This window comes from Orcinus orca, chromosome 12 (genome assembly GCF_937001465.1).
Source record: "Orcinus orca chromosome 12, mOrcOrc1.1, whole genome shotgun sequence".
Taxonomy (NCBI): Eukaryota; Metazoa; Chordata; class Mammalia; order Artiodactyla; family Delphinidae; genus Orcinus; species Orcinus orca.
This window is the reverse complement of record NC_064570.1, coordinates 72418260-72994975: the sequence shown is the minus strand read 5'-3', so window position 1 is coordinate 72994975 and position 576716 is coordinate 72418260. Positions and strand designations below refer to the sequence as shown.

General features: G+C 39.0%; 1 protein-coding gene and 2 long non-coding RNA genes across 3 annotated transcripts; 1 reads left to right on the top strand and 2 right to left on the bottom strand.

The window, feature by feature from the left end:
• Positions 1-5336: 5336 nt before the first annotated feature.
• On the bottom strand, positions 5337-15053 carry LOC125960657 (uncharacterized). Its single transcript, XR_007470545.1, has 3 exons — positions 15011-15053; positions 11835-12020; positions 5337-5475 (listed from the first exon to the last, which is right to left on the bottom strand). It is a non-coding gene; the product is annotated as an uncharacterized LOC125960657 (long non-coding RNA).
• A 215800-nt stretch (positions 15054-230853) lies between these two features.
• Positions 230854-237810, bottom strand: TENT5A (terminal nucleotidyltransferase 5A). Its single transcript, XM_033428563.2, has 3 exons — positions 237476-237810; positions 236731-237286; positions 230854-235620 (listed from the first exon to the last, which is right to left on the bottom strand). Exons 1-3 carry the CDS (start codon positions 237493-237495, stop codon positions 234844-234846), a joined length of 1353 nt encoding a protein of 450 aa, XP_033284454.1. The 5' UTR covers positions 237496-237810; the 3' UTR covers positions 230854-234843.
• LOC117201427 (uncharacterized) lies at positions 237246-531639 on the top strand. The gene is made up of 10 exons (XR_004483441.2): positions 237246-237353; positions 245124-245208; positions 375585-377177; positions 386697-386838; positions 408638-408751; positions 450539-450617; positions 520185-520539; positions 523452-523554; positions 526152-526213; positions 530301-531639. It is a non-coding gene; the product is annotated as an uncharacterized LOC117201427 (long non-coding RNA).
• The last annotated feature ends 45077 nt before the right edge of the window (positions 531640-576716 follow it).

Genomic DNA, 576716 nt, shown 5'->3' with positions numbered 1-576716 from the left:
AACCCATATTCCCAGTAGACATGCTTCATGCCTTCCTCCCCTTCTTCTCATGCTTCATGTTCTATCAATCAGCACATCCTACCAGTTCTCTGTCCAAAATATATCTCACATCTGTTCTTATTTACTTCTCTATTATATTATCTTCATCCAAGCCATTATCACATTTTGAGTGGACTCTTTTCTCAGCCTACTAAATGTGATCCCTGCTATCTTTGTTTCTGTTTTTACCTTGCTTCCTTCAGTTCATTTCTCACACAGCAGTTCCATAAAGTGAAAGCACATCTGATCTCTCTCTCCAACTTAAAATTATTGGACTGGTTTCCAGACTCCTTGTCTTGTCCTACAAGTCCTCCATCATTTTACCTTGTGGCCCACCTACTCTCTCTACTCCAATCAAATCCGCCTCCTTTCAGTTCTTGAAATTATCTAAGCTCTTCCATGATTGAATTATTTTGCTTATGCTATTCCTTCTGTCCAGAATGCTCTTTACCTCTTTACCTATTTGTTTGCATGGCTGAATCTTCCTTTAGGTGTCAGTTTGTTACCTCAGAGAAATATTCACTGATACTGTCAGCAGTTTCCCCCCTCCCAGAGAATTTATTATTATTGTTATTGGTTTACTTATTTAGTTTTTCTACATGCTCACTAATCCATATCTCACTGATCTATATACTCCATATGGGAAGGCAGTCTTTCTCTTTCACTCGCTTCTGTCTGAATACCTTACACAATGCCTGGCAGGTGGTTAGCAAAACAACTATTTTCCAAATAAATATATTTTAAATGAATAAATGAATTACATACAGCTATAAAGAATTTAAATTGATTTTCTAATTTATGGGCCGGTTATCTTTTCAACTCTGACGAAAGTCGTTATTATTTAACACTGAATGATAGAAACAAGAATTGGATAGACTTAGCATTTAGGTCAATGAAAACAAAAAGACAGAGAAGCCAACCATGAAATATTTGTTATACCTGAAGCATCAGCCTATGAGATAGCTTGTTTTTATTTATGTGGCTTCCTTATCACTTAATTAAAATTCAGAAGTAAATACAACATTTTATGGGAATTTGCTTTTCCAGTATCCAGGATATCATTTGGCATATATCCAATTTTTGTAGTTTGTGGAAGATTTAGGTTTTCATGGGATTATGGTTTAGAAAGTTTCTTTAAAGATCATGATAGCATGGTTAAATAGGCTAAATGATAACGATTTCTGATGGCAGAATTCATACATTTTGCTTTTATATTCTGTAGTCTAGCTGGAAATCCCTTCCACCAAAACTATGAATCATTTATTACACCATAGACTCAGATTTATTACAGCAAAGACTCAAATGCAGCTAAACATGGGTTAGTGTCTTACTTCAGTTTAGGTTATAATGTTAACATTTTTTAGCATGAAGTAGGATACCTGAAAGACAGCAAAACAAAATAAACTATTTAGGTAATTCCCTTAAGCCAATCTCCAAACCCAACCTTATCTCAATTGAGTATCAGGGGATGATATTAAGGTTGTACGAATTGCTGCTTGTTTAAAATGGAGCCCACTGAAAGCACCCGAATGCAACACTGGACACCAAGGATGCATAATCAACTACAGAATGTTTTTCCTTATTTCACGTCCATAGCTTAAGGACTGTAATTGCATAAGACCCTGGTTGACCCTTTGTTTCCAGTGGGTGCTCATAAAATAGTTGTGATGGCCAAAACTAATTGAGTAGGTGAACAGAATTTGAAAATATTAACATCTCTTCTTCCAAAGATGATATTATTTTTCAAAAACACCATCCCACGCCCCAGAATATATCTGTTTTAAACATTAAATGCAACTATCTGTTTTTAGCATTAAAATTTAGCTCGTGAATATCTTAAAACATTTGAGAGTAGCTTACTTGATTTTGCCCTTCAAAAAACTTTTTTTCCAATCAATATTTGGCTAGCTTTGAGAAATCTGGCAATCATGTATTATTTGGTAATGATGATGACTGTCCCACTTACTTTCCCTCTGCCTTTGAAACCAAATCTGGAGGATATTTCTATTCAATAATCTTTTCCTTCTGAAAACATCTGGCTACTTCATTTTTACCTCACTTCTCAATTAGGTTCAAAATTGGTATAACCTATGATTATCTGGTAACCATGTTCATGGAATAAACCAATGCATTTATTCTAAGTATCAGCTCACTTGTGGGACAGAAGAATAAAACAGTTGAAACATAAACTGAATCAGAGAATCTAGGATATGTGATTGCTGTTAATTCTTTGTTTTTCTAAAGACTTCATCATTGTTTACTTGTTGAATAAAGTGCTCAAAAAGATAATAACTGGTTTCTTTTACAAATATGTCCCAGTAGCAGAGATGTTCATAAGCTATGGCTGATAGATGCCAGAAGTTTTGCCTTATGGTGACAGAGCAGAGAATACAAGATACTGGACCTCAGAGTGATGGAAGCTGGGGCATTGACATGAGTGAAAGTGGTCATAAGGTGTACAGAAATTACAGGACAGATTAGAAAAAAATTCCCAAACTTCTATAGATAGCTGGGTATCCCCAATGTCCTAGATGTCTGGGAAAGAATTCATTTCAGGCGGGAAATCAGCCACCCAGCATAGAGGACAGTGGAGTTCAGGGACACACAAGAGATCCCACCCAGGGAGACAGAGAGATATCATCATGAGAAGGAAAGAAAATCAGCCAGTATTCGAGTCGAGCAGATCACTCAGTAATGGAGGAGGCAGGATGTGCCAGCAGAGACCTCTTAGATGTCAACATGGAAACACATGCACACACACACCCACACCCACACACACCCCAGGGAATTGTGAGTGAGGTTGGGAAGCACAGCTATGAGTCTCCACATTGGACTTTGTGAGGTGGAGGCATGGTGGAATATGCCTTATCTTAAGTAGAGTGTTTATTGCTATATTTTTAAAACTTTTTTTCTGTATATATTTAATCTCCAGACTCATTCAATTGCTACATAGTCTTTGCCACACATTTTACAGTTATTTATTGAGTTTCTAGTATGTACCAAGCTCTGTGTTAGAGGAGTTCAGACACACTGATGGATTTGATGGATTGATTCCAAAAGCTTAGAGTACAGTGGGCATCCAAAGGCTTGAAGACTTTATTTTTTTTATTTTTTAAATTTATTTATTCTTTTTGGTTGTGTTGGGTCTTCGTTGGTGTATGCGGGATTTCTCTAGTTGCAGCAAGTGGGGGCTGCTCTTCGTTGCGGCGTACAGGATTCTCATTGCGGTGGCTTCTCTTGTTGCAGAGTACAGGATCTAGGTGTGTGGGCTTCAGTAGTTGTGACACACAGGTTCAGCAGTTGCGGTGCATGGGCTTAGCTGCCCACAGCATGTGGGATCTTCCCGGACCAGGGCTTGAACGCTTGTCCCCTGCATTGGCATGTGGATTCTTAACCACTGCACCACCAGGGACGTCTCGAAGACTTTATTTTTTAAGAGCAGTTTCAGGTTCATAGCAAAATTGAGAGGAAGGTGCAGAGATTTCCTGCCCCCACACATGCACAGTCTCCCCCATTATCAACATCCCTGACCAGAGTGGTACATTTGTTAGAATTAATGAACCTATGTTGACACATCATAATCACCCAAAGTCCATAGTCTACCTTAGGGTTCACTCTTGGTGTTGTACATTCTATGGGTTTGGAAATTTGTTGCTACTTTTAGGTTGTAGCCACATATTCTTCTGATAGAGTTCTTATAAATGGAAATAGCTTGTTTCTGTGAGTAAATTTCCCAGTTATCTTGACAGGGATTTGAGTCAACAAAATAGTGTAAGAAGAAAAAAATAAAAACATAAGGTATCCCAAGGTATCATTTCTAAGAGTATCCCAGTATGAGTTACATCAAATTAGATCACTATCGAGGTAGCACATAGAATTTATCCTTTCATCTAGACTGTCAGTTATTTATGTACCATGTTTTGAGCATCTTCCATATGAACATCCTGGAACCAGGGACAGATGATGTGTCCCAAATGAACACACCACGCTGCTGAACTCTCAAGAAACTTAAAGATAGACAAAGAGGTCATTCCACTGAGATATATGAAAATAGAAGGTGCTACAATGACAGACAATTGCCAGGTGATTGGCAGTTGTTCCAGACTGGAGTGGGGACCATAGAAAGGAGGATGGCAGAAGATGCTTCATAGATGGCATGCCCCCTGGGGTAAGACATGAAGTAACTGATGATAAGAATGCAAGACAGTCATCTGAGTTACCCTTCAAATGAGATAAGAATTATCTCAGTTGCCAAATGCATCATTACTACAGTTACAATTGTATTGACCAAACATGACAGTGATAGATAATACAGCAACGTTGGAGGGAAAAGGAATCATAAAACTGAGAAATTAACTAGACCTGACCCTCTGATCTTCTCTCACATGATTTTTAGTCCAACAAACATGGTACTCTAAGCCTAGTGGTAAATCATGGACTTTTTAATCAAATTCAAGTACTGCAATGGTAACTCCACAAAATAATTTGTATGCTAAGACTGGAATTCTACATTCTTTTGCTTTCATGGACTTGTGAATGGACATGTTCTCAATTGAAGGCCTTCTCTGTACCCCTATATAATTGTTTTTCTAGGAGATGTAGCAGGGCTTCTTTTTCTTTAGTCCATCTGTCTCTTCAGTCACAGATTAATGGCTCTACCCTTGGAAATTTTCAGACTTTTTGGAAAAATAGCAAATGACATAAATCCAGAATATGTCAGTAGGGAGAAGATTTATGCTCTGCTTCCTTTACTTTGGCATATTTGGATAAAACATCAAGACACTGTAAAGTCTAGGAAAATGGAAATCTTGATTTAGAATAAGTGTCCACTCTTTCCCCATTCTCTGTTTCTGTGTACTTCTAGCCAGTCTCCCATAACCACATTCATATACATTTTATGTGTTTCCGAACTTGGAAACCATACCATTGATCTATCTATAAACACACACACGCACACACACACACACACACTTTTTCATCGTTTTTCCTACAACACATGTTTCAATGGATTGGGTGCTGAGATCAAACAAATAAGCCATGGTCCCTGCTTCCCTAGAAGTTCTAGTATAAATTAGACAATAGGAACACAAATAAACATACAAGCATTCAGGCAGCTGTGCAAACACTTACACTAATGAATAATGTATATCCGTTTTAAAAATGTTAGTAAATATGGGCTATGTGGGAGAAAATGAAAAGTGAGCTGAAAAACCTTCTGACCCTTAGAGCTGAAAGAGGACTTTGAGACCATCAAGGTCAGCAGCCTCATTGCACAGGAGGGAAATCTGCCAGCACAGTTTCAGAGGTGGTTGTAGGGGAACGAAATCATAACATTACCTCCCATTGGTGGAGCGAGGCTCTTTGTAGGTCAGATTTCTGAATCTCTGAGCAGAAGGGATTGAGCTCTCTGTCCAAATGATTAGATACCTTATCAACCTGAAAACAACAAGGTTTTTTCAAATGGTAACACTGAAAAAGCCTTCTAAATTCCTGTTTGGGTTCCAAACACTTCTCTTGTACCTTTAAGTAATCCCTTTTCTCAGAATCAGATGCCTTATGTAAATCTTTTCTTGCCATCTCAAACAAGACTCCCTGCTTTTTGCCAAAGACACAGAAAACAGCCTCCGGGAAAGCTTTCAAGGTTTCCTGATGGCCAGACTACTACAGTTAGATTTCAAAAAAAATATTCTTGATTTCTGGGATAAAGGATGAAGCTACAAAGCACCTTTGCCCCCAAACACCAGATTTTCTTTCTTTTTCGAATGGTCATAAACCAACAAAGCAAAAGACCATGAAAGTCAATTTTAACAAGTCCAACTCTATATCTGTGTGCAGAGGGTCTCCAAATGTCCTATTTTATTCTAAATCCTATGTGGAGAAAAACAGATAGTAATATAACATTAATGTTTATTTTTTTCTGACCCCAAGGTCAACTGCATTATTAAAATATAAACCCTAATTTCCAAATATTGTAATAATTTGAAAAGAACATATAACATGAAAATGTTAAAACAGGCTTGGCTTTATTTTGGAAACTCACTGTCACCAATTTATTCCCAAAGGGAGTCATCAGCATTAATATTGACAATGCTTTCCCTAAAATAGCCGCTGTCGAGTTCTGCGTACACGGTGTACTCAGTAAAGCTTGCTCATCAATTTACTGACTCACTAAGACTGCCGCTGCTTTGTGTCATCAATTTAAAACATCTTTATCTGAAAATAATTTATGGAAATCCATGGTCCTTGAAAATGAAAAAAACACACCATATTGTTTTCAGATTTCACCATCCTATTTTCCATTTTCTAATAAACATTCAAATGACAAGGTAGGCTACCAGAGAATGGTCATTGCAGCCTCCTTTAATCCTTTTCACACAAGATGTCCCTTCTTTATCTTTCTCTCTCCTGTTCTGGCATAAATAGAAAGCCCTATATTTAAATATTTAATCTAGAGAAGATTTCATTCCTTGTTGAAGAGCCTTGGTTGATCAATGCGTCCAGTAATAATATTATCTCATCTAAGTCATTAAATCATCAAACCTATGTATTAAAGTCTCTGCCACAAGAGTGAGCATGCCTTCCCATGAAAACTTAAAAATCATGTGTGATTTTTATTTAGTTCCCTGAAAAATATAAAACTTTCAACCTACTTGCATTTTATAGTTAAGAAACTAAATATTTTTATTTATTTAAGCTATGTGATCTGCTTACTACAAGAAGTTTAAAGTAGCTTAGAGTGAGAAAAGATAATGTAAACATGGTAATGAGAATGAAATGGAAAAGAAAACTTGGATATCAAATCAAAAGACAAGAAGATTCCCAGTCAGGAAAGTAAGCAGTTTATTGTATTTGTTTCTGATTTTCTGACATTTAAGGTGAACTCCTACTATGCTTCAAGACCCAGGTCAGACAGCATCCTCTCTGTGAAGCCTCTTCTGAGTACCTAAAGGCCAGAACTCTAGTGGTGTTTTATACTTATGCTAATACAAGTACTTAACTGATTTTGTTGCAATAATTTGCTTAGAAATCTTCCTTTGCTCATATGGCCAACTCATAACTCCTCAAAGTCAGGAATCATTGCCTTTCTTTAGTTCCTATTGTTAAATCAGCATTTAGCATCATTCAGTACCCTGTCTTTTCTATTCTCCGGAAACTTCTGCAACTTTCTCTTTATCCCTTGAGTTCTAAAATATCATGTGTAGGTGAGTCTTTCATTCTGAAAACTTGCACTACCTTTCTTTGACTCGAACAAAATTTTTTCTAATGTTAAATCATCTCTACATTTTTATTTTCCCCAGACCCTTTTTCTAAAACTCCTAGAAAAAATATCAGAGCCCCTGAACTAATTTCCAGTGACTCATCCTTATTCTACTCATACTTTTCATTTTCTTTGTGCGATGTCTTGTGAGTTTATCAACTTTATCTTTCAGAATAGATCATTATTTTGGTATGTTTGATTTCCTTTATAAATGTTCAGAAAATATGTTTTTAGTTCCAATAAGTTTTGCTTATTTTTAATAGTAGTCTGATTTTCCTTTCTTTCTTTTCTTCCTTTTTAAAATATATTTAATATCCAAACAAATCTTTCTGAGAATGTAAACAGACTATTTTTCAAGTTCTCTTATGTCCATTGAACTATTTCTTTTTCCTCTATAGTCATTTGTTCTGTTTCTTTCGCTTGTTTCTTTTCATTTAGGTTGTTGGTTTTCTTAAACTCTCTGATGATCTTAAGTTGGTGATTCATATTTATGAATAAAGGACTTGACTGATGAATTAAGGTAGCTGTCACACAGTCTCTGTAAAGGTCTGGATCTATTTCCCAAAAAGGGCTTTCCCTGGAAATGACCAGGCTGCTTTCCTGTCTATGTAAATAGGTGAGGATGTGTCAATTGGTAGGAATCATTTTAGGATATGTGGCCAGAAGGTAAGCAGGCAGGCTACCTAAATGCCAAAATAACAAGAATGTTACTCTGAGAATGGAGCATTGCAGTATATTTTTCTCCTGGTTTGAGAGGGCTTTCCTCTTACATTCTCTCTGTATGGTTGCACAGCTTGATGTGCCTAAAAGTCAGCTGTGCCTCGTGTCAAGAGAAAATATCACACTGAATTGCTAGCCTGTCCTATGCAGTTTCTTTAGGAAGAAGTTCTCTGGCTTAAGCTAGGGAAGAAATGCCTCTGCTGTCAGAGGCATTTTCCACTCTGTGGGGAAGTGGAGAAAAGCCACATGAGTCTTGTTAGCCTACAGATTATTAAATACTTACCCTGATGACGGTTTCACTGCTCTCCCCCATCCCCGTGCCTTCTAACTGAACTTGGAGCTTTTCCCAACATATCCAAGACGTCTCCTTTGAGTGTGTTGGACCCCCTGTATGCTTTCTCCTAGTCTGGATTATTTATTTATAAGACCTTATTCTCCGGAAATCATTCACAATTTCAATGTTGCTGTCAGTATCACTTCCTATTTGCCATGCAGCTATGGATTTATTTTCCCCGTGAAACAACTTTGTTGTTTCAATGGAACTGGGAAGGGAAAAAGATAAACCTACTTCCTAGGTTTACCGTTGTTGAACTAGGGGCTCCATGAGGTTGAATTGCCAGGTGGTGTTTAGATTTAGCGCTTCATTTGGACTCTGAACTTCCAAAGGTAAGCATTTGTTATCTACTGTACTTTTAAATGTTCATTTAACTGGTTTGCCATTCTTTAGAATGCGTCCTATGTCTAATTATTAATCTTTAGAAAGGTTCTAGTTTTATTCCAAAATTTATAAAAGCCAGACTCATAGAAATTATCTTTGGGTCTATAATAGCCTTCAAAAATGTGAAGGTCAGCTGAATTCAGGCTCAGGGTTGAATCTGACACCTGAGTCACAGGTGTCAATATAGCTGTGAATATTAAAGGGATAAAAATGCCCTTGAGACATATCTTTTAATAACAACAAGAAGTAGACTGGTGAAGTGGTGTTTTAAATCTTCTAATCAGTTTCAAAAACTATATCTAAAGTCCAAGAAAAATCTAAATAATTGAGAGCATATATATGATATAACCTAATATAATACATAATCACTATATATTATACATAATTATATTATGCATGTATATATATATATATATATTTATATACCAACTTTCCTAAATAAAAAGCAAAAGTAGCTCTCGGTTTCTTCATCACCTTGGATAAAAATTATCTTCTAAGAATTCTATCTAATTCTCTTCTGGAAAGTCACTGGCCATATGTTCATTTAATCCCACAATTAGAGGCAGTCTTCTATTACTTTGCAGTCAGTGAGAATGAGAGCCCCTGACCTTCTCAAATTGCTCTGAAATCATAAGAAGTGCACTTCGAAAAGACAGTAGCTCTAGCTTCTCTCTTGTCAGTTATTTAGGCTCAATATTTTTTTAGCAATTCCAAAGATAAATTACATTTTCAATTTCCTTTGTGTTTCTCCATGTCAAGTCAGAGTAGAACATGGGTGTTTGTCTTTTGTTTCCTAGTGAAATTTATTTCACTAAAGTTTTTTTTATAATATGGCAAAGCTTATATTATTTTTCCCATATTTTTCTTTCTGTTTCAAATATCCATTAAGCCTCCTTTCACATGCCTCAAAACATGCTTTCAATCTTGCCTAAGTATAAATTCTCTGTGAAATTAAATATAATCTCCTATAACCAACTAGTAAAAAAGAAAATTCACTGTTTTGTTAATCATTTTTAATTCTACTAGTGAAAAAGGCAATATATATCAGATCAGATGATATAAAAATTTATTTCACTAGTAATCCATTTCACTGAATAAATGAAGTCAAATGCAAATGAATGCGATGAATAATACTACATATGAAAGTGTTTGCAAGTGAAATGTGGACATAAGGGTTTAGGTGGATTAATGTGGGCTGAAATACACTTCACATCAACATTGAAGTAGGGACATAATAGCTACTGAATAAATGGTTGCTGAATTAATAAATCAGTTAAATAATTAAGCAATGCTGTTATCACAATAGCTTGATGCATTCATTTCAACTATAGGATTGTCCTTCATAAAGAAATTCAATATATATTAATACTAGTTATTTACATGGTTTCTTCTCCAAGTAACCTGTGGGATCCCTGAGCGCAGGGACTGTGTCTTATTTATTTTTATATCACCAGTGCCCAGTAGAGTGCCTGGTGTTATTAGATACTTAGTAATTTTTCTAATTGACTTGAAATAAAATATTTGTATCAGCTAAACAAAATAGCCTCTTCCATTTAAGAAATTTAGAAAAATTCCTAGCTCCAATGGACATGAGCTTTTAAAGATGGGATTTACTGGGAAAACTGCTTAGATATGCTAGCTTCATGAAACTCCCCATTCTCAGAAAATTACACTTATCAGAACACAAGTCACATCTGTCTTCTGCACATATGCCTGGTCTTATGCCTATTAGATCTGGTCAAATTCTCTATAATTTTACAAGTTGTATTTTTATCCTCCTTAAAAATTCTCACTCAGTTCCTTACCTGTTCTTGCCTTGTTTCCACTGCAAATGTGACATTGGCATTGCATCTCTGAGGACCATCATCCAGCGGCTGGAAACTCTTGCTACCTCATCTGTACTCCTGTCCCAGAATATCTATCTAACCCAGGGTCCTAATATTAACTGTATGTGCTCAACCAGCACCAACGTGACTCTCAGTCTTCATTCGAAAGAGTGGTTTAAGAAATTCTCCAGCAGCTCTCTGCTACCCCAGTTTATGGTATCTTCAGGGACCTTGGCAGTAAAATTAGTAGTAAAAATAGCTAACATGCATTGAGCACTTGTACCTCTATTATAATATGTACAGAAATTTATTCTTTCCTGTTTATATGCCTATCTCTCCAACAAAAATCCATGTAAAATGCCTCAATCAATATTTGATAAATTATTCATTAAATTAATGAGTACTTTGATCAAATACTACACCAATCAATGGATTAAGAAAGCTGTATGCACTTGGCGGAGCTGCTCACCTGGACAAAACTGCCTTGTTTTCTATACCCTGTTCCCCAGCACCAGGGCAGTGAACCTCTTGCCTTTTCTTTTTCTAGATTTCAGGCAACTCCCTCCCTCTGTTCTGACATATTTAATGAACTGACAAACTTGCTATAGTAGGCATCCCACTGACATTGGAGAAAGCACCTATTTTCCCTGGAAACACTTTTATAACTCTGTTTGAGGGATTTCTTCTGTTTTTTGTTTTTGTTTTTTTTTTGATAGTAACATCACAAAGGACTTTTGCCTTTGGCATGACCACCAAAACAAGCTGAATAAGCTACTGCACTGTTGGTGTTTTTAATCCACTAGAGTGCTGAGGAGACAAAGGACCCTAGTTGAACTCAACTCCAAAATATAACAAGCCCTTCATAGGAGAGAAGAGACACATACCTGCTCTCATTTCTGGTGGAGTGGAAGGAGAAGAAATCTCTCGTTAACAGATAACATATACACACTACTATAGTACTATAAAACAGATAACTAATAAGGACCTACTGTATAGCACAGGGAACTCTACTCAATACTCTGTAATGATCTATATAGGAAAAGAATCTAAAAAAGAATGGATATATGTATATGTATAACTGATTCACTTTGCTATACGGTAGAAACTAACACAATATTGTAAATCAACTATATCCCAATAAAAATTCTTAATAAAAGGATATAAGGAGGAAGAAACAAGCCAAAACTTTAATCAACTTTTAATGACCATGGGCAGGCTGGCCTGGCAGATAAAATTCCAAGAAGACCCAGTCAGAGAGCAAATCTGCACTCACCCAAAGACTCTTTCCCACAGGTCTCCACGTGTACTACACTGAAAGGCTGACAGCAGGGCTGAGGATCCTCCTGAGAGATCTTCCAGTGTGTGGGCCACTGAAACTAAGGCAGGCACCCTCAGAAGGCTGGAGGTAAGAGGCGCAGAGAGAAATCCTTCCAAGGCAGCTTGCAGCAACCCCCGCAAACTAAAGGCAGAGTGGGAGGGCAGAGAGATTATCTATAATGCAAAAAGAGCTGGCAGCTGCACTATAAACTAGAGACAAAATCCCCATGGTTCAGAAAGATAGTGACTTTACTCTAAAAACACAAAGATATCTCTGATTCATGCCAGTATGCAGATGTTAGAATTATCAAAGAGGGATTATAAAATAATTACAATAAAAATACTAAAACATCTAGTGGGAAAGAGGGACCACATGTGTGAAGAGATGAGGAATTTTATTGGAGGAATGTAAACTCTGAAGAAAAACTAATAGAATGGATAGAAATGTAAAATGTTATTGGAAATGAAGAATTCATGGCTTAACAATTGGGCACAGAGGAAAAGATCAGTTCATTGGAAGCTGGGAGAACAGAAAATATCTAAACTGAAATATAAAGAGAAAAATAAAAAAGGACATTCACTCTCTGTAATGCTCTCTGTAAAATGCTTTAAAAAAAAAAAAAAAAGACAGAAAGGAAATAATAGATGAAACCCTGGATCTACAGGAAGGAATGATGAGCATGAGAAACATAAATACCTTTCTTAAGCTATATATACCCTTATATCTTTAAAACCTTTTCACTGTCTAAAAGAAAAATAATAATATTTGGTATTTATAACATATGTAAAATAAAATATAATGTAATTAGAGCACAAAAACTGAGATTATAGTGTTTAAGATTCATGAAAAAGTATACAATTATTTGAAGGTAGACTGTGATAAATTAAAGATACTTATTTATATTATAGAGTAATTACTAAGCACACACACACACACACACACACACAAAGAGGTATACACAAAAAGCTAAAAGAAGGTAAAATTCAATATGAAAAATATTTGATTCACCAAAAGAAAGGTAAGAAAGGAGGAACAAATTAAATAATGGATAAGTAGAAAACAAATAGTTTTATATACTTAAACACTACAATATCAATATTTGTCAGACTAGATGAAAAAGTAAAGCCCAATAAATGCTATTTACAAGAAACACATGATAATTATAAAGACAGACTAAACAGTTGAAAGTAAAGGTGTAGAAAAAGCTGTACATGTAAACATTAAACATAATAAATCCGGTATGGCTTTATTGCTGTTAGTCAAAGAAGACTTAAAGACAAAGAAAAGATAAGCAAAGATAAAGATAAAGAGGAGTATTCCAAAATGATAAAAGAACTAACCCATCAAGAAGACATAACAATTCTAAAGGTCCATGCACTTAATAGAAGATTTGAACAACACTAAACACCAACTTGAACTACATGATGCTTATAGAACATTACACTCAATACACATTATTTTTAGGTGCACATGGAATATTAATACTATATCGTATGCTGGGCCATAAAATAAAGCTCAAATATAAAAAGGTTGAAATTATACAGAGTATATTCTTCAGCCACAGTAACATTAAGTTAGAAATAAATAACAAGTCATCTTGATTTGGAAAATCTCCAAAATATTTTAAAATTAAGCCATATACATTAAACAATCTATGTATCAAAGAAACATAAAATTAGAAAATTCTTTGAACTAACACACAATACTTGAACTAAAAGAATGGAAACAAAACATATAAAATATGTCAGATTCAGTTAAAGTAGTGCTTAGAGGGCAATTTATAGCTTTATAAAATAGTCATTAAAGAAAAGAAAAATGTGTGAGGTCAGCAAAATAAGTTTCCAATTATGAATTTAGGAAAAGAGGGGCAAATTAAGCCTAAGGTAGGTAGAAGAAAGGAAATAACAAAAACATGAAAAGAAAGTAATGAAATAGAAAACATATAAATAACAGAGGAAATTAACAAAAACAAAGGTTACTTTATTGAAAAGGCTAATATAATTAACTAATCTCTAGACTGACCAAGAAAAATAGTACAGGCAACACAAACTGTCGATCTCAAGAAATCAAGGATTACTGCTACAGATTCTAGTAGATACATTTGACATCTTAGATATCATTTGACATCTTAGATAAAATATACAAATTCCTTTAAAGATACAAATTATCACACCTAATACAAAATTTTTTTTAACTTAAAGAAACCTATAACTGCTAAAGGGATTAAATGTATAATTAAAAACTTTCCCACAATGCACACTCTAGGCCCAGAAGTATTCACTGATAAATTTTATCACACATTTAAGAAAGAAATAATACAAATCCTACTTAAACTCCTCCACAAAAAAAGAATAGAAAGGAATACTTCCCAATTCATTTTAGAACATTAGTATTACTCTGATACCAAAAGTCACCAGAAGAAGAACTACAGACTAATTCCTCATAAACAAATGCAAAATTCTAACAAAATATTAGCACATCAAATCCAGCAACAAATAAAAAGAACAATACTTCTTGATCAAGTGAGGTATATCACATGAATGCAAGACTGGTCTAACAATGAAAATTCAATCAGTATAAATTACTACTTTACACAGAATAAAAGAGAATATAGAACTATCTTAGTAGATAACAGATAGATGATAAGATTATCTTAATAGATGCAGAAAAATATATGACAAAATTCAACACTCAGCTCTGATAAAAACTTTTAACAAACTAGGAAGAGAATGGAACTTCAATCAGACACATGTTATCTATAAAAAGCCTTACAGCTAACGTCATATTCAATGCAATGGTGAAGCAGTAAATAGTTTTCCTCTAAAATTGAGACAAGATAAGGATTCTCCATTCTTGTCCGTGAAAAATAAATAAATGGAAGGAAAATCTATGACATGGGAAGAAGTTAAACTCACTATTCACTGATGACATTATTATATGTGTAGAGAAATCAGTGTAACTACTAAAGTATGACTAATTGAAATGTACTTTTACATGCTAACAACAAACAAATGGAAATGAAGTTTTTAAAATACTACTTATTATAGTATCAAAACCCTCAAATGTCTAAGAATAAATCTAATGAAATATGTATAATACTTCTACATTAAAAACTGTAAAACAAAACCCACATGTGTTTGGTCAGTTGATTTTCAACCAAGATGCCAAGTAAATTCAATGGGAAAAAATCTTCTTTTTTCCAGCTTCATTGAAATATAATTGACAAATAAAATTGTAAGATGTTCAAAGTGTACAATGTGATGATTTAGTATATGTATACATTGTGAAAGGATTCCCCCATTTAGTTAATTAATACATCCATTACCTTGCATATTTACCTTTTTTTTCTTGTTGAGAACATTTAAGTTCTGCTCTCTTAGTAAATTTCAATTATACAATAGAGTGTTAACAACTACAGTCACCATGTGATACACTGGATACTCAGACCTTATTCATCTAATAACTGAAAGATCTGTAACCTTTTATCAACCTCCCCCATCATCTCCACTCTCCAACTCATGACAACTACTTTTCTACTTTCTACTTCTATGAGTGTGGCTATAAAAATTTTTTTCAGTTTCCACATATAAGTGAAACCATGCAGTATTTTACTTTCTAACAAATGGTGCTGGAACAACAGGATTATCTATAGAACAAGAAAATGAATCTCAACCTCTACTTCATTCCAAACAAAAATTCGAAATGGATCATTACTGGCAGCTGACTGAAAACTGGTGCAAACCAGGGGAATCCAACTGTTGAACTCAAAGAAAACAAGACTCCCACTTCTGACCAACATAAAGAGGGGTTGGATTTACCCTCCTAACTGAATCAACCAAAAAACAATCAAAATATAGGACATAACAATTCTGAACACATTAAGCATGAGGCAGTGAAGAATAGTGATCCCTGAGGGAAGGAAACAGAAGCAGGTGAGGCATAGGGTTGCCCCACATAGGGTCTTGGAAGAGTGTCCAGGGTGCAACACAAAGTGGGGGAACATCTTTAGTACCATACAGACTCCCTGAGCTGAGGAGACCAAGGAGGCTACAGTTCACAGGACGGACTACAGGAATATAGGAATTGTAGGAAGTGATGAAAGTTATAAAACATCTACCACAACTCGGTTTTTCCCTCATTCAACAGATCCTGTTGATGTTCTTTCCTCCATAAGAGTTGTTGACCAAACCTTTGGTATTTATTACTCTTCCTTGAAATTTTAGTAAGGCTCAAACTTGGTTGGCTAAAGATGGTTGATGTGGGTAATTTAGTGTAAATCACTTTTACTTTAGGATAGTAAATGAGTAAAAGTGCATTAGTCATCACAAATACTTGTGCTAGTTCATGTTCAAGTATTGGGCCTTCCCTGCATCACAGCAGAGGCCCTTCACCATGCTGTATCCTCAACCACTGAGTAAGCAGTTACATGGTATTAACAGCTGCTTTTTTTCACCCTCGAACTGACTGAATTTTAGCAAGGGATGAAATAATTTTTACTGACAAAAATGTAGAAGGTTTACATAGTCCCTTACAACTTGGGCTGGAAACTTTAAAAGGAATATGATAAACACCCACCCACTCCTTCCAAGCTACTTGTAGATTAAACAATGTCACATCTGTTTGTGAGTTAAAAGACTTACTCTATGGCTTTTGCATTTTATCTTCATGTTTCCTACTCTTATAAAAAATGTACACATGACCACAGCTAAATTGTATGTTCATCGAGATTATTACATCCATACCATTATATCTTTTTATAACACAAACACTATATTGTTTACATAATCTCCTTAGATCATATGTGATAAGCATTCACTGTATATGATATGAGAAGTTACTGCTTTTTACAACACATTAATGACTCATAGAAACCATGACTTCAACTATGCAAAGTATACTTTTATCTAGTGGACATTTTATGATCCAATGGAGAATAGAGACCACTAGGTTCACCCTCTTCAAACATATTCCATTAGTTTTAAAGGCATTGTTAAAGGATCTGTGATTCAAGAATTAGGAAACACCCCAAAACTAGAAGACAAGGTGAAGTGCAACAGATAACGGAATTTATCAAGTGCAGGTCAGAGTTTAGCTACAAGAATGCGGAGCCATCAGGAGAGGCTTAGGGAGCTGAATCTCGGACAAAGTGTTCAAGAAGAGACCACTGGTCATGCTGGGGTCTGAGCTACAAGATGGGGGTTTCAGTGGGACTCTTAATACCTCCCAATGAGAGAGTAGTCTAAAGATTAGTCTTGTTCTCTTCAAACTATATTTCTCTGAAACTTGTGCCTACCCTCCTTCACAAAGCAGGGCTTCCAACAGACCTTTGTGTTTAAGCCTACAGTGTCTGAAAGGGATTTTGGTTTACAGCCTCCAGCTGCATCTCCAGGACATGAGTGTGTGCTTATTTTAGTCCTTTGAAGCTTTGAAACAAGGCACACTCTTCTCCTTCTGCTGATAGCATCTTTGGCCATAGTTTTTTCTCAAAATAAGCTATTGCATCCATACGAAAATCTGCTGATGCGGGTAATGCCTCTCTTGATGAAGTATATAGCAAGTCTCTTCCTCAGCAGCTAGTAGGCACCACCACATAATTTGATGATATATAGAAAAGACAACTGGCTTTGAGCTTGTGAATCATTCTATTTTTCCAGAAAAAAAAATTCATCATCAGCTCTTTCATCTCTACCTTCTCAAAGTCTTATCCTCTCTTGAGATAGTATCAGGTCAATAGGCATTCCATATTGATGCTGATCTTTCTAACCACAGTGAATATTTTTAAATGAATACTTTTTTTATTTCACCTGTAACCATTCCTTATCTTTTTTCTTGAGATAAGGAATTATTGACTGCATAGATAAATGCATCACTTATTCAATGATGTTTTTTTGTTTGTCCTTCTGAATTTTTCCTATACTCAAATAACTTTGCACTTCCAATGAGCTCATTTTTGTTTCCATTGCCATCATAATGCCTCTTCTTAAAACTCTCCTTGCTTTTGTACCTGTTGACCATAACAGAATTAATAATGGCCAACATCTCAACATGAAAGGCAAACCTGAAAAAAATCATAGTACTTGCTATGGTCTAAATGTCTGTGTCTCCCCCAAATTCATATGTTGGAATTCTCATGTGCAAGGTGAAGGTGTTAGTAGGCGGGGCCTTTGGGGGTGATTAGGTCATGAAGGTGGAGCCCTCATGAATGGGATTAGTGCCTTTATAGAAAAGGTTCCAGAGAGATCGCATGCCCCTTAACCATGTGAGGACACAGCAAGAAGTCAGCGGTCTGCAACCAGAAAGATGGCCTTCACCAGAAACCTACCATGTTAGCACCTTGATGTTGGCCTTCCAGCCTCCCAAACTGTGCAAAATAAATTTCTGTTGTCCTGTTGTAAGCTACCCAGTTTGTGATATACCCAGGATATATTTTGTTATAGCCACCCAAATTGACTAAGACAGTAATCTAGCCAAAATGTGGTGACAGGGACTAAAATGTTCATACTTCCCTGCTCATGCCAACTGTCAGGGTAGGCAGACCTGAGTCACTATTCTTTTGAACCATAAGTTGAAAGATGCTATACATAAAGCACAAAACTGTAGGTAAGTTGCTTTCTTTCTGTTCCGTCCATCAGTCTGTGAGTTAGATGAGTGCAGAATCTATGTTCAGTGTCTCCAGTACATCCCATCACAATTGTTCCATAATAATAACACCCAGGGTGTATTTTCTGAATTCAAGAAAACAAATTCATAAAAATCTCTGATTTTAGAGGAAACAGAAAATTCCTTTAGAGCCATATTCATCTACTTGAGATTGAACAGCAAGATTATCTGGGAAGATTTGTTCAAGGTCACATACCCACCTTCTCCACACTGAATATGTATCATTAAAGAAAGTTTCCAGAAGATTCTTATATGTGAGTCTGACTTAGAAATCATAGTAATAAAAGATTCAGTTTGATTTTTTTGGTTAATTTTAATGTGTTACAATCACAAAGGCAATGAAGAAATAAATATATGTATATGCATACACTTACTTGCATACTATACATGTATACATATACATGTATATTTATAGATAGATAAATATGTATGTACATATTTATATTTGTATATATTTATAGATTGATAAATAAATAGGTAGATGACATATAAATAGTACTGAGACATTTTATCTGGCCTTAAACCCAAGAGTTAGAAATGTGAAATACAGAATAAGAAATAATATCAAAAATTTTTGAATGTGTACAAAAATGATTTAATCATAATAGAGAAAACAGAAAGAACAGGCATTTTTCAAAGTATCACATGAGCTGCTGTGCCAATTAATGTGTTAATCTGGTTTTCTTATAAATGGAGATACTTATGTGTTGTCCTTTGATATTTTTAAATGAATATAAGGCAGGTGACTTACTAAATTTTTCAAGAAAAAGTTTTAGGTATAAAACATGTTTTCATCTCATCAAAACATTAGATTCCACATATAAGTGGTATCCTATGATATTTGTCTTTCTCTGTCTGACTTACTTCACTTAGTATGATAATCTCTAGGTCCAATGAACTTATTTACAAAACAGAGAGACTCACAGACATAGAAAACAAACTTATGGTTACCAAAAGGGAAACTGGGAAGAGGGATAAGTTAGGAATTTGGGAGTGACATATACACAGTACTATACATAAAATAGATAGGCAACAAGGATCTACTATATAGCACAGGGAACTCTACTCAGTATTTTGTAATAACCTATAATGGAAAATAATCTGAAAAAGAATATATATATATATATATATATATATATATATATATATATATATATACACACACACACACACATATATAACAGAATCACTCTGCTGTACACCTGAAACTAACATGACATTGTTAATCAACTATACTTCAATAAAAAATAAATTAAAAAAATATAACAGACATTTATTATCTCACAGTTTCAGCAGATCAGAAATTCAGGAATAGCTTAGCTAGACAGCTATGGCTCAAGCTTTCTCATGGCCTGCAGTCACAACTAAGTTGGGTATGGAGGTATTGAAGAAGAACCCCTTTCAAATTCACTCATGTCATTGTTGCAGGCCTTGGGCCCTCACCAGGTGGGTCTTTCCATAGGGCTACCTCATGACTTCAGGTGACTTTCCCCCAGCTCTGAGTGATTCCAATGAGAATGAGAGAACTCAAGCACCCGCAAGATGAAAACCACAATCTTTTAAACCCAATCTTGGAAGTGACAGCCCCTCACTTCTGCTGTATTCTATTCACTGGAAGCAAGTCACTAAATCAAGCCTACACTAATTGCCTGGGTATCACACAGAAGGATTATATGAAGATCATTAGATGCCATCTCAGAAGCTTTCTACATCAACCTGAAAAAGAACGTTGCAAGCAATTTTGTTATTATACTAATTCACAACTCTGATCATCCCAGCAATTACACTAGGTAGAGTGGTAAAAAGGATAATCAAAATCCCCAACAAAGATGCAGACATTGAGTTCTACAAGTCAGGATAGAAAAATTTCCACAATCTCTGACCATTTAATAGGATTTTGGTATAGAAACTGCCCTCTGACTGCCGTCTCAAAATTTCACTGAGAAAAATGTTTTTCCCACGCAATATCTCACATGCCCCTTGGAATTGTGGGAGATGTCTAGTAGGCTCCAAGGTGTGGTTGAAAGAATTAGAGCCCAGGACTCAGAAGGACTGTACTCTGGTTCCAGGTCTGATAATAAATTTTCTAGGTATCAGCACCTCTATGTATAAATGTAATGCTTTTAAGAGTTCCTTATGTCCTGCCAGTATTCAATAAATAACACTTGGAAGAAAAACTAAGTAATATTACTTTCATGAGTCATTACCATTGTTTTTCTGCATATATAAGGTAAAAAAAAGTCTCATTTGGACTGCTTAAATTTTTAATGCAGCTAAAATCTCAGAGCCTAGACTTAAAACACCAAGCCTAGGTTTAAATATCAAGAAACTAGTAAAATACTATTTTGTGTGTCCATGAAAAAAAGGGTACTATTGCTGTAATTAGTCTTTCTTACTCTTTTTAAAATTGTAATTAACTCTTGATTGTGGGGTGTGTATATATGTGTGTGTTTAATAAATGTTTTATTTGGGGATAATTTTGGATTTACAGAAACGCTGCAAAGACAGTACAGAGAGTTTCCATATACCCTTGACATAGTTTTCCCTAAGGTTATCATCTTACATAAGAATAATACATTTGTCAAAACTAAGAATAACATTGGTACATTACTTTTGACTCAACTTCAGATTTCATTCAGGTTCTACCAGTTTTTCCATGAATGTCCTTTTTCTGTTCCAGGATCCGATCCAGAATGCCACAATGCATTGTCATCTGGTCTCCTAGTCTCCTCCAATCTGTCCTCCTTTGTTTTTCATGACCGTAGCAATTTTGAGGAGTAGTGGTTATTCTGTAGAATATCCTTCAATTTAGGCTGTGTGATGTTTTTCTCATGATTAGGCTAAGAATACAAGATGAGCCGACTTCTCATCACATCATATCAAGGGGTACATGATATCAGCATGAATTACTACTGATGGTGTTAACCTTTATTATTTGCTTAAAGTGGTGTCTGCTAGATTTCTGCACTGTAAAGTCTCTTTTTTTTTTTCCTTTCCTATACTCTATTGATAAATGCAAGTCACTATACCCAGCCCACACTCAAGTGCATCCAGGGCACATTTTATTATGAACATTTTACCCAGTGGCAAAATTCATTTTGGAAATTTCAATATAAATATGCCTTCTCTTTAAATTTAAATCTCTATGACTCTTCATAAAAATTTATTTCCCAATAAATGCTTCTTTACTCCATACTTCTCTCTCTTTAGGCCCACCTCTGGAAACATTTTAAACACGAGAGAGAAGTAAAAACATTTAATCATCATTAAAGGACAAAGCAGAATAGAAACTACTGTCAAAATTGCATTAAATGACATTAGTTGTTAATCCTCAAGTCAGTATGTGATGGTTCTGATTATGTTATATATGAGGAAACAAACAAAAACAAAAAACCTGAATTTTGTAGAACTGCAAAAATCCCATATCTATAGTTTATGGCACAGCACTTTAAAATATTCTGATTTTTTACTGACAGCTATTTAGACTAAAGATTTGAAAGCCAAACTTTACAGAGTTATCTGTCCTTGCTAGGATTCTAGCTCAAAGATCTCTCGGGTTTTAATCTTCCTAATTAGACTGCATGAACCCTGTCCACAGCTCTGAAGGTGATCTTTATACAACTCGAAGGGCTGCAAAGTAGTTGTATGCCCAACAGAGCCTCCTCTTCCCCGAAAATTTAAAATAACAACATTCCTCTTCATTTCCTTCATTATTTAAGAAGTTTGGGTGTGATTCTCCAAGTAATGATTTGTGTTGCAGAATTTCAAGACTGGCAGAAAAAAATCTCTCGAAGAAGAGGTCCTACAGCTGTGAAACGTTCTCTTGCTGACACAGTTTCAGTCTGGAGGCATTTAGAGTATGAAGTAAGACTTCACTTTTATTGGCTATGTGTGGGTTGTCTGGTTTCTTGGCAAGCATGTTTTGCACGTTGAATATTTCCCATGAATACTTTCTTTTCGTTTCGTGTTTGGGCTCCATTGGTTCTAGTAGGTAACCAATAAATTAAGCAAAACAAATTAAATATCCCTTTTTTCATGCTTTGGTTATACACATTTCAGAGGAAAGTGTTTGGGACCTAAATTTTCTATTTAATTGATTAAATTTTAGATTTTTGTTTTGCTTGTTATAAACTCTCAACAAGTTTGTAATTTCCTTTGAGGGTAGGGATTATCTCTGTTTATTTTTTTCTGCAGGGCCCCATACAGCGCTGAGCATAACACATGGCTTCAAAGGAAAAAGGACAAAACAAAAACAAAAACAAAACCTACAAAAGTGACCCTTTACTTTAGATTTTACTCACTCTTGAAAATTTTATAAAATGTTTGTTAACAAATTAATACTGTACTATTAAATCAGGAGATGGCTTAAATACATAGTGACCAAAAGATACACCAGTGTTTTAGTAATATTTTTATACTACTCTTATGTTAAATATCAGTGGTTCTGATTTATTTGTACTGTAGTCTTCTGCATATTTACTTTTCACTTCTCTACTGAATTCCTCACATTGACTTTTAAGAAAAATCTAAAACTCTTTGTTCTTTCTATTCCTTCAGTTGTCCGTTGTGTAATGCCTAGAAACCAGGCTGATAAGATGAATGATAACAGCTCATGTATATTCATATGCAATCTTATATCACACATTATCTCATTGCATCTTCTTTCCTATTCTACTACCCAGGCTCAGATCCTCATCACCATTGCAGTAACCACATACTATAGCCAGTCCCCCTTCTTTTTTTCATTGTTCAAATTGTTACTATATTTATCCTTATAAATCATATCCTGATCTTATCTCTTTCTTACTAAAATAAATCCAATAGTTTTCTATGTCCTATAAAATGAAGTAAAAAAAAAAAAAAGGCTCCTAACAAATATTTCAAGAAAAATATAACACAGAACAAACCAAGTGCTCATGGAAAAGAACATACAAGATGAAACTAGAAAGATTAGATACATAGAGAGCTAATAGAATAGATATGAAGGTTATTTCTCTATAATTTAAGGAGCTTTATTCCCTGTTTGGCAATGAGGAGTAACTGCAAAACTTTTAATAAGAAAGTAATATACTATTTGTATTTTAGGGGCAGCATTCAGACTATAGTGCACATAAAAGGGATAATAGAAAGGAACTGATGGAAAATTTGGACAGAAGCCTATCTCAGTTAAGTCCAAGTGAGAGATAAAAAGGAGGTAGAGAAAAGGAGGTGTAATCAAGGGAAGAGTTGAAGGTACTTGATGACTGATTAGAGAATAGGATGAGGAAGCTGACAGGACAGAGAAAGACTTGAGGTTTCTAGTTTGGATGGTTTTTATCAATAACAAATATAGGAGATATTAGTGGAAGAATAGATTTGGTTGCAGGTGGAAGAGCTGGGTGGTTAGTGAGGCAAATGTGATACGAAGACCATGCTGAGCTTAGTTTTGTATATACTGAGGTTGAAGATCTTGTGGAACACCACAGAAGGCATTTAATATGAAAGAATTTAGGCAAGATCCTGTGTGTAACTTTCCTTTTATTTCCTGTAGTGTTCAGCACAGAGCCTTTAGTTTCAATAACACTTACTTGAATGAGAATTATGATTGAGGGAATGCATAAGTGAATGATTGCATTCAGGTTCCCAAATAGCAGAGAGGTGTTCATAATTTTACTCTACACCATCCTCTAGGTTGGCTCATGAGCACCTCAAGTAGAGAAAGGCCCTAGCAGAGCTCTTTGAAGGAGGAGATCCTGTACTACCAATGTTATCAAGTACCAGTGGGCCACGCCCCATTTACCTGGTCCATAGAAAGAACTAGCAAAAATGAAGTGTCCACTGATCAACCTCCCAATGTTCATCTGTGCACAAAAATATGCTAGCAAAGGCAAGGAAGGGTTTTTTGTGAGCTGTCCCTAACGTTCTATTTGCTTGGAACCCTAGCTTTACTTTGTTTCTTCTTTACTCCCACTTCCCCTTTTTAAAAAATTTCTTTTGTTTCCTAGGAAATTTTCTCTTCCTTCTGCCTTTGTTCTCCTGCTTATTAACTTTACTTATTCTTCCTCTGATTCTTCTCATAAATATCATTTAACATATTTTAGAAATTGAGAAAAACTACAGAGAGATTGCAGAAAATTCGAAAGCTGGAGTAGAAAAACTCAAAGACAATTTAATTACATCTCAATGGAAAAAGGGACTTTTAATGTAGCTTATGGTTAGAAGACATTCAAGTAAAATATGTTGTAACATTAGTATTATCAAAAATCCAGAAACTGTAAAAATTAAAACCAGATAAGTAAAATAGTGTTAGTAAGAGTTTATTAGGCACATAAGAACAGTTCACAAACTGGTAACCTTCAAACCAACAGTGGAATGACGCTCAGAGACATGACACTGCAGGATGGCTTATAAAGTGAAAATAAGGTCATTGTTTAACCCTTACAGTGATTCGTTATTACAATGAGGCTTTCCAGATGGTAGGGGATTGGTTAAAAGTGCAGATCTTATATCATTTTAGAAAGATGAGTTAGGTTTCTTTTATGATTATGAGATGAATATGTATCCAAGAAATAAAAAAAGTGAAGTTTTGCTTATGTTCATGAAGTAAGCTAGATTTAGTTTTGTTTATGTGGCTTAAACGATTTTACCTTCTTGGGGGATTTTCGAGCCTGGTCTCCATTTTATTTTATTTTATCAACTCCTCCCTTTTGGTCACTCTCTCTTAAAGCTGACTATATGACCAACTAGTATAGTGTTACTCTCAGATACCACTATCGGCATAGCCATTGAGACGAATGGTCATGTAGCCACTGTTACCAACAGATACATCATCATCACAGATACATGTGGTTGGTTCAGTGAGTCCTTTGACTTGTCTAATCCTGATGAATACCATTTGAGATGTGCGTGGCTGCTGAAAGGCATTTAAAAGCCTTGAGAGGATACAATGCACTAGGGAGGTTGTTAATACGATGACTATGAGGAGGATAATAGCCAAGGATTTAAAATAACCCAGAGCACATTCCCAGGAGCCAAGATTTAAATAAATCAAATGAGTTATAATCTTATTAAGGTTTCACATTTCTAAGTTAACCTACATTTGGGGGATAACATGCAATTGGGTTTCCATTTTTTTCTGAGTTATTTACATAGCACAACATGTATTAGCAATCACATATCCTCATGATTACTTAGGGAAGGATGACATGAGGATGTTTTATTTCAGGAGGTGGTGTTGCAGGTGGGCTTCCACCTAAATTAGGCTTCTATATGATTTGAGCCATCAGGTAATTTACTAAGAAGAATTTCTATGGAAACCAAAGAAAAACAAAGGTTAATAGTTGGAGCAAAATATAAACTCAGTGTCTGAGTTTGGAGAAGTGCCAATTGAGAAAATGTCTGGATTTGAGTTCAAAGCATTTTAGATGGTGAAATGCGGTGGCAGTTTCAATCTGAAGGAGCTTCTAGATTTGCAGTTTGACTGTCTTTGATGGTGTCATTGGATGTTCTGTGAACTCTCTTGAGTGTCCCATACAGCAGCAAGCATGAAGGCTGTCCATATATGATCTGTTATGATGATTTCTCTGAAGTTGACAGGTAGATAACAATACCTCAAAGACAATTAATAGGACTGGAATCTGATAACAGGTATACTGTAGTTTTCTATTAAAACAATTTTTGTCTATATTTATATATTTTTGTCTACATTTTGTAAAGGTATTTTTATCAAAGATAATTACAGTGAGAATAATTTGTTTATAAAATAAGTCTAGCTGCATTAAATACGGCCTGGTTATTTACATGAATGTAGCAATAACAGTGATGATCTGTATATTCTCGAATATAATACTCCAATCAAAGCTTTGGTAGTATCCAAGGATGTTTGTTAACTCCACAAAGCTAACCTTCAGTATTTAAAATTCTCAAGTAATAATAAATCTCAGATGAGAACTTTAAAAGTCTCTTTAGGCAGAGGAGCCAAGTTAAGGACTCGCCCAATTGTGTCCTGTTATAGGGAGAACAGATTATTTATGAACTTATGTAAATACCTATATTGTCATGAAAATAAGAATATTTAATAATTGTTTCTGAATTCTAGAGGAAACAGGGAGAAAAAGATAAATGTTTCAATCTTTAGTTGTATAGGTATATTTTACCAAATTGCTGTAAGTTATAGACAGCTTAAAAGAAAGGAGAAAAGGAGTTTCTTTAAATCTAGAAAACAAAACAAAGTACCAGCAATGTTTCAAACAAAGTCATAAAAATTATAAACATCTTTATCAGTTCATTCAGTTTTATGTAAATAATTCTTGTTTTTCTTGATCTGGGATTAACAGTTATATGAATCAATCAATTTTTCCATTAGAATTCTAAAAATTCTTACTGAATTCAGCATTTTGAGCTAAAGTTAATAGAAACCTGTATTTTAGAGTAATTGTCAGGGACTTTTCCATGAATCTGCTTGAAGGTGAAACATTTTTGCCTGTAGTTGATTGTAAACACTTTCAGAGGAGAATCAAGTGTAAAACAATAATTGTCTGTGAATGATAAAAGACTTAGAAATAGCCATGGTAAACCAGACAAGGGGCCAGTCATACCTATCACAATGCTCACAATAGTCAGCCTGCCAAAATAGAAGGACCCATGCCACCCACATAGGGAGTACCCTTAGAACATATAGCAATGGTGACCAGAGGGGAGTATGCTGCTGGGACACATAGGACATCTCCTAAGAGAGGCCACTTCTCCAAGATCACGAAACATAACCAAACCTACCAGATACATAGAAATAAAAACACCAAATTATGGAAAAAGAGGTGACAGAAGAACATGTTCCAAAAAAAGGAACATGATAAAATGCCAGAAGAACTAAGTGAAAAGGAGATAGGCAATCTACCCAATAAAGAGTTCAAGGTAATGATTGTAAAGATGAACAAAAAACTCAAGAGAAGAATGGATGATTATAGTGATAAGTTTATCAAATAGTGTGAAGATAAGAAGAAGCAGACAGAGCTGAAAAATAAAAAAACTGAAATACAAAATACAGTAGAAGGAATAAACAGTTGATGGAAGATAAAGAAGAACAGATTGGTGAGCTGGAAGACATAGTAATGGAAACTGAACAGAAAAAAAGAAAAGAAAAGAAATGAGGATAGTTTAGGGGACCTCTGAGACATCAAGCATACTAACATTTGCATTATAGGGATCCCAGAAGGAGAAGAGAGAGAGAAGGGGCAGAAAACATATTTGGAGAAATCAAGATTGAAAAATTCCCTGACCTGGGAAAGGAAATAGACATTACATAATGACTAAAAGATCAAGAAGAAGATATAACAGTTGTAACTAGGTATGCACCTAACACAGGAGCACCTAAATACATAAAGCAAATATTAACAGACATAAAGGGAGAAATTGACAGTAACACAACAACAATAGGGGACTTTAACACCACTCTTACATCAATGGACACATCATCCAGACAGAAAATCTATAAGGACATACCTTAAATGATACATTCAACCAAATGGACTTAATAGATATAAATAGAACATTCCATCCAAAAGCAGCAGAATACACATTCTTTTTAAATGTATCTCCAGGATAGATCACATGCTGGCCACAAAACAAGTCTCATAAATTTAATAAAACTCAAATAATATCAAATAACTTTTCCAACCACAACATTATGAAATAAGAAATCAGAAAAAAATGCATAAAACAGAAACATGTGGAGGCTAAACAATATGTTACTAAACAACCAATGGATCACTGAATAAATAAAAGAAGAAATAAAAATATACCTGGAGACAAATGAAAACAAAAAGAAATCATAATGGTCAGAAAAGAAATAAATGAAATAGAGACAAAAAAAATAGAAAAGATCAATGAAATTATGATCTAGTTCTTTGGAAAGATAAACAAAATTAATGCACCTTTAGCCAGACTTATCAAAGAGAAAGAGAGAGAGAGAACCCAAATCAATAAAATCAGGAATTAAAAAAGAGAAGTTAAAATCAACACCACAGAAATACAAAGAATCATAAGAGACTACTATGAACCACTATTTGCCAATAAAATCAACAACCAAGAAGAAATGGACAAATTTCTAACAATGTACCAACTCCCCAGACTGAACCAGGAAGAAATAGAAAATACAAATAGATTAGCTACCAGTAATTAAATTGAATCAGGAATAAAACTAGAAAACAAAAACAAACAAAAACATCCCAACAAACAAAAGTTCAGGACCAGATGGCTTCACGGGTGAATTCTACCTGACATTTAGAGAAGAGTTAAAACCTATCCTTCTGAAACTCTTCCAAAAAATTGCAGAGGAAGTAACACTTCTGAACTTATTCTACACGGCCAGCCTCACCCTGAAACCAAAACCAGACAAAAAATACAGGCCAATATCACTGATGAACAGAGATGCAAAAATCCTCAACAAAATACTAGCAAACTGAATCCAACAATACATTAAAAGGATCATACACCGTAATCAAGTGGGATTTATCCCAGGGATACAAGGATTCTTCAATATATGCAAATCAATCAGTCTAATACACCACATCAACAAACTGAAGAATAAAAACCATATGATTATCTCAACAGATGCAGAAAAACTTTTGACATAATTCAACACCCATTTACGATAGAAACTCTCCAGAAAGTGGGCATAGAGGGAACCTACCTCAACATAATAAAGGTCATACTTGACAAACCCACAGCTAACATCATACTCAATGATGAAAAGCTTAAAGCATTTCCTGTAAGATCAGGAAAAAGGCAAAGATATCCACTCTCACCACTTTTATTCAACATAGGTTTGGAAGTCCTAGCCACAGCAATTAGAAAAGAAAAAAGAAATAAAAGGCATCCAAATCAGAAGGGAAAAATAAATTTTCTTCATTTGCACATGATACAATCATATATATCTATATATCTACAATCATATCTATATCTATGTATCTATATATGGATATAAATATTAATCCCCAAAACCAGAAATACTGAGTTCTCTCTTATGAACAGAAGGATGACTTACTAAGAAGCTTCAACAAATAAAACTCAGATATGCACCATAAAGTCAGAAGTTCAAATCACACAAAAAAAGCAGAGTTTTTTTTTTTAATCCAATGGAAACTTATCCTAGGACGCTGAGATTGGTGAGAAAGCAGTGAGTGCAATGGACTCTGCGGGTACCAGCACATGGTGGCACATAAGTCTCAGTGTCACTGAGGGAGGTTTCCTTTGGTTCCCATTTCTGACCCCAGAAACTATCAAAAATTCAGAAACAGTAGAAATTAAAACCAGATAAGTAAAATGGTATTAGTAGGAGTTTATTGTGCTCATAAGAACAGTTCATGAACTAGGAGTCTTCAGACTAAAACTGTAATTAAGTTCAGAGGCATGACATTGCAGGATGGCTTATAAAGTGAAAATGAGGAAGTTGTTTAACCCTTACAATAATTGGCTATTACAATGGGGATTTGCAGATGGCAGAGGACTGGTTAAAAGTGATTTATCTTACAACATTTTAGGAAAATGAGTTAAGTTTCTTTTGTGATTATCAGAGGAAAACATTTATAAGAAATGGCCTAAGTTTCACTTATGTTCATGAAATAAGTTAGATTTAGTTTTGCTAACATGGCTTAAATGGTTTCGTCTTGAGGGATTTGCAAGCCTGGTCTCTGTTTTATTTTATTTTAACACTATTATGGAATCTAAGTGTTTTGCTAAGTTTCAAAATATTTCAACAATGCTGGTTTAAAATACTTTCTCCTAACAACTAGGAATCCCGGTCTTTAAAAAGATCTTTTTCAAAGAGAAGTATGTTACTTCAGATTCAAACTCAAGCCTGAAAGAAGAAACAGAATGTAAATATTAAAGATTTCTAATAGGCCCAACATTCTAACATTGACAAAAGATGAATCATTGTCTTTTATTTCTGCTTGGGAAATAAGTATTATCTTCCCAAACAGGTCTCCACATAACTAAAATGGAAAAATACTTGAAGAACTTAGAAAAAAAAAAGGAATCACTTGGTACATAACTCTCATCAGTAAATATTTGTTGAATTAGATTTATCATCAGAGTATAAATGTGTATGGCTGCTTTGCTTAAATTAGTACAAATTCTATTAGGCAGATTCAGAATTAGTATAATTCTTCTTTCTTAAGGTGATATAGCAAAGTGGAGAAGAACACACACTTTGAAGGATAAAAGTCTTTGATTCAATTACTCCTCCAATTCTTATTAGCTGCATGATGATAACTTGTTTAATCTAATTACACCTCAGTTTCTGTTCCTGAAAAATGAAGATTAAAGCACCTCTCTCTTTGGATGAGGTCAAATATGACTGTGAAACATTTAACACATTAGTGGCTATGTAGTACTTGGTAACTATTGCTATGTTCCCCAACCGTTCTTAATGGTATTCATATAAACAAAATAAAATGAAAATTTATCACAATATCAAACTACTGTTAAACAGTAACAGAGGAAGTTCAAGCTTTCTTGACAAAGAATGAAGGATGCAGAATGATGTTGCCTTTTCTATTACTAACAAATCAAATTTGGTTTGCTTTATATATACTGAATTTCAGGGCTCTTTCTAGGGCACTTGGGGTCAGCATCATGTGCCTGAATTGTTCAGGTGAGTTTAAGTCAGGTAAGAAGATCCTTGCTCAGAGGCAGGGCAGGTCTAGTGATCTCTAGGATGTAGAAAGCACCAAGTGGAATTAATTTTACAGATGCTATTGATGAGCATGGACAGCTAGAAAGTCCTTGAACAGGGGTGGGCAACATGAACCATTATTTTCAGTGAGTGACCTTTCTTGCAAAGGTGGACAACAGGTGTGATACTCATGGAAATGACAACAGAAGGATGACTCACTGCATTTCAATTTACATTACTTTTAGTGGGTAGGAATGTTCCCATTGAGGAGAGAGACAAAAGCCTCTATTATTTCTTTGGCAGCTCTTTTTGTTTGTTTTTGACCCTGCTTATCTCCCAAATTAGATAAAGTAACAGAAATAGAGGTAAGGTTCATAGAGAGACTAAGATAAGAGAAAAGCCTGTGAAAATTCTGCCAGAGTAGGTTAGGAGAACTGCCCTGACTGAAAGCAGTGTGATCCAGCTGTCACAAACTGAACAGAAGAAGAACCAGGACATATAATAGCTATTTTCTTTTTATTTCAGAAAGGTATGGCTACATATAGTTTTTTTCCTTTTCAACTTAAAGACTAGTAATGTAGGCATTTTTCAAAATATTTGAGATTTTTCTATCACCTAGAAATTCTACTGAGACTTTCAGTCTCTTCCTAGGCAAGTAAGACTTGAGACATTATTTTTCCCCTTTCAACTTATCTTACTTTTATTAAAGAATCTTAAAGACTTTATTAGCTAAAAATAAGGAAGGATCTGAATGGTGACAGATAATGGTGAGTAATAATGTGGCAATATACAGAAAGATTGTATTATTTTGGAAACAGAATGAAACTGTACTGCATTGCTATGTGACAGAACAAGCACAGATCAGGCTAACATCAGTAACTAAACAGCCGAGGGTCACTCTTTCCTTGACCAAAAGTATAAATATATATTTTGTGCTTTTAATCAACTCACATAATTGAGTCTTACCAATTTCCTTGGAAATCTGTGACAAAAAGGAGCTCTTTCCCGGTTTTTGTAACCAAACATTTTAGGAGAAAGAAATACATTAGCTTCCCCGCCCATGCCCCCCACCCAGCCAAGAGATCAAAGAAAGCATTGTTCAAATACATACATATATACATACATACATACTTGGCTTCGTTATGACTGTTTAGTTCTCCCTGATATGCATTCCCTCCCAGAAGCCTCGTAATCAGCTACAACTAAAATAATTTGAAATGGTTTTTTCTCATTGTCACCATTTGACCCTTGTTTCTGAACTCAGTCCAGCATTTTTCTTATCATTGCACGAAGCATCATAAATTATACTTCCAGGAACCCTTCACTGACCTGCTCGTACAGACAGGTTAAGGGGAGTGAGTGTGGGGTTTTGGCACCAGCAACTTGCTGTCTTATGACTCACTATGTGGGAATTACAAAAGACAGCTTCTTTCCCTATGGTTTTAAGGGGAGCTCAAAGCCCATGTTAGATACCTTCCTGCTGCCTACAAGTGGAGAGATTCCCAAAATGCAGGGAAAAAACACATAGACTTACAAATAAAAGTTGGTTTCAAATTTCTAGAATATGGATTTTTCTTATTATTTGAGTAAATACTGCAATGCAGTTTCCCTCAAACTAGACACCACATAAAATATATTTCCAAAAGTTTTCTGAGAATAGAATTCAAGAAGAAAGTCATCCCAACGTAAAGTTACCAGCTCATGCTTTCTTCCAGTTTCTATGCTATATTCATCAAATATCCATTTCTAAGATAGCAACCCATGCCTACCTCCCAGGACACCAGGGGACATGAATATATGAAAAGACATAAAACATGATTTATAATGATAGATCATGTTAGCTGCATATACATTTAACTGATTTTAACTTGTGAAAATGCTTAAACAATTTTTGGAATTAATCACGTGGTTTAAGGATTCTAAATCTGATAAATTCTACTCACAGTCCTGATAAATTTTTTGTCAGCTTTTAAGTCCCAGGTGAAAGAGAATATTGAGTGGAGTGAAACCTAACCTGGTCAATTCAGGAATAAGACAGCCAAATAAAGGAAAAGACTCTAATTAGAACATAGACAACTCCATCCTCTTTCATCCTTCAACTTTTGTTGACTGGTTTAATAGTTCACAGGGGAAAAGTCTGTGTTAAAATATACCACCCAAGACTGAAATAAATGTTCAACAAATGTCAGCCAATCACAGAGGGAAGACTGATACTAGAACTGGGTCATAACAGATAGTTCACAAGATCACTGCACTCCTCTCCATCCCAGGCAACCAGAAGGTGAATAAAGCAAAAATAAATATGCTTAGAAGTATTTTTGTGAATGAGGCTTGGAAGTGGAAGCTTTAGTTTTATCCCATTCCAATACCTATAACTTAATCACATGGCCACACTTAACTGCAAGGAAGGCTGCTTATACACACAAGGTGTGTGCCCAGGAAGTTGAAGAGAATATGAATTTTAGTGAATATATAATAATTCCTGCCAGATAGCTAATCCTCAAACTATTCTAAATTTTACTTTTGGATAAATTCAGATAATCTTTTTAAAATATATGAATCAAAGTCAATAAGGTTCAGAAGATCAACATTCTAGGAAAGGGACAGTAGAAATGGTTTCCTATAGGTACATCATGAGAACCTCCAGGTCACCTCTGGGGAGAAAAAGAAACAAAATTGATAGCCTGGAGTATTTTAGGTTGGTTACATGGGAAATTGTGTCAACATGAAAATTGCAATGATTTACCAAAGATCCATGAACATTCTTCCTCTTGGAGTCTTTAATTACTAGCACAAGTGTTTAGGGGTTTGAGACTATTAAACAACCTTATTTTGTAATTATTTGAAAACTAAAATCCCATCTGTAGTCAAGAGTTCCCATGGTTCTTTTTAAGTTTGTTCTGCATAAATTACACTCTAATTTCAGTTTTTTACTATCCCAAAGTGGATTGCCATTCAAATAAAAATTGGCCCAATCCTAAAAATTAAAACATATGATACTTTTTCCTCTTTAAGCATGTCTTTGTTAACATAAGATTAAAACATTAGTGATATATTGTTTGAAGAATAATTAAATATATGTTTAAAAATGATTTTTTTCTTGTTTTTTTCAATAGGAAATTAAATGTTCTTCACCCAGCATGTTTATTAATTTATCTAATTCTTTAAATATATGACTGAGAGAATTGGAACATTTTGCCAAATTCTGAATGAAAATGACAATGAGCCATTTCCCCAGTTTCCTGTGAATATTTGGAGGGAATTGATGGCAATTAAATCTAATAAAACTTTTGTTGTCATTTTTAATTGAACTTTTTATTTTGAGATAATTGTAGATTCACTTCTAGTTGTGAGAAGTAATACAAGGAGATGCTTTAAATCCTTTACCCAATTTTCAGCAAATCTTGCAAAGCTGTATAATATCACCACTAGGATATTGACATTCATGTAATCCACTGGTCTTACTCATATTTCCCCAGTTTTACTTGCACTAATTTGTGTGTGTGTGTGTATTAGCTCTGTGCAATTTACCACATGTCCAAGTCTGTATATCTACCACCACAGTCAAGATACAGGAAGTTCCATCAGAACAAAGATTCCTGGTTGTGTCCTTTTATTATCAAGCCCACCTCCCAACCCTTCACTACCCTCCACCCTCCCTAACTCCTGGCAATCACTAATCTGTTCTCCATTTCTATAATGTTGTCATTTCTAGAATGTTATATAAATAGAATCATACAGTATGTGTGAGAATGACTTTTTTTTGCTCTATATAATTCTTCTGAGACGCATTCAAGTTGTGTATACTAGTAATACATTTTAAAACATTAATAAGACAAATATAATCTTAAACTAGCTTTAGAATCACTAACTGATTTTTTTTTTCTTTTAATGGTCTAATTTAGTGCTTCTCAGTCACCTAGAGGCTTGTTAAATTAAAACATAGCTTGCTGGACCTGCCCCTAGAGTTCTGACAAAGTAGTCTGAAGAGGGCCTGAGAATGCACGTGTCTGAAAACACTTCGTAAGGATGATGCTGCCGGCTCCACTTTGAATAGCGCTGTTTAAATTTATAATTAAGATCTCATCCTAATTCTTATTTAAAATATTGTTCAAAAGAATTCATTCTCACTTGTCTATACCCAAAACTTGTGGGCCTAAGAGAGAACGTAACACATTCTCAGGCTTCTTAAGGAATACTCCACTAGTCTCAGGAGGAAAACAGACTTTCTAAATCAGATACCAAATAAAAAAATAGAACCCAGGCAGTTTACAAAGGTGGAAATATAAATAGTCATAAACATATGAAAATGCTTCTAAGCAGTAATCAATGAAATGCAAATTAAATCAATGAGTTCATAACACCTTTAAATCTTTCAAAAATTTGGTAACATGACATGTTGGTAAATAGAGAAACATGCAGCCATAATAGATAATGGGCAGAACTACTTTATTGGGTAATTTTTCATAGTTTATTAACATTAAATATGCCTTATGATCCAGTTACGGCAGTACCAGAGAGAAAGAGAGAAAAATACATGCCCAAGACAGCATATTATATGGGAATTTGTTGCAGATTTTTGAAAAAAGTAAATGTACATAAATGTCCATAAATAAAGGGAAAACTAATTAATATTTCTCAGCAGTTTTAAGAAAATGAAATCACTCTCCATGCACAAAGATGGAAAGGCTTCTAATTTAGCACATATCTAGGGTCTGACTGCCATCCTACCTGGTGACCAGGGAAGCCAGTGGATATTTCCTCTGCCTTCTTCCTCTGGACCACTATAAATCACCAGTATCTCCCTGGAAGGTGCTTGTACATATGTCTGCACTCAAGGCTAGGTGGCTGTCATGTGAAAGTCAGGCTCCTGGATTGCCTGGCTCTAATATCCAACAGGGATTGAATTCACAACTCCCACAGCACTGCAGCAAACAAAGAAACAGTTCTCAACTGGCTATCTTCCCAAGCTCAGAACAGAGGGGACAAACAGAAACACTCATCTCCGAGTCTGTCTCTGAAAGCGGTCTATTTGCATACTTTGAAAGCTGCTGCCTGAGCATCAGATTTCTAATTTAGCACACACCTTATGGACTGAATGACATCCTTCCTGGAGACCAGGAAGCTTGTGGAACCCCTTCTGCTCACTCCCTCTAGCCTACTTCAAGATGCCAGTGTTTCTCTGGAAGAAGCTTGTACATACATTTGGCTCCCCAGCTTTTCTAGCCACAGGCCAAGGATGCACACCTGGATTACTTGGCTCTGAGAACCAACAGGGCTTGCATTCTCAAATGCCACAGGACTGCAGCAAAGAAGCATTTTTAATGGGTATAGAAGCACCTCTGCACACACAGCTTTACACCTGGACCAAGCACAGGGGGAGCAGGCAAAATGCCAACCTTCTGGTTTCTTCCTGGGTGTGGCCTAACTACATACTTTCCAAGCTGCTGTCTGAGACTCCAGTTTCTAATCAATTGGCATCTAAGTGCTGGCTGTGTTTCTCCCCTTTGGGACACTGATGGGTCTTGGCACATCCTCAAATACTGAGAGGCATCAGGAACAAAGAAGGTGGCTTTGTATTTACAAAAATTTAAGAGACAAACAAGACTTCAGGCTGGACTGATTGATGGAGTTCATCTCCCACATGAGACCATTCTGTCAAGACTGCGAGAGGTGGCTGCTTTATCTATGTGCAGAAACCAATACAGAGAGTAAGAAAAATGAAGGAAGAGAATATATCCCAAAGAACAAAATAAAACCCCAGAAACAGATAATAATGAAATAGAGATGAATAATTTACCTATTAGAGAGTTCAAAATAACAGTTATAAAGATGTTCACTGAGGACATGAACAAAGTAAGAATATTAAAGTAGAGATAGAAAATATTAGAAAGTACCAAGCAAATCACAGAGCTAAAGAATATAATAAGTAAACTAAAAAATTCAATGGAGGGGTTCAACAGCAGACTAGATGAGCAGCAGAAAGGATCAGTGAACTTGAAGACAGGATGGTGAAATTCATCTAATCTGAGAAGCAAAAAGAGAAAAAGAATGAAAAACAGTGAAGATAACATAAGAGACTTTTGGTACACCATCAAAAGGAACAATATATATGCATTATAGGGGTCCCAGAAGGACAAGAGAAAGACAAGGGACAGAAAGCTTATTCAAAGAAAAAAAATGGTGAAAATTTCCCTAACCTGGAGAAAGAAACAGACTTCCAAATCCAGGAAGCTCAGAGTTCCAAATAAGATTAATCTAAAGAGACCCACAACAAGACATATTATAATTAAATTGTCAATAGTTATGGAAAAAATCTTAAACGCAGCAAGTACAAAACAACTTGTTACACACACGGGAGTCCCCATAAGATTACAAATGGATTTTCAGCAGAAACTTTGCAGGTCAGAAGGGAGTGGCATGATACAGTCAAAGTGCTGAAAGAAAAGACTGCCAACCAAGGATATTGTACTATACCTGGCAAAGTTGTCCTTCAGAACTGAAGGAGAGATAAAGAATTTTCCAGACAAACAAAAGGTGAAGGAGTTTATCACCACTAGACTGGCCTTACAAGGAATGTTAAAGTTAGTATTTCAAGCTGAAGTGAAAAGACACTAGTTAGTAGCAGGAAAACATATGAAAGTATAAAACTCATGAGTAAAGGTAAATATATATTTAAATTCAAAATACTCTAATGTAATGGTTTTGGGTAAATCATTTATAACTCTAGTATAAAGGTCAAAAGACAAAAGTAATAAAATTAACTATAACAACTTGCAAAGGGATACACAATGTAAAAAAATGTAAGTTGTGATATCAGAAACATAAAATGTGGGAGGGAGTGGACAAATGTAGAGCATGTAAAGTTAAGCTGTTATCAGATTAAAACAGGCTGTTATAAGATGTTTTATGTAATCTTCACAGTAACCACAATGCAAAAGCTTATAACAGAAATACAAAAGATAAAGAAAAAAGAATCAAAGCCTACCACTACAGAAAATCACCAAATCAAAGAGAGAGGGGGAGAGAGAGAGAGAGAGAGGAATAAGAGAGAAAGAAAGGAACACAGGAATTATAAAACAACCAGAAAGCAATTAACAAAATGGAAATAGGAAGTCCACACCTATCAAAAATTACTTTAAATGCAAATGGACTAAATTCACCAATGAAAAGAGCTAAGGTGGCTAAATTGATTTTTTTTAAAAAAACAAGAAAACCTATATTCTGTCTACAAGAGACTGTCTTCAGACATAAAGACACACACAGACTACAAGTGAAGTAATGGAAAAATATATCCCATGCAAAGAGAAGCCAAAAGAAAGTTGGAATAGATATACTTATATAAGATAAAATAGACTTTAAGCCAATGACTGGAACAACAGACAAAGAAGACCATTATATAATGACAGAAGGGTCAATTAATCAAGAAGATATCATATTTGTAAATATTCATGCATGCAGCCTAGGAGCATTTAATACATAAAGCAAATATTAACTGACCTAAAGGAAGAACTAGACAGCAATACAATAATAGCAGGGGACTTCAATACTCCCCTTTCAACAATGTATAGATTACCCAGACAGCAGTAAGAAAACATTTGACTTAAACTACACATTAACCATATGGGCTTAACAGACATTTACAGAACATTCTATCCAATAGCAGCAGAATACACATTCTTTTTAAAAAAATATTATTCTTTATTTACCAGTTTTCAAAATAATGAGTTGGCACTTTCAAAGGTGGCCAGAATGTTTTTTTAGGTATTATAAACACATGCATTTAAATATATTATATGTGTTTAAATCCATTAAAGTAACTGTCCTTACTGATGTTCTCAAGTGCAAGTGGAACATTCTCCAGAACAGATCACATGTTAGAGAACAAAACAAGTATTAATATATTTAAGAAGACTGAAATCATATCAAGAATCTTTTCCAAACACAATGGTGTGAAACTAGAAATCAACTACAAGAAGAGAACTGGAAATTTCACAAATATGTGGAGATTAAACAACATGTTCTTGAACAACCAAGGATCAAAGATAAATCAAAAACATATCTTGAGACAAATGAAAATGGAAACACATATATCAAAGCTTATGGAATTCAGCAAAAGTAGTTCTACAGTGGAAGTTTGTAGTATTAATCACCTAAATTAAGGAAAAAAGGATATTAAATAAAAAAACTAACTTTACACCTCAAGAAACTAGAAAAAGAAGAAAAATCTAAGCCCTAAATTAGCAGAAGGAAGAAAATAACAAAGATCAGAGCGGAAATAAATAAAATAGAGACTAAAACACAATAGAAAAGTTCAAAGAATCTAAGAGCTGTTTTTTTGAAAAGATAAACAAAGTAGACAAACTTTTAGCTAGACTCACCAAGAAAACAGGAGACAGGACTCAAACATTAAAACTTATAAATGAGAGAGGAACCATTACAACTGATACTACACAAATACAAGGGATTGTAAGAGACTACTGTGAACAATTATAAAACAACTAATTGTACAACATAGGAAAAAATAGATAATTTCCTAGAAATTTACAACCTATCAAGATTGAATCATGAAGAAATAGAGAATCTGAATAGACCAATTACTAGTATGGAGATTTTACTAATAAAAAATTTCCCAACAAAGAAAAAGTCCAGAACCAGATGCTTTCACTGGTGAATTCTACTAAACATTTAAATAATAATTTATACCAACCCGCCTCAAACTCTTCCAAAAAACAGAAGAGAAAGGAACACTTTCCAAACTCATTTTATGAAGCCAGTATTACCAAAACCAGACAAGGATGCAACAACAACAACAAAATTACAGTCCAATATCCCTGACGAACATAGGTGCAAAAATCCTCAAAAAAATATTAGCAAACCAAATTTAAGAGTACATTAAAAGGATCATACACTATAATTAAGTGGAGTTTACTCCGGGGATGCAAGGATGGTTCAGCATCCATGGATCAATTGGTGTGATATGCCACATTAACAAAATGAAAGATAAAAATCGTATGATCATCTCAATAGCTTCAGAGAAAGCATTTGACAAAATTCAACACCTATTCTGGATAAAAACTCTCAACAAACTGTGTATGGAGGAATCATACCTCAACATAATAAAGGCCATGTATGAAAAGCCCACAGCTAACATCATACTAAACAGTGAAAAGTTGAAAGCTTTTTCTCTAAGACCAGGAACAAAATAAGAATGTCCACACTTGCCACTTTTATTCAACATAGTACCAGAATTCCTAGTGAAAAAAATTAAGCATGAAAAAGAAATAAAAGGCATCCAAATTAGAATGGAAGAAGTAAAACTGCCACTATTTGCAGATGACATGGTGCTATACATAGAAAACCCTGAAGACCCCACCAAGAAAATGTTAGAACTAATAAATTCAGTAAAGTTGCAGGGTACGAAATCAATATATAAAATCAGTTGCATTTCTGAACATTAACAACAAACTATAAGAATAAGAAATTAAGAAAATAACCTCATTTACAGTAGCATCAAAAAGAATACAATACTTCAGAATACAATTAATAAAGTGAAATATCTGTATACTGTAAACTATAAGGCACTGATGAAATAAATTGAAGAAGACAGAAATAAATGGAAAGATATTCTATGCTCATAGATTACAAGAATTAATATTGTTAAATTCCATACAACCTAAAGTTATAGATTCAATGCAATTCCTATCAACATTCCAATGGCCTTTTTCAAGAAATAGAGAAAAAAATCCTAAAATTTGTATGGCACCACAAATGAGATCAAATAGTCAAAGCAATATTGAAAAAAGAAAAACAAAGCTGGAAGAATCACAATTCCTGATTTCAAACTATATAACAAAGCTATAGTAATCAAAACAGTAAAATATTGGCATAAAAACAGATATATAGATCAATGGAATAGAATAGAGAGCCCAGAATAAACCCATGTATATATGTCAATTAATTTTTTACAAAGGAGACAAGAATATGTAGGGGGGAAAGGACAGTCTTTTCAATAAAAGGTGTTGGGAAAATTAGATAGCCACATGCAAAAGAATGAAACTGTACCCTTATCTTACACTGTACACAAAATCTATTCAAAATGGCTTAAAGATTTGAATGAAAATATAGGGGTAATCTCCTTGACATCCATCTTGGCAATGATTTTTTTTTTTCTTTGACAACAAAAGCAAAGGCAACAAAAGCAAAGATCAACAAGTGGGACTACATCAAAATAAAGGCTTCTGCATAGCAAAAGAAACCATCAGCATAATGAAAAGGCAATCTACAGAATGGGAGAAAATATTTGTAAATCATACATCTGATAAGGGGTTAATATACAAAATATGTAAAGTATTCATACAACTCAACAGCAAAACAAACAAACAAAAAATCCAAACACTCTGATTACAAATGGGCAGAGGAACTGAATACACATTTTTCCAAAGAAGACACACAAATAGTCAACAAGTACATGAAAAAGTACTCAACATTACTAATCATCAAGGAAATGCATACCAAAAACACAATGAGATCTCATCTCACACCTGTTAGAATGGCTATCATCAAAAAGACAAGAGATAACAAGTGTTGGCCAGGTAGCAGAGCAAAGGGGACCCTTACACACTGTTGGTGGGAATGTAAATTGGGGCAGCCACAATGGAAAGCAATATGGAGGATCCTCAAAAAATTAAAAATAGAGCTATCATATGATCCAGCAATCCTCCTTCCGGGTATATATTCATAGAACTCAAAGAGACACCTGCAGTCCTATGTTCATCGCAGCATTATTCACAATAGTCAAGATATGGAAACTATCTAAGTGTCCATCAATGGATTAACAGATAAAGAAGATGCGGTAAATATATACAACAACATATTACTCAGCCATGAGAAAGGACATCCTCCTGTTTGCAACAGCAAGGATGGCCCTTGAGGGCATTATGCTAAGTGAAATAAGTAAGATAAAGAAAGACAAATGCTATATGATCTCGCTTATATGTGGAATCTAAAAAAGCCAAACTCTCAGACCAGAACAGTGGTTATCAGGGGATAGAGGATGGAAGAAACGAGGAGATACTAGTCAAAGAGTACAAATTTCCAGTTATTTGATGAATAACTTCTGGGGATCTACTGTACAGAATGGTGAATATAGTTAACAAAATTGTATTACACACTTGAAAGTTTCTAAGAGAGTAGATTTTAAATGTTATCACCACCAAAAAAATGGTAATTATGTGATGTGATCCAGGTGTTAGCTAAGGCTATGCTGGTAATCATTTTGCAATATATATACGTGTTGTACACTTTAAACTTACCAATGTCATGTCAATTATATGTCAATGAAGCTGGAAAAAATCACTAAAAATAACTAATATTACTAAATAACATATATGCTAGGTATTATTCAAAGTAATAATAATAATAGCTAATACTTATTGAATGCTTACTATGTCTCAGGCACTGGTGCATGCACACTATACAGCCCTATAAGGTAGGTATTATTTATCTTTTGTCTATTTCACAGGTTCCTAGGAAGTACTTAATAACCTGACACAGGAAAAAAAGATATCCTGGTAAAGCTAAGGGTGTTAGCAGTGATTCAAAAGGTTTCTCTCTAGGGCCCAGTCATTAATTGACTCCACTCTAGTAACAAGGAAAGTTTTTCTCCCCTATCAAAGGACAAATTACCAGAAGACAGGCTTAGTTAACTCAGCTTGGGGAAAGTACCTACTCTATGGATCAATGAGCTTTGCCCAGAGTGGCAGAATCACCAGTTCAGACATAGTCAGTGGAGGCCCATCTGCATGTTTTGACTGATCTCTGAGATGGGTGAAGTTGGTGGAAGTGGGCGGGAACAAAGTTATAAGTCAGAAAGTTCACTCCAACTCTTGTCCCCCTTACTCTGTGAAGCCCCTGGTATAGGCAAACAATGAGTGGGAGAAACTGATTCAACTAATACTTACAGAATGTTTTAGGAGTACCTCAGCTGTGCCTGGTACTTTAACAATTTGCCTTTATAAAATGTGTTATGGTTGACAAAGATCTTTTACATAGACCTTTCTTCTATTATTCCCCAAACCACCATGGGAATGTAAGTAGTGCAGATAGCACACTCCCCCATTTCTACAGATGAAGAACATCAAGCTGACAAGTAGCTTGCCCAAAAGTCACATGTTTGGACAGAGGGGATGGAAATGGGACTCTGACCCATAAGTTTTTAATCCCCAGCCAGTCCTCTTCCCATTAATATTTGATGTGAGCATTTAGTACTGACTTGGGGGAAAAAGTACTAAGAACAGCTTATTTCATTGAGAAGGAGGAACTTAAATTCCAAGGAGGTGAGTAATAGGGTCCGGATGAAAGATGTGACTGGCAATAAAATGAAAATGATAGCAGAGAGAATTTATTCACAAAGAGGCAGCAAATTTATTGATGGGATTTATCTAGTAAATGACAGTGAGGAATAAAATAGAGTTTGTTATTCTAATTTTGGAAAGAATCACTCTATGTGGAATAAATAGAGCAATTTTCTCTGATGATACAGAAATACTCCACACTTATATCAAGATGATAAGCAATGTTGTCAGGACAGCATTAACTTGGGGAAGAAAATCAGTGGTGAAAAATCTCAGGCTTAATTTTAACATTCTTAGAGAAGATACCCCTATAGGATTACTAAAGATTTGCTTCATGGAAAATACTCTTCTTTGCATCATCTCTGTCAGATAAGGGTTGAATTGGAATTACAGAGCAAATGAAATTGTTAGGTCAATGTCACAGGCTCCTCCCCAGCCAAGTTAATTCCTTATTAGGAAATAGTCCCATGAGGGCAAGGCACAGAAATAACGAGAATAAGAAAGTGGCTAAGTATCTTTTGCTACAAAGAAAATAACTATTTTATCTTGCTTTCCAGATTTTTTTCAGGTAATTTCATTATCTTACCTCTAAGCATGTCTGATAGAGAATGAAGAGATAATTGTAGCAAAACAGAATAGTGTCACCCTTATGGTTTATTGTTGCCACAAGATGAGGGATGTTATTTTACCTCTGCAGTCATCAAATCTAAATATTGAGACCTTCAAGTTCAATGTGCTTTTCACCAAATTTGTCCTGCAGATGGGTTCCAAAAGCTTTGTGTCAGCTAGCTGAACTGCCAGTGGTGTTGTCATTGTCATTCTCTGTGATAAATGTTGGGTTGGGTTGATTTAATTACATTCGCTCACTCTCTCTGGTTATTGAAAGAAAAACGTTTCTGTTTATGTGGCGTTAAAGGTTCTTTCATACCTCCAAGATATGGAAAGAGAAAAAAGTCAGTTGCAGAACAATGTTTCACATTCAGTGGCGTGCACTCGGTGCCCAACACAGAGCACTGGACGGAGGAGCTCCAAACAGTTGAGAATTGCTGCATCTGGGGAAAGGAGGGGAAAGCAGCAGGAGCCCTGGATGGGAGAAGGGGCACATTCATGTTTTTTTCTAAATATTTCTGTGTGGTTTGAATCTTTTACAACAATAACATATTCATGTATGACTTGTGTGATTTTGAAAGGACAATAAAATAAAAGATGCATTCAGTCAATGAGAAATGGGGCTTTTACTTGCAATGCTGCTTAAAGGTTAATTTTTGTGAAGTCAACTACTGGTGGTAGGTTCTAAGGCCAATTACTGCTTGGGTTTGTTACCCAGGAGATCACCTCTCTAGGAGATTTTCATTGTTTTTAAATTATTTACTTGAAAAGATTAAAGGTATCAAAATATGTTAAATGTACTTAGAGTTTTAGCTTTGGGCAGCATTACCAAGAACCTGCCCAGAAATGAGAATACACTACCAAAAATGTAAAGCTAGACTCTTACAACTTTTCTTCTAATACTTTTTCCAGAGTGAAGATATTTTAAAAATTGTTTTAAAGTTCTAAGTTACTTATGAGATATCACCCTTCTCCACAGCCATTTACCAAACTCTACAAGTAGCTTAAACCCTGGCTTTGGGTCCCTAAACCACTTCTTTGTTGTTCTTGTTTCCTCAGTGGTTTAATAATTATCATTAGAGGGTTATACAAGTGTACACTTGTTGAGAGGCACAGGGGAAGAAGAAAGGAAGACTCTCAGGCTGTCCTTCTTGGTCACTTTGACAAGCTCAGTGTCTTCAATTTACATTAGCTCCAATGTTGCAGATCCTAGGTGCTTGTTCTTGGTCTTCCATTCTTCTTAAACTTTCTGTGGGTGATCTTGCCTTTATCCAAGTCTCAAGTAATCACATGGGAACCATATTCTCAAATTTGTAATACAGCCCAGATCTTTCAGGTATGCTCCAGTTACCTCCCTCCAGTTACATATTTAACGTCCTCAATCAGATGTCCCACAACCATGACAAACTTAAAAGGTACAAAAGTGGACTCATCTCTCTCTACCCCAAACCTACTCTACTTCCTATGAACCCAGTAGTGCCCAACCAGTGGTGATCTTGGCCCCCAGGGATATTTGGCAAGATCTAGAGACAACTGTGGTAGAGGAATACTGGGCATATGATGGGTAGATCCCGAGATGTTACTAAACATCCTAAAATTTACAAGACCCTCTCTCCTACCACATGGCAAAGAATTTTCTGGCCCAAAATGTCAATAGGGCCAAGTTTGAGAAAAGATTAATTTCCAAAATGATTGAGAAATGGTTAATTTAATGGTTAATTCATGGATAATGGGTTAATATCTCAGAGAAGAAGAACACCATCATTCATCCTTGAAGTTATCCCCATTTTCTTCCTCTCTCTCACTTTTCACATCTAGATGTTCACCAGTCCCATGGATTCCAGACACAATTGATCTCCACACCGCTACAGCCACAGTCACGACTTTAATTCATAGCATCTCCTGGGCTACATCACTTTTTTAAAAAATTAATCTCCCCTCTTCCCATTTCCCTCCACAATCTATTTACTGCTGCTTGAGGGATCCTTTCAAAACACATTCATATTCATGTCACTCTCATGTAAAAAATCATCATATCATTTTCATTGCCTATGGATAAAGTTTGAGCTGCAGATCCTGTTCTGGTCTGATTCCTTTAGATCTCTTTAGTGCCTTGTTTTTCAAATCCCCCATCTTGGCCACCAGCTCCCCAAATCCTCCACACATATTAATGACTTGAAGATCTAGAGGATTTATTGCTATCTTTCAGCCTCTGTGCCTTTGTATGTCAGCATGGAATGGCATCCCCTTACTCTATCTTTTCTGTTCATTCATAGGTATTATTCAAGATGCAGCTCATATGTAAATCTGTCTGAGAATACTTTTTTCCCTAACCAACCCAACTCTACAGAGATGCCCATACTTGTCAAATTCATGGTTGAAAATAACAGAATGAGATTCTGGATAATTTAAGTTAAAAAAGAAATTGATTAAAAAGGGTATTAATAGCTGTACTGGGTTGAATAGTGTCTTCCAAAAATTTTTGTCTTACCCAGAGCCTGTAAATGTGACCTCGTTTGGAAATAAGGTCTTTGCAGATATAACCAAGTTAGGATGAAGTCATACTTAGTTAGGGTGTACCCTAAATCCTATATGACTGGTATCCTTAGAAGAAAAAGGAAATTTGGACATAGATATACATAACTACAGGAGAGAAGGTCATGTGCATGTAATGACAGAGGGAGAGACTGAAGTGATGTACCTCCTAAGGAACATGCCAAGGAACTCCAGGGGTTCTTGACAACCAATGGAAACCAAGGAGAGAGGTATGGAACAAATTCTCCTTTGGAGCCTCCAGAAGGAACCAATGCTAAAACACCTGGATTTCAGACTTCTGGCCTCCAGAACTGGGAAATAATACATTTCTACTGTTTAAGCCACCCAGTTTGTGGGTATTTGCTATGGCAGCCTTAGGAGACTACTACAGTAGGCCAGATAATCAGTAGGAAGAATAAAAATGTTAGTTAGTCAAGGTGGAGTTAAAATCCTTCTCCAGAATGATTTCCTGAGAAAGCTGTCTCTTGACACCTGCTATTACCAACAGCCCTGCCAGCCCTCCACGTACACTTCTGGTGCTTCTGGGCTCCACCACCTCTGAACGTTTCCTGTTGCATCCTGAATCTCCAGCTCATTCCCAGGCACCATCAGCCCTTTCCAGCTCCCCAAGTGACTCTGCTTCACTCTCTCAAGTTGGGTGAAAAGTGCTCTTAGCAGGGACCAGCTGTACAATTTGTGGAGCTCGGTACAAAATGAAAATGTGAGGTCCCTCATCCAAAAATTATTAAGAATTTTAAGACAGTGACAGAAGAGCATTAAACCAAATGCTGTACCCTTCTAGGCACAGGTCACACACCTATGATGCTAGCTCTGGCTTTTAGTCATACTTGGGTGACATACCCATACTCTTCACTGAGAGGATTCAGAGGAATATTGTCTATTCTTTTCAATCTTTATGAAGAATAGGGCCCGCTTTTCCACTTATGTTTGCATTCCTCTAAAATAGGAAAGTGATCTGATATTTGGCAACAAAAAAGATAAATGTTCCAAGGTAGAGCTTATATATATTTTATAGCACTGCATTGCAATTGACTACTTTCATGTATGTCTCCTTTGCTAAACTGTTAGAAGACAAATGCTTAGTTGGACACGTACAATCTTTTTCCATCATGAACACTTTAAATCAGGGATGACTCACACGTATGTTATGCAAAATTTTCATTTTCTTGATGTTTTTCCTCCGTGTGTAGATAACTTTATTCTAATCATATGAAATATGTGTAGGAAATTGTGATGCTTTGTGCTTATTTCATATATACTAAATTGCCATGGAGCACATTTTTTTCAGTATCCGTTATAACGAAGATGTGTTACATGTATTAAAATGCAAACTATTGTCTAGGTTCTGTCTTGTAAAATATCAACCATGTGTAGGCAAATCAATTTCCATGTGTCCTCTTTCTTTCCTACCAAGTAGTAAAGGACTCTCTTTTCTGACAGCCCCCAAATGACTTCATGTGCTCATCCAGTTTCTGTTCCAACTTTACTAGGCAGTCCAACCTCCGGAAAGATTGGATCTCAAGACTGAATGAACTCTCCACGTTCTCTTTTGAAAGATAAACATGCACTCTATAAACTTCATCGACCTAAACAACAGAAACATCTGTTCAGGCTCATGTGTAGCTTTTTGGCTGAGTTCAGCAACAGGGAGGCTTAGGAAGTGTGTTCATCAGCTATGTTCTGCAGCACCCAAACATCATCGCTGGTCAGAATGATGCACTGTAGAGATTACTAAGCCAGGGAATAACTAAACTGGATAGCCATTCATAAACAATCCTGGTAATGCTATTATACTGTCCTCGTATCCCACGGTTTTGTCTTCCATCAGAAATGATTTTAGGATATAAATAAGCATGAAACATAAAAGATTGCTTAAGTAGATAGGGTCATCAGATCATTTAAGTGGACATAAATATTGAGTTATAGAACAAAGCCCAGAAGAGCTTCCGGAAGATTATTTACTCTACCCACCAATGCTTGTAGTCAATCATTCTCACCAGATTAAAAGCCCCAAATATTCTTCTTTCTAGGTTACAAGTAACATCAGAAATGTTATCCTTAGGATTCTAGACCTGTGGGTTCAGTGACTCAATAGGGAGTGGAGAAATATTAAGTACCTACTACACGACAGCCTTTATGTGAAAAATCATACAGATCGTTAATGGTCATCATAGCACTCCAAGGTACGTTTCATTATCTTCATTTGATGAAAGAAAGACCTAAAGCTCAGAGAGTTTAAGTGACAAATTCAAAAAGATAACAAATGAAAAGATCAAACTGTAAACATAGAATTCTTGAATCTATGTTCCTTTATTGTTGATGTTTTTCTTTTCTACTATGCACTATAAACCCCATTTAATGTCAAATGTGTCAGGCAGTTTGCATTTGATCTTTCTAAGTCATCTGTAATTTAGTAGGAATTCAGCTACCATATAATTTCTAACATCATGGTTAGTAAAGAGCAGGCTTTGAGGGAATAGGTATAGAAGAGACTTCCTGGAAAGTGTTAGGAGTTGATAACAAAGAGCAGTTAACAGGGATGTATGAGAGAGTTGAAGAAAATCCATCCATTTCACATTTTTAACAGGCACAGTCCTGTTTTTGTGTATCTTTGTTGGAAAAAAAAGGGAAAGACTATGTACCCAACTTTATGCAAACATTTATGAAGGCATTTTATGACTCTACTTGATTTTACTGGTTTTTATAAGATATATATATTCCACCCAAGAGGCACATTGCTTATCTTAGAAATAACTTTTTAAATATGATATGTGTATATGTAAGATTATTTACATATGTCTCTGTGTGTATATGTTTGTGTTTATGTGTGTATTGCAATTTTGTTTCATAAATCTGTAGAGAATCTCTGAATGGCTCTTAAGATTCTGGCAACAAAAACAAGCATTCAAAACCTGAATTCACTACGTTTCTACATGAGCCATGGTTCTGTCATTCAGATTTAAACTGAAATACAACTGACTGAATATAAAGGTTGAAATGGAATCATCAGGTCCTTTGACCTCAAGCAAAAACATAAAAGAAATGCAGACTGTTTAAACAAATAGTTTCCAGACTTTATTTTCCAGAAATGTTACTCATATTGAATGACAAGCAGTGAGCCCTGGGAAGCTAAAAATCAGAGGTTCAATCCCTAATTCAGCAAGAAAAAAACCCAATTCTGAAATTAGGGGTCCTTCTGTGTTGCTCTGAGCCAAGACTCTCATCAAAGCTCTTTTATAGAACAGTACAATGGGCCTTTAAAGATATTGTTACAATTAAAAAGTTACTGCATGCTTATTAATAAAAAATTTAAATACAGAAAAGTATACACTTCCTTTAATCCCAATATTCATAACCATCTTTAATGTGTGTGGTAACCACCCAGTCTTTTAGATAAAGTGATAGAAAAAATAAAATTGGCATCCTAGTAAAAGAGTATAGTGCCTTTTTTTAGTTTAATAAATTATTTATTAAAAAATAAACTCATCATGGAAAACTTAATGAATACAGAAAAATAGAGGGAAAAAATCACCATACCCACCACCCTTCTAAAGGTATTATTTTACATTAGTTATTTTTGTGCCATTTTGCTGTGCACGTTGCTGAAGACACTGTAGGTACAGATTTTGGGGCAAATATTCACAGATAGAAGAGATGGGATAATATAAAGAGAGTCTTGATGACAGATAATATCTACCGTGCCTGGTTTATTAATCTTTTCCAATTTAAAATACAGCCCCCAAAGACTCAGGTCTTTCAATAAGAGCTTTAAAGATCCAGAAAAACATGACTGAAATTCCTTGGCACTAAAAAGACTTCTCTTTGTGCAGTTCTGCTTTTGTGGATAGAAGCAAAAGCACTATATCCAACTGCCCAATTTTGTAAATAGTTTAGACATTGTTAGCAAGGGCACGTAGAGGAGGATGGTCACTGGGGTTTTAAGTGCCTTGCATCTATATTGTGGGATAAACAGAGATAAAGACTTTTCCTATTATTATCAAAGGAGCAGAAGTAGAAACAAAATAACTGAAGGAAACATACAGGTCCAAATTCCACCCTGAGCTACAGAATTCACCTGACCAAATGTGATCCAACTGGATCCCTGGGATTGAGATTTCAGTTAGTTAACAGATAACCCATAAATAATCCATAAATCCTTTATACCAACACTTTTCCTTTCTTGAGATTTTCATTTCAACTTATCATATGTTTGACCAAGTTTAGTCTTTAAGTAAATTTTTTTTATAACAGATGACATTTTCTAAGTCCTTGCTTATTTACAATGTGTTGCATAGAAGAAAGAAAATGAGATAGGAGTTACTATGTTCTCCTTTTGAAATTCTATTATGGAATTTCCTTTGTTGACTAGCATTTTGTTTTGCAAAAGCCAACCTGATTTTTATTGTTGATGACTAGGTTAGTCTGCTATGGCAGATACAGATATACTCAAAACCTACTGCAGCCTTCTTTTAGTGCCCCTTCCTCTACTGCAAAGGATAGAAATCACAAATTGTATTTCCCTAACTCCTCTGCAGCTGGGAATCTGCATTTCAGTTACATCGTACCACTTAGATGCACTCACATGATATCTAGATCGTGGAAGTAAGGAGAAGGCCTTCATCCTTCCATTTTAATTATTGCTATGGCCAAGCACGTTAACAATAGATGCACTGGGTTTCCTTGTAGCAACATTCAAGGATTCAGTCGCCAGCTACATGAGTATTTAGCAGCAATTGTGGCAGCTTTCTGATCCCTACATTGTAACTACAGCAATATATATATATATATATATATATATATTTTTTTTTTTTTAATTGAAATGTAGTTGACTTACATGTTAGTTTTAGGTGTACTACATAGTGATCTGACATTTATATGCATTATGAAATGATCACTGTGGTAAGCCTAGTAACCATCTGTCTTCATGCAAAGCTATTACAATATCATTGACCATATTCTTTATGCTGTATATTAGATCCCTGTGGCTTCTTTATTTCTATAATTTATTTGTACCTCTTAATCCCCTTCACCTATTTTGCTTAATCCTCCACCCATCTCCCCTCTGTCAACCACTCATTTGTTCTATGTATCTATGAGTATTATCTATGAGTATTATCATTTAATTTATTTTTAATAAAAAGTCTAGAATACTTCAAGTGGAGACCAACTGATTCTTCCCCTTCCTAATTAGGATACGGGTACTAGCTCCCACTGTGGCCAGTTCAGTGATGTTGTTCAGGGAGTTTTTACCTAAAAGGCTAACCTAGAGACTCCTCTTCAAGATCTTCTAACAATAATTCTTTTATTACATTCTTTTTTACTTAATACAGCCATGGTGTTTTCAGTTTCCTGCAACTGGATCCTGACTGATATACTTTCTTACGTGCTTCTAGAAGTTTGTTTTGTTGTTGTTATTCTTTTAACTTTGTGTGACCTGTGAATAGATTTTATTAGCTTATGTTTACAGTTGTGGTCCTATTAACACTATCTCAACGGACAGCACCAAGCTCAAAATATTTGATCACAATTGTTACAGTCTTTCACAAGATTCCTGTCCCCCAAGTATTTCCAGAATTTTTTAGTGTGCTTATGTATCCATGAATCATCCTTAGTGTTTCCCACTGGATTAGCTGAGTTAGAAATTCTCAGCTCTAGGACTCCTTGGCACCACAGGGATGTCATTTAGAGCTCGAACCCTGTTCATCAGTGCTCAAGCCACCCAGTTGCCATTGCCCAGGTGCCGAGGAAAATTAACAACAACCACAACAAATCTTTTTGCCTTGTTGCCTTTAAGCTAAAACTTTGTCACTTTAAAGTGCTGGAAATCTACCGAAACTTGATGCCATGAATTTGGAGTCCCACAATACCATGAACAGTAGAGCTGGAACTCAGCTATGTCTTAATGTCAGAAATCCATGTCTTGATTCTTACAAAGGAAAGTATGCTAAAATGGAGATGGATGGGCTCGAACTGAAGTGTTAGAGAATTCTACGATAAGGCTCTTATAACTCTTTGCAGGGCATACGCATAACTCCTGGGTGACTAGCTCGGATGATTTTGAGCAGTGGCCTCCACAGGAGACTGGGACACATGCTCCAACGTTGTAAAGAGTGCAGTTAGTCATGCACGACTTTCATTGCCTTCTTCTATACCTGTTTTGTCCAATAACCATCTGATCCTATTTACAGAAAAGATTATAGTATCTCCTTATCTTCACAAACCCTTGGAAGTGCCTTAACCATGCAAATAAATGTTCAAAAACAGACATAAATGGGGAAGCACATAGCCTATCTTAGCCAACCGGGAGTTTTTAAGTTTCACCTTCAGTCTAATTAGAACACATTGTTCCAACTTTAGTTTAAAAAAATATTGCCAGTTCTCTTCTAGAACCAGTTTCTTTACAGTGACTTTACTTGGAACACAGATCCAAAGTCTTTTATATCTGATTTTGCTTCTGTTCTATTTTTATTTCTGCTTCAGAAATGAAAGTTACTCAAAAGTTAGATAATTATTATGTTTCCTGTATTCAGTACCTTCCGCCATTATTTATATATCATTTCTCTTACTTTTTACTTCTGAGAACATTTTAAAAATCTGTTCTCCTTCTCACTCATTTCTTTTTCCACACAGTTTTGTTCTTTACTTTAATTCCTGAGCAAATTTTAGTAAAGTTCTTTACTTTAATCCAGTGTGAACTTGAATTCTACCATTATAATTTTAGTTACCTACCATGGATTATCTCAGTTAACTACTTTTTATTTCATCCAGTTCTCATTTAAAGCATTATGCTTCTTTTGTTAAAAACTAAGACTTTGTCTAATAATGCTTCATGCCTTAAGTATGATTGTCTACATTAGTAGCTTTCTTTTGATTAGTGTTTGCCTATTTCTTTTTCCATTTTTTATTTTCTATCATTCTGTGACCTCATATTTAAGTTGTCTATATTATAAGTGCCATATAACTATCACTTATACTCTTACTTAGAGTATTCAGTTTTTATTTAATGTTATTACTGAATTATTTGAGATTTGTAATATTACTATTTTTTTAATGTCCTCCCTAATCTATGGTAACTTTTCTCTCCCTCTCTGTTTTCAAGTACCTTCTATTATGCCACATTTTGTCCCCTATTATCCTGTTATTTATAATATTATATATTATATATGCATATATATTATGTATATGTTAATGTATTATGTATATGTATAACACAGATTCATAGATTCTAATGTATGAACAACAAGAACATAGGGAACAAACAGTTTATTTTCCTTGTCCTTTAAAGTATCATGCATCTCTTTGAGAGTAACTAAGATTTCTCTTATGCTACTGAGCATGTTCTCCTGTCTCATAAAAGGGGTTTACAAGGCCATCTTGGTACTTTATTCTAGTTTAAGAAAAAATTAAGTTAAATGTTCTAAAATCATTAGATTATTCGAGAAGTGGTAAAGGTACTAATTTATACTAAACTCTTCTCTTGCTGGTTATACTAAAGATTATAGCACGCAGAAAGGGCAGACAGCAGAAGTAAGAAGAACTACAATCCTGCAGCCTGTGGAATGAAAACCACATTCACAGAAATGAAGACAAAATGAAAAGGCAGAGGACTATGTACCAGATGAAGGAACAAGATAAAACCCCAGAAAAACAACAAAGTGAAGAGAAGATAGGCAACCTTCCAGAAAAAGAATTCAGAATAATGATAGGGAAGATGATCCAGGACCTCAAAAAAACAATGGAGGCAAAGATTGAGAAGATGCAAGAAATGTTTAACAAAGACCTAGAAGAATTAAATAACAAACAAACAGAGATGAATGATACAATAGCTGAAATGAAAAATACACTAGAAGTAATCAATAGCAGAATAACTAAGACAGAAGAATGGATAAGTGGCCTGGAAGACAGAATGGTGGAATTCACTGCCACAGAACAGAATGAAGAAAAAAGAATGAAAAGAAATGAAGACAGCCTAAGAGACCACTGGGACAACATTAAACACAACAACATTTGCATTATTGGGGTCCCAGAAGGAGAAAGACAGAGACAAAGGACCTGAGAAAATATTTGAAGAGATTATAGTCAAAAACTTCCCTAACATGGGAAAGGGAATAGCCACCCAAGTCCAGGAAGTGTAGACACTCACAGGCAGGATAAACCCAAGGAGAAACAGGCCAAGACACATAGTAATCAAACTGACAAAAATTAAAGGCAAAGAAAAATTATTAAAAGCAACAAGGGAAAAATGACAAATAATACACAAGGGAACTCCCATAAGGTTAACAGCTGATTTCTCAGCAGAAAGTCTAAAAGCCAGAAGGGAGTGGCACGATGTATTTATAGTAATGAAAGGGAAGAATCTACAACCAAGATTACTCTACCTGGCAAGGATCTCATTCAGATTCGACAGAGAAATCAAAAGCTTTACAGACAAGCAAAAGCTAAGAGAATGCAGCACCACCAAACGAGCTGTACAACAAATGCTAAAGGAACTTCTCTAAGTGGGAAACACAAGAGAAGAAAAGAACCTACAAAAACAAACGCAAAACAATTAAGAAAATGGTAATAGGAACATACATATCAAAAATTGCCTTAGGGCTTCCCTGATGGTGCAGTGGTTGAGAGTCCACCTGCCAATGCAGGGGATGCGGGTTCGTGCCCCAGTCCAGGAAGATCCCGCATGCCGCAGACGGCTGGGCCCGTGAGCCATGGCCGCTGGGCCTGCGCGTCTGGAGCCTGTGCTCTGCAAAGGGAGAGGCCACAACAGTAAGAGGCCCCCGTACCGCAAAAAAAAAAAAGTTAAAAGACACAAGGAAGGACACTACATTATGATCAAGGGATCAATCCAAGAAGAAGATGTAACAATTATAAATATTTATGCACCCAACATAGGAGTACCTCAATACATAAGGCAAATGCTAACAGCTCTAAAAGAGGAAATTGATGGTAACACAATAGTAGGGGGAGCCTTTAACACCTCACTTACACCAATGGACAGAACATCCAGACAGAAAGTTAACAAGGAAACAGAAGCTTTAAATGACACAATAGACCAGATGCACTTCATTGATATTTATAGGACTTTCCATCTGAAAACAGCAGATACACTTTCTTTCAAGTGCCCCGGAAAACTTGCCAGGATAGATCACATCGTGGGTCACAAATCAGGCCTCGGTAAATTTACGAAAATTGAAATCATATCAAACATCTTTTCCAAACACAACACTATGAGTTTAGAAATCAATCACAGGGAAATAAATGAAAAAAACCACAAATATATGGAGGCTAAAAACTACGTTACTAAATAACCAAGATCACTGAAGAAATCAAAGAGGAAATCAAAAAATACCTAGAGACAAATGACAATGAAAACATGACGATCCAAAATCTATGGGATGCAGCAAAAGCAGTTCTAAGAGGGAAGTTTATAGCAATAAAATCCAACCTCAAGAAACAAGAAAAATCTCAAATAAAGAATCTAGCCTTACAACTAAAGCAACTACATAAAGAAGAACAGACAAAACCTAAAGTTAACGGAAGGAAAGAAATCCTAAAGATCAGAGCAGAAATAAATGAAGTAGAAACAAAGAAAACAAGAGCAGAGATTAATAAAACTAAAAGCTGGTTCTTTGAGAAGATAAGCAAAATTGATAAACCTTTAGCCAGACTCATCAAGAAAAAGAGGGAGAGGACAAATCAATAAAATTAGAAATGAAAAAGGACATGTGACAACAGACACCACAGAAAAACAAAATATCATAAGAGACTACTACAAGCAACTCTATGCCAATAAAATGGGCAATCTGAAAGAAATGGACAAATTCTTAGAAAGATATAACCTCCAAGACTGAACCAAGAAGAAATAGAAAATATGAATAGACCAATCACAAGTAATGAAATTGAAGCTGTGATTAAAAATCTTCCAACAAACAAAAGTCCAGGACCAGATGGCTTCACAGGTGAATTCTATCAAACATTTAGCGAAGAGCTAAAACCCATCTTTCACAAACTCTTCCAAAGAATTGCAGAGGAAGAAACACCCCCAAACTCATTCTATGAGGTCACCATCACCCTGATACCAAAACCAGAAAAAGATACTACAAAAAAAGAAAATTACAGACCAATATCACTGGTGAATATAGATGCAAAATTCCTCAACAAAGTACTAGCAAACAGAATTCAACAACATATTAAAACCATCATACACCATGATCAAGTGGGATTTATCCCAGGGATGCAAGGATTCTTCAATATACACAAAGCAATCAATGTGATACACCATATTAACAAACTGAAGAATAAAAACTATGTGATCATCTCAATAGATGTCGAAAGAGCTTTTGACAAAATTCAACACCGATTTATGATAAAAAACTCTCCAGAAGGTGGGCATAGAGGGAATCTACCTCAGCATAATAAAGGCCATATATGACAAACCCACAGCAAACATCATTCTCAATGGTGAAAAACTGAAAGCATTTCCTCTAAGATCAGGAAAAAGACAAGGATGTCCACTCTCACCACTATTATTCAACATAGTTTTGGAAGTCCTAGCCACAGCAATCAGAGAAAAAAAAGAAGTAAAAGGAATACAAATTGGAAAAGAAGAAGTAAAACTGTCACTGTTTGCAGATGACATGATACTATACATAGAGAATCCTAAAGATGTCACCAGAAAACTACTAGAGCTAATCAATGAATTTGGTAAAGTAGCAGGATACAAAATTAAGGCACAGAAATCTCTGGCATTCCAAACACCAACAACAAATGATCAGAAAGAGAAATTAAGGAATTACAAAGAGAGACTTCCGGGAAGATGGCGGAAGAGTAAGGCGCGGAGATCACCTTCCTCCCCACAGGTACACCAGAAATACATCTACGCGTGGAACAACTCCTACGGAGCACCTACTGAACGCTGGCAGAAGACCTCAGACCTCCCAAAAGGCAAGGAACCCCCCACGTACCTGGTTAGGGCAAAAGAAAAAACTAAACAGAGACAAAAGGATAGGGACGGGTCCTGCACCAGCGGGAGAGAGCTGTGAAGGAGGAAAAGTGTCCACACACTAGGAAGCCCCTTCGCGGGTGGAGACTTCGGGAGGCGGAGTGGGGGAGCTTGGGAGCCGCGGAGGAGAGCACAGCAACAGGGGTGCGGAGGGCAAAGCGGAGAGATTCCAGCGCAGAGGATCGGGCCGACCGGAACTCACCAGCCGAGAGGCTTGTCTGCTCGCCCGCCAGGGCGGGCGGGACTAGGAGCTGAGGCTCCGGCTTTTGTCGGAGCACCGGGAGAGGACTGAGGTTGGCGGCGTGAACACAGCCTGCAGGGCGTTAGTGCACTGCGGCTAGCCGGGAGAGAGTCCGGGGAAAAGTCTGGACCTGCCGAAGAGGCAAGAGACTTTTACGTCCCTCTTTGTTTCCTGGTACACGAGGAGAGGGGATTAAGAACGCTGCTTGAGAGAGCTCCAGGGACGGGCGCGAGCCGCGGCTAAAAGTGCGGAGCCCAGAGACAGACATGAGACGCTAAGGCCTCTGCTGCTGCCACCAGGAGGCCTGTGTGCGAACACAGGTCACTAGCCACACGCCCTTCCGGGGAGCCTGTGCAGCCCGCCACTGCCAGGGTCCCGGGATCCAGGGACAACTCGCCCGGGAGATCGCACGGCGCGCCTCAGGCTGCAACGTCACGCCGGCCTCTGCCGCTGCAGGCCCGCCCCACACTCCGTGACCCTCCCTACCCCCCGGCCTGAGTGAGCCAGAGCCTCCGAATCAGCGGCTCCTTTAACCCCGTCCTGTCTGAGCAAAGAACAGACGCCCTCCGGCGACCTACACGCACAGGCGGGGCCAAATCCAAAGCTGAGCCCCTGGGAGCTGTGAGAACAAAGAAGAGAAAGGGAAATCTCTCCCAGCAGCCTCAGAAGCAGCGGATTAAAGCTCCACAATCAACTTGATATACCCTGCATCTGTGGAATACCTGAATAGTCAACGAATCATCCCAAATTAAGGAGCCCTGTGGATGAAAGGCTCTTGGTGCTGCAGCCAGGAGTCAGTGCTGTGCCTCTGAGGTGGGAGAGCCAACTTCAGGACACTGGTCCACAAGAGACCTCCCAGCTCCACATAATATCAAACAGCAAAAATCTCCGAGAGATCTCCATCTCAACGCCAGCACCCAGCTTCACTCAACGACCAGCAAGCTACAGTGCTGGACATCCTATGCCAAACAACTAGCAAGACAGGAACACAACCCCACCCATTAGCAGAGAGGCTGCCCAAAATCATAATAAGTCTACAGACACCCCAAAACACACCACCAGACGTGGACCTGCCCACCACAAAGACAAGATCCAGCCTCATCCACCAGAACACAGGCACTAGTACCCTCCACCAGGAAGCCGACACAACCCACTGAACCAACCTTAGCCACTGGGGACAGACACAAAAAACAACAGGAACTACGAACCTTCAGCCTGCAAAAAAGGAGACCACAAACACAGTAAGATAAGCAAAATGAAAAGACAGAAAAACACACAGCAGATGAAGGAGCAAGATAAAAACCCACCAGACCTAACAAATGAAGAGGAAATAGGCAGTCTACCGGAAAAAGAATTCAGAATAATGATAGTAAGGTTGATCCGAAATCTTGGAGATAGAATGGACAATAGAATGGACAAAATGCAAGAATCAGTTAACAAGGACCTAGAAGAACTAAAGATGAAACAAGCAACGATAAACAACACAATAAATGAAATTAAAAGTACTCTAGATGGGATCAATAGCAGAATAACTGAGGCAGAAGAACGGATAAGTGACCTGGAAGATAAAATAGTGGAAATAACTACTGCAGAGCAGAATAAAGAAAAAAGAATGAAAAGAACTGAGGACAGTCTCAGAGACCTCTGGGACAACATTAAACGCACCAACATTCGAATTATAGGGGTTCCAGAAGAAGAAGAGAAAAAGAAAGGGACTGAGAAAATATTTGAAGAGATTATAGTTGAAAACTTCCCTAATATGGGAAAGGAAATAGTTAATCAAGTCCAGGAAGCACAGAGAGTCCCATACAGGATAAATCCAAGGAGAAATACGCCAAGACACATATTAATCAAACTGTCAAAAATTAAATACAAAGAAAACATATTAAAAGCAGCAAGGGAAAAACAACAAATAACACACAAGGGAATCCCCATAAGGTTAACAGCTGATCTTTCAGCAGAAACTCTGCAAGCCAGAAGGGAGTGGCAGGACATATTGAAAGTGTTGAAGGAGAAAAACCTGCAACCAAGAATACTCTACCCAGCAAGGATCTCATTCAGATTTGATGGAGAAATTAAAACCTTTACAGACAAGCAAAAGCTGAGAGAGTTCAGCACCACCAAACCAGCTCTACAACAACTGCTAAAGGAACTTCTCTAGGCAAGAAACACAAAAGAAGGAAAAGACCTACAATAACAAACCCCAAACAATTAAGAAAATGGGAATGGGAACACACATATCGATAATTACCTTAAATGTAAATGGACTAAATGCTCCCACCAAAAGACACAGATTGGCTGAATGGATACAAAAACAAGACCCATATATTTGCTGTCTACAAGAGACCCACTTCAGACCTAGAGACACATACAGACTGAAAGTAAGGGGATGGAAAAAGGTATTTCATGCAAATGGAAACCAAAAGAAAGCTGGAGTAGCAATTCTCATATAAATTATATATATATATATATATATATATATATGTAGTTTGCTTGAGTGCAGTGTTTTTTGTTTTCTGTACTGAATTCATTAGCATGGGTCGGTATAAAATTTAGCATAGGTCAATATGTAATTTGTAAACTAATAAGGTCTTAAAAGTGAGGAATTAAGTCTTTTAAATTTAATTATTTATTGCAAAGAGCAGAATAGCATACATAAACAGGTGCCTAAGGAAAACTTGTATTCTAATATGGAACTCTCATGAACACCTTTTTTTTTTCTTCTAACGGTATGATAGTAGGCCATTTGATTATTTTTATGGCTTTAACTTTACAACAATGAAATATTCGTAAATTTTAAAAAGTATTTTTCTTTATTTGATGCGGGTGGGATACTGGAGAAATGAAAGGTCAAACATCTATTGAGGAATCCATACTTGTCTATATATTGTGTACTTTTATTTCAAGAACTGATTTAAAATTCCTAAAAGGATGCTATAATAAGTTATTATGCCATTTTACAGACTGAATTAAGTGAATTTCAGGGAGGTATGAAACTTGCCTAAGGCTATCCAGCTACCAAGCGGTAGAAGTGAGAATTAAATCCAGGTATACCTATAAAAAAAAAAATAAAAAATAAAAAAAAAAAAAAGAAGGCGAGGGCAGCACCAGGGTATGGGGTTGTTAGTTTTATAGGGGTGAGTAATTTCATACGCTGATGAGTGGGAGGAGTATTCCAGCTATTTTGGGGAAGGGGTGGGGATTTCTAGGAATTGAGCCACCGCCCACTTTTTGACCTTTATGGTCATCCTTGGAACTGTCGTGGCACCTGTGGGTGTGTCGCTTAGCTTGCTGATGTGTTACAATGAGTGTATACTGAGGCTCAAGGTCTAGTGGAAGTAGACTCGTCCGCCATCTTGGACCTATTTTGTTCTAATCAGTTTATGTTGTGTCCTCGGGCTATGTAATTCTTTTAAAGGTTGTGCCCTGCCCCCTTTCCTCCTGTTTCATATTGAATATATAATATTTACCAGAGTATGTTTTAATAATTAATACATGATATATTGTATAATTAATTTATATATCATATATATAATGATATCTATAGGTATTTGTTCTAATAAGTCATTAAAAATAAATGAATATTCTTTTTCTTTCATAAAAAAATATATAAACAGTTTTCTATGTCAATAAATATCCCCCTCCATAAAAAAAAAAAAAAAAAAAAAAAGAGAAATTAAGGAAACAATCCCATTCACCATTGCAACAAAAAAGAATAAAATACCTAGGTATGAACCTACCTAAGGACGTAAAAGACCTGTACTCAGAAAACTATATGACCCTGATGAAAGAAATCAAAGATGACATACACAGATGGAGAAATATACCATGTTCTTGGATTGGAAGAATCAATATTGTGAAAATGACTATACTACCCAAAGCAATCTACAGATTCTTTGCAATCCCTATCAAATTACCAATGGGATTTTTTACAGAACTAGAACAAAAAATCTTAAAATTTGTATGGACATACAAGGACCCCGAATAGACAAAGCAAACTTGAGGGCAAAAAACGGAGCTGGAGGAATCAGGCTCCTGACTTCAGACTATACTGCAAAGCTACAGTAATCAAGACAATACAGTACTGGCACAAAAACAGAAATGTAGATCAATGGAACAGGATAGAAAGCCCAGAGATAAACCCATACACCTGTGGTCAACTAATCTAAGATAAAGGAATCTATTGAGAAAAAAACAGTCTCTGCAATAAGCTGTGCTTGGAAAACTGGACAGCTACATGTAAAAGAATGAAATTAGAACACTCCCTAACACCATACACAAAAATAAATTCAAAGTGGATTAAAGACCTAAATGTAAGACCGGACAGTATAACACTCTTAGAGGAAAGCATAGGAAGAACACTTTTTGACATAAATCACAGCAAGATCTTTTTTGACCCACCGCATAGAGAAATGGAAATAAAAACTAAAATAAAGAAATGGGACCTAATGAAACTTAAAAGCTTTTGCACATCAAAGGAAACTATAAACAAGACAAAGACAATTTTCAGAATGGGAGAAAATATTTGCAAATGATTCAACTGACAAAAGATTAATTTCCAAAATATACAAACAGCTCATGGAGCTCAATATCAAAAAAACAAACAATCCAGTTTAAAAATGGTTGGAAGACCTAAACAGACATTTCACCAAGGAAGACATATAGATGGACAAGAGGCACATTAAAAGAGGCTCAACATCACTAATTACTAGAGAAATGCAAATCAAAACTACAATGAAGTATCACCTCACAGCAGTTAGAATGGGCATCACCAGAAAATCTAAAAACAACAAATGCTGGAGAGGGTGTGGAGAAAAGGGAACCCTCTTGCACTGTTGGTGGGAATGTAAATTGATACAGCCACTATTGAGAATAGTATGGAGGTTCCTTAAAAAACTAAAAATAGAACTATCATATGACCCAGCAATCCCACTACTGGGTATATACCCAGAGAAAACCATAATTCAAAAAGACACATGCACCCCAATGTTCACTGCAGCACTATTTACAATAGCCAGGTCATGGAAGCAACCTAAGTCCCCATCAACAGATGAATGGATAAATACAGTGTGGTACATATATACAATGGTATATTACTCAGCCATAAAAAAGAACAAAATGGGGTCATTTGTAGAGATGTGGATAAATCTAGAGTCTGTCACACAGAGTTCAGTAGGTCAGAAAGAGAAAAACAAATATTGTAAATTAACGCATATATGTGGAATCTATAAAACTGGTACAGATGGACCAGTTTGCAAGGCAGAAATAGAGTCACAGATATAGAGAATAAATGTATGGACACCAAGAGGGAAAAGCGTGGGCAGGGGTATGATGGTGGTCAGATGAATTGGGAGATTGGTATTGACATATATACACTAATATGTATAAAATAGATAAGTAATAAGAACCTGCTATATAAAAAACATATAAATAAAATTCAGAATAAAAGATAAAACAAACAAAAGATTATAAAAGCATGCTGCATTGTGTTATTAAAGAAAGCCATTTATAATGATAAAAGGACTTGAGAGACAGAATATAATTCTACATACGTATGCATCTTATAACAGAGGCTCGAAATATGTTTTAAAAGAACCAAAAAAGATATGTTAAACTACACTAAATTTAATAATTTCAATTCATTATTAAACTTCTCTTTCATTTCTAATAACTTTCTTTAGTTATTAGTCATATGATTATGACTCATAGTCATATGATTTTGAAGAATTGACATTCTTTTAAAATATAAACAGAAATCTAAATGGTATGTCTTCTTTAAAATTGTCTATATTATTTTTAAATTATGTGTATCAAAAACAGTGTAGAAAGAAAGAGAATTGTATTAACTCTGAAAACATATTTAACACAAGTTGAATCATGCCTCTAGACTCAGCAAACATTATTTATTCCTATTGTATCAACATAGACATGAGGCAAAGGCCAAATAAGTAAATTACCTAATTTATGCAGTGATCTGTTGTCTGAATCAAAATTAAAATCCCTTAATTTTGGACTCACTAGCCTTGTAGGGCCAAAATTTGTGAATTATAGATAAACACAGAAAAACCAGCTTGGCTTACTCCATGTGAAATCTACTTTCCCTTGAACAATTTCTTGAGTCTGCAACATAAAGACTGTCTTCATAGTGGCATAGTGGCAACTTCCACCCAACTCCAGAAGGTAGATATCCCTTGGTAATTTTAATGGTTTCTGTTCTTTTGTTTTGCTTTTGTTTTGCAAGTAAAAGAAAACCAGCTTCTCCAACTAACTAAAGCAAGAATAGAGTTTATGTAATTGTAGCCAAAGGAGCTTCTTATCTCTTGTCTCTGTCATTTTCTGCTTGTTGATTTCATTCTCTGAGACTGATTTCTTCCACGAGTCTGGAAACAGGTGTCAACATGTCCCATGTTTCAGATGCCTTTTATCACCAAGAGAAGTGGAATCTTTTTCACAGATCCAGTGCTTTTTTTTTTTTTTTGCTTTGTTGTTTTGTTTTGTTTTAAGCCTAAGAAAGGACTCTGAAAGGTGTAGATTAAGTTGCATTCCAACCTCTGGGACAACTAACTTTAACTGAGTACTGAGTACTCAGCACCAATACTGAGGCTCGATGCAAACACTAGAACTAGATAAATGAAATAGGTAAAGAGCACTTTTTCCACAACAAGGAAGTTGCTGTTCCCAGATAAAAAAGGGAAGGGTGCTGTTATGGATTGAATTGTGTCTCCCATTCCCCCCCAGAAAGATATGTTGAAGTTCTAACATCCAGTACCTCAGAATGTGACCTTACTTGGAAATAGGTTGTTATAGATACAACTAGTTAAGATGAGGTCATACAGCAGTAGCCAGGCCCCTAAGCCAATATGACTAGTGTCCTTATACAAAGATGACCATGTGAGTACAGAGAGACACACAAGGAAAACACCATGTGATGACAAAGGCAGAGATTAGAGTTATGCAGCTCCAAGCTAAGGAACGCCAAAGATCTCCAGTAATCCACCAAAAGCTAGGAAAAGGCAAGGAAGCATTCTCCCTTATGGGTTTGAAGGGAGCATGGACCTACCAACAACTTGATTTCAGACTTGTAGCCTCCGGAACTGAGACAATAAATTTCTGCTGCGTTAAGCCATCCAGTGTATGGTACTTTGTTGTAGTGGTTTTAGGAAACATATACAGATGCTAAATATCTTGTTTCACTGATATCTTGGGAATAGGGTTGGATGGGGGGAGCACAGAAAGACAAGTGAATCCAGCTCATCATTTACAAATAGTGCATCACGTGGGAGTAATGTGTTGAATGTGCTCAGAGGCCTGCACAATGGCCAGAAACCACTTAGAGGATTAGGGAAACAAGAGGAATGATCAGGGAATGTTAATGGAATACATTTAATTAAAACATAATGCCAAGTTGTACAAGGCGATTCTTAATATTTTTTTGCTTCAAAAATTGACTTCAATTTCAGTTTTTACTTCCAGGACCTGCCTTTATTATAAATGGAATAGAAAATGATTTAAACATTTATATAGCATTTTTATGTTCATGATTCACTTCTACATTAAAAAACAATTCCTTTTTAAAGCTTAGCACACAACCTATAAAATGCTGGGAAAGTCTGTTCACTCCTTGCAGACCATATCTTCCTTAACAACTTTCTCTAATTTCAGAAAGGATCATTACTACTTCTTTGCTGTACTAAAGGAGCAGTAAAGCCATTTTTTAAAGGGCAGATGTTGTCTGACTGATTGCATATTTGACCAACTTTGTCATTAAAGCATATTCTAGTAAGTAAAATAACCACCATTACTTGCTCCTTTGGGTCATGGCATTAGAAACACAACTTTTTTAAAGGCTGTGTTTTCTGGAAGAGTAACATGTCAGGCAAGATAGCCATTAAAATTTCCAGTTTCAATCAAAAGAAGTATCTGGTTTATTTGTGTGCTTATTTAAATTTCTTTATTACAGAAGAGTTTTTAAATGGTTGAGTAGTATCCAGTCCATTTCTCCACTGACTAGCTATATGAATTTTGGTTTTATTGTGGATTCCCCATCTTCAAATTGGGGAAAATAAGCCCTTAGCAGATAACTGTCTTTGAAGATTAAAAGGAAAATTTTATGTCGACGTTCACTGTAAACAGTAAGGGCTACCTGAATGCTCTTCGTTGTTATCTGTTTTCCTAGCTGAGATCAGAGATATAAAGAGATGAGACCTGCATGTGCTTTTGGAAAGGAGCTGGGGTGGGGTTCTGGGTACTAATCAGCTTCGTGAAGGTCACATAGAGAGCCCTGGTCACCTAGGAAATATATGAAAGGATGAGAAGAGACAGAGAGATGACCAAAGAGGAAGTTTACAGAAGAACTTAAAATGATACAGCCACTTTGAAAGACAATTTGTTACATCTTACAAAGCTAAACGCAGTCTTACCATACATACTCCAGCAGTTGTGCTCCCAATAAACAAATGAGTATCAATATTAGATGATGGCTACTAACTAAACTTACTGTGGTAATCATTTCACAATACTATATGTAAGTCAAGTCATTATGCTGTATCCCTTAAACTTATACAGTGCTATATGTCAATTATATCTCAGTAAAACTAAAGAAAAAAAGGCAACATGTTCACACAAAAACCTGCACGTGGATGTTTATAAGAGCTTTACTGATAATTGCCAAAACTTGGAAGCAATCAAGATATCCTTCAGCAGATGAATGGATAAATAACCTGTGGTACACCCAGACAATGGAATATTATTCAGTGATAAAAAGAAATGAGCTATCAAGCCACGAAAAGACCTGGAAGAAACTTAAATGCATATTGCCATGTGAAAGAAGCCCATCTGAAAAGACTACATACTGTATGATCCCAACTATATGACATTCTAGAAAAAAACAAAACTATAGAGTTAATAGAAAGATCAACAGTTGCCAGGGAACCAGGGGAAGGAGGGCAGGTTGCATAGGTACAGCATAAGGGATTTTTAGAGGAGTAAAACTGTTTTGTATACTATGGTAATGATGCATACATGACATTATCAAAACCTATAAAACTGTAAAACACAAAGAGTGAATCCTGATGTAAACTATGGATTTTCATTAAGGATAATATATCAATACTGGTTCATCAGTTGTAACAAATATGTCCCTAATAATGCAAGATGTTAATCATGGAGAAAACCGTGGGTAGAGTAGAGGGATTCTCTGTACTTTCTGCTCAATTTTTTTCTCTAAGTAGAGTCTATTAATCTAAAACAAAACAAAGTTGCTGACCTCACAAATAGATCATGCTATACCCTAGATGCCACTTGATGTTGCCTTTGAGACTTTCCATAGAATCACAGTATAATATATGTAGCAGCACTTTTGTTTATTAAATTATTTTCTAATCTTGTCCCAAACAGGATTTAAATAAGCTGGATAAAAAGGCCTGGGGGGTTTCCTTGGTGGCGCAGTGGTTGAGAGTCCGCCTGCCGATGCAGGGGACATGGGTTCGTGCCCCGGTCCAGGAAGATCCCACGTGCCACGGAGCGGCTGGGCCCGTGAGCCATGGCTGCTAAGCCTGCGCGTCCGGAGCCTGTGCTCCGCAACGGGAGAGGCCACAACAGTGAGAGGCCCGCGTACCGCAAAAAAAAAAAAAAAAAAGCCTGGGGACCATGCTGTGGTGGTTAAGTACGTGTGAAGGCTCTTAAAGCCAGGGATGGACTGTCATGCTGCTGGTCTGCTGGTCCATGTGGTCTCTGGGGCAATGACACTGGGGTCACTGCACAGTGCCACTTTGTTTGCTCCGTGTTTTGCAGACTGGCTGCCTGAAGGCCTCCAGGTATTTAATACACAAATAATCTCACCTCAGAAATGTGTCAAGGGTTTCATCCCCATACTTCAAGCCTAAAGAAACATCTTCTTGAGGAAATATCACTTTCATCACTACAGTCACGCAGGGTATTTGTGACCAGCTTTAGATATTTCTGTTCAGATAGAAGGCCTCATTCTTTCCTACTTCAGAATATTTACTCCTTCATATGCTTCATCTTAAACTCTATTTGGTTTAGTTCACTTGATTTCTCTCTAATAATAACATCATCTGGTCTTCCATTCTTATAAAATTGCCAATCTAAGGAATATAGTCCAATAAATACAGTACTCTAAAGAGAACCGCTGTTCCCCTCAGACTCAAGGAGAGTGTTCAGGAGGGAGCTGAAAGCTCTTGTCACAGTCTCCACATTCCTCCTTTCCTTAAGAAAGCAGTGAGTTAACCTCCAAAGAAACTCTGCAAAGCCTAGAACACCAAGATTGTCAGGAAACCACCAACAGCTAGGAAGAGGCAAGGAAGGATTCTCCGTACAGGTTTGAAGGAAGCATGAACCTGCCAACAGACTTGCCATGTGGGTTCTGAATCATTGAGTCTCTATCTTAAAAAAAAAAAAAAAGAAAAGAAAAGAAAGAAAAAGAAAGAAAAGATAAAAGAAAAAAAAGGAAAAGAAGAAAAAAGTGTGGCCTGATTTATGTACATTTCTGTCACTGGCAAAATCTACCTTTTCCTTTGGAAAAGTAACTATGTGATAAACCATACCTAGGGAAGACCCAGAGTCTAATCCTCTAACAGGATTAATTAGCTAAACTAGTATTTACCAAAACATAATGTGTATACTGCTATTGGTATGAAAAGATTTGATGTGATACATGAATAATGGTAGTACATGACAGTTATGCATTTGTTTTATTGTGCATTATAAAAGTATAACTAGCACATTAAATCTATGGTTTTATGGAATTATTGCTTGGGAACAGGGAAAAAAGAGTACTGTTACAGAAAAATAGTATAGCCGATACATGGCTAAGGCAAAATCATAGAGAGGCAAATCCAGATGATAAAGTTTGGGAAACACAGCTTTCAACAAACAAAACGGGCACATTAAATTCCCCTGATAAATTACAGTCATAACTGACTCTTTGACTTTTAAAAAATAAATCTAACCAAGGAAAATGAAAGTCAAGGAGCATCTGAAAAGTGTTGGGATTAAGTCCAGTAAATTCTTAAAGCTTGTTGATTGAGTCAGTATTTTTAATCAAACCTTCCTTCAAAGTCAGGTCATGGCTTTAAGTGTAAAATTCTTTGTTAAGACCTCAATTCTTATGGTCTTTGGAAGACCTCAGCCTTCCAAAAATGAATGCAAGTCCATGTGGATGTCTCATAACATTTCCCACTTAATATTGCCAAGACAAGCTTAAGTCTTGACTCCCAGATCTACTTTTTGTATTTTTTGCCCCAGTTAATGGTTATCTCTAGCCAACCAAGTAGAAAATCTTTCATAGAAAATCTTTCCTATTCAGTCACCATGGCCATTACTTCTACCTCTTTAATAACTTCCAAATAAATTCACTTCTACTCACTGATATTGCAGTTTTCTAGGCCATTATTATCTCTTCTCTCTTTGGGATCCAATTTCCACATCACTTTCTCTGGGGAACTTTCCCTTACACTGGGTGTGTTCAAATGGTTCCCTAGAGCACACATTTCTTGTCACACCCAATTACAATTTTTTGTCAATTTGTCCCATTGCTTCTGTTACACAAAAGAACTGCTGAACCTTGTACCTTGTTAGCCTTAATCATTGCTGTATCCCCATCAATTGGTAATATAGATGCTTAATAAATATTATTGAATGAATAAATAAAATAAAATAATTAGTTAATGGATTATTTCAACAGCCTTCTAACCGGTTTATCTCCATACTTGACACCCCTTCCATCCCTTATCTGTAGCTAGAGTGCTTGTAAAATACAACCTAAAAACCATGGTGTTATTTTAGGCTTTTTGGCTGAAGATTACAGAAAATGAACTTAAGCTCACTGAAAAAATTTAAAAGGGGACTTAACTTCAAGGATTGTAGCAATAGTGTCAGTTCTCTGCCCACATGTCCTTGGACCAGTATCCACTGTCCACCAAGTGGGTCCTGGTGTACCCCTACTCTCCACAGCCAGAACAGGAATCAGAGTTCAAGAGCTTCTCTCACATGTAGGCACAGAAAACTGGAATTCTCTTAACATTGGGGTCTTCCCAGGGGCAGTTCTTAACTAATGGCTGACAGGGGCGGGGGTAGAAATACCTGGGGTTCCCTGCACACCTGACTGTGAAAACCCCAAGGGTGTGAACAACACTGCCTCAAGGATTGCCCTGAGGTGTTGAGCCAGAGTCCCCTCCATTAGGTTTGTCTTCACACTGCACCCTCCATTGCTCCCTGATCCCATTTACTCTACTTCCTTATTTTTCTGGGAATGCTTCTAAAATAAATACTTTTTTCATGAATCTACGTCTTAAAGTCTGCATCTAGGAATCCAAACTAAAATAAGAATGCATGGTGTCTACAGGACCCAAGGCTAGGAAAGCGTTCAGGTCTTGGTAGGAGCTAAGACTAGAAATACGAAAGAAGACAAGAATAATTTCAGGAAAGGTGTCTCACTTTGTCTCCAGCCTCTGCTTTTCTCTTGATAGTTGTTCCATATTTAACTCTCTGCTTCCAAACCTTCTAGACAGAATACATAATTCCATGACTCTCAAGTAAAGATTCCCATCTCTACTTTTGGGTGGTCCTCAGATCCGACTCAAAAGACACAGCATCTGATTGGGCTAATCTATCTGAAGTTTAACCACCAATCCACAGCCAAAGAGATAAGGTCCTACAGTACACACACACCAGATGGATTAAGCAGAGAGTTTCCAGAGCAAGAAAGCATAATTGTTGGCTGACTAGGGTACATATAAAAGTGTAAAGTAACACAATGATTCCCCACTTAAAATCCTTAAGTGGTCCCTAATAATTTTTAGAATAAATTCCAAAAACCCTCCCAAGACATGTAGGGTCTTTATTATGTAGCTTCATTCTTGCCTCTGCCTGCCTCAAAACCCATTATGAACTGTTTATAACGTATGTGCTCTCTCTTATCTCTGATGCTTAGAATTTGCTCTTCCATCTTACTGAAGCATTGTGCATCTTTCATGCACACATCTTTCATCTGACCAACTCCCATTAGTACTTCCAAATTAACTCAAGCATCATACTCTCTGCAAAACCTCCACTAATACCCCGAGTCTGTGTTAGGGACCCCTCTACTGTGAGTCTCGATATTACCCCACACTGTAAGTTTTTGTCTACTCAGCTGCCTCACAGATAGAATAGAAAATCCTAAAGGGCAAACAAGCACTATTTCTTATTATATTTTATTGCCTCAATACTCAACAAAGTGCTTTATATCATATAGATATACAGTAGAATTTTTTTTTTTTTATGAAGGAAAAAAGGAAGGGAAGAAAGAAAGAAACTTGAAATAACCACCGGGCAGACCAGAAGTTGACATGATCAGATTTGCATTTTTAAAAGATTACTCTGACAGCATTGTAGAGAATAAATTGGCAAAAGGAATGTATTTTTAAAAACTTTGTTTAACATTGGAGGGCTTAGCTGCTGGAACAGATAATTACATACTCCTCCCTATCTTAATCCAGTTTTCTGATAAGACCCACCTGGCATGTGTCTGAGGGGTGACATAACAGAAATCCACCCCTTCTGTATCTTCTAAAACTATACTCCAAGATACCATCTACCAGATAATACAGTGCCCCTTGTAGAGCATTCATGTGATAAATTTCTCTCAAAATCTAAGGTAAGGAAAGTCCTACTCCTACACTATAGGTGTACACCTATACTCACAGTCTGATACTGTATAATACACAATCTGGAATTTTTCTAGAGCTGTTTCTAGAGTATTGACTTTATCCCAATTAGCGTGTAACTCCCCTAGCACCAGGAACCATGGCTTTTAATTCTCTTGTATCCATAGTAACGCCTAACAGAATGCTAAAGTACACACAGTCCATTACATATAATTGTAAATTGAAAAACATATAATCAGCTAATATGCAAGCAAATCTAGAACTATGAAATAAATCAACTTGGCTATTTGAACCGAGATGAAAAACAATAGTCATGCTAGAAAAGAAGGATTAATTCAAATTCTTCATGCTACTAATCCTGGTCTCTGGAGACTAAACTCATCTTTTGGCAGCACATATAAGCTGAAAAACTTGTAACGAACAGATCCATATATCTTGTTAATTAATTACAGATGCATAAGCTCTTACTGGTCCAGCCACCTCTTGTTTGATTTTCCGGCAGACCCCTGCAGTACAGAAAAATGATGCTTTACCTAAAAATGCGTTTCTTTGAGGTAATTACTGTGGTTCTCATTTTACAAACAAGAATTAGGCCTAGAGTTACCAAGTGTCCTCCTCAAAATCCCACAGGTGGTTAAATAGGGGGGGGCAGGGAATTGATACCAGGTTTATCTGGCTCCAAAACCCAAATTCTTCCCACTGTACCTTCCTGTCTTTCTAAAATGGTATTTAAAACAAGGGGTGGATATTCAGGGAAACCTGACCCATGCTGTTGCTATAATTCATTGGGCACAAAGACTTCACTAAAGAAATAAGAGCTACATGAAGCCCAAAGAGAAGAAAGCAATTCCTTGGTTGCTATAGGTTTTTGAAGAGTTTAATGTATTCACATGAAAGCTTTTGTAATATTTTGTAACACTCCAACATCTCTGAGAAGAACATAGGAGCAGACATTTTTCTCATCCGAGCCTGTACCTCCTTTCCAGGAGCCAAGTTTGGCAGAGAGGTCCACAAACCAGGTAAAGGGGGACCCTAAGCAAGAGAAGGTCCAAAGCATCAGGTTCAAGACAACAGATAGAAGACAACTATCAGATTGAAGCTGAGGGGCCTCTGGATCTCAGTTTCCTTATTTATAAAATTGGGATGATAAGAGATTTAGTGATTAAAGGGAAGGCTACATGTAAAACACTTAAAATAAAGCCCTGATCAATAATTCTTAGCTATTATGTCGACCACAGAACAGGCAAGATTGACGAAATGGGATCCAGAAGTTGAAGCTGGAAAGATTCCCAGAAACAAGATTTGTATATAGACAAGAGCCCGAAGCAACAAAAGGCAGTTCGGGTGATGCGGGCGGGGGGTGGGGGGGGGGAAGAAGGAAAGAAAAGAGTGTATTATTTCACAAAGTCAGCACAAAGATGAGAACAGTCTTCCCTCCCTGCCCTTCTGACTTCTCCTCTCCCCATGCATCTCAGAGTGATTCTCAACCATGGTAAAATTTTAGAATACTGACCTAGTCTGTCCTCACTGCTAGAAACTACCTAGTAGGAAAGGAAAGATCAATCATCCCAGGCTTACCTATGAGAAAACTGTAGCCCAAAGAGGTAACTAGACCAAAAATCATACAATGAGTAAGTGGCAGAACCTAAATGTGGGTGTAGAAATCTGGATTCAAATGCCAGGCTCTTAACCATTCTGCTGTCTCCACTGTCTATCGTCTAGTAACTGACTTCATTAGAAATTCTAACCTGAAAAGGTTAAAAGACTTCTTCATAGAAAAGTTTTAAAACTTTGTATTTTATTACTACAAATATTTAGATTCACTTTGTCTAAAAAATAATGGCATCTACAAAGTGATAACAGAGAGAGGCCCTTTGATACCTGCTTTAAGAAAGAAATAATTATGGTTTGTAAAATCAGTGAGTTGAGGTTTGTGGGCAAGTAAATTTCCAAAGGGCTTACAAAGATTTTACTAAGGTTAGATATTGCTCTGGCAGTTTTGCTTGCCTCACATTTTTGAGGTGACCTTAAAGCTGTGTTTCCTTGGAATTATTGCCCCAAGGTCCTCCAGGAGCTGGCTAAACCTATAGCCATGAGGTGAATTAGAATTAGTCCACAGCAAAGAGGCCGATATGGATAGAGAGGTGTGAGTGAGGGTAGAGAGCTGTAGGAGATGAGGTCAGAGATATAACAAGAGTCAGATTGTATAGGTATGGGATCTCACAGTCTATTGTAAAATTCTCAATTTTTACTCTGATGGAGTGTTAATAGGTGTTCCATGAAAAAAAGATTCTGTGATCAGAAAACTGTGGATTAAGTGAAGTTAAATCAGTTTCTTTACTCTAGAATTTTTCATAGCTGTTACATTGCTAATGAGTCCTGTCTTTGTTCAAGAAGTTGGAAAACTGTGTGTCTGTGTTATTGAGTGGATAGTGAAACTGTTGACCATAGTTAAGAATATAGAAGGCACATTAGGTGTGACCAGATGGGAAAGAACAAATTGAGTTAACACGTAAAATTTGAAGTGCCTATGGGAATATCCAGGTAGAACTACCCAAAAGAGAGTTGAGTTCAGATCTCAGGTAAAACTTCAGAAATAAATATATAAATTTGAGAATTAAATCTAAATATGTATGAAGTCTATGGTTATGCTGCTCCTGTGAAGAAAAGAGTGAGGGATCACCCACTCCATCTACAGAAGGAGGATCAGGGTCTGAACTTCCTATTTGAGTTATTTCCTATTTGAGTTGCATTATGTAGATTTCTTGAAGAATTGCTCAGCTCTCTAGATCACTCAGTCATGCAGCTTGGTTCCAACATTTATTTCTCAACCTATTTTCTTTTATATCATGCAGTAACTTCATATTTGGACTTACTGAAGTTCACCAACAAATGCAAGAAAGGGGAATAGGAATGGAAGGAGGGAGGGAAGGAAAGAAGGAAGGGAGGGAGGGAGGAAGGAGAAGAAAGAAAGAAAGAAAGGAAGGAAGGAAGGAAGGAAGAAAGAAAGGTAGGTAGGTAGAAAGAAAGAAGGAAAGAAAGAAAGAAAGAAGAAAAGAAGGAAGGAAGGAAGGAAGAAAAGGAGAAAAGAAAAGGAAGAATCTATTCACTTAATTTTCTTCTTTGAGGATCACTGTGCTTCTGTTTTATGTCATCATTGTTTTTTTCCAGACCAACTAATGTGACAAAAGCAATATATCCAAGAGATGACTCACCTTTCCAAAATATTGAGAGATAAATTTAACTCACATCTCAAGAATCACCTTCCTTTTTCCTTGCCTTTTTTTTTTTTAATCTGGAAACAAAAAACTGGATATTTTGGTAACTGAGTAACTTGGATCTTTGCTTAGTTTAATGGCAAATTTGAGTTAATGTACTAAACTAGCAAAATGAATCATAGTGAACATTCCCTATCCAGGCTTATTAAATTTCTACTATGCAGTCACTCGAAGTCTCTTTCATGGAAATGTGTCCACCTTCCAAAGGCCACATGCTATGCTCTTAACAGTACTTTAATTTTAATGAGGAGTGATTTATCCATTGAACTTGATTGTCAAATTAAACCATATCTAATTCTAGGGCACTGATTGTAAATGTGAATACTTGAACTTGATTCAGAACTATCAAGCATGCTTAGAACTTCAGTCAGTTAATCCTGCTGGAATCTTAGTCTCTAAAGACCAAAGTCACGGAAGTATGTTTTGGCTTTAACATGCAGACATTCTTCCATTGCCGTAGTCCTTTTGTTTTAAAATCATTTCCTTGAGAACGAAGCAGGTTTCCTTTTAAGCTAGCAAGCTGATTTTTAGAAAGCACTAGTTTTATTTTCCTGGTTATAGAAAAATTTGTGTTTTCCTAGTTATAGAAAAATGTTTATGCTACAAAACCTAAGTGAATTAGTTATTCACTGGGATCTTTATTAAAAAGAAAATAATAACAAGTTAATATTCATTAAGTGCTTACTTATGTGCCCAACACTCTGTCACAAAAATCCATGAGTTAAATACTTCTTAAATCTCCATTTTTATTCCCAACACAAGTGAGAAAATTAAAACACAACAAGATGAATTAAGTTGTCAGTGGTCACAAATAGTAGAACCAAGATTTGAACCAAGGCAGTTAGAATCCAGCATGTGTGCTCTTAATCCCTACATTATACTACCTCTCAAACAAAAGGAAATAAAAAACAAAAAGGAAGAGAAGTCAATCCATATAGAATGAGCTAAACAGAATATGCTTATAGTAATAGGCCAAGGAACAAGGGAAATAAAGTCAGAATATGTAAAAGGTGAGGTCCATAGTTGGGCGACTTTTTGAAGTGTATCTGACAAAACTGTAAGATATTTAAGGTGTACAATGTAATGATTTGATAAATGTATATACTGTGAAAAGACTCATTAATTTAATTAACATATTCATCGCCTCACATATTTATATTTCTGTGTGTGAGAGAATATTTAAATTCTACTCTCTTAGCAAATTTCAATTATACAATACAGTGATATCAATTATTGTCTAATAAGTCACCTAAAATTAGAGCATGGAACACTGGCTTTCTCACTGTTGAAATTTAAGTTGATTCAGAATAATCTATGATATTCTTTCAGGTTAAAGTGTTTTTGGTTTTTTCTTTTGGTATCAGTCAAAATTGTAAATAACAAAAGTTCAAAGAAAGTCAAATGAACACTAGGATAGCATTGTATCTGTTACCAGGAATGTGCTTTGTAACAGAAGTGACAAAAAAGCCTGGTTCACCAGGAAGAGTCCTGCTTACCCTCCTGTTATCCCAGCTCATTTTCAATTATTCCTCCTTTCATTTTAATGCATCCCTGTTAGATGATAAATTTTATGGTCACCTAGATATAACCATGCTCTCACCTCCTCCAAAAAAGCTAAAATAAATGCTATAAAATGCAATTTTCATTTTTCTAAGTTTCTCATCATTGCAAACTGATGATTCCCATGAAATGGTCTGTATTCAGGGTAGTCAAAAAATTCTCATATCTAAAGCACTATTGTTCAATAAGTAAGTATAACTCTTTTAAGAATTATATTTTAGTTTTCCAAAAAGCCTATACCATAAGCACTGTGGAATTAAACTAAAGTCTCCAATATCTTCTGGCTCAAGTTGAAAAGAATTCCTGTTCTCAAGGATAGTAGCAGTAAGAGCAAGAAGACAGCTTGACATATTGAAACTCTTAATGTTAATGAAATGAGGTTGAATCAACAGTCATTTTAGGTTCTTTGTAAAACAAAACTATTTCAAAAAATAATCAGCTTTCAACATGCACTCATGTGATCATATTTTCATCCCAATATTTTTTCTTTACAGAGTTTGATAAACACACAACAGATGATTTAACTTGGTATTTTTCTTGTGATCTATTTTCTAATTTATTAGATGACCTGCATTACTCTCTGATTTGTTTTATTTACATTATTTTAACTCCAAGTTGGGGCCATGAGAATACCTCAGAGAATGCTCTAAAGATAGTGCATTCGTTTCTTATTGCTGTATAACAAGTTACCACAAACTTAAAACATTATCTGACAGATTGGGGTCAGAAGTCCAGGCACAGCTTAACTGTGTTTTCTGTTCAGTCTTACAAAACTACAGTCAAGGTGTGGGCCAGACTGTGTTCCTTTCTGGAACGTGAGGGTCCTCTGCCAAACTCATGTGGTTGTTGGCAGAATTCAGTTCCTAGTGGTTGTAGGATTGAGGTTACCATTTTTTTGCTGTCAATCATAGGCCACCCTTGGCTCTTTGGGGCAAATCACATTTCCTTGCCATGTGGCCTCTCACAGGTCTTCTTGTGACAGGAACTTACTTCTTCAAAGCCACTGAGGAAGAGTCTCACAAAATAGTAGAGTCCATCTTTTAAGGGCTTTCATCTGATATATATCAGGCCCACCCAGGATAATCTCCATTGTGATTAACACAAAATCTACTGTACCTGTATCTGAAAAACCCCTTCACATTTGCCATACATATAATCTAATCAAGGGAATCATGTCCCATCACCTTTGCCATATGCTGTTGGCTAGAAGCAAGTAAGTCACCAATTCTGGTTGCGATTAAGGGGAGGAATTTATACAAGGACGTGATTCATTGAAGGTGTGTTCATCACAGTTAGTGACAGTATCTTTCATTGTCTTTGAAGCTCCCTAAAGTACTTGACAAACAAAAGATGATTAATAAATATTTGTGGATTTGAAAACTTAAAAAGAGAAGTGGCCATTTGGATGGTTCCAAAAGGTATCCTCAAATAGAAGAGTGTTGATCTGGAGAAGTGGTATGGCATCAAGAGGTGGGTGTAGGTCTGAAAAGCTCACCAAATTTCAGGACTAATTTAGAGATTCAATGAAGATCTGTCTTTCCATCAGAAAAAAAAAAATCTTCCAAATAATCTTCCATATAAAATCTTCCCTGTTCTCTACCTGTTTTGAAGAAAAATGCATCACCCAGGTGGTAAAACTTTCTGAGCACAGGGGTGGGGAAGAAAGTAGATATAGAATTGGAATTTTGTGTCTAGTGTAGATATTCATAGTGACCAGCTGGAAGAGCACTACTTAATTAGTTTAAGCCAGTCATCAGAAGACCTGAAGTGCCTCATTTATCACAGATGAACATTTCAGTGAAGTACTCTTCTTAAGACATTTGTTTTTCTCTAGCCAGCAGTTATATTATGAAAATAAACTAATGTTTTGGGTTGTCTAGAGAGATACTAGAAAGATTTGTGTAGCCATATCATTTCATAATATTTTTGTAATTTAGATTATTAATTCTACTTAGTAACATGTAAAAATAATAAATGCATTAACAAAGATCTTCAAACATAAAACAGATGTTCAAAGGACCATGGAAGGAATAAATTATGGGCAAGGAAAGAAGCAATCATGCAATCATACTTTCACCTGCCCATGTGCTTCACATGTGTAGCTCACCGGCAAAACATTTGCTCAAGAGCTTTCGGTCATAAACCAAAACCATGTCAGTCTGTTTTCACTGATGTTACCAAAAAACTCTTGATCTGCCAACATAGTTGCAATGTCATAAACTCAACTGAGGCAAACTGCTTGTTACTCAGCAGGAAATAGAATTATGTTTCATCTGGGCCTTTATTTGTTCCCTCTGTGATGAGCATTTTGCAAAATAAACACTTGCAACTGAGTATTCTACATCTATGGAATCTCTCAACAATATAAAGAAAATAAATCCCCTTTCAAGATAGTGGATAATTTTCCTTGTGGATACAATTAACAATAGACCATAGATAATATATGAATATTAGATTGCTTTCTGTGTCTTTGAAATTTTCTAAAAATGTCTAAAACATCTCAAGGTGTTGCATCAAATTAACTGCTACAGGACTATTTGTGAAAGCTACTACTATTTAAGGGGAAACCTTACCATATCCGAGTTTATGTTAAGTCTTACCAAATCCCTGGAAAAGAAAATCCAGAGAAATGATGATCAAGGCTATAACTGTAGCTAATCTCAAGAAACCTTGGGCCAGAACATAACGTCACAATGGCTAAGGAGTTATGAAAAAAAAGAAATAAAGACACTGATTTTACAAGTTAAAAGAAGAGAAAATGGGTCATATTTACTATTAGTTGAATCCCTGTCACATTGAATTTAAATAAATATTTATTGAGTAATTTATTTCCCATCATACTTAATGGGTGAATTTTGAAAGCAAGACTTCAAAACCTAGCCTATAACTTCCCTCTCATGTAAATTTTTAAAAAGTTTTATTGGAGTATAGTTGTAAATTGATACAACCACTATGGAAAACAGTATGAAGATTCCTTAAAAAACTAAAAATAGAACTACCATATGACCTAGCAATCCCACTACTGGGCATATACCCTGTGAAAACCATAATTCAAAAAGAGACATGTACCACAATGTTCACTGCAGCACTATTTACAATAGCCAGGACATGGAACCAACCTAAATGTCCATCAACAAATGAATGGATAAAGAAGATGTGGTACCTATATACAATGGAATATTACTCAGCCATAAAAAGAAACGAAATTGAGTTATTTGTAGTGAGGTGGATGGACCTAGAGTCTGTCATACTCTAGTGAAGTAAGTCAGAAAGAGAAAAACAAATACTGTATGCTAACACATATACATGGAATCTAAAAAAGAAAAAAAAATGGTACTGATGAACCTAGTTGCAATGCAGGAATAAAGAGATAGACATAGCGAATGGACTTGAGGACATGGGGTAGGAGGGCGAAGTGAGAGTAGCATCGACATTTATACACTACCGAATGTAGAATGGATGGCTGGTGGGAAGCAGCTGCATAGCACAGGGAGATCAGCTCGCTGCTTTGTGAAGACCTAGAGGGGTGGGATAGGGAGGGTGGGAGGGAGGCTCAAGAGGGAGGTGATATGGGGACATATTGATGCATATGACTGTTTCGCTTTGTTGTGCAACAGAAACTAACACAGTATTGTGAAGTAATTATACTCCAATAACAATCTAGTTTTAAAAATTATCTATTTTATATACAGTAGTGTGTATATGTGAATCTGAATCTCCCAATTTCTGCTCCCCCCATATCCCCTGGTAACCATGTTTGTTTTCTACATCTGTGACTCTATTTCTGTTTTATAAATAAGTTCATTTGTACCCTTTTTTTTTTTTAGATTCCACATACAAGCAATACCATATGATATTTGTCTTTCTGTGTCTCTCACCCTTTCCTCTAGCAACCCATATTCGTATCTTTGAGGCAATTGGTATACCAGTTATTGTGTATACTTTCGCAAATATTTTAGGAATGTGCAAGCAAATATATATTTATTTCTGGTTTAACCTCATAAATATTTGAATGTTACATTTTTGAATCTACTTCTGATAATAAGCAGGGTTCCTTTTAACTGCTCATCTGCTCTGGCCAAGCTTCTAGGTGTTTGGCATTAAAGCTCTTAATTAGCACCATGTTCCTCCATATCTCTTTATATATCCGGGAGAAAAAGAAATGAGAAAAGAAAAAAACAAAACAAAGCAAAAATCTTGCAAACATTTTTCTTGTAATATATTGGTAATTTTCATTTTTAAAAATCTGAACATTTTACTTGACCCCAAATTTAACGAGTCTAAGATATGTGCTAAAAAAGCTAATGTATTCCTATTGCCTTAATAATAGTATATATCTAGATAAAATTAGGTTAGAATTGGAATTTTGTGTCTAGTTCTAGGCACCATCATTTAAAGGAATATTGGCCAAGTCATACAACCAGAAGAGGTTTATCTGAGTAAGGATCTTCTGGGAAAATTATTTATATGAAGATTGCTTTTGGAGTAGATGAGCTGGGAGAAAACATGCAAATGGGTTCCAAAAATTTGAAGACTCTCATGCTGAAGAATTACTGTGTGGATTCTGAGTTGCTTCAGAAGGGCTGGCTGACAGGGAGTAGTCTATCTCAGGAAGTGACTGTCCTCAGAAGCTGAAATTGCTAACCACAATTACATAAAATTTCCCCCAGAAACAAACAAGAAATACCCAACTTTTCCTCGGACAGGAAAGAAGAGGGCAGAAAGAGAGGGGAGATTATAACAGCATGGGTCTTCAGAAAACTCTGCATTCAGGTAATGTGGATGGGAAAAGGTTCAAAAGAAGGCTGGGACCAGAGGTTGTCGACCTAATAGGTTACCCTATCCCTTCCCCTATCCCTTCCCCGACACCACCACCACACCCCTTTCTCAAGATCTGACTTAAGCTTTCATCTTTTTCCCTGCTGTGTTTGAGAACATGACCGACTTTTCATTGCCTATTGTTTTCCTAATTGGAAACTCAATTATTAGTGAGAGTGTTGATGGGTGCCAATGTGAGGTTTGATTACCTAAATTCCCCACTACAATTTGCTTTTAGAAGGAATCCAGGTTGATATTTCATGGCATCTAGACTTCCCAATGCTGCAAAATGATTTTGACTTCATTATGGCATAGCAATGGATCTATCTATCATACAAGCAAACAAGGTGATAATAGTCTTTAATGTGCTAGGAAAATGTTTATGGCACTTTGAAAATTGGAAAGGCTGCATTTAAAAGTATTCAAGCACAAGAGGAAATGAAGGCATGTGCTAGGATTATGTGAAGGTGGGTTTTATCTCAGAGGGAAAGCCTTTATGAGAAAAGTCTGCTCACCACAGCTGGGTCTCCTTGGAAGGCAGGGAGAGATGGGAAGAGTGGAAAGTCAACAATCATACCATGAGGTTAGGGATCTCTAGGGTTGAATTAGGAGGTAAAACGGGAAGCGTTTATGTACAAAAGGAAGTTTTGTAAATGGTTTTGACATTGATCATGGGCTTTCAATAAGTTCAATTTTACTGGATCATAAATTGTGCACAAGTAGAAAGAAATTCATAAACGAGGCAGCTCTGTGGTCAGTGACTGTACTAATACCTTAAATGTTAAATCTGTGAATTATGTTTTATAGGTTAAAATCTTCAGCTTTAGAAGATTGTTATTTTTGTTCCTTATAGGTTTCAACAATATACAGCTCCAACGGTCAGAATATAGCTTTTTTAAAAGAGATTGCATATTCTTTTTCAAATTTCTGGAATCACTTCATTATTTAAGAGATCTTATTTTAAATTATTGGGTAATATGTAACTCAGTCAATCTTGTTAGAAAATTACATTAAATCGAGTGCAAATTGAAGGCACAGTATAACTTAAAATAAGAAAATAATATAAGACATTAGCATCTGCTTAGGGTTCTGCCACATGAGTCAGAACAGCACAGTTGAGTACATGCACCTCAGTGGTTTTTCAGCTAGTAAACCAGATGTTTGGCCTACATGACATCAAACATCCAATCTGTCTAAATACAATTATTTGCCTTACTAAAATGATTACTTTCTTCAAGACAGCTGCACTCCGATCATTTAGTTAATTTTTGTGTCACTTACAACATCTATATAGATAAAAATAAGTTTTTCTACATAGAAATTTATTGGGAGATTTTGAATTATTTGACTATTTTAGTGCATACATGAATTCTGCATTTTACTTTATTCTGTCGATCTAATCTCTATTTCCTTCATTATATACAACAGAGAGGATGTTTACTAAGCACTAAAGAGATGTGGTATGCTAATTACCATAAAATGTACTTCTCACATGAAATATCAGGTAAAAATGAACATCTCTAATTCTCTTTTCATCAGGTCATTTCCTCTGGCTTTGATGACTTCTATCAAACACTTAAGCAGTTTGTTTCACGTTCATCAACAGTTAGCCACTGTCTAAAATTCCTGACAAAAATGTATCAGTAGCCTTATTAAATAATTATTAATAAAATGTCAGTAGGCTTAATCTTCACTGAAACTGAGTTTTGCTCTTTGTCATCATTCCCAATCTAATTTGACTTTTGCTTTAATGAGTTCCCTTCCTCTCGGGCACAAACCAGCATTCATTTCCTTTCTGCAGGATTCTCTATCAATGTTACTCTTAGCTAAAATATAACCAGAGCAGCCAGTTTGTACTTCATCAGTGAAAGAAGTTGTTTATTCATTTTATAAAAATGATTTATTGGTGAGAACTTTAAGTACACAGAGAGCAAGGTGAAAAGAAGAGAATAACGGTTCTGACCATGAATGCAGGTGTTGTTTAAAACTCCAGTGCTTTGTACATAAAGGAAACTTTTGCATGTTGTAAGAGATTTCACGTGTTTTGCTAAGTGGGTTTAGATGATGCCTTGAAGAATACTGTTCCTTGGGTCCAAATTCCTGATAAATATCTACGCTCATTTGGAGGATAAAGCAAAAAAAGGAGGTTCTTCATTTTATAGCACAAATGGTGCTTAAAGCGTCTGTAGCTGTCAGCTTGAAATTAAAACAAGAAATCTGTTTGCATGTGACAAGCTTAAATCAACTCCAAATGATGTCCAAATTGGACAGAGTTCGGATTTTGTCACCATAGTCCCGACATTTCAGTTTAGATTAAGAACAGACTCATTTTCTACTGTGTCTCTGGAAAGGATAGCTCCCCTTCCAGCCGCTCAGAAAGGAGGCCTCACTCACATTAATTACTGTCACACAATACTACAACACACAGCTACCTTAAGCACAGAAAGATATTTTCCTAATTCTTAAAAAGATAAGTAATATGCATATTTGTTTTCTTAAATCCATATTAATATGTATCAATTAAACATAATATAATGTGTTAAACTTTTCACCTTTATCGTTTGTATTGTACTGAATAGGACTTAGAAAATAACTGGAAAACTTTTATCTAGATGAATGTTTTCTTTTATGTATAAAAATATTACTCCTATTACTTAATTACTATTATAGTTTGTCTTAAATTATCACAGTATATCTGTCAACAAATTTTATTGTAGATTAATACTGCTTTGGATTTTAAAAAAGAGAGAGAGAGAGAAAGAAAAGTCAATTTGATCACTGCCCAAGGACAAAAGTCTAGATTTAACATATTATAACTTTTTTAATGTTTATTTTATATGGGGGTAGAGTTGATTAACTGTAAAATTATTGTAAAAGATGATCAATACCTGAAGGAAAAGAAAAACTCTTTTTATTTAAAAGAGAAAGACATAAACGGTATAAACCTGAGGCAATAATCTGAAAATGGTCTCAAAGTCTTGGAACTCTTTGTTTAGGAATATTAGGACCACAAGACATTCACCAGCCCACCCATCCTTGAGTGGAGGCAGCAGGTCCATTGTGACCTGACTGCCATGTGTTTCCTCTTCTACTTAATCATATTTAGAGAAGACAAGTAAGTTATCATTTGAGACACCTGGAGTAGTGGAAAGTATAGGTTTTATATGTGTCCTTGTGTCAATTATTCACTTCAAGGAGCTAAAAGAATTTGAAATATCATGTAAAATTCTAGCAAATACTAAGGACTCAAAAAATGCCTACTTAACCTCCTGCAGATCACCCCCGCCCTTTATTCATTCATTCACTCATTTCTTAATGATTAGATAACATGCAATTCAGAAGAACGACAACGTATTGGTGGATGTGATGCTGTAATAAAAAATAGACCCTAACATTTCAGTCACTTAACAATACAGACTTGTACTTTTTGCTTAAGCTACAGTCCTGTTCATTCAGATAGCTGAGGCAACTCCTGTATACCATCTTTCAGGACCCCTGACTGTCATCTTCAAATGGAGCTATGAAGATCACCTGGACAGCTGTCATCCCAGTTCACTGGGAAGGGAAAAGAGAACAGAGAAGCACATGGGAGCTTTTGATAGGCCAGCTCTGGAATCCAGATTCCGTTCACTAGAACTCAGTCACATGGCCACAGCTGATGCAAGGGAGGCTAGGGAAGAGAGTCAGCTGTGTGTCCAAAGGAAGAGAAATCAAGTTTGGGTGTATAGTGGTCTCTGCTACATCAAGTTTAGAGGGGAAAATTTTTAAAAACAACTATAAATCTGTTTGAACTTAAGTTCCAAACCTTGGGTTATTTCTTAATAAGAAGACACATTTTTGCTGCAATGATACTAATAATTATTATCAATAAGACTGGTAAACATAAATGTGCAGACTAAATGTGTGTGAGGCATGTGCTCAAGAGTCTGTAAGAGACAGTGAAGACAAGAGTTAGAAATGCAAACTCCATCAGACATCTGGATTCTGCAATTTCTCAGTCTGTGACCTTGAGTGAATTACCCAACCTCTCCTAGTCTGAGTTTTCTTCATGTTTAAGAAAAGAATAATAATGTAACCTCCTCCATTAGGATGCAGTGAGGATTAAATGTCACACACAAAGCAATTAGAACATGTCTTAGCAACACAGTAAGTGTTGAACAAGCTCATGCTGTTATTATAATAAATATGACAGTTTTGCTCATTGAGTCTCTTTTAATTCCTTGCTAGAAGCATTTTCACTTCGTTTAAGCCCAGGGAATTGTAAATGAAATGTAAAGAGATTTCGATTCCAATTCCATTAGTCAGTGGGGTCAGTGATTTGTTCAAGTCCCTCTTCATTTATGAGGTGGATTGAGAACCCCTACGATGAGTGGAGACCATTAGAAGCATAGCACATTCAACCCGGCCACTTGCATAACATGGTTCCTGACTCTGCTCCGCCCCCATCCCCACTGGGAAGGAAATGTTAGACTGAAAGCAGAGCTGAAGAAGGAAACTGTATGGCTAAGAAGAGATTTTATGGCCGAATGGAAGTGGCCGGATGTGGTCATGGGATGAGGGAGCCAGGGATGGAAGTGTAAGAGTGACAAGCATGCTGACGATGGGTGAAAGTCTGTGATCACTGACAGGATGTAGAACAGGTCCAAGAACCAAAGCTCCTAAACAGCAGGAACAGGGATTGATGTTTCCCAGCACTACTGGAGCCACTTACATTAGCAGCCAGTTACATCTGTTTCAATCACTGGTAATCATATAAACCCAGTCTGGACTCTCTAACCCTCTACCCCACTATATTTTTTGTTGTTCTTTTTTTTTTTTTTTTTTTTTTTAATTTGTCCACGCAGCACGGCTTGTGGGATCTTAGTTCCCTGACCAGGGATTAAACCCAGGCCATTGGCAGTGAAAGCGCAGAGTCCTAACCACTGGACCGCCAGGGATTTCCCTGTTGTTGCCCTCTTTAACAGCTCTATTGAGATATATTTCACCTACCATTAAATTCACCTTTAAATGTTTACAATTCAGGGTTTTAATATATTCACATAATTGTGCAACCACGATTCCAGAAAGGTTCATCACTCAAAAAGAAACCCCGGGCCTCCCTGGTGGCGCAGTGGTTGAGAGTCCGCCTGCCAATGCAGGGGACACGGGTTCGTGCCCGGGTCCGGGAAGATCCCGCATGCCACGGAGCGGCTAGGCCCGTGAGCCATGGCCACTGAGCCTGCGCGTCCAGAGCCTGTGCTCCACAATGGGAGAGGCCACAACAGTGAGAGGCCTGCATATCGCTAAAAAAAAAAAAAGAAACCCCACACTTGTTAGCAGGTATTCCCCATTCTACCCTCCCCCTAGCCCCCAGCAACCTTTGACCTACTGTCTGTCTCTATGGATTTGCCTATTCTGGGCTTTCATATAAATGGAATCATATATGTGGGCTTTTGTGACTGGCTTCTTTTGCTTAGCATTATGTTTTCAAGGTTCATTTATGTTGTAGCATGTATAAGCAATTCATTCCTTTTTATGGCTGAATAATATTCTATCGAATGGATACATCACATTTTATTTATCTGATCATCAGTTGGTGGATATTTGGGTTGTTTCCCCTAACTGGCTATTATGAATAATGTTGCTATAAACATTCAGGTACAAGTTTTTCTGTGGACGTAAGTTTTTGTTTCTCGTGTACATACCTAGGATTGGGATTGCCTGGTCATATGATAACTTTATGATTAATTTTTGAGGCATTTCCAAACTGTCTTCCAAAGCATCATTTACATTCCCACCAGCAATGTATGAGAATTCCAATTTTTCCACAGTTTTGCCAACACTTGTTATTGTCCTATTTTGTTATAGCCACCCTAGTAGATGTGACATGGTCTCTTATTGTGGTTTTGATTTGCATTTCCCCAATGACAATGATTTTGAGTATCTCTTCATGTGCTAACTGGCCATTAGTATGTCTTCTTTTCAGAAGTGTCTATACAACTCCTTTACCCATTTTTCAATTTGGCTATTTTTCCTTTTACTGTTAAGTTGTAAGTTCTTTATATATAATCTAGATACAAATCCCTTACCAGATGTATGATTTGCAAACGTTTCCTCCTATTCTGTAGGTGCTCTTTTCACTTTCTTGTTGGTGTCTTTTGAAATATAAGTGTTTAAATTTCATGATCTCCAATTTATCAATTTTTTGTTTTACTGCTTATGCTTTCATTTCATATCTAAGAAATCATTGCTTAATCTTGGATCAAGAAGATTTTACTCCTATGTTTTCCTGTAAGAGTATTATAGTTTTAACACTTACATTTAGGTCTCTGATCCATTTTGAGTTAGCTTCTGTATATGGCGTGAGATAGGTATCCAACTATTCTTTTTCATGTGGATGTCCAGTTTTTCCTGCACCATTTGTTGAAAAGAATGTTCTTTCCATATTCAATAGTCTTGGCACTCTTGTCAAAAATAAATTGACCAGAACTATAAAGGTTTCTTTCTGGACTCTACCCCTTGATCTTGCTTCAGTTGCAAACACAGAATATTGCAAAAAGAGAAAATGAATCCAGACCATGGAAATTCTCCATGTGAGTAGCATAACTGATCAGTTTTGCCTTGGCTACCTCCCAGTCTCTGGAGAATTTGGTGGGTTTTCCATTGACAGGCATCTGCTAATGGAAATGAACACCTGAATGTCACCAATGGCCCCCATAGGTCAAATTAAATTGTCGTGCTTTCAGGACAATTCCCTAACTTTTAACATTACTATCCACCTCTCCTTGAAACTTGGCTTCATTCTTCCCCTACCCATCTGGTTGTTTTTCAGTTTACTTCACAGACTTACTTTTTACTCTACTCATCTACCCATTAAAAATTGATATAGGGATCCATGTTCAGCCCTCCTTTTTAACTTAAAGGCTTCCAGTTGCCATTCAATATCCATTCATATCCTTTTTACTAATAACAGAACCTCAATTTTAGCTGGACATGTTGCTTCAAAGCTTAGTTACATTCCCTAACTTACCTTGCAGTTATGTGACTAAATTCTGGACAGCAATATGTAAGCAAAAGTGTTTTGTGAGTCTGGGAAATTCCTTAAAAAGTTAGGGTGTGCATCCTTAATTTGTTCTTCCTTTTATTGGTAACCCTGAATGCTGTTGGGATGGCTGGAGCCCCAGCTGCCATCTTGGACTGTAAGGATAAAGGCCACACCTTACAAATGGCAGAGTAGAGAACATGAAGGGAATTGGATGTTGATGACATTATGGAACTGTCATAACAATTCTAGACATACCCCCAGGTAATCCGTCCTAGTCCTTCCTCTGGACTTCTGTTTTGTAAGAGAAGCCATAAAAAGCTTTTAAAACTTTTTAAGTCACAATAATTTGGGGCTTTTAAAAGTCTTTTAAAAACAACAACAACATGCTGTATATTACATCCCCAGAACTTATTTATCTTATAACTGGAAATTTGCACTTTTTGATCCCCTTCACCTATTTCACCCACCCCCTACCCCCACCTTTGGCAACCACCAATCTGTTCTCCGTATCTATGAGTTTAGTTTTCTATTTTTGTTTTGTTTTGTTTTTAGACTCCACATATAAGAGATATTATACAGTATTTAACTTTCTCTAGCATATTTCATTTAACATAATGCCTTCAAGTTCCATCCATGCTATAATAAATGGCAGGATTTCTTTCTTTTTATGGCTGAATAATATTCCATTGTGTGTGTGTGTGTGTGTGTGTGTGTATATATATATATATATATATATATATATATATACAATACCACATCTTTTTTATCCAATCATCTGCTGATGGACACTTAGGTTGTTTCCATGTCTTGACTATTGTAAATTATGCTGCAATGAACATGAGGATGCAGATATCTTTTCAAGATAGTGATTTTGTTTCCTTCAGATAAATACCCATAAGTGGAATTGCTAGATCATATGCAGTTCTGGGTTTTGGGGGTTTTTTTTTGGAGTTTCATGAAATTTATTATTTTTTCTTTCAGTTTTATTGAAATGTAATTGACATAGAGCACTGTATAGGTTTAAGGTGTACAGCATAATGATTTGACTTACATACATCTTGAAATGATTATCACAATAAGTTTAGTGAACATCCATCATCTCATATAGATACAAAATTAAGGAAATAGAAAAAAAAATTTCCTTGTGATGAGAAATCTTAGAATATACTTTTAACAACTTTCATATATAACCTACAGCAGTGGTAATTATAATTTTTTTATGAATTTATTATTTATTTATTTTTGGCTGCGTTGGTTCTTTATTGCTGTGCACAGGCTTTCTCTAGTTGCAGTGAGCAGGAGCTACTCTTTGTTGCAGTGTGTGGGCTTCTCATTGCGGTGGCTTCTCTTGTTGCGGAGCACAGGCTCTAGGCATGTGGGCTTCAGTAGTTGTGGCACGTGGACTCAGTAGTTGTGGCTCGCGGGCTCTAGAGCACAGGCTCAGTAGTTGTGGCGAACGGGCTTAGTAGCTCCGCAGCATGTGGGATCTTCCCGGACCAGGGCTCGAACCCGTGTCCCCTGCATTGGCAGGAGGATTCTTAACCACTGCACCACCAGGGAAGTCCCCAGCAGTGGTAATTATATTTATCATGTTGTACATGACATCCCTAGTACTTATTTATCTTATAACCGGAAGCTTGTAACTTTTGACTGCCTGCATCCAATTTCCCCTCCCCCCCCCCACCTTGCCTCTGGTAACCACAAATCTGATCTCTTTTTCTATGGGTATGTTTTTCTGTTTGTTTTTGAAGTATAATTGACCTATAGCACTATTTTAGTTCCTGTTATACAACATAGTGATTTGATATTTCTATACATTTCAAAGTGACCACCATGATAAGTCTAGTTACAGTATGTTACCATATGAAGATATTACATAGTCATTGACTATATTCCCTACGCTGTACATTTCACACCCTGACTTATTTATTTTGCAACTGGAAGTTCCTACCTCTAAATCTCCCTCACCTATTTCTTTCCTCCCCCTACCCCCTTCCCTCTGGCAATCACCTGTTTCTTCTCTGTATCTATAACCCTGTTTTTGTTTTGTTATGTTTGTTCATTTGTTTTGTTTTTTGGATTCCACATATAAGTGAAACCATACACTATTTGTCTTTCTCTGTCTGACTTATTTCACTTAGCATAATACCCTCTATCTATATCCATCCATGTTGTCACAAATGGCAAAATTTCATTCTTTGTTATGGCTGAGTAATAATCTATTGTGTGCATGTGTGTGTGTGTGTGTGTGTGTGTGTGTGTGTGTATCTCACATCTTCTTTATCCATTCATCTATTTATGGGCACTTAGGTTGCTTCTGTATCTTGGTTATTGTAAATAATGCTGCAATGAACATAGGTGTGCATATATCTTTTCTAGTTAGTGTTTTCATTCTCTTCAGATAAATACCCAGGAGCTGAATTACTGGATTATTTGGTAGTTCTAATTTTTTGAGGAATCTCCATACTGTTTTCCATAACAGTTGCATCAATTTACATTCCCACTGACAATGCACGAGGGTTGCCTTTTCTCCGCATCCTTGCCAATACTTGTTGTCTTTTTGATAATACCCATTCTGATAGGTGTGAGGTGAGATCCCATTATGGTTTTGAATTGCATTTCCCAGATGATTAGTGAATGATGTTGAGCACCTTCTCATATACCTGTTGGCTACCTGTATGTCTTTTTTGGAGAAATGTTGATTCAGATACTGTGCCCATTTTTACATCAGATTGTTTTGTTGTTGTTGAGAAGCATGAGTTCTTTATATACATATATAGTTTGCAAATATTTTCTCCATTAGTTAGGTTGCCTTTTCATTTTGTTGATTGTTTCCTTTGCTGTAAGGAGCTTTTTAGTTTGATGTAGCCCAGCTTGCTTATTTTTTTTCTTTTGTTGCCTTTGCTTTTGACGTCAAATCCAAAAAAATTATTTCCAAGAGCAATGTCAGCAGTTAAACCCCTGTGTTTTATTCTAGGAGTTTTATAGTTTCAGGTCTTAGATTCTAGTATTTATCCATTTTGAGTTGATTTTTGTTTATGGTATAAGATAGTAGTCCAGTTTCATTCTTTTGCATGTGGCTGTCCAGTTTTCCCAACACTATTTATTGAAGAAACTATGCTTTCTCCATTATATATTCTTGGCTCCTGTGTTGTAAATTAATTGGCCATATACATGTGGGTTTATTTTTGGGCTCTCTCTTCTGTTCCATTGATCTGTCTGCTTTTATGCCAATACCATACTGTTTTGATTGCTATGGTTTTGAATATAGTTTGAAATTGGGAAGTATGATGCTTCCAACTTTGTTCTTCTTTCTCAAGGTTACTTTGGCTATTAGGCATCTTTTGTGGTTCCAGTACAAATTTTAGGATCATTTGTTCTAGTTCTGTGAAAAATGTCATTGGAATTTTGATAGGGATTGCACTGAATCTATACATTCCTTTGCATAGTATTGACATTTTAAGAGTATTGATTCTTCTAATTCATGAGCACAGAATATATTTCCATTTATTTGTGTCTTTAATTTATTTCATCAGTTCCTTATAGTTTTCAGTGTATAGATCTTTTACCTTCTTGTTTAAATTTATTCCTAGGTATTTTTTTTGATGCAACCGTAAATGGAATTGTTTGCTTAATTTCTCTTTCTGATAGTTCCTTATTAGTGTATAGTAATGCAACTTATTTTTGTGTATTGATTTTGTTTCCTGTAAACTTACTACATTTATTTTTTCTAACAGTTATTTGGTAGACTCTTTAGGGTTTTCTATATATAATATGTCATCTGCAAATAGAGATTTTTTACTTCTTCCATTCCAATTTGGTTGCCTTTCATTTCTTTTTCTTGCCCAGCTGATCTGGCTAGGGCTTCCAATATTATGTTGAATAAAAGCAGTAAGAGTCGGCATCCTTGTCTTGTTCCTGACCTTAAAGGAAAAGTTTTAAGTGTTTCACTGTTGGGTATGATGTTAGTTGTGGGCTTCTCATATATGGCCTTTATTATGCTGAGGTATATTCCCTCTAAACCCCCTCTGTTGAGAGCTCTTTATCATAAGTGGATGTTGATTTTTGTCAAATGCTTTTTCTGAATCTATTGAGATGCTCATATGGTTTTTATTCTTCATCTTGTTTATATAGTGCATCATAGTGATTGATTTGTGGATGTTGAACCATCCTTGAATCCCTGGAATGAATCCCACTTGATCATGGTGTATGATGCTTTTAATATATTGTTCAATTCAGTTTGCTAATATTTCGTTGAGAATTTTTGCATCTATGTTTATCAGGGATATTGACCTATATATATTTTTTTCTATAGTGTCCTTGTCTGGCTTTGGTAATACTGACCTGGTAAAATGAGTTTGGAAGTGTTCCTTCCTCTTCTATTTTTTGGAAGAGTTTGAGAAGGATTGGCATTAATTATTCTTTAAAAGTTTGGTAGAAATCACCAGTGAAGCCATCTGGTCATGGACTTCTGTCTGTTGGGAGGGTTTTGATTACTGATCCAATCTCTTCATTAGTAATTGGTCTGTTTAGATTTTCTATTTCTTCATGATTCAGTCTCAGTAGGTTGTATGTTTCCAGGAATGTATTTATTTTCTCTAGGTTGTCCAATTTGTTGGTGTATTTTTTGAATTCTATGTAGTGGACCTAAATTTAATCAATAAACCTTCTAAAGGTTATACATTCATCAATCACTGAACAAATGTTTGGTGAGTATCTACTACCCTTCACATACTGTGCCAGGTGTTATGGTGATATAGTATCTGTCCTCATGAAGTCCTCAGCTCAACTGGGCAGACATAATACATATAATCATGTAATACTCCAAAAATTAATTCCTATAATAAGATTATTATAGAAGATGTGCAATGTGTCAGGCCAATATGGGGGGTAAAACAATTAATTCTCTCAAAAGTCTTAAGAAGTTTCATAGAGAAAGCAATGTTTGTTGAGACGTGACAGAGTTTGTGAATAAGAGGAAAATCATCCTTAAAGATGTGGGATTCACAAATGTGAAGATGTAAAAGTTTGTGATTAGTTTAAAAAATGAGTTATTAGGTGTGGCTAGAGAGTAGGCTGGTGTGTTTGTATGTGGGTGCACGTGTGTGTGTGTGTGTGTGTGTGTGTGTGAGAGAGAGAGAGACAGAGAGAGAGAGAGAGAGCAAAAGTGAGAGAGAGAGAGAGAGAGAGGGCAAAGCCTGGGAATCAGAAAGGAGGATGATGTTGCAGGGAAATAGAAGTTTGGGGTCTTGTCAAATTGAGAATTTTTTTTTTTTTTATGAATCAGAGATAGAAAACACTTTCCAATCTTTATGTCAACTTTAGTTCAGCTGCTTAAACTACTATGTTGAGAAGAATCCTGAATCTACACCTGAGGTCATCAGGAAAAGTGACATGAAGTATTAGAAATACGCACATGAACTTGGGAGGTGTGATGATTAATTTTATGTGTCAACTTGGCTGGGCTATGATGCCCAGATACGTGATCAAACAGTATTCTGGATATTTCTATGAGGTTGTTTTGGATGAGATTAACATTTGAAAGAAAACTTTTTAAAATTCCTCACAAAGCTAATACTCTCTCCTCCTGTATTAGTCAGGGTTCTCCAGAGAAACAGAATCAATAGGATGTGTATATATGGATTTATTTTACAGAGGCTGTGGAGACTGGTTGTGAAGGTCTGGCAAGTCCAAAATCTGCTGAGTGGACCAGTAGGCTGGAGACTCAGGGATGACCCAAAGCTGCAGTTCAAGTCCAAAGACCATCAGCTGCAGAATTCCCTCTTGCTCAGGGGAGGTCAGTCTTTTATTCCATTCAGGCTTTTAACTGACTGGATGAGGCCCACCCACATTATGGAGGGCAATCTGCTTTACCCAAAGTCTACAGATTTAAAGTGTCACATAAATAGCCACTGCCGCAAATCTTCTGGAAAAAGTAAGTTTGGGTGGGAAGAGAAATTCTAAAAAATCATGTTGGCTCTACCTTGAAAATATATGCAACTTCCAACCACTTCTCAGCCTTTTTGCAGGTACACTCTGGGGTAGATCGTCATCCTCTCTCCTCTGGATACTGCAGTAGTCCCCTACTCATCCCTCTTCTTCTTGCCTTGCTCCTCTACTGACTATTCTCAAAACTGCAACAGGAAACACTTCGGAAACAAATAAGATCAATTTGCTATTCTGCTCAAAATCTTCAAAGGCTCCCAACCTGAGCAGAAGCCAACATCACCACAGTGGTCTACAAGACTGTACAGGGTCTGCCCCTATCCCATTTACTCTCTGACTTTATGTACTTGCTCTAATCACACTGGCCTCTACCATTCTACAGGCCCACCTGGCACAAATTAGGACTTTTCACACTAATTTCAGGCAGAGGGAGGGCCACTCCCTCTGCCTGAAATACTCTGCCCAGAGAATCATAGGGCTCACTCCCTCAACCCTTGCAAGTCTTGAAGTAAATGCCACCTTCTCAATGAGGACTACCTTACGCACCCTATTGAAAACGGCACCCCTTCACTCCCCACTTACCTATTTTATTTTCTTTCTGTTTCAACAGCAGTTAAGAATGTTATAGGTGCTCATTTACTATTTGCTGAATGAATACACACTACACCTTTAACTTGACCGTTTTCCAAAGGCTTGAATCCACTGCCTGGTCAAGGACCCTTAAGGGACCACAGTCTTACCACCAGCTAAGACTTCAGTTTTGTCACTACTGCTTAAGTTTGGACACAGGTGCAATTGAGTTTTTCACCCCCGTAAGGGTGCAAATTATGAGGTTCTCAGTCAAGACAATTTGGAGCCATAGGTAGGGAAGTTCTCCTTTAGCAAAGAAGAAAATCTTCTGCATGTCTATTTCTGCTTGATGAGTCTCTAAGTTCAGTTTCAATGTCTCTCTCTATTTTAAGACTTCTCTGAAAGTATCACGTAGCTGACAACACTTTCTCACATTCTGAATTTGCTATACTTTTCCCCTTACGTCTGGCTTCAGTCCATAGGTGGTATGCCTTCCAAGGGGATAGCCTGTCTATGTTTTGCTATTACATTACAGTGATCACTGTCTGTCTAGACTACAGAATCTGCCCCACCTATTACCCAACTGCCTCTGCTATGCCACTGCCACATTTTAGTTTTTATTATTGTAGCATTCCATTACCAGTACCAAATCCTACCACATAGTTAGGAATATTTGGCTGCATAGATAAAAAAAAAACTGGCTTAAACAAAATACAAGTTTATTCATCTCTCATGCAACAAAAGACATAAGAGATGGAGACATCTTTCAGCACTCAGCTCCAACAACTGAAAGTATCGACTTCATTCTTATGGTTCAAGCAATATGCTAAAGCTCCAACAATATCCTCCTTTTTCCAGGTAGTGGATAAAGGAAAGGGGCATGAAAAAAGCAATCCTATCTTTAACAAGATTTCTAGGAATTCACAGGCAACACCTATGCTTACTTTTCATTGTCTAAATAGGTCACCTGGCCATTCCCAGATTCGAGGAAACCTGTGAGAAGGAGTCTTTTATTTTGGAGGAAATAGGTTTCACTAAAAATCAGGATTCTCGCTTCTAACAAAGAAGGATAGAATGGATATTGGGACAACTAGCAAGCTCTGCCATGAAAATTAACCCATTAACCTTCCAAGAGAGGAAGCTAGACTATAAAGACTTGAATCTCGAAGGCTCTCCAAGCATTACTGCATATCATCCTATAACTTTGAGAATTATCTATCCTACAGTATACACTTAGCCTCAGAGCATGCTGCAAAAAGACCAAAATCCAAATGAGACCCGACATCCAGCTGGACCTACCTCTCCCATCCATCACAGGGCATACTATTATTGTTCCTGCCAAACAAAGTGTTCAGACAGATTAGCAAAGCTCTTGTTCACCTGAACTAAAATGTGAGGAATATGACATATAGTGTTAAAACACCATTCTTGACACAGTTCCCCACTTTCCATTCCAACTTAGGAAAAAATGCTAAGCATCATGTTCTTTGCCTTTGGTTAAATATCATACCCTCCTGAAATATTGAAAGGAATGAGTATAAACAAACATTAAACCAAAAAAATAAAATTAAGATCTCTAAAGTGTTTACAGTTTCAAAATATGAACTAAACACATTATTTGAAAAACTATGCTGTGGAATTAAGGAGAATTGGCAGAAATGTTTTAATTAGCTCTTTTGTTACATTTCATGAAGCTAAACCCAACTTGTATTTAAGAATCAAAAGTAATTGCATGGAAAAAAAGAAAAAAACCAAGAGAAAGAAAAGAAATTCCAAGAGTCAAATAATTTATTTACAGAGAATCCTATCAATCAGAATGGACCACCTTTCTGACAGCTGTTAAATGCAAAGCTGTGATGCTGGGCCACAGTCTACGTGCCCTCAGTTGGCTTTCCTTAGGCTAAGCAGAGTGTTGCTTAAGGCTGAGGTTCCCTTGCCAGTGGTCATGTTCCAGCTGAATATTCATTATAGTTTAAGGGCAACCCACTTGGAGGAAATGAGATGGGCTCCACAAATGCAGGCAAGCCTTATAGGGATAAATGAGTCCAAACTTTGTAGCTTTCACTTATTATTTCAACTCAAGAAGACAAACAAACCTACAGCTTTCTGCCCAGGAGCATTTGTAAACTGCCAAGGAGAAAACTAGTACCATAAGCTCAGTGGAAAAGAAGCTGTAATAACCAATGAAATTTTTAAAAAAGAAGGAAAAAAAATTCTAGGAACAGACTATCACCCCCTTTGAAACATGACACTGGACAAAATCTGAAAACTGTGAGAGATTAATTTGGAGTAAAAATAATTCAACTCCCATTGTGACAAATTTCAGTAATGAAAGGCAGAAACTTCCAATGTGTATACCATACTAGAGGAGGGCTAAATTTTTTTCATGGTCAAAAATATACTCTTGAGCACAGAGGATTTTTAGGGCAGTATTTATGTTACCATGTTCCTTTTATGAAGAAAATGTTTTTGAAACAGAAAACCCAAACCTATAAAGGGGAAAACACTGACACACTTAGTACATATTTATGTTACGGCAAATGTTTACAAATGACAGACTGGAAAAATACATGCCATATAACTGACAGACAGACAAAAGGTTAATATGTCTAATGTAATAAAATATCCTAGAAATTATTAAGAAACAATAAGCCCAGGAATAAGCAGAAAATATGAACAAACCCATCAGAGAAGAGGAATTCAACTCATCTGTAAACATGAGTATGGACTCTGTCCTACTCCCCTCCCACATAGGTCCAACCCTTTGGAGAAAAGGTGAAATTCAACCGCAGCCTAGCCAGGAAAAATTATATATGGCATCAGGAGAGTTAGTTTCTGTCTTTTCCCAATCCATGGTTCCTCTGAGGTAGCAAAGTCTATAAAAAGTACGTGGATATCCTATGGTATTTATCACCTACACTGCCCAGACGAGAGTTATCAAGAAAAACAACAGACCAGTAGCTCTAAGAAATCTTCTCTCAAGAGTGTGGGCTAAATTTAATCCTTTAATATAGATTCAAATTCTATTTTCCCCACTTGTGTGAGGTAAAGTCCCACTAAATTTCTCCTGAGCTCTCACCCCAACCAAAGTAGAACTAGTAAACCACATATGACCCCACCTGCACTTTGGACCCAGTTCTCTGCAAAAATATATCTACTTCCAGACAACCAAGACAATACCACATGTGATATCCCATAATACTGCCAAGTGTCAATTCCATCTTTTAAAATGATTATAGGTTTATTTCAATTTTCTATTTATTCTTGAGTCTATTTTGACACATTTTAGAAAATGATCTAAGTTTTCAAATTTTTTCTACATTAAAGTTTTTGTTGCATATTATGTAACATCTCCAGTATATTTAGTTATTTCCTATTTTAATTCCAAACGTTTTTAATTGTGTTTGCCCTGATCAACGTTGCCAGAGTTCTTTAACTGGTGTAATTAGTCTTTTCAATAAACTGATGTTTGCTTTGTTGATCCTTTTTAGTGTATATTTTCATCTACTTCATAAATGCCTGAGTCTTATTAAGTCCTTCTTTCTACTTTGTGTATTTTAAATATTTTTTACCTTTTCTGTATTTATGATGGCTTAGCCAATTCTTAAATATAGGCAAGAACCCAAGAAGGAGCATGCCCTTGATATGCAGACTAACCAGCCCAGAGCCACGCCTCCTCCATCTGGCTCTTACACCCCGGAGGCAATATTCCTCTGCCTTTATCATCCAGGGCCAGAAACCACTCAACCAGGGACTGCTCCTAAAGCCCAAAGCCCTTCCAAAATTGTTCAAATAGCTCATCCTTAACTGTTCACTCTGTCTTACTGCCTTTTCCATGGAAACCCCGATAAAGTCAGTGGCCTAAATCTTCCCCTGGCTTTTGCCTCCTGATCATCTTGGTATCTTTCCCACGTGGTCCTGCATGTGCAGTGCCTCCTCTCTAGAATCTGTGAGTAAAATAAACTCGTTTTCTCTTAAACCTCTCCTCTTGTAGCCACACCTGACTATCTCATAAAAGACTACAAAATGATTTAGGTTCATTTTAATTTTTCCAAATTATTGAGAGATACCCTTAGCTTTTCAAGATTTAGATTTTATCATCTTGTCATGTAAGCATCTAAAGCTATATGTTTCCCTCTAACCAAGAGTTCAATTGCATTCCACAAGTTTTTATATGTAATAATTTATTTATCATTTACTTCTTAGTATTCTCTAGTTTTTATTATTAAGTTTTCTTTAATCCATTAATCATTTAGAATTGGATTTTTTTGTTTGTTTCAAATATACAAGACTATGATTTCGAGGCTGTATAATATTGGGACATTCGTATTTGTTCTTTGACAGACTTACTTTATAATCTAATATATGGTTAATTTTCATAACTGTTGTATGTATACATAAGAAGAAATTATGGTCTAACTGATGCGTGCAGAGTTCTATAAATGCTCTTTAAAGAAAGCACATTATTATTCAAATCTGTATTCTTTCCAATACCTGGTCTTCCTGATCTATCAATTACTTAGAGAGATGTGTTAAAATCTACCACTATGACAGTGGATTTGTCAAACATCTCTTTTTATTTCCAGTTTTGTTAATTTTCACTTTAGAGGAGAGAGGGAAGATGGCAGAAGAGTAACACATGGAGATCACCTTCCTCCCCACAGATACACCAGAAATACATCTACACGTGGAACAACTCCTACAGAACACCTACTGAACAATGGCGGAAGACCTCAGACCCCCCAAAAGGCAAGAAACTCCCCACGTACCTGGGTAGGGCAAAAGAAAAAAGAATAAATAGAGACAAAAGAATAGGGACAGGACCTGCACCAGTGGGAGGGAGCTGTGAAGGACGAAAGTTTCCACACACTAGGAAGCCCCTTCGCAGGCGGAGACTGCGGGTGGCGGAGGGGGGAAGCTTCGAAGCCGCGGAGGAGAGCGCAGCCACAGGAGTGCGGAAGGCAAAGCGGGGAGATTCCCGCACAGAGGATCGATGCCGACCGGCACTCACGAGCCTGAGAGGCTTGTCTGCTCACCCGCCGGGGCGGGCGGGGCCGGGAGCTGGGGCTCCAGCTTCGGTTGGAGCGCCGGGAGAGGACTGGGGTTGGCGGCGTGAACACAGCCTGCAGGGGTTTAGTGCACCACGGCTAGTCAGGAGGGAGCCCGGGAAAAAGTCTGGACCTGCCAAAGACGCAAGAGACGTTTTCTTCCCTCTTTGTTGCCTAGTGAGCGAGGGGAGGGGATTAAGAGCGCTGCTTAAAGGAGCTCCAGAGACAGGCGCGAGCCACGGTTATCAGCGCGGACCCCAGAGACGGGCACGAGACGCTAAGGCTGCTGCTGCCGCCACCAAGAAGCCTGTGTGCAAGCACAGGTCACTGTCCACACCCCCCTTCCGGGGAGCCTGTGCAGCCCGCCACTGCCAGGGTCCCATCATCCCGGGACAACTTACCTGGGAGAACGCACGGCGCGCCTCAGGCTGGTGCAACGTCATGCCGGCCTCTGCCGCCACAGGCCCGCCCCTCACGCCGTGCCTCTCCCCACCCCCCGCCCCCCGCCCCCGGCCTGAGTGAGCCAGAGCCACCGAATCAGCTGCTCCTTCAACCCCGTCCTGTCTGAGCGAAGAACAGACGCCCTCAGGCGACCTACACGCAGAGGCAGGGCCAAATCCAAAGTGGAGCCCCGGGAGCTGTGCGAACAAAGAAGAGAAAGGGAAATCTCTCCCAGCAGCCTCAGGAGCAGCGGATTAAAGCTCCACAATCAACTTTATGTACCTGCATCTGTGGAATACCTGAAGAGACAATGAATCATCCCAAATTGAGGAGGTGGACTTTGAGAGCAAGATTTATGATTTTTTCCCCTTTTCCTCTTTTTCTGAGTGTGTAGGTGTATGCTTCTGTGTGAGATTTTCTCTGTACAGCTTTGCTTCCACCATTTGTCCTAGGGTTCTATCTGTCCGTTTTTCTTTTTTTCTTTAAAAAAATTTTTTTTCTTAATAATTATTTTTTATTTTAATAACTTTATTTTATTTTATCTTCTTTCTTTCTTTCTTTCCTTCCTTCCCTCCCTCCCTCCCTCCATCTTTCTTTCTTTCTTTCCTTCCTTCCCTCCCTCCCTCCCTCCGTCTTTCTTTCTTTCTCTCTCTCTCTCTTTCTTTCTTTCTTTCTTTCCTTCTTTCCTTTTTCTCCCATTTATTCTGAGCCGTGTGGATGAAAGGCTCTTGGTGCTGCAGCCAGGAGTCAGTGCTGTGCCTCTGATGTGGGAGAGCCAATTTCAGGACACTGGTCCACAAGAGACCTCCCAGCTCCACATAATATCAAATGGCGAAAATCTCCCAGAGATCTCCATCTCAACACCAACACCCGGCTTCACTCAACGACCAGCAAGCTACAGTGCTGGACACCATATGCCAAACAACTAGCAAGAAAGGAACACAACCCCACCCATTAGCAGAGTCCACAGACACCCCAAAACACAACAGCAGACGTGGACCTGCCCACCAGAAAGACAAGATCCAGCCTCATCCACGAGAACACAGGCACTAGTCCCCTCCATCAGGAAGCCTACACAACCCACTGAAACAACTTTAGCCACTGGGGACAGACACCAAAAACAACAGGAACTAAGAACCTGCAGCCTGCAAAAAGGAGACCCCAAACACAGTAAGATAAGCAAAATGAGAATACAGAAAAACACACAGCACATGAAGGAGTAAGATAAAAACCCACCAGACCTAACAAATGAAGAGGAAATAGGCAGTCTACCTGAAAAAGAATTCAGAATAATGATAGTAAAGATGATCCAAAATCTTGGAAATAGAATAGACAAAATGCAAGAAACATTTAACAAGGACCTAGAAGAACTAAAGATGAAACAAGCAACGATGAACAACACAATAAATGAAATTAAAAGTACTCTAGATGGGATCAATAGGAGAATAACTGAGGCAGAAGAACGGATAAGTGACCTGGAAGATAAAATAGTGGAAATAACTACGTGCAGAGCAGAATAAAGAAAAAAGAATGAAAACAACTGAGGACAGTCTCAGAGACCTCTGGGACAACATTAAATGGACCAACATTCGAATTATAGGGGTTCCAGAAGAAGAAGAGAAAAAGAAAGGGACTGAGAAAATATTTGAAGAGATTATAGTTGAAAACTTCCCTAATATGGGAAAGGAAATTGTTAATTAAGTCCAGGAAGCACAGAGAGTCTCATTCAGGATAAATCCAAGGAGAAATATGCCAAGACAGATATTAATCAAACTGTCAAAAATTAAATACAAAGAAAACATATTAAAAGCAGCAAGGGAAAAACAACAAATAACACACAAGGGAATCCCCATAAGGTTAACACCTGAACTTTCAGCAGAAACTCTGCAAGCCAGAAGGGAGTGGCAGGACATATTTAAAGTGATGAAGGAGAAAAACCTACAACCAAGATTACTCTACCCAGCAAGGATCTCATTCAGATTTGATGGAGAAATTGAAAGCTTTACAGACAAGGAAAAGCTGAGAGAGTTCAGCACCACCAAACCAGCTTTACAACAAATGCTAAAGGAACTTCTCTAGGCAAGAAACACAAGAGAAGGAAAAGGCCTACAATAACAAACCCAAAACAATTAAGAAAATGGGAATAGGACATACGTATCGATAATTACCTTAAATGTAAATGGATTAAATGCTCCCACCAAAAGATACAGATTGGCTGAATGGATACAAAAACAAGACCCATATATATGCTGTGTACAAGAGACCCACTTCAGACCTAGGAACACATACAGACTGAAAGTAGGGGATGGAAAAAGATATTCCATGCAAATGGAAATCAAAAGAAAGCTGGAGGGGCTTCCCTGGTGGCACAGTGGTTGAGAGTCCACTTGCCAATGCAGGGGACACGGGTTCGTGCCCCAGTCTGGGAAGATCCCACAGGCCGTGGAGTGGCTGGGCCCGTGAGCCATGGCCTCTGAGCCTGCACGTCCGGAGCCTGTGCTCTGCAACAGGAGAGGCCACAACAGTAAGGGTCCTGCGTACCACAAAAAGAAAAAAAAAAAAAAGAAAGCTGGAGTAGCAATTCTCATATCAGACAAAATAGACTTTAAAATAAAGATTATTACAAGAGATAAAGAAGGACACTACATAATGATCAAGGGATCGATCCAAGAAGAAGATATAGCAATTGTAAATATTTATGCACCCAACATAGGAGCACCTCAATACATAAGGCAAATACTAACAGCCATAAAAGGGGAAATCGACAGTAACACATTCATAGTAGGGGACTTTAACACCCCACTTTCACCAATGGACAGATCATCCAAAATGAAAATAAATAAGGAAACACAAGCTTTAAATGATACATTAAACAAGATGGACTTAATTGATATTTATAGGACATTCCACCCAAAAACAACAGAATACACATTTTTCTCAAGTGCTCATGGAACATTCTCCAGGATAGATCATATCTTGGGTCACAAATCAAGCCTTGGTAAATTTAAGAAAATTGAAATTGTATCAAGTATGTTTTCCGACCACAACGCTATGAGACTAGATATCAATTACAGGAAAAGATCTGTAAAAAATAGAAACACATGGGGGCTAAACAATACACGACTTAATAACAAAGTGATCACTGAAGAAATCAAAGAGGAAATCAAAAAATACCTAGAAACAAATTACAATGGAGATACGACAACCCAAAACCTATAGGATGCAGCAAAAGCAGTTCTAAGAGGGAAGTTTTTAGCAATAAAATCCTACCTTAAGAAACATGAAACATCTCAAATAAACAACCTAATCTTGCACCTAAAGCAATTAGAGAAAGAAGAACAAAAAAAACCCAAAGTTAGCAGAAGGAAAGAAATCATAAAGATCAGATCAGAAATAAATGAAAAATAAATGAAGGAAACGATAGCAAAGATCAATAAAACTAAAAGCTGGTTCTTTGAGAAGATAAACAAAATTGATAAAATATTAGCCAGACTCATCAAGAAAAAATAGGGAGAAGACTCAAATTAATAGAATTAGAAATGAAAAAGGAGAAGTCACAACTGTCACTGCAGAAATACAAAAGATCATGAGAGATTACTACAAGCAGCTATATGCCAATAAAATGGACAGCCTGGAAGAAATTGACAAATTCTTAGAAATGCACAACCTTCTGAGATTGAACCAGGAAGGAATAGAAAATATGAACAGACCAATCACAAGCACTGAAATTGAAACTGTGATTAAAAATCTTCCAACAAACAAAAGCCCAGGACCAGATGGCTTCACGGGCAAATTCTATCAAACATCTAGAGAAGAGCTAACACCTGTCCTTCTCAAACTTCTTCCAAAATATAGCAGAGAGAGGAACACTCCCAAACTCATTCTACGAGGCCACCATCACCCTGATACCAAAACCAGACAAAGATGTCACAAAGAAAGAAAACTACAGGCCAATATCACTGATGAACATAGATGCAAAAATCCTCAACAAAATACTAGCAAACAGAATCCAACGCACATTAAAAGGATCATACACCATGATCAAGTGGGGTTTATTCCAGGAATGCAAGGATTCTTCAATATACGCAATCAACGTGATACACCATATTAACAAATTGAAGGAGAAAAACCATATGATCATCGCAATAGATGCAGAGAAAGCTTTCGACAAAATTCAACACCCATTTATGATAAAAACCCTGCAGAAAGTAGGCATAGAGGGAACTTTCTTCAACATAATAAAGGCCATATATGACAAACCCACAGCCAAGATCATCCTCAATGGTGAAAAACTGAAACCATTTCCACTAAGATCAGGAACAAGAGAAGGTTGTCCACTCTCACCACTCTTATTCAACATAGTTTTGGAAGTTTTAGCCACAGCAATTGGAGAAGAAAAGGAAATAAAAGGAATCCAAATCGGAAAAGAAGCAGTAAAGCTGTCACTGTTTGCAGATCACATGATACTATACATAGAGAATCCTAAAGATGCTACCAGAAAACTACTAGAGCTAATCAATGAATTTGGTAAAGTATCAGGATACAAAATTAATGCACAGAAATCTCTGGCATTCCTTTACAATAATGATGAAAAATCTGAAAGTGAAATTAAGAAAACACTCCCATTTACCATTGCAACAAAAAGAATAAAGTATCTAGGAATAAACCTACCTAAGGATGTATGCAGAAAATTATAAGACACTGATGAAAGAAATTAAAGATGATACAAACAGATGGAGAGATATACCATGTTATTGGATTGGAAGAATCAACATTGTGAAAATGACTGTACTACCCAAAGCAATCTACAGATTCAATGCAATCCCTATGCAACTACCACTGGAATTTTTTCACAGAACTAGAACAAAAAATTTCACAATTTGTATGGAAACACAAAAGACCCCGAATAGCCAAAGCAATTTTGAGAAGAAAAATGGAGCTGTAGGAATCATGCTCCCTGACTTCAGACAATACTACAAAGCTACAGTAATCAAGACAGTATGGTACTGGCACAAAAACAAATATAGATCAATAGAACAGGATAGAAAGCCCAGAGATAAACCCAGGCACATATGGTCACCTTATCTTTGATAAAGGAGGCAGGAATGTACAGTGGAGAAAGGACAGCCTCTTCAATAAGTGGTGCTGGGAAAACTGGACAGGTACATGTAAAAGTATGAGATTAGAACACTCCCAGCACCATACACAAAAATAAGCTCAAAATGGATTAAAGACCTAAATGTAAAGCCAGAAACTATCAAACTCTTAGAGGAAAACATAGGCAGCACACTCTATGACATAAATCACAGCAAGATCCTTTTTGACCCACCTCCTAGAGAAATGGAAATAAAAATAAAAATGAACAAATGGGACCTAATGAAACTTAAAAGCTTTTGCACAGCAAAGGAAACCATAAACAAGACCAAAAGACAACCCTCAGAATGGGAGAAAATATTTGCAAATGAAACAACAGACAAAGGATTAATCTCCAAAATTTACAAGCAGCTCATACAGCTCAATAACAAAAAAACAAACAACCCAATCCAAAAATGGGCAGAAGACCTAAATAGACATTTCTCCAAAGAAGATATACAGATTTTCAACAAACACATGGAAGAATCCTCTACATCATTAATCATTAGAGAAATGCAAATCAAAACTACAATGAGATATCATCTCACACCAGTCAGAATGGCCATCATCAAAAAATCTAGAAACAATAAATGCTGGAGAGGGTGTGGAGAAAAGGGAAGACTCTTGTACTGCTGGTGGGAATGTGAATTGGTACAGCCACTATGGAGAACAGTATGGAGGTTCCTTAGAAAACTACAAATCGAACTACCATATGACTCAGCAATCCCACGACTGGGCATATACCCTGAGAAAACCATAATTCAAAAAGAGTCATGTACAAAAATGTTCATTGCAGCTCTATTTACAATAGCCAGGACATGGAACCAACCTAAGTGTCCATCATCGGATGAATGGATAAAGAAGATGTGGCAAATATATACAATGGAATATTACTCAGCCATAAAAAGAAACGAAACTGAGTTATTTGTAGTGAGGTGGATGGACCTAGAGTCTGTCATACAGAGTGAAGTAAGTCAGAAAGAGAAAGACAAATACCGTATGCTAACACATATATATGGAATCTAAGAAAAAAAAATGTCATGAAGAACCTAGGGGTAGACGGGAATGAAGACACAGACCTACTGGAGAATGGACTTGAGGATACGGGGAGGGGGAAGGGTAAGCTGGGACAAAGTGAGAGAGTGGCATGGACATATATACACTACCAAACGTAAAATAGATAGCTAGTGGGAAGCAGCCGCATAGCACAGGGAGATCAGCTTGGTGCCCTGTGACCACCTAGAGGGGTGTGATGGTGAAGTTGGGAGGGAGGGAGACACAAGAGGGAAGAGATATGGGAACATATGTATATGTATAACTGATTCACTTTGTTATAAAGCAGAAACTAACACACTATTGTAAAGCAATTATACTCCAATAAAGATCTTCCTGATAAATTAAAACACTTGTAAATTTTGTAGCTCTAATAATGCTTTTGTTTTCCTGATTATTTTGTTTAATATTAAAGGATCCATATGAGCTTCTTTGGTGAGTATATGACTGCTATATATTTTTCTATTCTTTATAGCCAATATTTCTATATCCCATGTTTTATTTACAATCCCATGTTTTACTTGCAAATAATGAATAGCAGAAATATACTTTTGTTGAATCTGAAAAATCTCCAAATTTAATTGGTAAGTTTAATTTATTTACATTTTTGAGATTGTTAATATTCTTGTATTAGACTGATTCTTAGAATTAGGATTGTATTTTACACTGGACTATTTCATTTATGCTTCTTTCTTTCTTCTTTTTTGCCCTCCTCTAAAGTTTCCTCTAATAAGTAGGAAAGATACACTCTATATTATTCTATTAAATATTCTATTTCTATTCTTTTGGTACTTAGTTTTAATATTTAAGATAAATTAAAACAAACTGTGATGTTTATCTATATATCTACCCTCTTCTTAAACAATACATGGTCTTTAAAATGTTTAAATTTTGTTGTCATCCTCCCAATTTACGTTATCCCTGCCCAGCATTTTAATTATATAATAACTATTTTATTACCCATATGAGACATTTTCATTGTTTTTATATGTATGTATAAGCATATATATGTAAACATATACAATTTAGTTTATTAATTTAGAGTTACACATTTAATTAGATTTTCCCATTTGTCTATCATTTCTGCTTGAGTCTCATACCTTCCTTTTAGATAACTTTCTTCCCTCCTCTTGAGTTGCGGTCGAACCTGATATATAAATCAGGTTTGACATTTATTTCCTCTCACCACTTTTACAATATTATTTTAATGTCTTCTGTCTTTATTGGTGTTTTTGAGAAATTTGATATGACACTAATTATCTTTCCCTTAAAATTAATTTTTTTTCTTAGTGCTTTTAAGATCTTCTCTTTGCCTTTGTTATTTGGCAGTTTCCTCAGATGATCTGTAATTTTGGATCATGAGTTCATGTTTAGCTGTGCTCTATCTGTGGGAACCTTGCAAGACCTGGTTTGTGTATCCAACAAGGGAAGATTTGTTTTTGCTTCTGTCAAGATATCCAGGACACTAGAAACCCAGAGGATAGTTTTAGGTTAGTTTCTTAGACTGAGTTTCCTAAACCATGAAGGAAATATAAATTCAATCACTGAAACTGTATCAGCATAGACCACTGGTTACTATTTCTAAAGGGAGACTTTTTTCATCAGTGCTCAGGCTTAGATTATTAAATTCCTTTGCCATCTCTTTTTTAATAGGAATTTTTTTTCCTGCTCCTCTAACCTCTCACTGAGTATGTGTCTCATTTCCATTGCCCACCTTTCCCACAGGACTAACTCCTTGTTGGCTACCCTAATGTGGCTAATAAAACACAAGCTGCTAAAAGGCCAGTGCCCTAAGATCAGCTGCAGATTCAGCATCAGCTACCACCTTCATAAAAGATCCCATAGAGAGAGAGAGGGTACATAATCCACACTTGGCAATTGAGAGTTCTTGTATAGGTTTTTCTTTTTTACTTAGAACTGAGGAAGTTCCTGCACTAGTGGTAGGAACAGTAAACCAGGAAGCTTTGAAGCAATTGACATCCATGCTCTGCATCATGTAGATTAGGCTGGTCTTTCTGTTTCATGTAGAGGAGCCTGGTATTTCTGCTTCATGTAGATGAGGCTGGTCTTTCAAAGGAGAGAACAAGACTAAGGTGCAGAGTGATGCAGAGACAAGAAGTTGTAACAGATATCCTGAGAAGTGAAGTTCCTGCTTCTAATTGCTCTTGACTCTCAGATGATCCAGTTGTGTCTCTACCTGTCTCACAATTCATTAATTCTCTTCCTTTAATTGTTTCTTTCAATTGCTAAAGAACCAAGTACGATTCTAATAAACTTTTCTTTGGTGTAAACTAGTTCAGGTTATGTTTCTGACATTCGCAATCAAAGGAGTCATGACTAATCCACAATTATTTTGTTTTACATATCTTTTCTTTTTCATATCCTACAAAGCCGGCCTACTGCATGACAACAATGAATTAAAATTCACATTAGATGGGCACATTAGCTCCACCCAGACCTGAAAATTTAACTCTTGGTTTGGTACCATACTACCTTCAGTTGATGCTGCTAATATGTTCCAACTATCAGGATCAAAAGGAACAAAGCAACTCAAGAACTGATTCAGGGGGGGTCTGATTCTGAGGGGTCAAGATTCAAGGGGTCAAGATTCAAGAACTGATTCTGAGGGGTCTCAACCCCTCAGTGGACCAAAAATTATGCTCCCTTCCACCACAAAATTCACATGCTTCCTTAAGAGCCCTGAGAATCAACCTGGATATGATACAGATGTTCAAGTACTAATCTGAACCGTCTGAATATCCAAAATTTTTCCTGAAGTCTCTGGAGAGGAAAGATCTCATAGTTACAGGAAGAAAAGAGAACACATAGTTAAATCGATGACTAAGTGCACACAAACAAAGAAGAGTGAAAGTCTGAGGCAATTGATCAGGTAATTTATGCTCAAATTTGATATTGTATAAAAATACCTTTGGGCCCCAAATTAGCCATGTTGCCTGTCATTAATGATCAAATCTTTGGCATTGCTTTTCCCCTCTTGGATGCGCAGAATCAATGCACTGGGCCACTGGTTAGAATGGAGCTAGGGGTATAAAAATTAAATCTTCATGCTATCTTGGAAGTTGGCTCTCATATAGTGAACATACAATAATAAAGGCCTTATTCTCATCACTTCTTTCCATGCTTAAACTCTAATTTATACAAATGCATCCTTGTCTAGTAGTCCTCTATGGACTTATTCTCACTCTAAATATTAAGAGCAAGGTTTGTGTCATATAAATATATTACTTCACTAAATTTTGAAAAGCAAAGAAGCAATCAATATGAAAGCCAAAATGCATCATTTTAAAAAATCGTTTTAAGCTTTCATATGCTAACATTTTCATTTAAATCCCAGATTATGTATTTCAAGATAAAGTGTACCCATTCTCAACCCATTATCCTTTCACCTCCTTTCTTAAACTTCAGAATTTATCTATTTGGATAGATAAATTGGAAAACACAGATTTGTGTTTTCTTTTGGAAAACACAAATCTTCCAGGAGATCCACTCACTGGCTATTTTTGTCCTTTGTCTTTGAGAAATGGGCTCCTTCCCAGTGGAAGCTTCTAAAGGGATCTTTCTGAAGGAACCACACCACAATGGAGTGACTGTCCAGGCAATTATTCTAGGAAAACTATCCCGGCAAGTTGGCCAGACAAGATGAAATTGGATAATTTTCTTTAAACCCTAAAGAGAAGAATAAGGCACTTGGGAATAAAAAGGGATGAGGTGCCAAAAAGAAAATCCCACCACAGAGGAAAGAGTGTTTGAGGACCAAAGCAGAAGACAAAGAACGATGCCTCCACTGGACCAGGAGCTTTGTTCCGTTTTCTCTGTGGTCCTCCTTGCAGTTGAAACCTTGTTTTTCGGTGTAAATTAAAAATAACCCAAATGAATAAATAAATAAATACCCTTCACAGATGATGCTGTGCCCAACAGTCAAGCATTAAAAGTCCACTTTTACGGTGATATATTTGACCCACTGAAAATAAAACACCACTGGAACTAGTGAAGTCTACTTTTGTAATCAGCAAAACTTCTTGGTTTAGTCCTTCAATATTTTATCAGCAAGCTCAGAAATATTTCCTTTAACTGGAATCCTCACCATGATGGGTTTTTTAAATTTGGAAAATAACTTTAATTCCCATGAGGAATTATCATTGAGAATTATAACTGTTATTAGCGCTGAGAGAGGCTGCAAAACCCCTTCTCATTTTGCAAGTAAGGAAACTAAGATCTAAAAGGTGTTCAGATTCATTCAGCTGGTTAGTGGCAGGGTCACAGCCAGACATAAGTGTTCATGATTCATAGCCCACTGTTCTAACCAACCGATCACTAACCAGTATTCTGGTTAGTGTTAAGTCGGATATAAATATAATAATGATGCATGCAGATACAAATGTAAGTTATTTCTGTAAGGAAAACAGAGTTAAATTCATGAATTGCAAATTTTGTCATCCTTTCTCCATGGAAAGTGTTGATAAATTTGGCTTACCTTAAATTTTACCAATTCAGTGCTTTCACTATATTTTATTTTTTCTATTCAAACATTACAGTCAAAATATCTGATAATAATAAATAAAGAAATTAATTCCACTTTTACATTGTCCACAGGCATACTACAGTCATTCTAACAGCTATGAAGAGTAGATAGTAAACTAATTCCCAAAGTTAATCTTAATAAATTCAGGTTGACAATGAAACAGATCACAGAGCATAATATTATGTACTGCAACCCTACAATATATTCCTAACTCACCCCTCAACTTGTGAAGTAGGTTTTTATTGCTACTGTTTTTCCTAAATTAATATCACTTCTAAGAAGATCTAAATGGGAAGAAATTTCAGGTTAGCCTCCATATAAAATATATGTCTGAATTCCGTGGTTGAACAAGGAGAAATAATACTGATGTTAATCTAAGTGACATAAAATAACAAGAAAATCAGAGTTGATTGAAATGGCATATTTGGGTGTTTTTCACAGTTACTAATGAAAAACATACTGTATTTGTGTAAACAATATACTCAAAAAGGTGGCCTTAAACTTTAGACATGTAGCAAATGAGAAATTTCCCTGGAAATGGTAAACATTTGAATAACAGCTCAAAAGCTGCTAAGTGTAAAATGTGAAACTGAAAATAAAGCAGGCAATGAGGAAATCTGAGTGTGAGGCCAGAGGGACGGCAAAATTGAAACCACAGCCTTTGCACTCAAGCTGCCTCATGTCTAGTTAGCAGGCACAAATGTAAATGTAACCCACATGTTGGCTGGGGTTATTCCATCCTTTTAGAGTTCCCATAAAATGGGACTAATTCCCTGGGGTTTGTATTCTGAGGCGAATTTCTGATTCTGGTACTTTCTTGCAGAACTTTCTATCTCACCACCATTCTTCTGCCCTGCACCACCTAGATGGTCAGTAGAGTCCCCTGTGCTTGATTTCACCTGAAACATCACTCACACCAAGGCATCTTCGAAGGTGGCAGACTTCACTGAAGGTTTGTGGCAATGAGTGTTAGACCACAAAATCCAACAGCAAAGAACTTGATCGTAGAATTGAAGTGATTCCTGTGCTCAGAAGTCCTTCGGCCACTTTTCTCTGTTCACTGTTCTCCATTTCCCCACTTGCCCATCATTCTCTGTCTCCCCTTCCCTCTCTTCTCTCTCCTGCTTACTCTTTAGGCCCTAATTCTCCTTAACCCCTTTAAGTTGTTTTTCTTTCTTTCACTGGCTTCTAGAGTATGCTTTCATATCTTCCCCTAAAGCAATGTTAGTAGCATGTTTTCCTAAATAGAGACAGCTGCCTCTCTAAGAGGAACTCTAGAATCGGGTGTGAAAATAGGAAAGTTCTCGTAGCAATATAAATGATATGGTATAATAATTCCTATAAAACTCAGGCAGTACAAGCATCAACAGATACAGAGTAAGAAAGCAATGGGGACCCTGGTTTTATTAACTGTATTAGTAAAAGTTATCAGTTAGTTCTTTTCTCATGCAGTTACTGTGAGGATCAATCAGTTGTAAGTGCGAACTCTGAGCTATATTCCGATGACATATATATTATTCAATACCTAGCCATGTCTGGTCCACAACAGGCCTCCAACTAATTTGGCAAGCACTCTTCTAGACCTCCCGCAGAGCAGGGGATGACTGAGAATGTTTCAGGAACAACAACGACAAGAAAAGCATCAATGATGACCCTTTTAAAACATTTAGCTTTGAAACAGACCACCATGGGGGTATTCTAGGAAGAGGAACAAACGGGCAAAGACAGAGAGGAAAGAAAACACACCACAAGTTCATACTGGGGAGTAGTGGTGGATAAAATAATACAGCTAGGTAGGGCAGGGCCTTGAAGTCAGGATGATGATTTTGGATTTAATTCAATAAATCGAAAAGGAAAATCACTGCTGTCATGTGTGATGTGATTGACAAATGCCTTTGATTGCATCATCTCATCAGAGCTCCCAGAGGGAGAGATGTCAGGGTCCGTGTCCTCTGCTCTGGTCAAGCAAATCCTATGGAGTTGTTTGCAGCTGAGGGGCCCGCCCTTTGAAGAACTTTGATAAACTCCAACTCATTCAAAAGAGAGGAATAGCAAGGAAGCCTAGCATGGAGACACATGAGGGATGACCAAAGGAACAAGAGGTGATACCCTATAGAGTAGAAACTCCAAAAGGCTGTAACAGATCAAAGACTGGGGCATTCTTGGAAACATGGTTTGGTATTTTTGACCTTTGCATTCTCAGTGCCTGCATATGGCTGCAACTCAATAAAGGTCTGTTGAATGAGTGAATGAATAATTGAATGGCTGGCTGTCATAGAGAACAGGCATTGAATTTGTTCTTTGTCTCCCCAAAGGGCAGAGGGTGATGGAAGTTGCATAGATAGAGATAGAGATGGCGCTTGACATAAAGAAGACTTTTAACATATAAATCCTCAACAGTGAAAGGAGCTGTGGCCACAGCTGGTACGGTTTCCACTCCCAGGCTGGGGAGGGCAAGCTCATGTTTGAAAGCGGATGACTTAAGCACCCCTGGCACTCTGTGACTCTTCAGTTCAATCAGAAATTATTTGCATGATACAGACCTCTTATAATGACTGGTTAGCATTTTGTTAATGTCACCTGTGTATGCAGTAGCAAACTGCCCTGCCAAATACACTTCTTAGACTTAGTGTTTGAATTTTATTTTGCTGTATTTCATGGGTCACAAATTGGTGCAAAGAGACCATACACATGAACACACACAGACAGCCCCCGCTGCTGCCACAGACACACATTAGGTGAAGTTTCCAATGCATTCAGCTGAAGATGATAAGTCTTATCAGAAGTCGGCTGGTCTCACCACCAAGGCAGATGTAGCGTATCTGAACACACTTTCTTTTGCCCCTATTGCTCCTGAAGAGGGCATGTAATCATTACTTATATTTGCAAGCGAGGAAGTGCCATGCCTGGCCTTTTCCTCTTTGTATTTACACCTTCATCTTGGAAGAACTTCCGCATTCACGGTTACATTATTTTGTGTACTGCAACCAGTTCCCCTGCCTCATTCTTGAACTAAGTTCTATGCCAAAAAAGAAAAACTTCATCTTGGGGAGAAAACAGAGTCACTACTCAGGTGTGGCTGAATAGTACCTCAGCCCAGGCTGACCACAATCCCCCACAACCCAGTACTGTGCTTGTTATAAAAGTAACTTAATTCATATGGGTTTTTTTTCCTAAGGAATTAAATGATCTTCACTGAACACATTGTCTAGTAATTTCTTACTTCAGCCATTCTCTCTAATAGTTCCTGGGAAGTACAGACAAAATAAATCTTAGCACTTACATAATTATGAGAGGAGATAAAGAAACCCTAAGAAGGTAAGGACAAGGTAAAGAATCCCAAGAAAACATGAAGAAATGTGAGAGAGTTTTGTCTTTGATAACAAAACCAAACATCTTGCTATGGACTGAAGGTTTATATACCCCCCAAATTCATATATTGAATCCTAACCCCAAATGAGATGGTATTAGGAGGTGGGGCTTTGGGGTGATGAGATCATGAGGGTGGAGTCTTGTGGGATTAGTGGCTTCATTTCTCTTTCCACCATGTGAGGTTACAATGAGAAGACAGTGGTCTATGATGCAGGAAGCTGACCCTCACACAACACCAAATCTGCTGGAGCCTTGATCTTGGACTTCCCAGCCTCCAGAACTGTGAGAAATCAATCTTTGTTGTTTAAGAGATCTAGTCTATGGTATTTTTTTTTTATAGCAGCCTGAATGACCTAAGACAATACCTTGACATCTGTGCAAATGTAATAGTAATTTAAATCTGCTTAATGACAACCATCCTTCCAAAAATTGTCAGAACAAAATTCTGACCCTTTTTTAAAGAGATAAAAAGCATAATAATTTAATTGACTACCTTTGGACACTCTTAATAGTAACAACCGAATCTAAAAGAACCCAAGCCCAGTTCTAAAATAGATGAAAAACTGGGGTATTAGAGAACTTTTTAAGCATATTTATGTCAGTTGTGGTTTTAGGACATATGACCCTACCTTATGGCACCGAAGTTCATTTATTTATTGAATATGTATTGAATACCTACTCTGCACCAGATACTGTCATGATTTTGCTGTATTCAAATAAAAATAGGATAAGATCCTTGTCCTATAGAGTTCCTTAAAAATTATACTATTTCATTGTTCCCTTTTATTATATTTTAACCCTAGCAATTCCTGCCTTGAGACATGATTAGATCCTACATAAAAGTGAACAAATTTTGAAAAAGTTTTTAAATAGTATCACAAGGAAAAATAAGTTTTAAAGAAAATATTACTACTCTATAAATCATTGTTGTTTTCACACTTGATGCTTAAAATTCTAACAAAAATAAACCTATTTAACATAATTTAGACTAAAAGTCATCGTCTCCCAAAGTGTTCCCCCAAAATTCTATACAGATTATTCCCTCTCTCCCTCTTTTTTCTCCCTTTTTCTCCCTCTTTCTCCCTCTTTCTTTCTCCCTCTCTCTCTTCTTCCCTTTCTCTCTCTTTTTTCTCCAGCTTTCTCCCTCCCTTCCTCCCCCCCTTCCCTCTCTCTTTATCAGATTTTCTTTTTTTCCCACACTCGGTAGAAATGCTGACTTTTATAACGAGCAGCAGACTGATCTGTGATGAGAGAAGGAGGAAATAGGTTTCATAGCAGAGGAAAACCAACCCGTCACAGTCGTAAATGAATAGAGAAGATAACAATGAATAACACCCAACGGTGAAAGCAGAAAAGAAGGTAATGTTGTCTGGAAAGCAAAATTTTACCAAACTCACATTTTATCTTAAGCAGCATGAGCAGGACTCTAGTGCACAGAGTCAAAGTATGTGTCCCAAAGAACATTAGGGCTGCAGAATGTAAGCAGTTGCTAAGCACAAACATCAAACAAACAAACACAATGCTAGTCATGGAGGGATGATTTCCACCATGATATGTAAGTTAATGAAACACTGTTTATACCAGACTGCTCAAGATCTTTAATTTTCTAGTTAAAGTTACATATTATAACTTTCCACGAGGAATATGTAATTTCTACATTTATGAAATGTGCTTGACTATGGAAAATTGTCTTGAAGAAACACCTTCCCAAAGTTTCCAGGAAACCCAGATTCAGGTATTGGGAGGCTACAGGAAATGACGTATGTCAAGCACCCATTGCAGCGCCTGGCACAGAGCTGGTGCTTGCTGAAAGGGGCTGGTGATGGTGGCTGTAATGGAGGTACTGTCTGTTCTATCACTGGGCAAAGAGAGTCATAGATTTTATATGAAACACATATAAAGTGTTTTTGAAAACAGGAGAAGTCAGGGAGAGGGGGAAACTAGCAGCTTTTTCATACCACGACATGCTAAGTAAGCATGCCAACACATTATCGTTTAATCATTACACCCATGCTATGAAGTCCATTATCTATTATGTCCATTCTATAGCTGAAGAAACTGAGGTTCATAAGTATGCTAACTATTCCACAGTGAGTAACTGATAGGCCTCTCTGAACTCGGAACTATTTTTCCTTTGTCAAATCACATGAATTCCTTAAATACACTTTTTTTTTTACAACTTTATTAGATTATAATTGCTTTACAGTATTGTGTTAGTTTTTGCTGTACAACAAGGTGAATCAGCTATACGTATACTTATATCCCCATATTTCCTCCCTCTTGAGACTCCCTCCCACCCTCCCTATCCCACCCCTCTAGGTGGTCACAAAGCACCAAGCGGATCTCCCTGTGCTATGTGGCTGCTTCCCACTAGCTGTCTATTTTACACACGTCAATGCTGCTCTCTCAGTTTGTCCCACCCTCCCCTTCCACCCCTGTGTCCACAAGTCTGTTCTTCACATCTGCATCTCTATTCCTGCCCTGCCACTAGGTTCATCAATACCATTTTTCTATATTCCATATATATGCATTAATATACAATATTTGTTTTTCTTTTTCTGACTCACTTCACTCTGTATGACAGACTCTAGGTGTATCCACCTCACTACAAATAACTCAGTTTCATTTCTCTTTATGGCTGAGTAATATTCCATTGTATATATGTGCTACTTCTTTATCCATTCATCTGTCGATGAACACTTAGGTTGCTCCCATGACCTGGCTATTGTAAATAGTGCTGCAATGAACATTGTAGTACATGTCTCTTTTTGAATTATGGTTTTCTCAGGGTATATGCCCAGTAGTGGGATTGCTGGGTCGTATGGTAGTTCTATTTGTAGTTTTTTAAGGAACCTCCATACTGTTCTCCATAGTGGCTGTATCAATTTACATTCCCACCAACAGTGCAGGAGAGTTCCCTTTTCTCTAAATACACTCTTGATTTTATATAGGACAGAGGTTTTTTTGGTATTTGCCTTGTATTACACCAAATGGAGTAGTGCAAAGAGGAGAGCTCTAGGGAATAAAGCAGAGCTGAGGGTGAATCTCATTTCTGCTATTTACTTAGTGTTACATTGGGCCTCAATTCTTTATCATAAAATAGAAATCTTCCCTCTTCCCTCCCTCCCTCCTTCCCTTCCTCCCTCCCTCCCTCCTTCCCTCCCTTCCACATAATACCAGTGATATTTGAACAAGTGAAGGGAAGAGTGGGAAGAAGTAAGGCTGAGGGGCTAAGCAAGGTGAGGCAAGATAGTCTAGGTCATGGGAGGAAGGCTGAATTTTATGTTAAACATAAGGAGAGCCATTGTAGGATTTTAAAAGCAAGGGAAGGGCGTTATCAGATTATCATTGAGAATTTCCCCTTTGCTGCTGCCTGAGGAGTGGTGGGGGCAGCCATGGGGGGAGAAGGTGAGGCACAAGAGTGAAAGTGGAGAAACCAGTTAGAGGCTGATGTGTTCACGGAGGTGAGAGACACTGGGAGCCTGGACTCAGAGGGTGGCCGTGGACATGAAGTAAAGAAGAGAGTTTCAGATATATTTTCAAAGTAGCATCCATAAGGGTTACTAATATATGTGATCTCTAGTTTATCAGAAAGGAAGGACTCCTAGATTTTGGCTTGACTAATTTGCTAAAGTGCAGTGCTTTTTACATGAAAGGAGAAGAACAGGGGTTTGAGAAGGTAGACATGGAAGGAGGAAAATCCAGAATTCCATCTGGGATCTGTTAAGTTGCAGAATCGAAGACACATCCAAAGGGAGATGTCAGGAGACATGGAAACATGAAAGTAAGGCGCTCAAGGGAGAGATGTGGACTCCAGTGAAAATGTGGGAGTCATCAGCACAGGAGAACTCACATTCCTGGGAACCGATGAGATCACTCGGGGACAAAGGTTAGAGATGGAAAAGATGAGCCTGAGACAAATCTTGAGTTCCTCCAAATGAGGCAGATGGAGAAGGAGGCAGCCAAGATACCAAAACAAGAATGGGCTGAGGCAAGAAGGAAAGCAGGAGAGCGAGTGTTTCAAAACCAAGAGAGTGAAGTCCTGGTAAGTGACAGGCATGAGAGATAAAAAGTGGTGAATCACTGAAGGTGTTAAATGGAGGATGTTTTGAAGTAGTATCTCTTTCTTCCCCCAGGGTGGGATGGAGAGTCCAGGTGATGCTGTGACCAATGGGAGGAAGGGACACTTCCTCAATGATAGATGGATGCAAGTATGGGTTTGTTTGTTTGTTTATTTATTTATTTATTTATTTATTTATTTATTTTGCGGTACACGGGCCTCTCACTGTTGTGGCCTCTCCCGTTGCGAAGCACACGCTCCGGACGCGCAGGCTCAGCGGCCATGGCTCACAGGCCCACCCGCTCCGCGGCATGTGGGATCTTCCCGGACCGGGGCACGAACCCACATCCCCTGCATCGGCAGGTGAACTCTCCACCACTGTGCCACCAGGGAGGCCCTATGGGTTGGTTTAGACATGAGAAGATGAGAAAGTTTATTTCTGATGGTGACAATTTTCCCAGTGAAGTATGAAGCTTTTAAATCAGATCAAATCTCAGATACATGGAAACAAGGGCCAACTTTCAATATGCACAAGTCTCTGTAATAAGGTACCCTGCAAAATAAGGACTGTCTATATAGACATATAAATGAGTACAGAGCCAACAGAGATTGTAAAATTTCAAAATATACTACACTATAAGGACAAATGAGCTTACTGTCAAAGCTGAGCCTGTTCAGTACATGACTGGACAAAAGAATGGACTGTTAGCTGCTTGCAGGGTAGCCTTTCTGCAAGGGGCCAATGGCCCAGAGGAAAGAAGGAGTGTTGACATGGACTAAATGAGAGCTTTCCTTCCCTGTTCCTCTTTCTTTCCACTGTAACATTTACTTTGCTCAAGGCCATTACCACACTCACAGTGGAAGGACAGCCTAGGGATTTTGCACCTCAGGATAATTAGCAGAGACAGAGAGGGGCACATAGTTTGATTTTATAGACTGGCCCTGACCTTAGTTTCTTAATCTGATTACACCTGGTGACTGGAATGGTATAGCAAGAGTTCAGCTGAGATGCCTATTGATAAAATCGACCTGCAAGGTGAGGGAACACATAGTTTGAGATCCTGGTGAGCAAAGGACCACTGGTCATGCAACTATAAAACTGTGGAGAGCTGATGCATGCTTTGCAAATACCAACTCTAACCTAATATGCACATCAGGTTTCACAGACACAGTAAAGTCACACATTGCTTTACTGAGCTGAGGGAATGAGTGTATTTATAAAGTATCCACAGTTTCTTCCAGTTTTCCCATCACTTGGAATTGACCTTCCCTTTAGGTCCCTGGGCTCTAGACTGTGTTTTAGGAAAAACTCAGCAAGCCCAGGGGTACCTTCTAGACCAAGACTGCCTACTGCTCCACCTCCAACATCATAGTCAGTCCCCCTTCTCTAGTCTCAGTTGCTCCTGGTGGCTGGATCCCATGCTTGTCTCCCACGTTGAAGAGGTAGCTCTCAAAATTGGATGGGAAAAAAAAAAAAAAAAACAGGAAAATACCATTACATACCTATTAGAATGGTGAAAACCCAAAACACTAACAGCACCAAATGCTGACATGAATGTGGAGCAACAGGAACTCCCATTCACTGCTGATAGGAGTGTAAAATGGTACAGCCACTTTGGAAGACAGTTTGGCATTTTTTTTTAACGAGATTAAACAGACTCATTGTATGACCGAGCAACGTGCTTCTTGGTATTTACCCAGATGAGTTGAAAATTTATGTCCGCATAAAAACCTTCACATGGATGTTTTATAGCAGCTTCATTCAGAATTGCCAAAACTTGGAAGCGAATAAGATGCCCTTCATCAGGTGAATGGATAAACTGGTACATCCAGACAACAGAATTCACAGCTAAAAAGAAATGAGCCACCAAACCAAGAAAATAAATGGAACTATATGAAATGCATATTACTAAGTGAAAGATGCTAATCTGAAAAGATTACATACTGTATGAGTCCGACTATAAGACACTCTAGAAAAGGAAAAACTATGGAGGCAGTAAAAAAGATCAGCAGTTACTGGGGGTTAAAGGGGAAGAAGAAATGAATAGGCAGGTACAGGGGATTTTTAGGGCAGTGAAACATTCTGTATGATACTACAAAGGTAGATACATGTCATTATACATTTGTCAAAACCCATAGAATATACGACACCAAGAGTGAACCCTAATGTAAATTATGGACTCTCAGTGACGATGATGTGTCAGTGTAGGTTCGTTGATTGTGGCAAATGCACCACTCTGGTGGGAGAAGTTGAGAGCGGTGTAAGCTTGCACATGTGTCGGGGTAGGAGGTACGTGAGAATTCTGTGTAGTTTCTGCTCAATTTTTCTGGGAACCTAAATCTGCTCTAAAAATACAGCTTATTAAAAAGAAATGAATGGAAAGCTATCCTTTCAATAAGTATTCATCAGATTAGCTGAAAAACCCTAGAGCACTCTTATATATAGGGCTTGCTATGGCCAATCTAGAACATCTTATTTAGTTCTCTCTTTAGCTAAGTAATAGGAAGAATCTTTAAACCTTATTCTTTAGTGACACTGACTCCCCCTGGAGGCTCTATGATTCTCTCCCCACCACCCCACCCCATACAGTCGCAGTTCCAATAGGTTATACACATTCATACATACTTCTAGAATAACCCATGTTCTGGAAGGAACAGCAATTGTAATTCATTGTTTTTATATTTTTATAATCTCTAAATTAAAAAAAAAATTACAGATGAAGAGAAAAATGCCAAGAAGTCCTAGTTTAGGATGACTTTTTAAAGTTTATTATTTGTCTGTCTTTATTTTGAGAAAGTGACTTCAACAGGTCATGGTGGGCCTGAATTCAGACAGAACGAGCTCAAATTCCATCCCTCCCTGCCATGCTAAACAGGAAGGAACGCATAAAACTGTCAGGCCATTTCACTGAAAGGTCTGTATTGGAGTTAAAAAAAAAAAAAGAAGAAACATTTCCAGTGGTCGTCTGGAAGGTTTTATTTCATTTGTTTGCCTTATAAAGTCGTGCTTGGTCATCTTATTAAAACACAACCTTGCTACAGAAAACACAAGACTGCTCCCTGAAATTATGCATCAGCAAATATTGATCTGCACCAGGTTGGACCCTGGTTTCAGGAAGGCAAAGGTCTAGCCCAAAGAGTCCCATTGATTCAGGATAGAAGAACTGTGTCTTCTGTCTGTTTTGACTCTCCAGGATTTCCCTAACTTCTCCCTCATCAAAAATATATCAGTCTGCAGACTGAGGTGCTGAATGAATGTGCCAGGAGGGGTGAAGCGCTGGGCAGGAACGGAGGGCTCTCTGCACTGCCCAGCGAAGTCCTGCCTGCCCAGCCGCTGGCAACCTGGCCTTGTTTTCCTCTCTAGCCACGGCTCTGGCTTCAGGCTAACTTCTTGACTAAGCTTTCACTCAAAGGCCATTTTACCCAATACCAGAATAAGACAGATCTGCTCTTGTATCCTCACAAATATGGCAGAATCAAGATAGATATTGCCCAGTTCGGGAAGGCAGTAGAGGGTGTGTTGAACTTGTTACCTATCTGCAGCAGAGCTTGATGAAACACGGTTGACCCCTCTGGCTATACTCTTCATCTTTTTGCCTTGAGGCAGATCAACAGTCAGGCACACTGTAGGGAGTTAGTACTATGACAAGGGAATGCCACAAGGCACCATGGAACAAGTTCACTCAAAAGATTCTTGGGGGCTGAGACAGGCAGTCAGGGAAGGCTTTCTTGAGAAGCAATGACTAAACTAAGACTTGAAAGATGGGAAGCCTCTAACACATGTAAGAGTAAAATGGGTAAGGTAGAAGATGGAAAAGGATGGAAGGTATCTTACTGTCCCCATTCATCATCTCAGGAGACTCAGAAAGACGAAGTCACTTTCTCAGGATCACATAGTTGTTAACTAGCAGAACTGGGATTCAAACTGTCCCCAGAGGGGACAGCAAGACCTAGGTTCAAATCTTAATACAAGTCACTTCACTCCGTAAGCCTTGTTCCCCTCATTTGCCAAGTGGTGATGAATTAGATGCTTACTGCAGTGACTGTAAACTGAGAATCAAGCAATGGATAGTATTAATTCTATCATCACTGACTACATCACTGGACTGTAAGCTCTGAATCTGCAGGCAGTATGTCCACCTTGCTCACTGATGTATCTGAGGGCTTTAATCGATGCCTGGCATAGGAGAGAGGATTCTTACGTATGAAGAAATTATTGAGAGAATGAAATGAAAGAACATATACAAAGTTCAGGGACAATTCCAGTAGTTTCTCAGTAAATGTTAGCTCTCCTTACCCACCACCATGTTAATAAGACAACCCCTTGTAGCCAGAAAATTCTATCTGGAATATGTTTGAGTACCTCCAAGTGTCATTTGGTATTGGCATCTAGGTACGATACTGCACTTAATGGCTAATTGTTGTCCAATCTATACCTATTGGCGATAGGTCAGGCATGATCCACTGCTACAGGCAGTAGCACCACCTCCAATTACCGATAATAAGAAGGAGGATTGGTGTATCCAAGATAAAATGTAACCTTACCAATGCCCAGGACCTCTGAGTTGTCCTCAGGAGAAAATAGCTATAAACAAATATTAAAACTCATTTTGAGATTCTCACATCTTAAGATGCTTTTATAGAAATGTGCATTCCTATGACTTTCTGTTGATATTTTAAGTCTTTATGAGGCATAGATTTCAGTCTTTCAATGGCTGTCTGATTGCGTTGGGAGCAGAGAAACCCTGGAAGGCTCTTTGGCTCCTCTGGCCATCATTCAAGAGATCCTGCGCAGTGGGTGGCAAAGTGAATGCATTTCTCACCAGGTGCCTGCTGAGATGGTCGCAGCCATCATATCAGAGAGCAATTCTGGCCACTCTTACAGAGAAGTGGTTGGTTGGTATTTGCTAAATGTCCCCTCTAACGCTTGCCATCACTCCCCATGATAATGACTGGAGGCTTAGCCTGACCCTGAGTGATGATGCAGCCATCAGCTTCAAGAAGAGGACCATGGAGAGTAAAATACAGGAAACTCTACTCAACACCCTGTAATGGCCTACATGGGAAAATAATCTTAAAAAAACAACAAAAAAACAGAAGTAGAGTCACAGATGTAGAAAACAAACTTATGGTTACCAGGGGATAAGGACGGGAAGAATAAATTGGGAGACTGGGATTGACATACACACTACTATATATAAAATAGATAGCTAATAAGGACCTACTGTATAGCACAGGAAACTCTACTCAATACTCTGTAATGGCCTATATGGGAAAAGAATCTACAAAAAGAGTGGGTATATGTATATGTATAACTGATTCACTTTTCTGTACACCTGAAACTAACACAACATTGTAAATCAGCTATACTCCAATAAAAAATTTTTTTAAAAAGTGAGAAAAGGGAACCCTCCTACACTGTCGGTGGGAATGTAAGTTGGTGCAGCCACTATGTAGAACAGTATGGAGGTTCCTTAAAAAACTAAAACTAGAGTTACCATATGATCCAGTGATCCCACTCCTAGGCATACATCTGGAGAAAACTCTAATTCGAAAAGATACATGCACCCAATGTTCATTGCAACACTATTTACAACAGCCAAGACATGGAAGCAACCTAAATGTTCATCAACAGAGGAATGGATAAAGAAGATTGTACATATATACAATGGAATATTACTCAGCGATAAAAGAGAAAGAAATAATGCCATTTGCAGCAACATGGTTGCACCTAGAGATTATCATACTAAGTGAAGAAAGTCAGACAGAGAAAGACAAATATCATATGATATCACTTATATGTGGAATCTAAATATGACACAAATAAACTTATCTACAAAACAGAAATAGACTCACAGACATAGAAAATAAACTTATGGTTACCAAAGGGGAAAGAGAGGGAGGGATAAATTTGGAGAATGGGATTAACATATACACACTACTATATATAAAACAGATAATCAACAAGGACCCACTGTATAGCACAGGGGACTATACTTAATATTTTGTAATAACCTACAGTGGAGAAGAATCTAAAAAAGAGTATGTATATATCATATATACATGTATATATAATGTATGTATGTATACCTGAATCACTTTGCTATACACCCGAAACTAACACACCATTGTAACTCAACTATAGTTCAATAAAAATTGTTTTAAAATGTGAATCAAGTATCACTTTCACTCACCTTTCTCTTAATAATAAGAAACATGTGTTGGGGAGCTTAAAAGAGACACAGCAAACAAAGTAACTTATGCCGATGAAATTTCTGAGTGTAATTCTCATTATCATTCTCGAGGACCCACATGATCTGATTCCAACACAGGCTACCTGGTGTTGCATTCCGTGACAATCTATTTTAATAATGAAAACACTACTTCATTGTAACTCTATTCTGTGCCCTGCCTCCAATTTACTTCCTGTAGGCAAAGGTCTACCACAACTGGAAGTGCAATATAAGTACAAAATCCCTGGTAACCATCATTTTTTAAGAATATGCTCATTAAACAGAAAGCAAAAATGTCTGGAAACCCCCTGCTTCCCAGGCAGCGCCGCTTGTACTGAAGAGCGGTGCTCCCCTGGCACTTGGTTTCCAGGGATGCAGAGTGAATGCCCGCACAGGTTAGGACCTTTGAGCCTGAGGCTTTCCACGAAATGCAACAATCTGTTGTTTGTTTCCTGTAGGTGTCCCCTACATTTCAGTAGCACATTCAAGTACAGGATAATCGTAAACCAGAAATGTGTGCTCAATATGGGAAAATGTAGACTGAAGAGTCAGCAGATGCCTAGAGGGCTCAGTTGGACAGAACAAGTTGCATTTAAGAGGTTGATTGGATTTCTTTTTTCACTTTTGCAAATAAGGTGATTTAAATGAATCTGTCATAGGAAGTTTGCAGGTTTGCCAATTAATGCATGGCTCTTTTTTTCACAGATTACCTGCACATCATCGTAAATACCTGGATGAGCAATAAGAGACAAGTGTGCTCTCCTGAATAAGTCACATATCAGAGCCGCTTAAAATAGAGGTGACTTCACTTAAATGAAAGTTGATAGACACCGTTTCTCCTGTCCAAAGCCTAACCTTCTGCATGTACTGGAGATTCCAGTCACTCCTGCCTGTTAAGGATTTGGCTCCTGCAGGCATCCCCTTTCTCTCCTGCACCAGGAGCTTCTCCTTCTCTCCTGGATCACTGCCATCAGCATTCTAATCCCCTGTATCAGCTATAGAATGCCGCATATTAAAAGCCCCCCCATTCTAAGTCCATATCCAGCCTCACTGCTCTGCTCCTCACAGCAAAATTTCTGTAAGGAGTTATCTATACGCTCTTTCTGCTATTTGCCACCATTCTCTCCTGAACCCACCCCCAAGCTGGCTTTTCTTCCCCTAGCTCAGCTCCAGTGAAAGCAACCTGGTTAAATCCAGCACTCAGTTCCTGGGACCTCTCAACCCCATTTACACAATTGATCACTCCCTCCTTGCAAACACTGCAGCACTTGACTCCCCAGTTATCACTCCCACCTGGCTCTCTCCCCCTTTGCTGTTGGTCTTGATGAGTTTTCTTGCTTGCTTCCTTTTTCTTCCTTCCCTTCCCTTCCCTTCCCTGATGACATCCCAATTCATTTCTTTGGTTCTGATATTTGCTGAGTTCCTGACCCACAGGGTAGGTACTTGACCTCTCTACTTGGATGGCCAGTTGAAACTCTGCCCGGGCTCTTCCTTTTCCCAGTAAAGGTGCCACCACACAGTCCCTCAGCCTGACACCCAGGGGTCTCTCTTACCACCTCGCCATCCCCTGCCACACACATCCAATCCAGCTGCGATTCCTGCCTGCTCTATGCAGGATCTGATCACTGCTCACCACCCTATTGCTGCAACTCTGGCCCAAGCTGCCAGTGTCTCTTATCTGGATTTGAGCTAAAGACCCCTAGCTGCTTTCTCTTTTCTACCCAGAAGACACACATTATATCATGTTGATTCCCTGTTCTAGACCCTCCAATGGCTTGGAATAAAACCCAAACTAACTCCTTTTTGTAACACATAGGAAACCACAAAAGACCTGGTCCCATTTATCTGTCTAGCCCTCTCACACCAATAACTCTGTCCAGGTACCCTCCACTCCAGCCACTTAAGCAGCAATGCCATACATTGGGCGTAACACCCTGGGTCCTTCCTGGGGGTCCTTGCATCTGCCATTCTCTCTGCCCAGCAACTGCTTCCTCCAGATTCCCCCAGGCCCCTCACTGGCTCCATGGGCTCAGATACCAGCTCCTCAGAAAGAACCTACTCAGCCATCCTTTATAAAATAACCCTTGCTCACTGTCTAGCCCTTTACGCTGCTTTATTTTTCTTCACAGCACTTATTACCTGAAATTATGGCCTATATGTATTTATTAACCCATTTATTATAATTCTTCCCAACTTAAATGTAATTTGATGGGGCAGAAACATAATTGTCTTATTCAAGTTTGCATCCCTAGTGACCAAAACAGTGACTGGCACATAAGAGACATTCAATAAACAATATTTTGAATGAAGTAAAAGACAATAAATGTGGCTAGGAAAAGTATTAGGTATATGTTTTTATCATACTCTTAAGTCATTATCAAATCAATTGTAAATTAACTTAGATGAGAAGAGGAAATATTGTGGGAACGAACAAAGAGGGAGAAAATGCTCTGAAGATACTTGCTCTAAAAAATACTAAATACATTTTAAAGCCACAGTAATTAATAATGCGTTACCACTAAAAATATATCACAGAGGTAAACAGAATAGCTGCAATATCTATAAAGGAAGCCCTGGCATGTATAAAACTTATGAAGTAAACATCACAAGCCAATAAATAAAGGACAAATAATTTTTTAAAAGGTATTGGGCAAATCAGGGATTTGAGAAAACTCTAGATAGGTCCTAATCCAGCATGATACAACAAGAATGACAACAAAATGCTGGACCAACCAAAAAAATTGTAACTCTGATGGTCACTGTTCCTTTCCTCTTCCCCCACAAAAGGAAAAAAAGCTGGATTGGATTTTTTTTTCCTGGTCACTTGAGCACATCTAGATCACCCATTAGATTTTCTCTGGGACCTGCAGTTTGATTTAGGATTGATCAATCAAAATTCCAGTGGCATTAGAAGTAAATTATTAAAAGGTATGACAAAAATAGAAGTAAATATTTAATGGATCTTGGGGGAAGAAAGGCCTTCCAAAGCATAATGTTTGCAGAAAAAAAATTCAATAATAGTGACCACATTAAACAAATAAAAAAACACAAAAATAATTTGAATGTTAAGAAACATAAACAAATGGAAAAGGCAATTCTTAAACTAGAAATAATCCAGAAAATATTTCTCAGACTAATAAACTTAATATTTTTAGGAAATACATCAATCACTCCTATAAATCAGTTACCTCATGAAGAAAATAAGGAAAATAATGTTTGCTTTGTGGCGGTTGGTAACTGACAAGCACTTGGTAGATATTCAGCAAGTCATACTTAATAATAAATTTAAAAGAAAAACACCAATCTTTTAAAAGAAAAAATAAAACAACAAAAACAAGAGGTTAGCAAGTAGTCAAATTAAACAAATAAATGTAGATTAAAATCCTGGCTTATCATTTTTACTGGGCAATTTAAAAAATACTCAATATTCAAAACCTGTTTTCAGGGCTTCCCTGGTGGCGCAGTGGTTGAGAATCTGCCTGCTAATGCAGGGGACACGGGTTCGAGCCCTGGTCTGGGAGGATCCCACGTGCTGTGGAGCAACTAGGCCTGTGAGCCACAACTACTGAGCCTGCGCGTCTGGAGCCTGTGCTCCTCAACAAGAGAGGCCGCGATAGTGAGAGGCCCGCGCACAGCAATGAAGAGTGGCCCCCGCTCGCCACAACTAGAGAAAACCCTCGCACAGAAACGAAGACCTAACACAGCAAAAATAAATATAAATAAATTAATAATCTCCTACCCCCAACATCTTGAAAAAACAACAAAAAAAACCTGTTTTCAAATTATTGATAATAATGTAAATTGATAGAACTCTTCTTGAAGATATTTAGTCCATACTACCCAAAGCACTCTACAGACTTAATACAATTCATATCAAAATTCCAGTGGCATTTTTTTACAGAAATAGAAAAAGCAATCATAAAATTCATATGGAACTACAAAAAAACCCAGAGTAGCAAAAGAAGAAGAGCAAGAAGAACAAAACTGGAGGCATCTCACTTCCTGATTTCAAATTATATTACAAAGCTATAGTGATTGAAACAGTATGGTACTAACATGAAAACAGACATATAGACCAATGGAACAGATTAGATCTCCGATATAAAACCACCCATATACAGTCAACTAAATCTTCAACAATGGTACCAAGAACACAAAAATGGTAAATGATAGTCTCTTTAATAAATGGTCCTGGGAAAACTGGATATTCACATGCAAAGAATGAATATACACAAAAATCAACTCAAAATGTATAAAGATTTAAACGTAAGACCTGAAACCATAAAACTTCTGGAAGAAAACATTGGGAAAAAGCTTCTTTACATTCGTCTTGGCAATGAATTTTTGGATATGACACCAAAGCACAGGCCACAAAAGCAAAAATAAACAAGTGGGACAACATCAAATTCAAAACCTACACAGCAAAGGAAACAATCAACAAAACAACAAGGCAACCTGCTGAATGGGAGAAAATATTTGCAAACCATTTACCTGATAAAAAGGTAATGTGCAAAATATATAAAAAACTTATACAACTCAATAGTAAAAAAAAAAAATCTGATTTTAAAGTGGGCAAAGCTTAAACAGTGATGTATGTCAATTATTTCTCAATAAAACTACATTTTTAAAAATGTGCAAAGAACCTGAATAAACATTTTTCTAAAGAAGACCTACAAATTGCCAACAGGTATATGAAAAGGTGCTCAGCTTTACTAATTAACAGGGAAATACAAATTAAAAACCACAATGAGATATCGCCTCACACCTATTAGGATGACTGTTATTAATAAAACAGAAGATAACAAGTGTTGGCAAGGATGTAGAGAAACGGGAACCCTGGTACACTATTGGTGGGAATATAAATTGGTACACCCATTATGGAAAACAATATGGAGGTTCCTCAAGAAGTTAAAAATGGAACTACCATATATTCCAGGAATCCCACTTCTGGATATTTATGCAAATAAGTTTAAATCAGGGTCCCAAAGAGAAACCTGCATTCCCATGTTCATTGCAGCATTATTCACAAAAGCCAAAGTATAAAAACAACCTAAATGTCCATCAACAGATGAACAGATAAAGAAAATGTGGTATGTAGATATAATATTATTCAACCTTAAAGAAGGAAATCCTGCTATTTGCGACAATACGGATGGACCTAAAGGATATTATGCTGTGTGGAAAAAAACTGGACAAGGAAAGACAAATACAGTAGGAACTCATTTATATGTGTAATCTAAAATAGTTGAACTCATACAAATAGAGAATAGAATGGTGGTTGCCAGGGACTAGGTGGAGGGGAAAATGGGGAGGTGATAGTCAAATGGTACAAAGTAGCATTTATGCAAGATAAATAAGTTCTGAAAATTCACTATATAGCATGGTGCCTATAACTGAAAATGTGGTATTATAAAATTAAAATTTGCTAAGGTAGATCTCATGCTGTGTTCTTACTACACATACATACACACAAAATAATAATAATAAAGGAGGCAGGAGGAAACTTTGGGAGGTGATGGATATGTTTATGGCCTGATGGGGTGATGGTTTCACAGGTATATACTTACCTCCAAACTCATCGAGTTGTATACATTAAGTATGTACAGCTTTTTACATGTCAATCATATCTAAATAAAGCTTTTTTAAAAAAAAGCAATATAGTGTATTTCATCTTATCTGAGTGTAAGGTACAGCACAATTTTAAGTATCACTAAAAAAAAGAACAAATAAACAAAAACAAGCTAACAACATGATATGCCATCATCTGTAAAATGCATGTGAATTGCAGAGATGAAAAAAAAGTAAAAAGGTGGGCAATTTAGAACAATGAGATACGTTATTGCAAGAATCTTAATATAGAAAGAAAATCAAACTCATTCACCCATTGATTTTCAATAATAGTTGGCACAGGGTTGAATGGCAGCCCCCCAAAATATATGCTCACATCCTAATTCCCCAGAACCTGTGAATATGACTTTCTTTTGGGGAAAGGATTTTACAGATGTAATTAAGCTTAAGATCTCTAGATGAGATCACCTTGGACTATCTGGGTGGCCCTAATTCAATGACCAGTGTCCTTATAAGAGACATGCAGAGGAGAGACACACAGGGAGAAGAGGAGGGGGCCACGTGAAAATGCAGGCAGAGACTGGATTGATGCAGCCACAAGATAAAGGAGGCCAGGAGCCACCAGAAACTGGGAGAGGCAACAAAGGATTGTCCTCTAGAGCCCCACAGGAGGCGCAGGCCTGCCAAAACCTGGATTCCAGACTTCTGGCCTCCAGCACCGTCAGAAAAGAAACTTCTATTGTTTGAAGCCACCAAGTTTGCAATAAGTTACTACTGCAGCCTTAGGAAACTCACTCAGGGATATGGTCAAACATTTTCTTAAACAGTGAGGAAAGATAAATGAATAAATGAAGAATGAATGAAAATGTGAGAAAGAAGTTTGAAAGCACATGTACCAAAATGTTGATACTGATTATATTTGAGTGAAATGATCGTAGGAGATACATGTTTTCTATAATGTTCTTCTCCATATTTTCCAAATTTTCCACTGTAAGCATAAAAATCAGGAAAACATAATAAACAGTATCAAAACACAATACTAAAAGAGGTAACTTTTAACAATGAAATTGTTCAACTGTAATCCTACCACCACTATAGCTTAACTATACCTTTTCCTCATGGTGCCTTCTAAACTTTGTCTTTATAAGTAAGCAAGATATATATTGCCAGTCAAATGCAAAGAAGAGACCTTCCTTAAAATTTCTCTAATATGAAACTTTGGAAGGATTTACTTCTGTATGTTTTCTCTCTTTAAAATGTGTTCACTTCTTAATGCGTCCCTATAATTCTCCTTGAGCCCCTTTTTTTCATCTCCTACCAAAATATTCCTTATAAATACATTATTAGTGATAAGGCTTAGGCATATCCTATCAAGACCAAAGGTTTACCACTAATAAGAGTGCAAGTTGTCCTGACCCATGCATTTGAATAGTTCGGCTTCTTCATAGCTTTTTATTTTATAGCAAATGTTATTATAATAGTTTAATTAACAGACTTTATTTTTAGAGTAGTCTTAGATTTACAGAAAAATAAGCAGAAAATACAGAGTTCCCATATATCCCCTATCACTCCAGCAGGTTCCCCCTCTTATTAACATCTTGCATTAGTGTGGTACATTGTTACAAATGATGAGCCAATATTAATACTGATACATTAAGTCCATAGTTTACATTAGGATTCTGATATTGTATACTCTATGAGTTTTGAAAAAACGTGACTTGTATCCACCATGAGAGCATTAAGCAGAATATTTTTACCTCCCTGAAAATCCTCTATACATCCCTCCTACCTCTAAAAACACTGGCAACCACTGATCTTTTCACTGTTTTCAGTTTTGCCGTTTCCAGAATGTCAGAGAGTTGGAATCATAAGTATGTAGGCTTGTCAGATTGGTTTCTTTCACTTAGCAATATGCGTTTAAGGTTCATTTCATGGCTGGATAGCTCATTTCTATTTATTGCTAAATATTTCATTGTACTTCATAGATTCTTAAAGAAAGATTCAGAGAAAACTTAAATGGCTTTCTCCATTGCTACGTATGACATTTCCTGACCTCAACATGTTTACATCAGTGTCTATTTCACTAGTCAACAGACACTTTGACCAAGAATGCAAACTCACTGTAGTCCTGAGGGGAAAGTTTGGCCATAGCAGTGATGTCTAACTAAATTAGTCTCACCTAGATTGTTAAATCATCCCTGTCTGGTCATTGAAGACCAGTTTTCTCTTCATTCATTCCATTAGGGGGAAAAAAATAAAGACCTCAAAGAATCCTTCTGAGGGACTCCTTGCTAACGTGGAAAAATTAGGGTAGATAAAAGCTTTATTTCTTGAGATTCAGAGACTAACCTTTTCTCTTATTATATTGTCGTTTGTTAGTAGTCCACTTCAAGAGTTTTGGCATATGCTACAATTTCCCATGCTTCCTTTAGCAGAGTAAATTTTTCCTAGAAGGATTTATCAATACTTTTCACACAGTGAGAAGTGTAGGGTTTTAAAAATATATATAACTGATTTGTTGAAATATACTATTATCTTTTTTTTAACACCTTTATTGGAGTATTATTGCTTTACAATGGTCTGTTAGTTTCTGCTTTATAACAGTGAATCAGCTATACATATACATATATCCCCATATCCCCTCCCTCTTGCGTCTCCCTCCCACCCTCCCTATCCCACCCCTCCAGGTGGTCACAAAGCACCGAGCTGATCTCCCTGTGCTATGCGGCTGCTTCCCACTAGCTATTTTACATTTGGTAGTGTATATGTGTCCATGCCACTCTCTCACTTCGTCCCAGCTTACCCTTCCCCCTCCCCGTGTCCTCAAGTCCATTCTCTACGTCTGCATCTTTATTCCTGTCTTGCCCCTAGGTTCTTCATAACCATTTTTTTATTATTATTATCATTGTGCTATAAAATCCTCTTGGGCTTTGCTTTTAGTGTCTTATTTAATTTAACTTTTCTCAAATGACATGGTTCTATCTAATGTTAATTTCCCCACTTGTTCTTTAGTAATTCTTTTTTCCTCCTGTGGTTTTTCATGTTTCTATGTTGGTTCCTTAAACCTTACAGGTAACTGTAATGATTCATGCGGTAAAGAATTATCAGTGCTGAGCAAAGATAAACACAGAATCTGTAATGCAAGAAAGGGGCAGAGAAGCATACCAGGCCCTTACTCTTTTTTGCATCCATTCCTACCCCACCTCTCACTTCCCAATTAAGATTTAATTTTTAGATCATTCTTCCTGAAGCATCGGAATACAACTTCATATCACTTAACTGCATTCCTTCACAAGTGCAGAAATGTAAAAGTTCTACAATGCTCTTTCATGGGGCATCTCAAAAAATAGGCAGGAAACACACTTAAGAGAAAGCTGATTTCAAGCAATCAGGCCAACTGGGGTATGCTAATTTGAACATATTACACGATTGAACCTCATTTTGTAGTCATAGATGGTTGAGATTTCAGAAATTTAGGCTATATATTCTTATTTCAATTCAAAGTGCTACATTATTTGAGTCTATGAATCTTTTCATTCACAGATTATGTAACATACGGAAGCATACATGAGAAAACCTCTAGTGCAGTTTTATTCTACTAATCTTGTGCTTTCTACCAATGCCTCCTGTCATTCTTGTCAGGTATTTATGGACAGCTAAACAAACACTTTAAAAGTATAGGCACTCCAGTGATCATTCATGATACTAAATGACACTGGAACTCCAGTTATTAGGGCCTGAACCATTTGAATGCCTAATTCATTGGGGTTGGTAAACAGATCAGGAATGGCTGCAAATAGGAAGCAAAACTAGATGATGGAGAAGTGAAATCAGGTGAAAGTGCAAGATGAAAATCAAATTAAGCTAAAATCCTGAGTATCAAAGACATCTGGCAATAAGAAAAACAAGAAAGAATACAAAAGACCAAACTAAAGCTTGCAGGAAAAATGAACAGGGAAAACAGGAAAGGCCAGCTGTTAAACTGCTGTGTTTATGTGGAAGGAAGTGAGTGGATGGAGATGTTAATGGTGATGAGACATGAATCCATGGGGTTATGTATATTACAAACTACCCAATTCAGCCTAGGATACATCTGAAATATACGAAACACCAAGTTATCAGGATCCTCTTGTCAGTGGTGGTTCTAGATCTTAGTTATAGGAAAGAGTTAGGGGTAGCAATTTGGTTGGAAGAGAAAACCAAGGGATTTATCATTTAATTATGTTATATAAGTGGCATTATTTTCCTTAAATGTAAATTAGAGAAAAATAAATATAACACACTTTACTAAAGAGGCTCTATTCACAGTTTACATAATATTTTTAAATACTTATAGTTCATATTAAAATATTTTATTATTATGAGATGGCAGCACCCAGGGATACTTCTGGCTGCAGGTTGCAGAACATTTGGCTAAATTTTTAATTATCTTAAAAATTAAGAAGCCAGAAGACATGCAATTCTAAATTTGGTGCAGCGACTCAACAGTTGCTGCACCACACTGAGTTGCTGTCTGTTCCACCGTCATCAGAGCATTGTAGTTTTGTCCCTGGGTATATCATCATGATGTCAAGACGTCTCCTGAAGCTGAAGCATCACACCCTCCCCAGCAGCATTCAAGAAAAGAAGGAGAGAACCGTCTTTAAGGCTCTGCTTTTTTTTTTTTAACATAGGAGAAAACCTGTCCCAGGACCCTTTCTTTACATCCCAGTAACCAGAACTCAGTCGTATCTACCCTTAAACCAAACAGAAGCAAAGAGGAATAGGACTGCCAAGACTGGCTTGTACTGATCACTAATCATGCCCCTGGAGGCTGAGGAGCCTACCTTGCCTAACAAAACACAGCTGTGATGTCACCGACAGGGAAGAGTCACAGGCTGCCACACAGCTGCAAGGGGCTTATGCAGACGTGCAAGAATCAGCTCATGTTTTCAGAACTTTTTAAATATCAAACTCAGTCTCTAAGCTTTTAGCATTATATACAATATCGGTTACTTATTAGTGGTTTGGGAAGGCCAATTTAAAATTTTCTGATCTTACTGTATTGAAATTCACGGCCCTAATGTTTTCCACATTGACTATATGAATGATGAAGAAAATCCAATAATGTATTTCATTTCCAACTGGACAGAAAACAAAATTTTAAAAAGTGAAAAATAAAAAAAGAATTAAAGCTACTCACCAGCACATCCCCGGGTACCATCATTCTCTCATTGTATCAGTGATGATGGATCCTCGCTCCAGCCATAGCTTTCTGCATTTTTAGTCAACCTGCGAGAATAAGAAGAATGTAAAAATTAGTCTGGTCTCTAGGCATTCAAAGGTGGCAATGTATTTCATATACATTGAGAATTGCTGCTGAAGAAGTAGTTGATAAGTAATTCAAAGTTACACCTGGACTCAGGTATGGGCCTTTAGTCATGACCAGGCAAAACCTCTTTCCTGATTTTTCCTCAGGAAAATGATTATTCCACGGTATGGTTTCAGAGGTGACAGCAAGGTTCACCTCTGTCCTCCTATGCCTAGAATTCCTTGTATCTGGAATCATACCTTTAGAGGTCTATTTCTTAGACTAGGAAACTCACTCATGTTAAAATGGAATTTCTGGAGGATGGATAATTATTTAAACTCTACATTATTACACAGCAGTGTGAACTAATTTTGTGTTGTTTCTGAGAACTAGTTTTGGTAAGCAGAAGAGAGAGGTAGGATTATAATGAAGATTCCAAGATGTTAAGTTGGAACTAAATTGGTAGAGAACAGGAGAGACACATTAAAGGCATCAAAGGCCCACTCCAAAAGAACAAAAACTAATTTCAATTTCAAACTCTCAATCTTTCAGTGTTTGTGCATTTTTATTAGAAAATGAGAAATGGATTGTCCTATACTGAAAAGAAAATTACTTTTGTTCTTTTTGAGATTTTCTGTTTTCTCTTATTCTTGATAAGTAGTGACAGTTTTCTGGAGGGTTTTTCCCTTGTTTTTTTTTTTTTTTTAATAACTTTTCCTAAAATTGTTCTAGAATCTAGGTATGGCTCAAAACCTGGCAAAAAGTGGACTCTAGCTGTAAATTACACAGTAATAGTATAATACGATGGGCCCAGGCATTGAGATGGCCATTTCTGGGATGCAGAAGGACGTGGAATGGAATCCAATTATAAAATCTTAAAATTATCTTCTGGTTAGGTCTCGAACCACTGAAACCTACAATTTTCTCTCTAATTTTGAAAAAAGACTAATAACTTCTTTTTTTTAACATCTTTATTGGAGTATAATTGCTTTACAATGGTGTGTTAGTTTCTGCTTTATAACAAAGTGAATCAGTTATACATATGTTCCCATTAATAACTTCTTATACCTACTCTGATACAAGCTTTAAACAATATAAAACCTAGAAATTTAAGTTGAAAATAAAATCCACAGTCACTTCATTTAGGAGCAACTAAGTAAAAATAGTTATTTAAAATTTTAATGAATTTATCAGAAGATAGATTCGTGTAACTGATATTAACACAGTTCCCTCTCACCCTTATATGTAAGGTGACCAACTTGTTTTGGTTTGTCAAGGACCTTCCTAGTTTTAGCACTGACAGTCTTATATCCCAGGAAACTGGGATGGTTGATCATACCACCTGTATGGAACACATCAATACTGGGAAAAGAAAATATTGCTGTAATTTCATTGATTAGCTAACATTTACAACAGCATGTTGGATAATACAGAGTATGTTTCGATTCACAGTACTCATTAGAACCCAACAACTTCTTTTTAAGCCACTGAATCAACATAATCATATTTTTCTATTCTGCAACATGTAAGAAAATCGTGATGATTCATGGAATAGCACATGCACAGATTTCTTAGAGCACCTGGAGGTGAGGTGCTGTATTTAGTGCCCAAGACAAAAAACTATTGTTGTCATTTGAATTTTCTAAGACCCTGAAAGAAACTTATGCTCAGGTTTGTGAAGCCAAAAGGAAATATGTAATTGTGTAGCGATTTCATGAGTCTGGGTAACCGTGACCAGCCATCCTGGTAAAGTAAGCAAAGCTCACTTTGGGGCAGCTGAAAAATTTTCTTTGTCCATACAACTTGCTTGAAATTCAAAACATAACCTTCATAAGAGCCCTGCAAGTCATGCCTTATCATCCCTGGAGGCTCAGTGAAGGGTAACTTGACCAAATTCATGCAGCTAATCCACAGTACAGCTAGGCTTGGACACAGATCTGTCCGTCCCTACAGTTCATGGTCCTCCCATTCCACCACCTCTTTCTGCCCAGCACAGCCTAAGGATCTTCTGAGGAAAAAGACACCATTTAAAATAAATAATACAAATCTATAATATATGTATGAACATGATGACAGCTCCCTCCATTTGAAAACTCATGAGTTGAGCAGTGATGGCATATGAATAGATCTACATTTTTAGTATGAGTGTTTCACTGCTGTGACTGTTCTTGTTCTTATTGTTTAGGTGTGCAGAGCAAGACAGTTTCTCTGTGGAAACTACTCAGTGAAGAGAAACGTGCAAGAGCTAACTGCTAGAACAGCAGCCACAGATCCACACTTTTCTTGCTCCTGAATCTGCACTGTCAGATTATTTCTCGTATTTTCCTGGGAAAAGAAGAACGTATTCTGCTATTGGGCATGAAGCACATACAAAAATCATTCCAGTCTCAGAAGCAGTGGTGGCCCCTTGCCCATTGTGTAGAGGCACAAATGTTTCCTCTTCTTTCCGTGACTTAGGGAATTAGTGAGGGATGCCACGTGGTTCTCAGTAGAGCACAGTGATTAAGGGAGTGGTTTCTGGAGCCACATTACCATCTGGACCACTTGGTCAAGTTACTTCAGCTCTGGGCCTCAGTTTCCTCACCTGTAAAATGGTGATGATCAATTGCCCTCAATGTCGTTGTGCAATTACTTACACAACATACTTACAATGTAGACAGGCATACAGTAAGTGCTCCATAAGTTTTAGCTATTGCTATTTTCCAGCCAAGGGCACACAACATTCATAAAAAGCCATTTACTGAGTCCCAGAGTCCAGAGTACATAGTACGAGGCACCAGAGATACAACGGTTTAAGATGTGATCTTGGTATTTAAGAATATTACAAACCAACTAAGAAGACAAGAAATGTAAATAAAAAAGACAAACAACAATCAAAGTAGGACCAGCAATTATCAAATTTGATTGCTGACAGACACTACTAGACAGATACTATTATTTACTCTTCACAGATAAAAAAAAAAAAACAACTAGGGCTTCCCTGGTGGTGCAGTGGTTGAGAGTCCGCCTGCTGATGCAGGGGATGTAGGTGTGTGCCCTGGTCCAGGAAGATCCCACATGCCGCGGAGCGGCTGGGCCCGTGAGCCATGGCCGCTGAGCCTGCGGGTCCGGAGCCTGTGCTCTGCAACGGGAGAGGCCACAGCAGTGAGGGGCCCGCGTACCACAAAAAAAACCCAAAAAAAACCTAAAGCTCACAGAGGTCACCCCTGCTTTTCTCTGCATCCTGCCTCATTACATACAAAGGATTGTGACCTCTGTCTCTCCATATCAACATGCCGTGAAGTCAAAAGAGCAAGTAGGAAAATCTTGGTGATCTTATCCAAGAAGGGAAGCATCTGAGAAAGCCAAGATCAGCCTGGGGAAGCTGACTAAAGGATGCTGTATGCCAAGATCACACAGGCATTTCCATTGTTAGTGCTGGCCAGTCTCAAGCTCTGGTTCATCTCCATCGTCATCCTTCTTTCTTCCATGGTACAGACTTCAGGGATCCAGTGAGCTCTCCTTCAGTGCTGCCATTCACTCACCCAGTTCTTGCACAATTGTCTCCATCTCCTTCAAACTGCCGAGCAGTTGGATGATTTCCCCCACTTTTACCATTCCTTCCCCAATCTCTCCCAGTCTCGCAGCTTCTGGAGGCCAGCTCGTCAAGCCTATGTCTTTAAGCTGTTAAATGCCACTTGGTTTGGGATAACAAGAACTAACAAATAATGAACAGGAGAAAGAAAACAAGTTTGGGAATCTTACAAAGTTCTTACAGTCCTGGTAGCTGGCTGATAGTTCCTCACGTCCTTTCAAGAAATTAACAAGGAAGACTGTGTGTTTGATCCTCTGCTTTAGATCCACAGAATAGAGTTGATCTCTGTTCTCCCTTCTTTCTGTGTTCGATCCTCTGCTTTAGATCCACAGAATAGAGTTGATCTCTGTTCTCCCTTCTTTCTTCCTCACTTTCCGAGACATAAAGATTCTTTTGAATGAATGAACCAACCAGCAAATACACTATATTGTTGGTGGTCGAAAACAGAACAAATCAACTCAATCTGAAATGAAAGTAGACTCATACTGAAGGCTTTGAAAGAGTTGGAAAAGTTATTCTCCATCACAAAAGTCCTCCATGGATAAACTGAGGCAACAAATCAAATACTTTACAAATAAAAAAGCAGGCGATAGAACCCTGGAAGAGCTGAATGTTGGGAAATTGCATATATCTAACATGGTCTTCAAATCTGAAGCAGAAAGCATCAATATTAATTTTGATAATCCATAGGGACACTGAAACCACTGGGAAAAAATTAAAAGTATTACTCAGCTTGAATCTGTCCAGCTGATTGTCTCTACAGGCTGAATTTTTTGGATAGCTTCACTTTCATATTCAATTTGAATACTTTCTTTATTTATACTCACTTGTGTTTCAAACAGGATTAAGGAAGTTCAAATCGCATAGATGGATGGAGACCAAAAACAAAATCTGATAATAATTGTTAACGTGTCAAGCTTAGGAGGCAGAGGGAGAGAAGAATGGCTCCTCAGACCTGAAGCAATCATATTTCTGAGAAGGATCCCTATCAACACTTAGAAAGATGTGATTTGGTGGGAAATCGAATAATAAACAGTTTCATCTTCATTAGAAGTAAAATCTCAAACCATCTCTATTAAAAAGAAAAAAACTGTACTTAAAATGACATGTATTTTATTTTACTAAAGTATAGGACATTAAGCAAAGGTTTGGTTGCCTTGGTTACAAATTGTTGTCATAGAAGATGCACATCTCACAAAAAAGGAGATATAGAATGCTTTCAATATACTCTGCGCATTATAGAGTAATGGAGAAATTTAAAAATAAACTGGACCAAGCATTCATTTTTGTACTGTTAAGAGATATGTCCAGGCTTGAGCAAAGGATACCTTATGCTACTTTGCATATTCTTGAGCTCCTACGAGCCTTCCTAAAATGTCTCGCAATGTACTGCCAACCACAAAGGTTTTAAGGAAAGTTTTTAAATTTGAGTGATTTTCTATATGTGTTTTTTCTTAGTTCAGTGCCCCACAGTTGTACTCCTAATTGCCCAAATGACTAATAAGAACCTAGCTAAATATTATCAACGCGTCTATTACATGTTAAAGACACTAATCTAGTATATGAAGAAAGTAAATGTTTTTTTCTTTTACATTCTGTCAGAGTCCATTTAATCAAAAGGGGGTTTAGAAAGCCAATCTCCCAAAATGTAGTCTTCTTAGTCAATTGATAAACAGCTCACTAAAGGAAAAAGGTAAACTTTGAGGATCCCATAAGAGAAACAGTAAATTGGTTCATAATTCACATTAGAATTATTACCATAGACTAGGAGAGGGCTGTTCAAAAAATAAGAAACTTCACTGAGTAGGACAGTCAAGGAAAAGATCAAGGGCAAATACACAGGTGAGAATCCCGTCTCTACCTCAAAATTTGTCTCTTTATTATTAATAATTTGGGTTATTTAAAATAATAAAAATTTTGAATTGAATTTTAAAATGTCACCTAGAGAAAAGTGCCATCAATATTCTGATGTATTTCCTTTCCAATTTATTTTTATGAATTTTTTACATACTTAATAAGTGTTTCCTAATAGTATAACACACTCATCCTAAACACCTTTAAAAGCTATAAAACTTGCTCAACATGTTGAAGGTATCATAATTTGCTTTTACATTCCTGTACTTTAGAACATTTATGTCTTTAATAAATGTTGTTTACTACATGAACCCTCTATTGATGTCTTTGCAATGTAGAAAGAGGAAAAAAGAAAGGGTCAGGGAGACAGCAACTCTTAAAAGAAGAAATACCACACTAAAGACAACCCCAGCACGTAATGTATGATATGTACATTAAGATCTCATTTATATGTTGTAATATATATTTTGTTTATATATGGTTATATTACATATATAAAATTAGGAAGAAATAGAGTTTAATTTACATATGCTGATTTGTAAGGGTGTCAAGCTATACAACAGGGCTGGTAACCGGTGTCAGGAGTGGAAGATGATTGACTCCTATGTAGCTTAACTTGTTAAAATTAGTAAGTCTACTTTTTGTATTTTCAAAAGGGTCAAGTAAAAATATTTTATAATAACCTTTAAGAATACGTATATAAAAAGGTTAACCAGAAAAAAACTTGGATGTAGGCATATATGCAATTTGACTGAAATTACTTTTTAAAAATCCAAATATTTAAAACAACTGAACAGAAGAATGATTATCTCTGGATGTTGGAGAAATAGGTAATTTTTCCTCATGTTCTTATTCTTTACTTTTTCTAATATCTTATAATACATATGAATTCATTTTGTAGTGGAGAAAAACACAGTCTACACTTTATTAAAATAAAAAGCATACCTGGCTCTGATTCTAGTCTGTTGTTCTTTAGCTGTGAACTGGACAAATCACTTGACCTCCCTAATCCTCATTTTCATCATCTGTAAAGACAATTAGCAACGTCTGCTCTGCCTACCTGATGCATTTTTGTAAGAATTAAATAAAAATGCTTGTGAAAGTACTATATATATCACAATATTCTGTACAAATATAAAATATCGTTATTGATTTAACTAGACCAATGATTTAACTAGATGGCTAAGTAAAGAGAAGAAAGGAAAGATAAATTTTCTTCTACTGCTTAGCAGCTACCCAAGTATAATTCAGCAAGCTACACTTAAAGGATGCTGCGAAGAAGGGGAAGAAGAATGGGGGTGAAGTGGGGAAGAAGGAACTGCAGAAATAAAAGAAAAAACTGCTTACAGACTTTTCTTTTGTAAATATTGCCAAAGCCAGAAGTGAAATTCCTTCACTGCTGTGTCATACACCCCTAAGGACATTATGATCAGATGCTAAGAGCACCCCAGACTGCCAGCTGTTCCTCCTACCTGATTATATGATGAAAAAAGACAATTGTTAAGTAGTTTCTCAGTTTAGCCCTATCCTTCTTTCCTATATTGCCTTGTTATATACTACACCCAAATAAGTACTTTACCAAAACTGCTCATGTGCTGTCAATGGTATAATCCATTCTATTTCAAAATAAACTAGATATTAAAAATCATTTGACTCTCCTGACTAAATACTTCTCCATAAATAAAAACAAAACGGATAAGAATTAGTGTTACATCAATACAATCTGGAAACATGAATCACTTTTTATTTTTTCAAAAAGTAATCTCAACTAGATCACTTAGCACATTTAAACGTGTTGAACTATTTTGATTATTTCAAAAATCAGATTTTATGCAAGACACCAAAAGTCCACTAGTTTTTCCAGTGATTAAAAAATACTTTTCTGAACTAAGAAGCTGGGTCAAATCCCATTATCAAAAACCATCCTTCATTTTAATAGAATTTTAAAACTCCTGTTTTGATTTGGCTTCTGTAATGCATTTCTTTTTTCAGAAACGATTCTACCTTGATATTACAGACTATCGCTTGATTTTACCAAAGTTTCTGTAGCCTGCAGGGTAAGCCTTCTCTAGTCTGACTGCTATGCCCAGGCCTAAAGGACAGGTGAATAGATTTCAGCAACAAAAGTAAAGAATACATGGAGGCGCCCATGGTCTCACAGTGGGTGATAATTAACTTCTCTGGGGCTTAGTTTCCTAATCTGCAGACAAATATTTGAATAGATTAGTGTATTCTGAGGCATACTGGCCCCACATGATGGTCCATGAAAGATGGGCGGGGGTGGAGTGGGATAAGGGGGATGGTTAAACACAGTGAACTTGAGCAATCCTGTACCCTGTGTTCCCTGTTAGAGAGGCAGTGTGGGTTAGCCAAGCGGATACTTAGAAGAAACCTTTGTAATTCATCCTAAATCGCTGTTTCCACAGTTCACTTAAGCATGCAAACATTTTGTTGTCCTTTTACAGAGAAGGTGGAGACAGTGAGAACCTTGAACACTGGAATACACTTTGAGGAACTAGATTTTATAATTATTAGCATCCCGTCTAGCCCTGGAATTTTCTGATGCTATGTTGGTCTATTAAAAAGTAGTGAGATGTGTCCTGATTATAAGACAATTATGTCAGCAAACTTTACAATATAAGTTATGTCAGAAAATTTACAATATGGTGAAAAATAAAAGACTAATAAAATTCCTACTGAAAGTGATTCATGCCAAATACTCCCATTTCCTGATATTCCACACCACAAAGAGCTGTCAAACAGCAACATAAATCAAGGGAAAAATGGAATAGATATAAGATTATTAAGCATTAAAGGTTACTGCTTTCACATCTCAAATAAGGAGCCTTATACAGTAGTATCCTTTTTCTTGTGCAGAGAACATCTTTATCATTTGCCAAATACATAAAATGAGGAGTCAGAAAAAGTATCTTTAAATAGATGCTTCCATTTTATAGATACCTGTGGTTGTAAGGTTGCTGTATATCCAGTATATGGGTGGACAGTGCAAAGCAAATTACAGAGAAAAAGAACGAATCAAAAGGAACCCAAGGGCTTCCCTGGTGGCACAGTGGTTGAGAGTCCGCCTGCCGAGGTAGGGGACACGGGTTCGATCCCACATGCCGCAGAGCGGCTAGGGCCGTGAGCCATGGCCGCTGAGCCTGCGCGTCCAGAGCCTGTGCTCCGCAACGGGAGAAGCCCGCGTACCGGGGAAAAAAAAAAAAGGAACCCAAAGCATATTCGTTCCCCAGCACTTAGAGAAGCTGGAGTGAGATACGGTGCGGAGTCACCTTGGAGACCAGGGTCAAGGGAAATCATAACAAAATTACTTTTTAGTGACATTCTAATGGCTTGCTAACAGGACCGGAGGAAAGGAAAAGGCAGTGCCGAGATCCTGGGTTTCATTTTTCCCTCAAATATTTTTTTTTTCTAAAATTAACCTTAACGTTTGCCTTCAGCTAGATAAATCTAGGTCCAATCCTGGCTCTGTCATTTCATGGCTGTAGTAGCTTGCGCAAATCCTTTGATGTCTCTGAGCCTATTTTTCGTGTATGTAAAATTGAGATGATAGTATGTAATTTTCACACAATGTAAAAACTAGAGAGAGTGTAAGTTAAAGTGCCTGACACACAGAAAATGCTCAATAGATGAAAAATGGTCATTACACTCTTACACTCTATATGCAGGTCTGAACAAGGCACAGTGGAACAATGCGTGGATTCTGTGGTCCGTTGTACTCCCCCACCATTCTACTTAAGGATACCTCCTCTCATGAAGCTGGCCAGGAGTCTCACATCCATCAGGCTAAGCAATTACCCCCCCCCACCCCTGTCCCACCACGGTGTGTTATAGTGAAAACTAGCAAATGCCATGAGCTTTGACTGTGCTCTGATATGGTGTTCAGCCTATCACAGGCATAATCTCGCTGACTTTCCACAGCAGCTGTTACAAACGATGAACCTGTAGAATGAAGATGGTGATGGTGTCACCCAAGGTCACCCTGGCATCAGAGCTGGCACTAAACCAAAAGCCTGTCTGACTTTAAAGCTCACGCCCTTCCTCTTCACACTGTACCAGTACTTGTATCCAGATCTATCCGATGAAGTGGTTTTGCTCTAGGCAAGCAGTTCCCAGCCTTTTCCTGAATAGGTTCTCTTTAAACATAAAAACTGTGCAGACCTCTATCATATCCCTCCTCAATGATACTTGGGCTTTTTCATTTCTTTCTGGATGACGCACAAAGATAAACAGTACCCTGATTGCAGATACGCTTTCATACAGACAGGCATGTTATTAGGCATGACAGTAGCCATATACATTACAAAAATAGATTTACTATTCTGTGGGAGATAAACCGTTTACCTAAATCTGTAGCCTAATCATTGGGATTCACTATCTAGCTCTTTCTTGATCCCGCCAAAACTTACATTTGACTTAGAAGGTCTTCTTTTAGATGTGTGGGTTAATCTGTATTTTGTATTATTGTACATTTTAACAGAAAGATCCATTCTCATAAAAATGAAAATTTTAGATATTCTTTTATTTATTCTGCATATTCATATATAAATTCATAATGCATGTACTATTTGCTGGGTGCCAACGTCTGCCCTCATAGACTTGTAGTCTATAAGGATGCACGGATAAAGAAGCCAACCAGCAATTAAAATGTATTCTGGAAATTACTATGAAGGGCAGTACAAAGTGCCTTAGGAGGCTGGAAGGCGATGACTAATTCAGGGTATGAAGAAAAGCCTCCAGGAGGGAGTGATATCTAAGTTATGGCAAGAAGAATGGTAGGAAACAGTCAAATGAAAGTACCTATGAGGAAGGAGTAGGGTATGGATGAGAGAAGGGATGGTGGATTTAGGGAATCAAAGAAGCTTGGTATATGATAAAGATAAAATGTGAGGAATACAGTGTCCTTAAATGAGGCTGGAGACCGTGGCACAAGTCTTAAAGGTCCCTGTAAAGGAGTCCAGATATCATGCGGTCTGACTGACATGAAGAGAAAAATACTATACTTCTTTAAATTGCCCAACACAGATGCCAACTTCACCTTGTGCAGATCCAACTCTGTGCCAGAGCTCTTATAAATCCAAATCCTGGTGCTTCACCTCTACCAACCCACTTTTACCAATCTGCTGCATCTACCCATGCCCCAGCTGCAGTGAGTGTTGGTGGCTACCAGCTCATAGATGTTGCCCTCCTCCAGAAAACTGCCCTGAGCTAGTGGAAGCCACTTCACCCAGGAGGGATATGCGCCACCTGACAAAGGCTCTCTCCCTTAACTGAGCTTTCACCAGGCTCCTCTGAATCCTCTGCTCCACTAGCTGGACCTTGGGCCTCCCAGTCTGTCTGTGTAGAATCCAGTTCAAGCAAGAATCTGGCTTAGTCCATTTGGCAAAAATCCTCCAGCCTTGGTATCTGACCACCCCCTCTATCTGATGACATTTCTCATCCCCTACCCTTGATATTATCTTATCACCCTGGCCTCCCTGCAGCAAGAATTCTGTTGAGTCAGTTTAGCAAAAAAAAAAAAAACAAAAAACACAACAAAAACAAAAAAACCCTTATTCCTTAGTAATTTTTCACCCACTGACCCTGCTCCTTGGTTATAAATTTCCACTTGTCCTTGTTGGAGTCAGAATTGAGTCCGATCTCTTTTCCCTACTACAAAACCCCATTGTAGTAATCTTCCATGAACAAAGTCTGCCTTATCATCTTTAACAAGTGTCATAGATAATTTTTTCTTTAGCACACCCATGGCTGAGTGATTATGGTACAAGGATGCACTCTTCAGTGCAGTGAAGAGTCCAAGGCTTCCCCCACGCATCAGACCAAGACTGGACTTGACCTGAAACCACATCTTCACTTGCCTCTTTCTCCTTCCTTACTCGGCCTCACTCCCTCCTAGAGAGGTTTTTCTGAAGACCACCCCCTACATAAATCAAGGGCACCTGAACTCCTGGTCAGGCTCTGTTTCAAAGGGATCCATGGAAGACATGCCATAAAAATTAAAGAAAACCTTTATGAGGTGAAATACTCAGGAAGGATACTAAACTAAGTAAAGTTATCTTTGAATAGATGACTCAGTAAGTGGTTATTCACTATTCACGTGATGCAGCTTCTTGGCATGGCATGACAGTTTAGAAAATCCTGTCCAGAAGACAAAAAACTCTTTCATAATTACTCATAATTTTCATATGCAATCTAGTAAATATCAAACAGGGACTCTATAGACCACAATAACGCTCCATGAAGTTCTTCTCCCTCCAATCCACTTTCCTCACACCAAAGGGGCTTCCTAATGTTTCTCCTTAAAGATTCCCTAGCTCTTCTACTTCGATCCCATTCTTTCCTCCCCATTTCTTCCCGATTGTACATCATGAGAGCATAAAATACTCTCACACCTCATACCCTCTGAGGTTAAGTAGAAGCAGATGGTACGTGAGGAAGGAAAAAATGCTAGAAACATGCATATATTCATAATTTCCATTCCATTATTGTCAAAGTGCTTCACACATTTTCTGTTTGTTTATTTGAGGACTAAATCCTTCATGTCTTTCTCTAATGTTCTATCCATTTCCCTAGCAAGTTGTGCTCGATCAATAAAGCAGAAGCACAGCTAAACCCCTGAAATAAAAATTGTGTGTGTGTGGAAACATTTCATAAAATAAGTTAAAACTAAAATGGCTACGATGTGCTCCTTATCTCTATCTCTCTTCACACCTCCCTTGAGGCAAAAATGCTTATTATTACCAATAGAGGGTTCTAGAGTACCAAGAGAGCCTTCCTTTTAAGGCTCTCTTAAAAGGAGTGTGAACTGGGACAAAGCAAAAATGTAGGAAGATCAAAGATTGTCTTCATCGTGAAAAATGATTAACAATCTCCACCTTCCAACCAATGTGGCTGTTTTGAGACTGTAAAAAGCACTTGGCACTCTTCCCTGGAAGCCCCACAATGGCACTCAGAGGTCCATGGATGACCCTTCCACATGTGCTGCCAAGAGCTATCTGTACTTTGCTAGAGTGAACCACCAGCACTAAGGAAAGTCATTAAAATCTTAGCCCTGGAAAAGGTATCTTGGAAGTGCTTCCTTTAGTTAGTAGGGGCAGCAGCAGCAACAGTGGAGTCCCATTTATTGCAGGGTGTCAACACAGTGCTGTTCTCTGAATGTACAGCACTGTGTACAGCAGACCTGGCTCTGTCAGAGCCTTCAGGAAGCCCACTTTCTGTCAAGTGGGTTGCTTTTCTGTTTTATTAGATGCAAACTAAGGAAAATCACTGTCTTTATGGCTTCAAGAATTCTGTGTGCATACTTCAGATGTCTGATTTATATGTTTTTCTAACCAATTCCAAAAAGAAAATGTGATCGTAGATATTTTTTTAAGGGTTGCAATGCCAGATTTTATTCCAGGGAGTTGAAGCAATGGATGGCTAAAGCTGCCTCCCTTTCCCAGACTATTTAGTTGGGATTAGATCAATTCTCCCATGCAGTCGTGAGTTCCTTGAACGAGGTGTCCTTCTTATGCGATGTTGTATTCCAAGCATCTACCATATAATCAATTAGTGCTTAATGTTTCTGAACTGAATTTCTTCCATCCATATAGTAGGAATATAAGAAGCTTTTCTTATACATCCAGGAGTTACTCTGATAAATTGGTGCCTAACAATGTATATTATTAGGCTGTGTCCTCTCATTAAATATATTATTATCAAATGAGATCTTATAGTCTCAATTGTACAAGGGGAAGAAACTGCATATTCCATTTCCTCAATATTTCCTCTCCATGCCAATACCTTACGCAAGAAATATATTTTACCAGATAAACTGAAGTTATTGATAACTAGAGGTAACATATAGTACAATATTAACATTACATATTATTCGTATTGTTATAACCTTTTGAGTTCCTAATTATAAATAATGGGATTGAAGAATAAAGAGAGAATTGCTTCAGACTAGTTCTAGTCTCAGTTAGTAAATATTGCTGAACTTTTGCTTATCCCCTGCCTAGTTTCTGCTATCTCAACATCTTCTGGTGACCAGAATGGCAGCCTATTGAAAAAATAAACTAGAGGGAGGTAATAAGCTGCAAGTCATACAATCATAAGTTCAACCTAAATTGGCAAACAGGTGCACCCTGATAAGCAGACTTGGAGTTTCCATGTGAAACTTGAGCTGACTCTGATTAAACTAAATACGCTGGAGCAAAGCAAAGAGTGTGGGGTGAGATGAATCCCCAAAACTCAAATGCCGAAAGCACTACTCCGTGTTGAAAACAATCAAGGGGAACCTAATCGGTATGTCTTCAAGATATTTCACTATAGGATCTCTCCTAGAATGCACACGTTTGGTAAATTCATGACAGTATTAAAAAGGACTCTTTTACTGTACATTGGACATTTTAGAGAATTTAATGGCTTAAATTAAAAGTCTAGTGAAGGCAATGAATACACACCACCTTGGAAATTTCTTGGGCAATATAATATGGAATTTACTTCTATGGAGAATTCTCAGTGAAGTCTGTCAAAGGTATTCTTGATTGAATAAAGGTAACGTTGATTGAAGTCAATTTTAACATTTTGCCATTAAATAGCCAATGAAAGTTACCTAGCCAGTAGGACTGTATTGCTGTTTGTATAATGGGAGTTAAAAAAGAAATCTCTTTAGAAAGGCTACTGTAATATGCAAGCGGAAAGCTCTTGCCATAGAGGTCAACAGAATACTGGTAATGCAGACTCAGTTCTAACAAATCAAGTCCTGCACAGACTGAGTTACACAGAATCACTGCTCTTCCAACAGGATTATGGACATAGAGTGTAACATTTCTGAAAGGAAGTGCTCCCTTGAGAGTGTGTACCACTTAATATACCTTCTGTCACATGCACCCCAATGTTCATAGCAGCACTATTTACAATAGGCAAGACACAGAAGCAGCCTAAATGTCCACGACAGTGGAATGGATAAAGAAGATGTGGTTTATATACAAAATGGAATATGACTCAGCCATTTGCAGAAACATGGATGGATCCAGAGATTGTCATACTAAGTGAAGTAAGTCAGACAGAGAAAGACAAATCTCATATGATACCACTTATATGTGGAATCTAAAAGAAAAAATGATACAAATGAACTTATTTACAAAACAGAAATAGACTCACAGACATAGAAAACAAAATTATAGTTACCAAAGGGGAAAGGGGGAGAGGGATAAATTAGGAGTTTGGGATTAACAGATACACACTACTATATATAAAATAGATAATCAACAAGGACCTACTGTAGAGCACAGCGAACCATATTCAGTATCTTATAACCTACAATGGAAAAGAATCTGAAAAAGAATACATATAAATGTATAACCGAATCACTTTACTGCTTGGCTGTACATCTGGAACTAACACCACATTGTAAATCAACTATACTTCAATTAAAAAAGAAATAAAATTTCAGAAAAGTGTAAAAAAATGAAATAAAATACCCTCTGTTAAAGACAGAAACTGCTGCAGTACCACTTGGTAACAAGTGACTTTCATTTTTCAAATTAATGATAAAGTCCAAGAGCTAAGATACATCACGAGGGCCAGGATCAACTGACCTAATATTCAGCAACATCCACATAAATGACCATGAGTGTGAAAAAAGTCAAAGACATGCTCAACAAAAAATTTTTAAAGAAAACTAAAATAGGATCCTTTGCTACTGTTGTTAGACCACCATGGTTGATAAAGGCAAAAGTCTATGGGGTGAATATACTGTAGGGAACCTTCACAGAGACAATCTCAAGTTATCTACCACAAAAGTCTTTTGAATAAGAGAAGGTTTGTACAAATCTGAACCAATTCCATAAGAACAGCTGAACAACAGACACTATTTTTAGATTCCCTAAGTTACTTTAGCGCCTAGCATAAAGCTTGTATTATACAAAGAATTAATCAGTATTAGTTTCATTGAATTGAAATCTATTTGGAGATCAGTATCAAACCAACTCTGAATTTGTTCAACTGAAAGCTAGACATTTATCTTTCCATTGAAGGGAAAAAACTGAAAAATTCACTAAAGTGTTTAATCACAGCATCATGGAAACCTCCACACAAATAGGGGGGACTAGACAAGTCATTTCAAGGTTAAATTCTAATGGAAGGTAAGACTTCATGAGGTCTATACGTGGTTGTGAACAAAGCATTTGAGAAACTTTAGTGGTCAGCACGTTATTCTGATGGCCTGGGATCGGCTCAGATAATAAAGATTTCAAAATTGAGTAACATTTCCCATGTATCACTTTGGGTTTAAATGTGAAAATATGTGGTGTTGGTCAAAAATCCACATTGATTCTGCAGGCCCATTCCAGAGGAAGAACTTTACAAATGCCATTGCCTCTTTTTTCCCAAACTAGCTTGAAGTGTTCCTAGTTCCAGGAATTTTCTCTGACAACAGGTCTAGATTTGCTTCCTTCAGGTTGGAATCTGGCCACATGTGTCTCCTGCCATCACCATGTCTCATCAGCCCCAGGAAAATGCTCACACTAAAAGAATGGAGCAGAATATTCTGGATATGTCCAGGCAGACGGAGTCTGCCAGGTTTATCATTTCCTAAAATGGCACTCCATGTTCACTGCTGGGAGTCATTCCTGCAGAGGAACTAGAGAGGCAATATATCTTGGCTTGCGTCTCCAATTGTAATTACATGGCAAACAAAAATAGATTCTAGTTGCTGGTCAGTCTGTTTTACTCCTCATTTGGTTTTGCCAAAAGATTTTCCTCTCTGGCGTAACGCTGAAGTCAGTTCTCTTGTACTCTCAACTTCTGCCTGGAGAAGCCCACTCATACACAGTATTGTTGAGCAATTTTAAGTTTGCTAAAGACGTCAGAGCAGAAATGAAGTAGGGGATTTATATATAGCACATTTCAAGGCAAACCACCCTCAAATCCTGCTCTTCTCCAGACTCCGTTGCTTTAATACAGTTACATTCAACCCCTCTGTAAGCTCTCGCCTCAACTTTGCCAAACCAACTCTGCCCCCCACACTCTTATATTCCTCTCACCTCCGTACAGGACAGAAAGAAAAAAGCTAAAGAAATAATGATAACAATTCTTGCATAAAGAGGACACCATTCATCTGAAGGTAGCAGAGAAACATAGCTCTGTAAAGACTCCTAGGGAAACACCATTAGTTTCATTCAGGCATCTCCTTGGTGTGGTACCACCCTCCCCATTCAGCTTATCAAAATAGTTGTTCCAAACCCAAAAGATTTTTTCCAAGGAGTATTATTTTGCAGGAGTACAGATTCTTTCCATATTGTTTCTGTAGGAAATGGGCACCTGGACCAGTATGATTTCCAACCACAGGAATTGAGATTGAGGGACCTGTGCCTTTAAGTTCTAGAGAGCAGATGGGCAGTGTAGTCAAAGTGCCAGGTTCTCTTCCCCGTGCAAATGAAGGAGTAGAGCCATTGGGTTCAACTATCCCAAAGTCAACTGGGTCAAGATCTCATCAGAGTCCCACTGGAAAGGGAGCTACTTTGCTCTCTGGCAAAGAACTATTAATGTGATCTCAACTAATATCAAATAAATGCTTAAGGGTTTTAATCTAAGCTTGCCTATTAATGGGGGGGTGGATTTAGGAGAATTATAAATAATTACAGATGTCAGGAATGATGTGCTGTTGTTTATTTTGCATTCCTAATAGTGATTTGCTCTTTTGGAGTTTAATAGCTGCATTTCTAATATGATTAGCTCAAAATAATAACAGCTTCAGTGAAGGATTTATATTGAAATCCTTTTTATTCCCTGCCTGTTTATTGCTAAGCCAATATGGAAAGGTATAACATTTATTAGCTATTTGGACATTTGTCTCCTGAAAAAAGTCTTCTATATTAGGAAGTTTAGTTGGACTTAGTGACCAAAATGTAGATGCAAAAAGTGAACATATTTGGCCTCAGCCAAACAAATAGGCACAGTTCTGCATATTCAGAAATCGTAAGACACTACTGGACCCGATTCTATACAAGCACATTCTAGAGACTAAGTTCCATAAAAAATAAATGATATTGTAATGTGAGGTTTCTTTTTTAAAAAAGTTCTAGCCTCCTTTTATCAGCTCACACGTAAAATTCAAAATAAAAATATTCTCTTACATAAGTATAACAGATTTGTGACAGTAACAAAAAAAACATGGTGATAGTGTTAATTAGTTAAGAATCATTGGAATGACGTATGTACTGTAAATGTAGACAAGCAAATTCACCTTGTAGCACTATGACTCATTTTGATTCTAATTGCTTTTGCAGGACTTTGATCCTTTCCCGAAACTTTATTAACACAAAGACCACAAAATTCAGCTGCATCTAGCAGAGAAAGGTATCTATGTTAACATTAATTTCTTGGAGACGTTCTGCCTTAGAATATAAGTGGCTCGAGATTGCAAAGTATCAGAAAATGGGTCCCACTTCCCACCCTGCCCCTACCCTCAAACCCAGGACCCTAAATGAATTCTTCATTATGCTGTAAAACAGTCATACCAAGTAATAATCTTTCCTCCTAAGAAACAAAGAGTCAAGCCACAACAAAAAGCCTGTTGTTATTTATCATTTTTATAATTAATCCTAAACTGGCAAAGCCAGCTAATCTTAAAATAAACTGTACAACTAAGGGAATAATGTACAGAGGTGAGGGGAAATTTTATCCTTTCCAAATGCATAAGAACTTTCCATAACGTCATTAATGAAGGAAAGAATTAACACACGCCTTTTTATCAGTGCTTAGTCACATACTCTGTTTGGGGAGACGTATACCAACAGGAGGAATCTCCTGGTGTATGTAAGACCAGATCATAGCCTTGGATTCAACTTTGGTCTCAGCATGAACCTAATACCTGAAATTGAATTAACAGAATAATGACGAAATGCACCATTTGAGCATAACTGATGTCTTCTAGCTAACATAAGCTATATTTTTTAGTTTAACAATACCATATGTATTTTTTCCCAATTTTTCATAAGAAGTAAAATCTTTCCTTTGTGTCACTTTTTTCAAGTTTCTCTGAGTGTTCTCTCTGAGTTATCCTGACCCATGGAAAGGTGAAAGTTACAGTCTCACCTCCTTACATATTTTTTTCATTTTATACCAAGTTAATTCAAGTCAACCAGTACATATTAATACCTGTTGTGTCTGGGAATTAGTATCAGAGAATGAGACAAATTGAAAGCAGTTTAATTTGGCATCCACTGGGAGTGTTTACATTTAGGTTCACAAGGTCACAGATTATGTTATACCTGAATCAAGCTACTTTGCTGAATACTCTATTCAAAGATAACAAAAAAATGATAAAATGAACTCTTTCCTTCCAGAACACATATGAGAGATTTTTTAAAAGAAAGAGCCATTTACTTAGGTCATTTCGTTTCATCGTAATTTGGTTTTGAACTCTTGGTGTGGTAATAAAATCCCACCATCAACTTTGCAAGATGCAGGAAAGATTGCTCTTACATGCCTGCCTGCCAGGGTCTCACCTAACTGGGCTCAGTCCCTGGGTCTCTGGCATATTTCCTGGCTATGCCTCCTAAGACATGAGCTCTCATTATGAATGAGCTGAAATGCAGACTTAATACAAACGAGATTCCTCCTGTAAATGTGTGTATTGTTCAGGAGTCACTTCAAGTAACATTTTCCATGCAGGATTTAATTGCTAGAGAGCTTTTCTCTTCTATCTGCCAAACATTTTTTTTTTCCTTGTGTTCTTTGAATACTAAGGCACATGAGCCTGCTAACACATAAACAATACTAACATGAATTTTTAAACATAGTCTACATGAAACAATTCACATGTCTGATTTATTATACATTCATCTGATTCTTTACATAATAAATCAACAGACTTACAGAGAAACGATGGGTTTCAAAATTGTGCTTGACAATGTGGAAGATAAAGAACAAATCTAAAATATTATCCCTGTTTTCAAGGAGATCAAAGTCTCTTTGAAAGAAAGAATCACACAGTAAGCAAACAGAGAACTGTTCAAGATATTATATTAGTAAAGTTAAATTGTGGTGCTCTCTTGAATATGGGGATGTCTAAGAGGCATCTCAACCTTAACAAAACCAAAGCTGAAATTCTGTTCTTACCCCCCCAAAACCTATTGTCCCACAGTCTTAGCCTTCTAAGTTAATGACAAATCCATCCTCCCATTTCGAGCCATTCTTGATTCCTCTCTCTTTTTTTCACACCATATCCAGTCTAAAAGCAAATCTTGCTGGACCTACTGATAAATATGTGCAGGATCTTCTGACTACCATCACTGCTACTACCCTGGCCCAAGCCACTGCCATTTCTTATCCAGATTCCAGTTACAGTCTCCTAACCAGTATCTCCCCTTCCTTCTTGCCACTATAGTTTAATCTCAACCCAGCAGCCAGAGTGGTGGTGTTAAAATGAACATCAGTTGATGCATCATGCTAAAGACCCTCCAGTGGCTTTTTGATCCATCAAAGCAAAAAACAGATGCTGTACAATGGTCTACAAGGCTGGTCAGGATCTGAATCACATCACTCATCTGACCTCATTTCCTAGAGTTCCTCCCATCTTTGCTCCTTTCCAGCCACAGTAGCCTCCTGCTGTTCCTCTAGCATGTGTGGCATCCTCCCATTTCAGGGCCTTTGTCCGGTTCTTTCTGTAATCATGTTCTCTTAGGGCTTGCTGCCTCACCTCAGTTAAGTCTCTGCTCATAAACTGCCTCCTCTGAGTGCTTCCCTGGCCACCCTATCTAAAAGCACGATTCTCTACTAGCCCCCCAGCACCTTTTCTGATTTATTTCTCATCCAATTCTTATAACCTCCTAAAATATAAATACTGTAATTGTTTATTCATTTGTTTGTTTTTCCTTCTCCATTAGAATAATCTCCTATCTCCTTATACTGCTGTATCACCAGTACTCAGGAGAGTTCCTGTCACATAGTAGGCGTCAAATAAATGTTTGCTAAATCAATGAGGCCACTTAAGAAATCTTCAAAAGCCAAATTAGCCTTCTTTCAAAAAACTTCTGTTTACTAATACCAATTGATGTAATTTTCACCTGCTTAATAAAACTTTATCAATGTATCAAACTTTAAGTTTAAAATGTATGAAGTAAGCTGTCTAATTAGATTTCTAGATACGTTTTTGTCTCTAAATAATGTTCTATTTTCTCAAGTACCTTTTTCTATCTTCATGTTTATTATCTATTCAGTTCAAAAATGGGGCCAGAGAGTTAATACTTGGGCACTGCATCAATGAGGAAGAATAATATCGGCTGCTGAAACAAATAACCCCCAAATCTCTGTGCCTTAACACAGTAACAATGTGTTTCTCACCTACATTATGGTCTAATGATTCTCCTGGTGGATTTCTTCCAAGTGATGACTTAGGGTCTAAGCTTCTTCTATTTTGTGACGTTGCCATCTTAAAAAGGTGGCTATCAACGTTGCCAAAGAAAGTGAGAGTGAATGTGAGACGATTATGCAGGGGGTTTTATAGCCATGCCTGGAAGTGGCGTACGTCATTGTCCTTGTATCCCTTTGGCCAAAACATAGTCATATGACTCCAACACAGCTTCCCAAGCAGCTGGAATATGTAGCTTTCCTGTGTACCCATGAAGAAGAAATCAAACAGGACCCCAGTGTCCAAATGAAAGAATATTCCAGAAAAGTTCAATCTCTTCATCCAACTGTTCTGACATGAAATTTTTGATCATCACTCTAAAAATCTTGAACAAGAGTCTCAGGGTTAAAGCAAAGGATGTCAGGGAAAGAGTGCAATATAGAAGGAAAGCATTGGAATAGTTCCACAAGAAGAGTTATGCTTCTTACATTTTGCATCAGCGGTATTTTTTTAGTCTCAATTGTGTTTAGAAGTCTCCTCATACCAAGTAAAGAAAGTAGACCATTGGACAGTAAAAATTTTGTTTCTTTTTGGTTTAAGCTGCCTCTCAGAGGAACAACTTTGTTCAGATCAAAAGATCCCCAGGGTTAGCACTATAATTCCAAATTGTCTTTGGTGAAATTGTGAGAGAAAAGAATGCACACAGGTTAGCATTATAGTGAGAAAACATAAAGGAAGCAGGTTTACGGCCTGGAAGAGGCACAGTTTTAGATTGAAAAGATGCCATGAGCTCACAAAGTGTCTGTGAGATGGGTGTTTGAGTGAGCTTTTGTCACTGGAGCTTGGTCAATGACCAACCATCACCTATCAGGAACCAGACAAAACCTCCTGATTCTGGGTAGATGAAACTAAAACAGAAACTATTCTCAGGAACACAAAAACAAGATTGAGGAAGAAGTCCTTATAAGGTCTTGAAATGGTGACCTGGGACCAAGTTTGTCCAAAGGAAGCAGATAAGAAATTTTATGAACATATCAACCCCCAGGCTGGCTTGAGAACAGATTTACGGGCTCATCCCCTCCCTATAGACAAACACCATTCAAGACAGACAGACTAACAAGGCATCAGACAAGCAGGTATTAAGTAGTAAAAAACAACTTCACTAAAGGACAGTCAAATATGATCAGAAAACCAAAATCCCAAAGAGGGACTTATTCCTAGGAAAACAAAATAAACTCAATGCAAAAGGGCTTTAAGAAAGTATTGGAGTTCAATTTAAACTATAAAATATTACTATTACTTTATAAAATATGATTGTTCTTCCCTCCAAATGGGAAAAAATTCTGAAGGACTTCAATGAAATGACAGAGTTCAATTCTTCATTTATTTATCTCCCAAGCATGGGCTGGTTGGCTTCTCCAGCAGGTAGAGAGATAAGGGGTCCCAGGTATGTGCAGTTATTGAAGAAATCAAGATGGAATAATAAAGCAACCAAAGACATTCAGAAGTTGGCCTGGCACTCACAGCTAAGCCGTGTTACTATGTCCTTTTGGACACAAATAGAATATCAACTTCAGACAAGCTTACTCTGAGACCGTAATAAAATAAGAAGCAAGGCTAATTCAACATTTTATCTAAGAAAAGACAAAGACAAGTTGATTGTGGCACCCACAAAAGGCCAAACACCTCTTCTCTTGGCCCAAATGAGTGACTGCTAATTCTTTACAAATTATAGCTTTATCTTGGTCCTAGTTTCTTCTTTCTACAGGCAAGATTTATTGGGATGCCCAATCATACAATTACCCCTCTTTCTGATAGCATCCAACCTAGACCTACTTCCTTAGTCCCTCCCCCATATACCCAACCATAGCCCAAAGACATTATTAATTCCTTTCTCCATTTTAAGTGTAAGCAAATTTTTCTGTTCAGAGTAATAAAGTGATGATGCTACTTGATCTCTTTCTCATGCCAAGTAATAGAGGCAGTAGGGTTCAGTTGATGGTTAAGAGCCTGGGTTTGAATACTGTGCTTGTCTGGTGCACACCCCCAGTTAATTGTAGAATGGAGATGATATAATAATATCAACTACCTCAGAAGGCTGAGAAAATTGATGATGAGATATGTATAGCATATATAAATATAGTTCTGGCACATAGTAAGTAATGGGTTCAGAGGGACATGTTTGCATGGTTATTGATCTTGCAAATGCAGTAGCCAGCCTCACTGAGAGCAGGTCTCCTCTGCTTTCCCCACAGGAAAATCTCATATTTCAAAGTCACAGCAACAAGCTGATAACCTCTGGCCTAATGGAGACCTTTTTTTCCACCTCTGCCCATCCATGTCTATTTGAGCAACTATGTGTAGGAAAACAAATTGGTTGACTGATCAAAACATTCAACTGTTTTTCTAATGTTTTGCCATCAGGAAGAGACACAGCCTAAGGGTAAGTAGTTAAGCTAATTACTTTCAGGATCACACAATAGCTGACAAGCAGGCTCAGCTCAATATATGAAACATGCGGCTTAGGAAAACCAGTGCACAACTGATGGGGTAGTGGATGAACGCTGTCAATTAAGGAAATAGAACTAAAGTATACTGAGAAAAGTACCCTGGGTTTTTAAGAAAAAATACTTTAATTTATATTGCATAGATAACCAAAATTAGAACTTATGTATTTGTTTATTTTTTTATTGAAGTATAGTTGATTGACAATGCTGTGGCAATCTCTGCTGTACAGCAAAGTGACTCAGTTATACACATATATGCATTCTTTTTTATATTCTTTTCCATTACGGTTTATCACAAGATATTGAATATAGTTCCCTGTGCTATACATTAGGACCTTGCTGTTTATCCATTCTATATAAAATAGTTTGCATCTACCAACCCCAAACTCCCAGTCCATCCATCTCCCTCTCCCCCTCCCCCTTGGCAACCACAAGTCTGTTCTCTATGTCTATGAGTCTAGAACTGTTGTATTTAAATATCCCTTTGTCCATGTGCTAATCATTTTGATTTAAATTTTGTTTTATTTTGCATACACATTCTCAAGATATTATTTATACTCTTTTCTCCCATTAGCAAATAACATACATTGGAAGGGATGAGATTTGTAATGTATTGCTCATTTTGGCAATTATTGACTTGGGATAAAGGTTTATTTTCCTATCTCTCCCTTAAAGGATGGGAATTATTTTTCAGCTGTTGCTCAACCCAAGGGTTTTCATATAAAAGTGTTTTTTTTAAACAAACTCTACCGCTGTTTCCCAGATGGGTTAGTTACATGAAATGAATTTTAATTTTAGGAATTTTATTTATGGTATTTGTCTACATCATTTAAAATATTTTCTTAGACTTAGTGCACAATTTCTTTATCATTCCTGTGTATCCATATTCAGGTCTTTTAATTATTTTTACCCAACAGTTTCCTTGAATCTCTGCACTTCTCCATCATTTATTTCTAGAATGCAGCTACCCAAAGCTGACTACTGCACTGCTGAAGCTGTAAAACCACCGCCACCCTGGTCCATAAGGATCCTTCCTTAACAGGCCAAAGTTACATCAGCCTTAATTTATTGACACCACATATGGCAAAATCATTCGATCTCTAGTTTCATCTGTTTCTCTTTTGGCAATTCAGTAGTCTAGGTTTCTTCTGCCCATAAAATACTTGAGTTGTGGACTATTATTTTTCAAATTATTAATATACTTTGAATTTTTTCCTGTTAGAATTCATTTTGATTCTCCATTGCCCAAACTACCGATCTATGCCTTCACTTCTTTTTGTACAACTTTGCCTGGAATATTCGATTCTTAACAATGAAGTATTTTCAAAAAACACTAAAATATTAATGAAAAAAGCCTTGTAAGTTCAGAGCACATTTCTCTTGAAATTTTGTATGACATAAAGCCATTATTTAAGTACATATAATGAAAACTGAATTTTTGAATAAAATAAAATGAACAGAGGTAGTAAAAGAGATGAAAATATTACACACCCCTTTTTAAAAAGATAGTAGAATTAATGTAAAAAAATAATGAAAATGAAGGGGCTGTTAAAATCATACTTTATTACACCTTTCAAGAAGTACTAAGGAACTCTAGATCTATCTGCAAATATCTAGAAGGATCATAGAATCTTAGATTTGAAAGAAATATTAAATGGAAGTTCAAATGAAAAACCCAACCCGAAAGCTGCTGCTTTGTTAACCTCTCCTAATTGATCTTCCTTCTACCACACAGTGAAACTCAAAACAAGTCTATACCTGTGTCCTCAGATGTTTGTAGATTGTTATTTTCATTCCCATTTCAAACCCTTACTTGTTTTGATGTGGTTTTAACACCTCTTACCATTTTAATGGCTACCGAGGAACACACTAGTTTTCAATGTATATTTTAAAAAGTGACACTTGAAATTGAACACTTGATTCTAGATGATATTTAATTGGTATAGTGAGCAATACAGTTAATTTGGCAGTGCCCAGCCACCTCTGGCATGGTGAATCATGCTCCTTGGGAACATAATGGCCCAGATCGGCACTCAGCAGTTATTCCCACCTCCTTCGAGTATGTTGTTTAGTATTCTAATAACTGGAAATCTTAAAACTCTACTTCTCAGCCTTTCCTCCTGCTAGGATTTTGGTCTCCCAGTTAGAAGCAATCATGAGATATCTGGAATGCACCAATGAGGTGGAGGCCATCTTATCGCCATACTGCTTTTGGCTGTTTCCTACTGCCAGGAATGTTTACAGAGATTCCAGCATCCAATCACCAGTCTGATGGGTATTGAGAGACTTTAACCACTGAGGCAGCTGTGTTCCCCATACAGTATTCAGGCAGTTGCTGCAATCCTTCCTCACTGATCCTAAGATTGCAGCTGTGGTCAAATGTTCTCGAGCTCACTCTTCAATGGTGACCTTCCGATTTCCCCAGCTTCCCCTGGCATGTGAATCTCATAGTATTATGTGAGCCATTCCCTGGGGACCAGTCTAGCATCTGATTTCCAGCCCTTCCAACAACTATTAGTATAATTCACTGTATTTAACTCTGCTTAAAATGCATAATATGTTTTTTGTTTTATGCACAAAACCCTATATGTCATAAGTACTAAATATAATGAGACTATTATGCACTAGGACCCAGGCTCTTCACCTATATTACACAGAAAATATCACATCGACTTATTATACAGGTTTGAGTTATATAATAATCATATTCTACTAAACTCCCCAGCCTTCTGGTTCTCCTTATGGGCAAGAAGGCTCCAGTGTCCAAAAGCAAGCCTCTGAAGATCACAGGCACAAGCAGATAGCAGCAACGCACACAAAAGCTGGGAGACAAGAGCTGGTAAAAGGGAACAAAGGAACACTCAAGTGTCTCTTACACAACTTATGAGACATGTGAGAATTGATGAGTTGAATCTATACTTTAAAGTGTTGATAAATATATGGTCTAGGACTGGGTCCATTCTAGAGAATTCTATCAACACTACAACATTGTGAAGAGGAAATCATATCATTCTATGGTAGTCACAAAGAAGGTAGCCAAGAATGGGTAAGTAATGAGAAGTGTTATTCTAAGATACATACTTTTGTGTCAGCCCTAAAGACATTTTCATCTCCAACTAGGATAGAATAATCTTGACCATTCTAATCTTGATACAGTCAATGTCTAGCTTCAAGATCATATCTAAGAAAGAGTTAGACATTTTATAATATCACCCAAAGGCTCATTAGTCATCCCTGAGGCTGTCCCTTTTTAATTCATTTATTTGATAATGCAGAGAATGAATGAGGCATACGCTTTCAAATTTACAAGCATTACTAAACTAGTCAGCCTGTTAATACTCAAATTATAATTCAAAATGACCTTGATAATATGATATCACTTATATGTGGAATCTAAAAAAAAATGATACAAATGAACTTATTTACAAAACAGAAATAAACCTACAGACATAGAAAACAAACTATGGTTGCCAAAGTAGAAAGGGTGGGGGAGGGATAAATTAGGAGTTTGGGATTAACATATACACATGACTGCATATAAAATAGATAACCAACAAGGACCTACTGTATAGCACAGGAAACTATACTCAGTATTTTATAATAACCTATAAAGGAAAGACTGAAAAAGAATATATATATATGTATATATATATGTGTATATATATATGTGTGTATGTATATGTGTATATATATATACATATATATATAAAACTGAATCACTTTGCTGTACACCTGAAACTAACACAACATTGTAAATCAACTATACTTCAATAAAACAAAAATAAAAAATAAAGCAGTAAGAGAAAAAACCAAAATGGCCTTGATAAGAAAAACTTTCTTGCAAAGACATATACATATATTGTGGACATGTGTTAGAATAAGGATAACACACACACACACACACACACACACACACACACACACAGATGTGTGTATGCAAACACAAGAACAATTAAAGTATGTGGCAATACCAAACAGTATTCTTAAAAGATGAACTTTTTTAAAGAGGGTCCACGGTCCAGAGGACAATGATAAGAGGTCAAAAGATAAAAATCACTCTAAGTATAACTTTACCTCAAACTGAAAAAAGTAAAGAAAGCCAAGAGAAATCATTATTACCTTCAAATTCATACAGGGTTACTTTATGAATGAAACCATGAGAGAATAACTAGAAATAAGCCAGTTTAATCAAGGCACAAGGGAATAAAGAAAAATGTCTTAACCTTTGAGGCGGTAAGTAGATCTTTGAGGTTGGGGGGCAGGATCTTTCGGTTTCCATCTAATCCCTGGCTAGTGGTCTGGCCCAGGTGTCTTCAATTTGCCCCTCAAGATCCACCCTCCAACCTTCTCCACGGGCTCACTACTTTAGGGATCGCTCTGCAGTGAAGGACATCTAAGTTAGATTTCAGCTCAGCCAAGGGTGGAGCCTCAGCAGATCAGAGGGAGACACTAAAGCAAGTTCAGGCTATTTACTCCCTTGTTCCTCACTCTGCAAGTTCCCCTCGAGCTACATATATTATTTTGAAAATTAATTTTCTCTGAAAAACACTTAAAAAAAAAAAAAACCTATAGGGGCTTCCCTGGTGGCACAGTGGTTGAGAGTCCGCCTGCCGATGCAGGGGACATGGGTTCGTGCCCCGGTCCGGGAGGATCCCACGTGCCGCGGAGCGGCTGGACCCGTGAGCCATGGCCACCAAGCCTGCGCGTCCGGAGCCTGTGCTCCGCAACGGGAGAGGCCACAACAGTGAGAGGCCCGCGTAATGCAAAAAAAAAAAAAAAAAAACAAAAAACTATAAAATGACACTGCTTCCCATTTTGCATATACCTCGGGAACCATTTATGGAGAATTTTCCACAGTAATCTTGAGCTTTCCTAGCACAACAGCTATTTTTATCTTGGACATCTGCATTAAAAAATGCAAAATATTTATCTTTTAAACTGTTGGTTTAATCTAAACCAGTGTAAAATGTTTTACGGTTTAATTTCTTAGTCTTTTAAGTTTCTTTCCAAAATAAATATGTCCTATGGCTCTTTGGTCTCACTTTTACAATCAACAGCTTTTATTGTTGGCTTTTCCCCATGTGGAAAGGAATTGGATTTAATTCCTTACAAAACGAAATTTTGAAAAATGTATTTGCCAGTGATGCGACCTTAGCCAAAATGGATGATTCTAGATTTGGCTTCATCGTTCTGGTTCTGGGTCAAAATGGATTTGTCCGGCAACTATGTGGAAAAGGATTAATATGTGATTGGAACATTTTGAAAGGCAAGGCTAGTGACAGTCCTGGCCTTACTCCCTCTAACATCTTGAATCGTCGTTGTCTGGACTAGAGTCCATCAGCTGCCTCAGAAACAAAGGGGGGCAGTAATGAACGTGTTCATTGTACTGAAGGGTTTTAGAAAAATGGGGACAAGCTCGGGAACGGATGGGGAGTAAAATTCTTGTCATATATGGGAATTCTGCCCTGGATATTTCACATCGCTGATATATTTAAGCACCTTAGTAGAGTATTAGGTATTGAAAGAGACTGACCATGAAAGAAACGCATACTATCATCTTATCCTTCTAAGAATATAAAAATCATTTTACCTAAGGAAGAGGGAAGTCTCAATTTGCCTTTTACAGTCATCATATATACTGATACTACATTGATTATTACTATATCTTGGTACATCTGATAAAATTTTCCAGTTCCCTAGTTTCAAAGGTAAAAATGTATGTATTTGGGGGAATCAAAGATATGTGTATTTTCCTTAAATAAGTGAAATACTGAAAATAGCAGTCACCTTTCCTTTTTACAACAAGCAATGAGCATGTCTTTCATGGAACATAAAGAATATTGTATGAGGTGGCATTAAGGAATATAAAAGAAATCTTGCTCTCCAGGAGCCTATAATCCTAACATATCATTTTATTATAAATCTCAGAAATTACCTTACACTCTGAAAATATTCACACCTCAAACATAAGAAATCCAATGAACCAGCCTTCCCTATTAGGACCAAATTGCTACAGGAAACTAGCTTCCTACCTGGGTTATTTAGATAGGGATGGCATATTTACTATCTCAGGGACACTCGGCCAAGGTAGGTGCTTGTCACTGGTCTCCAGCATGTGACAACTAGAACAAACTCTTGTCAGCATACGTGTCTCATGGTTTTAGAGGGGATCGTCACAGCACATCCATCAGTGCAAAAGAACTCATGACTGGAAGACTAAATTTACAGTGTTTACAGAGAAAATTCATGTATCTTACACAATAGCAAACATTTCCAGAATATTCATGTAAATAATGGAAACCTTTTAGAACAGTTTAGGGTTATTTAGAATTTATTTTAAGAACGTACTTTCTGTTTATAACTTTTCTATTAATCCATTCTAAGGCCTCTTTCAATTAATGAACTGATTAAACCGTTTCAAATAGGACTAAATCCAAAAATAAAAGCCTACTCCCTGAATTTTTTTTTTGGTGCCCTCCCTGAGGCTGAATTTTTAAATAAAACATACTTTCCAATCGAATTATTTTACTGTAATAATGTTTTTAACATTTATACTCTATAAAATATGCATTGAGGATATACCTATATTTTACCTTACTTAAAAGTGTGCAAATTTAATAAAATGAACAAGAAGAAGGTACAAATGGTGAGGTTAATCTGCCATGTCCAAAGATCACTAACCTCATTTGTTTGGGTATCTTTGAAAAAAACTTAAATAAATGTTTAAACATACATATTTCTGTAAGCCAAAAATACACAATCATAAAACCAGAGGGGCAAATCGTTTGCAGATATTATGTAGACAACTCTGCTACCTTCAGTCTTCTGTCATTCCATGTAAAATAATTATTTCATTGTATAAATTTCTCATATAATTACAAAAATATTTTTTAATTGAAGACAATTTGGAAAATGCATTTTATACCAAAACTACTATTTCATAGACTAGGCTGGTATAGGCAAATTTTTTTTTTTTTTTTTTTTTTTTTGTGGTACGTGGGCCTCTCACCGCTGTGGCCTCTCCCGTTGCAGAGCACAGGCTCCGGACGCGCAGGCTCAGCGGCCATGGCTCACGGGCCCAGCCGCTCCGCGGCATGTGGGATCCTCCCGGACCGGGGCACGAACCCGCGTCCCCTGCATCGGCAGGCAGACTCTCAACCACTGCGCCACCAGGGAAGCCCTGGTATAGGCAAAATTTTGAAATAGAGTTTTCTAAGGTTTTAGTACTCACTTGTCTTTTTCCTTTACTTTCTTAGGGATCTCCTATATTTCTACTGTTTCAACCACTTGCTTTATTTTCTGTCTGTATAACTTCTGATAGACTCCTATTTTTAACTCTCATCTGAGCTCTAAATACTATTCATATTTGCTTATTGCATAGTCCCACCCAAATAGCTCATTGAGATCTCAAATATCCAGTATTGAACTAATTCATCACTTCCGCTCCAAAAAGTTCTTCCTCATTAGATTCCTAACTCTTTAAATGGAATAACTATCTTCCATTTCTAACACTAAATATCTCAAAGTCATCTTTTATTCTCTCCTTTCCTTTATTCTCCTCTTTCAGTCATTGTGCAAATCTTTGTGCCTATCTCTAGAAATCACACCCTCTTATTCACTACCACTACCTTGATTCAGGCATCATTACCTTTCTTTTATACTTTTTATTGAGCTGTAACATATATACAGAAAGATGCACAAAATGGATAGCTCTATGCGTTTTTGCAAATATCCAGCACCAAGATCAAGAAGCAAAATCTCACCAATACCCTAGAACTCCCCTTGTGCTCTCTCCCAGTCACTAACCCCACAGGGATAACAACTGTCCTAACGGCTAATAGCACAGATTACCTTTTGCCTGTACTATTAGGATGGCCTCTGAACTAAACATCCTATCTCTAGACTCTCTCTCATCAATTCTGCAAATAACCACCATAAAACTCTTTCTAACACACATTTGTCCATGGTATTCCCTTCCCCCAAACCTCCACTGGTTCTCCACTAGATCCCAGAATGCAATCCAACCTCTTGGTATTGCCTGTAGTGACTTAAACCCGCACCCCAATTAATCCTCAACACCCTCCAGGTTTATCCTTTTGGCTGACTTGCACGTCCTTTGAAAGGTGTAAGCACTGGTTAATCTAAAAGGAAGAGAGTTCTAATGGTTGAATATCAGTCACTGTGATAGCAAGGATTTCAATCCATATAACACGTATGGTTGATATTTGGGGAAGGGCAGGTAGTATTGAGAAAAAAGGAGAAGTGCAGAAATCATATTTCCTCCCTGACATAATCATCAGACAGGTCTCTGCAAATAGAATAAAACATTAGCAACTGGGTAAAACAGGGCAAAGGAAACTACTTAGTTCATTTCTTCATTCATTCATTCAGCAATCATTTAGAGGCACATTCACAGTGTGAGGTGAACATGCAGATGCTGCCACAATTCCTGTGAAGACTATATACCTGTCTTTACTCACACAAAGTCTCCATTCTCCTCTGCCAGCGGTTTGGCACCTATGGAAATGCTAATTTCATTTTGAAAATAAGCAACTTCTTGAAAGAGCTATATTCATTTGCAAGCCTGTCTCTTGCCAGATATTCAAAAGCAGGTGCAATGGGGTCAGCTACCTCTGAGATATAAACAAAAGGTTTCGTGTATGAGTCAGTGTGACCTTTACCGGCAGAAAACAGGAGAACCAGAGCTAAAAGCAGCAGCTTATGTACTTAGTTAATCCAGCGGCATGAATAAGCAGAGTGTAAAAGGCACAAGTGTTTTCAGTGAATGTGGATTAAATGTGGGGCTCGTGGGGCTCCTTCTCAATATTCATAGGTGAAACGTGGCTAAAGGTTTGAATTTCTTCTTCATGGACCCCCAGCTCATGGACAGATGCATTCAAAGAATTATCACATTTCTCTCCAAAAGTTGGGAGCTTCTCACCCAACAAGTTCATCACCTATATAAGTAGATTTTAATGAGTCAAGTCCATCAACCAACAAAATAATCTTTCTTTTAGCAAAGTAATAAAAAGTACTCTGTTCCTTTATTTGGAATTATTTCAAATATTTTCCTCATGCATCTTAGCGATTCTTCTTAAACTCTTTTGCAATTTGCCTCTTCAAAATAAAATTCTCCTTTAAAAGTATTTTTTTCCTTCCTAATATCTTTCAGGAGGAAGATTTCCTATGGTAAATACCCTGCAGCTAATTTCAGAGAATATTAAGCAGTGTTTGTTTTCGCTTGTGTATATTAATACTTAGAAATGTCCTAGAAGGTAATGAACTTAACTTGTCTTGGCAAAAAGTATACAAACTGTGAAGAGTACAGTCTGGGAGCTCTAGTCTGGTTTTCTGGACTTAATTGAGCATACAATTTTTCACTTGCAGATTTTTGGCACTAGAGAAGAAGAATATTGGTAGCATGACATTTACCCCAAGAGAATTCAAACTAGAGTTCACTTCCAGCAGTGGCATTAGGTTCCATGTTGCTTTCTCTATAAATGACTTGCACAATGTAGACCCTCGCATTAATCATCTGTTGAATAAATTAACAAACAGTGTATGCATGTGTGTACGTGTATAAGTACAAAATGCCTAGGCACACGCAGCTTGACATTTCACTGGAAGGAGGCCCATGATGATCTAAGTATGTTTTGTACCACCACTCTGAGTTCTCTGAACTAACACTGGTGTATCATGAGTAAGCGGCTGCACTGGGGCTTTCTCAAGCCATCATTCTGACGGCCCTCAGAGGTCATTGAGGTCAGTAGGTGATAACAGAAAGCATTTCTCACATAAGTCAGGCCTGTCTTTCCCCTTCTGGTCATTCTGTTCATTTTGGTGGCATCAGAGCGCCTTTCCCTGGGATTGAGACAACGAGAAGACTTTCTGTGAGCCTCTGGTAGGGCTCAGAAAACAAAAGCTCTGCTGAGGGGTCCTGGATAGAATCAATTAGGTTTTCCTTGGTGTTTTCTGAGGTCCCAGGAAGCTTTTTTTCTGCAGATTTATGGGAGATGTTCGTATTTTCTGTAGGTCTCTTTGCATAAGAAAAAAGTGCTTATTAATAACTAGGCTTTCTATTCAAATCTTTTTTGATGCACTTAGCAACACAGGCACTTTGTCAAAGGCCCAGGTGCCTGTCTACTCTGCAGCAAAGTCATAAATTGATGACTGTTATTCGTTTTCTCAGCATTGTATTGAATTGATTGAAAAATTACATACACACAGAAAAGTGCTCATTGTAAGTATATACAAAGTGAACACACCATGTAACTACTCCCCTTTTAATCAATATTCCTTCAAGAGAAACCACCATCCTGATTTAGCTAATACCATTGATTAGTTTACACGATTTTTGAATTTTATATAAGTGGATTCATAAATTATGTACCCTAATGTGTCTTGTTTTCTTCTACTTAGTATTATATTTATCAGATGTATCCTATGTTGTTGCATATTTTGGAGTTCATTCATTCTCACTACAGTATAGTATTCCTCTGCAGAAATGGACCAAGAAGAATCCATTTTACCCTTGACGAGCACCTGGACTGCTCCCAGTTCGGTGTGCCTCTGAATAATGCTGCTATGAACACTCTTCTGTATGCCCTTTGGTGTGTACACTTTGGCACACACTGGTACATATTTCTGTTGGATATAAACCTAGGAGCGGATCTGCTGGTGTTAGAGTACGCATATCCTCAGTTTTAATGCCAAATAGTTTTCCAACAGGTTTGATCAAATTTACACACCAACCAGCAGGGTTTGAGAGTTGGTATTTTCAGTTTCTCGTCATGGCCATCTTGATACATATGTCATAACATCATATTATAATTGTAATTTGCATTTCCCTGAGGATTAAAAAAGCTGACAACTTTTCATATATATTAGTCATATATATTGGGCATCCTCTTTTTGAAGGTCATATTATTGATAGCTTTTTCCCATTTTACTGTTGGGGTTTCTGACTTTTTCTTATTGACTAGAGGGAGTTATATACTCTGGTTACAAATCCTTTGTCTGTTACATGTATTACAAATACCTTTTCCCATTCTGTGTCTATATGTTTTCCCATTCTTTTTTTTTTGTATTTTATTTATTTATACAGCACGTTCTTATCAGTTATCTATTTTATTCATATTAGTGTATATCTGTCAATCCTATTCTCCCAATTCATCACACCACCACCCCACCCCCACTTTCCCCCCTCAGTGTCCATACGTTGGTTCTCTACACCTGTGTCTCTATTTCTGCCTTGTGAACCAATTCATCTGTACCATTTTTTCAGATTCCACATATATGCGTTAATATACGATATTTGTTTTTCTCTTTCTTACTTACTTCACTCTGTATGACAGTCTCTAGGTCCATCCACTTCATTTCATTCCTTTTTATGGCTAGGTAATATTCCATTGTATATATGTACCACATCTTCCTTATCCATTCATCTGTCAATGGGCATTTAGGTTGCTTCCATGATCTGGCTACTGTAAATAGTGCTGCAATGAATGCTGCGGTGCATGTGCCTTTTTGAATCATGGTTTTCTCAGGGTATATGCCCAGTAGTGGGATTGCTAGGTCATACGATAATTCTATTTTTAGTTTTTTAAGGAACCTCCATACTGTTCTCCATAGTGGCTCTATCAATTTACATGCCTACCAACAATGCAAGAGGGTTCCCTTTGCTCCACACCCTCTCCAGCATTTGTTGTTTGTAGATTTTCTGATGATGCCCATTCTAACTGGTGTGAGGTGATACCTCATTGTAGTTTTGATTAGCATTTCTCTAATAATTAGTGATGTTGAGCACCTTTTCATGTGCCTGTCAGCCATCTGTATGTCTTCTTTGGAGAAATGTCTATTTAGGTCTTCTGCCCATTTTTCGATTGGATTGTTTGTTTTTTTAATATTGAGCTGCATGAGCTCTTTAAATATTTTGGAGATTAATCCTTTGTCTGTTGATACAGTTGCAAATATTTTCTCCCATTCTGAGGGTTGTCTTTTCGTCTTGTTTATAGTTTCCTTTGCTGTGCAAAAGCTTTTAATTTTCCCATTTATTTTTGTTTTTATTTCCATTACTCTAGGAAATGGGTCAAAAAAGATCTTGCTGTGATTTATGTCAAAGTATGTTCTGCCTATGTTTTCCTCTAAGAGTTTTATAGTGTCAAGTCTTACATTTAGGTCTTTAATCCATTTTGAGTTTATTTTTGTGTATGGTGTTAGGGAGTGTTCTAATTTCATTCTTTTACATGTAGCTGTCCAGTTTTCCCAGCACCACTTAATGAAGACACTGTCTTTTCTCCATTGTATATCCTTGCCTCCTTTGTCATAGATTAGTTGATCATAGGTGTGAGGGTTTATCTCTGGGCATTCTATGCTGTTCCATTGATCTACAGTTCAGTTTTTGTGCCAGTACCATACCATCTTGATTACTGTACCTTTGTAGTATAGTCTGAAATTAGAGAGTCTGATTCCTCCAGCTCCGTTTTTTTCCCTCAAGATTGCTTTGGCTATTCGGGGTATTTTGTGTCTCCATACAAATTTTAAGATTTTTTGTTCTAGTTCTGTAAAAAATGCCATCAGTAATTTGATAGGAATTGCATTGAATCTGTAGGTTGCTTTGGGTAGTAGTGTCATTTTCACAATATTGATTCTTCCAGTCCAAGAACATGGTATATCTCTCTATCTGTTTGTGTCATCTTTGATTTCGTTCATCAGTGCCTTACAGTTTTCTGAGTACAGGTCTTTTACCTCCTTAGGTAGGTTTATTCCTACGTATTTTAAACTTTTTGTTGCAATGGTGAATGGGATTGTTTCCTTAACTTCTCTTTCTGATCTTTCATTGTTAGTGTATAGGAATGCAAGAGATTTCTATGCATTAATTTTGTATCCTGCAACTTTACCAAATTCATTGATTATCTCTAGTAGTTTTCTGGTGGCATTTTTAGGATTCTCTACGTATAGTATCATGTCATCTTCAAACAGTGACAGTTTTACTTCTTCTTTTCCAATTTGGATTCCTTTTATTTCTTTTTCTTCTCTGATTGCCACGGCTAGGACTTCCAAAACTATGTTGAATAATAGTGGCAAGAGTGGACATCCTTGTCTAGTTGCTGATCTTAGAGGAAATGCTTTCACGTTTTCACCATTGAACATGATGTTTGCTGTGGGTTTGTCACATACGGCCTTTATTATGTTGAGGTAGTTCCCTCTATGCCCACTTTCTGGAGAGTTTTTTTCATAAATGGGTGTTGAATTTTGTTGAAAGCTTTTTCTGCATCTATTGTGATGATCATATGGTTTTTCTCCTTCAATTTGTTAATATGGTGTATCACATTGATTGATTTGCATATAGTGAAGAATACTTGCATCCCTGAAATTATCCCACTTGATCATACTGTATGATCCTTTTAATGCGTTCCTGGATTCTGTTTGCTAGTATTTTCTTGAGGATTTTTGTATCTATGTTCATCAGTGATACTGGTCTGTAGTTTTCTTTTTTTGTAGTAGTATCTCTGTCTGGTTTTGGTATCAGGGTGATGGTGGCCTCGTAGAATGAGTTTGCGAGTGTTCCTTCCTCTACAATTTTTTGGAAGAGTTGCAGAAGGATGAGTGTTAGCTCTTCTCTAAATGTTTGATAGAATTCACCTTTGAAGCCACCTGGGCCTGGGCTTTCGTTTGTTGAAAGATTTTTAATCACAGCTTCAATTTCATTACTTGTGATTGGTCTGTTCATATTTTCTATTTCTTCCTGGTTCAGTCTTGGAAGGCTATATCTTTCTAAGAACTTGTCCATTTCTTCCAGTTTGTCCATTTTATTGGCATAGAGTGGCTTGTAGTAGTCTCTTATGATGCTTTGTATTTCTGCAGTGTCCATTGTCACTTCTCCTTTTTCATTTCTAAGTTTATTGATTTGAGTTCTCTCCCTCTTTTTCTTGATGAGTCTGGCTAAAGGTTTATCAATTTTGTTTATCTTCTCCAAGAACTAGCTTTTAGTTTTATTGATTTTTGCTATTGTTTTCTTTGTTTCTACTTCATCTTTTTCTGCTCTGATCTTTATGATTTCTTTCCTTCTACTAACTTTGGGTTTTGCTTGTTCTTCTTTCTCTAGTTCCTTTAGGTGTAAGGTTTGATTGATTATTTGAGATTTTTCTTGTTTCTTGAGTTAGGATTGTAATACTATAAACTTCCCTCTTAGAACTGCTTTTGCTGCATCCCATAGGTTTTGGATTGTCATGTTTTCAGTCATTTATCTCTAGGTATTTTTTGATTTTCTCTTTGATTTCTTCAGTGATCTCTTGGTTATTTAGTAACGTATTATTTAGCCTGCAGGTGTTTGCGTTTGTTACTGTTTATTTCCCTGTAATTGATTTCTAATCTCATAGTGTTGTGGTCAGAAAAGATACTTGATATGATTTCAATTTTCTTAAATTTACCGAGGCTTGATTTGTGACCCAAAATGTGATATATCCTGGAGAATGTTTTGCGTGCATTTGAGAAGAAAGTGTAATCTGCTGTTTTCAGATGGAATGTCCTATAAATATCAATTAAATCTATCTGGCCTATTGTGTCATTTAAACCTTGTGTTTCCTTGTTAATTTTCTGTCTGGATGTTCTGTCCATTGGTGTAAGTGAGGTGTTAATGTCCCCCATTATTACTGTGTTACTGTCAATTTCCTCTTTTAGAGCTGTTTGCATTTGACTTATGTATTGAGGTGCTATGTTGGGTGCATATATATTTATAATTGTTATATCTTCTTGGGCTGATCCCTATGATCATTATGTAGTGCCCTTCTTTGTCTCTTGTAACATCCTTTATTTTAAAGTCTATTTTATCTGATATGAGTGTTGCTGCTCCAGCTTTCTTTTGATTTCCATTTGCATGGAATATCTTCAGACCTGTCCCTAGGTCTGAAGTGGGTCTCTTTTAGACAGCATATATATGGGTCTTGTTTTTGTATCCATTCAGCAAGCCTGTGTCTTTTGGTTGAAGCATTTTAATCCATTCACATTTAAGGTAATTTTCAATATGTATGTTCCCATTACCATTTTCTTAATTGTTTTGTTTTTGTAGGTCCTTTTCTTCTCTTGTGTTTCCCACTCAGATAAGTTCCCTTAGCATTTGTTGTAGAGCTGGTTTGGTGGTGCTGAATTCTCTTAGCTTTTGCTTGTCTGTAATGCTTTTGATTTCTCCATCGAATCTGAATGAGAACCTTGTTGGGTAGAGTAATCTTGGTTGTAGGTTCTTCCCTTTCATCACTTTAAATATATCGTGCCACTCCCTTCTGGCTTGTAGAATTTCCGGTGAGAAATAAGCTGTTAACCTTATGGAAGTTCCCTTGTATGTTATTTGTAATTTTTTCCTTGTTCCTTTTAATAATTTTTCTTTGTCTTTAATTTTTGTCAGTTTGATTACTATGTGTCTCAGCATGCTTCTCCTTGGGTTTATTCTGCCTTGGATTCTCTGTGCTTCTTGGACTTGGGTGGTTATTTCCTTTCCCATGTTAGGAAATTTTTCAACGATAATCTCTTCAAATATTTTCTCAGGTCCTTTCTCTCTTTCTCCTTCTGGGACCCCTATAATATAAATGTTGGTGTGTTTAATGTTGTCCCAGAGGCCTCTTAGGCTGTCTTCATTTCATTTCATTCTTTTTTCTTTATTCTGTTCTGTGGCAGTGAATTCCACCATTCTGTCTTCCAGGTCACTTATCTGTTCTTCTGCCTCAGTTATTCTGCTATTGATTCCTTCTAGTATATTTTTCATTTCAGTTACTGTATTATTCATCTCTGTTTGTTCGTTCTTTAATTCTTCTAGGTCTTTGTTAAACATTTCTCACATCTTCTCAATCTTTGCCTCCATTCTTTTTCCGAGGTCCTGGATCACCTTCACTATCATTATTCTGAATTGTGTTTCTGGAAAGTTGCCTAGCTCCACTTCATTTAGTTGTTTTTCTGGGGTTTCATCTTGTTTCTTCATCTGGTACATAGTCCTCTGCCTTTTCCCTTTGTCTATCTTTCTGTGAAAGTGGTTTTCGTTCCATAGGCTCCAGAAATGTAGTTCTTCTTGCTTCTGCTGTCTGCCCTCTGGTGTCTTTTCCCATTCTGAGTGCCTTCTCACCTTCTTCATGATATGAACTTAAGGACTTATGTTTTAATAAATATAAGCCCTTAAGTTCAACATAATACAATTTACCAATTTTTTTCCTTTATAGCTAGAAATATTTCCCTACCCCAATTGTCACAAATATAGTCCTGTATTTTTCTTCTGAAATATTTTAATGTTATCTTTCATGTTTATATCAATTTTTGTATGCTATGAGGTAATATTCAAGATACATTAAACCATGTTATTCTTAACTGAGTTAAGTTGACATTCTTTTTTTTTTTCTGTATAACTTCCAAAATTTAAGAGAGATCATCCAGGTAAAGTCTCAATAGGTCATAGTTTCAATAATATCTTGCCTGGGAAAGTACCTCTCTGTAATATAAAAACTATGATCTAATTAACACCTAGTCCCAAAAAACTGGGTAAAGGAAAACAAAATACTATAATTATTCAAGTAGAGAACTATATTTTCCTTCCTACTTCTGCAATATCTTTTGAACAAATGAAGCAGGAAAAAAAAATTTGAAGATGACACAAAAAAATGTACTGGACAAATAATTTGAAATTTCTCTGTCCCTGTGAGCTGCATGAGTGTTAGCTGCAGCTACACAAATGCAACTTGGGAACATCATCAAGTTTCCTTTCAGGATTGCTTTACCAATCCATATAAAAGGTGTCTTCATTTTAATATAAACCCATATATGCCACATTAAACAAATTTAATTTCATGCTTTTAGGATAACAGTCATTTAAATTTATTATTTACTATTTTGTTGGTTCACTACTTTATTTACTCTTTGTTATTTGAGAAATCAAGCAAGATATATGATTCTATTTATAAAGGTGCTATTTTATAAAATATTTTATCTTCTTCAGCAGTGTCCAGCAGAGCTAACTACTATGATGAAAATGTCCTTCAGCCACAGACCTGTACTGCACTGTCCAGTAGAGCAGCTGCTAGCCACATGTAGCTGCTGAGTACTTGAAATGTGTCTAGTGAGACCAAGCAACTGAGTTTTCAATTTTAATTTTAATTCATTTAGATTTAAATATAAATAGTCACATGTGGCTGCTGGCTACTGGATTAGACAGCACTGTGCAGGCCTAACTAATCTCAAAAGTGTGAAATTTTCAAGGAATTATCCCCATGGTAAGATGGAAAAAGGCAGCACTAATCTTGCAAATGATTAATTACATAGGGATTTATGCAACTAAGCAACCATCTCCAACCTAAAGTTAGAATGAGTAAGGATTCTACTTCTGTATACACACACACACACACACACACACACACACCCCAGGATTTTTGCTCAAGATGTAAAAGTTCAGTGCCAGATTGGAAGGCAGTATACCTTCTTGCTACCAATTACCATTCTCTCTATATATAACCTAGAGCTAAGTTTGTAAGATGCTTGGCAGGATTCCTACCACGCATTCCATACACTAGGAATTAAATACCACCTTTATCCAGGTTCCAGGAGAGAGACCAAGCTTACTTTTTTAGGAACATTAATCAAAAATCTCTTGAAGAAACCACTTCCTGCAGTTCCAAAGCACACAGAAGTTTATTCTGTATCACAAGCTGATGAACTATTAAAACATGGAATTAAAGTTTTGTAAATATACTTTAATATAGTAAGTTCAACTATGTTTTAAAAATACTTTATACCATTAACATAGTTTAATATGTTCATACTGATATATATATATCATCTACCTCCTTTTATCATTATCATTTAATATTATCCTAAAATTTACTCTTGAAATTATAATCTATTTTCATTAATGCAACTTTTTTTTTTTTTTTTTTTTGCCGTATGCGGGTCTCTCACTGTTGTGGCCTCTCCCGTTGCGGAGCACAGGCTCTGGACGCGCAGGCCCAGTGGCCATGGCTCACGGGCCCAGCAGCTTCGCAACATGTGGGATCTTCCCGGACCGGGGCACGAACCCACATGCCCCGCATCGGCAGGCGGACTCTCAACCACTGCGCCACCAGGGAAGCCCAATGCAACTAATTTTATACTGCTTATAATGCCTTATATATGACAGAATTTAAATAAATTTTAAGTACTAATATTTAGGTTCAAAATAATTTTTCTGATTATAATATATATCTTCTGAAACAACACTGAGCCAAAATTTACAACATGGATATTTCTTGCTACAAAGAAAATGATTAATATATATATGAGTGTAATCTGTGTAGGAACAAAAATGGGGGGAAGGAGGTGTTTGCTTCATTTTATATTGTTTTGTTTAATAAAATAAGGTGCTGGGTTTTTTCCAAAGAGGAGCTTGCTTCCAATAGAATTTTTTTTACTAAAGTAAAAAATAAATAGTTGATATAAAATATCATATTAGTTTCAGGTGTACAACATAGTTATTATGTTGAGGTATATTCCCTCAATACCCACTTTGTTGAGAGTTTTTATTATAAATGGAAGTTGGATTTTGTCAAATTCTTTTTCTGCATCTACTGAGATGATCATATGATTTTTATCATTTGTCTCAATAATGTGGTATATAACACTGATAGGCATATATTGAACCATCCTTGCATTTTTGGGATAAACACCACTTGATCATGGTGTATGATCCTTTTAATATATTGTTGAACTGGTTTGCTAGTATTTTGTTGAAGTTTTTGCATCTATGTTTATTAGGGATATTGACCTCTAATTTTGGGGGTGGTGGTACTGTCTTTATCTGGTTTTGCTGTCAGGGTAATGCTGGCCTCGTAGAGTGAACTTGGAAATGATCCTTCCTCTTCAATTTTTTGGAATAGTTTTAAAAGAATAGGTGTTAACTCTTCTTTAAATGTTTGGTAGAATTCACCTGTGAAGCCACCTGGTCCTGGACTTTTGTTTGTTGAGAGTTTTTTGACTACTGATTCAATTTCACTACTAGTAATCTGTCTGATCAGATTTTCTATTTCTTCTTGATTCAGCCTTGGAAGATTATATGTTTCTAGGAATTTATCCATTCCTTCTAGGTCATCCAATTTGTTGGTGTGCAATTGTTTGCAGTAATCTCTTTTCAACCTTTGTATTCCTGTGGTGTCCACTGTAACTTCTCCTCTTTCATTTCTGCTTTTATTTATTTGAGCTCTCTTTCTTTTTTCTTGATGAATCTGGCTAAGGGTTTATCAACTTTGTTTATCTTTTCAAAGTACCAGCTCTTAGGTCCATTGATCTTTCTATTGTTTTTCAGTCTCTAACATCCAATAAAAATTTTTAAATCCTCAAAATCAACAGTTTTAATATCACAACTCCTCCTCTTATGCGTGTTTATTTAGAAGCTAAAAGGGAAAAGGACAAGTATAATGATTAAACTTTTTTGACTGGTTCCTTTAGATAGATGCATGAATTGTACATTACAGAGTTATTTAAAATAGTGAATATTTACAAACAACTTTATATTCAATAATAGAAGAGTAAGGAAGTACATTTTGGAAGATCCTTTCAGATTTATATAAAGTAAATAATGGTTATAAAGACCATGCACAAACAAATATATTTATTATTGTCATCTTCAGATCAAACTATATCAGAACAAAAGAAGCTAAGAGGTCATTAAATAAGAACTAGGAAGTGAAACTCAGGTAAATAATTTCTAGAGTGCTAGAAAGCTAAACTCAGAGATTATTGATAAATAATAGAAAATTATTGATAGATTGATAGAGAAATAGATGATAAATACACCGAGATATATATAAATATAGATACTATCACATGCAGTTCACATGTAAAATTAAAAAGGAAGACACAATATCATTTATATATTACAGTAATAACTGTGTAAAGTGAAAACATATACTATACTGGGAAAATATTCTAAAGAATAATAATGGTTGTAATAGGACAGAAGATTTTTATGCCATAAAAGTAATTTTTTACGAAAAGTAAGAATTCTTTTCTCCCAATTACGTCCTTTAGTTCAAGCCTTTCAGTTGTAACGTTTTTTCCCACTGTAGTATTTTTCCCCAATACTATACATCCTTATAGTATTATTCCAAGAATTGATAAATTTTTCTTTGGAGAGAAGTCAAAGGTTAACTATCTCTAGTGGGTGATTAGAATCGTGGTATCTTTACTTTACAAATGAGCAAACAGGTCCAGAGAGATTAAGTACTTGTCACCTTCCCCCAGCATTTTCCCCACTTGCACCAAAATTATTAGTAAGCAATGAAAAATGTACTAAAGGTTTTGTAGGGGCAAGTCAGTAAACTCTTCAAAATTACTTCAAAAACCACTCTGTTAACCTTATTCTCTCCAGTTTTGCTCTCACCTTAATACCAGTCCTAGTTCTCCTCTTTCACTCACACAGAGCGCTAAACCCACCTTCTGTTTCACAGAGCAATTCCTCTTGCCCCCAAACTTGCACACACAACTGATTCTCATTGGTGAACAAAAATCCACGCGCTTTAAAGGTAGCTTAGCGACCAAGTATTGTACACAGACTTGCTCCCCTCGGCTAAGTAGCTTAATCTAAATTATGTGCAGTACCCTTCCCGAGCAGGATGAGAATATGGCCCATCTGATTCAAAGAAGGCTTTAATGATAGCCACCTCCATCCCCAAATAAGGACACATCTGGATCCAGGTGAGACTTTCCCAAGATTCTGACTCTTGAAGCTCCCCACTCCACCAAGCATTGCCACAATGGTGGGCCCCTTAGCTATTAAGAATAGACTGCAGGTGAATTGAGGCTGGGAAGAAGCATTGAGAACCACAGACTTCATTTCAGTCACTCTGCAGTCATTGGAAGTTTATCATTCTGACTCCTTTCCAGACAGCAAGGCTGGCTTCTTTGGCAGCCCCCTAAATGTGGATGACCCTCTCCCCAGAGTGCTACATTCAACCATCTATTTTGTTTTCACTTGATTTGCTTTGGCGATGAGCTCTTCTGAGGTCTAATAGCCTCCTCATCAGCAGGACATTCCTAATCTAGTAGCCCTCAACACCCACCCCCAGCTGTCACCAACAGCCCAATGCCACACTTCCAGCTCCTTCTGAGGTTACTCTTCCCTATAAAGTCCCCCCACAAATTAAATTGTAATGACAATTGAATGCATCATGTTCTTGACAACACTGTTGAAACAGCTTGACTTAGGAATGTTAAATATAAGATAAAAATCAGATAAATGTAAAACACATTTCTCCCTCGTACCAGAGGAAAATGTCATTTGCACTCTAGAAAAGAGCTTTTCTCCTTAAACCAGTGGGCTTTCTTCTTACAAGAAGATATCTTTTTCTCTCTAAAGATCAGCATGAGATACAATCTGATGTGAATTACAGTCTAAAACTTGTTTGTTTTTTGTTTGTTTGTTTTTTAACATCTTTATTGGAGTGTATATAATTGCTTTACGATGTTGTGTTAGCTTCTGCTTTATAACAAAGTGAATCAGTTATACACATACATATGTCCCCATATCTCTTCCCTCTTGCATCTCCCTCCCTCCCACCCTCCCTATCCCACCCCTCTAAGTGGTCACAAACCACCGAGCTGATCTCCCTGTGCTATGCGGCTGCTTCCCACTAGCTATCTACCTTACATTTGGTAGTGTATATATGTCCCTGCCTCTCTCTCGCTTTGTCAGAGCTTACCCTTCCCCCTCCCCACGTCCTCAAGTCCATTCTCTAGTAGGTCTGTGTCTTTATTCCCGTCTTGCCCCTAGGTTCTTCATGACCATTTTTTTTAGATTCCATATATATGTGTAAAACTTGTTTTTTTGAATGTTCAGGTAATGCAATTCTAGTCTGTTGTATTAGTATCTTGTAATGATCAAAGAATCTTGTGTGATTCTAGACCCCACAGGACCTCAAGCTTTCATTTTAAAATTGCTTTTCCTGGGACAGCATTAAAGAGAGCCCAGGTAAACAAGCTCTGCCAGAGAATCTACTAACCTTAGGACGCTGCATGGAAATTATATTAGAATTATTTTTACATTTAAGTTCCTGATACTATAATTTTGTTATCTCTTCATTCAAGTATTTTATAAGTAAAGAAAAAAGAAAGAATGGAAGCCAAGAAGGCAAGAAGGAAAGAGAAAGAAAGGAAGAAGGAAGGAAGGAAGAAAGGAAGGGAGGGAGGGAGGGAGGAAAAGAGAGAGAATAAAGTTAACCGAGGTTATATTTATTTGAATTCTCATTTAATTAATTTCTTTAATTAATTTCTTCTACACTGAAGAAACCCTAGTCTTCTAGTGCAAACATCAGATGAACAATTTAATACAAACGAATGGGATTTGCTGCCTGGGGTTTCCTTTGGAGGTAGAGAAACTTCCCGAAAACTATTATTTCTTCTTTGCCCCAAATAATTTAAGTATAACTCCTAAGCTCATGAGAACTAAGTCCAGCATCAAATTTTACGTTCTATGTGTATAATCTAATCATCACTAAGCTCCCCCTTGCCTGTCAGGAAAGACTGACATTGACCATGGTCACTGTAAACTACAGCAAGGTGATAATTGGATGTGTCAACTACGAATTTCCTGAGATTTATCTAACCTTCAAGAATGTTGAAAACCCTAGTGAAAACTGCATTCCAACTCACAATGTCGGCCTGAATCACCTTATGTAATTGCATGAAAAACACTCCCATGAGGGAGCAGAGCCAGATGTTTGGAGAAAGCCTTTAGTGTGATTCTACGTCTCTAGAATGGTTTTCATCAAACTAGTATTCAGAAATAGATGTTTCTGAAGATGTAGTGGATTAGCTGGGGAGAGCAGGGAAGCTAACTTCTAAAGCTAGTGCTAAGCAATATTTTTCAGTGGAGGAAATGAGTTCAACCTTTTTTAGGAATTTGCTCAAATGAAGAATATCACACAAACTTCAAAAAGTAAACTTTAAATTATTTTACCTATTGTGTTTCGGATTCCGTATTTATCTCACTAACACAGGTGGGTGAGGCAGGTATTAACAGTTACTGAATGTACCGTGGAACAGATTTAAACACTTTTGAAGAAAACAGATACAATTTTTCAGAGACACTCAGGAGGAGTTTTAGTAAGTGAACTCTCCCACAACTATCCTACCTGCCCAGGGTCTAATTTATGGTTTTGACTGTGTCAATGACTCCTTCAATTAGTTCATTTACTAGAGCAGTTTGAATTTTTGATGCCATTCCTTTTGAAAATTTTAATTTGTTTAAATAAATCGAACTAAATTCATAGTAGAAAATAACTATATTTAACTTTTTTATTATATAATCAGTGGATGTTCATTAGAGCAAACTAGAAAATACCAATAATCAGTAAATGTATTGCTCCTTACTTCAGTGGAGGTCAAGCTATTTATTTCTGTGAGATGGCAGTGTCCAGAGTGATAAGAACAGATGCATGTAAGTAGATGTGTGGACTGCTTTGTCACAGTTTACTGGAGGCAGGAGAGGGATGGGGGCAGATAGTAATAAGCAGAGCAGCTATTTAGATGCTGTGCATCTTGTTCCCTGACCATCATTTGGTGTACTTTTAGACATTTATGCTACTGTGGTCAAATAAACAAAACAAGATACATCACATCCCCACTCTGCAAATACTTATTTTATTAGTATCATGCAGGTGGTGTGACAGAATGGAAATGTTTGGCCCTCAGTAGCCTGCTGTGTGACTTTGAGAAAATTAACTTCTTTGTAAAATTGCAGTACTATTCCTCACAATACTGAAGCCTCCTTTATCTACTATCAGTGTATTATTCTATTGCTTTTCCATTTTTAAAAAAAGTATGGTTTCAGAAATTAGAATTTAAGAATACTTTGGTTTCTTTTTCATAACCAAAAAAAAAACCCAAAACATATTGTAATTTAATATTAAAACTTGAAGGAGAAAATAGAATTCTATTTATAGAAAGTTGTTAACTTGATCGAAATTATTCCTGCCTCTGAAGTGAAATATGCTCAGAATGGAAGCATTAAATTTTTGCCAAGTGTTAGAAACTACTCCCCTAAAATTCCATAAAATTTTAAAAAATAAATTTAATTCAGTTTATAGTAAATACTAAATAAGCACATTTAACTTTTTTATTATATAATCAGCAGGTGTTCATTACAGAAAACTAGGAAATACAAATAAGCAGTAAGTGTATTTATACTAAGCCTCATTTTTCTCATTTGTAAACTCAGGATAATCATATGTATACTACTGGGTTCTTGGAATTAAATAAGATAGATAGGTAAATAGGTGGTAGATAGATAGACGGACAGAAAGCCCAGAATCCCACCACTGCTAATCTGATGAAAGTCAGGAACAGAGTCAGTTTATAATAATTTCTGGGATTTTACCAATAAGCTATAATACCATACTTTTTGTTTCAATCCAACTGCTTATCCAAGTTTATTTAAACAGGAAAAGAAATCAAGCACCAACTAAGCTCATGGCTAAATAAAACTTAGAAGATTAATGTCACTTTCTCTTCAATAAAAAGTACATTTCTGCAATTCTTCTCTGTTGATCTTCCCGAGTAAAAGTTACTTGAGATCTTAATTAAGTTCAGGCCTAAGGATGAATATTAAGTAATGATTTCTTAAATCACAGCATCTCAATTTAAGGAGCCATGGCAAAGGCCGTCCTTTGAGTCCCTTCCCCACTATGTTACTGCCTCATATACCTGCTCTGTTGTACCTCTCTCTCTTAGTCTGCTTATCTAAAATTAGAAGTAACAAGGCACTTAATGGTTACAGACTCCTCTCCAGGAAGGATAGGAATGACTTTTAATATTAGATCATACTGTCCTATGCTCTTTCTTCCAGAAATGGAGTAGAGGGCTGCCACTTACAGGAGAAGAAAGAACAGAGGAGATGGAAGACTGAAGTTTCAAACCTTAATAACTATGAGAATTTGGGTAATGTATTTATCTTAAGCAAGGATTTCTTTATTAATAAAGTAAGAAAAATAAAACATACATCTCTGGCTTATTACAGGGATTAAATAAAAGCATATGTGAAAGTTTTAAGATTCCAGACACACATTACTTTTCATTAATCCAAAAAAATTAGTTTGTAGGTTAAAGTTAGTCAATTGCTCATAAGCTCTTTCTTGTAATCAATTTTATTGAGGTATAATTTATATATAGGAAAAACAGAGAGAGAGAGATGATAGATAGAGAGAGAGAGAGGAGAGAGAGAGAGAGAGAGAGAGAGAGATAGTCTGGTGAGTTTTGATAAATGTATGCATTTGTAAAACGAATATTAGACTACAATCAAGATACAGAACAGTTCCACCCCACTCCCACCCACAAAGTGTCCCGGTGCCTCATCACAGACAGTCAGCCACACCAGTCCCAGCATCAGGCCACCACTGCTCTGCTTCTCTCTCTCTAGATTAGATTTGTTTCTTCTACAGTGTCACATGAATGAGTATGTACTCTTTTGTGTTTGGCTTCTTTTGCTTAGTATAATGCCTTTGAGATTCATCCATGATGTTGTGTCCATCAGCAGTTTCTTCTTTTTTATTGATGAATAAACTTCCATCATAAGATATACTACAATTCGTTCATCCTTTCACCAGTTTCTGAGACGTACTTCCCAGTATGGAGCTATTATGAATAAAGATGCTATTAACATTTATTTAAAGTTGTGTGTGCACATACAATTTCAATTCCCTAAGGGTAAATATTGCGTAGAATTGCTGAGTTGTATGTTGAATACATCTTTAATGGTGTAAGAAACAGCCAAAATATTTTCCAAAATGGCTGCTCCATTTTGTACCCCCACTGGCAGTGTGGGGGGGGGTCTTTTTAATTGTAGTCATTCTAGTGGGTATGAGGTGGTATCTCATGGTGATTTTAATTTCATTTCCTCAGTGACTTTTCCAGTGCTAGTTGATCATTCCTTCTTCTCTAAAGTGTTTGTCTAAATCTTTTGTCATTTTTAATTGGGCTATTAGTTTTCTTATTACTGAGCTGTAATAGTTCTTTATACATCCTGGGTACAAGTTTTTGGTTTTTGTCAAATATATATTTTTGAATATTTTCATCTAGTCTGTGATTTGCCTTATTTTATTTATAAGAACACAAGTTTATAATATTGATGAAGTCCAATTTATCAATTATTTTTATGGTTCATCCTTTTAAATGTTTGAACTAGGAAATCTTTGCCTGTCCCAGTTTTATGAGGATTTTCCTTTATGAAGTGTTATACCTTTAAGTCTGTGATTCCCTTTTGAATTGATTTATGTATATGATAAATACATATAATATTTATATCAGTTTCATATGTTTTCATATGTATAATCCAATTATTCCATCACCATTTGTTGAATAGCCTATCTTTTCGCTATTCTATCACCTTGGCACCTTTGTCAAAAATCAATAAATCCTGGGGTTTCCCTGGTGGCACAGTGGTTGAGAATCTGCCTGCCAATGCACGTGGGTTCGAGCCCTGGTCTGGGAGGATCCCACATGCCGCAGAGCAACTAGGCCCGTGAGCCACAACTACTGAGCCTGCACGTCTGGAGCTTGTGCTCGGCAACAAGAGAGGCCGCGACAGTGAGAGGCCCGCGCACCGCGATGAAGAGTGGCCCCTGCTCGCCGCAACTAGAGAAAGCCCACACACAGAAACGAAGACCCAAAAATAAAAAAATAAATTTTTAAAAAATATATCAATTAATCCTTTGTGTGTAGGTTTGTTTCTAGACTCTCTATTCTGTTTTATTGCTTTACATGCTTATCCTCTTTTTTTTTTTTTTTTTTTCGATACGCGGGCCTCTCACTGTTGTGGCCTCTCCCGCTGCAGAGCACAGGCTCCGGACGCGCAGGCTCAGCAGCCATGACTCACGGGCCCAGCCACTCCACAGCATGTGGGATCTTCCCGGACCAGGGCACGAACCTGTGTCCCCTGCATTGGCAGGTGGACTCTCAACCACTGCACCACCAGGGAAGCCCTACATGCTTATCCTCTTGCCAACAGTTATAATAATGTAGCTTTGTAGTAGGTCTTGAAATCAAGTATTTTAAGTTCTTAAATTTTGTTATTCTTTTTTCAAAATGGTGTTGGTTACTCTAGATTGTTGGCATTCTCATAAACTTTAGAATCAGCTCGCCAACCTCTACAAAAGAAAAAGAAAGCTACCGAGATTGTAATTGGGATTATACTGAACTTGTACTTCAATATGGGAGAAAATGAGTATTCCACATCCTTATTTTCTATCTTCTTTTTTGTCAAAAACTAAGAATGGAGTGCTGAAACCTCCAACTGTAATTGTGGATGTTACTTTTCCTTTCAACTTTTGCCTTGAATATTTTGAAGCTCTGTTATTTGATGCATAGATACTTATGGACTGCATGTCTTGAATTTACTCCTTTATCACTATGAAATGTTCCCCCTTTATCCCTGCTAGTATTCTTTGTTCAAAGGTCCATTTTTTTAATATTAATATAGCTACTTCAACTTTCTGAAGATTAGTGCTTGCTTGGTATATCTTTTTTAATATTTTTACTTTGAACCTATCTGTTTTTATATTTAAGTATGTTCCTTGTAGAGAAAGTATAGACTTTGGGTTTCAGATCCAACATGTAAAGTGCATGGAAGGCATCATCTATCCTTAAAACAAGAAAAAGCTGAATTGAAAATCAGTAACTTTTATCGGACCCAGTTGAGGCTGCATGGCAACTGCTACCACAAAATCTGAAGAGACAGGCGCATTTAGAGACTCATAGCTAAGATCTGCTTACCAAGAGCACAGCAACTATAGCCATAAGCTAGGATAAACACCTGAATTATAATTATGAAGAAATGTTAGAGGCTGGTGTGGATTAACATGACAGGGAGAAACTTTTGAGGACTGTATTTTTAGGGGAGGCCTCCAGACTTTCGTGGGTTTTACCTCCAGGAATCCCACCAGTTTCTCATAGTGAAGGCTTGAGAAAGATTACCTTTTGTCTGTGGAAGAGCTGGGGAGGTATCATTGTGTAATATGCCCAGAGCATTCTTCATCAGAAAGACCTACTCTCCAAGGGAGAAGACTTTACCAGAGACTTATCCAACCAGGGGAAGAGAACATTTTCCCCACTCCAGCACTTTCTAGTCTTCCTGTATCCACGCAAGTGTGGTGGTGTGGGAGGAGGTAAGAAACACTTGTAAAGGTCACAGCCCAGGGACACAGGCTCACTAAGAAACAAATTTCATCATAAGATTATAGAATTAGTCCCTCTCACACACCACTGCCTCAATAGGCCTCCAGTATACTAACACTGGATTACCTCTAAAAGCTACAAGACAAGTCTTTCTTGGAGAAGGAGTATATGAGAAGCTAAAAGTCAACAGGGGAAACAAAAACAAGGACACTGGAGGAATTTGAAGCCTCTGGTACCAACAGATAAAGCAAACATTAAGTACACCTCAACCCCTGGCCAGATTAATAACATAAAATCTCAGTAAAGGTCTATCAACTTCAACTCCTATTATGGACACATCATACCCAATTTTCAACAAAAATTACAAGACATGCTCAAAGTCAAGAAAAAAATAGAAAAGAATGAGAGACAAAGCAAGGAGCAGAATCAGATTCAGATATACAAATGTTGGAATGATCAGACAATGATTAAATGCTAAGAACAAATATAGCTGAGTGGGTTTTTTTGTTTGTTTTTTTGTGGGTTTTTTTCCCCCCTAATCTAATAATCTCTCTCTTTTAGTCGACTAGTTAAACCACTTGCATTTAATGTAATTTTTTTTTTTTTTTTTTTTTTTTTGTGCGGTACACGGGCCTCTCAGTGTTGTGGCCTCTCTCGTTGTGGAGCACAGGCTCCAGACACGCAGGCTCAGCGGCCATGGCTCACGGGCCCAGCCACTCTGCGGCATGTGGGATCTTCCCAGACCAGGGCACGAACCTATGTCCCCTGCATCGGCAGGCAGACTCTCAACAACTACACCACCAGGGAAGCCCTAATGTAATTATTATTATGGTTGAATTTAAGTCCACCATCTTACTATTGTTTATATTTCTTTTGTTTTTCCTTTTATTCCTTTTTTTGAATTTAATTTATTAATTATTCCATTTTATCTTCCCTAGTGCCTTACAAGTTACACCTCTTGGCTTTATTTTGTATTGATTGCTTTGTGGTTTACAATATGTACCTTTAATTTATAACAGTCCACCTTCAAGTGATATCATATTGCTTCACATATAATGTAAGAACCACATAATGTAGAACAGTATACTTCTACTTTCTTAACTTCTGTCCTTTGTGCTATTGTCACCATACATTTTACTTCTATGTATGTTAAAAAGCTCACAATAGGGCTTCCCTGGTGGCGCAGTGGTTGGGAGTCCGCCTGCCGATGCAGGGGACACGGGCTCGTGCCCCGGACCGGGAAGATCCCACGTGTCGCAGAGTGGCTGGGCCCATGAGCCATGGCCGCTGAGCTTGCGCGGCCAGAGTCTGCACTCCACAGCAGGAGAGGCCACAAAAGTGAGAGGCCCGTGTACCGCACAAAAAAAAAAAAAAAAAAAAAAAGCTCACAATACATTGTTATAAATTTTTATTAAACAGTCAATTTATGACTAAATTCTAAATTTATGACTAAATTCTAAAGAAATATTTTAAATTGGAAAAAATACCTGTCCTATTAGTCACATATTTAATATTTTCAGCACTCTTCATTCCTTTATGTAGATGCAAGTTTCCATCTGGTATCCTTTCCTTCCATCTGAAGAACTTCCTATAACATTTCTTGTAGTGCAGATGTGCTGGCAATAAAAGCTACCAGCTTCAGTGTGTCTGAAAAATTCCATCTCCATGTTTAAAGGATATCTTCATTGGATTTTTTTTTCCATGCTAGAGATGTTTTTCCATCATCTTCTGAAAATAAAGACTGAGATCATCCTTTTTCCTCTTGTGCCTTTGATAGCTTCTAATTTCTTCTCTTTATCACTAGTTTTCAGCAATTTGACTATGATGTGGTTTGGCATGTTTTCCTTTGTGATCATCCGGCTTCAGATTCTTCACACTTTTTTTTTTCAGATTTCAACTCCTGTGATCTAAATATTCTTTGTTACTTTTTTCAGTCTTTTTCCTTCCATGTGCTTCATTTTGGATTAGATGGTTTCTGTTTTGATGGGTTCTTCTGTAGCTTCTAACAATCCATGAATCTCATAGATTTCTCATTTCAGATACTGTATTTTTTCACATTTAAGTCTTTCATTCCATTTTTGTCTTCTTTATCTTTTCTATTTCTCTTCCCATTATGTTCATGTTTTGAATTAAATTTTTGAACTATTTACAAGACCCATTTAGAAGTCCTTGTCTGCTAATTCTATCATTTCTATGACTCCTGGTTTTATTTCTATTAAATGATTATTTTCCTGGTTATGAATTACTCTATTCTAGTTCTTGCCACATATAGCAGTTTTTGATTGGATGCTGGACATTGTGAGTAATGACAACGAGTATCTGGATTTAGTTGTCTTTATTTTTTTTGACAGTATTGAGATTTATTTTAGCAAGCAATTTAGTTATTTTTGGATTACTTGATCCTTTAATACTTGTTTTTATTCCTTGTTAGAGTGGGTCGGGAGTAATCTTTATTCTAGATGTAGTTTAGTCCTACTGTAAAGGCATGACCTTTCTAAGTTGTCTATGATGTGTGTAATCAACAAAGACTCTCCACTCTGAATATAGCTCAAAAAGCTCCCTGTTTTATATTCAGCATACAGCTCTCTGGTTCTTTGCCCTACCTTGTAGAATTTCACCAAATACATGCACATATTAAGATTCAGCAAAGGCTCAAATGAACCCCTATGCAGATTGTTTTTTTTGTTGTTGTTTTTTTGCTTAGCTCAATCCTTTTCAGAACTCCACTTTACAACTTCTAGCTAACATGACCTCATTGAATTCTGATATGAGTATCTTAAACTCATTAAGAATAACCTGCTCTGGGGCTTCACTGGTGGCGCAGTGGTTGAGAGTCTGCCTGCCGAAGCAGGGGACACGGGTTCGTGCCCCGGTGCGGGAAGATACCACATGCCGCGGAGCGGCTGGGCCCATGAGCCATGGCCGCTGAGCCTGCGCGTCCGGAGCCTGTGCTCCACAACGGGAGAGGCCACAACAATGAGAGGCCCGCGTACCCACACACACAAAAAAAAGAATAACCTGCTCTGCTGGAGATAGAAGATAGCCCTCTCATACCACATTCCGAAATGTGCTTGGAAGCAGAAAGCCAGGGTGGTTGTGTGGTTGGATTAATTTCATTTGTCTCTCTCCTCTCAGGAAACAGAGTCTTACACTGCCTGTGGTTCAATGTTTGATGACACTGGTTTCATACATTTTACTCTGTCTTCCACTGTTTATGTCAGGAAAATAAGTTTGTTTTCTCTCAGGCAATCATGTTCAGAAACAAAGTCTAACAATCTATTTTGACTGATTTTTTACTGCCTCAACATAATGATATAATAATAATAATAATAATATACTTATAGAGGGGCACCTTCAAGATGGTGGAGGAGTAAGATGTGGAGATCACCTTCCTCCCCAAAAATACATGAAAACTACATCTACATGTGGAAGAGCTCCTACAGAACACCTACTGAACGCTGGCAGAATACCTCAGACTTCCCAAAAGGCAAGAAACTCCCCACGTACCTTGGTAGGGCAAAAGAAAAAAGATAAAACAGAGACAAAAGAATAGGGATGGGACCTGCACCTCAGGGAGGCAGCTGTGAAGGAGGAAAGGTTTCCACACCCTAGGAAGCCCCTTCGCGGGCAGAGACAGGGGGTGAGCAGGGGGGAAGCTTCGGGCCCACAGAGGAGAGCGCAGCAACAGGGGTGCAGAGAGCAAAGCAGAGAGATTCCCACACAGAGGATCGGTGCCAACCAGCACTCACCAGCCTGAGAGGCTTGTCTGCTCACCTGAGGGGGCAGGCGGGGGCTGGGAGCTGAGGCTCGGGCTTCAGAGGTCAGATGCCAGGGAGAGGACTGGGGTTGGCTGTGTGAACACTGACTGAAGGGGCCTACTGCGCCACAGCTAGCCGGGAGGGAGTCCTGGAAAAAGTCTGGACCTGCCTAAGAGGCAAGAGACTATTGTTTCAGGGTGCACGAGTAGAGGGGATTCAGAGCACCACCTAAATGAGCGCCAGAGATGGGAGCGAGTCACGGCTATCAGCGCAGACCCCAGAGACAGGCATGAAACACTGAGGCTGCTACTACAGCCACCAAGAAGGCTATGTGCAAGCACAGGTCACTATCCACACCTCCCCTCCCAAGAGCCTGTGCAGCCCACCACTGCCAGGGTCCTGAGATCAAGGGACAACTTCCCCGGGAGAACACAGAGCACGCCTCAGGCTGGTGCAACGTCACGCTGGTATCTTCCACCGCAAGCCCGCCCCGCACGCCGTACCCCTCCCTCCCCGCCGGCCTGAGTGAGCCAGAGTACCCGAAGCAGCTGCTCCTTTAACCCCGTCCTGTCTGAGCAAAGAACAGACGGCCTCAGGAGACCTACACGCAGAGGCGGGTTCAAATCCAAAGCTGAACCCCAGGAGCTGTGCGAACAGGGAAGAGAAAGGGAAATCTCTCCTAGCAGCCTCAGAAGCAGTGGATTAAATCTCCACAATCAACTTGATGTACCTGCACCTGTGGAATACCTGAATAGACAACGAATCATCCCAAAACTGAGGTGGTGGACTTTGGGAGCAACTGTAGACTTGGGGTTTGCTTTCTGAATCTAATTTGTTTCTGGTTTTATGTTTATATTAGTTTAGTATTTAGAGCTAATTAACATTGGTAGGTTTGTTTATTGATTTGGTTGTTCTCTTCCTTTTAAAATTATACATATATATATTTTTTTCTTTTTTCTCTTTTTCTGAGTGTGTATGTGTATGCTTCTTTGTGTGATTTTCTCTGTATAACTTTGCTTTGGCCATTTGTCCTAGGGTTTTGACTGTTGGTGTTTTTTTTGTTTTTCTTCTTTATAGTATAATTTTTACCACTTGTTATCATTGGAGGATTTGTTTTTTGGTTTTGCTGCTCTCTTCTTTCTTTTTCCCTTTCTGTTTTTTTTAACTTATTAATTATTTTATTTTTAATAATTTTTTTCTATTTTAATTATTTTATTTTATTTTATTTATTATTATTTCCTTCCTTCCTTCCTTCCTTCCTTCCTTCCTTTCTTCCTTTCTTCCTTTCCTTTCTTTCCTTTCTTTCCTTTTCTCCCTTTTCTTCTGATCCATGTGGCTGACAGGGACTTGCTGCTCCACCAGGGTATCAGGCTAGAGCCTCTGAGGTGGGAGAGCTGAGTTCAGGACATTGGTACACCAGATACCTACCGGCCCCATGTAATGTCAAACAGCAAAAGCTCTCCCAGAGATATTCATCTCAATGCTAAGACACAGCTCCACTCAACAACCAGCAAGCTACAGTGCTGGACACTCTATGCCAAACAACTAGCAAGAAAGGAACACCCACCCATTAGCAGAGAGGCTGCCTAAAATCATACTAAGCTCACAGATAGTCCAAAACACACCACTGGACATGGTCCTGCCCACCAGAAAGAAAAGATCCAGCCCCATCCACCAGAACACAGGCACCAGCCCCCTCCAACAGGAAGCCTACACAACCCACTGAAGCAATCTTACCCACAGGGAGAAGACACCAAAAAACAACTGGGAACTACGAACTGGCAGCCTGCAAAATGCAGACCTAAACACAGTAAGTTAAGCAAAATGAGAAGACAAAGAAATATACAGCAGATGAAGGAGCAAGGTAAAAACCCACTAGACCAAACAAATGAAGAGGAAATAGGCAGTCTACCAGAAAAAGAATTCAGAGTAATGATAGTAAAGATGATCCAAAATCTTGGAAATAGAATGGAGAAAATATAAGAAACATTTAACAAGGACCTAGAAGAATGAAAAAGCAAACAAACAATAATGAACAACACAGTAAATGAAATTTAAAATTCTGTGGAAGGAATCAATAGAAGAATAAACTGAAGCAGAAAAATGGATAAGTGACCTGGAAGATAAAATAGTGGAAATAACTACGAGAGAGCACAATAAAGAAAAAAGAATGAAAAGAATTGAGGACAATCTCAGAGACCTCTGGGACAACATTAAATGCACCAACATTTGAATTATAGGGGTCCCAGAAGAAGAGGAAAAAAAAAGGGACTGAGAAGGTATTTGAAGAGATTATGGTTGAAAACTTCCCTAATATGGGTAAGGAAATAGTTAATCAAGTCCAGAAGCACAGAGAGTCCCATACAGGATAAATCCAAGGAGAAACATGCCAAGACACATATTAAGCAAACTATCAAAAATTAAACACAAAGAGAAAATATTAAAAGCAGCAAGGGAAAAGCAACAATTAACATACAAGGGAATCCCCATAAGGTTAACAGCTGATCTTTCAGCAGAAACTGCAAGCCAGAAGGGAGTGGGAGGACATATTTAAAGTGATGAAAGGGAAAAACCTACAACCACGATTACTCTACCCAGCAAGGAACTCATCCAGATTAGACGGAGAACTTAAAACCTTTACAGACAAGCAAAAGCTAACAGAAATCAGCACCACCAAACCAGCTCTACAACAAATGCTGAAGGAACTTCTCTAGGCACGAAACACAAGAGAAGGAAAAGACCTACAATAACAAACCCAAAACAATTAAGAAAATGGTATTAGGAACATACATATCAATAATTACCTTAAATGTAAATGGATTAAATGCTCCAACCAAAAGACATAGACTGGATGAATGGATACAAAAATAAGACCTGTATATATGCTATCTACAAGAGACCCACTTCAGACCTAGGGACACATACAGACTGAAAGCGAGGGGATGGAAAAAGATATTCCATGCAAATGCAAGTCAAAAGAAAGCTGGAGTAGCAATTCTCATATCAGACAAAACAGATTTTAAAATAAAGACAATTAGAAGAGACAAAGAAGGACACTACGTAATAATCAAGTGATCAATCCACGAAGAAGATATAACAATTGTAAATATCTATGCACACAGCATAGGAGCACCTCAATATATATGGCAAATACTAAAAGCCATAAAAGGGGAAATCAAGAGTAACACAATCATAGCAGGGGACTTTAACACCCCACTTTCACCACTGGACAGATCATCCAAAATGAAAATAAATAAGGAAACAGAAGGTTTAAATGATACATTAAACAAGAGGGACTTAATTGATATTTATATGACATTCCATCCAAAAACAACAGAATACACTTTGTTCTCAAGTCCTCATGGAACATTCTGCAGGATAGATCATATCTTGGGTCACAAATCAAGCCTTGGTAAATTTAAGAAAATTGAGATCGTATCAGGTATCTTTTCCAACCACAACGCTATGAGACTAGGTATCAATTACAGGAAAAAATCTGTAAAAAATACAAACACATGGAGGCTAAACAATACACTACTAAATAACCAAGAGGTCACTGAAGAAATCAAAGAGGAAATCAAAAAATACCTAGAAACAGATGACAATGAAAACACAATGACCCAAAACCTATGGGATGCAGCAAAAGCAGTCCTAAGATGGAAGTTTAGAGCAATATAATGCTTCCTGAAGAAACAAGAAACATCTCAAATAAACAACCTAACCTTACACCTAAAGCAATTAGAGAAAGAAGAACAAAAAGAACCCCAAAGTTAGCAGAAGGAAAGAAATAATAAAGATCAGATCAGAAATAAATGAAAAAGAAATGAAGGAAACAATAGCAAAGATCAATAAAACTAAAAATTGGTTCTTTGAGAAGTTAACAAAATTGATAAACTACTAGCTAGATTCATCAAGAAAGAAAAGAAGACTCAAATCAATAGAATTACAAATGAAAAAGGAGAAGTAACAACTGACACTGCAGAAATACAAAGGATCATGAGAGATTACTACAAGCAACTACATGTCAATAAAATGGACAACCCGGGAGAAATGGACAAATTCTTAGAAAAGCACAACCTTCTGAGACTGAACCAGGAAGAAATAGAAAATATAAACAGACCAATCACAAGCACTGAAATTGAGGCTGTGATTTAAAATCTTCCAACAAACAAAAGCCCAGGACCAGATGACATCACAGGCAAATTCTATCAAACATCTAGAGAAGAGCTAACACCTATCCTCCTCAAACTCTTCCAAAATATAGCAGAGGGAGGAACACTCTCACACTCATTCTACGAGGCCACCATCACCCTGATACCAAAACCAGACAAAGATGTCACAAAGAAAGAAAACTACAGGCCAATATCACTGATGAACATAGATGCAAAAATCCTCAACAAGGGTTTCCCTGGTGGTGCAGTGGTTGCGAGTCCGCCTGCCGATGCAGGGGACACGGGTTCATGCCCCAGTCTGGGAAGATCCCACATGCCACGGAGCGGCTGGGCCTATGAACCGTGGCCACTGAGCCTGTGCATCTGGAGCCTGTGCTCCAGAACGGGAGAGACCACAACAGTGAGAAGCCTGTGTACCGCAAAAAAAAAAAAAAAAATCCTCAACAAAATACTAGCAAACAGAATCCAACACAACATTAAAAGGATCATACACCATGATCAAGTGGGGTTTATCCCAGGAATGCAAGGATTCTTCAATATATGCAAATCAATCAATGAGATAAACCATATTGACAAGTTGAAGGAGAAAAACCATAGGATCATCTCAATAGATTCAGAAAAAGCTTTCGACAAAATTCAACACCCATGGGCTTCCCTGGTGGTACAGTGGTTGAGAGTCCGCCTGCCGATGCAGGGGACATAGGTTCGTGCCCCGGTCCGGGAAGATCCCACATGCTGAGGAGCAGCTAGGCCCGTGAGCCATGGCCGCTGAGCCTGCGCGTCCGGAGCCTGTGCTCCACAACAGGAGAGTCCACAACAGTGAGAGGCCCACGTACCGCAAAAACAAAACAAAAAGAAAAAATTCAACACCCATTTATGATAAACACCCATCAGAAAGCAGGCATAGAGGGAACTTACCTCAACATAATAAAGGCCATATATGACAAACTCACATCAACATCGTTCTCCATGGTGAAAAACTGAAACCATTTCCACTAAGATCAGGAAATCTTAGCCCACTCTCAGCACTATTTTTCGACATAGTTTTGGAATTTTTAGCCACAGCAGTCAGAGAAGAAAAAGAAATAAAAGGAATCCAAATCGGAAAAGAAGAAGTAAAACTGTCACTGTTTGCACATGACATGATACCATACATAGAGAATCCTAAAGATGCTACCAGAAAACTACTAGAGCTAATCAATGAATTTGGTATAAATAGCAGGATACAAAATAAATGCACAGAAATCTCTTGCATTCCTATACACTAATGATGAAAAATCTGAAAGAGAAATTAAGGAAACACTCCCATTTAACACTGCAACTAAAAGAATAAAACACCTAGGAATAAACCTACCTAAGGAGACAAAAGGCCTTATGCAGAAAACTATAAGACACTGATAAAATAAATTAAAGATGATATATAACAGATGGAGAGATATACCATGTTCTTGGATTGGAAGAATCAACATTGTGAAAATGACTACACTACCCAAAGCAATCTACAGATACAATGCAATCCCTATCAAACTACCAATGGCATTTTTCACAGAACTAGAACAAAAAATTTCATAATTTGTATAGAAACACAAAAGACCCCGAATAGCCAAAGTAATTCTGAAAAGAAAAATGGAGCTGTAGGAATCAGGCTCCCTGACTTCAGACAATACTACAAAGCTACAGTAATCAAGACAGTGTGGTACTGACACAAAAACAGATATATAGATCAATGGAATAGGATAGAATGCCCAGAGATAAACCCAAGCACATATGGTCACCTTATTTTTGATAAAGGAGGAAGAATATACAATGGAGAAAAGACAGCCTCCTCACTAAGTGGTGCTGGGAAAACTGGACAGCTACATGTAAAGGAATGAAATTAGAACACTCCCTAACACCATACACAAAAATAAACTCAAAATGGATTAAAGACCTAAATGTAAGGCCAGACACTATAAAACTCTTCGAGGAAAACATAAGCAGAACACTCCATGACATAAATCACAGCAAGATCTTTTTTGACCCACCACCTAGAGAAATGGAAATAAAAACAAAAATAAACAAATGGGACCTAATGAAACCTAAAAGCTTTTTGCACAGCAAAGGAAAACATAAACAAGTTGAAAAGACAAGTCTCAGAATGGGAGAAAATATTTGCAAACGAAGCAACTGACAAACGATTAATCTCCAAAACATTCAAGCAGCTCATGCAGCTCAATATCAAAAAAACAGACAACCCAATCCAAAAATGGGCAGAAGACCTAAACAGACATTTCTCCAAAGAAGACATACAGATTGTCAACAAACACATGAAAGGATGCTCAACATCACTAATCAGTAGAGAAATGCAAATCAAAACTACAATGAGGTATCACCTCACACCATTCAGAATGGCCATCTTCAAAAAATCTAGAAACAATAAATGCTGGAGAGGGTGTGGAGAAAAGGGAACCTCTTGCACTGTTGGTTGGTATGTAAGTTGATACAGCCACTATGGAGAACAGTATGGAGGTTCCTTAAAAAACTAAAAACAGAATTACCATACGACCCAGCAATCCCACTACTGGGCATATACCCTAAGAAAACCATAATTCAGAAAGAGTCATGTACCACAATGTTCATTGCACCTTTATTTACAATAGCCAGGACATGGAAGCAACCTAAGTCTCCATCGACAGATGAATGGATAAAGAAGATGTGGCACATATATAGAATGGAATATTACTTAGCCATAAAAAGAAATGAAATTGAGTTATTTGTAGTGAGGTGGATGGAGCTAGAGAGTGTCATGCAGAGTGAAGTAAGTCAGAAAGAGAAAAACAAATACCGTATGAAAACACATATATATGGAATCAGAAAAAAATGGTTCTGAGGAACCTAGGGGCAGGACAGGATAAAGATGCAGACATAGTGAATGGACTTGAGGACATGGGGAGGGAGAAGGGTAAGCTGGGAAGAAGTGAGAGAGTGGCATGGACATATATACACTACCAGATGTAAAATAGATAGCTAGTGGGAAGCAGCCGCATAGCACAGGGAGATCAGCTCTGTGCTTTGTGTCCACCTAGAGGGGTGCGATAGGGAGGGTGGAAGGGAGATACAAGAGGGAGGAGATATGGGGATGTATGTATATGTATAGCTGATTCACTTTGTTATACAGCAGAAACTAACACAGCACTGTAAAGCAATTATACTCTAATAAAAATGTTAAAAAATTAAATAATATATTTATAATAAGTGCCTTTTAAAAATATCCCATTTGTATATCATAAAAATACTACAAAGAAGGCATTATCAACACCATTTTATGGATGAGAGAAATGGACTTGAAGGAATGAAATACCTTGATGAAAATCACACAACTAGAAAGTGACAAGTTTGAACTCAATCAAATCCACACTGGCCGTATTCCACAGCCTCAGCTGTTAGGAACGTTACTTTCCTGCCCTTTAACTGACTTGGTGCTGTGATCAATAGGCTTTTCTTACTTTTTCATATCAACATGGAGATCACACAGCTTAGTTCAATTTAAGTTTATAGATTTCATGATTAACTTCCTGAAATGAGAAACACCTAAAGGTAGCAGAGAAGTGGGCTGCAGAGAGAGAAACAGGGAGTATCAATCACTCTTACGTAAAAATCCCGGGGAGAAGACGGGTCCTAACTTTGGACTGGGAGAAGCAATACTCTCAGCCATAAGCTACTTAAGTGGCACTTATAAAAATAACAATAAATGTCTATGGAAAGAATCATGAAGCCTACAAAAACTACTTAAACATCTGGAGCAAAGCTCCATTTCTCTACCTCAAGAAAAGCTCTATCTCAAGACAACATTTCAGTCTAAAAATGTATGGAGACTTTGGGCATAGAACGAGAAAGAAATATCAGCAATTCTAGGTCTGATTTTTTGAATGAAGTCTGCTATGTGAAGCTATTTAGTCCCAAGAGGTCAGCTGATGCTGAAGCAATCAATGCAATTGTTATTATCAATGGGTGACTAGAGTTTGACAACAATAACATGACATCCCAGGAGCATAAAAATCCATTCACTACGGCAGTGGGAGTTGACACATATAAACAAAATGTGCTGTTTTTTAGATTATTCCACTATTCTCCCAACTGTATAAACATAATCACCTGCAATTGCAGACTCAAAACCTTTTATCCTTAATGACAACGTCTGAAGCAGAAATGACACAAGCAGATTTTCAGAAGATGCGTTAGCAGGAGATGTAAAGCCAAAGACGGCAAGGGGAAGGTTTGAACTCTCCAACTAAACCAGTAATGTAATGCATGCTTACCACTGACCTGGGACTTAAAACTGTTATTTTCTTTTTGGACTGGATTTCCCACAAGACGGCATTTTAAAATAACCTCCCTATTAGTACATGATAAACTTATAATCATAAGCTATCATTAACTAAGCTTGGAAGGTAAAGCAGCCTTTTGGTCTTTTCCAAAACTCTGTAAGATGAGCTTAAATAACATATTCTTTCTATATCCAATACTTCAGATTCATCTGAAGGAGGAGAGATGGATATATAAATAACAAAAAGATAAAGTTAAAATTGCAGAAGAGTACATTTTCCCTTTCTTAAAGTCATCTTCGTAAGTTTTGATACACTAATATATATTCTTGGTAAAATACTCCTGAAACCAATTCTACAGTATAATGAGGATACAACTTCTAAATACAGTTAGTGCCTTTCTTCTAATTTTCATAATAGAGAAGCCAGTTCATTAATTTCTGTAGTATCTCAGATATAAGCAGAAGCACAAAATGATCAATCTTATATATCACTGAATCATGTAACTTTCTCTTATGACTTTTCTTAATTTCACATTACTTCATGTTTTCATCTTATACTGAAAATGTATTCTGTATCGCACATAGGAGACAACAAAGATTATTTCCATTCACTGTGATATTTGCCTAGGGCCAAATTTTTGAATTGGGGACTGGTATTTCTCCGCATTTAAATGTTTTCCATGTTTCTCTCTCACATCCTTAGATATCTCCATTAAAAAAAATAGTACTTTACAGGTATCATAGGCCAGTAAGAAAAGTTTCATCATCATTAAAAGTGACCCATGTACTAAGAAAGATGGATAAGAAAAAAGTTCAGTTTCCATGCCACACAAGGAAAGAAGTGTATCTGATGTCTCCTGCAGAAAACAGGAGAACTTTTACTTTAGAGACAGTGACATCTACAACTCCTAGAAATGACACCTGGGTGGCTTTTCTTTCTATGCCACTGGCTCACTTGTGTCCCTTCAGGACAGTCATTGTAGCTCTTCGCTTAAATGAAAGCGTGGTTAATCGTGACACATTCTACATCTGAGACTATTAACTGTTCACTTTGTTAAACTGAATGGCCTGATTGAAAACTGCTCATAGAACAGTTTATCAACCTCATTTTTTTTATTTTTTATTTTTTTTGCAGTTCGCGGGCCTCTCACCGCTGTGGCCTCTCCCGCTGCTGAGCACAGGCTCCGGAAGCACAGGCTCTGCGGCCATGGCCCACGGGCCCAGCTGCTCTGCGGCATGTGGGATCCTCCCAGACCGGGGCACGAACCTGTGTCCCCCGCATCGGCAGGCAGACTCCCAACCACCGCGCCACCAGGGAAGCCCTATCAACCTTATTTTGAAGTTTGAAATAAGCAGACATGATGGAGGAAACAAAAAATATTTTAAATTAGAGTCATGAGACAGTGAAATTCCATTTCCAGTCAGCTTTTCATCATAATATATAGATGCTAAATGTAACTTCCTTGGGGGTACAATTAAGTTGCTACTGCCATATATTCATGGAGGCAATTCTTTTCTAGGCTCTTAGGTGAGAGTGCCATCATTAATGCCTGCATCCTGCCTTACAATGTAATAGCTGCCCGCAGACCTACTCGGTACGTTCCCTCAAAAAGGGGAATACTCAGAATGGGAATAGTTTCAAATTTTGGCTCCCTGGGGTAGTAGATACTCTATCTCTCCTAGTTTCTAGAGGCTGCTTTAAAAGATTTATCAACTACAAAGTCAGGGGGAAATAAATGGATAACTTGTAGGTAAAGGTAGAGAAAATAAGGTAATTTCCAGCCCTACCTAGAAGGGATCCCTTCAGGATCCCTTAGACACCGGTGTGCGTTCTTGAACTATTTAATCAATAGCAATTGATAAGAGGCCAGAGCAGAAATTCAGGCAAGCCTTTATTGGGGTCCCTGCTGCAGCCCAAGGGAGCAAAAACACGTAACAGGTTCCTTCGCTCGCTCCCTGAGGGGGCGGGGCGAGCTGGTCCCTTAAATGGGGTGAGGGTGGGGTGGGCCCAGGGGTCGGGCTGGAGGCGTGGCTTGGGTGTTTTGCCCACCCCCTTGGTGGTGCTGTGTGCAGGAGGCATGCACAGTACCTGCTTTGGCTCCTGTCACTTCAGAAGTAGCAATTGGGTTTTTGGTCTTTTTGTATCTTGTCCATAATTTGCCCCAACTGCACATGCACACAATTATTTTTAGTCCCTTTTAATTTCTTTGTATTCTGTTGCTCAAGGAGACGTTTATTTAGGTGTAAGCACTGCTGCAAAGGGTCCCAGGTCCCAGGTCCCACCCTGTCTCACTTTCATCCTGCCTCACACCTTACAGGTGAAGAGCCTCAACTCAGGTGATGGAGTGACTCCCTGAACTAATTAGTGGATACAAATACCCCGACTCCCACATGCTTAGTCTCCCCACTAAAAAAAAACACTATCTCCTTTTCTTGGAAGCAACAGGAGATTCCTCAAAAACAACAGCAACAAAAGAGGTGTTGTTCAGGAAAAAGTCTTTTCTAATGACTCTAAAGTACCATGTGAGTTCCACAACCTTCTGTTTAGCCCTGCATGTCTGCTGGAGCTAGTCTATTGAACGTATAATAGGAAACAATTTAACTGAAAGGAAACAAACATTAAGACTTGCTGCTATAATGCATCACCACCATGGATTTTTTGGACACATAAATATTTGCAATCAAGGAGTCTCACTTGCAATCAAAAACAGGTATCAGATCAAATGGCTTCATTTTAGCAATATTAACCAAGAGAGCTTCCGTTTATCTTAATCACCTATTTAGGACCATAACACACATACCGAAAAAAGGAAATTCCGCTCATGAAAAGGTGGCTTATAGGAGAAAAATATAATTTAACGTCTCACTGACCTAAAAGTATCAATGGAAATAACTGAAGAAAAGATTTTAAAAGTCTATGGTAAGCATAAGGAAATCATGCCACTTGAGTAGTTGAAGTCAGCTTTAACTGCTAGGATTTAGTATTAGGAAATTTTTCTTAAGAAAAGTGATATCTCATCTGGTAATTTCCAATTTCAATTAAAATACTACAGCTGGAAAAATATACATATTGGAATTCATAAAATTCCCATGAAAACAAGAGAGGAAGTCTTCTCCTTGCTTGAAGTAAATGTGGAAAAGACATTAGGTACTGTCATAATCTAAACTGAAGCCTGATATCTTTACCCTATTATTAATGTGGAAATAGTGACTTAACAGGTAAAAAAAAATTGCACAAGAGCAGACTTCAGCTTGGAAAATACTAGCAGCTAAGCATCCAAAAAAGCATTAAAAAAATAAAAAGTAGTATCAGTGCTGCTAAATAGGTGACATTTATATAATCCTTCTTTACAAATATGAAAGAGGAAGGTATTGTTTAAAACAAGTATCAAAAGAAATTAAATCTCTTTAAACAATAAGAATGTGTTGATAAGTAAGATAAAGTAACCAGGCCTATGGTCATGTACCCATAAACTTTGTGGAATACATTTTTTATTAATATACTAGGAAAACTCAGATGAAAAAGCCATTAATTATTTTCTTAATAACTCCTATTTTTTTTTACTATATATCTCCCAGGAGTGTAGGGAAAAATTATTTTTTAACCTGTATAATAATATCTTGAGTTCTTTGAAGTAAGAGGATACCACAAAGGAAAGATTAGTAGCTTATGAACATGTGAATACTACCCAATAAACCTTGTCATGAACATCCCCAAACAGGGAAAGAAATAGGAGAAGAAAACCGCATATCTTGGATGACCTCTTTACCAAACCTCAGAGAGAGAATGGAAGGAAAAAACTGATTGAGGAAAAGAGAAAAACTTACAAAAATTGAGTCATGGACTTTCAATTGTAAGGATTTTTTTTTTCTTTCCTCTAGTAAAAACAATTTATTCAGATTTTATACAAATGCCTTATAAATAAGACTACTTAATTCAACTTTTGCATATTCTTTTCATATTCCTTATTCTACTGCTGTCCTCTCAGTCACCAAGCTATAGATTAGCTTTGATAACTTTCAATTTTGTGTTTTATTTGGCTGAACTCTTTCAATCTGATTTCCATTTTGGTAAAAGAAAATATAAATACAATTTTATTTTCCCTCTTCTCCATGATAACATATCTCATCATGTTGGTTGTGAAATTGTTAAAACAGGAGCATTCCTGATTTGGGGGATGGGATTGGAGGAGATAACCATTTAGTAATGTCTCATGGTAGGAATTATGGTGTTTATGTTATCACCTAATTATCAATCTCTTCCACTAGGCTGGGCATTCTAGAAGGAAACTCATCTAACCAGTTTGTAGTCTGTAGCTGGTAGGTATTCATGAACTGTTTGTTGAGTGCCTTTTTTTTTTTAATTTTCCAAAGACAACATACCTAGTATGGCTCCGATTATTTGACTGCAAAGAATCATGTCAGCAGCTGCCTAACTTTTCCCAGCCATTCTTTTCTATCACGCACCATTTGTGACGAATTGGTAGCTGACACACCTGTTTGATTGTCAAGACTTGACCATACTCTACCAACCTACTCAACCAAACCATTTTGGTGCATCTCATTTTTGTTGCAAGGAATACCCTAAAAGACTTCCTCATCCAGGAAGAACTTGCTGGAAATACCTGCTGTGAGAATTCCTCCTGAGAAAGCAGAATCAGCATTTCTGTAAGAAGCTTAGAGTTTCAAGGCACCAAACACAGTAGTAGAGAAATTCTCTCTTCTAATAGTTTGCAGACAGGTAAGGAGAAGCAAGATATCCCAACAGGAAGGAAGCCAAGAGACCTGGGGCTGAACTGGCTAAGAGGACACACAAAAGTAAAATCAGGTTTTGCTGGTTTCGGAAGCCCCTTGTCAGCAGCTGTCTGTTACATTTTCTGTTCCAATCATATTCACAATGTCTGGGCAGAATAAGACCCTTCCACTAACCTCCTCTTAAGGATAAAATTACATGAGTCCTTCTGTGTCTCAGAAAATGACTTATTCTAGATGTATCCAGTAAATGCAGGGTAAGTGTATATGGTGTTCTGCATAGGATCGCCTCCTTTTTACTGACTAATTCAGATGGTCATTTTTATAGAAAAATAAATTTGACTTTGAAACAAATGCTTTCAGTAAAGGGAACACGGGATGCTTAATAATGACATAATTGAAGATGGCTCTGCTACAGAGGTGATGAAATCATGTAAGCAAACAATTAAGGGCTGAATCTGTGTTTCCAAGGTTGAGTCAAACCACGGACCCAGCATGACTTTACTATGTCAGAGAAATCTGTGAAATTGGTATTTTGGGGTCTGACAGATCTGAGTTTGAATTGAATCAGCCTCTTATGAATAAGTTCTGAGATCCTGAACATGTTATTTAATCACTATAAACTCACTTTACCCATCTGGAAAAAGGAAATAATACCCATCTCAAAGGGTTGTTATAAAAATTAAAAGAGATCAAAGGAGGAAGCAGGTTTAAATAAAAAGCTATTTGTCAAAAATATATACAGTATGATTTATCTCCCCTTCCTCCCTTCCTTTCTTCCTTCCTTCCTTTCCTCCTCCTTTCCTTGCTTCCTTACTTCTTTTTCAAAAGCAAAAATCAAAACAAAACTCTGTATGTGGCTAGATGGATTGAGGATCCTGAGGGCTTTAGAGAGTCATAAGTGGTCTGGTTTGTCTAAGGCCTTGGGCCTTGGCTTTGTTGCCTGGGGCATAGAAACAGAGACTGGAGAAGAATATGAAGGTTTGAGCGTATTTGGGTGGGAGGGAAGTAGCACAATACCTCTGAGAACCTCTCTCTCTGTTCCATGTCACTAATTTTCCTGCCCCGTGGATCACTCCCCTCAGCTTACAAACACCCTGTTGTTTCTCATCTTAAAGCAACAACTCTTACTTCCCACATCAGCTCCTGCCTATTTCTGAGTTCCCATTCATAGCCAAGCTCTTCCCCCTGAGATTTATCTGTACTCTCTCTCTCTCTTTCTCTAATTCAATTCTTCTCCTTCTCTCCGGAATCCATCCTAATCCATCTGTCACACCACTACTCCACTTAAATTGCTCTCACAGAATCACCCGTGACTGTTACTCTGCTGAATTCAGTGGGGAATTCAAATGCTCATCTTGGTCTCGGTCACATTTGACACAGTAGATCACTCCCTCCCCTGAAACCGTGTCTGCTTTGACCTCCAGGACACAGATGCTCCTGGTTTGCTGCCATGGTCAGTAGCTGGCCGCTCTCACCATCTTCTGATTTGGTTTTTCCTCATCTCCCTGACCTCTTACAGTTGACGCATTCCAGGATCTTGTCTTTGAGCCACTCTCCTGGACCTTCCATCAGTGATGCCTTTTAGTTTTGGCCTCACGTGCGTGTACAGGCTTATAACTCCAAATCCATGTTTCTGACCCAAGTCCCTGCCCTGAGACCCAGACCTTTATATCCAGATGGTCGCTTCTAGCATCTCCACTTGATAGCTAATAGGTAATCTCTGACTAAACGTGCCTAAAATTTAACTCCTGATCTACCCCTAAAAACTTGCTCCCCTACAGTGTATTCATCCCAGGGGATGGTAATTCCGACATTTCAGTTGAGTCCCCCTTGAGTCCTCTCTTTCCCTCACTCCTTACATTTAATCCATGAGCAAGTACTGTTGGTTCCACCTTCAAACTAGACCACTCGTCCCCACCTCCACTCACCGCCCTGGCCCATGCTGAGATCATCTCTCTCTAAGTTTATTTTAATAGCCTGCTTTCCAGTTCCATTGCCTCCATTCCTAGAATGTACTGTCCAAAAGCCAGAGGGATCCTTTTAAAATACTGTTTGCTCAAAACCTTTTAGAAACTTCCCATAGCACTTAAAGTCAAAGTCTTTACCGAGGCCCCACGTGATCTGGCCTCACTTTACGTGTGAGCACACATGCATACACACATGTACACACACATACACCCTGCCCATACTCCCTATCTTCCTTCTTTGCTTTTATTTCTCTTTATCATCACATAATTTTCATTTATTTTGTTTAGTAACTGCCCCCCACTACATACACAAGAGCATAAACTCTGTGAGGACAGGAATGTTTGCCTATACTATTCACTGATATAACCTTTGTGCTTAAAACAGTGCCTGGCACATAGCAGGTGCTCAACAAATCTGTATTGCATTAATGAATGAATAAATGAATTTGACATCATGAGAACTCTACATATTTACATTTCTGATAGACCTGGTCATGCAAGGTAATACCCTCTTATCAGCACATCCCAAATGAAATAAAATAAAACAAAATAAAATAATATTATGGACCAATTAAACTTGTATCATGCCTTAGTTCCTCCAGAAACGTTTCTTATCAAGGTAAGTGAGCCGAGCCCCTGAATCCCCCCCAGAGGGGGAAAACAAAGCAAATACTTGGAGTATGGATACCAACAGAACTGGGTACCCTCAGTTGCCCTGGGAACTCTATCCAAGCCCATTTTCTCCATGGACTCTAACCTAGAATGTCTCAGCCCTCATCCAACCTGTCAGAGCTTCTTTTCCTTCATCCTTTTCCCTAGAATCATTCCCTTTCTCATTTATATGCATGACTTTCTGCAACTGGCTAGACCACGAATAACACGCTCATTGGATAAAATGACAATAATGACAGCAGCAGTAGAAGCAGCTCATCCAGCACTTGTGCCAAGCACTGTGATAAATATTTTGCACACGTGAGGTCATTCGGTGTTCACAACAGCACTCAGAAGGAGGTACTATCATCACCCTGATTTTGCAGAGCAGGACACTGATACTTAAACGAGGTAAAATAACGCTTCATCTCAACACAGCGGATGGCAGAGTTGAACTCTGTTAGGTCCTCCTAACTACCAGCTAACACACAGCACCTCCAAGCTTACTAAAAATATTCATTTTCAGGGCACTTTCCTGGAGGCCCTCATTCATCAGGATCTGAGTGGAGCTGGGAATCTGTGTTTTTAACAACAGCTCCACTATTGTGGAGGCAATTCTTTTTGTAAGTCTCGGTCAGGCAGTTTGATAACTGTAAATTGAAAATGACAAAGAGAACGGCTGATTTATAGGGTGCTCCCTGCTGTACTCTCCCCTGCTAATCAGGATACAAGCCTTTGTGACCCGTACAGTGCTACACAACAGGCGGTCACAGATGTGTGTGTGTCATCGTTGTGTTTAAATTTCATATATTTTCTATATTAGCAGCAGTCAGGTAGTTCTTCAGGCACCTGTCACTCCCTCTTATTAGGCCCTTTCTAATGCAATGCTCAGAATTATAACTGGAAAGAAAGAAATGATTCTGAATCAGTTAAGTCTTTCGCAGAAGTCGTTTACATTTTGTGTGCTTTTTGCCACTTTCTCTGAGCACACACCTTGTCCTCACCCATCTGCGCGTCCAGTGGTGAGGGCATCTAGGGCACCTCCTTCACTCTCAGCTCTGAGCTGTGGATGGTGAAGCATCCAGAAAAAGAATGCTGAAAGTCTGTGACCCCCACGCTGAAGCAATTTCTTTCCTTACTGTGGAGACAGATAAAGAAATTGGCAAAATACGCAGCTAACTGTATGAATACATGGTACTAATTATTTAAAAATATAATTAAAAGAATGGTCCCAAAAGAAAGTGATTTCTGACGTCAGAAAGACCACAGACTTTTGAGCCAGTGATACTCAGGAGTCAATCCCACTTCTTGTTTGATGAAAACTCAGAATTCTTCATAACAAGGAATGTCAGTGTAATAAAATATATTCATAGAAAACATTCTGAGACCAGTTGCTGGATATGGACAGACTCTAGGGTTAAAATAGGGAATATCCCAAAGGAAGAACACATTGTTCAGCGGCTTTCTCACTTGGGACCCTTCTCATACATTCTGGTGACTTGCATTCTAATCTCTGGGGGAAGAAATCAATTTAAGCTCATTTTGCTCTTTGTCTTCTAGGCATAAGCTCTGTTTCTGGAAAGCAATCATACATGCTTATGAGATGAATCATAAAATGTTTCTCCTATTAATAATCATGTGTTTCCACTATTAATTCTACAAACTAACCACACAGCAAACTTTTAGTATGTTCTAATCAAAAATCTTCACACACACACACACACAATTCATGGTTAAGAGAGGCTGTATTTATTCTCCCCGTTATTCTTTCCTTACAAACTACGTATCTTAGTCTCTTGAACAATGGGCTATAAAATGAGGTTCCTTCAGTTCTTATCTTGGCTACCCAATCCCTTGGCCTTGATTTTGTATTTGACAAGCTGCCTACCTGGTCTGTGTCTCAATTCCCATTGGTAAAGTGAGAAAAGCATCACAAACAACTCAGCAGGTAACTGAGAAGAGGTTCCAATAAAGAACTTCAAGGAGTTTTCAACACTCATATTTGCACGGGTTCTAATGAATGCATAGCACTAGGTCGAGCCCAAGGATTAGATTTCAAAAGAGCAGCAGAGAGTAGGAGGGGTGAGTGGTGACCTCCATCTTTGTAGAGGCCCAATGTGGGTGGAAAGTTTCTTTAGTCTCAAAAACTTTAATGCAAGTACTAGAAATGCTGCTATGTGTCCAGATCAAGAGAGTCATAATATGAAACTATAGAGAAAGAGAATTCAAAATTAGCAAAGGATTTCTTTAAAATCCGGATACAGTATTATGGTATCACACACAAGTATATATATATATATAATATATATTATATATATATATATATACACACATAAAGTGTAACAGGCATAATGGGAAAAGAAAATGGCACTGAACAAACAAAAACACAGAAAGTGATTCTGAAAAGTAAAGAGTATAATATGAGTATAATCTACTCGATAAAATCAATGTTTAAAAATATATATTAATGGGGCTTCCCTGGTGGCGCAGTGGTTGCGAGTCCGCCCGCCGATGCAGGGGACACGGGTTCGTACCCCGGTCCAGGAGGCTCCCACATGCCGCGGAGCGGCTAGGCCCGTGAGCCATGGCCGCTGAGCCTGCGCGACCGGAGCCTGTGCTCCGCAACGGGAGGGGCCACAACAGTGAGAGGCCGGCGTACCGCAAAAAAAATATATATATATGTATTAATAATCATTCGTATTTTGGCTTCCTTCCTTCCTCCATTTAATTCATCCTTACCGAATGCCTACCATTGGCTACCTACTGGTGAAACAACTGTAACATGGAGTCAAGGTCCATGTTATTTGTACATGCTAATGAAAGAAAGAGCTGATTTTAGAATTTTTAAAAAAATATTTTGCAATTTGCTAAAAAAAAGTCTTAAATAAAAATGTACACAGACAGTTCCTACCCTTGGTAGGACAAAAGCACGTTACCAGGCAACACCTTGCTAAAACCCACTTTTAAAAACCTCGTGATTCTTCTCTTTGAGATAAAGAGTAAAAACCAGGAGGAAATACTAAAGGGGAAAGAAGTGTCAGTCACTGAAAGCCTTTGGTCCAGGGGATGGGGTGGAATGGATGGTGCCGTGGGAGTGAGAGGTCCTTCCCGTGAAAGAAGGCAATGAGAATGGCTTCCCGTGATCCACGACGCCTGCAGCAGTGACACCTAGGAAACACACTCACAAAAATAAACATGTAGCATATGGGTTAAGACCATGGATTGTGGAGTCAGACTGCCGGTGTCTGAATGCTGACTTGGACACTTACATCCCACACGACCTTGTGTCACGGAAAGTGTGTATCTCGGCTCTCTCACCTGTCAAATGGAAATGGCTGTGTCCACTTGTGCTCGATGGGAGAAACAGACACAGTCCTTGACTCCTCCCAATATCCATGCCCCCTGCGGCTCCTCTCATCAAAAAGGGCAGCCTCTTTCCCTTGACTATAGGCTGGCCTTCTGACTCTTTTGGCCAACAGAATTCACTGGAAGTGACACTGTATCAGCTCCAAGACCAGGTCTCAAGGGACCTTGCTCTCTTCCACTCTCCCCCGAGGCCCTGAATTCCCCTTGCAAACAGGGTGCTGCTGGGTGATGAGCAATCACATGGACCAGAAGCAGTGAGTCAGCCCAGTGGTCTCACGTGAGACTACAAGGATAGAACAGAGCTCAGCCCAGGCTGCCAGGAGACACACTGGCCTTGCCTAGATCAGGACTGCCCACCTGACCCACAGACTAGTGAGTAATATTAAATGATACGGATGAAGCCACTAAGCTTTAGGGTGGCTTCTTACACATAGAAAGCTAACTGATACACATCAGACAGGGTCAGTGTGAGGATTAAATACAGTCAAATAATGTCTGGCATGTAACAGCCCTATGTAAGTACTTGCTATTGTTATTAAAAGAGATGATTTTCAAAATTGAGACAATTTGCCTAACAACCTCTAAATCAAAGCTGGACCTCTCACTGGCTTTGCTGGTGACAGATGGTGGCACAGTGGTTGTGGATATGACATCTACTAGTCAGGCTCCGATCTCTGGGATCTCCTAACTTTTTGTGCAAGTGATTTGCATCAGAGAACAATGCTTGTCTAAACCGTTCCAAAATCACTGACTAATTGGCTAGGTGGAAGGAAATTAAAAATGTATAAAGGATTAGGAAAGCCAACTATTTGATCATCACTTTTACTCACGAATCTCAATAGTCTGGTTAGTGTCTTCCCTCCTATTAATCATATATAAGCAACTTCTCAAAGCGAGCAGTAAACCTGGGAAATACTTTTATGAATATATTTATAATACACTGCAGTCCCATATTCCTGGTCTCCTCAAGCCAGAAGCATAAAGACAGTCACTGTTTTTGGCCAGAGGTCCATGGTACTTCCTCATGTTTCATAAACAATGTCCTTTTTTTAATAGCTCCTTTTGCTCTGTCACAATTAGCTTCTACTTTGTCTTAAAACTTAATACCAACCTATATGTCGTTTTCAATCCATTACGATGCAGAGAAACTGTCTTATGCATTTGCGTGAGATGAACTGTGAATATCCCGCCAAGTTGATTTAATGAATTTCAATATGACATTCTTATCTTTCCTTTATTAAACTTAGTTCTTGGGAATTCCAAGGCCTTCTACAGAGGATCCAAATGCCCTTTGGTAACTGCCACCCACATCTTTTTTAACGATGTTGATACTTTTGGTTAATGTTTTCTTTTGTAACTACAAAAATTCATTGCAGAGAACATTGGTCTCTCTCTTTCTCTTTCTGTCTATCTCTGTTTTTCTGTCTCTCTCTGTCTCTGTCTCTCTCTCTCTCAGAGAATATAAGGGAATTTGAGGTGTTGTTTCTATTTCTCTACCCAACTTAGTGGACTTGCTAAATATAGAAATTTCACTTCCAAATAAGGAAGCTTTGATTGAATTACAATGTTAGAAAAAAAAAACAGGCAAGATTATCTTATTCTTTTTTTTAATCAGTATCATCAGCCATCATTTGAATGTAAAGAACAACAGCTGCTTGACTTCATACTAGACTCTTATCCTTCTAAAAGCTTGATGTACTCCAAGTCACCACATGCATAAAATATTGACTGCCCAAATAACAATGTATTTAGGAATTTAGAGAGTTCACATGTAAAAACAAATTGATAAAACTAGCATAGCAAATAATTTTAGTACTAGACTACAATTTATTAACTAGCATGTTCCTCACCCAGGAATCCCATGTGGCTGTACCACACTGAGACAAATTCTTTCACCTATTGGTAAGGCAGGAGGCTCATATGAACATTCAGAGGGCAGCCTTCCGTGGGTTGGTAAAGAATTGGAAAGTCAGGGAGGTGTCTTCCTAGATGTTCATAAGTTGGTTTGCACTGGGCTTCTCACTTGTGCTGAGATCAGAAATACATGATGTAGCTGATTCACTTCGTTATAAAGCAGGAACTAACACACCATTGTAAAGCAATTATAGTCCAGTAAAGATGTTAAAAAAAAATACATGATACACACACACACGCGCGAACCTTTATATATATATCATCATCAATTCTTCAGTACTTCTGAAACATTACAGCTTCTTTTAAATTATTTTTTAGAAAGCCATGGGAAAGGGAAGGTTCAACTGGTGCTAGTGACCCCGCATTCATAGAGAACTAATTCTTAGAGTCTGCCAAACAGCTGGTCCCACCAGTGGGCCAAGAAGAGCCTGAACAAGCTTTTATTCCTCCTGGAATAACAGTGGGAGAATTGGGAGAGAAAACATCCAGCATCATAGGACCTTGGACCTAGACTATAAGAGATTTTAAAAGATAAATCCTGACCCCTGTATTTATATTATCCAGCCAAAAGACACTGTTAAACCCTAAATCATACAAAATCCTCTAATGTTCCCTTTACTCACTCAGAAAATGGCCTACAAGGCCCTATGCTGTCTGTCCTCCCCTCCCCGACCACTGGCCTCATCTTCTGCTCCGTTCTCGCACTGACTCACCTGCAGCCACACTGGCCTCCCTGCCTAGGTGCACTCCTACTGCAGAGCATTTGCATTCCCTGCCCCTACTCATTCCCACCTGGCTCTACCCTTATCATTTTGAGGTCTTTCCTCAAAAGTTAGCTTCTCTAGGTCCACCCACCTCACTACAAATAACTCAGTTTCGTTTCTTTTTATGGCTGAGTAATATTCCATTGTATACATGTGCCACATCTTCTTTATCCATTCATCTGTCGATGGACACTTAGGTTGCTTCCATGTCCTGGCTATTGTAAATAGAGCTGCAATGAACATTGTGGTACATGACTCTTTTTGAATCATGGTTTTCTCAGGGTATATGCCCAGTAGTGGGATTGCTGGGTCGTACGGTAGTTCTATTTTTAGTTTTTTAAGGAACCTCCATACTGTTCTCCATGGTGGCTGTATCAGTTTACATTCCCACCAAAAGTGCAAGAGGGTTCCCTTTTCTCCACACCCTCTCCAGCATTTATTTATCATACAGAGTGAAGTAGGTCAGAAAGAGAAAAACAAATAACTTATGCTAACACATATATATGGAATCTAAAAAAAAAAAAAAAAAGGGTCTGAAGAACCTAGGACAGGAATAAAGATGCAGACATAGGGAATGTCCTTGAGGACACGGGGAGGGGGAAGGGGAAGCTGGGACGAAGTGAGAGAGTGGCATGGACATATATACACTACCAAATGTAAAGTAGATAGCTAGTGGGAAGCAGCCACATAGCACAGGGAGATCAGCTCGGTGCTTTGTGACCACCTAGAGGGGTGGGATAGGGAGGGTGGGAGGGAGGGAGATGCAAGAGGGAAGAGATATGGGGACATATGTATATGTATAGCTGATTCACTTTGTTATAAAGCAGAAGCTAACACACCATTGTAAAGCAATTATACTCCAATGAAGATGTTAAAAAAAAGAAAAAAAAAAGTTAGCTTCTCAGTGAGGCCTTTCCCAGGCTACCCTCATTAAAACTGGAAAAGAAAAATCCACCCTCCGCGTTCCTCATGCCCTTGCTTTTGGCACACCACTACTTAAACCACCTTCTAACACCCCCTAGTATCTATGTATGCATTTTGCGTGGGGCTCGCCTCTCCCCACTAGAACGCAAGTTCCACGAGCTCCACCTCGGCCTTTCACTGCCGTTTCCTCAGAGCCCACAGCACTGCCTGGCGCACTAGAGGCACTCAATCCATACTGAGAGAATAAATGAGAAACTGATATTCCAGGGAGTCAACGATTTTCACAAAGTCACACCTTGGAATTCAGCCACATGGCAGGACTAGACACCAATTTTTCTGACATCCCCTTTATGAAAATTAAATAATATGATAGCAACATATTAAAGGCTTATAAATATAATACAGGTGCCAGTCTGAAACACAAGCCTCTAAAAATTTATAGAGACCTTTTTTTACTTAAAAAGCAAGCTTACACGAATTCTATTTCAATTTTCCTGACCACCCTATCAAGGATAAATTAGTATTTCTATTTTATAAATTATAAACTTGATGCTCAAAGAGATTAAAAGAAAGATAAGTTAAGTTGGAAAGAGACCTATTAAAGATAATCTCCTGTCCATTGAAAGAATTCTTCATTTTGCAAAATGATGCAACGCAGAATTTCATTCAGTGATAGCTCTCCTAGTACCAAAGTTTAAAAATGCAGTTCAGTGTGCCCATAATGTTTCAGATAAATTCTTAAGGCAGAAAGCAAGTGTTCCATTAGTACCAGTTCATCTAGATTTCATCCTTCACTTTGCCTTAAGCTTTTATGAGCATAATTCCGAGGCCCAAGAATAACTGTATAACAGTTTACTTTCCTTTCTATATATTTTGATTCTATGTGGTTGCGTGTGTGTGTGTGTGTGTGTGTGTGTGTAATTTTGTTTTGTTTCAATCTGAGAGGATTTACCAGTCTATTAAAGGGTCTGGGCCTACCTAGAACGACTCCAATCACCAAAAGAGTCAGTGTATTTAAAAATCGAAACAAAACAAAACAAAAACACTCAGGGAAAACAAACAGAAACAGGAAAGAGAAAGGACAGATATTTTTTAAAATAATTAGCTGGGGAGAGTGCAAATGTTATCCCATGAAATTTTAATAACATTTAACAAATAAGCTGCCTTCAGCCTGCAACTGAGATTGGTCTCACAAGCAACCTGTACTTCCGTCAATCTTTTGTCCTAGGAGAGAAAGCCTTCATGCTCTCATCTTACAAGTCTGCAGTCAAAAGTCAGGTGGAGAATTTCAGAGTTCATCACGCAGTCCCAAAGGAAGCAGAGCCTGAAATGGAGCAATGAGCTTCATGGAATCATAAAGGTGACCTACGGCCATCTCAGGTGCTATGACTTTTTCCTTCCTGAGAGCTGAGGATCCTTATGGCTTTGTACTTCACAGGGCCGAGGAATGGAGGAAAGAAGCTTCCTACAAAGGCACTGTCAAAGGAGTCTCCCATTGTTTTGACTGGCCATACCAATTGACATCCTAGTTTAAATTTTTATCAAACTTATTGAGAACACCCCAGTGCACAAGGTGATTGCCTGGGGACAGACCAGCATATGAGCATGACATTCTATGAAAAGATTGGAGACTAATCATAAATGAATTCAATCCAAATAATTTTAAAAGTTAGTAACTGAAAAAAAAAGAAAAGGAGTGATAATAGTGAACTAAAAAAAAAAAAATTCCTTGAGTATCATCAAAGGGAAATATCTCTTTGTTAAGCATTCCAGGAATGTGATATATGTATCCATGGTTTGTGAGATCTCCACATTTTTTACAGTAGCTTATAAATTGCTAAGGTGCCTGAGTTAGGTACTGGCACATTCTTCTTAAATGCGCCCCAGTGAAGCAAATACAAACACCCAACATTTGTGCTGAGTATAACCCTTACATCTATTTGTAGGGCATTCACAGGCATGTGAAGATATGAAATCTATCAGGTTTGATCACTCTAAGAATTAGAAAAGCTGGGCCTACAAGATATACTCAAGATACCTTAAGTAAACGCCTTTCTACCACAGCTAGGTGGAATGTCTTTTGAAATCCAACTAAAAATTTCTCCCATTGCTGAGTCAATTATAATAAGAACACAGCTAGAAACTCACAAAAGTGAACTGATTTACAAGAAGAAGAAGTAGGGTCTAAGGTCTTTTCTGTGTGCAATGTGTTTACCACAGAGACAAAATTTATCTAGGGCAAGAATGTGTATTACACAACACAGGTCAAGTACTGATGTAACAGCTATCTTTATCAAAATAAATACAAAACTAATCGATTACAGGAAAAAGTCCCTAAGACAATGTTTCCTAATGTAGTAATTAAGAAACGTAAGTATGCAATGAATTCTCTGCAAACAGAACAGTACTAAATTTGTCTTTTACAGACATAAACGACACAGGAGTTTTCATTCTAAAGTAGAATATTGAAAAATCCTTAAGGTCAATGAAAAAACAACTAAAAAAAGAAAATTCATAGATCCTAGGCTTCAAAGAAATATACAGATCACTTCTATCTTCAGCATTTTAAGGTACCATAATATTTAAGTCATTCTAGGGAGAGAAAAATTGATTAGCAACCACTACAGAAAATTCTTTAAAAACCAGCCTAGAAACGCCACTGTAATTATTAATTATAAACTTGATTTTTATGGACTTTTTATTTTTTTACTAAAACTAACCAAAATTAAGCTCCTGGCTCAATTAGATAGAGATGAACAACAAGACACCTTCCTGTTTGAGAGTTTAGAGTGTAAAAATCCTCTATTTTCTGGCTTGGTCTGAGAATAAGGCTCCTATGGATTACCCATTTTCAAAGTATTAGAAAGCACTAAAATTACATTTAGTGAGTTTAAACTTGGTGGCAGAGGACACAGACAGAATCAAAGCCATTACAGAAATTTTCACTACTCCAGAATCCCAATTATGGCATCACTTGGCATAGAACTGTATATGGGGGGGCGCAGGGGAGGGTTCTGGTCAACAGAATTCGGATTGAGTCATCCCTCAACTCTGCCTGTAAAAGCTGAATAATCTCAATAAATTACACCTTGTTGGATCTTATTTCTCAACCCTTTAATCATCTTTAAGACTCTCCTCTGAACAACTTGCAACTGTTCTTCATTCTTCTCTGGCTTCTAAGTTTTAAGCTACTTGATCAAATGTCAAAGGAAGCTATTATTAGTCCTTAGACCAGAAATTAGAATAATTTCAGGAATAGACATACTCTTACAAGTTATGACTTAAATGAAAGCTACATAAATCGAAGCATTTAGCTCTATCACCTCAATGGAGTAGGTTACCATGAGGGAATTCTTTTATAGTGTTTTATTATGTATAGAAAAGAGATTTTACTCAAATAACTTGTTATAAATTTACTTTATCTGAAATGTTGGGAGGAGCAAAACAGAAAGTGATTTCAAATGTTCGTTGGCTATACTTTTAGGAACACCAACTGACTTACAAGTAGGAAAATGCTTATAGCAAAAGTACATAGTTTTATTAGAACACGCATCTATTATTGACATAACCTTTTGATAGAAAATATACATACTTTTTCATAGGCACACATACCTATTATTGACATGACCTTTTGAAGGAAGGGGTATGCATTTTTTTATTAACACACATACCTGTGATGACATTTTGATATACATGATATTTTTGGTGGAGGATCCTGAATCCCTTCCTCTCAGGCCTACCTGAATAGAAAAAAGGAATCCAGTCATCCTTTCCCCTTCAGTGGGGTGTCACCTAGTCTATTTTTAATATTCTTTTCCATTCCCACCTCCAAATGCCTTTTAAAATACTCCTGGACCGGGCTAGAAGCCTGGCAGAGTTTCCCCAGGCCTGTGAGGGTGCTGGGGTAGAGATGCAGGAACGGAAGAGAGACAGGTGGGTTTAATCCACTCAGTCTGGAGACCAGCTCAGCCCCTCCGGTTCACATCCAGCCTGCGGCTTAAGGCACAGATTTAGTTAGATGGTGCCCAGTCACATCACTGGCCTTTCACTGTCCCCAGTCAGGTTAAGCAAAGCATGGAAGTGTTAGTATATGTTCACAAAGCCTTTGACACTCCTTCCATCAAAAAGTGGAGTCTGATTCCCAGTGATTTACTTCTGAAAAATAAGATATGGCAGAGATGACCCGGGACAACTTCAGAGGCTGGATTAGAAAAGGTCATCGGGCTTCCACCTGGCTCTCTCCCCTGGGACATGTACCTTGGACACCCTGAGCAGCTCTATAATAAGTCCAGCTGAGCTGAAGCTGCCATGCTGGAGAGATCACGTGGAGAGACCACCAAGAGAAAGAGAGAGGGGCCTAGGAGCCCCAGTTATTTTTGTCTCCAAGTGTTTGGGTTCTCCCAGACCCCAACTGGCATCAACAGCCGGCCTGTGAATTGACAGCCTCTAGCCCAGATTCCAAGCCATCCTGATGGAGCGGACACAAGCCAGTCCCGCTGAGCCCTGCCCAAACATCAGCTTTGTGAGAAAATTAAATATTGATACCGTTGTAAACTACCTATTTGGCGGGTAGTTTGCTACATAGCAACAGACAAGTGGAACACAGACCTTACTTCTACCCGTAGAGAAAACCAGCTTCATGTAGGGTAAAGGTGGTGGGGGAGGGATGAATTAGGAGATTGGAACTAACATATTCCCACTACCATGTATAAAATAGATAATCCACAAGGACCTACTGTAGAGCACAGGGAACTCTACTCAAGACTCTGTAATAACCTATACGGGAAAAGAATCTGAAAAAGAATGGATAGATATATATGTATAAACGAACCACTTTGCTGTACACCTGAAACTAATGCAATATTGTAAATCAACTATAGTCCAATATAAAATAAAAATTAAATTAAAAAAAAGAAAAGAAAAATGGCTAAATTGGTGGTCTCCAAATTTTTTGACCACCCTCAATAAATGTTTGTTTACTTAGTCATTGATTTAACACACACGACTACACTAATGCACTGTACGTGAATTTAAACCTTTCAAAGGATCAGTTAAAAATAGAAATTCCTTTTATGCCAGGCCTCTAAGTTTCAGCCACTTTTCTTTTTTAACATCTTTATTTCAAGTATAATTGCTTTACCGTGGTGTGTTAGTTTCTGCTGTATAACAAAGTGAATCAGCTATACGTATACTTACATTCTCATATCCCCTCCTTCTTGCATCTCCCTCCCACCCTCCCTATCCCACCCCTCTAGGTGGTCACAAACCACCGAGCTGATCTCCCTGTGCGACGCAGCTGCTTCCCACTAGCTACCTATTTTACATTTGGTAGGGTATATATGTCCATGCCACTCTCTCACTTCATCCCAGCTTACCCTTCCCACTCCCCATGTCCTCAAGCTCATTCTCTTTGTCTGCGTCTTTATTCCTGTCCTGCCCCTAGGTTCTTCAGAACCATTTTTTTTTTTAGATTGCATATATATGTGTTAGCATACAGTATTTGTTTTTCTCTTTCTGACTTACTTCACTCTGTATGACAGACTCTAGGTCCATCCACCTCACTACAAATAACTCAGTTTCGTTTCTTTTTACAGCTGAGAAATATTCCATTGTATATATGTGCCACATCTTCTTTATCCATTCATCTGTCAATGGACACTTAGGTTGCTTCCATGTCCTGGCTATTGTAAATAAAGCTGAAATGAATATTATGGTACATGACTCTTTTTGAATTATGGTTTTCTCAGGGTATACACCCAGTAGTGGGATGGATGGGTCGTATGGTAGTTCTATTTTTAGTTTTTTGAGGAACCTCCATACTGTTCTCCATGGTGGCTGTATCAATTTACATTCCCACCAACAGTGCAAGAGGGTTCCCTTTTCTCCACACCCTCTCCAGCATTTGTTGTTTCTAGATTTTTTGATGATGGCCATTCTGACTGGTATGAGATGATACCTCATTGTAGTTTTGATTTGCATTTCTCTAATGATTAGTGGTGTTGAGCATCCTTTCATGTGTTTGTTGGCAATCTGTATATCTTCTTTGGAGAAATGTCTGTTTAGGTCTTCTGCCCATGTTTGGATTGGGTTGTTTGTTTTTCTGATATTGAGCTGCCTGAGCTGATTGTATATTTTGGAGATTAATCCTTTGTCAGTTGCTTCATTTGCAAATATTTTCTCCCATTCTGAGAGTTGTCTTTTCATCTTGTTTATGTTTTCCTTTGCTGTGTAAAAGCTTTTAAGTTTCATTAAGTCCCATTTGTTTATTTTTGTTTTTATTTCCATTTCTCTAGGAGGTGGGTCAAAAAGGATCTTGCTGTGATTTATGTCATAAAGTGTTCTCCCTATGTTTTCCTCTAAGAGTTTTATAGTGTCTGGCCTTACATTTAGGTCTTTAATCTATTGTGAGTTTATTTTTGTGTATGGTGTTAGGGAGTGTTCTAATTTCATTCTTTTACATGTAGCTGTCCAGTTTTCCAAGCACCACTTATTGAAGAGGCTGTCTTTTCTCCATTGCATATTCTTGCCTCCTTTATCAAAAATAAGGTGACCATATGTGCGTGGGTTTATCTCTGGGCTTTCTATCCTGTTCCATTGATCTATATTTCTGTTTTGGGGCCAGTACCATACTGTCTTGATTACTGTAGCTTTGTAGTATAGTTTGAAGTTAGAGAGCGTGATTCCTCCAGCTCCATTTTTCTTTCTCAAGATTGCTTTGGCTATTTGGGGTCTTTTATGTTTCCATAAAAATTGTGAAATTTAAAAATATAAATTCTAAGGTTTTTTCCCTGCTCCAAAAAGGTTATCATGCTCACCCAACTTTGAAAACTCCTGGAGTCAGAATGTGAACTGTTTAGATAATAGCTCTGAAGTTCCAAGTGATTAGACAGCACACTAGTCAGGAACAGATTAAAAGTGTTAAGGTTTGAGGAAGTATGGTATTTACTGAATCTTTTTTTTTTTTTTTTAATCATTTAGCAAACAACAGGGACTTTTGGAATAGAAGGAGGCCTTGGAAATTTTAGGTAAAATTTTCTCTACTTTGGTATCAGCCATGCAAGTAATTTGTTATAAATATCAGTTAAAATACAGCAATTCATGAAGCATTTCTCTTTTTAATAAATTTGAATGGGTCCCAGAAAGTCCCCATAATGAGCTCTACCTAGCTGCTTGTACTCAGTGATACTTCCTGGAGGCATCATGCATTGGTCAGGATCACCACCTTGCAAGCCACCATGGGGGTTAAATCCTCTGGAGTTGGCCCGCTGCTCTCGCACTTACAGTCTGTACCTTTAGGTAACTACTGAGCTTCTTTCAGTTTCTACTCCTGCAAATGGTGCCAATAATGATGTGTGACTCATAGGGTGTTTTGAGGAGTCAACAAAGGACGTAAAGCTCTCAGCACCATGCCTGCCCTGAAATGAGCGCTCAACTAATGTTAACCACCGATTTCTGTTGCGATTGTTGTTACAGAAAAAGGAAGAATTACATTTTTAAATTTGAGAAATGAGTCAAAAATACGTGTCCTGCCTGTAAACGTTATTCTTTCAGTCAAGATCAAGGCAAAAAACTAGCCCACTCCCCATCCAATCTCAGGCTCCCAGCTTCCCACTCCTCCATCCCAGCCCACCCTCAAGTTATTTGTAAGAGGGGCAGCTGAGGTATAGAGGAGCAAATAACAAAGCTGATTAATGACAAAGGCTGTACTGAAATTACAGAACTAGATGCACAACAGAAATACCAGTGTATTTTGGAGTAAGAAGATGGGGTTCATCATTTTCCTCTTATGTAAATTGGGAGTCATACTAAAATTCTTAATGCTCTTGTATAATGCAAATCAAAATATATGTAATATAGTGTTTGTTACACAAGTGTAAGGTGGTCATGCAAAAATGTTTTCTCACTAGACAAAATGTGTGAAGCCACCATACCAGTGGTTCCCACACTTCTCTGTGCCTCAAAATCTCCCATAGAGCTGGTTAGAAATAGAGATGTGCAAGGAAAGCGAGTTCTATAACAAGGTCCTGGGGAGATCCTGATACATGGGAAACTGAGACTCTCTGTGGTACCACTTTATAAGACAGACAAGTGAGAAAAACAGGTATACATTCATACATCCTCCACAGGTTCCTGACAATCAGATCTCTATTGCATCAATAAGATTTGGTAAGAAAACTACATATTGAGTACTTCAAACATGTATTGAAGGACTTCCCTGGTGGCACAATGGTTAAAAATCCACCTGCCAATGCAGGGTACACAGGTTCGAGCCCTGGTCTGGGAAGATCCCACATGCCATGGAGCAACTAAGCCCGTGCGTCACAACTACTGAGCGTGTGCTCTAGAGCCCGCAAGCCTCAACTACTGAGCCCATGTGCCACAACTACTGAAGCCCATGCACCCAGAGCTCGTGCTCTGCCACAAGAGAAGCACCGCAATGAGAAGCCCGCGCCCCACAATGAAGAGTAGCCCCCGCTCGGCACAACTAAAGAAAGCCCGTGTGCAGCAACGAAAACCCAATGTAGCCAAAAGTAAAATAAATAACTTTACTTAAAAAAAAACACACATATTGAAGAAAATGCACTGACAACCCCAAACACTTGATTAGGTCACCAACCAAAAGGGGGCGAGACTTAATCAATGAGTCCCTTAAATGCTTTCCACACACCCTAGAGAGCAGAGGGTTGGCCACTCATGAGTGAAACCAAACATTGATCTATTCTTACTTCCCCACCTGCAACTCATAGTCTGTATATAAGCTGCCCGGTATCTGTCAATCATTCATTCCATAAACATTCATTAAGCTCTATATTAGCAACTGGGGGTGCAGTGGTGAGCAAACAGCTCTTGGGGTCTGGAACCGTTTGGGCAGGATCATTCTAGTCTTGGTGACAATCTACAACATGAATTACTTGAAGTACTGATGTTTTAAAGTTTTCAGATTTAAAACATATTACAGCTGTTTAAAAGAAATGTTATACCCATTATCTCATTAAGTCGGTATAGCAAAGACCTAAGTTATTTAGAGTTATTTACTACTAGTCCATTTTTACATTGAGGAAACAAAAATCCAAAGAGGTTAAGTACCTTGTCTAAAGTTAAATATGTTGTAAGCGGTGGGACCAGAATGTCTAGGCTAAGTGACACAGATTGGGCACTATTGGCATCTGCAAAGCAGGGGTTCTGAGCAGAGTTGTGCTTCAGAAACACTATGTAAAAATTATAGATGTTCTTGCATCACTCCAGGCTAAATAAAAATCACATGAAGGGGTTTCCTTAAGTGCCATCTTAGAAATACATCAACTAGTACTAGTACAGAACTAGAATCCAGGTCCTCAGCTCTGGTCTTGCCCTTCGCCCCCAATCACCCTTAACTATTTACCAAGTGACAAAGAATCCTGTTGACATTGTGTATTGAGAAAGGCTTGTGACATCATTAGGCAGACACTGCAGACTAGGAGAAAAATGCTAAGGAACCTTTCGGGTGGCAAAAGTAAACAGGTGTGATCGGCCTGTAGCACAAGAAAACTAATGAACATTTCAGGAATTATAGAAATGTATTCAGAGTTTTGTAAGAGGTTAGCATGTCTCATTACACTCTTTGCCTTTCCTTTCAGACATTTTCTTCAAAATAAGGGAAAAAAACCCATATTCAAAAGCAGCCAGCTGGTAGCAAGCACTGTCAGTAAGACGTGATGTACGCCAGGCTAATTGATCACTTTTTAAAGATTAAGTGGCCCGTTCTCTGTAATACGACATACAGAAAACAGCTTTGACAGCACTGAAGTAGTTTGCTGAATTCTGAGTGCAAACTAAAAATTTAAATCATGCTTATTTTTTCTCAGGTAATCCACTCACAATAGGCAATTTACATGATCTCATCGTATAAGAAAAGCTCAGATGCTCTTCCTGAATCTTCTACCTGCTGTGTTGCTATGATGCACCTGCCATTTGGATAGATGGTTGATAGAGGGGGTAGAAGGACCTGGATACCAATTTGCCTTGTGTGTCTCAAGCAGAAATAGTCTCCCTCTGGGTAATCACTGAACAAGTTCTAAAGGCCTTTATGTCTTACATACAAGCTCTGTCTCTCTGGGTCTCATTTTTTTTTACCTTAAAAGTGAGATTATCACAATACCCTTTAATCTAATTCTCAGGATTATTTTGACGATTAAGTGGAAAACACAATTATTTAATCAAATTAAACATGTACTACTGATATTATACACTGTCTGGAAGGCCTGCTATGGGAACTGTTCACATCGTAGAACCACTTTTTCTTAGGGTTCACGCTAACTCAGCTGGGCTGTGCTGCGCATTCTTTCTCCTGCTCTTAAGTTTAGGGGATGGAGAGAAACTGCAGCACTGACCATCCACAGCCAAGGGTGAGAGGTGGAAGGGGGTGGAGAGGTTAGGACAGAGCAAAGAGCGTGAAGTTCAAGACTCGCCCTGGAATCCTCCCTCTTCTCCCTTCCAGCTGGAGAGCTAGAACTCAATCCCTCCTAAATTCCATTTCCTACTCAGTAAAGTGGTGAAAATATTGGTACTATTAGCTGTTAACAAGATGATAGATGATGTACGCCAAGTGCTAAGCATCGTGACCCCGAGGAAGAACTCAACAAACGTCAGGTCCTCCCTCCAAATGGCCTGGAAAGATCTCTCTCTCACACACAGACACACACAGACACAGACACACACACACACACACACACACACACACACACACACACACACACACACACACACACACACACACACACGGGACGGGGAACCGGAGAAATGGAAGTCTTCTCATGGAGTTGGGAGTCAGAATCCTGGCATGCACATACTGTCGAAGGTTGTCCTTTCATGGAAATGAGGAAAAACTATCTCTTTATATGCCCATCTTTTAGAGATTTCCTCTGCTGGCTCTTCAAACCTTGAGTTGATTCAGAAGCCCCACACCTACCTGCTTTATAATGGAGCTTTATGTGAGATGCTCAGTACTTTTTATGAAATATATCATGCTTGTTTCACTTCTCTCGACCAATTTCCCTCCCAACATCCCTTCTCATGAAAATTGCCATGGCTTAAGTGGTTTGGGACTTAGGACGAGATGGGGAGAGTTCAAGTTGGTTTTAATGAATACAAGTGGCAATAATGAAAGTCTGAAACTAACTTTTAAATGATTTCTTGAAGTCCGGGATCCTTATTGCACCAGATCTTCAACATCTTTGGCAATTATAGAACCTCACCTAAAATCAGAAGCCTTACTGTGACCATATGCAACACCACAGCAGGCACGGGGTCTGACAACACAAGAGCATTCTGCAATTGGCATACTCCTGAAACATCAACAACAAATGGTCATGACACATATAAATGCCCCAGGACAGGGGGCATTTTGTTTGTTCCGTGAGGCTTGACCAGCTGAAGATGCCAGTGGAAATGCCAACAGTCTCATCAGCTGAAAGGGCTAATGAACACGCTTCCCTTTATACACTGGCCCCTACCCTTACTTCAAATAGGAGACAGACCTCAGTCTCTGTATTCACTGTCTGGAAAACTTCTCTCAGGGATTCCTGAGTTCTGAGAGATGTAGCAGGTGATGAAAAAGAGACTAGTCACGACCCAGGACAACTGAAGTCCTCAGTTTACCGGGCTACCAGATGAGGTTTGATTTGGGAACAAAGAGAACAGACCCATGGGCGCTAGAAGATGGGCTTCCTGTCACTCTCGTCCTAAGCACCAGGCCACATAAATGCTGTCCACACAAGCTGGCCCACTGTTCTCAACTGCTAGAGCACAGGAACCAAGAAGAGGTTTGAAGACTCCTGCCCTAAACATCCCCACAGACACCGTCTCTCTCCTATTGTTTGGTGCTCCGTTCCTACCTCAAGCCTGGAATTTTTCCACCCGGGTCTCCTCTGGACCCCTTCCCCTGGACCCCTTCTTACAACTTCTTTAACACCTTCCCCAATAGATATTTTCGCTGCACCTCTCATCCTGGGCCAAATGGGATTCGGTCATTCATTCACTCACCAAAATTTAACGAGCATATCCTGCATAGTAGGCGTTATTTCGGACCCTAAGCACATGGTGGTAAATTAGACAAAGTTCTTGGCCTTCATGGAACTTCATTCTATGGTGACAAATAAACCATAAATCAAGAAATAAATCCAGTTATAGTACAATTTCAGGTAGAGACAAATGTACTGATAATACGCATCTAAAATTAGGATAAAGGCTTAGAGTAACTTGGTAAAAATGCTAGAGGGAAACTCTATTTTAAGTAGGAGTCTCTCTCTGAGAAACTAACATTTCAATAACTGATGATGGTAATAATAATAATAATAAAGTGAGGGTACAAGAGATGCAGAAATCTGGAGAAAGAGCTTTCCAAGGAGCTGGAACAACCAGCAGATGCTCTAAAGTGGGAACGAGCCTGGCCACTCATAGTTTGGCAAGTTCACTGCTGCTTTGAGTTTTATTTGTTTGTTCATATCCCTGTTTCGCTTTTCAATTAAGACTGCTAGTGAAAGGAGCCAGCTTTGTACAACCCTTTGCAACTCTTCACAGAGCATCAAGCCAAGGGTATGAGAAAGTATTAAATGTTTTGATGATGGTGAAAGCTGTGGATTTCTCCTACCCAATGCAGGCCAGGGGAGTACATAAATAACCAATGACAGTTAGAAATGTTCCTTAAATAAAATCTCTACCCTGACAAAACAAATACCCAGACTGACAACACAACCGGTGCTCCACAAATTGGGAGGGGGTAAGGTCTGGGGTGCGGGGTGCGTTTGGTGCGTTAGAAGCATCTGAGAAAAGGACTTTCACAGCTCTGGAGAAAAAAAAGCAGCAAAGACTAAGTTGTAATAACTTCAAGATGACAGTTAACCAGACGCGCTTACATAAGAAACATTCAAGGGAATTTTAATGTGCTGCAGCAAACAGGATTATAGGGCAGTAAAATTTCAAGGTGCATTCTAGTTAAGCCCTAAAGATTTTCGCAGTGGTTTTGAAAAGAGAACGCAAGTGTCCAGAAGGTCGGGGAGAATTTTTGCTTCCCTCTACAGAAATTGCAAAATATCTACTTTTTATCCTTTCCTGCCCAAACAAGCAAATGGCTAGTGCCTGTCCACACAGGGGCTACCTGTGGGGAGATCTGCCTCTGAAAGCTCCCAAGAAGGCACATTTCAAGGGCTACTACCCTCATCCAGACTCCCCATTAGTCCACAGGGCTCTTTACGGTACCCCACGCAGAGCTAAGCCTCCTGAGTAATTAACCCCAGGGTAGCTGAAAAAATTAAATTTCAGCAAGTAAGTTCTGCTTGTAAGTTGAACCTAGCCTTCTAAAGGTCAATGGACCAGTCCTTTCACTTCTTTTGGGTCTCAGAGTCTAGCACAGGCTAAACACATAAAAGGCATTCAGCAAATATTTAATGAATGAACCATGTTTCAAAGGGTTTGCTGCTACACATACTCTCTGTGAAAGCAGTGAGTGTTTCATGGTACCTGAAGTTAGATATTAACAAGCTATAAAGTGTTCTGGACTCTAATTGTATACTAGGAAACTTTTTCAGCCTTATTTTGTAATCCCATATAGGTTATAGGGTTACCTGATAAAATACAGGACTCCCAGTTAAATTTGCATCTCAGATAAATACAGATAAGTTTTCAGTATAAGTATGTCCAAAATATTGCATGGCACATACTTAACACTTTAAAAAAAAATTATGGCTTCTCTGAATTTCAAATTTAACTGGGCGTCGTGTGTTTTTATTTACAAAATCTGGCAACTCTAATTCAGCCTTTGGGCCTTGAACCTGATTGAATTTGTTTCTCTTCTCTGATAACTGGACTCTAAAATGCAGATATTTTAATACTTTTTTATTATTCCCTATTAAAATAAAGAACAAATGAAGCATGATCGTCTTTACCTTATTGGCAGAGATATACAGGAAGATACTCCAGACCTTATGCAATTCAGAATTAATGCACAGAATGGCGTTATCCATAGTGCCTACTGTAGCTCGTTATGTTGAATTTTGCTAAAAGAAGAAAAAAAAAAAGAATAGGGTTTCAGCCGTTTTCTAATGACATGGCCAGATGATGCCACAAAATCTTGGCGTTACTGATAAGTACACACTGTACTGGAAAATCAATAGTTTCTGAAGGGGATCCTGAAGGGAACTTTCCATTATGGAGGTTAGAAATAACTTAACCCCACACTCATAAATTCCTGCAGGTGGGGTGTTCCGTGTCCCTCGGCAGAAAGCACAGGCCTTGTCCTAACTTCATAAACAGCAAAGCTGGAATGACTGCTTTTAAAAATTACTAAGGGCATCTATTTTTGAAAACAGCATTTTTCAACGATTTTTAATGCCAGTGATTGAGGTGAGAAAGTAAACAGAAGAACAGCTGTCCCTTCACTTTAAGAAAACCTGATACGCTGAAAGAGCTTAGGTAAGCAGGTAAATTGTGAAAGTGGTTATTTATATTAAATAATAATTCATTTCAACACTCCATGAACTATTAGCCTCCCCTGGCATTTAGAAAAAATCATATCATTTACTCCCTCGCAAAGAGTTCCTCAACAACTCCCCAGGGTTTTCTGTATATTAGGGCGATGAAATTTTAGTCCCTTGCTCATTTTAAAACTCCACATTTATAGATATCTACACAATGGTTTGTAGTTACATTTAGTATTCCCTTTCCTTAAAACTCTAAGGTAATATGAACTCCTCCTGCTATTCTACAGAAAAACACTTGCCTATAACTCAGCTCTCTTCAACCCGTTTCATTTTCTCCAAAACTTGTAGATAAAGCTTCTCTAAAACTTTGGAGTAAAACACATCATTTTATTTTTACTGGTTCATACGCTCTCCTAACACTTCAAGTATGGTAGACATTAAAAAAATAAAACTCACTATTCATTATTCATTTTACAAATGGAGTCACTTCCCTAGAAATAGCAAAGAAGAATCACTCAGTCTTCATTTTTTAATAAATGTTTTATTTGAGAATAGTTTTAGATTTACAGAAAAATTGTGAAGAGAGTACAGAGACTTTGCATATACCCTACACCCACTTTCCCCACTGTTAATGTCCTACATTAGCATGGTACATTTGTCATAACTAATAAACAGATATAAAAATGTCATTATTTCAGGAATACAGTACTTTATTCAGATTCCCTTAGATTCTACCTAATGACTTTTTCTGCTCCAGATCCCATCCAAGATACCACATGACGTTTCGTTGTCATGTCTCCTTAAGGCTCCTCTCGGCTGTAGCAGTTTTCAGATTTTCCTTGTTTTGATGATTTAAGGAATACTAGTCTGATATTTTATAGAATGCCCCTCAATTTAAATTTGTCTGATGCTCTTCTCACAATTAGACATTACAGGTTTGGAGAGGAAGATTGCAGAGGTAAACTGCCATTTTCACCACGCCGTAACTATCTGTTATCTTCATGATTTATCACTGGTGACGGTCTGTCAGGTCTCCACACTGCTACAGTTACTGGATTATTTGGAATTCTGCACAGGGAATTTATCTTTTTGCCTCCATTTATTTATTTATTTATTTATGCAATCATCTATTTCTGTGTGGATGCATGGATATTTTACACTCTGCATTATAATCCAATACTATTTATTTTTTGCTCAAATTTTTCTAGCTCAGCCATTGGAGTTCTTTCAGGTGGCCCCTGTGTCCTTTTGACATGGCCCCCACCCCACATCATTTTGGGTTTTCTCTTTTTTTTTTTGGCACACCCTTTCTTTCTGGAACTGTAAGATGCTCCAGGTTCCTCTGGTATATTCCTTGCCCCAGTCCTTGATCCAGCCATTTGTCAAAGGTGGCCTAGAGCACAGCATTAGAAACCAAGACCTGGGCCTTGCTGGGTGAAAGCCCCTGTCATTTTAAAATCATTTCTCCTCCCCTCCCCCTCCTGCTTGACTGTATCTGCTATTAGACCGCAGGACATTCACATTATTTCAAACTTGGTTCTAAGAAGGAAATTACAGTTTAATTTCTTAGGTATCTGATGATTTTAACAGTTCTTATTCTACTTTACATTTTAAAACTATGATTTTAATTTCCTTGTTTTTGCTTTCCGGGTATTAATTTTTTGTGTTTTGTTTTTCTCCTTAAAGCCACTGAATGTTAAGGTAGTAAGATTCCTAAGGAAAAGAAGGGTGTGTTACTTCTCTCCAGGTTTAGCTAGGTGCAGTCTGGTAATTCAACTAGAAATAGCAGGGTGTACCTAAGTCCAGGAGGAGCTTAATATATACTGTCCTTATTCAACCCTGGCTAAAAAGGACTCTGTGATGACCACAGACATGCAAGGGATGGTTGTAAAAAAATGAAGAGGTTGCAACAAAGGAAGAAGAGAATGACACACAAATAACACTACCAAACCAAATAACCACCTCGTATTTTATGATGTATATGACAGAAAACTGGCTTTGAATACCAGGAATGGCTCTTTCATAGCCGCAGAGTCAAGCATGTATTCTGTCCAACGTCAGGACTTTCAACCGTTTTAAAAGCCACAAGGACGTCCTATAATAGCTGAGGCTTACCAAATTCTCATGCTACTAGTACTGAGAAAGTCTCCAAAATGATACAAAGAAGAAAAATTAATAAATAAATAAATGGATGCTCCCTGGCGACCTGAACAGGTGAGATTACCTATTTGAAATGCTCATCGAAAGGGCAACATCTTTGCAGCCAGCATATGCATACAAAGCACAACATATTAGATCCTGTGATTGCCCTTCCTTCCACTTTCTCTTCCACTTAGTGCCTTCCAAAACTTGCTCCCTTCCTCCCGAGGCAAACACTCTGAATAACACTACAGAGCCTCAAATGGATGATATATATAAAACCAGGGATGACTGAATCACAACACTTACGCTACTCCTAAAAACCAAGGCCCCCTCAGGGCTACAGCAAACCTACAGTCCAGAGCCAGGAGTCTCTACCGATCCTGGAAAACAGCTCTGACTGGGTCACTTAACACAGCTAAGCCCACAACCAGATTCAAAATGTTGGCACCCATTATCTAGATTCTAATGGATATTACTGAGCCAGTCCAGAGATGGGCTGGCTGCAAGCTGGGCGTTTTAATGACTTGCACTCCAATCAGAAGTTGATAAAGGTGGGTCGCCTCCAAACACTGCTTCATCTTTTCTCATAGACACAGGTTGGATTCAGAGGATATGGTCTTTAGCCAGCACAGAGATGGAAAACAACGCACAAATCAATAGAAAAAAATAACTTCTTTTTATTTACAAAAAAAAAAAATCCAAATATTGGATGCTGTAAACAAAATTCACAATCTGTTCCCTCTAGCGCTGATTCAAATAAGTCAGTTTTTAAGAGTCCATTCTCCAGCAACTCCTTTTCTGCCTGTGACACAGACTAAAGTGAAAGTATTCCAAAAGAGTGACCCCAGGTGCGGCGTGCTGCCATCAGGGCCTCTTGGAGCAGGCGATGGTTGTAGAGAGGTCGGAGAGAGAGACAGCCAGCGGGCAGAGCATCCTCCATTCTGCAAGGATTTGCAGCCAGTCTCGCCAAGTTACTTGACATCTTCCAACTTTGTACTGTGACCATGGACTTTGTTAGCAAGCCATTATTATGACAAAGTATTACACAGAGATTCTTTCTTAGCGCTGAAAAGGCTATACTATAAGAGATCATAAAGAAATACTATATTCCAACAGGTGGTATATATGAAATTACTCTTTTTTTTTGGTTTCATCTAACACACGCTGTCTTCAAACAACAAAAAAGCCTACTTTCGAACTGCTGACAGCTTTTAACATAATACATTTCATTTACAAAATAGTTCACAATATTTATTTGACAAGCATTGCAATGAAAACAACTTGACGCACAATAAGGCAACCTACGATCAGCAAACAGAAAGGGGTGGCAAAAAAACGGTATGTTCACTTTTCTTGGCGTTTCCTCCTTGGCTTGGCTTACAGACATTCTTCCATCCTTGCAATTTTGGAGCCACGTTAAAACAATCCACCCAATATGAAAGTGAGCAAACACTTGATCCCGTTTCTGGAAGGGAAAAGTCCATCTTGATGTAGGACGTCTTGAGGCAACGAGATTTTACTGCAAATGAAGTCAACTTGTTAAAAGGGCACTGTCACAGGTGAAGTGTTCCCTGACATGCCAGGCTGAACAGGTGAGAAGAGACTCCAGAAGATAAAAAACTTCTTCCTGCTTTAAAGTAACAGCACACTCGACCAGATAAACACAAAGGTAAGCAAATCACAGGCACTAATCAGGAATTGAGAGCTGTCCTTTTCTCTGACCTATGACACACGGCTCTCTCTCACCAGACATTCAAATGTTTAGGCCACACATCCACAAAGAGAGACATATATTCCACTGTTTGTTCAACTACACGTGCACAAGACTATAGTACATACAAAAGGGAAATAAATTATATAAATCTTAAATGCTGAAGGTTGTCTTGAGTACAGCCTGTTCTATCTGAATGCCAGGTGCTGGCATTTCCAACTATGCTACCAGCCCCAGAGTAAGCAAGAAAAGAACATAAACATCTGAGAAAACAAATGAAAAGCGTATTTTCCAAGAAGGCCCCTCCAAACAAAAATCTGTGTCATAAAATAACACCAGGTTGTTGCTACGTCAGAGCCAGAGACCTCCAGATTCTTTCTGAAATAGTGGACGACTCATCAGTCAAGAGTTAGGATGAGAAGGAAGAAGGCAGATCACCAGCTACTCCTCCTCTGTTCCCGAGGGTTCCCTTAGTTTTCTTTTAGGAAACATCCGAACAGGTAAGGAGGCGGAGCTCTGGCTGCTGACAGTTAAGTATCAGGCTTAATCTGCAAATGGAATATTTCCTGGGAATTTACAATGAATTTTTCAAACCCAGGGCTGGAGTGAGGGAGTCTGAGCCAACATGGGAGAAGAAAGAGTTCCTTACGTAACAGTGAGTGGCAGTGCAGTAGCTGTTACAGCTCGGACAGAATTCACAGGGACGCTGCTACGACAAACCCATCAAGTTCTGGTTAAGGCTTCAAAGAAAGATGCACAAGAAAGGTAGTGCGGGTGGATTAAACCAGCATTGAGCATCTGAGGGATGACCAGATAACAAATAAATTACACTGCCAACAGGATGATGCTAGTCTCTTCCCCAATCCCTCTTTAACTGATGACAAAAATCTGGTTGACTCTTCACAGGAACGATCAGAGTAAGCAGTCATCCACTAGACTTGGTAGGGGTTGTGTAGCTGTTTCACAATACAAAGGGAAGGTTGTCGGGTGTTAGATTTGTTTTTAACAAATACATTTTCAAAGACCAGTGTCCAAAGGAATTAAGGGCTGAGAGAAGGGATGGGTTTGGGATTAGCTGTCACTGAACTGAAACAGTAATGCCGGTTCATTTCACAAAGGTGTAACTGGTCTCTTGGGAAACAGAAAATAAAGTTGGATCTGATTGAATGCAAAGTGAGTGAATTTAAAGTACAGTACTAAATACTTAAATGCAGTGTGACAAACAGGTCAAAGATGTTTCATATTGGCATGAATTTATAAAATTTTATATATAATATATATTTCATATATAAATTTTAAGTAATCGTGCAAATACTCTTTAAAAAGGGTCATTTCACATTTACTAAATTCTAGTGGTCCTGGAATGCACAATGCATTCATTTAAAAATTCATTTAAATATTAATAAGTAGTGTTCAGATCACCAGAAATTCTTTTTAGCAGTCAGGGATTTAAACAGACTATCACTGATCCATGATCCACTGGATTATACACCATGGAGGTATGCAAGTATTACTAAAAGTAAAAGGGTTCAAACTATCAAAATGGCAGTTTAGTGTAAAAAACGAGTGCTCTGCCCAACAAATATTCTCCCATTTGTGGAATTCTATGACTCACCAAAAAAAAAAAAAAAAAAAAGGAAAAAAAAACTCACTAAAAATGTATAATCTCTGCTCTTCCTATCAAATATATTAATTGTTTTCCTCCTTCATTCGCTTTAATTTTTTTAGATGTGGGTTTTAATTCATCACTGCAATATGCCCACGTCTCATGTCATCCTGTTGAAAACATAAAAGCACACAGTATTTAAACATTTCCTATATGCTACATTTTTCTAGACCATAATCAATGTATTGTGTGTATATACACATATCACAAATATGTATATATATACACATAATATACACACACATACACATGTACCTAGGATAATATCACACCAACAAGGTTAATTTTATACAAGTATTTGTCAAGAAAAAATAGGGCATCTCCTCCACCATTCACAAGCTTATGTGTTGTTTTATTTTCTTCTTGAGTCCCTGATAAAATAGTCATTAAACCATAAAATTTTTCCACTTCAAATTTTCAGAAGGCAACAGGCACTTTGATGTATATTGGTGTGTAACAAATATAGTAACTCTTTATATATTCTATTTCTTTTCTACTTGGGTATTTTTATCTGTTAAATCTTTGGTCCTTGAGCATACTTTCTTTGCTACAGCTGTTTTTGCTTGCATTTTCACATTTAAAAAATGCGAGCTATGCACGCAGCTGGAAATAATGGATTGTGTCATCATAAGTTCTGCTGTTTGTTATGAGAATTGCACCCTACTACTGCTCATTCGGAGCAAGCCATTTCTATTAGCGCAATGGGAGAGTTCCACAGAAAGCACTTGCTACAAGCCTCAGATAGTAATCCCAATGTTGGAGTCCCCCTTCCTCCTGTACAGTTGTTACTATCTGAACTCCTGAATTGATAATTTCGTTGGAGTGAGACCCTTTTTTCCTCTGTATTTTCCCTTTTGTGAATTCCGTCTTATAAGAAACTCTCCACTTGTCTTTTTTTCCTATGGCAAAGCTATGGGAGCAGGTACTGCAAACCCATATTGTCATCAAGCTTTTTTTCTCTTGTTATTTTAGGAGAACCTGGTTGTTTTTAATGACAGGTCTCTTTTGTTTCAGGACAGAATCCAGTTGGGTAGGAGAATGAGGGAAGGTTGGTGGTGGTGGTGGGGCGGGTTATTTTGAGATCATGCTCCCATACCTAGGAAAAGATCCACAAGCTTTGCCAAGTTTAAAACCAGGAGCAGATCATCATTGCACACAAAACATATCCCTAATCATGGCTGGGTCACTCAGCCTTTTTCTTTTTTCTTTTTTTTTTTTCCTATCTTGTCTGAAATGGCTTCCCCACAGGACACTTTTAAATGATTCCTAATTGCAAGGTAGCCAAGTAGAGTATGTCTGTTGCTGGCATGTGAACACTGGCTGGACCTGTGCAATGTAGTAATTGCTAAAGTTGGCATCTGCTACATACGGGGCTGGCTGGTAATAGCAAGTGACATTAGCCACGTTAGGGATGACATTTTGGTCAGCTAGCACCCGGATAGCCAGCATTGTGATCAGGTTTAAAGTCTGTCTTCTTTCATGTCCCATCAGGCACACGGTACTCTCATTCACCACTCCATGAAGGGTCATGAGATAGTCATACTTGCGGTCTTCCAAGCCCACGAAGTGGTTCTGCAAATAGGACTCCAGTTTTCTCTGCTGCTCTCCAATGTCTGAGAAATCGATGAAAAATCTAGAACACATATACCTCTGAAGGGTCTTGATCTCATCAGAGGCGGGCCTAAAGCCCCTCACTAAGAGGTTGCAGTACTTAAGCAGGCCTCCCCCTCTGATTTCCTCCGGGTTCCGGGTGGCAATGATCTTGTTACAAAGGTGATCAAAGGCTTCGTGGAAATCGCCATAGACGCTCTCCCCGATTATTGTGGGGTGAAACGTTTCAGTCATTGGGTTCTCTGAACATTCGTAAAAGAGGAGAAGAGAGTCTAATTTGATTTGAAAAGAATCTACACTAAATTCAAACTGCCTCCGGAGGGAATCCACAAATTTCAGTTCCACATTTTTGCCACTGTTGTTTGACAGGGATATAAGACTCCATCGGTCAGAGTCATTGCACACTTTAACCATTTTCTGCACATAAGCTTCCTACAATTTAAAAGACAAAACAAGAAGATGAGCAAACCTAGAAAAAAATAATCAATAAATAAGTACATCCTCGTCACAGCTGAGAATTATTTTGCTCCTTCCCTTTTGTTTTGTCAGGTTTCAGCAAAACACTACCTGCAGGCTTAAACATTAAACATAAACAGTCTTCTCAAAACAACAACAACAAAAAGAAATACATTTAACGAGTGGTTTTGCCGTCTGGGAAAGAGAGTAGAAATAATGGTGTGAGGCTTTTGGCAGACATAGCGCAGTACTAGGAGGTTCTGTTGTCATGCCTGACTTTCAAAATGTTATTTTTTGAGAATGATCTTATAGGTACAATATTCACACAATATCACCACAATATTCAAAAGACAGAAGGGCCTACAGGGAAAAGCTAGTCTGCCTCTCACCCTAGTCCCTAGTCACCTAGTTCCCCTCCTGCTAAGGGAACCGATAGGATTTGTATCTCGACGGTCCCGCCAGGGCTCCTGCAGTTAAAATCAAATATGAACGAAATTAAGACATTCTGGAAGGCTGGTTCCTCGGATAATTTTACCTAATTGTATAAAACGAGCTTTGGACCAAAGTGGGGAGGAGGGGACCCATTATATCCTGAACACATGAACCAACCTGGAAAAGCACCATATATATGCTTAACACACGGCGTCACGTGAAGGCAGCTAGGAAATCTATTCACATTCTCCAAAACAATAATAAGAACATTGACTAGCCTCTGCTGCAGGCTGCTCTTTTCCCAGAAACTAAATCATCAAATGACTCAAAAAAAAAAAAAAGAAAGGTTCACATCATTTCACTCTTCCACTTATCAGAATCTCCTCTGGACACGACTCAATAAAGGAAAGCCAAGAGTTAAAAAATGAGAAGGAAGAGAAGGCAGGGCAGAGGAGGAAGCAGAAGACTTGGAAGCTGAAGCAGCTTAAACACTCAACACAGTCCACGCACCTTGGTTTCCTCAGGAAAAAACTCAAAAGCAAAATCAGCCAGGGCGCCCACCTGGGTCCGGGCCGCGGACGTGCGCCCCTCTGCCCGCCGCGCCGCCCCCGCGCCCGGCCCGCCGCCGCCCCCGGCCCCTCTCGGGAGCTTTACCTTGAGTGTGAGTGGTGTGATCTTCTCTTTGTTCACCCCTTCGGGTAAGAAGTCCAACAGGCAGTCCAGCACGACGTCCTTCACAGTCTGAAACTCCTCTTCCCCGCGCAGGTCGGCGCAGAAGATGAGGTCCAGATCCTTGTAGCCCAGGCCGCTGTCCTGGTGCAGGACGTGGCTGGCGGCCGAGCCGTTGAGGCGCACGTCGCGGACGCCGATCCGCTTCTCGGCCAGGCGCCGCCGCACCACCTTCACGATCAGGCTGGGCTGCAGCTCGAGCGTGGGGAAGTTGCCGCGCCCGTGGATCGGGATGGTCTCGCTCAGGATGCCGTCCAGCCGCTGCACTTGCTCCCAGTTCAGCACGTTGCAGTGCGCCGTGGGGCTTTCGCAATAGTCCAAGCAGTGCCCGCCGCCGCCGCCGCCGCCGAAGTCGCCGCCGCTAAAGTCTCCGGCCAGGGGGATGTAAGGGCCGCCGGCCAGCTCGTCCTCAGCCATGGCAAAGTACCCTTCGCCTTCCGCCATGAAGTGCCCGCCGAACGCCACTGGGCCCTGGTCGGTCCTAAAAGAGAACAGAGGGAAGGAGCGCGCTGAGACGCGCGGCGGACAGGCGGACAGGGGCCCGAGGAGTAAGGAGCGCGCCCCCTCCCCGCTTCGCCCCCCGCCTCAGGGTCTCCCCGGAGACGCTCCCTCCCCAGGCCCCCGCGGCCTCCGGCCCGCGCGCGCCGCGCCCCGCAGAGCAGCCCCGCACCAAAAGTATCTCTGATGCATCTGGAAAGCGCAAGCGAGAGTCCCGTCTGTGTCACCTGGAGGCGGCCGCCCCTTCTAGGAGCGCGGCGAGCGAAGAACTGCGAGGCGGCAACACTTCAGGAGCCGCGAGTGCGCTCCCGGCAGCGGCGAGCGACTTAGTCCTTCCCAGACCCCCGCAGCCCGCGCCGGCCACTCCCGCCCCTCACCCCGCCCGCGCCGCCTCAGCCGCGGTGGTCCCGGAGGTGGCGGCTCCTGCTGCCGCCGCCGCCGCCGCACACACTCCCGTCTCTGGAGCTTTAGCAGTTGTGCGGGAGAAATGTCCTCAGTACTTTTTTTATACCGGGGCCTCTCTGCGCTTCCGGGGCCCGGCGCCGCACGCTCGCCACACCCTCCTCATCTGCATAGGGCGCCGCCCCCACCCACCCCGCGGCCGGAGCCCTTGCGGAGCCTAGCGCTGCAGCGGCGGGCCCGGTCCCCGGAGCGGGAAGCCGGCGGCGATTCCCGTGTGCACTGATGTGCGTAGACATATATTTGATGTATGGACCCCCCACACACCCCGCCCCTCTTATTCTTCCCTCCAACGACGAAACACTTCCGATGCCTCAAGTGTTCTAAATGGCCCTCACAACTGGTTCCCGGCTAAAGTCGCGCAACTGCAGCAACTTCCAACATAAAATTCTCGCCGTTTATGGCGCGTCATTGTAGCTTAATGACGGGGCTCCAGAGGTTCTTTCGACCCCCCCCCCTTTTAAACTGTGTGGTGTAGGGCTAGGCCGTTTACTCCGTTAATAAACCGGGCCTCAGAGTGAACTAAAGCGTCCACTTCCCCGTGCCAATCAGGCGCCACGCGTAAGGGGCAGGGGAAGCTCCCCAGGTTTCGATTCTCGAAATCTCGGGCGGCGCGGGGAACTCCGGGCGAGCCCACGGAGCGCGGGGGCGGGGCCGAGCGTGAGTCCGTCTCCCGCGCACGGGCGGCTCGGGGCGGCCGGGGGCGCGGCGCGCGTCCCCGACCGGACGCCCCGGCGCGTTGGGCGGCCCGGCGGGCGCGCGGCCGGGGGCCGAGAGCGAGGCGGGCCCGGAGCGCGGCGAGGGGAATGCGCGGCCGCCAAGTCGCGCGAAGGGCCGCTGCGCAGGGCCGGACGCTCGGCGGTGCGGTGTCTCGCCGACAAGTGAGGAGGCGAAGTGTGGTCGTCGTCGGGCGCTAAGGTTTGCCTTTTTCAAGTGAATGCGAATGTCATTGTGACACGAGCTAGTTTTCCACGACCCGCGATAGTACGAGTTCAAAGGACACAAGCGTTCCTCCCCCAGCCCCTCAACTTCAGTCGCCTCGGCGGCGCGAAAGGAGGGTAGCATTATGTTCGCGCGCAGTCGCGCTCGCACCCACGTCTTTGCCAGAAAGCGCGCCCTTTCTTCGGGCCGTCAGTTCCGGCCGCTAGCTGCCTTTCCCAAACTGAGAGTCACTTTCCTTCGCGTAGAGGCTGGGGGCGGGGGGGAGGGGGTGTTGGGGGGGTAGGGAGGGAAAGGGGAGAGAGGGACGCGCCTGGGAAGCTGAATACTCCCGCCCGTGGCCCCGCGCGACCCCAGCTGCCCGGTCTGTGAGGGAGAACGGCCCGCCCCCTCCAAACTGGGGGAGCCCCGGCCTCGTCACCAAAGCAGCGCGCCAGGCGCGCCGGGGAGGGGGCCGGTCACCCGCGGAGCACCCAGCTGCGTGGCAACGCCGCCCCCTGCCGGTGCCCTGCGAAGCTGCGTTCCCAAAGCGGAGGAACCGGCTGGACCTCAGACGGAGGCCCTGATCCCTCAGCGCCGGCCTCCACGGTGGGGTGGTCGGGGAAGGGACCCTAGGACGACCAACCACACAATTCTCACAGGCCCGTCGCTTCCCCAGAAGCACATTCATGTGTCCAGCCACCCATGCATAAATGCATCCATTCTGCTCCTGCATTCAGAAGAAGCACATATAGGCATGTGGCTTGACCACCTGTTATGTGCCAGGCACCAAGTTGAGTGCTGAGGATTTCAGAATTACTGCGTTTCGAGCAGTCTAGTGGGCATGACAGGCAAGTAGAGAATTATGGTTCAACTGTACATGTGTTATGGGGGAGGAACGATGTGACACAGAGCAGCGGTGGGCTCAGGGGAACTAGGGGAGAAGAGTGGAGGACAGATGTCCTTTGGATCGGATCATGAAAAGTGGCTTTTTCTTGGTAGTTGAGGAAGAAGGAGAAAAGCACTGTCAGCAAAGGGAAGAGTGTAAAGGAATTAGTTTGAGCAAGGCTGTATAGACCACCACGGTAAGAAAGGAGATTGGGATATTTCCAGGAACTTACTGAGCACCTCTGGGCTATACTCTGCTTAGGTCTTTACACCTAGCACCTCATTTAATCTTCAGTTGAGAAGATATTCTTCTCAGTTGAGAAAGGATTTGGAAACAGAGGAACTGGGAGGTAAAGAGATTTGCCCCTTTCATGGCTAATAAGTGGTGAGGTCAGGCCTTGAACCCAACCCATTTCTCTGGGAGTGCTGTTTAGCCATCGTTTTTTAGGAATGGGATACCTGTAGCTTACCAGTACCTCCCATTGGAAGGTAGTACAGCAGCAAGTACAGCAGCAAAAACGATTTGAAAGAAAAAGAAAAGGCCTGTTAAAAGTGCTTCTCTCAAAGGCTAATATGAATTCTGCCCCTGAAAACAAGGGCAAAGGAATAGATCATGTATTAGGTACACTGCACTAAAAAGAAATCAAGGGGTTAGCCCCACTGCCATTATTTTGTACTTAAACCCTTTTTCAAAAAATAAAGTGGAAAAAAAAATCAGAAGAGTCTCAGAGCCTCTGAGCACCGGGGCTTCACTTATGCCCAGGATTTTGTTCTGTAGGGCTAAAGGAATCTGCATTTCAGCACGTCGCCCATGTGATGCTAACACGGGCCCAGCCACACTCTACACCGAGCTAACAAGGGCCACTGCAGCCTGGTTCTCTAGGTGGGCACCCTCTCCCCAGCAGAAGCTGCTCTTTTCCGCCCAGCTGCTCTCATGGCCTCCCCCAAGAGTGGAGGGCATGGCTGAGAGGCAGAACTGGAGCCTGAGGCCAGATACAGAGAGACTGCGATGCATCAGACCCTGTGCAAGGGGAAAAGATGAGTCCCAGCAGCAGTGGGGCAAGACCCCTTCTCTCAAGCTGCCAGGGCTTTGTGGCTGACACTTCCCTGACCCCTTAACAAAGCATTCCCCATCCCCATTCGGGTTCTCCCTTCATAGCAACCTTCCAAATCTCCGTAATCCAGACCCATCGCCTCCTGCCCTGGGACATCTGGGATCTCTTACTGTTGGCAGCACTGGATGGTGCTTTGACTGGATTCATATGGGCCTGATTCATAGTGGCCACTGGATACATATTGTTGCATGAAAGCATCTGTTGTTCTTTGTCTCTCTTCTCCCCGTCTTCCAACTGAGATATTTACATTCTGGAGAGAAAAAAAATGTTCATACTTACATGAAATTGCAAATTTTGCAATTGCAAGCATTTTTTTCCCTAGAAACCAAAGTAATTATCAAATGAGAAAGTCTATACTCTCCAAACACATTCACAAGCAAGGTCATCGCTCAACACAGTTATCCTTGGATTAAATTTAGCTGCAGAGTTGTCATATATGTGTGTGTGTGTCTATTAGACTTTAGCTTCTGAACCTTTTTGGTAAATAATTTACTTTTCCTCATCTAAAAGGGGAAAAAAAGATCTATGGCAATATAATGCTGTAAGTCTGTATCTGTAATCCTTAAAAGAAAGCTTTACATACATTTCTGAGGAAAACAAAAACCAAAAAAACCCACGATTAGTTGATCTTGCTTTGAAAGTTACAGTGACAATCAATCTGGACTTAGCACAATAAGGAGAAATTCAGTTTTGGCCTGAATAATACCATTATTGAGTTCGTTATAATGTGCCAGACAGTATGCTCAGTATTTTATATACACCATTTCTTTTAAACTTTCTCCAAATATCAGAGGTTTGCATATCACATCCCCATTTTCCAGATAGGGAAGATGAGGCAGAGGAAGGTTAAGGAACTTACAGAAGTGGCAGAGCCTTGGTTCAGAGCCATGTGTGTGTCTGCTCTCCATCTCTTTCCCTGCCTTCTGCCTGTCTTCTCATTTTCCTTTTAGACTTAAAACTGAACTGGAAATGCACTCTGCTCCTTCCTTCTTTCCAAGTTCTGTACGTTCAGATTGGACACATCACTGAAGCCCAAGGTGTTTTATCCCGAAACAGCTCTTGGGGCCAGAATGCACCTGCCTGGGCCAATGGGAGTTTCTTCCTCAGTCAGGAAGGCCTGCCACCCTGGCAGGGGGACCTAGCAAGCCAGCAGCCTTCCAGAGAGCCTACGAGAAAAACACACACACACACACACACACACACACATACACACACACACACACACACACACACACACACACACACTGTAACGGGGTGGGAGGTTCAGAGTCTGCACCAAGTTCACTTAGCAGTTGTGCTGCCCTTCCCATTTTGCTTTGTCTGCTTCCTGCCTTTTCAGGAATGGTTTCAGAAAATAAGCAGCAAACAAGTATGCAGTGATTCCCTCAAGCTCTACGCAGAAGGAGAGAGAGAAGAGCTCAGAACACTGCTGTTAGGAACACTTCTTTTCTCTCCCCGGATTCTTGTCTCGCTCTTGATCTTTTCACACCAGCCCTGTCCATTCTTTCCATTGATTATCCACCTTCCCCTGCTTCTGCTCTTTGATCCTTTCCACCAAAAGTGACAGGACCCTGCAGAAACTCCTTGCCCCTCTCCCTCCCCAGGGTCAGAGCAGTGGCAATGTGGGGAATTTGGGCTACTCCCCACCTCCTTGCCATTCACCGCCTTCCTAGGGCGAAGCCCAGTGGTTCCTGAGGCAACTGAGGGACAGACAGGTGTCCTTCTCCGGGCATGCCCGTGCAGAAGTCCACATTGCAGGGCAAACCAGAGAGCTCTCTGCCGTCCTGTTAGGGTTAGTAGAACAGCAGTCAGTTAAAGGGCCTCGTGTAAAAATTAAAACTCACTTGGGAAACTACATTACCTCTTTTCCCAGGGAATGCTGCTTACAAAATGACTCTCCCCATGTTTTTTTCAGGGAAATAAATGTTTATTCAGGGCCTATCAAAGTCCAGAAACATGCTAAGTCATACAGCTTCTAGTCTTGGGAATAGCAGTCCATCATTTTATTACTTGTATGGTTATTAGCAATCAACAGTTTAGTTCTATATTTTAAACTATTCAAACCTTTTCATTCTGTACTATCTCATTTTATCTTCAAAATTATTCTGACCAATGTGCAGTCCTAATTTTAGAGATGAAGAAAGTCTAGGTAGTTTTTCGTAAGTTTACATAGCTAGTCCTGGAAAAGTTAAAGCGAGACTCAGTTGCTCTCAGTCACGGGCCAGCACCCCTTTCTTGGGATCACACTGTTTCATCTTCTATCTGAGTGTATTTAAATAATCGATAACAAATCGTTCAGTTTGAAGAGATCCTCTAGCCACACAGAGGGTCATTTGTATGGACTGCATTCTCACCTGTGAACATCTTATAAAAACATCTGTACTCTACAGTTGAGCATCTTCTAAGTGTCATTTCCTAAGTTTATTTTTAAGAGTATTTATTTGAAGTATATGACCACATAAAAATAGTTCTTTGCACAGTCAGAGATCAGTGAGCTTAGGAAATTCAATATGCAAGCAACACAGTCCTGTGTCATCACTCTTAAAATCAAACTCAATACAGATCATGCTTTAATAAAGGTTTTCATCAGAAAGACGAGCCAGTATTTTCTTCTGCTACTATCAGTGCCGATTATGCCGGAAGTTCTTCCTGTTTTGACATCTTGGTGAAACGCTTGCCGTTTAAATCAATGTTGCAAGTCCCTTGGACCAGACTGTTTTCTTTCCTCCAAACAAAAGAGACATTCAAAAGTCACATTCATTTGGCAAAATGTAAACTAGAAATATACATGTATTTTCAAAACCTACCAAATATGAATAAGTAAACTGTTTTTCCCCAAAGTCATATTTATGAGTTTTTCCTTCTGCAATTTGTATTAGAAGAATATTTAACTTCTCTGAAGAAAATGGCGATGTTTAGTTGTGGTGCTTGTAAAGCTTTGAGAAGGGCAGAAAGGGGGAATATAATGAATTATTCCTTTATTCTAAAAGGAATTTGGCCAAACTATGTATGTACCTTATGAGAAGGGGGAAAAAAAAGACCATCTTCTATGGGTATATCCAGCTCATTCATATACATTTTTAGCCAATTCTTACCTTGTACAACATACCTTGTATGTTGATATATTTATTGGCCATGGATAGTTGATTTATATGAACTTTCAACATTTCAGAGATAATTAAACATGGTATATATCCATTTTACTAGCACCATTTTGATATGCCAAATCCAGAAATTGCATAACTGCCATATGAATTTATAGCAGCTACAAAAAATATACTTGCTCACATGCTTAGACCATACACTGATTCAATAATGCATATACTTCCTTGTTTGAAAGGATTATTTTTTAACATTTCTACCATCACTTTCTTTGTTAAAGTCTTTTCCTCTTCTTTCCCTTAACCTCAAAATTAGCTGCTGCAAAGAAAGAAATCACAAATTAAATAGTACAATTAATGTTATCCTGATGTTTGGGAGAAATTGCTCCAGAATATTGTAAGCAACCAAAAAGCACATTGTCTTAGAAAGTCTGAGAAGCTGAACACAACAAATAATCTTTAAAAGAAAGTTTTTTTTCCCAAAGCTACTAGGATGATGAACACATTTAAAAGACAGGTTTTTTTTTTTTAAACTGTTCAAGTTGGACTCTGGGAAGATAAATTTGACCACCTTGAAAATTCTGGGCTCCTTAAGTAAAATATGAATGGGAAAACCAACTGCAGACTCTCTAAGCACTAAGACACCTGAGTTTATTCTAGCAATATGGGATAAAAGAGATTCAAGTTTAACGTTCTAATAAAAGAAAGGCTTCAGGATGCTAGTGGATTAGGCATTACTTGAGAAGGTGTAGGGGGAAAGCAAGAGCTATCAAAGTTGTTAATATTTGAACCATGGAAGCTTCTGACTGGAGATCGATTTCTAAGAAGCCTCAACTCTAGCCGGGGTCCTAGAGGTTAAAAGGGAGTTTGCACTAACACATAATTGAGTAGCCACAGTTTAGATAACTCTAAAGGGCCATAGAACTGCCCTCCAGGTTTTGATATTTGTAATTACTCAATGAGGTCATTGTTTAGCATAAAAGAAGTGACATTCTTGATTTTTTCTTATCAGAAAGCCATTTTACAATATTAAAAAAGAAAACAAATGGCACATGAGATTCTTTGCTCCACAACCTCTCCCTGGTTTCCATTAAAATTCTGAAGATATTTGGTTTTCCCTCCACTGGCATTAATCTGGTAGCCATACTGTCCCCATCTACTCAGCGTGAGTTCTCTGTGAGCAGTAATTCAACGTACTTGCACTGACCAAGAATATATGACTTTACTGTGTGTTAAAAAGAAATGCTTCTTGTGAGCACTTGTGACTTGTCTAGTTTATTCTAATCTTCTACTCCTGACATGTCTTGGAACATTATCTCTGTCCTTCTTTGGGTTACAGGGCTTGTTGAGAAAGTCACCAGTCACAGGTGTGTACATGTGACACCGGCACCTTGAACTCTCTGGAGCACTGGAAACTCCTGCAGGTTAGTCCGTTTCTTTCTCAGAGTAACACATCTATATTTTTAATTCATTATTTAAAAAATAAAGTCAATAATCATAAAAATAAAACATTAAGAATAGTCATATTTAACTTTAAATTTTACTATAACATTATAATTATGTAGTACCTTGCAATGTTTTCTATTTTATATGTTATAATTCTCGACCAAGTGCAGAGATGACTTTTAAATATTTCTGACATGAAAGTAATTACCCTTTGCTTATTGGATAGATCATTATTTTGAGTCACACTTTCTTCATAAATCAAAGAAATTGAGTTATCATGACTAAGTCTTAATCTGCTTTGTGTCTAAAGCTAGCAAACATTTGGATTAAAACATTGAAAAACAAGGTAATTATTTAGTTGTTTTATCTACATGATATTAAACAGCCAGATGTCTGGTTAAACTTCTTATGCTTAATAGAGCAAAATGGAAATTTCAGTTGTCTTCTAAATTTAATTAAAGACCAATTTGATCAAAACATTTACTCTGGAACTTACATTATTGATTTTGAATGCCCGTATTGATCAAATTAACCAGACGCTTTGCAAACTGTACTTCAAGCTGCACTAAAACCTGGGTAGCCTGAGCCTTTAGCTTCCCTTAAATCCCAATGCAGTGCACAACCCCTGAATAGGTGAGTTGCAGTTGTGTGTGTGTGTGTGTGTGTGTGTGTGTGTGTGTGTGTGTCTTGCGGGAGGGGGTTTGGTCACAGCCGTAGTGGGAAGTGAGCCTATGGGTGTACACATCTGCTTATATCTCCCCTAATTTTTTCTCTAGGTATTTGTTCTTTCCCACATCCTTTCTCATTCCCTATTCATTAATACAGATAAATGACTGTTGAATCAATCTAGTGCTATCAGCTGCTGTTAACCTTTTGTAAATCCTTAAGGTCTGATCACTATGGTTACCTAAAAATCACCTGGCAAATAATCTAGATTAAATAGCCTAAATATGTCCTGTGTGTCTCTAGTAAAATTCTCTATTTAGGAAGATAATGTTGTCAGTTGGAATATGGTCAACTTTAAAGTTTTAATAAATATCCTCAATGCCATCATGAAACAGTTTCCAAACTTATGATCATTTGATGACTCATTTTTCTGAAGCCCCAATTACATATGATTAATGGATTTCATTGCAGATTTAACTTTTCTCTCTTGTTTATTCTTCAGTGTTTCTGGGAATACTTCAAAAGTTTCCACCACATTCTGTTTTTTAATCAAGTGATTTATGAAGAATACTCAGTTTTAGATTTCAAATTGTGCTTTCATACATGAGCTATAAAACTTAAAATATAACATTTACTTGTATAAGGATGTTATGTTACTACTTATTCAAATTTTATAGTAATAAGCGTATTGATAAAAACTTTTCTTATTTTCTTACAACATTTAAGTATAGTGACTGTATAGCTCAAATTTTAAAAAGTATGTGGTCTGAAAATACTAATAGGCTTACGAGAACAAAGGGACAGTATATATTTTTTTAACATCTCTATTGGAGTATAATTGCTTTACAGTGGTGTGTTAGTTTCTGCTTTATAGCAAAGCGTATCAGCTATACATATACAAGTATCCCCATATCTCCTCCCTCTTGCGTCTCCCTCCCACCCTCCCTACCCCACCCCTCCAGGCGGTCACAAAGCACTGAGCTGATCTCCCTGTTCTATGCGGCTGCTTCCCACTAGCTAGCTATTTTACATTTGTTAGTATATATAAGTCCATTGCCACTCTCTCACTTCATCCCAGTTTATCCTTCCCCCTCCCCATGTCCTCAAGTCATTCTCTACGTCTGCGTCTTCATTCCTGGGACAGTATATTTTAAGTCTGTTTAGTTCTTCAAAAATCTAAGATCTCATGGTCATCCATCCACCATACAGGATTCTGATTATGCCTTCAGTTCATTCCTCTCTGACAGCAGCATTTCATATCATCTGTTGGCCATTGTGAAGTTATAGCAGAAATGAAATGTAGGGGTTTCAGTTCAACATTCACAAACCCATAGACGTATCACCATACTCTCCCACTTAAAGATTTTGTACACCTAACTGAAGCACTGATCACAAATATCAGTTGTAAAATTGAAATGTAAATTATTCTCTCAAAGCCTGTGGACAAATGTGGTGTCTCCCTGAAGAGCACTATAGTCTTCTCAAACGCAGGGGCCCCAGTTTTAGTCTCTTGCTGTGACTTTATCTATAAGGCTCCCTTCATCTTTGGCCTCAGTCCAATTTGCTTTCATTTGGGGCCAATGCCACTTTGTTTGTTTAAATCCAGTTTTGGCTAATAAATGCTTACAATGTATTTTACTATGTTTAATAGCACTAGGAAATTGAACTTTGATTACAATTAAGTAGAACATAGCAAATATGATATCATTATAGCATAAGTTGTTTCAGCATCTGTGTTAGATAACATTATCCAAACACATGAAACAGTCAAATTTCTGACTTGACCATCCCCTGCAGGCAGTGACCAGCTGCTTCTTGCCAGTTGAAGTCTGTTTTTTGTTATTGCTTTGCCTGTCAGTGGCTCATCCTCATAATTCCAGAAATGCTGTTGAATTCCCAGTTGTTTCCTATATTTTTTATCTGTTACATTATTCCAGAATTATAATTGAAGGAGAAAGAAAGAAAGAAAGAAAGAAAGGATGGAAGGAAGAAAGAAAGAAAAAAGAAAGAAGAAGGAAGGAAGGGGAAAGAAAGAAAGAAAGAAAAAGAAAGAAGGGAAGCAGGGAAGGAAGGAAGGGAAAGAGAAAGAAAGGAAAAGAATGGCTGCTCTTACAGAACTTCACAAACCATTTTCAATCAGGATTTAGGTAAGAGGTCAAACTCTAGTCCAAAAATAGCCAGTTCATTTTGTTTTTAATAAATTTTAATTCAAAGCATTTTGGCCGTAGGGAGAAACTAGGTTTGTTCCAAAGGTCCAGAGATGCTAGAGATCAGCTGTCTGTGTTCCTTTAACCTCATGGCAAGGCTGCCTTAGTTAATGCCACATTTTCCTTATTATTCATTACTTGGGAAAAGTCAATGGCTGACATAGAAATAGCTGAGTGCATTATTCTAAAATGAAGTGATTAAATCATGAGGTTGAGAGTCGGATGCAGGAACCCTGGGGATGGATATTTTTTCCTAGTTCTTAAGACAGATTTTTTTCTATGAGAACTCACAACAACAATTAATCCCTTCAAAATGACGGGGCCATAGTAAACTCTATTCAAGGTTGAGCCTCAGGGGGTGTGGGGAGGAGCAAAATAGTTAACACAAATTTCTGTTGAGGAATTATAGGGGCCCAGAAAGATATGGACTGAAACACCCACATGTACCTTTATGTCATAGATTTGGAGAAACGATCCCCCGGTGCTGAGCTGAGAAGGAATAAACATAAGATTATTATGGTGGGCCAAGCTGGAAGGGTAGACTGGGCAATAGGAAGTGAGAAAGTGCATGGTGGTGTATCTCAGAGCGTGCCTGGTGCTCTGCAGGCTAGCTCTACCGCAGGAGCTGGAGTGGGGCCCTAATGCTTAGAAGCAAAAGCCCCCAGTGGCAGAGGGGGGTACCCGGGGCCAGGTGGTGCTCTCCTGGGCATCAGGCCCCAGGAGGTTCAGATGATGCTCCCAATATCTGACTTCAGGGAATTCTCTCTAAGGACGTCTACCTTGAGGCCCAGCCAAATTTATCTTTTTCCAAGTCCCACCTGGACTCCAAAGCAGGTATATCCAGATCTCCATCCTCCAGCTGGCTGCTGGTGAGGGGTGACACTGTGTACAAAATCTGCTTGTAGATCTGGAACTGCTGGGATAGAAAGAGGGACCTTTAATCCCTAGGACAAAGAGGTTTACGGTGCCTCTTCACCAGGACTTCCGGTGTAGTAAACTGGTAGGTTATCCATGGTCTCCGTAACAGGAAGGATCTCCAAAGTTAGAGAAGATGGAAACATCTTCCTTATTCAAACACCACATAAAACCCTCTAATTAAGTTCTGAGCCAAGAAGAGATCTCAAAAAGAACAGCCAGCTGGCAGGAGCTGGCCCTACCAGCAGCCTCTGACCCATGTACCTGAGCACTGTCTTTCTGTGCGGCCTGTCACTTTGATTACCTCTGTCACCACTAATTCTGGGACCTGATGGCTTCTCTTTAAACTGTTGGCCTACGTATAACTACATCCTTCCTTTACTTCATTCTTCTGCAATAGAGACATGTAGCATTTTCAAAATTAATGTGATTCTATACTAAACTAAAAAGGCAAGATGCCTCACCTAAAGTCACATTTCCAAACTCCAAGTTCTTGATCCTAAGATGAATACGGCCCAGCCCCCAAAGCTGTGCGATTTCCTGCCCAGGGTCCTCCTCCCACCACCCCACCCTACGTGTTACTTGGTCAGTTCTCTAGCTGCCATATTTTTTCCTCGTTCTTGTAACGTGGTACATGTTCAAACAATAGGCTGAGATAGATAATAAGAAGGGATGGTCAGGAAAGGCCTCTCTGCAGAGAAAATAATTAAGCCAACAACTAAAGGATAAGCAACAGCTAGCCATGAGAAGTTGGGGAAAGAGTGTTCCTGGCAGACAGAGCATCTGATACCCAGGCAGCAAGAATCTGGTGTCCTGGAGGTACTGACACAAGTTCTGGAGGGCCAGAGTATGTTGAGGAAGAAGAGAGGTCATAAGATAAGGCTGGAGAGGAAGTCAAGGGCTCCATCTTGTAGGCCATGGTGAAGAGTTCGGACTTTGAATGCAAGAAGCCACTGAAGTGTTTGTGCAGGGGAGTTACATGTTCTGATTTATCTTTTGAGAGTCTCCTTGCTGCTCTATGGAATAAGGAATCAAAGAGGAAAACATAGAAAAAGGGAAACTAGCTAACAGGCTGCTGCAGATATCCGGGCAAATGGTGATGCTAGCTTTGACTACTGTTTTTCAAACTCTGGATCACACAATCATTTTGGTGGTCTTGACCGGCAATATCTGTGAAATAGAATGGTGTGCAATAGAAAATATCAGAGGCCATCGTATCACTTCATGATATTTTCTCTCAGTTTCTTATGGACATACATATAGATATTCAAGTAGTAGATTGTACTGTGAAGTGGGTTTATCACTCTGAATAGTGATCAAAGAAGCCACTGACCCATACAGGATGGCCACAGTGGAGGCAGAAAGAAGAGGAGATCCATCACCATAAAAATGTCTTCAAATACATGGAGATGGAAGAGATCACCTTAAAAAGGACATAGAGAGGAGACAGATTTCTATGATATATTTTATTTCATTTTCAGTATTGTATTCCTATATTTATACCCTGCCTATTCTTTAAAACATTATTTACAGTAACTTATGCAGAGTGATAATCAGATTGTACCATTGACATAGGAAAATGACAGCTAACCAGCCATTTTTTTAAATGGTACATTTAAAAAGAACTGGAATATAACCTGATGGTCACCAGTAGGTCTTTCCCTCACCTTTCCGCATTACTTTTCTGGATCACTGATGGATCTCTAGCAGAGTTTATAAACAAGTTCAGAATATTTACCCAAAAAGTGGCGTGAAGGGGAGGAAATATTAAACTCTATGTCTATTCAGTCTTCATTTCTTCTGAGGGAGTGTCCCTTGATCTTCTGAGGTAACAATACTAGTTTTGTTGAACTTCTTGACAATGTAATCTGATCTGTGCTTGGTTTAATGTACAAAGTCACCACCATACAACTAGCTATTCAAAAACTTGCATTATCACCGCAGCGAGCGATAAAAAATGTATTGTGCCTTGGGTCAAATGCCCCGTTTATGTTTCATTTTGCCTAATATAGGATAGAATGACCTCTCTAAGAGAAGGTCATCTAAATGAGTCTCTCTCTCCAATTCTACTTGAGCAGCTTGAATTTAATCTGCTATTTGGGATAGTCTGTAACCTGATGAGAAATAGATTTATAATAAAACATCATTGAAATTCAGAAGCTTGCCTTGGAGAGAAAGGGTACATGCCATGGGCAATTAGCAAATGCAGAAATCCTTTAATTATAAACCATGCCTTTGCCTGAGGAACTTTGTACTGTGCTGACGAGAGGTGGAATCTAATAGTAAGCCTTTTCATTTTAGGTCCACATATACACACACCCACAATCTAGGAACATGTTAAGACCCATATGCTCCAACAACCCATTTACAAATTACTAGATGAGAACAGCATTAACTCCCTACTCCCTTTGCCATTTAAAGAAAGCAAGCTCACTACTTCATCACGTTTCTTCTTCCTGGGATTCTCTGCATCAGTTGTAAAAACATGCCTCTCTCCCCTCCTATCAGAATCTTGTCTTGCTTTGGGGGTAGGTGACAACCAAAGACTATAGTGGTATTTCAATAGCAGACTCTTAAAGATTTCATAGTCAAAGGAATGAGTCTCTAATTGTAGAAAATTAACTTCCTTTGGGAACTTTACTAGTTGCTACTTGAGGTGCCTTCCACATTGCTTCTCAAACTAGATCACCCAGGTAACTAACTGCATATGCTGAGTGTCCACACATTTTGATAAAGCCACCCAGAGAGCCTCTCCTGACCCAACTAGTTATGCTGCTGACTCTACCGTAAAGCCATTCCTGTGCCAGACGAAACACAGAATTTCAGCAAGTAAGGAGCTGAAGACAGGGTAGCATCATCATTTTCAACCTGTTTTTTCATTCTCAAACCTCACAATGTTGGCCCTTTCTGCAGAATTTCAGTTTGATTTGTATTATTCACTGAGGAAGTCTGGTACATATAACAGCTTCCTTTTAACATAGATAAGACCAGCAGGCTAACAGTTCTTTGGGTGAGTAGGATAATTATCAGGAAGCTGTTGATAGTTCATTGCTGACCTGTAAAAACCTAGTAAGAATGAAGTCAGCTAAAATAATGGATCCATTTAAAGTTTGGGTCATATAAGACGTCATTAAGGATCACATTATTTCAGCAAAGAAAATATTACAGAGAGCTCTCCTCTTAAAAGAAAATAGTTTTTCTGCTGGAGAGTTTCCAAACCGCACCATTGCAAAACCTAAACACTCCAAACCATTGAAAGCTCATGTTTAACTGTCTGGTTCTGGTTGTCATGAAGACCCTTTCTCCTTTGGTAACTGATTTTTGTTGAAATCTAGGTGTCATTTGGCTTTTAGTCCTAATTATGTGCCTTATGCTAGGTGAACATACTTTCATTGCCCAGGGGTTATTTTTTTTACATCCTCCATGGTGTAGAGTGTATTCCACCCTGCCCTGTGTGATTAGGAAAAGTAGTAATAAGCATTTCTGGGGAGTTGGGGAAAAACAGTAAAAGCAGGGCTGGCCCAAGGCATGATTGTGAAATGCCTGACATTTTTTAAGCTCTTGTCTCTTAATTTGTCATTTAACTATTTGGGGCCCTAATCTCTGTGAAATCTTGTTCAGCCAATATTTGGTGGCCCTTCTAAGCATCTTCTGTTGGATCATGAACTGAGACTAGACATGATACAGTGCATGTAAGACCTGATTCATAGTAGACGTTCAAAACCTGTTAAGTCTGCATCATCCTCTGCATTTCCTAAGCCTCAGGACTGAGGGATACTTAATACTGACTTATGATGAAATTGATTGTAAGAACATTTGCTTGAAGACTGAAAAACTTTTTGAACCCAAAGGAATGTGCCTATAATTCTGACATTTTAGGCCTTGTAGGAGGCAGAGAAGAGACACGGTAGCAGGCTGGGGAAGGCTTCACTGCTCTGGAGTGATGACAGCTGCCTGCTCATTAGACCAGCCTTGCTGGAAAAAAATTGTTGAGAGTGTGGGTGAGGCATGGGGGCCAGGCAGTGTGTGGGACCTGATCATTCACACCAGAGCCTGAGAGCCCCCGTCCCAGATCATTTCCAAGACCTCTCCCCTGGCAGCACATAGACTGGATTCTTCCATCTTTCTCCTGCCACCAACCATTCACGAAGGGTCTGATTAGTTAGTGCATTTTTAAGGACCACAGTGACAGAGGCAGAAACAGGATTTGTGAGATCTGAAGCTTATACAATTACAGGAGCCCTCTTTCATAGAAAAAGTGCAAAATAACAAATAATAGACACAAATGTGACTATTTAATTAGAAGAAGAAATCACCACAAATTTTACACTTAAAAAGCTGACAAATGCCACAAACATCACAAAATCCATAAAATAATGTTCTTAATTACCTTCCTGATACACCCTATAGTATATTTTTCCTAATTTTTTTTTTCAGGTTGCATACTCTAATTGCTCCCTCATGAATCTCCTGATAGGAGAGAACTTCTGCATTAACCACATCCATGAGAACCAAAACCTTTGCCTACAGTTGTTCATGTGGGATGATTTGAAGAACTTTCCACAAATGGGCTTCTGGCTCTGAGCATTTCAAACCTTTTTAGTCCTCTATATCCACATATTTCTGGCATTGTAAGGATATGCTCAGATCACATTATAACCTCTAACCCTGTGTCTTCATTCCATGACTGCAAATGAGTGGGTAGTGGGAGTATTTTGGAAATTGTGTCTGCATGAGGACAGATAGCAGAACTTAGCTACACCTGGAAGTGACCGCAATCCACATAAATATACACATCCCACCAAACCCAAACTAAAAGGATCCCCAATTCAGTTTACCATTAGCCAAATACCCAAAACGTCCTCAGCCAATCTGACACCACCCAACACGAAGGGGCGTGGAGAGGAATTCCATGTGGAAAGAGAGAGCAGGCTTAACTGATGTGGTTAAAATGTTCTACTTTTTCAAATTTTACAAAAGCATATGCCTTGGCAAATTAGAGTCCCTGAAAATGTAAACTTCTTTAGCTTCACAGGAAACCCTCCTCTTCACAAAGGGGATATCCCAACACAGAATTCTGAGAAAGTCCTACCGTCCCCCACCCCCACTTATGGGAAGAGCTCTTTTGTGCTAAAGTACTCAGTATCGTAGAAAGGCTTAGACATATGTCATAAAAATAATATCAGTATCATTACTAAACTCCTTTGTGCCCAAGCACAAGGCAATCTCAGAGGCAGAAATCATGATATCTGGCTCCCTGGGGAATGGAGGGAGAAACTTCCTGAACCATGTACCTGGTTCTCTCCTGCCTCTCCTTCGGCACTGCCCAAGGCAACCTGAAGAAGAAACTTAGATTATGTTAAGAAATGTCTCAGTCTAGTTTAATAATTTTAACTGTCTGATTCTTTAAATCCTAACTCTACCCTGCCACTAAGAAGCTGTAAGAGCTCGGACAAATTAGTTCACCTCCCTAAGCCTGAGCTTTCTCATCTCTAAAATGGCAATAATAATACTTCCCTTGCAGAATTGTGGAAAGGATTAAATGGATAGCATAGGTAGACTATTTGGAACCTAGTAGATGACTAAGATATTGTAGCTATTGTACTTACTGTCCACATTTCTAGTATAACTATAAGGGAAGAACCAAGAGGGGAATATTGGACAGCCCAGGGTCCAGGGCCTCCAGATGTACCACACATGGCACAGAAGGTCGAACTCTATAAATACTAAGGGGTGATGCTTGCAGTTTCCATTTCTCTACTTTGCCCCAGGGTCCAGTAGCAACCCAGCGAAAGTGACCACGGCAACGTGACAGCCACAGCACTCTAAGAACAGAGTTTGTTAGTAAATATTAGGCTTTTAGGAGGCAACAGTAATTCAGATCAGGTTCAGATCGCCCTCATGAAGTAAGGTCTAACTCTTAAATCGCATGAGATTTGGGAAGTGTTCTAGGCTCAGGTAGTTTGCTATTTGAACAAGAACAACAGATTGCCTCTGGTCATGGCTGCAAAGAGCTGGCACAGAATGCCTAGCAGGATGTAGGGGCTCTGTAAATGTTTTTTGAATCCAACTAAAGTGATCTGTTCTCAGAGAGCCTGGACACTGCTGGTTGGACATGGTACAGGCTCTGAGTAGCCTGAGATGTCAGGTAATTTGAGGCAGCAGAGCACTGTCTTTAGTGATTGACTCTGAAGCCAGACCACACTGGGACCAAAATCCCAGTTCTAGCATCTTTACAATCTTGGGCAAGCTACTTAAATTCTTTGTGTCTCACGTCCCTTATTCTAATGTGAGGATAACAAAGTATTCACCTGATCGGGATGGTGTGAGAATTCAATGAGAATTCAATGAGAAAATATTTATCTAAGGCTTTACATTTCACATTGCAAGTACTGGCACATTGCAAGTACTCAGTAGTGACTAGCTCGAATGTTAAATGGGAAATATGGCGGAGATGTCCAGAGGTCTTTGATTTTGTAGATCTGGCACTCAGAAAAGAGGTAGTAATTAAAGGCATATATTTTAGATTTTCTAGTTGTATTAGTTTCCTGTGGCCGCTGTTTAACTTGGGGTTTAAAACAGCAGAACTTTATTCTTTCACAGTTCTGGAGGCCAGAATTCCAAAATCAGTATCATTGGGCCAAAGTCATGGTGCTGGCAGGCCATGCTCCCTACCTCCGGAGACTCTCGGGGAGAATCTATTTCTTGCCTCTTCCAGCTTCTGATGGCTTCTGGTACCTCCTGTACTGCGACCTCATCGTTCCAATCTCTGCCTCACAGTGTCTTCTCCTCTGCTATCTATATCACATCCCCAACTCCCTCTCTCTTTTAAAGACACAAGTGTTGTCATTGAGGGCCCACCTGGATGATTCAGAATAATCCAGGATAATCGCCCCATCTCAAGACCATTATCTTAATCGTATCTGCAAGGTAACATCTACAGGTTCTAGGGATTAGGACCGGATATATTTGGAGGCCATTGTTTAGCCTACTTCACTAGTTAATATACGATAACTGTAAAACATGAGTGAAGATGAAATTATAAGAAGAAAAGAAATCTAAATATAGAACACTGGGAACCATAAATATATAACAGGGAAATAAAGAGGAGCCACTATAGGGAAGTGAGGAGAGAGGAACAGCCCAAGGAGACAGTTGGGGTAGGGGTGGGGGGCATGTTTTAGATTCCAATCATATAGTACTTTCACAAAGGAGAGCATGCTGGAAACACTTCAGAGAATCAAGGCGAGTGCTGAGAAGGAATCACTGGGTTTGACTCATAGGAAGAATACCCATAAGTTTAGCCAAAGTGTACTTATTGGCATGGCAGAGAGAAAGCCAAGTTGTGATGGATTAAGTTTGGGGTTACTTACTTACTTACTTACTTCTGTGGTATACTTTGTGCATAGGCATAGGTGGAAGGGAAAATGGTGCAAACAGACATCTTGACAAGTCACTCTTCCACCTCACTCTCCGTTGTATTTTCTTTGGATTCCCAACAACAAAAGCTCAGAGGCCCCAAACTTGCCAAGGTGGACATGACCCATATTAAAAGGGGAAGACAGTGCATCCTTCCCATATAAAAATGCTTGCTCTTCAGCTCAGGGGAGGTCAATGACAAAGGCTTATTCATCCTTGTAATTGTTCAGCCTCCTCTCTCTCTAGGGTATCAATGACTGGACTAGTTAAGTAGTGATATTTTTACTCATTACACTCTTTTGCAATATCTTCAGAAGGACTCTAAATAGTAAATAGTTTACATTTTTTCTAATATATGGACATTATTTAGTCACTCAATAATCTTTTAGATATCAGACAATGTGCTAAGCATTATACTGGAGATAATATAAATATGTTAGGGGGAATTCCCTGGCAGTCCAATGATTAGAACTCCCCACTTCCACTACAGGGGGCGCGGGTTTGATCCCTGGTTGGGAAACTAAAATTCCCCTCAAGCCTCTCGGTGAGGCCAATAAAAAACAAACAAAGAAATATATATAAATATATTAGAACTAATAAAAGATTAAGATAAGATTAATAGCTAACATTCTAGTGCCTTGTATGCAACAGGCACTGATCTAAATGTTTTACGTATGGACTTATTTCAATAATTTAATGAGAAAGGAGACACTAGTATGATACTAGTATTATTGCTCTTATTTTATAGAAGAGGGAGCTGAGGTACAAAGATAAGGAAAAGTCACACGGCTAGGAAGTTTGAAGTGAGGATTATCTGGGCCTATTCTCTGAATCACTGTGACACACATTTCTTTCAGCATCTGCAAGAAAACATCTCTAACACACTTATTTTGTGCAGAAGCATGCAAATAAGCATTATTTCAAAGTGATTTAACAAAAATTAAGTTTTGATTTTAAAAAAATCTCATAATACCACAAATCCTTATCCATTATTCATATTCATGTTTACGGAGTACCTACAATGTACTAGGCAGTGTTCTAGAAACTGAACTTTCAAAAACGAACAAAACCCCTTTCCCCCTATTTAACATGGAACTGGCTCCATCTTTCAATTTCATGCAATAGTCAACACTATCACCATAGTCCCAAGCTGAGATGAAACCAACTCTCCCCTCACTGTGTATAAGAGACAGCATTTAATCATTGGAAGAATTACATTGTATGGTGGAAACTACCACTACTCACTTTTGAAATCCTCCTTCTGGGGGAAATTGTGCTATCCTAAACCCTAGATGAAAAATTACAGAGGAAAAACAATAGAAAATTGTATATGGAGAATTTATTTTTATTGCAGCATCTAAATCAATAATCCAGGTTCAGAGAGGAACTATATTCACAATGTTGAGCAACTCATTTGACGTTTCTGGGTCTGTTTCCTGAGGATTGTCTAACCTGACATCGCAGATCATTTTCAGTCTGACTTTCCATGACCCCAAGCAACAAATATCAGGACTTAAGAGGAAGCCAAGCTCCCCTTGTTCCACTTCCCACCCACTCGAAGGCAGGAATCAGGAAAATTACAGAACCTCAGTACTCCAAGTAAGGGAGCCTGGCCCAGGCCTCTGCAGCAGTGCAGACAAACACCTCACACTGCGTCTTAGCCCCGCCCCACTGGAATTTATCAGTGAAACTTATTTGTCCTTTATCCCAAAACAAAACCCTCAGGATTCCCTCTTCATCCCCCATCCCCAGCCATGGTTGCCAAATAAAATACAGGATGCCAGATTGAATTTAACTAGACATCCTGTATTTTTATTCACTAATTCTGGCAACCTAACCTAGGTCTTTCAGCCCCTCAGGAGGAAAGGCCATCCATATCCTGGAAGACTTCCCTGATCATCCAGCCTATGCTGAATTGCAATCTCTCCTCCCTCAATGCTCCCTGTCTTACTCCAGTGTTAATTTTCCACATAGCATTTATCATCATAGATACAGATATTGATCTATTATCATCGTAGACTACAGATATTGATCTGTTGTGTTTACGCTATGTATATTCTTTGCCTACAGTAATGCCTGGCACAGAGTAAATGTTTGATAAATATTTGTGAATGAATTTGTAAACTGTCTATTTGATGTCAAAAATGATATTGTCATTATGATAAATATCATAGGTAAATTTAATAATAATAATAATCATACAAGTAACTGATATTTATTGAGCATATATAATAATATGTATCAGGCAGAATGCTAAGCATTTTATGTGGATTAACTCCTTTACTGCTCACAAAAATCCCTTGAGGTAGAAATTGTTATCCCCATTCTACAGCTGAGCTAACTGATAATGAGGGGAAAAAAAGTGACTGCCCAAGGGCTTACAGGGTAGTATTGAGATTCAAATCCAGCAGTCTGAGTTCTTTACCTGAGTCCTTTCCTAGAAGAAGAATGCTTTTCCCTAGGGACACAAAAATATGAAAAGGTATTTTCTCCCATTCTGAGGGTTGTCTTTTTGTTTTGTTTATGGTTTCCTTTGCTGTGCAAAAAGCTTTTAAGTTTAATTAGATCCCATTTATTTATTTTTGTTTTTCTTTTCATTGCTCTAGGAAGTGGGTCAAAAAAGATCTTGTTGCAATTTATGTCAGAGTGCTCTGCCTATGTTTTCCTCTAAGAGTATTATAGTGTCTGGCCTTACATTTAGGTCTTTAATCCATTTTGAGTTTATTTTTGTGTATGGTGTTAGGAAGTGTTCTAATTTCATTCTTGTACATGTAGCTGTTCACTTTTCCCAACAACACTTGTTGAAGAGGCTGTCTTTTCTCCATTACATATTCTTGCTTCCTTTGTCATAGATTAAGTGTGTGGGTTTATCTCTGGGCTTTCTATCCTGTTCCATTGATCTATATTTCTGTTTCTGTGCTAGTAGCATACTATTTTGATTACTGTAGCTTTGTAGACACAGAAACACAAATATCATATCATATAGCTTATATGTGGAATCTAAAGAAATGGGTACAAATGAACATATTTACAAAACAGAAGTAGAATCACGGATACAGAAAACAAACTTATGGTTACCAGGGAATAAGGGGCGGAGGGATAAATTGGGAGATGGGGATTGACGTACACACACTACTATATATAAAATAGAAAACAAATAAGAACTCACTGTATAGTACAAGGAACTCTACTCAATATTCTCTAATGGCCTAAAACAAAAGAAGAGAAGAGATCTAAAACAAAAAAGAAGAATCTAAAACAAAAAAGAGTGGATATATGTTTATATATAATTGATTCACTGTGCTGTATACCTGAAACTAACACTACATTGAAATCAACTATACCCCAATAAAAATTAAGAAAATAAAAATATGAAAAAGGGGTTAAATGCTCACACAAACTAATAAACACTTTTGAATGAATAAATTACTGCCCCAGGCCAAAGAATTTTTTAAATTGGTTGTTGTATGTGGAATAGAACGTGATATGGACAATTAAGGGCTTCTATGTAACAGACACACTTCAGTCATGTTAATAGAGCGTTTGGCTGGAGGAGAAGATGAGAGAGTGAGGTCAAGGCTACTCATCTTTCTTCCTCACTTTGAAGCTCAGAATCTTGACTCCGACATACAACTTGCCAAGATACCATGATACCAAACACTTAAAATATTTTTTAGGACTTTATAAAGATGGTAAAGGGATCTGAAGCCATCGCAGATTCTAGAGTGAGAATGATATTCATTTTAATAACAAGTATTTTGAACACAAATATAAACAATCCTGGGTAGGATCTGCTTTACATTTCTAGTTCCTCCTCACTAAGGAACAGTCTATATCTCTACCACTCACATGAAGGGAATCCCTTCCACTCACTCTTTTCTTCCCCCTCTGTGTTGGCTGTTCTTAGCTCACACTGCTCTGTGCTGGGTTCCTTTTCTTGTGTCAAAATACTTACTATCATTTTCACATTACTTTCAGTCTCTACTAAAAGACCCCAAGTTTACGTTAAGGACTCCCTATTATTTGGTTTGAAGACTAGCGCACTGTACCACTACCAGCACATGGAAAAGCAGTAACCAAGGGCTGTTACGGTTTAACTATCACTTGCTGTTTTATGGACAGTGCTTTGCTGGTCTTCTCCTGAGCAACCAACCCAAAGATCAGCAATCTATAGCCAGCAGGCAAAATCCAGCCAACAGCCTGTTTTTGTAGGATGCCAGTAACTAAGGATGATTTTTACAGGAAAACATTTGCAATCAGTTGGAAGGGAACAGTGAGGTTGACTCTCAAGTAAAATGTTACACCAAAAAAAAAGATCCATTATTTTCATTAGTAGACTTGCATTACAAAAGTTATACTCAATTATTATTATTATATATTTAATTGTGTGAATAAAAAGTGTGGAAATTTGTTTTCTCTCTGCTATATAGGTACCTACTAATTATACTCGATTTGGTCTCTTGGCCCACAAAGCCTGAAAATATTGACGATCTGGTCTTTTACAGAAAAAGTTTGTTGATCTCTGAGCTAATATTGGGTTGGCCAAAAAGTTCGTTCAGGGTTTTCCATAAGATGTTACCCGAACAAACTTTTTGCCCACTTCAATATTTGACGTTGAGAAGTACAATTCAAAAAAGGTCAATTGCTAATTATTTTATTTTATTATTTTTTGGCCACATTGGGTTTTAGTTGCGGGAGAGGGATCTTCACTGAGGTCTCTTCATTGCGGCTTTCAGGCTTCTCTCCAGTTGTGGCACGCGGGTTTTCTCTCTCTAGTTGTAGTGCGCGGGCTCCAGGGCACGTGGGCTCTATAGCTGTGGTGCGCAAGCTCCAGAGCACGTTGGTTCTGTAGTTTGCAGCCCACTCTCTCGTTGAGGCACGCGTGCTCAGTAGTTGTGGCGCTCAGGCTTGGTTGCCCCGGGGCATGAGGGATCTTAGTTCCCTGACCAGGGATCGAACCCACGTCCCCTGTGTTGGAAGGCGTATTCTTTACCACTGGACCACCAGGGAAGTCCCGCCAATTATTTTTAAAAAGAGAGCACTTAACAGTTTCACCGATTCCAAGTGTATTTATATGTAATTTAAGTATGCTGTTTTGTGGCATCATTTTTTTAATTCCTATTTATTTGCTACATTCAGGGGTTTTTTTGGGGGGGGAGATAGTTTTTGGTTTTCATTGTCAAAGGATGCTCACATTTTTCGCCTGTTTGTTACATTCCTATTGTCACAATTGACTAATTGTTACTAAAACATTTCGTTTAACAGGTTGTTTTTGGTGGGTGCAAAATTACATGCAGCACAGTGTTAAAAGATAATTCAGGTCATCTAAAACTATGTCTCAGTAAACACACAATCCAGAAAGCCTTTTTGTTTGTGATCATCTCTTGCTACCCACATCAGTAAAGATGTTAATGATTTTATTTTTATGTTTCCAATTGACTACCATCTCATTTCAGAAAAAAAAAAAATTAAACAGAGAGAACCTGCTGAAGAAAACTGAAAATTGCGTGAATAACCATCACTGATCCATCCCTTTAGCTGACCCTAAGAAAATATGGATCAGCCTTAATGGAAGTAGAAAGACACAGTTGTGATTTGCCCCATATTAAACTTTTTTTTTTTTAAGCTGTCCCTTTTTTTTTCTCGGTAGACCTTAAATCAGCAAGGGGAAGAACACGTAGGAGTGACTGCATCCCTGAAGCTCGGTCTAAAGGCCATCCTTGGACTTAGCCAAGCCAGGTTTATGGACCAAGTAAATTCAGCCTGGACCTCGAGCTGTTTATTCATTATTTACTAATCTACTCAGCACACCTTTACTGAGAGCTCACTGTGAGCAGTAGGACAACAGTTTCTGCTTCCAAGGAATTTATAGTTCATTTAATCCTGTTCTGCCAAGGTAACCCTAGGCAAAACTATAGTTCAGGTAAATATAATTAGCCGTCTCACTTTGTTTACCTATACTGCCTTTACCTTTTAAAGTTACCAATATTGTCACCCATAAGATACCAAAGATATGTAGCCCAGCCTGCCATTCCTGGAAACGAGAACCTAATCCCCAGCACCACCCTCTCAGCCTTCCCTATGGCTCAAATCTCCAGACCATCCCCACAGCACCCCAAGCTAAGATTCCCCCCTTACTGCCCTATTATTCTCTTTATCATCTCATTCCTTCAGGAAAAGATTCGTTCTAAAAAGTCAACTCCCACTTTAGAAAGTGGACTAACTTCCCAGATTTCTAGATGAAAATACCAGCTAATGGTGATCAGCTCTGATCAATACACTTATTCTGTTCTATACACTTTACCCGAATTAACTCACTTTCCTCTCACAGTACCCTTATGATGTAAGCACTCCTATTATTCCACCCTTTGAAGATGAGAAAATAGGCACACAAAAATTCAGTAATTTGCCCAAGGCTGTCTGTGAGAAAGAGAAGAGCCAGTATACAAAGCCAGCCAGGCTGCCCTGCAGCCTCTACTCCTTCCATTGCCTCTAACAAGTAGATCGTACATAGATTTCAAAGGGTGGTCAGCCAGAGGCAGTCAACCTCCTCAGTGGGCTTAATCCCAGAGACTAATTTGAGGAGAGGATTTCTGAGCTGAGCATGAGGCAATAGGCAGCTTTCCTTGGGGGGAAAGACACTTTAGTAAAAGACCATCCTGCAGTGGTCAGTGTTGGACCTGGAGGCCTTGAGTGAAAAGTCTCCATTCCTAAGAGATGCCTATTTCCTGAGAAGTTAGAAATGCACAGCCTTTTAAGCTTCAGTGTCCTGAGCTCGAAACACAAGGGAAGGGGGCAGGGCACAACCTTTAAAAGAATGATATAGCCATAGGACATGACAAAAACTGGTTAGAACCAGCTAGGTCCAAGATGGCAGACAAGTCAACTTCCAGTAGACCTTGAGCCTCCTTATGCACTCATTGTCATACATTAGCATATGCTAAATGACACACCCACCAGCACTATGACAGTTCTGAGATCAACCATAAAAGGTCAAAAAGTAGGCAGTGGCCCAATTCCTGGAAATCCCCACTCCTTCCCCAAAATAATTGGACTAATCCCCCCCACTCATTAGCCTATGAAATTACCCAGTCCATAAAAACTAACCACACCATATTTTGGGGCCTCTCACCTTCTGAGGTGGCCCACACTCTGTCTGTGGAGCGTGTTTCTCTCTAAATAAATCCACTTCTTTTTTTTTAAATTAATTAATTAATTAATTTTTATTTTTGGCTGTGTTGGGTCTTCGTTTCTGTGCGAGGGCCCTCTCCAGTTGTGGCGAGTGGGGGCCACTCTTCATCGCAGTGCGCGGGCCTCTCACTATCGCGGCCTCTCGTTGCAGAGCACAAGCTCCAGACGCGCAGGCTCAGTAGTTGTGGCTCACAGGCCCAGTTGCTCCGCGGCATGTGGAATCCTCCCAGACCAGGGCTCGAACCCGTGTCCCCTGCATTGGCAGGCGGACTCTCAACCACTGCGCCACCAGGGAAGCCCCTAAATCCACTTCTTATGTATCACTTTGTCTCTCACTGAATTCTTTCTGCCATGAGACTTCAGGAACATGAGCTTCATTAAGTCTTGAGACCAGGTGTGTAATCTCAATTAAAAGACTGTGGGTTCAAGTCCCAATCTGAGGTGCATGGTTTCAGTTTCAAGCTGGCTCACCTTGTTCTGGTGGATGATCCTCCCGCTGGGCCCACCTGGGGGGCTTGTTCACAGCAGTAATGGGATGAATCCAAGGCCAGATTGTGGCCAGATGAAGAGCTGTGAAGTTCAGCCAGGCCTTGTGACGCATCCACTCCAGTCAGAGGCCAAGCCCTTCAGAGAAATCTATTCCTTTATCACATCGTGAGGAAGAGGCTGGAGCCAGATTACCCAGGGTCTTCTGAGCTGCAAAAGCCTTCAAGTGTGGGACGTGTCACGTCATTCATTCACTGAGAGTGAACACATGACTAAATTAAAATGATCAGAATGAGCTTTGACTTTTGTGTATGTGCCTGTCCTCCAGAAGCTGTGTAGGATGTGTCTAAAAAGCCTTTACTTGTGAGCTCATACCAAATAAATGATGGCAGGCCCAAGTTGTAAGAATAGCTTCTAGGTGATGAACCCAGAGATTATCATACTAAGTGAAGTAAATCAGACAGAGAAAGACAGATATCGTATGATATCACTTATACATGGTATCTAAAAAATAATACAAATAAACTTATTTACAAGACAGAAACAGAATCACAGACATAGAAAACAAACTTATGGTTACCAAAGGGGAAAGGAGGGGAGGAATAAATTAGGAGTTTGGGATTAATGGTTGCAGACTAATATATATAAAATAAATAAGCAACAAGGATTTACTGTATATTCAATATCTTGTAATAACCCATAATGGAAAAGAATCTGAAAAACTACATATATATAATAATCCATAATGGAAAAGAACCTGAAAAACTATATATATATAAACTATATATATATATAATAACCCATAATGGAAAAGAATCTGAAAAACTATATATATATAAACTATATATATATAATAATCCATAATGGAAAAGAATCTGAAAAACTATATATATATATAAAATAATCCATAATGAAAAAGAATCTGAAAAACTATATATATATATAAACTATATATATAATAATCCATAATGGAAGAGAATCTGAAAAACTATATATATTTAAACTATATATATATAATAATCCACAATGGAAAAGAATCTGAAAAACTATATATATATATATATATATATATATATATATATATATATATATGCAGGTGCTGCACACCTGAAACTAAGACAATGTTGTAAATCAACTATATGTCAATAAAAAAAAAAAAATTCCAGAAAAACTGAGCTTGAAAACACATTCTTTCAAAAGAAACCCCACAGCTTCCACAACATTCCTGTGCTTTCTGCCATCCCACTCCTTCCGATGGGCTCTGGGGCTGACTGGCTTAGATTCTGCATACACAGAGAAAACCTGGCCCCTCCCTAGGACAAAGAGAGTAACCTCAGGCACCTGAAATGACAAAAATCTATGCCCCATAGCAATATGACCAGCATAAAGATGGGGTGAGTTCAGTTACTATAAGAATAATGTCAATCGTTCTTACCTCTTTTGCAAGGAGAGCTTTAACCTCAGGGCTGGCTGCTCAGTTCACCTTTTATCTCACACATAATTCTTTAATACCTGTCCTCTTGCTGTGAACTGATTTTGATGTTTAACCTGGATAAGCTAGGTAGCAAGATCCTAGTGTTTCCCAGCAAAGATTGCTTGTTTGTTTGTCTCGTTTTTCTATTTGCAAGTACCAGGCTCCATTCCCCATAAATAAAGCAATTTGGAGATTATTTGAAATAGATTTTCCAGGACATCAGAGGTGGCAAGAACCTTTCAGAATTCTCAGATATGCTGTGAAAATATGCTTTATGTTCCAATGCACAGGACAGAATCCACCAGGCTGCCCAGAGCCACATCTACACTCTAATGACTGGGCTAAGGGCAGATAGGGAGACTGTAGAGGGGTTAATGAATGCTGGGTCAGGCTTACAAGGATGCAAGGACAGCATAGCTTCCTAGAAGTCCCTTGTGTCTTTCCTCCCTCCCTCCCACCCTCCCTCCCTCTCTCCTTCCCTCCCACCCAACTTTTAATATTTGTTGTTTTGGAAAGAGTTAAAGATTTGAAATTCCAGTTTAAAATCCTGGCTTTACCTTTTCCTATTTGCTAGGGTCTTTCTCACACGTAAAGAGGATTTCTCCTTTGTAAAAACATATTCAGATCCTCTGCCCACTTTTTAATTGGATTGTTAGTTATTTTGCTTTTGAGTTTCTGAGTTCCTTATATATTTTGGATATTAATCCCTTATCATATATATGATTTGCAAATATTTTCTGCCATTCTTTATGTTGTGTTTTCACTTTGTTGATGATTTTATTTGCCAGGCAGAAGCTTTTTACTTTGATGTAGTCCAAGTTGTTGATTTTCACTTTCGTTATATTTGCTTTTGGTGTCATATCCAGAAAATCATTGACAAGACTGATGTCAAGGAACTTACCCTCTATGTTTTTTTCTAGGAGTCATATGGTTTCAGGTCTTAAGTTCAAGTTTAACCATTTTAAGTTGATTTTTGTGTATGGTATAAGATAGTGGTCCAGTTTCATTCTTTTGTATGTCGCTGTCCAGTTTTCCCAGCACTAGCTATTGAAGACACTATCCTTTTCCCATTGTAAATTCTTGGCTCCCTTGTCATATATTAATTGACCATGCATGCATAGGTTTATTTCTGGGCTTTCTATTCTGTTCCATTGATCAGTGTGTCAGTTTTTATGCCAATACAATACTCTTTTGATTACTATGGCTTTGTGTGTAATATCGTTTTCTTTTTTTTAAGTTGAGTTCTTTGCCTGATACTTTTTTTTTAATTTTATTTTTTTAATTAATTAATTTATTTTTGGCCGCGTTGGGTCTTCGTTGCGGTGCGCGGGCTTCTCATTGCGGTGGCTTCTCTTGTTGCGGAGCATGGCCTCTAGGTGCGCGGGCTTCAGTAGTTGTGGCTCGCGGGCTCTAGAGTGCAGGCTCAGTAGTTGTGGCGCACGAGCTTAGTTGCTCCACAGCATGTGGGATCTTCCCGGACCAGGGATCGAACCTGTGTCCCCTGCAGTGGCAGGTGGATTCTTAACCACTGTGCCACCAGGGAAGTCCCTGTAATATAGTTTTAAACCAGGACATGTGATGCTTCCAGCTTTATCCTTCTATTTCAAGATTGCTTTGCTCTTCTGGGTCTTTTCTGCTTCCATACAAATTTCAGGATTGCTTTTTTTTTTATTTCTGTGGAAAATGCCATTGGAATTTTAATAGGAATTGCATTGAATCTGTAGATTGCTTTGGGTAGTATGGACATCTTAGCAATATTAATTCTTCTAGTTCATGAGCATAGAATATCTTTCCTTTTATTTGAGTCTTCTTCAGGTTCTTTCATCAATGTCTTATAGTTTTCAGTGTACAGATATTTCACCTCCTTCGTTAAATATATCATAGATATTTTATTATTTTTGATACAATTGTAAATGGGATTGTTTTCTTAATTTCTCTTTCTGATAGTCTCTTATTAGCGTATAGAAATGCAACAGATTTTTGTATCCTGAAATTTTACTAAATTTGATTATTAGTTCTAATGGTTTTTTGGTAGAGTCTTTGGGGTTTTCTATAAATAATGTCATGTCTTCTGCAAAAAGAAACAGTTTTACTTCTTCCTTTCTGACTTGGATGCTTTCTATATCTTTTTTCCTGCCAATTTTCTCTGGCTAGGATTTCCAGTATTACATTGAATGAAAGTGGCAAGAGTAAACTTGTATTGTTCTTGATCTTGGAGGAAAAGTTTTCAGTTCACCACTGAGTATGATGTTAGCTGTGGGCATGTCATATATGGCAATTATCATGTTGAGGTACATTCCCTCAATAGGCAGTTTGTTGATATTCTACTGTATTCTAAAAATAACAACAGTGACGCCTTGCTATGTGTTGTGTTAAGCCATTGATTTATGTTTTCCTATTTAATCTTCCCCAAAATTCTACTAGGTAGTCTTGCATTCATTTATAGATGAGGAAACGTATATGGCCTATGTGTGTATGACCCAAAGCCATGCTATTAACCTTCACTTTAATAGCATCATACATTTATTAGTTAATTTAAATAACTTGAGACCTGAAAGGCTTTAGTTTTGCTTCAGGTTATTTGATGTAGCTTTCTCTTCAATTCACTGGACTGTAGCATATCTCTCCATAATACTAAATTGAAAACATTAGTATTCTATGCTACCTGTTGGTCCTTCTTGTTTGTATAAGAAAATGGAATGAAGTGAAAAGTTCCACAGGCCAAAAAGTTTTTCTTATAAGTGAAAATCCTTTTGAAAAGTACTAGAACCTGTTTTTAGTTTCATGATTCATTTCAAGAGCCTTTGTTATTTAGAAAGCAAATGTTAGGAGCAGAGCTGAACATCTTCTATGTGCAATAAAATCCAGCCCATATCAGTGTGCTTTTCAAACAGGTGAATCTGGCCACCTTTCTGGAAGTGGAGGGAAATCTTTCAGTGTGTTCTGGCTGCTGTATGAAGAGGAATAAAATGCCAACCAGAATTAAGAAGCAGTGCAGAATTCTGATAACTTTTACGAATAATGCAGGCTTATTTTTGGTTTTGTATGTTGTTGTTGTTCTTGTTGTTTTATATTTTCTCCACTCCCAATGCCAAGTTCAATTCACTGTCCATCAAATCATCTATAATGATGCATATCAAAAAGTGCTTTCCACATATAACCCAGGAGAAAGTAATGGACTTATATACTTTTATTTTGAGGATTAATTAAATTAAATTAAAATTAAATCATGGTTAATTATTCAGTGATTAATAATGAAATCAATTATAGATGAAAATAATAGTTTGTATTAACAGATTAATTTCAAAGTGCAAATAATCTGACCAATTGAAACTCTAAAGAGGAGGTGCAAAAGGAACGATGCAAACTGAACATTTAAGCTAACTTGACATTGACAATTCCTATTATTACTTGAGAAAAAAACCACACACACAAAAATCAACAATCATTCATTTCCAGAAGTCCATAGTTACTAGGTGCCCTCTGGGCCAATTACACTTGTTTGACTAAAGCCCAATGTTGATTTAACTTTCATGACATTTCATGCTCTGGGTACACTGCTCCACAATGCCCTCTAAAAAGTAAATATAGGATAATGCATTAAATAAATTACATCTTATAAAATACTTTAATGCTTGTTACAAATCACGCATTATCCTCAAGCCAACACATACCACACATCTTCACATTCATTGTATAAATTATTAATTGATGTTCAAAGAGCTTAACTTAAACGAAGAAAAATTTAAGTACATTTGGAAAAAGGAAAGATTTTTGCCAGTCCGTTTTGAACGTGTATCTCTAAGGAATTAGGAACATACTTCTTCTACTGGTTAATGAAAGATAAACAGACTACAAAAACAACAAAAAACCTGGAAGTATTGTGTCATGTGATTCAACTCTGTGACTACAACCCTGGATTTATGATTGTTTCCTTGGCATATGCACAGCGTTTTAAACACCTAAAGGACAGTTTGCACTTTAAACTACATTCCGCTTTAATAATGGCTATTAATGCAATTCCTGAGCATCACATATTTGCTTAATTTTAAGATTTGAAGGTCTCTCCAGAAGAACTCTAATCTGTCTCACAGCCAGGACTTTACTTAAACTTCAGAAATGGCTCCTGAGATCTGAAGGGTATTTCATAATTCTGTTGGTCTACTCCCATAACAAGTTGTGGGAGATTGTATTTTCCAAGAAGCCTGCAACAGTAGCCCCCATCCTGCAGGCTCTACTGCAGTGTGCCCCTCCTCTCGTGTTTAGGCTGGTTTATATACACTGGTAACCATTTGAATGCAGCAAAAGCTATGCGTGTGATTTCCACGACTAAGTCAAAAAGCCAATGCAGCTTTCACCTTCCACACTGGAAGGCTTACTTTTGGAGTCTTCAGTTACAAAATGTTCAGCTGTCCTGAGATGACCGTATTATGGGGAAGCCCTAGCATCATGAAGAGACCACAAGCAGCTGCTCCAGAGTCAGTCACCCAGCTGAGATGCCAGTCAACAGCCAGCATTAACCACCATATACATGAGATCAATGATGTCCAATAAGAATGAACTACACATAAAACTTTAAGTTTTCATTTTAAAAATTAAAAAGAAACAAGGGAAATTAATGTGGTTAATATATTTTATTTCACCCACTATCCAAATATTGTTATTTCGATATGTAACCAATATACACATTATTAATGTGTTTTCATACTAAGTCTTTGGAATAGTATGTGTATATATGTGTTTATGTGTGTGTACATGTTTCACTTAGAACACAACCCAGTTCAGATTAGATATACTTCAAGTAGTCAATACCCACGTGGGGTTAGTGCCTCCTGTGTTGGACAGCTCTAGATGATTTGATTCCAGCCTCTAGTCGATCCATTCACCCCACCTGTTGTTGAGTCTCCCCCCGAGCTGTTGAGTCTTCCCAGCTGAGCACTAGAAGATGTGGAGACCTCTCCATTGGTCTGACTCACAGGATACATATTTTAAGCTGCTAAGTTTGGGGGTAATATGGTAGGTAAACACTGATAGTGCAGCATAGGTACCACTAGAAACACAGGTTATGAAAATAGATATGTTTTTGCCCTCTGTTCAAGCTTAATTATTTTAGAGAAAGGTTAAACCATAGAATCTTAGAGGCCCTGAAAAAACCCTTAAAGAACATTTATTTCAACCTCCTACCCAATGCCAAAATCATGATTATATCATCCATACCAGTAGGTCTACTCAGCTTTGCTTGATTAGTTAACAAGTTATACCTCACAAGAAAATGTACTGAATTTTTGAGCAACTTTAATTTTTTTGAAATTTTTCTTTATGGTGAATAAAAAAATGACCTCAGTAATTTCTCTTCAGCAGTTCTATTCTGGCCTCTGGAGCAATATAGCTAATCCCTCTGATGCAGCAGCTGCTCAGAGCTCTGGAGACAATGAATGTATACTTTCCCTGCTCTAATCACCCCACCCTCCACCAGCACCACCAATATACCTTTCTCCAGGCTAAATGCCTCAAATTCTTTCAGCTGCTCCTTGTAAGGGAAAGTTTTCAGAACTTTAACCACTAATACGAATTCCTGGCAGTTCTCTACTTTATGACTCTTCATCTCAAACCTTACAATATAAAACTCAGAATAGAATATGTGTTCCATATATGGCCTACCAATACACAGTTCAATAGACGTGTTAGTCTTGTCCTGTATGATGTATTTTCATGAAGGTGAGTTAAGATTGCTACTCACCAAAGGTATTTTGATGGAGACAGGACTTCCTCTATCTAAACACACATGGTCCCTTAGCTGCACACAGCACCTTAATATATTCTAGGAGGAGCCCAAAACTTAAAATCAGAAGACCTGATCTTGAGTTCAGTCAGCAATTGACTAGATGTGTGACTTTGGGCAAGTTGTTTGTAGTATCTGTATCACAGTTATACTGTCTGTATTTATTAAAAAGTGGTAATATAGGAATGTGGCATTTTGGGGTAGACATTGAATGGAATAAGTGTGTGTAAATGATTTGTAACCTGTGAAAATCTATACAAACATAAGGCCCTTTTATTATTAATATCAACCTAAGAATAGGGCTTGATGCTTGTTTCCATAAAACTTTGTCTTCCTGGTACTGGCTCACCATCACTGCTCTTGGAGAACTTTCTTTGAAACGTTACTCCATCTGGTTTAGTAATTCAATAAACACTTACGAAGCATTTATTCTGTGTAAGACTTAGCATTATCAGTTCGCTTCAGTGCCTTAGAAAGTCTACCAAGCCTTCAAAATCCCTAGGTCATCCATCAGCTGCCCACAGGTATGTCAGAGTCTTTTAGTCAAAACGAGTGATTTGATTTAAGACTCTGTTCTTTGCACCTGCTGATCCAGATCCCTGGGTCAGGCTGCCCAGAACGGCAGCAGGAGGAACAGGGAGACCCAACTTCACTTTGCGGCCTGTTGCAAGAAGGTCACCCGCATAGTTTCCTGCTACCTTCCAAAGCTCCAGAAGTCAGAGCCAAAAAAAAAATTAAAGCAACTTGAAATTCACTGTAAGTGGTGTGCCAGAGAATGGCGAGGTATTTCTCAGATACGGTATGGAGTAGATAGGTTACTGATTTCTCCTTGCCTATAGGTCATAGACACTTGGCGGGACCTTATGGGTCAGCTAGTGTGACACACTCATTTTACAGGAGAGGACTGGCCTGCGGTGGGTTGTCTAAGACTCACAGCAAATTAGCAGCAGCACAGATTACAATTTCCTACCTAATGAATTTCCTCTATGCTCCGCTGATTAAGCAGTCAAAGAGTTAAGCAACTGAGACAATCCCAAACACACATACATACGCACACACTCATGCCTACACACATTAAGTTGGAGTGACCTTCACTTTTTATCTGATTCACAGCAGTTTCTCTTCATATAGGAACTGGACGGACTGCTTTAGGACTTCTGGGTTTTGTTTTGTTTTGTTTTTAAAAGAAAAAGCTGCGATGAACTGACTGAAATTATTTAATGGATCCACTGTCATTATGCAGACCCAGTCTTAGTTTCAGGTAGTATTCTAAAACCCCATCAACATCTACGAAATATGGGATCTTGCATGACTCTCTTCTAAATGTGGGGTTGAAAACAGAATCAGCAAAGAAGCATGGGAGTCAGTCATGGAAGGTTGTACAGAAGAGGTAGATCTTAAAGGGGGTAAGAGTAATGCATTGCTCTAAAGTAAGGAGGGTAACCGGGGAAATAAAAATTCACCATCTAAAAATATAGAAGAGGAAGCAATCAAATGGTGTGAGGAAGATGGCAGGCAAATAGTCTTGCCTGGAGTAGGGAGGACGGATATATGGAAAACTAGTGGAATAGGGTGTGAAAAGGTACAGTGTTTTGACACCATCTGAATACAGGAACGTGAACAAGCCACTTCTGTCTGCTGCTTGTTACACAAGGCAATAATTCCAGGGTGCAAACAGTTGGGGGACACTTTATATTTGTAGTATCTTGTGAGGCCTGTTTCAAAGTTAAATGCTTGTCCCCCAAACATGGAGCTGATTAGGACGAATGAACACACAGGTTCTGTTGCACAAGATGAGAGAGCAAAAGCGCTCATACTTTACTGGTTTTCATGTAAATCACTTTGTAAAATCAAAGCAAGTACTTAATTTGAATTACCCTGTCAGGAACTATATCTGCTCTGCACTTATTAGCATTTCACGGTCTACCAGGTACATTCACAGATATGTTTGATCTGACTCTCTCGACAACTCTGTGAGTTAAGCTATTATTACTCACATCTCACAGATGGAAGAAGCTGAGTCTTGAGAAGTTCAGTGAATTGCCTGAGGTCACTCAGCCTGTAGGTCCGTGCTGGAGCTCAAGCCCCGGTTCTGAATCCACGTCAAGTCCTCTTTCGATTGAATCACTGCAGGGAATAATAATAGGCATCTCCTTGGGTCTGTCACCTATGGAACAATGTCTTCCTGACGGAGAGATTTCTGCTGAGGTGGTAGAGACCTTCCCTAGCCACTCTAAAGAGTTAAGTATTAGACCAGAGCCTTCTTCTCTGAAGGACAATTTTTAATGTCCTTAAATGTCTGACTTTCTGGCATGGGAAAGTCAACCATAAATATCAGGGCAATGGATCGTGTGATTGCAAAATTTATATATATGGGAATTTTGAATTTCTATGATTCTCTAAGAGGATTGAAAATGGAAACTTGAAGCATTGTTTTAATATGACACACAGAGATTTTGACCTTTACATTTTCTGGGGTAGATGAGGTTATCGAGGCAACAAAATATTTGTATTTACTTTTTTTTTTTTTTTTTTTAACAGATCAGGGACTTCTTTTTTGTAAATATTTATTTATTTATTTGGCTGCGTCGGGTCTTAGTTGTGGCATGTGGGATCTTGGGATCTTCGTTGCAGCATGCAGGAGGCATGCGGGATCTTTCGTTGCAGCACGCTGGCTTCTCTCTAGTTGTGGCGCGAGGGCTCTAGAGTGAGTGGGCTCAGTAGTTGCCTCACGGCATGTGGATCTTAGTTCCCCGACCAGGGATCGAACCCACGTCCCTGCATTGGAAGGTGGATTGTTTTTTTTAAATAATTTTTTTTATTTACTTCTGGCTGCGTTGGGTCTTCGTTGCTGTGTGCAGGCTTTCTCTAGTTGCGGCGAGCGGGGGCTACTCTTCGTTGCTGTGCGAGGGCTTCTCATTGTGGTGGCTTCTCTTGTTGTGGAGCACGGGCTCTAGGCACACGGGCTTCAGTAGTTACAGTGCTCCGGCTCAGTAGTTGTGGCACGCGGGCTTAGTTGCTCCGTGGCATGTAGGATCTTCCCGGACCAGGGCTCGAACCCATGTCCCCTGCATTGGCAGTTGGATTCTTAACCACTGCACCACCAGGGAAGTCCCTGGATTTACTTTTTAATTGGCTTTTCTAGAATAATTAACACGGCATTTGCATTTCATCTTCAGAAATTGCTCTGTTGCTTATATTTTTTACTGTTTATATTTTCTGAGGCAGAGATATTATTATTGATAAAATATCCACTGCTGCTTTATATTTACCTCAAAGAATCAGAACTAACTAGATGAAAACCTTAACAGGAAAAGAAAATGGTTACTTTTTAACTCCTTTTAAAGCACCAATAAATTGCATGATTGGCAGTGTAAGGAAAAGTCTGTTAATAATAATGTTAACAGACTTGGAATATTGCCATTTTGATTGACACCACTACTAGACTGGAGTAAGTAGTATTTATTCAGTGCCAGAAACTTTGATTCTCAGGCTGAGTCTGGAAATAAAAATCCAAAAGCTCTGTTTAGTTTGATTTTCTTAATTCTCAGGCCGATATTTAAAAAACGTTGAAAGACAAATCAGATAGTTTCACTTAGAGAAATATGATGCCCCAAGGACAAAACTTTGACACAAAGCTTAGCTATTTAAGGTCTGTAATAGCCTGCATTTGGAGAGCATATTTTAATTTACAAATATCGCTATGATACTGGCAGCAACCTTAAGAGGTTTGCAGACAGCACACACTATTATTCCCGGTTTAGAGCTGAGAGAGCTGGAGGTCAGAGGGTCTGAACAGTTTGCCAAAAGACAAACAGCTAATTGGAGGGAGATCCGAGTCTCCGAACTCCTACTCCAAATTATTTCTACTTATTTGAGTAGAACCATTTTTAAAATTGCTGATTCTAGATCATTTTTGACGAGTCCAAAGGGAAATTTGTATGGTCTTTCAAGTGTGCTTCCCACAATGAACATTAGTTGTTAGTGGTTTTTTATTGGGAGTCTGGAGGAAATGGAGTAGGAAGAAATAGGTTTGAATTTTGTATAGCTGCTAATTAGTTTGAAAATATTGGGCAACTATGTAACTTAATTTAATGTGCCTTTCCTCCTACAAAGCAGGAATTCAATTAATTACTTATCATAATTTTTAAAACTGAGAAGTATTTCCAAAAGAAAATCTGGATGTTTAGCTGGGTTTTAGCTACACAGTGATAGAGAGGAAAGTGTTTCCATGCAGATTTGACAACCCTTTCCGACCCACCTATTCCCAACCATGCCCAGCTGTCTATCATTCAAAGTATCAGTAGGTCTGTACCATGCCAGAAAATATCAGAGAAACAATTTGTTTGTCACTTCTAGATAGAGTCAGCCTGAAATGTGATTATGAAGGAGTAAAAGCATCTCTTTTGTGGCCAAACTTCATTATCAAAGCAGCTGATGCTATGCTAGGAAATTCCAAAACTTATAATTCTATCTGGTTTAAAAACATGGGGATAAGGGGCTTCCCTGGTGGCGCAGTGGTTGAGAGTCCGCCTGCCGATGCAGGGGACACGGGTTCGCGCCCCGGTCTGGGAAGATCCCACATGCCGTGGAGCGGCTGGGCCCGTGAACCATGGCCATTGAGCCTGCTGGTCCGGAGCCTGTGCTCCGCAACGGGAGAGGCCACAACAGTGAGAGTCCCACGTACCAAAAAAAAAAAACAAAAAAACAAGAAAACATGGGGATAAGGAAGATACCTCATCCCCATCACCAACCTATGTTACCAAATGAAATATTTCATCCAAATACCCACTTTGCACTCTGATCTTCCTGAAGACAGCTTATTTCTTTTTATATCTGAGATCCTACATTCTTCTGGACTCTATCTTTGATTGATTTTGAAAGAAATTTCAGTAACTCTCAGAATGGAAAGTCAATAACTCAAACTAAATGGAATTGAGAAGGGGAGTGTGGCAACAGTTGCAGCCTAGAAAATTGTCCCCATTCAGTCAGGAAATAGAGAGCTCTTGACCTAAAGGGGATGCTTGCTCCCAATTAGGTGAGAGGGATGCGGTTGCTCTGTTGCTTGTGACTCTGCTGGAGCCGTGCCTTAGCCCGACTGCCATCTCCGGCTTCAGAGAGCAGCTTAAATAAGACATTCCAACCTGCGAGGAGGAATCAAGGAGCCATTCCTCTTTCATCAATTACTTAGTGTGTCATGCTCCCAGACCAGCAGGATCCACATACGCTCCACTCTCTTAATGCCAGAAAGACGTCTTTATCTGTAAACAGCATGTTCCAGGAAGCTCCGTACACCTGCCATCAATAAAGCACCGCTCAGTACCTCAGAAGCTGGTGACTCAGTGGTGTTTTTTCTGTTTCTTTCATTGCCATTTATGGAGGACCATTGTACAAAGAAAATTAAAGCCTAAAAAAGCAAGACAGTTCTGCTAATACCGCATTGGTGAAAACGGCACTACTGATTCCTATTTGTCTCCCAGTTCACCCAGGATTCCTAACTGCTTTGTCTCGATTGGATGCTCAGATGTGGTGTGTTGAGGGACAAAGTATGCCTCATGGCCAGAGCAGGCAAAACAGTGCTCATGGTTAGAAGCGAGGGCTTTGGGGTGGAACACCTGCGTTTGGACCCTACTCGACAGCTTACTAACCATGTGACCCTGGGCAAGTTCCCTAACATCTGTGCCTCAAATTCCCCATCTCTAAATGGGGATGATGATAGTATCTACTTAATAGGGGTTGTGTGAGGATTGTGTAGATTAATACACGGTAAGCTCTTAAAATAGAGCACAGCACAGGAGAAGTGTCCAAATGGACCTGTTGCTGTCATAAGTTCATGGTGTCATAAGTTCAGGTGCCCAACTATCCCAGTGATAACACATTCCTCTTCAGAGAGGTAACACCTGTGCGTAACCACACTGTCCCTCATGATGATGCCACAGAGGTTATAAATCAAAGGTCACCTCTGCTCCTCATTCAGGGTGTGGACAGCCCAATGTGCTGAATAGAGCTCTATATGGAAAGAGAAAAGACTCAGGTTTCAGTCCATATTTGCCACAAACTTGCTGTGAATGGTTATTGTGTGAAAAAGGTTATTTTACCTTTTGCCCCAGGTTTTCGAACTATAAAAGTAGGGGAATTTTCCCCGAGCCTATCCAGACGTAATTACTTGACTTTGAGAGGTAAAGGGAAAACCTGAATGTTTGGGTAAACTGGAAATACTTTATTCTGTGAACATCTGTGCACCACATACATTTGAGGGTCCTGGCTGGAGATACGGTCTTGAACAGGACAGACAGGGTTGGTGCCCTCTGGGAGTTTACATTCTAGAGAAGAGCTTCCATCAATCAATGATAAGCTAACAGATAAACAAGAAAAATCCCAGGCTGATGAGTGCTCTCAGGAAATTAAAACAGGGTGGAGGGATTTGGAGGGAGGGTTACTTTAGTTCAGGTGTTCAGGAAAGTTGTCTTCGAGATACCATTTAAGTGGAGAACTGAAAGGCAAAAAGTCAGCCATGTGAAGAGTAGTCCAACAGCATTCCTAGCAGAGGGAACAATGGTTCACGTCTTAAGGTAGGAACTAGTTTGGAATATTTGGAAAGAAGAGGAAGACAAAGAACATGGGAGAGAGTGGAAAGAGATGAGGCCCAAGAGGCAGGGCCACTCCTATAATCTTCATAGCCCTGATAAGGAGTTACGGTTGTATTCTAAATGTGATGGAGCCATTAGGCTCTTTTAAACAAGGGGGATTGATGACTTATTCTGGTATATGGTTTATAGTGTCTATTTTAAAAGGACTGGTTCTAGATACCTCATTGAAGGAGGCAGTTACAATTTCCTGACAAGAGGGATGAATTGGTTACTTGTTAATTCAATGGTTCTGAGTTCTTGTCTCAATTTAGCTCTTAATCAAGAGAGCATTTGGGCAAGTCATGTAATTCATAATTGCTTCCCTTAACAACAGAAAAATAAGAATCAAAATATTGTCTCACCCAAAATTTGGAGATGTGATAAGCAGAACTGAGATTACAGCTGTAAAAACCCTTTGGGTTGCTTCAAGGATAATGTGTCTTACACATTTCCTGTTCAGTGTTTTAAAGTGTTCCATATTCCTGTGGGAAATGGGGAGAGAAAAAGGTAAGGAGGGGACAGAGAGTGGACATCTGCAGTAGCAAGTCATTAAAAATATAGTCTTAGGAGCCAAACTACCAAGTCAGTATCTCTGCAATCCTGAGAAAGTTGCTTAACCGCCTCTGTGAAATGGGAATAATAACAGTGATAATAATACTTAACTGACAGAGTTATTCTGACTGTTAAATAATGCCCACATAAAGTGCTTAGAACAGCACCTTGTACTTATTAAGTACCCACTTAGTAACCACTACCCCTCTGGGCTCTCAGTCTTGCCCACCACATTCCTATTTCGGGGGACTCCCATAGCGCTGTGTTTACGGATGCTCTGCCATCCATTGTGGAATCTGAGGACACTGTTTTCTCCCTTTCTCCCCACTGCCAGCCAAGCACATGTGACCTAATCTGGACCGATCAGAGTCAATATGGGACAACGATGATGGGGTTACTAGATTTTATTTATGTTCAGGCAGCTGTTGCCACATGAGAGATTTTGTGCTCTCTTGTGCCATTATCACACCCCCTCCCACTGCCGCCAGGTACTTAGCTCCTGTCTATATTTTCCAAGTTTAGTCCTCTAGCCTCCCATGGACACTGTGAACCCCTAATAGCCCACCAATTCATTCCCCTTGGCTTTAGATAGCCAGGGTTAGTTTTATTTAATTGCAGATAAGCCATTCCTGATGAGTATTGGCTAGAACCTTCCTTCTGGCTCTCCCTCCAGCCCCTTCCTCTCGTCCCCCGCATTATATCTTCTAACATGGCTGAGTTGATGGATGACAGCTAGTGAGACTACCAGAGCTGCTCAGAATGCTGTAGAGTTAAGTCTTCCTTTCATTGAGGACACTTTCACTAAATCCCTCCTCCTCCAAGAAGCAGAGACAGATCCTCCCCCGACCATACCCTCACCACACGTAGTTAGGACATCAAGGAAAGCACGGACCACACTTTGTTTTGCATCAAAATTATCAGAGTACATACCTGTTTCTCCTCTGGATTGTTGGCACCTAGAAAGCAGGAGTTACACATTACTTACTTTTGAATTAGTATTATATATACATTTAATTTATTAACATAATCTCCTTTAAGAATTAAAACTTTTGGGCTTCCCTGGTGGCGCAGTGGTTGAGAGTCCGCCTGCCGATTCAGGGGACACGGGTTCGTGCCCCGGTCCGGGAAGATCCCACATGCCGCGGAGCGGCTGGGCCCGTGAGCCATGGCCGCTGAGCCTGCGTGTCCAGAGCCTGTGCTCCGCAACGGGAGAGGCCACAACAGTGAGAGGCCCGAGTACCGAAAAAAAAAGAATTAAAACTTTCTAGATATTCCCCAAAGCTCCCTTTGACGATTATGTTTAATCCCGATCCCTTTCGCTCCCTGAAGTTAACCAGAGTCATCAGGTTGGTGTAGGGACATCAGGGAGGGCTGCCAGCCTGTTAGCAAACAACATCTCTGATGTGAATAGCACTCCTGCCACCGTGCAGCAGGGGGACCTACTCTGGAGGATATTTTTCCAGAGTTGTTTGCTATGCATCTGACGATTAGGGAGAAAATATATAGTATCGTGTATGTTTAGAGTTTCCTACTGAACATATCACTTTGTATAGTTAGTTATTCTCTAACATCAGAGGTCTGGGAATTCCCTGGCGGTCCAGTGGTTAGGACTCCACACTTTCACTGCCGAGGGTGTGGTTCAATCCCTGGTCAGGGAACTAAGATCCCACAGACTGCGCTTTGCGGCCAAAAAAAAAAAAAAAAAAAAAAAAAAAAAAAAGACGTAACATCAGAGGTCTTAGACACCTTTCCATGTGTAAATCTACCGCACTCTTTACAAATGCAGGATGGGATGGTTTTCCACTGTGTAGATATATCATAATTTATTTTGCAATCTCTGATTGATAGGCATTTGGGTCATTTCTGAAATTTCACTGTTATAAACAATACTTCAGTGAATACTTTGGCCCATGTCTCCTTGGGTTCAAGTACACTTTCTAAGCTGGAGAAGATAAGAATCACTGGCTTTCTCATCCATGTTGTGTCCCCATCACATTGTCTAGTACAAAACTTGGCTTGCAGGAAGCCCTTCACAGATATTTTTTAGGCTGATTTGAATGATTCCAGCTTATGCCACCCCTTCTAGCTCCTGTTCCCCAAATGAGAATCCAGTCCAGAGACAAAGTGAGCTGAGACCCCATACTGCCTGTGCTGAGAACAGAGGCACCTCCTCAATTCTAGAGAATTCTGGGAAGTCTTCCTACTACAGGACACGATCAGGTCCAATATTAATCATACCTTTTAAAAGACCCTATTGAAACAGGCAGAAAAAAAAATTCAAATTAGCATCAAATAGGTACAATTTCCATAGAAGTAATTAGAGCCATTTCTTTATACAGCAACTGAAAGTATCAGCATCTCCTTTTCTGCAGCCCAAATGCCTCCTGTTTACAGATGAGAAAATTATTATTGTCTCAATCCTGAGCACTAAATGATATTTATGTAATGCCCATCTGCTCCACCACTTCCATACTCTTCATGTAACTTCATTCATTCACAGCAGAGGCATGTTAATAGCAAATGCTGAACGATGAATTATTTCTAACGGGAAAGATAGTTAATTTCACTGACCCCCCCGCCATGTGTCACGATTCAATGCATCATCCTGTATGGGGAAGCAGACCTGTGGAAAGGAAACCACAAAAGAGACAAATCAATGCAAAGCTCTGTGATCCAAAGCTAAGGTCATTTTTAATGGAATAAAAAGGCACTCCAGGGCATTAGTTGTTATACCACAATCACATGCCACTGTGCCCTCAACTGTAATTAGAGCACAATAATACACATCCTAGGTTGTTTTCTTTAAGTGGCACTGAAAGCTGGGGGAGGGATAAAACAGAACTGTTTGTCAAGTAAGTACTGAGATTACAAAAAAAAAAAAAATCAGTAAATGCAACATTAATGAAAAAATCCATTTTATATTTTCCATTACAATTTCGAATTTTACTTTGCTTGTGCCTACCTTTGCTAGTCACAGGTACAAAGCATCTTCCCCTAAATGATGTTGCTATTAATGAGCTTACTACTACGGGTTTCAGACAGTTAGCAGTCATGAGGCCATTCCTTGTTTTAGAGGTAGTACAGTTTGACTGCAAGTTCCTTGATGGTAGGGATCATATGATGCATTTCTTGGGAGGGACAGCAGGGGAGGTATTGATGGGAACTGGGTTTCTAACTTAAGATAGGAATAATTTCTGTGAAGATATGAGAGCAATGCATGCAAAAAGTTCTGCTGCTTCAGGCCCTGGTGCTTTGCTAGTTCTGCTACTGTGTGAATCCTTCATTAAACATCTTTTCTTGCAGTGACCTGAGTCAATTTGTTTCCCTTGTATCGCAAAGTCCCCAACTTGAAGAGAAATAAAGTGTCAAGATGTATTATAACCTATCAAAAAGAATAAGCAAGTACATTCCTTAGATCATAAGGTCCTTTTTATGAATACAGCTTCTGTACATTAGCAAGGAGCCATACTTTCACCTTTCATTCCAAGTTACTTGTTTCTGTCCGTATTTCTTTTTTTTCTTTTTTTTTTTTTTTTTTTTTTTTTGCGGTACGCGGGCCTCTCACTGCCGTGGCCTCTCCCGCTGCGGAGCACAGATGCGCAGGCTCTGGCCTGTCCGTATTTCTTAAGCTAAACATAATTGAGGCTAGAAACCAGAAGAGCATCCAGGGAAAGATCTTCACATAAATAATCTTACTCCACTTGGCCTCTGTCTAGTAGGGAAGGTTACTCCTGACATATGTGACTCTCTGAAAGTTTCCTGTTAAGCAAGACTCTAGAGTTCTCAGAAATCACATAATCTGTTTCTTCACAGGAATCGTGATTCTGCTCACGCGGTGAGGAATAGATTAACTGAAGCATTTTGGGAATAGGTTATCCTGAATCCTTTTTGAAGGTGGAGAGGAGGGGAAGAAAGGCTGGACATAATTGAGGTTACAGGGGACTGGAGGAGAGAGGATGTGAAAGAGATCACAATCAAGAGAGAGAAAAAAAGTGTGTGGAAAAGGATATGAGTTAAATGTTCCTCTTTGGGTTAAAGTAGGAAATGGGTAAAAAAAAAAAAAAAGGAAAAAAATTTCACTAAGTTTAAGGAAAAGGTATTTTAATGTTTACTTCTAATTGCATAATACTACAGTCAGAAAGAATTCAGTTAGTGGCTCTAATTTTTTTTCATTAAAAAATATAAATTACTAAATCACAAATAGAATACTTCGTATAGTTCTATGGCAATAAATTTGACAATCTTAAGGAAAATGGATTATTTTCCAAGAAAATATTTATAAGCAAAACAGCAAAGTGGGCTAAAGAAGAGGTTGGAAGTTTCAGGAAACAAATAATTATATAGGAAATGAAGAGAGGTATCAAGGAAGGACATTCCACTTGCCGAAGGTACCCGACCCGATTGGATGTGTGAGTAGATTTCCACCCCCACAAATAATCCCTGAACAAATAATTCTCATGCTATTTAAATGGTTTTAGAGGGTAGAGAATGAAGGAGAGCTTTATAGCATATTTACATTCAGTTAGCAAAACCCCACTGTAGCACAATCTCACATATGAATTAATGGAAAAATAATAAAAATATTAGCATAACATGTCAAAATAAAATAATAACGTCCAACTCTGTATTCATTCTGTAAATGCAAGGAAGATTTAATAGTAGGACATTTGTTAATGTAAGTATGATTGATGTATATTACATCTCTTACCTAACATTATTCTAGGTGTGATTACCAATGCATTCAGAGAACGTGAAATAGGAAGTAGAAATATTGGAAAAGTGAAGACAAAATGATCGGTATTTGATTACAGATGATTATTTTACCTTCCTGGAAAACCCAAATGAAGTGGCTTTTAAAAATATGTTAGAACTAATAAGAAAATTCAGTAAGGTGATTTGTTACAAATTTAATACATTTTCCCATATTCTAATGATAACCAGATAAAAAATATAACATGAAAAATGATCAGTTCATAATAACACCCCAAAATAAAATAATCTAGGCGTGAACTTAGCAAGTAATATGCAATACTTCTTTATTGAGACTGAATGAAAATTTTCCATGTTGAAAAGAAGTTAATCATTTCCACATATGTCTAAACATTTTACTAACTAATAAAAGTACCCATATCCCAGTGTAACTTTCTGATAATTGATCAAGTAATGGTGGTGAACTTAATTTGTAGATTATAAAGTGTATCACAAAGTCAATATTGAATAAAACGTAATAATATTGGTACAGGCATAGAAAAAGAGACCAATAAAAGAGATGAATACATTCAGAAACATACTTAGATAAATATAGAATTTGGTATATGAAAAAGATAACACTTTAAATTAATGGGAAAGGCAAAATATGCTTTTAATGGTGCTAGGACCACTGGCTAAAGTTGGAAAATGATAAGGTTAGTTCTTTACTTCATCTGTTTTCTTCCTGAAATAAATTTCAGATGGCATAATGATGTATGTTTAAAATAAAAAGAAAGAAAGCATAAAGTTACACTGGTAAATCATTATGTGTCATATGTAATCTTTATGTGGGGAAAGTTTTTTTAAGCATAATATTCAGTGCAAAAGCATAAATTACAAAAGGGTATTAGATTTGCCTACTTAACAGCTTGAAATGCACGTATGTCAAAAAGCATTTTTTAAAAGATTAAAAGGCAAACACAAACTTTGAAAATATTTGCAACACAATGGCAATATTACTTTATTGGTATAAATGCACACACATAAATATTTCGCATCAGCAAGAAGAAATTTAAAATCCCCATGCAGAAGTTGGACAAAAGACATACATAGGAAGTTCATCAAAGAATGCAAACATTCAATAGAAATGCTCTCCTCATAAGCAATCAAAGTGCAAGTGGACTTTCGGGTTGGCGACAGTTTAAGAAGATAATACTCATGTTATTTTGAGGTTGAAGAATGGACCTGCTCGTGTCATTCTGGTGGGAAAGATTGGAAATTAGCAAGACTTTTCTTGAGGACAAAATATGTATTAAAAACAGTTAAAAACTGCATATCCCCTTGACACAGACACAGCAATTCTAATTCTTATCTCAAATAAATAATTAAGAAAATTCATAAATAATGCTTATACAAGAATGTCTCTAGTGGATAAGAACTATAAATTTATTAAAATCACACCTCTAAACATGCACCATATGACCCAGCAATCACACTTTTGGATGTGTTTGTCCTAGAGAAATAAAAATTTACATTCACACAGAAAAACCTATATACATTCATAGAAGCTTTGTTTGTAATAGCCAAATAGTGAAAACAGCCCCCAATTTTTTTCAGCTGGTAAACAGATGATAATCTGTGGCATACCCATTCAATGGAATACTATTCAGCAATTAAAAGGAATGGGCTATTGATACATGCAAAACATAGGTGGATCTTATGGTCTTAAAATATTACACCAAATGAAAAAAGCCAAGCACAAAAGATTGCATATTGTTTGGTTCTATTTATATAATATTCTTGAAATGCCAAACTGGAGTGATGAACAGGTCGTTGATTTCCAGGGGTTAAAATTAAAGAGATGGGGTGACTGTTAGGGGTAACATGAGGGATTTTCTTGGTGGTGGTGGAATAGATCTATGTCCTGACTGTGGTGATGGTTACACAAATCTATACATGTGATAAAATTTCATAGAACTACGTACAAACACACACACACATAAACACAAATGAACGCGTGTGAATACTGGTGAAATAAGACCTAATAAGGTCTACATTTTAGTTAACAGTATTGTACAAATGTCAATTTCCTGGTTTTGATAATAAGGTACTATGATTGTGTAAGGTATCATCATTGGGGAAAGCTAACATGAAAGGTATGCGAGAACTCTAAACTATTTTTGCGTTTCTAAAATTACTTTAAAATAAAAAGTAAAAATACATACATACATGCATACATATATACATACATAATACCAAAATTTCCAGACCCTTATCAATTGGTCTCACTTATGTAAATCTTTTCCTGTCACTTGGCCCATATGGGCATTCTAATTCTGATTGAACCTCTCTCTCTCTTCTCTCTTGTAAGACTCTAACAATATTCAGTTTTGTAGCTAGTAAGCTTTTGTCTTCTTACCCCACTAGATTTTTAAATTTTTGAGAACAGAAACCATACCATTTGCATCTTAGTATCTCTGCATATTTGCCATTTACATTGAATGTGAACAAGACTCTCTCCAGGTTAGTTTATATTCAATAATGTTTGATTAATTAATTTCATTTAATTCAAATTCTTAGAATTCCTCATAGTCGTAGAAGAGTAATAGGAGCTAAAATACTTCCTCAACTACTTCCATTTTGGTGAATGTCCTTAATTACCCTGAGTATATAAAATAAAGATTAAAAACATTGAAATAATACATAAAACATTTAGCATGTTGTGAAGTTGTCAATAATTATATTTACTGGATTAAACTAAAACTAAGATTCACTTTTTGTAAGGAAAAAGAAAAGAAATAAGAGTTTTCATGTGAAATCCACGTAAAATTTCTCTGGATTCTTGAACTGTTGATATTATAAAGAGGTGTGTTATTATAAATTGAGTTTTGTTGATGAATATTAGTGTGTTTTTGTTATAGCAGTTCCAAAAAATCAAAAGAAGAGAATCAAATTACCAAGTGTCTAAATGCTGCACTGTAATTGTATTGATTTTTTGAGGCACAAGATACAAAATTATCTTCTTTGAAACTTTCCACTGTATACAGCCTTTTAAAGAGTTTCTTGGGAGGAAGTTAAGGAGAAGTTTCCCAATTCTTCCCAAACCTCATAGTGTATCAGGATGGATGTGAGCATTTCATGTTGCCATCTTCTCACATCCTTAGTAAGAAATTGTCCCTCGTACTTAGCTGTTTTGATGGATTAGGAGAGACAAGAATGTTCTCTATTTAGTTAAAATGGTTTTCTCTCATATGGAAAAAGAGGCAATTTTATATACTATTTTTCTGTCAGAAGGCTTTTCAGCAGAGATCATATAAATTCATATTAGTAGCATTTCATACAACTGCATGAGATTTGATCCCCACTGTATTCAACATTCTATGACAAGTGAATGGCAAAGAGTCATCATTTTATTGTGCTTCTTTCTTAGAGTATGTGTGGATAAAACTGAGTAACTGTTGGTACATTATTGGCAGGGTGAAATCCAACCATGCTTTAAAAATCCATGCTGGGAATTCCCTGGTGGTCCAGTGGTTAGGACTCTGTGCTTTCATTGCTCTGGCCGGGTTTGATCCCTGGTCGGGGAACAAAGATCCCGCAAGCTAGAACTAAGGAAAAAAAAAAAAAAAACACACGCTATAAAGATTAAAAGGTTCTCCTACAATCTAGCTTCCTTTTAGACTATATGTTGAGTTCCTTTTAGGGAAAATAACAATGAGGAATGGACATTAAAATCTGGGATCTTCCATTTGTCATCCTGGACGTTTTGACTTGTTTTCTTAACTGTTTTCTGTTGGAGAGCTTCTAGAATTGATGTCTTAAGGCGAGTGGTCTGTGACTTTGCCTCATTTTGCTGATATAAAATGCCACTTGGGTGTGACAGTATGAAATGTATGCCTACATAGGAAACCAAAACTCCTATACTATGGGTCCTGTTAATATCAGCTATGGAGCAAAAACAAGGACAATTGATTCTTGATTAGATGACATGATTTGAGTCATGCATAGGATGCTTCACGCAAATTTACTTTTCCATTATCACGTCATTGACAGGGCCGGCTGATCGTTCATAAAGTCAGGATACTTATCTAATATCACTGAAGAATGAGCAACAGTATTTGCAACAGTATTTCTCACAACCTTATTGCTATAATATGGAAAGGTAGGGGGAAAAAACACTGACACCAGTAAGAATGCTGACTATGTCCCAGTCCACATATACTTTCCACCCTTCTCCACCCGACTCTTTTCCCAGGGCAGCAGCTGAGCTCTCTGGACTCTACCTCAGCTTATTCTCTTGCTCTTTGATATCTGGTTGGGTTTGGCCAATGGTAAGCAGAATCAAGAATTTGGAAGGCAGGAACAGAGAGAAATTGGAGTGCTGATTTCACAGGCCTCCGTCGGGCTTGGGTTGGGAGCGGCTGTGTGCCCCACTAAAGCTCCCATCTGGAGAACCTCTCCGATGGCTGCAGCTCTCCAGATTCTGGTAACCATTCTTCCCCTTCCCTCTTCAGGCTGGTGTGGTAATGGCTCCTGGGTACTTTGCCGTCCCTTCTTGGTGTCCCTGGCCCTGTCCACACCCTTGCAAATCATCTCTTTATTAATTCCTGTCAGTGTGTCAGTTCAGTCGTTCACCTGTTTCCTATCAGGACCCCAACTGGTACAATACGGGAATGACTATAAATATTTTAATACAGCCATATGATGACTATTATGTAATAATTAAACATCATTTTTTAACATCTTTATTCGAGTATAATTGCTTTACAATGGTGTGTTAGTTTCTGCTTTATAACAAAGTGAATCAGTTATACATATGTTCCCATATCTCTTCCCTCTTGCATCTCTCTCCCTCCCACCATCCCAATCCCACCCCTCTAGGTGGTCACAAAGCAACGAGCTATCTCCCTGTGCTGTGCGGCTGCTTCCCACTAGCTATCTATTTTACGTTTGGTAGTGTATATATGTCCATGCCGCTCTCTCACCTTGTCCCAGCTTACCCTTCCCCCTCCCCATATCCTCAAGTCCATTCTCTAGTAGGTCTGCATCTTTATTCCCATCTTGACCCTAGGTTCTTCTGATCATTTTTTTCTTTTCTTCTTTTTTTTTTTTTTAGATTCCATATATATGTGTTAGCATACGGTATTTGTTTTTCTCTTTCTGACTTACTTCACTCTGTATGACAGACTCTAGGTCTATCCACCTCACTACAAATAACTCAGTTTCGTTTCTTTTTATGGCTGAGTAATATTCCATTGTATATATGTGCCACATCTTCTTTATCTATTCATCTGTTGATGGACACTTAGGTGGCTTCCATGTCCTGGCTATTGTAAATAGAGCTGCAACGAACATTTTGGTACATGACTCTTTTTAAATTATGGTTTTCTCAGGGTATATGCCCAGTATTGGGATTGCTGAGTCATATTGTAGTTCTATTTTTAGTTTTTTAAGGAACCTCCATACTGTTCTCCATAGTGGCTGTATCAATTTACATTCCCACCAACAGTGCAAGAGGGTTCCCTTTTCTCCACACCTTCTCCATCATTTATTGTTTGTACATTTTTTTGATGATGGCCATTCTGACCAGTGTGAGATGATATCTCATTGTAGTTTTGATTTGCATTTCTCTAATGATTAATGATGTTGAGCATTCTTTCATGTGTTTGCTGGCAGTCTGTATATCTTCTTTGGAGAAATGTCTATTTAGGTCTTCTGTCCATTTTTTGATTGGGTTATTTGTTTTTTTGATATTGAGCTGCATGAGCTGCTTGTAAATTTTGGAGATTAATCCTTTGTCAGTTGCTTCATTTGCAAATATTTTCTCCCATTCTGAGGGTTGTCTTTTTGTCTTGTTTATGGTTTCCTTTGCTGTGCAAAAGTTTTGAAGTTTCATTAGGTCCCATTTGTTTATTTTTGTTTTTATTTCCATTTCTCTAGGTGGTGGGCCAAAAAGGATCTTGCTGTGATTTATGTCACAGGGTGTTCTGCCTATGTTTTCCTCTAAGAGTTTGATAGTTTCTGGCCTTACATTTAGGTCTTTAATCCGTTTTGAGTTTATAAACATCCTTTTTACAAATAATACTTTATCTCATGAGAAACCGCTCAGAATGCGATTTTAGAAAGGGTATAAAATGATAGCAAGAGTATGATCTCAATTTTGAAAAGAGAAAGTGTATGGGGTGTTCATGTGTATAAGCAAACATTTAAAAGAAAAGATTGGAAGAAAATATATTGAACTATTAATTAAGGACTTGTTTAATTGACAAATTTTAGAAATGTTTAGAATATTTTCTTATATATACTTTTCTTTGTTTTCCAAATTACCCATCATGAGGTTACATTACTTTATAGTCAAATTCAAAAACAAGCTCTTACTTATATAAATATATATGTTGGTCTATATATGTGTTATATACACATTTTCTTCATCTAACACATGAATGTAGGTATAGTATAAGACATACATACCATTGTCTTTAAAGTAAATTTTACCTAGTAAAATTATTTTTATTGTCTTACAATGCCATATGGTTTCTAAACACAAAACTATCAGAGGAAACTGGATGAAAAATATCATTGATATTAAGTGAAGATTTTACAGAAGGAAGAAATTACATAAAATTCTATAAAATTGAAATCTTTCAAGACTTGAAATTCAAGGCAATCCTTATCAAAATAAAATAATAATTATTAAAGTAATAACAATAATGATTCCTACCATTTCTATAGTACTTTTCATTTCCAAATCCTTTATGCATACAGTAGTCCATTTTCTTTTCCTGATAACCCAAGGAGAGTTTTGTGACCACCCTCCTCCGCCCAGGAAAATTTTAGCAACATGCAGCATTTTGAATTATTGTCTGGAATCCACTTGCGCATGTCTGTTTACAGAGCTGACTAAATGTGATTTAAAGTTACAGGCTATGGTAAACTGAATATTGTTCAGAAAAACTTTAAGGAGCACTGTGGTATCATTGTTCCAACTATTTCATAGTCTAATCCATTTTCAGTAAGACAGGAGATTTCATTCATTGCTGCACATTGAAAGAGTAAGAAATCAAATAATTAGGACTAAGTAAGGACTGGAAAAGAAATCAGAAAATGAGAGAATAAAAGATAAGGCAAGAGCTAGTCATCATGACCTGCTTAATGTGATGCTGATTGCTTGGATTTAACTATTGTATGATCAATGATCTAAATGACAACAAGCAGAACAGATTTCTTTTCCCCCAGGTTTTGTTTTGTTTTGATTTTTAATCTAAAGTTTTATTTCAACGTCAGTTTATCCTAAGGTATGATGAAATAGAATACTCTGCCCTGGGCAACTGATGAGGGTGGTTTCGGAAGAGAATACCTGACAGTTTGTCCAGCTCACTTGGTCTTACCCACTTCTCTATATGTATCTGGTCCTAGTCTTTAAATTTTATCTCAATAAAATAGATATTCATTGTAAAGAGTAAACAGTAAAACATCTGGATTAAGTAAAAAAGTAAAAACTTTCTCATTTCCCCACACCAAACCTACTCTCTGGTGTAACTGCTATTAAAAAATAGTTTCATGTGTATCACTCCACATGGTTTTATGTGAGCATCTGTGTGTGCATCTGTGTGTGTGTTCCTGTGTTCCTTTTCATAGAAATCGATCATACTATTCATACAGTTCTTTAATCTGGGTTTTTAAAATTTTAAATATAAATGATAGACATCTTTGCTTATTAGAACATGCGAATCTACTTAATTTTCTTTCCTACCAAATTTATCTATCCTTTTATTTTATTATTTCTTAGTTGAAGTATAGTTGCTGTACAATATTATATGTTACAGGTGTACAATATAGTGATTCACAACTTTTAAGGTTATGCCCCATTTATAGTTATTATAAAATTCTGGCTACATTCCCCATGTCGTACAATACATCCTTGTAGCCTACCTTATACCCAGTAATTTGTACCTCCCCCTCCCCTACCTCTCTGTTATGCTCCACCCCCTGCACTGGTAACCACTAGTTTGTTCTCTTTATCTGTGAGTCTGTGTCTTTTGTGTTATAGTCACTAGTCTGTTGTACTTTTTAGATTCCACATGCAGGTGAGATCCTACAGTGTTTGTCTTTCCCTGTCTGACTTATTTCACTTAGCATAATGCCCTCCAGGTCCATCCCTGTTGCTGCAAATGGCAAAATTTCACTCTTTTTTGTGGCTGAGTAGTATTCCATTGTACATACAGATAAAGAGATGAATGGATACATACATCTATCATTTTAAATTGCCTAAACATACATAAATACATTCTTGTTGTAAAATCTATTTCAATTTTCACTGCTATCTATTCAGAACTTACAGGACGGAAGGTCTTATCATCAGACTCCACCCTGTGACCCACCCAAGTTTTCCCTCCTTTTTCTGCTCCTGCCTCTGCTTCCTCTGCCCACTGTATATCACACTGCAGCACAGTGGGCAAGTACAAAGGTATGGCATGACTAACCCTGAAGGGGATGGATTTCTAGGCAGAAGCAATTCACTGCTCAGGCTAAATCTCAGCCACAGTGCCATGTTATGATGTTTGACTGGCAAAGATATGAAGACATCTGAGGGCTGCCCCACCTCCTACCATTGCATCCTCGTTCATTTTTCTCCTCACCACCATCTCTCATCAAAATCACACCCTTAACCATGGAAAAGTTATGACTCTGCACTTCTCCATCATGCAACTAAAAATAAAGCAAAAATAAATGTATTATTTTCTGCATTTGTAAAGTTTGTAATACTTGTCTGCTTTTTAAAAATTTGTGATTTATTGTGATTTATTTTTCACTCTAAAGAAATGCCCTTTTTATATCTAATTTTATATATACTTATATCTAACACATTTTTATATCTAATTTTGTGTTCATGGTTTTGTCTTTTCCTCTTTAAAGAAACCCCAAGAGCTCCATAAAACCTGGATATGTCTCTATTATTTTTCTTATACCTGTACATATTTTGTAAGTCTTTCCAGATATATTGAATATTTACTAAAAGTGATAAGATTTTTCAAAAGAAAGGGAAAGCAAAGATTTTTGCCTTAGAAAAAATCCTGATCTGCTGTTCAATTCCAGTTCCAGCTTTAGGTTTACGTTTTCCTCCTGGTGCCTCAGTTCCTTTCTTAATACTTAATTCTAGTATCTGTGTTTCTATCTTATTTCTCCTTCTCACTCTTCACCTATTATTCCACCACACCTTCCAGCACACAGTCCTCCTTCATCTATTCCCTAAGCTAGAAAAGCATCGTTCATTAAAATTGTATTCTTACCTGTTTCTGAAACCTAGGCTGCTGCTTGATTCCCCAGACACTTTGTTGCCGCCTGGATCCCTCTGTTGCCCTCTTGCAACATTACACCCATCACCTTCCAGGACTGACTGGATGCCTCTGGCAGGATGTCCCTGACCCCAGCTCTTCACTCTACTGCCCACTGCCAAGCACTTGCCTTACCACTAGTCTCACCCCAGGCCAGTTCCTGAGATGTTTATGGGACCATGCCTGTGTCTGACCTGGTCTTGGGGAGACTACCAGTCCCTTCCCAGAGACAGTAAGTACAATGGAGAGGTTACTTGCCTCTCTCCTACTGGCCTTATTTTCCATGAATACTAGTGGAATCATCCACTTTCTCAGGCTCCAAACCCAGAGTCCACTTTGATGTTGCCTTCTCTTTTGCTTCCTATATCCAGACTAATCTTGCCAACTCTTCATTTTTCCTTCCATTCAGTTTTTTTCTCTACTTCCATCATTTGTTTTCGAACATTTCTTGACAACAACATAATGATGATCATTATTTATATTATCAGTTTCTCTGGTCCAGACACTGTGCTAAGTGTTTTGCCTTTATATTTCACTTAATTGTCACAAAAACATGATGAGAAAGATGCTATTATGATCCATTTTTAGATTTATTTTTGTATGAGAAATTTAGCTTTAGAGATATAAACGGCAGAGCCAAACATCAAATTCAGGATATTTGGCAAGAGTATCCTAACTGCAACTAAGTCACTCCACTATTTGCCTGATCTGCCTAAACTATCACTTCCATATTTCTACATACTAACTTCTCAGTGGCTATCCAGTGTGGACAGGATAAAGTCCAAACTTCATTACATTAACCTTAGAGCTCAACTCTTTTTGTATACTCATGCCCTCCTCCTTTATCTAACCTTATTAAATTCCCACCTGTCCTTCAAAGAATTTCTCAGTTCTCATGTTTTCTGAGGCCATTCCCAAGTCCCCAACCCATAACCATCTCTTCAGTTTCTTAACAATAATTGTCATATGCTACTTTATATGGTTATTTATTATTTATTTATTTTTGCTTCTTCATATGATCATTTTTTTTCCTCCCCATTTAGTCTGAAACATCTCTAAAGGTAAATATAAGGGTCTTAACATATCATTTTATTCTTCACAACATTTACAGAAACATCTATCATATAGTAGGAACTCAACAATTAAGTGTTCATTGATTTGCTGAATTTCCTACAGTAGACTGCTGGGTCTTATTTTAGTAATTCACAACAGTGATATATAAATTAATTTGAAAAGTTTTAAAATGTGGTCTTCTGGCACATTTCCCCCACAACAGACAACACTTCAGTGATGTCTCTCACACAGAGCTAATCACACCCACCCCCCCCCAAGGCCACTCAAAAAGACAGTCTAACACAAGAGACTGAGTCATAGCATCAGGTGTTCTGACGTTCCCAGACATTTTTGTCACCATTTCTTCCAAAGCAAATTGAAACTATTATTGAAAAGGAGCAACAGATTAAAAGAAGATGAGAAGTGAAATGAACCTGAAAGCAACCCAAAGGGTCAATTTTAAGGATGCTAAAGCAAACCCATTGCCTTGCTTTGAGTAGCTTTCAGCCTCCAAAAGACATCTGGAAGGTTCAGTCACGAGAAACCAGGACTACGCAAAGGGACAGGAAACAGCTAAAGTGGCCAGGAGCTGTGTCATCAACACCATTTCCTAACTCTTGTCACACATCATGGCAAAGGCAGTCATACCTCCTTTTCAGGGATACCAAGAGATTGATGGGGGTAGGCGGTTGGCCCTGGGAATTTCCATCAGTGATCCTGTAGCTACACCAATAAAACAATCTCTAGAAAGTTGATGCTGTCTCAGACTTAAGCAGTGTGAATATAAGCATCTTTAGAAAGCTCTGCTATTCTTATTGACTTAAAACATACATATGAAGTGAAAGCACTGCTTGCTATGCAAATTCAGCTTCCAGATCAGTCCACAATTTACCTTCCAGCCATTTTGTTGTCATTGAACCTCTTCTGTACTGAATTCTGGAGGGCCTCCATGGATAGGCAGATTTGTTGCCATCGATATCACTTCCCTTGCCATCCCTCTGGAGGAGGTAACATATTCAGTTTCTAAAAATTGCATCCTTTGGGAATCACCGAGCTCCTTCGAGACCACTGTTCCGTCACCATCATTGACCATCCCTCCTGTGTGTAAGCTCACATCATCTAGATTTCCATCTCTCTCCATTTCCCTGTCAACTCCTTCAGGTCACCTCAACACAGTCCCAGAACACTGACTTACCATTTTCTTTTCTACTCTGTGCCTTATACCTTCTAATATAAATAATGGCCCAACCAATAACCTACTCTCCTCAACTGCAATGACTTTTATTTCCATTTCTGTTAAAAAAAAAATTATGGCCACCTGGAGCTTCTTTACTTTTTAATTCTTACCTCAAAAGTTTATTTGTCTGTCCATAGCTTTCTACACTGGCTCCCACTCCTATGTTCTATATTGTCTTAGGGTTCTCCAGGGAAGTAGAATCAATAGAACGAGTGGACGGACAGCTAGCTGGCTAGCTAGATCTATTTTAAGGAATTGGCTCATGCAGTTGTGGAGGGTGGCAAATCCACAGTCTGAAGAGTAGGTGTCTTAGTCCATTTAAGTTGCTGTAACAAGATATCACGGACTGGGTAGCTTATAAACAACAGAAATGTCTACAAATAACCCAATTTCATTCCTTTTTATGGCTGAGTAATATTCCATTGTATATACATACCACATTTTCTGAAGTAAGTCAGAAAGAGAAAAGCAAATATTGTATATTAATGCATATTATGTGGAATCTAGAAAAATGGTACAGATAAACCTATTTGCAGGGGAGGAATAGAGATGCAGACATAGAGAACAGACCTGTGGACACAGAGGGGAAGGGGAGGGTGGGACCAACTGGGAGATTAGGATTGACATATATACACTACCATGTGTAAAATAGATAGCTAGAGGAAACCTGCTGTATAGCACAGGGAGCTCAGCTCAGACTCTGTGATGACCTAGATGTGTATGATGGGGGGGCAGGGGTGGGGTGGGTGGGAGGTCCAAGAGGGAGGGGATATATGTATACATACAGCTGATTCACTTTGTTGTACAACAGAACCTAACACAACATTGTAAAGCAACTATACTCCAATTTAAAAAAATATAAAATTAAAAAAATAATAAAATATGTGCATTTGAAATAAAAAAACACATTTATTTCTTGTAGTTCTGGAGGCTGGGAAGTCCAAGATCAAGGTGCCAGCATGGTGGCATTCTTGTGAGGGCCCACTTCCTTGTTCGTGGCTGGTGCCTTCTTACTGTGTCCTCACATAGTAGATGGGGCTAGGAATCTCTGTGGGGTCTCTTTTATAAAGCACTGACCCCATCCATAAGGGCTCCATCCTCATGATTTAAGCACCTCCCAAAGTCCCCACCTCCTAATACCATCATCTTTGGGGATTAGGATGTCAACATATAAATTTGGGAGGTTCACAAACATTCAGACCATAGCAGTAGGACAGCAGTTTGCTAGCAGAATTCCCTCCCCATTACGGGAGGTCCGTCTTTTTCTTAAGGCCTTCACCTAATTGGATGAGACCCTTCCGTATTATTATTACGGAGGGCAATCCACTTTACTCAGAGTCTACTGACTTAAACATTAATGCCAAACAAAAAAATATCTGCACAGAAGCATCTAGAATAATGTTTGGCCAAATATCTGCCTGCCATGGCTTAGCCAGGTTAACACATAAAAGTAACCATCTCACACATACCAGAGTCTGCTCTTTGAACTCACCAAGGCTTCCGGTGGCCCAAGAGCTCCTGCTGATCAGTTCCTTTCCAGCTTTACTCCTTTCTCTTTCTCGGCTGCACGTGTCTACTTTGTGATTACTCTCAAGACCCTTTCCTCAGCCTTTCTGTCTTTTCTGCTCCACGTTAACTCCCCATCTTCACTACCATCACTTACTCATATTCACCTCCACTCCAACCACACCAAACAACTCACCCCTCCCAGCATGCACCCTGAACTTCACACCATTCATTGCCTGTAATGCCTGTTTACCATAACCAGTCATTCTCATTCAGCTGAGATATCTCAGCAGAGACATCAGCAAACCCCCATTCTCCCTTCCCAGGCACCATTTATGCCTCCCTCTCTTAAACAGCCTTGGATCTGTATTCACACTGCCAATAATGTTGCTGTTCTCATTACTCAATTCTGAGCCTCATCTGGATATTGACTTCAACTTCATAATAAATTTGTGATCAAACGTATCTATCTTTAGGAAAGGCAGTTGTACTTTTGTAAACTTAGGCAAGTGAAGTAAATTCTATTGGCTCCATTTCTCCATCTCTTTATTAGATACAAATAATAACAATACCTACCTTGCAGAGCCATTGTGAGGAATAAATGAGATTGTAAATCTAAAGTATGTAGAAGAATACCTGGGATCTAGTGTGCGCTGGATGCATGGGAGCTATTATTGCTGTAACTAGAACCACCAGGTGTTTCCAATAACTTTCAGCAGGGGTGTGCTGGGGCCAACTCATTTGATTGTTAATATTTTCAGGAATTTAGAGATCCAGTTGTTAAACATGCCTATCATTAAAAATTAAATATTATAAACTTAGAATTCAATAAGCTGTATAAAAAATAAAGGTCATTAATACTCAAAATTCATCACATCCCACTTATTTTATTCTACTTTAATATTATTTACGCTCTTACAGTTATGTAACTCCATTGTAGCAACACGGTGGACATGCCATGGGATGGTGTGCTGATGTGCATCTCTTCCCAATTCCCTTTCAGGGATGACATGTTGGTAGCTTGAAAAGGGTCAAGATAGCAATGTTTCACCACAGAAAGTATCTAACACTACAAATCAGGCCCTCATTTATTGTGTATTGATTGTTTAGGCTAAAAGTAATGGAGAAAACGTTAATAATGCAAATTACGCTTCACAGCGTGTTGTATCGAGTGCCAAAGTGAAAGAGTTTCAATTTAATGAAATACAACTTTTGTACAAGGGTTACATCTAGTGCAATGATAAATCATGTATCAGATTTCATAACAAAAGATTTATTGGGAAAGAGGTAGCAGGTTGGAATGTAACTTTTGTCAAATCATGGTTGAATTGCATACAAGAGTTCTACAAAAACTAAGAGAAGCATTCTGTGGGAATCAACTGGATATGTGGAATTTACAGAGCACTGTATATTTTATTATTATTTATAAATAGTGTACTATACATTCTTTATATATGTAAAATTTATAATAAATTTATGTACATATGTACATATATACACACACTTTTTTTTTCCTAGGAGGCTTGTTGTGAAATTTTTACCAGCACACTGCTGCCTTCAGATTTTCTTACCAGCCAAAGGACATAAAAAGATAAAAATAGTTTTACCAAGGCTGGAAGTCATAGTGAAAGTAGATGGGGAAAAGGAAAAATGGGTATCACCTTAAGTAAACAGTGGAATCATTCAAATGAGAATATTTGAAATTAGTTATTATTATTATTATTTTTTTTTTCGGTACGCGGCCTCTCACTGTTGTGGCCTCTCCCGTTGCGGAGCACAGGCTCTGGACGCACAGGCTCAGCGGCCATGGCTCATGGGCCCAGCCGCTCCGCGGCACATGGGATCTTCCCAGACCGGGGCACGAACCCGTGTCCCCTGCATCGGCAGGCAGACTCTCAACCACTGTGCCACCAGGGAAGCCCTGAAATTAGTTATTATTAAGTAATAGAACTCAGAAGCTTAAAATAATGAGTTTTTGTTTGTTTTTATTGCTTATACTACATTTCAGCTGTGTAGTTCTGACCATCTGATTCAGGTTTAGCTGGACTCATACATGTATTCACAATCAGCTGGGGTGTCAGTGGGACTTAGCTGGTCAAGGATGGCTTCACTCACGTCAGGCGACGGTCTGGCTGTTGGCTGGGGTGATAGGAGTAATTGGGCTGTATGACTCCATCTACCAGTAGGATAACCCCAGCTTATTTTCATAGCGTCTGGATAAGATTAACATAAGGCCTAGACTCAAAAGTGACATAAACTCACTTCCTCCTCATTCTGTTGGCTGAAGCAAGTCACACAGATCTAGCTCAGATTCAGGCAGTAGGGAACTAAAGTCCACCTCTTAATGGTAGTCTGTGAAGTCACATTGCAAAGAGGGTGGATAAAGAGAGGCATGAACAATTGGGGTCAACAATCTACCACAATGTTTTCTGCCATCTCCATACATTCATCTCAGGATAGAGCTGAAATATTATTTACCTTGGTTAAGCCCATGATTGGGGTCAGGCCAGCTGTAATCAAACAAAAATCCTCTTTGTTTTTGGACTCTGGTCCTGTACTTGTTCCGCATTTTCTCAATATTAGCAAAATATCTAGACCTATTCTAGATATGGATAAAATAGCTAGAATTTATAGTCATGATTCCTCCATTCTCACAAAAAGAAGTCCATATAGTGTAAATAAGGAAGTAGAATCAAGTTATACAGGAAAAAATTTAAAGAGATTTAGTAGAATTAAGGAAGCCGAATAAAATTTAACATCCCAAACACCAAGAAAAATATGATCAAAATGCTGTGAATTTACAAAGGAGAAGTAGACACTCAAAATAAATATATAAAGGGAACAAAACGTAAGGGGAAAAATGTATTGCTTTATTTCCAGATAGAAACCCTAAGGTTAGAAAGGAACTACACTGTGATAAAACCTTTTCTCTCCCTTGAATGCCCTTATCAAAGTTTGTAAATTCTATATTTATTTATTGGCTGGTGGTTTTGTTGATTTCTGTACACTTGGTACCTAACATAATATCTGGCTCTGTAAACACTTAAATATTGAAGTAAGACCTAGATGAATGAGATGAAAATGATATTCATAGAAAAATTAAAAACATGTATCCATTTCAGTAACATTTCCCTTTTAAGAATCACTTCCTACATAGTCTTCAAAAGTAAGACAGTAGAAAGAAAGGGCCCCTCCTAAATATTGGGAAACATTTGAAGATGACCATAGTTCTCTTCTTTGGGACGCTGCAGAAGAATTCCAAAACCGTACTAATCTTCACATCTATTCAAACTAATCAGCCTTGTTCCTTCTGCACAGCAGTGTAATCTGAAAAATAATACTCATGCATCTGTTTATAATGCTGTTATATGCAGATCACACTCACCAATTTGGTTCTCAATCACAGTAGTGACTATCTCTCAAGTATTTAGTCAATCATATAAAATAATCCTGCCCACTGATTGAGAATAGAATTAGGGAAGAAAGGAGAAAGGTGAAATTTTAATATTCATAGAGTGATTAAATGCAGGGACCTATCCTGGAGACCGTAAATACATCATCCCACTGGCTTCTCTAAAACAATTCTTCAGGATAAATAGTATAATCCCCATTTTACAGGTGAGAAATCTGAGGCTCCAAGAGGTCAAATAATTTGGTCATGTTTACAGTTCATAGGTGGCAGATGTGGGATTTGAACTCTAGCATGTCTGTCTGATTCTAAAGCTTTGGTTCATTCCACCTTCTAACTATACAATTTCATCTGCTCTATCTTCCATAATCAAGATGAGTCTGTTTCTGTTTTTAATCTTAATTGGGAAGAAGCTTTATAATTTGTTAGTGGAAACATAATAGAAAAGAAAAAATAATTCCCAAGCGTCTCCTTCCATTGATGGTGCTTCTGGAAACACTCTCGGCCAAGAGTATACCATGTTGCAGCCTCAGAAATGAACATTCTTACCAGCTGTGGTTCACGCTAAAGCAGAATGCTGATCCATGACTAAGATAAGCCCCTCTTTCTGCTAATGCAGATCCCAAATCTTGCTTTACCCCTAGTATTATTCATCCAATTCTGGTTGGCACTGGTCCTTGGCTCCACTCCCAGAATCAGTACATTCTCAAGCCAAACCAGTCTTCTATTTCATATTATGTCTGCTTTTCATGGTGGGAGTCTCAGAGAAAAGGAAACAGATATAGGCTATGTCAATAGAGCATATTGTAGGGTTGGGAGTGAAGTAATTTTAGAGGAGGTTTGAAATTTTGCTAAGTAATAGCAATTATGAAGTTAAAGCACAATTACATGCAACCGCCATATATAATATGAAAGAGAAAGATACTATAAACAAGTGGTAAGAGAAGACAGAGGTGGACATCATTGTGCACACAGGGATAAGAAAAAAGCCCTCCAAGGATTAATATAATTTCTTTCAGACTCAAGGCATTTTAATTCCACTCACTCTTCTGACTAAATTGTTTTTATGCTCTATGCTATTCCTGGCCAAGTGCTCTCTAATCCAGTGCGTCTCAAACTCGAGTGCATGAAAATCACCCAGAGAATTTGTTACGAGGCAGATTCTAATCCAGTAGCTTTGGGATGGGGTCTAAGACTCTTCATTTCTAACAAGCTTGCAGGTGGTGTCCATGTTGCTGACTTGGAAACGCACTTTGAGTAGCAAGGCTTTTGTCCACAAGACGCTCTCTTGGGGGGTAAGAGGAATAAGAAGATCTAGTATTAGAAAATGAGGTCAAAAAGAACACTTATATTTTACATTTTTAAAAAGTTCTCCACTTTGGACCATGAGCACAGACATTCCATATGAGACTGAGTCCAGAAACCTATTATGCTTGTCTTTTAAAAATAATATTTATTTATTTAGCTGATTTCTGGGATTTGAGAGCAGTTAGTTCCTCAAATGTTAGGTCTGTGTTTATGCAAATGAAAATGAATCTAGACTTTTACTTTCAAGAGTCCAATAAGATGTCCTCCCAAGTTCCTTCTGACTTGGCACATATACTTATATCCATATGAATATTTATTCATCTATACTATGTGAAACTATATGGCACTCTTTAGCCCCATTTAACTCTGTTTGTCTCTGTAGAATTAGTATTTTACAACTGAATCAAGTGAATGATGGACATTCAAGAAATTTTCCATGGATCTAGAAAATTTCCATGAATACATATATGTACAAATTGAGAACCCTTCATTCCTCATACATATATATACAAATAGTAGAAACATATGTACAAATTGAGGTAGAAATAAAGATGATAAAAAAAGAGTCCAATAAGATTATTTTTTTCTTATATGGATGAATTTATGAAGCCACAAAAATAAACATCAATTTCATTCATTTTGTATGGGCGTACATATGTCATCTAAATCAAAATTGTGGCTTTTAAGGTAAAAATACATACAGCACAATTTGGGGATTTCTTTTTGACAAGCAATAATAAGTTTCAGTCTAGCCAGTGATAACCTAGTCTAAGAAAAGGTTTCACCAATATATGAGGGACACAGATTTGCTCCCTCTTTACAGAAGCTTTACACCAGAAAGAAGAAATCCGGAATAAGATTTCTACTTGCAAAACAAAGCAATGTCTTTATCAGTGATGTAGTCACTTTTGATACTCCTTACTTCCCGGTTTAGAAAAGCAAGGCACATAGAGGTTAGTCACCTTGTTCAATGTGGTGCAGTCATCAGCTCCAGAGGAGGCATGAGTGTGAAAGTCACCCACCGACATTGATGCTGGAGTTCCCCACTGTGGGCACACTTAGAGTCTACCCAATGTGGCTTTTCAGTCCTTGATTTCTTGCCCTCATGCATGTCATTGGTCCCTGTCTTTATGATTGATATGATGGGATTTTCCCAGGCAGTCTCTAACTCAGTTTGCCAAGGAGATGTTAAGATTTGGGTCCCAGGAAGAATAACTATCCTATTTTTCATCAGTAATTTTTCCCTGATCCACTGGTGTCCATAGTAAAATTCACTTGCTTCTTTTCCCACCCCTGCCATCCATAAGGAGGGTTTGAGAAACCTCCAATCTTCCCCTCCCACACCAGCCCACTTCCACTGTTTTCCCGTGGTTACTTCCAGTCCCAACTCATGGAAGCACATGATTCTGTCACTCACCCAGGTCAGTTACTCAGAGTCAAGAAGGAAAGGAAAAGTGAACTGTCTTATATTGGAGAAACTTCTCCCTTTACAACAAAAACATCTGCTCTATCCTTCACAGCTAGAATGATCAAGTAATTTACAGTCTGAATCAGGATACTTTTGAAAATGAAAGGGACTAGAGTAAAATTAGCCCCAGATTATAAGCATCAGTTGGAACTGTCCTGGGCCCCCGACAGCATATGGCCGCCGTGTCCATGGCATGCATGGGTCCCTTTGTGGACTGGTCTTGGAGAACACTGGGAAAGGTCTTGAATGCCAGGAGGTTTGGTGGACCCTGAGCGGTTACTATGAGTGAAATGTGGGCTTGAGCTTCTGGAAATACACCACATTATAACCTTCAGGTTCCAATTGGCTCAATAACTTTTAAGAACTTAAATTATAATGAACACACGCAGCGATATACGCAAAGCAGTGGATTGAAGGAAGAGCTAGGACATTTTCGTTTTTTGTTCTTGCTTCCAGTTGATTTAAAACCTCTTACTGTTAGATGTAAAACATTTTATGTTTGCTGAGTGCTTACATCAGAAGCCAGTGTTGATCAAGAGAAGAAAACCAGAAAAGTTTATATTTAATTACCTTTGGCTTCCCATTCCTGTTCTTTGTTTAAGAGCCAAACTTGTGTTTAATTTATAAAGGAAACAAGGTTTAGAAGTGATTAAATTATGCTAAGTAGGTGTTAAAATGCTTTTAATTGACAACCTTTTTTTTTCTTTTTTTTTGTCTGCACCGCGCGGCTTGTGGGATGTTAGTTCCCCGACCAGGGATTGATCCCAGGCCCCCAGCGTGAGAGCAGAGTCCTAACCACTGGACCACCAGGGAATTACCTACAACCCCTTTTAAAATACAAAAGTTCCCCTGTTGAGTGACATCTAATCACCTCAAGGACAATACAACAACACAGAGGAGTGGGAAGCTGTATGGGTTTAAAGCTGCTTTACGGATTCCACTTCTAAAATATTTCCCTCTACTCCACAAATTCAATCTTTGCCTCAGGTAGTTTCCCAACTCTTAATCCTCTTCAGTTCAACTGCAGCCCCTGTTATCTTTTGCAAATGCTATTCTGAACCTGTAACTCTAGTTTAGATCCTCTCCAGGACACCCCTTAAAGAAATTCCAAGATCTTAAATCCAATTTACAAATCCCTGCATCCTCTCCACCACCAGCCTTATCACTGAGCAAGTAATTTGCTCTCGTTTGTTGAATGTTTATAACTGAAGATAGAAAAAGATGTGGCCATGCCTCTCCCTCAAAGGAGGGGCTTTGAACGGATGATCACCCTACGAGTGTGAAGATGAACTGAGGCTTCCCAAAGGCTAGTGTGAGAAGAACTTGCCGTTTTGTTTTGCTGAACTTGGTGGCAATTGGGGAAGCATCTAGAAGGAACCGAGAGGGGACAGAAAGTGATTCAGTCTAGAAAGCAGGTGGAGGAAGAGGATCTTAGACTGTAGAGAAGAGCTGAAAATTGCAGAAGGCTGGGAACATTGCATGGGAAGGGAAGGGAGAGGCCAAGAATGGAGAAGTTTCTGACTATTTTTAAATCTCTTTCAGGTTGTAAGAGCTCATTCAAACAAGAGAAGGCTTATGTGTTGTGTCATAGATGTGGTCCCTCTGACTCAGTGATTCCCCATCTCGACTGCAGGTTGAAATAAGGAGGAGCTCTTTAAAATGCTAACGCCTAGGATTCATCTCCAGGTGTTCTGCTGTGTCTGCTGTTGGGTGGGGCTGAGAGTGTATAGTGTTTAAAAGCCCCAGGTGACTCTTGTGAAGATTCAATGAAATTACGCATATGAATGCGCTTTGCACAGCACTTTCTAAAGGTTAGCTCTTATTGATGGGATTACTAAATCAATAGCCACTGAATTTCAAAGCAAAGGGGAGAAACAGCACAGTGATGGACTCTGCTAGGGCTTAAGCTCAGATCAGAATAAGTCTTTGTACTGAGTCTTGAAGCCAAAGTTAGATAAAGAAGGGGGGTCATGTAACCCAGGAAAAGGAAGAGCATATGAAAAGGCAGAAAGGTGAGAAATAACATATTCTATGCAAAATACATGTTTCATTTTCTGATTGAGTCAACGATTATTTATTGGATACTTAATCCATACTTATTGCACACTTAATCCTTGTTCACTGGGGGCGTAAAGATAACTCTCAAGGAATTCACAGCCTGAGGCTGTCTTCGCCTCTACGGTGGTTAAAAGGGTGGGTTGGGGCTTCCGTGGTGGCGCAGTGGTTGAGAGTCCGCCTGCCGATGCAGGGGATGCGGGTTCGCGCCCCGGTCCAGGAAGATCCCACATGCCGCGGAGCGGCTGGACCTGTGAGCCATGGCCGCTGAGCCTGCGCGTCCGGAGCCTGTGCTCCGCAACGGGAGAGGCCACAACAGTGAGAGGCCCGCGTACCGAAAAAAAAACAAAAAACGGTGGGTTGGTCAAATAGTACTTTAAAGGCTCTGTTAGAGGAGCAAGTAGGGGACAGGAATGGCTTCAGACAGTGAAATTCTCATGCTTCAGCTAGCTAACCCAGAGCCAAAGAGATGGATGTCAGGAAGAAGGAACTTAAAAGTTCTAGTGTGATCAGGCTTCACAAGACTAAAAGGGGGTAATACATGATGGAGTGTCACATCCAGCCTCTTCCTGGCACACTGCAAAGTACTCTTCAAATCTGAGACAGCATTACCAATACTATTATTACTTATATTGACTCTTCAAAATGAAATGTTAATAAATTGTTGAGGAAAAACTTTAAAAAATGTCTAGTAAATATTAATGTCACAGAAACCGATAGAATTCATTTGATATTTAATTTATTGAAATTGAAATATTTATTCAGATCTTCAAATGGGAAGTGACCGAGTTCTCCCAAATTTTAGTAGTTGCCTCAAATCCTTTGTAGAAAGATACATATAGTCACAAACATATATACAGCCTTCTTGAAATTGCAGCTCTTCCCAGACATGTTTTTTCACCAGAATTTCCATTTTCCTAATGTATGAATTTGGAAATGAATGAATGTATGAATCACGGGCAGATAAATGTATGAATCTTTACTCAGCCCAGGTAGAACCAGGACCAAGGACCAGGCAACCCCTGGGCACTGAGGCTGTTCCATAACAGTCCAAGAATTGACAGCAGAAGTTGGAGGATCAAGGAAGGTCAACTACAACACATAAGTTAATGCAGTGGTTTGCAAATACGGTCCTAGGACCAGCTACAACAGCATCTGGTGATAGAAATGCAGATTCTCAGTTCGCACTCAGTATGTACTGAATCAGACATTCTGAGGCTTGGATTCAGCAACCTGTGTTTTAACAAGCCCTCCAGGTGACTTGATGAATGCTAAAATTTCGGAACCAGATTAGTTGTTCCGACTCCTGGCTACTCATTGAATCTATTTAAGGCTAGGACTGCCATAAAAAATACCACAGACTGGGTGGCTTGAATAACAAATATTATTTTCTCACAATTTTGGAGGCTAGCAGTCTGAGGTCAAGGTGTCACCAGGGTGTATTTTTTTCTGAGGCCTCTTTCCTTGGCTTGTAGATGGCTTTCTTCTCCCTGCGTCTTCTTCACATGGTCTTCCCTCTGTGTCTCTGTGTCCTAATTTCCTCTTCTTATAAGAGTATCAGTCATATTAGATTCTGACCCACCCTAATGACCTCATTTTAACTTAATTACCTATTCAAATACAGTCACATTTGAGGTACTGGGTGTTAGGACTTCAACATATGAATTGGGAGTGGGGGGGGAGACACAATTCAGCCCATAACAAGGAATTTTAATTTCTAAAAAAAAAATCAATATTCCCTATGAGACCAACTAAATCTGAATTCCTAGGAGTGAGTCCCAGACACAGTATAAAAGTTCACTTGTGGCTCAAATATGTAGCCAGGACTAAGAACAAGGCTATAACTGATAAAAGCCCAAAGAGGTGAGCACATGTCATGGGATCTGGTCATCAGTGGTCACCTGATGTGTAGTCAGGCAGGCAGACCAGGCAAAGATGGAGAGTGTTGTGAGGTATCAGGAACTCAACCACAGGAAGTCTGGCTTAGGGAAGCATATCCAGCTAAGCCCTGGGGCAAAAGTAGACAGGTTGAGGATTTCAGTAATAGGTTTGAGGTCCAGGTGAGAGCCAGTTCACAAGAAAGCAATATCAGAACAGGTGCAAAAGATTAGAACTCAGCAGCGATCTACATAGCTGACTTGACTCTGGGAGCACAGGTGTCTGACCAGGGGGTCCTGGCCAGGAACTTGTCCCCAGGGCTAGAAGATGTAGTTGCAGGGACCCAAGATATGGCAGTGAAGGAAATCAGATGATGCCTGAGGCTTCTACCAGAATCCTGCCCTTAAATGCCTCCAAACCTCTATTTAGAGGGTTTATAGAAAAAGAAAACAAGACAAACAGCATCAACAATCAAACCACTGACCTGAAAATATAATGTGTGCATGGACTTCCAATGTTGTATAAAGAGCCATACAATTCTAGTGAATTCCTGGACTTTATTTCCTGTGGATGATACAACGTCTCAGAGTGGTTGATTAAACTTCCAGCCACCTTTGTCAAAGCCAATAATCTCTGCTTTGTTCTCCCTCAGAGAGGAAGCCAATCTTGTTCAAACTGTCATCATTAGCTCCATTTCCAACATTCCAAAATTAAAGGACTGTTGCAAAGAAACAAATGGAATCCAGGAACAACACACGATCTCTTTGAAAGAGCTCACTTCCTCACCCCATCCACTCACCTGGTCCAGAGATGGAAGCATTACAGGGAACCCAGCTGAGTAATAATATTATTGATTCCCTGTTAATCGGATTTTTCTGGAGTTCGCTAACAGTCAAGTGTTTACAATACTTCTCTTTTCAAAACAACTCAAAAGTCATTCCCAGCAGAGAAACTAGAAACCAGAAAATCAATAATACAGGAACTGTTACTAAGGATTTTCATCTACCCAGTGAGGAGGATATTTATTTATAGAAAAACTGGCCACTCCAGTTTAGTGTGGTAATAACATGGTACGTCTAGTTCAAAGAGTGCCATGGTTGAACACAGCCTTGTATTATGCCCACTGTAAATGGTCTCTATGAGGAAAAGCCTATAATTTAGAAAGATTTGCCATGAATGATAAAGCCTGGGTCATTGTAACAGATACTTTTTACCAGCTCTATTTGTGGAGAGGGCATGTAAAAAGGAAGGAAAAAGGTTAGCTTCAGGAAACCTGAAGGGGAAAGTAAGCCTCATTTGGTTTTACCTACGTGAGAGCTACATGACGCCCAACTTGAACCCTTGACGGTTGAAAACTTATTTCTTGCAAAGGCATAGACCTTTTAAAAATGGAATTTAAAACTTGAATTTAAAAAATTGTTGTACATGTTTTGCTCTCTGAAGAGTCATTTCCCCACTGTCCTAATTATACTTTGTCTCTCTTTACCTGCTCCTTGAGCTCTGGGGAAAACTATATATTCTTTCCAACTGCAATTTTATAATAGGGTTTATCATTGAGTGGCAGTCAGGAAACACTGACCCAAAATGTCAAGCTATTTTGCAGAGAACTCCTTGGAGAATTGTTGTGTTGACCTTCTGTGGTGCATCCCATCAGTTTTGTAACTGGGAAAGCAGAAGATGCAAATTGCAGGTGTGGCTTCTCTGAAAATCCATGCAGCAATTGCTTAGGCTTATTTAAAAAATGATCATCAAATAAATACTCTGTCAGGAATTAGGGAATAGTCAATCTGAACTTTAGTCTCTCCATGCCTGTCTACCATTGTCACGTCCAGTTTCTATCAGACACTTGTGATGCATTCCCAAGGATGACATTTGTACAGTGGTATGCTGATAAAGGTTTCAAACTGGCTTTCCAGAGAAAATGGCCCTGATTTGTATTTTCGTGGTGTAAATATTCCCACATGGCCTATTTAAAGCTACCAGCATGAAGTCACTAAAAGCAGAGTTAGGAAGAGACCAGTTAGGAGGCAATACATAGCACTGTGTAGTATTTCCAGGATACAGATAAAATTAAAGTTAAAAAACAAACAAACCAACCCTCAGAAGCATACAGAAAAACAAAATGTAGTAAAAATAATTAGGAAGTGATGAGTTTTGAGTATTTATGTTTATGTCATTTAATTTTTTTATTGAAGTATAGTTGACTTACAATGTTGTGTTAGTTTCTGGTGTACAGCAAAGGGATTCAGTTATATATACGTATATTCTTTTTCAGATTCTTTTCCCTGATAGGTTACTACAAAATATTGAGTATAGTTCCCTGTGCTCTACACTAGGTCCTAGCTGGTTATTAGGTCATTTAATTTTAATAATGGCTGTGTTTATTATCTAGCTTGCAAAATTTCAGAAAATCTAAAATTGGTTTCCGTTAAGCCAGTGGAAGCTAGCACCAGCACACCACTGGTCCTCCAGAAAGTAAAGCCTAGATTTACGAATTAAAGGAGAACCTAGACCCACAATATCAAGCACTAGGTACTGTGCAAAATCTGAGCTTGTGAACAGAGATGAGACTGATCAAATAGCATGACAGAGTTGCAGGGGGGTGGTAAACCCAGAAAGGCCGAGGTCACCAACTGGTGATCTGGAGGTATGTTTTGTCGGGGAGTTCTGGTGCCACTGGGACAGCTTGTGCATTTTCCATGGCAGAAATCAGCTGGATCTGAGAGGTGGCTACCACCTTTGGGCAAGATCTGTGAACTCCAGTTTATCGCTCCTCAAGCCCCTCCCCATTGTCTCTCACCCATGGCTCGTGTCATTCCTGTACAGACCTCTGAAGGTTAGAGCACTTCAGAATCAGCACTTCACTAAATACACCCTCTCCAGGGGCTTCTGCCTCATGGCCTTAAGTAACATCTACATGCTGACCCCTACATTTTTTTTTTTTTGCGGTACGCGGGCCTCTCACTGCTGTGGCCTCTCCCGTTGCGGAGCACAGGCTCCGGACGCGCAGGCTCAGCGGCCATGGCTTACGGGCCCAGCTGCTCCGCGGCATGTGGGATCTTCCCGGACCGGGGCACGAACCCGTGTGCCCTGCATCGGCAGGTGGACTCTCAACCACTGTGCTACCGGGGAAGCCCCTTACTTTTTTTTTTTTTTTTTTTTTTGGCCACGCCACACGGCTTGTGGGATCTTAGTTCCCTGACCAGGGATCAAACCCAGGTCCCAGCAACGAAAGCACAGAGTCCTAACCACTGGACCGCCAGGGAATTCCCTGCTCACTCCCACATTTGTGTCACCAGTCTGGACCTCACTCAACTACAGATGCTCCTATCTTGCTGCCTACTCACCATATCTACTTGGATGTTAAAAGACATCTCAAACGTAACATGTCCCGACCTGAACTTCTACCTCACTCCCAGGAGGAACCACCAACTCAGAAAATGGCTACTCCATCCTTCCAGCTTCCTGGCTAAAACTCACAGCCTCATCGTTGACCCCTCTCTTTGTCTCTTTCCCATATGCTATCCACCAGCAAATCTTGTCAGCTTCAAATTACATCCAGAAACTGAACTTTTTTTTTTTTTTAACTGCATCCAACACAGCTTCCATAATCTCTCCCCCGCACATGATTGCCTCCTAACTGGTCCCCGGCTACTGTCCTTATCCATCCACAGCCCATTTGCAGAGCAGTGGGCGTGAGCCTTTTACAATTTATGTTCAGGCACGTATTTTCGCTGCTGAAAGACCTCAGTGTCTTCGCATTTCACTTAGAGTCACAGCCAGAGTCTTCAAGCCTTTGCTTCTGCTCATTCCTGACTGGATGTGCTTTCCCCAGATATCCCCATAGCCCTTGTCCCATGCCCTAGGCTTTTTTCCAAATGTGATCTCCTGACCTCTCTATTTAAAATTACCACCTCCAGCAAGATTCCCCCTTTTTAACTTTTTCTCCATAGCACTTATCAGCAGTATGATAAATTTTACTTAATTTGTTTTCTCCCAGCTAAAATGTAAGCTTCTTGAGGGCAGAGATTTCCGTCTTCTTTGTTCACTGTCAAATCCCCAGCACCTAGGAACAATGCCTACCATGGTAGGGACTCAATAAATATCAGTTGAAGGGATGGATATTCTGCCAGGTGGCATTAGAGATATTTCTTTTCTTTTTAAATTTTTATTTATTTTATTTTTGGCTGCATTGGGTCTTTGCTGCTGCACGCGGGCTTTCTCTAGTTGCGGCGAGCGGAGGCTACTCTTAATCGCGGTGGCTTCTCTTGTTGTGGAGCACGGGCTCTGGGCACGTGGGCTTCAGTAGTTGTGGTGCGCGGGCTCAGTAGTTGTGGTGCACAGGCTTACTTGCTCCGCAGCATGTGGGATCTTCCCGGACCAGGGATCGAACCCGTGTCCTCTGGATTGGCAGGTGGGTTCTTAACCACTGTGCCACCAGGGAAGTCCAGGAGGCATTAGAGATATTTCAACACGATTAGGGAGGAGTGTAGGAGGGGAGAGGGGAAGGGAAGGAGAAGGGAGTTGGGGGTAGAAGTAGGAAAATAGATCCTTTCACTGGGCAACTGAATCTTCAGATTTCCTGCTGAGTCAGTGAAGGTAGTGGAACTCTGGACACTCTAAGTGCCTTGGTGTGGAAGAGGGGAGTATGTAAAGAAAGGCTCTCCCAGAAAGATCATTGCTTGTGCAGTCAGGTAAATGCTGTTGCTGCTCTTAACTGTCGTTATTTTCTTGGGTATGTGGCTTAATCCCTCTGAGCCTCGTCTCCTTCTCCTTTCTGTGAATTTTCTGCTCCCTTCTATGCAACTGGCTCCTGTGGCATCTTTCAAGCCCTTGGTCTCTTAAATGTTGTCTCCAGCACCCTGCCCACCGCCCTCTTCTCTTCTGACTCTCTAGCCTGACCAGACCACTCTTTCGACCTCTGAGATTTTACTCCTGCTACTGCTCAGCCTGAAGAAATCAGGCAAGTCCAATCTCACTGTCTTTTCAGATCAAACTGCCCGTGTGCTTCCATGCTTCTTTCTCACCCAGCTCTCTCAGAATTGCAAGATGCCATGAGAAAGCGTAAGACTTGGAGAGAGAGCTGAGTTCAACACACGATCATCATTTCGTAGCCTGTTGACTTCATTTTTTTTTGGCCGCAGCATGCGGGATCCTAGTTCCCTGATCAGGGATATGGAACCTGATGTTCAGCACACACACCCATAAACTATGTACGTATGCTGAACATCTATTTACCTCTCTAGATCTACTCCCCAACTTTCTGCATCCTCCTCTGTGCCCCATGAGGTTGAGCTGGAGGGTCTCTGTCAAGGGCATCTTTGTCCTCTGTCTCTGGTCACGCGAATGGAGGTACTAGCAGGGGATGGGCTGCCTCTCTGGGAGGCTCAACTGGTCATCTTCTCTCTACTAAAAGCCACAGCTCCTGTCACATGGTTCTCTCTGCAGGGCTCTCTACTTCCTCTCTGGGAACTGGTAACCGCTGTCTGCTCTTGATAATGACTTCCTGCTATTATGAACTCTACGGTGCTACACTATCTTGATTTTCCTTCCCCCGTCTGCTCCTTTGTAAATAATCCCTTTATTAAACTCTACTCAGTTTGAGCATGCTAACTGCTTCCTGCCTGAAACCCAATTGACAGAGTGTATGTCAGAGTACTTTGTGAAGCTACAACACGTCTTTAGCCTACATGCTTATTTTCCCCCTGCATCCCTAACAACTAGCCGTGTTAAACATTTGAAAGAATAAAAAAAAAAAATCCATTGTTCCAGATAAAATAAATCTGTTGCCTCCCAGACATCTCCTAGATATCTTGTAGGAACCTCCAAATGACATGTCTACTACTGACTCATCACCCTGCTCCTCCTTTTGTATTCCTAAACACTGTTGCTCAGAAGATTGCCACCATTCTGATTGCCCATGGGAAAAGCTCAAGTCATGCTGATCTCCTCCTAGGACCTCCTCTCCAACCTGTAGAAGGGAACAGGAGTAAGGCAAATATGACGAGAGCTGGACAGGGTACGTGGCATTGATCGGGGTCCCACTCACTCGTCCTTCACCGCTATTTCCTCTGTGACGCTTTCCAGCACCCTCCACAGCTCTGGTGACAAATTGCTCTCACCTGATAAATACCACGCAGCTTTGTTTTACCCCACAGACAATAAAGTGTAAAGATATACCCATCAGAGGGTAAAGATTTTTGAGGCTAAAAGTATGTCTTATTCATTGCTTATTCTGAACACTCAGCAGAGTTTCTGGCACATAGGAGATATTCAATTAATGAATCAATAAAGGAGAGAGATGTAGAAAGAATTAAGTCTTACTGAAAAAATGGTATGTTGTTTTTCTGACTCTTTATGACCCAAAATTGGACACCAGTCACTTTGAAAGGGACCGACACTTTGCAGGATGACACTTTTCCCTCTTATTAGGCGTTCTTTGCTGAGCCTTTAATAAGAAGTATTAGCATTTCTCATCAGCACCAATGGACTAAAACCATTACCTGGTGCTAAGTGTCTCCGCCAGGTGAGCACCTTAGAGCCAGTGGAGAATTGAGGATGCCTACGTTGCTCCACAAGACTTTGCCTCTGTGATTTCCCTCCATCACCCTCAGTCTCAGGCCTCTCTCTCTAAGCTTCCAGGTTGAAGTCCCTTTGCTCTTTTCATTTGTTTGCTTGAACTACAGTTGTTGCCATCTGTTAGCTGTAGTGCAGTAACCATTTAAAGGCCTATCACACTTCCTCCTAGAGATAATTTTTGCTAACTAGGCATGAAAGAATACATTTGAATAACTGGTAGAAAAGTTTCAGGGATTTTTTTTGACCTGGAAAATAAAATCCCCAAACTTGGTCATGTGTGAAAGTAAGCCATTTCAGTGAAAGGAACTGATTTTGAAAAACGATCATTTGTCACTCAACTACCTGAACAGAGAAGGTGGTGAGGCTCAAGGCAGCAGAATGGAGATTCGTGTTTATGATTCCCTTGGTCCTGCCTTAATGGGTTCATGAGAATTGACTATAATGGACAAACAATGTTTCTGATAAGTGAGTTTACTGGTTAATTCGTAGAACATATGGCAGGCTTCCTCTGCCAGAGTATTTGGGCAAAGAAAAACAAATGAAACCCAAGAAGAAAGAAATGATATGACATAAAAACAATGTTTGAAGCAGACCAGAAAGGTCAACTAATTAGGGTTTTATTGATCTGGAAAAGAAGAAATCCGAGTTCTGTCCTAGGTACATCTGTGCAAAGCTCAGCTTCAAACTGAAGATGAAGACTGTCTCGTTAAAACCCAGTGGATGCTGTCCCTAGACTCACACCCTTCTGTATGTTATCACAGTCCTGCTCCATAAAATTCATGCTGCAAAGTCAATGAATGCTGTACACAAGGAGCGGTTACCACCCTCATACTAGTCTGGATAGATAAGCCTATGCTGTTCTAAAGAACAATTCCAAAACCACAGTGGGTTAACAGCAGAAGTTTATTTCTGCCTCACACAAAGTGTGCTGCTCGTCTAGGTAATTCTTTGATCTGGTGTTACTTCCATTTCAAAATATACTTCCCAAGATGGTTGATCCCTTCACCAGAGAAGAGGACCTTCTACCAATTACAACTCCAGCCAGAAAGTGTCACATAGTACCTGATGTCCAAGAAGGGACTCAGAATCATTACCATAACACAGAAGTGCTATAGAGCTGCAATTAGCACTGCCTCAGTTCCCTGATCCCCAAAGTGCAGACCATAGTCAAGCCTCCCCTTGGCTGGTGGTGTCTTCCTCAACCTTGGAGGATGCTACCCGTTTACCAGAAGATCATAATAATGAGATTTATTCCAGGAATGCAAGATTGGTTTAACATACAAAAATCACTCGGTGTAATACGTGAGGAGTCTTCCTCCAGGCCCAAACTCTATGAGTGATCTTTCAGGCCTGACCGAAGGTGATAATAAAGGTTTTACCCGACAGGCCTCAGAGGGGAAAGCTTCTCCCCCCATACACACCAGACTTGATGCATAGCCATTAAAACGCAGTCTCTGATGGGAGTTGCAGCTCAGTCCCCTCTGGCCAGCCTTGCTTTTATGAATATCTGCATTCTTAGCTCAGGAGCCTCCACGTGGAGGCCTCTCTATCAGAGGAACCTCAGCCAAGGCCTCTCTCAGGTGCCTCTGTCAAGCCCACCTTATCTGAGGAGCCTTGAAGATACTTTCTCCACTCCTAGCCCTTCTCCCTCTCCCTCCCCTACAACCCTGGGTCCATAAATCAGCAGGACTCTTTTGTCTGGGGCTCCCTCAGCAGTGAGATGGTCCCCAATATCTGCATTGATCCATTGACCTCCTGGCACCATTTTATGGGGAAAAATAGCACAGGCACTTTTTCCTATTTAGCTTCTTGTCTATACTATCACTGTAAGTGATGGAAGGCTTGACTGTTGCTTTCATTTTGGCTTATTGTTTTAACTGACCACCTAGAACTGAGACACCTGGCCCAACTCTCTCTAGCTCAGTTCTGAACAATATACCATATTAATATAATAAAAGACAAAAACCACATGATCATCTCAATCGATGCAAAAGAATTTTCGACACAATTTAACAGCATTTTATGATAAAAACACAATAAACTAAGACTAGAAGAGAATTCTCAGCCTGATAAAGGACATCTACAAAAACTCCCTGCTAACATCGTATTTAATGGTAAAAGATGGGACATTTTCCCCTTAAGATCAGGAACAAGGCAAGGGTATCCACTCTATTCAACGTTAAATTTGACATTTTAGTCAGGACAATTAGGCAAGAAGAAGAGACAAAAGTCATCTGGACTGTAAAGAAGGGATTAAAACCATCTCCATTCCCAGATAAGAGGATCTTATATATAGATAATTCTAAGGAAGCCACCAAAACTATTAAAGCTAATAAATGAATTCAGCAAGGTTACAGTATACAAGATCAGTATACAAAAATCAGCTGCTTTTCCACACACTAGCAATGAACAACATGAAATAAAATTAAGAAAATATTTTTATTTACAATAGTGTCAAAAATTATAAAATACTTAGTAATACATTTGACAAAAGAAATGTAACACTTGTACACTGAAAAGTACAAAACATTATTGAAAGAAACTTGAAAAGATATAAATAAATGGAAATACATTCCAGGTTCATGGGATGGAAGACTTAATATGATTAAAATGGCAGTACATACAATTTAATCCATAAGTTTAATTCAATACCTATCAAAGTCCCAGCTTCTTTTTTTGAAGTTGACAAGCAGGTCCAAAAATTCACATGGAAATTCAAGGAGCCCATGAAAGCCAAAACAACCACAGGAAAAAAAAAAAAAAGGACAAAGTTGGAGAATTCACTCTTCCTGATTTCAAAACTTACTATAAAACTATAAACTGCAGTAATCAACACAGTGTGGTACTGGCCTAGGATAGACATATAAATCAATGGAATAGGATTGAGAGTCTAAAAAGAAACTGTTACCTTTATAGTTAATTAATTTTCAACAAGGGTGCCAAGACAATTGAATAGAGGAAAGAATAATTTTTTTTCAACAAATTGTGTTGGGACAATGGGATATCCACATGTAAAATAATGAAGTTGGATCCCTACAACACACCAAATAAAATTTAATTCAAAACTTTATATGTAAGATCTAAAACTATAAGAAACCATAGGCATAAATTTTTGTGACCTAAATTAGCCAATGATTTCTTAGATATAACTCTAAAAGCATAAGCAATAACAATGAAAAAGTAGATAAATTGATTTTATCAAAATTTAAAACTTCCGTGCCTCAAAGGACACCTTCAGGAAAGTGGAAAGGCAACCCTCAGAATGGAAGAAAACATCTGCAAATTGTATATCTGACAAAGACCTTGTATTAGAATATATAAAGAACTCTTACAACTCAAGAACAAAAAGATAAATAAACCAGTTTTTTAAATGGGCAAAGGATCTGAATAAACATTTTTCAAAATAATATATACAAATGGCCAACAAGCACAGAAAAGATGCTTAATATCATTATCCATTTAAGGAAATGCAAATCAAAACCACAATATATACAACATCACACTCAATAGGATGCCTAGAATCACAAAGACAGACAAATACAAGCATTGGTGAAGATGTGGAGAAATTGGGACCCTCAAATATTGCTGATGGGAATGTAAAGTGATGTAGCCACTGTGGAGAACAATTTAGCAGTTACTCAACAATTACACATAGAGTTACAGTAAGATCTAGCAATTTCATGCCTAGATATAAACCCAAGAGAATTGGAAGCATCTGTCCATATACCAGTTTACACATGAATGTTCTTAGAAGCATTATTCGTAATAGCCAATAAGTAGAAACAACCCAAATGTTCATCAGTTGATGAGTGGATAAACAAAATATGGTATGTTCATACAATGGAATATTCAGCCATAAAAAGGAATGAAGTACTGATACATGATACAACATCAGAACATTCTAAGTCAAAGAAAAGAGACACAAAATACCGTATATTGTATAATTCCATTTATATGAAATATCCAGGATGGGAAGCTCTATAGAGATGGAAAATTGCTTAGTGGTTGTCAGGGGCTAAGAGCAGAGAGGAATAGAACATGACTGCTAATGGGTATAGCGGTACGCGGGCCTCTCACCGCTGTGGCCTCTCCCGTTGCGGAGCACAGACTCCAGACGCGCAGGCTCAGCGGCCATGGCTCACGGGCCCAGCCACTCCGCGGCGTGTGGGATCTTCCCGGACCGGGGCACGAACCCGCGTCCCCTGCATCGGCAGGCGGACTCCCAACCACTGCGCCACCAGGGAAGCCCTAGACTCTTTTTGAGGTGTGATGAAAATGTTTTGGAATTAAATAGAGGTGATGGCTGTACAACCTTGTGAATATACCAAAAACCACTAAATTTTACATTTTAAGTTATGAATATTATGGTATGTGAATTATACTTCAAGCTTTATAAATCTATGGAAAGGTCTAAAAAGAAAATTGAAACTATCAATTACTTTATGACCTGGGGACACGCACCACTAACATTTTTGAATATTCCATTCCAGTCACTTTCTATGTATATATATACATATTTTATTAAGTCGAGTTCACATACATATACATATTTTATTACATATTTTTATATATGCATGTGTAAAATTTTCCCCCTTCAGCATTGTATTATGAGGGTATTTTTTAAGAAGAAAAATTAAGAAATATTTTAAGAAATCCTTTTTCTGAAAAGTTGACTAATCTTGCTCCAATATTGCAGTTCAAGCTGATCTACTGCCTGGGCAAACGTCAGAAAATGTTTTCTAGGGGCAGGTCTTCACCTTGAAAGTGATTTTGAAGAATAGTGAAATTGAGAGTCAAGACTTATTTACTGAGTACTGAGATGTTGTAGAAAAATGGTTCAACATGGTATTTTGGCAAAACTTTTTTTTTTCTCCCTCAACCTTCCCTCCTCTCATAAATATTCTTGTTTTTGAGTCCAGGTCCAGAGTCAAAGGCTAACGATTAACCAGCTGCCCCGATTATTTGCCAAGCTAATGTTGTACAAGAATATTGCATGTTGAATGATAAAAACCTTAGATACCACATATTAACTCTGGTACAGTATGTATTCTAAATGTCCCCAATTTGAGTAGGAAAGTTCAGTACCTTTTAAGTGGGTTTTTTTCTGTTTGCAATTCATTCAGAGACTAAACCAACACACCGTTTTTTCTAAGTGCACAAACATCTTCAGTGTCTTAATTTAGAAATAAAAATTAGATTAAGATACCAAATTAAAATACACAAGTACTGTGATCCTTCCTGGGCACTGAAGTGATATGAAAGATTTCTGAGGCAAAGCAATGTCTCTTGTAAAATAGACCCTATCTATATAGTATTGTAGAAGTATTTCAGAAGATGGGTTAGGTTAAATATACGTTATAGGGTAGCCATTAGAAAGCTTTCACATAAAACTTTGTTTTCGAGGTCCTTGACAATGATACATTGGTTATCTATTCAGCATCATAATGCCCCATTTTTCAGAAAAGGCAGTTGAGATGCTCATGATTAAATTTGCTCAGACCCTCTAATGCAGCTGGGTCACAGGCCTGTATAATAGAACTCATAAAAGTACATTTTATATGAGGCAACCAGTTAGAAAAAAAATGACCTTTTAAATTGTATCAACCATTTGCCACATAAAAGCCTCAGGCAGCCTCTTAATTCATGCGACCTTTGGAAGCCATAAAATCACTTCCCAGGGAGAGCTGATGTAGATTTGATTGGGGGTCTGTTCCTTCTGACCCAGAGTGGGTGGGAGCCAACCACTCACAGCACAGCCCGGGAAATATCAAAATCCACTCAGCACAGGGAGAAATTTGCTGCCTTAGGAAGACTCATCTGAGCCCCACAACGGACTAACTAAAGACAGAGTTGGTTATGCTGGCTAAAGGATTAACCTTTATGTCTTGATTGTAAACCAAAGAAAACCTCTAGACTTGCCAAAAGCCTAGAGAGGAATGTTTCAGAAATGTTAACAAATGCAGGATCCTGTAAATAGAAATGCTAAGGGTATTTATGCATAAAAATTGAAGTCATCATTAGAGAAAACGGTGCCTGATGGAAAATTGGTATATTTAATGGAATTTCTGTCTTTTAATAAAAGCAGTTTTACTTTAAAACTTGGTGAATGGCTGGTGAAACAGAAGAAAGAGCAGAGGGCTTAGAAATTTTATATTTCAATATTTTCTAAAGGGTATCCTGTTTTTAATATAAACCCTTTTTTATACTATAGCTGCATTATAGAAAATACTAAAGAGTTGAATGAATGGAAAAACTACAACCAAAATTTTAAAATTTATGCTCAGTATTTTTCTAACATATAGATTTATATACACAGGTGAGATCTTATTTTGCATGTATGTTTTCATCTACTTTTGTTCGCAGACCCTCATAATATATTTCCCCCTTGTTACTACAAGTTCTGAAAACACCATTTTAAACTGCTACTTAATATTCCAACATGTAAATATACCATAATTTATTGAAATATTCCATTATTGGTAAACATTTAGATAGTTTTCAATTATTTTGTATTGCAAATAACAATCCAGGAACATAGTTGTGGATAAAAGTTTTTTGGAATAGGTGAAATTATTATTTTTTTTTTAGGGAGATTGCAATTGACACATATACACTATTTTTAATTTATTTATTTTATTTATTTTTGGCTGCGTGGGCTCTTCGATGCTGTGTGGGCTTTCTCTAGTTGCAGTGAGCAGGGGCTACTCTTCGTTGCGGTGCACGGGCTTCTCTTTGTGGCGGCTTGTCTTGTGGAGCACAGGCTTTAGGTGCGTGGACTTCAGTAGTTGTGGCACGTGGGCTCAGTAGTTGTGGCTCTCAGGCTCTAGAGCACAGGCTCAGGAGTTGTGGCGCACAGGCTTACTTGCTCTGTGGCATGTGGGATCTTCCCGGACCAGCGCTCGAACCTGTGTCCCCTGCACTGGCAGGTGGATTCTTATTCACTGTGCCGCCAGGGAAGCCCAAGGAATAGATGAACTTATTATGTGTTAAATCACCTTCGTCTTTGAAGATGAAAGTTACCAACAGCCTTTCTTTTTTCTTCAGGTAGATTACAGGCTTCTTTTTGCATTTATAGTCACTGAATTTGGACAGTAAGCCAAGGAATCAGGTTCAGTACAGCGCTTTCACCTGTCTGCTGCTGATATTTCATAGATTTCTTGGGTGATAATCAATCTGCCTTAAATAGCACCACAAACTCATCTAGGCTATGAAAGTGAACCCTAAACAAGAGATAACTAGAAGAATTACATAAGAAAGAGGCAGAATAACTGATAGTCTCAGCTCTGGTGGTTTTCAAACAGCTTTGAAAATCTTGTAATCTATGTTTTATTGCCATAAAACAACCCTTCTGGAGCCTGAAGGGACAGTTTTTCAAGTACAGTTTTTCTTGTACAGTTTCCCCCTAGAAATGCCTACTGTTCTCTAAATTCCATTTGAAAACTCACTGGTTTGGGACATATAACATAGCAGATGGACTTTCTTACCTGGGTGAATAAACAGTCCTTCTCTGTTTCAGGGAAATTTTTAAATGCAAAGTAAAGCTTGCCCTCGTCGGAGACAATATTGGCATCCTGCGATAATTTCGGCCGTCTGATTCCTGAGTGTTTGGCCAATAGCTGTGGCCAAACTGGGTAATTGTGCCTGGTTAAATTTAGTTCTCTCTGACATCACACATTCTAGAGGAAAGCAGCCCCACACATTTTTCTTCAAAGAGGGTGGAAGATTTGCACAGATGATTCAGAATCAAGGAATGAAAATGACAACCAACATTCAAATGCAACACTGAAAACAAAGATCTCTCCAAGTTCATTGGCTAAAGAGAGAAAATTCCTGGGTGGAACCAAGAGATGTGACTTCCCTAGTTCGTGGCAAGGAGCCTCTTGCAGCCCCACCGGGGAAGAAAGGGGAGGCAACAGAGCAAGGCCCTGTAATGTATGTTTACCAAGCTGTGTAGGCCTCCCCAGCTATCGTGCAGTCTTTTGTGAAAAGCAGATAAACCCCGTGCGTCACCTTGGCTATTTCACTCCATCAGTGGAGCAGAGGAAGAGTCCTGTGAATTGCAGATATCATGCAAGCCTACGGGCTCTCCAAGCAATATTGTCTGCCCTCCCCTGCTCCACCTTCCTCAAATCTTTACTTACCAACACTTGTCGATTGAGGAGTTGATATTGTGGGTTTGCCTCTTCCTTGCACTAAGTTTTGATGGAGCCTCGTGCTTTCTTCTCGTCCCCTCTTCTTGGAGACAGGACCCTTCCCTGAGGGGTCTGGGGTGTGCAGAGAGGAACGTAATGCCGTGTGCACACCGGGGAACAAACCTATGCACTATTTATCTGCGCGGTTAGTCTTACCTAAATAGTATATTTAATTTAGAAAGCATTATCTGGCTCAGAAACACTTTGGTAGAACAGAAGTCATCCTTCCCTCTCTCTCACCCCTGTTCCGCCCTGCTCCCTTCCTATGCTGTCTTTTGGTTTGGTTTGGTGTGTGTGCTCCCAAGCAAGACCCCTGTGACTTCTCTTCTTCTCCATTTGCCCCAAACTCTGACGAAGTAAAAGTGTTGGCCTGAGAGTTCTGTCCAGGGAGGGAGAAAACTCAGGGCAGGGACCACAGTATAATAATGAAGAGGAAAATGTATTTGGAGTCAATTAGAACTAGGTCAGTATCCTGGCTACACCGTTTACATGGACAAGTCTTTTAATTTAACCTTGATGAATGTCAGTTTTCTCATCTTTAAAATGCACCTGGTAACACCCACTGCAAGGAATTTCTGGATATACTAAATAATGTATGTGAGATGACTGGTAGGTTATAGATGATCAGGGTCCGTTTCTTTCCCTCTTCCCCTCACTTTCATTCCTACTGTCCACACTGGGCCTCTTTCCTTCTGAATTTGACACGTAGACAAAATTCAGTAGCTGTTGGCTGAATGAACTGGCGTGAACGTGCTGGAAGTAGGCCACGTTTGCCAAATGTGTACAGTGAAACTCCCAAATAGCCAGCCCAGATTCTTGCCGTGCATAGGCACAGGGACTTCCTTAGAGCTCCAGAATTCCCAGAGGGACAGTGAGATGCATGCTGTCATTGCATTTTATGTGCATCAATATATACCTGCCCAGCAGCTAGGTATTTACACTGGACAACTTTGTACAAATTTCCTATCTCTAGGAAAGAGTTTCCCACATTATACTCTCTTCAGTGTGTACCAGGAAGGCCTTAAATAGTGTAGGCTCTGAGAACCTCTCCATTTCATTTCCCGCCATCCTCCCTCCCCTCCAGTACTCCAGCACCTTCTAAAGTTTATATATATGTATATACATATATATTTGAGGGGGGAGGGGCCAAACCGCAGGGCTTGTGGAATCTTAATTCCCTGACCGGGGATTGAACCCACGCCCATGGCAGTGGAAGCACAGAGTCCTAACCACTGGACTGCCAGGGAATTCCCTAAATTATATTTTAAGTAATTCAAAAGCACTGCTACCTTCTCAGTGCCTATGTATGGGTCATTCCCTTCATTAGACTCACACTTCCCTCAATCCCTTCAATCCACTGTCTATTAACTAATCCTTTAGCTCAACTGTGACTACTTCCAGGAAGCCTTTCCTAATACCACCCCCTCTTCTCATGGTTCTCTGGACTTATCCTTTTCCACCCACCACGTTTGTAATGTTATTGTCTGCTAGTTTCGTTGCTGAATTCCCCCCCCTAAATTCTCATCCTCATGTGAGCTGAGTCACATCTCTTGTGCTTTCTTCTGAGTTCCTATGGGACACCATAGTTCCTGGCACATAGTAGGTGCTTAAAAAAATGTGTTGAAGGAATGAGTGAGGAGGTTAAGGTCCTTTACAAATTCACATTTTCTCCTCTTCAAGCAGTACTCCTCTCAGGAGGAAATGCTTGGGTGTATTTCCCACAGGGTCATTTTATATGATTTGGAGAAATTGAAAATGACTTCATTTCTATCTGAATCATTGTTGTTCAATATTGTTAAAAACCAGTTTCTTGTAGTAAAATACAACCAAACTTCCAGTGGGCAAATAAAGAAACTACAGGAAGAAACACCCTTTTTAAACAGGCAAGAGGTGTGGCTCATTCACTTCTAATGAGCAGCAGAGCAATTTTTATTGTCCCCAATTGTATTAACATGTACCCATGATTTTTCAATAAGGATGCAACCACCTCTGATTTCCTTCTTAGAATCTCTGTCATATTGTAAATGCAAGTATACTCCTTCAGTAAGTACAGAATCATTCATAAGGTGTATAACATCACAAAGGTTTGACAAAGAAACCTCTAGGTAACTAGAGTACAATTGCTTGGCTGGTGTTATTAGGTTACTGTCCAATAAACCACCCACTTATCTTGGGCGTCTGGTGTTTTCAATTCCATTTAACTAATGTTGTGAAGCTACCTTGATGTGTCTAGCCCTGTAATTTATTAAAAGTCTGGCCAGAAAGGTAGCTACTCATAATAACAGGAAGCTGAGTGTTTAAAAAAAAAACAAACCACAGCTAGAAAAATGGACCAAACTATCAGGAAGGACAGAGGCAGGAAGCTTTGACTGACTTATTTTGATTAAAGTTCCTTTTCTTAGTATCTGACTGCCTGTAATTTTTCACAAGACTTATCCTACCAATATAAATAGGTAAATAGGTGCCAACTCACGGTAATAACATTTTGACCTGCTAGACACATATATTCTGCCCCTAAATGTTGTCTTTTAGCACAGGTAATAGAAAATTGGATGAATACTGTGCTTTTCAGTTGTTCGAGTTTGCCATTCCCCATTGATAAAAATATAATCATGGCTCAGAAAAATTTTAGTGGAAGTCCAACCTTCTCTCTCTCTCTCACCCCTGTTCCACCCTGCTCCCTTCCTATGCTGGGTTTTTTCCCAGAAATGTAAGAAGAATTATCCATAGACTGTCATAAAACATGAACCTTGAGTGATATAAATGGGACATAAAAAGGAGTTGTGGACTTTGATCTCTATTTAGGCGATCTAACAGAGCTGTCCAGAAAAATAAAAGAAACTCTTCATAAATAAGCAGGGTGGTTCATTCATTTATTCATTCCTTCAGGCAGGAAACCCTCATATATATATATATATATATATATATATAAAAAATTTTATTTGTTTTTATTTCCGTCTCTGTTGGGTCTTTGCTGCTGCACGCAGGCTTTCTCTAGTTGCGGTGAGCGGGGGCTACCCTTCATTGCAGTGCGCGGGCTTCTCATTTCAGTGGCTTCTCTTGTTGCAGAGCACGGGCTCTAGGTGCACGGGCTTCAGTAGTTGTGGTGCATGGGCTGCAGTAGTTGTGGCGCGTGGGCTTCAGTAGTTGTGGCACATGGGCTCAGTACTTGTGGCTCACGTGCTCTAGAGTGCAGGCTCAGTAGTTGTGGCGCACGGGCCCAGCTGCTCCGTGGCATGTGGGATCTTCCTGGACCAGGGCTCGAACCCGTGTCCCCTGCATTGGCAGGCGGATTCCTAACCACTGTGCCACCAGGGAAGTGGTGGTCTTTTAACTGAAATCAGGCTAAAAGACCTGATCTCAGGTTAACACCTGGTTTCAGGACTTGAAGCTCAGGTTCTTGATGTCTCAGCGCAGAAAGTATTTAGTGAGAGACAAAGTGACAGGTAAGAAGTGGATTTATCTAGAGAGAAATGGGCCATCTCAGAAGGCGAGAGTGGCCTCTCACATATATTTTAAGCAGCTAATATGAGCCAGGGATAGAGCTGGAAGTAAAGGCGGAAGAGAATCAAAACCATGGTTTACAGACAAGGTGCTGGACTCTGGGAGTCAAACCCCCAAATTAAACACCGACAATAATCTGGGACAAGTGCTTTCATATGTACGCTAAGCACTGAGAGAACACAAAAGCGAAGTTCTAATGCTTCCTGGAGGGATCCAAAGAGGCTGTGGAGAGGAGATAGCCCTTGAACAGGCGTTCACAGACGGAAGCATATTTCTCCCCCAAAAGCTCTGTAGAGCTCTAAGGCAATCCATTATACTGCTGAGCAAAACGTCTGTGAAGGAGAATCAAACATATGACACACATAGACTAGACTGCTATTCTATTCTATGCATTGCTATTATGAATTACCTTGAAAAAAAAAAAGGTCCTTCACAGTAGATATTAGATTCACACAACTCCAAGGTGATATTGACAGCCACAACAATTCCTAGTACTGCTATTACTAACGTTTATTCACAATCTTTTAAATTATCATTTATTAAATATTAAGAATCCATAGCCCTTAATGCTAGGTTCTCATCTTATTAAATTTCCACAGCCAGGTGACAAGAATATTATCCCCACTTGACAGATGAAAAATTTGGGATGAAAGTTTGGGATTACAAGATACATACTACTATATAGAAAATAAATAACAAACAAGGACCTACTGTATAGCACAGGGAACTATACTCAATATTTTATAATAACCTATAAAGGAAAAGAATCTGAAATATAGAACTGAATATAAATATAACTGAATTACTTTGCTGTACACCAGAAACTAACACAACACTGTAAATCAACTATACTTCAATAAAAAACAAAAATGGGGATGAGAAAGGTTAAGTAAATTGTCTAAGGATTTGCAGTCAGGAGTGGTGGAACAAGCATTCAACATACGTAGAATCTGTCTGACCTCAAGGTGTGTTTTTCTACTGTCTCCCAAACCAGGGACCTATTTGTGAAATAAAGTTTTATCTGTTTGAGGCAGAGAATATGACAAGTTCTCTTCAATGAACAGTGAAAATATGTGATTCACTGAAGCAAGAGGCAGAGGTGGAATGGGCCTCAAAGTGGTAAACGAGCCTCTTTTATTCTGGAAAATTTCAAACATAAAAGTACATAAACTAATAAAATAAACCCATGTGCTCATCACCTGCCTTCAACAATTGTTAATGTTTCGCCAATTGTGTTTCATTTCCCCCTTAACTTTTTTTTTCACTTGAATATTTAAATGCAAATCCCAGATATCAACTATTTTCTTTTTCTCTTGTGAATACTTCAGTATGCATCTCTATCTAATAAGGACGTTTTCCCTCTTTTATCATCAGAGCCATGTCTGAAAAGCATTATTCTCTCTAAATAGAAGATAGGATAGTACTGAATGTTTTCAAAATTAAAATGTAGCCTCTATAGGAATAAAACAACAAAAAATTTTAGCTCTACTATTTAAACAATTAGTCATGTTTACATCATTAATCAAATCACATGCAAATAAAATGACTCTGAATGATCAACTTTTGATCATTTTAGGCACACAGAACAGAATCCATAGGTAGGAGGAAGCAGAAATCCATCAGTGGCTCAAGATGAATGAGGACATGTGTTGGACAATGAGATACAGCTATAAAATGTGTTTCGTGTGAAAATACTTAGGACAGAATGAAAATGTCCTGCTCTTTAAATCCATTAGACAAGAAAGAACTGTACAAACACAAAGAAATTCGTGCCAGAAAACATAAGTATTCATTCAGCTATATATATTTTTTAAAAATTAAAGAGCTAGAATAAACTTAACTAGACATTTATTCTTGTCAACATCTATATCAAGTATACAAGTGTCATTGTGGAAAGCAAGTTGCCTTTCCTCTTTCAAAACTCTTCATCTAGAGTACCTAACTCACCATCACCCCCAACGCAGCTATCTAGACCAAAGTCTCAGGTCATTATGTTAATCAAGGAGCCAAGTTCTAAGAAATACAAGTTTTCCTGTATCCGAAAGCTGAGCGTGTCTATGAAACCTTTCCTAAGCGAAATGGCATCAAGGGAAGAAGCAATTATCTACGAACACATCTTGCTTGTGGATGCACAAAAGAAATCAAGATAAAGCACAGCTGCTCACAGACACAGTTCAAAGTTATGATGGTCTGATGCTGAGATGCTAAGTGTAGTTCCCAGGCAAGGAGCTTGGCAGTGCCACTCTTGCTGCTAGGGTTATTTTCCCTTTTCACCTTTTTTCACGATAGCGAAAATCCTCTTCAGATTTCTTTCAGTTAGTGAAAATGAAACCAAGTCCCCCCTAAAACTGAGTTCCTCTGCTGAGCTTATGATTAACCTCTCTACGCAAAACTTCATTTCCTTTCTTGTCCCACACCTGCTCCCTATCAAGATTGAGGAGTATCAAAGAAAAGAGGGGATTGTAACGGAGCAGGACCCTATGCCACATTTTGGGGACAGACACCTCCCCCCGCCTCTTGTTTGTAGAAAAACTTTAGCCTCCTAGGCCTTCCCCAAGTTCTAAAGAGCAAATTTAATCAGAGAAGTGAGAAAATGCAGAAACAAAGGAAAGCAGTCAAGCAAGACAAAATAATAATAGTTTAGGCATAAAACAAAGGGCTTCCTTTCAAGGGCTATAGGTAATATTCTGAGCCATATCCTTGAGTTATTTTGCAGGTTCTGAAACTCCCACCAGGTGGAAGAAGTTAACTGCATACTGAACACCATCACATAGACCCCATACCTGTTAGAAACAGAAGGTTGATGATGTTGACTCACAATTACCTAACCACCAATCAGAAGAATGTCCAGGAGCTGGTCAGGCACCCTGCGACCCTTTCCCTCACCCTGTCTTTAGAAACCTTTCCCTGAAAGCCACTGGGGAGTTCAGGTCTTGAGAGCATTAGCCACTTGTACTCCTTGCTTGGCCTTGCAATAAACACTGTACTTTCCTTTACCACAACCTGGTATCAGTAGATTACCTTTACTACGTGGGGGCGAGTGGACCTAAGTTTGATTCAGTAACGAAAACAGGTGCTAAAGTAGGTCTTTTGTAGAAGTGAAGTGGCATAAAGCTAACTGTCAAAAAGCAGGGGATACCTGCATAAGAGTCAGGGTAAAAATGATACTTGGTTAAATGGTTTACTGTCCCAATTTAAGCACAAATAAAGTTAAGCACAAAGTATAACTTTTCCAGAAGATTATGAGAGAAACTTTGTGAGGGGTATTGAGATTGGGTCTACAAAAATTAAGCTAACTTGGACTAGAAAGGAAAGAAAAATTTTAAACAAAAACAGAACGAGAAAATTTCATGTCTGATTAGTCATAGCTTGCCAATAACTCCACCAGCAGCTAGAACTCCAGAAGTTTTCTCCTCTGCAGATCCTGAGGCCATCTTCTCAAACCACCCTGCTCCCTAGAGGCCCTAGTTATAGTCAGCTGCAGCAAACCTGTGCTGACTCAGTGGAGGAAGGCCAGCCAAGCTCCACCGAGAGCTCACCTGGTGGAAGAAGCCATAAGCTGCTCTGTTAGACTCTGATGTGAGAGAAAGAACAGTTTGCTTCTTCTCTAATTAGATACTAGCCAACTAAATGAGTAGATTCATAAGAGTAGGCTATCATTTTACCACCTGGATGAGAAAACGAGAGATGGCAGAGAGATGATTCTTCAGCAAATCGGCTACAGCTGCCAAACTGCAGCTTCGGGCAGCCCAAGACAGCAACTATGTCACAGAATTATCTGTGTCAGACCTAAAATCTTCCTAAAACGTGTTTTTATATGGCTCATGTTGTCCATCATCAGGTGTGTCGGGGTCTATTCAAGAAGTGTAGCTTAGACATCAGTTTGTCTTTCTAACTGGACTGAGCTAAGGAAAGAGCAGGGAAAGGATGGATTCTTTGGGTTCATGACTGATTTCGTTTGGCCTCTATTTATTCATCTGTAAAATAAATGAGACTAACATCTGTCTACAGATACCTCCTAGTACTGAGCTGATAAATAATAATTTCTCAACTATACTTCAATAAAAAAACATAAATAAGAAAATACATCTTAAGAGTTAAAAAGTTAAAGATGCAAAGTATAATTTTTATTATGAGTGACTTTCCTCCTTAAGCTATTTTTTATGTCTTGTTTTCTTTGTTTTTTGTTCCTACCTTTGAAGTATGGGAATTCTTAATACTTAAAAACACAAAGGGAAATGGGTCAGACCTAATAGTAAAAAACAGAATTAGATATTCATCTACAAAAGTGCTTACCTTTCCTAGGTCAACAATATTCTAAGTAACAAGCTCAAAAAGAACGTGTAATTAATAGACAAAATAAACTTTCATTTCAAAAAATAAATAATTGGCAACCTTCTTAGGTCTAGTATTTGTAAACTTCTTTGTGGACCTCAGGAAAAGGATGCAGCATAAGAAATTATTGTTGTACACATCCCATGTTGATTTAAGGCTCCACTGAAGAATATGATTAGAGTTTGGCTCACAAATTGTTGACAGAAAAATTGTTTTCATATTTTATTTGGTAATCTTCATTGCGTGAAAAGTTTATGGAGCTAAGAAAGATTAATGTCCTTTTGGTCATTTATATTCTACCCCTCCCCATTCTGTCCCTTTTATATGTTTTAGGAGAGGATGAGAGTGATGAGAAGAAAGGTTTATTAAAAGAAGACTGTTTTTCCTGGTCTGTTTCCAATCTAAATATAAATTCCTAAGAAAAAAGACAAGTCTTCCATGGAACTGCTACTAAGTAGACATTAGTTTTTGCTGCCATTTCTAGAATAGCACAGTGATTTAGTGAGTCCACTTTGAAATCAGACTTTCTGAGTTGGGATCTCTGCTGGGTTACTTACTAGCTATGTGACAGAGGACAAATTATTTAACTTTTCTGTCTCCATGATCTGATCCACTGAGTGGAAATAATGTACAGTTTTGAAGGTTCAACAAGCTAATACATATAAAGCACTTAGAGTCATTGCTCAATAAGCTTTACTTCCAGATATGTTGCATGTTAAAACGAACAAACAAAAATCCCTTTGTTTACGGGACTGAGTGAACTGATGAGGATGATTATAATTTTTGTGACTTTCTGTTTGAATTAAAAAAAAAAAATCCCACAAGGACTCAGAGGCAAAAGATATACAAATCCATTTCCACTGCAAAGTAAAGGAGCTGTTACAGTGTAGGATTACTGGACTGAATGTCAATATTATGGCATAGTATGAGTGTGTTTCGTGTTTGGTAATTGCAATCATTGTTGCTTTTGTTGTGGCCATCCATTTACAATGCTTGGTGTCAGTTGATTTATCTCTTGTAAAACTAAAATACAGTGTGTGTGTGTGTGTGTGTGTGTGTGAAAATAAATAAATAAATAAAATCCCTTTGTTTTCTGTGAAAGATACGTTAATCCTCTTTGCCACAGGTCCCCAACCCCCGGGCCGAGGACCGGTAGTGGTCCCCAGCCTGTTAGGAACTGGGCCGCACAGCAAGAGGTGAGCGGCTAAGGAGCAAAGTTTCATCTGCCACTGCCCATCGCTTGCATTACGGCCTGAACCATCCCCCGGACCCCCAGTCCCCGTGGAAAAATTGTCTTCCATGAATCTGGTCCCTGCTTCCAAAAAGGTTGGGGACCTCTACTCTTTGCTATATTTGAAAATGAGATGCTTAAAGTAAAAAGAGAAAGAAAAGAGAGTATTCTACTAACTGCAGAAGAAACAGATTTCAAATCCGACTTAAAATGAAATGGAAGACTCCTGATAAAAGAAGAGCCAGTCATGCCAGAAAAAAAGACTAGTCCATGAAACGTGAACTAGTGCTAGCAGTGGCCAGCACGGGAAAGCAGGATCCTGCACACATTGTTGTAGACACAATCCTTTTGGAGGACAGCCCAGGAATACAGATCAAAATGATCCAGTTTCATTCTCTATAACTCAGGGAGCTCTTCTTGGGAAACTAACTGCTAAGAAATCAGTCAAGAGATGGAATAATCTTGGGCTTCCCTGGTGGCGCAGTGGTTAAGAGTCTGCCTGCCAACGCAGGGGACAAGTGTTCGAGCCCTGGTCCGGGAAGATCCCACAGGCCACAGAGCAACTAAGCCCATGCGCCACAGCTACTGAGCCTGCTCTCTAGAGCCTGTGAGCCCGCGTGCTGCAACTACTGAAGCCGGCATGCCTAGAGCCCATGCTCGGCAACAAGAGAAGCCACCGCAATGAGAAGCCCATGCACCACAACAAAGAGTAGCCCCTGCTCGCTGCAACTAGAGAAAGCCTGCGCGCAGCAACAAAAACCCAATGCAGCCGAAAATAAAATAAATAAAAAATAAATTTTAAAAAAAAGGAGATGGAATAATCTCTATCATGTTCCTAAAAGTGGCCATTGTAATATTACGTATAATCATGAAAAACTAAGGAATGACCTAAATATGTCATGAGGGAACTTCTAATTGATGAAATATTATGTCATTATTAAAATCATACATATAACAATTAGCAATATAGAAAATAATGTTTAATATTAAGAGAAAAAAGTGACTTGAAAGTGTATATATCTTATTACTGCAACTTTGTGTAAATGCATATTTATAAATATTTTACATAATTATATAGTTACAGACAATAAGGAAACTGGGAATAAACAACTGGGTTTTGTCTGAAACGATCATGAGTAAAATTTCTTTGTAATGTTCTCTATTGATGCTTAAAGAATAAATACGAAATTAAAATGCAAACACATATGAAGTATAATGCTGAAAATAATCAAGCAACTTAAGTTTTAACAAACTGAGAGTTTAAACTCCTACTGGATTTTGTTAATTCTTAGAGGATTTTTTAACACCTTTCTGCTGGTACTGATATGACTACTAAAACAATGTACATTTCACGTATGTGATAGGAACCCCGTATGTTATGACTTGGCTGGTTTGAAGTGAGAAAATATTTTGCTGATTTTTTTTTCCATTTAGAAAGTGGAAAACAGTTAGTTGTTCAGCAGTTAATTACTATAAAGAGTGGAAGGCAGAGTAGAACCCAGCATGTACTGAACACCTACTATACAGTATGTAGGCTTTTTTTTTTTTAATTGAGAACTTTATTTGAAAGGTGGTACGATCTTTTTTCTTTCTTTCTTTCTTTCTTTTTGGCTGTTCCAGGCGTTTTGCAGGATCTTAGTTCCCTGACCAAGGATCAAACGGGTGCCCTTGGCAGTGAAAGCGCGGAGTCCTAACCTCTGGACCGCCAGGGAATTCCCATGCAGTACATAGGCTTTTTAAAAACATATGACTTCTCATTGAAAAGACTACAGAAAAATTGATTCATGATACTAAAGTATAAATATATACCCAATACCACTCTGGTCAGGCACCATGCTAGCCTCTACGAATTCCTCAAACCACAAATGTAGACCGGAAAGGAGATGTGTCCAGTCATGTGTAGATCAAGCGTTCCCTCGCTGCTGACTTTTGGAGCAGATTTCGACCTGCCACTCAGCAATGTGACCCCACAAGGCAGACCTGAGCTTAGTGGATCCAAGGGTTGGTCCAGCCACCCCACCGCAGAAAACAGCAAAAGACCAACCTGAGACCACATGACGTCCTCCCAATGCCAAGAGGAACCATAAGGACAGACAGAACCTTGGGAAGAAGGGCAAGGCCACCATGATAAGGATTTAAACTTAGAATTCATGGGAATATTTAACCTCAAAAAGAGATCTGAAATCAAAACAGACCATTTGAACTGGAGGAGGTAGAGAAACCATTGGTTGGCAGTACATATCTTTTCCCCTGCTACCCAGACTAGTAAGGTGGGGTGGGGAGAGGAGACTTTGAACTTACAGGAACATTGGATAGGTGATAGAAAACGAAGCTAAGTCTTTGTTTATCTAAGCAGTATATGAATACCTTTCTAGATTATGGGCTCTCTTAAAGCATAAATTACATTTTATTCTTTTACATATCCCCCATTAGAAAGTAGCACAGTTGCCCCGATAGTTATTCAAGAAGCGGCACTGAATGAATAAATTATGAGTTGGAAGGATCAGAGAAGTGTCCTAATCCATCACTCTGATTTCAGGTAGACTCACATAAGTCAGCACAGAAACCTTTTTCTTGGGTTCCTGGCATATTATAATGGGATTTGCTCATGGCCAGTTGAAAAGGAAGATAAGTCATTTTCCACTAGGCCCACATTTCCTTTCCTTTCGACTTGCAGAGTTTTTTGTGTTTCTTTTTTACTTACTATTAACAAATTTCTGTTCTTCCTCTCCCCACCCCTCTATCAACTTACACTTCCAACTAAGAAAACACTAAAGGAAAAACTTGATTGTAAGGAGGGTAAATTATCACCACCCTTGTTTATTTGGATTTGTCAGAGGAACTTTACTTTCCTTCTTTCCAATGAGAGGCCCCTCCAGATTACCTTTTGAGTATTTGAGTCCTTCTGATGTACTAGCAAATCAATTTTATATGTTGATCAAAATATAAAACATACCATATACACAATCTTCCAGCTTCATCAAGTTTTGTTTTGCAATTTTTTTCTCTTTGGTCTTGTTTATTTGCTGTTCTTTGTTTGTTTGTTTTCTTTTTTCTTTTAAAGAAAAGGAAGAGACGTCCCTAGTTGTACCTACTCTAGGGACATTTATTTGTAATGAAATAAGAATGACTTGTAATTATAGTTTAATGCCTCAAAATAGAAAAATGCCAAATTGCTTAACCAAATGACGATTTGGTTGGGATTCCGGAGTTACTTCTAAGTCAAGGCCTTGGAAAGTCTGAACCATTGCTTATCTTTAATTTATGGTTCTCTGCTAAGAGCAGCACTGAACTGTTTGCTCACGTTAAAATTTTGGCTCAAGAAAGTTGTGCGTCACAGAACAGACTTCGAGACAAACTCACGTTGCATTCCTTTTCTTAGTTGTGACATCTGTTTTTCTCAGCTAAAAACTCCCCCATTTTGGTGTATCTAATCCCAGTTAACAGAGCCATCATCTACAGAAGTGTGGTCTAAGATAAAGGCAGAGTGTTGGATGAGCTCTCCTGAGATTTCTGAGCTCTTTCATTTCTTCTTTTCTTATTTTGGCCTTATAAAATGTGGCCTCTCACCAGAAGTGATCTGGAACATTTCAGCATTCTAGTCCATGTAATTTAAAAGATGCATATATCTCCAACTTTAGAGTAAAATATCCTGATGTAGAACTATGTCTTTCTCGAGTTTTCTCAAACTTCCAGACCTTTGGCATTTTAAGTAAAGATCATTATGAAATGAAATTTTCCCTTTGTACCTGGATTTGTACCTGGACCAACTGAGCTTGTTTTTCCAGGGAACCAGAAGGTGACAGAGGTGACCATGGGGCACTGAAGGCACTGTGGCTTCAGGAGTGGGCTCTGATTGATCTGAGTCAATTGAAGTAATGGAATCTCCTTGTCAAAGTTTTTGGTTCAGTGATGGATACAGAACCCAGCCCAAGACAGTCAGCATCTGACTATCCCCTGGTCAGAGCCAGTGGTTCAAGGGCAGGTATATGGCTGACAATAGCCTCATAGAAGTGAAGTTCAGGACTTTCGGTCCATGACTGCTGAAGAAGTTGTTTCCCCTGTCCCAGAAATATATGCTGAAGCGTTTGCTCCCGGAAAGTTCTAGCACTTATAGTAAGGGAACCAGCCTAAAAATAGGCTTGATGCCCAGAGGGAGAAAATGGAGAAAATCATTCACAACAGTGTCACGAGTGTCAAAGTCGAATTATGTCTGAAGGCTGCCCTGTCTCTGTATTTTTCAATTACATTGGTCAATAAACTTCCTTTAGGTTTTTAGCTAGATAGAGTTGGGTTTTCTGTTGCTTACAAACAGAGACTTATTATAGTTCTTCTTGCGCTCTCAGTCATGAATAACTTAGGGTTTTTTTTAATTTCTTCACTATCCCAACCATATGGGGCTAGGAAAACAAAACAAACAAAAAGAAAACATCTATTCAACCCAGAGTATTTCTTCAGCTCAACCCCGATGGATTTTCAGTCATTCCTGTATGTCTGCCCTTATTGGTGTTCACTTAAAAGTAAACGTGCCAGGAAATTTCTTGTACACACCCCCCGAGTCATATTCTCTTTCTGACATCGTCATTAGCGTGACTGCTATGATAATATCTTTCATCATCTATTATAACAATTGTATTTGCATTTGTACACATTGCCTTCTCTGAGTGAACACCTACCCAAAGTATCCTTTTCAAGCCCACAGCTGGATTTTCTTTTGGTTATTTGCATATTTTGCATTTAACTTGCTTACACACAAGTGTGAAGGTATAACTTATTAGAGACACTGCTATAAGAGGACATCAAAAAACACAAATTGAGGTTTAGTAACTCAGGAATTTGGTTAGTTTTAACTATCAGGTGTTAGAGTCCAAAAGTAGATTAAAATGTGTTAGCCTTAATGTCCATAATGATGAGAGTCTGTCTGAACACTTACCAGCCTCCCTGTATGTAATTTTGATCTCTTTAAAAAAACTCACTTCCATACCACCCCTCAGGAGCTGACAGCTACTCTGTTGACTGGAGAGGGACTGACACATAATAAAGCCTCCACAGATATTAGTAAGGCCCTGGCTTTACAGAATTGTGTTCAGGATCCTTAAGAAATGAGATAAAGTCTCAAGTGTCTTGCTTGGTTTCCAACCAATCTCTCTGGTTTTCTCCCTTTCTCTTCCATGCCTTACAGTTTACTTTCCAGCATCTTCTTTACACAATTCTTTTTTCTGTCTGTGTCCTTCCTACATGGCTTCCCTCTGCCTGGAATGTTTTCTCAGCCTTTCCTCCATAAGCTTCCCAGCTTTACCTGGCCAACTCCTACCCGTGCTTTAGGCTTTGTTACCTGGCACTCCCTCCATGAAACTTCCCCTTTTACTCTTCTAGTAGTTGCTCTTCCTTCGTGTTCTCTCTTTATTTCTGTCCCTGCAATCGGCTGTGAGTATATCTTTATGCGTGAACTTGCCCACTAAACTGAATTTCAGTGATGACAGGGACAATGTTTTATTTCCCTTTGTGTTCCCAGTGACCATCAGAAAGACAGCCAGGCCCTTAAGGGATTCCACATACAAAAGAATATTTTTATCTCCAAAAACACTAGATTTAACCTCATAAAATATGGCTGAGTCAATTAAGGAAACAATTAGATTGTATTCAAGATAGACATTGAATTGAAATTCTTTATGAACTGTGAGTGGGGTTGACAAATTTAAATTCAAATAAGATTTTCAACTAACATTTAAAACTGGAAGTAGTATTTTGTTTTCCTAGATACTGTCATAAACAATTTTTTTCCTATAACTCCATAATCAGATTCCAAATACTATGGGCAACTGCTTTGGGTTACTGCTTCAAACAACAACAGCAAAGACAAAGACAAAAACAACTATTACAAAGCATACTTCAAAAATCTGTCATACAAAAAAAAAAATTCTTGGTGAAAAACGTTAATTCCGAATTCTGAGAGGCTCGATTCCATCTGCTTAGCTGTCATCTACGTTGGGCAGATCTTATAAGGGAAATTTAAAAGTGGAATTAAAAGGCAGTCTGATTATTCTTAGGATGAAGTCTTTGTAGTTGAAACCAGTCAAGAAACTCTTTCTTATCGAAAGCACGGAACACGCATAACTGGCTTGTCTGAGACTTTTGACCTAGTAGGCAAGGAGACTTCCTATCACCGCAGACTCTTAGTGGTGGTAGAGCAGACCTGAGCACTGGACCAGAATGAGTGTCCACTATGAGGCCAGCCATGGGGACTGTGTGGTCGCTGTGTTGGGGGCACTATGCAGAACAGCAGACAGGCACAGGTGGTCAGCTCTACTAGGGAGATATGGCCGGGGGACTATTGACCCTTGAGGCAAGGCTGGGATCCCTTCCTGGTTAGGAACACCATTGCTGGCCTTAGCGTGCAGATGGCTCTGTACATGGGTGAAGAGCACAGCATCTGGCTGAGAAAAAGTGATAAAGTGGTGGCTGGGGCAGAGAACATTTTTAGGGGTAAAGACAGTCAACCCTGTTTCTTATAAATAACTAGACACTGGGGCAAAGGGAGGAAGCCCACAAGGCCCCATAACTGATTGTCAGAGACCAGCTTGAGAGTCAAGGGGAGAACACAGAAGGCTGGACCACTGAGGCAAAGGAATGAGGGAACCAAGACTACCTGTTGTCACCCCAGGTCACTGAGTTTAGGACAGAGACATTGGAGACTGACCACATTATTCTCTACTCTGATTAGTTACATACATGTCCAGGATCATTAAGAAAGTATGCATATAATTTGCCTAGAATTCCATTTTGATTCTTTTCAACTGTTACCCTCTTATTCCTAAAATTCCATATTAAAGTTACTAGAAACTGTTCTTTAAGAGAGAAAAAAAGCTGCCGATTTCATGATGATATATTGTCAACTGTAAGAGGCAAACTGATTATGGAGATATTAAAAAAAGAAAAAGAATGTCTTAGAACATATAAAATATGGTACCTGGACTCTATCACTTCATTTTGACACTAATGTTTGGACGAATAGTAACGGGAATTACTCAACTAGGATGCTGGGTCCCCTAGAAGCGCTCCCTGCTGATGCCTAAACAGGTATCAGTCCAGATTGGACATTGCCATATCAGTAAGGTATCTAAAATGATGCCAGGGGCTTCCCTGGTGGCGCAGTGGTTGAGAGTCCGCCTGCCGATGCAGGGGACACAGGTCCGTGCCCCGGTCCGGGAAGATCCCACATGCCGCGGAGTGGCTGGGCCCGTGAGCCATGGCCGCTGAGCCTGCGCGTCTGGAGCCTGTGCTCTGCAACGGGAAAGGGCACGACAGTGAGAGGCCCACGTACCGCAAAAAAAAAAAAAAAAGAGAGAGACTAAAATGATGCCAAACAGGCGAAACCCATTTTATTTTTTTATTTTTATTTATCTATTTTTTGTTTGATTTTTTTTAAATTGAAGTATAGTTGATTTACAATGTTGTGTTACTTTCAGGTGTACAGCAAAGTGATATATATATATATATATATATATATATATATATATATATATATATATACTTTTTCAGATTCTTTTCCCATATAGATTATTACAAAATATTGAGTATACTTCATTGTGCTATATAGTAGGTCCTTATTGTTTATCTAATTTATATATAGTAGTGTGTATATGTTATTCCCAACAGGCAAAACCCCTTTTAAAGTGAGCATGAGGTATATTTTTTATTCAGCTATCACACAGTGTTTACTCCTTAGCCCTAGATAATATCAAACGTAGGAAAATTAAATTACAGTGTCTTACAATTGCTGACAATCTAGGCCAACGGTTCCCAACCTGACTGCACATCAGAATTACCCAGAAAACTTAAAAAAAAAATCTATTCCTAAAATTCGAAAGTTTTAATACAACCCCTATGGAGGAGAGTTCAGCAATATCCATCAGAATGTTTTTTGACCCAGAAGTCCCACTTTTAAGAATTTACCCCAAGTGATGAACTGCTACAGATACCAAAAAATCATATATAATAGGTTATTCACTGCAAAATATAGGAAACCAACCACCCAGGTCTATCCATAGGAGGCAGGTTGAAGAAACCCTGCTACATCCACACAATGGAGTACTATTTTATGACAAAGTTATAAAAAAAGAATGAGGATCATCTCTGAGAATGGGTATGGAGTGAAAAAATACAAGGTGCCTAAGAGTCTGCTACCATTTTTCTACATCTATATCTGCACAGATATAAAGTTGTTTTTTCCTTTATATATATGTAAGTAAATATATATATACATATATATGTATATATATATATGTATATAGAGAGAGAAAAAGATAGGAAGATGGAACTAGAAGTGAATATAAATCATTCGCTATTTGAAGGCAGAAGGAGGAAGAATGGAGTGGTGACAGGAATTAAAAAGTATATGAGGCTCAGAGAGAGACCTTCAAGATGGTGGAGGATAAGATGTGGAGATTACCTTCCTCCCTACATATACATCAGAAATACATCTACATGTGGAACAACTCCTACAGAGCACCTACTGAACACTGGCAGAAGACCTCATACTTCCCAAAAGGCAAGAAACTCCCCACGTACCTGGCCATGTAGCTGACAGGGTCTTGGTGCTTCGGCCAGGTGTCAGGCCTGTGCCTCTGAGGTGGGAGAGCCGAGTTCAGGACATTGGACCACCAGAGACCTCCTGGCTCCACAAAATATCAAACAGCGAAAGCTCTCCCACAGATCTCCATCTCAATGTTAAGACCCAGCTGCACTCAATAACGAGCAAGCTACAGTGCTGGACACCCTATGCCAAACAACTAGCAAGACAAGAACACAACCCCATCCATTAGTAGAGACATTGCTGAAAATCATACTAAGTTCACAGACACCCCAAAACACACCACTGGAGGCAGTCCTACCCACCAGAAAGACAAGATCTAGCCACATCTACCAGAACATAGGCACCAGTCCCCTCCACCAGGAAGCCTACACAACCCACTGAAGCAACCTTAGTCACTGGGGGCAGACACCAAAAACAACAGGAACTATGAACCTGCAGCTTGCATAAAGCAAACCCCAAACACAGTAAGTTAACCAAAATGAGAGAACACAGAAACACACAGCAGATGAAGGAGCAAGGTAAAAACCCACCAGACCAAACAAATGAAGAGGAAATAGGTAGTCTACCTGCAAAAGAAGTCAGAGTAATGATAGTAAAGGTGATCCAAAATCTTGGAAATAGAATGGAGAAAATACAAGAATCGTTTAACAAGGACCTAGAAGAACTAAAGAGCAAACAAACAATGATGAACAGCACAAAAAATGAAATTAAAAAGTCTCTAGAAGGAATCAATAGCAGACAAACTGAGGCAGAAGAATGGATAAGTGACTTGGAAGATAAAATAGTGGAAATAACTACCGCAGAGCAGAATAAACAAAAAAGAATGAAAAGAATTGAAGACAGTCTCAGAGACCTCTGGGACAACATTAAACGCACCAACATCCAAGGTATAGGGGTCCCAGAAGAAGAAGAGAAAAAGAAAGGGACTGAGAAAATATTTGAAGAGATTAGAGTTGAAAACTTCCCTAATATGGGAAAGGAAATAGTTAATCAAGTCCAGGAAACGCATAGAGTCCCATACAGGATAAATCCAAGGAGAAACACGCCAAGACACATATTAATCAAACTATCAAAAATTAAATACAAAGAAAACATATTAAAAGCAGCAAGGGAAAAAAACAAATAACATACAAGGGAATCCCCATAAGGTTAACAGCTGATCATTCAGCAGAAACTCTGCAAGCCAGAAGGGAGTGGCAGGACATATTGAAAATGATGAAAGGGAAAAACCTACAGCCAGGATTACTCTACCCAGCAAGGATCTCATCAAGATTCAACAGAGAAATTAAAACCTTTACACACAAGCAAAAGCTAAGAGAATTCAGCACCACCAAACCAGCTTTACAACAAATGCTAAAGGAACTTCCCTAGGCAGGAAACACAAGAGAAGGAAAAGACCTACAATAACAAACCCAAAACAATTAAGAAAATAGTAATAGGAACACACATATTGATAATTACCTTAAATGTAAATGGAATAAATGCTCCAACCAAAAGCCACAGACTGGATGAATGGATACAAAAACAAGACCCGTATACATGCTGTCTACAAGAGACCCACTACAGACCTAGGGACACATACAGACTGAAAGTGAGGGGATGGAAAAAGATATTCCATGCAAATGGAAATCAAAAGAAAGCTGGAGTAGCAATTCTCATATCAGACAAAATAGACTTTAAAATAAAGACTATTACAAGAGACAAAGAAGGACACTACATAATGATCAAGGGATCAATCCAAGAAGAGGCTATAACAATTGTAAATATTTATGCACTGAACATAGGAGCACCTCAATACATAAGGCAAATGCTAAAAGTCATAAAAGAGGAAATTGACAGTAACACAATCATAGTAGGGGACTTTAACACCCCACTTTCACCAATGAGCAGATCATCCAAAATGAAAATAAATAAGGAAACACAAGCTTTAAATGATACATTAAACAAGATGGACTTAATTGATATTTATAGGACGTTCTTTCCAAAAACAATAGAATACACTTTCTTCTCAAGTGCTCATGGAACATTCTCCAGGATAGATCATATCTTGGGTCACAAATCTAGCCTTGGTAAATTTAAGAAAATTGAAATCGTATCAAGTATCTTTTCCGACCACAATGCTATGAGACTAGATATCAATTACAGGAAAAAATCTGTAAAAAAAAACCAAACACATAGAAGCTAAACAATACACTACTAAATAACCAAGAGATCACTGAAGAAATCAAAGAGAAAATCAAAAAATACCTAGAAACAAATGACAATGAAGAGACAATGACCCAAAACCTATGAGATGCAGCAAAAGCAGTTCTAAGAGGGAAGTTTATAGCAATAAAATCCTACATTAAGACACAAGAAACATCTCAAATAAACAACTCTAACCTTACACCTAAATCAATTAGAGAAAGAAGAACAAGAAAATTCCAAAGTTAGCAGAAGGAAAGAAATCATAAAGATCAGATCAGAAATAAATGAAAAAGAAATGAAGGAAGGAATAGCAAAGATCCATAAAACTAAAAGCTGTTTCTTTGAGAAGATAAACAAAATTAATAAACCATTAGGCAGACTCATCAAGAAAAAAAGGGAGAAGTCTCAAATCAATAGAATTACAAATGAAAAAGGAGAAGTAACAACTGACGCTGCAGAAATACAAAGGATCATGAGAGATTACTACAAGCAACTATATGCCAATAAAAAGGACAACCTCGAAGAAATGGACACATCCTTAGAAAAGCACAACCTTCTGAGACTGAACCAGCAAGAAATAGAAAATATAAACAGACCAATCACAAGCACTGAAATTGAAACTTTGATTAAAAATCTTCCAACAAAGAAAAGCCCAGGACCGGATGGCTTCACAGGCAAATTCTATCAAACATTTAGAGAAGAGCTAACACCTATCCTTCTCAAACTCTTCCAAAATATAGCAGAGGGAGGAACACTCCCAAACTCATTCTATAAGGCCACCATCACCCTGATACCAAAACCAGACAAAGACATCACAAAGAAAGAAAACTACAGGCCAATATCACTGATGAACATAGATGCAAAAATCCTCAACAAAATACTAGCAACCAGAATCCAACAGCACATTAAAAGGATCATACACCATGATCAAGTGGGGTTTATCCCAGGAAGGCAAGGATTCTTCAATATACGCAAACCAATCAATGTGATACACCATATTAACAAATTGAAGGAGAAAAACAATATGATCATCTCAATAGATGCAGAAAAAGCTTTTGACCAAATTCAACACCGATTTATTATAAAAACCCTCCAGAAAGTAGGCATAGAGGGAACTTACCTCAACCTAATAAAGGCCATATATGACAAACCCACAGCCAACATCATTCTCAATGGGGAAAAACTGAAACCATTTCCTCTTAGATCAGGAAAAAGACAAGGTTGCCCACTCTCACCCCTATTATTCAACATAGCTTTGGAAGTTTTAGCCACAGCAATCAGAGAAGAAAAAGAAATAAAAGGAATACAAATTGGAAAAGAAGAAGTAAAGCTGTCACTGTTTGCAGATGACATGATACTATACATAGAGAATCCTAAAGATGTTACCAGAAAACTACTAGAGCTAATCAATGAATTTGGTAAAGTAGCAGGTTACAAAATGAATGCACAGAAATCTCTTGCATTCCTGTACACTAATGATAAAAAATCTGAAAGAGAAATTAAGGAAACATTCCCGTTTACCATTTCAACAAAAAGAATAAAATACCTAGGAGTAAAGCTACATAAAGAGACAAAAGACCTGTACACAGAAAACTATAAGACACTGATGAAAGAAATTAAAGATGATACAAACAGATGGAGAGATATACCAAGTCGTTGGATTGGAAGAAGCAACATTTTGAAAATGACTATACTATCCAAAGCAATCTACAGATTCAATGCAATCCCTATCAAATGACCAATGGCATTTTTCACAGAACTAGAACAAAAAACTTCACAGTTTGTATGGAAACACAGAAGACTCCATGTACCCAAAGCAATCTTGAGAAAGAAATATGGAGCTGGAGGTATCAGGCTCCCTGACTTCAGACTATACTACAAAGATACAGTAATCAAGACAGTATGGTACTGGCACAAAAACAGAAAGATAGATCAATTGAACAGGATAGAAAGCCCAGAGGTAAACTCACGCACATATGGTCATCTTATTTTTGATAAAGTAGGCAAGAATTTACAATGGAGAAAAGACAGCCTCTTCACTAAGTGGTGCTGGGAAAACTGGACAGCTACATGTACATGAATGAAATTAGAACACTCCCTAACACCATACACAAAAATAAACTCAAAATGGATTAAAGACCTAAATGTAAGGCCAGACATTGTAAAACTCTTAGAGGAAAACATAGGCAGAACACTCTATGACATCAGTCACAGCAACATCCTTTTTGACCCACCTCCTAGAGAAATGGAAACAAAAACAAAAATAAACAAATGGGACCTAATGAAACTTAAAAGCTTTTGCACAGCAAAGGAAACCATAAACAAGACAATAAGACAACCCTCAGAATGGCAGAAAATATTTGCAAACCAAGCAACTGACAAAGAATTAATCTCCAAAATTTACAAGCAGGTCATGCAGCTCAATATCAGAAAACAAACAACCCAATCCAAAAATGGGCAGAAGATGTAAATAGACATTTCTCCAAAGAAGATATACAGACTGCCAAAAAACACATGAAAGGATACTCAACATCACTAATCATTAGAGAAATGCAAATCAAAACTATTATGAGGTATCACCTCATACCAGTCAGACTGGCCATCATCAAAAACTCTACAAACAATAAATGCTGGAGAGGGTGTGGAGAAAAGGGAACCCTCTTGCACTGTTGGTGGGAATGTAAATTGATACAGCCACTATGGAGAACAGTATGGAGGTTCCTTAAAAAACTGAAAATAGAAGTACTGTATGACCCAGCAATCCCACTACTGGGCATATACCCTGAGAAAACCATAATTCAAAAAGAGTCATGTACCACAATGTTCACTGCAGCTCTATTTACAGTAGCCAGGACATGGAAGCAACTTAAGTGTCCATCGACAGATGAATGGATAAAGAAGATGTGGCACATATATACAATGGAATATTACTCAGCCATCAAAGAAACGAAATTGAGTTATTTGTAGTGCAGTGGGTGGATCTAGAGTCTGTCATACAGAGTGAAGTAAGTCAGAAAGTGATAAACAAATACCATATTCTAACACATATATATAGAATCTAAAAAAAATTTTTTAAATGGTTCTGAAGAACCTAGGGGCAGGATTGGAATAAAGACACAGACATAGTGAATGGACTTGAGGACACAGGGACGGGGGAGAATAAGCTGGGACGAAGTGAGAGTGTGGCCTGGGCTTATATATACTACCAAATGTAAAATAGATAGCTAGTGGGAAGCCGCCGCATAGCACTGGGAGATCAGCTCGGTACTTTGTGACCACCTAGAGGGGTGGGGTAGGGAGGGTGGGAGGGAGATGCAAGAGGGAGGAAATATGGGGATATATGTATATGTATAACTGATTCACTTCGTTATAAAGCAGAGACTAACACACCATTGTAAAGCAATTATATGCCAATAAAGATGTTAAAAAAATAAAAAAGATAGTATATGAGCCTCTTCTGAGAACAATTTTTTTATAGTTTGGAGAGTTTTTGAGCCATGTAAATATTCACATATTAAAAAATAAAATTATACCAAAGGGGATGAAAACACCATAATCTTTAATTCAATCAGAAAAAACTGAACACAATTTTATACTACTGTGATAACACGAACACACATTTTATAAAAAGGTTATTCAAATAACTCTTCAACATATTTCTCCAATATATACCCTTCATGAGATATTTTTCTCAGGGTACAGGAAAACAAAAACATCATGAACATTACTTGCAGGTTTGTTGTTGGTTCTTATTTTTGTGTGTGTGTCTATTGTAGGATAAAGCAAATGAGTAAATATTGGTGGTATTAGGATTCAAGTTTCTCATTGTGGGAAAAGCAGTATATAAATATGGAATGGGGAAGGTCAGGACCTCTGAGGTCTGTATTTGAAGTGGAGTTACCAGCATGAACTCATGATTTTAAAAATATATACATTCCTAGCTCTGTCCACTGAAGAGGCCCAGAAGCAATGTTACCGAGAGGTAATGAACATACCAGTGCCAAGACCTTGGTTTCAAAGTACTGTTCATCACTGAAAGGAAGGAATGTTACCTGGAAAAATGGCTGATTCCAGATCAGAAATCAGAGAATGTACAAGGTGAGCCTGGAACATCTTATGTCAGAAGCAAAGAAAGTGTGCAGAGAATGGTAAGTACAGTTCAAAAGGAAAAGCAGCAAGCATGAAGGGCCAAATATGGGACCATTTGGGAATTTTAAAAATTGGAAAAAAAAAACAATTGGATTTTAAACCATCTGTGGGTCCATAGAGATACTAAAAAAGGAGGTCTTTTCTTCACAAAAGAATGCCAGCTAATAAATGAAGAAGGAATAATGAAATTAGGAAATCTCTATTTTGCAGTCTCCAATGTGGCTCAGACAAGGATCGTCAATGCATGCTAAAACCACTGGGTAAAATGTGTTGGGGAGTGTAATATTCACACAGTACCAAAATGTTATCCCAAAGATTACTTATTAATCATTTAGGAAAAAGCATACCTTTAAAATGAAAAAAAAAAATTGGCAGACATCCCCTGATGATTAGTGATGCTGAGCATATTTTCATGTGCCTGTTGGCCATCTGCACTTCCTCTTTGGAAAAATGTCTTTTCAATTCTTCTGCCCGTTTTCTAATCAGGTTGTTTGTTTTTTTGATGTCGAATCGTATGAGCTGTTGATATATGTTGGATATTAATCCCTTATCGATCATATCATTTGAAAATATTTCTTCCATTCAGTAAGTTGTCTTTTTGTTTTGTCGACGGTTTCCTTTGCTGTGCAAAAGTTTTTAAGTTTAATTAGGTCCCAGTGTATTTTATTTCATAATATACTGTTTCGAATGTAGGGATTGTTTTCCATTTGGTAAAGATAAAGATTGTGGCTCTTATGAATTCTTTTCTCCCTCTGCAGAACCAACTTACAATAATGGTATTACAGGTAGACAACCACATAAAAACCCACCACAGGAAGTGAATTGAGAAGTAGTCACAACAAGTAAACCAAAGAAGAAAGCAAACTGAAACAATTCATGCATATGGACAAGAACCTTCGCTTTTTAATCCTTTTTTCTCATGTAATAGTTAGCACAAGGCTTTTTATATGACAGGGGCTTGTCATAGTTTGAGGTCCAGCCCAGTTACTGAGGGTTACTGACTGACTCAGAAGTAGGGCAATGTGGGGATAAAGTTCCCTGAACATGCAACAAGACAGAAAAGCACTTGATAATTAGGGCTAGAATTCCTAATTAGGAATAGAGCTCCCAGTGATAGATGCTACATCCCAAAGTGTGGGCCGACAGTGGGGATGGTAAATACCTGATGTCATTCTGCCCCTTCCTTTTCAACACCCACTGTAGAAATCTTTTTTTTTTTTTTTTTTTTGGCCACATCAGGAGGCTTGTGGGATCTTAGATCCCCCGACCAGGGATTGAACCGGGGCCCTTGGCAGTGAAAGCATGGAGTCCTAACCACTGGACTGCCAGGGAATTCCTAGACATCAATTTTTCATCACCATATTTTTCCCTATTGGGTTGGAATGGGTTGGAACTTTGTCTCAACCCAGTGCTCAAAGTCACCACCAACAGTCAATTGAAAATACATTTCACAGGAATAAGAACTACAGTTTTAAAATTCTTGTTTCAAATGAAGGCTAGAATTGCAAGCAGAGGAAGGGCTGTATCCCCACAGCTTTGAGAGGAAGCTTGCCAGGCTGGCATCCAGGCAGGGATGAAAAATGCTCAACAGCCATTAAATTAGAAAGTGAACTAAAGTATGGAGGAACAGCAAAAACTAATTTCCTTCTACATTGCAGCATGTAGCTTATATGACAAGCATACAGGTTGCAAACTAAGCAAGAACAAGAGGGCTGCCCCGCTTCATAGTGGCAAGTTGCTGCTGGAGATATCATAAAGCAAGTCTGAACCAGATGGCTACAAAGGTGTTATTTCAGGGTTTTCATGGGGCTGCTGGGATCTGCTAACCTGTGGTGTTTGAAATAAATTCAAGAGAATTCTTGGTTATGGTTTCCCTGACTCCTTTATAAATAACTCCCATGCTTTTCCACTCTTTGAAATTCCACCATTATCATTTTTTTTTCAAAACTAAGCTTTTAGGGGCAAAAAAAGGATATACCATAAAGTGGTTTGAAATTATATGTAAAATAACATGTTTTCAAGAAACGTTTGTGCAGTATTTTTTGTTTGCAAAATATTTTTTATTGCAAACATCCTAGCTAATTACCTTTCCTAGTTATTCAGGGGTTGGCTTACATTTATATTACATATGTGAAAAACAAGACAGAGAGATAAGTTCAACCTGAGTTAACTAAAATTTGCATGCTTCTTAGCCAATGGAAATTAAAATAACTTGCCCAAATTATACAGTAAATCAATCATCTGGACATGATGAAAAACCTTCAGCCTCTGAAGCTTCAACTCATTTCACTGAACCATTCTGTCTTTCATAAGGATTTTATGGCTTTGTATATATTGATTTTTTTCTTGAAAGAGTAAAGTCTCCCTTTCAAATTCCATAGTAAAGTGTTTATTTATCAAAATTAGAATTGTTGAGTATTTAGGAAATAAGGATATCATTTGTTTGTTCTGCATCTCTATCTCCTATACTCCCAACATCGCCATCTCTTTCTCCGTAGCTTATAAACATAAATTTGCCCAAGAGTCTTCAACTTTAGGAAATCTCCTGACTTTGTGACTTGATCTATGTATTACTTTATTACTCCTTTTCTTTTCAGTCAAATTTTTTGACAGAGTGGTCTGTGTTCACTGTCTTCCTTCTGGCACTACCCAATCACTCCTCAATCCACTGAAATCTACTCTTTCGAAATCAATCAACGGATATGTTCTATTAAAGTGTATCAATAGATCTTATGCAACTTGCATAACTGAAAAGTATACGAACTGCTGTACAACATAGCACCTGTAGTGTGGTACTACAATGTGCACTTAAAATTTTGTTAATAGAGTAGATCTCATGCTAAGTGTTTTTACCACAAAAAAATTAAAAGGGACACAGAGAAACTTTTGGAGGTGACAGATATGTCTATTATCATAATAGTAGTGATGTCTTTGCAGGTGTATGCATATGCCAAACCCAACAAATTGTGTGCATTAACTATGTGAAATTTTTTGTATATAAATTATACTTCAATATTTTTTTTAAAGTGTATCAATAGCCTCAATTATCCCCAACTCCAAAGGGCACTTTAAGAATTTATCTCTCAGGATCGACTGATGCATCTGACTTTGTTGAATTCTCTCTTTCTCCCTATTTTGGCCCCTGTCCATTCCTTCGTTATCGCTTTCATGAACTCCTCCTCCTTTGTCTCTTTTCTAAATGTTGGAGTTTCTGAGTTCCATCTTTGGTTCACTGTTTTTTTCATGACAGAGCTTCTCTTTGGACTGTCATCTACTCTCAGGATTTTAACTATTTCTGTATCCTAGTGATTTCCAAAACTAAATCTCTATCCATGACTTTTTCTCCAGGTTTCAGACTCCTATTTACAAATACCTGTTAGACATTTCCAATCTTGCGAGATCCACAGGCTAATACGCAAAGAACATTTTACCCTCAATTCTGTTCCTTTCATATTCCCTGTCATTTAATAAATCAACATTCACCAAATCTTAAACCTGAGAGTTTTCTAGTCTTCCATATTCAATTAATCAACAAGTTCCTTCAGTTATGACTCCTAAGCTTTTATTAATCTTGTCTTCTCTGCATCTACTATCTCCAACATAGTTTAGTTTCTGATAATTTTAATTCTGTTCTACTTGAGTTTCTTGTTTCTAGTCTTGACTTCTTCAAATTTATCCACTGCACCAAAGCCATAATGACCTGTGTGAAACAAAAGCTGACAGTCATTCTTCTTCTTACAGCCCCCAAAGCTCTCCTAGGACAGAATAAAGTCCAAGCTTATAAAAGTGGCTACAAAGACCTTCATAACCCTGCTTCCATTACCAAAATGTTGACTAAAATATTTATAGTTTCCCATTCACGTAGAACTTTATTAATATTCTTCTGGTCTCTCCCCATGGCAGTTATTAGTACTATTCACCACCATTTCTAAATATTCTCCTCCTATTCCATAGTAGGATAGCATTCCCTACTTCCTTGAAGTTAACCATGATCGTGTGACTTGCTTTGACCAATGAAAGGTGAGTAAAAGCAACGTGTGTCACACCTAAGCAGAAGCTTTTAGGACCAGATGTGCGATTTTCCATCTCCCTTCCTTCTGCCATGGCAACTAGCTACATTCCAGGGAGTGGAGTATATATGTCAGCTTCAGTCCCTGAATCAGAGCAGTATCCTGAGATGGACATGAAGTGTAAAGGAGAAATAAACCTGTGTTGTTTGCTTTAAGCCCTTAACAATTTTGAGATATTTATTACTGCAGCATTTTCTAAGCTCTCCTGACACACACATCTTATTCTAATCATTTTATCTGGCTAATTATTACACATGCTTCCAATTTTACTTGGTTGTTGCCTCCTTTCAGAAAGTTTTTTCTTTTTTTTTAATTTCTAAGGTTTCCTCAACTGTAAAATGGGGATAATAGGGCTGCTATAGGATTAGAAAGGTTAATTTACATAGAATATTTAAATGGTAAGTATCTAGATATTGGCTTAATAAAATGTGCCCTTTTAAGGGGTTGCTATTATGATACGACTATGTCAGTTCACTGATTCCCATCTTTCCATTTTGCATTAAATTCGTATGTATAACTCATATCCTTTATAAAAGATCAAGCTAGCCAATATCTTTCCCCAAATAGCTCTCTTCATCAAAATACCAACATTATAATCGCCAGTTTGGGGACTGGAAATGTCCAGAATAAAAAAGGAGAGGGTGCAGACACCGTAGCCAAGCTTCAGCTTCGGTGAGTGGTCAGGGTGTTCATGTGATCAATGTCTCTGAGCTTCATTTTCCTCAACTGTAATATAAAAATAGTAATATATGTAAAGTTTTGTTTGTTTTGGTTTGGTTTTGGTTTGGGGGCTGCTTTTTAGGATTGAAGTAAACAACACACAGAAAGAGATAAAGAGTTTAGCATCCTATCTGGCTCAGAGTGAGATCACAACATGCAATGCTCATTCCTAGGTGCTGTTATGCTCATCATCTGTCATCTTGACTCCTAAAGAAAGTTTGTCCTCCTGGAAACTATGATTAGGTTGTAACTGTGCCTTGCCTCTGCTACAATTTCCAGGACTAGAAGCTCCCTAAGGTCAGGTATTCCCACTGCATTACGTTTATCAAGAATGCTGAATATAGGGCTCAGTAAATATTTATTGAATTTATTGCATCAAATGTCTTGCTTAATAACGCAGACCCATACGATGAGTCGTTGTCTTGAGGACAGAGGTGGGGCTACATTTGGGGATGGCACAAATCCCAGTCCTCTCGCAGTGGGGAGACAGCCACCTTGGCGTGCTATTTGTCTAGGAAATTGCCCCTCCATCTGAGTTGCTGGAGTTGCCACCTACGATGTTAGTGATTATTCACAAATACTAAGCACACATCTGTATCAAGAGAATGATGGGTGTGTCTTCTGGACAATGAGATACCAAGTACCTTATCTGCAAGCTTCAGTTGAATGGAGAATTCGAAACACGTGTGAGTTGAACTCTCTGCTCCTGTTTTCACCTGGCGGCTGCACATTGCGCCCATGCAGCCACACACACAAAGTGCCGGAAAGTACTTGTTGAGCGCTACAGGAGAGCAACCCGTGCAGTGACTGACAAAAGACTATATTATAAAATGAGAAATTCTGTCACTCACTACAGAAAACCTCATGGAAACAATGAGCATTGACATTTGAGAATTTGGAAACCTGGCTCTAAGAGCATAATGTATTTTGTCTGCACTTCATGCTTTGATCAACGTTCAGCAGAGAATGGGAGCTCTAAAACAACCTATAGAAACATAAGAACCTGCAAAACAACCACAACCAGGAGGGAAAAAAAGAAGAGAAAACTTCTCAGAATATTGGATGCGGTAAAATAAACCACACAGAAAAAGTCATCAATAGCTTCCGATGAACTAGTCCTGAAGAGAATTCATGATTCTTTTTCCCAGCCACATGGTTCAGATAAAGAGACCCCTAGGAGTAAGGTCACATGAATATCATGACAGTCAAGTGGGAGAGAGACAATTTGTCCTTTTTGATGGGATGCCTGACTTGTTCAAGTTTGCCCTCCGGATGCTATAATCATTGAGGGATCTCAAATGATCCCAGCAAGGGAAAACCAGAGGCCTTCATCCTACGCAGGAAAGATACGCCATTTGGCTGGACACTGGCCCCTCAGGCCACACGAGCACTTTCGGGCCGTGACCACCAACGACAGGGCTGTCGGCTCCATGGGATCTTCGTGTTTTGCCTCAATGTGCAAATGCACTAGTCTCCTTCCTACCTGATCACACACAGGTTCCAATGAAAGCAGCTGAAATGAAGACTTTGGATTTAATGGAAATGTTTTTATCAGCCAAAATAAATACATTCATACAGTAATTTTTGAGAGTACATTATTTTTGGTCTAGTTTGCATTTTCCTTATTTTGTCAGGCACAAGAAAAATTCTTTCTGGCCAAAAAAAGAAGTATTCAAAAAGAAAACGTGCAGGGAAAAGCAACAGTTACAAGAATATTTTGTTCAGACCTCTTCCTGAAACTCTATTTGGAAATTCATTTTAGAAAACATAGCACATAATCTACTAAAAATTTTTAAAGTGACTGGGAATTTTTATTCTCAGTCCCAATGTTCTGACCAAACCTTTCTCTTCTGGCTCTAATGCCCAAGTTCTGCATTGACAAATGCTTTTCTATCCACAGCCTCTCTGGATTTCATGGCAGATAAAGTTATTCCAAGATTTTAGAAATTGGATGACTTTTGGGTTCATTATGATTCTGTGACTAATGATATTCTGTGAAGAGAGCAGTGAACTATCTAATTTCTCCAGTGACTTTTTTTTTTCTGGCCCAAACAATTAAATTTTGTTGGCATAGACATGTGGGTTGCTTACTTGTACTGCTTAGTGTGTCAGAATGAACAAAGAAGAAAAAAAGCTGGACTTTGAAATTACACTGGGGATTGAGTTCTGAGTCAATGTCTCACCAGTTGCATGAAAGCTACATAACAACCCTGAAATCTAGTTTTCTTTCCTTTCCTTCCCTCCCCTCCCCTCCCCTACATTTTCCTCCTCTTTCCTTTCCTTCTTCCTTGTTTCCTTCCTTCCTTTCTTCTTTTCCCTTCTTTCCTTCCCTCCCTCTCTCTCTTTTTCTCCCTCCCTCTCTCTCTTCCTTCCTTTCTTCCTCTTTCTCTTTCCTTCCCTGTCTGTCTAGCTATTTATCTATCTATTATCTAGCATCTATTTATCAAGAACTGTCTACATCAAAGGATCATAAGCATAAGAGAAGCACTTTGAACAGTGCCTGGAACACAGTAGGTCCTCCATAAACATTAGTTTCTGTTCATTTCACCATTTTGCCCTCTGAGCAAACCCAGTGTGTTGACGTGCAGAACATTCAAGTAGCCTGCTGACACTTTGGTATGTATCAGAATCACCTGGAAGTCTTGTTAAACGCGGATCCCTAGGTCCCACCCCTAGAAATTCTGATCCAGCAGGTCTCGGGGTAGCCCTGAGAATTTGTACTTCTAACAAATGCCCAGGTGATATTGATGCTGCTGGTCTATGGACGTATTGTGAGTGTCATGGACAGTTCTAACAGATGGCAAACATGTTTCATCTTGAAACGGTGGGTTAAATCCATTTCACCTGCCTTGACTAATGAAGGTGGTTCTTAAAATTGCATGGGGACTTCCCTGGTGGAGCAGTGGTTAAGAATCCTCCTGCCAATGCAGGGGACACGGGTTCGAGTCCTGGTCTGGGAAGATCCCACATGCCGCGGAGCAACTAAGCCCATGTGCCACAACTACTGAGCCTGCACTCTAGAGCCCATGAGCCACAACTACTGAGTCTGCGTGCCACAATTACTGAAGCCCGTGCTCCGCAACAAGAGAAGCCACCACAGTGAAAAACCCACGCACCGCAACAAAGAGTAGCCCCTGCTTGCCACAACTAGAGAAAATCCGCGTGCAGCAACACAGACCCAACGCAGCCAAAACAAAACAAAAAAAAAGACTTGCATGTCCTCCAAGAGGCGTGTAGCCTAAACAAGAAGATGTTTGCCCGAGTTGTTTTCTAGGAACTTGGAGTCAGCTGTGTCCAGTTTGAGCTGAGCTGGTTAAGATTGGATAGGACCACTGACCCCCGAACTGGGCATGCACGAGTGTTCGGTGACCTTTTGACATCAAAGGGCCACAAACTCCACCCTCAGAGCAACGTGCAGAGGGCCGGTAGCCCTGCAAACCTCAGCATCTCAGCATTTTGGCTTGCTGTGCATCGGGCAAAAGGAACCTTGCTGGGTAAAAATCTCTTGGGCCAACTCCAATTGATCGGTGTGCTCTGTTAGAAGATTCCGAGGCCATGTCAAGCCTAGGTGAGATTGTGGTTTATTTATTTATTTATTTATTCGTTCATTTATTTAAGTATAGCTGATTTACAACATCATGTTAAGTGAGATTGTGTTTTTGGAGTGCAGAGTGTGTAACGTCCCCAGCTTTTAAATTGAATGCATATCCAATGCTTTGCTAGGCTTTGGTATTAGATGTCCTTACTTTTTACTTGTAAGGTGGCAGGGTCATTTATTATTAAAGCTTTCTTGCTTCTTCATATTCATTATCAAATTTATGTATATCCATGCATGATCTACTCTTTAATTTTAAGAAAAAGGCGTATTTTCAAGTGGGTCTGTTCATTGGTCAATTACACGTATGTGGGGAATCATTTAACATGGCTGCTTAATAAAGGAAGGACTGCTATGAAAATCATCCTCTGCAAGCTCTAGAGCAGAGGTCCCCAACTTTTTTGGCACCAGGGACCGGTTTCGTGGAAGACAATTTTTCCACGGACAGGGTGGGCATGGTTCAGGCGGTGATGGGAGCGCTGGGGAGCGACAGATGAAGCTTTGCTTGCTCGCCTGCCTCTCACCACCAGCTGTGCGGCCCGGTTCCTAACAGGCTGTGGACTGGTACCAGTCCACGGCCCGGGGGATTGGGGACCCCTGCTCTAGAGAATTTAGTTGATGGTAAAAGCAGGAGTTTCCCCCCCACACCCAGGGTGTTGTTGTGTTTATGAAAATGGATAATCAAAGCCGTTTTGAAGTGTCATTCATTCTACTCCTTTTATGTGTGCGAAGTTTCCTCTTTGAAATAACATATTTGTTTGTGTTGATAGAAATTAATTTGGCACTTGCAAATGTTGCTTCAAGGATAGTACTATCAGTTGTTTTTAAGCTTTCTTATGCTCTTGGACCACTCGTATGGTCATGAGCACCACGGAGGGAAATCGCCTGGTATTTGTTTTGCTCTGCATCTTACAGTGCTGTCTTTGAGATCAAAGAGATTCCTGTGTGAGAAGGAGGTCCACGGAGTACAGGGTGAACAGGGAGCTGATGCCAAACAGGCAGGGGAGTCTGACTGCAGAGACCAGCTTCCAAGTCACCAAAAACATCATCAGCTGACTTACGGAAACAAGAATCACAGGATTATAGCGTTTTGAAGCCCAATGGTAGAGGAAAGTCTAAGCTGACATTTTTATTTCACATCTAATTATACTGAGGGAGAGAGAGCGTACCAAGGCCACAAAGCCAATTGCAAAAAAAAAAAAAAAAAGTTTATTAAAATAATCACAAGTAATGCTACCAGAAACCCTTAGAGTCCTGGTCCAAGCTAGAGTTTTCCAGAATAAAAATCACGTGCACCATTAAGCAGCCAGATATAAGTGGGGAAGGTTTGAGATGCTACGTGAAGGAAAAAAACAAGAGTCAAGAGTCCTATGCAAAAAAAAAAAATGGAAACGAGATTTATCACCATACTCCTTTTATTTATGTCTACATGCATGTTAAGAATGAATTGGAGAAATAGTCACCGGAAAAGTCCTTTCTACTGGGACATCTTTTGTTCCTTTTAGGAACACCTTTCACCAAAGCGTGTCTGCTTTCTGTGGTGACTTCCAGGGCATTAGATTCAACAAAAGACCTCTGAGAAGATGACTCTGACCACCAGGATTAAAAAAGCATTAAGATAGGATCCTTTATAAAAAGACTGGGGAGAACATGAAGGAAAACTTCTGCTAACTTTAAACTCTAGTGTATAGTGTGGTGTTCAGCACTAACCGTGGTCCATACCTGGATTCACCACAAGACTCACGAAGTTGAGGTCACAGTTCTAAAATAGACCTTATCCAAGCAGATCTGTAGAATTTGGATCTACAAATTAGAATAAATACAGTAAAACTGTGTAAAGCTACAAGTTAATAGGCACACACTGGCAAATAAGGCCCCCAGAATTAAACCCTACAGAAGGAAACTCAAATTTCCATATTTACCATACGGTGAGTAAACATTTGCCCCCATTGCCAGTTGCTGATGTAGGTACTTGAACAATGTAGGTACCTGTTTACTTATAAGGTTGACATTGATTCCCTGGTTGCTGTGAGAGGTGGTTAAAATTGATTTCACACTCTAACCAAAAGGCTCATATCTCTACTCTGGGAGGAGTAGGTGGCTTATATGACTGAAAGCCAGGGTGCTCTCTGTGTGATCAGGCCCTGCCAGTGTGTTTGTTTGAATCATTCCTAACAAAGTTAGTGTTACTCTAGGTAACCAGGAATTGTTTTTTTGGATAGCATACTGTTGCACTGACATATGTAACAGTATTCAAGAGGAGGAAACGATAATATAAAATTAGCAAGTAGGTGCTTTGGCATATATCCTAGGTGAACTATTCGCTATTTCCTAAACAACCATGCTCTTTCACACCCATGTTAATTACTCCATCCTAGCTGCTTAGAAATACCCATTCTTTTCCCAACAATACACTCTTATTTGCCCCTGAATCCTGAGGTTCCTTTCGCTTTCCTTAAGCATTAGAGAATACTATATTTATAGCATTACAAATTGCTTTTTTCATTTAACAAAATATTTAGGAGATCATTCCATATTCCATCACTCTATATCAGCATATAGTATTTTTAATCCACTATAGGTTTTCCATCAGATAATCTATTTATCTTCTTATTGAAAGATATTACTTGTGTCCACTGTTTGTACAATTACACAAAAGGCTGGAAAGCTTGAGTTTGTGGGTATGTGTCTCTGAACACATGTGAAAGTACAGCTAGAAACTGCTGGGTTAAAGAACATATTTATGTTAAATTTTGGTAACAATTTCCAAATTGCTCTATCAAGTGCTCGCCTCAATAGTAATAAGGATTTAAGTGTGCTTGTTTGCCCCGCACCAGAACCGACTACCCTCTATCAAACTGTTTATCTTTGTTCATCTGACCAAACTCTGTTTATCTTTGCGCATATGACAAGTGACAAATAGTATCTTTTTCTTACTTTAGTTTGCGTTTTTTGACTATGACTGAAGTTTAATTTCATTTTAAAGAATTTATAAAGCATTTTTATTCTTTTATTTTGAGTTTCTCCAAACCCATTTTTTTAAAGTTCATGTAGAGGTGGCGAGTATGAATATTTTTGAATAATAATCTTAAATACAATCAGAACTTTATTTTATTCGGTTCTATTTCCCTCCCTCTCCTTCTCCATGCCCCCACTACCCCCAGCTGCATCTTTTATATTTATCCCTGTTGATCTTCATCTTGTTTGCTTCAACCATTTGTCCAGCCTTTTTCTTGATGCCAACATTCACTGCAGCCTCAGGCTTACATCCTTCCGTAAGCACAGCAGCTGTCTTCTTCATTCAAGTTTCTGGTCACCATGTGCAAGGACCAGAGTCTGTCCACTCTAGACTCTGTGGCCCTGCCCATTCTGACAGAATGTCCCACGTGGCCTCTAAGACCTGGGCTTCCTACCTGTGAGCTCTGAAACGTACTTGGGAGAACTCTCCTGCACAGGAGCTATAAATGGGGATATTTCTGCCGTATTTAAATGAGTGCTATTCACCCCCATCTCTCACCACTCATCCTGCTTCTCATGGTTGTTTTTGTCAGCTGTATAATCAGCCCTGGTGAGTCATCTTTTAACTACGGAGGGAAAAGAGATGAAGGAAAAGCTGAGGGAAACAGGTTCCTGATTTAGTTTATAAAACCCACTGACTGAACGCACAGAAATTCCGGGTTTGTTTTTCCACCAACTGGTGTCTGAATGTTATGGAGTCATCTGATTGATCAAATACATTCACAAAAAGTTTCTTTTTTGTGGTAACTTTTATTTACTGAAAAAATGGACCAATTGAATGAACTGATCTCAATCCCCTTTGACCTTCTCTTCATTCCTTCTTATGGTCACATCTGATTTGCATCTGCAGATGGTTCAAATTTATTCCTTATGCAAATTTAATTCCTTAATATATCCTTTCAAACCTTTTCCCCAAATCTTTTTAATTGGGATGTGCTGCCTAGATATACCCACAGAGCTATGTCCCAGGGCACAAGAGATGTCCAAACCTCTCTCCAAAAGAAAAAAGGGTGGGGTAGTCAGGAAGGGATAGACTTCTTTAAAATCACAGCATGTCTAGACTTTATGCCCAAATACATTGGTTCATGAGGAAGTAGTAAGTAGGACTTTTATGAAAAAATATATGGTAGAGAAAACAACACAGAAGCTTACATCCTTTGAAAATTGGACATGGCATAGGGTTCAGGAATTGTCTGGCCATGGGTTGTTTACATGTGGTCTGAGCATTTTCTTAATGTGATCCTGCACTTAAGTGTATATAGGTTCAGCCAGAAAAGAGAAAGATGAACATCAAAGTTGTTGCAATGCCAGAAGAAAATTATAGGGTGTTTCCATGTTTGAAAGATCACTAGCTTTCACTATTGGTTTGGGGCAATGAATTATCCATAAATAAAAACCTTAGAGTCCTCTGACCAAAAACATATACTGTGTTTACAAAAAGTACAAGTTCAGTAAGTAGCCGCTCCTTTCACAACAGATCCGTGTACTCAATTAGGGAAAAGAGTTTGAGGAACTAAAGGCATGAAGTAGCTTTGGAAACATTCTGCCAACACATTACAAAGTTTCCTTTCTAAAATGGATTTATTTCTGTTACAAAAACAAAAAATAAAAAAAAACAGGAAAAAGCCTTTAATGACTAATTTTATTTAGAAAGGCCTATAAATAATAATCACTTTCATTTATTGCTGAGCCCTACACTAAGAAGTTTACATGCATCATCTCATATGAAGCTCATAATCCTGTTCATTAGTCAGCACAGGCTCTGCAGCTGTGACAAACAGACCTGGACAACTCAGCACAATTAACAGCACAAAATTTATTCTGATCCATCTTAGGTCAGGTAAATCTCCAGGGTGGTCATTCTCAGCTTCTAGGTCACTCTGACAGGACTACTAATGATGGCACAAATTCTCTGGACTGGAAGTGACACACATCACTTTTATTCTGGCCCACTGGCCAGAATTAGTCATGTGTCTAGGCATAACTGCAAAGGAGCTTGGAAAGGTGAAGAAGTACATGAATAGTTAGAGAGCCTTAAATGTCTTTCCCACAATCTGTAGAGTAGACGTTACCTCCTATCTTAGTTTATATAGCTTATCTATAGCTTCTAAGCTAAGGAGAAGTAAATCTGGAATTTAAACCCTAAATTCCAAATCTGGGAGCCATCTTTGTTTTGTGAATGGTGGTAATGGTGCCCTATTCATCTTTGTATCTTATATAATAAATTCTGCATAGTCAAATGAGTTGAATGTAGATACAATATGACTTTTTTCATGAATTAATTCATGTGATTATTTCTGAATTCCTCAATTAGATTTTAACTGACAGAGCCCCAAACTTATTCCTACAATCCCAAACACCGAGCATAGTAAATGCTCAATGAAAATGTGTTAGTTGATTGACTGAAATACTGATTTGCACTTTTACCTTCTGATAGCAGATGGAGAGAGAAAATATCTTAAATAAAGGCCTTTCTAGAAAAAGAAGACATTTATTTTTATTTTTCTAGGCTGGTATGATGATTTTCAATTTGGGTCAAGAAAACAGCCTTTTAAAGATATTGAAGGCTGACACATACCAGCAGAAAAGGAAACATTGCCACCAGTCGATCATCATGACTTTATATGATTTGGCTATTGTGTTCTTTATAATGCATTATTATTTTCAATTTCCAAGATAGTTATAATTTTCCATGATTTTTTACCAGATTTCTTCCCTGCTTTTGCATATTTTTTATTTTCTATTATTTTTCATATTCTTCTATCCTCTTATTTTGCTTTTTTTATTTCTCCAACTCTCGTCTATTATTTTTTTTCATATTTATTTATTTATTTGTCTGCATTGGGTCTTAGTTGCGGCATGCAGGATATTTTGTTGCAGGACGCAGGCTCTTCTTTGCGGCACGTGGGCTTCTCTCTAGTTGCAGCGCCAAGGCTCTCTAGTTGTGGTGCCCGGGCTCAGTAGTTCTGGCGCATGGGCTTAGTTGCCCCGCAGCATGTGGGATCTTAGCTCCCCGACCAGGGATCGAACACACATCCCCTGCACTGGAAAGCAGATTCTTAACCACTGGACCACCAGGGAAGTCCCTCCTCTTTTATATTATTTTTTATCTTTTAAAATCATGTTCAATTTAGTGTTTAAACAGTTTTGTTTTTTCATAATTGTTTCTTTTTTCTCAGTTGTCAAGAGGTTTTCACTTTACACCTTCAGCTGCACCTTTTAGTATCCCAACATCCCTAACGCTATTCTTAGTACCAACGTATACTTAAGTGATACTTACGGATTTTGAGGGTGGTGACATCAACTTTTTATAACCTCATTACCAATGATATTCATTTTCTTTATTTTTTTCAGTTTCTATGATAGTGTGGGTTTTTTCTGTCCTTTCCTTTCTTCTGTCCTTCCAAAGAGATCACACATCTCCTCTAACATTCCATCTTTAATTATGTGATGCCTCTAATACCCTGTTTGTGATATGTCTTTACTACTCACTTTCTATAACTTTGATATAATTATGCGTTAGTGCACAAATGTTCTTTATTGTTTTTCCAATTATGCCTCTTTGTATAAATTCGTCTATTGATACTTAAGTACTTTGAATATTGAAGACATTAATAATGTCACGATCTCATGATAGGTTTTTTTTTTTTATGGATGAAGAAATTTTTATAGAGAGTTTTTTCAGGTGGAGAGGATTTATTTTTTCTTTTATTATTTTTTGTTAAACTGAAGTATACTTGATCTACAATGTTGTGTTGGTTTCAGGTGTATAGCAAAGTGATTCAGTTATACATATATATCTATCCTTTTTCAGATTCTTTTACATTATGGGTTATTACAAGATATTGAATATAGTTCCCTGTACTATACAGTAGGTTCTTGTTGTTTATCATGATATCTTGTTAACCAATGAGTTACTTCCTTTAAATTGTTAAGCTAATTAGCTGGAACCTCAACACTGGCATTATAATGGTTGCCATAAAAATGTCTTTAAAAAATTTTTTTAGCAGATATTTATTGGGTGCCTACCGAGCCCCAGGCATTATGTTGGGTACTCGAGTCACATCAGAAAAAAACCTAGACAACATGCAGACTCTCATAGAGCTTACATTCTGGTCCAGGAGAAAGAAAATAAAAATAAAGCAAATAGGGCTTCCCTAGTGGCGCAGTGGTTGAGAGTCCGCCTTGCCGATGCAGGGGACACAGGTTCGTGCCCTGGTCCGGGAAGATCCCACATGCCGCGGAGCGGCTAGGCCCGTGAGCCATGGCCGCTGGGCCTGTGTGTCCGGAGACTGTGCTCCGCAACGGGAGAGGCCACAACAGTGAGAGGCCCGCGTACCGCAAAAAAATAAATAAAAAAATTTTTTAAATAAAGCAAATAGAGTTATAAAAGATTATGAGTCACAAAGCTATGTGAGTTAGAAACAAGTAAAGAAACTTAAGGTATCTGTACTCTCAATAGTGGAGTCAGGAAAGCGTCCCCTGAGGCAGTCACATTCAAGCAGCTGTCTAGTAGAAAAGAAGGTTCTTGAAGTAGGAACAGCATGGGGTCTTGAGGAAGAGAAGAACTCAGTGTGTCTGTACTGAGAGGAGTTTGAATGTTATGATAGAAATGGGAAGAGCTTGAGTTTTAAGCAGGGAAGCAGCATGATTCTATTGATATTTATGTTTGCATCAGTATGTATTCATTAAGCGCCTACTATGTGTCAGTCTCTGTTCTAGGCATTGGAGATACAGCAGTAAACAAAATAGATATAAATATCTTGTGGCATAGAGATTTCATTCTAGTGTTTAAAAAATATCCCAGTGACTGCTGGGTAGAGAAGGAAGTGGGGCAGAGAAGGTTGTGAGAAGACCAACAGGAAATCTATCACAGGAGGCCAATGGAGAGATGCTGAATGCAGGAGGCCAGTTGAAAGACTCACTACCCTGAGATGATTTTATGAATAAGATAATTTGAATAGCTATCCCCTGTCCTTTAAAATTAAACCAGGGCAAAATTGAAAAGTATAAAGGTAAAAAGATTGTAATATACAACAGAGTATGTACACTAATCATTAAATCAAGATACATTGTATGCAAATATCAGTTCCATATGGATTAAAGATCTTAACATAGATAAATAAAGCCATAAAATACAGTATAGAGGAATCTTTTCCCAATTCTGGGGTGAGGAAAGCCTTCATAAGCATAATGTGAAAACATAGAAACGGTAACTCAAAAGAATGAAAGGTTTGACTATGTAAAAATAAACATTAAAAAGCCTTTATAAAGCAAAAACACCACAAGTATAGTTTAAAAACAACAACAGCCCAGAGGTCAAGAGGAAAGATGGCAACACACAAAGGGTTAAAAGATAATACAGAAAGACTTTCCCCAATATCAATACAAAGCATTTTTCTAGAAACACATTTTAATTTCTGTCAGTGTTAGCAGGACATGGTCCATCTAACTTGAATGCCTGCTACTTTGCTCATTTCACAAAGTTCAGCAAATATTTATTTAATGCCTAACATGTGCTAAGTGCTGGAGAGATCAATGTGGACAAAACAGATGTGTATCACTCTCATGTAGTTTACAGTTTAGATTTGATACCAGTGTGATAAAAACATTTAATAATAATCATCGATGCTATAGGATCATCTCTCTATATCCCCAGTAATAATAAATAATCCCAATGTCTTTGCTTTTCTTTCCTCACAGTCCTATAATTCTTTCCATTGTTCTTTGGAAATATAGTCCTCACACTATGAAGTTCCAAAAGGGAGCAATGGGTATCTTCTGAAGGAATACTTCCTATTTCCTAATTAACCATCTTTTTAACAAATTTACTGAGCTCATACCCTGCACCAGGCTGTAATACACACAGGGACTAAAGGTAAATAGATACGGTTCTTGTGCTCAAGGAAGTTACAGTTTTGGGGGAATACAGACTAATAAATCAACATGTATGGACTGGTAGGTACATGCTATGATAGAGAAACATATGGGACTGGATAGGAATATAGAGAAGGGACAGCCACATCAGGCTCAGGAGTAAGGGAGAAGTCCATGGGGCTTCTGCATTGATGGTAGTAAAGTTTAATCAAAATTTTGAAAGCCAAGTAGGTTTCAAGTGATGAGGCAGAGGGGACATTCTCAGCAGAGGGACAAGAATGTTCAGGGGCTCACAATAGTGAAACAATATGAGGTACTTGGGGAACTGCTAAAGAGTAGATTGTTCATGAAAATGAGGAGGAACCATTAGGAGAGAAGATTGCCACAAATGGATGTGGGGTTCAGAAATATTCCTTCAGATGCAGTGTGGCCAAATGTTTGCAGAACAGCAAGACTGGACAGGGGATGAGAAGTCGTGGAAGTTAAGGCCCCTGACTGAGGGAAAATATACGGTTGGATTAAGAATAAAAGAAGTGCGTGTCGGTAAGACTGAAATTTCAAATAGTGATGGTGGAGAGACCATTATGGTGTCAACAAAGATGAACATGGATTTTGTTGTGCTCAGTTAGGGTCCAACTAATGTTAGGTAACCTGAATGCACAATGGACAAAGTTAACAAAAGTTATGAAACTTTATCCAGAAATGCCAAGTGACCTAGGAGGATTAAGACTTTAAGCCATGTTCTGGGGCTAAGCAGTAGTATAACAGTCAGAGTGGAAAGTAATGAATCCTCATAGATAAATAGTTACATTGGAACTGTCCCTGTTTGGCATCCATCATTCAAAAATGGATTATCTAATAGTTTTTACCTGGAATAAAGGTCAAAAGCTGATTTAGGGGAGAGAAGAGACTCGGAGCAGTGGTGGTACACAGTAGGTTATAAGTATTAGCTGAATGAATGACTGAATTTATTGATAACACTTGACAGAACGTAACCAGGTAATGGAGCAAATTTACTGAAAAAAAAAAAAAAAACTCCAGAAGAAGGAAATATTTCTTTAGCTTTACTTTTGAAAGGTAATGTTATGGAACTTGCTTACAAATGAAGATCTAGTACAAAGAATGGGTCCAAAAAGAAAATACTTTTTTTTTTTTTTTTAATTGGCTGCATTGGTTCTTCGTTGCTGCGTGCGGGCTTTCTCTAGTTGCGGTGAGTGGGGGCTACTCTTTGTTGCAGTGCGCGGGCTTCTCACTGCAGTGGCTTCTCTTGTTGTGGAGCATGGGCTCTTTGGCATGTGGGCTCTAGAGCGCAGATTCAGCAGTTGTGGCGCACAGGCTTAGTTGCTCTGCGGCATGTGGGATCTTCCCGGACCAGGGTTCGGATCTGTATCCCCTGCATTGGCAGGCAGATTCTTAAACATTGCGCCATCAGGCAAACCCCAGGAAAAGACTTTTTGAAATAATAATGTACAGAATGTGAATACATCCCAAGAACCCACAGGTAATTGGCACATTTCCCCCGTTTGTTATGTCAATGCACAATACTGAGTATATATTTAATCTGAAAGGCAGAAAACAAAGCAGAATATCTTCCTCTGCAGCATCATGTGTGTCAATAGACTTTGGCTTTAATTCTTAGCTGTGTATTTTAGCATACAAGACCTATTAGGAGACACATGACCACATATAGTCCAACAAAGGCTTAACTGTTTTGATACCATCTATACATTAGGAATTATCAACATGGAGAGTAATCTACATATTTTTAACCCATCAGTTTACAGATACTCTTATGTTGCCTCATTTGCTGGTTGCAACAGCTCCCTATGTAAGCAAAACAGAGGTACCATATAGATAAGCGGCAAATGCTCGGGGAGCTTACAGGATTTATTCTGGACCACCTGATGGGAGGCTGAGCTGGGACTTAAATTTAGTGTGCCCAACCCAAACAAGCATTCTTTCCAATACCCCACACAGACAGATTTCTAACCACAGTTGAGTCACATTTGAAAGCCTGGCTATGGCCCATGGTGCACAAGCTTTCAGTCTGGTGGTTTAAATGCCAGTTGGCTTCAGCGCAGAGCTCAGCACAGTGACCCAGTGCCGAGGCTCAGAGTACATGGTGGAAATCTGGGGATGAATCCTGAGGTAAACGTTGACCGTTTCCAGAACAGCAGGCACTGGAATCCCTACGTGTGCATTTTGTTCAGGGAAGGTAATTGCTCTGAGGTCAAGACAGAGCATTGAAGCCATAGACTTCTACGAGCTTTCTTTCAAAGCACTGATCCTGGGTAAGATCACTGGGCAATACCAAGCAATTCACCTTTAAATGAACAGTATAAAAGACTGCAAGTAGCCACTCCAAAATTACTTTATGAAGCACTTAAAAAATACTATGATACAAAAATAAACTCATTTTTCGATCCTTCTGTTATATATCCCAGAAAACAGATTCAATATGATTTTTATAAAGAAAAGCACATTTTATTCTAGACCAGGAGGTTTGGTTTTTCATTCTCCTTTGTCAGCTGTGAGACTCTGATCAGGCACTTGTGTTTCCTGAACCTCAGTTTCCTTGTAAGTTTAAAAAAAAAGATCTCTTCCATTTCTGTGATATCATCATTTGTGTATTTTAAATATTGAGATTTGATTGAGGTATATTTTAAAACCTTAACACTGAAAATACCTAGAGCACAAAAATAAGTCATAGAAACATTGAATCATATTAATACCTGTCAAAACTGGGGGTTAACAGGAATATATTTGGAGGTACGACTTCTCGTATCTTTTTTTTTTTTTTTCCCAATCTGAGGTTTCTTGAGTCCTTATTCATTTACCCAAGAAAGCTTAATTTAGAATTGGCCTCATTCAGAGTCTTTAGGATTGGTTAAGAACATCTTAAGTGCCACTTAAATGCCACCTTCCATTTCCTGGGCAAGAGTGCCTGGGCTGGCATAGCCTCACAGCCCAGCAGGGCAGCGATGGCTGTGGTAGGAGCTGCAGAGGGGTTGCTGTTTTAGCCCCTGAAATTAGTGCCTAGAGAGCTGGAAATTCCAGTATTCTCTGATCAGATGGTCCGGAACTGGAAATAACAGGAGTGAGAAGTTCATGAAAGACAAGGCTACAATCCCAAGGGAAATTTGCACAAGTGCTGCACCCTGCTTTCAGCAGAAAGGATTCCTACTCCAGTCCTCCCTGGCTTTTTCCCTCTAGATCGTCTGTCTTCTCCCAGCCACAGATATTTAATATGAAATCCCATGGCACCTGTGTCTAGACCCCGAGAGAACTCTGACCTCACCTCGCCCTCCACCCCTCTTTCATTGTCCTTCTTTCCCATCTTCTCTCCCTTTGTTTTTCACCTCCCTTCTCTCTGATTGTAATTCCGCTAACACATTATATACCCCAGCAATACTCATGTACTTTTTGAAATGTCGGGCATGGGATAAATACAAAACAAAATGGGCAAACTGAATCTTTAGTCTCTATGTTGCCAGGGGAAGGGATGTGATTTTGCTGAGCAATTGTCAGTGCCCCCTTTCCTATTAAGACCCTATGCCTTAGCAGGTAGAGCAGCCAGGTGGCCTTAAAGGCCACGTGAGGCTTCTCTCCCAGGCCCTGGCGTCTCATGGTCACTCCTTCAACGACTGGTTAGGTGACTTGTAAAAGTGTAATCTTCAAGGAAACGGGGAAATATGTACGAACGGTCAGTTTTTGCTAAAAAGTACCTTTTCTTTTCGGAAGTAAAATAAATTATGAATCTCTAAATTGGTATTCAAAACGGACACACAACCAACTGTATCTGAAAACTAGCAGATAGTAATTCCTGACAGTGAGGCAAGGAGCTGATACAAATAGGGGAAATGCTGATAATCTGATTCCTCAGCCACTGAAGACAAGTCAGAGAAAGGCCCAGGGTTATCTACATCAGGATAAAAACCTCAAGGAGGAGATTAGCCAGAGTCCACGTTTGAGAAGGGGAACCTTGGTTAACTGACATTCTTTTTTTTTTTTTTAACATCTTTATTGGAGTATAATTGTTTTACAATGTTGTGTTAGTTTCTGCGGTATAACAAAGTGAATCAGCTATATGTGTACATACATCCCCATATCCCCCCACCTTGCATCTCCCTCCCACCCTCCCTATCCCACGCCTCTAGGTGGTCACAAAGCACCGAGCTGATCTCCCTGCGCAATGCTTCCCATTAGCTACCTATTTTACATTTGGTAGTATATATATGTCCATGCCACTCTCTCACTTCGTCTCAGCTCACCACCCTTCCCCTTCTCTGTGTCCTCAAGTCCGTTCTCTACTTCTGCATCTAGAATAATGACCTTCTTAACTATTTTGAAATGGTTGGTACTGAGCAAAAGAGTGACAAGGACAAGAGGTGTATCCATTCTTACCAATCGGCAGGCTGTGCCTGTACATTCAGTAAAGGAGAATAATCTATCATTATTTACATGACAGTGGGAAGCTAGTCATATTTTAGGCTCTGCAGTCATATAGCTTACCTTCCAACCATATCAACTTTTTTTAAATTTTTATTATTCTTTTAACATTTATTTTACTGAAGTATAGGTGACTTACAGTGTTGTGTTAATTTCTGCTGGACAGCAAAGTGATTCAGTTATACATATACATACATTCTTTATTCTTTTCCATTACGGTTTATCCCAGGATATTGAATATACTTCCCTGTGCTGTACAGTAGCACCTTGTTGTTCATCCCATATCAGTTTTCTTAGCTTCTTCAAACCGGCCTGGCCCCCTCACAGCCAATAAGCTTTTCAATGAATTGTCACCTTCCCCACCTGAAATGCCCCTCTCCTCTCCGGGTTGTGGTGAGCTGTTACCCATTCTTCGAAACCAACTCATGTGTCCTTCATGAAGCTTTTTGTCCAACAGATACCCCAAAGCGGAGTTAGAACTTTCATGGGGGTGTCCCACTAAATTGTTCTCTTTCCCCGTAGAGAATTAAGCACGTTATATTGTAACTAACTGTGCACGTGTGTCACCTCTCCCCACACCCTCCTTCCCCACATTACCCCAGAACCTGAGTTGAACTGGAGCAGAGCCATTTCTAGTTATCTTTTTGGCCCTAGGACAGGTCTGACACATAGTAAGGGCTCAATAGATCCTAAACAATGAGTTGAGAAGGCAGCTGAAGTCAAGTTAGAGATGGGGTTAGAGACGCCAGGGGCCCAGCAAGTGAGTTCACAAAAGTTCAAGGAGCGGGGAGGCCTTGGGGAAGGTGTTCATCTCTCCGTAGTATATTATTAGACAATACCTACCAGGTACTGTATGTTGTATTATTAGACAATACCTACCAGGTATTGTATGTTGTATGTTTGTGCTGAGAAATCTTGAAGACTATTGTATTCAGCACAATGGGATGAACTTCCTATAACTGTTTAGAAAAATAAAGGCAAGGAACAATTCTTGAACACCCTTCAATGATAAGAAAAAAAAAGTTCCCTCTCTGAAATCTCAGGTAAGGATTAATCCCGATTACTGAATTCTGAGTTAACTCAAACTTCCAAGTTTCCAAACTTCAGGAATGGAATATTTAGAAGGAAAAAAAAAAATCTGTAAACTGCAAGTGGAGCAGCGCTGAGTGCCTCCCAAACATAAAAGAATTGTAATCTCTAGTTTTCTTCCTTTAAAAGAAAGCTTGTAAATGATGCCTCCACCCTGCATAATTAATGTAATGGTAGGAAAAGCTATCACTTCTAACTCCTACAGTTGACGAGATGGGGAGATGTCCAGGAAGGCTGGGCAAAGCTTGGTGTTACCTCACAGGTTCAGGGAACAGATCTCTCTAAGCTGTATGACTCACGCACGTTGGACTTGAGTCTGAAGCTCAAGACAATTTCACAAGAGATGAAATTTAGAATTTTTCAAAGAGAAAATAAAACATCCTTCATGTCTGGGCAAGAGCACTGTGCAGGCTCAACATGTGCTTGTGAACATGGATATGAGGACTTATGCATGTTTGGAAGATGCAGAAATATATATATATATATATATATATATAGCAATTATCTCTCTGCATTTTTTAAAATTTTTATTGGAGTATAGTTGATTTACAATGTTGTGTTAGTTTCTGCTGTACAGCAAAGTGAATCAGTTATACATATATCCACTCTTTTTAAGGATCTTTTTCCAAATAGGTCATTCCAGAGTATTGAGTAGAGTTCCCTGTGTTATACAGTAGATCCTTATTAGGTATCTATTTCGTATATAGTTGTGTGTATATGTCGATCCCAGTCTCCCAATTTATCCCTCCCCCTCTTTCCCCCCTGGGTAACCATAAGTTTGTTTTCTACCTCTGTGACTCTATCTCTGTTTTGTAGATAAGTTCATTTTTACCATTGTTTTAGGTTCCACATATAAGCAGTATCATATGATATTTGTCTTTTTGTGTCTGACTTACTTCAGTCAGTATGACTATCTCTAGGTCTCTATATATTTGAGGTACAGGAATTTGTGAGCCCTGACATAAAAGCAAAAAAAAGAAAAAAAGACATCAGGAAGTCAGCAAAACGGCACCATAGTCATGGCTAAGGTGGAATATGTGAGAGCCTGAAGGTGACTTGACCAACGAGCTGAGTTATCCACCGAGGGGCGCAGGCCTGGCCCTCTGCTCAGCCCAGCCTCACTAACAAGCACCAAGACCAGACTTGAGGAGAGACGTCAGGCCTTACCTGCAGAAACATGCTGAGAAGACACAGCTGCAAAGGCTGCTGGTTCATCAGAGGACACGAGGAACAGCAGGTTTGACAGGAATGGCATTCATGCTGCTGACAGCTCTGTTCTGCTCTGGGCCCCTGCAAGGCTCTAAGGGAAGTGGGACAAAAGGGCATTGATGTTCTCTGGCGCTGCCTGAATGAGACAAAGTTGTGTAAGGGCCCAGCGGGCGGGGAGTGTGAATGGCATAATAGAGAGCAGAAGCCCGGGAGAAGGGATGGGGCAGGAACGTTTTCCTACATCCCATCACACAGTCCCTAGAATTGTTCCCCATATACTCGGGAACCCAGTCAATATTAATTAGGAAGAAGGAAAAAGCACACTTAGAAGCATGAAGCACCACTGAAAAAGACTGAACGTGGGGAGAGAGAGACAAAAATAAAAAAAAAAAAATAGGGAAGCAGACTCATTTGGAAAGTTGGGGTCAAATATGTAAGCCTTCAGCCTAACTGCAAAGCAGAATCTGGGCTTTTTGCATAAATTCTGTTTTAAGATCTTAAAGCAGACAGGATTGAGTCAGCAACTGCAGCAAATAAAACTTTTCCTTTGTGTTGCTTGTTTGTTTTCTCGTGGAAGGAAAGGGAAAAGATAAGGTCTGGAACGTCGGACGTTGCTGAAATTCTGTGTTATTAATGAACCGGGGGCCTGAAAAGCAAGAAGCTCATTAGTGGCTTCTGTGGAGAAGTCTGGGGCCCTGGATGCTAGAAGGAAATGGAAAAGCTGCCAGTTAACAGCAGGAACGTCTAAATCATCACACTTAGGAGGAGAACTGGAAAAACAAGACAGCATTTTACCCTCCACAGAAAATTAATACTGAAAGAAAGCCTTCATTGAGTATATGCACGGCCTGTCTTAAGTCAGACTGCTAGATAAATAGATGCTGTTGATGGAGGCAAGAAGATAAACAGGCATTCATGACAGTCAGAAGGGCAGGGAGCATGGAGCACTGAAGGTGAGGTAGAGAGCACCTTCAATTCTAGATCACGAATCTAGATCCCTGGGTAGGACTGAATCGGAAACAACCAGCTGTTTGCCCCTCCGTCTGTGGCAAATACTAGGTTCAGCCTATTCAACTAGGACACGGTGTGGTGGTCTGGGTCATATAACAAAACCGACCAACCAACATTTATTAAACATTTACCATGTGCCAGGTACCATGCTAGTTACTGGGGGGAGGGGGGCGATGCAGGGAACCATCCCTCTTCAACAGCGTTTCCCATGCATTTGGAGAATCAGGATCTAACACATAAGAGGATACTCAGCAGTGCCATTCCTAGCACAGCACTGAATGGTCAAATTATGATAAATATTCCAGGGGTTGAGAGGAGGGCAAGACTGCTGGGGTGCGAGGTACTTAAATGGACTGTTCAGAGACTAAAGCCCATCTGAGGTGAAAGGGAGTTTAGAAGGCAGTGCAGGCCAAAGCTTTTCAGAAATGAGAAAATGGAGAAGTAGTAGTTTGTCCATAGTATCACAGTAGCTAGTAGTCTTACAGAGGGATTTAGTATTTGAATCTCAGATCCACCATGTATTTCTCCCAAGATATTTAACCTATCTGCACTCAGTTCATGAATAAAACAGGGATAATAATACCCAGCACAAAATAAAGGGAGAATTAAAATACAGTTAGTATTATGATTACAGCTGTTATTCAGCTACAGTATTCTTTCCCTCTGATCCAGACTCAGCCTCAGAATCCTTCTCAACACAGAGCACCAGGCAGTCAGCCATTCCTAGTTGAAGTTTCCAGTGATAGTAAACATATTTTTTTCAATATATCAATGAGGTTTTTACTGCTATTTGATGACAAAGCTCTACAGACAGATTAAAAACCACTTTTTTTCAAGTTTGCACTCTAACTCCTTTCTTAATCCTACATTATTTCTTGGTTTGATTTGCAATTTCCAAGCCCCACTAGATTACCTCCATTAGTACAAGCCAATTACTCAGAGATTTTGCAAAATATTCAATACCTGATTGTTCCCGTAAAGTCTGCTTCAAAATGCAATTTACTTTTTTGTTTTCATGTGTGACCAGCAGCAGTGGGGTGGAAACTGATTGTGTGGCATGTCATGAGGGGCGTTGGTTAGCTCTTTTGTACTGAGAAAAGCCGAGTTTCCCCACTTCCGCCTTTCAGGGGAGGAGTCTGAGGAGGGTTACGGTCACGCGCAGCTGTTTTAGATGCTTCCCTCCACCATCACTCAGCTACTTTGCATTGAATGGGCGGAGTCAACCTAGGAGTCACCAAGTGTTCCGCGTGGCAAGGGACCTCAGAAGGATTTAGGTCACTCTCCCTAATGCACAGCTAATGCACAGTTCCCTGTCACTGCAGATTGTCTTCGGAGGGAAGACGGAAGCTACTCACCCTGTTTATTCAGCAAGAATGAATTAAAGACACATTCATCCCATGAAGAAAAGTCTAACCAGCTGGAGCAGGGGCACCTGTGCAAGAGAGCGAACCCCCCCCCCCCCCCACCTAATCAGCAGACTCTCCTAGAGCGGCCGTCGGCTGTCTGCCCAGTGCAGTGCACTATTACATGGGTCCAGTACTGTGGTGCTCTGAGAAGCAGAACAAGAAGAAACTCTCATTCTGAATGACCAACAGTGTCCTAAGTAAAAGGAAGGAGAAATGTGAAAATAGCTGAGACTAAACATGCCTGCCCCACACGGTTCAAAGGGCATGTTTGCAACGCAGGAACGCCCAACTCCAGAAATGGGAGGACGCCAGGGTGGAAGCCGGCATGGTTGATGGTTCCCTCCAGACTGTTTAATGGGAAGATTATGTGTTGTATCCAGCTTCATCATGCAGGGAATCTAAAGGGCTTGCCGGTGAGATGCTGATGGAAGTGCTAGGCTGCAGCCCATTATTTACCTCCTTTGATTCACTGAAGTATACATAATCAAAATGATACATAAATTTAATTGCTGGTGTCATGTAGTTATTTTTGAGGAATAGCCACAAATCTGAGATCTGGTATTTAACAAACAACTCAGGCTACCTACTCAGACTAAACACATAGTGTGTTTTCCAGGCTGTAATTTTATAAAAACAAAATGTCTTTAGGGAGAGAACAAGCTAGTACTATTGCTTTAAAAATCACTTTAGGAAAAGTTTCCTTACTAAACTAAAGTAAAACGTAGACAATCTCATCCATTTTGCTGGCTGGCCCTGATCCGCCCTGTTGTGCCATGTTATTACCTTCATTTCATTGACATCCCACACGGATGTCTTCCCTCTAACAGTCTCTGGGGGCAGATAAACTCCTCTGTCTTGTGGGGCTTTGTTTCCCCAAGAGCAGAGGTTTGCAGATGTTTGGTCCTGGACTCCTTTACACCCTCGCAATTTAAGGAGACCCTAAAGATCTTTTGTTATGTGCATTATATTTATTGATATTTAATGTATCAATCGGAAATTAAACATTTTTATTAAAATAACTGCTTCAAAACAAAAAATTTAGTAAGAAGAGTGGCATTGTTTCACATTTTTGCAAATCTCTAACATCTGGATTCACAGAAGAAAACTGGATTCTCATATTTACATCTGTGTTCACTCTCCTGGAATGTTATTTGAGCTGATACTTCATAAGTATAAGAAAATCCAGCCTCATACAGATATGTAGATTTAAAAGGGAAAAGTATCCTAATAGCCTTTTCAAAGAATTATGGATATTCTCCTACTATTCTACTCAAACTCAGCTAGTAGTAATTTCTTAAAGATTACTTGCAATGCAGAATCTGAAACATTATCAATAAAATTTTCATATTCTGTTGCACTAAAATCCATTGATCTGTCTTGTATTTTGAATGGCTTTTACTCATGTATGATTTCATAAAATCATGCATTGGTCATTTACAGTCATTACTATACAATATCTAAAAATCAGATGCATCAATGAGATCACAGTTTCATAGAAAAGTCTTAAAGTCTTAGGAAGATTTCAGTTCACTGTGGTGGATATGTTTTCCAAAATTCTGGGTTTTGCTTTAAAACTTGCATTTCATCATTGATGACAAGTAATGTCGGTGATTTTCCTTGTTCATTTTTGAGAAAATGTGTAACAAAGTCTGAATAACCATGATTTGTCTACCAAGCATTCTTTCATATAAAAATAGTATTCCATGGAAAAGTAGCTAGGTCAGCCCACAACCTAAATAATTGCACAAGTACTGTCCCTGGAAATAACCACCGTACTTTGATATGTAACAGACCTGATTTACATGTACTTCCCACAGAATATTAAAAACGTGTACTCAAGGGCCAAGCCAATAGGTTTACTAATTTCTGCTGCTTCAGCAAAGACAATTTAAGTGAAGCTACTTTTTAAAACTTTATTTATTTATTGTGACTATTTGGTGGTGATGAATACAATGACCACTAGTACCCTTTGGAGCCACTGCTTTGATTTGTGCTAAGGGACCAACAGTTTTACTCACCATTGTGTTTGCCCTATCAGTGCAAATGTAACACAGTGAAAGTTGCAAATAATAATCTTAGTATTGTTATGGAAAGAATTTTGACCCGGCAGACACCATAAAAGGATCTCAAGGACCCTCAGGGGACCAAGGAACAAAGTTTGAAAATTCCTGTCCTAGAGGACTTCAGCAAACTTTGCAAGCCAACCTCATTAACTTGAAAAGGAAGAATATCCAAATGGATAGCAATCATTTAAAAAATTTCTTCACACGTGCTTTCTAATAAAGCCAATGGAGCATCTCAAGATACAAGAATGCTGTGATCTCAGAACAAAACCTGTTCTTCTTACCCTCCAATTTTTTTTTTTTTTTTTTGCGGCACGCGGGCCTCTCACTGTTGTGGCCTCTCCCGTTGCAGGGCACAGGCTCCGGACGCGCAGGCTCAGCAGCCATGGCTCACGGGCCCAGCCTCTCCGCGGCATGTGGGATCTTCCCGGACCGGGGCACAAAACCGTGTCCCCTGCATCGTCAGGCGGACTCCCAACCACCGCGCCACCAGGGAAGCCCTACCCCACAATTTTTTTCCATAACTCTTGATTACTTAAATTTGTCTGTGCCTCAGAGCTCGCAACTGTAAACTGGAAATAATAATGGCACTTATCTCAGAGGATTGTTAGGAAGATGAGATATTTTCAAGTCAGAAGAGTACTAACACAGGGCCTGGCATGTAGTCAGTGCAAAATAAGTGTTATTGGCTATAATTTTTTCTATAATCCTTCATTAGCCTACTTTCTCTCACTGTTGTTCAAAATGGATATCTTTGTGGGCATTACAGACATTTCATACTTCCACAACTGCAAGCTCTTCATTGAGGACATCTCTGACTCATGAGTGTGAAGTTATTTACAATACTTTTCTGTGATAAAAATATAACTGTGCTTCTCCTGCTTATACTGCCCTCACATCACAATGCTGTTTGATAGTTTCTTCCTGAAAGATGGTTAAAAATAAACTGAATACTGCCAAGGCAAAATTTGAAACAAAATGTTAAGAGCCGATACAATAAATACTCTATTTTATCTGTAAGTAAAAGACAAAGGGTAGCTCTCAGCGCTTGTACAGTATGATGGTTAATGCAGAATAATGCAAGTTATGGTGAAGGAGTTTGGGAGTTTTATTATACAACTCAAGAGTTTAATGGCTCAATGGCATAAAATGTTACTCGACATGACTTGACATTTTCCTTTATTAGAAAATATATTCTCAATAGCTAAGGAACAACACCATTAGCCAAAATATTTAATTTTCCAGAATATTACTCTGGGCGCTGGCTGGCAAAGGATGAGACATACATCTGCTCAGGACAAATTCCTCAGGCTGAATGAAGGTTTTGAATTTGAATGAATGTTCACATACTTCACAAAAATGCTGCCTCACATCTGGCAGACTTTGAGAAATACCTCTGTCAGTGTTTACACAGTTTTAGGACGGCTCCATAGTTTATGATCAGATTAGCCTATTTTCCTCCTAGTGCAGGGCTCCTGAGTCCACACGTGGAAGTGTTTCTCCGAGAGCAGTAACAAGTTAAGCCTGTGCTTCAGGAGTTCCTGCTGTCATAAATCATCAGTCTAGTAAAGGCAATCAGTATGAGAAGTACTAGATTTCAAACGGAGTCTTATTATAGCTAGATGATAAAAGAAAGTCCTTGGTTCTTATACTTCAACAATATTTGAAAATAAATCCTCCCTACCCAGCTCCCCTGAAAATCAGTAAAACATCTCTATGACTTTTAGGCAGCAACTACCATGTTAAAAATGAAAGGTGAAGAGACCTCCAAAATGGAGGAGGAGTAAGACGCGGAGATCACCTTCCTCCCCACAGATACACCAGAAATACATCTACACGTGGAACAACTCCTACAGGACACCTACTGAACACTGGGAGAAGACCTCAGACCTCCCAAAAGGCAAGAACCCCCCACACACACACGTATCTGGGTAGGGCAAAAGAAAAAAGAATAAACAGAGACGAAAGAATAGGGACGGGACCCGCACCAGTGGGAGGGAGCTGTGAAGGAGGAAAGTTTTCCACACACTAGGAAGCCCCTTCGCGGGCGGAGACTGCGCGTGGCGGAAAGGGGAAGCGTCGGGGCCGCGTAGGAGAGCACAGCCACAGGGGTGCAGAGGGCAAAGCGGGGAGATTCCCGCACAGAGGATCGGTGCCGACCTGCACTCACCAGCCCGAGAGGCTTGTCTGCTCACCCGCCGGGGCGGGCGGGGCTGGGAGCTGAGGCTTGGGCTTCGGTCGGAGCGCAGGGAGAGGACTGGGGTTGGCGGCGTGAACACAGCCTGCAGGGAGTTAGTGCGCCACGGCTAGCCGGGAGGAAGTCAGGGGGAAAAAGTCTGGACCTGCCGAAGAGGCAAGAGACTTTTTCTTACCTCTTTGTTTCCTGGTGTGCGAGGGGAGGGGATGAAGAGCGCTGCTTAAAGGAGCTCCAGAGAAGGGCGCGAGCCGAAGCTAAAAGCGCGAACCCCACAAACAGGCATGAGACGCTAAGGCTCCTGCTGCCACCACCAAGAAGCCTGTGTGCGAGCACAGGTCACTATCCACACCGACCCTCCCAGGAGCCTGTGCAGCCCGCCACTGCCAGGGTCCCGGGATCCAGGGACAACTTCCCACTGAGAACGCACAGCACGCCTCAGGCTGCTGCAACGTCATGTCGGCCTCTGCCGCCGCAGGCTCGCCCTGCATCCGTGCCCCTCCCTCCCCCCAGCCTGAGTGAGCCAGAGCCCCCGAATCAGCGGCTCCTTTAACCCCGTCCTGTCTGAGCGAAGAACGGACACCCTCAGGCGACCTACACGCAGAGGCGGGGCCAAATCCAAAGCTGAACTCCGGGAGCTGTGCAAACAAAGAAGAGAAAGGGAAATCTCTCCCAGCAGCCTCAGGAGCAGCGGATTAAATCTCCACAATCAACTTGGCATACCTTGCATCTGTGGAATACATGAATAGACAGCGAATCATCCCAAATTGAGGAGGTGGACTTTGGGAGCAACGATATTTTCTTTTTTTTCCCCCCCTTTTTCTCCTTTTGTGAGTGTGCATGTGTCTATGTGTGATTTTTCTCTGTATAGCTTTTCTTTCACCATTTGTCAGGGTTCTGTCTGTCCGTTTTTTAAATTTTTCTTTTTTTTACTATAGTTTTTAGTGCTTGTTATCATTGGTAGATTTGTTTTTTGGTTCGGTTGCTCTCTTCTTTCTTTCTTTTTTTTTAAATTAGTTTAAAAATTTGTTTAAAATTATTTTAATAACTATTTATTTATTTATTTATTTTTCTTTCTTTCTTTCTTTCTCCCTTATATCCTGAGCCATGTGGATGACAGGATCTTGGTGCTCTGGCCAGGCATCAGGCCTGTGCCTCTGAGGTGGGAGAGCCACGTTCAGGACATTGGTCCACCAGAGACCTCCCAGATCCAGGTAACATCTAATGGTGAAAGTCTCCCAGAGATCTCCATCTCAACGCCAAGACCCAGCTCCACTCAATGAGCAGCAAAACACAGTGCTGGACACCCTATGCCAAACAACTAGCAAGAGAGGAACACAACCCCACCCATTAGCAGAGAGCCTGCCTAAATTAATACTAAGTTCACAGACACCATGAAACACACCACCAGATGTGGACCTGCACACTAGAAACACAAGATCCAGCCTCATCCACCAGAACACAGGCACTAGTCCCCTCCACCAGGAAGCCTAAACAACCCACTGAACGAACTTTAGCCACTGGGGGCAGACACCAAAAACAATGAGAACTACAAACCTGCAGCCTGCAAGAAGGAGACCCCAAACACAGTAAGATAAGCAAAATGAGAAGACAGAGAAACACACAGCAGATGAAGGAGTAAGGTAAAAACCCACCAGACCAAACAAATGAAGAGGAAATAGGCAGTCTACCTGAAAAAGACTTCAGAGTAATGATAGTAAAGATGATCCAAAATCTTGGAAATAGAATGGAGAAAATACAAGAAACGTTTAACAAGGACCTAGAAGAACTAAAGAGCAAACAAACAATGATGACCAACACAATAAATGAAGTTAAAAATTCTCTAGAAGGAATCAATAGCAGATTAACTGAGGCAGAAGAACAGATAAGTGACCTGGAAGATAAAATAGTGGAAATAACTACTGCAGAGCAGAATAAAAAAGAATGAAAAGAATTGAGGACAGTCTCAGAGACCTCTGGGACAACATTAAATGCACCAACATTAGAATTATAGCTGTCCCGGAAGAAGAAGAGAGAAAGAAAGGGACTGAGAAAATATTTGAATAGATTATAGTTGAAAACTTCCCTAATATGGGAAAGGAAATAGTTAATCAAGTCCAAGAAGTGCAGAGAGTTCCATACAGGATAATCCAAGGAGAAACATGCCAAGACACATATTAATCAAACTATACAAAATTAAATACAAACAAAACATATTAAAAGCCTCAAGGGAAAAACAACAAATGACATATAAGGGAATCCCCATAAGGTTAATATCTGATCTTTCAGCAGAAACTCTGCAAGCCAGAAGGGAGTGGCAGGACATATTTAAAGTGATGAAAGGGAAAAACCTACAACCAAGGTTACTTTACCCAGCAAGGATCTCATTCAGATCCAACTGAGAAATTAAAACCTTTACAGACAAGCAAAAGTAAGAGAATTCAGCACCACCAAAATAGCTTTACAACAAATGCTAAAGGAACTTCTGTAGGCAGGAAACACAAAAGAAGGAAAAGACATACAATAACAAACCTCAGACAATTAAGAAGATGGTAATAGGAATATACGTATTGATAATTACCTTAAATGTAAATGGATTAAATGCTCCAGCCAAAACCCATAGACTGCCTGAATGGATACAGAAACAAGATCCGTATACATGCTGTCTACAAGAGACATACTTCAGACCTAGGGACACATACAGACAAAGTGAGGGGATGGGAAAAGATATTCCATGCAAATGCAAATCAAAAGAAAGCTGGAGTAGCAATTCTCATACCAGATAAAATAGACATTAAAATAAAGAATGTTACAAGAGACAAAGACGGACACTACATAATGATCAAGGGATCAATCCAAAAAGAAGATATAACAATTTTAAATATCTATGCACACAGCATAGGAGCACCTCAATACATAAGGCAAATACTAACAGCCATAAAAGGGGAAATCAACAGTAACACAGTCATAGTAGGGGACTTTAACACCCCACTTTCACCAATGGACAGATCATCCAAAATGAAAATAAGGAAACAGGAGATTTAAATGACACATTAAACAAGATGCACTTAATTGATATTTGTAGGACATTCCATCCAAGAACAACAGAATACACTCACTTCTCAAGTCCTTATGGAACATTCTGCAGGATAGATCATATCTTGGGTCACAAATCAAGCCTTGGTAAATTTAAGAAAATTGAAATCATATAAAGTATCTTTTCCGACTGCAACGCTATGAGACTAGATATCAATTACAGGGAAAAATCCGTAAAAAATACAAACATATGGAGGCTAAACAATAGACTACTAAACAACCAAGAGGTCACTGAAGAAATCAAAGAGGAAATCAAAAAATACCTAGAAACAAATGACAATGAAAACAGGACGGAGCTTCCCTGGTGGCGCAGTGGTTGAGAGTCTGCCTGCCAATGCAGAGGACATGGGTTCGTGCCCTGGTCTGGGAAGATCCCACATGCCGCGGAGTGGCTAGGCCTGTGAGCCATGGCCGCTGAGCCTGCACGTCTGGAGCCTGTGCTCCACAACAGGACAGGCCACAGCAGTGAGAGGCCTGTGTACCACAAAAAAAAAAAAAAAAAGAAAAAGAAAACAGGATGACCCAAAACCTATGGGATGCAGCAAAAGTAGTTGTAAGAGGGAAATTTATAGCAATACTTCCTACATTACAAAACAAGAAACAGAGTTTCCCTGGTGGCGCAGTGGTTGAGAGTCGACCTGCCAATGCAGGGGACATGGGTTCGTGCACTGGTCCGGGAAAATCCCACATGCCGCGGAGCGGCTGGGCCCGTGAGCCATGGCCGCTGAGCCTGCACGTCCGGAGCCTGGGCTCCGCAATGGGAGAGGCCACAACAGTGAGAGGCCCGCGTACTGCAAAAAAAAAAAAACAAAAAAACAAAACAAAAAACAAGAAACATCTCGAATAAACAACCTAACCTCATACCTAAAGCAATTATAGAAAGAAGAACAAAAAAATACAAAGTTAACAGAAGGACAGAAATAATAAAGGTCAGATCAGAAATAAATGAAAAAGAAATGAAGGAAACAATAGAAAGATCCATAAAACTAAAAGCTGATTCTTTGAGAAGATAAAGAGAATTGATAAACCATTAGCCAGACTCATCAAGAAAAAAGGTAGAAGTCTCAAATCAATAGAATTAGAAATGAAAAAGCAGAAGTAACAACTGACACTGCAGAAATACAAAGGATCATGAGAGATTACTATGAGCAACTATATGCCAATAAAATGGACAACCTCAAAGAAATGTACACATTTTTAGAAAAGCACAACCTTCTGAGACTGAACCAGGAAGAAATAGAAAATATAAACAGACCAATCACAAGCACTGAAATTGAAACTTTGATTAAAAATTTTCCAACAAACAAAAGCCCAGGACCAGATGGCTTCACAGGCAAATTCTATCAAACATTTAGAGAAGAGCTAACACTAGCCTTCTCAAACTCTTCCAAAATATAGCAGAGGGAGGAACACTCCCAAACTCATTCTACGAGGCCACCATCACCTTGATACCAAAACCAGACAAGGATGTCACAAAGAAAGAAAACTACAGGCCAATATCACTGATGAACATAGATGCAAAATGCTCAACAAAATACTAGCAAACAGAATCCAAGAGCACTTAAAAGGATCATACACCATGATCAACTGGGGTTTATCCTAGGAATGCAAGGATTCTTCAATATACGCAAATCAATCAATGTGATACACCATATTAACAAATTGAAGGAGAAAAACCATATGATCATCGCAATAGATGCAGAAGAATATTTTGACAAAATTCAACACCCATTTATGATAAAAACCCTCCAGAAAGTAGACATAGAGCGAATTTACCTCAACATAATAAAGGCCATATATGACAAATGCACAGCCAACATCATCCTCAATGGTGAAAAAGTGACACCATTTCCATGAAGATCTGGAATAAGACAAGGTTGCCCACTTTCACCACTGTGATTCAACATTGTTTTGGAAGTTTTAGCCACAGCAATCAGAGAAGAAAAAGAAATAAAAGAAATCCAATTCGAAAAAGAAGAAGTAAAGCTGTCACTGTTTGCAGATGACATGATACTATACGTAGAGAACCCTAAGGATGCTACCCGAAAACTACTAGAGCTAATCAATGAATTTGGTAAAGTAGCAGGATACAAAGTTAATGCATAGAAATCTCCTCCATTCCTATACACTAATGATGAAAAATCTGAAGAGAAATTAAGGAAACACTCCCATTTACCATTGCAACAAAAAGAACGAAATACCTAAGAATAAACCTACCTAAGGAGACAAAGACCTGTATGCAGAAAACTATAAGACTCTGATGAAAGAAATTAAAGATGATACAAACAGATGGAGAGATATACCATGTTCTTGGATTGGAAGGATCAACATTGTGAAAATGACTATACTACCCAAAGCAATCTACGGATTCAATGCAACCCCTATGAAACTATCACTGGCATTTTTCAAAGAACTAGAACGAAACATTTCATGATTTGTATGGAAACACAAAGGATCCTGAATAGCCAAAGCAATCTTGAGAAAGATAAATGGAGCTGGAGGAATTAGGCTCCCGACTTCAGACTATACTACAAGTTACAGTAATCAAGACAGTATGATACTGGCACAGAAACAGAAATGTAGATCAATGGAACAGGATAGAAAGCCCAGAGATAAACCCACACACATATGGTCACCTTCTTTTTGATAAAGGAGACAAGCATATACAATGGAGAAAAGACAGACTCTTCAATAAGTGGTGCTGGGAAAACTGGACAGCTACATGTAAAAGAATAAAATTAGAACACTCCCTAACACCATACACAAAAATAAACTCAAAATGGATTAAAGACCTAAATGTAAGGCCAGACATTGTAAAACTCTTAGAGACAAACATAGGCAGAACCCTCTATGACATAAATCACAGCAACATCCTTTTTGACCCACCCCCTAGAGAAATGGAGATAAAAACAAAAATAAACAAGTGGGACCGAATGAAACTTAAAAGCTTTTGCACAGCAAAGGAAACCATAAACAAGACAAAAAGACAACCCTCAGAATGGGAGAAAATATTTGCAAAGGAAGCAACTGACAAAGGATTAATCTCCAAAATTTACAATCAGCTCATGCAGCTCAATATCAAAAAAACAAACAACTCAATCCAAAAATGGGCAGAAAACATAAATAGACATTTCTCCAAAGAAGATATGCAGATTGCCAACAAACACCTGAAAGAATGCTCAACATCATTAATCATTAGAGAAATGCAAATCAAAACTGCAATGAGATATCATCTCACACCGGTCAGAATGGCCATCATCAAAAATTCTACAAACAATAACTGCTGCAGAAGGTGTGGAGAAAAGGGAACTCTCTTGCACTGTTGGTGGGAATGTAAATTGATACAGCCACTATGGAGAACAGTATGGAGGTTTCTTAAAATACTAAAAATAGAATTACCATACAACCCAGCAATCCCTCTACTGGACATATACCCTGAGAAAACCATAATTCAAAAAGAGTCATCTACCACAATGTTCACTGCAGCTATTTACAATAGCCAGGACATGGAAGCAACCTATGTGTCCATTGACAGATAAATGGATGAAGAAGATGTGGCACATATATACAATGGAATATTGCTCAGCCGTAAAAAAGAAACAAAATTGAGTTATTTGTAGTGAGGTGGATGGACCTATAGTCTGTCATATAGAATGAAGTAAGTCAGAAAGAGAAAAACAAATACTGTATGCTAACACATATATATGGAATCACAAAGAAAAATGGTCATGAAGAACCTAGGGGCAGGATGGGAATAAAGATGCAGACCTACTAGAGAATGGACTTGAGGACACGGGGAAGGGGAAGGGTAAGCTGGGACAAGGTGAGAGAGTGGCATGGACATACATACACTACCAAATGTAAAATAGATAGCTAGTGGGAAGCAGCCGCATAGCACAGGGAGATCAGCTCGGTGCTTTGTGACCACCTAGAGGGGTGGGATAGGGAGGGTGGGAGGGAGGGAGACATAAGAAGGAAGAGTTATGGGGATATATGTACATGTATAGCTGATTCACTTTGTTATAAAGCAGAAACTAACACACCATTGTAAAGCAATTATACTCCAATAAAGATGTTTAAAAAAAGATGAAAGGTAAATATAGGATTGAGACAGGGCAAAAGGGGGCTACGGCACCTTCTATGTATCTGCTACATACTTCTGAGCCACTGCTAGCCTCAGGGGCAAAACTAAGCCAGTGGAAGCCAAAAGTAAACCCAGAGGCTGAGGGGTCGTGGTCATGTATGAGCATGGACGTGTTGTCTTATCACTTCTTGGCTGTTGAGCCAATGAGGAAGACCTTTGATAGGGCAATAGGAAGAAGAGCTATACATCATGGAGATCAATGCCTGGAAAACAATGATGAGAACACATCCAACCTCAGCCTATCAATCAAAAAGCCTTAAGAGGCATTTGGCTGTGTTCAATGCACTTATCCCCTGATCACTGGATGATGATGTTCATTTCAACATCAATGCTTTGTGCAGACCATGAGGCTAAGAGCAAGCCACCACAAGAGGGAAGATGTACTAAAGACAAATGACCAATGGGCAGGATGCTTTTGGATACAGGAAAAAAGAATATGAAGCTTTGCCATCCATCTTAGCAGCAACAACATGACTTCCTATATATACATGAAGACAAGTGAGTGAGTGAGTGAGGAGATAAATAGACAAAGAGATCACAAGTAATCCATCAGTAGAAAAAAAAAAAAAACAACCCAGGCATCTTCTGCAACTTGAATAGGTACTGTAATGAATAATTCACTTTCTTTATTTAGTTTCTGCAGTCCCTTGAGCTCAACTTAATCCTTGCATAAAGTGACAGCTGGAAGTAGTATTTCAGTTTTATAACTTGCAGAACATTTCTTGCAGTCAAGTGTTTGGTTTTGTGCCCATGTTTGTTTCTGCGCCTCCTTGTGCAACACAGCAACCCTGCCTTCTCCAAGCCAAGGCCAGACAGAGTCTGGGAGGCAGGTTCCAAGTGGCTGACAGTGCTGTGTTTCAGATATAAGAAGGCATTTCTCCACTGTCTCTCTCTTTTCTTTCTTGGTGACAGGGAAAGTGATTTCTCTGCAATATGACATTTGAAATGATGCCTAGCTTTTGCTAAAGATGAGCAAGCTGCCAGCCCTGAAAGAATTGGGAGGACACAGGATTCTAGAGCCTAAGGAGTGTTGGAAGGCTTATTTGTCACCATTTGTGTGGTTCTAGTAGGAGCTGACCATCTCAATCACCATTGCTCCATCTCCAGGACCTATGGACGTTCCAGTGAGGGGGGAAAAAAAGGCAGAAGTAAAGTAAAATAGCCAAGGGTTGTTGATAGAATAAGAGAATAAGTTAGACTTCCTAGTAAAGAGTGTAAGAAAGAAAACCATAGAAAGACATATAAGATATAGGCTAAGTATCTTAGATCATTTCATGGATGTCAAAATTAAGACATTATTGTTAAAACTGTGGAAGACTTTGTGAAGATTAAAATTTAAGGCTTCAGTGTTTACCTTTTCAAAGGAGTTGGTTTCCCTTCTGTTGAATTTACAAAGTAGTTAATAATTCTGCCTTCAACACTTTATAGCAACATTAACCATAGCAGGCATGAGCTACAGTGATACTGTAAAAAATGAAATTCTGGGGAATCGAAAGTCATAGGCCTACAACTTCTCATTTCCTCCCCATTCTTACCATCAACACTTCACAGCATCTCTGAAAGATTTCAAATGCCTACTCCCTTCTACTCTAACCCTCTGCAAGTATCATTTGGGTATTATCTCCTACTTAAATGTCTGTAATATCTCCCCCAAATTCTTCAGTTAAAAGCAAAGCTCACAATCATGGCCTTCCAGATCCATCAGCTATTCATTCATCAAACATTTATTGCATACCTAATGGACATCAGGCATTTAAGAGGTGTGGGGAATAGAGAGATGAAGTGTGGGTTTATAGTGTTGAGCAACACACAGTTTTGGAGGAGAAACTGGTACACTCACGGCCTTCCACCAGTCAGTGTATGAGTGTGATGGAACATGGAGACAAGACCTCTAAAACCCAAAGCTGGAAAGTATGGGAGGCTTTCCAGGAGAGACGATGAGTAGGTGGCTTTTAAAATAAAAAATAGACATTATCCAGGTGAATAAAGTCCACGTCCAGGGGACAGCATGTACAAGGGCACAGAGGTAGGAAAAACATGGTCCAGAGGACTGAAAGAGAAACAGCATGGCAGGAGGGGAAAACATATGCATAAAGCCAGTGATAAAGTGATAAAGTGATAAAGCCAGTCTGCTAGGTAGGGCCCACTAAGAGCCCTGCAAAGAAGTTGGATTTCAACTCCAATGTAATGAGGTGACATCAAACATTTCAAGTAAGAGGACATAAACATGACAATTTTTGTATTTTAGAAAGATGTCTCCAAAAGGTCCATGGAGAATGGACTGATGTAGGAAGACCAATCCAGAAGCTATTAAAGAAGCTAGTAGATAAATAATAAGGAGTGGGATTATAGCCTTGATGATAGAGAAGAGGGTATAGAAAGAAAATATGGGGAGATAAAATTTAGAAACAGAGCTGATAATATCTGGTCACAAATGATATTGGGAAGCTACCTTTAAAGAAGAGAGAGAAATCCAGGAGCATCCCCAGTTAACCAATTTGTGACTTTGAAGAATGACCAGATCTGGGAGCAGAGACAGACTCAGCTGTAGACATGTTGTTTTTGAATGACCTTTGTATGTACAAGTCTATGCTGTAGGGTACATACTAGAGCAGGATGTACATATTTGTTATCAGCATATTAGTTACATACATATTAGTTAAAAACTGGGCGAGCAGATGAGATTCATTTAGGTTTTATTCCTAAAACACATAATCAGTGATCTAAAAGTTGAGTTGAAAGAGTTATATCATGGAAGCCAAGGGAAAAAAGAATTTTAAGAAAGAAGTAGTCCACAGTATTAAATACAGCAAAGGTGTTCTATAAGATAAAGCCCCAAATTATCATATATGGCAACTCTGTGAACTTTCCACAACAGTTTCATTCAAATGTTAGAGAAATCAGAGTGTAGATAGCTGAGGAGTGAAAGAAAGGCCAGACATAGCGAAAATGTAAGTACAACTGAATCATCTAGCAAGGACTAGGTTATGCTGCAGCAGCAAGCAATTCTCAAATCTCAGCGGCTTAACACAACAGAGGTTTATTTATTTATTGTGCTATGTGTCCAATGCAGGTCATCAGGGGCCGCTGTTCAAAACAGGAGGCTCTCCCAACACAGGCATTTATAATTGTTGCCCCAAGAAAAAGAGAACAGCTGTGTCCCATAATGGCAACTAAGTGCTTTCTCCTGGAAGCAATACCTGACACTTCATTCTTATTTTACGGGCCAAGGCAAATCAACATGGCCACACAAGGCAGAGAAGTACAACGCTACTACACATGCAGAGAGAGAACTAGGATATCTGTGCAGAGTCTTCGTGAGGGGATATGGGCACCAGTAGCTACAAAGGGCCGTTAAGTTAGAGGAGAGATTTTTGTCTGGTTAAGATGGGACAGACAATGGCACTGGTGAAATGTGTGTCCACAGCTCACACTCTGTGCTCTCGTGTGCAACCCACCCAGTAAACCCCATTCATGTCTAATGTCTCTGCAGGAATATCCTTCCTATGTTGCTGTGTTGGGCACGTCTTCAAAACGCTGCTCAAGAATCACCTCATTCAAGAACCTGTCCATTGATAAGCTTGATACTTACTTAACATTGATAAACTTGGTTACTCGTGTTCAAGTTCATTTAGGTAAGTATATTTTCTTATGTTTCTATTGTTGACTTCTTTGTATCTTTTTCACATGTTTTGAAGTCCTTTCGCCGAACCCTTTTTTGCGGTACGCGGGCCTCTCACTGCTGTGGCCTCTCCCGTTGCAGAGCACAGGCTCCGGAAGCGCAGGCTCAGCGGCCATGGCTCACGGGCCCAGGCGCTCCGCGGCATGTGGGATCCTCCCGGACCGGGGCATGAACCCGCGTCCCCTGCATCGGCAGGTGGACTCTCAACCACTGCGCCACCAGGGAAGCCCCTGGTTCCTTTCTTTCGATGGGGTAACTGGCCACAAGATATGTACTCAGTCCATGATGTTGGCTAAACAACTGGTTTTTCATTGGCCAGAGAAAACCTTTCTGCAAATTTCTTTGCACCTGGTCACCCTTGAGCACATAGAGTCATTTATACAATGGTTTATGAAGAAAACTGCAGCTGGTTTTGTCCATGGCTGAAGAGGCAGGAAATTGAGCAGCAGTGTCCTAACTCTTATGGAAACTCCACCCCATGTACTGGCACCATCGTAATTTTGCTTAGTCTGCTTCCTGGGACTAGCCCACACCTGTCAAGTTCTCACTTTAAAAACTCACAGGTGCATTTACCACATATTTATACCCTCAAAGTCATATGCAAAGGCATTGCTACCGAGCTGAGACACCTCCTCAAGAAGGCTCACAGAGGAGTTGTTTTTATGATGACCGATTTATTCAGATTTGCCTTCAGTCTCTGCTCTGGCCCTACAGGACCACGGCCATACGTGTGCAGAGCACCTCTCTGGGTCCCGAGTATAGGCTGATCTGTGGGACGGGTGCTAACTGTCCCCTACGCATCAAAACCATAACCTTGGCCTCATCAGCAGTATCCGAGCTACTGAGCTCAACAGCCACAGATAAGCAAACTCCGGAGGGCTTTGGAAGTGAAACAGGTGCATATGCTTTGGGGTAAGGATTTCCATGATGCTCAGAGCTGAAAATGTAGATTCAGTCATCACGTTTTTGAGCCAGGGGGAGTCACAGAAACAACCCACACACAAAATAAATAGTTCAATACCTAACCCAACAGACCAGGAGAGGCTTTTAAAAGAAAAGGGAAAATCTGTCAAGAAGTGAGTTTAATGGGAGGATGAGTGAGGCTTCAAAGACACTGTATGATTAGGGAAAAGCTAAGCAACAGCTATTTGGATGTATGCTGAGGACAAGTAACGATTGTGATCCAACGAAGCTACTAAGTGTCTTTTCCACAGAAGTGAGAAAATGCAGTTTGGGGGTCTTGCTAATTTCAGCTCTTGATTCAGGGTAGCAGAAATACTCATGAAGCCTTGCAGCCAAATTATAATCATAAATAATTTTCCTCTCAAGTGGGTTGACTCCAGTTGGCACTTATCGGCTTACAGATCAGCACAAATATTTTTATAATGAGCCATAAAAGGGGGAAAGTATAGTCTAGACTGGCAGTCAGAAATCCCGCTGTTTTCTCTCAGCAACTCGACTGAATCTGATCTGGATGACTGGCCCAAACTGATAATATCAGCTCCCTGACTTTTTACATGAGAACAGGATCTTACCTTTCAAGCGGCATAAAGTGTTACAAGAATGGGCAGCATGTACTTCAGGGCTGGGTGGTTGGACCATTGAGTGATTCCCAACACAATCCCTGGTGCCTCCCTCCCTACCCCTACCTCTATTCACTAAATCACACATTTCTTTTTATTCTTTTTTCCCCTCCACTCCCACCTCCTCCTATCTATCTATCTATCTATCTATCTATAAATGTATTTATTTATTTATTGGCTGCATTAGGTCTTTGTTGCTGCGTGTGGGCTCTCTCTCGTTGCGGCAAGCGGGGGCTACTCTTTGTCGCGGTGTGCAGGCTTCTCATTGCAGTGGCTTCTCATTGTTGCAGAGCATACGCTCTAGGCACACGGGCTGCAGTAGTTGTGGCATGCGGGCTCAGTAGTTGTGGTTCGCGGGCTTAGTTACTCTGCGGCATGTGGGATCTTCCCAGACCAGGGCTCGAACCCATGTCCCCTGCATTGGCAGGCAGATTCTTAACCACTGCACCACCAGGGAAGTCCTATATTATTCTTATTTTCTCAGTGTTTCTCCATTTTGATACTGATGTCCTGATACAGCCTGGTATTTCAGTCCTGCTAGTGATACCCACTACCAAGCGTCATGGAAGGAATGGTTGAAGAGGCAACCGTCCCTTTATTTACAGTGAAGATGTTGCTAAAATAGAAGTTCCATGAGGGCATAGTGTCTGTCTTGTACAGAGTAGGCACTTAATAAATATAAACATGTAGTGTTTAATATTTTTTTAGTAATTAGAACACATTTCTCTTGATTTTTCTGATAAAATTACACATGAACATTGTCAAGGTACTGTATCCCATCGCCATTCCCCAAACATTCTAAAGCACAAGGAGCAGAAAGCTGCTTGTTTTGGATTGAATGTGTCCCCCCAAAATTCATATGTTGAAATTTAATCTCCAACCTGGTGGTTTTAGAAATGGAGCTTTGGGGAGGTGATGGCGTCATGAGAGTGGAGCCCTCATGCATGGGATTGGTGTCCTTATAAGAAGAGGTCAGAGAACGAGCTGGCTCTCTTTGTACCACAGGAGGCTATGAGAAGTTAGCAGTCTGCATCCTGGAATAGGGCCCTTGCCAAAACTAGTCAATGGGGCACTCTGATCTCAGACTTCAGCCTCTAGAACTGAGATAAATAAATTTCTGTTGTTTATAAGCCAGCCAGTCTATGGGACTTCATTATAACAGCCTGAACAGACTGAGACACTGTTTATGGAGTATCCAGTCTCTGAATATTTCCAGCCAGCCTCTCAATCAGTGGTTCTATTTCAGTAAAAGCAAGAGAATAGAAACGGAAATAGAACCAGGAAATAGCTTGGATGTCCCAAACTCATTTGTTCACTTAGGACCAGACTTTCATTAGGATTTTGGAAACTCCTGTTGACATTGTTGTCTTCTAACATTTTCCCTTGCAGCTAAGAATCTCAGGCCATTAAAAAGAAACAAAACAAAAAAAAACACTGTGGGGTAACTATAATATGAAGTCTGTAGGAAACTCTGAGAAACATGAGTGTTTTATCAGAGAGGTGCTGGGTTACAGCTCAGCAGACTTGTTGAAAGAGGGTAGGTCCAAAATGTAATAATAGAAGGAAGCAAGCAATGTTCAACATTTCTGGTCTAATAAATCAGGGGAGATGTTTTTTGATTTTACTCTTCCAGGACTGAATGTCCTGACCTAGCCTCCAAATTCCATTGACTGGTAACCAGCACAGGCCAGTTAACAACTACTTACTAAGTACTACTGTGACCAGCGAAGCCCTCCAAGTCATTATGCAATTTGTTTATTCCATGACATGTTTTGAATTTAGAGACTAAAATCACATTCTATAAACTCAGACTGCTATTTTAAATTTAAGGCAATTTTTGCCAAGGCAAATGGAAATTTAGAATAAAATATCATCATTAGGACAGTCAGCATCCTACCTTCCAAATCATATTTAGGAAAACCAGAATTCTACAACTATGCTGTTCTTTGAAAACTGAAACACAAACTACTTTTATCCAAGAGGGTCTTTGCAGATATGCACCATCCCCACAATTTTACTCTAGATAGAAGGAAATGACTTAGGAAATACAAAGATATGTAATGTCTTATAGTCCAACCAGGTGAAACCAAGTCACTCCATTTACCAGTGGGATGACAGAATATTTTAGCTTAATGTCACAATTTGATTTTGTGACATATACTTTGACTACTTCATATTAACACTGGTGGTCCAGTGGTGCATTTCCCAGTTCCTGTGTTAACCCAGAAATGCCCATCAGACCCTGTCCCTCAGGAAGGGAAGCTAATATTTTCCAAGGAAATAAAGCCTAACAGAATGATGTTGTGATAATATTACCAAACCAAACTTGGGTCTGCTAACCCAAGCAAAGCCAACCTACTGACACCAGGTTTTGGTGAAGGGAAGTACAGTGTTTATTGCAGGGCCAAGCAAGGAGAACAGGCCGCTCATGCTCAAAAGACCCAAACTCCCAAACACTTTCAGGGAAGGTTTTTTTTTTAACATCTTTATTGGAGTATAATTGCTTTACAGTGTTGTGTTAGTTTTTGCGGTATAACAAAGTAAATCAGCTATATGCATACATATATCCCCATATCCACTCCCTCTTGCATCTGCCTCCCACCCTCCTTATCCCATCCCTCTAAGTGGTTGTAAAGCACTGAGCTGATCTCCCTGTGGCATGCAGCTGCTTCCCACTAGCTAACTATTTTACATTTGGTAGTGTATATATGTCAATGCTACTCTCTAACTTCATCCCAGCTTACCCTTCCCCCTCCCCATGTCCTCAAGTCCATTCTCTATATCTGTGTCTTTATTCCTGTCCTGCCTTTAGGTTCTTCACAAACATTTTTTTTTTGTTTAGATTCCATATATATGTGTTAGCATACAGTATTTGTTTTTCTCTTTCTGACTTACAGACTTATTTCATTCTGTATGACAGACTCTACATCAATCCACCTCACTACAAATAACTCAATTTCGTTTCTTTTTATGGCTGAGTAATATTCCATTGTATAAATGTGCCACATCTCCTTTATCCATTCACCTGTTGATGGACACGTAGGTTGCTTCCATGTCCTGGCTACTGTAAATAAAGCTGCAATGAACATTGTGGTACATGACTCTTTGATTTATGGTTTTCTCAGGGTATATGCTTAGTAGTGGGATTGCTGGGTCACATGGTAGTTCTATTTTCAGTTTTTTAAAGAACCTCCATACTGTTCTCCATAGTGGGTGTATCAGTTTACATTCCCACCAACAGTGCAAGAGGGTTCCCTTTTCTCCACACCCTCTGCAGCATTTATTGTTTGTAGATTTTTTGATGATGGCCACTCTGACCAGAGTGAGGTGATATCTCACTGTAGTTTTGATTTTCATTTCTCTAAAGATTAGTGATGTTGAGCATCTTTTTATGTGTTTGTTGGCAATCTGTATATCCTCTTTGGAGAAATGTCTATTTAGGTTTTCTGCCCATTTTTGGATTGGGTTGTTTGTTTCTTTGATATTGAGCTGCATGAGCTGCTTGTATATATTGGAGATTAGTCCTTTGTCAGTTGCTTCCTTTGCAAATATTTTCTTCCATTCTGAGGGTTGTCTTTTTGTCTTGTTTATGGTTTCCTTTGCTGTGCAAAAGCTTTGTAGTTTCATTAGGTCCTATTTGTTTATTTTTGTTTTTATTTCCATTTCTCTAGGAGGAGAGTCAAAAAGGATCTTGCTGTGATTTATTTATTTTTTTTGTGGTACGCGGGCCTCTCACTGTTGTGGCCTCTCCCATTGCGGAGCAGAGTCTCCGGACGTGCAGGCTCAGCGGCCATGGCTCACAAGCCCAGCCGCTCCGCGGCATGTGGGATCTTCCCAGACCGGGGCACGAACCCGAGTCCCCTGCATTGGCAGGCGGACTCCCAACCACTGTGCCACCAGGGAGGACTTTGCTGTGATTTATGTCATAGAGTATTCTGTCTGTTTTCCTCTAAGAGTTTTATAGTGTCTGGCCTTACATTTAGGTCTTTAATCCATTTTGAGTTTATTTTTGTGTATGGTGTTAGGCAGTGTTCTAACTTCATTCTTTTACATGTAGCTGTACAGTTTTCTGAGCACCACTTAGTGAAGAGGCTGTCTTTTCTCCATTGTATATACTTGTCTCCTTTGTCAAAGATAAGGTGACACTATGTGTGTGGGATTATCTCTGGGCTTTCTATCCTGTTCCATAGATCTATATTTCTGTTTTTGTGCCAGTACCATACTGTCTTGATTACTGTAGCTTTGTAGTATAGTCTGAAGTCCAGGAGCCTGATTTCTTCAGCTCCGTTTTCTTTCTCCAGATTGTTTAGGCTATTTGGGGTCTTTGTGTTTCCATACAAATTGTGAAATTTTTTGTTCTAGATCTGTGAAAAAATTGGTAGTTTAATAGGGATTGCATTGAATCTGTAGATTGCTTTGGGTAGTATACTCATTTTCACAATGTTGATCCTTCCAATCCAAGAACATAGTATATCTCTCCATCTTTTTGTATCATCTTTAATTTCTTTCATCAGTGTCTTATAGTTTTCTGCATACAAGTCTTTTGTCTCCTTAGGTAGGTATATTCCTAGGTATTTTATTCTTTTTATTGCACTGGTAAATGGGAGTGTTTCCTTAATTTCTCTTTCAGACTTTTCATCATTAGCGTATAGGAATGCAAGAGATTTCTGTGCATTCATTTTGTATCCTGCAACTTTACCAAATTCATTGATTAGCTCTAGTAGTTTTCTGGTGGCATCTTTAGGATTCTCTATGTATAGTATCATGTCATCTGCAAACAGTGACAGTTTTAATTCTTCTTTTCCAATTTGTATTCCTTTTATTTCTTTTTCTTCTCTGATTGCTGTGGCTAAAACTTCCAAAGCTATGTTGAATAATAGTGGTGAGAGTGGGCAACCTTGTCTTGTTCCTGATCTTATGGAAATGGTTTCAGTTTTTCACCACTGAGGACGATGTTGGCTGTGCGTTTGTCATATATGGCCTTTATTATGTTGAGGTAAGTTCCCTCTATGCCTACTTTCTGAAGGGTTTTTATCACAAATGGGTGTCAAATTTTGTCAAAAGCTTTCTCTGCATCTATTGAGATGATCATATGGTTTTTCTCTTTCAGTTTGTTAATATGGTGTATCATATTGATTTATTTGCATATATTGAAGAATCCTTGCATTCCTGGGATAAACCCCACTTGATCATGGTGTATGATCCTTTAAATGTTCTTTGGATACTGTTTGCTAGTATTTTGTTGAAGATTTTTGAATCTTTATTCATCAGTGACATTGGCCTCTAGTTTTCTTTCTTTGTGACATCTTTATCTGGTTTTGGTATCAGGGTGATGGTGGCCTCATAGAATGAGTTTGGGAGTGTTCCTCCCTCAGCTATATTTTGGAAGAGTTTGAGAAGGATAGGTGTTAGCTCTTCTCTAAATGTTTGATAGAATTTGCCAGTGAAGCCATCTGGTCCTGGGCTTTTGTTTGTTGGAAGATTTTGAATCACAGTTTCAATTTCAGTGCTTGTGATTAGTCTGTTTATATTTTCTATTTCTTGCTGGTTCAGTCTCAGAAGGTTGTGCTTTTCTAAGAATGTGTCCATTTCTTCCAGGTTGTCCATTTTATTGGCATATAGTTGCTTGTAGTAATCTCTCATGACCCTTTGTATTTCTGTAGTGTCAGTTTTTCCTTCTGCTTTTTCATTTCTAATTCTATTGATTTGAGTCTTCTCCCTTTTTTTCTTGATGAGTCTGGCTAGTGGTTTATCAATTTTGTTTATCTTCTCAAAGAACAAGCTTTTAATTTTATGGATCAGTAGGGTCAGTTTTTCCTTCTGCTTTTTCATTTCTAATTCTATTGATTTGAGTCTTCTCCCTTTTTTTCTTGATGAGTCTGGCTAATGGTTTATCAATTTTGTTTATCTTCTCAAAGAGCAAGCTTTTAATTTTATGGATCTTTCTATTGTTTCCTTCATTTCTTTTTCATTTATTTCTGATCTGATCTTTATTATTTCTTTCCTTCTGCTAACTTTGGGGTTTTTTTGTTCTTCTTTCTCTAATTGACTTAGGTGTAAGGTTAGGTTTTTTAGTTGAGATTTTTCTTGTGTCTTGAGGCAGGATTGTATTGCTATAAACTTCCCTCTTAGAACTGCTTTTGCTGCATCCCATAGGTTTCCTTTTCTTTTAAGTTTATTTTTTTTTACAGCAGGTTATTAGTTATCTATTTTATACATATTACTGTATATATGTCAATCCCAATCTCCCAATTCATCCCACCACCAACCCACCCCCCGCTACTTTCCCCCCTTGGTGTCCATACGCTTGTTCTCTACGTCTGTGTCTCTGTTTCTGCCCTGCAAACCAGTTGATCCATACCATTTTTCTAGGTTCCACATATATGCGTTAATAAACGATATCTGTTTTTCTCTTTCTGACTTACTTCACTCTGTGTGACAGTTTACAGATCCGTCCACGTCTCTACCAATGACCCAATTTCATTCCTTTTCATGGCTGAGTAATATTCCATTGTATATGTGTACCACATCTTCTTTATCCATTTGTCTGCCGATGGGCATTTTTGTTCCTTCCATGGCCTGGCTATTGTAAATAGTGCTGTAATGAACATTGGGGTGCATGTGTCTTTTTGAATTATGGTTTTCTCTGGGTATATGCCCAGTAGTGGGATTGCTGGGTCACATGGCAATTCTATTTTTAATTTTCTAAGGAACCTCCATACTGTTCTCCATAGTGGCTGTATCAATTTACATTCCCACCAACAGTGCAAGAGGATTCCCTTTTCTCCACACTCTCTCCAGCATTTGTTGTTTGTAGATTTTCTGATGATGCCCGTTCTGGTGTGAGGTGATTCCTCATTGTAGTTTTGACTTGCATTTCTCTAATAATTAGTGATGTTGAGCAGCTCTTCATGTGCTTCTTGGCCATCTGTATGTCTTCTTTGGAAAAATGTCTATTTAGGTGTTCTGCCCATTTTTTGATTGGATCATTTGTTTTTTTAGTATTAAGCTGCATGAGCTGTTTATATATTTTGGAGATCCCATAGATTTTGGGTTGTCCTGTTTTCATTGTCATTTGCTTCTAGGTATTTTTTGATTTCCTCTTTGATTCCTTCAGTGGCCTCTTGGTTATTTAGTAGTCTATTGTTTAGCCTCCATGTGTGTTTGTATTATTATAGATATTTTCCTGTAATTGATATCTAGTCTCATAGCGTTGTGGTCAGAAAAGATACTTCATATGATTTCAATTTTCTTAAATTTACCAAGGCTTGATTTGTGACCCAAGATATGGTCTGTCCTGGAAAATGTTCCATGAGGACTTGAGAAGAAAGTGTATTCTGTTGTTTTTGGATGGAATGTCCCATAAATATCAATTAAGTCCATCTTGTTTAATGTATCATTTAAAGCTTGTGTTTCCTTATTTATTTTCATTTTGGATGATCTGCTCATTGGTGAAAGTGGGGTGTTAAAGTCCCCTACTATGATTGTGTTACTGTCAATTTCCTCTTTTATGACTTTTAGCATTTGCCTTATGTATTGAGGTGCTCCTATGTTCAGTGCATAAATATTTACAATTGTTATAGCCTCTTCTTGGATTGATCCCTTGATCATTATGTAGTGTCCTTCTTTACCTCTTTTAATAGTCTTTATTGTAAAGTCTATTTTGTCTTTTATGAGAATTGCTACTGCAGCTTTCTTTTGATTTCCATTTGCATGGAATATCTTTTTCCTTCCCCTCACGTTCAGTCTCTAAGTGTCCCTAGGTCTGAAGTGGGTCTCTTGTAGACAGCATATGTATGGGTCTTGTTTTTTTATCCATTCAACCAGTGTATACCTTTTGGTTGGAGCATTTAATCCTTTTACATTTAAGGTAGTTATCGATATGTATGTTCCTGTTACCATTTTCTTAATTGTTTTGGGTTTGTATTTGTAGGTCTTTTCCTTCTCTTGTGTTTCCTGCCTAGAGAAGTTCCTTTAAGATTTGTTGTAAAGCTGGTTTGGTAGTGCTGAATTCTCTTAACTTTTGCTTATCTGTAAAGATTTTAATTTCTCCATCAAATCTGAATTAGATCCTTACTGGGTAGAGTAATACTGGCTGTAGTTTGTTCCCTTTCATCACTTTAAATGTGTCCTGCCACCCCCTTCTGGCTTGCAGAGTTTCTGCTGAAAAATCAGCTGTTAACCTTATGGGGATTCCTTTGTGTGTTATTTGTTGTTTTCCCTTGCTGCTTTTAATATGTTTTCTTTGTATTTAATTTTTGATAGTTTGATTAATATGTGTCTCAGTGTGTTTCTCTTTGGGTTTATCCTGTATGGTGCTCTCTGTGCTTCCTGGACTTGATTGGCTATTTCCTTTCCCATGTTAGGGAAGTTTTCAACTATGATCTCTTCAAATATTCTCTCAGACCCTTCCTTTTTCTCTTCTTCTTTTGGGACCCCTGTAATTCAAATGTTGGTGCATTTAATGTTGTCCCAGAGGTCTCTGAGACTGTCCTCAGTTCTTTTCATTCTTTTTTCTTTTTTCTGCTCCCTGGCAGTTATTTCCCCCATTTTATCTTCCAGCTCACTTATCCGTTCTTCTGCATCAGTTAATCTGGTATTGATTCCTTCTAGAGTATTTTTAATTTCAGTAATTGTGTTGTTCATCACTGTTTGTTTGCTCTTTAGTTCTTCTAGATCCTTGTTGAATTTTTCTTGTATTTTCTCCATTCTGTTTCCGAGATTTTGGATCATCTTTACTATCATTACTCTGAATTCTTTTTAAGGTAGATTGCCTATTTTGTCTTCCTTTATTTGGTCTTGTATGTTTTTACCTTTCTTCTTCAGCTGTTTCAAATTATTTTGTCATTTAATTTTTTTTTTTTGATGGGTGGTGCTTTATTGCTGTCTTACTGGTGGTTTGGCCTGAGACTTTCAGCACTGAAGTTTACAGGCAGTTGGGTAGAGCTGGGTCTTGGTGCTGAGATGAGGACCCCTGGGAGGCCTCACTCCAATTGATATTCCCTGGGGTCTGTGGTTCTTTGTTAGTCCAGCAGTTTGGACTCAGAGCTCCCACCACAGAAACTCGGGCCTGGGAACCAAGATCCCTCAAGCTTCATGGCACATTAAAAAAAAAGGAAGAAAGAAAGAAGAAAAGGAGCAGTACAATATCAAAGAATAAAAAGCAAAATAAAATTAGAAAGCTAAAAAATATATTAGGAAAAATAAAACTATAATTAAAACAACTGCAACAATGTAAATTAAAACCACAAGAGACAAAGGAAAAAAAAAGGGGGGGGGGGGGAATCAACCCAAAAGTGGTGATTACTAACGAAGTATAAAGAATAAAATTAAATTAGAAAAATAAAAGGTTTATTAGGAAAAATAAAAATATAAAAGAATCAACAACAATGAATCAAGAAGGTTAAATAGCACCCCAATCTAAAAGAGGAAAAAAGAAAAGAAAAGAAAAAAAAAGCCTTGGCTGTGGTGGGTAGTTTGTGGGGGGTGGAACTTAGGCAGGGTCAGAGTTTAGGGTGGGGTGGGACCTTGTCGTGTGGGCGGACGATGTTTGAGCGTTGGGTGGGGTGTAGGCGGGGTGACGTTCAAGCGTGGGGCGGAGCCTCTGCTTAGGACCTGCGTGGAAGGGGAGAGGCAACATGTCCATAGGAGGGCCCCTGGAGTGTGGAGTGCTGGAGTTTGGAGGTAAGGCCCTGAGTGAGGGTTTTAAGCCCAGCCCGTTGGAGGGGGTCTCGAGTGTAGAGGTGGGGCCCTGGGTGGGAGTGCAGAGGTGGGGCTTGGGCTGTGCGCAGCAGGAGAGAGGCTCCGAGGGCAGAGGATTTGGCCCCAGAGGCCAATAGGCTTCCTGCTGCCTAAGTAGACAGGGAAAGTGCTGGCCACGTTCTCTTCCGTTCCTTCGTGCCCCTCCCCCACTGTCTCCCCTGTCGCTGCTGGACCCCTAACCGTGGGTGGGTCCCGCTGGGTGTAGGATCTCCTCCCTTCCCCCAGCTGCCCCTCAGGGGTGCCCATCCCGGAGATCTGGCCTTTACTTTTGCTCCCCTTTCCGTCCCTCCCACTTCCTCAGGACCTGCGCGGCTGGAGGGGGCCTCGGTGGGCAGAGGATCAGTCCCGGGATCTCAACAGGTTCCTGGGGGTCCGAGTGGGCAGGGGAAACCTGGCCACACTCCCTTTTTTTTTTTTTTTGCGGTACACGGGCCTCTCACTGTTGTGGCCTCTCCCATTGCGGAGCACAGGCTCCGGACGCGCAGGCCCAGCGGCCATGGCTCACGGGCCCAGCTGCTCCGCGGCATGTGGGAGCCTCCCGGACCGGGGCATGAACCCATGTCCCCTGCATCGGCAGGCGGACTCTCAACCACTGCGCCACCAGGGAAGCCCCCACACTCCCTTTTGATCCTCTGCCCTCCCAGTGGTTCCCCAATTTCCCCCTTCTGGTGTGGGATCCCTTCCCCTCCCCCAGCCCCCCCTCAGGGGTGCCAGTCCCGTCCTGCCTCCACTTCTCCTCTCCCCACGCCCCACGCCCTACTCCGTCACTGGGGGTTCCTCTCATCCCCTTAGCTGTCTGTGGCCCCCTACCAGTGCCTGGTAGGTGCCCTCGTTTTGAGATGTGAATTCTGCGTCCTCCTAGTACGCCATCTTGACTCCGCCCGGCCCCCCTCCCCAGGGAATGGTTTTTAACGACAGTGTGAGGGAGAGGGTCACGGGTTGTGTGATCAACTTGTGCACAATTCTCTGATTGGTTAATGGTGAAGTAACAAGGTGATGTTTCAGAATCCCAATCATCTACCTTGTGGTTTCAACAAGTCCGGGGTCTATATCCTGTTGGTCAGCTTTCAGTTTACTTCTTCCACCTGGTGGGGGTTTTAGTATCTGCAAAACTACTCAAGGATATGGCTTAGGATATTATCTGTAGCCCTTGAGGAAAAACTAAAGGTCCTGGACTTTGTTCTGTGGCTAAACTATTACTGTTTTTTCTTGCTTGACTGCTTTCCTTTGTTTCTACATTTTCTCACTTCTCTGATTAAATTTACTCTTTGGAACTCGGGGAAGGCCTAGGAGGCTTAAGTTTTTCTACACACAAGAAGCAGAGAACATGGGGGAGTCTGGTCCTGGGAAACCCCCACAGGGTCCTGCTTGATTTCAATAACTTCACCCAATCACATCATACCCCCCTATTCAACATTAGATAAACCTTTTAAATCTAGAAATGTAATGAACACTTTGTACCTTAGCATATTCAGGAATCCCTAAATCCCAAGAGCTAAAATTACAAGGCTAAAAGTAATCTTGAGTACAATAACTTGAAACCAAATTTTATCTCCTTTGAGGCACTATAATTTGAAAAGGAAAAAACTTGAAGAGTAATGAAATACTCTAATCCACAGATTAAAGCATCCCCTAAATCATTAGACCTTTTTACAAGTAGGCATAACATACCCTGAACAATATAACTAAAAAAAAATTCTTTTTAGAAAACAGATATACTGACTATTCTTTTTTGGTATCTAAACTATTCACTCAGAGAAAATATGGAAATGCCACTTTCTGTTTTTAAAAAATGAGTTCTCTGATTTGCATAACCTGGAAAATCCCAGCTCTCATTCCTAAAAATCCTTTGTTTATTTTCTTGAAGATTAAAAAATTATAATTTTCATTATTAAAACACTTTTTATTATCATTGGTAGATGGAATAAAGTACATGTAAATTTGTTTTTTGAAAAATTTCAGAAAAAATAAATTGTATCTAAGTGGTATACTTTTCAACACAAGGGAGAACCGTTTTAAAAAATGTAGGCTTCCATTTGCTTATTAAAGATATTCCCGCTGAAATTTTGAAATTCTAAAAAATCATGACACCCAATTATTAATTCAGGCTTATTAACAGCCACATGTGGTTCATAGCAACATCCTGGTCTACTCTAGACAACCTTGTGGTTTCAAATAATAAACAGTAAGGAATGAAGGAGACAGTAATTGCCATTCACCACAGTGAAGCCTGCAGAACTTTCATCCATGTTCAGGCAAGCCGCGTGATGGTGGCTGAAAAGCAAGAAGGAAATGAACAATCGTGGAAGGCTTAATATGAATTAGGAACACTCTTGAAAAGTATCTCACTAAATCTTCACAACAAACTTTAAACATGGATTATTATTCCCATGCAAAATGGGAGGAAACCAAAGCTCAAAGACGTAAGTAATTCACCCAGAGTGTGTGAGTGAGTGATCAGAGGGGCCTTCAGGTATGTGCGCTTGAACTGCACCGGACAGCCTCACCATGACAGGTCTCTGTGTTTTAAGATCCCACTGTATTTCTGAGCCCTCCCTGGAGACACTGATGGCTCTGTTAGCAGGCCTGGCCTGCAGCAGGAGAGCTCAGTTGAGTTTGCATCCAGATTGTGAGGCTCAGCTTTCCATATGTGAGTAATGAAGCCGGTCAGAGTCAAAACTGTGAAGTTGGCAGCCATGGTCTTTACCGCCTCCACCCTACTTTCCTCTGAGATACCCTCATGCCTTGCAGATGTGTGGCCCCTCCAGCCTTGCCTTCCCCTACAGACCACAGACGGTCTGGAGTTAACAACCACCTGAGCGCCTGCCTCACCCCACTCTCCACCAAACGGTCAATTCCTGAAGGACACAGAGCGTCTCATTTCCCTATTCTCTAGGGTACTTACCCCAGAGTGGGTGCTCGGTGAATATTTGTAGAAAAAAATATGAATTAGGAAGTGGACCTCCCTCCCAACACTAATCAAAATATTGTAGGCTGGTATTTCCCCCCTACAATTTTTGTTTGTTAGGTTAAGAAACAACTAATAATATGTGCTTTTAACTTATTAAGGATTGACTCACTGCTTGACCCTCTCAGGTCCTCTCTATCAGTATTGTGTGTGTGTGTGAAGACTAAATACCTGCTCCTTGTAGTATATCCACTGGCTGCTTTAAACATGGGCATTTTGGCACAGGTTCTTAGAGAGGGCAGTACCTCCGTGAAATGGAATTTGGAACAATCACAATGTCTGTGGGCAAGGCCAGTGCACTAGTGCCTAGCGTGGTCTGGTTAACAAGAACAGCAGGCAGAAAGTGGAGTGAATTCTCATACTACACACTTGCCATACATGTTATTTCATTGAATCCTCATAACATTCTTTGAGACCAGTACTATTCCAATTTTATCTAAGAAAAAATCAGGGCTAGAGAAGTTATCAGTTTTGCCAAGACTAGAGATGGAATAACTGGTAGAGATAGGATTCAGATCTGGCCTGGTGGTAGCTCTCTTCCTCTCTTTTCTTTTTCTTTTTTTTTTTTTTACTATGCCTGAATCCCCTGCTCCTCAAAGTTATTATCCAAGCAGCAGCCAGAGGACCAAAGAGTTAGTCTAATGCAAGGAAGCATAGTATGAGGACTAGAGTGGTCAGCCCTCTATTCATACGACCAGAGAGAGAAATTTTGGGGTAGAGGAGAAACAAAATTTGGGGCACAACTGCCAACGCCTTGGCAAGGACCCCACCTGATACCGCACCAAGAGCACCCCTCCCCTTGCCATAGAAGCTCTTGCCCATGGTGACCACAAGACTATCTGGGAATCTGCACCAGCCAGGTATCCCCAAGACACCCTCCCCAATGAGGACCTGGGGGGTTTCTACAACAAAATCTCAGTAAAGATTCCATTTAATAAGAAGTTCATTTCATATGCCCTCAAGATATTTCAATTCTATCTAAACGTCACAACATAAAAATAAAAATTCAAAACAATAGTGTGGCTGATTAAATGGATAGTGGAAAGAATGGAAGCCTGAAAGACAGGAGAAAGACCTGTCTTGTCTCTAAAACACCAACTCTGAAATCTTGGGTCAACCCTAATCGTTCTGAACCTCAGTTTTCTCAGCAATAAGATTGTCATGATGACACCTAGTTTTTAAGATACTTGTGAATATTAGATGAGGTAATGTATATAAAACATATAGTAGAGGTTCAATGAATTATGGCTCTTATTATAATAGAGACCCCTATATATTAAAAAGAGGTTGTTGTTATTTTAAAAGAAAGTCGTGAATACTGACAACCAGCCTGAGACTCGTGAATACTGACAACCAGACTGAGAGGAATTCATAATAAAATACCCTCAATTACCTTCTGGGTGATCAAATTTTACAGTCTGTAAAATTGTCCTGTGGGCACGAAGACAATAGGGCTTGTACAGTTAGGTGGACTCACGGCTGTTCAAATACCATACTGAAGATTATTATATATCAGTCTTATGGTAAATATCTAGTGCTTTGCTTCATTTTTAGAAATGTATTTTTTAATGATTGCAAATAATATATGTTCATTCTAAGAATTTAAAAATCTTAAACATTATAAAGAAATGAAAATCACCCCAAACCCCAATATTATCATTGATTTTAGATCCTTCCAGTCTCTTTATATTTTCGGTCTCCAAATGCACGTTTGCATATATATGTACAACCACAAATTGGTTATGCATTATACACAAATTTTTATAACTTGCTGTACACACAAAATATTTTATGACTATTAAACATTTTTCTAAAATGGTTTCTAGTGGCTGCCTCATGTTGTATCTTATGAATTTATTATATTTTATTTAACCAATTCTTAACTGGAATTTTACTCTTGTTTTTAATATTTTATCATTTTAAATATCAGTGATGAATATAATTGTAGACAGCCTTTGTGCATGTTTATTATTTATAAAATAATTTTTATTTTCTATGACACATTTGTAAATTTGCTGAGGTAAACAAAGTGCACATTTTCGTAGCTTTTGATATTTATCTCAATATTGTCCCTCACTGTTTCAATTTTGCTTATTAAACTACCCATTTTACTCAAATCCACAAACTCTGGGTATTAGGATATAAAATACTACTAAATTATTACTTTAATTTATACTTTCTCAAACTTGGGCATTTGAGCACTTTCCGTATATTTATTGAACATTTGTTTTTCCTTTTTAAAGAATTGTCTATTCATAAACTTTTCCCATAATTCAGTTGGTCTTTATCATAATTTCAGATGATTTGGAAGAGCTCTTGAAAGACTAAGGGTATAAATCTTTGGGAGCTACCATCTATTGTAAATATTTTTCTTAGTTAATCACTTGTGTTTTATTTTTGCTTAAGGTGTTTTGATTTTCAACATCTGTGTTGAGACATTTTTCATTATCAAATGTACAAATCCTCAAAAGAAAAGAGAGAACAAGACTCATATAAAACAGAAAACCTAAAAATGTGGCAGAAATAAATGTTCTTTGGTTATGACAAAAAATGTAAAATTGTTTAAATTTCTTATTAAAAAATAATCTCAAAGTGAGTCAAAAAATCTAAATCCAAATTTATAGGAGGCAGTCATCAAAAGTGCTATCTGTTTAAGGTAAAAGGATAGTAAAAAATGCATCAGTTAAGGGCTGATAACAAACAAATAATGCTTGCAATATTGTCGTAAGAAAAATTAGAATTCAAGGCAAAAAAAAAAAAAAAGGAAGAACCATTAAGAGAACAGAGAAGCACATTTTCTACCAATAAGGGAACAATCTATTAGAAATACATGGTAGTAACAAAACTCTATGAGTTGAATAGTTAAGAATCAAAATATATAAATCAAAAACTATTAGAAATTCAAATCAACAGAAACATAATTTTATTGTAATAACAGAACTTACCACTCAGTCTTTGACAGTTCAAGTAGGTGAGTGACAATAGCAATTAAAAAAAAAAGATAAAAATGATCTGGTTGATCTTATTAATAAAAATTAGCAAGTAGACATATATCAAACTCTGTGGCCAAAATAAAGCCCAGATGGTCCCCAACTTATGGTGGTTCAATTTAACAATTTTTCAACTTTATGATGGTGTGAAAGCGATATGCATTCAGTAGAAACTGTAATTTAAATTTTGATCTTTTCTCAGGCTGGTGATATGCTGTATAGCCAGCCAGGAGATCATGAGAGTAAGCAACTGATAAACTCACAACCATTCTGTAACCATATAGTCATTCTGTTTTTCATGTTGGTACAGTGTTCAATAAATTAAAGGATATATTTAACACTTCATTATAAATAAGCTTTCTGTTAAATGATTCAGATCAACTGTAGGCTAATGTAATTGTTCTGAGCATGTTTAAGGTAGACTGGGCTAAGCTATGATGTTCTATACTGTAAGTGTATCAAATACATTTTCAACTTATGATATTTTCAATTTATGATGGACTTATCAGGGCATAATCCCATGTAAGTCAAGGAAGCTCTGTACCTCTTTTTTTTAAGCACCCACTTAAAACTTATGAAAATTACATTGTACTCACAAAGGCAACATAACTTCAATAAAGTAGTTATACTGTGTACAATGTGATCACAAAGCAATGACACTAGACATTACTAACAAAGAATAAACAAATAGAATAAAATGAGCTAGAGGATTTTTTTTTACATAAACACTTCTCAACAACTTGTGTCAAATAATAAATTTAAACTTTGTTTACTAATTAGATCCAAATTATTGACAGAGTCAAATACAAGACTTTAAATGATTTAATTACTAGCAAGCTATAATGAGTAAAAAGATAAATTTGAATCCTGAATGTGTGCTTCAAATGGTAATTGCACAAGCATAGAAAGGGGGATATTTCACGAGCACAAGCTTAGTAAGAACCTGCACTGTCTCATGGAGGATGAAGAAACCAACGCAATCTTGGACTATGTTAATAGGCATTAATTGACTGGATAAATGCCAGAGATGATCCCCATTCTACTATGTATGGTGTCAGCCTCCACTTCTCTCCCATATCCCACCTCAGGTGTAGAAAACATCATATAGCTCAATGGAAGGAGAAATAAAGAGGAAATACTAAAAATATTGGAAAGAGTAAAGCAATCTCTCATTTTCCTTTTTCTGCCCCACTTCCAGGGTCAAGACAGCGTAAAATATGGTGGGATGAAGCAAAGATGATGGCTATCTTGTCAAAAGAGATAAAGAGATGAGGAATGCTTTTGCCGTCTTTTACTTTCATTTCTCCCAGGGATGGTGATTTTGCAAAAGTGTGCATTTGGGGCTGGAGGATTCCTTTTCATTAGGAAGCTTTTTTTTTTTTAACTTTAAGTATTTCATTTATTTTTCTTTGAATTTTTATTGAAGTATAGTTGATTTACAATGTTGTGTTAGTTTCACTTGTGCAGCAAAGTGAATCAGTTACACATATACATACATCCACTCTTATTTTTTTTTTAAAGATTCTTTTCCCATGTAGGCCATTACAGAGTATTGAGTAGAGTTCCTTGTGCTATACAGCAGGTTATTATTAGTTATCTATTTTATATATAGTTGTTTAGGCAGAGAAGACCAGCAGGGTAGAGATCCAGGAGAGAGTGCAAGGAGGAGCTGGCTATGTGTGAAACCTCTTAGACCTGTTTTGTGTTGTTGTTGTTGTTTTCTTTATTTTTTGTTTATTTATTTTTGGCTGCATTGGGTCTTCATTGCTGCGCGTGGGCTTTCTCTAGTTGCAGCGAGCGGGGGCTGCTCTTTGTTGCGGTGCACGGGCTTCTCATTGCGGTGGCTTCTCTTGTTGCAGAGCACGGGCTCTAGGCGCGCAGGCTCAGTAGTTGTGGCACACGGGCTCAGTAGTTGTGGCACACGGGCTTAGTTGCTCCGCGGCATGTGGGATCTTCCCGGACCAGGCCTCAAACCCGTGTCCCCTGCACTGGCAGGTGGTTTCTTAACCACTGTGCCACCAGGGAAGCCCTAGACCTGTTTTTAAGAGTGACAAGAAAAGGGCATGCTCAAGTTTCCTCCTAACTAGCTTATCATAGTGGGAAAGTTAAGAAGGGATTCAGGACAGAAGCGTGATCACAGAAGGAAGAAAGTGCATGGGGCCGAGATGACCTCCAGCTGCATTTTATGGGTATCTTGAGCTCAGTAGGCAGCAGGACAGCAGACAGATGCAGAAAATGAGAATACCAAAGTCACTGATCAGGCTAGGTCAAAGGAATGTATTCAGGGTTAAGTGCCACATTTTAAGTAGAGAAGGTGCTAAATCAGAGAAATTCTAGAAAAAGAGAACTGGGGCTGAGAAAGGGTCTGAACACCTCATTCTATGAGGAAACGTTAATGATTAGCCTGCAAAAAGGTGAATTGTGTCAGGTGACTTCATTAGCATATGAGAGGCTTCCATGTCTCTATTGTTTCAAAAGAGTAAAACAAGGTGGGAAATGGTCCAGATTATAAGGCGGCCAAATATGCCTCCAAATTAGGAATTTTATAATAATTCTAAGATGAAAGGGTTGCCTTATAGAGCTAATGGCCGTGTCTAAAATAAAAGATTATCTTATAGTTCATAAAAGGAATTTATGGCATCCCTGCTCTCATTCATTCATTCATGCATTCATTTTATTAAGCATCTAGCGTGAGCCAGGCCTATGATAGGTGCTGGGGAGACCAAGAAGAATAAAACATGGTCTGACAAACGAGTTCTCATCCTCTGGAGGATACTGATACCACACAAAAAGGGTGATGGGGAGGAAACCAACAGAAGGGGAACCCACCCAGACTGGCAGGACTTGACTTAGGTAATTCTAGGAGAAGAGGTGTTGGAAAAGATGCACCAGGCCTCAGAACCTCCCTCTGCAATGTGTTAGCAGCCACACAGGTGAAGACTGAGGGGCCAAGGCCCTCCGGAGGAAGGGCTCCCCAGGTCCAGGAGGGTGAGCTTGTAAGCCTGGAACCTTAATCGAGATCTCCCTCTGAGCCCTCAGGATTATCAACATACAAATAACCAACTTAGTCATGTCAGGGCTGATGGCCTTGTGAAAAGTTGAAAATAATATATACTGCCATAAATATAATCTCTACTAGATGCTCATACAGTTTACACTCACCAAAGTGCCTGGCTGCCATGCCAATAAGAGCGTCTGCATGAGGACAAAAGGGAAAACAAAGCCCTAATTTTTTTTGACCTTTGACTAGCATAAGGAGGTAGGCTTTGCCAGCACCAGCCTCATAAAAATAACTGTGGGCATGGGAAGAGGAAAAGGAAAAAAGTGGGCAGAATGATAAAGGAAGATAAAGTTAAGCACTGTACATGTAACCAACATCTACTTCAAGTCAGTACAATGTATCACAATTGTTTTTCATTACATACCAGTTTCCGGCAGTACCCACAGGGGAAGATGGTAAGGTCACCAATGTGGGTAGATGGCATTAAGGCCCACTGAGTGAGGATACTCCAGCACCCTGAGTTCTCTCTCTCTCTGTCTCTCTCTCTGTCTCTCTCTCTCCTTCTCTCTACATAAATAGATGATAGATAGATATATAAATAGATAGATAGGTGAGACATTACTCAGTAAGAGTTTGTGGCCTCACACCTTTACTCCACTTCTTTGGTCACCGTTCAAATGCATATTCTTTGGAAAAATAACATATTATTCTAGTAGACGTTGATACTCTCTAGGGCTGGGGTACTATGGGGTATCACAGCACTTCAAAGCTTGACTTGAGAGGGGTTGAGGAAATGAAATGAGAATCTGCGTAACCGATGAGCATGGTGTTGCCCATATAGGGGGTGAAGGCTGGTTTCCACCTTCCACAGCTCTGCCTCCTGTGTCTTGCTGCTCCCCTCAAAAGCGTAAAAGGATCACGTTGCTGGAGTCATGCTAATTCTCTAACTAAGTGGTCCAGGCTTGGGGTGATGACAAGAATAAATTCCTGGTCTGCCTCTCTTTTTTACCGTAACACGTTATCCTGACAACTATGTACCGCTCCCTTCCTCTTGGCAAAGGATAATCCCCCCTAAAGTGCTGATTCCCTCTGTTCCTCCTTCTTCCAGAGAAAATGAGCTTTCAAACCTTGGTTTCTCTTCCATTTCACTCAACTACATTAAATTCAACTCAACACCTCTTCAGTGTCTTTTAAATAGTATATGCTACACTGGGCTCAGCTACCTAAAGTTACAAAGCGCGCAACCGTGGCATTCCTGGACACCTAATAAATTCTGAGAGACTCAGGCCAGGCTAAGTGTGGTTGGAGGGCTTCTCGTAGATCGGTCTCACTTCACTCCTCGCTTTTAACCCAAGGTCCAGGGGGAATGCTGTAAGTCAGCCTTCACTCGTAGGCCTTACAGAGCTCTGCACATGCTCAATTCTTTTTTGGTTTTATCACAATTCTAGATTCGAATGAAACAGCCACACTGCTGCCTTTGAAGCCCAGATTAACTCAGTTTGCTGTGAGGCCATGATGAAGTTTATCTGATATCAAGGATTTGGCAATGGAGGCAGTAAAAGGTAGGCACATCTTTTCCTGTGACCATAGGGTGTGGCTAAAGCAATAAACCTACTTTATTTCCAGACACAACTAGCATTTTGGAAAATTGGCTCATGCTTACAAAATTACCAGCTCAAGGAAAATTCTTGCCATCCAGGCATCTTTTCCACTGGCCCCCCAATGTGTTTTGATTAATGCTCAGTACACATCTCTTGTTTTGAAATGGCTTAAAACGATGACGGTGTGATCAGAAAAGAGATGCAAGACATATTATCTATGGAAGTTCCAGAGTTTTCAAAGGTATCAAGGGTGTGTGTATTCTAGTCCAACCTATAGAGAACTTAAGAGGTAACAGGTACACAGGCAGGTGGACTTGGCCCTCATGTGACCACAGCCTTCTGTGACATCACCTAAGTTTCCTAGCCTCTCATTCTTGCAGAGAATTTTTCAGGAAGACAGTACAACACTGATGCCAAGTCCTCAGGGTGACACATCTGTGCCTGTTAAGGGGAGGCTACCTTATTAATTCAAAGATTTTAACTCCTAATACCTAACCCTCACTGAGTCTGTACCATGTGGAACTACGTATGCAATGCACTTTACATGAATTGTCTTATACAAGATAGATAATATTATTATATCTATGTTATGAGATCAGAAAACTTGGGTTTAGAAAGTCATTGAAACAATACCCCCAGTAAAAGGCATTGACCAGGCCTCACTGAACCCAGAGCCACACTCTTAATGGCTGTGCTGGGCTTCCACAGGGAGAAGAAACACTTTAGAGTCAGGACAGCCTGGCCACTATGATCCCCTACAAGACCAATCTCTCTCTTCTTGTGCCATAAGCCAGATTGTTTTGATCAAGCAGAATATAATGTACTCACACCCCTACACGTATACTTTTCACATAGAAAGTCCTCATGGATGTATACAGAAACTAAGGATATTTACGAACCGTCACATCTGTGGGAAAAATGTACTTCGCTATAGGGCTTGTCTCAATGTAAAGTGATAACGGGATTACCAATTTCTTGCAATTTGGAGAATTCTGGTAAGTCTTTTCTCCCTTCTCAGAAAATATGACATACTGATGTTGGAAAGGATATTGTATACAGTCCACTCTTTTGCTGAGGACTGCCGTTTCTGTGGTATCCCTCTTCTAAAATGCAAACATTACTGAAGAGTAACATATGAAGTCATGGACAACTTCGTGTAAATAGTTTTATTAAAACCTTCATTGACTATGAGCCAGAGAAAGTGTTTGCAGTGTTTGAATACACAGTGGGTCTCAGCAAAAACCAGACCGAAAAAATCCAATAGGTATCTAGGATTCATCTCAAAACCAGTGAACAAGTTTGCAGACTGACCAGCATACAAGGGGTGATGGTACATCTTCCGTTTTAAGGGGGAGCTAGATGTTTCTGTTTTCTAACATAGCAGTAACTTTCTTAATGCAATTTTGATATCTGGATTATTTCCAGATGTTGTCTGTGGCCTCTAGGCATTTTCAGCATTCTCATAGTCTATGCCTAATAAATAATTTGCTTACAATAAAACACACTGGGATATTTTCTAAACTTTCCTAATGAATAAAAAGATAGATCTGGACATCCATTTCTGGGAAGATGGAGTAGACATGTCTTTCTCCATTCCTCCTACTATGTACAACTAAAAACCATGGACGTTATATATAAAACAAGCAGAAGAAGACTCTGAAAGGCGGAGAGAAGATGGCAGATTGGCTATGGAAATCAGGACCCAAGAAACAACACAGCAGTGAGTTCTCTGGATTTTCTTTTTGCTTCCTATATCCCAAACCGAAAGCTGGAAAAGTCGAAAACAACGAAATACCAATGGGTTCAGATTAAAAAGCCCCCCAAAAGTTTGCTCTCTCCCTAGCCAAAGGGTCATAAAAGGGAGGAAAGAAAGGAAGGAAGGAAGGAAGGAAGGAAGGAGGGTGGGAGGGAACACATTTATACACGTGCTCTATCCAAGCCAAACATCAGAGAAAACCTGTAGCATCACCTACGCACGCCAGCAAAGGCTCAGTGGGAGCCTAGACTTCCACCCTCATGAAGCTGTAACAGGGCACCTCAACACCCTCACCAGGATGTTGTCAGAGAAGGCTAAATATGGAATGGAGTTTTCATCCCCACCTGGTGGTAATAAGCCATTCGGCCCATACAGTGTCCATGGAGACCATGTGGGAAGTGTGGACTGCCGCCCTCAGCTAGAGGAATGAAGGGCTCCCTCCCCGTTGGGGTGGTGTCAGAGGACACATCATGGAGAGTTGGGTCTTTCCAGGGGTAACAAAGCCCCAAAACACAGCCACAAAAACTCAAACAGTCCTATTAGAAAGTAGGCAAAGGACGTGAAGAGATATTTTATCAAGAATATAGAGATGGGGCTTCCCTGGTGGCGCAGTGGTTGAGAGTCCGCCTGCCGATGCAGGGGACACGGGTTCGTGCCCCGGTCCGGGAGGATCCCACATACCGTGGAGCAGCTGGGCCCGTGAGCCATGGCCGCTGAGCCTGTGCGTCCGGAGCCTGTGCTCCGCAGCGGGAGAGGCCACAACAGTGAGAGACCCGCGTACCACAAAAAAAAAAAAGAATATAGAGATAGCAAATAAGTACATGAAAAAATGGTCACCATCATCAGCCATTAGAAAAATACAAACTAAAACCACAATAAGATATCACTTCACAGCTCTGAGAATAGCTAAAATTAAAAATGGTGACAATATCAAATGCTGGTGAGGATTCAGAGAAACTGGATCTCTCTCATTGCTGCTGAGGATGTAAAATCCTACAACCATTCTGCAAAACTTTGGAGTTTTCTTTAAAAAATTAAACACGCAGCTACCATGTGGCCCAACAATTGTACTCTGGGTACATCTTCTTTTCCCCAGGGAAAAAAGGCATGTTCACACAAAAACCTATACATATATTTTTATAGCAGCTTTGTTTGTGAAAACTCCAAACACGAAACAACCCAGAAGTCCTTCAACAGGTGAATGATTAAACAAACTGAGGTACATCCATACCATGAAGCAATAAAACAAACTGTTGCTCTACAGAACGGCTTGGGTGACTCTCCAGAGAACTACGCCCTGTGGAAAAAGCCAGTCAGAAACAGTTGCATACTGCATGATGCCATTTCTATAATGTTCTTGAAACAACAAAATTATAGAAATGGAGAACAGATTTGTAGTTCCCAGCGGTTAAAGGAAGGATGGGGACAGGTGAGAAGTGGGTGTGGCTATCAACGGTGACAGGAGACATCCTTGCGGTGATGGGCATATTCCGTATTTGACTTTATCACTGTCAACACCCTGGTTGTGATGCTGTACTCTAGTTCTGCAAGATGTTACCCTTGGGAGAAACCGGGAAACGAGTACATGGATATTTAAGTATTATTTCTCACAGTTGCATGTGAATCTAAAATTTTCTCAAAGTAAAAAGCTTCATTAAAAAAATAATACCCAGGGGCTTCCCTGGTGGCGCAGTGGTTGAGAGTCCGCCTGCTGATGCAGGGGACACGGGTTCGTGCCCCGGTCCGGGAGGATCCCACATGCCGCTGAGTGGCCGGGCCCGTGAGCCATGGCCACTGAGCCTGCGCGTCCGGAGCCTGTGCTCCGCAACGGGAGAGGCCACAACAGTGAGAGGCCCGCGTACCACAAAAAATAAATAAATTAATTAATTAAAAAATACCCAGAAGGCTCCAAATAAAATAAACACAGGTTATTTGAAATATATATATATATATTTTTTAACATCTTTATTGGAGTATAATTGCTTTACAATGGTGTGTTAGTTGCTGCTGTATAACAAAGTGAATCAGCTATATGTATACATATATCCCCATATCCCCTCCCTCCTGCATCTCCCTCCCTCCCACTCTCCCTATCCCACCCCTCTAGGTGGTCACAGAGCACCGAGCTGATCTCCCTGTGGGATGCGGCTGCTTCCCACTAGCTATCTATTTTACATCTGGTAGTGTATAGAAAGATATATATTTTTTGAGTTGTATGCTACTTGACATCTTCTAGCAGATGTTTGGAAACTGAGAAATTTGATTATGGAAATGAAAAGACCTGGAAAAGGGATGGCAAATAGAATGGAACTCTGAGGCATTCTTGACAGGACATGTGATGGTGAAAAAGCATGGTCTGTCATCATGGGCCTTGGGACTGGGGGAGGTACAGCCAATGTGCCACATAATTGCCATTCCTGACTCAGGGTTTATCAGTAGGGTCTCTGACAGCTTGGGAGCTCCAGAGACTGGAACTTTCCAAAACAGTACCCATTTTACTTTCACTCAACCCCCCGAGTTTAAAAACAAGTGTCTAAATCCCCTGGGCTGTCTCTCTAGCTGTGCCCAGTGAAATCCTGGGCTACAGAGTTGGCTGTAGAGTTTGACTGATGTTCCGTTCTGATCATTTGCTGGCCCACAAATACATTATGCAATTCATTGCTCAGGAAAATTTTCTGTTTGAGTTACAGGGATTAAAAGCATTACAGCTTAATCCCTTTGATGCATCCAGGCCATTTTGAAATTAGATGTTTTTCTATTAACTCTCCTACTGGGAACCAATTCACTGCCACTGTAGCAGCAGAGCCAGGCAATGCTGATTAATTACAGAATTTCTGCCCTTCTGCCTCTCTGAGTCTTTTAAAAATATGTAATAACAAAAGCACTTAGCTAAATCTATGGGGTTAATCAATGTTTCATGTAATTTGGAATAAGAAACTTCAGAGCCTTTCTCAATAAAAAGAGTAGAGGAAAGAGATAAGAACTGGTAGATTAAAGAAACCAGTGTTTAAGAATTCATATGAGTTAGAGACGCAAGCCACATCAACTCTCAAACTTACCAAAAAGCAAATCCACATTAGAAAAGCAGCACACACTCGGTTTATTACAGTTCTTGAAATGGAGAACATGAGTTTATAAATTAAATTATACATTCAATTCAGAGGCTGGAATGCTGCTGTCAGATTTATAGCCTCCAATTTATAGACCAATAATAACCTGTCAAGGAAGGAGGCTGACGGCTCATCAGATGGGCTTTGGGTAGATGGTTTACACTGAACGTCCTCCATATGGGAGCCGCGAGATAAATAAAGACCTTGACTTTGCTTCGCTTTGTCAGTGGTGCCTAGGGAGAGAGGTCTATCAGAAGGACGTCTTCTGTAGTAAAAATGAATGTTATACTTCATTTTCTGCACTACAGAAAATGGAAGAAGGCAGTGTCGGGGAAATTTGAAGCAGTTCAAATGTAGGCTGGCGCATGTTGAGAAATAGCTCTGCCCACTGAATAATAAAAGAAAAAGTGGTGACCTCAGAAGAACTAGCATCACCGGAAGACCACAGGATGGGACGTGTGCTTTTATACTTAAAAACCAGAATTTGTACAAACTTAAAATTCACAACCATTTCAACATATTATTTTTCACTGGCAACCTTGTTACTATTTGGCAAAATATTTATTTCATACATCAACAAGGATCAGCTCTACGCATGACTGTTTTTTTTACTGTATTATCTTATTTTCTTATACTCGAAGATGTGATTTATTTCTTGAGGCCTACTTTATAGATTTATGCTAAAGAAGGACAGCAATGCCGGGGAATTTGTTCGTAGTTCCTTAAGGACAAAGCAGTATGCTAAATAAATTGTGAAATTATTACATGATGCCTACACATACACAGTCCTTAGAAATGAATTTAGTCATTTAGTCATTAGTGTGCAGTGAAATACGCCTCTTTGAAATTTGGAAGATGAAATTCCTTTAAGAGGTGTCACTTGTCAGACTCATAAGAAAATCATCATCTCTGCTTTTCCCTAAATATTCTCCTGGGTGTTGTATTATTTCCTTAAGATCATCTGTGCATTCAAACATTGTAAAATCATTTCTTTTACTTAGCAAAGTTGATTCACTTGGGATATCATAGACTATTCATAGGTTTTCCATTTTTATTTTCTAATAAATATTTTCTTCCCCTTTTCCTTCTGTATTTGCAGTTTACTTTTTGTAATTTGAGTTTAATCATTGTTACCAGTATACTTGGGCTTCTATATTTGCACAGGCATTATGTTAGATGCTAAGAGAGATACATAGTTATGAGTCCTAGTTTCTGCCCTCCAGGTCGCTTGCATTCTGGTGGGAGAAAAAAAAACACATAAACCCAGTAGGAGCATGACTGAGGGGCTCACTGCTCAGAGGGTTGTCAGACAGGAATTCCCATCTGGGAGTTGGTTAGAGATGCAGAGTCTGAGGCCCTCCCCAGTCCTGCTGAAGCAGAAGCTGCATTTTAACAAAATCCCCAGCTGATTAGAATTCGCAGTACAGTATGAGGATGGAGCAATGGGGCTGGTGTGGAAGGTGGATTGAGTGTGCTAAAAAAACAGTTCCACACAGTAGAATTGGCGAAACAGTTTCAGAAGAGCTGCTTCTCCATCACTTTCTAGTATTATCTTTAGATTTTGAACTTACCTGGGTCCGAGGATAGTTGAACAAAGTAAATGGATGCAAATCCACTTAAAACAAATACTTTAAAGGCTTTTAAAATCTCTCAAGTTAAAAGATGCCCCAGTTCTGCTTATAATTTTATGTATCAGATTTTTTTAATGTAATTCAGAATTCTCCTGACATCACTAGCTTAGTAAGTGAAAATAAGGTCAGATTTGCTTAAATACTCAAATTGCATAGATTTCTGGCTCCCTGGCGATCAGAGGAACCAAAAAATGCAGTCATTCACCAACCCAACCTCTAACACCTTACTCTTTAAAATTTATTTTTATTGTTGTAAAATATAGTCAACATTAAGTTGACCATTTTAGCCATTTTTAAGTATGTGATACAGTGGCATTAAGTATTAATACATTCCCATTGTTGTGAAACCGTGACCACTATCCATTTCCAGAATTTTCATCACTTCAGACAGAACCTCTATATCCATTAAATAATAATTTCCTCTTGCCCCTTCCTCCAACCCCTGGTAACCATCATTCTACTTTCTGTCACTGTGAATTTGACTAAGTACCTCATATAAATGGAATCATACAATATTTATCCTTTCATGACTGGATCATTTCACTTAGTATAATATCTTCAAGGTTCATCCATGTCGTAGCATGTTTCAGAATTTCATTCATTTTTTAGGGCTGAATAATACTCTGTTGTCTGTATATAACACATTTTGTTTATCCACTTCTCTGTTAGTGGACATTTAGGCTGTTTCCACCTTTTGGCTATTGTGAATAATGCTGCTCTAGCAGCTTACTATTTTATGTTACTGAGTGGAAAGCTATTGAAAGCTACCCTTGCCTCCCTATTAAGCTGGACAATGTAGGCACCTTTCATGGAAGCTGTCGGCACATGTGGATTGGAGTCACTGGGGGGAAGTGTACCCCATCCCACTCTATCATTGCTGAAGTGCAGCATCACTGCCAAAACCAAGGCACTCCACTGAAATTTCTCACCACCGTTGCTGTGGATACTTTTCACCAATACACAGAATTCCTAGGGGGAAGGAGAACACATCCTCCCCCAATGATAAGCTTACACTCAAAATTGACCTGGCTGTCACATGTACAGTACTGTCAGCTGTATCCCATCGTTCAGAGGCAGCCACTTCCCCCAAAGCACCTGATAGCACTCCTAGGTGGGTTAGAGGTGATCCTAGTACCAGTCAAACATTCCAGAACCAGTTCTCCCTGCCAACAGTCCATGCCCTGGGGTGCCATCTAAGGAGCCAGTTTGGATCTCTTTCTTCCAATGTCTCTCGAGTACCTCTCGATGACTTTAATTTCAGAGCAGCTCATTAGTCTTTTCTTGCCATCTCACCTCTGTGAAGGTTACTACCTGTCCCTTGGAGGTGTTTTTAAAACTTTGAATCACAGAGTGAAAGAACTGAGATCTTCTGTGTCAACTTGAATGCATACTTAATTATAAAAATTTTTATTTACAATGTCGGAAATTCAGAAGTAAACGTTTTTTTGTAAGCACTAACGAAGTATGATAGGAACTTATCCGAGCAAGACTTTACAAGGTAGGGTCGAATTCTAATGGAATTGAGGCAGTTTCGTATCCTAAATGTTTCCTCCCTTTTTACCATCTCTGTCCGGCAACTCTGGGTTAAATAACGTATGTTCTGAGACATGAAATTAAAACAGACCTAAGAAATAAATTATTTTAAAAGCAGAAAAAATAAGTGTTTCCATCCCATGAGCCTCTGTGTAGCAAGCACTTTCTTAGAATGTGGACCCCATAACCTCCAAGATCTATAGAGCCCTAGGTTTCGTGCAGGGGCTTGAGGACTCCATCCACCTACAGAACCAGAGACAGGCCCTCCTAATCAAGAAGTCCCATTATATTCTCTTCCAGAATAGGGGTGAGTACGTGCTTCACACCTCCATGTAACAAAAAGATGCCATTCAAGTGGTTCTTCCCAGACCAAGGAGTCCACCCAAAGGAGAATAGACAGCTCTTATTCAAGACATGGGGAAGGAGAACTTATTTTAAATGATTTTCCATCCCACAAAAGAATTTAAATCTGATTTTTTCTGGACACTCTGTTTATACTCATGTGCCCTTATCTTCGGACGTCTGCTGGGATGGACCCACAAGATCTCCAATTAAATCAAGGAGTAGCCCTCTGAAAGAAGAGCTCATCCTGGAGGGAAAGAGAATCACGCAAATGAGCTTTGACCCAATAACGAAGCTTCAGGTGTCCGAGGGTCATGGCAGCTCGGAATCCCGTATGGCATCCATCTCTTAGGTCCAACCCCACACACAAACCGCTGAGTGCTAGAGAGCAGGGGTATTCTGAGAAAAGCTGGAAGGGCTCTCTTCACTCAGGATTCTGTAAGGCACTGAAGCTAGTGACACCCTAGTGACAGCATATGACACAAAAGAGTGGCTGGTGGGGAGTGATGGCTCCAGTTCTGCAGGGAACATGATGGAGCTTGGGTGCCTGCACGATGGGAGTGCCGTGGTGGCCCAGCTCAGGCTGCAGCCGAGGAAGCGTGCGGGTGGAGGCCGTGTGCCTGGCATGAGATAGCAGCACTAGGGTGATTGGAGTGGCCTCGATGCCTGCACACGCGTTGGTGCCCACAGAGATGCTGGCGCCAATTGGCGTCATCATGTTTAGAAAAGGCTGTGGGGAGACCCTGGGGAGGCAATTCCATGCAGCTTTGCTAGCCAGGGGCTTTTGCTTAAGGGGACTGGGGCAGGAGAGTAGGAATGGCAAAAGCTGTGGTGCATCTGGTAGGTTCTGTGCCTGAGCATGTGGGATTCACTCCTGGGGACTCCCAGCAGCACCTGGATGGACACCCTCAACGTGGGTGAGATGAAACTCTGACTCGGGCTGTCAGAGGGCTCCCATTACTTTTACCCTGGATTTCCTTGAACTTCCCACAGTGCCTTCAACTAGGTACATATATGCACATTTGAGAATGTTTCTTTAGGATAATCAGAGAATCAGAGTTTCACTTCTTACCTCATTTCCAAACAGGATTTTTTTTTTCCACTATGCTGTTTGTTTCTGTGTCTTTGATGTTTTTAAGAGTGAGGAACATTTCACCAATCTCTGTTTTCTGTCTTCTTATAATGGATAGCAGGGATCACAGCTTCAAGGACAATGAGGTGATCAAAAAGTAAGCACGTGTGAACGTGTGACATGAGGGCTATAAAACAATAGGGAGTGGATGGAGGTGTGGTCCCCGTCTAGAGGCACACTAGTTCACCAAAACCAAAAACAAAACCAAATTCCCTGCTGGGCCAGACAAAACCTATCTTTGGGCCATATTAAGCCCAGAGGTCACCGGGATTATCACTTTACCCATTCTTCTAATCCTCACCACGTGGCCAGTTATCTTGCTCCCACAGAGCTGGGATAAACCATCTGAAGATGGTTAACATGGATGGAAATCAAGAGAAGCATATTATAGTATCCCTCCAGTTATCCCAGGAGCGGGGCAAAAGCAAGGATCATACTGCTTTATCTTCGTATTCTGTGTATCAAGTCCTTTTGCAAATACTAGGCATCGTGATCTCATGGGGAACGATCACTGGGGCTCATGCCTTGCGAGGCACTATCCTGAGAGTGTTCTGTCCACTGCTTTCATTTGCTTTTCCCAACTCACCTGTGACGTAAGTACTATCATTTTCTCAATTTTACAGGTGAGGGAATGGAGGCTAGAGTCACACAAGTGGCGAAGGGGGGCATTCCATGGCTCCAAAGTCCATGATTGTAACCCAAATGCAAATACTTCAGATAAAGCAAGAGTGAGTCAGTGGTTCCAAGATTGTGCAAGAGGGTGGAGGGAAGAAACTGACCGTAGGTAATATTTAACAGGGGATTACTGCTGGCAGAGACAGGCCCTGGGAGAGGGCCTTATTCTTATTCTTATCTTATCTCTTATTCTAGAGAGGATAAGAGCAGCGGGTCCAGGGGAGCTTGGACAGGAGCTTGGTGGTGGGAGAGGGCAGGTGGGTAGGGGTGGAGTGTGGTCTGACGGGGCAAATGGAGGCAGTGTTGAGACCACATTTTCTCCCTCTCCCCCACCTCCTCCACCCCCATCTGTCCACTGACACAAGTCCCAACGAGAAGAACTAAATGTAAACTTAGAAAAAGTACTGTATTTCATATATTGGGAGCACATTTGATTTTCTCTCCATCTCCCACACCACCCCCGGGGGTCTGGCCTCTATCAAGTCAGGAAAACAGAAATGTAAACATTAGTAATGTGGAGAAAAGGACAGAGCCTCTTCCATTCACAGCTCACCAGAGGTGTGCTCTACGGGGTGGGTCAGAAAGGGTAAACCGCAACCCACAAAAAAGCCTAGTGAGGTGGAGCCAAGCGCTGCTCTGCCTGTGTCTGCACACTGTGACAGGGTGAGTTCTAGTGCTAAGGTTTCCCACAATGAACAGAATCTTCCCACGCTTCCTAATGTCCCTCTGCCATGGTCAGTTTTGTGTGCCATCTTGGCTAGGCTACAGGGCCCATATATTAGCCTAGATGTTTCTGTGAAGGTAATTTTTAGATGAAATTAACATTGAATTCAGTAGACTTCGAGTAAAGCAGATTGCGCTTCATAATGTGGGTGGTGGTGGGCCTCATTCAATCAGTTGAAGGCTGACCTTTTTCCAGTTAGGAAAAAGACTGACCTCCCTGGAAGGAGAGGGGATTCTGCCAGAAGACCACCCTTGAACTTGGACTGTAACTCTTGTAACTCTTCCCTGGGTCTGCAGTCTGCCATCCTACTCAGATTTTGGACCTTCTAAGCCTCTACAATTGTATGAGCCAATTTAAAATCTCTCAATAGATGATAGATAGATAGATAAATAGATATTGATATAGATATATGACGTATACATATCCTGTTGGATTTTCTGTTTCTCTGGAGAACCTTGACTAATACATACCCTATTTTATCAGTTCTAAGATGTACGTATTTTCACATTTTAACATCCCTGAAATCATAAGATATCTTGAGTTAATTTTGTTTTAAATGAAATATGATTGTTCTTAGTATTTGACAGAGTATTGAACATTCCCCCAGCTAGAACTAAATTTAGAACATGAAGGTCAATAGTTTGCTGTGTTGAGTCACCTGATTGTAGTATAATCACCATCCATGATTTGGGTCACCGTGCAGTGACCTCTCTCCAAAGATCCAGGAACTCTGTGCAGCTTTAATTATTTCTCTGTAACCCTTCATTCAGATGCCATCTTTAAGCTCTGAGAAATATATATATATATATATATATATATATATATATATATATATATTAGGGGATGCAAAATATGAACCTTATGAGGGAGATAGAGCCTAAAAGGAATGTTTTGGAAGAGGGAAAGAGGAAAAGAAAATGGTCAGTAGTTCTCCTCACATAAGCCTCATTGCATTACTTAAGCCCCACTTTTCTTTCAGCCCAAGTTTATAGCATTTTAATGAATAACTGTGCCTTCTGTATTCTGTTGCATGTGGCATTTTGTTTTCCTACCTGGTACATTTTCAAAAGAACTGGAAAACTAGCCAATATTATAACACTTTTCTGACATGTCAACTCTTACACAAAACTAGGAGCTCCTTGAAGGCAGGACTAGATCTGAGGTATGTGTGTTTCTCTAGTACTTAGCATGTGCAGTCAGAGTGCATGGACAGTTGTCAGTACATGCATGTCATTGAATGTGTAGACTACAGTGTGAAGTGCTGACAGATGTCCAGGCATCCAAGAGAGCCCTCAGAATCTAGGTACTCAAAAGTGAGTATTTGTCTCTCTTTTAGATATTTATATATATCACATTCTCTCTCTTATATTAGACGAGTGTGTGTTTGTGAGAGAGAGAGAGAGAGAAAGAAGTTGAGCAAATGAGAGAGAAAATCTCTTCTAGGTTGTGAATACCTTGAAGGTGGCTTATTCAAAATAGCATGGGTGTGGCACCATCAAAACATTAGTTTAAATACCGGTTCTGCCACGTATAGGCTGTTTGATTTTGGAATATTACTGAACTTTTCTAATCTTCAGTTTTTGTACTTGGAAGGAGAGTGAACATTATAATTATGTTGAAGAGTTTCGTGAGACTTAAACATAACTTCTGAAAGAAACAGGCACGTTACATGCTCATAGAAATGGTAGCTCTCATTGTTCTGCCACCATCTCCTGCTGTTTCTGCTGTAGCACTAGATACAGGGCCTTGCACTTGGAAGAGAGTCATGTTTGTTGAATGAGTCACAAAGAGGTCTGAAGAAAACACACACACTATTTTTGGCTCTCTATACAACATGTAATAAATTTTACAGCCTGACTAATATAGGTACAAAGAAAGATCATTCATGATGTGATTCTTTTTTCACCCCCAATTTTCAATATTTTCAACTGAGGAATCATCAGCTTCATTGTATTATTCATGTTCTAATCTCTCTCTCATTTAGAAATATCATCTTCACTTAAATGAAAGCAACAACCAACCAACCAGCCAACAGAACTCCTGATACTTTAGTTAAACCACAGAAATTACCCCAAGTTCATGGTTTTACTAGCTTGAATTTTCACATGGTGAACCAAAATGGTTATTTCTAGTTTTTAAGAGATAATCACAATACAGACATCCTAGTGTCAAAATTATTTCCTCTCTCATTTCTTCCTTCCCCCTTTTGCTCCTGTCTTCTCCCCTACCCACCATCTGTTTGTTCGGGAGATCAATGAATGAATCACCCAACAGGCAAATGAAATCTGATGACATGTTACTTTAAGCCACATCTGAAATGAATTGAAAGTTGAAAAGGCCACATAACATCAATCAGGGTGCGTGCTATTCTTGCTAAAAGATGGTCAGACGCCAGAAGGGCCTTTTGTAACGCACTGTCCCAGGAACCATCAATTCCAGCGTTCACACGTGTATTCCTCGTGTCAAATGTTGGCAGCCACCTTGTACTTACTGGTGTACCTCCATCCTTCTTCAGAGTAATGATTCACCACACTATGGCAGCATTAAGTCAGAGAATCACAACTAATAGCTGGAAGAAAGGGTCGAAACCGAGTTTCAGGTGGCTATGGGAAGAGCAAAGCCTAGACAGACCAGAAGCTGATAGCTGATGGATGGAAGGAAGGTAAGAAGGAAGGAACTGTGGGTTGGTGGTTGGATTTAGGGCCAGATTAGTTCAAAAGCCTGAGTCAAATTTCAACTCTAAGCTGTGGAAATGGAGTGGAAGCTGGAGTCCAAACAGAAACTTCACTTACCCAGTGGAATCATTTCACAAATGCTCTGTGTTAGAGATGTTTTAGACACTGAGGACGTATCACTGAATAAAATAGAAATCTGTGAACTCAGAGATTTTATTCTGGTGGGAAAAGATACAAAAAACAATTAGTGTAACCATAAATCAATTATAAAGTATATCAAAGGGGAGAAAGAAGGGCTATAGAGGAAGGAAAAAATCAGAGCAAAGAGAAGTCTAAATGCCAGTGTGCCAAAGTGGAAGTTTCCATTTAAATGATGTAGTTTTAACATGAGGATTACTAAAATAGCAATTATTCACCAGAAAATGGCAGAATCACAAAAGTAAAAAGAATCCATTTTGTGGGCTTCCCTGGTGGCGCAGTGGTTGAAAGTTCGCCTGCTGATGCAGGGGACACGGGTTCGCGCCCGGTCCAGGAAGATCCCACATGCCGCGGAGCAGCTGGGCCCGTGAGCCATGGCCGCTGAGCCTGCACGTCCAGAGCCTGTGCTCCGCAGCGGGAGAGGCCACAACAGTGAGAGGCCCGCGTACCACAAAAAAAAAAAAAAAGAATCCATTTTGTAACATGACACAAAGAGAAGAATTTTATGACATATATTAAAAGACTCACAATTTTCCTCAAATAAAATATATACTATGCATGTCACACCAGAGAAGCTCTGAAAACATTCTAGAGATAGTTAGCTTGTCCAAATTCCTTTATAATAAAACACTGTACTAGTAAAGAACGTAAGTAGGTGGATTTTACTTGCAAGAGCAAAGTCCTTTCAAACCAGTTTCACCTCATAACATTGTCCATGTGAACAGTACTTTCATCCCTATTTTACAAGTAGGGACATTGAGGTTCAAAGAATGTTTACGACTAAACACAATGAGTCAGTGGTAAGGGTCATGGAAAATACATGTCCTAGGCAGCACACAAATGACTTCATCTTATGTGGGTTTGGCCATGTCAGAAGTGAAACTATTTCAGTAATTTTGTGAACACTATTTTCTTCATGTTTATCGCTCCTCCTGTCTGGCTATCCCCAAAGACCTAATTATTGAGTAAAGCTCGTTGAGAGCTAAGGGTGAGTGCAAATGCCTGAGAAACAACATAACAATATACAGAAAGCGCCATGTGACAGAGTTTCTCTATTGAAGGAATTCAGGAAAAGACTAAATACTGCCAAAAAGTTTAAGTTCCAAAGTTTTGGGGTTTTTTTTCTCCTAGAAAAGTGCCTTTTTGGCTCTCACTTCATAAGAGAATGACAAAGTCTTTACAGTAAGTCCCTTATCTCCTTTCACTTTTTGAATCTTAGAACGTGGTTAATACCACGTATTTGTGATTCAGCTAATGAATTCACTGATTACACTTGGCAAGTGACGTCCATGCCAACAGCCCACAAAACTTAGGTACTAATGATGCTTTCTCTAAATTTGGAATTCGAGATAAAATTGGGAAATCCGTCAAGGATGAGTACGCTTTTTAGGTTGTCCTATCATGTGAATTTGAAATCTGTGGCGAAGAGCATGCAGCGAAGTATTTATTTTATATCACTTGTTCATTTTGAAAGTTTTCCAAGTAACTGCAGACTAAACTGAAAGCAGGATGTTGTGTTAATCAGTTCTTAAACATGAATATGGCCCTGCCAAACTGGCTTCCTTGAAACCTCTTTCATTTGTGTTCCTCTCCTATTTTCTCATGTAAGAGATGAAGATAAATGTGCAGTGCCCTTAACCCATTTTGCTACTTGGATTATTATGTTCACACATTTACACACACACACACAGAGGGTGTACCTAATTATCCAGGAAAAAGACCACTAAATATTCAAACTATTTTTGCCCAAGGCACTTTTTTTCTCCCCGCCCCCCCCCCAAGGCTCTTTAATTTATCTGCCTGTCACTCTGTTAGTGGCCCTTTTCCTTCCCTAAAAATGTGTAGGGGGACTTCCCTGGTGGTCCAGTGGCTAAGACTCCGTGCTTCCACTGGAGGAGCACGGGTTCGATCCTCGGTCCGGGCACTAAGATCCCACATGCCAAGTGGAGCGGTATGGCCACACACACAAAAAAAATTTGTCAGGATGACAACCCCAGGAATTTAAAAATAAACAACTCCTTCTCTCTGGAGGAGTTGCCCTGCTTCTTCCGACCTTTACCCTAAAGCCCAGTCAGTGACCTTATCAACCAGTCATGCTGACTTGGGTTAGGGTTGACCTAATGAGAACTTGAGGGTGCCATTGGCTATGTGAATGTTCCTCCTCTCCAGAAAGAGACCAGAATCATGAGAATGGAGCCCTCAGTGGTGGCCTGATCTGGCTGCAGAGAAATCAGCTGGCTTCTAAGGACCACTGTGATGTCTTATCATCAAATCTCTCAGCTGGATTACAGCTCAGTGCCTTCCATGCGGCCACTCTCAATAACAATGCAAGGCTCTCAGAGGGAAACTTGAACTGGCGAGAATGTGGTGATTATGCTGGAGCTGCAGCTGTGCAGGAAACTGGGCACAGGGTGACACGCACTGGGCTCCAGAAGGGCCGAGGCCTTCCGTGTGGCTTCCAGGAACAATTCAAGGGTGTTGATTCTGATTTATAAAACTGGCTTGTGTTTTGGATTCTAGTTACTTTAGAAATCAGCTCTGAGGTTATGGTTAAAGAGTTCCCAAATTTACACCTCAGACACCCAGAAGCGACAGACACCCTCACTGGGAGAGCCAAGATGGCGAGAATTAATGGCTCCCTTCATCTGACGGAATCCTACTCTGTAAACACAGACATTTCCCCCCGGCTTGCCTCACAGAGCACAAATACTAGTGTGGAGGAGGTACCACTTGGAAAACTTTGCCCTTCACACCTTAGTATTGCTGAGTGTTAACACATTTAAAATCCAATTTTGAAAAAGCGTAACAACAAATCCCAGTGTATATTTTAATAAGATACCTGTTTATAACTCCATACCACATATTTAATTGTATTAGATTATATATTTGAACCATGGTCTTCTCACTGGCAAGCACATATTCCCATGACCAATAAGATTTGAATAAATTAGGTGTAGTACCCTGTAAATACATTTTTTTAAATCTGCCTTTTATTTATACCAAGTTTTTAAGAGGATTTGGAAGATTTGTTTTTTTGTGTGTGAGATTGATTTAACCTGCATACGCTTATACGCTTATTCTTTGAAAGATCCAGTGAACTACTGGGGTTGTCTGATAATTGACCATAAGGATTCCCTGGAACCAGCATCATCATCGACAGTCAGTGACTGCTCTTTTTCTGTAGTCTACAGAGCGCTTTAGGACCATTCTGTAACATTCTTTTCACCTGCAGGTCGTCTTCCTAATATTTTCTTCACAAAGAATAAAACAGAAGCAGAATGTTTAAGAGCTTTGCCCAAGGCCGTCCAACAGATTAATAACAGAAGTAAGATTGGCATACTGTATCTCCTTGAAGAAAGCTTTTTATGTGTGTGCATTTCTCTACCAACTAAATTACCCTGTAACCTATCAGCAAAGCCAGTCTCAAGGTAAATTGTTCTTGTTGTCCTGTTAAAACATGGACCTGGAGCACACATATCTGAGAAAGCCACATGGAAGAAATACGTAGAGCGAGAGTCAATTCAAAAAAAGCACACAACTAATTATGTACAGCTGAAGATACATAGCTTTGAAACTGAACAATTATCAACAGCTTCAAATACTCTTGCATTGGTGTAAAATGCTGGGGAGACCCAGTTACTCATTCCCTTTCACAAACCTACCAGTACAGTCATTAGCCTAAAAAATAAAGATTGTTAGCAACGCCTAACCACCTAATTGCCCAAGTAACTGTCTTTTCTTTGACAGTCCTCATTGTCTTGAGCAGGAAGGAAGTGGCAAGCCAGTAGCACTGTAATCTGTTATCTCTTACCACTGAGAGCAGTGATGCATTGTGACACTCAGAGAAAAAGCCTGGGGAGACTCATCCGGTAAAGGCCGTGCTAGACGCTGCCTTCATTCAAATGACTCACTTATAACTGTGGGTACCCCAAGCGTGTGGGGCAGGGGGAGAAGGAAAAGAGAGAGATTTGGTAGAAGAGTTTGAATAGGGTGGACAAGGGATGACTATACCCAAATAGGTCATCTCCTGGTCCTGGTCCACATGCCTGAGTCAAACACACACACACACACACAACCATGAATTACTTATCTCTACAGATGTTTTTCACACGTTTATTGAGATACGATTTACATATAATAAAATGCACCCATTCTAAGTATAAAGTTCAATGAGTCCTGACAAATACATACATCTATATAACCACAACCACAATTAAGATATAGAATATTTCCATCACCCAAAAGAAGTTCCCTCATGCCACTTTGCGATCACCCCTACCAGCCACCACCCTGGGCAAACACTGATCAGTTTTCTGTCATCGTAGATTCGTTTTGTTTGTTTTAGAATTCTCTATAAATGGAGTGTCTCCTTTTCTCAGTAAAATGTTTTTGAAATTTATCCATGACATTGCATATAACAAGAATAAAATAATCTCTTTCTCTTTAAGGTTCAGTGGTAGTCCATTGACTAGTTGTATCACAATTTGCTTATCCATTCACTTATTGATGGATAGTTGAGTTGTTAGCTGCTTTTTTTTTTTTTTTTTTTTTGGCTATTAGGGATAAATCTGCTATGGCTGTTCTTGTAGGATAGACAAATAATTTACTCACTCTTGGGATTGTTGGGTCTTATAACAGATACATGTTTAACTTTATAAGAGTCTGCCAAACTGCTTTACAAAGTCGTTGCACCATTTTACTGGCCCACCAGCATTGTTTGAGATTTCCACTTGCTCTAGTTTACTTACCTTTAGCTGTTCTAATGGATTTGTAGTGGTCTCTTAATGTGGTTTAAATTTGCATTTTCCTGTGGACTAATGTAGTTATGTATTTTTGATGTACTTAGTTGTCATTTGTTTATCTCTGTTTTTAAGTGTCTTTTCAAATCTTTTTTTCTTTTTTTAACTAAAGTATAGTTGATTGACAATGTTATATTAGTTTCAGGTGTCCCTACAGATGATTGAATGGGGAAGTGCATACACTAGGTGGCAGAACACAGGATGAATTCACATGCCAGGACCCTTGGTGCATACAGTGAACATTGAGTAGCACCTATCAAAGCCACACTTGTTCTAGTCACTAGAAAGTACGCGAATAAAAGTAAATCCAAAGGAGCTGCAGTTGTAACACTGTTTTACTAAAGCTAATCTGGCTGCCAAGTATAATCAAAAGAGATTTTGTTTGCTTGATTTAAGCCCTAGAGCTTGTAGCTGTTGGCTTTTATGATTAAGACATCCATTTTGAGAAAATCCTTTAATTGTTCAGCTTTTTAAACCTTAATGCCTGGATACCACTCTGAAGGTTTTCTTGTCTCCCTTCTGTCCTACACTCTGTAAAATGTCAGCCCCACATCATTCTTCCAGGATCCGGTGGAAAGCTGACCAGAAACGTCATAAACTGTGATGACCAAACACATTAAAATAAAAGTTATTTCTTTCCCATGAATGAGAAACTATTATAAAATTTTAGATAGCTCAAAATTAAGTTTCAAATAATCCTAGAATCAGTCAATATGAATTATGGGATAATAGCCATGAAGAAATCATGTTTCTATAAACACTTTCATCCTGTAGAAAACATTTTAAAAATATTCTTTTTTTTTTTTTTCTTTTTTTTTTTTGCGGTACGCGGGCCTCTCACTGCTGTGGCCTCTCCAGTTGCAGAGCACAGGCTCCGGACGCGCAGGCTCAGTGGCCATGGCGCACGGGCCCAGCCGCTCCGCGGCATGTGGGATCTTCCCGGACCGGAGCACGAACCCGCGTCCCCTGCATCGGCAGGAGGACTCTCAACCACTGCCCCACCAGGGAAGCCCTAAAAATATTCTTAATGAAGTGTTTCAAGAACCTAGATTGAAACAAAGAGAAAAACTTATTTGAAATACTGATATGAAGTCTGGTTGAATTATTTTGGTATAAATTAGAAATTAAATATAGTTATTAGATATTAAAATAATAAACATCAATTAGCTATAAAATGGTGTGTCATGTAAACATATTCTGATTGGACCCTACAAGTTCCATAGATGGATTTCAGAGTTAACATATCCTGTAAAATTGTGTGAAAACTTGTGTACCTATATGAAGATATCTTCCATCCAAATCTCAAATGGGCCCATGACATATATAAGAAAGCTTTAAAACTACTGACCCAAAGGATATATTTTATGCAATTCAAGTCTTTTTTAGTAACCAGTAATGCTTTTCTTTTTTTCTTTTCTTTTTGTTTGTAAGATTTTTTTCTTTGATGTGGACCAATTTTTTCTAAGTCTTTATTGAATTTGTTACAGTATTGCTTCCGTTTTATGTTTTGGTTTTTTGGCCAAGAAGCATGCGAGATCTTAGTTCCCTGACCAGGGAATGAACCTGTTCCCCCTGCATTGGGAGTGTAGAATCTTAACCACTGGACTGCCAGGGAAGTCCCCTGTGTTGTTTGTTTTTAATGGTTCTTCCAACCCAAAGTTGTTGTACTTACAAGGCATTATCTCAAACTTTTGTAATATTTGGTCTGTGCGCTCATTGCAAAATGCGAATTCCTTTTCATCATCCATGCTGTACAGAGAAAAGGAAAGAAGAACCTAATGAAGATGATCATAAACTAACAAGAGTGGTTTTAGAATCTTAGAGGATTTATTTAAAAACCAAAACATCTGTATATTTATGTCTGTGGTAGGTTAATTATGCTTCTCGAACTTGGAGAAGTGGCCTCTGTAGGAGGTGTCCTGTGTGTCCCAGCAGTGCATTCCTCTCTCATCACCCAAGCAGTATGTTCTGGGGGTTCCTCCTAAGAGGGCTGCATGGGTCCTTCCGTTGTGGTGTCTATGTAGGTGGTCTGGTAGGCTTGGTCGGCCCCCAGTCTGGTTGGTTGCCAGACCCTGCCTTGAGCGGAGGCTGCTGGCTGCTGTTGAGTGGGGCCTGGTCACAGGTGGCTGGATGAGGGACCCTAGGGGGCCCCAGGGCTAGTGCTGGCTCACTGGTGGGCGGAGTTAGGGTTCTGAAGATTCTGGGCCTGTTGCGCACCCGCTGGCCGGTGAGGCCAGATCCTGGGGTTAGTGCTGGACTACTGGCAGACAGAGCTGTTTCCTGGAGTCTGGCTATGAGGCCCAGGGATCCCAGAGCTCACTTCAGATCTTGCAGGGGGTGGTGGGGAGGAGTTCCTGACACAGTTGGGTATGGGGTCCGGGTGTCCCACAGGTTACATTGGCCTGCTAGTGAGCAGGGCCAGGACCCAGATGGTCCCAGGGTAGGGTCTGGCCTGCATAGCTGGATTGTGGTTTTCTTGCTTCTGGTGTCTGCCCCCTGGTGAGGGAGGCTGGTCTAAAGACTTGTGCAGGCTTCCTAGCGGGAGGGCCCAGAGCCTGCCCACTGGTGGGTGCAGCTGGGTCTTGGCCCTCTGGTGGACTGGGTCATGTCTAAGGGCCTGTCTAGAGGTGGATGTGGGCTCTTTAGGCAGCCTGTGTGCTGATGGGTAGGGCCGTGTCTCCACCCACTTAGTTGTTTGGCCTGAGACATCCCAGCACTGGTGCCTGCAGACTCTTGGATGGGGCCAGGTATTGGTGCTAATAACCAAGATGGCAGCCTTCAGGAGTGTTCATGAGGTTGAATGTTCCCCAGTATGTCTGACACCAGTGTCTATGACCCCAGGATGAGCTGCAGGCCACCCCCTGCCTCTCCAGGAGACCCTCCAAGACCAGCAGGTAGGTCTAGCCCGGGCTCCTATCATATTACTGCTTTTGCCTGAGATTTCGTGTGGGCCTTTAAGAGTGAAATCTCTGTTTCCCTCAGTCCTGTGGGGTTCCTGCAGTTAAGCCCTGCTGGCCTTCAAAGCCAAAGGCTCTGGGGGCTCATCCTCTCCATCCCAGACCCCTGGGCTAGGGAGCCTGACGTGGGGCTCAGAACTCTCACTCCTGTGGGAGAACCTCTGCAATATAATTATTCTCCAGTTTCTGGGTTGCCCACCTGGGGGCTATAGGACTTGATTAGATTATATCACGAGTTCGCCCCTCCCGCCTGTCTCATTGTAGTTCCTTTTTTATGTCTTTATTGTAGAAGATCTTTTCTGGTAGGTTCCAGTCCTTTTCATCGATGGTTGTTCTACAGATAGTGGTGATCTTGGTGTGCTCATGAGAGGAGGTGAGCTATAACTGAATCACTTTGCTATACACCTGAAACATTGTAAATCAACTATACTTCAATAAAAAAATTAAAAACAAAAACACATATATACTGCCCAATTTCATTATCCGTAAATTACAAAGCAGTTTTACTTTTTTAATTATCTTTCAGAGAGAGAAAAAAATTTTTCTCTGCATTTTAAAGGTATTCATAGGCACTATAATTACCTTATATAAGATTATTTGGCAATATGTTTAATGGTTTGAATACTAAATAGTAACCTTTAAACAACATGCACTTTCTTTACTTAAACAAATAAGCAGTCTTTCATTTCCAGAACAATCTCACAAAAAATCGAATAGCTTCTCTTCTTTACTGTCCAGGAGAAATGAGCAAGGGCCAGAATATGTTTTTTATCCAAAAAATGTATTTTTCTTCTTCTCTAGACTTCTGTGTATCAAAAGCTTCATAACTAGGGGGAACAAAAAAAAAGTTTTCACAAAGCTGATGGACAGTCTAAAGTTCTCTGTGCAATGGAAAATAACTTTTCAACACAATTAGGAATTAATGCTCAATTGTTGTCAATATGTATGATGCAGATGAAAGGAACACATGGTTCTTTGACAATTTGTGTCAACTTGTTTTACTAACATTATGTAAACACAATTCAAGAGAAATTTTGAAGAAGCCATAGACTTCCTTGTCTTTATGAAGCCTTGTCTTTATGTGTATTCTGGTTCAGTATCATCAAGTTTTTTTTTAATTGAAATATAGTTGATTTACAATGTTGTGTTAGTTTGTGGTGTACAGCAGAGTGATTCAGTCATACATATATGTGTATATATACATATATGTATATATATATATATACATATATTCTTTTTCAAATTATACATATATATATATTTATATATACACATATATATTCTTTTTCAGAGTCTTTTCCCTTACAGGTTATTGCAAAATATTGAGTGTAGTTCTCTGTGCTATACTGTAGGTCCTTGTTGGTTATCTATTTTACATATAGTAGTGTGTGTATGTTAGTCCCAAGCTCCTAATTTATCTCTCTCCCCCTTTCCCCTTTGGTAACCATAAGTTTGTTTTCTATGTCTGTGAGTCTGTTTCTGTTTCGTAAATAAGTTCATTTGTATCATATTTTAGATTCCACATGTAAGTAGTACCACATAATTTTCCTTCTCTTTCTGACTTACTTCACTTTTTATGGTAATCTCTAACTCCATCCATGTTACCGCAAATGCCATTATTTCATTCTTTTTTATGGCTGAGTAATATTCCATTGTGTATATATACCACATCTTATTTATCCATTCATCTGTTGAAGTAACACCAAGTTTTGAAAGTTGACTACAGACTCACGCAACTCATAAGGCATGATCTCAAACTTTTGTAATTTACAGCCTCTGTACACATTACATCCCAGTTAGTCATAAATGGACTCCAAAATCAAAAGAAAAAGAAATCAAAGGAGGAAATGAAAAGATATTTAGACATTTCACTTTTGGTCAAGTTTTCAAGGGTTTGGTTATTGGTTTTCTATATAATATTACCTTGCAGGACATTCAAACTCCTTATTCTCTATATTCATTTTTTATAACTTTATCCTAGAATTACATGTCTAGATTTGATTCCCAGTTTAGCAGTGTGCTTAAGGTCATGGGCTTTGGGACCAGACAGACCTGAATTCCAGGCCCAGCTCCACCATCTACAGACAGAGAGACCTCGGTCACTTATATAATGTCTATAAGCCTTCATATTCTTGCTTATGAAATGTGTACGGTTCACTTAATACTCCAAAAAACCTGACTCATAGTGTTTCTGTGAAGATCAAATGAGCTGATCTACATAACTGTGCAATGTCTGACACAGAGTAACTGCCAGGCAACTGTCAGCCATTGTTATGAAAATATATCTATACAAATGTCTGCTCCTGCCTAGCTGTTAACTCATTGTATGCTAAGGTGTCTTCTGCCTCATCTCCATCCTTCTTGGAGGATGCCGCTCTTCCAAGTGCCACTCACACATGAAGGCTCTCTGATATACCTCCTCATAAAACCTTCTGTAAGAATTTTCTCACTCTTTTCTCATCACATAATTATTGACTGCATATATCATTTGATAGTTAATTCCTTATGACTATCTGCTATCTATCTGTATTTTTGTAAACTATTAGTTACACTGTTATTTCAATTTTTGTGGTTTATGATGTCAAGGATTTATGTTCAGTATCACAAACCAGTCTGTAAATTCTTTAATGGCAAGCGTAATCTTTAGCTTTTTTTATTTTCCATAAAACCTAATAGAATGTCCTGTCCTTGAATGCATTATATAGTATTAATTTAACTTGAAGTCTGGGAGATTGGTTCAAGATGGCAGAGCAGAAGGAGGTGATCTAACTCCCTCTTGCGAGAGCACTGGAATCACAACTAACTGCTGAACAACCATCAACAGTAAGACACTGGAACTCACCAAAAAAAGATACCCCACATCCAAAGACAAAGGAGAAGCCACAATGAGATGGTAGAAGGGGTGCAATCACAATAAAATCAAATCCCATAACTGCTGGGTGGGTGACTCACAAACTGGAGAACACTTATACCACAGAAGTCCATCCACTGGAGTGAAGGTTCTGAGCCCCACATCAGGCTTCCCAACCTGGGGGCCCGGCAACGGGAGGAGGAATTCCTAGAGAATCAGACTTTGAAGACTAGTGGAATGTGATTGCAGGACTTTGACAGGGCTGGGGGAAACAGAGACCCCACTCTTGGAGGGCACACACAAAGTAGTGTGCGCATCGGGACCTAGGGGAAGGAGCAGTGACCCCATAGGAGACTGAACCAGAACTACCTGCTAGTGTTGGAGGGTCTCCTGCAGAGGCGGGGGGTGGCTCTGTCTCACTATGAGGACAAGGACACTGGCATCAGAAATTCTGGGAACTATTCCTTAGCGTGAGCCCTCCCAGAGTCAGCCATTAGCCCCACCAAAGAGCCCCAGTGGGCTCCAGTGTTGGGTCATCTCAGGCCAAACAACCAACAGGGAGGGAACCCAGCCACACCCATCAGCAGACAAGTGGATTGAAGTTTTCCTGAACTCTGCCCACCAGAGCAAAAGCCAGCTCTACACCACCAGTCCCTCCCATCAGGAAACTTGCTCAAGCCTCTTAAATAGCCTCATCCACCAGAGGGCAGACAGCAGAAGCAAGAAGAACTACAATCCTGCAGCCTGTGGAAGAAAAAACACATTCACAGGAAGATACCCAAAATGAAAAGGCAGAGAGCTATGTACCAGATGAAGGAACAAGATAAAACCCCAGAAAAACAACTAAATGAAGTGGAGATAGGCAACCTTCCAGAAAAAGAATTCAGAATAATGATAGTGAAGATAATCCAGGACTGCGGAAAAAGAATGGAGGCAAAGATCGAGAAGATGCAAGAAATGTTTAACAAAGACCTAGAGGAATTAAAGAACAAACAGAGATAAACAATACAATAATTGAAATGAAAAATACACTAGAAGGATCAGTAGAATAACTGAGGCAGAAGAACAGATAAGTGACCTGGAAGGCAGAATGGTGTAATTCACTGCTGCGGAACAGAATAAAGAAAAAAGAATGAAAAGAAATGAAGACAGCCTAAGAGACCTCTGGGACAACATTAAATGTACCAATATTTGCATTATAGGGGTCCCAGAAGGAGAAGAGAGAGAGAAAGGGACCGAGAAAATATTTGAAGAGATTATAGTCGAAAACTTCCCTAACATGGGAAAGGATATAGCGACCCAAGTCCAGGAAGTGCAGAGCGTCCCATACAGGATAAACCCAAGGAGAAACACACCAAGACACATAGTAATCAAATTGGCAAAATTTAAAGACAAAGAAGAGTTATTGAAAGCAGCAAGGGAAAAACAACAAATAATATACAAGGGAACTCCCATAAGGTTCAGCTGATGTCTCAGCAGAAGCTCTACAAGCCAGAAGGGAGTGGCATGACATATTTAAAGTGATGAAAGGGAAGAACCTACAACCAAGATTACTCTACCCAGCAAGGATCTCATTCAGATTCAATGGAGAAATCAAAGGCTTTACAGACAAGCAAAAGCTAAGAGAATTCAGCACCACCAAACCAGCTCTACAACAAATGATACAGGAACTTCTCTACGTGGGAAACACAAGAGAAGAAAAGAACCTACAAAAACAAACCCAAAACAATTAAGAAAATGGTAATAGGAACATACATATCAATAATTAACCTTAAACGTGAATGGATTAAACGCTCCAACCAAAAGACACAGGCTTGCTGAATGGATACAAAAACAAGACCCATATATATGCTGTCTATAAGAGACCCACTTCAGACCTAGGGACACATACAGCCTGAATGTGGGGGGATGGAAGAAGATATTCCATGCAAATGGAAATCAAAAGAAAGCTGGAGTAGCAATACTCATATCAGATAAAATAGACTTTAAAATAAAGAATGTTCCAAGAGACAAGGAAGGACACTACATAATGATCAAGGGATCAATCCAAGAAGAAGATATAACAATTCTAAATATACATGCTCCCAACATAGGAGCACCTCAATACATAAGGCAACTGCTAACAGCTATAAAAGAGGAAATCAATAGTAACATAATAATAGTGGGGGACTTTACCACCTCACTTACACCAATGGACAGATCATCCAAAGAGAAAATTACTAAGGAAACACAAGCTTTACATGACACAATAGACCAGATAGATTTAATTGATATTTATAGGACATTCCATCCAAAAACAGCAGATTACACTTTCTTCTCAAGTGCCCACGGAACGTTCTCCAGGATAGATCATATCTTGGGTCACAAATCAAGCCTCAATAAATTTAAGAAAATTGAAATCATATCAAGCATCTTTTCTGACCACAATGCTATGAGATTAGAAATCAGTTGCAGGGGGAAGAAACGTAGAAAACACTAACACATGGAGGCTAAACAATACGTTACTAAATAACCAAGAGATCACTGCAGAAATCAAAGAGGAAATCAGAAAATACCTAGAGACAAATAACAGTGAAAACACAATGATCCAAAACCTATGGGATGCAGCAAAAGCAGTTCTAAGAGGGAAGTTTATAGCAATACAAGCCTACCTCAAGAAACAAGAAAAATCTCAAACAATCTAACCTTACACCTAAAGGAACTAGAGAAAGAAGAACAAACAAAACCCACAGTTAGTAGAAGGAAAGAAATCATAAAGGTCAGAGAAGAAACAAATGAAATAGAAACAAAGAAAACAATAGCAAAGATCAATAAAACTAAAAGCTGGTTCTTTGAGAGGATAAACAAAATTGATAAACCATTAGACAGACTCATCAAGAAAAAGAGGGAGAAGGCTCAAATCAGTAAAATTAGAAATGAAAAAGGAGAAGTTAAAATGGACACTGCAGAAATACAAAGCATCCTAAGAGAATACTACAAGCAACTCTATGCCAATAAAGTGTACAGCCTGGAAGAAATGGACACATTCTTAGAAAGGTATAACCTTCCAAGAATGAACCAGGAAGAAATAGAAAATATGAACAGACCAACCACAAATAATAAAATTGAACTGTGATTAAAAATCTTCGAACAAACAAAAGTCCAGGACCAGATGGCTTCACAGGTGAATTCTATCAAACATTTAGAGAAGAGCTAACACCCATCCTTCTCAAACTCTTCCAAAAAGTTGCAGAGGAAGGAACACTCCCAAACTCATTCTATGAGGCCACCATCACCCTGATACCAAAACCAGACAAGCATACTACAAAAAAAGAAAATTACAGACCTATATCACTCATGAATATAGATGCAAAAATTCTCAACAAAATACTAGCAAACAGAATCCAACAACACAATAGAGGGATCATACACCATGATCAAGTGAGATTTATCCCAGGGATGCAAGGAATCTTCAGTATATGCAAATCAATCAATGTGATACACCATATTAACAAGTTGAAGAATAAAAACCATATGATCATCTCAATAGATGCAGAAAAAGCTTTTGACAAAATTCAATACCCATTTATGATAAAAACTCTCCAGAAAGTGGAGAGGGAACCTACCTCAACATAATAAAGGCCATATACAGCAAACCCACAGCAAACATCATTCTCAATGGTGAAAAACTGAAACCCTTTCCTCTAAGATCAGGAACAAACAAGGATGTCCACTCTCACCAGTATTACTCAACATAGTTTTGGAAGTCCTAGCCATGGTAATCAGAGAAGAAAGAGAAATAAAAGGAAAACAAATTGGAAAAGAAGAATTAAAACTGTCACTGTTTGCAGATAAGATGATACTATACATAGAGAATCCTAAAGATGCCACCAGAAAACTACTAGAGCTAATCAATGAATTTGGTAAAGTTGCAGGATACAAAATTGATGCACAGAAATCTCTTGCATTCCTATACACTAATGATGAAAAATCTGAAAGAGAAATTAAGGAAACACTCTCATCTACCATTGCAACAAAAAGAATAAAATACCTAGGAATAAACCTACCTAGAGAGACAAAACACCTGTATGCAGAAAACTGTAAGACACTGAAGAAAGAAATTAAAGATGATACAGACAGATGGGGAGATATACCATGTTTTTGGACTGGAAGAATCAATACTTTGAAAATGACTATACTTCCCAAAGCAATCTACAGATTCAATGCAATCCCTATCAAATTATCAATGGCATTTTTTACAGAACTAGAAGAAAAATTCTAAAATTTGTATGGAGACACAAAAGACCCTGAATAGCCAAAGCAGTCTTGAGGGAAAAAAATGGAGCTGGAGGAATCAGACTCCCTGGCTTCAGACTATACTACAAAGCTACAGGCATCAGGACAATATGGTACTGGCACAAAAAGAGAGATATAGGTCAATGGAACAGGATAGAAAGCCCAGAGATAAGCCTACACACATATGGTCAACTTATCTATAACAAAGGAGGCAAGCATATACAATGGAGAAAAGACAGCCTCTTCACTAAGTGGTGCTGGGAAAACTGGACAGCTACATGTAAAAGAATGAAATTAGAACGCTCCCTAACACCATACCCAAAAATAAACTCAAAATGGATTAGAGACCTAAATGTAAGACCAGACACTATAAAACTCTTAGAGGAAAACATAGGAAGAACACTCTTTGACATAAATCACAGCAAAATCTTTTTTGATCCACCTCCTAGAGTAATGGAAATAAAAACAAAAATAAACAAATGGGACCTACTGAAACTTAAAAGCTTTTGCAAAGCAAAGGAAACTACAAACAAGACGAAAAGACAACCCTCAGAATGGGAAAAAATATTTGCAAACGAATCAACGGACAAAGGATTAATCTCTAAAATATATAAACAGCTCATGCAGCTCAATATTAAAAAAACAAACAACCCAATCCAAAAATGGGCAGAAGCCCTAAATAGACATTTCTCCAAAGAAGACATACAGATGGCCAAGAAGCACATGAAAAGCTGCTCAACATCACTAATCATTAGAGAAATGCAAATCAAAACTACCATGAGGTATCACCTCACACCAGCTAGAATGGGCATCATAGAAAATCTACAAACAACAAATGCTGGAGAGGGTGTGGAGAAAAGGGAACCCTCTTGCATTGTTGGTGGGAATGTAAATTGATACAGCCACTATGGAGAACAGTATGGAGGTTCCTTAAAAAACTAAAACTCGAGTTACCATATGACCCAGCAATCCCACTACTGGGCACATACCCAGAGAAAACCATAATTCAAAAAGACACATGCACCCCAGTGTTCATTGCAGAACTATTTACAATGGCCAGGTCATGGAAGCAACCTAAATGCCCATCGACCGATGAATGGATAAAGAAGATGTGGTACATACATACAATGGAACATTATTCAGCCATAAAAAGGGATGAAATTGTGTCATTTGTTGAGACGTGGATGAATCTAGAGACTGTCATACAGAGTGAAGTAAGTCAGAAAGAGAAAAACAAATATATTAATGCATATATGTGGAACGTAGAAAAATGGTACAGATGAACCCGTTTGCAGGGCAGAAATTGAGACACAGATGTAGAGAACAAACTTATGGACACCAAGGGGGGAAAGCGCCGGGGGAGGGTGGTGGTGGTGGTGGTGGAATGAATTGGGCAATTGGGATTGACATGTATACACTGATGGGGATAAAATGGATGACTAATAAGAACCTGCTGTATAAAAACATAAATAAGATAAAATTCAAAAGCAAAAAAAATGAATAAGATGGTAAGTTTTATATTATTTGTATTTTACCATGATCAAAATTTTTTAAAAAAAGTTAAATCTGTAGCTGTGAGAGAGAGGGAGAGAGAGAGACTTTCTAAAATTATCTCAAATATATTTATGGCTACAAACCCAGGCCTGTAGCACTGAGCTACACAGCTGGACTTAGAGGTATGAGAAATTGTTGTAGCCAGTGGTATCCTGAGCTAGAGTGTACTATTGTAAGAGCCGATGATGTACATCTCTTTCCCAACTCTGCATGCAGTGAAGTCTCGTCAGCAGTTTGAAACAGGCCGTAATGGGAGCGTTTATACCATGGGAATCAGCAAACTGAAAATCAGGGCTTTCTCATTCTCTTCTCTTTAGTTCTTCTCTTTCATTCTCTTTCTTTCTTCATTTCTTTTATTCTTTTCTTTCCTCCCTTCCTTCCTCTCTTCCTCCCTTTGTTCCTTCCTTCCTTCCCTGCCTCCCTCCCCCTCTTCCTTCTTTCTCTCTCTCCCTCTCTCTCTCTCTCTCTCTTTCTTCCTTTCTTGGAGACCAAGTTGTTTTACATTTACCAGCACATCACTGGTTAGAATCCACAAAGATGGATTTACAGCCATCCATGAGGTGTATATAGATTTAAATACATCTTTAATTATTGTGCAAACTCCGAAAATCTATGCTTCTTTGCCAAAATCAGAGGGCATTCTGTGCACATAGAAATAACCTAGTCATACTATTAGTGGAGAGAATCTGTAGTTACCATTTAAACATTAATTTCCTTTGCAAATCATCCTGATATTTAGCAGGGAGTCCATGTCTTTGTATAGTTCAGCTATGGCTTAGTAGTTATTTTCCAGGGATAGTGTGTATGTATAACTTGTAATCCTTCCAAAGCATAAGCTCCTTAGGGGAATTCACTAGATTAAAGACAAGTGTCAATCAAGGGCTATACTAATGACTGTGCTAGGCTCAGAGTATTCACACAGGAAAAAAAAAATATATATGTATATATATCCATTTATTAATTAATTTTAAAATCTAACATTTCTGAAGATGAGACGGAATTTAAAAGAAAAAGTATGTTTTGGAAACTAAATACTTAATGCACAGGTATATTCTCAGCCTTGGACATGTAGCTAGAGATTACAGCAGCTTTTTCTTTATGTGTCTCTTTTTGTCATCTGTTGTGTAATTCAAGCTTCAGTTTTTAAAAGTTTCCATTGTCTGTATTAGGTCAGCAATATAATCCTTGAGAAACTTATGTTTGTTCTTTAAGACCATGAGCTGGACTGTTGTTGTTTTAAAGCACCTCCAAGTCAGATCCTGGAGTCAGCTCCGAGCCTCCCTGCGTGGCACCCAGGAGAAGCATTCTTTAGGTCATTGTGAAAAGGAAAAAGGAACCAGGGGAGGGCACATTAGTACAATCTTGGTTTACATGTGGTACGTTTTTCTGCCGAGAAAAGATTTCTTATGAAGGCAAGTATAAACACCACTGAAGATGAAAACATCATTCCACACCAGAACCACATACTGCAAGTCCAGTGATCCATCAGGTACTCTCAAGACAAGACTTTATTGTAGATGAGCCTAGAAATATATCTCGAATCTCAGGAAAACCAGAAACTTTCTTTTACCACAGAGGCACTGCTACAAATCACCTTAAGCAAGAGACCCATAGGAGAGCTGAATCCCTAGGACACAAGTGGAACAGACAAAGGCTTCTAACTCCCTTGTGATAAACGAAACTTTAATGACCAGATTTCCTCATTTTGCAACTTCCCAATTTTTCCAGTTCAGGGTTCAGGTTCTGGAAGGCTTCCCGTGCTGCCCTTCTCCCTCAGTGGTCGCCTGCAGACACACTGAATCTAGGGCCCACCTTCTCTGTTAAAATGGGGACCAGCCCTGTTACAGACATGTTAGTATTGTCAACTGAAAAAAAAGCACAACCTAGAAGTTGAAAGTTATGTTTTATTCAGTAGACAAATCTGAGGACTTAAGCCTAGGACGCAGCATCTCAGATAATTCTGAGAGACTGCTCGGAAGAGACAAGGGGGGAGCCTGGATATATAGGAATTTTTGCAACAAAAGACCAGGTAGTCAGAATATCAAAAGATTACTGTTAATAAAGAAAAACCATGTATCTCAATTAAGGAATTTAGTGCTTTTCTATATATGGGAAGATGCAAGAGTCTGGGCTCTCTGAAATCATTCCTTTGATCTGCATCTCAGCTATCTGGGGCCAGTATCCTGTGCTTTCTCACCCTGAGTCTCCTCAGGGTGCACCGGTGGGGTGGCTGCAGCAGCTGACTGCTAGATGGGGGGGCATCCTGCCTCCACCCTGAGTTCCCTCAGGGTTCACCGCAGGGCGGCTGTAATGTGATGGCTTGATGGCTGCAACATCCTTTGTTTAGTGATACAGCAAGCAATACTTTAGTCCACAGTATTTAGGTGAGGATCTCATGCAGATATTAACAGAAGAAAATAAGGAACATTTGTGGACAGAAATTGCACATCTCTGGAATACATTTTGTGACAGGAGCAAACATTCCAAGCATTTGCCTTTTGTGGGATCACTTGAACCTCTGTGCTCACATTCTAAACTAGGAGGGCATCCACTACGGAACGTCTAAATAGAGACCCGAGATTATGGTGCTTCCTAGGGCACGGCAGCAAGGAAAAACATCCCAACTAAAAAGGCAGTTTACTCTGTAAACAGTAACTTTAAATTGACATTTGACTTCAGATAAGTTGAAACATCTGAGCCCGAGTCCCATGCCAAATTAAACCATACATAAAAACCATACTTTGGGGTTACAAAGCTTTCAGAGATGGAGTGAGAATGTAAGTATATTCCTTACACAGACCTGTTCCTAAACATGTCTCTTCCGTGTTTAAAATGCATAAGTTGTTTCCCATTACACCATATAATCGAGTCCAGTGCTTCAGAATCGCATGCAAAGTGGTGATGTCTCAGCTTCTCCTGCCTCGCCAGCCACTCCTAGCACCCTCCCCGAACATTCTCTGTGCTGGTCATGTTGCATTTCTTTCAATGATCTTGTTTTCTCCTCATTTTGTGACTTCCCAATTTCGTTCTGGAGGAAGCCTTCCAGATCCTTTACACAAGCTGCTCTGTACCCAGAGCTCTGACTAATCCCTGTATATTGGGGGATGGGGTCTCAGCTTGGACCTTTCTGTTTCTGGGAAACCTTTGCTGAGTCTTAAAGGCATGGTTGGGGGCCTCTCATGTTTCCCCCACACCCCAGCTGCTTCCTCAAGTGACACAACATTGTCTTCTAAGAGTCCATTCCCCTGTCTGTCTCTACTAATGGGCAGTCTGCTTGCTGAGGGCAGGGACTCTGTTCATTCCATTCATGCTGTGTCCTCAGTATACTGCCTGCCTGTTAATAATCATTTGCCTAATTATTGAATACATTAAGCTCTTATAACTTTATTCTTTTTTTAATTTATTTTTAAATTTTTAATTAAAAAACATTTTTTTAAAATTTTATTGCAATATAGTTGATTTACAATGTGTTAGTTTCAGGCTTACGGCAAAGTGATTCAGCTAAACATAAATAAAAAAGAATAAATATATATATATAAAAAGAATATATATTCTTTTTTTCGATTCTCTATCATTATATGTTATTACAGGGTATTGAGTATAGTTCCCTGTGCTATACAGTAGGTCCTTGTTGGTTATCTATTTTATATATAGTAGTGTGTATCTTTTAATCCCAAACTTCTAATTTATCCCCCCTACCTTTCCCCTTTGGTAATCATAAATCTGTTTTCTGTGTCTGTGAGTCTATTTCTGTTTTGTAAATAAGTTCATTTGTATCATTTTTTTAGATTCCACATATAAGCAATAACAAATGACATTTGTCTTTCTCTGTCTGGCTAACTTCACTTAATATGATAATCTCTAGGTCCATCCATGTTGCTGCAAATGGCATTATTTCATTCTTTTTGACAGCTGAGTAATATTCCATTGTATACATGTACTACATCTTCATCTATTCTTCTGTCGCTGGACATTTAGGTTACTTCGCTACTGTAATAGTGCTGCTATGAATATTGAGATGCATGTATCTTTTTCAACTATGTTTTCCTCTGGATATATGCCCATGAGTGGGATTGTAGGATCATATTGTAGTTCTACTTTTAGTTTTTTAAGGGACCACCATACTGTTCTCCACAGTGGCTGCACCAATTTATATTCCCACCAACAGTGTAGGAGGATTCCTTTTCCTCCACATCCACTCCAGCATTTATTGTTTGTAGACTTTTTGATGTTGGCTATTCTGACTTGTGTGAGGTGGGACCTCATTGCTGTTTTGATGTGCATTTTTCTAATAATCAGCGATGTTGAGCATCTTTTCATGTGTCTTTTGGCCATCTATATGTCTTCTTTGGAGAAATGTCTATTTAGATCTTCTGCCCATTTTTTGATTGGGTTGTTTGGTTTTTTTTTTATATATATATATATATTGAGCTATGTGAGCTGTTTGTATGTTTTGGAGATTAATCCCCTGTCAGTCACATTATTTGCAAATATTTTCTCCCGTTCTGTAGGTTGTCTTTTTGTTTTGTTTATGGTTTCCCTTGCTGTGAAAAAGCTTTTAATTAGGTCCCATTTGTTTATTTTTATTTGTTTATTTTTTGAAAAAGCTTTTAATTAGGTCCCATTTGTTTATTTTTGTTCTAGTGTATAGAACATTATTCTGTAATGATTAAAGACCACATGTGCCTAAGGGGTTACTGTCATTGCAGGGAAATTCATGAGAGAAGAGAACTTGTCTTGTCCACCATTGTATCCCCAGCACTAATATCATACCTGACACACAGTAGAAGCTCAATAAATATTTATTGAATAAAAAAATTTGGAATATTGAGTAACATTTAAAATGTAATTAAAGTCCTTGACATAGTAGTTAATGTGATGTTAATATTAATATCTCTAACAAGAATGCTAAACATTTTCAGATCTGTTAACATCATAATAACCCAGGGGGGAAATTACTATTCTTTCTATAGCAATCATTGCTACTGTCAATATTTATAACTTTGCCTATTGCAGATCAAGAAGTTTTTCCCTCTTAGGTATTGTCCTGAATAAATCATTCCTAGTCTGTTGCATAGTGTTTTCAGATTTGCATCTTTGAATTTCAGTAACAGCTAGTCTCCTTGCAATACGTTACATTGCAACTACATAAAAGTGCTTCCTGGCTGCCGTAATAGAAACACGGTTGGGTTTCTGTATTCCTCAAAGAAAAAATCAATGAGAAAATATATTTGTACACATATTCACATGGATAGCTTTTGGGAAAAATAAAAATAACTAGAAGAGTATCTGAGGGATGTTCTAGTTCAGTACCACACTTAGAAATGAATGGTTTCTTCCTCCTTTTGAAAGGAAGAGGGTGGCAAATAGTATTTGATCAGTTGGCTCCAAATAGTTAAATGTTTCTCTTTAAAAATAGCTGTAGTCCATCAGGCTTCCCTGGTGGTGCAGTGGTTAAGAATCCACCTGCCAATGCAGGGGACACGGGTTTGAGCCCTGATCCAGGAAAATCCCAAGTGCCGCGGAGCTAAGCCTGTGCGCCACAACTACTGAGCCTACACTCTAGAGCCCACGAGCCACAACTACTGAGCCCGCGAGCCACAACTACTGAGCCCGTGAGCCACAACTACTGAAGGCCATGCGCCTAGAGCCCATGCTCCATAACAAGAGAAGCCACTGCAATGAGAAGCCCACACACTGCAACAAAGAGTAGCCCCCACTCACCACAACTAGACAAAGCCCACGCACAACAACGAAGACCCAACACAGCCAAAAATAAATAAATAAATAAATAAATAACTCTAGTACACACACACGTACACACACATCACTCACAGTCATTACCTTTTTACATAATGCAAACAGTTTGCATAACTAGTATCAGTGATGGAAACTCTCTTGCATACCTGTCTGACCGAGAAGAATGGAGTTGGGTATGCATAGACTCATAACCGCATCACATCCACACAAACGGTACCCTCCACCACTCCCCATGCCTTTCCCTATCATTTTGGTGAAACAGTCTCTTTTTTTCAGTCCTAAGTTGAGATGTATTGAGTTTCAGACTGAATACTGTGCTACAAATTATATTGCTATGAAAATACATCCCTATTCTATTTTTAATAAAGTAAAACAAACACATCAAAAATTATTTGAAATCCATTCATGTCTAGAGAAGTGACTGAAGGTTGAGCTTCCAGTGTTAAGAAAAATGACCACGTGAAAAAGCTGGCAATATTTCCATATTCCAAATATTTCCCGTCTCTCTCACGTAGCACCATGTTGCCTCCATAGCTCCTTGCTTGTGCCTGACTTCTTGAAACTTTCTTTTCCCTATTTCAACCCAGGAATCATCAGGCAAAGCCAGTAAAATCAGAGGTGTCCTTGGAGTGGCTCAGATTTCAGAAAACCCACCCTATGGTAGGCAGAGCGACCATGTGTGGTTCGAGGTACCCACATGGTGACCTGGAGAATATGGTATTTCTATTCATAGTCCAAGCATCGGGAGAAGCAGGGTGAGAGGGCGATAGCAGTGCATCTTAAGCGGGTGGCAAAAGAAGAGTTTCAGGAAAAGCAGGGTGGGCGATACTGGCTATCCAGGTAGATTACTCATCAGGTGATGTGTCAGGAGCCTGGACTCACATTCACAGTCAGGGGCTCAAGAGAACAGATAAGAATAAAGCAGGGTTCAGGGCCAAGGGAAAAGGAGGTACTGGAAAGTTTCCTAGAATAGAACCTTGAAAACAAAGATCAAGGTAGGAGCAGGTTGCCAAGCTGAGCTGGGGTCCATACTGGGTTACTGTTGACTCCGTGCTGGACCACGAGTGTTGGTCTAAATGGCGCATGACCATCAGGAAAAGGGTATGCTGGGCCTTGAGGTAGGTTTAGAGACAGCAGACTTGCAGAGGAGGGGTAGGTAGAGGCTTGGAATTGATATCTAGACCTTTCTGTAATCTCAAGTTGTCCATCAGAATCTTCTGCCCTGGCCTCAGGCCTTTCCTTTCTATACAAATTTATCCTTTTCTATTTATATAATCTTAACTGAAGGATGGTTTACTGGTTAAGATTGTTCCTTTCCCCATCTTCCGAAGAACCTCAGAAGTCAAAATGGAAGCAAATGCTCAGCAGAATTATCCCAGTGCGCAGAGTATAATACTGAAGCTGGTTTGCCTCTGCTTCTCACAATTTTGATCTCATACAGGATGGCAGCCAGGTTAGAAAAGTACACTCGTGAAAACACGTTGCACTGATGAAAGGTAGAAATGCCTGACTAAACACTCTTGGGGATGAAATAACCATAGCTGAGCTTGTGTCAACAACTGTACCTCACTGTCATTAAAGTTAATCTGTCCCACCCAGTCCCTCTTCCCTCTTAGCTGCCTTTATCCTCCATCAGGCCTTGTTATTGCTAACTCGGATTCTTAGGGTTCTCTCTTTTTTTTTTTAACACCTTTATTGGAGTATAATTGCTTTACAGTGGTGTGTTAGTTTCTGCTTTATAACAAAGTGAATCAGTTATACATATACATATGTTCCCATATGTCTTCCCTCTTGCATCTCCCTCCCTCCCACCCTCCCTATCCCACCCCTCTAGGTGGTCACAAAGCACCGAGATCCTATGTGGCTGCTTCCCACTAGCTGTCTATTTTACATTTGGTAGTGTATATATGTCCATGCCTCTCTCTCACTTTGTCACAGCTTACCCTTCCCCCTCCGCAGATCCTCAAGTCCTCTCTTAATGAATCCCATAGCAACTGATTTTCCCTGCTCCAATCCCTTTATTTATTTATTTAGGCTGCACATGGGAGCTTAGTTCCCCAACCAGGTAGAGAGCCTGTGCCCCCCGCAGAGGAAGTGCAGATTCCTAACCACTGGACGGCCAGGAAAGTCCCTCCAATCCCTTTTAAATATCAAAGCCACCATGATTTTTGTCAACTCTGCTGTGCCGTATATTTCAGTAGTTCCATATCACCCTACTGTGAATTAAATTCACTTAAAAAAAAGTGACTTAAACATGTTTCCAGTATTTCCTTTCACCATCCAACCTGTCCCCAGAGAATCTGTAAACTTTGATTATTCCTGGTTTTTTTAATACATTTATCCCTTTCTCGCTCCTGGGCCTTGGTCTTTGCTGTTTCCTGCTGGGCATGTCCTACCTCCATCTCTACCTGACAAAATCCTACCCATTATTCTAGATGCCGCTTGAATGTGTAAAGTATTTCCTTTCAACCACCGGGGTTTCCTCACGTCTTCAATTTTCCATGGCTCTCTATCTCTCATGTTTACTATATTCATCACATCCTGTGCTGGGTTAAGAGTTTTGTGTCCATGCTTATAGGGCTTGTTCCTAGTAATCTTTTAATATATGTTTGTTGAATTTAAAACAAGCAAAGCATGATTCCTGTATATATAGACACACATATACACACATACATGCACACGTATGAGCTACACATAAACAACACTATTTTATAATAGATTAAGAAATTCAGAATTCTTAAAAAATAGGTGACACTAAGACTCTATAGAGAAAGCACAGAGATTCAAATCTAATGGGGACATGGTTACCATGTAAAGTGTATTTTCAGTCTTCAAAATTTGGTTTTAACCACCACCTTCTAGAAAAGACTCCCATCTGAAATATGCTTTCAGAATCTGTATGAAAACCACCGTGTAGTTAAAATGAGAGAAGAGAATTGAGCTAATTAGGAAGTCATATAAAAAAAATCATAGTTTGGCCATTCAGTCATTCTGGTGAAGTCTACTGAAGCTGAACATATCCAGGGGCTTTTTTTTAGCTTTATCAAATCATGCAATTAATTCAGAAGGAAATCTCTACTGCAAGGTTTGCTTTATTTCCTTAGTTGTGGTTTTGTAAATAACTTAAAGCACTGGGTCAGGATGGTAAAGCCTTCTTAATTTAGAAAATCTGGCCTCTGGCATCTTGGTGTCCAAACAGTGCTGGGGGAAAAATGACATATTGCCCATAGCTCTGAAAGTAAACGTGATCAGTACCCTGTAACCCAACCTGATATGGCTTTCAATTCTAAATGAAATCATTATACTCCTTTTTCAGAAATATCCATGACCGTCTCCCCCCAAAAACAAAATATATACCCAAACCACTAATCTTGCTTCTGCCTCAGCAAAACAAGTTTTGTAGTGAAAAGCGAAGAGCTAAGAGGGTAAAAAGATTGGGGTTCTAGTTCTAATTCCACCTCTGGCCATGTAAACTTGGGTGAAACACCTCCCCATTTAAATCCTCCATCTTCAGTCTGTAAAATAAGGGAATAACACTGTTGCCTTGCCTATTTCATGATGAGGACTGAATGAATTAAATCAAGGGAAAGGATTTTGTAAATTGTTAAGGGACCCAAAACTCTGACGATACTAATGCCAATTCCCATTGACTCTCCAGTAATCTCCAGCCAGCGACCCTCCAGTTGCCTTCCTGTCCACTTCACATGCAACCCTGCAGAGTCCGTGGTTTTCTGGTTGCTCGTACTTGTGAGGGCCTGTGGCTTCTCCTGTCTGCCCATCTGAGCATTGTGCTTCCTTCAGAGACTTTATTCCCCCAAGAAACTTTCATCCCTAATCAACCCACCCAAATCTTTGTTTTCAGAATTCTGTTCACACTTATACCCTCAACCTCAAAAAGAGCATTAGTTTATGACTTGGTGTACTCTGAGTATTACAATTTGCAAGTCTTAGAGCCACTAGAGTGTGAATTTCTATGTGTAAATATTACATCATTTACCTCTTATTTCTTTTTAATTTTTATTGAAATGTGGTTGATTTACAATGTTGTGTTAGTTTCATATGTACAGCAAAGTGCTTCAGTTATATATATATATATAAAACTATATATATAAATTCTTTTTTTAATATTCTCTTCCATTATAGGTTATTACAAGATATTGAATATAGTTCCCTGTGCTATACAGTAGGTCCTTGTTGATTATCTGTTTTATTTATAGTCCTATGTATATTTTAATCCCAAATTCCTAATTTATCCCTCCCCCCTTCCCTTTTGGTAACCATACACTTGTTTTCTATTTCTGTGAGTCTATTTTGTAAATAAGTTCATTTGTATCATTGTTTTTAGATTCTACAATATAAGTTATAGCACCTACCTCAGGGCTGGGCACACAGCTTCTATAAAGGATGAACTACTTGTTTTTCCAACTTTCTTTTCCCAAAGTTACTGACTAAAGGGCACTTTGACCCCCTAATTTTCTGAAATCTAATCCATCATAAAGTTCCTCTGTTTTACCTTGAAAATAAAGTCTCAAATCTGCCCACTTCTCTCTCTCTCTCTCTCTCCCTCCCTCCTCTCTCTCTCTCTCTCTCTCTCTCTCTCTCTCTCTCTCTCTCTCTCTGTCTCCTCTCCTCTCACAGCTAAATCTCACCTACAGCCCTTCAAAAGCCTCTTTGCTCCCACTTCAGCAATAGCTTTCCACTAATCCACACAGCCAGAAAAATTCATTTTTTAAAAAATAAATTTATTTTATTTTATTTATTTTTGGCTGCGTTGGGTCTTCGTTGCTGCACGCGGGCTTTCTCTAGTTGCAGCGAGCAGGGGCTACTCTCCGTTGCGGTGCGCGAGCTTCTCATTGTGGTGGCTTCTCTTGTTGTGGAGCACGGGCTCTAGGTGCACGGGCTTCAGTAGTTGTGGCACACGGGCTCAGTAGTTGTGGCGCACAGGCTTAGTTGCTCCGCGGCATGTGGGACCCTCCAAGACCAGGGATCGAACCCATGTCCCTTGCATTAGCAGGCGGATTCTTTTTTTTTTTGCTGTACGCGGGCCTCTCACTGTTGTGGCCTCTCCCTCCCTTTTTTTGCTGTATGTGGGCCTCTCCCTTGTGGCCTCATTGCGGAGCACAGGCTCCGGACGCGCAGGCTCAGCGGCCATGGCTCACGGGCCCAGCTGCTCCGCGGCATGTGGGATCTTCCCGGACCGGGGCACGAACCCACTTCCCCTGCATCGGCAGGCGGACTCTCAACCACTGCGCTACCAGGGAAGCTCTAGGCGGATTCTTAACCACTGCGCCACCCAGGAAGTCCCCAGAAAAATTCAATTTTAAAAATCCACTTATGCCTGCTTTCTACTTAGAATCCTTAAGTGACTTTTCATTACACTTTGAATAAATTCCCAGTGCCCAACAGTGGCCTCCGAGGCCATGTATGGTGTAGCCCCCACCCTCCAACCTCACATCATGGGCCACTCTCCCTGCTTCCCCTCCTCAGCGACGTGGCCTCCGTGTATGGTCAAATCACCCGAGATGGCTGTTCTCTCGCGCTCTGTACATCCCCTGCCTGACCAGCACCTGCTTCACCTACACCTGCTCACATGACTGACCTTCCTACATACTTGCCCCTGCCCCAGCTGGTGATTGTTCTAACTTTAAATGAGAATATCTCCACCATTAGCTTATCAAAGGGATGATGAGGAGCTCCTCTGCTGGTTTCCCTGGTAACCAATAAGCCAACCTGATGTCAATTCCCCCTATAATTGGCTACCTCCCCCTCCCCCAAGGAGCGAAGCCTGCCGCCACGTCCTGTTCGCTGTCTGCTGCACACGGTGGGGTGTCATTCCAGGACCTTGCTTCAGACAGGTAAGCTCCCCCCATCCATGAAGCCGTTGATGTCTCTGTCACTGACTCCAGGCTCTTTCTTTGGTCTTGAGGATGGGCAAGCACAGGCCTTGCTGGCCTGCTGTGGTACGGCCCAACATTTGGTGGGGCAGCCAAGAGACCCAGGAAACTCCCGTGAGCACCAAGCTGTCAGAGAAACCAGGCTGGGGGATGGAAAGTTGCAGGGGCCCAACCGCGATAGCATGTGGGGCCTGAAAGTTGTGGGTGTGATCCCAGGGTGGCCGTCCACTGATGTGGGACCTGAAAGTTGTGGGAGGTAATCCCTGAAGTTCCAGGGGTGATCCGGGGGGGGCCGTCCACTAGTGTATGGGGCCCTGGGGTGGATGATGAATGGGGGCCGCCAAGAGAGTCCAGAGAACTCATATAGACACCCCAAGGCTGTTGAGATATTGGCCGCCGCTACCGTGGGGAAAAAAAGTTCAGTAATAAGCTGGTGGCCACAACTGTGGGCTGACTGTTGCCTTTTATATTAAGAAAGGCCACAGAGGGTGAGCTAACAGCAGAGGCGAAGGTCAACTTGAATGCTAGGCCACCAGGCTGTTTCTTTTAGAGTCAGGCCTTCCCCTCTCCAGGGGGGTGGCTCTGGGTTTGCGAAAGCCAGGGGTGGCCTTACCCTCCTTATAACTGGATGGGGCACTGCTGCCACCGACTCTTCTCTCCATTGACCCGGTAAGTGCTTGGCTCCAAAATTTGCCCACATCCTGGCAAATGACAGTTCTTGGCATACTAGGCATCTTATTCACGGTACTCTTTGGCTGCTGGTGTCTGTATTGTATTTGTGGTATCTGGTTGCAGTACCGCCTACATACCTGACCCCAGGGATATGCAGAAGAAGGGTGGACCAAGACTGTATCTGTCGGTTGTGCAGGGTGTGTAGGGGTGGAGTTCATGGTCAGGCCACTCAAGATGACGGTTCTCTTGCTCGCTGTACATGCCCTGCCCGACCAGTGCCTGCTTCACCCTACTAAGCACATGACTGACCTTCCTCCATACTTGCCCCTGCCCCGGCCAGTGATTGTTCTAACTTTAGATCAGAATATCTCCACCAGGATAGTTTATCAAAACGGTGGTGAAGGGCGTGCTCCTCTGCTGGTTTCCCTGGTAACTGATGAGCCAACCTGATGTCAATTCTCCCTATAATTGGAAACCTCCCCCTCCCCCCAGGAGCAAAGCCTGCCACCACATCCTGCTGCCATCCGCTGCACACAGCGGGGTGTCACTCCAGGACCTTGCTTATAATAAGCTCCCCCATCCATTAAACTGTTGATGTCTCTGTCGCTGATTCCGGGCTTTTTCTTCAGTCTTGAGGCTGGGCAAGTACAGGGCTTGTAGGCCTGTGGGGTGCAGCTCAACAAAGCTCCCCTGAGAGACCGCAGTCATGTGCCTCAGGGCCTTTGCGCGTGTTGTTCCCCTGCCCAAAGCATTCTTCCCTGGCACTCTGCATAATCAGTTCCTTCTCTTCACATATAGAAGCATCTTGCTTTTTTCCCCCGAATTCCTTCTCTTTAGAGGGACTGTGTAAGCAATTCCATCTCTGTACCCTGTATATGGCCTTCATCTTACTTATCATGATGGGTAATTATTAGTTATTTTCTGGTTTATTGCTGTATTATTTCTCTTTTCCCTAGATTGTAAGATGCATGAAGCTAGGGACCATGTATGCTTTTTCCATCATTATGTACTCAGTACCTAGTACAACTGCCTGACACATAGAAGACACACAAATGAAATGTAACAAGTGAAATTGAGTACTGAGTATATGTCAGGTACTAGAAATACAAAGAAAATAATTCTAGGCCTCTGTCCCAAATCAGGGCTTCTCTCTGTCCCACCTCCTACTCCTGCATGAGAGCCAGTTTATGAGTACATTACTCCAGATAGGAAAATTCATAATTATACATATTTTGCACATAATCTGTGCAAAATGTTATGGACATTTTCAACAAACAGTGCTGGGAACACTGAATATCCATGTCAAAAGAGTAAAGTTGGACCCATACCTTACACCATATGCAAAAAATGTAATACGGATCAAAAATCGAAATATAAGAACTAAAATGATAAAATTCTTAGAAGAAAACATTGGGGAAAGGCTTCATGCCATCAGATTTGTTAATGACTTCTTGGATATGACACCAAAATCACAAGCAACAAAAGTAAAAATAGATAAATTTGACTACATCAAAATGTAAAACTTTCATGCATCAAAATATACTATCAACAGGGTGAAAAGCCAATCCACAGAATGGGAGAGAATATTTACAAATCATGTATCTGATAAGAGATTAATATCCAGAATATATAAAAACTCCTACACCTAAAAGAAAGAAAGAAAAAGGAAGAAAAAAAAAACCACTTAAAACATAGGCAAAGGACTTGAGCAGACATTTCTCCAAAGAAAATATACAAATAGCCAATAAGTACATGAAAAGATACTCAACACCACTAATTATTAGGGAAATGTAAATCAAACTCACAATGAGATACCACTTGACACAACTAGAATGGCTATTATTTAAAAAAAAAAAAACATAACCAGTGTTGGCAGGATATGGAGAAATTGGAACCCTTGTGCACTGTTGGTGGGAATGTAAAATGATGCAGCCGCTATGGAAAACGGTATGGCAGTTCCACAAAAAATTAAAAAATCGAATTATTGCATGATCCAGAAATTTCATTTCTGGGTGTATATCCAAAAGAATCAAAAGCAAAGACTTGAACAGACATTTGCACACCAACGTTAATTAGCAGCACTATTCATAATAGCCAAAAGGTAAAAGTAATGCAAGCGTCTATCAGTAGATGAATGAATAAACAAAGTGTACGTATCAACATGCAATGAAATGTTATTCATCCTTGAAAAGGAAGCAAATGCTGACTCATGCTACAACATGGATGAATCTTGAGGACATTATGCCACGTGAAATAAGCCCATCACAAAAGCACAAATATTGTACGACTGCCATGTATGTGGTCCCTAGAGTGGTCAAATTCATAGTGACAGAAAGTAGAGTGGTGACTGCTAAGGGCTGGGAGAAGGACAGATGGGGAGTTATTGATTAATGGGTATAGAGTTTCCATTTAGGAGGACTAAAAAGTGCTGGAGATGGACGGTGGTGATGGTGGCACACGTGTGAGTGTGCTTAATGCCACTCAACTGTGCATCAAAAAATGGTTAAAATGATAACATTTATAACTCTATTTTATCACAATAAAAATAGTTTAAAAAATGTTACGGTACTATAAAAGAGCAACTAGCTGGATTGGGAGGGATTCTGGTGAGGGAAACAAGGACTTCACAGAAGAGGTCACTTCTAAACAGAAAGAAGGGAAAAGATATTTCTGGACAAACGGAAGAGCATATACAAAGGAAAGTATGAGAGTGCAGGGTTTGTTCATGGGATGACAGTTTGGTGAAAGCTGGTATAAGCCTGAGCTGTAACCACCGAAAAATCCCAACAGCTCTGAATCAAAGACATTTTAAGTTACATTCTATTTACTTGAAACTTGACAGCCTGCGTATGTTGTGTTTGGTTATTCACCAGACTATGTAATAAGTCAGAAGAGCCACTTTCCCCTTCCCGCTAGATTCCAGACAGCTTATTCAATTCAACAGTGAACTTGAAGGTGAGAATTTTGCCCAAGAACTAGAGAACCATGTTACAGAGATGCCACCTTTTCACCTCAAGTCTGAATCCAGATTTCAATATCTAAAAGCTAGAAGAAGAAGACCTGGTACCAGTACATTCCCAGAACCAAAACATCTAGCCTAATTTAAGCCTGGGAGAAGTTTTAATTCTCCGCCTTAAGGCGCTTTCAAGAGTCATTAAAAATCTCATTTTACTTTGTTCTCACTAATCTAAAAAAATATTGTCTCAAGCCTCAGGTTAATGCTTTATCTTGCATGGTTAATTGTACAGGTCTGTTATAAGTAGCCAAATAAATCTCACCTGCTGTTGCCACTCTGACGATAGAGAGTTGACTATGGTGAAGAGATGTGGAAATCATAACACTCTGTCAATATGATTCATCATGGGTTATGTCAAGGCCATAAAAGTGTGAAACAGTGTTTCCAATGCCAAAAGCAATTGGATAGTAAGACCTAGGGAAAAACCTGCTTCAGTTCAGAAATGGATCAAGAAAATGCACACATCTTTCAGAGACCTGTTCGAAGGTCCAAGCTTCTCCCCTATGTGAACTCACCAAGATAAGGTTTCACCCACCAAAGGACCTAAATGAAGGAAGGAAGGAAGGAATGGTTCGAGGAATGGGTTTTAAACCAAAAAAGGGTCTGAGACAGTAGAACCTCTTTTGTCTGTTTCACTGCATTAAATATGGGTTAAATGCCTTCTGAGAAGGTAATTTGCATGCCTTCAAGTGAAACATAAAGGCATTTCTTCTGGACAAAAGAGTTGTCCGTTTTGATCATTTTTCTTCCTTTCGTATGTCATCTCACTTGACCCTGCTGTGTTCTTTTTTTCTCTACTCCATTATAATCTGCATGAGAACCTCACTTAGTTCAACACCCTCCACCCAGTGCCTTCAGGGAACGGAGGTCGCTTCTGTATTTTGGGTTTGGTTTTTCCCATAAGTATGTTGTAAAAACTATATTCTTCCTTCATATCAAAACCCATGCAGTTTCTTTTTTCTAATTTTAGTTTCCCTCGGTGAACAGCAACCTGCAATCAAAATTTTGGCAGATAAATATATTACAGGGCTTTTCCTTTTATGAGCACGGCTGTTGAACTCAGGCATATAATATGGGAGGTTAAAGAACATTTTTCATGCCAACCATTAATCTCCTCCTCTTTGCTCCCATCACACTCCCATCTCCACCTCTATTACTGCATATACCAAGTCCAGTGTGTTCGGTAATGTATTATCTGCTCCATGAGGGTAAATTACTCTTTCATGCAACAAGCATTTATTGAGTGGCAGCTATAGACCAGGCACAAGACTATTGGTTGAAGATACAAAGAAAAATCAAATAGAGTCTCACTTCTCAAGGAACCCACTTTTCTTCTACTTCATCATATGTACTGTCTATACATTTTGGTGGATTAAACTAAATCACTAGATAATGCCTCAGCTTGAAGGTACTAAGGGACTTTGGCCTCATTAAATAAGCAAATGTTTCTGTAATGCTCTCCGCATACATCACCACATGCTTGTTTCCTCTCAGAGGTTTCCAATAGCAAATATTCAAGGAACTGTGGCCCCAAAGATGGCAGAGGACAGGAAGGGAAAGGTCTATCCAGGCAGTACAGGAGGTGAAGGAAGATCCTGGGGAACGTGGACAGCAGGAATTGCTCATGTCCTTCTGCATCTATGTCTGTAGTAAAGGACAGCTTTGGATGGCTCTGCATCACACAGGGTTTTGGGTTTTTTTAATTGATGTATAGTTGATTTATAATGTTGTGCTACTTTCTGCTGTACAGCAAATGACTCAGTTATACACATATATACATTCTTTTTTATGTTCTTTTCCATTATGGTTTATCATAGGATATTGAATATAGTTCTCTGCATTATACAGTAGGACCTTGTTGTTTATCCATTCTGTATATAAAAGCTTACGTCTGCTAACCCCAGCCTCCCACTCCATCCCTCCCCCAACCTCCTCTGTTTTCTATGTCTGTGATTATGTTTCTGTTTCACAGATAGGTTCATTTGTGTCATATTTTAGATTCCACATATAAGTGGTATCATATGGTATTTATCTTTCTCTTTCTGACTTCACTTAGTATGACAATCTCTAGGTCCATCCATGATGCTTCAAATGGCATTATTTTGTTCTTATTTATGGCTGAGTAGTGTTCCATTGTATATATTTACCACATCTTCTTTATCCACTCCTCTGTCGATGGACATTTAGGTTGCTTCCATGTCTCAACTATTGTATTGATGAACAGTGCTGCTGTGAACATTGGGGTGCATGTATCTTTTCAAATTATGGTTTTCTCTGGATATATGCCCAGGAGTGGGATTGCTGGACCATATGGTAGTTCTATTTTTAGCTTTCTGAGGAACCTCCGTACTGTTTTCCATAGTGACTGCACCAACTTACATTTGCATCAACAGTGTAGGAGGGTTCCCTTTTCTCCACACCCTCTCCAGCATTTGTTAGTTGTAGACTTTTTAATGATGGCCATTCTGACCAGTGTGAGGTGGTAACTTGTTCACACAGGATTTTTCTACTTTTTGAACTTGACCAACCTTAGAATCCAAAGAAGCTAAAGTTGAACTCATAATTCAAACTTTTCACAAAGTTTGGGCAAGTCATCAACTAAATGCTTCTTTATGTCTTCATGTGGTGACCTGTGATCTGACATACCACAGACATAGGTATCTAGACCGAGATGAAGAAAGAGACTGTCTAAGTGGTAAGGCCCCCCTGACCAATTAATATCACAACAAATAATCTATGGATTAGGAGACTTAGACTCTCCACAGGCCTCTTAAAGTTTATTTACATTCTTGGTTATGTTATAGATTAAACCAAGTTCATTTTTTCATGAGTTTCTATTTAGGAAATCCTTAAAATTAGTTAGAAAATAATAACGTTCATCATTAAGTTAACAGTTATTGAGCGCCATTCCATGCCAGGCCCTGTGTTGCGTGCTGCAGGCACAAAGGTAAATATGACACCTTCTCAAGAAGCTCCCAGTCCAGAGAAGGGACAAACAGTTAAGTAAACGTGCTGAGGGGGACCAGATTTTTCATCCCCCTTTGACTCACAATTGCTCAAGTCACATGTGTCTTCCTTAGAACTAAAAGAGAGTATTTGCTAACTTGATTGCCTAACCTTTTGAAATACAAATTAGAAAAATAGGGAGAAAGAAGAAACAGGAAAGGAAACGGTAGCAGGGGATGAAGGGAATAAAGAGGCTAAATCAGACGGCTGAAAGGGAAAGGATGAAGCAGAGAGATAAAGAGAAAAGTCACAGGAAACTAAAGCTGAAGAGAGCATTTTGGAGGCTGGTATGTAAGCAACTCTGGAATATAAGAGTTTATCATGTGGAGGGTAAGAAAACAGAAGAATGGAGAAAATAATTATGAGAACAGTTGTTCTGAGGTAGGAGTTGAATCTCCTTTGTTGTTTGGTTGAGAGAGAAAAAGAATATATTATGAAATCATTTTGAGCCAGCCAGGTCAGGCTTCTTTATGTGTGATTCTTTATAGAGACTGAGCCACATGGAGCCCCAACGTTTAGAGTGCATTTGAAATACAGGCTCTATAATGGGACTGCGTAAATGAGCATGACCGCTGAGTTTCACAGTTTGGGAACACCAACATTATTTAGCTAAGAAGAACTTTTCTCAGGATGAAGTGTTCTAATGGGTGATTTATTTCAATGTAACATTATCTTGCATTGCCAGTGAAAGCTCCAGGAAAGCAGGTGATGCATGAATGGTTGAGTGACATTAAAAAAAAAAAAGCAAGGTAGGTATTCAATAGTAAAAAGATGGAAAACAGATGGAAAATGGAGAACAGAGCAGAAATTCAACAGCTGAATAGTGTTGGAGGAGGTAGGGAAGGACACAGGCAGTATGTGGGCCTACGAGCTGATATTTGTCATCCTCAGTTCTATAGAATACTGCAATCCTGCTGACACTTGTTTGATTTTCTTTTTTGATAAAGAATAGGTGACTTTAAAGAAAAACGGAGCTGGAGGAATCACGCTCCCGGACTTCAGACTATACTACAAAGCTACAGTAATCAAGACAGTATGGTACTGGCACAAAAACAGAAATATAGATCAATGGAACAGGATAGAAAGCCCAGAGATAAACCCATGCACGTATGGTCACCTTATCTTTGATAAAGGAGGCAAAAATATACAATGGAGAAAAGACAGCCTCTTCAATAAGTGGTGCTGGGAAAACCGGACAGCTACATGTAAAAAAATGAAATTAGAACATACCCTAACACCATACACGAAAATAAACTCAAAATGGATTAAAGACCTAAATGTAAGGCCAGACATTATAAAACTCTTAGAGGAAAACATAGGCAGAACACTCTATGACATAAATCACAGCAAGATCCTTTTTGACCCACCTACTAGAGAAATGGAAATAAAAACAAAAATAAACAAGTGGGACCTAATGAAACTTAAAAGTTTTGCACAGCAAAGGAAACTGTAAACAAGACAAAAAGACAACCCTCAGAATGGGAGAAAATATTTGCAAACCAAGCAACTGACAAAGTATTAATCTCCAAAATTTACAATCAGCTCATGCAGCTCAATATCAAAAAAACAAACAACCCAATCCAAAAATGGACAGAAGACCTAAATAGATATTTCTCCAAAGAAGACATACAGATTGCTAACAAACACATGAAAGGATGCTCAACATCATTAATCATTAGAGAAATGCAAATCAAAACTACAATGAGGTATCACCTCACACCAGTCAGAATGGCCATCATCAAAAAATCTACAAACAATATATGCTGGAGAGGGTGTGGAGAAAAGGGAACCCTCTTGCACTGTTGGTGGGAATGTAAATTGATACAGCCACTATGGAGAACAGTATGGAGGTTCCATAAAAAACTAAAAATAGAGCTACCATATGACCCAGCAATCCCACTACCGGGCATATACCCTGAGAAAACCATAATTCAAAAAGAGTCATGTACCACAGTGTTCATTGCAGTACTAGTTACAATAGCCAGGACAGAGTAGCAACCTAAGTGTCCATCCAACAGATGAATGGATAAAGAAGATGTGGCACATATATACAATGGAATATTACTCAGCCATAAAAAGAAACGAAATTGAGTTATTTGTAGTGAGGTGGATGGACCTAGAGTCTGTCATACAGAGTGAAGTAAGCCAGAAAGAGAAAAACAAATGCTGTATGCTAACACATATATATGGAATCTAAAAAAAAAAAAAAACAGGTTCTGTTGAACCTAGGGGTAGCACAGGAAGAAAGACACAGACGTAGAGAGTAGACTTGAGGACATGGGGAGGGGGAACGTTAAGCTGGGATGAAGTGAGAGAGTAGCATCAACATATATACCCTACCAAATGTAAAATAGATAGGTAGCTGCGTAGCACAGGGAGATCAGCTCGGTGCTTTGTGTCCACCTAGAGGGGTGGGATAGGGAGGGTGAGAGGGAGACGCAAGAGGGAGGAGATATGGGGATGTATGTATATGTATAGCTGATTCACTTTGTTTTACAGCAGAAACTGACACACCATTGTAAAGCAATTATACTCCAATAAAGATGTTTAAAAAAATTAAAAAGTAATAAAAAAATTAAAAAAAGAATAGGTGACTTTTAACCTATGACATTTAAAAAAAAATCTGTCATGTTTTCAACAAATACAGGAATTTTTTTTCCCTTTAGGAGAAAATATGTTTCTACCTCTATTCCTTCCCTGGTGATACAATATTATAGGAGTAGATATTCTAGACCAAAAGCAGGTCAGCATGAAATATCATGGCATGTACAAGAGACTGCAAGTTGTTTTTGGAGCTATAACAGGAGATGAAGGGCCATGTGTGGAGCATTTACTCTGGGCCAGACTCCAGGATGAGCCCTTTACTTGTACCATTTCATAATCCTAATAACAATCCCAAAGTCGGTACTATTATAATCCCTATTTGATAAACTCAGAGGGATTAAATAACTGGCCCAAGATCACACAACTAGCAAACAACAGAATCAGGATTCAAATAAACAACTAAATTCCAGAGCCAATGTTCCCAATCATGGGACCTACTGCCCCCTCGTCTTGTACAGGAGGGTCTGAGCTCTGTCCTCTAGGTCTGTGCATCTCTAACTAGGGCATGTGTTCAAAGGTACATGAAGCCAGAAGATATATGTGGTCATTTGCCTAGTAAATCAATTGTACTCAAAGGTCTGGAAGGGAACATTCTCAGGTAAGAAGACGTTAAAAAGGAAGAATTTTAAAATATCTTCTAAGAAAAAGAAAGAAAAACATATTGTGGGTTAATATGCAAATTTTTGTGAATTATAAAGGTAAATCATGAGGTTTTTAAAAAATTTTTATTGGGGAATAGTTGATTTACAATGTTGTGTTAGCTTCAGGTGTACAGCAACGTGAACCAGTTATACATATCCATATTTCCACTCCTTTTTAGATTCATTTCCCATTTAGGCCATTACAGAGTATTGAGTAGAGTTCCCTGTGCTATACAGTAGGTCCTTATTAGTTATCTATTTTATATATAGTAGTGTGTATGTGTCAATCTCAATTTTCTCATGCTTGTGGTCATTTTAGGCTATGCTCCCTTTCTTCCAGGCTTACCCATCGTCACTCTTTTTTTTAGGGCTTTCAAAAAGATTTTTGTGAAATATTGCTCTAGGCATGAGAGCCATGGAGAGTTTCAATAGCATTATGTTCAAGTTTACATCGGAAAGCTTTTCCACAGGGAGGGAGGAACATGAGGAGAGAATCAGTCTTCACCGGTAGAGTAGAGCATGGATTTCAGGACACTGAGCTCATTTTTAGACAGAGTGAGTCTGAGGTGCCTGGGAACTTCCAAGTGAGCGTGTCTATGTGGACCATTGTATGTGGGTCTGAAACTCAGGTGAGATCTTCCACAAAAACCTTGTACCACCTTCTTGTACTACCAGCATTCACGGTGGGTTCCCACCTAGAGCTTAGAACAGTGTCTGTTACAGAGTAGGCACTTGAAAGCTCTTTGTTGAATGAAGGAAGTAGAAAAAAGAGTACCTGTACTAATAATGTGTTTGATAAGAGATTCTGTTTATGCTAAATTACAAAAATATTCAGAATTAAAGGACCTTCTATATCTTTATATGTGTTTATTAAATTCATAAACACTTTATAGGGTTCCTATGGTATAATGATATTTATCTCTCTAAGGAAACCACTTTCAAGAGCACAAAGCCTCCCTGTAGTACTACGGCATTATAGATAAAAGCTTTGGCTTTCAAAGTGCCAATTGTTTGATATTCCTATAACGCAGAGATGTTACTAAAGGTAAATGTTCATAAAGAGCTTTTGAATAAACCCTTCCACCAGAGAATAGGAGCTGTGTTTTGTTTTGTTGTTTCTCTGAGAAGATTCTTGGCTGCCACCACCATGTGCTCTGCCAAAGTTTGGCTTTTCTAAAACAGCAAGTGGATATATACACACAATTTTTATATGTAGGATATACATATTATATACATGTGTGTATATATGTGCATATGTATATGCTTAGATATAACTATATGTTATGCTTAGATATAACGCTATGTTATATTTGTATATATCACAGAGTACAATTTTTCCTGTTTTCCAGCCTGACCTGCGCCATACAACAAATCATTTGAATGTTTATTTTGCCTCAGATTTTTTTCTCAGTGCCTTCATTACTTTTCAATTTTTAAAAACTCTACAGCTACATTCTCTAAGAAATTTATTTACTTCTGAGTTTCCTAGTTACAGCTTTATAGATTGCTAGGAGTTCTGGGACCTTTTGTTACTATGAGATTGAGTTCCAACTTTATGATTCACTTTCTGGAAATCAATTTTCTCGACCCAGAGTCCACTTAATTTCACCAGCCATGATAATTTTGAAATAAACTCTATATGTCCATAGATGGTACTTTAGAAACTATATTATCAGCTTGGGTTTACATTGAATTCCATTTTAATGTTCACATTGGATTTTATAGTATTTGCTTCCTCTAAGTGCACTTTTAGTGGGAAAATAAAATTTTATTTTGCAGTAAACTTCACATAAAATGATGCAGGTAGGGACTTCCCTGGTGGTGCAACGGTTAAGAATCCACCTGCCAATGCAGGGGACATGGGTTTGAGCCCTGGTCTGGGAAGATCCCAGGTGCCATGGAGCAACTAAGCCCATGTGCCACAACTACTGAGCCTGAGCTCTGTAGCCCGTGAGCCACAAGTACTGAGCCCACGTGCCACAACTAGTGAAGCCCATGCGCCTAGAGCCTATGCTCCACGACAAGAGAAGTGACCGCAATGAGAAGCCTGTGCACCGCAATGAAGAGTAGCCCCTACTTGCCACAACTAGAGAAAGCCTGTGGGCAGCAACGAAGATCCAACGCAGCCAAAGATAAATAAATAATTTTTTTTTTAATGATGCAGGTATACGTATGGCTGAACATTGCTACTGTTAAGTCTTAGAGGCTTTAGTCTGCCTTTCCTTCTGTAGCAGTCATTAAGTAGCTATGTGTGGTGAAGATAAACTAGCCTATCATGATTCCCCTCTGAAACAATCAGAGATGTGCATTCATTATGATAGTGTCCTATGACACCAGCTTCTGTCCATCCTCGCATTCATAATGCTTTTGTTAGACTTCACAGAGCCCTCAATTGCTGACCCTGCCATGAATCCCTCCACCTTCTTTCCTTAATTAAAGCCTCAGTCTACCCTGGGACACTCACTACTTCCCCAGAAGTCTCCTCAAGAGGAGAATGTGGCTCTCTCCACCCTTGGCATCTCAGAATGAGGAAGCAGAGCTCAGATCCTCCGCATCCAGTGATGCTTCAAACCTTCAATCCTTGGGCAAAATCCCCCTCTCCTTGCAGGTCCAAATGTTCCAGCCATATCACATTCCACCCTCCCTTGGACTCAGAGGTCCTGTGGGTTCCATGGATAATCATCCCATATTCAGTAAACAATTTTGCACCTAACTGTGGTCTTCCTCTCCGTACCATTTTCTGCCATCATTCTGGGTGACAACCTGCCTATACAATATCCAAGTTTCACAATTTCTTGACCTTCTCATGTTCAGTTACCTTCTTCTCCACTTTATTTCAGCCACCTCTGTCATGACAAACCTGGACTGTAGTATCACTGCTCTACCTCTGCAAATCTGAATCCAACTCCCTCATTTCCTGACCACAACTTCTTATCCTCTTTCTCCAACTCCCTCCCTCAGTGATTCCTCAGTATGTGTTCTTTCTGTTCATTGAGTTCTCTAACCACCCGATGACTCTTTCTCCCTATATGCACATTTCTGTCTTCGTTCCCTCCCCTAACCATCTAAGAATCCATAATTCATTGCATCAACATTTTCTTGCCAATATTCTCAGTAACATTAACCCACTGTTCTTCCAACTGCTCTGGACTAGCAAAACCCCAGTCCTGGACCAATCCACATGTCTACGTACATATATTCTAAGGCTGAAGAAAATTATGAAAACATATCTATTGGTGCCAATACAAATTAATGCTCTTCAACCCCAACAAGATCCACAGTGCTACCTGGCAATCCTTCCATGCTCTTCCAATCAAGTCTCTCTCCCATTCTCCATAGTAGATTTCAAATCATCACTGCTCTCCTAAAACATCCTACATCACCCCTGTCACCCTTAGCAGATGGGCTCATCTCCTGCTTCACAGAGAAAACGGGAGCCAGCACTCAAGAAGTCCTTGAGCTTCCTGCTCCAAACCTACACATTTATTTATATTTGTCCCTGACCTTTCAACATTCCCTCCTGAATGTTGAAATACACTAAAATACATTAATATCCATTTTCCCATTTAAGACTAAAGCCTCCACCTGAATGCATGATCCTGTTCTTCTCATACCCGCAGGAACTTACTCTATCCATTATTCCCTTTCTCTCTTTTTTTTTTTTTTTTGGTACGCGGGCCTCTCACTATTGTGGCCTCTCCTGCTGCAGAGCACAGGCTCCGGACGTGCAGGCTCAGTGGCCATGGCTCACAGGCCCAGCTGCTCCGCGGCATGTGGGATCTTCCCGGACCGGGGCACGAACCCATGTCCCCTGCATTGGCAGGTGGACTCTCAACCACTGTGCCACTAGGGAAGCCCTCTCTCTTTTATTTCAGTCTTTCCCTATCACTTGTTCCTTTCCACCAACATTAAATATACTCAAGCCTTTCACAATTGAAAAAAATTTTTTTCTTCATTGACCTCATGTTCCTTTCCAATTTAACCCAACACCGCAGGGTTCTTCTTTGCCTTTCTCCATTATATATACAGTTGACCCTTGAAGAATTCAGGTTTGAACTGTACAGGTCCATTTATACACAGATGTTTTTCAATAGTAAATAGGACAGCATGACAAAGTCAGAGGGTGGTTGAATCATGGATGTGGAACCATGAATTAGAGGAACTGTGGAGGTCTGACTATAAATTATACTCAGATTTTCAACTGGGTGGAGGTAGGTACCCCCAACCCCTGCATTGTTCAAGGGTCAACTGCATATGGAGAGAATTCTGATTCCTAACTGCAGTAGCAATATACTTAATCATTTACTTTATCTTACAATACATACAAACTGTTTTTGATGACTGCAATCTCACCAACAACAAACTTACCATGTGAAGTTTAATATTTCTTTGCAACTCTTTTTGTCTTTAGAATGTATCTAGTTGAAAGTGTACATAGTACTGAGTTCAAAGTACTGACTTAAATCAAGTTTTTGTGTGTGTATGGTAATATTGTCACTTTGACAGAAAAACTAATTTATTTTGGCTTGTATTCAATTGTAGGGTTTTTTTTCCATTTTTTAAAATTTTATCTTACTTTTTGTATAGGTACAAACTTTTAAATGGTTCAGATTAAAAGGTAAACTCAAAGAAGTCTCACTCCCCCCTGCCCCCATCCATCCCATCCCATTCCCACCCATCTCTGATGGGTAACCATTTTTATTAGGTTCTGATATTTCTTTTTTGTAAAAATTGCATATGTCTATTCTTTTTTCACCCATATTTCTTCACAAATGCTACCATATTATATGCACTTATTGTAACCTGCTTTTTCCACTTAACAATACATCCTGGTTCAAGTCTGTAGTATCATTTTATGTTATATTTACTATCAATATTAGTTATAGTTACCATTTTTCTTTCTATATCTGATATCTTTCTGCTCTTTTTTTTTCTTACTGTTTCTTTTGGTATTTAGAAAGGCTTTGCTTTTCTTCTAGGTTATAACTTTTCTAACATCTTTTGTAAAAAATAAAAACAAACAAAAAAAAAACCTTCACTTTTCTCTTTCTGCAGATTCTACCATTTGGCTTGTCAACTCTGATATATTTTGACTGCACATATTACCTGTACAGCAGTGAATTTGTTCTACTTTCTACTTTTTTTGTGAGGGGTTGGTTTATTTCTATTTCATCAGAGCATACAATGCTTATACACTCTCCCTCTGCCCTTAAGTTTTAATCTTAGATCTACATTGAAATATATTCAATGTGTACCATCAGTCCATGTGCCAGGGTTTCTCCAGTCTTCTTTAGGTTGTATAAAGCTCACCCTCTAGTTATATTTGTGAATACAGTACTCCTTGAGTGCTCACATTTTTTAAACTGTTTCCATATAGCCTTAGTACTTGAAGGACAACTTGTCTAGATATGAAATCTTTGACTTACACTTTCTGTTCTTTCTTTAAAAAAAAGTTTGGTCCAAAGTTGTCTTGCTTTCACAAACTCTGGTTTCAACTTGATTTTGTTCCTGTGTAAGTTATTTGGTCTTTTTGACTGAAGGCCCAGAGACTTTTTTTGTCTTTATGAATAAAGTCTGAGTTTCACAGGATACGTCTCTGAGTTGACCATCTGGGAAGTCTTTTGAATTATAACTTTAAATAACAATACTATTGTATCACTTTGTTTTTCTTATTCAAGGACTCCAATTATATGTATGTAAGGTCATCTTTGCCCATCTTCTATAGCTGTCAGTTTCTCTGATTGTTTTTCTATTTTATATTCATGCTCTTGACTATTTTAATTCATTTCCTTAATACCCCTTGTTATATTTTTAATTAATTCTTTCTCTCTTGGTCACCTTGTAGTCTAATCTTCATTTATGAGATGATTTTCTTTCTCTTCTGTTTCTTTCTGGAGTTTGCTTAGTTCTCAAAGTCCTCCCCCCGCCCTTCTGAATTTTTGAAGTTTCTGACTGGGGTGGTGTTTTTGTAATATATGCAAATGTTTATTTAATGACATTATAATTTAGTTTTTCCACTCTTCACGGTTTTCAGAAGAATTTTCATCAACAGAAATGTTTTCTATTTTTTGTCTTCTTATAGTTTTTATGGTTGTTGTTACCTATTTTCTGTTTTCCAATATTTTATATTTTATTGGATTAGCAAAAAGAAATAATTCTCTGTAGACAGGTGCTGGGCATTTGGTAGCTTCCTAGTTTTCTTAGTTCAAGAGCACCCTCTTCTGTTGGTATAATAAACTGAAATTTCTTTAAAAATGGCAACTTTGTGATGAGAAGAATTAGTTTGTCTTTTTATTTGTGATTCTCTTTTATTTATTTAGATATTTGTTTTCCACTGTTTTTTTCCCCTTTTTTGCCTCGCCACCAAGTTTTTTCAATTCCGCACAAGTGGGACCCTCTCAAGATTTCCATCTTAGATCCCCTGCACTTTTGAGACACATTCTTTTGACTTTCAGGAGTTAGTGTTCTCATACACAAGGTGGTATCTTTTAAAAACTCTTTTTTCCCTCACCACTAGACTAACACTGCCTTCTCTTTTTCATGAAGACTCTATCTGACTTTCTACTTTGATATGTGCTCCAGAGTTGCCTTTACAACTAGTTATTTATTTCCCTTCTTCCCTGTAAATGAATTTATGATATTCTTTACCTCCTAGTTATGTCATGGGCATGGGTCTGTGTGGTCTTCTGATTCTTCAAGGCCAACGCCATGCCCTTAGACAATTTATTCCTACTTATGTTCAAGTCACTCTTGGGATGATCAGAGAAGTCAGAAACATCAGGTACAATATCAGAACTAAGTTTTTAGAGGATTTTGGTGATGGACACATTGAGAACCTTTGCTTCACATAAGTATTTCCTGGAGATCTCCAGGTGCTCTCCATTTAGAAGTTAAAATAATCTAGCACGTGCAAAAGTATTCTACATCATTGTGGGAAGTGCAAATTAAAACCACAATGGCATACCACTACACACCCACCTGAATGACTAAAACCAATTAGTATATTAAAATACCAACAACACCAAATGTTAATAAGGATTTGTAGCAACAAGAATTCTCAGAAATTGATAGTAGGAATGTAAAGTGGTACCACCTCTGGAAAAATTTCTGGAAGTTTTGAATAAAATTAAGCATACATCTATTCCTATAACCAGCAATTTCACTCCTAGATCTTGAGTCAAGATAAATTAAAATATAAGTTTGCAAAAAGACTTGTACAATAATGTTCAAGTTGCTTCATTCATAATAGCCCCAAACTGGAAGCAGCCATTAATCCATTAATGGATTAAGCAGCCAGGTATCCATTAATAGAGTAAGTAAACTATGGTATATTCATATAATGAAATGGTACTCAGAAATAAAAAAGGACAACCTACTGATACAAACAACATGGATAAATCTCAAAAACATTCTGATGATTACAGAAAGCTGTTATGGGCTGACTTGTGTCCCTCCACCCCCAAAATGTATATATTGAAGTCCTGTTTATAGTAATACCTCGGTATATGACTGTGTTTGGATATAGGACATTTCAAGAAGTAATTTAGGTAAAATGAGATTATATGGGTGGGCCTCAATGCAATATGCTGGTTCTTTATAAGAAGAGGAAATTAGGACACAGACAACACAGAGACAAAGGACAACCATGTGAGGACACAGCAAGAATGTAGTCATTTGCCAGCCAAAGAAAGAGGCCTCAGAAGAAACCAAATCTGCCAACATCTTGATCTTGGACTTTCAGCCTCCGGAACTATGAGAAAATGCATTTCTGTTGTTTACACCATTAGTCTGTGGTAATTTTTAATGGCAGCTCTAGCAAACTAATACAGAAGTCTTACACAAAACAATACATATAATATTATTCCAATTATGTATGGCATTCTAAACAGGCAAAACTATTTTATGGAGGAAAAAAAATCAGAACAGTAGTTGCCTCTGAAGGATGAACTAGGGCATTAACTAATTGGGAAGGGACAAACTAGAAGTGTCTGGGGTGACGATAAAGAGGTTTGGGTTACACAAGTACATGCATTTGTCCAATCTCATGAATGTTCACTTAAGACTTGTGCATTTCACTAGGTACAAATGCTACGTCAAAAGAGGAAAACTGCAAACAATCAGTGGGTCCCACCTCTGACATGAGAAGCTGTAGCGTTCCCTTTTCTTCTTTTACACTGCAATTACGGACCCAAGCATCGGTAGTGCTGGTGTATTTTGTGTGTTTCACTTGTATGTTGGCTAAAACCCGTAACGATGAAACTCCCTGGCTGACGTGCCTCTGCAGTGCTCATCAGCCAAGAGAGATTAGTTGAAGAATGAAGCTGATCGGAGAGGACGCTTAACTTTTTATTCCCTGAGTAGGAAAAACGATCTCAGTTGTCCCACCGGCCAAAAGACTTTCTGATCCTCAGCCGAAGTCATCTGATGTATTGCAAAACCTAAATCTATAATATTCGGTGCCCTGAGTTGACTTGAGAGGGGATGATTCTCAAAATGTTTTGAGGAGCAAAGAAATAGAAATTTGCAAGAGGATAGGTGATAGCAGCCAGGCCTGTTCATGGTAAGGGGGTCTGGCTTCCTCAAGGTGGAAAATGAAGAAGCCTCTGGACTTTGGTTCAAAGCTCAGGTCCACTTTGTTGAAAGGGGAAGAAAAACTCCAGTGCTCTGACCTATGTCTTCCTGCCTATGGGTTGTCTAGCCTGTAATCTAGACACTAATATTCTATTTGTTGAGAAATTCTACCCTTTATGCCTTTTGGGAGGTTCCTATTAATTTCTCAAATCACATTAGGGCATCAGCTACATAATCTCCTTTGCATTTTGACTGTTTTGGGCCCAGATATCAAGTTCATTTGCCTCTCGGTGAGACAAACCTTTTTTATATCACTAAGCCTCCTCATTCGACCAGAAGGAAATGGGTAGGAAGCATGGCTAAGTGTACCCCACGGGGTTATGGCTGACAAATCTGATCTCAGAAAAGGGAAATAAGCAGTGGTCCTAAATCTTTGAGACTTGGGATGAGGCATAATATAGGATCTTTACTTCTATTGCTAGAATTCTCCCAATCATCAGCTTTTGGAAAAAAACCTGAAAAAAAAATGTGCTTAGCTTGCAGCACAATAGCACTTCTAAAGAAATCTCTTACTCTCTGAACTCCTCACTTTTCTCCTGTTTATTCTCCTGTAAATAAAAGAAGATATTGCCTAGAATTGACTAGAATTTTGGTGTGGTCTTTAGGATGAAGTCTGTTCTAAATCCGTGGAGTAATCCCAGTCTCCATCTGAAAGAGTCCACCATTGGCTGTGAAACCAATATCTGGTTATACTTACAGACTCCTTATTAGGTTCCCCCAAAATTCAAATCCTTTCTTCGAGGCCCTACTTTTTATAAAGGATATTATAGAAAAGTATATCCTGAATGCCATTTATGTCTTTCTAAGAATAATATTCCATAAATAGATCCTTAAATAATAAATAAAAGCCTTACAAAACTGACCAATATGTAGCATCTAAGTCAGAAAACTGATGTGAGCAATGATGGTATTGCTCCCTGAAGTTTCTACTAGTCACTGTATCATCCTGTCCAATTTTACTTGAGCACACACTGGATTGCGACTTTTGCTCCATTTATGTACTCTGTTGAGACAGAACTTCAAAGACAATCTATTCCTCCATATATTTTTTTAATTGAGTTTTTCTGGTTGGTCATTCTCTACTTCACATAGACTTGCATTAAACATCTTTCTCCCAAGTATAGATGTTAATTAATTGATGGCTCAGTTAACCACTTCTCAAATTTGTTGCTTAGATGCAGTGAACTATGAAACCCATTAATTCCCCCAATAAAATAACTGTGCTATGACGCTTTATCTTAGCCCAAATCAAAGGGGCCTGGAAAATTCTAGAAACAGTAATGACCCAATCAATAATGTAGGGCTTTTATAATCCCAGCCCCAAGAAGTAAATAAATGAATATTCTTTGAGCCTGATTGTATTCTTGATCACATTGTTCATTGACTAAATATTGTTTCTCAGGATATGGCAGTACTGAAAGTAAATGAAAACTGTCCATGAAAACAGTTCTTCCATGTTCAATCTCTTAGACCCCTTTAAATTCCAAGCTAATGGAAAAGTATAATTTGGTACACACCAAATTTCAGCTAACCTCACAAAGGAAGCTTTTGAGCTATTGAATCAATATAAGACTGTATACTTCTCAATCCAATTTCCAGAAGACATTAATGTAATAAGTCTCACTGTGTATATGCTGACTGATGAGATACAGTTCCTTTTTGTGGGGAATCCATTTAATAGATAACTAAAGATTATGTTATCTGAATATTTATTATATAATACCACACTGCTCATAGGAAATGCAGACTATGTCCATGGTTCATCCAAGTTTTTATCTTTAAGAAATCTAAATTTATTAGATCACTCTGCACATCTCTCTAGGCCTTTCTCTGCAGAGTTGGATGAAAAAGGAACATAGGTTGTTAAATTCATTCATCATTGTAACTTCACAAATGCAATCTCTGGGACAAATCTAAATATAATTTCATATATATTTTTTAAGGAGTCAGTATTATTAAATGTTCAAAATCAGTCTATTGCAGTATCCTCACCTATAAGTGCTAAACTGTGAAATGATTTCCTTCTAAAACTTACAGCTTCATCAATACTGCTGAAATCACCACATAATTATTAGAGCAATTAGAACAGACATAAGCTGGTTAGGGTGGAATGACAGTTTCTACCACTAAAGATTAATAACAAAGGAAAGAATTGACAGCACTTTGTTCAAATTTGCCTGTTGTGGGGAGAAAGGATTTTTTTAAAAAAATACATCAGATACAGGATAGGCTATAACCAATCTTGACCATGTCTATTTAGGGAAACCAGATTGACTACTCTATGTCTTGATTTAACAATACTTTTAGGGGAAAACACAATCTCCCCTATTCTCTTAAGCTTCTCCCCTAAAGCTATTAAATTCATTTATACCCAATGACTCATAAAATAAAGATCTATTTCGAAAAGATAAATCTTAAAAAAAGGCTCAGTAGTGACAACAATAAGTAAAAATACTAGGGAAATTATTGCCCATGGTAAGATCTTTGAAAAAGACTGATAGAAGCATAAATATCCATTGAAAACTAGACAACAATGGGATATCACAGCCTGAGTACAAAGATGACAAACATGAGAAGCGATAAGAAAACCAAACACTAAAGTTCCCGTATGCTCAGCCATTATTAGCTAAGTGATGAACCTATATGGCTTATGTATAAATGAACATATAACAATGAAAATCTCTCATTATTTCAAATATTCCAAAGACTGTTAGGAGAAACATGCCAACCTGGCAGTTTTATTTATTTTTAACAGCTTTACTGAGGTGTAATTGATATACAAAAAGTGCATATATTTGGGCTTCCCTGGTGGCACAGTGGTTGAAAGTCTGCCTGCCGTTGCAGGGGACACGGGTTCGTGCCCCGGTCTGGGAGGATCCCACATGCCGCGGAGCGGCTGGGCCCATGAGCCATGGCCGCTGAGCCTGTGCGTCCGGAGCCTGTGCTCCGCAACGGGAGAGGCCACGGCAGTGAGAGGTCCGCATAACGCCCAAAAAAAAAAAAAAAAAAAAAAAAAAGTGCATATATTTGATGTATACAATTTGATGGGTTTGGAATATGCATACATCCATGAAACCATCACCATAATTAAGGTAATAAACATATCCATCACCTCCAAAAGTTTCCTCCTGCAAACTTGGTAATTTTAAACACCAAAAATTTAATTACCTTGGGGAATTCAGGTAAATAAATGTGCTAAGGGGAGTGTTAGTATCTGTATGGCTTCACAGTACAGGACAAATTGTTTATATTTTGTAGATTCAAGAAACCCCCTCCGTTAAGGAGTGGGGGGAGATGTACAGCTATAGTATATGAGCAACTTCATAAATAAAGATATCCCCAAGAATAGGTCGTTTTTAATTTATTTAAAATTTTTTTAAATTTTTTATTGGAGTATAGTTATTTACAATGTTACATTAGTTTCAGGTGTACAGCAAAGTGATTCAGTTATACATATACATATATCCATTATTTTTCAGATTCTTTTCCCATTTAGGTTATTACAGAATACTGAGTATAGTTCCCTGTGCTATACAGTAGGTCCTTGTGGATTATCTATTTTATATATAGTAGTGTATATGTGTTAATCCCAAACTCCTAATTTATCCCTCTCCCCCCTCACCTTTCTCCTTTGGTAACCATAAGTTTGTTTTCTAAGTCTGTGAGTTTGTTTCTGTTTTATAAATAAGTTCATTTGTATCAATTTTTTAGATTCCTCATATAAGTGATATCATATGATATTTGTCTTTCTCTCTATGACTTTCTTCGCTTAGTATGATAATCTCTAGGTCCATCCCTGTTGCTGCAAATGGCATTATTTCATTCTTTTTTAATGGCTGAGTAATAACCCATTGTATATATGTACCATATTTTCTTTATCCATTCATCTGTCGATAGAAATTTAGGTTGCGCCATGTCTTGGCTATTGTAAATAGTGCTGCAATGAACACTGGGGTGCATGTATCAAGTAAAGGTCTTTTGATATAGACATGTTTAGCATCTGCTTAAGAAGACTAAGTGAAGTATTCCCAAGCTGTTTTATACAACTAATCCTAAAGAGACTGTGAGTATAATTTCTTGCCTGATACCAAAAAGTGAATTCTTTATCTTCTCAAGTTTAAGAATAGTCAAGTTTAAGAATAGTCAATCTACAAACTTTTTGTGAAAGAATAATCAGTCCATGAAAATCCAAAGTCATGATTTTAATCTCATCCTATAATATATATGAAAACATAAAAAAGAAAACACACACAGACAGTAAAAACTAAGATTGCTGGTTTACCTGTTGCCTTCATACAAGAGGAACTTTAACTAATTGCAAAGACAGTGGAGCTAAATTCAGAAACAAGCACTTGTCAATCCATGTTTTACTTCATTAAACAGAATGAACCTGCCAACTTGGAAGTAGGCAGAAAAGAGACTTTGACACATACCATTTTCTGTCCCTCAGCTCAGAGAGGCACATTCTCCATCAACCTGAGAAGTGATCAGAGCTTCACATCAACGTTCAGGCCAAATTTCAGGATCAGCCAGAATATGAATTCCCATCCCTCTCCACACTCCCATCCAGTAAATCTATAAAAATACTTAGATATTATAATGTGCATTAGAGAAATAGACTCTAAACCAGAAGAATATTCCACCGCATGCCAACAGAGCCTCATCAATGAACTGCTCTTGGGCAAGGCACCTTGCATGTCCTCTATCTGGAGATCTGAGAACCTACACCTCCCCGGTGGACAGTAGCACACACAGTGTGTCAGCAAAAAAGATGAAGAAGAGAAAGAGGAAGAGAGAGAAGGAGAAGGAGGAAAAGAAAAGAGAGAGAGATCCTTAATGCAATCTCATCCTCCTGAGTCATAAAGTAAATAAACTTTGAAAACCATGTCATAACAAAAAAAAACAGAAGAATTTTTTTTTTTTTTTTTTTTGGTACGCGGGCATCTCACTGCCGTGGCCCCTCCCGTTGCGGAGCACAGGCTCCGGACGCGCAGGCTCTGCGGCCATGGCTCACAGGCCCAGCCGCTCCACGGCATGTGGGATCTTCCCGGACCGGGGCACAAACCCATGTCCCCTGCATTGGCAGGCAGACTCTCAACCACTGCGCCGCCAGGGAAGCCCCAGAAGAAATTTTTACAAAACTGCTTGGAGTCCTCGATAAGATGAAAAGAGTTACGGTTTATGTGATAAAGGAGAAGAAAGAAATAAAGAGAATAGACTGGGCTTTAAAGATAACAGAGTAAGGTAAGAACATATCAGATTCAAGTAAGAAGACAATATGCAGTAAATAAAAAAGTAGAGGCAGGAAAAAAAGCAGAATTTACACAGTTTAAATTCCGTAATTGATGAGAAGAGATTTGAGAAGCTATTTCAGAATGCAGAGGGGAAGAGTAAATATTAAAATATTGAACAAGATGGAAAGAAAAAAATGTATCCACTGTAAGAAGTCTAGATGTGTTCATAAGGAATATACAAGAGAGTGGGAAGAAACAAGAAGTTAGAAACAAAGCAGTAACAAAAAGTATAGTGAAACACAGTCTTCACAGACTAAACCATAGCAATGTGTGGGGCTTCCCTGGTGGTGCAGTGGTTGAGAGTCCGCCTGCCGATGCAGGGGACACGGGTTCGTGCCCCGGTCCGGGAAGATCCCACATGCCGCAGAGCAACTAAGCCCGTGAGCCATGGCCGCTGAGCCTGCACGTCCGGAGCCTGTGCTCTGCAACGGGAGAGGCAACAACAGTGAGAGGCCCGCGTACCTTAAAAAAAAAAACAATGTATGAATAGACATTTATTTATTATATACATATACAAGTCATTATTGGGGTCTTATTCTGTAAAGTACACATAAATGAGACACGGATAAATGAAACAGAAAGGGACATCTGCCATCTCCTTGCATTTATGGGTAATTGGAGAAACAGACAAATAATCACATGAATAATATGAAATCACAACCAGAACAAGAGTAGATGGTGTTACAAGAGCATGTGATGAGGGATTTGACCTAGTCAGGAGGTCACAGAAGGTTTTCCTGAGCAAGTTCTGTTCCATACAAGGTCTGAGAGACAGTGGGAATTAACCAGGGAACTGGAGAGTCCCAGACAGGGAGACTAGCATATGCAAAGCGCTTTAGTAAAAGTGAGCACAGCATGGTTGAGGATCTAAAGGAAAGTCAGTGAGGCTGGGGCAGAGAAAGATAAGAGGAGCACGTATGTTGAGGAGGAGGTGCGTAGGGGTTATAGACCATCCAGGGCTCTGTAGGTCAGACTTCAACTGTTTTTTTTCACCATGACCTTCAGTAAGAAATACTTTGTACCTCACATCCCAGTACACATACCCATATGTACATATATAGAACTCAATTTGCTAGATCATGAAAGAGTTTTTTAAAAACCACAAAATAGAACAGAATACAATAGGACCTATCAGTGTGGTTTTCTCATTGTAAGAGTAGGCGACAGTTCGTGAAATCTTTTGTTTAGAGTTAGGCACATTGTATATGTTTTATACGTGTGTGTGTATATATACACACCGTCACATATATATAGTTCATGTATATAATGATTTTTAATGCTTTTATAACCTAACACATTGATTTCATGACTCATCAATGGATCGCCGCCTGCTGTTTGAAAAATTCTATGGTAAATCCATGCTAGAGATTTTGCTCTTTATCTAAAGCCACTGAGGTAATTTAAGTAGAAATGTGTGAAGTGAACAAAATTTGAATTTGGGGGGAAAACAGTTTCTCTGGCTAGAGTGTATATGTTTATAAAGAAGCAAGTCAGAGGCTCTTCTATGAGATGAGAGTCCAAGTAAGCGATAACAGTGGCTTGACCTTGGAGGGTAGCAGAGGAGAGTGAGAAAGATTCCAGAAATGATTAGGAGGTAAAGAATCAGCAGGAATTTGGGAGAAGATAAATATGGACACAGTTGCCAAAGATGACCCTTAGGTTGACAGGGGCCTAGAGTAAAATATTGAAAAGAACCCAAGAGTGACAAAATATTGGACTTAGAAGAATAAACAAAACCATCTAACAAGAAATCCTCCAGAAAACACGTCACTAACAGAGAAATGAAAATTGGGTTGGCTTCAAACTATTCTTTTGCAATGCGAAATGCTGAGAGGCAACGAAAATATAAACCACACAATATTGAAGGAAAAATGTTGGTGAGCTAAAGATGTTATGTTAAGCCAACTTGTCACTCAGGCATGAAGGAAATAGAAAGTTATTATAAAATACAGACATATTGAGAAAAATGTATCATCCACAATTTGGAAAAAAATTACTTGAAGGTATGCTATGACAGGAGATAAATCCAAATTTAAAAATCATGAATAAGAAGGTCATGGTAAGAAGGTCAAAAAAATAGAGAGGGAGGGAGGAAGAAAGGGAGGAAGAAAGGAAGGAAGGGAGGGAGGAAGGGAAGAGGAAGGAAAGATTAACAGTTGATACTGAAACCAATTAAAATAGAATTGTGTTTGAATGATTATTAAAAATAAGATAAAACCGAACAAGAAAAAAATTCCCAAAAGGAAAGGATGTATAATATAAAAAATAATGATATTACAACAATGAGAGAATGAAACACAAATTATATTAAAAGGGAAGATGATTAAAACCATGCTGAATTCCTCACCTAACACTGGGAAAGAATGACTCAAAAGATGCGATTGCATTAAATTCTGATGATTAGAAAATAAAACTCGGGGTACATTTTTGAATAAATATAAGTATAGCCAGAAGTCAAATGTAAATCTTCAAAATCATTGAATTTTAAAATTTACAATAATGTCAAAAAAAGTTAAAAATCGTAAAAACCAGACAAGAGAATGGGTGCATTAAAAAAACAAATAAGGGGAAAACAAAACAAAAACAAAACTTAACACAAGACAGAAAACATCAAACTGATATCATTTATGAAAATAAGAAAGTTGAAGCTTCCATTTTAAAGACAAGGAATCTTAGATAATTTTAAATTCAATTATAAACTCCTTACAAACTGACAAAAATAAAAGTTTAAAAAGTTGCTTTTTTAAAACATTAGGTCCAAACAGTTTACCAGTGAGACCTTTCAAGTATCCAAGTTATAAAGATCAGCTAATTCTCACATTACTCATATTACTTTACTATATTAAAAAAAAAGAATAGAAAGCCTTTCAATAAATTTTCTGAAGCCAACACAATTCTTGTGATACAGGTTTATCAACATTTTTCAATGAGTCAAGACGTATCGCTTGCAAGACACTGATTTAGACACTAATAAGGATGAAAATAAAAATAGAAACTTCGGAAAAATGATCAAATTTAGTTAGGAAGACAGTCCTCAAGGTTTTATTTAAACCTAAAAAGTCAGAAGAAGACCAACACAGAACCTAAGGAAGTCTGGAAGAAAGAAAATTTTGAATAATTATAATAACTAAATAGGGGCAGGACAGGAATAAAGATGCAGACCTACTAGAGAATGGACTTGAGGACAAGGGGAGGGGGGAGGGTAAGTAAGCTGGGACGAAGTGAGAGAGTGGCATTGACATAGATACACTACCAGATGTAAAATAGATAGCTAGTGGGAAGCAGCCACATAGCACAGGGAGATCACCTAGAGGGGTGGGATAGGGAGGGTGGGAGGGAGGGAGATGCAAGAGGGAAGAGATATGGGGATATATGTATATGTATAGCTGATTCACTTTGCTATAAAGCAGAAACTGATACACCATTGTAAAGCAATTATACTTCAATAAAGATGTTAAAAATAAATTAATTAATTAAAATAACTAAATAAATTTGACAATAATAGAAATTGCTTTTAAAATTTCGAGTTTGTTCCTTGTAAAAAAAAAGTACACTTTGAAAAATTTAGCAGGAGAGAAGAAACACAATTATTGAGAAAGCACATATAATAAAGAAGCATGGGAACATTTTAAATTATGAGAGAATACTTCATACAAGTATTCTGTACAAATTTTTATATAAATATTTTTTAAAATGTACAAATTCTAGAATTGTATTTAATGGACAGTTTATAATAAAATATAAATGATCAAGGTGACTCAATAGGAATAAAATAATAGGTCCATAGCTATGGACATTATTTTTCAAATTTGAAGAACTGTCTTCAAGGAAGGCTCTATAATCCAACAGTTGTATAAATGAGATCTTTCAAGTGTCAGGCAACAAATATTTTTCATGCTCTATGAAGCATTTTAGAGTGTTTTAAAATGTGGAATGACATTTTTTTAGATACTTAATGAAACCAATATATTCCCAATATCAAAAATTTAACAAAATATAAGAGACAAAGGTGTAAAGAGAAACCTGAACAATTTTGGTTATAAACACGGGGTGGGGCGCTAGAAAGGAATCGTAACCAACTGAATGTTACCAGAATATTAGCAACTACCATTCCAGGTCAGTACAGAAAAAGATAATGCCCTAATATGTAGTACTGAGACTCAGGCTCCTTTTAAGACAAAAAAAAAAATTAGGTCTCAGCATATAGCAAGTTAAACACCCCAAATGGAGAAAATTTAAGTGAAGGAGACATCACTATAAAAGAACTAGAAGAAAATTTAGAAACAGTTACAAAATTTTGGAATAGGGAAGGCATTTACAGGTGTCTTGACAAAGAAGAAAACATAATGGGAAAAGTCTTACTAGCAAGACTTCGTACTTTATTCTTTGGGTCATATTTTCTCCTCTCCACTAAAGTTATATCCTTCTGACTGGGACTATTATATTATTCTTATTAATAATAATTTGCCTAAGTCTAGGATTTAGTAAGGGCAATCACCAACCTAATTAAACTTCAGCTTTCCAAAGCTGAATAAATAACTGAATTTCAGAGAAAGATTTTATAGGTTAAAAAGCAAGAACAAAATCATAATAGAGCCAATAAACTAAATAAAAATTAAAGCACCCAATGCCAAAGATTAAATTAAAAGACAACTCATAAACTATGAAAATATTTGTAACAAATATCAGAAAGTGAAAATATCCTGAATAAAATCTTCTATAAATTTTACAATTGAGAAAATGAATTATGAGTTATTCACATAAGGAATTATTAGCTGTTAACATAGTTTTCATGGGGAAATGGTCATGATTTATTACTAAATGTAAAACTAACACAAAACTAAATACCAATAAACAGATACAGATACACCTCAATTCTAAAACTATATATATACTCATATTTATGCATACATACCAATGTGTATTATACATAAATTTATATTCATATATTTAAATAAAAAGCCTTCAAAAAGGTCGTAAGTTGAAGGTGGCAGAAAGCCGTGAAATTCATGAAGTCTTCATTTTTGTAGTTAGCTTACAATGAGCTTATTCATGTTGATCTTCTTGTTGAAATCCTTGCCTTCCGGTCTTCAATGCTGCATCCCACCAGGTCACTCCTTAAAGAGTCCCCCCCCAAAGTTTGTACAATAAAATCATGATCTCCGGGCTTCCCTGGTGGCGCAGTGGTTGAGAGTCCGCCTGCCGATGCAGGGGACACGGGTTCGTGCCCCGGTCCGGGAGGATCCCACATGCATCGGAGCGGCTGGGCCTGTGAGCCATGGCCGCTGAGCCTGCGCGTCCGGAGCCTGTGCTCCGCAACGGGAGAGGCCACAACAGTGAGAGGCCCGCGTACCGCAAAAAAAAAAAAAAAAAAAAAAAAAAATCATGATCTCCACAATTAACACATCCACATTCCATTCAACATTCCCACTGGGCAGTGAGAAGAACTGGTGGCTGACAAAGGCCACGGAGGAGCAGTGTCCAGCAGGTCTCTCTTCTGGGCCAGCCCTGAGCCTGACCTGTGTCTGAGTTTGCTCTGCCATGTCTTACTCTCTGTACCATGATGATGACTAAATGCTGTATCTAATAGGAATCAGATTTCAGATAATCCCCTAGAGCGTTCTGCCAACCTTGCCGGAAGAGCAATTAAAGGCATCGGGAAAGTAGAACGTGGCTTTTCTTTCTTAGCAGGATAATATGAATTGTATTAGATTCTTTGGACAAAGCACAAAAACTACATTGGATCATTTTTTTTTCACTTTAAAGATCTCACACTTAAACTTTTCAAATTTCTATTGTTTTCAATTCTCACTACCTGCCCATCTCTTTTTTTTTTTAATTGAAGTATAGTTGATTTACAATATTGTGTTAGTTTCAGGTGTACAGCAAAGTGATTGTTATACATATAATCATTCTTTTTCAGATTCTTTTCTCATATAGGTTATCACAGAATATTGAGTAGAGTTCCCTGCGCTATACAGTAGGTCCTTGATGGATATCTGTCTTATGTACAAGTAGTGTGTGTATGTTAACACAGTCTGCTTCAGCCTTACTGAACCTGCATTCCCCAGAACCACAAATCAGCTCCTTCTCGCTAGCCTCAAAGGCCCTGGTTTCAGCCCCCTTTCTCCTTTCATTCCCTGCGGCTTTCGACATGTTTCCTCTTGAAGTAATACTCTGTCAGCCTCTGGGATAAAGCAGCATTATCGGACAGTCGTCCTGCTGTCTCTTTGGTGTCTGGTCTTACCAATCCTTCCCCCCCACCAGAGGCTTTTCACAAGATTGCAACCTTTGCCCCTCCTCTCAACTATGAATACTTTCTCTTCTGGAAGAACTCATCAATTCTTATTAATACTTCAACTATCATTTCTACAAGGATGACTCCAAATCATTAGCTGTCATGGACTCCCCTCTTGAAATGCAGGCCCCCATGTCCAAAGGCCCGGTGGATGGCTCACGTGAACATCCCACCATTGCTTCAAGCTCAAAAGACTGAAAGTGAAATCCCCCATCTCCCCTGGACAGCAGCTCACTCACCTGATTCCACTTCAGTTCACAGGCCTGTCAAGCACCCAGGCCCAATATCCCTGAGTCATCTCTGAAACTGCTATTCAAACCTTCAGGTCTAGCTCTACTCCTCCTTTGGATTAGTCCGCTTGGTTATTTGAATGCTCTTAGCCTTGATGTTCTCACCCGTAAAATGGGATTAAAGTTATCTGCTAGGGACATATTAGTTATAATTTTTTTCCTCACCCAGCCCCAACCGTGGCATGTAATAGACACTCAGTAAATATCTGCTGACTGACTGAAACAGTGAACGAGTGTTTGAAGAATGTAACCCATGTCTGTTCTGAATATACTATAGTGTTTACTGCGTACTGTATCTTTCATTTGTCTCAGATTGCGTATTACCTAGTCTTTTGTTAGGTACATTTTCACTATACGTGTCCTGACTTTTTAAACAGACTTTCAGATTCTTGGGAGTAAATGCCTTCCTTATCCTTCCTTGTGTTACTCCCAGGGCCTAGAAGAATCCTTATGTATAAGCAGGTGTGCCCTAATATTGGATTTTGCATCCTGTTTACAAGTCTTAAGTGTACAGCAGCTAAATTTTTCCATTTAAAGGAATTGATGTATGTTATTTTGCAAGCCTGTATTGTTTAGGCTTTATTTGTTCATCTTTAAATCATGACTCACACCTCGTTGGTTCAGAAACTAACACCAAACAGTGATTTTAATGACACGGTAAAAGAGAATTTAGTCAAGCCTTCTCACTTTTCAGATTTGCTTCAGTTCAGACATAAAATTCATTCCCTGCTGAATCTCAACGGCCAAGGGCATCTTCACTCCGATATATGTAATGTAATCAAGCTGCTTCTGGCTATGTTAAACTAAACTGTGCTGTGGAATTGCAACTACAGATTGTACCCGAGATGGGAGCATTTAAAAAAAATTCTTTATTCATCATGGCCCTTCCACACTCAGGCAAACAACAGCTTTACTGTCTTTCCTCCTCCATCGTGGGAAGACTTGATCCCAGAAAGAAAAGCAGAGCAAAGAAACAGTACCCACACACTAGCCAGCGTGGTAATTATGACGAAAGGGGAAATGTGGACATGTCAACACTTTGGTTATCTGGTCTCTATGAAGAGGACTTTTCTGTTGGATTTGAGTGGGTGAAAGTACTGCATCACCCACAAAAGTATTTTCATTACCAATTTCCCCGAAGACTTTTACTCATAGCTCTATCTTTATTACTCTGAATATTGGCACATTAAATGTGCCAATGTTGAACAAAATCAAAATGAATCAGTGGATGGACACTTCCCTGTCATGTCTGAGCCCAACAGGGGCTTATATCTTGTAAGTTACAGGTAACTGCCATGGGCCAGACCCATCAAATACAGACGAGACACGTTGAACACAGATGTCTGAGGCCAAAAGGCCCAGTATATTTATTAGTCTGAGTGACTCTTTAATTTCCCTTTCTGGAATAAACTCCTCCAGGGTTGTGGCTTAGACAAATCATGTTCCCTCATAACTTATTTTTAAAATCACCCAATATAGAACTTTCAATACAGAGGGCTCAAGAGGGTGACTATGAAAAGTATGGATTCCTAAGAAATATCCCCGTACTGGTTTTCTAGGGGGGCTGTAACAAAGTACCACAAACTGACTGGCTTCAACGACAGAAATTTATTGTGTCAGAGTTCTGGAGGCCAGAAGTCCAAAATCAAGGTGTTGGCAGGGCCATGTTCCTTCTGGAGGCACTAGGGAAGGATCGGTTCCAGGCCTCTCTCCCGGTTTCTGGCAGTTTCCTGGCTTTGGGGCGCCATCACTCCAATCCTCACATGGTGTCCTCCCTGTGTGCATGTGTCTCTGGGTCCAAATTCCCCCCTTTATAAGCACACTAATCTTAATCATCTTAAGTTGATCATCTACAAAGACCCTCTTTCCAAATACAGTTGCATTCACAGGTCCTGGGAGTTAGGACTTCAACATCTTCTGTGCGGACACAATTCTACTCATAACAGCCCCGGGCAGTCACCCCAGTAGACGCCCAGAGCCGGAGCAAAGCAACAAAAGTCAGCATGAACACCACAGGCAGCCAGGCAACCTTGCTATCTGAAGGCACAGAAATGACAGTGTCTTCACCTCTTCCGAATCCTAATTCATAGTTTATATCATATTTGATTTTTTTCCTAAAAAGTAAGCAAAACTGTCCAGAATGGAGAGATGTTGATGCTTAAATAAACATACAAACCAGCTTTTCCCTTAAGAATCATCTTGAGAAGAAAGATTTGGGCATTACAAGCTACGCCTGAAGGTTACTGGACATTTTAGAAATTAAAGTAAACAGAAAAGATGCAGCCTTCACCTGACATAATTTTTAGGGGAAAGGGGACACAGCCCCTTAAGCTGACAGGATACACACCACAGTAATAAAGGACAACATTTTGAGAATGGACTTTTGATGTTTCATAAGAAGAGCCTTAACACTTAAACTCGTGCAGGCTTTCTCCTTTGAAATATGCAGGTAGATCAGTTTATTTTCTTTTTTCTTTGGATGTTACTAGAACATTGTATTCAGTTTGAACACTGTACCATGATTCAAGTGACTTCTCAGACTAAGTACAGTTATGATAAGAAACACAATAATATAAGATAAAATAATAACTAACATTACCTTCTCCCTGTGTGCCATGCTTGGTCCTAAGAGCTTGGCAGGTATTAATTCAGTCTTCACAAGCATCCCCATGGGTGAGGCACCATTGTTTATCACCATTTTATACAAGAAGCGCAGAGAGCTAACTTGCCTCAGGCAACATTGCTACTAAGAAGTGGAACCGAGATGCAAACCCAGAAAGTCTGGTTCTGCAGCCCATGTTTTATATTAACTTCCAAATCTATTATTTTTAAATGTTCCAGTAAGCCAAACTATGGAAACTGAAGTTTTTCTTTTAACTACCTTTTTGAAGTCCTCTTAGGTATTATTACCACCTAGATGAAGTTGTTTACTGAAACCAACATTATCATTTTTCACTCCCCACAAGTATAAGCTGTCCATTTATCTTTACTGATTTTGTTTTGGTTTTGGCTTTATGGTGCTCTTTCTTTGGTAGACCTGACTAAAGGAAGGCTGGTTTGGGGTGTAAGGTTACTCATACAATCCTCTGGGTTTGAGAGAGATATATCAGGGTTCAATCAGTCTATGTACATATACATATATACATATATGTACATATACCCATATACATGTATGCATACATATATACATATACCCATATGCATACACACATACATATATACATCTACCCATATGCATATATGCATACACACATGCATATATATACACATATACATGTATACCTATATATACATATATGCGTACACATGTATACATATATACACACATGCATACACAGCACATATACATATAGCGTGTGCATGCATGCGTGTGCATATATATGTGTGTGCACATGCATATATACATATACATGTATACGTACATATATGCATACACACACATATATATACATATACCCATATACATCATATAAACATATGTACATGTACCCATATACATATCTACATCCATATACGTATACACATATGCATATATATACATGTATGTGTATATGTACACACTCATATATTAAGAAATTCATTACAAAGCATTGGTTTCTGTGATTGTGGGGGCTGGCTGAGCAAGTTCAAAATATGTAGGTCTGGCCTTCAGGAAGGCAGCTCAGAGAAAGGGTGGAACTCAGGCTCAAGTGGGAGCTGCTGTACACAGGCAGAATTCTTTTTCTCAGGGAACCCTCGGCTCTACTTTTAATGACTTTCAGGCAGATTGTGTAGGATAACCACTCTGAGTTAAAGTCAACTGATTAGAGAAATTAATTACATCTGCAAGCTCCCTTCATAGCAACATCTAGACTAGTGTTTGATTGAATAGCTGGGAATTGCAGCCCAAATTTGACACATCAACACACACACACACACACATTTTTTTGTACATTTTATGTGTGTATATATACATATATCTGTATGTATATATAGATGCAGAGAGAAAGAGAAAGATTGCATTTTCCACTTGGAATTAGGTTCTTGGACAACATAATTAATAATACAAAGAGACAGCTTTGGACATTGTCAAGTGGAACCAATTCTTAATGAGAAAAAGGCTTATTTTTTTTCTTTGAAAAAGTTTCCAAAGAGTAACTTTTATCCAAAACTTTGTGTTCAAATAAAAGTATTCAGATGCGGACAACTTAGTTGTAAATTTTTCGAAGAGAATTATAAGAATCGTTAAGCTTCTCATATAGTTTTACTTACAAAATCTTTCCAGAAGAGTATCCTATGACGCAGGTTTAAGTGTTACCAGTTTATGGAATAACCTGGACTTGGTGGGGCTCTGACAGAAAACAACTTTTCTTCCACACAGCCCTCCAAACCATCTTTTTTGAATCTCTTTTCTGCCCTCGTGACACCCCAGGCAGATCCACAGCTTTTCCCATCACTTGCAGTCCCATCTTCTGATACTAAGAAACCACTCCAAGCTTGTGTCTTCGCACTCTCTAGCTGCCTCTGGCAGCTCCTGGCTGGGAGGGGGGAGAAGGTGGGGGTCTGAGGTGGCTGCTGCTGTTGTTTCCAGCAGATATCCAGATGCCAACTCTTCCCCTACTGAGATCTCTCAGTGGGTCCTTCAGAGGCCTCCTACCTTCTAGAGACTTCTGATGCTGTACTCTCCCAGGTCACAGCCTGCACTCTTGGGCTGGCTGACTTGACTTCCTTCACTCCTGCTCTGAATAGAGTGAACTCTTTTGGCTGGAGCTGCCTCCCCTCCTCTGGCAGTGCTCTAGGAAAGCATCCTTTCAGGATCTCTGTAGCCCAGCCAAATTTCATGAGATCTATCTAGCTCGCGAGAACATTTAATGTCGGGGTAACACACCATCCCTAAGGCAGCCATTTGCCCTTGCTTTGCCTTTAGGGGCAGCTCCAGACAGCCCCTGGACGGTAGGCTACTACAGACAAGTGACAGGCACCAGACAGTCTAAATTCTGGGCCACAAGATTTGGTCCTCCCAAAAGTTTCCAAGAGCATCTTCCCACTTGATCTTAAGCCCAGAAAGGGGCTCACCTAGACATGACTCCATCCAGGTGGTGAGATGTTGCCTCCTTTTTTATAAACAATCTCTGTGCATGGTGTTTGAGTGGGGGTGATGAGCACAGACCTTCCTACCAAGGCTATACCTTTCTTCCAAGAAATTTTCCCCTCATCCATCACCTCCATCTTACCCCTTTTCTATGATTAAACTGGAGGTGAAGGATAGGTCACAGAACCACTGTCACCATCTCTTAGCAAGTCCTGCACATGTAGTCTAGCAACACTCTGTAGAAAGCATGAATGTTTGGCACCATTGCCTTTTGCTTGGAGCCTCAGCCAGGCCTATGGACTATGGGACGTTCCCACTTAACATCCTTCTACAACAATTTAAGGAAACAATTATATTCAGGGTAATAAAAAATATTCCTTTACCCATTACTTTTTGATTTATCAATATTTGTTGTATCCACAAGCATAGTTCTGAAGTAGAAGCTCTCTTCATGACATTTTAAGGAGAAGCTTCTGTCTAATCCTTAGGAATGAAGTCTGCTCATGCTTTGGAGATCTGTTATGAGACCTCTGCATTCAGGGCTCGTTATGGACCGAATGTTTGTGCAGCCTAAAATCCATATGTTAAAGCTCTAACTCACAGTGTGGCTATATATGGAGGTGGGGCCTCTTGGAAGTAAGTAAGGTAAAATGAGGTCAAAAGCGTGGGGCCCTGATCCGATTAGATTAGCGTCCTGATACGAAGAGACATCAGAGAGTTTGCTTGTCTCTTCTCCCTCCCTGTGTGCACACAAGAAGAGGTTATGTGGGCACACAGTGAGATGGTGACCACCTACAAGCCAGGAGAAGAGGACTCAGAATGAAACCTACCTTGCTGGCACCTTGATCTTGGATTTCCCAGCTTCTAAACTGTGAGAAATATATTTTTGTTACGTAAGCCACCCAGTCTGTGGTGTTCAGTTATGGCAGCCCTGGAAGACTAAGACAGAGCTGTTCACATCTCCACTTGCCCATTCACATGTTCTCTCAATAACTGTGTTTCCAGCATCACTATATAAGGAGGGCTCCATTACCACACTAGGTCTATTCCTACATGTTTATCCTACAAATACAATCTTTGATATGACGCATCATCCATAAGGAAAAGGAAATACACATGTTACAGCAAGAGGATCAAATAGCAAAAAGTCATTTCAGCAAGTAACTCACCTGTCATTTAGTCCAACTTTCCTAGCAGTACATGAAAAAACAGACTTGATTTGGGAGCAGGGAAATAGAGGCACGAAGAAGGATAGCGTCAGGGCCTCCATTAGGCACTGTGCCTAATCTTTGTGTGAAACGAAGAAGATGCAGATGTAGAAAATGGACTTGAGGATATGGGGAGGGGGAAGGGGAAGCTGGGACGAAGTGAGAGAGCGACATGGACATATATACACTACCAAATGTAAAATAGATAGCTAGTGGGAAGCAGCTGCATAGCACAGGGAGATCAGCTTGGTGCTTTGTGACCCCCTAGAGAGGTGGGATAGGGAGAGTGGGAGGCAGATGCAAGAGGATGGGAATATGGGAATATAAGTATATGTATAGCTGATTCACTTTGTTATACAGCAGATACTAACACACCATTGTAAAGCAATTGTACTCCAATAAAGATGTTTAAAAAAAAAAAAAGACAACCCTGCCTTGAGTTAAAAAAAAAAAAAGTAGTTTATTATTGTACAACCAGACCCATGGCACATGGTGTAGGGAACATAGGCATGTAGGCAGCGGCGTCCATTGGCATCACTGGTGGCCCCAGCCGAGAGGGGTGATGAGTGCTTGTCTCATGTCAGTATTTCTTTCCGTCAAAATTAGTCCCACTTACGGTCCGTCATACTGCATGGTGATTCTAAAAGAGAATCTCCTCTACTGCTCATTGAGAATACTGTTCATCCCTTCTAGTTCGTTAGTGCCAAATCAGTTCTGGTTCAAGACCAAAGCTAATATTAGAAGAAAAAATGTCTTCAAGTGTTTATTTATTTTAGAAGAACAAACACTTGAACACTTTCCTAGGGAATAGTGGAAAGTGTAATCCTTCTTCCCACAGGGGTGTGGTAGGAGTGTTATATGAGGCCAGGCCTGAGTGAAAAGACAAGGAAAGCGTTTTTTTTTTTTTTTTTTCTCATTTTCAGAATAGCCATCTGTGACTTAAAAATAAAAGTTGTTAAAAAAAAAAGGTCTTGGGGAATCGTTGGCTTCTCTTTTGCCAATATCTTGGAGAGTTCACTTTATGTTCAAAATGTGAAAGGGACATAATTATTTCCATGTCTGACTAACAGGCACTCATTTGTGAAGGGCCATAACACTGTAGCCCATGGATCACGGTCTTGGTGTGTACTGAAAGTAAAAAACGAGGGCTGTTTTCGCCCTGGCTCCTTTGCAGACTGAGTCACCATGTCCTTGGGCAAGTTATTCCCTCCCTGTGTACTCACTTTTAAAAACAGAGAGATCATAGCGTTCCTGACCTCCTTACCTCACTGGGTTGTTGTCAGCATTAACAAGCAAGAGACCCATATTTTTAGAGGAGAAAGGAATAAAAACTGCTTAAATTTTAAAATTGTTTCCCTCCCATAGATCTCTTTCATACACCTTCAAATTCCTAAGTGGATCACAGTGCGCAAAAACGGCCTCGAGTTCTCACAAAGCCAAGGTTAGGGTTCCCTTGGTGGGACACATCTTTGGAGTTGTTTCAGTCTCCTTATGAAAATGACAAAAAGACAATGACAAGATGACATTTATTTATTTGGGGGCCTTGTTACAGAAAGCAAGTTAGCAAACAAAGTAAAAATCATAGGATGAACTAATCACAAAACAATGATTGCACTAGAGTAACGATAACACTGAACTGAGAGTTGGGGAAATCAATGTAGATTCTAGATCTTGTCTTCCAGCCTACTTAAGTCTCAGCCTCTCTAAGCCTCAGTTTATTAATCTGAGAAGTGTGAGCTGATGGTAATAGCTATTGGGTCTAGAGCACTCAATTGACCAAGATTCAGATGAAATAATATCTGTTAATATTCCTTAAAATCATAAAACACTGGGTTTTGTTGCTACTGCTCCACCAAGCAGCCGGTCTCTCTGGTCACCATGGCATCACCTCATCGGCTTCAAGGACAGTGGTTACACCAGTTTTCCTGGACATGAAAGTAGTGCTAGCATGTTCCACATAATTAGAGCTCCCACCCAGCCATTTTTCACTTTGACAGGGGACAAAAAAAAAAAAAGGGAAGGGCTGTGTTCCATGGTTAGGCCAGCCTTTGATTCGGATGTGAAATGAGAGCTTTGAAGCAGGGGTGACGGGTCTGTGCTGACTAGGGAAGTGAATTGTCTCCTTCCAAGGAGACTCAAGCTTCCCCTACTCCAGGGTGTGCCCAGAGACTGAAGCAGACGTTTAGTCTTCCATATAATACAGTTTGGAGTGCTGCCAAACTTGTCAAGGGCTGAGGGAAGGTTTGTGGAAGAGACTTCCAACTTCAAATGTTGGATGGCAAGAGAGCACGTTTTGGAGATGGCATCTCAGGTCTCATGCAGCCCTGAGTCTCGGGCTGTGAGTCAGCAAACTAGGAACCATTGAGGACTCACATACAGTCTCCTTGACTCGTTTGCCCCCAGTTTGAGACCCAACCATTCTGAGTCATCTCAGAAAATAACCTGTATTTTCAACTCCCCAGAGTTTGTCAGCCTTCCGTAGCCACTTCAGACCATCCTTATAATTCTTTGTTCTCTCTAGACCATTCCTCCCAACTGTGCACTCTATGATCTCTGTTTTTAATTTAATTTTTATTTTATATTGGAGTACAGTTGATTTACAATGTTGTGTTAGTTTCAGGAGTACAGCTAAGTGATTGAGTTATACATATACATGTATCTATTCTTTTTCAGATTCTTTTCCCATTTAGGTTATTACAGAATATTGAGCAGAGTTTCCTGTGCTACTGATCTCTTTTCATATGTCATTGTCTGTATTTCCATAAGGACCTGTCATTACAACAAAATTACAAAGTCTGTGGCTGTAGGCATCGTGCTTCTGGCTTTACCTGTCACTCTGTAATCTTAACTCCCCGAGACACACTTGGTGGAATCAGCCATTGCAGGGCAGCTCTTTGTGTGCTTTTGCCTTTGTTTCACTAGTCCTGGAACATCACTCCTGGTGACTTGGCAGCCGCAGCCTTTCCTTCTGATGCTCTGCTCTGCGTTCCTCCTCCTCCTGACTCTGCATTTCCAGACACCTAAGTAACATCCACAGACCATGTGCAAAAATGACCTCTGGGAAATGAGCCTCGAGGTCCTGGCCATGGTGGGTGGGCCTACCTGCTACAGAAAGACAAAAAAAGCACTCAGTGTGGGGAAAATGTTTCAGCAACCACTCCATGGTGGAAAGTAAATATTGGCCATAGGTGTGAGAGGGGAGGAACAGAGAGAGACTCTCAAAACTGAACATCAAGTGACAACTGTACTTTATTTTAACTGTGGGGTGATTCCAAGAGCAAACATAGAGCAGAGAACTTTTAGAAGTTGGGATTTCATCCCTGTATTTTTGCCTGCCAATATCTACATCTGCTTTATACTCTTCAGAGTAGAAGAGTTCACTGGTTCGAAGAATAAATACACTCCCACGTGTAAAATAGATAGCTAGTGGGAACCTGCTGTATAGCACAGGGACCTCAGCTCAGTGCTCTGTGGTGACCTAGATGGGTGGGATGGGAGGGGCAGAGGGAGGTGCAAGAGGGAGGGGATATATGTATACATACAGCTGATTCACTTCATTGTACAGCAGAAACTAACACAACATTGTAAAGCAATTATATTCTAATAAAAAAATTTTTTTAATAAAATAAAATAAAGAACATGCAGTAGAGGGTGGGAGAGAGGGAGAAAAGGAGAAGCAGAAAAGAAAGAAAGATCAGACACTGTGACCTGTTCAGGACACTATGTATATCTTCCTTCCATGGTCACGAGGAAAATGGTTGCTGAAATACTACAAAAAAGGCAATAATTTCAGCCCCTTGGTTGGAATACAGTGCATTCATAGCTTTGTGTACTGGTTACTGAGTCAAGGATATTGGAGCCCAGGGCTAAGGACTAATTTAGGATGAGGAAGTGACAGACTGATGCCCACAGATGTTCACAACTGCCCGTATCCACGCCCTTTGCAGTATGCTTTTACAATCCTCCCTTGACCAGGTAAGGTCTATTTTTATCCTCCTGAATCTGGGCTGGCTTTGTGACTTGCCTTGGCCAATAAGATGCCCTAAAGTTGATGGCGTGCTAGTTCTACGTTCAGGCCTCAAGAGGTCTTGAATGCTTTCTCCTCTCTTGAAATCGGCCTACCAGCATCAGGATAAATCGGGCTAGCTGTGGGATGAGGAAAAACACACAGTCCAGTCTTCCCCAGCACCCAAGCCCAAACTGTCACCAGCCATGTGAGCAAAACCCTCCTAAAACGGCCTGCTCCTGGCCAACCTAACAGCAGACAGACGGCGCATTAGTGAACTGAGCAGAACTAAACAGAGATCAGAGCTACCTAGCTAGCCCGTAGACTCAGGAGCAGTAATAAGTGCAGCAAAAGGGAACTGACACTTAGCCATTCAATCAAGTTTGGCAGGCATTCTGCCCATGACAAGAGGCACGTACACAAATCTGGAGTTAGCCTGGGCCTAAGCCAGTAGCTTTCAGAGTTCATACTCCTACTTGGAACCTGTCCAGAGTGGGTTGTTTCAAAAGCAGATGCAAAGTTGCAGAGAATGTGTTTAGTAATGATTATAATCTTAGAAGCTAACATACATGAAATGCTTATTTCAAAACCACCATCTCTTCTGGTTGCTACAAACACAAGGTGCTATAATCTTGATTTCATGGAGCAGAAGTCAAAGGTAAGAGAAGTTAGGTTGGTACCAAGTGCTAAGAGAGAAGCCTTGCTTGGGTCTGAGGCCAAAGCCTGGGTGATGAACACACACACTGGGAATGAACACACACACACAGGGGATGATCACTGCACGCAGGGGATGGATACACACGCAGGGGATGAATACACACACAGGGGATGGACACACACAGAGGACGGCCACTGCACACAGGGAATGAACACTACACATGGGATAAGCTCACACACGGGATGGACACACACACAGGGGATGAACACACACAGGGGATGAACACTCCACAGCAGAGTCACACCAGGGAAGTGGCAGTATCATCATACGTGGCAACAAAGGACCAAGGTGTGAGGCAACCCCCCTATCTGCAGTGGAAATGGGGTTTGGGTAACTCTAGGCTTATTAGGAGAAAAAGGAGGCCAGGGGACCAGCTACAGAACACCTGTCAGATATTATTGCAGCAATAAACAACCCCAGCAAATCCTGCTTCCCTCCCGGGAACATTTGTCTCCATGGTGAAATAACGCATAACTGAGCCAGAGTCATTTCCAACCTGGGAGGTGCAGGGCTCAGGGTCACAGAGGCTCGGCAGACTGCCCTCTGCTCTCCGCCTCTGACTCATCCGTCCCAGAGGAGCTAAGTACCTGCTTGCTCAGGGATGTACCCATATCTCAACTGGCAACGGGAAAGCAAGACAAAGCTGGCAGGACTCTCATTCCGTTGTAAAGCTCTTAGATTTGACTGAGGATTTCTCAGTCTCGCCTGTAACAATGGCAAAATATTTTTGCCCATTCCACATATAGTTATCCTACCCAATCTTCATGAAAATTACTATATCGAGCACTCTGAAAATATCCTGTTTTTAAGAATCAGGTTATAAATTAATTCATTTGTATAGAATGAATAACCGATTTCACTCTCACAGCAACTATGGTGTAGGTGTTAGTATTCTGATTTTACAGATGAAAAAAAGGGAAGTTTGGAGAGGGGGTCGGCAGCTTGCCAAAAATCACAAAGCTGAGCTGAGAACCGTCAGACCCACGCTTTCAACCATTCTCTCTTTTCCCCTCTGACTAGTGTCCTAACAGAGCTTTCTTTTAGTAAATATTCTGGATGTCAGAGTCAAGGATAAGACTCAGTTTGAACTCCTGCCTATCTTCTCTTTAACTAACAACTTGGAAAGGGCACTAAAGATAGAATTCTACGGTTGTCAGCACCTGACAGGTAAGTCCTGTGTATCTTAAGAATTCTCTCCTTTCCAATATTATCACACTCCAGACTCCTTACAGGAAATGTCAGCTCTGCTGAAACTTAGCCGCAAAACCATCAGACTTTTCTTTGGTGTTTATTTTTCAAAATGCATACTCAGGACACAGCTCCTAATTTCTGAATCAGTCCTACCAGTGTTTCTGTGAGCTATACTGGAGGTCTGAGATAAGTTCCCAGACTGTCATCAGACAGTCAACAGACTGAGGATGCTCTCTGAATTATTTTCTTAAAATCAGTCTTTTATGGTGAGTTTTTATCTGTCAGATACCTGGATGGCAGGTGGGGGAATATCAATGCCAGATCTCCAGAAAACTCATCATCTTTTTATCATTTCTTCCTTCCTGTGCCTTTGCATGTTCAGACAGAGCGTGTTCCAAGTTCATGTCTCTACCCATCACAATTCTCACTGTATATGACCACAACATAGCAGACCAGGAAGGTGTCCAGGTCCTCAATTTCAACCTTCCCCAGCACGTGAAGTCCATGTACTCATTTAGGACTTCTGTTCAAATACTTCTAGTGACAGACAACTCATTAACTCATAGGACAGTCCAATTAATTCTTCCAGTAGTTCAGTTGACCAGTGCAACAGACATATTAAACGTCTAAGTCAGGCATTGTCCAGAGATGATAAAACATCCTACTCTCAGGAAAATGACAATCCGTCATTGGAACCCTAATCAGCCTCCCTTTAGCATCTAACCTTTGTTTCTTGGTTGTCTCTTTCAAGATTTCATAGAGTAAGTTCAGTTTTAGACACCCATCCCTGGAAAGCAATGATTCTCATGAAATGCCCCTGGGAGAAACACAATGTGAGGTTTCTATCAGTCAAGTACGCCTTCCTGCCAGCAGGTTGTAAGGTCTTTCCAACAGGAAAGTAGTTTCTGATCAAGAAAAATTAGGGGGCTTCCCTGGTGGCGCAGTGATTGAGACTCCACCTGCCAATGCAGGGGACACGGGTTCGTGCCCCGGTCCGGGAAGACCCCACATGCCGCCGAGTGGCTGGGCCCGTGAGCCATGGCCGCTGAGCCTGCGCATCTGGAGCCTGTGCTCCGCAACGGGAGGGGCCCCGGCAGTGAGAGGCCCGCATACTGCAAAAAAAAAAAAAAAAAAAAAATTAGGAAGGAAATTCCACTAGTGCTGGAAAATGTTTACATGCGACTAGACTACATGGATTTAGCATCAGTGCTAAAGAATGTGAAAAGAAGATAGGATTTGTTATTGGCCCACCCCTAGATGCTCATGACCAACTTTAGTCTTCTATGGCTTGTATTGCCCACCTTCTAACTTCTTAGAACTCCCTCTTCCTTTGCCTCTATAATTGCTCCTTCTCAACTGGCTTCATGGGCTTTTTCTTCATTTTAGAAACTCTAAATATTAGTAGTCTTCCACTGTCTTAATTTCATCCCCATCTTTTCTTATGCTACAAGTTCTCCCATGTGGCTCCCATGGTTTCCACCAGATCTAAAAGCTGACCACTCTACTCCTCAATCTGTATCTCCAGCCCTCATCTCTTTTCTGGGCTCCAGAACTATAGTAACAGTTTCCTAATCACATTTCCTTTAGGCACATCAAGTTAATTATTCTCTTTTCCAAACTTCTGTCTCCTCCCATATTCCTTGTATCTGTTATTGTGCCATTATCCACCTCATCAACTAGCCACCAAATCCTATCTGTTCTACCTCAGACCTATTTCCTGATCATGGCGCCAGCTGTAGCAACCAAACAATAGCTCGTTTCTCTGCCCGTTTCTTTCTAGCTTAGTCCATCTTCTTCATTGCTCCCATAATTGTGCTGCTAAAATAAATGGATAAATACATTTGATCATATCAGTGCCCTCCCCCAGAATGTTTTCTGTTTTCTTGTTTCTTCAGCAAAAGGTCTAAAATGATTCCATAGCAAAGACATCCTTCACTATCTGTCTCCAGCTGTACCTCTTCTACCTAAACTCACTCCCAGACACTCGCTCCTAGACCATTCCCACAATACACACACACAAACTCTGCTCCAACCACCGTGAATTTCTTACTTGATCTTTTTTTTAATTTATTTTTTATTGACGTATAGTTGAATTACAATATTGTGTTAATTACTGCTGTACAGCAAAGTGACTCAGTTATCCATATATATACATTCTTGTTCATATTCTTTTCCATTATGTTTTATCACAGGATATTGAATATAGTTCCCTGTGGTATACAGTAGGACCTTGTTGTTTATCCATTCTTTGCTTAAACATAGGCTATAGCGATTCTGTCTCTTTGAATATACTGGTCTGTTTTCCCAGATGCCTGTCCCCTTTTCAATCTGGCAAGTTCATATTCATCCTTCAAAATTCAATCCAAATGTTATCTCTTCTGGGAGACATTTTCTGACTCCTCTAAGCAGTTATTGATTTCTTCCCATGCATTGGTGAATGGTCAAAAATATTACTGTGCATCAGACACCAGACATGCTAGACGCTGTGCTGGATGAAGAGTATACCATGGTTAGGAAGATAGAAAGTCTCTGCTCTATGGGACATATAATCCAGTAAGGAAGACAGAGACTGTACATGTAACCCAAGTACATTGGCTCTGATGAAAGAAGTTACGTGTTATAGACATCTGTAGTCTAACCAGTGCTGTCCAATAGAACATTCTATGTCTGTGAAATGTTCTACCTATATGCAGCCCAATATGATAGCCAACAGCCCCATGTGGCTGTTGAGTAGCTGAGATATGGCCAGCGCAACTGAGGTTTTACATTTTTCATCTTATTTCATTTTAATTGGTTTAAATTTAAATATTCAGCTCGTGGCATCTATTAAATACTGGGCAGTGTCGTTCTAGATATTAAGGAAGTCTTCTCTGAGACAGTGAGATTTACTCTTGGATCTGAAGGGTGAATAAATCTGAAGGACAGGTGAAAAAAATAGTAGAAAAGAGCATCGTAAAGGCCCAGCTTCACAAGTGCACTTTTTTCTATCAATCCTACACCTCCCTTAGCTCTTATAAACATAAAATAGTGCCTGACACATCATAAGTGCTCAACATACGTTCACTCTTATTATTATATAATAAATAGGTTTGCTCTGGTTCATAAGCTTTGAGTCATTTTCACATGTGTGTACCTACAGCCTCCATCAATTTCATAAGAGGGGAGACTGTCTCCAATTCTCTTCTCATCTGCCACAGAATCCCGAAGAGTGCTGTGCAGACCGATTCACTCTCCACATGAAGTATTCGAGATCTTTTGGAAATTAAAAATCAGTGAGGACGTGAACAGTCAAGTGATGGTCATCTCAGTTCATGGTGGTTCTGAGCCTTACATCTCCCGAGGTCAGAGCATGGGGTTAAGCTAATCCATTCTGAGAATATTCAGTTAGTGCTCAACTCAATCCTCCCTAGTCCTGGATTCATCTGAAGTCACTTTCTGGTGAGAACCTGGCTGCTTACATGAAGCGTAATCCACCTCAAACTCAGCTTCACGTTGCCATCAGTGGGAATACATTTCCACCTTTCTTCTAGTCAAACGAGTTTACCTTGTTGTAATATGCGTTATGTACTCTGTAATATACACCACATGGGAAAAGGAATGCTCTATGGGAATGCATCCTTATCCACACTTAGCAGGAGTGCTGTAAAGACCACAAGGAGCTGTTTTTAACATAAAGTGGCAAATCCCTGAGAGGATCAGACAGAGCTGATGGTACAGGCGTCTCAGCAATCTAAGAAAATGAGTCCCCAGCCTCACGCTCAAGCCTCAGGAGCGTTCTCAGTTCCACTGTAAACAGCACAAGCCATCCCAACATCTGTGTTACGTGTGAGGGGCTCAGGACAGATGGAGGAAATTGGCCGCACAGAACTGACAAGGGAACTATCAAGTAACTCGAGGTTCCCAAAAGAAGAGAGAAGCAGAAAATGGCTAACCAGACTAAATCCACTTCCTTCTCACTGTCAAGTCCGATTCTGCCAGTTTATGGTCAAGAGAGCCTTCTCTCCTAACCTCACCCAATGTTCAAGGCCTAGTTCAAGTCCCACTTGCCCCACAGATCTGTGATGACGATGACCTGTTATTGCTGAAACCCCGGGGTATTTGTCTTTAATTCATAGGTTAGCTTAGCTCTTAATTATTTATTGGCTTGTATGTTATTCAATAAAATTTTGTGTGCTTGGGGTTTTGTCTACCCAACCAGGATGTAACCTTCACTGGGTAGAACACCTGTGAAATAACTATCCTGAATTCCCAATGTCCTCTCATTTTGCAGGGCACCTCGTGGACCCTTGATAAATATGTCCCGATTTATTCAATAACATGCTAGAGGACACAGCCTTACCAAGTGAGATAAAGAGAAGCAGGGGAAAAAGCAGAGCAGGACGCAGGGCTGTACCCCAATGAAGGCAGCTAGGATTTCCAGAGGTGATTCATACGGGAACACCACACTCATGAGTATGGTAGGGTATATGGCCTGAACACCTGAACTCTGATGTTCTCTTGTTATTGGCTGACATATGGATTACATCTTTCTCTGACAGTGTGTAAGGGGCCAGGTTCTTTGGAAAAGGAACTTCTTTTTTTTTATTAATTTTTATTGGAGTATAGTTGCTTTACAATATTGTGTTAGTTTCTACTGTACAGCAAAGTGAATCAGCTATATGTATACATCTATCGCCTCTTTTTTGGATTTCCTTCCCATTTTGGTCACCACAGAGCACTGAGTAGAGTTCCCTGTGCTCTACAATATGTTCTCATTAGTTGTCTATTTTATACATAGTATCAATAGTGCATATGTGTCAGTCCCAATCTCTCAATTCCTCCCACCCTCACTCACCCCTTCGTATCCACACATTTGTTCTATATGTCTCTGTCTCTATTTCTGCTTTGCAAATATGATAATCTATACCATTTTTCTAGATTCTGCATATATGCGTTAATATACGATATTTGTTTTTCTCTCTCTGACTTACTTCACTCTGACAGTCTCTAGGTCCATCCACATCTCTACAAAGGACCCAATTTCGTTCCTTTTTATGGCTGAGTAATATTCCATTGCATATAGGTACCACATCTTCTTTATCCATTCATCTGTCGATAGGCATTTAGGTCACTTCCATGTCCTGGCTATTGTAAATAGTGCTGCAGTGAACATTGGGGTTCCTGTGTCTTTTTGAATTATGGCTTTCTCTAGGTATATACCCAGTAGTGGGATTGCTGGGTCATATGGTAATTCTATTTTTCGTTTTTTAAGGAACCTCCATACTGTTCTCTATAGTGTCTGTACCAATTTACACTCCCACCAACAGTGCAAGAGGGTTCCCTTGGAAAAGGAACTTCTATGTGTTAAGAAAGAAGTCTATACAAAAGAGTTTCCTACTCCAGAGGCTTGTGAAAATCACTAGTCAGGCAGATCATCTGATCTATGTCCCAGAATATTAAAACTAGAATGGAATTCAGATACCTTCTGATCCCATCCCATTTTACAATTAAGGAAACTGAGACCCAAAGACATGAAATGACTTGTTCAACACAATGTACCTGGTTAATGGCAGAACTGAATCTAGAACCCAGGTGCTCTGGTGTCTAAGGCCAGTGATCTTTCCATATGTTTCACAAGAAGTAAAAGAATTCTACTGCCTTAGCCGGTGAAAGCTACCAATGACTAGTCTGTTTTCCTTCTCACTTGATTTCTCTCTTTTATCAGCCTGGACCCCAATTACTTACGCTGTTCTCCAACCAAAACTGGATTTCAAGTTCCTCATCTATGTGTCCTACAGCCCCTGCCCTAAAAACTCTGAATACAGAGTGAACACAATAATCTACCTTCTCCAGTCCTTGCCCAGGTTGCTGGCTATAAATGGAGAAAAATTATTCAATCACATAAAAAAATTATGATTCTCACTTTCCATGTCCTCAACAATGAACGGCATTCCTTTTACTTATTACTGATCAGCTCTTTCATTCCTCTCAGCCGTTATTCCAAACGTCCAGCTCTCTCCTCAGCTTCACATGCCTCACCCCCATTAACGGCCTTCACCTGCTACTTCACAGAAGAAATAAATGCTTCTCATGTAAACTTCTTCAACCTTCCACCCAATCTACAAAGTTACATTCATTTCCACTCAACCTTCCTGCCTTCCCTCCATTTTCCTGTTGACTTCTTTAGGGCCTGGTTCTATCAACTCCCTCTTTCTGCTGTCTAACCAACCTCTGTCCTGCTGGCTTCTCTTTAGCACATAAATATGCCCAAATATTTCAATATATCTTCTAGAAACTCTCTCTTGACTCTGCATTATCCCTGTAGCTGTCACCTTAGTACCTCCTTCTCCTCACACCCAAACTTCTTTGGAGGAAGCTATTTTTTTTTTTTCCGGTATGCGGGCCTGTCACTGTTGTGGCCCCTCCCGTTGCGGAGCACAGGCTCCAGACGCACAGGCTCAGCGGCCATGGCTCATGGGCTCAGCCGCTTCGCAGCATGTGGGATCTTCCCGGACCGGGGCACGAACCCGTGTCCCCTGCATCGGCAGGCGGACTCTAAACCACTGCGCCACCAGGGAAGCCCAGGAAGCTATTCTTGATGACCCTAATTCCTTGCTTCCCATTTTCCCCATAGCACACCGTAAACTGGTGATTCTTGCCTTACTTCCTGAAGCTGACTAAAAAAGATCCCTTATGACATCTTAACACACATCTTAACATTTATTTTTGTTATTGTGGTAAATAAATTTTCATCGTGTTTAAGTGTACAATTCTGTGGCATTAAGAACATTTACAGTGTTGTGCAAATGTCACCACTATCCGTTTCCAGAACTTTTTCATCATCACAAATAGCAACTTTCTATTCATTACACAATAATTCCCCATTCCCCCTGCCCTAACCCCCCAGTTACTGCTATTCCACTTTCTGTTTCTATGAATTTGCCTATTCTAGATAGCTCATATAAGTAGAATCATACAGTATTTTTTCTTCTATGTCTGGTTTATTTCACTTACCATAATGTTTTCAAGGTACATCCATGTTGTAGTAGGTATCAGAATACCATTCCTTTTCAAGATTGATAATATTCCCTTATACACACAGACACACACACACACACACACACACCCCATTTTGTTTATCCATTTATCAATTGATGGACATTTGAGTTATTTCCGCTTTTGGCTATTGTGAATAATGCTATGAACACGGATGTAGAAGTATATGTTTGTTCTCCTTTCAGTTCTTTGGGGTATATACGTAGAAGTAGAATTGCTAGATCATAAGCTAATTCTATGTTTAACTTTTTAGAAACCACCAAATAGTTTTCCTCAGCAGCTTCACAGTTTAATTCTGACCACCACTGCATACAAGTTCCAATTTCCCCACGTCCTTGCCAACATTTGTTATTTCCTGTTTTTTTGGATAGTAGCTGTTTTGGTGGGTGTGGAGTATTATCTTCTTGTGATTTTGATTTGTATTTCTCTGTGGATGATGAGTGATGTCAGGCATCCTTTCATATGCTTATTGGCCATTTGTATATCTCCTTTGAAGAAATATTTATTTAAGCCCTCTACCCATTGTTGTGTTGTGTTGTTTGGTTTTTTGGTTACTAACGCTTGTCATTTTTAGCCCTTTTCTTATTTGATTTCTTTGTAGCATTTGCCCCTATTCTAACTGGAATGATTATCCCCTCTGTCTCTAAGACTTCACTCTTTCCTATCTCTTCCCTCCCTACTCAGTCTCCCCATACTCAAATCCTCGTTAGCTCTTGCAACATTTAATTTCTATCTGCTCTGACATTTACTGAGCACTTTGCATGTGCAGACACTAGGCTAAGTGTTTTGTATGCATTCTCTCCTTCATGTTTTAAAACCATACATTAGGTAGGTAGGATTATTAGACATGCCATTCTATAGATACAAAACTGCAGTTCACAGAAACAAAGTATTTTACTTTAAGTTTGTTAAAGTTATTAGTGAAAAAGCTAGCATTGAAACACAGGAAACTGATTCTAGAGCTTGTGCTCTTAAGACTTTCCTATCTAGTTCTACAGCATTAACTACTAAATTAAGCTGATATAACCTTGTAGAGTAAGTTATATTATTGAATTATACAGTTACAAGCAATTGACACTGGGTTTGACAACTTAAAACGAAATGGAATTTGTGGTAAGGATAAGAAGTAATTCACACAATTGAAAGGAAAACTGGAGAATTGGGATTAAGAAGGCGAGATCTAGATGGATGGCAGTCCCAGGGTTGTAAGGACCGAGGAACGGTCTCGTCAGGGCCCAGCCATTGAATGAATTGGCATCCAGTCGTATCAGCAACTTGGTCAAGACTGAAATTCCAGGGAGTGAGCATCATCTTGGTTTAGCTGGGACACGTGCCAACCCTGCTGGGAGGGAAGACGAGAATAGAACATGGTGATAGGCCATCCAAACTTGGCTGTATCCAGTGGGGAAAGGTTCACATCCCCAGAGCAAAAGAAAAACAATGAATAAGTGGATGCAGAATGACAAGTCTACTATCCTCCCAATCCTTAACTTCAGCCCAGACCTCTCCTCAGCTCGAAACCTAAATATTCAATGATTGACCGCCTCTACTTAAAGTCCTTAGCACATTGGTGGGCACTTGCTTCTCTTTACTTGGGTGGAAGTCTGACTTACAGATACCTCTCCTGCTGTGTTTCTCACTCTGGACCAAAAATATGCGTCAGTCTCTCTCCCTCGTGAAGCTATAAACTCCTCCACTATATTGTATACTTCTTTATACCCTCTAGCACTAAGCACAGTGTCATGCATGCAGCCAGTGCTCAATAAATGTTTGCTGCCTGATGAATCAACCAAAACTAGGGTTGAGGGAAACTACAGTATCAGACATTCATGTAACAGAAGATCTTGAACAAAAGAGACCTGGATGTTTTAATTGAATGCAGGTATAATATGACCATAACGTGTTTTATAAGCTGTCAGAGTGAAGGTGATTTTACCTGTGTCAATAAAAGTATGCAAAAAAAAAAAGTAGGTCTATGGTACCTGACACTGATCAGACCACATCTGGAATAGTATCACTATTTCTGGTCACCACATTATAAGAAGGAGATTGAAAACCTTGAAATATTTGGAAACTATATCAAATGAAAAAGTTAGCTGAGTAGGGAATGTTTATAATGGAAGAGAAAAGAATTAGGAGATGTGATCACCGTAATTATTCAAGAAGTCCATGAAAAACAGAAAATTAGACTTATTCTATGTAACACAGATAGAATCAAAATGAATAGGTAGAAAAATAATCTTCAATTGTTCATAAATGGAATAATCTGTTCTGTAAGATAATAAGACCTCTATGACTAGAAATGCAGAGGGTATGTTAACAAACTTCAAGGTATTAAGTGATAACTTCTTAGCTTAGTGCACAGACTAGATTAGGTATCACAAACTCAGATGTCTTTAGGAACAAGGCAGCAATTCATCTGCATGAATGCAGTAAGTAGGTTGAGTATAGACAGTAGAAGGTGGTGGGGACTACGATGGGGACTAAAGAATGTGCTTTCCTGACGGTATTTGAATTTATACACGTTTATAACATGATGAAGTTCAAATAAAATAAACCTGAGAGCTAAATTCTGTATTTGGACTGCCAATTTGTACTCCATGGTTAAAATTTTTAAGATAGTTCCCAACTTGAATACTCAACCCTAAAGGGATGACACGCTTCTTAAACAGATTATTATTGATATTCACGTTTGCAAGGAGTCGAGAGGAAGATAACACCATTAAGAAACTTAGTAGTTACAATGGAATACTATTCAGCCATAAAAAAGAATGAAATGTTGCCATTTGCAACAGCATGCATGGACCTGGAGGGCATTATGCTAAGTGAAACAAGTCAGACAGAAAGACAAATACTGTAGGATCTCACTTATGTATGGAATCTAAAAACTAAAACTAGTGACTATAACAAAAATGAAACAAACTCACAGGTATAGAGAAAAAACTAGTGGTTAACAGTAGGGAGAGGGAAATGAGGAGAGGCAAGATAGGGGTAAGGGATTAAAAGTACAACTTACTATGTATAAGATAAATAAGCTACAAGGATATATTGTGCAACACAGGGAATATAGCCAACATTTTATAATAACTATAAATGGAATATAACCTTTTAAAATTGTGAATCTCTATGCTGTAGACCTGAAATTTATATAATAGTATAAGTCAACTGTACATCAATTTAAAAAATCATAATTTTTTTTTTTATAAAAGAAAATCAGTAGTGAAAACAAAGTTGTTAGGACCATGGTTGATTCTAAGGAAATTACTAAGAATTTGGTAGATGTGAAGATGCTGTGGTAGGCAGAAAAATGTGGAATCTGTGAATATGTTACTTCAGCCAGCAAAAAGAACTTTGCAGATGTGAACAATTTGCATCCAAAATAATTTGAAGTTGATTTATTCAAGTGGCTAGAACCTGAGATAGGGAGATTATCTTGGACTTTCCAAGTGAGCCTAATCTAATCACATGAGGGATTTTTAAATTTTTAATTTAATTATTATTTTATAATGGAGTATAGTTGATTTACAATATAGTGTTAGTTTCAGGTGAACAGCTAAGTGATTCAGTTATACATATACATATATCCATTCTTTTTCAGATTCTTTTCCCATGTAGGTTATTACAGAATATTGAGTAGAGTTCCCTGTGCTGTACAGTAGGTCTTCGTGGATTATCTATTTTATATATAGTAGTGTGTATCTGCTAATCCCAAACTCCTAATTTATCCCTCCTCCTGCACCTTTCCCCTTTGGTAACCATAAGTTTGTTATCAAAGTCTCTGAGTCTGTTTCTGTTTTATAAATAAGTTCATCCATATCATTTATTTAGATTCCACATATAAGTGGTATCCTGTGATATTTGTCATTCTCTGTCTGATTTACTGCATTTAATAATAATCACATGAGTTTTTAAATGGAAAAACCCCTAGCTGTGATAAGAGGGCGATATGAGAAGAGAATAGGGTCAGAGAGATGCAACATTGCTGGCTTTGGGATGGAGGAAGGGCCCACAAGTTGAGGAAGGTGGGAACCCCTAGAAGCTGGAAAAGGCAAGTAAGAAGATTCTCCCCAAGAGCCTCCAGAAATGAATGCATCCCTGTCAAAAACCTTGATTTTAGCTCTGTGAGACCCATGTCGGACTCTGACCCACAGAACTCTAAGATAATGTGTATTGCTTTAAGCCACTAAGTTTGTAGTAATTTGTTACAGAAGCAGTAGAAAACTAATAAAGATGCTTAAAGTTAAAAGGATAACATGTGAGAAAAAGAATCATTTATTGTCCTGTACAAATGCCTGGCAAACGACAAGATTTCATGTCATATTTAATACACTGTTTTTATATAATTTATTTGATAATGGAGACATACACTGTAACTGGCATTATGCAGTGTTGTCCAGGAAACAATTAAAGAAAGGAATATATAGCATGACCTCCACATTCCCAAAGAGCAAATTTTTAGACAATAGAAGGTCATTAAACAGAATATAGTCAACAGCCAAATTATATATTCTAGCAAAAAGGGAAGTCTATCAGTGTGATTATTTCATATATCAGGCTTTCCAGACTTAGCTAAATTACAGATATCCTGATGGGCTGTGGCTATACCATAAAAGCACTGGAAATTCCTCCATTTTAGATCTAAAAGTTACCTCCTATGCTGGAAATAACAAGTCATTTATCAGATAACATGTTCAGCTTTTTAGCTTAGAAGCTGTAGGCATCGTGATCATAGGAAAGTGAGAGTGAGTGAAGCTTAATAGGGCTGGAGATGTACGAAGGGTGAGTGTGTGTGTGTGTGTGTGTGTGTGTGTGTGTGTAAAAGAATAGAACATTGGTGCAAATTAATATTCTGGAATAGAAAGTACACCTCCCTGCTTGAAACTTTTAGGAAACAGGTAGTTTTAAATGGTATAAATGGAAGGTGAAGTTAAAGTAAGAAGGAGATGCCTGGTACAGTTTAGCAAGCCAAGAAATAATAACTAAATAATAAATAATGTTTGTGAATTTGCAATAGATTATATTTTTATTTATGAAATATTAGGTACCCTAGGTTGAGAGTCTATCGACCTGAAGTTTTGAAACAGCTGGTTTGGATTTCTTTTTCTTTTTTTCTTTTGCGGTACGTGGGCCTCTCACTGTTATGGCCTCTCCCACTGCGGAGCATAGGCTCTGGACGCGCAGGCTCAGCGGCCATGACTCACGGGCCCAGCCGCTCTGCGGCATGTGGGATCTTTCCGGACCGGGGCACGAACCCGTGTCCCCTGCATCGGCAGGCGGACTCTCAACCACTGCGCCACCAGGGAAGCCCTGGTTTGGATTTTTGATAGGGGAACAGTGAGTTTGAACAACATGGAAGCACACAGTGTACATTTGTAATCGGAGAAGCCTGTTGGTATCATACATTGTACATTTCCCAAAGAGGAATTGAACTTCTCTGGTTGAAGTTTCCAGTGTAACAGCCAAAAAGGAGGAAGGTAGCCCAAACCTGTGGCGAGGACCCCATTGACAGAGATGATACTCATATAGAGAGAGCAGAGAGTATACCTTAAGGAGGGCATAAGGGCCCAAACTTTGGGAAGTGAATGGCATTTGGGAGTCCTGTGACTTCTAAAAACTAATTTGAGAGGAGAGCATTTAGTCAGATCAAGGCTTTTAAGATGGACAGGACAGCAGGGGACATTTTCATTCACTTTAAGGCTGGAGACTCTACAAGTACCTGCAATGACTTGAGAATCCTCTTCTTTTTAGTTCAGTAGTTTTCTATGTCTGTTTAATGCCAATTAAAGACAGGAGCATGGTAGACACTCATTCTTAGTGGATGACTAGCCAAGAACTACTTACCTTGGCTTTCCACTGTGTCTCTAGCACTTACCTTTGGAAAGTCCAGCAACGATAACTTGGTCTTGCTGGTCAGCTAGACATCCCTGAATCAAGAAATCTAATATTTTTGGTGGCTGTTGATCCCCTCGTCCACCTTCATCAGTTACAACTGGTCCTTACCCAGGACCCCATTACTGAGTTACTCCTCCTCCAAGATGATGGATGTACCACCGCTAACTGTACACACTGCCCTCTGCCCCACTGTTCACCTCAACAGCCCTGATCTGGATGAAACTCCTCCTCTAAGACTGCTTTTTAGAGATCATAGGACTGGAGAGAGAAAAGCTAGAAGTGAATGAAAATGTTCCAGTTGACACTACGTGAAAAAAGTGTGGGCTCAGAGTCAGTTAATTTCCTTGAATTAATCTAAACTGAATGCAGTTGGAAAGCTTTTTCAAAAGTGCCATCCTGTTCAACCTTCTAAAAGTATGCTTTTTTCTTTTGAATGGGAAATTCATATTTGCTTGAAAAGACGGAACATAGCATTCTCAGTTAATGTTTCCCAGAGAAGCTTGTCGTTCACTGGATCATCCGCTTACTATAAATTCAAAACGCTGATTTCTGGATAATTTATTTCCAGAAAGGAATACGAATTTATGTGAATCAAAGAACAAACTAATAATGACAACTTTCCTTTGAAGCACAATTTAAGGGATCGCTCAATATACATTTATTGAGCATTTTCAATGTGCAAAACACTGTCTTGGGAACTGAAAATTCATACAAAGATGTTTATTACGTGGCTTCTTCCTTCAAGGAGGACTCAGCCTAATAAGAGATGAACACACAGATATCTTATTGTGTTCTTGACTGTAGCAAATGTCAAAAGGAGTATTAAAAATTAGCATCAGTAATTTGGAAAATGATGCAATCTCCTCCTCTGATATGATCAGGAACGTGTTGGAGGAACCTTCCTTTGGCTAACTGTAAAGGATAAAATGATTAGGGATACAGATGAAGAGAGGGAGGTTATAGCGGGAAGAGCCATTGGAAAAGCAAAGACAAAGAGGAAAACACCATGGAGAGTGTTCAGGAACTAGCTAGTAGGACAGTTTGGTTAAAGCAAACAATCCCAAGTAGGAAGAATGGAAAAGGGAGGCTTAAAACACCAAATCATAAGGAGTCTTGAATGTTAGGAGTTACTGAAGGTGTTTTTAAAAGACAGTGACATGATTAGCACTATGCTTCCCCAAGACAAACCTGGAGATAGTGTAGAGAATACAGCATGGAGGCGACCGAGATAAGTCAGGAGAGCTGACGAGGGCCTTAATTCTCAAGATCCTCATGTCCTATATGTGTAACATCTCTTGATGCTGTGTATTGACCGAGCCCCTGCCCTCTCTCTGTATACCATGCTGGACTTTTCCCCATGGCTTCCTGCTGGATCTTTCCCTCTGAGCCCGGTGCTCAGGGAGGATGTGTAATTCAAGGTCTCAACTTTTCACAGTCTTCGTCTTTCTGCTGCAGTTAACAGAGCCATGGCTTGCAATGTAGCAAAAGGATCACATACAGAAGTAGAGGCTGTGTCTACGTAGAAGGGGCAAAAAGTAGTAGATATGTCCAACCACAAATGAAAGAGGCAGAGGAGAGCCTCCAACAGGTAAGAACAAATCCAGATAGTGCAATGCCATGGAATCTATAAGAAGAACAAAGTATTCAAAACCATCTGTTCCTGTAGAAATGAATGAAAGGGCTATGGTGGTTGGGAGTCACCACATCTTGCACATCCCACATCTGTTCTAATAGTTACCCTGCAGAGCAATTTTTCTCCAAAGGCATGGATTGGAGCCCTACCGCAAACCTCCCATAGTGCCTGACATATAAAAGTAACCAAGTAATTGTTTCTTAAATAAGTGAATGGGTCAATGGGTAGTCACTCAACTTCACCTTCAAAAGAAAACAGTGCTAATTATGAGGTCAAGGAGGAGGTCAAATAGTGAGTGGTAAGGAATGAGGGACAAATAATGCAGGCTGAAATATTCTGAAAGGAAACAGTGAGATCATTAATAAATAGCATAAGAAGTTGGCAGGGCTTTTCGTTTTTGTGTTAGTGGTTGTTGATGTTGCTGTTGTTTGATTTTGCCTCTTGTTTTTAAGTGTGAAGGAGATTTGAGCCCCTGTAGAGGTTGTGAAGAAAAATCAATTAAAGGATGATAAAAATCAGAGTTTGGGGTCTGGGGGGAGAGAGAGCATGGCTTATGGAACAAAAGTACAAAGAAGATCAGAGGACATGGGCTAGAGAGAGTAAGTCCTCAGAAAGGAAAAGTGAGACTTATTCTAAGAGAAGGAGAAAAGAGACTTTTTAACAGAAGAATCAATAGATTTTTGGAACATAACATGAGCTGGATACAGAAATTCTGAGCTGAAAAATTTTGCTGGCCTTGACCTCTCAGGAGACAAGAGGATGGGAGATTGTGCAGAGTGGAGGTTTGATGATTAAACAGAGTGGGAAATGTTTAGGAAGAACTGCCTTGGAAATACATTTAGGAGACACAGTACAGAGTTATGAGCCCTGAGGGTCCCAGATGATGGCAGAGGGCTCTGTGAATTTGAGGAGGCCCAATCACTGTGGTTTCTGACCTCCTCCATCAACAGCTGGGGGATTTGTTAGACAGGTACCAGCAAAGGTCACAGAGCGAGGAACTTCAGATCATCAGTGAGAAAAACCCAGTTGGTAACAAGCAAGAGCCAGAATTGCTTATAAATTAACTTTCATAATTAGTTGCCTAACAACTGCCTCTCCCACTTAAGCATAAGCCCCGTGAGGGCAGGGCACAGTGACCAACAGTCAGAGATGGCCCTCAGTAAATAGTTGGGGAAGCATAGAAGAGAGAAAAGGACGGAAGAAGGAGAAGGGATGGAGAAAATAAGGGAGGGCAGTAGGACTTTCAGAGCTTTTGTTTAGAACCAGTGATTATGTTATCCTTCATGTTGTTTGAAAGAGTGTTCCTCTTTATCACACATTTAGAGCACAAATTAATGCTGTGGACTGTTTCCCAATCTTTCCTTTATTTCAGAAGGTGTTAAAAGCATGTCAGTTGTATATTAACTGGAGAAAAATCATATAAGGCAGTCAATAAAGTGTCCAGAAAGTTTTCATTCTTAAGAGGATGTGAGGTCTGTTTCTGACAGGAACATCAGATTAATCAAGAAGTCTGTTGGTGAAAATGATAAGAAAACTGGCACAATTTGCTATCACTACCAAGATGTTCAAAAATAAATCTAGCTCACCAGATCTTTGAGAAATGTCTGATAGCTATGAGAGCAATCTCAAGTACTGGAGAAAATGTATTTCTGCCTATCAAATATGTTCTCAGATCATTCTTGAGAGGAAAATGGTGTTAGTTATTCAAATGACAGACCAGCTGCATAAAGAGACAGTTCAGTGAGTGAATTTTTTTTAATGTCCTTTAGTCAAGTTTGTGACAATAAAAGAGAAATTTTAAAGCAATCAGAAGTTATATCAATATTCGAAGACTTGTCCAGGCCAGAAGGGGTCCTGGTTAATAGGAAAGGGGTCTAAGAATATCTATAATCACAGGAGCAGGGTCATAATGGGGGACCTCAGAGTTTTATTGGGTGCCTGCATTTCTCAAGGTTAACATCTTCCAGAATTTCCTGAGAGCCAAATGATACTTCTTTTGATTTATCCCCTAGTTTTAGAGTCTCCCTGGAAGGATCTATGGCATCTACAACTCTAATGAGTAGTTTTGAGCCATCTCATCCACAATTTGATGCTAACAGATGCAAGAAAAATAATGCAGACAATCATTGGTGACTTAGAAAACACCAACAGGCTCAAGTTCCTAGTTCCTAGTTTAAGGGATTCAGAAACAACCTTAGCCTCCCTCATCGTCTTGTCCCTTTCACCACCGGACACCTTCATCCAATCTGGCCAGAATTAAAATATAGATGCTCTGCCAGGCACTCTAGTCACGGTTGAACTGAGGCTATGGTGACAAAAGGGTGACCCCTAAATGCCTGCTATGCTGTGTAAGTCACATCCCTACTTACCTAACAGAGTGCTCATCTGATAACACCCTGCCCCTGAGCCCTCCCCGTGTGATCACTTCCCTATTCATTCTGATACCTTCCTGGGATCCTAGCTCCCCTGAAAGGCCTGGGGTCCTGCATGTATCTTTCCAAGACTGCTTCTTAGGGAGTAAAGATCTGATGCTAGACACCAGCCAAGTGTCTGCGTTACGCATTGCCCACCTGGACTGCCCCCACTTAGCACAATGTCTGGCACAAAGCAGCTACCTAATAAATATTGGTTGAATTGAAGCATGACTTGCTCTGGGTTCCCCGGCACTGACTCCAACCATTTGCCTGAAGAGTGTCTGAGAACTGCATCTTCCCATTCTCTCTCTGTGCTATTGCTTGCTTGCCCAGCTGCAGCTGCAGTGTGGAGGGCCTAGTGTCAGGTTTTAATCATCTGGCTCTCACGTCCTACTTTAAGTAACAGGCAGCTCTGGCTAATAATTTCCAAAATATGACAAGGACAGTCTACTCCTGGGTCCAGTGCCTCTTACAGATGCCTTACCAATGACAAAGCATGTATTTTGAACTTGATTTCCTGTCAACTCAAATTTTATGTGATGCTCCTTAAACAGTTAAGCCCTGGGTATTTTGCCATATTATATACAGAATTTGCTATCTCTGGTGTGGTACACAGTCTCACAAACAACGCATATGACAATGCGTGTAACATATTTTGGTATTGACCTACATTCTGCCCTCTTCTAAAATTATCTACTTAAAATGTACCAGGCTGTTCCAGGACATTCTGAAACTTTATCAAGTAGAAACAAATCTTTATTTCTTGGCAAGAGAAATTGTAGTCAAACTTGAGAAAAGGATGCTTGAAAGAAAATATTCAGTGACTGATCCTTGCATCAAGTAAAAATTTAAGAGAACATATGTGATAATGGTATCTGCCCACCTACAGAATGGAGTATGTATCAAAATGCTTTTATTATTTCACAAATGTAAGAACATTAAGATGTAATTATTATCAGATGTTTATATATGCATTATATGCATCATATATGCATAGGACTTTAAACTCATGTCTTCCATCTTCTCTGTCAAAAACAATCTTCAGCCTGAAAAGGTCAGAAGAAATAATGATAAGAGTGAATTAAGACCAAGATAAGTGTAGAAATTATAAGAACTTAAGTCTCATGATCTGGACAAAATACATATGAATATTTGGAGGGGGTGGAGGAAAGGCTTGGAGGATGCAAATGAGTTCTCTGAATTGAGTCCTTGCGTAGCCAGAAAACACAGAAGAAAATTGTGGTTCCCATTTCCAAAGAGAAGAGACAGATTCCACAAAGCATAAACCAAAAGATTTGATAGGTGTTTGGGGCAAGATTCTTGACTGAATTATTAAAAGCTTGGTTTGAGTTGACTTAGAAAATCAAGTTCAAAATGAAAAGAAAGTAGGGATAATAAGAAATAAATCATCCCAGATTAGACTAATTGTTGGCAGAGCTACTAAACTGGCAAAGAAGAAGGATATAGAACGGCATATCTTGATTGCAGCAAGACGTTAGACAATGTCTTTCATAGTATTTTGTCTTGTATCCAAAACAGAGAATTATAAATTGGATCAAGGAAGTTAGGTGCATTTAAAACAGGTTGAACAACAGCAGTAAAGAAAGTCAGTGTCAACCTAAAGGGAATTTCAAGAGTGTCTGTTGTAAATATCTCATTCAATGCTTTTACCAGTGTTTTGAGTAAGGACTCCCAGCAACTCTAGGAGGTTCTAAGTTGAAACAGATAACAAATACCCACGTGATGGAAACAGGACATAAAAGATCTCAATTGGCTTAAGTAATGAGCCAAATGAAACAAAAATGAAACTTAGAGTAAATAAAGAGCTTTTTACATGGATTGGAAAGACCAGGATATTATTCGAGAGAAGGGAAAGGAAGATTACAGGACGAGGGATAAAAAGCAGGGAGCTTTGGTGAAAGAACAATGTGTCATCTTCCCAGGGCTGCCACAACAATGTACCAAGAACTGAGTGACTTAGAACGAGAGATATTGGTTGTCTCACAGTTCCAGAAGCCAGAAATTGGAAATCAAGGTGTTGGCAGGGCCGTGCTCTCTCTGTGGCTCTGAGGGAGAATTCTTCCTCGCCTCTTCTGGCTTCTGGCGTTTGCCAAAAATCCTTGGTGTTCCTTGTCTTGTTGATGCATCATTCCAGTCACGTAGCCGTCTCCTCCCTGCACCTTCACAGCATCTTCCCTCTGTGTGTGTCTGTCTCTGTGTCCTAATTTCCCCTTTTCATAAGGACGCCAGTCACGTTGGACTAGGGCCCGCCCTAAAGACCTCATTTTACTTAGTTACCTCTGTAAAACCCTGTCTCCAAACAAGGCCACCTTCTGAGGTACTAGGGGTTAGGACTTCAATCTATCTTTTGCAGAGGATGCAATTCACCCCATAACAAACTGCTCCGTGGGAGGTGGCAGGAAGTTGCCCCACATGAAAAGCATGACTGCACAGATCAGGAATAAGGGGAGAGCTGGGCCTCTCTGGTCAGCATACACCTGGGGAACTGCAGTCAGTTCTGGGCCTTTTTTTTTTTTATTGGCATATAGTTGATTTACAATGTTGTGCTAGTTTCAGGTGTACAGCAAAGTGATTCAGCTATACAGGTACATATACACACTACTGTATATAAAATAGATAATTAACAAGGACCTACCGTACAACACAGGGAACAGTACTCAGTACTCTGTAATAACCTATATGGGAAAAGAATCTGAAAAAGAATAGATATATGTGTAAGTTCTGGGCCTTTAATAGGCAGTTGGGATGATGAGGGAACTTAAAACCAAATTATTGGACAGTGGTTTGGAGGAAATGGGATTGTTTTAGCCTGAGGAAGACCAGGCATGGGGGAAATGAAAGCCACTTTCAAATACACGATCAGTTGGCTGAAGCAGAGCTAGAGTTGTTTTTTATGGCTCTGAACCCAGAATTATATTACTGAGAGAGACTGATTCAACTGGATCAAAAAGAAGATTTTAAAAGGTAGTGTGTCCCAAGGCAGTTGGAATTTCATAGAAATACTGAGCTCCCTAACTTTGGACATCTTCAAGCAAAGGCTGAACACAGAGGGAGGGTGTTTAAAGGGAATGGAAGCATTGGAAATTATCTTGGAGCATAAGTCTTCTGACCTTGAGATTCAAGAATTCTATGAAAGGAGTTCTTCTTTTAACTGAAGAATATTGATATCCCATAACATTTTATAAGGAAATGGTACATGCTAACCCAAATCTAGGATTGTTTTATATTAAGGAAAATCTGAAGGAAGGAAAAATGAAAAGGATCACATATTTTAACCACACAAATAAAAAATAGATGGTCTAAATAAACATAAAATATACCCAGTAAGAATACAAGAAAACCATAAAATCAAATAAGGGAAAGCAAAAACCTTACCCAAGTCACAGGCATTTTACAGTAAAAGTAGCATTTTGACTTTTATAGAAGTAATATGAAAGTTGAAATCTAGAAAATTCCATCAGGTCCAACTTCCCCCCCCCCCCAATAACCGGAAGCAGAAAGGAAACAGGAAGAACAGGTACTATCTGGTGAAGTGAACTGACTTCTCTGAAAGAGGTTGGGAGGAAGATATCAGTGAAGAAGCCAATGGAAGGAGACCGCCTGGGCGCTGGAAAGGGCAGCAAGCTTGGAAGGACGTCTCAAGACAGCTGATCTTGGCTCAGCTGCCAACCAGCTACACAAGGTCACACGAAATACTTCCCTGCTTCTCGCTTTGCTCTGTTACTTTAAAAAGAAAAGAATCAGATGACATTTTAACAACCCCATCCAACTGTAAAACTGTGACTCTGATGAATGTCCACAGGTAGAGAGTGAGGAAATACTTTAACACAATAAAGGCATAGAAATGTTGAGCTTATAAAAAACCAAAAGTAAGAAATAGCCAGTGTAACTGTTTGAAAGACTAGAAGTAATGGAGGCAAACAATAATAACAGGTACTACATGCAGGTGTGCTAATAAGCCACACGTCTACGTGCAGAGGTTGGGTTTCATTAAAAATAAAAGGAAAGTCATTAAGTAGTGAGCATATTAATTATTACCCATGAAGTGTTAGCTTTGTATTACCAGTGAGTACCTGGCAGGCAGCTATTTACAAATATTTCTGTAAACTCACTCACACTCAGTATATTACTTGGTACAATCTGAGACGTAATAGACCCCTAAGCTTGAGTCTATGTGTCTGGCTTCCAAGTCCAATAACGTCACCTTCTAGGCAACATGATGGAGGATTAAGTTCTCAGGAATTTTTTCTGCAGTAGCAATTTCATTAAAATTCTTCACCATATTCAATTCAATTACTATAAACCATGCCAGATGATTTTCAAATAAAGAAAGAAGTACATATATGAACCAGCATTTATTTACAATACAGAATAATACACACAATAAAACAAGAAGATTCAACATACAGAAAAAGGCTTAAAGAGGCAGGGATGCCTGAGTAGGATTTTGAAGGATAAGTAGGTGTTTATTCAACACAAAAATGGAGAAATATCCCGAGCATTCCAAGGCATAGAAGCAAGAAGCAAAATGAAAGATTTGGGAAATTACAATTGGTTAAGTATTTCTGAAACAAAGGTCTAAGAGTGGACAATAGCAAGATGTGAAACAGGGGAGGAGACAACTAGCTCACAAAGGGCTTTCTGTGTCATTCTAATAACGAAGGTCTTTTCTTATGGGCAGTGAAAAGCCTCTGAGAGATTTTGAGCCTTTGAGTGATACTCTCAAGTTGGCCTTTCAGGGAGATGATCCCAGCTGCAGTGTGGAGGGGCGAATATGAGATGGAGAAGTGAGGAGACCAACAGGGAAAGAGATAGGAAGGAACTGAATTAAAGCCATGGCGGAGGAGATGGGACAGAGAGGTTTTAAATTTGGAAATGGTGGGATTTTGGTAACCGAGGAGACATTTCCGACCTGCTGTAGAGCCAGTCACAGAGAAGGACCACAGAAGGACCAACAGGTTTAGGGGTGGAAGGTCCAGTTTGGACCATATCGAGTATGAGATGTTCTGAAGACAAGTGAGCCCACCTCTATATCATCTTTTTCCTCTCTAGCCCCTGCAGATTTGAAAAGCCTATTTTTAGAGAATAAAAAAAAATCTAAATATCTGGGTTCATTTATTAATTAAATGTCTCTAAGAAAATGAAAGGGATGTTCTCCCCCAGAGTAAAATCAAGCACACATAATGCTCTAAGGAATTACACTGCCGTAATGCTGTAAGAGGTATCACCCAGTCAAATACCAGTTAACCAAATGCTTTGTCCATAGAAAGGAATTGTACACGTTACACCTGGGTCATCAAAATTTAAAGAATGGTTATGCAAAAGATACCCTTAATAGCAAATCTTCCAGGATTCAGACTCTTGAGTTACCTTAAATATATTCTTACGCAGCTCACTTAAAACAATGCACACATGTGTGGGAATGTTCTTGCTTTTGCTGAATGCCTCCCGCTCTGTGTAATGGTCTGCACTTAGTTGGGATAGAAGAATCCAAGGGGTGACAGCATCTGTAAAAAGACAGGGAACAGTGGGCCAAGTTTGCATTCCTGTTTGGCAACGTAGGGCCAGACTCTTAGGACTGTGGTCAAGACAACACTAAGTTTAACTGATACTTAACATGTTGTAGTTGGGAAGGCCTCGGCGTTGCTCTTGTGTGTGTCAGTAAGCCCTAGGAGAAAAACAGACTGTGCAAATGGCATTTCCAGCAGTCACAGAATGGCAGGCTGACACATTTGGGTAGCAATGGCCAATCCAAAGTTTGCTTGCATAATTAGTATATTTGGTACTACTTGAGAAAGGACATTTTCCATGAAGAACTTGCTTTGAAGGCAGAACTTTCACTGCCAGGTCTCCAGGGAGGGTCATTTTTTCCAGCTCTCACTTTTGCTATCTATGACTCATCCCTCAACATTTAAGGGAAAACATTCTTAACAGAGGACCACATGAGGATTCAAGATGGAACTTTCTGAGTGTCTCCAAATATCCCCTCTGATCAGAGCTTCACGTAAGCTTGCTAAAGCTCCTGTGTGATGACCCCAGCTCTGGGCTCCATCCTGGAGATAGGGAGACGAGGTGAGCCATAGGGGCAGCTTGACATGCCTCCACGTGACATGCCCGTGGTCCCTAAGGTCAGACACCCTGTCCTTCTTGAGAGGAAGTAATGATTTACTCTTGAGAGAGGAAGGAGGGATAGAGTTCTGGAAACCATGGGGTGGGGAGCAGTAAGAGGAAGAAGGGAAGCTTATCCAGATGCTTTAAGAAATTGCTAGAAAATACCAAGCAAGCTTCGGCAGCCTTTATAAGCCCCTGCAAAAATAACCCCCGCTCACTTGGCTAATGATGGAAATAAACGTTGTCCCAAAGAACAGCCTCTGATTGGCTCGGCCTCTTGAATTTGAAAGGCACTTGGGGGAAACAAACTGACCCTGTGATGCTACAGCCATAAACTAGGGCATCATCTTTGACTTTTTGTTGCTACTGGTTAATCTCTCCTTCTCGTTTCTTACTGACACCTCAGGATTAAATTGATCAAAGCATGAGGGGAGTGGGATGGGAGTCCAGATAGTGGCAACTAGTTTTTGTCTGGTTTGTTAAATATGACCCACACTTCTAGCCAGTGGACTCTGCTTCACACCCTGAGCAGTACGTTCTCAGGATCTCAGTTCAGTCCTTCTCAGTTGAGAATGATTCCCTTCACCAAGCGCAGGGAGAGAAGTAAGAGCTGTCTCCGGCAGGTGAGCGTGTCAGAAGACCGTCCACAACCCTAGGCACTGACACTGCAGCCTGCCTCCGCCTATGGAGACCTGTCACCAGGGTGCATGCAGCTTTGTAACTGCATAAATTATATAGAAGAAAAATAATGGTTTCTCCTTTGGGGGTGAGGGGCTGCGATCCTCTGATTTTTTTTTAAACGTTTTACTGTTCTATAAACAGTCTTCTATGGCCCTGGTTTTATTTTAATTACATGTATCCATCTTTATTTTTTTCCTCTCCCAAACCTGGGCAGTAATGCATTGCACATTTAAAAGAAACCACATACAGAAAGAAACCACATTCTTGGAATGAAATACCCTGAAGGAGCATCTACATGCTTCTTTATGATGCTACTAGTGATGTTGGCAGCTTCCATACGCACAGGTTTAGAATTACTCTCAGCAACCGGGGAGCTTCAAGGGGATTTGCAGTAGCCAAAAGAAGGGAGGAGCCCCTGTCCTTCTTCTGTGGGGTCTGATAGGTTTCTGACCTATGACCTGTGAACAGGACAGCCTCCAGAAAAATCTTCTTGGAGTTCTGACTTACTTCCTACCAAAATATAAAAGATTCAAATGTCAAGTTTGTAAGTCATAAAAAGATGCATTTTCTTATTGGAGGAGATTCCAATTATGGGATGAACGGCTCTGTCCCCTTGAGTTTGATTTTATGTATAAAAATGTGTAAAATCAAATACATATGAATACATACATACATACATGTACATGTACATATACTTGCTTTTATGCTACTTTTGTATTAAACTTTAAAGTCTTAACTCCTCAAAGGCAACCATAATAACTATTTGATGAACATATTATTATCCAGATAAAAAATACAAATTTGAAATCAGAAGATTCTCTTAGTGTAATTCCTTTGGAATGGACTAGTGAGTGCACAGAAAGGCCTTCAACGATATCGGGGGCAAAATCCTTGGAGAACCACACCCCAGAGGGTTGCAGCTGGTAAGTATGGGAAACCCGGAGAAGTAAAACCCTCCAAGGCAAACACAGCACCCATGGCCTAGGTTAGAGTAACCCTTTCTCCTCCCATGTGGCTCTGGAAGCACGTCCGGCTTTGTGTTTGACACTGCTGCACCTCTGGAGAGATGCCATTTCTAAGTGATAGCCACGGCCCTTCCACAGGAGACAGCCTGTGTCTCCCAGACCACCGCAATTATGCCTCTCCTCCCCTGGCCTCTGCCCGCAGCGTGGGTCAGCATGCCGCTACCCACTTAGAGCACTCGCCCGTTTAGAGTCTCAAGGGGATGGTCAATACCACATATGTGAATTTTGGGGAAACGCACTGGGGGGGAGAAACCCAGCATGATTCAGAAATAGCACACCAGTAAAACCCAATGTATAGTCAGGATTTTTCAAGAGTTCTATATACGTCAATGTTCCAGAAAAACAAAACTAATTTTTTAAGTATCAGAATGCTTTTACACAGGATTGATTCGATCAAATAAAACCTAAAGTACTTTATACTCTTCCTTGCCTTCTCCTTTTTTTTGGCCATGCCATTCCCTGATCAGGAATTGAACCCAGGCCACAGCAGTGAAAGCCCGGAATCCTAACACTAGGCCACCAGGGGACTCCTGCTTTCTCAATTTTTGAACATAACTTTACCATTGTTAATAAAGTGGCATCATGATTTTCTACCATCGGTTAAAAACATTCCTGATCTGGTGTCACGTGCTTTCTCTTTGGCTCTCCTACCCCTGTCCTCATATACCCTTACACCCCTCACTTTGGGCCTGCAGCCTTTATTTGTGCATGTTTGTTGATTGAGTGAATGACTGACTCTCCCTAGGCCCCGTTTCCACAGGCCAGGCTCTCCCCATCTTTCCTGACCCAGCTGTACTAGGTGGCCCCCTGAATCCCCTTTTCACTTGGCTACTGCAAATGATAGTTCCATAATTGACGTTAATCTTTTAATTTTAATTTTTTTCAGTTTTTGCGGTACACGCGCGAGGGCCTCTCACTGTTGTGGCCTCTCCTGTTGCGGAGCACAGGCTCCGGATGCGCAGGCTCAGCGGCCATGGCTCACGGGCCCAGCCGCTCTGCGGCATGTGGGATCTTCCCGGACCGGGGCACGAACCCGTGTCCCCTGCATCGGCAGGTGGACTCTCAACCACTGCGCCACCAGGGAAGCCCCTGACGTTAACTTTTAAGTTTTCACTTTGACATGTATCACTCATGATTATTTGTACACTTATTTATGTGAATATAAGCTGTTAAGAGCAGTAGCCATATTTTACACACCTTAGTTTACTGTGGGGTGTTTTGGGTTTTTTGTTTGTTTGTTTGTTTGTTTGGCTGCACCGTGCAGCATGTGGGATCTTTGTTCTGCCACCAGGGATCGAACCCGGGCCCTTGGCAGTGAGAGTGCAGAGTCCTAACCACTGAAAAATGGTACTGATGAACCTGGCTGCAGTAAAGAGATAGACATAGAAAATGGACTTGAGGACACAGGGTGGGAGGGGGAAGCTGGGGTGAAGTGAGAGTAGCATCGACTTGTATACACTACCGAATGTAAAATAGTTGGCTGGTGGGAAGCAGCCGCATAGCACAGGGAGATCGGCTCGGCTCGGTGATTTGCGGTGACCTAGGGGGTGGGATAGGGAGGACGGGAGGGAGGCTCAAGAGGGAGGGGACATGGGGACATGTGTATGCATATGGCTGATTTGCTTTGTTGTGCAACAGAAACTAACACGGTATTGTGAAGCAATTATACTCCAATAAAGATCTATTAAAAAAAAAACACAGTGCCTGACTCAAAGAGATATTTTTACAAAAACACTTTTGAGGCGTTTGTTGAATGAATTTGTAGAAAAGGTCCTGGCTGGCCAAAACTGAAATCCAATACAGCTGGCAGGTGAAGCTAAGTGAACTGTCCCCCACTCCCAGCCCCAATTCCTTTGTCTGTCGTACAATCACGGATCTAGGTAGGGGCTGAGAGTCCCCCTGAAAAGAAAAAAACAAAAAACCAACACTCTGTATCATGCCCACAGTTGGAAACCCTGCCTTACTTCTAGTGCGTGAACTAGAACCTAGCTCACAGCAGGTGTTCAATAAATAAACTAACTTCTGTGATCTATCCAGGCCTATCTTAACTTTTCCTTGGCTTGTTTTCAGAGAACATGTCACCTCATCTTAGAACAGGCTTTAGTCCGTATCCTCAGGAGGAGTAAGGATACTGGTGCATGCAAAGATGACCAAGGAGCTGAACCGTGAAGCCTAAGAGAGACTGTGGCCCTTGTGTCACCTCGTTCTCAGCAACAGCTGCTGCATCTTGTTTCCTCAGGCTTCGGCTCAGAGGAGATAATGACACTCGGGGAAGAGGATTCCCAGCTTTGCAGAGACAAGGGCAGCAATGCTGGAGAACCTCAGGCTCCCTCTATGCCTGGAATAGCCGTGGGGGCCGGAAATGATTCCCAGGGATCCTGGACTCTCAGAAGACACCTGTCAGTGTGTCCCAGAAAATATACAGGTGAGATTTTCAAGGGAATGGAGTTCCTGCTTAAAAAGATGGCTGTCGTTAGCTGGTAATAGTTGGTTTTACTGTTTACTGTGACATCGTTTTGCCCAAGGGTGGGTGTGGAACCATTGGGAAATGAATGAATGAATGATCATGCCTAGTAAAATGGAATTCTTAGAAAACAGTGTTTTCCCCTGTAAAATGTCAAATATTCTAGTGGATCCTAATGGAAAAAATATATATTTTTAAAATTTTTATTGGAGTATAGTTGAGTTACAATGTTGTGTTAGTTTCAGGTGTACAGCAAAGTGAATCAGTTATACATATAACATAGCCACTCTTTTTTAGATTCTTTTCCCATATAGGTTATTACAGAATATTGAGTAGAGTTCCCTGTGCTATACAGTAGGTCCTTACTAGTTATATATTTTATATGTAGTCGTGTGTATATATTAATCCCAATCTCCTAATTTATCCCTCCCCTCCTTTCCCCTTTGGTAACCATACATTTGTCTTCTACATCTGTGAGTCTGTTTACGTTTTGTAAATAAGTTCATTTGTACCATTTTTATAGATTCCACATATAAGTGATACCATATGGTATTAGTCTTTCTGTGTCTGACTTCACTTAGTGTGATAATCTCTAGGTCCATCCATGTTGCAGCAAATGGCATTATTTCATTCTTTTTATGGCTGAGCAATATTCCATTGTATAGGTGTATAATGTCTTCTTTATCCATTCCTCTGCCAATGCACATTTAGGTTGTTTCCATGTCTTGACTATTGTAAATAGTGCTGCAGTGAACATTGGAGTGCATGTATCTTTTTGAACTATGGTTTTCTCCAGATCTGTGCCCAGGAGTGGGATTGCTGGATCATATGGTAGCTCTATATTTAGTTTTTTAAGGAACCTCCATACTGTTTTAAAAACCTCCATACTGTTCTCCATAGTGGTTGTATCAATTTACATTCCCACCAATATTGTAAGAAGGTTTCCTTTTCTCCACACCCAAAAACTATTTTAAATTAAAGAATGTCAGAACTAATGGGGAGCTTAGCAACTAACCAGTCTGAACCCCTTGCTTTGCTGATGAGAGAACTTTGCAGTCCTATGGCCCAATGTTGTCTGAGATGGGACCAGCAACCAGGCTTGCTGAGGGGTGGTAGCCTTTTCCTTACCAGTAGAGACACTCCCTAAAGAATGATGTGGGAGCTAGTTCTGCTTGGAGCCCAGCTGGAGCCAGGAAGCCCCTCTGTACTGAAGAGAACCGGGCTCTGAGCCCTCGTGTTCAGTGCAAACAAGTCAGGCAGTAACGGCTCCTACCAATGAACAGCCAACTATTTTCCATTCCCATTAAGAGAAAGTTAAACCTATACAGTGTCTCAAAAATTTGATCTTTTCTTTAATAAAAGCCACCGCCAAGAGCATACTCCTTTGAACCATCACTTCTCAAAGCAAAATGACTTTGAATTGCATGGACTTTGAGAGGAATTTATTTCCATGGTTGTTTTTAATTTAGGGAGAAAAAGAAAAGGAAAAGAGAGACAAAAGAAAGTGCATGGGTAGCAACAGAATAAGGATCAGTGTATCTAGAAATTTTCATTCAGCAGCTGAAATCCTGCTTAGAAATCCTGCTTACAATGTCTGTTTAGTGGTAGGGCTATTCAGCCTCTCATCCATTCAACAAATATTTATTAAGGGCCAACACCCTGTCAAGAGTCATGCTGGAGATAGAGAAATCACAAGGACCTAATAGATCTAAGTGCAGGGCATCTGGAAGTGGAAAGCACAGAGGACTTCCCTGAGGTGACAGGCAATAGTTTCTGCATGCCACCTGGAGGGGGAGGACACAGCAGATGGGAGGCAAGAGAGTAGTGTTCCAGGAACAGAAAGCCACTCGGTGAGCCTGTAGGGCTGAGTGTGGGAAGAGGGTGCAGTGACAAAGCAGACTGGAGGGAAAGGAAAGGCCATCTTAGGAGTTTAGCTGTATCTCAAAGGTGATGGGAGCTATTGGAAATATCAAGAATGTGTTACATGAGCTGATCCACATTTAGAAAATAGTCAATCCGCAATAGCTCTTAAACATAAGAGATGCCCAGTTAAAACTCAGAGATACTGATTTTCACCTGTCAAATGAGCAAAAAGCAAAGTTTTGAGCACAGTAGAGAATCGGGCATTTTACCCTTATTTCTGGCTGGAGTAATAACGATTCAGCAACGTATATTAAAATACAAACACATCTACCTTGGACCCAGCAATCCCAATTCTCAGAATCTATCCTGCAGTTACTGTCACACCAGTATGGAGTGACATATTCATATTCATTCATTGCAGCATTGTTTGTAACAGCAAAATATCAAAAACTAGTAAATGTCCATTAAAAGCAGGCTGGCTAAATACATTTTATTAGCTCGATATGATGGACACCTTGCCCTTTAAAAATAAATAAATAAATAAACTTCCTTATATGGAAAGGTTACCAAGGTACATTGCATATTTAAAAAGGAAGTATAAAACAGTGTGCCTGGCATAGCATCTTTATGTGGAAGGAGATATTAAAAGATATATTAATATGTTTTATTGAATATATATGCTGTATCTCTGGAATAACACACGGTAGATTACTTCCCATGATTGTGTAAAAGGAAACTGGGTAGCTGGAGGTGGGGCTAGGGGGGATCGTTTCCAATGAGTGCCATCTTCCATGACTTGGACCAAAGAGTTTCATGGAGTGATGTGGGCAGAACTCAAAGTGTAGTTGAGGATGGGATTCATGAGCAGTGATGGACATGAGACCACTTTCAAGACGTCTGGTTGTGGAAGGGGAGAGCGATAGGGCAGGGTGGGGGTAAAGGAGCAACGTCAGATCAAGAAAAGTCTCTTTTGAACTGGGAAACAGACTTGAGCTTGTTTTCAAATACAGCCACAGAGACAAAAGGATGAAAATTTTAAAGACGGAGATATTGACAAAGTGAGACAAGGGTGGAAACGAAAGTATTGCAGATTTCCAAAGAAGACTTAAAACTGTAAGTCCAAGGATTATATCATTTGTTTTTTTCTCTACTTTTCTATCTACCCTCTGTTGCCTTTAGAACAGTTTTTTGAGCGTGAGTCCCCCATTCTCCTTGCTTGGCCCTGCAGTAAACCTTTCTCTGCTCAACAAAACAGAACAAAAGACAAAACAAAACAAAAAACAGTGGTTTGTACCAAGCAGGACTCATTAAATGTTTATTTACCATCTGATGTCACGGTGCCTGAGCTTGTATTGTGAAGGATCTCCCTTCACGGAACATCAGCTGCAAGATCAAAGCGGCACGCACCTACCTTAGAAAGTGTACGCAGGCATCCTACCAGCACTACATCCCTCCCTGTCCCTGGAAGAGTAAAGAGTGTGGTCCCCCCCACCACTCCCTGGCCTCCACCATCAGCTCTGCCTAGAGCTCCTGGCTGCAGATGAATCCCACACCAAGGGCTGTGCGTCCAGCGGGTCCAGACCTACGCTCAATGTAAAAGCCAGGACCCACCCCACAAATTCCTTCCTAAGTTTTCAGTGTTTTTTATGTCCCAGCATTCCCACCCCCCTTTCTGGCATTTTCCAAGTGAAAAATTTGACTCACACTCCCCCTAGTGACAGCCCAGGAATTCTTTTCAATGATTAAACCACACCTCCTGGATAGCAAAGAGAAGCAGCCTGCCCTGGATGTGCACCTTTACCTCCCCAACCCCCAGTCCCACCCCCGACACATTTGCTGATGTTGTTTTCTGTGATTAGAAAGAAATAATTGGCCAGCTGAATAGCTAGACCTTAGCAGATTAGAGGGAATGAGTTTCAGTCAGTGTCATGAAACATCACCAGATCTTCCTGGTTTTGTGAGTCAAAAATATTAGAAGCAGGAAGACGGCATGTAGAAAGGAGAAAAGAGGAACATAGAATATGCCACATGTGTCCAGGGCTGCACTGGTGATCCCGAAGCCAAAGCAGGATGACCACTGCCACACAGGCTCAATTTAAGAAGACAGAAACTCAAAAGGTTAATGCACTGAGGACATGTTAACCTGTGGGAGAGATGGCTTTAGGGGACAGTGAAAGCAGTGGTTAAATATTTGCTGGGCTAACCAGTGGAATATTAAACTTCCTTGTTCAGAACAACTCCCCATAAGTGGTTCTGAACCATTTGAGGGTCAGTTTGAGAACCAATGAATCTACACACTTTCTCTCCAGAATAATGTATTTTCACATTTCAGAGTTATAGAAAAAAAAATTCATGGTTAATAAATGTAGAAACAGATGTTCAACCCCACTTAAAGACTCAGGCCGAAGTAACAGGGATATACTATTTTTTAGCTGTCAATTTGGAAAAGATCAAACAATTTCTCGATGCTAAGTAGTATAGTCAAAGGCATGAGGAAACAGGCACCCTGGCACTATTGATGCAGTATTAGCTGGTGCCATCTTTTGTGGAAGAGGCCCCATATGTTAAGCAACTCCCCAGGCCACAGCTTCGCTCCCCATCTCCAGGCCTATGAGTCTTCAGTGTATATCGCCCACCCAGTTCAGACCGCTCTTTGAGCTTTAAACATGAGTAATTGACTGTCTTCACTTGACTGTCTCAAAGGTTCTGCAAATCGAACATGTGCAAGACAGAACTCAAAACCCCCCATAAACATGGCCCCCTGATAGTGTTCCCTGCAGTGTATAGCACCCCCATTCATCTAGTTGTATTAGTCAGAAATCCCAGAGGCACCTGTGACATTTCCCTCTAAGTGCTTCTCCCCGCTTCCATGTCACCACACCAGTTTATGTCATCATCCTGTCTCACCTGGATGACTGTAATAATCTCCTAACTTGAGTCCTAACAGCCGCTCTGTTCCACTGATGAGTTATCCTCATTGCAGTCAGAGGAACCCTTTCAAAACTTAAGTCGAATCATGCCAAGCCCCCTGTTTAAAGTCCTGCAAATGATTTTAAGATAAAGACAAAAATCTTAAATGCAGCCTACCCCACTCCCTCCTTCGTTCTCACATGCCACCCTTCTTTCCCTTTCTTTAGAGCCACTTTTCTCTCCTACCACAGGGATGGATATATACTTATATATTTCTTCTTTATCAAATTATCTTCTCCCTCTCTTCACCTAGTTTAGTGCCACGCAGGACATAATCACAAGTCCCTAAGGAAGGCATTCCTGTCACCCCAGTTCAGCTCACTTTTCTTTTGTTATTTTGTATGTGAAATCATAGAACCATGTCTTTTTTCTTTCTGGATTATAGCAATTTGTAATTATGCCCTAATCTATGTGATTGTTTTAGTTCTATCTTTTCCTGCTACTAGACTATAATCTTCATGACAGCAGAGACCTTGTCTTTCCCAAAGTGTACTGGTGTATCTTAAATGGCAAGAGGTAGGCACTGTGTGTGTGTGTGTGTGTGTATGTTAGAAAATGCGAGGAAGAAAATACACAAAAATTTTAACAGTGGTTATTTATAGGTAATGACTTATGCATGACTTTTTTCCTTCCTTTATTTTCCTGTATTTTATATATTTTATATACTAGGTATGCATTTATTTATAACCAGATAAAAATCAATGTGTTATATTATGAAAACCTAATCAACTGAATTTCAGGGGAAATACCTGTCAGCCACCTATGTTAAATACGTGTGGACCATAAAGACTTATCAGGAAAGGTAAGGAAAACTAACAGCATTAAAATGAGAGGCTAAAATGAAATTATAAAGTAACTAACCATGGGGTAAACAACAGAAGAGGTCTTTTCAAAAATCTGAATTAGTATCTTTAGAGACATTTGGGAATGTTATTTTTATCATAACAAAGTACTATGTAAAATAGAGCAATTAGAGAACAAGAAAGAGATTTATGTTATTAAAAGTATATTTTCAAAAAGGCAGTGAAAGAACTGCATAATAAAATACACACAGCTGAAGTCAGTGAGCTGAAAGATAAATCAAGGCAATCTCCCAAAAGGGAGGAGATTTAAAGCAATGGAAAATATGAGAGAGAAGTTAAAAGACATGGCATATGACCAAAAGGTGTCTGAGAAAGAGATTACAGGGACTATGTAGAAGGAGGGAAAAAAAGAAAGAAAAGAAATGGTAGAAGAAAATTTCTCTGCACTAGAGACAAAAACAGATCATCAAATATGAAAGAGCCACCAACAACCAAGTGGAGGAGAAGGGATTTCAAGAGATAAACCTAGATACATACTCTTAAAAAAATCAATTAATCAAAGATATAAAGAAAAACAGCTTCTAGTTGGGAATACAAATTATCTCAAAAAATAAGAATTTTCTGCAGCAATAAATAGAAAAGACAAAAATCCTTTCCCATGTGGAGCCCACATTCTAGTAAGAGGGAAACAGATAAGGAACAAGGTAAATAAGTGAAATATTTAGACTGTTAGATAGCTATCCAGCAAGGATAGGGAATATTGCAGGGTTGCAACTTTAAGTAGTTTTATCAGGGCAGCCTCACTGTGAAAGCAACATCTCCGTCAAGACCTGGAAGAGGTAAGGGATTAGCCATTCAGATGTCTGGGGTAGAGCATTGGGGGGTGGGGGAGGGCAGTGCTCATCATGTGCAAAGGCCCTGAGGCAAGAGCATGCTCATTGTGCTCTAGGACCACCAAGGAGGCCATTGTGGCTGGAGTAGAGTAAACAAGGAGAAGAGGTAATAGGAGACAAATTACATGGGACCTATGAGGCCATTGGTAAACATCAGTTTTTACTGAGTAAAATAGGAAGTTACTGAAGAGTTTCAGGCAGAGGGGGTGACATGATCTATCACTTGAGCTGATGTACTGGAAATAAACTGAAGGGGGTGAAGGGAAGATTCAGGGAAACAAGAGGTGTATGAGAGAGGGTCAGACCAGGGTGGTAGCAGAGGAGGGGGTGGAAAGGGTTCATGTTCTAGGTACATTGTGGAGGTAAAGCTAACAGGACTCAAGTGTGACTCCAACATTTTTGACCTGAGAAACTAGCAGATAGAACTGCCATTGCCTCAGATGAAGAAGGCTGAAAGAAACAGACATGGAGGAGAAGACCAAGATTTCAGTTTTGAACATGTTGGGTTTGAAATTAGATATACATGTGGAGTTATAGAGAAGGAAGTTGGATAAACAAGTCTGGCTTCAGGAGAGGATACAAGAGAGAGAAAGAGAGCTATTTTTATATAATACATATATACGTATATAAACATACACATACATACATATGAATCATCAAGGTAGAAATGTTATTTAAAAACATGAGGCTGGATAAAGTTCCAAAGTGAGTAGAGATGGACAAAGGGAAGAGATCTAAGAACTGGGTTCTGGGATGTACTAACATTTAGAGGTCAGAGAGATGAGAAGAAAGGAGCAAACAAATCTGAGAAGTAGCAACCACAGAAATAGGCAGAAATTCAAGGGAGTATCGTGTCATGGAAGCCAAAAAAGAGAACATGTTTCAGGGAAGAAACAGTGATCAAAACTGCTGACAGGACAAATAAGTTGACCACTGGATTTGGCAACATGAATGTAATTAGTGATCTAGATAAGAGTGGTTCTGTGGAAACTTGGGAAGATATTGGCAGCAGTGAGTATTAGTCAATCTTTAGAGTTTTCTTACTAGACAAGCAAGGAAGACATAAAGGGTAGCTGGAGGAGAAAGTGAGGTCAGGAAAGAATTTTTTGTTGTTATGAAATATAACATCCTCTTTGAAGGCTCATGGGAAGATCCAGTAGAGAGGGGGAATTTTTTTTTATTAATTTTTATTGGAGTATAGTTGCTTTACAACGTTGTGTTGATTTCTGCTGTACAGCAAAGTGAATTAGCTATACGTATACATATATCTCAAGAGGGGGAAATTAAATTGATGAAGTAGGAATGAAAAGGGGAATTGCTGGAGCAGTGTGCTTGCATATGCAAAAGGGGATGGGATTGGAGGCAGAATGAGAGGAGCTGGGCTTGGCTCGGAGCAGGGAGAATTCAGATGAGACGTATAAAAGGAGCAAAGGTTACTTATGTGGATGGAGATGCAGGCAGTGAATAGATGCAGTGATGGGAGCTTGTGGAAGTCTTCAGGCTGTGATTGTCTCAGAACCAACTACTTGAGAATGAGGATAGAAGTAAGGAAAAGAGGAAAGAGTCGCATGTATGTATGACTAAGGAAAGACCAAAGCTAGAAAGAAAACCAATTTAACCTCGGTGCTTAAAATAATCTCCTTTAAGGAACTCAATTGGGAAGGTGTTTGTTTGTTTAAAAACTTGCATCTCCTTTTCTGTGGGTTTAATCACACTACATGCTTCCAAAGTGACACATTACATATTCGGTGATATAGTGATATATATAGTAATATATATATATATATATATATATATATATATACACACACACACACACACAAATACATATATATAATTTAATATATATTAAATGTTATTTGCCAGTTTCAACATTTAGAAACCATATATAGAAAATGAAAGACAATATAATTACAGAATATAATGGAAATATTATAACCCTTGACAGTGTAAAAACAGTATAATAAATAGAATCAGGACCAAGGGCATGAGGTGGAAATGGAAGTGTGCTAAAACTCTCCTCTGTGTGCAGTTAATAGGTGCTCTGTAGAATTTATATATTGAAATACAGCCCTAAAGACAAGTACCAGAAAAAAACTGCAAATAATAATATAACTAACACATTTAGGAAACAGAAGGAAAGATAGACGGGTTAAAGGTCTTTTAATTTCTCATAAATCACTGGGTTAATAGATATAATCTAAAGTTGATAAACCAAGAAATTAAAGTGTAATTTTAAACTAGAACAGTCAATTCCAAAAGAAGTAAAGAGCAATGTGACTACTTCTGGGGCACAGGATTAACTGGAGAGGAGGTGACGCGGGCAAGTTCTTTATATGGTTCAGGATCATTTGACTTACCTGTGCATGTCTATACATGTATTATTTTCAAAATGTTAAAAAAAATTTAAGTAATTTAAGAAGCTATGAATACTATTTTTGAATCAAGTTTTACCTCCAAAAGATTATATAATTAAGCACTTGGTGAAATCTAGCTCCTTTCAGAATAACTTAACAGGTGCTCACGTTAACGTGCTAGCTTTCATCAAAGGCTGCTTTGAGTAACAACCATTTAAAAAAAAAAGTCCTTGTTTACTCTAGAACCTTTGTTGAGGACATAGATTATTATAAGACTCAGCATTACCGGAGCCTGTGCTCCGCAATGGGAGAGGCCACAACAGTGAGAGGCCCGCGTACCACAAAAAAAAAAAAAAAGACTCAGCATTACTGAGTCTTATATAGAGTCACTATATTACTGAGTCACTATGTAAAGTCCTTGAGTGAGTCTCTTTTAATCTCTGTGTGAAACAAAGCTTTGCCTCTGCTGAAGAACTGTTTTGTTTCCTCTTCTCTAAGAGAACCGTTAATTGGTTACATTCACCTTTTTGACCAAGGGTTGAACTTGAAGCCCTATCCTAGCAATTCTGTTACTCTGTAAGGGTGGCATATTTGTATTTTCCTTCCCCTTGGTCTTGGGTTTCTATTTCTGTTTTTATATTATCATTGAATTTTATGTATGTGTGATATAAGCTGTGATGTAAAATCATTTGTAAATTGAGGTGGGGCATAAATAAGTAAATCAAGTTGGTTATGTAGCAAAATATACTACTTATGACAATTTATAAAATGTATAATCCTTCTACTTTCCCAAGCTGTCAAGTCTTACTCAAGATCTCCTTTTCCTATCACCTTAGGGGTTCTATCCGCCAAGTTGAGATGCATACCAGAATGTCCTCAAAGTTTCTCAAATAAACTGGGCAAAAGTTTCAAGGAGACATGCAAAAGGAAAATTTGAATACAATAAATGTAAATACCAAGTGTAAAGGAACATTTCCCAATAGTTAAATGAGTCCGAAAGTGGGAACGGGCTGCCCTAAACCCAGAAGTTGGTCCTCTCGTGGGACTCTAGACAGCTCTCTGATGGAGACAAGGGAGAACGTGCTCAGGTTCCCTCACCAGCAACACTGTCCAGTATCCTTGCCTCTGACAATCTCAGTGTCAGAAAATGTCACTGGATAATATTGCAGATGCTCAAGGCGGGAGACTTGATGCCTAAGCCTCTCCGTCACCCCTTCCTGATCCCCAAGTTGAAGGCATGCATCCGTCTCATTGCCTGTTAGCTCTGTCAGTCTTCAGCTGTCATGGAGGAAAGTCAGCTCCACCTAGAGCCTTGGTCTCTCAGGTGACAGTTTCTTTTTGGCCTTCACTTGTTACATGGATTAGTAAGATGTCTGCAAAGGACAAAGCGTGCTAAACCAGCAGCACTATGTGTAAAGAAATCTTAGGAAGCTACACAGAAAGTATGTACAACCTTAAAATTGGCACATGGTCCTCCATGAGCTCACCTCAATGTCCGATTCAGCTGCAGATCACGGACTTAATACGAATTCCAGCTGTTCTGCAAGCAAGCCCTGACAATCATCTAAGACTTAGACTGCTGGAAAAATTTATAATCTTCTATCTTCATAAATTTCTGAATCATACACAGTACCCATTTTTCTGTTATTTTAGGGGTTATACTTAGTTAAGCAGACATGGTTACTCAACGTAATAGATCAGAATCTTTTCTGAGGTTTTGAATGAATTGGGAAACACTCAAGGAAGAAATTTCAGAAGACTTAAATCATTTAAAGAAGCATACAGAGCAATGCCATAAAAGGTCATCGAACAGAGAGCAACTAGACCACCGGGGACTAATTCTCTGAGGGTGGAAACCGTAATGACTCATTCAGACCAAAAGGGGTTCCAGAGTCTGATGTCCACAATACCCACTCAGAGCTCGAATGCAACCCGGTCCTTGGGGAAGCCAAGGGAGGAAGAAAGAAAAGCTCTGAGACTGAGGGAGTGAGGGAAACTGAGGACTGAACTACTCATAAACTGACCACCAAACCCAGACACATCAAAACCTGTGATCAGACGGCATCAGAAAACTGCCATTTGTGAACTGCATCCTTTTCCATGGTTTTAACATTTTCATTTTCCTTAGTTCTATGTAGAAATGTCATGATAATAAATATCATGTGGTATCACTTATATGTGGGATCTAAAAAAATGATACAAATGAACTTATTTACAAAACAGAAATCGACTCACAGATGTAGAAAACAAACTTATGGTTACCAAAGGGGAAGGGGAGTTGGGATAAATTTGGAATTTGGGATTGACAGATACAGACTAATATATATATAAAATAGACAACAAGGATCTACTGTATAGCACAGGGAACTATATTCACTATCTTGTAATAACCTATAATGGAAAACAATCTGAAAAAGAATATATATGTATAGCTGAATCACTTTGCTATATACCTAAAACATTGTAAATCAACTATACTTCAACAAAAAGAAAAAAAATTTAATATAATTTTTTATCTTTTTTAAAAATATAAAAAAGTGTCATGACAAAAAACTCAAAAATTATTGACATTGCTTAAATGATAAATTAGAAGGTGATTCTCCATTTTACAAAAGGATTCTTGGCTTCACAAAAGAAAAAGTCATAGCATTTTCAAAATGGCTACGTCCCTTTTTACACCTAAAATATGATATCATTTTGTATCAGTCAAGGTCCCAAAAGGAAACACCACAGTCAAATAATTTGCATAATTTATTATGCAAAATCTCTGTAACTCAAGGTTAGTTCATCTTTTTTTTTTTAACATCTTTATTGGAGTACAATTGCTTTACAATGGTGTGTTAGTTTCTGCTTTACAACAAAGTGAATCAGCTATACATATACATATATCCCCATATCTCCTCCCTCTTGTGTCTCTATCCCACCCCTCTAGGTGGTCACAAAGCACCGAGCTGATCTCCCTGTGCTATGTGGCTGCTTCCCACTAGCTATTGATTTTACATTTGGTAGTGTATATATGTCCATGCCACTCTCTCACTTTGTCCCAGCTTACCCTTCCCCCTCCCCATGTCCTCAAGTCATTCTCTACATTGGCGTCTTTATTCCTGGCCTGCCCCTAGGTTCTTCATAACCTTTTTTTTTTTTCTAGATTCCATATATATGTGTTAGCATACAGTATTTGTTTCAGTTCATCATTAACTAAGGTCTTAACCTAAAATATGGTCGGTGCTGTGCTTGATGCTGGGGGAGATTCAGGAGTATAAGCTATTCCTTTCTTGAAGCAGCTTAAAGTTTAACAAAGCTTAATGTTTTGTTAGAAAGACAAGACATGCCTGTGAAGTAGCCTCAAGCACTAAAAGCAGAATTTGTTCGAAATTTTGGGGTGTGTTCTGCAAAAGCTTCAGGTGACTGCAGGAGCAATGACAGCTAAAATGGTCTAGGTAGACTTCATGGGAAAAGTAGGAAGTGTAATAAGTGTAGGACGGGAAAATTTCCCCAGCTGGAGAGAAGAAATGGAAAGTATGCAAACTGGGAACAGGTATAGAGGCTAAGAAGGTAGTCAGCAGACAGAAAAAGTAATTTCCAGAATACAAGGCTTGTGCCTCTTTTTAAATGATGGGCCATATTTTAGATCTAAATAGATGGAAGCATTTTGAGGTGACAACCCCTTCCACCTCTGCTCACTCACATGGATCTCCCTCCAACAGTTCTGAAGACGGGGGGATGAAGATAGAAATTAATAAAGAAGTTAGATGATAGCTACTGGTAGTAAGTAGGACAAGACTTCACCTGTTGACTACACAGATGCAAAAAGCAGCCTCCCTTTTCACCAGTTACATTGTCTTGCTTTTTTCCACTAGCAACCACATCAACCCTGACGGCAGTTCACAGAAGTTTTCCTGGTGAACAGTTCATGAAGATTAACTTTAGAGGTTTTAAACTTGATTGCGTGTGAGTTGAAGAGACACTGGGTTTGAAAATCCATAAAATTGTTTTTCCATTACCCATGCCATCAATTTAATACTGATTACAATTTAGTACCAAGGAATTTTTTTTAAATCACATCATCAAAGCTGTCCCATTAAAAAACCCTCTGACGCTTCCCGGCCCTCAGTGCTCCCTGTAAAAATGTGAAGAAAACATTTTGACCTGGAAATCAGGAATACACAAGCCAAACCGATATGCAGACCAAGGTAGGGCAACAATATCATTTAGTCACTGTTTTCCTTTCTCCTTCCTTGACTCACTCACACACTTATTTTTTTTAAGTGGCTTTGCCAGTAAAGGGAAAGATGACCTAGAAATCATTTTGTGGTATTCCCAATTACTGACCTTCCTGAAAAAGGGAGTAGGTGGGAATACCACAAAATGCTTAAAGGAGCATCTAATTCTGAAGGCATTTAGTCCTCCCCAAACCAGAAGTTTCCCTGACTCATCAGGGTAAAGGTCAAACCTCTATCTTCCTTTCCATAGCAGATGTAGTCACATAGGAAACTGGTTGGAACTAAACACCCAGATAGGATAAAAATTTGGATATTTTATGTAGCAAGGTAAGATCTTGAATATTGATGAATTCTTATGCTTTGTTTTCTATGCTGAAATCTCTGTGGTTTTTGATTCCCGTAGTTCTCAACCTGGCTACGCAAAAGAATCATCTGGCAACCTTTTTAAAAATGCTGACACCTGCACCTCACCCCAGGCCAATTAAACTGGAATCTCTGAGGCTGGAGCCCAGATGCTGTTAGAGGCACAAGTTTTCCAGGAGATTCCAAGGTTTAATCAGTGGTAATTACCTGTGTCCTCACTTGGCTTAAATGAGAATCACTTGGTCTGGGTTGGCGGGTGAAAATGAAAGTGTCCTTGTTTTGTGGCTGGAACAGAAAGCCAGGTGGAGTATTGGTAGAAGGATATCAGAGGTTGTGATTGGTCCCAGCAGAAAGGTAGAGACTCAGTCTAATTATAACCCTTGGACATCTGTACAATTTGAGACTGTCATGCACCACCATTCTTTTTATGTTTACTAGTTAGCATTCTATTCTCACAAACAGTTTTCCCATCTACCATACTTACCTAATTAGCTATTTGTTATCAGTATGACCTCAGAGATGCTTAATTTATTCAATAGGTTATAATCCACTGATGCTCAAATTGTCCCAGATTTGGCTCAAACTGGCTCCTGTGTCTTTGGGGACATGACCCCATCATTTTATTCTGACTTTCTTACTTTCAGTTACCACAAGATGTTCCAGATTCATCTTGAACCCTTCCTGCCCCAACCCTGGACTCAGCCATTCAACCATTTCTCCAAGCCACCTGTGTTCCTTTTAGTGAAAAATGATATTTAGAAACCAGGACCTGGAATCAAGGTTTGTTCACTGCAACTCTGGTGTCATCGCTTCTAAGGATAGATAAATAGGTAGATAGATAGATAGATAGATAGATAGATAGATAGATAGATATGCAGGCCACTCAAGATGACTGTTCTCTTGCTCTCTGTACACCCCCTATTCAACCAGTCCCAGCTTCACCCACAGGACTAGCCAGTCCTCTTAATTATAGGGCTTAATTAGTAACTGCCTATAATGCTTGACCCCTGCCCCAGCCACTGGTTTCCCTGGTAACTGAGGAGCCAACCAGACATCAGTTCCCACTATAAATGGTAGCCTCCTCCCTCCACTAGTAATGAAGATTGCTGCGTGTTCTGCCTGCAGTCGGCCGCTGCACAGAGAGGGGTACCACTCCAGGACCTTCACTTCTGACATGTAAGATACCCTGTTCAGTAAATCGTGGGTGTCTCTGTCGCTGACTCCAAGCTCCTTCTTTGGTCTCAGGGCTGGGCAACTACAAGGGTTGCAGGCTTGTGGGTGGGGTGATCAGGAGTTTATATAAATTTCCTTGATTCCAATCCAACCCCACGTCTAATTCTACCTTGCCTCCCTGTCCATATTTGTATCTCCCTGATTTCACAGCAAGACCTTGACTCCCAGCGCTCTCACTATGTTTGCTCACTTTCTCAGTCCTACAGTACAATCGTGTGAGTTTCAGAATTGCCATATTCACACCACTATTTTAGAAAATCTTAAAAGAAAAAGATTGGTTCCCACTTTTTTTTTTGCCCTTAAAACTGAGAGTATATAAATCAAAGTAATGGGTTCATTATGATTATGTTATTTATTTCAAGTACAGGTGGGCTCACTTGTTTCTGCTTACATTCAGTTTTAGGATATTTTTCTCCCATGTTGATTGATTTAAGCTTATTTGTTGAATATACAATATATTAGTATGAGTCCAAAAGTCAAAACTCTAAAGTACAATAGTATACTCAGAGAAGTTTCCTTCCCTCCTGTATCCCTTTTACTCCTTTCCCCCATACTCCACCCTTGAAGGTAAGCAATTCCATTCATTTCTAGTTTATACTTCCTGTGTTCTCTTTTGCAAAAGCAAATACACATATTTTTATTTCCTTTTTTTAACCAAAAAGCAGCATACTATATGTATAATTTTGTATTAAGACTTTGTGAAGCGAAATTGGTTGTAATTCTTATCTTTGTTCTTCCGTATGTAAGGTGTTTTTTCATCTAGCTTCTTTGAGGTTATAATTTTCTTTACCTTCGACTTTCTGTAGTTTAAAAATCATATGCCTAGGTGTAGTCTTTGTGGTATTTATCCTGTTAGGTGTTTTCTAAACTTCTTAGATCTGTGGTTTGGTGTCTGACATTAACTTAAGGAATTTTCAGTCATTATTTTAAATATTCTGTTTTCTCTTCTCCTTCTAGTATTCCCATTACACGTTATACACGTTTTGCAGTTTTCGCACAGTTTTTGGATATTCTGTATTCTAGTCTTTATTCCCTTTGCTTTTTGGTTGTTGTGGGTTCTATTAATATATCCTCTAGCTCAGAGCTTCTTTCCTCAGCCATATCCAATCTACTAATAAGCCCATCAAAGGCATTCTTCATTTCTGTTACAGTGGGTTTTTTCTAACATTTCTTTTTGGCTCTTAGGATTTCCATCTCTCTGCTTACGTAGCCCATCTGGTTTTGCATGCTGTCTACTTTGTCCATTGGAGAACTTAGCATATTAAATTTTAAATTAATTTCAGTTGAATCTTTAAAGTTTTAAATTCCTGGTCTGATAATTCCAACATCCCTGCTGTGTCTGGTTCTGATGCTTGCTCTGTCTCCTCAAGTTGTGTGTTTGGACTTCTGATGTGCCTTGCAATTTTTTGATAGCCAACAGTACGGACCAGGTAAAAGGAACTGCTGTGAATAAGCCTTCAGGAAAGTGATGATAAGTTGTAGGGAGGGGAAGAGTTCTATAGTCCTGTGATTAGGTCTCAGTCTTGTAGTAAGCCTATGCCTCTGGACTGTGAATTTCATAAGAGTTTCTCAGAACCCACCCCACTCCCCCCCTCCCCCCCTCCCCCCCTCCCCCCGCCTCAGGTGGAACATAATGGCTAGAGCTACTAGAACTGGGTATTTCCCTTCTCCCTCCCCACCCCAGGTCAGTTAGCCTTTGATAATTCCCAGGAATTAGGCTCTGGTTAATTGGTTTCACCTGAGAGCAGGCCTTGTTAAGAAGAAAGTGCTCTGGTATATTGTAAAATGATTCCTTTTCCCCTGGCCTGCAGGAGGCTCAAGGGAATTTTTCTCCAATATCTACTGTGGGAACCTGGTCAAGCTCCTGGAGGTGAATCTCACATTATTGTGGGAGCCCCTCATGACTGGGTCCCCCTAAGTTTTAACTCTGAGTTATCACACGGAGCTTCCAGCAATTCACCAGTTATAGGTCAGGTTTTCTACCTCAGCACTGATTGCCTCACTGGTTTTCACACATGACTGTCTGCTCTGGGAAAGCTGTGATGCCTGTATTTACCTGTCTCTCCAAACTTGGGGGCAGCAGTTTGTCCTGTGTCCTCACCTCTTATGGATCCCCAAGTAGAGTTCTTGATTTTCCAATCTATTCAAGCTTATACTTCTTATTAGAATGAAGCCATGATTCCAAGCTCCTTGCATGCAGAGCCTGAAACCAGGAGTCTATTGGTACTTTTTTAATGTACCAATATATCTTTGAAATCACTCTATATCATAGAGATCTTTAATTTTTTAAAGCTGCACAGTATTCAATTATTTGTACCATATTTTATTCAACTTCCTGTGTTTGGGCATTTAGGTCATTTCCAGTACTTTGCAACTGTAAGTAATGGTGCAATGAATGACCTATTGTACATGTATTTTATTATTAGAGGTGTGTCTCATGAATATTGCCTGTCTGCATGTCTGTGTCCCCCCAAAATTCACATGTTGTAATTCATGAGAATAGGACCCTTATGCATGGGACTTTTATTCTTAAAGAAAAAGAGCTCTATAGCCCCTTCCACCAAGTGAGGGTATGAGAAGTCCACCTTCACTCAGCCATGCTGGCACCTTGATCTTGGACTACCCATCTTCACCACTGTGAGAAAATAGAAATAAATCTCTATTTATAAGCCAGCCAGTCTGTGGTACTTTTTTGTAGCAGCCTTAACAGACTAAAATGGATACATTGCTAGAAGTGAGAGTGCTAGATTAAAGGGTAAATACATATGTACATGAGCTAGATATTGCCAAATTCCTCACCATAACAATGTATAAAACTAACTGGTCTCCCACATACTTACTGTCAGAGTATAATATCAAGATTTAAAATTTTTGCCAATCTGATAAATGAGAAATTGCTCAGTGGAGTTTTAATTTGCATTTCTTTTATTGTGAATGGTTAAATATCACTCTTGTGAATTGTCCAGGTTTTTTGCCCATATTTTCATAGTATTTTGGTCCTTTAAAATTTTCTTTAATTGATATTTACATACACGTTAAACGCACAGACCTTGGTGCATACCTCAATGAATTTTCACAAATACATACATCTGTATTATCACAACCCCAATCAAGACATGGAACATTTCTATCACAGAAAATGCTCCTTTCCAATGAATCGCCGCATCCCATCAGCAAGAAATTTTGACTTAAATCATATTCTTTTTGATGTGATTTTACCATAAAATACCTAGGAATCAACCTATCTAAGGAGGCAAAAAGACCTGTACCCCTAAAACTGTAAGACACAAAGAAATTGAAGACAACACAAACAGATGGAAAGATACACTGTATTCTCGGACTGGAAGAATCAATATTGTTAAAATGACCATACTACCCAAAACAATCTAAAGATTCAATGCAGGGACTTTTCTGGTGGTGCAGTGGTTAAGAATCCACCTGCCAATGCGGGGGACACGGGTTCGATCCATGGTCCAGGAAGATCCCACATGCTGCGGAGCAACTGCGCCACAACTACTGAGCCTGCACTCTAGACCCCATGAGCCACAACTACTGAGCCCACATGCCACAACTACTGAAGCCGGCATGCCTAGAGCCCGTACTCTGCAACAAGAGAAGCCACCGCAATGAGAAGCCTGCACACCACAAGAAAGAGCAGCCTCCTCTCAACACAACTGGAGAAAGCCCACACGCAGCAATGAGGACCCAACGCAGCCAAAAAATAAGTAAATAAAAAATTTTAAAAAAGGTTCAGTGCAATCCTTATCAAAACACCAATGGCATTTTTCACAGAACTAAAACAAAAAATTTTAATTTGTATGGAAACAGAAAAGACCCCAAATAGCCAAAATAATCTTGAAAGAAAAACAGAGCTGGAGGAATCAGGCTCCCTGACTTCAGACTATACTACAAAGCTACAGTAATCAAAACAATATGGTACTGGCATAAAAACATAGATCAATGGAACAGGAAAGCCCAGAAATAAACCCAAATACTTAATTAATCTATGACAAGGGAGGCAAGAATATACGATGGAGAAAAGACAGTCTCTTCAATAAGTGGTGCTGGGAAAACTGGAAAGCTACATGTAACAGAATGAAATTAGAACAGAATGAAATTAGAACATTCTCTACACCATATACAAAAATAAACTCAAAATGGATTAAAGACCTAAATGTTAAGACTGGGTACTATAAACTCTTAGAAGAAAGCATAGGCAGAACACTCTGACATAAATCCAGCAATATTTTTTTGGATCTGTCTCCTAAAGTAAAGGAAATAAAAGCAAAAATAAACAAATGGAACCTAATTAAACTCAAAAGCTTTTGCACAGCAAAGGAAACCATAAGCAAAATGAAGACAACCTACTGAATGGGAGAAAATATTTGAAAATGATATGACCAATAAGGGATTAATCTCCAAAATGTAAACAACTCATACAACTCAACATCAAACAAACAACCCAATTTAAAAATAGGCAGAAGAACTAAATAGACATTTTTCCAAAAAGGAAGTACATATGGCTGACAGGCACATGAAAAGATGCTCAACCTCACTAATCAGGGAAGTGCATATCAAAACCACAATGAGACATCACCTCACACCTGTCAGAATGGCCATGATCAAAAAGAACACAAATAACAAATGTTGGTAAGAATGTGGAGAAAAGGGAGCCCTCCTACACTGTTGGTGGGAATGTAAATTGCTGCAGCAACTGTGGAAAACAGTATGGAGGTTTCTCAAAAAACGAAAAATAGAACTACCATATGACCCAGCAACTTCGCTCCTGGGTACATATCAAAAACAAAGCAAAAAAAAGAAAAAAACACTCATTGGAAAAGATACATGCACGGCAATGTTCATAGCAGCATTATTTACAATTGCCAAGATGTGGAAGCAACCTAAGTATTTATTGATGGATGAATGGATAAAGTTGTCTCTCTCTCTCACACACACACACACACACACACACACACACACAATGAAATACTACTCAGCCATAAAAAAGAATGAAATTTTGCCATTTGTAGCAACATGGATGGACTTGGAGGGGCTAACTGAAATAAGAGAAAAACAAATACTGTATGATATCACATATATGTGGAATCAAAAAAATAAACTAGTAAATATAGCAAAAAAGAAGCAGACTCACAGATATAGAAAACTAGTGGTTACCAGTGGGGAGGGGAGGGCATAAACTATGGGGTGTAAGATAGGCCCAAGGATTTATTGTACAACACGGGGAACATAGCCAATATTTTATAATAACTGTAAATGGAAAGTAACCTTTAAAAATTGTATAAAAATTTTAAAAATTAAATCATATAGTACGTATGTTGCATATAAGTGCTGTTGCTCAAAACATTTTTGAGACGCATCTACATTGGTACTTACACAGCTGGCCCTTGAACAATGCCAGGAGTTAAGGGTGCAGAACCTCTGTGCAGTTGAAAAGCCATGTATAACTTAATAGCCTGCCCTCAATGTATGGGGTTCCTCCATATCTGTGGTTCTGCATGTGATCCAATTAACTATGGATCCTGTAGTACTGTAGTATTTAGTAACAAAGAAAATCACATAAGAAATGGACCTGTACAGTTCAAACCCATATTTCTCAAGGGTCAATTGTATAAGTCATTCATTCCTTTTATTTTTTAGTGCATGACTCACTAGCATTCATTGCATTCCCATTGTTGTGCAACCACCACTTCTATTTATATAGTTGTAAAACATTTTCATCACCCCAAAAGAAAACTCCATATCCATTAAATAGTCATTGCCTGTTCTCTCCTAACCCCAGCCCCTGACAACCACTAAGATGCATTCTGTCTCTATAGATTTACTTATTCCGAACACTTCCTATAAATGAAATCATACAACATGTGCCCTTGTGTCTGATTTCATTAGCATGATTTTTGAGATTCATCTGCATTGTAGCATATATCAGTACTTCATTCCTTTGTGGCTGACTAATACTGCATTTCATATATGTATCACATTTTGTTTATCCGTTCATTGGTTGATGGACATTTGTTTCCACCTTTTTGCTCTTTTGAAGAGCACTGCTATGAGTATTTGTGTACAGGTATTTGAGTACCTGTTTCTATTTCTTCTGGGCATATACCTAGGAGTGAAATTGGTAGGATAATTCTGTGTTTTAACTTTTTGAGAAATCACCAAACTGCTTTCCACAGAGGCTGCATTATTTTACATTCACACTAGCAATGTACAAGAATTGCAGTTTTTCCACATCCTTGCCAACAAGTATTCATTCCTACTTACTGCTGTTAGCATTCCATTATATAAATATTACACAATTTGTTTATTCATTTTCTTAATGGATATGTGGGATATTTCGGTGTTATAAAGATACTCTGGACGTCCTTGGTCAAGTCTGTCTGTGGACATGTTTTCATTTCTCTTTGATAAATATCTAAGAGTGGAAGTGCTGAGTCACAGGATATATGTATGTGTAATATTATAAAAAGTTTCCAAAGTTCCCTGAAAAGGTTGTATCATTTTACAGTCCTATTGGGAATGTATGATAGCTCTCAATGCTTCATACCATGGCCAACATTTAAGGTTGTCAGTATTTTTAATTTTGGCCATTCTAGTTGGTTTGGAATGTTACCTATGGTATTGCATTGTCCCCAAAGACAAACAATATGGAGCACCTGTTCTTCTACATAGTGGTCATTTGTATATCTTCTGTAAAGTGTCAGTTCAGGTTTTGTCCATTTTTAATGGGTTGCTTGACTTTTTGTTATCGATTTGTAAAAGTTCTTTATATTTAAGTATTTCTTGAATATACATATTGCGAAAATACTTTCCAGGTTGGTGGATTTCCTCTTCGTGTGCTTTCTTTTTAGGTTACAAGTTGTTTTATTTGGGGATCTTAACTAAGGACTATAGCTAGGGAAACAGCCTCTCAGATAGCTCTGAAGAGGTAAGAGAGGAGCCAGGAAATAAAGGAGTTTTTTTGCTGAATAAAAACCATGTAATTGAACATCAAAAGATTACTGCTAATCACAGAGAACAGATATCTCAAGTTAATGATTTTAAGTGCTTTTCTATGTATGGGAAGTTACAGGAGCCTGGGCTCATTGAAATACGCATCTTAACATCTAGGGCCAGTATCCAAAGCAGAGAATGCTTTGTTTTTCTTCATCCTGAATTCACCTCAGGGCACACTGTCAGTGGGCAGCTGCAGTGGCTAATGGTTGTAGAACTGGAATGAGGGGCAACATTATTTGTTTACTAGAATGGCAGGCAACATTCCCTGTCCATATTCCCTGTTGGTCATAAATTCAACAAAGGTTTGGGAGGCATTTCATGACCAATTTATCCCATGGTGCTAGGAAGTTTTATTTCTAAGTCAGATGAAGATTCCATCTGACTTGGAGTTGAACTATTACACTATTAACAATTCTATGTAGAGTTATAGAGTTGCACTATTACAATGCTATACAGAGTTATTTTATATATGTGATCAATTGCCTCAAGACATTTAACCATCACTAATTTTGTCAAAGGCCTGGTTATACATTGAGCAATGCAAGAGATAACAATCTTATAAAATAAACAGAATATAAGTAATATAGCTAGTAACATTAATAAGTTTATAGTATAGCAGAGAGTCACAAAGCATAAACAGTTTGAAAACAACAGAGAACAAATTGAAACAATGATTAGTATAACTAGTCATAATCTGGATCACAACAAGTCACCAAGTCCGGAGGGCAGCCAAATGAAGAAGCCAGATTCTGGAGGGATCAGGTAGAGAAAAAAAATAAATGTTTAATCTTTTTTTTTTTTTTTTTTACAAAGGTATACTTTATCAACTTGTAAGTCCTTGTGTAAGAGGAAAGGTTTTCTGGAAAACAAAGATTAAAAGCCGGTAATACTTCTGACAAGTCATAAAAGTATAAATCATATTTATCAGTTCATTTAGTCCCATGTAATTAATTAATTCCTGTTGATCGGACTGAAGCCATCAGGTTTTCCCCTAGAGTTTTTTTTTTTTTACCCAGTTCAGTGGTATGATCTAAAAGTCATCAGAAAGCTGGTTTGTAAAGTCCTTTTTATGAATCTCTTTAAAGATCTTCATTTTTGTAAAAGCATCAGAGTAAAACAGTGACTGTCTATAAATGACAACTTAAAATGGCATGGTTTATGATCTTATTACAATGCAACGGACAAGAAACTTGGTTATTTCTGTGACATAGAACATTTTTCGATAACTAGGAATATGATTACATTATACTAGGACATAGCAGATTTTTAGGAATTCCGTATAATTTTTGGAGCATCTGTATTAATGACATTTACCTATACAGTATAACCAAAGAAGGTTTATCACTAGTTATTTCACAGTATTTCCCATGTAATTTAACATACCAAATAAACCTAATTAGTTTAATATATCTCTTTGGGATCTTTCAGGGGCCTTTTAAAATATCCCAAAGTTAGCTAGAGGTCAAAATAACTTTATTTAAAGTTTGACTTGGAAGTTTGTTAAAGAATATCCCAAAGGTTTTAAAACACTTGGTCAAATAGGATCATAGGTCAGTCTGAAACAATGCTTAATATTCAACCAAAGTGACAATAAAAGATCTTAAAGTTAAATACAGAAACTTCTAATAGATTAATTAAAAGGAAAAGAAACTTTACAATTGGTTATCAAAACCAGATCAATATTCCAAGAAAACTTTGTTCTCTTAACACAGAGGGAACCATATTTTAGTTTTGTACCAGCCTACTCTTAATACTAAAATTGATTTATTCAATTACATTTTATTTTAATCTTAGCCAGTCCTGACCATGCATAAAACTCTTCTTGGGGCTCCTTGCCCTCAAACCTTCCATAACTTTCTTTTCACTTTCAGGTTTTGTCCTATGCTTTCCCTTTCTCTCTCCAGGATAAAATTACTTTCTTTCACTTAACAAAATATTTTCACTCCTTATACCCTTTTTCTCTTCATACAAAGGTGTTTTCCTTATTAATTTTAGTAGTCTTAATTACATATATTAATTAGAATTCTTTTTGAAAACTTAATTTCTAGTGAAAACTAAGAAGTAAGCAATTATAAACTGTCCTTTACATTAATTAGCATTCTGTAGATTGGCAAAACTATAAATACTACTTATGATTTTTAAAAACATGTGCTTTTTATTAAAAATTTTAGTGTGGCACCAAACATTTTTATTAATAGTCCTAAATATCTTTAGTTTCTCTGTAAAGAGAAGCCTGTGTTCAATGTTAATGTTTCAATATCTTAATTTGTAAATGATCTTGGTATTTAATGAATTTTCATCATTTAACTTAGCAAAACTAAAATTTCAAGTTACCAAAAATCTGGAGAAAGTATGTTTCAGTAGACATACCACAAAATATAATTATTTAAAGAGTTCACCTAAAGCCCTTACCCCATCTATCTAATTTACTTGTTCCTAACAATTACGTTCAATTATGTTTGACTGCCCATGAAAACTTTGAGATATTAGACTGTCAGCCATCATCCGAGGCTATTTTTCTCATTGATAAATTTTATAAGAGATAATAGGGGCTTATCTGACTTTTAGTAAAATAAACCTAGGTGCAATAAAAGTAAGACATGGCTATATGAATTAAACCAACAACTTAAACTTTAATTCTGAATATTAATTAATATTGAATATTTTCCAGATCATGTGAACTTGACATTCATTTGGGTTAGTGTCTGCCACACTTAGAAGCATTTAATTTGTAAGTGCTTTTAAGTCAGTTGAGTAGAGCTCTTATATAAATTTAATTTTGATAATACTATCTGGAGGTAGAGACATGTATGTATAATGTACACACAGACATACAAACAGATATAACTAGAGATCTCATGGCTTCATTTTAAAGCAGTCATGAATCGGGTATTACAGTATAAACTTAGTAGTTTATAAATAAGTTGGAATAAGTTAAATTCATTTGCTTAGATGACTAAGGCTTTTTACCGTTTGTGGGAAAGACTTAAGATTTGTATTTGTCCTTGATTAAATCTTTAAGGAGGCTGTGAATTAGATTTTGGATGAGGGAGGCTTTCCAGCAGTTTGAGGTTTATTTTTTTTCCTTAACATTTTTATTGGAGTATAACTGCTTTACAAAGGTGTGTCAGTTTCTGCTTTATAAGAAAGTGAATCAGTTATTCATATACATATATCCCCATATCTCTTCCCTCTTGTGTCTCCCTCCCTCCCACCCTCCCTATCCCACCCCTCTAGGTGGTCACGAAGCACCAAGCTGATCTCCCTGTGCTATGCGGCTGCTTCCCACTAGCTATCTATTTTACATTTGGTAGTGTATATATGTCCATGCCACTCTCTCACTTCGTTCCAGCTTACCCTTCTCCCTCCCCGTGTCCTCAAGTCCATTCTCTAGTAGGTCCAGCAGTTTGAGTTTTAAAGGGCCTCTTTTCTACTTTTTTCTTTCAGTTTCAAGTTCTATCTGATTGAGCTAATCGGGCTTAAGTCCCAGGTCATTGTGGGATGTATTTACACTTTGATTTGTAAAACAGAGACAGTTGCTTCTAATTTCCCAAGGAAATAGTTTGCCACCTAAATGATATCAACAGGTTGACTTGCCCAGCTGCATTTTCTTTAATTTCCTTTTATTAGTCCCTGAATATTAGCCCCAAGGTTTTACTTTATATTGTGTGGGCTCAGGTAACCCTATTAGTTTCCTTTAGTATGTTTAATTAATATTGACTGAGGGACAGATTCATATGCCCTGTCTTATAATATCACACAGGGGAAGCATTCCCCACTGAGACATGTCTACCCTATAATATAATTAGGCAAAAGAGATGTAGCCATCTTATATAAAGCCCATTTAAATATACCAATTATTATAAACATTCATCTCAATTCTATCAGGTATTCTACCTTCAGCTTCCATTAGGACCCTATCAACAATTCTAGGTCTTACAAGGAGTCCCAGAAACTTTCTTTTGCATCCTCCAGCTGTTTTATCCATTTTTGTATAAAAGGCTTTGGGGTCCCCAATGAGGCATTGAGCCAAGGGACTCAGCCCCTCTTTGTCAATCTTTCAACTTGATTACTTGGCCTAACTGTTGCCCCACGCAATTTCTGATCAGGTATCTCAATGTAATTTTCTTTCAGACTTAATAATTTTTTTTCAACTGGGGTAAATAGAGTAGACTTGGTTTGGGGCCCTTTATGGTTGAGGGGACCAATAGTGGGTTCCCTTTGGCCCATTCAACTTTAGGTAGCATGGTATCCAAACCTTTGTTTAATCCCATCAGTGCCCATTTTATTTCATTTCTTGTTTTTTTTTTAATTTTTAATTGGAGTATAGTTGATTTACAATGTTGTGTTAGTTTCAGGTATACAGCAAAGTGAATCAGTTATAAATATATATATATATATCCACTCTTTTTTAGATTCTTTTCCTATATAGGCCATTACTGAGTATTGAGTAGTGTTCCCTGTGCTATACAGTAGGTCCTTATTATTTACCTATTTTATATATAGCAGTGTGTATACGTCAATCCCAGTCTCCCAATTTATCCCTCTCCCCCCCTTACCTCCTGGTAACCATAAGTTTGTTTTCTACATCCAAATTCTATTTCTGTTTTGTAGATAAGTTCATCTGTATCCATTTTTTAGATTCTACATATAACTGATATCATATATTTCTTTCTCTGACTTACTTCACTTAGTATGGTAATCTCTAAGTCCATCCAGGTTGCCGCAAATGGCATTATTTCATTCTTTTTTATGGCCAAGTAATATTCTGTTGTATATATGTACCACATCTTTTTTTTTTTTTTTTTTTGGCCGCACCACATGGTGGGTGGGATCTCAGTTCCCCGACCAGGGATTGAACCAGCTCCCCCTGCATAGGAAGTGCAGAGTCTTAACCACTGGACCACCAGGAAGTACCCCACATCTTCTTTATCCATTCCTCCATTGATGGACATTTAGGTTGCTGCCATGTCTTGGCTATTGTAAATAGTGCTGCAATGAACATTGGGGTGCATGTGTCTTTTTTGAATTTTGGTTTTCTCCAGATATATGCCCAGAAGTGGGATTGCTGGATCATATGGTAGCTCTATTTTTAGTTTTTTAAGGAACCTCCATACAGTTCTCGATAGTGGCTGTACCAATTTACATTCACAGCAACAGTGTAGGAAGCTTCCCTTTTCTCCACACCTTCTCCAGCATTTGCTGTTTGTAGATTTTTTGATGGTGATTTTTCATTTCTTAATAACCATCAAAAGATTTTTCACTTGTTAATAACCATCGAAATATTTCCATCCTGTTCAGACAGTTCCCTTTAAAATTTCCACCTTATTGGGGAGAAGTCTTTAGACTTTCCCCACAGCTTCTTCAAATTTCCCTGTTAATTTAATAAACATTAATTAATCTAATGTTTTTATTAACATCTGTAAGATTCATTGAGGGGAAGTTGAGACCACAAATAAGGCTTCCCAAACAAGTTTTTTTTTAATACAACTTTTATAGGTTACCTTCCATTTACAGTTATTACAAAATATTGGCTATATTTCACGTGTTGTACAATACATCCTTGAGGCTATCTTACACCCAATAGTTTATACTTCCCACCCCCCCCACCCCTGTATTGCTCCTCCTCCCCCACTGGTAACCACTAGTTTGTTCTCTGTATCTGAGAGTCTGCTTCTCTTTTGTTATATTTACTAGTTTGTTGTATTTTTTAGATCCACATATAAGTGATACCATACAATATTTATCTTTCTCTAATTTATTTCACTTAGCATAATGCCCTCCAAGTCCATCCATGATGCTTCAAATGACCAATTTTCATTCTTTTTTATGGCTGAGTAGTATTCCATTGTGTAAACATCCACAGCTTCTTTATCCATTCATCCATCAATGGAAACTTTCATTGCTTCCATATCTTAGCAACTGTAAATAATGCTGCTATGGACATTGGTGTGTATCTATCTTTTCCAATGAGTGTTTTTTTTTTTTTTTTTTTTAATATACCCAGGAGTGAAATTCCTGGGTCATATGGGAGTTCTATTTTTAGTTTTTTGAGAAACCTCCATTACTGTTTTCCACAGTTGCTGCAGCAATTTAGATTCCCACCAACAGTGTAGGAGGGCTCTCTTTTCTCCACATTTTTGCTGACATTTGTTATTTGTGTTCTTTTTGATGATAGCCATTCTGACAGGTGTGAGGTGATGTCTCATTGTGGTTTTGATATGCACTTCCCTGATTAGTGAGGTTGAGCGTCTTTTCATGTGCCTCCTGGCCATATGTATTTCCTTTTTGGAAAAGTGTCTATTTAGTTCTTCTGCTCATTTTTTTTTGTTTTGTTTTGTTTTTTGTTTTTTGTTTTTTGTTTTGTTTTTGGTTTTTGTTTTTGCGGTACGCAGGCCTCTCACTGTTGTGGCCTCTCCCGTTGTGGAGCACAGGCTCCGGACGTGCAGGCTCAGCGGCTGTGGCTTACAGGCCTAGCCGCTCCGCGGCATGTGGGATCTTCCTGGACCGGGGCACGAACCCATGTCCCCTGCATCGGCAGGCGGACTTTCAACCACTGCGCCACCAGGGAAGCCCTTCTGCTCATTTTTTAATCGAGTTGTTTGGGGTTTTTTGATGTTGAGTTGTAGGAGCTGCTTATATATATTGGATCTTAATCCCTTATTGATCATATAATTTGCAAATATTTTCTCCCATTCAGTAGGTTGTCTTTTCATTTTGTTTATGGTTCCCTTTGCTGTGCAAAACTTTTAAGTTTAATTAGGTCCCATATGTTTATTTTTGCTTATATTTCCTTTACTTTAGAAGACAGATCCAAAAAAAAATATATTGCTGTGATTTATGTCAAAGAGTGTTCTGCCTGTGTTTTCCTCTAGGAGTTTTATAGTGTCTTGTCTTACATTTAGGTCTTTAATCCATTTTGAGTTAATTTTCTTTACGGTGTTAGAGAATGTTCTAATTTCATCCTTTTACATGTAGCTGTCCAGTTTTTCAGAACCACTTATTAAAGAGACTGTCTTTTCCCCATTGTATATGCTTGCTTTGTCATAGATTAATTGACTGTAAGTGTGTGGGTTTATTTCTGGGTTTTCTATCCTGTTCCATTGATCTATGTGTCTGTTTTTGTGTTGGTACCATACTGTTTTGATTACTGTAGTTTTTTAGTATAGTCTGAAGTCAGGGAGCCTAATTCCTCCAGCTCTGTTTTAAGATTGTTTTAGCTATTCAGGGTCTTTTGTGTTTCCATACAAATTTTTAAATTATTCTAGTTCTGTGAAAAATGTCATTGGTATTTTGATAAGGACTGCATTGAATCTTTAGATTGCCTTGGGTAGTATGATCATTTTAACAATATTGATTCTTCCATTCCAAGAATACAGTATATCTTTCCATTTGTCTTTGTTGTCTTCAATTTCTTTCATCAGTGTCTTATAGTTTTCAGAGTACAGGTCTTTCATCTCCTTAGGTTTTTTGCTAGGTATTTTATTCTTTTTGATGCAATGGTAAATGGGTTTGTTTCCTTAATTTCTATTCCTGGTATTTTGTTGTTAGTATATAGAAATGCAACAGATTTCTGTATATTAACTTTGTATACTGCAACTTTACCAAATTCATTGATGAGCTCTAGTTTTCTGGTGGTGTCTTTAGGATTTTCTATGTATACTATGTTATCCACAAACAGTGGCAATTTTACTTCTTCCTTTCCAGTTTATATTCCTTTTATTTGTTTTTCTCTGACTTCTGTGAGTAGGACTTTCAAAACTATGTTGAATAAAAGTGAGAGTGGGCAGCCTTTCTTGTTCCTGATCTTAGACGGAATGTTTTCAGCTTTTGACCATTGAGTATGATGTTGGCTGTGGCTTTGTCATATGTGACCTTTATTATGTTGAAATATGTTCCCTCTGTGCCCATTTTCTGGAGAGTTTTTATCATAAGTGGATGTTGAACTTTATCAAAAGATTTTTCTGCATCTAATGAGATGATCATATGGTTTTTATTCTTCAGTTTGTTAATGTGGTGCATCACACTGATTTGTGGATGTTGAAAAATCCTTGCATCACTGGGATAAATCCCAGTTGATCATGCTGTATGATCCTTTTAATGTATTGTTGGATTCATAGTGCTAGTATTTTGTTGAGGACTTTTGCATCTATGTTCATCAGTAGTATTGGCCTGTAATTTTCTTTTTTTGGATATCTTTGTCTGGTTTTGGTATCAGGGTGAAGGTGGCTTCACAGAATGAGTTCAGAAGTGTTCCTTTCTCTGCAGTTTTTTCAGGAGGAAAGGTGTTAACTCTTCTCTCAATATTTGGTACTATTCACCTGTAATGTCATCTGATCCTGGACTTTTATTTGTTGGGAGTTTTTAAATTACTGATTCAGTTTCAGTACTGGTAATTGGTCTGTTGATATTTTGTTTGTTTGGTCTGTTTATTTCTTCCTGGCTCAGTCTTGGGAGATTATACCTTGCAAAGAATTTGTCCATTTTTTTAGGTTGTCCATTTTATTGGCATACAGTTGCTCGTAGTAGTTTCTTACGATCCTTTGTATTTCTGTGGTGTCAGTCGTAACTTCCCCTGTTTCATTTCTGGTTTTATATATCTGGGCCCTCTGCCTTTTTTTCTTGATGAGTCTCACTACAGATTTATCAATTTTATCTCGTCAAGGAATCAATTTTTAGTTTCATTGATCCTTTCTGGTTTTGTTTTTTTGTTTTTTGTCTCTATTTCTGCTCTGATCTTTATGATTTCCTTCCTTCTACTAACTTTGGGTTTTGCTTGTTCTTCTTTCTCTAGTTCCTTTAGGTGTAGGGTTAGGTTGTTTGAGATTTTTGTTCCCTGAGGTAAGCTTGTAGCACTACAAACTTACCTTTTAGAACTGCTTTTGCTGCATACCATAAGTTTTGTATCCTTGTATTTTCATTTGTGTCTGCGTATTTTTGATTTCCTCTGATTTTTTTCAGTGATCCATTGATTGGTTAGTAGTATAGAGTTTAGTCTGCACTGTGTTTTTTTGCAGTTTTTTCCTTGTAGTTGATTTCTAGTCTCATAGCATTGTGGTCAGAAGAGATGCTTGTTATGATTTCAACTTTCTTAAATTTACCAAGCCTTGTTTTGTGGACTAGCATGTGATCTATCCTGGAGAATGTTCCATGTGCACTAGAAAAAAAGGTGTATTCTGCTTTTGGATTGAATGCTTTTTAAATGTCAAGTCCATTTGCTCTAATGTGTTATTTAACATCTGGAGTTTCTTTATTGATTTTCTGCCTGGATGATCTGACTACTGATGTAAGTGGGATGTTAAGGTCCCCTACTATTATTGTATTACTGTTAATTTCTCTTTTTATGTCAATACTTGCCTTATATTTTGAGGTGCTCCTATGTTGGGTGCATGTATATTTACAATTGTTATGTCTTCTTCTTGGATTGATCCCTTGATCATTATGTAGTGTTCTTCTTTGTCTCTTGTAATAGTCTTTAATTTAAAGTCTATTTTGTCTGATACAAGTATCACTCCTCTGGCTTTCTTTTGATTTCCATTTGCATGGAATACCTTTTTCCATTCCCTCACTTTCAGTCTGTATGTGTCTCTAGATCTCAAGTGAGTCTCTTATAGGCAGCATATGTACAGGTCTTGATTTGTATCAATTCAGCCACTCTGTCTTTTGGTTGGAGCATTTAGCCCATTTATATTTAAGGTAATTATTGATATGTATGTTCTTTTTGCCATTTTGTTAATTGTTTTGGATTTGTTTTTGTAGGTCTGTTTTTCTCCTTTCTTCTTTTGCTCTCTCCTCTTGTGATTTGATGACTATCTTTAGTGCTATGTTTGGATTCCGTTTTCTTTTCTGTGTGTATATCTATTATAGATTTTTGGTTTGTGGTTACCATGAGGTTTTTATATAGCCATCTCTATATATTCATGATTGTTTTAAGTTGCTGATCTCTTAATTTCTAATACATTTTTTAAACTATGCATTTTTACTCTCCTCCCCTCATGATTACTACTTTTGATGTTGTAATTTCCTTAGAAATTTCTCCAATTTAAAGGATCTTGTGTCTGGCCATTGAAGAGTAGTATCTTTCTGTGCGTATGTTATTTTTATTGAAGTATAGTTAATTTGCAATGTTGAGTGAGTTTCAAGTGTACAGCAAAGTGATTCAGTGATACATACATACATACATATATATATTTTTTCTTTTTCAAATTCATTTCCATTATAAGTTATTACAAGAGATTGAGTATAGTTCCCTGTGCTATGCTGTAGGTCCTTGTTGTTTACCTATTTTATATATAGGTAACTGACTTATCTCTCCCCCAACCTGCTATCCCCTTTGGTAACCATAAGTCTGTTTTCTATGCCTGTGAGTCTGTTTCTGTTTTGTAAATAAGTTCATTTGTATCATTTTTTTTAGATTCCACATAGAAGTGATATCATATGTCTTTCTTTGACTGACTGACTTGACTTAATATGATAATATCTAGGTCCATCTGTGTTGCTGCAAATGGCATTATTTCATTCTTTCTTATAGCTGAGTAATACTCCAATGTATATATATATATATACCACATCTTCTTTATCCATTCATCTGTTGATGGACACTTAGGTTGCTTCCATGTCTTGGCTATTGTAGATAGTGCAGCAGTGAACATTGACATGCCTGTATCTTTTCAAATTAGAGTTTACTCCAGATATATGTCCAGGAGTGGGATCGCAGGATCATATGGTAACTCTGTTTTTAGTTGTTTGAGGAACTTCCATACTGTTTTCCATAGTGGCTGCACCAATTTACATTCCCACCTATAGTGTAGAAGTGTTCCTTCTTTTCCACACCCTCTCCAACATTTATTGTTTGTAGACTTTTTTTTTTTATTGCTGTACACGGGCCTCTCACTGTTGTGGCCTCTCCTGTTGCAGAGCACAGCTCCAGACGCGCAGGCTCAGCAGCCATGGCTCACAGGCCCAGCTGCTCCACAGTATGTGGGATCTTCCTGGACTAGGGCACGAACCCGTGTCCCCTGCATCGGCAGGCGGACTCTCAACCACTGCACCACCAGGGAAGCCCTTGTTTGTAGACTTTTTGATGATGGCCATTCTGACTAGTGTGAGGTGATACCTCATTATAGTTTTGATTTGCATTTCTCCAAATGAGTAGTATCTTAATAATGACTCAAACCAGTAAGACTCAAGAGGCATCCCCACAAAAAGTGCAAAGGATGCAGCCTTCCTAATATCCAGAAAGTTTACTTCCAAAAATAGTTGAAAAAAGTAAAGACCTTTATTGTAGACGTGACACAATTAAGATTGAGATGACAAAGGACCCTTATGGGCTGGAACCCCTTATGACAAATCTCCTTGAGAGTTGCCACAGCCAGACTAAAAGACTGCTTGGAATTCCAGTCTATTTGACTGGCTGCCAAATGTACATTGTATGTGTATCTTGCAGGTGCCAAGATCAAGCTCTCAAACAGAGAGGAAAAAAAAGCCTAAGAAGATCATGTAGAACATTTACATCTCAAAGACACAGGGAGAGAAATGCAAGTTCCTCCTAGAAGGGATTTTGTTTCTTTAAGGTCAGAATTCTGAAAAGATGTTTTCTGAAGCCAGATTTTTCTAGCTGCACAGGCAAAAAAAATATTCAAATGTCAGAAGAACCCCAATTTGGCCATTTTTAGGTTGAGATTTCCTTTAATTTCCAATTAAGCAAGTACTTGTAAGTATAAATTCTGTATGTACATAATAAAATCTTCCCAGTGTCTCTCAACTTGGGTAATACACTCAGTGTCTTTCAGCTGAGCAAAACCTTACTGGTGTTTTTCAACTGGGGTAACCCAGGTACCTCTTTTTGAAACTAAGTTCAAGGAAAACACACTCCTCACAGAGAGGAGCTTTTTCACCACTGAATAAAATTTAGGGCCATTAGCCAAAAGAGGGAGATCCAAAACCCAGGAGAGACCTAAATTCGTCTGGACTCTCCAAGGAGGTAGACGAGCACAAGGGGCCTCTGCTGGTGGCAAAGCCCTGGATCCTCACAGAGTTCAGGTGAAGGAGAGAAGTCTGGTCTGGGTCCCTTCATGGTCACCAAAACTGTTGACTAAAGAAAAACACACCTACCTTTTTGTTTTCTTAATGGTGTCTTTTGATAAGTAGAAGTTTTCAGGTTTGAAGTTCAAATTTTTATTTTTTTATTACTAGTATTTTCCTCTTCTATTGAAAAATCTTTACCTACCCAAATTTTCTGAAGATATTCTTATGGTTTTTAGAAGCTTTTTTAATTTTAACTTTTTAAGTTTGTTCACCTCAATTTTATTTTTGAGTATGGTATAAGGCAGTGTTGATATACTTTTTCATAAAATTATACATTTATTCCAGCACCATTTGTTGAAAAGACTTTCTTCTCCCCTTTTTAGTAGTCTTGGTTCCTTTGGGAGAAATCAAATGACCACATATATAGGGGTCTATTTATGGACTCTCTGTTCTATTGATCTTTGTCTATCTACCTATCCTTATGACAATAACTAGTTGTCTTGAGTACTACAGCCCAATAGTATCTTGAAATTAGATAAAGTGAAGCCTCTAACATTGCTCTTCTTTCACAAGATTGTTTTGACTCTTCTAGGTCCTTCAATTTCCCCTACAAATTTTGATTCAGTTTTTCAATTTCTACATTTAAAAAAACTATTATTTTGGTTGACATTACATTCAATCTATACTTAAATTGGGGGAGAATTCATAACTTAATATTGAATTTTCAATTCATGAATACTGTATATCTTTCTATTTATTTAGGTCTTTAATTTCTTTCAACAGTGTGTTATAGTTTTCAGTGTTGAGGTCTTGCATATATTTTAAGTTTATTCCTGAGAATTTTATGTTTTTAATGCTTTTTCAATGGAATTGTTATTTTCCTTTCCAGTTATTTACTACTAACACATAGAAATAAAATTGTTTTTTTAATATTGATCTTCTATACTGTATCCCTCCTAAAATCATTTATTCTAGCAGTTGTTTTGTAGGCTCGTTAGGATTTTCTATGAAAACAGTTCTTACTCCTGTGAAAAAAATGTTTTACTTTTTATCTGATCTTTGTGACTTTTGTTTATTCTTGTCTTTTTGCACTGGGTAATTCCTCAAGTGCAAAAGAAATGGTAAGAGCAAACATTCTCTTCTTGTTCCCAAACTTAGGGGGAAAGTGTCGAGTTTCACTACTAAACATGATGCTAGCTGTTGATTTTCAGTGGGTATTCTTTATCAGATTGGGAAAATTCCTTTCTATTCTTAATTTGCTAGGAGTTTTTAACCATGAATGGGTGTTGAATACTATGTTTTTTCTGTGTCTATTGAAATGATTATATGTTTTTCTCCCATATTTATTTTCTTAATATGGTGAACTATATTGATTAACATTAGAATCTTAAATAAATCCTTTCATTCCTTAGAAAAATTTGATCACTATATATGTGTGTGTGTGTGTGTGTATTGCAGGATTCTATTTGCTGATATTTTGTTAAGGATTTCTGTGTCTATATGATGGGGGATATTGAACTATTTTATTTGTTGGCAATATTTTTGTCTAGTTTTGGCATCAGGGTAGTGATGGTCTCAGGATGATATAAGAAGTACTCCCTTCATCTCTATTTTCTGAAAAAATTTTGTATAAATTTGTAATATTTATTAAACTACTAGACTTTACTAGTGAAACAATCTGGGCATTTTATTTGTGAGAAGGTTTTTTGATAATTCAGTTTATTTGAACAAATATGGGACTATTCACATTTTTTCTGTCTTATGTTAGTTTGGTCAATGGAATTTTCAAGAAATGTTTCCACTTCATCACAGTTGTCAAACTTTACTGTTTCAAAGCAATTCATAATATTCCTTTTCAGATTATAACAGCCCTCTCAAGAATTTCTGCAGCTTCTATAAATATATAACATATAATTAGAGCATAGTACAGTAATATTTATGTGTGTTGGTTTTTATTTCCACAATTAGATTGTAGGCTTCCTGAGAAAATAGACTATTTTGAATCTGCCTTCAACCTACACTCTATTAATTAAGGAAAAAGGCAAGTGTGTTAACATTAGAGGAGACAGAGCATCATTAATACTTTAGAACACTTAGCCTATCGATGTGGAACAGAGATGCTAAAAGAAGGTCAAGGCAGATTAACTGATTAAACAGAAGCAAATCATGTCCCATGCTACAACATGGATGAACCTCGAGGACGTTATGCTGAGCAAAACAAACCAATCACAAAAAGATAGATGCGGTATGATTCCACTTATAGGAAGTATTGAAAGTAATAAAAATCATAGAGAGTGGAAAAGTGATTATCAAGGGCTGAGGAGAGTGGGGAGGGAGAATCAGTGTTCAGTGGGTGGGTTTGGAGTTTTAGTTTTGCAAAATGAAGAAGTTCTAGATTATTGCACAACAGTGTGCATAGGCAGCACTAAAAATGGTTAGATGTTCAATTTGTTGTATGTGTTTTTTACCACGATTTTTTATGAAAAGGTCAGGAAAGAGCAGATAAAAACCATTTGGAGCTGAGCCTTGAAAGGTAAATAAGAGTTTGCTGGGAAGACAGAGTAAGGGGTGAGAGAACGTCTAGACAGAGGGAGTAGCAGGGGCAAAAGTATAGAGAAAGGAAAGAGCTTGATAGTATAAGATGGAAAGATCTGTATCAGCTGTGGGGATTGTGGTGTCAGGGATGACAGAACAAGGACCCAGGAGAGGCCTCTGGCATAGGCAAGGCCTCCATGTGGCATGAGGTCTGTGAGCTTCGGAGGAGAGGAAGCCTAAGAAAAGCCTCTTATGCCACCTCCGCCACAAGTTTGCCTAAAAATGACTCTGAATCATTCCTCATTTGAGGAAATCATACCAGCACAATCGTCAATATTTTCAATAATATTCTTGTCACCACCTGGTCCTGTTCAGAGAGGAACTGATTTGATCTAGAGCTCTTCCTCGAGATAATGCTAATTTGTACTCTGTTATCCTTTGCAGTCTTGATCATCTAGCCTCTTTCCGTGGAGATCATTACCATAGCATCAATCCATTATAAAGCATTATAATTCTGAACATTCTTTAAACAAACAAAAAGGATCTTTAGAAGAATCCAAAACCCCCTAGGCTTTAGACAAAGATTTGACTCTCCCCAGGAAATAAAAACTGACCAAGGGTGCCAGGTGATAAAACTGGAGCCCAAGATAGTTTATAGGGTCATGAAAACCTGTTGGTATGCTCTCTCCTTCCATTTCCCTTTTTCCTTCTTTATCCATTTCCTGACATTCTCTAACTTTTTAATAAGACAAACGGCCAGGCTGTATCCTAGATTTATTACATATGTATTATCCATCAGCATTTCAGTGGTAGGAGCCAGACCAGACATTTCCTGACACCCAAAGTCCAGCCAAGTAATGATTTCTCTACTTCTCCTTGCTCATCTGTGATTAGAGGAGCAGTTGTATCACATGCTAGGAATAATCAGTAAACTAGTTGATTACCAGTCCTTTAGTTCTGCAGTGATGAAACTGGTCCAAAAAGAGAAATTGATTGAAGTTCCCTGGGTGAGAGGCTGGATATGATGCCAGCACTACAGCATCAGTGTCTACTTTGCCTTTCTTGTTGGGCCTCTGGAAGTCAGCTTCCAGGTCCACAGTGGCTGTGTAGTGGTGAGAATAGGAGCTGTTCAGAAGACTTGAACTTTACACAACCAGTAAGACTTGTGTTCTAACAAGCATCCTTTTAGTCAGAAGTAAGAGTTTTCCTCTTCTCAGCATGTGGGTGAAATAGATATTTTACTCTTGTCAAATCCATAAAGAACAAAAATCAATCCCCAAGGTCTGGAAGAGAGAAGAAAGGACCAGAACTAATTAACAGCAGGTCTGGAGTTAGAAAGGGACACCTGTGCTTTTGTTTCTGGTTGTTTTCAACAAAACATATATATATGGTTTTCAGATTATTTTCCCATATAGGTTATTACAGAATATTGAGTTCCATGTGCTATATAGTAGGTCCCTGTTGGTTATCTATTTTATATATAGTAGTGTGTATATGTTAATCCCAACCTCCTAATTTATCCTTTCCCCCCACATTTTCCCTTTGGTAACCATATTTTCAAAGTCTTTGAGTCTGTTCCTGTTTTGTAATAAGTTCATTTATATCATTTTTTAAGATTAGATTCCATATATGAGTGATATCATATGATATTTGTCTTTTTCTGTCTGTCTTACTTCATTTAGTATGATAATCTCTAGGTCCATCCATGTTGCTGCAGATGACATAATTTTGTTCTTTTTATGGCTGAGTAATATTCCATTGTATATATGTACCACATCTTCTTTATCCATTCCTCTGTCACTAGACATTTAAGTTGCTTTCATGTCTTGGCTATTATAAATAGGACTGCAATGAACACTGGGGTTCATGTATCTTTTTGAATTATAGTTTTCTCCAGATATATGCCCAGGAGTAGGATTGCTGGGTCACATGGTAGTTCCATTTTTAGTTTTCTAAGGAACCTCCATACTGCTCTCCATCGTGATTGTACCAATTTACATTCCCACCAGCAGTGTAGGAGAGTTCCTTTCTCTCCACACCCTCTCCAGCATTTATTATTTGCAGAGTTTTTGGTGATGGCCATTCTGACTGGTGTGAGTTGATACCTCATTGTGGTTTTGATTTGAGTTTCTATAATAATTAGCAATGTTGAGCATCTTTTCACGTGCCTGTTGACCATCTGCATGTCTTTCTTTGGAAAAATATCTATTTAGATACTCTGCCCATTTTTTGATTGGGTTGCTTGTGGTTTTTTTATATTAAGTTGTATGAATTGTTTGTATATTTTGGGTATTAACCCCTTGTCAGTCGAATCAGTTGCAAATATTTTTCTGCCACTCTGTAGGTTGTCTTTTCACTTTGTGGATAGTTTCCTTTGCTGTGCAAAAGCTTATAAGTTTGATTAGGTCCCATGTGTTTATTTTTGCTTTTATTTCTTTTGCCTTGGACACCCATGTTTTTGAATGGAATCCCCTCTCTGAATCAGTCACTCCCTGCTTCCACTTTTCCTCGTCAGTCTTTCCCTATTGGACAAAGCCAGGGGAGGGATGTGGCATAGTACTAAGGGATAGTAGCAAGAGAAATATCTTCAACTGAGATGTAATGCCTCTCTATCAATCAAACCTTTTCTTGGTTCTGATATTTCCTTTGGACACCATATACAAGTTGAACCACCTACTCTTGAAAAGACATCCCATTTCCACCCCCAGATTAATTCAGACTTGGCCAATTAAAGTCAATATATCTCTGAAGGTAGAGAGCATTTATAGAGATCACTAAATCCAACCTATTTTACAGATTAAGACATTGATGCCCAGAGATTGAGCAACTTCCCTAGAGTTACACTTTGTCAAAAGTACAAGACAGGGCTTCCCTGGTGGCGCAGTGGTTGAGAGTCTACCTGCTGATGCAGGGGACACGGGTTCGTGCCCCAGTCCGGGATGAGCCTGCGCGTCCAGAGCCTGTGCTCCACAACGGGAGAGGCCACAACAGTGAGAGGCCCCGTACCGCCAAAAAAAAAAAAAAAAAAAAAAAAAAAACAAAGCACAAGACAGATTTTGCTCCCTTTGAAAAAGCTAACCGTACAATCCATCCACTACCTAGTCTCTAGCCGCTTCACATAAACTGAGTGATACAAATAAATTGTAATAGGCAACCTTGCCAACGAGCTGCTACTGAGATACTGAGCTGTGCTAACAACATTTGAAGTCGATCATTGCATATGAGAAGCACAATTATGAGTAATTATTGCCATTTCTGTAATTAAACACTGCAATTCTAGCAGGAGCAGGAATAGAGGAAAACGGGCTGGAGACCCCAGGGAATGTAGCTTTGCATCTCTCTGCCTCCTTCAGAGTACAAATCAGTAAATAAGCATAACCGGGTATTTCCTGAAAGCTAGATGTTATACTGCTAAAATGTTACGAAGAGAAATTTACGTAATATTACGAAAATGTTACATAATGTTACAAAAGAAATTTACGTAATTTTACGTAACATTATTTACGTAATGTTACCAAATATTAGGAAAGAAATTTAATTGCATAAATTAAGTAGCTAAGGATAAATATGTGAATAAAGGCAAGAAGATTATACATATTCTTGAAAGTAGAGACTAAAACATTAACTGATAAGATTTTTCTCTTGATCCAAGTACAAGCACTCTGATTCTTATTTTGGCAGCCTTCACTTTATTCCCCAAATTAAGATTTCAAGGCCAGGCCAGAGGAACTCTCTAAAATGATTTTTTTTTCCACCTTACCCCCCCTCCACCCTGCAAGAATGGGGAGAGAGGGTTTGAGGATGGTATAGGATTAAGATTAGACTATAATGTGAAAAAAAACCTTCACCGTTCCTTTTTTTGTTTTTTTAAGCGGCCTACCTTTAAACCTGCTTCAAGTATACATTCAATTAAAGTGAAGCATAATTTAAGAACCTTTTTTCTTCTTACCAAAATTTTCATAAGTTTTATTTCTATGCTAAAAAAAATAAGGGAACATAAAGTTTTTAAAAAGCAACAAAGAACCCTTACATATTCTTACCACCCAATGATAATTACTGTGAACATTTTGGAGTATATCCTTTTAGTAAGTGAGGTGAGTGTGTGTGTATGTGTTCAGATATCCTAGCCAGTTTTGGTATCTGTAAGCTCTTGGCTTCCCAGTCCTGCCCCAGCCTTTCCCTGATATCTATGGGGCCGATACTGGTAACATAACAGTAGACACGGCTCCCATCATCTGACCGGGTCTGGAACTCATCTTAGTACTGTGGTTCTGTGGTGGCCAAGAAGAGCCTGGGATCCTGTGAGAATCTGGAGCTATAGCCTTCCCAGCCCACATTAAGTGTGTGCACTCTATAGGGCTGGGTGGCTGGGCTGCCTCAGTTTTCTGATTTGTGATTTCATTCCCCATCCAACACCTAGAACCCTGTGCCACCTAAACTCCTCATGTAGGGCTTCACACTCAGCCTAGCTCTGCTAGGGTCCCCTTTTTCTGGGTCACTACACCCTGTGGGCTACTGTGCCCATCTGCCCATGTTACTTCCTGGAGATTTCAACTGTAACAACCCACCCACCAGATCAGATTCTCCCTGAGTGCTGAAATTGCCAGGCATCTTTGACACTGGATTTGGGCCATTTTCATCAAGAATCAGCCCTAGCATAAAGGAAACCTACATTAACAAAATAAAGGCCATATATGACAAACCTACAGCTAGCATCATACTCAACAGTGAAAAGCTGAAAGCATTTGCTCTAAGATTAGGAACAAGACAAGGATGCCCACTCTCACCACTTTTATTCAACATAGTTTTGGAAGTCCTATCTACGGCAGTCAGAGAAGAAAAAGAAATAAAAGGAATCCAAATTGGAAAAGAAGAAGTTAAGCTGTCACTGTTTTCAGATGACATGATGCTATACATAGAAAATCCTAAAGATGCCACCAGAAAACTGCTAGAGCTCATCAATGAATTTGTTATAGTTGCAGGCTACAAAATTAATACACAGAAATCTGTTGCATTCCTATACACTAAAAATGAAAGATCAGAAAGAGGAATTCAAGAAACAATCCCATTTACCACTGCATCAAAAAGAATGAAATACCCAGGAATAAACCCATGTAAGGAGACAAAAGACCTGTACTCCGAAAACTATAAGATGCTGATGAAAGAAATCAAAGGAGACACAAACAGATGGAAAGATATATCGTGTTCTTGGATTGGAAGAATCAATACTCTCAAAATGACTATACTACCCAAGCAATGTACAGATTCAATGCAATCCCTATCAAATTACCAATGGCATTTTTCACAGAACTAGAACAGAAAATCTTAAAATTTGTATGAGGATGCAAAAGACCCTGAATAGCCAAAGCAATCTAATATTGAGAAAGAAAAACGGAGCTGGAGGGAATCAGGCTCCCTAACTTCAGACTATACTACAAAGGTATAGTCATCAAAACAATATGGTACTGGCACAAAAATAGAACTATAGATCAATGGAACAGAATATAAAGCCCAGAAATAAACCCACGCACCTATGGTGGGTTTGGGAAAACTGGACAGCTACATGTAAAAAAATGAAATTAGATCATTCTTTAACACCATACACAAAAATAAGCTCAAAATGAATTAAACACCTAAATGTGAGACCAGACACTATAAAACTCCTAGAGGAAAACATAGGCAGAACACTCTCTGACATAAATTGCAGCAATATCTTTTCCAGTCCGTCTCCCAGGGTAATGAAACTAAAAACAAAAATAAACAAATGGGACCTAATTAAACTCAAAAGCTTTTGCACAGCAAAGGAAACCATAAACAAAACGAAAAGACAACATGCAGATTGGGAGAAAATATTTGCAAATGATGTGACCAACAAGGGATTAGTCTCCAAAATCTACAAATAGCTCATGCGGCTTAATATCAAAACAAACAACCCAATCAAAAAACGGGCAGAAGACCTAAGTAGATATTTTTCCAAGGAAGACATACGGGTGGCCAAGAGGCACATGAGAAGATGTTCAACATCACTAATGATTAGAGAAATGCAAATCAAAACTACAATGAGATATCACCTCACACCAGTCAGAATGGCCATCACCAAAAAATCTACAAATAATAAATGGTGGAGAGGGTGTGGAGAGAAAGAAACTCTCCTACACTGCTGGTGGGAATGTAAATTGATACAACCATGATGCAGAGCAGTATGGAGGTTCCTTAAAAAACTAAAAATAGAGCTACCATATGACCCTGCAATCCCACTCCTGGACGTATATCCAGAGAAAAACATGGTCTGAAAGGATATATGCACTCCAGTGTTCATTGCAGCACTGTTTACAATAGCCAAGACATGGAAGCAACCTAAATGTCCATCGACAGAGGAATGGATAAAGAAGATGCGGTACATATACACAATGTAATATCACTCAGTTATAAAAAAAGAATTAAATAATGCCATTTGCAGCAACATGGATGGAACTAGAGATGTCATACTGAGTGAAGGAAGACAAAGAGAAATATTGTATGATATCACTTATATGTGGAATCTAAAAAGAAATGACACAAATGAACGTATTTACAAAATAGAAACGGACTCACAGACTTAGAGAATGAACATATGGTTACCAGGGGGAAAGGGTTGAGGGAAGGGATAGTTAGGTAGTTCGGGATTGACATGTACACACTGCTATATTTAAAAAGGATAACCAAAAAGGACCTATGGTATAGCACAGGGAACTCTGCTCAATGTTATGTGGCAGCCCGGATGGGAGTGGAGTCTGCGGGAGAATGTATACATGTATATGTATGGCTGAGTCGCTTTGCTGTGCACCTGAAACTATCACAGCATTGTTAATCGGCTATACTCCAATATAAAATAAAAAGTAAAAAAAAAAAAAAGATAGTAATAGAGTTCCCTGTGCTATACAGTAGGTCCTTGTTGTTTATCTATCTTATATATTAAACAAACTTTTTTTTTAACATCTTTATTGGAGTATAATTGCTTTACAATGGTATGTTAGTTTCAGCTTCACAACAAAATGAATCAGTTATATATATACATATATTCCCATATCTCTTCCCGCTTGCGTCTCCCTCCCTCCCACCCTCCCTATCCCACCCTTCCAGGCAGTCACAGCTTAATAACAGAAAAACAAACAACCCAATCCAAAAATGGGCAGAAGACCTAAATAGACATTTCTCCAAAGAAGATATACAGAGTGCCAACAAACACATGAAAGAATGCTCAACATCACTAATCATTAGAGAAATGCAAATCAAAACTACAATGAGATATCATCTCACACCAGTCAGAATGGCCATCATCAAAAAATCTAAACAAACTTTTAATTAATAAAATCTTACAGAAATCACAGCTTGCATGGACTGCACAGAAGAGGAAAAACTAAATTTACTTTTAAAAACCTTAAAAAAAAAAAAAAAAGAATCAATCCTAGGAAGGTTTCCCATCACTTTTTTTTTTTTTTTTTTTTTCGCAGTACACGGGCCTCTCACTGTTGTGGCCTCTCCCGTTGCGGAGCACAGGCTCCAGACGCGCAAGCTCAGCGGCCATGGCTCACGGGCCCAGCCACTCCGCGGCACGTGGGATCTTCCCAGACCGGGGCACGAACCCGTGTCCCCTGAATCGGCAGGCGGACTCTCAACCACTGCGCCACCAGGGAAGCCCTAGGTTTCCCCTCACTTTGGTGCACCCTGGTCCTAGTAGCCCCTCTTTCCCCACCAGCCTATTACACACTCCCCAGCATCTGTCTCACTGCACATTTGTATGTTACTTATTTTATGTCAAATGTTTTGAGCCGTGTGTTTTCCTCTTTTACTGAAAACAGGCTACCCTCTACTGAGCGTGGAGTTATTTAAACTGCAGTAGGGGTATCAGTGACAACATTTTAATTAATTGCTTAGCAATGTTGCAAAGCAGTGAAAATTTACATTCACACCCATGCTGTCCTACAAATGGCTCGGTACCACCTGATATGACTTAGCTCCCACATGCAGCCTTTCCATCCTTGTCAGCAGGAAGAGCAGGAAGGAAAAAGAAAAGAATAGAAGAATTACCACATAACATCTGTTTTCACATGTTTTCTCCTTTCAGGGCGGAGAGGTGAGGTGAGCGGTACCCTTTCATCCACTAATGTTAAGATGTCTGCTTTCTTTTGATGTGTTTTCATTTGGATGTAAATAAATGTGCTGGGCTGCAGCTCGCTGCATTCCCACTTCAGATGAAACCCCTCTGTGATAAACAGAGTGGCAAGCATATGGGGCTAGTTTGCCCAGAGTGACCTAGGTGACGGATTTTACAAGCAAGAAGGCACACTTGCCTAATAGATGAACTCAGACAGACTCAAGTGGTAGGCTCGCCTTTCAGAAAAGGAAAATCCTCAGGAAGACGTTTTGCAGCATGCTGAGCCATTTTCCCCACTGTCCTGTTTTTCCTCAAAGAGAAATAACACTATTTCTAAGATTGTTCAGTTAATGAGAACATTGTATGGAGGGGCAGGGAGGAATTGCAAACTGGTCTCCATCCCAGCTGTCAGCTCCCGTTGGAAGGATGCTGATGACAAAACACCTCTCCTAGGCCAGGAGGGAGACTTGGGTCCAAAGTGGGAGAAGAAACTGAGCCCTAATTATCTTGGGTTTGCTGCAATACAAAATAATTATGGTGGAGGAAGAATTCAGAAGACATAATTGTCCGATGAGACATTTAAGTTAGAGCTAAGTATTCATTGAAAGCATCTATGCCCATTTTCTGAATTATCAAGTTTTTATTTATACATAGGCCAGACCCTAGATGTAAAGAGAGTATGTAGTTACCTATCAGTGTGGATTGAGCGTTATTATCTATTCCCATCTTTCTGGAAGCTTGCAGCAGTATGATGGGGGGAGGGGGTGTCTTAAATAAATCAGGTGCTGCAAACTCAGCCCTTCCAGGGTCAGGCAGGGAGGTGAGTGGGTATGATGAGCCCAGTGGGGACACTGGTCACCAGGAGGACATGCGCCTCATCTGCTCACCTGCCAGGCCAGCTGCTGATGAGCCCTAGCCTAGCAAGGCCCTGTGGGAAGGCCAGCCCCGTGTCAACAGATACTGAGGCTTTGCAAGGGAAGGCGGAAATCTGGATGTTTATGAGAATTCTCCAGGTTTTTAAATGTTGGCAATTGACTTAAAGATTTTCAAGCCGCCGGCAAGCCCAACGATACACATGTGTAGACCAGATGCTACTCTGAGACTCGCAGTTTGTGAGCTGCGTTCTAGAGCATGGGAGGGAGGGTAGGCAGGGCGTGTGGCAGGCTGGGTCAAGCCCTGGGAGGTGACCTGCACACCCAGAGCACACCATCAATGAGGTGGGGAGACACAGGGGAGCGAGGCCACACTTTGATCTGGTCAAAATGGGTTGAGATGGGCACAGCCCTTTAAGTTTTATAAATAACTTGAAATATTGAAAAATTTAAATTTTAATATATATTTACACATACAGATCTATAAGCCCCTTGCATCAATGAGTATATACATACACATTCCTTGAAACATTCCTTGATTCATTATTTATCCCTATATACAAGATCACTCACTTTGCCTTGCACATTGAAGGGAACCATTAAACGTTTAAAATATACTTAGCATGAATATACTCCAGGAAATGTTCTAGGACCCTGAGATACATCAGTGAAAAAAGCAGGCAAAGACTCTGGTCCTCAAAGGGGTAGAGTTTCAAAGTGGGCAGTCAGATCATCAATAATGAACATAATAAGTAAATTGAATTTTGTGGTACGGAGTAGGGAGTTGTGAAAAAAAAAAAAGTAAGGTAGGGCAAAGGGGACTGGGATTTGTCTGAGAGGTATGGCTCGCAATATTAAATTGGGCCAATATTTTTATTTTAAAAAGAGAAAAAATAAATTTTTATATTAATCTAAAGGTGGCGCAGGATGGGAAGCATCCGTTAAGTCCATTGATAATTCCAAAGGCTTGTTTTAGTGATTGTACCTAATTTTTCCTCCAAACAGACTTTTTTTTTTTACCAAGTATTGTGTATAGTTGTAAAATAGATTTCTAATTTCACATTTTAAAAATGTTGGTGCTCGTATACATGATAGTCATGTGTCTATTCATTCAGCTGTTATTGAATGAACGCCCACTAAGTGCAGAGCCCCAAGTCAGGCATCAGGCACAGAAAGGAGGACAGTAAGACTTTGGTGACATGGCTTCAAGGATAAAAACTTATGTACAGAGAGGTTGGCCTTTTCTCTGCCCAGTGGCCCAGGAATGAGATGCCTTTAAGGGCCAGCTTGGCTTCAGTCATTCCCGAGAACAGCTCCATCTCCGAGGGAACCACAGTGACATCTATCTGCCCCTGTGGATGTTGGTGACATCCTGTGTGATTCTCAACATCTCCACTGCTTCCTCGTCTCATCAGGCACAAGGTCGTGGTGAGAGTTAAGTCAACATGAGCTCCCAGAGTGATCTCAGGGACCAGTGCTCTGACACCTCTGTTTTTTTTTTTTTTTTAATTCTGTCTAGGTTGACAGAGTATGTGATGGTAGAGACAGGGTGGTAACAAGACCAAATCTAGTTTTGGAAACTAGACGTGGGTACACACCACCTATAACACTGCCTTGGATTGGTTGTAAGATCTAGTCCTTCCAACTACAAAATGAAACAAAGATATATATCCTTCACATCTCACAGGATTCTTGTGAGAATCAAGTGAGTTACTGTATGGAAGAGCCCACTATAAACTGTAAAGTGTTAATAGTAATAAAACAGAGTTCACACATAAAGAGCTCTTATCACATATCAAGCATGGTTCTACTTTACATATATTAACTCAGTTAATGCTCACAACAATGAGGTAGGTGGTATTAATATCTCAGTTTTTTAGAGGAGGAAGCCCAGACACAGAGAGGTTCATGGACTCGCTTATGGTCACACGGTGGTCAAGTGGCACAGCCAGGAGTCCGCTCAAGCTATCTGACTCCAGAAACAAAGTGTTTAACCCCACTTGTAAACACTGCTGTACAATTTCCAGAAGCATGATCCATTCCATGATATTCATCACCTTCAATATGCAAAGCACCGTGCTAAGTAGGATGAGGAATATATAGATTAAAAGAAATCTTCCTGCCTCAAAAAGCTAACAAATCAGTAGGGGAGTTAAAACAACCTAGTTCATTCTGAAATCATTAAAATACATATGTGTGCACCCACAGGTACACACACACATTACTGTCTTGTGTCTTGACTCAAACTCTTTACCATCAGTGAAACATGCACGAGAGATCTTAGATCAGAGGAATAGATCAACCCATGCGTGAGAGGGTAGGACCAGGCTCTGGTATAGGTGTTCTCAGGAACAGAGGGGTCTTGGGCTTTATTAGGTGGCTAGGACCTAAATCCTTTACCACCAATGGCTACTCCAGGGGTGTCCTTTGGAGACAGAGGTAGACAGCCCCTTTTCTCAATGTCATGATTTAAAATTAGATTGATGACACAACTTCCCCAGTGATGTCAAGGGTCAGCACATACTTGGAAGAGAGTTTTCCACAAAGAGGGGTGAGGGGAGGGAGTTGGAAAATCCCTACAATTACATGCTCACCTCGTAACTCAGCAATGCCTGCCCTCCTCTCCCCAAACATTCTGCGCCAAGGGCTCTTGGGGGCCTTTGCTGTTCTTTGTAAGATGGAAGCAAATGCTGATTGGAGGCCTTCAGGGATTCATTTAAAATTCATTCTCCATAAAATAATCAATAACACTTCTTAAAACTTATTAAAACACTGCTCACAGGGGGCTGGGCACTCCTTCTTGGCTTCCCCAAACCAAGGTGATCTCCCAACTCCCAAAAACAGAAGTCTCTGCGCTCCAGTTAGTAGCCACAGTCACCTCGTGCACCTCTTACTAACAACGGATACAGCCTAAAGGACAAAGCTGTTGAGTTCTAGGAAGAGATAACTTAAATCCACATGGCTGAGAGGGTCTTGGTGCTCTGGCCGGGTGTCAGGACTGTGCCACTGAGGTGGGAGAGCCAGGTTCAGAACATTGGTCCACGAGAGACCTCCAGGCTCCACATAATATCAAACGGTGAAAGCTCTCCCAGAGATCTCCATCTCAATGCTAAGACCAGCTCTACTCAACGACCAGCAAGCTACACTGCTGAACCCCTGTGCCAAACAACAAGACAGGAACACAACCCCACCCATTAGCAGAGAGGCTGCATAAAATCATAAGCTCACAGACACCCCAAAACATACCACTTGACACAGTCCTGCCCACCAGAGAGACAAGGTCCAACCTCATCCACCAGAACACAGGCACCAGTTCCCTCCACCAGGAAGCCTACACAACCCAGTGAAACAACCTCAGCTACTGGGGGCAGACACCAAAAACAACGGGAACTATGAACCTGCAACCTGTGAAAAGGAGACCCCAAACACAGTAAGTTAAGCAAAATGAGGAGACAGAGAAACAGCAGATAAAGGAGCAAGGTAAAAACCCACTAGACCTAACAAATGAAGAGGAAATAGGCAGTCTACCTGAAAAAGAATTCAGAGTAATGATAGTAAAGATGATCCAAAATCTTGGAAATAAAATGGAGAAAATACAAGAAACGTTTAACAAGGACCTAGAAGAACTAAAGAGCAAACAAACAATGATGAACAACACAGTAAATGAAATTTAAAATTCTCTAGAAGGAATCAATAGCAGAATAACTGAGGCAGAACAACGGTTAAGTGACCTGGAATATAAAATAGTGGAAATAACTACTGCAGAGCAGAATAGAGAAAAAAGAATGAAGAGATTTGAGGACAGTCTCAGAGACCTCTGGGACAACATTAAACACACCAACATTTGAATTATAGGGGTCCCAGAAGAAGAAGAGAAAAACAAAGGAACTGAGAAAATTTTTGAAGAGATTATAGTTGAAAACTTCCCTAATATGGGAAAGGAAATAGTTAATCAAGTCCAGTAAGCACAGAGAGTCCCTTACAGGATAAATCCAAGGAGAAATATGCCAAGACACATATTAATCAAACCATCAAAAATTAAATACACAGAAAAAAATATTAAAAGCAGCAAGGGAAAAGCAACAAATAACATACAAGGACATCCCCATAAGATTAACACCTGATCTTTCAGCAGAAACTCTGCAAGCCAGAAAGGAGTGGCAGGACATACTTAAAGTGATGAAAGGGAAAAACCTACAACCAAGATGATGTAGCAAGGATCTCATTCAGATTCAGTGGAGAAATGAAAACCTTTACAGACAGGCAAAAGCTAAGAGAATTCAGCACCACCAAACCAGCTTTACAACAAATGCCAAAGGAACTTCTGTAGGCAGGAAACACAAGAGAAGGAGAAGACCTACAATAAAAAACCCAAAACTATTGAGAAAATGGTAATAGGAACATACATATCGATAACTACCTTAAATGTAAATGGATTAAATGCTCCAACCAAAAGACATAGACTGGCTGAATAGATACAAAAACAAGAGCTGTATATATGCTGTCTACAAGAGACCCCCTTCAGACCTAGGGACACATACAGACTGAAAGTGAGGGAATGAAAAAAGATATTCCATGCTAATGGAAATCAAAAGAAAGCTGGAGTAGCAATTCTCATACTAGATAAAATAGACTTTAAAATAAAGAATGTTACAAGAGACAAAGAAGTACACTACATAATGATCAAGGGATCAATCCAAGAAGAAGACATAACACTTGTAAATATTTATGCCCCCAACATAGGAGCACCTCAATACATAAGGCAAATGCTAACAGCCATAAAACGGTAAATCGACAGTAACAAAATCATAGTAGGGGACTTTAACACCCCACTTTCACCAATGGACAGATCATCCAAAATAAAAATAAGGAAACACAAGATTTAAGTGGTACATTAAACAAGATGGACTTAATTGATATTTATAGGATATTCCATCCAAAAACAACAGAATACACTCTCATCTCAAGTGCTCATGGAACATTCTCCAGGATAGATCATATCCTGGGTCACAAATCAAGCCTTGGTAAATTTCAGAAAATTGAAATCATATCAAGTATCTTTTCTGACCACAACGCTATGAGACTAGATATCAATTACAGGAAAAAATCTGTAAAAAATACAAACACATGGAGGCTAAACAACACCCTACTAAATAACCAAGATATCACTGAAGAAATCAAAGAGGAAATCAAAAAATACCTAGAAACAAATGACAATGAAAACACGACGACTCAAAACCTATGCAATGCACCAATAGCAGTTCTAAGAGGGAAGTTTAGAGCAATACAATCCTACCTCAAGAAACAAGAAACATCTCAAATAAACAATCTAACCTTACACCTAAAGCAATTAGAGAAAGAAAAACAAAAAAACGCCAAAGTTAGCAGAAGGAAAGAAATCATAAAGATCAGATCAGAAATAAATGAAAAAGAAATGAAGGAAACAATAACAAAGACCAATAAAACTAAAAGCTGGTTCTTTGGGAAGATAAAACTGATAAACCATTAGCCAGACTCATCAAGAAAAAAAGGGAGAATACTCAAATCGATAGAATTAGAAATGAAAAAGGGAGAAGTAACAGCTGACACTGCAGAAATGCAAAGGATCATGAGAGATTACTACAAGCAACTATATGCCAATAAGATGGACAACCTGGAAGAAATGGACAAATTCTTAGAAAACCACAACCTTCCAAGACTGAACCAGGAAGAAATACAAAATATAAACAGACCAATCACAAGCACTGAAATTGAGACTGTGATTAAAAATCTTCCAACAAACAAAAGCCCAGGACCAGGCGCATTCTATTAAACATCTAAAGAAGAGCTAACACCCATCCTTCTCAGTCTCTTCCAAAATATAGCAGAGGGAGGAACACTTTCAAACTCATTCTATGAGGCCACCATCAATCACCCTGATACCAAAACCAGACAAAGATGTCACAAAGAGAGAAAACTACAGGCCAATATCACTGATGAATATAGATGCAAAAATCCTCAGCAAAATACTAGCAAACAGAATCCAACAGCACAATAAAAGGATCATACACCATGATCAAGTGGGGTTTATCACAGGAATGCAAGGATTCTTCAATATATGCAAATCAATCAATGTGATATACCATATTAACAAATTGAAGGAGAAAAAACATATGATCATCTCAATAGATGCAGAAAAGCTTTTGACAAAATTCAACACCCATTTATGATAGAAACCCTCCAGAAAGTAGGCATAGAAGGAACTTACCTCAACATAATAAAGTCCATATATGACAAACCCACAGCCAACATCGTTCTCAATGGTGAAAAACTGAAACCATTTCCTCTAAGATCAGGAACAAGACAAGGTTGCCCACTCTCACCACTATTATTCAGCATAGTTTTGGAAGTTTTAGCCAGAGCAGTCAGAGAAGAAAAAGAAATAAAAGAAATACAAATCGGAAAAGAAGAAGTAAAGCTGTCACTGTTTGCAGATGACGTGATACTATACATAGAGAATCCTAAAGATGCCAACAGAAAACTACTAGAACTGGAGCTTCCCTGGTGGCGGAGTGGTTGAGAGTCCGCCTGCTGATGCAGGGGACACGGGTTCGTGCCCCGGCCCGGGAAAATCCCACATGCTGCGGAGCGGCTGGGCCCGTGAGCCATGGCCGCTGAGCCTGCGCATCCGGAGCCTGTGCTCCACAACGGGAGAGGCCATAACAGTGAGAGGCCCGCGTACCGCAAAATAGAAAACAAACAAAAAAAAGAAAACTACTACAACTAATCAATGAATTTGGTGAAGTAGCAGGATACAAAATGAATGCACAGGGCTTCCCTGGTGGCGCAGTGGTTGAGAGTCCACCTGCCAATGCAGGGGACGCGGGTTCGTGCCCCAGTCCGGGAGGATTCCACATGCTGCAGAGTGGCTGGGCCTGTGAGCCATGGCTGCTGGGCCTGCGCGTCCAGAGCCTGTGCTCCACAGCCTGAGAGGCCGCGGTGGTGAGAGGCCCACGTACCGCAAAAACAAACAAACAAAAAACAAAATGAATGCACAGAAATCTCTTGCATTCCTATACACTAATGATGAAAAATCTGAAAGAGAAATTAAGTCAACACTCCCATTTACACTTGCAACAAAAAGAATAAAATACCTAGGAATAAACCTACCTAAGGAGACAAAAGACCTGTATGCAGAAAGCTATAAGACTCTCAGGAAAGAAATTAAAGATGATATAGATGAAGAGATGTACCATGTTCTTGGATTGGAAGAATCAACATTGTAAAAATGACTATACTACCCAAAGCAATCTACAGATTCAATGCAATCCCTGTCAAACTACCAATGGCATTTTTCACAGAACTAGAACAAAAAAATTCACAATTTGTATGGAAACACAAAAGATCCCTAATAGCCAAAGCAATCTTGAGAAAGAAAAATGGAGCTGGAGGAATCAGACTCTCTGACTTCAGACTATACTACAAAGCTACAGTAATCAAGGCAGTATGGTACTGGCACAAAAACAGAACTATGGATCAATGGAACAGGATAGAAAGCTCAGAGCTAAACCCTTGCACACATGTCACCTTATTTTTGATAAAGGAAGCAAGAATATACAATGGAGAAAAGACAGCCTCTTCAATAAGAGCTGCTGGGAAAACTGGACTGCTACATGTGAAAGAATGAAATTAGAACACTCCTTAACACCATACACAAAAATAAACTCAAACTGGATTAAAGACTGAAATGTAAGGCCAGACACTATCAAACTCTTAAAGGAAAACATAGGCAGAACACTCTATGACATAAATCACAGCAAGATCCTTTTTGACCCACCTCCTAGAGAAATGGAAATAACAAAAATAAACAGATGGGACCTAATGAAACTTACAAGCTTTTGCACAGCAAAGGAAAACATAAACTAGACGAAAAGACAGCCCTCAGAATGGGAAAACGTATTTGCAAATGAAGCAACTGACAAAGGATTAATCTCCAAAATTTACAAGCAGCTCATGCAGCTCAACATCAAAAAAAAAACCCAAACAACTCAATACAAAATTGGCAGAAGACCTAAATAGACATTTCTCCAAAGAAGATATACAGATCACCAACAAACACATAAAAGGATGCTCAACATCACTAATCGTTAGATAAATGCAAATCAGAACTGCAGTGAGGTATCACCTCACACCAGTCAGAATGGCCATCATCAGAAAATCTACAAACAATAAATGCTGGAGAGAGTGTGGAGAAAAGGGAACCCTCTTGCACTGTTGGTGGAAATGTAAATTGATACAGACACTATGGAGAACAGTATGGAGGTTCCTTAAAAAACTAAAAATGGAATTACCATATGACCCAGCAATCCCACTACTGGACATATACCCAGAGAAAACCATAATTCAAAAGGACACATACACTCCAATGTTCATTGCAGCACTATTTACAATAAACAGGCCATGGAAGCAACCTAAATGTCCACCAACAGAGGAGTGGATAAAGAAGATGTGGTACACATATACAATGGAATATTACTCAGCCATATAAAGGAATGAAATTGGGTCCTTTGTAGAGATGTGGATGGACCTAGAGACCATCCTACAGAGTGAATTAAGTCAGAAGGAGAATAACACATATTGTATATTAACGCATATATGTGGAATCTAGAAAAATGGTACAGATGAACCAGTTTGCAAGGCAGAAATAGAAACACAGATGTAGAGAACAAACATATGGACACCAAGGGGGGAAAGGGGGAGGTGCAATGAATTGGGAGATTGAGATTGACATATATATACTAATATGTATAAAGTAGATAACTAATGAGAACCTGCTGTATAGCACAGGGAACTCTACTTCACTTTGCTGTACAGTAGAAACTAACACAACATTGTAAAATAATGGTACCCCAATTTAAGAAAATAGTACTTTAGGAAAGAAAAGTGGCTATTGTATTATTATCATTAGGAATTATTATTGAAATATATTTTAATGCCTTTTAATAATCATCATACTTTATTTGTATCTTTGACCTTTTAGTGATAGAAGCAGTTCAACTTTATCAGTTGAAAAATATTAACAAACAAATAAGACTATCATGAGAGATGTATGCTTTACATAGAGGTGGCTGGTAGAATTAATAGATGATTCTTTCAGTATTGTTACTTAAAATTTCCATAAGCTTTTCTCTGAACTTAAAATACCCCTTCTTCCTTCTGTTGAATACTAATATTCATAAATGAAAAGGGCTTTAATTTGAAATATGGCAAGAAATTTTATTATGTTAACATATCACCACTGAGGCTACTAATTAAGTCATTGTTGAGGCTGATCACTAAATGGGCAGGCAGGATGCTTCAATAGTACTGGCTCTATACCACGCTCTTCATGGTAATCAAATTCATAGGAACGTGGGACTTCAAGGTTCTTTCATACACTGACCAAAAAACCACAGCGTTTCAGGTGTCTCTCACCACTGCAGACAAGCATACAGCCTGATGAAGTTTAAAAACAAAGGTTATGACCCTCTTCTTGTCATGGCTCTAAAACCAAGGCACCATTGTCTGTATATTTTTATTTTTTTTAATTTTTAATTTTTATTGGAGTATAGTCGATTAACAATGTTGTGTTAGTTGCAGGTGTACACCATTGTCTTTAATAAGGAACATTGTAGCAGAACTATGGGACTGGTCTCTGTACACCTTCTGAATTTTCTAGGTGCCTCCACCGACTTCTAACCCCTGTTGTTGAACGTGACCTACCCACTCTCCCAATCCAGCCATTTTATCTGGCAAAGTCTCTCCTGACTCACACAGAAATATGACAAAAGCCATAGTTCATCAAAATGCTATAATTGCTTTTAAAGAGCAGAATGATACAGTGATTCAAAAATGTTTATGAAGGTTCTAGAATAGTTGCTAAAGTGAAGGTCATCAGTTCTCTTTGATTAGAGGTGAAGAATTCTTCCATGTTTGGGTGATATTTAGAATTTGGAGATTGAGGACTTTAATTCACAACCAAATGCTATTGCTGCCATAATGAATTAACACAAGCTTAGCAGCTTAAGACAACAGAAACTTACTGTCTTATAGTTCTGTAGGTCAGAAGTCCAACACAGGTCTCACTGGACTAAAATTAAGGTGTTGTCAAGCTCTGTGCCTGTCTGGAGCCTCTAGGGGAGAATCAGTTTCCCGTTCATTTGGGTTGCTGGCATAATTTATTCCTTTAACCTAGCTATAGGTTAAAGTCTGAGGTCCTTGTTTCTTTGCTGGCTGTCAGCTGGGAGCCATTCCCAGCTTCCAGAGGCCCCCATTCTACATCTTCAAAGGCAGCAATAGCAGATTGAGTCCTTCTAAAGTGACATCTCTCTGATCTGCTCTTTTTCTATCCTCTTCCACTTTTAAAGACTCGTGATTATATTGAGACCACCTGGATAATCCAGGATAATTTCCCCATCTCAAGGTCTGTACCCTTAATCACATCTGCAAAGTGACTTATGCCGTGGAAGGAAATTTATTCATGAATTCCAGGGGTTAGGACGTAGGTACCTTTGGGAAGGCCATTATTTTGTCTACTGTGCCAACCTTATATATCCCTGGCTGAACAATAATTTCCTCTAGTGAAGAGAATAAGCTTACCAAAAGGGATTTCAAATGAATAAAATTTGCTGATTGACAAATTAATTTCACAGAACTTAAACTGGAAAATGTTCTTTGCTTCATTCATCTGTTCTATTCTTATCTGCTACCAATAGTGTCTACATGGAGACATGAAAGGAAATTACTCAATGCTGTAGACGATTAATATGCTGAAGCCCTAACCCCCAATATAGTGGTATTTGGAGATGGAGCCTTGCAGAGCACATTAGA

Excerpts from the sequence above, each read along its gene's own strand:
- TENT5A (XM_033428563.2), bottom strand. The coding sequence starts at position 237,495 with ATGCATCAGAGATACTTTTG. Across the intron at positions 237,287-237,475 it reads ATGCATCAGAGATACTTTTG|GACCGACCAGGGCCCAGTGG; the intron begins GTGCGGGGCTGC and ends GTTCTCTTTTAG. Across the intron at positions 235,621-236,730 it reads TCACACCACTCACACTCAAG|GAAGCTTATGTGCAGAAAAT; the intron begins GTAAAGCTCCCG and ends TTTAAATTGTAG.